The sequence below is a fragment of the Macrotis lagotis genome, chromosome 2 (assembly GCF_037893015.1).
Source record: "Macrotis lagotis isolate mMagLag1 chromosome 2, bilby.v1.9.chrom.fasta, whole genome shotgun sequence".
Lineage (NCBI taxonomy): Eukaryota > Metazoa > Chordata > Mammalia > Peramelemorphia > Peramelidae > Macrotis > Macrotis lagotis.
In genome coordinates this window covers 197,622,429-198,199,144 of record NC_133659.1, presented here as the reverse complement: position 1 = coordinate 198,199,144, position 576,716 = coordinate 197,622,429, and the positions used below count along the sequence as shown (strand labels likewise).

At 36.5% G+C, this 576,716-nt stretch overlaps 2 protein-coding genes across 3 annotated transcripts; one reads left to right on the top strand and one right to left on the bottom strand.

Annotated features, from left to right (window-relative positions):
• Window positions 1-223,902: 223,902 nt before the first annotated feature.
• On the top strand, window positions 223,903-429,783 carry NSF (N-ethylmaleimide sensitive factor, vesicle fusing ATPase). Its single transcript, XM_074224391.1, has 21 exons — window positions 223,903-223,981; window positions 257,212-257,297; window positions 260,230-260,329; window positions 263,854-263,893; window positions 268,254-268,420; window positions 271,499-271,606; window positions 272,078-272,153; window positions 281,008-281,163; window positions 320,868-321,067; window positions 326,369-326,534; window positions 327,278-327,352; window positions 327,766-327,953; window positions 332,713-332,808; window positions 344,668-344,824; window positions 346,727-346,860; window positions 384,375-384,441; window positions 386,522-386,601; window positions 417,005-417,139; window positions 418,436-418,549; window positions 427,242-427,297; window positions 427,733-429,783. Exons 1-21 carry the CDS (start codon window positions 223,970-223,972, stop codon window positions 427,752-427,754), a joined length of 2,235 nt encoding a protein of 744 aa, XP_074080492.1. The 5' UTR covers window positions 223,903-223,969; the 3' UTR covers window positions 427,755-429,783.
• A 4,126-nt stretch (window positions 429,784-433,909) lies between these two features.
• WNT3 (Wnt family member 3) lies at window positions 433,910-530,148 on the bottom strand. Of its 2 annotated transcripts, none has more exons than XM_074224389.1 (5): window positions 529,962-530,148; window positions 457,885-458,126; window positions 449,313-449,578; window positions 448,271-448,759; window positions 433,910-435,629 (listed from the first exon to the last, which is right to left on the bottom strand). In XM_074224389.1, exons 1-4 carry the CDS (start codon window positions 530,039-530,041, stop codon window positions 448,280-448,282), a joined length of 1,068 nt encoding a protein of 355 aa, XP_074080490.1. In that variant the 5' UTR covers window positions 530,042-530,148; the 3' UTR covers window positions 433,910-435,629; window positions 448,271-448,279. The 2 variants fall into 2 exon arrangements, with proteins under 2 accessions (XP_074080490.1, XP_074080491.1); XM_074224390.1 differs by lacking the exon at window positions 529,962-530,148 and adding an exon at window positions 521,413-522,098.
• Between the last annotated feature and the right edge of the window lie 46,568 nt (window positions 530,149-576,716).

Genomic DNA, 576,716 nt, shown 5'->3' with positions numbered 1-576,716 from the left:
AAAAGCAGTCCAAAAGGTAAATGAGGAGGGGAAAAAAATGCCTTAAAAGCAGAATTGGTAAGAAGGAAAAAGAGATTCAGAAGCTCTCTGGAGAAAATACAAAATAAAAAAAGCTCTCTGGGAAGCTCTGGCTTTGTGAGAAATCAAGAAACAAAAAATAAAACCAAAAACTAGAAGAAAATGTGAAATATAGCATTGGAAAAACAACTGACCTGGAAAACAGATCCAGAAGAGATAATTTAAAAATTAAACAGCTCCCTGAAAGTCATGACCAGAAAGAGCCTAGACTTCATTTTTCAAGGAATTCTCTATGAAAATTGCCTTGATGTCCTAGAAGCAGAAGGTTTTTAAAAAAATTGAGGGCATCCATCAATCACCTCCTGAAAGAGATCCCAAAATGAAAACTCCCAGGAATATTATAGCCCAATTCCAGAACTCCCAAGTCAAGGAGAAAATATTACAAGCAGCCAGAATGAAACAATTCAAAAATTATGGAGCTACAGTCAGGATAAGATTTAGCAGCTTCTATATTAAGGTTTCATAGGGCTTGGAATATCATATTCCAGAAGGCAAAAGAGCTTGGATTGCAACTGAGAATCAGGTACTTAGCAAAACTGAACATCCTCTTTTAGGAGCCTTTTCTATTGAAATGACCAGAGCTGAACAGAAAATTTGCTCTTCAAGTACAGGATGCAGAAGAAACATAGAGAGGATGGACAAGAAGAACAAATTATGAAGGATTTAATGATGTTGAACTGCTTGTATTCCTGCATGGGAAGATGATACTGATTACTCAAATCAACCTTCACATTTATTAGGGCAATTAGAAGGAGCTTATCTAGACAAGGCACAGGAGGGTGCTGAACATGAAGGTATAATAAATTATAAACATGGAGTTATTGGGTAAGAAATAATGTACTGGAAAAAGTAAAGGAGAAGTAGAATAAGGTAAATTATTTCTCATAAAAGAGGCAAGAAAAAGCTTTTACAATGGAGCAAAAGGGGGGAAGGTGAGGTGGAATGAGTGAACCTTCACTCTCATTGGAGTTATCGGAGAGGAAATAACATACACACTCATTTGGGTATAGATATCTATTTTTGCCATAAAGGAAAATAGGAGAGGAAAGGGATGGGAGAAAGAGAACAGGGGAGAAGGGGTGTAGGTGATAGGAGAGAGAAGATCTTGGGAGTGGGTAGTTTTGAGGAGGGACAGGATGAAAGGAAAGAAAGAATAGAATAAATGGATATGGGGAGAGTAGGATGGATGGAAATGAAATTAGCAATAGCAAAAGTGGGGTGAACATTCAAGCAATTTCTCTGATGAATTTATGATAAAGAATGCTATCCATCTCAACAATAGACCTGATACTCTGAAAATAGACTGAAGTACACTTTTTTTCTCTCACTTTATTTTTCTTGAGATTTCTGTCTTTGTGGAAAGGGGGTTTATGTTTATTTTTACAGCTTGACCTTTGTAATAATGTGAAAAAAATAAATAAAAGTAAAGTGCTTTACAAAAAATTAATTATATGTAAATTTAATTTTGATTTTGAGCATGTATAAACTATATAAAATTTCTTATCCTATCAAATAGGGAGAGGAAAAGGAAGTAATTGGGAAATCAAAATTAACTAAAATTAATGTTAAAATTATTTTTACATGCAATGGGGGAAAAGCAAAATAGTCATAAATTTTAAAAACTATGGTGTTCGATTCTATTTGAACAAAAGTTTATAATACTTTGCTCAATGCTAGAAAAACACAATTGTAAATCTGGTTTCACTTTGAGTACATTTCTTTATTCTAATTTAATAGAAGAATAAAGTGAAAATGCTTGCCCATACAAATATGTGGAAAATGTTATGAGAATTTTATAAGGTCTCCTGCTGAAAAACAAAAAATCATTTTTAATTTTTTTATCCCCAAACTGAATAACTCATTATGATATAAAATATATACTTTTTATATTGCTTATGACAAGAGCCATACTAAATGATAAATGTATTTAAAATTTACTTGCATATAGTTTTATTTTTAATAATGGTGATATAAAAATTAGCTTTAGTAAGGAAAGTATATTTTCTGATTTAGTTATCTTTTCTTCTACTACTGGTATACTGACCATTCTTTCACAGAAATTTTGTTGAAAACTGACCAGTGTTGCCAAGAAATTTATTTGAAACTCTGTCATTCAGAAGCATAGTAATCTAAGCAGAGATTAAATGTAAATCAGGAAACAAATTTAATAACACATTGAGATGCAATATAAAGATTGTTTCCATGAAACATTTTGATGGTGTTTTTAAGATGGTTTTTACACAGCTAGTATCTTGGTTTTTAAACAGCTTGACATTTGTGCAGTAAGAATGTATGACTACACAACTGATAAAATGTGTATATGGAATAATAGAGGGGATTGAGTTTAATGCACAAAATGCAAATTAAGGTGTGTGCATATGTCAGACCAATGGGCTGACATTTGAAAGGAAAATATTGTTTGGAAATAATTTGATGACAGTTAAAGAAATTGCAGGAACACATCACTCTTGGAAGACATCAGAGTTTGGTGCAATTGTTATGCAATTGTTGCATAAGCACCAAAATGCATTATGTGCATGTACATGAGCATGATTATTTTGTATGGAGGCAGAAACAAATCCATTATGTTCCAAACATGAACATGCTTGTTATTACAGAGAAAAAATATGTTGCAACATAATTGGGCTACTAGTTATTGCTTAGAGTGTCATTAAATAATTTTTAGCATGAATCTTTTGGAACATCTTCATGAACTCCCACTATATGGGACCCATTGTCCAAGTATTTCCTCCATTGATTTGTCATTCTTTAGAAGTAAGATATTTAGGGGCGTCTAGGTGGCACAGTGAATAGAGCACCAGCCCTGGAGTCAGAAGTTCCTGGGTTCAAATCTTGTTTCAGACACTTAATAATTACCTAGCTGTGTGGCCTTGGGCAAGCCACTTAACCCTGTTTGCCTTGCAAAAACCTAAAAAAGAGAAGTAAGATATTTAACTGGGTGAAGTTATTTATATTCCTTGAGACTCAAATCTTACAAGTTAGTTTGATGGTAAGTTTATTGTACTTCATTTTCTCTCAACAGGGAACAGGAACCTGAGAGGAAAAAATTCAGTTCATTCCAATTGAAAGAGTAAGTGCCTCCTATCTATAAACTGCATAGGTATGGGGGAAATAGTCCCTGCCCTTAAGAAGCATCCATTCTATTAAAAGGTTGCAATAGTTCACAGATCAGTAAATATGATATGTGTTATGTGAGGTGGTAAGGTAAGTAGATCTCCTCAGTAGAATAAGGACTGTAAATATATAGATACAAGGGCCCAGCCCACATTGTGCTAGGCTAATCCAAACTCTGCTGCCCCCCACCCTCCCAGGTTCAAGGAGTGGGTGACAAATTAAGGTCACAGTCACTACAGAGAAAGTGTGTAGCACTCCCTACTGGCCAGCCTATTTGGAGTTACTAAGCCTGGTGGGCAAAACCTGGTTTTCAAAACCAAAGGTCTGTGAACCAACCCCCCCCCAAATCCTAGGAAAATTAAGAAAGGCCAGCAGAAAGGGGGAGTCCATTGAAAGCTACCTCAGATACAAAGAATCTAACTCAAAGAGAGTTAGAATTTCCAAGGAGAATATGAATTGGTCTCCAGGCCAGAAACAATTCTTAGAAGAGATCAGGAAGGAATTTAAAAATCAACTGCGGGGGGGGGGCAGCTAAGTGACACAGTGAATAGAGAGCACTGGCTCTCTTCCAGAGGACCTGAATTCGAATACGGCCTCAGACACTTAATAATTACTTCACTGTGTGACTTTGGGCAAACCACTCTTAACCCATTGTATTAAATAAATAAGTGGAAAAAAATCAATTGGGAAAATTGGGAAAAGAAACCCATGAGAAAATTAACACCTTGCAACAAGAAAACAAATCTTTGGAAAATACAATTGGACAAATGCAAACAGAAACTAATTCTCTCAAAACCACACCTGGGCAAATGAAAAACTCCTTCAAAAATAGAATTGACCAATTGGAAAAGGAGTTGCAAAAAGTAAATGAAGAAAATTCTTCTCTACAAAAAAGAATGGAATCTGTAGAAACTAATGAACTTCATGAGACAACAAGAATCTGTTAAGCAAAACCAAAAAATAAAAAAAAATAGAAGAAAATGTAAAATACCTCATTGGCAAAACTAGTGACCTAGAGAATAGATCCAGAAGAGATAAATTAAGAATCATTGGGCTTCCTGAACACATTGAGGATAAAAAAAAAAGCCTGACCTCAATATTTCAGGATTTATTGAAGGAAAATTGCCCTGATATCATGGAACCAGAGGACAAAATAGTTATTGAAAGAATACATCTATCCCCCTCCTGAAAGGGATCCCAAAATGAAAACACCAAAAAATATCGTGCCCAAATTCAAGAACTATCAGATAAAAGAAAAAAATCCTGCAAACAGCCAGAAAGAAACAATTTAGATACTAAGGAGCCACAGTTAGGATTACACAGGACTTCACTGCATCAACATTAAAGGATCAAATGCCCTAGAATGTGATATTCTGAAGAACAAGGGAACTTGGAATGCAGCCAAGAATTCACTATCCTGCAAAACTGAGCCTTCTCTTTCAGGGGAAAAGATGGACATTCAACAAAATAGGAGACTTTCAACTTTCCTTGATGAAAAGATCAGAGTTATATAGAAAATTTGGACTTCAAACAGGGGACTCAAGAGATACATGAAAAGGTAAAAAAGACTAAATAATCTGCCAGGGGCAGATGGATTCACAAGTGAATTCTATCATGCATGTAAGGAAAAATTGATTCTAGTTCCATATAAACTCTTTGGAAAAATATGTGAAGAGAGAACTCTGCCAAACTCCTTCTATGATACCATTATTGTGCTGATACCTAAACTAGGGAGAGTCAAAGCAGAGAAAGAAAATTATAGGCCAATTTCCTTAATGAATATGGATACAAAAATCTTAAGTAAAATCTTAGCAAAGCAATTACATCAAGTTATCACTAGGATAATACTTTATGACCAAGCAGGATTTATCCCAAGAATACAGGATTGGTTCAATATTGGGAAAACTGTTAGTTGACTATATCAATAATGAATCTAACAGAAATTATGATTATCTCAATAGATGCTGAAAAAACCTTTGACAAAATACAGCACTGTTCCACTCAAAAAGTACTAGAGAGCATAGGAATAAAGGGATTATTACTTAGAATGATAAACAGTATCTATCTGAAACCATCAACAAGGACTATATGCAATAGAGATAAGCTAGAGGCATTCCCAATAAGAGCAGAGGTGGAGCAAAGATGCCCGTTATCACCACTATTATTCAATATTGTATTGGAAATGCTAGCTTTAGCAATAAGAGAAGAAAAAGATTTTGAAGGAATTAGAATTGGGAAGAAAGATACAAAACTCTTACTCTTTGAAGATGACATGATGTTATACCTAGAGAATCCTAAAAAATCATCTAAAAACTAACTAGAAACAATTAGCAACTTTAGTAAAGTCACAGGATATAAAATAAACTCTCATAAATATTCAGCATTTCTATATATTACTAGCAAGATACAGCAGCAAGAGCTAGAAAGAGAAATCCCATTTAAAGTAACTTTAGAGTCTACCTGCCAAGGCAGATTCAGAAACTCTATGAAAACAACTATAAAACTTTTCTCACATAAATAAAATCAGATTTAAATAACTGGGAAAATATCAACTGCTCATGGATAATAAAATGACAATTCTACCTAAATTAAACTACTTATTTAGTGTCTTACCAATCAAACTTCCAAAAAATGAGCTAGAAAAAATTGTAACTAAATTCATATGGAGAAACAAAATGTCAAGGATGTCCAGGGATTTAATGAAAAAAATGCAAAAGAAGGTGGTTGAGCCCTACCAGATCTAAAATTATATTATAATTACCAGTCATCAAAACTGTCTGGTATTGACTAAAAAATAGAGTGGCAGATCAGTGGATGGATTAGGTGCAAAAGAGACAGCAGGAGATTATGTGATCTGCTGTTTGATAAACCCAGAGTCCAGCTTTTGGGATAAGAACTCTCTCTTCAATAAAACTGTTGGGAATATTGGAAGTTAGTATAGCAGAAACTTGGATTAGACCAACATCTCACACCCTATACCAAGATAAGATCAAAATGGGTACAGGATTCAGACATAAAAGACAATATTATAAGAAAACTAGGAGATCAAGGAATAGTTTACCTGTCAGTTCTGTGGAAAGGGAAGCAGTTTATGACCAAAGAAGAGATGGAGAACATCATTAAAAACAAACTAGATAATTTTGATTACATTAAAAAGCTTTTGCATAATCAAAACCACTGTAACCAAGATCAAAAGAAATGTAAATTGGGAAACAATTTTTACAATTAGTATTCCTGACAAAGGGCTCATATAGAGAACTGAGTCTAATTTATTAAAAAAAAACCAAGCCATTCCCCAATTGACAAATGATCAAAGGATATGCAAAAGCAATTTACAGATGATGAAATCTAAGCTATCCATAATTATATGAAAAATTGTTCTAAATCATTACTTATTAGAGAAATGCAGATTAAAATATCTCTGAGATACCATCTCACACCTCTCAGATTGGCCAATATGACCAGAAAGGATAATGATCAATGTTGGAAGGGATGTGGGAAATCTTGGACACTAATACATTGATAGTGGAGCTGTGAATTCATCTAGCCGTTCTGGAGAGCAATTTGGAATTTTGCTCAAAGGGCAATATAAATGTGCATACCCTTTGATCCAGCAATACCACTACTGGTTCTATACCCTGAAGAGATCATTGAAAAGGGCAAAAATAGCACTTGTACAAAAATATTCATAGCAGCCCTATTTGTGGTAGCAAAGAAGTAGAAATTGAGTGAATGTCCATCAATTGGGGAATGGCTCAACAAATTGTGGTATATCTGTGTTATAGAACACTATTGTTCTATTAGAAACCCAGAGGGATGGGATTTCAGAGAAGCCTAGAAAGACTTGCATGAACTGATGCTGAAGGAGATGAATAGAACCAGAAGAACATTGCACATAATAACAGCAACATGGGGGTGATGATCAGCCTTAATGAACTTGCTCATTCCATCAATGCAACAATTTGGGGGTATCTGCATTAGAGAATACCATCTGTTTATCCAGAGAAAAAACTGTGGAGTTTAAACAAAGACCAAAGTCTGTTACCTTCATTTTTTTTTGAAAAAAAAAGGTGTCTTATGTACTACATAATTTTTTTTACATCTAATATTTTATTTTCTCCTCAAGGGTATATATATGATTTCTTTCTTAATGCATTCAATTTCAATCAAAGTATAACATGGAAACAATGTAAAGGTTGTCAGACTGCCTTCTGTGTGGGATGGGGGAGGGAAGGGAGGGTGGAGGGAAATTACAAAATTCAAAACATTACAAAAATGTTAGGTAGAAGTTACTACTGAATATAACTGGAAAACAAATAAAATATTAATAAAAATAGTTTGCTTAAATCAAAACTCTACTTGATAATTGATAGTATTAATATTCTTGTTAAAACCTGATATGAGATTGTGAAAAGATTGTTTGAAGGGTCAGTCCTAAATCAAGGCAATAGGTGTGAATTTGGAACCTAACCTAACTGAGAAAATCTAAACATTCTCAATCACTTTCATGCACTAATTACTTTAATTAAAGTATCAGGTTTGCCTTCAAGCAAACAAATGAGCCTAGTTGAAGAAAATGTGAAAACAAAGATCTTAATTTGTTTATCATTCTTCACACTGCTAATAATATCCCCCATTCTGTCTTTGGACACTATCAATTCATAGAAATGAAGGACATCTGAAGGAAAGGAGTTCTCATAATTGGGTGGATGAAATCAGGAAAGGCTGTCTGAAGGATATGAGTTTTCTGGGATATCTTAAAGGAAGTAATAGATAAACATTAGTGACCAGATAAGGGAAAATATTTCATGTCAGAGAATGACAGAAGAAAGGCGAATAAACAAATTTACAAATAAACAAATTGACAATGACTTTGATTGACCTTGAGTGATCATCTTTGTATTTTCTAGTACCTAACATTGTATCTTGCAAGTCAAACCAATCCAATTAAGTAAACTGTTTGTTAAGTGTGTGCTAGATACAAGGCACTGTGCTATTGATTTAAAGATAAAACAATTAGACAAACTATGACAAAATATGTTGAACTGATTTAAATAGGAGAGAGTAGGAGTTGCGAATTTATATCTCTTCTTGCATACTTTGGTGGGGCAAGGGAAAGGCATTATATCACTCTACATATCATATGTATTTTTTTATTATAATCCTTAAATCTGTTGGGAGTGATACATGGGATAATGCATATTGAATCTAGATGACAGATTGAGACTATGGGAGTGAGCTGGATAGGGGAAATAGATTTAACCCTTCTGTTTGATGAAGATAAGAGAGAGCAAATATTCCAAGGGAAAAGTGTGGCACTGAAGCCTTTGGACTTTTGAAAGAAAATGACAGGTTACTGGCACTTGGTGATTCCTTATGCCCACACATTCTTTTCAAGACATATGCAAAGACATCAATTACCCATCATTTTTCCAGTGTTTTCTTGGTGGGAGCTAGTTGGAGGGAAACAGTTGCAGTTCACCTGTAGCATCCTCACAACAAATATAGAAGGAAAAGTTAGGCTGAGGTCTAGACATCTATCACAGACAGGATAGGGTTTCTAAGCTTGTTCTGGCAGAAAGACCAGACTAGAAGACAATCTTCAGATAAGGTTCCTTATACTATTTTGCATCATAATCATAGAATATGCATTCAAAGAGACTTATTTGACAAAAGAAAAGATTTTTTATATTTTCTGTTGAAACTTTGTTGTTTTAATTATATGTTATAAAAGTTTTTCAGTATTCATTCACATGGATATTTATGTTACAAAATTTTCTTCCACTCTCCTTTCCCACACCCACTTCTTCAGCAATGAGCAGTCTAGTGAACATTGCACATGTCAATTTGTAGTTAACATGTTTACATATTAGTCATTTTGTGAATGTAGAATTAGGACGAAAGGAAAAGAAAGAAAATAATGAGAGAAATTTTGGGGTTTTTTAGGTTTTTGCAAGGCAAATGGGGTTATTGGTTTGCCCAAGGCCACACAGCTAGGTAATTATTAAGTGTCTGAGACTGGATTTGAACCCAGGTACTCCTCACTCCAGGGCCAGTGCTTTATCCACTGCGCCACCTAGCCGCCCCAATGAGAGAAATTTTAAAGATAGAAGAGAATTTTTTTTATAAAGTGAACATAGTGTTTGTTCATATCCCGTACTTCTTTTTTCTAATCTGGAAGTAGAGTATATTGTCCATAACAGGTTACCCAGGATTGTCCTAGATCTCTGAATTGCTGAAAAGAGCTACATCCATCATACTTGTTAATGTATACAATCTTCTCTTGGTTCTGCTCCCTTACCTCAGCAACAGTTCATGTAATTCTTTCCATGCTTTTTTAAAGTTTGATCATTCATGGTATCTTATAGAACAATAATATTCCATAGCATCATTTACTATAACTTGTTCAGTCATTTCCCAATTGATTGCCATCCCCTCAGTTTCCAATTCTTTGTCACTACAAAAGAACTGCTACAAATATTTTTGAACATCTGGGACTTTACCCATTTTTTATGACTCCTTCTAGGTATAGGTCTAGTATTGTTATTACTGGGTCAAAGGATATGATCAGTTTTATTATACTTTGGACATAGTTCCATATTTTTCTCCAGAATGATTGGATTAGAGTCAGGAAGACCTAAGTCCAAATCTGACCTCTGGCACTTAATATTTAATCTAGCTGTGTGACCTTGGGCAAGTCACTTAATCCATTGCCTTGCCAAAAAAAAAAAGGAAGACAAAATATCTCCAGGTTAGAATGATTGGATTAGTTCACAACTCCACCAACAATGCATTAATGTCCTAATCCTCTTACAACCTTTTCTACAGTGATCATTACCCTTTTTGTCATCTTAGCCAATTTGATAGGTGTGAAATGGTACTTCATAGCTGTTTTAATTTGCATTTCTCTAATTAATAATGATTTAGAGCAATTTTTCCATATGATTATAAATAGCTTTAATTTCTTTGTTTGAAAACTAATTCTTCATATCCTTTGACCATTTATCAATTGGGGAGTGACTTATAATCTTATAAATTTGATCTAATTCTCTATGTATTTTAGAAAGGAGAGCTTTATCAGAGCCCCTAGCTGTGAAAATTGTTTCCCAGCTTTCTGTTTACCTTCTAATCTTGGCTGCATTGGTTTTATTAGTGCAAAAACTTTTCAATTTAATATAATCAAAATCACCCATTTTGAAATTTATAATGTACTGTCTTTCTTGGTTGCTCATAAATTTTTACTGTTTCCATAGATTAGACAGATAGAGTCCTTCTTAATCTGTTACTGGTCTGTATTATCACCCTTTATGTCTAATTCCTGTTTCCATTTTGACCTTATTTTGGTATGTGGTGTGAGATGTGGGTCTATGGCTAGTTTTTGCCATACTATTTTTCCAGTTTTCCCAGAAATACCGATCTTAATCCAGAAGTTCATTATTCTATTTCTTAACAGTACCAGGAAGTTTTTATGACTGCTGCTTTATAGTATAGTTTTTATTTGGTATAGTAGCTAGGCCAAGTTCTTTTACATTATTTTTTCATCAATTCCCTAGATATTCTTGACCACCAGATTAATTTGGTTACTATTTTTCCTACCTCCATAAAATAGTTATTTGATAGTTTGATTGATATGCCACTGAATTAGTAATTTAATTTGTAATTTTTACTAGCTTGACCTAACCATGAGCAATTGACATTTTTCCAATTGTTTGGATCTGAATTTATTTGTATGAAAATAGCTTCGTAATTGTGTTTATGAACTTTCTGAATTTGTTTTGTGAGATAAATTCCCAACTATTATGTTTCTATAGTTTCTTTAAATGGATTTTTTTCTTTATATCTCTTGTCTTTGGACTTTGTTGTTTATATATAGAAATACTAAGTACTTGTGTGGGTTTATTTCATATCTTGCTACTTTGCTGAAGTTAATTGTTTCAAGAGTTTTTTAGTTGATTTTCTGGGGTACTCTACTTATTCCATCATACCATCTGCAAAGTGTGAAAGTTTTGCTTCATCATTGCCAATTCTAATTCCTCAAATTATATTTCTTCTCTTTTGCTTAAGCTAATATTTCTAATTCTATATTGAATAGTAATGGTGATTCTTATTTCACCCCTAATTTTACTGAAATGTTTCTAGTTTATATCCATTACATATAATATTTGTTGATGGTTTTAGACAGATACTACTTATTATTTTAAGGAAAACTTCATTTATTTCTATATTCTCTAGGGTTTTTAATAGGAAAGATGCTGTGTTTCATCAGACATTTTCAATATCTATTGAGATGATCATATGATTTCTGTTGGTTTTGTTACTGATACGTTCAGTCATGTTGAGTGTTTTCCTAATATTGAACCATCCCTCCCCCCAACCTTGTATAAATCCTATCTGATTATGTTGTATTATTCTTATACTAACTTGTAATAGCTTTGTTAAAATTTTATTTAAGATTTTTGCATCAGTTTTCATTAGGGAGATTGGCTTATAAATTTCTTTGTCCATTTTGACTCTTTCTGGTTTAGGTATCAGCACCATACTGATGTCATAAAAGGAATTTGGTAGAACTACTTCTCCTATATTTAAAAATAGTTTATGTAGAATTGGAATCAGTTTCTCCATAAATGTTTAGTAGATTTCACTTGTAAATCCACCTGGGCCTGGAGACTTTTTTTAGGGAATTTATTAATGGTTTTTTCAATTTCTTTTTCTGAAATGGGGTTACTTAAGTATATTATTTCCTCTTCTGTTAATCTGGGTAGTTGGTACTTTTGTAAATATTTATCAGATTAACCAAAGTTTTATCTATTTTATTGATTTTTTCATAAAACCAACTCTTGGTTTTATTTATTAGATTAATGGTTTTCTTACTTTCAATTTTATTAATCTCTTCTTTGATGTTCAAATTTTTTAATTTGTTATTTAATTGAGGATATTTAATTTGTTTTTTTTCTCATTTTTTTAGTTGCATGTCCACTCATTGATCTCTTCTTTCTCTATTTTATTCAAATAGGAATTTAGAAATAAAAAATTCCCCTAAAATTGCTTTGGCTATATTCCATAAATTTTGGTATGATGTCTCATTGCTGTCATTTTCTTGGAAGAAATTAATTATATCTATGATTTGTTGTTTGATCCACTCATTCTTTAAAATTAGGTTAGTTATTTTTCTAATTAATTTTTGGTTTATCTTTCCATAGCTCTTTATTACATGTAACTTTTATTACATCATGATCTGAAAAGCATGTATTTATTATTTCTGCCTTTCTGCATTTGATTGTAAGGTTTTATGCCATAGTTGATGATCAATCTTGTTATAGATGGCATATACTACAGAGAAAAGATATATTCTTTTCTATCCCTATTCTATTCCCATATGGGCATACTATATCTAGGTGTTCTAAGATTTATTCACCTTCTTAACTTCCTTCTTGTTTATTTTCTGGTTAGATTTATCTAATTCTGAGAGAGGGAGATTTGCTGTCCATGTCTCCTTGTTATTCATTCAACTTGTCCTCTAAAAATTTGGATGCTATACCACTTAGTGCATTTATGTTTAATAATGATATAACTTTAGGTATATATAGTCCTATAGTCCCTTTTAAGAAGATGTAGTTTCCTTCCTTATTCCTTTTAATGAGATCTATTTTTTCTTTTGCTTTTCTGAGATCAGGATTTCTTCTTCTGATTTCTTTTACTTCCACTGAGGCATAATATATTTTGCTCCAACATTTTACTTTTACACTACGTATATCTCTCTGCTTCAGATGTATTTCTTGTAAACAATATTTTGCAACATTTTGGTTTTTAATCCATTCTTCTGTCTGCTTTCATTTCATTGGAAAACTCATCCCATTCACATTTATATTTAAGATGACTAATTCTGCATTTCCTGCCATACTATTTTTCCCTTTTTATACATTTGTCTTTCCTTTCCTCTAATTCCCCCTCGCCAATGTTTTATTCCCTTTCCCCTTTAACTTTTCCTTTAAATTTTGACTTTAGCATTATTTTCACTTTTACCTTCACCTTCCCTTTTATCAGTCCCTTCTTCCCCTTTTGAGGCCATATACTTTATTTTGTTTTGATTTTTTTGCAAGGCAATGGGGTTAAGTGACTTGCCCAAGGTCACACAACTAGGTAAGTATTAAGTGTCTCAGGCCATATGTGAACTCAGGTCCTCCTGACCCCATCCAGGGCTGATACTCTATCCACTGCACCACCTAGTCACTCCTGAAGACATATGCTTTAGACTTTATTTGAGGAGTAACTCCCTACACAGTATCACAAGCAAATGGGTATTCAGTCTCTACAAGAAGACTTCCTTTAAGAAATAGAGAATCAATGAGTTATAATTGTAATTAGGAAACAGGGGCTAGAGGAGGAAAGTATAATTTGGGGGAATTCATGGAGAAATATCTAGTAAAAAAAAGAGGAGAAACTTCTTCCTTGTTAGAACTGTTGACTTAGGAAGAAGCATTATAAGGAGAATTTTGTGAGGAATGAATCTGAAGAGAGACAAGAGTAATGGTTTGAGAAAAGCCAAAAAGGCTATTTTCCTCTGATAGAGCTAAGTTGGAGATGGAAAAAGAGAAATAGAGATATCCATATTGTATATGAGACAATTTTAACCTTTATCTTGTGAAAAAGTTGAAGAAGATTCTTGAAAAAAAGACTTTAATTGTCATCCTGAATGAATTAAATTGTGTGGGACTGTGTTTTTGGAAGTGAACAAAAGTCATCTAGTTTACAGTATGACTTTGACTTGACTTTGGCTGTGATCTTTCTCACAGCTAAAACATTTTGTATGCTATATCTTTCTTTTATTATTGATACCACTAGTAGTAAATTGTATATTCAGTAAGTTTCATCTTTAATTGCAGATTAAGACATTTAATATAAAGAAATTAAGTAACTTAAAAATAAAATAAATAATATTTGATAAATTGTAGTAGGGCCACTTAAGTTTAATTTGTTGAGACATATTTTGAAGTCTTATTATATAATTTATATTATTTTCTTATAAAATAATGTATTAAGAATTATAATATAATAAATAATACAAACATACCACTTGGATTACCCTAGGTTTTAGACTGACTTGGTGACATGCAAATGAGGATAGTGACCTACTATCTCTCTTATATTAGAATATATCTTTTTAAAATCCATTCACAACTTGTACACACACTGAGAAAAGAGAATCATCCATCTGGCAACAGGTGAGGTCTGATGACAACAGAGACAGAGGAATAACTATGAAAGAGGGACTGAATCCCAGGGATCATGGAGACAACTCATGGATATTATTTAATAAAGATTGCTGGCAAGGAATTATAGGAAGGAAAGGGGTGTGAAAATTGTGTTTTTTTATTCTTTTTTTAAAGCAATGGGGGTTGAGTGGCTTGCCCAAGGTCACACAGCTAGGCAATTATGAAGTGTCTGAGGCTGGATTTGAACTCAGGTCCTCCTGACTCCAGGACCAGTACTCTATCCACTGCATCACCTAGCTACCCCCTAAAAATTATGTTTTTTAGAAAGATTCCTCTGTACAGGATAAATCAGAAGAACAAAAGTTATTCTCAAAAGGTAAAAGAATTCTAAATTAGGCAGGACCTCAGTTTCTTTTGGTTATTGATAGGCAGGGGGTTAGTCTCCTTCCCATCTTATGATTCCCTTCTGAAAGTATAAATCATAAGATCACAGATCTAGTGCTGAAAGTGCTTCATATAGTCTAATCCCTTCATTTTACTGATAAAGAAACTGGGACCCAGGGAGGTTAAATGATTTGTTCCTGGACACACAAAAATGCCTTTGGTTTGGGATATTATCCCTGATCTTCTTTCTCCAGAGACCATTTTTCTTTCTACTTGTGCCATGTTGCTTCCCATGAGGGTACTCACAGGAATGGGAATGTAATTAACAAGGGTTTCAAAGGTATTCTAGGCCAAGCTCGACTCAGTCTGGTCCAGAGATTCAGGCTCAGGATTGGAATGAAATGAGATACACATAGAGCAAGGAAGATTACTTAACAATCAGGAAAGGATTCAGCAAGGATGAAATTGATTCAGCTTTCTCCATATTTGTCATGATGGCTCATCCAGTCAAAAGAGTTTAGCAAGGCAGAGAGACCCATGAGTCCTTGTGCATGTGGATTTTGTACTTAGACATCTGCTATGTTGTTGGCCTGCCCAAGGATTCAAGTTCATATAATAAATTATGTATTTAGTAAGTTCAATATTTAACCAGATGAAATTAAGAAATTTAATATACAGATATTAAGTAGCTTCTTTTTATTAAATAATATTTTATGAACTGGGTTTATCAAATTTATTGAATTAGTCTTATTATATTAACCTTAATTGATACAGCAAGCCAATTAAAGGATAGTTTTATCACCTTTGGGAAAATACCTAACAAAGTCTATATAGCAGAAATTTTCATAGTGATAGCTCCTTGCTAACTCCCCTATTTTACTAGTAAGAATACTGGGGAGATCAAATGGCTTCTCCATGGTCACACAGGTAATATGCATTAAGATTGGGATATTAACCTTGATTCTTCTACTCCAGAGTTCATTTTCTTTCCATTTGGACCATACTTCCCAAGGGGTTACTTATAGGAATGAGAATCTACTATTGCTCATCAGCATTTCCATCTCCATCCAGCAACTATGACTTACTAGCCTTCTTCTTGTTAAAATATGAGGAAATCTTGGAAAGCAGAGATTTTATTTAAAGGGCCTGCTTCCAACTAGAAACAATTTATTATTCCAGTTTTACCACATCTTAAAACATTAATTTTCTCCAATTCTAATATTTTTTGCCCTTTGAAAGACTTATTAATATTAAATTTTTAGGTACAATAAAAAAATCCAACTCACAATTCTCTTTCAGCTAAGGCTGCAGTTCATGAATTATTTAGGTCCCAGATGAGATAACAATGGTTCCTTCCTCCTAGAAAAGATAAGCTATCACAGCTGGTGTCCAAATGGGAGGGCTGTGGGCAGAAACTGGGTTCAAAATGGGAGACAGAAAAACAGTGGGCATTTTGTGCCTAAGTAGGGGTCTCCCCTTAGGGGTGAATTCAGAGAACACCAATTTGGGCTTGCACCTGTAGACCACTAATCCCTTGTTAGAATATCAGAATTGGAAGAGTCTTGAGAAGTCATATATTCCACTTTCTATCTATACAGAGAATACCTTTATTTTAAAATTCTGAAGCCCATTAAAATGAAAATTCTCCTGAGAGAGCACACCTTCATTAGATATTATTCATTTACACATTAATATAAGTAAGTTGGAGGATCAGCCTAGTCTAATGAATAAAGGCTAAAAAGACTTGAAACCAGAAAGGCTCTCTGACACATTCTACTATATTACCAGGTATAAAACAATAACTTCTTATTACAGAAGACTGGGGGTATGGATGTATTTGCTCATCACACTCCATAGAGGAAATTTCTACATCAAGATCTACATGGATGAAATTATATATTTCGTGGCCTTTTATCCCTTCTGTTCTTTATCCATTCATTTCCATAGATGTGCATATATATATATATATATATATATATATATATATATATATATACATATATGTATATAATTATTTAGGGTATCCCAAAAGTCTTAGTACATCTACCAAAGTTTATTGTAGCTGTTACTATGTCTAGTATGTTACTATGTCTATTATTCTATGTTCTTTCTTCTCTTCTTTCTTTTCTTAGCTCCACAATTCATTTCTTAAATTTCTTTATTTTCTATTTACAATTTTAACAGCATTGTAGTATTCCATTTCATTATACTAAAGTTCATTCAGTATTTTATCAACCAGAAGACAATTGCCAATATAGGAAGAGAATTAGAGAAAACACCATGTCATGATCATTTGAAGGAATCAGGGTTTCATAACCTGGAGAAGAGAAGATAATGTGATATATTATCTTGACTCTAGTGAGTTGATGATTGGACATGTCTTCTTTATACAATATGGAGGTGATAGAGTATAGTTACAGAGAAAAGCATATCCATTTTTAACATATTGGTTTTTTGTCTTTATCATATTTTCTACCACAACCCCTAATACCCAGATTTTACCTTCTAGTCCCACTTCCTACCAATCAAGTCAAGTGATGGAACAACCCTGTTAAAAACAAATGAGAAGGATGCTTTGCACAGTACACCCTCACTATAATAAACATAATTATGTAACTCATACTGCCAATCACTTGGTTGGTTGGTGTGGTCCTCTTCAATACCAAAGGACTAGTAGTAGTAATCTAGAACTAATATTCTGAACTTCTATCCCTCCTTGCTTTTCCTCCATACTCAAGAAGCACCCCTTTCTGACACTAGTAGAAAGTATGCCTTCTGGCTGATTAATAAGGAGAACTTGACCTAAGTTCATGCAGCTTAGAGCCCCCCCAGGACAATGCTAAAAGGAGTCTTCAAGCTTGCCTGTCTCAGAGGTGTAAAAGACATTTGGAAACTCCTTTAAGTCAAAGATAACCCCTGTTGTTCTCAGACAAGACTTTTAAAATTAAACACCTTTGACTTTTCTGTAACACCAGTCCCCACTGAGTCATGCCCAGGGGATCTCATGCCTTGAGCAGGATTTGGTCACACTGACTTCAACAGTTTGGCTGTATTAGGATTCCCCAGAGACACAAGGACACCTAAGAATAGCTTTTGGGAAACATTGAATTTCAAATCTTCAAAACTTTCGATGAACAGAGGAATGGGAATTCAATTACCAGTTATAACCATTTCTTGGTTTAAATGACTTGGTCTATAACCTATTTTTATAAGCCTTTAGTTATTCTGTTGAATTCTAATCAGAGAAGGGAAAAAGACAGTGTAAAGACTATTTCTTTAGAGGAGGCAACTTGATTTAGGGTTCCCAGGGACTAAGCCTGGGACTAGGCATCTGGCCCCAGTCCAAGTCCTGCAACCAATTTGATGTAGTGGAAACAAAGCTGGATTTAGAATCAGATGATCTGTGTTCAAATAATGACTCCACCATCTACTATCTGTGAAACTTTTAGACAAATCATGTCACATCTCAGAATCAATTTCCTCTTCCATGAAATAAGGGATCTGGCTAGATGGTCTCTCAGTCCTACTGCAATTCTAAATCCATGATAAAGATGCTAGATAAATTTTCTGGGTCTCGGTTTCCTCATCTATATAATGAATACGTTCTCATGTTAAGTCATTGTTAGACTTGAGATATCAGATAAAGAACACAAAAAAACCTAAAATGAGATAATAGATAACTTGGCTTCTGAGGTTTCTTCCAGCTCTAAGATCCTCTAATCCTATGTGTCCTTGCTAGCAAGCCAAGGATTTATACAATTGAAAGGTATGGTACCATCTGTTATTTACAGCTCTCTTAGGTATAAACAGCCCAAGTCCCTAGAAAAGAACATTTCCAACTCCAATTCCACCTATTTACTAAGATTAACCTGAACTCAGGGCAATATTTGAAATAAAGACAATGCTTTATGGCCTGAATTTATAACTTACATCATCTTTTTTGACCACTTGTTAATTAGTTGAAAACAGTTTTATAAATGCTTTGGTCAATATTCTAACGTCCATGATAGTTTCCATCCCAACCCTATTCCTATTTCAATCCAACTTAAAACTTTAATGCATTGAGCCCATGTCTGGAGTAGGTGTGGATGGGTGGGTGGAAAGTCTGACCCAGGACTAGGTTTAGTCTTTATCTTTCTGTTCTTTATATTTATTCCCCATCTCCCACCAAGTTTCCTCTCTGTATCTGTCTCTGCTTCTTTCTCTGTCTCTCTATCTCTCTCTGTCTCCTTCTCTGTCTTTCTCTGTCTCTGTCTCTGTCTCTCTTTCATGATTCAGTGAGGGCCCAGACCAAAAGTCAGATTCAGGTTCAATCCTTGTTCTGCCACTAACAGGCTGTGTGACCTCTACTACTACTACTACTGTTCACTCAAGTCTTCCCATCTCCTCCTTAACAGTACAAGTCAATTATAACTTTTTAAAGCCCAGATCAGGACTTTCTTTCTCTAGAAAGTCTTTTATAATGACTCAGCCTATACTACTCATTCTCTTTATAGGGCCCATTTTAGGCAAAATAGGGAATTGGACAAAACCTGTCTACAGCAATCTTCAAACCCTCTTCACAGCTATTTGACCACTCCCACTGCATAAATGGAGTTTGTTATTGTACCAGAGCCTGTGGGACAGGGTACTAAGGCAGCTTGGGAGGGAGCAGTATTTCTGTCTTCATTCCCCTACTAAAAAATGCACATGGAGAAAGGGAAGAAAAGCTCAGGTATTCACAGGATTCATCTCAATCACAATGAGAAGGTATGTGAACTCTAGGGAAAAGAATCATTGCTGGTGTCTCTCTAAACACCCACCCCTGAATGAACAGTATTAAATGATAAGTCATTGGTCCTGATATTCCTGGTTGTATAAATGCTAATGGTTCAGCAGTGGTCAGAAGGAATAGGTAAGAACCAGGAAGAAATACAAATATTGACACAAAGCATAAACAGGGAACAGGAAACTCATCACCCAAAGAAAGATCAAATAAGTGGCCCAGCCACCTAAATTGACTTGAACAGAACACACACTTAGTCCCTTCTTTTAGGACCCTTGGTTTCCATATTTCTTTGGACAAGTAGACATGTGCAAACCCCTTGCTGACACCCCCATTGTATTCCCCTAACTGAGTCATCGTCTCTGTCATTTACTCCTACTCAGAATGACTCACTCATGTCAGTGGGCCTGTTGTTCATTCTCTACCCATCATGAAGCCCCAAGGGTAGGGGGATGGGAAGACTCTCCTAGGCAACTAGTGACAAGTGAGCTCAGATGAAACAATGCATCCCAGTGATGTTCCTATTGCTCCTGCTGAGGGAGTCAGAGGGGAAATCTTCAAAATTTCTTCCAGGAGTCACTCTCCTTCACTTCAAGGGTATCTTTACCATCTGTAGAAGAGGACAGTCACTATGGTAAAGGAATAGTGATTTTAAAAAAGTTAGTAGACTACAAACAGGTGTGTTTACCTTCTCCCTTTGGTTTTCTCCAGGTAGTACGCTCTTTTGTCTATCTTGCCTGCCCCTAGGGACCTCCAGGCTTTAGACATTTACCATTTTAAAACTCTTCTGTTTAAGCTTCCCACCTCTCTTTCTGGAGCTTCTTTCCCTGTTATCAACTCTGCCAGCTGTGACAGGATGTGCAGAAGTATATGGCAAAGAAAGGGTCTTTGGGGACCATAGTTGAGAACAGCAAAATTGATGATCTGAGAAGAAAAAAAATCCATTTGTTTTTCCCCAAACCAATATTTGCCAGATGCTTAAACTCATTTCTTCTTTCTCCTGGGAAGGACAAAATTATCAGGTCTGACTAACAATCCCTGGGGTTCCCGCTTGGCCTAAAGCTAATTACCTATTACTAATAAACATTGAATTAATGTTCTTGACCAAATTAAAATTAATTTGAATCAAAATGAAATTACAGAAATGCATTCCCCTCTCACTGACCTGACTGAAAGGTTTCACAGTTGCAAATTTCTCTGGAGTTTCACAGTTCCTGGTCAGAGCTCTGTTTACAAACTGAGAAGTCCAAGTCAAGAATTACCAGGATCAATACTAGCATTATTGTCTTCTTCACAGGACATTCTTGTTACCTGAAAAAAGTTTAAGTTCTTCAACCTAACATTCAAGGTCCCACCTCACATATTTCCAAATTTCACCAGACTCATCTTATCAATCCCCAATTATGGTACCTGTTTTGAAAGAAGAGTTGTTATCCTTTTCTTCCATTTCCCCCTGAAGACACCTGGGTAATTCTAATCTTTCTGCTTTAGGTGACAACATTCCTTATTCTCCTCTGCCAATCCATATCCGCAATCTCCTTCAATAACTCTTTTAAAACTTTATGAAATTAACATAACCCCACATTCAGCATTTCCATATATTGCCTACCATTTTGTCCTTTTGGATATGTTGCTCATACCAGATCTCAAATGTTTTCCTCTCAACTTGATTGGGAATCCTCTAAGATAGGATAATTTAATCCACATGTGTTCCCCACAGTATTTCATATCATAATAAATACAAAGGAGCTAAGCAATCTCATGCTCTGCCTCTCTGTTCAGCACCATGGACAGAATCTCAAGGGCATTCTCCCTTTACCTTCTTCTAGCTCCCTTCCATTTCTTTACTCTTCTGTTCAATCTGAAAGCTTCCTACTGGAAACCATTTCAGTCAGTCCATAAGTGCAAAGCACTGTACTAAGTACTAAGGATGCAAAAATAATCTAACAATTTAATAAGTAGACAAGAATACAAATAGGCTGTGTATAGGATAAACAAGTAATTAATGGAAGAAATGAACTAGGAAGTTAGAGGGTTTAGGAAAGGCTTCCAGTAAAAGGAAATATTTTAATTGAGACTTGAAAGAAATTAGAGAAGACATAAAGAAATTAAGAGGGAAAGTTTTCGAGGCATGGGAGACAATCTCTGGAATAGAGCAGCAAGAAGGCCAGCATTACTAGATAAAAGTATACATGTAGATGTGAGAAAACTGAAAAGGTGAAAAGGGTGGGACAAGGTTATGAAGAGTTTTGAATGCCAAATAGAGGTTTTTGTATTTGATAATAGTTAATAGAGAATCACTGGAGTTTATTGAGTAGAGGGTATTGAAATGGATAGATCTGAGCTTTAGGAAAATAATTTTGTTGCAATAATGAGGGTTAAGAAGAGAGCTGAGAGGAGAGTAAATAAAGGAATCAATTATAGATGATCTTAAGGAGTTGGGGGTTTTTTGCCACAAAGGAAAGAAGAGATATATAAGATGCTATTTAGAGGTTATAGAAGGATCAAGTAGGGATTTTTGAGGATGGGGGAGAAAAGGGCATGTTTTTGTAGTAGGGAAAGGGAGAGATTGAAGATAAATGACGGGGTGGCTAGGTGTTGCAGTGGATAGAGCGCCGGCCCTGGAGTCAGGAGTACCTGAGTTCAAATCTGGCCTTGCTGTGTGGCCTTGGGCAAGCCACTTAACCCCATTTGCCTTGCAAAAACCTAAAGAAAACCCAAGATAAATAACAGAATGGGTGAGGAAGATCATATGCGATATCCCAGTAACAATAAGAGGACCTGACACATTAAAACACTTCAAAGGCACTATTTTGGCAGGAGAGCAACACAAGTTATCAAGCTGTTACTAGGACCACCATAAGGAGCAAAATACCACAAGAGAATATGAAAGACTTAGCTATTCAGATCAATATAATTATCCATGCCAATTCTAAAGATTTCGATGATAGGCTATTCTAACTCTATCCAGGAGAACTGATTCACTCAATCAAGATTGAAGCATATTTTTTAACTTTCTCCTATTTTTCTTACTTTTTTGCAACATGGCTAACAGGGAATATATTTTCCGTGACTTGCATCATATTGGTTGCCTTCTTAAGATGAGGGAGGGCTGGAGAGGGGAGAAATTGAAATTCAAATAAAAAATGAATCTTAAACAATAAATTCTAAAAATTATTAATTGTATATGGAAGGAAAAAATCCTTTGTATCCACAATACTTTTGTTTCTTGTTAAAAATGAAAATGACCCTGAGACTAAACACTAAATATCAGCAGTCACATGTCTTAGTTCAAATGAAGAATATGAGGACACAGTTTGACTGAAAAGGAAAGAAAGGGAGAAAAGACTAATTATTGCTAGGTTGGGGGTGGATAATTGGGGAAGAAGGATGTCCCTTCTGCTAGATTAAAAAATACACAGAAAATATGGACTGGGAAACTCCTTCCTCAGCAATTAGATTGAGTCCATCTTGATTCCCACAATGCTGAGACTATTGTGCAATCTTCTGGGGAGCAAAGGACAGGAGAGTTTTCAGTAAGAAAACTACCAATTAATTCAATCTGGATACATAATTTTGTTTTGGAGTTTGGTCAGTTTTGATTAATTACCCTGATGAAATTAGCCACATATGTTCTAGACATCCACTTTGGCATTGTCTACACATACCACACTGAATAACCTCATAGATATTTTGCCTTCTTCTTTAACCTTCTATCTATTTTCTGAGATCCTCATCATTTAATTTTCTCTAAGAAAACTTCCCTGGATACACCAGACTCCTGTGATTTTTCCTTTCCTTATCTTTCAAAACAATAAATGACACCTTTTGACATTTGGTTCTGATTTTGTCTTGTCTGAATCATTATATCAAGTATTCATGATTTTATATGATTGGAAGTTCTGCATGTGGAAATTCCCTCCACCACTACAATAAAAGCCCATATATAATTTAGAGTCTTAGAGAATTCTTCAAGGCATAGAAAAGTTCATTGACCATAATACACCCCAGAACTCTCCCTAAATCCTAAGTCCAACATTCTATATATTAATGTCTTTCCTATCTTGTATTGTTATCTAATTGTCTTGTGTGAATAATCTTTGACTATATTCTATTAGAAAAAGCATGGCACAATGTCTCCTCAGGAGTCTAGAGATGTCTTGAGGACTTAGAGGAGTGACCTTATCAAATGTTATCAACTCAAGCCCTCCCCACTAATGCGGGGAACACTAATTGGGTGTTCCCAATTCCATTTAACCATTTAAAATATATTTCCCCTCTTCAAAGGGATATTTACTTTGAAGACATAGGAAGAACAAAAGTACAAACATTTTCCTGCACCTTGGGGGCACATTATCTCTTTTACTACCTTAGTCTCTATGTAGAACAAGGTCACTCAGCAAAATTTCTAAATAATGTTGATCCCACCAAATTCATAATCAGATGTGATTTGACTGTCAGATGAATCTTTTTTCTCAGCAACTTCAAACCCAGAGTACTGGGATAGCTATCTTCTGTAATACTCATCTTTTGAGGTGTATAGTGTTCCTAGAGCACTATAGCTATAGAAATCTCCAACATCATCATCATCATCATCATTATCATTATTATTATTATTTTTATTATTATTATTATTATTATTATTATTGGAGACTTTAAGGATTGTGATATACTTCTTTTGTCAAATACACATTTTCATTAAATTCAATGGATCAAGGGGTGGAACCAAGATGACAGCATTAAGGCAGCATTTCCTGGAAATTCCTTCCCCAAAAATACTCTCAGGGATCACCAGGAACAGTTTTGGGGAGGGGGATGAAAGAACTCTGCTGCACCAGAATGAGTGTGGAATGAGGAGCACTGGCCTCAGAGCAGCCCTGAGGTGAGAACCTGCAGCAGGAATTGAAGAAACCAGTCTGTACCTCCATAGCACAGCCCACAGACAGTAAGGAAGTCAGGATAGACTGCAACAATTTCTCTGCTCTCCCTGGGGCAGGATTCTGCTGTTTGCCCACACTCAGATCCAGGTTGCAGTTTGGCCTTCCATATTAAGATAGCAGAGATACTCCTCACAGCTCTAAGGCAGAGGGAAGCTCCTATGGTCACCTACATATCAAAGCACAGGCAAGAGAGTATAGGACCTTGGAGGAATAAAGTTCTTAGTAGGGTATCCCCCAAAAAACCCCAAACCTTGGAAGTGCTTTGTAAATTAGTCTTGGGCTGAGGAAATGAGCAAACAACAGAAAAAGAAAAATCTGACCATAGAAAATTACTTTGGTCCCATGGAGGATCAAAACAACAAAACTGAAGCATCTGTATCCAAAACCTCCAAGAGAAATAGAAAATGGGCTCAGACTATGATAAGCTCAAAAAAAGACTTTGAAAAGCAATTAAGGGAGCTGGAGGAAAAATTGGGAAGAGAAATGAGAGATGCAGAAAACTCATGAAAACCAAATCAGCAACTTGGTAAAAGAAATACAGAAGAATATTGAAGAAAATAATTTGTTAAAAACCAGTTTAGGCCAAATGGAAAAAGCAACACAAAGCAAATGAGAAGAATGCTTTAAAAAAGCAGAACTGACCATCTGGAAAAGGAGATAAAAAAACTCTCTGAAGAAAGTAACTCCTTCAAATGCAGAATGAAACTAAAGGAAACTGATGACTTGTGAGAAATCAGGAAGAAATAAAACTCTTCCCAAAAGAGCCAAAAATTAGAAGAAAATGTGAAATATCTCATTGGAAAAAACAACCTACCTTGAAAACAGATCCAGGAGAAATACTTTAATAATTATTGGGCTACCTGAAAGTCATAACCAGGAAAAGAGCCTAGACTTCATTTTTTTTTTAGGTTTTTGCAAGGCAAATGGGATTAAGTGGCTTGCCCAAGGCCACACGGCTAGGTAATTATTAAGTGTCTGAGCTCAGATTTGAACCCAGGTACTCCTGACTCCAAGGCCGATGCTTTATCCACTACGCCACCTAGCCGCCCCATCAGACTTCATTTTTCAAGAAATAATACAGCAAAATTGCTCTGAGATTCTAGAAGCAGAGGGTAAAATAGAAGTTCAGGGAATTCACTGGTCACCTTCTGAAAGAGATCCCAAAAGAAAATCTTCCAGGAATATTATAGCTAAATTCCAAAACTCCCAAGTCAAAGAGAAAATACTAAAATTTGCCAGAAACAAACAATTCAACTACCATGGCTAAGTTAGGATTACACAGGATCTGGCAGCCTCTAAAATAAGGGCTCATAGGGATTGGAATATGATATTCTGGAAGGAAAATATTTTGGTTTACAACTAAGAATCAGCTACCCAGCAAAACTGATCATCATCTTTCAGGGGGAAAGTTGGACTTTCAATGAAACAGGGGACTTTCAAACTTTCCTATTGAAACAACCAGAGCTGAACAGAAAGTTTGATCTCCAAGTACAGGACTCGGGTGAACCATGGAGGGGTGGGCATGAGAAGGACTAACTATGAGGAACTTAATGATATTGAACTGTTTGTATTGCTGCATGGGAAGAAGATACTGATAATACATGTGAATTTTTTCATTTATAAGAGCTGTTAGAAGGAGCATATTAGAGAAGGCACAGGAAGGAATGGGATATAATGGTTTGATATACTAAAAATGGAGTCAAATGGGTGATAAAGGGAAGTACTTGGAGGAAGAGAAAGAAGAGGAGGAGGAAGAAGGAGCTAAGATATTTCACATAACAGTCAAGAAAACGTTTTTTTCAATGGAGTGGAACAGGGGAAGGCAAGGGGGAATGAGTGAGCCTTCATTCTCATCAGAAATGACTGAGAGGAAATAACATACACACTTAATAGGATATAGAAATCTATTTAAGAGAAAAATGAGAAGAAAATGATGGGATAAGGGGGAATGGAGGGAGGGAAGGGGGAATAGGTAATAGAAGAGAGGGAAGATTGTGGGAGAAGGTACTCAGATACAACACAATTCTGAACAGAGACAGGATAAAAGGAATGAGAGAGAGAGAGAGAGAGAGAGAGAGAGAGAGAGAGAGAGAGAGAGAGAATAGAATAAATGAGAGTGGGGACAAATAGAGTGGAGGGAAATATAGGAAGTAATAGCAACTGTGGGGAAAATATTGAAGTAACTTCTTTGGTGGACTTATGATAAAGAAGGCAACTCACCCCAGAGACAGAGTCATTGGAATCTGAACATGGACTGAAGTACATTTTTTTTTCCCTCTTTCTCATTATTCTTGAGGTTTCTCATCTTCTTGGGGGGAGGGGGGTTTATGTTTACTCTTATAACAAAATTATTGTAATAATAGAAATTAAATAAACCAAAAAGAAGTAAAAAGTTCAATAGAGCAAGATAAAGATAAGATCTCTCACTTATACTATTCAAATAAAGAAGTAACATAGAAAGATATTTGACCCTAAATCAGGAGAACCAGGTTTAAATCATAGCCTTATCAATCATGTGGTCTTGATCATAGGAGTCTTAGAATAACCAGAGAAGGTTTCTTAGAGAAAATAAGATGACCAAGATCGCAGAAAATAGATAGAAGGTTAAAGAGGAAGACAAAATATCTAAGATGTTTTCAGTTTGGTGTGTGTAGACAATGCCAAAGTGGATGTCTAGAAACTATGTGGCTAATTTTAAGTCATTCAAACTATCTGGGCCTCAACCTTGTCATTTGCAAAATGGAGACAGCATCAAACGCATAGAATCCCTACTATGTGTTTTTCTTGTATCAAATATTTGCTGAATTGTTGATTTCTTTTCTTTCAGGCTACTTTTCCTGAAAGAAATTGTCTCTGTGGAATCATGGCATTATGGAATACCAAAGCTGAGAGGGACTTTAAAGATCCTCTAGGCCAATATACTAATTTCTTCCTTTATGTATGTGAAAACTGAGGCCCAGAAGAATTAAGTGAGCCCCCAATTAAGTTGGCAGCAGAACTGAGTGAAATACACTCATCCATCTTTTGCTTTTCTCCAATCCCTTCTCTATGCCTTGCCATACCATACCGCATTCTCTGTTCTACAGATACTCTGATTCTTAATTAGCTTTTTGATTTTAACCTCCTGATCAAATAGCAAAATAGAAATACACAGGTTCACTTCTTTGACCCAACAGAAGCAAACCTTTTAGGCTGATAATTACCTTAGCAAAGGCAGAGATCTTTTTTTTACAGGTTGGCAAGTCAATAAAGTCCCACTAATAGCTGTGATATCCAAGGGACCTCATCTGTTTCCTGATTACTTTCTGTGAAACCAAGAGGAGAACTGGAGCAAATATTCTTTTCCTTTTCTGACTAAAGAGCCATTTGAGCAGAAGAACAAGAGAAGCTTCTTAGCAGGTGGAACAACATTTGGCTGCAAAATCCTCCCTTCCCAGGAGGAGTCGGATGCTCCATCCTGTGTCCTTTAGCACAGGCCTGGGTGGACAGCTGATATTTCTGGAGTGTCTCTCCACAGTGGACATCAAATCAATTTGGAAATCTGCTTTATGAACCATAGGACCATGGAGGGGGTTGAGGGCAGGCAGGTCAACCAACTATTTAGCCTCAAGGAGTTGAACAATGCCTGTGGGTGCCCTTGGCAAGGCATAAGGTATGAACTGGAGGAGGGGGAGGGAACAGGCGAAGATGAGAGAAAAGGAGGGGAAAAAGGAAAAAAGAAAAAAAGAATAAAAAAGTGTGATGAAAAGAACTTTGGACCAAAAGGCTTGAGGCAAGAATTTTATTCTGATTCAGTTAGTTCCTGTGTACATGTGACCCTGTGATACTTGCTCCCTCCTCTGAGCTTTATTTTCTGAATCTATCAAATGAAAAATTTAAACTCCACGCTTCTTTCTGGTTCTGATATTCTGTAGTGAACAAGTCAAGCCAATTTGTATTTATTTTTTTTATTTTACAAAATTAAAAAAAGCATTGTCATGTATACAGCAAAAATGTAAGAGGGGATTCATAATGTAAATTTTAGTATCAAGAAAGTCTATATAAGAAATATTACTTATTATGTTTAAAATTGCCCATCCTTTCTTTGCTTCCTTGTAGGTTCTCTTCTGTTCTCTGCTGTGCACTATTTACTTTTCCCCTTACATCGCCTCTCAGAATTGTTATAATTAAGCATGGATATATGCATATATATATATATATATATATATATACATATGTGTGTACTTGTGTGTATATACATACATGCATACTCACGTACACATTTACACCCATATATAGACATATATATATATATATATATATGCGTGTGTGTGTGTATGCACACACACATATATACTCTTGCATACAAGGACATAGATACATATACACATATATTCATAGATATATATTTGGGTTGTGTATATCTCTCATTTTTATAACATTTCCAGAAAGCAACAACCCCTCCTCACTCCTCTACTTCCACTTGTGACCTTGTCCTCTTATTCTTTAATCAATCACCTTCAAAGAATCCCTCCTTTACATAACTTTCTACACTCCCTCTCCATTAATCTTTATACCCTTCTATATATCCTCTTATTCTATTCCCTTACCCTCTAACTCATTACCTTCCTCTTATTTCTTTATGAATTGTAGTTTTATAGCCATATATATATATATGTATATATATGCAAATGTCTTTATCTATTTAACTATCTATATAATATATATCTCATATGTGTGTGTGTTTTGTGTGTGTATATATGTATGTATTGTTCCTTCTTTAACACTATTCTGATGAGAGAAGGTTTCCAGAACTACCAGCTCAACCTTCCCATCTAATTCCTCTGTATTAATTATTTTTTTACACTACATTTGTATAAAATGGTAACTCCTTTTTATTAATCTTGTCCTAGACATTTTATTTTTAAGAAACCCATCCTGCTCAGCTCTACTCCCATCTCACCTTCTAACTACTCAATTGCTAATAACAATCTTGTAAATACGTTTTACATTTCTACATGTAGATAGTAAACAATTTGTCCTTACTGAGTCTCTTGATGATGTTTTGATGATGTTTACCCTATGTTTCTTGGTTCTTGTATATTGAATTTTCCATTAAGTTCAAGTCTTTTTACGACAAGATTTGAAAGTCTGGTAATTTGTTGACTGTCCAATTTTTTTTTGTTCAGGATAATGCTTACTTTTGGCCACAACCCCAGTTCTTTTGCTTTTCAATGTGTTGTGTTTCGAGACCATAAATCTTTTTTCATTTGAAGATGTAAATTTATTTTTAAAATTTTTTCTTTATTTTTTCTTTACATATTACTAAAATATTCTTGTTTAAGAGTAAACATGTTAGCCCCTCCCCCCAAAAATATAAAACCTCATGAGGAATAAAGTAAAAGAAAGAGAAAAAAATGTGTTTCAGTCTGTGTTCTGATAACATCAACTCTGTCTTGGGTGGATCACATTCTTTATCTTAAGTACATTACAGAAGTTACTTCCATATTTTTCCACAGTTGCTGTTGCTGATTTTAATTCCCTCCATCCATTCCTCCCCACTACCATATATTATATTTTCTCTCTCCTTTCACTCTGTCCCTCTTCTAAAATGTGCTGTAGGATAGCTGAGTGGTGCAGAAGACAGAGCACCAGCCCTGGGGCTAAGAGGCCCCAAGCCCACGTACCACCCCAGAGACCCAGCAACCACCCAGACCCATGGTCCTAGACAGGTCATCCAATCCCAACACCTTGCAAAAAAGCAAAAAAGAAACTGTGACTATTCTCTCCTATAATCTATCCTCTCCTCAGGCACTCACATCCCTCCCTTCCCCCTGTCCCCCTTCTCCCCTTTTTTTCCCCAGATGTCTAGCCTATTGAGCGTGTATGCTGTTTCCTCTCTGAGCCATTTCTGATGAGAGTGAAGGTTCCTCATTCCCCCTCACCTTCTCCCCCTCCATACCATTGTAAAAATTCATTGCAAAAAAAAAATCTCTTATATGAAATATCTTAAACTATTCCACCTCTCCTTTGTCTTACTCCCAGTACATTTCCCTTTTATCCATTGACTCTATTTTTACAATATATTATATTTTCAAATTTAGCTCTTTCCTGTGCTTCATCTATAAAAGCTCCTTCTGGGGTGGCTAGGTGGTACAGTGGATAAAACACCAGCCCTGGAGTCAGGAGTACCTGGGTTCAAATCTGGTCTCAGACACTTAATAAATACCTAGCTGTGTGGCCTTGGGCAAGCCACTTAACCCCATTTGCCCTGCAAAAACCTTAAAAAATACTATAAAAGCTCCTTCTACCTGTTCTATTAAATGAGAAGGTTCATATGAGTATTATCATTATCATTTTTCCATGCAGGAATACATGCAGTTCATCATCATTAAGTACCTCATAATTTACCCTTCTCCTCCGCTCTCTATACTTCATCTGAGTCCTGTACTTGAAGGTCAAACTTTGTGTTCAGCTCTGGTAGTTTCAACAGGAACATTTGAAATACTCCTGTTTCATTGAAAGTCCATCTTTTCCCCTGGAAGAGAAAGCTGAGTTTTGCTGGGTAGTTGATTCTTGGTTGCATTCCAGACTCTTTTGCCTTTCAGAATATTATATTCCAAGCCCTATGAGCCTTTAATGTAGTTGCTGCTAAGTTCAGTGTGATCCTGACTGCAGCTCCACGATATTCAAATTGTGTCCTTCTGGCTGCTTGTAATATTTTCTCTCTGACTTGGGAGTTCTGGAGCTTGGCTATAATATTCCCGGGGGTTGGTTTTTTTGGATCTTTTTCCAGGGGAGATTGTCAGATTCTCTCCATTTTTATTTTGCCCTCTGCTTCTAGGATATCAGGGCAATTTTCCTGTAGAAATTCTTCTAAAAGGATGTCAAGGCTCTTTTCCTGATCATGGCTTTCAGGTATCCCAATAATTTTTAAATTATCTTTCCTGAATCTGTTTTCCAGATCAGTTGCTTTTTCAATGAGATTATTTCACATTTTCTTCTAATTTTTCATTCTTTTGGTGTTGAACTATTGTGTCTTGATTTCTTGCAAAGCCATCAGCTTCCTTTAGCTCCATTCTACATCTGAAGTATTTGATTTCCTCAGAGAGCTTTCTTATCTCCTTTTCCATCTCGCCAATTCTGCTTTTTAAAGCATTCTTCTCCTTAATAACTGATCTAAACTGGTTTTTAATATGTTATTTTCTTCAGCATTTTTTGGATCTCCTTGACTAAACTGCTGTCTTCATTTTCATGTTTTTCCTGCATCTCTCTCATTTCTTTTCCCAGTTTTTCTTCTATCTCCCTTACTTTACTTGCAAAATCTTTTTAGAGCTCTATCATAGCTTGAGCCCAACTTCTATATTTCTTGGAGTCTTTAGATGCAGAAGCTTGTGCTTCCTCATCTTCAGATTGAATATTTTGATCCTCCTTGGGATCATAGACTAAATAATTGTCAATGGTCTGGTTCCTTTTTTTCTGTTTACTCATTTCCCCAGCCTGTGCCTGGTTTGGGGGTACTTCCTGAGATTTTGAGTTTTATTGGGACACCCCTACAAGGACCTCAGTGTGTGAGGCTTTGACTGCTCTCCTGGTCTGTGAATGACCACAAGTGCACCCCTCTTCCATGGGGCTGGGGGGGGGGCTCCCTGCTCTATGGGGGGCCTAGACTGTGATCAAGATCTGAATGTGGTTAGAGCCCCAGAGTCCTGTTGCAGGGACAGAGGACAGACTCCACTCCTTTACCTTGGGTGAGCTGAGCACTCAGGGTGCAGCTGCCTGGAGGCTCCTGCTGGGAAGCCTGCTTACATTTCCTAGATCTGAGCTGCTATGGCCACACTGAGTGTTGCATCTGTGCTGAGGGTCTGGACTTCACACTCGCTCTGGCAGAGGTCACTTTGCTGTTCTTCCAAGTTGTGCTTGATGCTCCCTGGAGTGCAGGTCAGGAAACTGCTTCCACTGCAGAGAGCCAGTACTCCCAGGTACCCTGGGGCTGTTCCTGGGGGGAGTGAAATTCCTTCACTCTGGCTGGGCTGCCCCTATAATCCCATGGAACAAAGTTTTTCCACTATTTTCCAAGTTACCTTGGGCTGAAGAATTGCCCCACTGGATCTTTCTGTGGGCTCTGCCTTTCAAAAATTTAGTCATTATTTTAAGGTTTTTGAAATATTTTTGAGAGAGCATCTAAGAGAGGCTCTTCTCCTTCAGCCATATTGGCTCCTCCCCCTCCCTTCTCCCCCCCCCCCAATCTTTTAAAGTAGCCACTAGTAGGTCTTTATGAATTCTTTTTTGACCAGTAGCCATTTAACACTTTGGGGTAATTCAGGCTTTTTTTTGCTACAACATCTTCTGAAGATGAATTTTGGTCTTCTCTATTCCCAAAGTAACTGCCTATGGTTAGGTCCTTTGCCCTTTGCCTACTTATTTAAAAAAATTAGCGACTTTTTCTTATTTTCACCTCTAGTCCTGCAGTGTTAGGGTTGGTGTCTTTGCCCTCATGAGCTCTGTCCTGGACACTGCACTCCTTTCCCCCCCTCCAAGCCACAGCCAGGACCCCTCAGTACACTGTGCTGGAAATGATCTTACTCCCTGAAAACTCTCCATTTGGCTATAACCTTCAGTTCTCCCTGCTGACCTGAAATCAAGATTGAGAATTCAATTCTGTTGTAAGTGTCCACACCCAGCAGTGTCTGCACACCACTGCCTCAGCACTCAACAGGCATCTGCTATTTTCTTTTTGCCCAGAATTGCATCTTATTTGCACAACTAAGTCTATTGTCCCTTATCAGCAAAGGTTCCCTCTCTTCCCTGGTTTTATGTCAGATTCCTCATATTGTCCCAGAGGTGAAAATTCCTGTGACTGAGGAAGAAATTCCTCCCAAAATAGCTGTGTTTAGAGTTCTCTTCTTGCTGTTAACAGGGAACTAGCCTGGAAATGTTTACACTTCACTCAGACTCTGGAGCCTCCATCCTGGGATCTTTCTTCAGCTCTCATCTGCTTGTCCCAGAAGGGACACTAGCTCTTCTCTGGTTGTCCCAGAAGGAATACTGATGTGTTGCAACTTTTGTTTGTTTTTGCCAATCTACTTACACCCTGGGTTGTGATTTTTACTGTAAGTGGAGGAAATCTGGAGAACTTGGGATTTTCTAACCTACTCCACTTTCTTCCCAGAATCCCCTCCAACAAAAATTTATTAAATTTTTATGATGTGTGATCTCTGTCCTCTGCCCCTGGAACAGGACTCTGGAGCTCTGACCACATTCAGATCCTGATCTCAGTCTAGGCCCCCCCATAGAACAGCAGGGCTCCCCCCAACCTCAGCCCCATGGCAGAGGGGGGCGCATATGGTCATTCACAGACCAGGAAGGGGGACAGAGCTTCACACACTGAGACCCTTGTGGGAGTGTCCCAAAAGCTCAGGAAACACCCCCAAACCAGGCTTAGGCTGGGAAAATGAGCAAGCAGAGAAAAAAAGAGTAACACCATTGAGAAATACATTGTCTATGATCCCAAGAAGGTTCAATATCCTCAGTCTGAAGATGAGGAAACACAAGCTCCTGCATCTAAAGACTCCAAGAAAAATAGAAATTGGGATCAGGCTATGACAGAGCTCAAAAAAGACTTTGAAAATCAATTGAGGGAGATAGAAGAAAAACTGGGAAAAGAAATGAGAGAGATACAGGAAAAACATGAAAACAAAGTCAGCAACCTAGTCAAGGAAATCCAAAAAAATGCTGAAGAAAATAGCATGCTAAAAACCAGCTTAGGTCAAATGGATAAAACAGTTCAAAAAGTTATTGAGGAGAAGAATGCTTTAAAAAGCAAAATTGGCCAGATGGAACAAGAGATAAGAAAATTCTCTGAGGAAAACAAATCCTTCAGACAAAGAATAGAACTCAGGGAGATTGATGAATTTACAAGAAATCAGGACTCATTATTTCAAAAACCAAAAAAAATGAAAAATTAGAAGAAAATGTGAAACATCTCATTGAAAACACAACTGATCTGGAAAACAGATTTAGGAAAGATAATTTAAAAATTATTGAAATACCTGAAAGTCATGATCAGGAAAAGAGCCTTGACATCATTTTCAAAGAATTACTACAGGAAAATTGCCCTGATATCCTAGAAACAGAGGGCAAAATAGAAATGGAGAGAATCAACCAATCTCCTTGAGAAAGAGACCCCAAAAAACCAACCCCTAGGAATATATAGCCAAGTTCCAGAATTCCCAAGTCAAAGAGAAAATATTACAAGCAGCCAGAAGGACACAATTCAAATATTGTGGAGCTGCAGTCAGGATCACACAGGACTTAGCAGCAACTACATTAAAAGCTCGTAGGGCTTGGAATAGAATATACCAGAAGGCAAAAGAGCTTGGAATGCAACCAAGAATCAACTACCCAACAAAAATGAATGACCTCTGTTCCAGGGCAAAAGATGGACTCTCAATGAACCAGGGGAATTTCAAATGTTCCTGTTGGAATGGCCAGAGCTGAACAGAAGGTTTGATCTTCAAATTCAGGACTCAGGTGAAGCATAGAGAGTGGAGGAGAAGGGGAAAATATGAGGGACTTAGTAATGATGAACTGCATGTATTCCTGCATAGAAAAATGGCATTGATAATACTCATATGAACCTTCAAAGTTAATAGAGCAGGTAGAAGGAGCTTTTATAGTTGAAGCACAGGAGAAAGCTGAATTTGAAGATAAAATATGGTGTAAAAATGGAGTCGATAGAAAAAAGGGAAATGTAATGGGAGAAAGAAAAAGGAGAGAGGGGAATAGGCCAAGATATTTCATATAATAAGATTTTTCTTTATTACAATGAGCTATTGCAATGATATAGAAGGGGGAAGACAAGGGGAAATGAGGGAATTTTTGCTTTCATCAGAGGTGGCTAGGAGAGGAAACAATATTAAATACTCAATGGGATATAGGCATCTGGAGTAAGAAGTGGGGGGAAGGGGGGGATGTGAATGATGGAGGAGAGGATGGACCATGGGGGGAGAGTGGTCAGATATAACACATTTTCTTTTTTGCTTCTTGCAAGGAGCTGGGATTGGATGGCCTATCTGTGACCATAGGACCTGGTGGATGCTAGGCCTAAGGGGTGGTAAGGGGGGCTCAGGGACTCTTGGCCCCAGGACCAGGGATATGTCTGCTGTGTAACTCAGCTACCCTATAGCAGAGTCAGAGTGAAAGAAGAGAGAAAATATAGTACATGGTAGTGGAGAAATACGAAAGGAGATAGTTGCAATCAGCAATGGCAACGGTGGAAAAATATGGAAGTAACTTTTGTGAAGGAATTATCATAAAGAATGTGATCCACCTGCAACAGAGTCGTTGGTGTTGGAACAAAGACTGAAGCACATTTTTTATTATTATTATTTTGGGGGTGCAGGGCAAATGAGGCTGAGTGGCCTGCCTGGGGCCGCATAGCAGGGTGATCGTTGGGTGTTTGAGGCCGGATTTGGACCCGGGTGCTCCTGGCTCAAGGGCCAATGCTCTGTCTGCCACCCAGTCACCCCTACTATTATTACTATTTTATTTTATTTTGGGTCCTTTTTTTTCTTTTTTTGGTTTTTGCAGGGCAGTGGAGTTAGGATGGCTTGCATGTCACATGGCTGGGTGATTGTTGGGTGTACAAGGCCGAATATGAGCTTGGGTGCTCCTGGCTCCAGGAGCTCTGCCACCTGGACATACCTACAATTATTACTATTATTTTTTAATTTTAATATTTTTCTCTCCCCTTTACTTTATTGCTCAAGTGAGTCCATATTTTTTGGGGGGAGGGGGTATTTTGTTTTATTCTTAAACAAGAATATTTTATTAATGTATAAAAATTATTTGTACAAAATGAGAATAAATAAATATTAAATATTAAAAATTTTTAAAATATAAAAAATATAAAAATAAAACAAGAAATTAAAAAATAAGAAAAAATAAAACAAAAAAATTTTATTATGCAATAGTAGGGTAGTTAAGTGGCATAATGGTTTGGGTGCTGGATCTGGAAACAGAAAGACCCAACTTCCTGAGTTCAAATCTGACCTCAGGAACTTACTAGTTGTCTGGCCTTTGGCAAGTTGCCAAATCCTGTTTGCGTAAGTTTCTTCTTTTATAAACTGAATAGGAGAAGGAAATTGCAAACCACTCCAGTATCTTTGCCAAGAAAATCCCAAATGTGGTCACAAAAAGTTAGACATGACTAAAATGACTGAAAAAATATGACCAGCTGCTGTGCTAAGCACTGGGAACATAATATAAGTTTAAAAAAAAAACAACAAAAACATCTTTCAAGGAATTTACATTTTAATTTTTTTAATCATTTTTATTAAAAGTTTTGAATTCCAAATTTTACCACTCATCTCCCTTCTTTTTCCCCTCCCTGACACAGTTATCAACCAGATAAAGATTATAAAAGTGAAATTATGTAAAACATTTCCTTATTTGTCATTTTGTAAAAAAAGATGTGGATTAAAAAAAAAGAAGGAAAATGAAAAATAGCCTGCTTCAGAACTATATTCAATCAATATCAGTTCTTTCTCTTAAGGTAGACAGTCTGTTGCATCATTAGTCTATTTGGATTGTCTTGGATCATTGTATTGCTGAGAATAGTTGTCATTCACAGCTTTTCATTGAATAAAATTGCTGTTGCTATGTACAACATTCTCTTGGATCTGTTCACTTCACTATGCACCAGGGTTTCTACTTGTCATTTCTTAGTACACAAGAATATTTCATTATAATCATAATCAATATCTTGTTTAGCCTTTCCTCAATAGATGGACATCCCTTTGATTTCCAATTCTTAGTCTCCACAAAAAGAATTGCTATAAATACTTTTGCACAAATAGGTCCTTTTCTTTTTTGCATGAGTGGATGTCTTTAGGACAAAGATCTAACAGTGGTATTGTTAGATATGCAGTTTTATAGCCCTTCGAGCATATTTCCAAATTGCTTTCTAGAAAGATTGGATCGGTTCACATGAAGAGTGCCTAAGTATTCTAGTTTTTCCATATGTCCTCCAACATCCAAAATTTTCCTTTTTTGTCATAAATAGCCACTCTGATAGGTGTGAGGTGGTACCGGAGAATTCTTTTAAAGTGCATTTCTCTGATAAGTAGTGATTTAGAACATTTTTTCATATGACTCTAGATAGTTTTAATGTCTTTGTATGAAATCTGTCTATTCATATCCTTTAACCATTTATCAGTTATAGAAGTTTGTATTTTTATAAATTTTACTCAGTTCTCTATATATTTGAGAAATAAGGCCTTTATAAGAGATATTTGTTGCAAAATGTTTTATTCAGTTTTCTATTTTTCTTATAATTTTGGTTTCATTGGCTTTGTGCAAAAAATTTTTAATTCTATATAATCAAAATTATCTACATTTAAAATTTTTCCCTTATTTATAAATCTGACAGATAAATTATTTTATGCTATCTTAAATTTGCTTATAGGATACCCTTTATATGTAAATCATGAACCCATTATCTTAATATGCAATGTAAGATGATGGTCTTTATCTAGTTTCTGCCATGTTGTTTTCTAGTTTTCCCATCAGTTTTTGCCAAATAATGAATTTTTCTTCCCCAAATCTTGGATTTTAGGGTTTATCATACATTAAATATTTATGATCATTTACTATAATATAATTTGTACCTAATATATTCCACTGATCCATCATTCTATTTCTTAATCGGTACTGGATTGTTTTGATAATTAATATTAGAGACCTGGTACAGCTAGATCATCTTCTTTAGCATTTTTTCATTCATTCTTTTATATCCTTGAGCTTTTCTTCTTCAGATGATTTAAAAAAATTTTTTTGACTCAGTAAAATAATTTTTGACAGTGTGATTGGTATGGCACTGGATAAATAGATTAATTTAGGTATAATTGTCAGTTTTATTATTTTGGTTTGTGTTTTTTCAATTGCTTATATATGACTTTATTTGTGTGAAAAGTGTTTTAGAATTGTGTTCATATAATTCCTGGATTTTTCTTGACAAGTAGACTTCCGAGTATTTTATATTGTCTACAGTTATTTTTTTTAAAGATTGTATTTATATTGAGTTTTACAATTTCCCTGCCATTCTTGCTTCCCTCCCCCCCACCCCCTACAGAAGGCAGTCTGTTAGTCTTTACATTGTTTCCACGGTATACACTGATCTCAAGTTGAATGTAATAAGAGAGAAATCATATCCTAAAGGAAGAAAACATAAGTATAAGAAATAGCAAAATTACATAATGATATAACAGGGTTTTTTTTTTCCTTTTTGAAACTGAAGGTCTTTGGTCTTTCTTTAACCTCCACATTTCTTTCTCTGGATACAGATGGCATTCTCCATCACAGATAGCCCCAAATTGTAGCACTGATGGAATGAGCAAGCCCATCAAGATTGCTCATCACCCCCATGTTGCTGTTAGGGTGTACAATGTTTTTTTCTGAGTCTGCTCATCTCGTTCAGCATCAGTTCATGCAAATCATTCCATGCTTCTCTGAATTCCCATCCCTCCTGGTTTCTAATAGAACAATAGTGTTCCATGACATATATACATATATATTTATCACAGTTTGTTAAGACATTCCCCAACTGAAGGACATTCATTTAATTTCCAATTCTTTACCACCACAAACAGGGCTGCTATGAATATTTTTGTACAAGTGATGTTTTTACCCTTTTTCATATTCTCTTCAGGGTATAGACCCAGTACTGGTATTGCTGGATTGCAGGTTATGTACATTTTTGTTGCCCTTTGGGCACAATTCCAAATTGCTCTCCAGACAGGTTGGATGAGTTCATAGCTCTACCAACAATGTATTAGTGTCCCAGATTTCCCACATCCCTTCCAACATTGATCATTTTCCTTTCTGGTCATATTGGCCAGTCTGAGAGGTGTGAGGTAGTACCTCAGAGATTCTTTAATTTGCATTTAACTAATAAGTAGTGATTTAAAGCAATTTTTCATATAGCTATGGATTGCTTTGATTTCCTCATCTGTACATTGCTTTTGCATATCTTTCGACCATTTGTCAATTGGAAAATGGCTTGGTTTTTTTTTTTTGAAAATTTGACTCAGTTCTCTGTATATTTTAGAAATGAGTCCTTTCTCAGAAATACTGGCTGTAAAAATTGTTTCCCAATTTACTACATTTCTTTTGATCTTGGTTACAGTGGTTTTATTTGAGCAAAAGCTTTTTAATTTAATTTAATCAAAATTATCTAGTTTGTTTTTAATGATGTTCTCCATCTCTTCCTTGGTCATAAAATGCTTCCCTTTCCATAGATCTGACAGGTATACTACTCCTTGATATTCTAGTTTGCTTATTATATTGTTTTTATGTCTAAATCCTGTATCTATTTTGATCTTATCTTGGTATAGGGTGTGAGGTGTTGGTCTAATCCAAGTTTCTTCCATACTAACTTCCAATTTTCCCAACAGTTTTTAAAAATATTTTTATTAAAGATATTATTTGAGTTTTACAATTTTCTCCCAATCTTGCTTCCCTCCCCCCACCCCCACCCCACAGATAGCACTCCATCAGTCTTTACTTTGTTTCCATGTTGTACCTTGCTCCAAATTGGGTGTGATGAGAGAGAAATCATATCCTTAAAGAGAACAGAATTCTCAGAGGTAACCAGATCAGACAATAAGATATCTGGTTTTTTCCAAATTAAAGGGAATAGTCCTTGTACTTTGTTCAAACCCCACAGCTCCTTATCTGGATACATATAGTACTCTCCTTTGCAGACAGCCCAAACTTGTTCCCAATTGTTGCACTGATGGAATGAGCAAGTCCTTCAGGGTTGAACATCACTCCGATGTTGCTGTTAGGGTGTACAGTGTTTTTCTGGTTCTGCTCATCTCACTCAGCATCAGTTCATGCAAATCCCTCCAGGTTTCCCTGAAATCCTGTCCCTCCTGGTTTCTAATAGAACAATAGTGTTCCATGACATACATATACCACAGTTTGCTAAGCCATTCCCCGATGGAAGGACATTTACTGGATTTCCAATTCTTTGCCACCACAAACAGGGCTGCTATAAATATTTTTGTACAAGTAATGTTTTTACCCTTTTTCCTCATCTCTTCAGGGTATAGACACAGTAGTGGTTTTGCTGGGTCAAAGGGTATGCACATTTTTGTTACCCTTTGGGCATAGTTCCAAATAGGTCTCCAGAAGGGTTGGATGAGTTCACAGCTCCACCAACAGTGTAATAGTGTCCCAGATTTCCCACATCCCTTCCAACAATTATCATTATCCTTCCTGCTCATACTGGCCAATCTGAGAGGTGTGAGCTGGTACCTCAGAGAAGCTTTAATTTGCATTTCTCTAATAATTAATGATTTAGAGCATTTTTTCATATGGCTATGGATTGCTTTGATCTCCTCATCTGTAAATTGCCTTTGCATATCCTTTGACCATTTGTCAATTGGGGAATGGCTTTTTGTTTTAAAAATATGACTCAGTTCTCTGTATATTTTAGAAATGAGTCCTTTGTTAGAATCATTAATTGTAAAGATTGTTTCCCAATTTACTGCTTTTCTTTTGATCTTGATTACATTGGTTTTATCTGAGCAAAAGCTTTTTAATTTAGTGTAATCGAAATCATCTAATTGGTTTTTAGTGATGTTCTCCAACTCTTCCTTAGTCATAAACTGTTCCCCTTTCCATAGATCTGACAGGTAGACTAGTCCTTGATCTTCTAATTTGTTTATAATATTGTTTTTTATGTCTATGTCCTGTAACCATTTGTATCTTATTTTGGTAAAGGGTGTGAGGTGTTGGTCTAATCTAAGTTTCTTCCATACTAACTTCCAATTAGCCCAGCAGTTTCTATCAAAGAGGGAGTTTTTATCCCAGTGGCCGGACTCTTTGGGTTTATCAAACAGCAGATTACTATACTCCTCTCCTGCTTTTACACCTAGTCTATTCCACTGGTCCACCACTCTATTTCTTAGCCAATACCAAACAGTTTTGATGACTGATGCTTTATAATACAATTTTACATCTGGTGAGGCTAAACCACCTTCTTTTGCACTTTTTTTATTGAATCCCTGGCAATTCTTGACTTTTTATTTCTCCATATGAATTTACTTACAATTTTTTCTAACTCATTAAAGTAATTTTTTGGAATTTTGATTGGTAGGGCACTAAATAGATAGTTTAGTTTTGGTAGAATTGTCATTTTTATTATATTAGCTCTACCTATCCATGAGCAGTTGATATTTGCCCAGTTATTTAAATCTGATTTAATTTGTGTGAGAAGTGTTTTATAATTGTTTTCAAAAAGACTCTGAGTCTGTCTTGGCAAATAGACTCCCAAATAATTTACACTGTCTGAGGTTACTTTGAATAGGATTTCTCTTTCTAGCTCTTCCTGCTGTTTCTTGCTAGACATATATAGAAAAGTTGAGGATTTATGGGGGTTTATTTTATAACCCGCAACTTTGCTAAATTGCTAATTGTTTCCAGTAGTTTTTTAGATGATTTCTTGGGATTCTCTAGGTAGACCATCATGTCATCTGTGAAGAGTGAGAATTTTGTCTCTTCCTTCCCAATTCTAATTCCTTCAATTTCTTTTTCTTCTTTAATTGCTGATGCTAACATTTCTAATACAATATTAAATAGTAGTGGTGATAACGGGCACCCTTGTTTCACCCCTGATCTTATTGGGAATGCCTCTAGCCTCTCCCCATTGAATATAATGCTTGTTGATGGTTTCAGATAGATACTGCTAATTATTTTAAGGAACAGTCCATTTATTCCTACAGTCTCTAGTGTTTTTAATAGGAATGGATGTTGTATTTTGTCAAAAGCTTTTTCAGCATCTATTGATATGATCATATGATTTCTGATAGGTTTGTTATTGATATAATTGAGTATACTAACAGTTTTCCTAATATTGAACCAACCCTGCATTCCTGGAATAAATCCTACTTGATCATAATGTATTATCCTAGTGATGACTTGTTGTAGTCGTTTTGCTAAGATTTTATTTAGGATTTTTGCATCTATATTCATCAGGGAAATAGGTCTATAATTTTCTTTCTCTATTTTAACTCTTCCTGGTTTAGGTAACAGTACCATATTGGTTTCATAGAAAGTGTTAGGCAGAGTTCCATCTTTCCCTATTTTTCCAAAGAGTTTATATAGGATTGGAACCAATTGTTCCTTAAATGTTTGGTAGAATTCACTTGTGAATCCATCAGCCCCTGGATATTTTGTTTTAGGGAGTTCAATAATGGCTTATTGAATTTCTTTTTCTGAGATAGAGTTGTTTAGGTATTTAATCTCTTCTTCATTTAACCTGGGCAACTTATATTTTTGTAAATATTCATCCATTTCACTTAGATTATCAAATTCATTGGCATAGATTTGGGCAAAATAATTTCGAATTATTACTTTAATTTCCTCCTCATTGGTGGTGAGTTCACTTTTTTCATTTATAATACTAGCAATTTGGTTCTCTTCTTTCTTTTTTTTAATCAAATTGACCAGAGGTTTATCAATTTTATTGGTTTTTTCATAATACCAACTTTTGGTTTTATTTATTAATTCAATAGTTTTTTTGCTTTCAATTTTATTAATTTCTCCTTTAGTTTTTAAAATTTCTAATTTGGTATTTGATTGGGGATTTTTGATTTGTTCTTTCTCTAATTTTTTTAGTTGCATGTTTAGTTCATTGATTTCCTCTTTCTCCAATTTATTCATATAAGCATTTAGAGCTATAATATATCTCCTGAGAGTTGCGTTGAATGAATCCCATAGATTTTGGTATGTTGTTTCATTATTATCATTATCTAGGATAAAATGGTTAATTCTTTCTATAATTTGTTTTTTGGCCCACTCATTTTTTAAAATGAGGTTATTCAGTTTCCAATTTGCTCTGGTTCTATATCTCCTTGGCCCAGTATTGCATATGACTTTTATTGCATTGTGATCTGAGAAAGATGTATTCACTATTTCTGCCTTTCTGCAGTTGATCATTAGGTTTTTATGTCCTAGTACATGGTCAATTTTTGTATAAGTTCCATGTACTGCAGAGAAAAAGGTATATTCCTTTCTATCCCCATTCGGTTTCCTCCATAAGTCTACCATATCTAATTTTTCTAACAATCTATTTACCTCCCTAATTTCTTTCTTTTGTTTCATGATTTGATTTATCTAGATCTGATAGTGGGAGGTTGAGGTCTCCTACTAGTAGAGTTTTGCTGTCTATGTCTTCCTGTAATTCTTTCAGTTTCTCCTCTAAGAATTTGGGTGCTGTCCCACTGGGTGCATATACATTCAATATTGAAATAACTTTATTGTCTATGGTACCTTTTAGGAGGATAAAGTTTCCTTCCTTATCTCCTTTAACGCTATCTATTTTTGCTGCTGCTTTGTCTGAGATAAGGATTGCTACCCCTGCTTTTTTTATTTCAGCTGAAGCAAAATATATTTTGCTCCAACCTTTTACCTTTACTCTATATGTATCTCTCTGCTTCAAATGAGTTTCTTGTAAGCAGCGTATTGTAGGATTCTGGTTTTTAATCCACTCTGCTATTTGCTTACGTATTATGGGAGAGTTCATCCCATTCACATTCAAGGTTATGATTACTAATTCCTTATTGCTCTCTGGGCTATCTTCCCTCTGTTTGTATTTTCCCCCTTCCCCCCCCCTTTTATCCATATTCCCCAGTATTTTGTTTTTGAATACCACCCCCTTCAGTATGTTTGTCCTCCTATATCACACCCTCCCCTTTCTTTCCCCTTTCCCTTTTTTCCCTTTTCCCTTCCCTTCCTTTTGTTATTTCCCCTTATTTCCCCCACTCCCCTTCCCTTTCTCCATCCCCCCTCCCCTTTTCCCCTTTTAATACTTGAAAGGTTAGATGTTTTATAAGTTAACTGAGTATGTGTAGGTTGACTTTAAGCCAAGTCTGATGAGAAGAAGATTCAGGTGTTTCTCCTCTGCTCCCTTCTTCCCCTCTATTACCATAGGTTTTTTGTACCTCTTAGTGTAATGAGATTTGTCCCATTCAATCCCCTCCCTCCTCCTATCTCTTTCCTGTCCCCCTTTTTAGGGAGGTAGTGTATTTTTTTAGATCATTCTATCTAAGTCATAGAAAATTCTGAGTGTCTGTCCCTTCTAGTTCAGTATATTCTATTGGATAGAGTCAAAATTCCTGAGAGTTATTAGAGTCTTTCTCCCAAGTGGGGTTAAAGCCAGTTACATCCCATTAGATAGCAGTCTCATGGATAGGTCATGGATGTCCATCATTTCTGGCTAGGTGTATTCTCTCTGTTAGAGTTACATTTCTCAGGATTTATGAGAGTCTCTTCCCCTCCCCCCATGCTGGAATATAGCCAGTTTCAACTTACTGGGTTGCATTTTTTTCCTTTTACCACCCCCCCTTTTTTCTTACCTTTTCATGTGTCTCTTGAACCTCCTGTTTGATATCCAAATTTTCTTTTTTAGCTCTGGTCTTTTCATCAGAAATTTTTGGAACTCTTCCATTTCGTTAAATGTCCATCTTTTTCCCTGGAAGAGAAGGCTCAGCTTTGCAGGAAAGTAGATTCTTGGCTGCATTCCAAGCTCCCATGCTCTTCAAAATATCTCATTCCAGGCCCTTCGATCCCTTAAAGTTGATGCAGCCAGGTCCTGCGTGATCCTTACTGTGGCTCCTTGATATTTAAATTGCTTCTTTCTGGCTGCTTGAAGGATTTTCTCTTTTATCTGATCTGCAATTTGGCCACAACATTCCTTGGTGTTTTCATTTTAGGATCTTTTTCTGGTGGAGATCGATGTACTCTTTCAATAACTACTTTGCCCTCTGATTCCATGATATCAGGGCAGTTTTCCATCACTAGATCCTGTAATATTAAGTCCAGGCTTTTTTTCTCTTCAATGTTTTCAGGAAGTCCTATAATTTTCAGGTTGCCCCTCCTCGATCTATTCTCGAGGTCAGTAGTTTTGTTGATGAGGTATTTTACATTTGCTTCTATTTTTTCTATTTTTTGATTTTGTTTAACTGACTCTTGCTGTCTCATGGAGTCATTAGTTTCTGTAGACTCTGTTCTTTTTTGGGGGGGAGGAGTTTTCTTCATTAACCTTTTGCAACTCCTTTTCCAATTGGTCAATTCTACTTTTGAAAGAGCTTTCCATTTGACCAATTGAGGTTTTGAGAGAATTAATTTCTTTTTGCATTTGCTCATTTGAGGATCTGAGAGATTTATTCTCCTTTTGTGTTTGTCCAGTTGTACTTTCTAAGGTTTTTTTTCTTGTTGCAAGGTATTAATTGTCTCTCCCAAATTTTTAAGCTCCTTCCTTATTTCTTCAAGGAAGTCTTTCTGTGCTGGAGACCAGGTTGTATTCTCCTCAGAGGTTCCTGGTCTCTCTGAGTTAGGGTCTTTCCCTTCCAGGAATTTTTCTATGGATCCACCTTTCCGCTGACCCTTCTTCATTATGCTAAGACCTTGAGTTGGGGGGTAGGGCTGGTTCACCTGGGCTTGGGGTCGCTAAAGGCTTTACTAAGCAGTTTCTCTGGCTGGCCAGTAGGAGGTGCTGGTTGCCCTCTCTGGAGTGTCTGTGACCTTGGTTGAGGCCTTCTCCCTTTGCCCAAAGGGAGGAGTTGGAACTATTGAATTCTTTTGCCTTCAATCAATGGTGGGCTTTACCCTGGCCTGAGGTCATTTCTCAGCTGGGCTGGTTTTTCTGCTCACACACCTGGGCCTGGGGCAGAATTAGTTTGCCTTTGTTTGGGAGGAGGCCTCTGTGCAATGGAGGTGTGGACGCAGAGTTTCTCAGACCTGAGGAGCCCAGGGATGGCATCCGCAGCTCTCCTGCACCAGACCTCTCCCTGCAGCCCCTTCCCCAAGCTCCAGGGGGACAGCACCAACACCAGTGCCTCTGCTTCCCTGTGGACCCAAGCCCCCTTTATCCAGCCCCACCGCTGATCCAGCAGGTCCGGCTCTCTGGCCCTCAGACTCCTGGTTCCAATTCAGCTGTTGATCTGGCTGATCCCCGGCTGATCTTCCCTTGGAGCCCTGACTCACCTGCTGATACTCAGCCAAGGCTGCTGCGGGAGACAAATCCTGAGGTAGATTTTCCTCTCCTGACTTTTCTTTCTGGGTTTCCTGGTTCAGAATTCTTTTAAGAGGTTTGTTTCGTGTGATAGATGGGAAAGCGATCAGGAGACTTTAGAACTGTGCCTGTCTTCTCTCTGCCATCTTGGCCGGAAGTCTTCCCAACAGTTTTTGTCAAAGAGAGTTTTTATCCCAAAAGCTAGACTCTTTGCTTTTATCAGATAGCAGATTACTATAATCATTTCCTGCTATTGCACCTAGCCTACTCCACTGATCCATGACTCTATTCCTTAGCCAATACCAGACAGTTTTGAGGAGTGTTACTTTATAATACAATTTTACATCTGGTGAGGCTAAACCACCTTCTTTTGCACTTTTTTTATTGAATCCCTGGAAATTCTTGACTTTTTATTTCTCCATATGAATTTGCTTACAATTTTTTCTAACTCATTAAAGTAATTTTTTGGAATTTTGATTGGTAGGGCACTAAACAAGTAGTTTAGTTTTGGTAGAACTGTCATTTTTACTATATTAGCTCAACCTATCCATGGGCAGTTGATGTTTTCCTAGTTATTTAAATCTGATTTTATTTGTGTAAGAAGTGTTTTGTAATTGTTTTCAAAAAGGTTTTGAATCTGCCTTGTCAGGTAGACTTCTGAGTATTTTATATTGTCTACAATTATTTTAAATGGAATTTCTCTTTCTCCTGCTGCTGGACTTTGTTGGTAATATATAAAATACTGATGATTTATGTGAGATAATTTTATATTCTATAGCTCTGCTAAGTTATTAATGATTTCAAGTAGTATTTTTAGTTGATTCTATAGGATTTTCTAAGTATAACATCATATCTGCAAAGAGTCATAGTTTTATTTCTTTGGTGCCTGTTCTAATTTATTTAATTTCTTTTTCTTCTCTTACTGCTACAGCTAACATTTCTAGTACAATATTAAATAATAAAGGTATTAATGGTCATCTTTGCTTCATCTCCTGATTGTACTGGAAAAACTTCTAGCTTATCCCCATTACAGTAATCCTTGGTGATGGTTTTAGATAAATATTACTTATCATTTTAAACTAAACTCTATTTATTCCTATGCTCTCATGGTTTTAATAACTATATTTTGCCAAAGGCTTTTTCTGCATCTAGTAAGTTAATCATATGATTTCTGTTGGTTTTGTTATAGACATGGTCAAGAATGCTAACAGTTTTCCTAATATTGAATCAGCTCTTCATTCCTGGTATAAATTATACCAGGCCATTGTGTATGGAGTGTATGACATATTGCTATAATCTCTGTTAGTGTTAAATTTAAAGTTTTTGCATCAGTATTTATTATCAATATCTATAATTTTCTTTCATTGCTTTGGCTCTTCCTGGTTTGGGTATAAGTTTCATATTTGAGTCTTAAAAGGAATTTGGTTTGACTTCTTTTCTGCCAATTTTTCCAGTTTATATAGCATTAAGATTATTTTTTCTTTAATGTTTGTTAGACTTCACTTATAAATTCATCTGGCCCTGGAGGCTTTTTTCTTGGGGGGGCTCATAGATGGCTTATTCAATTTCTTATTCTATGATTGGGTTATTTATATATTTTATCTTCTCTTGTTTATCTGGGGAATTTATATTTTTCTAGCTATTCATCCTTTTCATTTAGATTGTCCAGTTTATTGACATATAATTGGGGAAAATAACTCCGAAACATTGTTTAATTTCCTCTTCATTGGTGGTGAGGAAGTATATTCCTTTCATTTTTAATACTGGCAATTTGGTTTTCTTCTTTCCTTTTTTAAAATCAAATTAACCTTCTGGGGTGGAGTCAAGATGGTGGTGCAGTGATAGCAAGATCCCAGAGCCTTTCCTTACCAAAGACACACGAAACCTCTACTCTGACACTTACACTGCAGATCCTACCAAGGAAAAAAAGTAGATTCAAAGAAGTTTTCAACTGCAGGCATAGTGGAGGATCTTCACTGAAGATCTGTCTCTTTGGGGGGGGAAGGGGAAGAAAAGTCCAGGAGGCAGGAGTGCAGGGAAAGCCAGCAAGCTTTTAGCCACAATGCAATCTAGGTCCTGACAGCTTACTAATAACAGAGGTCCTGGCGGCTGGATAGCAAGCTGGCAGGGAGGATCCCAACCACAAACACAGTCTGAACCCAGAAACACCGGTGTAAAAGACAGGACTGGGTTGGGAACAATCCTCTGTTAAGTTAGAACCTGGACATAAGGGTGGGGAGAAAAAGAAAACTTCTGCAAAGGCAAGACCTGGACTGCATAGGCAAAATCTTGGCCAAGAGCAAGCCGGGGATCAGACCCCAGCCCCAGCAAAATAAAAACTTGGATCTATATTTCATATACCCCAGGAACAGAACAACAACAACAAAGATGAGCAAAAAAGCTAAAAGAGTTCTCAATATAGAAAAATGTTTCAGAGATAAAGATAAATGTCATGTCTGAAGAAGAAAGCTGTGAAACATCACTCACAGGAGAAGCATCAAAACAGTCTATAAATTGGGCTCAAATACAAAAGCTCATCGAAGAGCTTAAAAAAGAATTTAAAAACCAAATGTTTGGGATAAAATACCACTTAAAAATATAGAGACTCCTCTGAGCAAAAAGGAAAGTTTATTTTGGCTTTTCTTGAGAAAAGGGAATACTCCAAGTCTCACAAAGGTAGTGAAGATTAAGGAGCTGCCCCAAAGTGACAGTCAAGCAAGATTATATGTCCTTGGGGCAGCTAGGTGGCACAGTGGATAGAGCACCGGCTCTGGAGTCAGGAGTATTTGAGTTCAAATCCAGTCTCGGACACTTAATGATTACCTAGCTGTGTGGCCTTGGGCAAGCCACTTAACCCCATTGCCTTGCAAAAACAGAAAAAAAAAAGATCATATGGCCTAGCAGGATTACACCCTCTGTAACCCTCCTCTCTTCCAACCTAATTAAGGTTTTTTAGTTACAATTTTTACATGAAAAATCTACCCAGCAACAAAGAGAAGAAAAAAGGTTTTCATAAAATATTACCTCACCATCCAGATGCCAAGGGTATCAGAAGAAGATTTCTAATGACCTTCTGTTAAATGAATTAATGTCTGAGTATGCAAGGTCTTCTAAAGAACTCTACTATCTCTTTAGTTTAGTATTTATGAAACAAGAGAAGCCAGGCTACTGTTCTCTAAGTCTATTATCAAATAGGTTAAGTCTATTATCAAATAGGTTAAGATTGCAAGGTCTCTTCTCTGGAGGTATTGTACTATTTTCCTCCCTAACAGAGTCAATTCAAGGTCTTTCCGGAAATAGTCCACTATTTCACTCCCTAGCAGAATCGGGAGGGTGTCTGACTGGGAATGCAATGCCTCTCTCCCTCTTCTAAGAATAGTCTAAGTGTAATAATCTGTGTTTGCTTTAATGATTTTTTAACCCTGAGAGGACTTCACTAAGAATATTAACTCTTAAGAGGAGATATTCCACTCACAAAGATGAGAAGAAGAAGAAAAATGGAAAAAAGAATTGAAAGTTATGCAAGAAAATTGTGAAAAGTTGACCAGAGAATTCAACAACTTTAAAAAGAAAACACAAAAGGTAATTGAAGCAAATAAAAATCCTAAAAACTAGATTTGAACAGTTAGAAACAAATGAATCTACAAGACTACAAGATTCCATCAAACAAAATCAGAAGGCTGGAAAAAATTGAAGAAAATGTAAAGTACTTTCTAGGGAAAACAAATAATCTGGAAAAGAGATCCAGGAAAGACAATCTATGAATCATTGAACTACTAGAAAGCCTGGAACAACAGAAGAACCTGGAAAACATCATGAAGGAAATTATAATGGAAAATTGCCCCAATCTGCTAGAACAAATTAACAATATAACAATTGAAAGAATTCACAAAACCCCTCCAGAAAGAGACCCCAAGATAAAAACTCCAAGGGCTGTAATAGCCAAATTCCAGAACCCTCAAATAAAAGAGAGAATATTCCAAACAGCAAAAAGAAAACAATTCAAATACAAAGGAACACAATCAGACTAACACAGGACCTATCAGCATCATCATTGAAAGATCAGAAGAACTGGAATAACATATTTCAGAGAGCAAAGGCCCAGGGATTACAACTCAGAATGTACTACCCTGCAAAATTCAGCATATATTGTCAAGGCAAAAGATGGATGTTCAATGAAGTGCAGGACTTCCAGAATTTCCTGACACAAAGACCAGAACTGAACAGAAAATTCAATTGCCAAATACACCACTGAAAACTTACAGAAAAAAAGGTGAATGAAAAAGTGGACTGAAAAAACAAAACCTTTTTAAACAAATGTTGGTCCCCAAAAGGGAAGATATAGCAATTTTAACTCATTAGAACTTTACTTCTATAAGTATAGAGGGTAGAATATAATTTAAGAGAATCAATTTAAGTGATATAAGTTTAATTGGGTCTTGTCCCTCAGTTGAAAAAGTCCAAGATCACATCACTATGTCTGAGATAAAAACCCCTGAAAAAAGCAGGAGTGTCAACTTTAATGTAAGTTTCTCATTACACTCTGACTGGCTTTTATCATAAGGTGCTAATCACCTTGTCTAATGAGGGCATCATGAGCTGCAGGGACCTGAGACAGTGTCTCTATTACTTCACAATCATTTGTAAAGTTCTCAGGGAGACCTCCACAGCCTCCCAGTACTTAAGAGATCTCCAAGATACTTTCAGTTAATTAGATCAGAATGCTTCACCTAACAAGGGGTTAAGTACCCTGAGTGGAGGAGGGGATAAAGTGGGAGTGCCAAAGGGCCTTGGTTTAATAAGTGGGTAGGGGGGAGAGGTAAAGTGAGAAAGAAAATAAGGCAGAGGGGAGGGGCACAAATAGTTCAAGAAATGATATGGCCTGGAGGATATTTTGACTTGTGAAGAGGATTGTGTTGTGTGTACTTGAAAGATAATTGAAAAGGGGGAAAGGTAAAAATGATTTTAATTATAATTTGATGCAATTTGAGTCAATGCTGCTTATCAAACAATCAAGTAAACAATTTGTGATGATATCTTGATAGCAATAGAAGCTTATTAAGCATATTAGAGTACCAAGGGAAGAAACACAAAGATTTATAATTTTAGAGAGAAAGAAGGGAGAATCTGAATTCTGTGTAAATTCTATTCAATAGATTTAACCCAGTGAGGAAATAAGATTCATTCCCACTTGGGTTTAAAAATCTAACTTAATCTACAGGGAAATTGGGGAGAGGAAGAACTGGGAAAGGGGAAGATAAGGGAAGAAGGGACTGATAAAAGGGAAGGGAAGCTATAAGTGAAAATAAACTGAAATTTAAATTTTTCAAAAATAAATCAAAGGGTAAAGGTAGTAAAATTTTGGTGAGGAGTAAAAGAAAAGAAAACAGATAAATATAAATGGAGAAAGATAGCATACAAGGAAATACAGGATTAGTACTCTTAACTGTAAATATGAATGGGATGAACTATCCCATAAAACAAAAATGCATAGAAGAATAGATTAAAAAACAGAATCCTACAATGTGTAGTTTACAAGAAACACATGTGAAGCTTAAAGATACACACAGGTTAAAGGTAAAAGATTGGAGCAAAATATATTGTGCCTCAGCTGATGTAAAAAAAATCTGGGTTAGCAATTCTAATCTCAGACAAAGTAAAAGCAAAAATCAATCTCATTAAAATGAATAAGGAAGGAAACTACATCTTCTTAAAAGGCACCATTGGAAATGATGCTATATCATTACTAAAAATGTATGCACCTAGTGGAATAGTTTCCAGATTCCTAGAGGAAAAGTTGAGTGAATTGCAAGGAGAAATAGACAGCAAAACTTTAATAATGGGAGACTTCAACCTTCTTCTCTCAGAACTACAACAAAATAAACAAGAAGGAAGTTAAGAAGGTGAATGAAATCTTAGAAAACTTAGATATGATAGACCTCTGGAGAAAAGTTAATGGGGGAACAAAAAAGCATATACCTTTCTCTCGGCAGTACATGGCACCTTCACCAAAATTGACCATATACTAGGGCATGAAAAACTCAAAATTAAATGCAGACAGGTGGAAATAATAAATACACACTTCTCAGATCATGATGCAATAAAAATTACATGTAATAACAGGTCAGGGAAAGATAAACTAAGAACTAATTGGAAATTAAATAGCTATCTTAAATAATGGGTGGATCAAACAGCAAATAATAGAAATAATCAATAATTATACCCAAGAAAATGATAATAATGAGACATCATACCAAGATTTATGGGATGCAACCAAGGCAGTTTTAAGGGGAAACTTTATCTCTCTAACTGCCTATATGAATAAAAGAGAGAAAGAGGAGATCAATGAATTGGGTGTGCAACTTAAAAAAGCTATAAAAAGAACAAATTAAACATCCCCAATTACATACCAAACTAGAAATTCTGAAAATCAAGGGAGATATTAATGAAATAGAAAGCAAAAAAACCATCGATCTCATAAATAAATCTAAGAGTTGGTTTTATGGAAAAAGTCAATAAAATAGACAAAACTCAGTTAATCTGATTTTGAAAAAGAGAGAGAAGATAACCAAATAACCAGTATCATAAACAAAAAGTATGAACTAACCACCAATGAGGAAATTAAAGAGATTATTAGGAGTTACTTTGTCAAACCATATGCCAATAAATTGGACAACTTGAATGAAATGGATGAATATTTACAATAATACAAACTGCCCAGATTAAATGAAGAGGAAATAAATTACTTAAAAAACCCCATTTCAGAAAAAAGAAATTGAAGAAACCATCAATCAACTCCTTAAGAAAAAGTTTCCAGTTCCAGTTGGAATTCTACCATTTAAGGAACAATTAATTCCTATTCTCTATGAACTATTTTAAAAAATAGGAGAAGAAGGAGTTCTACCAAACTCCTTTTATGACACCAACATGGTGCTGATACCTAAACCAGAAAGAACCAAAATAGACACAGAAAATTATAATCCAATCTCCCTAATGAATATTGAGGCAAAAATCTTAAATAAAATTTTAACAATGAGACTACAGCAAGTTATTACCAGAATAATACACCATGATCAGGTTGGATTTATACCAGGCAGGCAAGGATGGCTCAACAATAGGAAAACATTCAACATAAACATATCAACTGTAAAACCAACAGAAATCATATGAATACCTCAATAGATGATGAAAAGGCCTTTGATAAAATACAACATCCATTCTTATTAAAAACTATGCTAGAAGGGGCAGCTAGGTGGCACAGTGTATAGAGTACTGGTCCTGGAGTCAGGAGTACCTGAGTTCAGCTCTGTCCTCAGACACTTAATGATTACCTAGCTGTGTGGCCTTGGACAAACCACTTAACCCCATTGCCTTGCAAAAACTAAAAACAAAAAAAAAAACTATGCTAGAAAGTATAAGAATAAATGGAGTTTCCCCTTAAATTAATAAATAGTATCTATCTAAAACCATCAACAAATATTATATTTAATGAGAATAATGTCAAAGCATTTCCAGTAAATTCAGGGGTGAAACCAGGATACCCACTATCACCATTATTATTCAATATAGTATTAGAAACACTAGTAGTAGCAATAAGAGAAGAAAAAGAAATTGAAGGAATCAGAATAGGCAATGAGGAAGCAAAACTTTCACTCTTTGCAGATGATGTGATGATATACCTAGAGAACTGAGAAAATCATCTACAAAACTCCTCAAAGCCATTAACAAATTCAGCAAAGTAATAGGATATAAAATAAACCCACATAAATCATCAGCATTTCTATATATGAACAACAAAGGCCAAGAACAAGAAATAGAAAGAGAAATTTCATTTAAAATTACTGTAGATAACATTAAATCCTTGGGAATCTACCTCCCAAGACAAACCCAGAAATTGTATGAACACAATTTTAGAGCTCTCCTCACCCAAATAAACTCAGTTCTAAATAATTGGGAAAATGTCAAATGCACATGGTTAGGTCGAGCTAATATAATAAAAATGACAACTCTACCTAAATTAAATTGCTTATTCAGTGCCATACCAATCAAACTACCAAATAAATACTTTACCAAGCTAGAAAAACAGTAACAAAATTCATCTGGAGGAGCAAAAGGGCAAGAATAGCAAGGGAACTGATGAAAAAAATGTAAAGGAAGGTGGCCTAGCTCTACCAGATCTAAAACTATACCATAAAGCAGCAGCTATCAAAACTGCCTGGTACTGCTTAAGAAAGAGTAATCGATCAGTGGATGAGGATAGGTTCAAAAGAAAATACAGTAAACAAGTACAGCAATCTACTATTTGACAAACCCAAAGACATCAACCTCTGGGATAAGAACTCACTATTTGACAAAAACCACTGGGAAAACTGGAAAACAGTATGGCAAACTAGGCATAGCTCCATATCTCACACCCTACACCAAAATGAGGTCAAAATAGGTACAGGATTTAGATTTAAAGAGTGATACCATAGATAAATTAATAGACTAAATAATACTCTATCTATCTGATCTATGGAAAAGGGATAAATTTGTGACCAAACAAGAATTAGAGCACATCATAAACTGCAAAATGAATGATTTTGACTATATTAAATTAAAAAGGGTTTGCACTAATAAAATCAATGCTGCCAAAATTTAAAGAAAAGTGGAAAACTGGGAAACAATCTTCACAACCAGATTTCTGATAAAGGTCTCATTTCTAAAATATATAGAGAATTGCATCAAATTTTTAAGGTCACAAGCCCCATTTGAGAAATCATCAAAGGATCTGAACCGACAATTTTCAAATGAAGAAATTAAAGCTATATATGAGCATATGAAAAAACTGCTGCAAATCACTATTTATTAGAGAAAAACAAATTAAACCAACAATGAGGTATTATCTCACACCTATTAGATTAGCCCAGATGAGAAAAAGAAAAGATGATCAATGTTGGAAAGGTTGTGGAAGGACTGGGACACTGATGCATTGCTGGTGGAGTTGTAAATGGATCCTATCTGGAGAGTAATAAGTAACTATGCCCAAAGAACAATAAAACTGTTCATACCCTTTGACCCAACAATTCTTATTCTAGGACTATATCCAGTAGAAATTGTAAAAAATGGAAAAAAGTCCTACATATTCCAAAATATTCATAGCAGCCCTTTTTTTAGTGGCAATTGGAAATTGAGGGGATGCCCATCGATTAGAGAATGGCTAAACAAGTTATGGTACATGAATATTATGGAATACTATTGTTCTATAAGAAACAATAAATGGTCGGACTCTAGAGAAACATGCAGTGACTTTCAGGATCTGATGCTGAACGAAGGGAGTAGAGCCAAGAGAACAATTTACACATCAACATTATGAAATGGATAGCCTTAATGGAAGCAACCCCTCTCAGCAATCCAGACAGCTAGGACAACCGTATTTGACAGGTTATGGACTATATTATCCCAATCAGAGGAAGAAAAGCAAAACAAAACAAAATACACAGAAAAAAATTCCACTCCTACTGAATCTTATGAATACTTTATACAACTTATCTCTTATACAATTCTTACCCTTAATCCTAATTTCTCATGCCAAAAAGTACTCATTTGTAAATATGTTTAACAAAATATGTATGTTTGTAAAATGCTAATCTGACTGTTCCCAACTGAGGGGAGGGGAGTGGGAAGGGAGGGTAGAGGGAAACTTTGTAACTTGGAAATATACATGTACAGATGGATGAAAATAATTTTCTTAAAAAAAGAAAAAAATAAAGTGAATTTTAGGAAATGGGACATGTATTCTTATTATCTCTTGCTCAGAATTATTCCTGTTCTTTCTAATTTTTTAACATCCATCTTAATTGTTTGGTGGTTCTTATTTGTTTGTTTTCTTTTATATAGTTGTAGTCTTTGTGTATATTGTTTTCTGTGTTCTGTATTCTTCATTTTCCATATGAAGTTTTTCTGTAAGTTTTTCCATGCTTCTTATACCCATTTTATTTATTGATTCATGTAGCACAAAAATGTTCTTTTTTTTAGGGTTTTTTTTTTTTTGCAAGGCAAATGGGGTTAAGTGGCTTGCCTAAGGCCACACAGCTAGGTAATTATTAAGTGTCTGAGACAGGATTTGAATAAGTATGCCTGACTCCAGGGCCTGTGCTTTATCCACTGCACCACCTAGCCACCCCTAGCACAAAAAATATTCTATTGCATTCATGCAGCAACTTTTTTTACTGGTTACTATTCTCTTGTTGATGCTTTATTTATCTTTTAAATTTTTGTTTTTGCTTTGAATGATAGCAAAATAACAAACCTTTTAAAAATTTTTATCAAGCGTAGTATATTTTTATAAACTTTATATAAAGAATAAAAATGCATTTTATATTATGTAAAAAAATCAAATTAACCAATTGTTTAGCTCTCTTTGGAGTTTTTTTTTCATAAAACCAGCTCCAAGTTTTATTTATTAGTTCAATGGTTTTCTTATTTTCAATTTTATTAATCCTTTAATTTTCAGGATTTCCAATTGATGTTTAATAGGGCATTTTTAATTTTTTCTTCTTTTTCTAGTGTTTTCAATTGCATACACAATTCATTGCTCTATTTTTTTCTCTATTTTATTGATATAAGCAATTCCCCTAAATACTACCCCATAAATTTAGGTATGTTGTTTCATTGTTATCATTTTCTTTATTTTTTAAAAATATTTTAGTTTTTTTAAGTCAATTTGTCCAAGGTCACACAGCTAGGCAATTATTGTCTGAGGTCAGATTTGAACTCAGCTCCTCTTGATTTCAGGAGCAGGGCACTATCCACTGCACTGCCTAGCTGTCCCTGTCATTTTCTTTCATGAAACTGTCAATTTACATAATTTGTTCTTTGATCCACTTGATCTTTTTTAAGGATTAAATTATTAATTTTCAATTAATTTTTTGTCTTTTTCCATTGTCCATTATTGAATGCAATTTTTATTGCATTATGATCAGAAAAAGGATGCATTCACTATTTCTGCTTTTCTGCATTTAGATGTGAGGTTTTTATATCCTTAATACATGGTCAATTTTTATGTTGGGTCATGTTCTGTAAATTCCTTTCTATTTCCATTCAATTTTCTCCAGAGGCTTATCATACTTAACATTTCCAGAAATTTATTCACCTCCTTAACTTCTTTCTTGCTTATTTTTGGTTAGACTCATCATATTCTGAGAGGGGAAAGCTGAGGTCTCCCATTAGTATAGTTTTCTTATCTATTTCCTCCTTTAACTCATTCAACTTATCCTTCAAAAATTTAAGTGTCATATCACTTGGTGTATTTATTTTTAGTATCAATATGATTTCATTGTCTGTGGAACCTTTCTGCAAAATATAGTTTCCTTCTTTATCTCTCTTAATTTTCCCTGCTTTCTTTGAATCACCTGAAGCATAATAGATTCTGTTCTAGTTCCTTATCTTCACCCTGTGTGTATCTCTCTGCTTCAAGTGTTTTCTTGTAAATAATATATTGTAGGATTCTATTTTTTAATCTTTTCAGCTATCCACTTTCATTTTATGGGTGAATTCATCACATTCATATTTATAGTTATGATAACCAACTCTGTATTTCCCTCCATGTTGCTTTTCACATATTTATACCCCTCTCTCTCTCTTATTCCCTCCACCCTTTTCCTCCTCACAAAATCTAATCACCACCCTCCCTAATATGCCCTCTCTTTTATCAGTCCCCCTTCACATTTTGTTATTCCAGTCCCTTTTTAATTCCTTAAAGGTTGAGAGCTTTCTATATTGAACGGAGTGTGTATGTTATTCTCTTTGTGAGCCAATTTTCACAAGAGTAAAATTTAAGCTTTGTCCACCATCCTCTCCACATCTTCCCTTGCATTATAATAATCCTTTTATTCAACTTTTATAATGGTATAATTTAACCCCATTCAATCTTCCCCATACTTCTTCCAGTGTAATTTTTTCTCACACCTTTATTTTGTTTTGAGGGATCTCATTCCATCAGTTACCCCACCTCCCTCTCTCTCCCTCCCCTCTTCCTCCTCCTCCTCCTCCTCCTTTTAATTGGTCTTATAGTAATAAGGTTTTTAAAAATTAGTAATATCATACTGATATTTAGAAATATAAACATATCAACCTTATTGAATGTCTTGTTTTCTTTCTTGTTTCTTTTTTTTTTACCATTTTTATGTTTCCTTTGAGTCTTGTATTTGGAGGTCAAATTTTTATTCAGTTCTGGTCTTTTAATTAGAAATGCTTAAAAGGCTTCTATTTCAAAGAAAATATTCTGAGCAGCTAGGTTGCTTAGTGGATAGAACACTGGTCCTGGAATCAGAAAGACCTGAGTTAAAATTTGACCTCAGATACTTAAATAAATACCTAACTGTGTGATCTTGGGCAAGTCACTTAATCCCATTGCCCTTCAAAAAAAACCATAGGGGGCGGCTAGGTGGCACAGTGGATAGAGCACCGGCCCTGGAGTCAGGAGTACCTGAGTTCAAATCCAGCCTCAGACACTTAATAATTGCCTAGCTGTTATTTGGAACTACACCCAAAGGGCAACAAAATTGTGCATACCCTTTGACCCAGCAATACCACTACTGGGTCTATACCTGGAAGAGATGATGAAAAAGGGTAAAAACATCACTTGTACAAAAATATTTATAGCAGCCCTGTTTGTGGTGGCAAAGAACTAGAAATCAAGTAAATGTCCTTCAGTTGGGGAATGGCTTAGCAAACTGTGGTATATACATATATATATATATATGTATATATATGTATATATATACATATATATATATATATATATATATATATATATATATATATATATATATCATGGAACACTATTGTTCTACTAGAAACCAGGAGGGATGAGAATTCAGGGAAGCCTGGAGGGATTTGCATGAACTGATGCTGAGTGAGATGAGCAGAACCAGAAAAACACTGTACATCCAAACAGCAACATGGGAGTGATGTTCAACCTTGAAGGACTTGCTCATTCCATCAGTGCAACAATCAGGAACAATTTTGGGCTGTCTGCAAAGGAGAGTGCCATCTGTATCCAGATAAGGTGCTGTGGAATTCGAACAAAGTGCAAGGACTATTCCCTTTAATTTAGAAAAAAACCAGATATCTTATTGTCTGATCTTGTTACCTCTGAGACTTCTATTCTCTTCTTTAAGGATATGATTTCTCTCTCATCACACCCAAATTGGATCAAGGTACAACATGGAAACAAAGTAAAGACTGACAGAGTGCTTTCTGGGGGGGGGGAAGCAAGATTGGGGGGGGAAATTGTAAAACTCAAATAATATCATTAATAAAAATAAATTTAAAAAAATAATAATTACCTAGCTGTGCGGTCTTGGGCAAGCCACTTAACCCCATTGCCTAGCAAAAACTTAAAACAAAAACCCCAAAAACATTTTTATTCAGTTTTGCTGGGTTTCAATCTTAACTACTCTGCCTTCTGGTATATTATAGTCCAAGTCCATTTCTTCTTTAATATGGAAGCTGCCAGATCCTGTGCAATCCTAACTGTAGATCCATGATATTTAAATTGAGTTTTTTTAGGGGGGGAGCTTCTTGCAATACTTTCTCCTTGATCTGTGAGTTCTGGAAATTGGCTATGATGCTCCTGGGAGTTTTCATTTTGAGATCTCTTTCATATTATGATCACTGGATTTTTTTGATTCCTACTTTGTTCTATGGTTCTAATATATCAGAGCAATTTTCTTTGATCATTTCTTGAAACATGTTGTCCAGATTTTTTTAAATCATTATTTTCAGGTAGGCCAATAATTTGTAAATTATTTCTCCTGGATTTAGTTTCCAGGTCAGTCATTTTTCCTATAAGGTACTTTATATTTTATTCTATTTTTCCAATCTTTTGATTTTGTTTGATTATTTATTAAACATTTTTATTTAGTGTTTTAACTTCCAAATTTGATCTCTTCCACCTTTCCTTCCCTCTCCCTTCCTTAAGACAATAAACAATCAGATATAAGTCATACATGTGTAATTATGCAAAACATTCTGTTAGTTATTTTATACAAGGAGACTCAAATAAAAGAGAAATATAGAAAGTGAAAATAAAATGCTTTATCTGTATCCAATCAATATCAGTTCTTTCTCTGGAGGTGGATAATATGATTCATGCTTAATGGATTCTTGTTATATATTAGAGTCATTGGTTTCCAGTTGTCCAATTCAAATTTTTAAGGGTTTATTTCCTCTAGTTACTTTGTTATCTCTTATTTTCATTTGATCAATTCTATTTTAAAAGACATTGCTTTTTTCAAACAATTTTTATGCCTGATTTTCCAATTTTTCATAATTCTTCTACATGACTGTCAGTTCTTTTCCAAATTTTTCTTCTACCTCTCATTTGATTTTTAAAATCCTTTTTTTCCTCACTATCTTCTCATTTTTATTTATTTATTTTTATGCATTTTTTCACATAACTACAATAGTCATATTGTAAGAGTAAACATAATTCCATCCCACAAAGAAAGAGAAACCTCAAGAAAAATAAAGTGACGGGGGGGGGAAAGTGTACTTCAGTCTGTATTCAGATACTATCAGTTCTGTCTTTGGGATGGATAACATTCATTATCATAAGTCATCAGAGAAATTGCTTCAATATTTTTCCCACAGTTGCTATTGCTAGCTGTATTTCTCTCCATCCTGTTGCCCCCATCCCCATTTATTCTATTCTCTCTCTCCTCTCACCTTTACTTCCTCAAAAGTGTGTTGTATCTGTCCACCCTCTGCCATAATCTTTTCTCTCTTCTATCACCTACATCCCCCCTCCCCTTTTACTCTAGGGTAAGATAGATTTTTATATTCAATTGAGTGTGCATGTCATTTCCTCTCTGAGTCATTTCCCCTTCTTCTACTCTATTGCAAAATCTTTTTCTTACCTCTTTTATATGAAATAACTTAGCCCTTTCTACTTCTTTCTCCATTTCTTTTCCCTTTCTCCCAGAGCACTCCTTTCTTTCCCATTAAGTCCATCTTTATAATATATTACCCCTTCATATTCAGTTCCCTCCTATGCCTTATTTATATATGCTCCTTCTAACTGCCATAATAAATGAGAAGTTTCACATGAGTTATCAGTATCATCTTCCCATGCAGGAATACAAGGAGTTCAAAATCATTAAATCCTTCATCATTTGCCTTTCCCATCCACTCTCTCTATGCCTCACCCAAGTCCTGTACTTTCTGTTAAACTCTGGTTGGTTCATCAGGAAAGTTTGAAAGTCCCCTATTTCATTGAATGTCCATCTTTTTCCCTGAAAGTATATGCTCAGTATTGCTAGGTAGCTGATTCTCAGTTGTAATCCAAGCTCTTTTGCCTTCTGAAATTTTATATTCCAAGCCCTAAGACTCCTTCATGTAAATTCTACTAAATACAGTGTTATACTGACTGTAGCCCCACGATATTTGAAGTGTTCCTTTCTGGAAGCTTGTAATGTTTTCTCCTTGACTTGGGAGTTCTGGAATTTGGCTATAATATTCCTGGTAGTTTTCATTTTGGGATCTCTTTCAGGAGGTGATTGGTGGATTCCCTAAGTTTCTATTTTACCCACTGCTTCTATCAGGGAAATTTTCCTGAATTATTTCTTGAAAAATGAAGCCCAGACTCTTTTACTGGTCATAATTTTCAGGTTGCCCAATAATTTTAAAATTATCTCTTCTGAATCTATTTTCCCAGGTCAGTTGTTTTTCCAATTAGATATTTCACATTTTCTTCTAGATTTTCAATTCTTTTGGTTTTGTTTTATTGTTTCTTGATTTCTCACAAAGTCATCAGCTTCCCTTAGTTCCAGTACACATTTGAGGAAATTATTTTCTTCAAAGAGAATTTTTTACCTCCTTTTCCATCTAGCCAATTCTGCTTTTTAAGGCTCTCTTTTCCTCCTCATTGACCTTTTTGACTGCTTTTTTCCATATTATCTAAACTGGTTTTTAAGATGTTATTTTCTGCAGTATTTTTTTATATCACCTTCACCAAACTGTTGTCTTGGTTTTCATGATTTCTCCAGATAGCTCTGATTTCTCTTCCCAATTTTTCCACTACCTCCATTACTTGATTTTCAAAATCTTTTTTTGAACTCTTCCATACCCTGAGGCCAATTCAATTTTTTTTCTTGGAGTTTTGACTTTGTTTTCTTCTGAGTGTATATTTTGATACTCCATAGGACCAAAGTAATTGTCTATGGCTGAATTTTTTTTCTTCTGTTATTTGCTCATTTTCCCAACCTATGGCTTAATTTTAACTCATTGTTAAGGTAGAGTTCTGTTTCCAGGGTGGAGGACACACTGTCCCAAGCTTTAAAGGGTTATTGCACTGTTTTCAGGCACACCCCCAGGGACCTCAATTCCTTCAGGTCTGATGAGAGGTTCTGACTGCTCTCCTGGCCTGTGCTCTGTTCTTTGGATGTCCACAAGCACTCCCCTAGGCTCTGGAATTGTGAGGAGGGTCCCTGGCAGTAAAGCTCCTTTTTCTGAGACTGGGGCCCAGACTGTGATTGAATCTGAGTATGAGTATGAGTGAAGACAGAGTCTTGCCTCAGGAATACCAGAGACCTCTGCAAACTCCTCCATCCCCTTACTATCTGTGGGTTGAGAGCTCTGGAAGCAGCTGCTGAGTGTTCCCTGCAAGGTGGCTCCCTAGACCTGTATCTGGTTCCTAGGGCCAGGTCTGCCTTGAGGCTTGTGCTAAACTTGCCTCCCCTCTTACTCTGATGCAGCAGAATTTTTCCACTGACCTTTCAAATTGTCCTTGGCAATCCCTGGGCTAAGAGAACTGGAAACTACCCCCGCTGCCACAGACCCAGGGACCCCCAGGAACCCAGATGCCCTATGGGCTATTCCTGGATGGCTGGAATCAGTTTGCTCCAGAATGACCAGTTCAGCCCAGGCTGCACTCAGACCCTTTCTAACCCCAGTGTAACAGATCTTTCCCATAGATCTTCCAAGTTGAATCAGTCTTTCTATGAGTTCCACTACTAGACTTTGATTAGAGTGATTTTTAAAGGTATTTGGTGTGGTCTGGGGGAAAGGTCCCAAGAAATCCTGCCTTCACTCCTCCATCTTGACTCTGCCCTCTTTAAAACCCTTTTTGAGCTCTTCCAGGAGGACTTTGGATTTGAGAACAATCATAATTCCCCTTGAGGCTTCACATGTAGATATTTTGTCACTGCTTTCCTCTCTTGAGATGGTGTTTTGATCATCCCTATTGCCACAGAAGCTTTCTATGGTTAGGGCTCCTTAAGGGTTGTTTTACCTCATTTTAAAAGTTGAGTTCTGCTCCTGCTTAGTCCCAAACATTTTTGTGCTGGGGGTTAGGAATCTGGTCACTGATTTTCAGCATTGGGTCCTCAGTTGCTGGCCACTTGCTCCCTGCATTAGAGTAACTTGGCCCAGTGGTGTTCTAAGGCTTTCAGTATGCCTTCCACACTGGGGAAAGCATAATTACCACTATCCTACTGAGATGGGACCCAGGGACCTCATTTATTGTTCTATGTCTTAGCTAAGAACCTCACACTGACTCCCCCATTCCCCACTTTGCCGTGCAGTGCTCCCCATTTACCCAGACCTTACCTGAAATCTCCCTGAGATATCTTTAACTAAAAAGTTGTTTGACTCTGTCTTTGTGTGGACTCTGTTGCTTTTGTCTTTTTTAGAGGCTTCATTTAAAGTTATTTTAAAGGAAAACTGGGAAAAGTTCAAGCTTTTCAAAAGCTCCCAGCTTTTCACTACCATCTTGGCTCCACCCAGACATCTTTCTCAGGAATTCTTTTGGGGTCTGAGACCAAATTACAATTTTCATTGATGCTTCACATGTAGTCATTTTGATACTGTTGTCCTATTCTAAGTTTATGCTTTGATCTTCCCTATCTATAGTCAAACTCTTTATGTTTGTTTATCTTTTGCTCATTTTTTTCATTTTTTTGTGATTTTGCATGTTTTTAAATAAAAGTTGGACTCTGGTCCTGCACTGTCTTAAACTTTTGGTCCTGGGATGCTGGGTCTTACTGCTGACTTTCAGAGCTTAACTGCTTGATTTCTCTGGAGGATAGGCTTTCTTTCCAGCTTGTAAGGTCTCCCCATTTGTCTCCTTTGGGTGGATTGCTCCTTGGGTTGGATTGTTATGGAAACAGGTTCTCTCTGCTGGCAGGTCCAGACACAGGGGTCTTGCTGTTGGCCTGGCCCAGGATAGGATCACAACTGGTCAACAACAGGGTCAAGGTCTCCTGTGATTTATGCTAGGCTTTACTCCCCTCCCACCTCAGTGACACAGACCTTTTTCGTTGGTCTGGTATTCTAGTTCCTTGCTCCTAGACCATTTTGAGGCAATTTTCTAGTTGTTTAGGGGGAATTTCTAAGGACTTCCAAAGATTTATTCCTCCCTCTGCCATATAGATCTAGGAATTTATATTCTAATAGAGAAAGATAAGATAAAATGGAGCTGAAAATGTGTGTGTGTGTGTGTGTGTGTGTGTGTGTGTGTGTAATACATGTGTATATGCATGTGTTTGTGTAGGGGAAAGGGGAAGTCATGATGGAAAACTGGACATAGGAGTTCAAGATAGAAATGATGGAGGGAGTCTCTGACAACTGTTTTTGTCATGGCACTTCTTCCATGGGTTCAATTACTGAATTATCCAAAACAATGGATTCCTCTTTGACTAGCTGAGAGCTGGTCTTTCCTGTTTAGTTCTGGTGCTATACAAGAGGCCAGCACATCTATCTCAATTAGGTTAAGGATAGAAAGTCTCTATCTATACTAAAATATACATAGCAGCAGCAGTAGAAACATAGGAATATAAATGTGTCCTTTGATTAGCTTAGAGTTGAACAAATTTGTTGTATATGAATGGAACAGAAATCTGTTACACCATGAGGAATAATGCATGTTAGGAATTCATAGAAACATAAAAGAACCTGCGTGAACTGATACAGGACAAAGAAAATAGAACAAAGAACCCTAGTTTCGCCCTTTCCTAGTGTCTCAGAGTTTTTGTCTGTATCAGATTACAGATTTTTTAAAAAATGTATTGTTATTCTTTTTCTTATTAGAAAACAAGAGAGCAATATATAAAGTTGCAACAACAATAAAAACACCACTGAAACTCAAATTAATTGCAATCTCAGCTCTCAAACAAAGATGACAAAGCATGCTTCACTCCTCTCAGTAGAAAGATGGCAGATTAAGGATAAAGGCCATCACATATACTGTCAGCTCCAACTGCTTTGTGGGTCAGTTTTACTTAACTGTCTTTATTAAAAAGGAGATTTCAGGGGACACATCAGGAATTGATTCAAGTGTGAAAGCAAAACACATCAATAAAACTTGTTTTAATATATAAATAAGAAGGCTAACACAGAGATATTTTGTTCCAGAGTCCCAGAGGAGACAAAGCCCCTCTAGAGAATATTTTTCAATTCTTAGTTGGTTTTGTTTTGTTCTTACACTCTTGAGTTTTGTGTGAGAAGCCAGTGGAACAGTTACAAAAACATGGCATAATTAGGCAGATGCAAAAAGAGATACCTTTGCTCTGAAAACACTTCCAAAAGAGTGAAATGAACGTCTGGTTTACCCCCCAGTTCCTTTCTCTGATAAATAATTTAATGGACATGACCTCACCAGTAGGATCCTCATTTTGGAGCCCACCAAGGATCCCAGTCTCCCATAAGAACGTTACAGTTGATAATCTCTAAAGTCCTTTTGACCTCATGACATGTTTTGGTTCTGTGACTCATTCCAGAGAGGCAACATAGACTGAGTCACTAACTTAGGACTCAAAAGACTTAACTGATGTAGGGATGACCTTTCCCTGACTCTTGCTTTGATTTCCTCAATCTGTTCCTCGTATATCTCATCCATCCTGCATAAACTGCCAAATTAAACCTTTTAAAATACATTTTATGGAGGTGGCCATGGTGTAGTAGATAGGAAAATAACCCGACAATCAAGAAGACCTGGGTTCAAGTCTTGATTCTAATATATATATATGTATATTAACTATGTGACTCAGTAAAGGGGTCACTTAACGGGTCAGTGTTCTAAGGTAACTCCCTAAGAGTGTAAACTGAAAAGATGTTTAATCACATCTGCAGAAGTTCATTCTTCAACTCTGAATGATATCATAAGTCTTCTCCCTATCCCTAAAATATTTTTTGTCTTATCATTCCCTTGCTCAAAAACTATTATCTGATTCCCAGTTTCCAGAGGATTGATCTAACTCCAAGAACAATGATTGATGTCAGAATCCTAGCAAGTCCTAGATTCTAGACCTAGCAAATCATTTCAGCTTTGGATCTCAGTTTTCTCTTTTATAAGGGGAGGTCTAGTTCTAAATGTATGATCCTATTGATGCAACTATGTGGAGCAGTGGATAGAGAAACAAGTCCAGAATCAGGAAAACTAATCTTCATGAGTTCAAATCTGGCTTCTGACACTAACTAGCTGGGTGACTCTGGGAAAGTCACTTCACCTTGTTTGCCTGCAGATGACAAACATTTGTAAAATAAGCTGGAGAAGAAACTGGCAAATCAATCCTAGTATCTCTACTGAGAAAACCCCCAAGTGTGACACAACAACAGCTTGATATTATCTAACTTCCCCTTCAAAAACTTTCTACTTCAGATTGTTTTTACTTTATTAACCATGAACAAGACATGTGCAATCCTATCTTCACACTGTTGCTAACTTATTTCACCCTAGGAATTTCCTTACTCCCTTTCCACATGTTTGAATCCTGAGTAACCTTCAAGATCCAACTCAGTACCAAAGGTTATAAAGTCTTCTCTAACAATTTCTAGTTCACAGGGATTTATCAATTCTGTAAATTGTCTGCACCACTCATTGGGCCTGTAATTCCTATCAATTGGATTCTACTTCAGTATGGTTGCAAATTCTCCAAAAAAAAGTTCCAATGTGATGGATTGGGATGAATTTTCTACCAATGATTCGTATCTAAAACAGTGTAATCACTGGAAAGAATAGCAGATTTGGATTTAGAGGAACTGACTTGAATCTCAGATCTTCTCCTTGTTAGTACTAGATAATTGCTCAGGTCCCTTCCATTTCTAACATTCTACATCATATGTTTTTGTCTCCTTTATTTCTATCTCTTCTACCCACCTTCATGAAAGGATAAAATGTAAAAGGAAAATGAATTCTGTAAAATACTGTTCTATTCTCCCCCCTACTTTTTTCATTCAGTGACTCAGAGTTTTTTCTGAACTGGATCAGATATTATATTCAAAATTGATAAGAAAAAAGAGAAAATTCATTGATTTTCCTTTCCTTGTTAGGAAATAAGTAAACAAAAATTGATGACTGAGACTGTTCTTTGACATATATAGAACAAAAGAAACTAGAATAGACCATTAATTCATCCTTCAGAGATCATAGCCATAATTGTTTCAAACAATTATACAATAAGACCAATTATCCCCAGGCTTCCACCTTGACACCTGTCCACTTGACAATGTGTTCCTCCTTTACTGCAATGTCTGAAATTGGTGATTTATTCTCTCCTTGCGTTTTCATCTCTTCTCTCAACTCCTTACCCTACCCAATCTAATTTAAACTAATAAGTCTTAATTAAATGTCTACTATGTGTACTATTTAGTTCTTAAATGTTAACTGTTAGTATGTTGTCTTCCATGTTAGAAAGTATGTTCCTGGGGCAGCCAGGTGGTGCAGTGGATAAAGCACTGGCCCTGGAGTCAGGAGTACCTGGGTTCAAATCCGGTCTCAAACACTTAATAATTACCTAGCTGTGTGGCCTTGGGCAAGCCACTTAACCCCATTTGCCTTGCAAAAACCTAAAAAAAAAGACAAAAGACAAAAAAGAAGAAATTATGTTCCTTGAAGGAAGTATTATGAGGTAAAATCTACAACAAATTGAAATTGTAGACTTTGCTGGAACACTTTATCATACTTTGGAGAGTGGCTACTTAAACTGCCATTGGCTAGTGCTATGGCAAATGAGAATAAGAAGGCCAGTAACTACTAAAGTCATTTTTATTGCATTGGATGGTCCGTGATGACCTCGTAGTGGTCTAATTCCAAGCCTGGATTGCAATGAATTAAGCCTGACCCAGAATAAATATACAACACAGATTACAAACTTAGTAGCTATGAGAGTACCACTCAGTTGAGATCAACAAGGACTAACTAATTGAAAAACCCAGGAGAGACTCTGAGACCAGCAAAGAGTTCTTGACACAACCAATAGCACCCAATGAAGCAATACCTCCATTAGAGATGCCTTGCTTAACAGGTTCAGTGAGATCAGTGTGCTAATATCACATTGGAAGCCATTGGACTATTGAAAATGTGAGTTGCCCCTCCATACCTCACACATGTGCCCTTTGCATATTCACTCTCTATTAAGAGAAGTTCTGATTCAAGCACTCATTGAACAGTTAGCTAACAAAAGGAGGCTTGCTTAGTCCTAACGTAAGAAGGATAGTAAACAAGGACACAATAGAATTCATCTTTGGTAGATAAGACAACTCTCATCACCATATGGAAATACATTTGATCAGTATAGGGTCTTGGGCATTCACCAAGTCTAAAGGGTCCTGACCACAAATGAGCAGGTCTTTTTAATGACTTTGTGTGACTAAAAAGCAATGTATGTCAAGGGAGACAGAACTAGAGCTTTGCCATACTCTTGGATCAACTAAGTTCTAAATTTATCTCCTTAATGAAAAATAGATCCTCTGCCATGTGGAGAAGGGAAATTCTAGTAGACATTGGTGCTATCACATCAATTAATAATGTATATAGAGCACTGAGAGGGGGTGCAGCCAAGATAGCAGCATGAAGGCAGGAATTCCCAGAAACTCATTCCCCAAAATCTCCAAAAGCCATCAAATTATGACTCTAGTCAAAATCTAGAGGGGCAGAACCGAGAGAAATATTGAATGATATAATTTCCCAATCAAAGACAATTTAGAAGGTCTCCAGGACAGTTCTGTTCCACTGCAATTGGGGGGAGGGCGTGGAAAAAGATGCAGCACAACACTGCTGGGCTGAATGCCTGGGTCTGTGGCAGAGGGGGCAAATTAATCATCAGGAATAGCCAGAAGGGGTGGTTAGAGAACTCTGCTGCACCAGAATGAGTGCAGAGCAGAGCTCTGGCCTCAGAGCAGCCCTGTGGTGAGAACCTTCACCAGGAATTGCAGAACCACCCAACATGTCCAGAGCTTTCAGCCCATAGATGTTAGTAAGGGGGTTGGGGGAGACTGCAGAAATCTCTCTGCTCTCTCTGGGGCAGGACTCAACTGTTTCCCACACTCAGATCCAGGTTGCAATTTCAGCTTCCACACTACCCTAGCCAAGCAGGGACCATCCTCACAGCTCCAGGGCAGAGGGGAGGGCCTGACGCCTCTCAGAAGACCTTGGAAGAATTAGGATACTTGTGGATTGTTCCCCCAAAAACTCAAAGTCTTGGAAGTGCAGTAAATCATTCATGGGAATGAGGAAATGAGCAAGCAACAGATAAAGAAGAATCAGACCATAGAAAATTACTTTGGTCCCATGGTGGACCAAAATACATACTCAGATGATGACAAAATCTAAGCTTCTGTATCCAAAATCTCCAAGAGAAATAGAAAATGAGCTCAGGCTATGGATGAGCTCATAAAAGACTTTGAAAAGCAATTAAGGGAGGTGGAAGAGAGAGCATTGCAGAAAAATCATGAAAACCAAGTCAGCAAGGGGCAGCTAGGTGGTGTAATGGATAAAGCACTGGCCCTGGAGTCAAGAGTACCTGGGTTCAAATCCGGTCTCAGACACTTAATAATGACCTAGCTGTGTGGCCTTGGGCAAGCCGCTTAACCCCGTTTGCCTTGCAAAAAATAAAAAAAACCTAAAAAAGAAAAAAAAAGAAAACCAAGTCAGCAACTTGGTAAAAGAAATACAAAAGAAATGAAGAAAATAATATGTTAAAAACCAGTTTACGCCAAATAGAAAAAGTAACACAAAAGGCAAACGAGGAGAAGAATGCCTTAAAAAGTAGAATTGACAGGCTGGATAAGGAGATTTAAAAAAAAATCTATCTGAAGAAAATTATTCCTTCAAATGCAGAATGGAACTAAAGGAAGTGGATGGCATTGTGAGAAATCAGGAAGAAGTAAAACTACCAAAAAACCCTCAAAATTAGAAGAAAATGTGAAATATCTCATTGGAAGAACAACTGACTTTGAAAACAGATCCAGAAGAAATAATTTAAAAATGATTGAGCTACCTGAAAGTCATGAACAGGAAAAGAGCCTAGACTTCACTTTTCAAGAAATTGCCCTGAGATCCTAGAAGCTGAGGGTAAAATAGAAATTGAGGAAATTCACCAAACACCTCCTGAAAGAGATGCCAAAAGAAAAACTTCCAGGAATATTATAGCCAAACTCCAGAATTCCCAAGTCAAAGAGAAAATACTAAAAGCTGCCAGAAACAAACAATTCAACTACCATGGCTCAATGGTCAGAATTACACAGGATCTGGCAGCATCTACATTGAAATCTCATGGGGCTCAGAATATGATATTCCAGAAGGCAAAAATCTTGGTTTACAACCAAGAATTAACTATCCAGCCAAACTGAAATTTCTCTTTTGGGAAAAAAGATGGACTTTCAGTGAAACAGGGGACTTTCATACTTACCTATTGAAACAACCAGAGCTGAACAGAATGTTTGATCTCCAAGTACAGGATTCAAGTGAATCATGGAAGAAGAAAAGGACTATCAGGAACTTGATATTGAACTGTTTGTATTCCTGCATGGAAAGAAGATACAGATAACTCATATGAACTTTCTCATTCATAAGAGCCATTAAAAGGAGCATATATAGAGAAGGCATAGGAAGGATCTGAATATAATGGTATAATGTAGTAAAAAGATGGAATCAATGGGTAATAAAGGAAAGTGCTGGGAAGAAGGGAATGGAGAGGAAGAAGGGGCTAAGATATTTCACACAGGAGTCAAGAAGAAGCTTTTACAATGGAGTGGAACAGGGGAAGGTGAAGGGGAATGAGTGAGCCTTCATTCTCATCAGAAATGGCTCAGAAAGGAAATTACATACACACTTACTAGTGTATAGAAATCTATCTTACCCTAGAGAAAAATGAGACGAAAGGGATAGGATAAGGGAGAACAAGGGGAAGGGAAAAGGGAAGTAGTGATCAAAGAGAGGGAAAATTGTGGGAGAGGGTACTCAGATACAACACACTTCTGAGAAGGGACAGGGTGAAAAGAGAGAGAGAAAAGAAAAAATGAGAGTGGGAAGGAATAGAGTGGAGGTATAGCTAGTAATAGCAACTGTGGGAAAAATATTGAAGCAACTTTTTGGGTGGACTTATGATAAAGAAGACAATTCATCCCAGAGACAGAGCCTTTGGAATCTGAACACAGATTGAAGTACTTTTTTTATTCTCTCCCACTATTCTTGAGGTTTCTCATCCTTTTGGGGGGATGGGGTTTAGGATTACTCTCACAACAACATTATTGTAATAATATAAAATTAAAAATAGCATATATATACACACTATACACTATATATATTTGTGTATGTCTATTTTTATATATATATATATATTTGTATATGTCTGCATGTATGTATATATCTGTGTGTGTATGAGTTTATACATATATTTGTGGGAGATTGTGCTCTAAGTTGTAGAGAGAAATGTTGAATTGCAAAACTTGGTACTTTTTTAAAAATTAGATGAATAGCTTTGCTTTCAACAAATTGTGTTCCCTGATTTACAAAAGAAAAAGTATATGCACATTAGAGCTATGTTTTGAGAGCATATTGAGTACCTTGAAACTAGGTGGTTATTTGGGGGGCCCCAAAATATGAATATATCCAAGTGCCACTTTAGAGATAATAGGGAACCTTTGAATTTTCTTAAGCAAAAATCAATGATTATCTAGACTCATAGCTCCTTAAAAACCAGATTCTGGATTTTTTACATTTATACTTTTCAAGCAAATTCTTTTTTAATGTTTATTGAGCTTTTGTTTTTACATTAACTAAATTTCCCAATATGACTCATACCAAAGATCTATGCCTTATTAAGAACAATTTAAATGGAAAAAAATCAGTTTAGCAAAATTAATACATTAAAAAAATCTGACATTATATATATATTGTTCTTCTCCCATAAATGCCCATACCAACAAAGAAGGGGGAAAAGTGCCTTCTGATATCCCTTTTTATGGATTGGCTTGGTTATTATGATTTCACAATATACTGGTTCTGCTTATTTCACTTTGTATCAACTCATATGTTTTCCCATGTTTTCCCCTATTTATTATAGTCATTGTTTTTTACAATACAGTTATTCCATTACATTCATATGCCACAATTTATTTAGCCATTGCCTAATCTTTAGGTATTTTACTCACTTCCAGTTCTTTGGTACTATCTAAATACTAAATACCAAATACTAAAATATTTCTATAAACATTTCAGTGTATATAAGACATTTTGCTTTGAAATTTACTTCCTTGGGATATAGACCTAGTGATGAACCCATGGGTCAAACATTTTAGTCACTTTCTTCACATAAATCTAAATTGCTTTCCATAATAGGCTAATTTACAGTGTCACCAATTAATGTTCTCATCAGTTTGGTTGTCTTTCCACAACTACTTTAGTATCAATTATTGTCCTCTTTTGCCATCTTTGTTTATTTGTCAGGTGTGAAGTAAAACTTCAGGGTTTTTTATTTTCATTTTTCCAATTATTTTCATTTAGAGCATTATTGAAATAGTTGTTGAATATTGCTTGCAATTCCTCTTTTGAGAATTCTTTATTCCTATCCTTTGATCATTTCATATATTTAAGCATTTCATTAACATTTAGCCACCTTCCATTGCTCAAATAAAACTACTTTTCTAGGTTTCCTTGACTTCAAAGTGTCTACTCAGCTCTTGGCTTTTCATCAGTGATGCTTTAAACTATAATGTTGTTGTTCAGTCATTTTTCAGTCATGTTCAACTCCATTACTCCATTTGGGGGCTTTCTTGGAAAATTTATTGAAGTTGTTTGATATTTCCTTCTCCAGTTTATTTTACAGATGAGAAAACTAAAATAAAATTAGTTAAGTGATTTGCCCAAGGTCACACAACTAGTACAAGTCTGAGCCCAGGTTTGAACTCAGCAAAATGAGTCTTCCTGACCTCAGGCCTGGTACTCTATTCTTCTCTGCCACACTAGCTTCCCTTATAAAATTGAATAGAAGGGACAGTTAGGTGGTGCAGTGGATAGAATATGGGCCCTGGAGCCAGAATGACCTGAGTTCAAATCCAACCTCAGATACTTTATAATTGCCTAGCTGTGTGACCTTGGGGGAGTCATTTAATCCAGTTGCTTTAAATAAATAATTTTTTTAAAGTCCTCAAAATTAAATAGAAAACTAAAGCAGTTTTGTGAGTCATCTCTTGAAGCTGATTCCTCATTTTATTAGACACCTGTCTGAATCTATATCTATCTGGACATGGTAGAGACATTGCATTTCTCTTAACTGTGCCTCAAATTCTCTTGAAATGATTTTCTGATTGATAATGAAGTTTTTTTTGTTCTGGTCAAACTGCTCATCTACTAGAAACAATGGCTAGTGAGGAAAAGTGACAGGAGAGCACCAAGCCCACCCCACTTCTCTCCTCTGCTCTCTGGTAAAGTTATAAAGGTTATCCTCCTTTCTCTTAACAAAGCTTAAACCTGCTCTGAGTTTAAGAATTTTACCAGTTGTTGGCTGGGTTAAATATGTAAAGTCTGCAGACATTCTTGACTAAAAGCTAAGGTTTTTTTTAAGGTTGTCAACACTTCTCACCAGTAATCACATCTTAAGTCTATATCAAATGAACTGGGTATGTGGAAATTATTATTCTAGGGAAATATCTGCCCCCTCTTTTTCCCTTTTTCTCATCCCATTTTCTCATTCTATCTCCTTGAAAAGCTAAATACATAGGCACAAACTTGTAATTATACAGCATTATTTAGGTGATCTTAAGAACCAAGGAGGATTTTTTGCTTGTTTGTTTGGGTGTTTTTGATGTTCAGTCATTTGGTCATATCCAACTCTTCATGACCTGATACATCATAGAATTCCAGGCCCTTCTATTCTACACTATCTCTTGAGTTCTTTCCAAGTACATGTTCTTTGTTTCTATGACACTGTCTATCGATCTCATCCTCTATTTTCTCCATTTTCTTTTGCCTTCAATCTTTACTAACAGGGATCTTTTCCCATGAGTTCCATCTTCTCACAGAGTGTTTAAGCTTCAGCTTCAATATTTTACCTTTCAGTGAATAACCTTAATTAATTTCTTTAATTACTGACTGATTTGATCTCCTTGCTAACCTAGGAACTCTCAAATGTGTCTTCTAGCAACACATTTCAAAAGTATTGATTCTGTTAGCTTTCCTTATAGTCCAACTCTCACAGCCATACATTACTAGTAGAAAAACTATAACTTTGATAATACAGATCTTTGTCAGCAAAATGATATCACTGCTTTTTAAGAAGTTGCCCAGATTTGCTATAGGTTTTTCTTCCAAGGAGTGTCTTTTAATTTCATGGTAGCAGTTGCCATTTGTGGATAATAAAAATGCACTAATAATCCCCAAATCTTATGCTGGCCAATAGTTTCTACCTATTGGGCTATAGTTTTTACCCGCTCTTCATAGAAGGAAATTGGTCAATATTTAATTTACCCTCTCACTTCCAGTTCAACCAAGTCCTGCTCTCAAAAAGGGATCAATGAGGAATGACCCTGTAAATTGGCAGATGGAATCAGTGATTTCTTTTCCTCCTTATTTCCATATAAGAATTGTAAGGGAGAAAAAGTCCTGTCTCAAAGTGGAAGATCATCATATGAGAAGAGTCCTCCTTTTGTCTAGAAATCCATCTAGTCCCAGTTTCAGTGATCTCAATTTCTCCCTTATCCAAAACATCGTGACCTTCCTCAATAGGGTCAATTGATATTGATTTTGGAGTAATTGTGTGATTGGAAGGCCAATCTTAGTGAGTAACAGAACATATTTAGACAAAGAGTATGAGTATAAATTGATTATGATGTCATCAAACTTTTATCTCTTGATAATCCACTCAATTAATCCACAAATATTTATTAAATATCTACTATCAGGCACTATGTTAGGGAAGCAAAGGCAAAAATACTCTCATGGAATTTCTATTCTAGAGGAAGAAACATAACCTCCAAAATACTTATTTCCAAGTAAGTGTTCAAAACCCAAACAACTTCTTTTTTCCTCCTCCTTTTTCTTCTGACTTTTAAAGTCCTTCATGACTGGATATCACACTACTGTTCCACCATTATCTCACATTATTTCTTTCCTTAAATTCTATTTCCCAACCAAATAGAATGATTTAATAGCCTGACCCCAATCCTTGGCTCCCAAGTCATCTTCAACTTTGACTGTTCCCTAAGAGAAAGTATGATATACTGGAAAGAGTGTTGGTTCTGAGTCAGAGAACTTGAATTTGAATCCCACCATTCATACTTATCAACCATGTAATGTTGGTAACTGACTTAACCTCCTTGAGTCTCAATTTTCTCATCTATAAAATAAGAAGGTTGAATCAGATTTCCAAAATAAAAATCATTATTTTTACCCCTGAAACCTACTCTTCTTCCAAACATTCCTATTTCTGTTGAGGGTTCTATCACCCTTCCAATAGTTCAGGTTCACAATTTCAATATCATACTTGTGGCCTCAAACTCCCTCAACTCACATACTTAATCAGTGGCCAGGTGTTATCTGTTCTATCTGTACATCTACTGTCTTTCACAAGATCAAGAACAAATTCCTGTTTGGCATAAAATCCTGTTTTCAGTTCCTTTCCAACCTTATTATTTATAAGTCCTCTTTATATAAATAAATTGAAATCCTGTTCACTCTTAATGTTCAGACACACCATCTTTATTACTGTTCCATATCCCATGTCCATGTGTTTGCATATCTTGAATGAACTCCCTTCTCACCTCAAATTCCTTAGTTTATTTCGAATGCTGATCAGAAAAGGTTTCATGTAGAAGCTTAAGTCTCACCTTCTACATGAAACCTTTTCTGATCAGCATCTGTGTCCACAAAGAGCCCCAAGGGAGGCTGTTGCATGAAAGGAAACCTTTATCCTTGTAAAACGAGATGTTACGTTTTCACTTTATAGAGCAGCAAGTTGGAATTTTCTCTGTGGAAAATAACAGCAAATATTTATTATGCATTCCCCACTTTCAGAGTTACTCTTCTGGATCTATGAAGTTTAGAGCTCTAGCATTCATTGCACTTACAATTCTGGCATAGAGGAACAGTTTGGATGTACATACTCCTGGGACATGGGGCCCTCCCTGCCTTATATTCATTCATTCCATGTGGAGCAGGTTTATTTGTGTGGAGCCTAAATGGTCTCTATGGAGAATGGTCCTCACTTTCTATCTCAGGGATGATTTTAATTATAGTAAATTAGATTATGGCTCATAAGGCTAAGGATTCTCCAAAATTGGGAAAGTATAAAAGATGCTCAGTCTATAAAATGAAATACATATAGGACAGGTAATTTATTCCTACACACTAGAAAGGACAAAAAATAAAATTATATTCAGACCTTAATAGTATTTAATAATGCTATAATTGCTGTAACAATTTAGAGGCAGGTTAATATCTAACTCTCATTGGGATATATGGTAGTTTTGTAAGATTGTTAATTAGACATTCTACATTTCACCTTAGTTCTTCACTGTCAAACCAAGCCTTCTCAGAACTTTGTATCCATTTGCTTCCAAAGGCAACCAACCACTCCTGCCTCTATCAGAATCCAATCAACTGCTATGGTAGATCCAAAGATTTTGGGATCTTTTGAAGTTTCAAGTTTTGCTTCTAAGCCTGAACAATGTCCAAAAGAATGTAATTAGGGGTTCAAGTATGGGCATTTGCATAACATTCTCCTCATTGGTGGACCGAATGATTACTTGACAAATTTCTGGGAAGAATTTGTGATAGCTTGGAAATAGTGGGGTTTTTTTTCTTTTGACTTCCAGTTTTGAGAGAAGACATATGAAATTCTAAGTTGTTTTCAAGGAGAATCCCAGGGAGAGAGACTTTTCAAATATATAGAAGAACCAAACTTTGAGCCTATCCCTAATTTCTAGTTTGCTACAGTAGAGACTTTGGAGAATTATTTTGGAGAATTGAGATGAGATTGGGGATTAGTTAAGCTGAGCTAAAATAACTTACTCTCAGTGGGAGTACTCATTCACCCTATGTATTATCTGATGCAACAATAGCAGCAATCTGGTGTGTTCTAATCTAGATGGCTTCCCTGTTTTCAATTTGCTATCAACTTCAGTAAACTAGTTGATAATCATTATTGGGGGGTTTTTTAGGTTTTTGAAAGGCAAATGGGGTTAAGTGGCTTGCCCAAGGCCACACAACTAGGTAATTATTAAGTGAACTAGGTAATTATTAAGTATCTGAGGCCAGATTTGAACTCAGGAACTCCTGACTTCAGGGCCAGTGCTCTATCCACTGCACCACCTAGCCACCCTATATTCATTATTGTTGATGGTCTTTGTGTAGCCAGCATTTGAGGGTTAGGGAATCAAATCTTCAGAAGTAGTTTAGTGAACTACTTCCTTCGTGGGATAGTGATTAGGAAATCAACCTGAACCTAAAAACTCATTTTCTCCAGGTTAGCAACATTGAGAGGGGGCAGATAGATATAATTCTAGTTTAGTATCTCCTCTCCAAGGAAAGAAAAATAGGCCAGGTTTGTGGTCCCAAACTCTTTACTTTCCCTTGCCCCACCCCAGGTAGGACTTTCCAAGTCTACCTTGTAGAGGTGTAGACAAGATTCTAGAGGTATCTATTCACACATCCTTGTGAATTAATTTAGACAAACCCACGTAGACATACACATAACCTCTATAGGCAGCAAATATCTCTTACAGGAAAATTCTGTTTTGTTGAGTCCATATCTCTCATTCCTCTCTGAAGTCACAAATGCCATTTGGAGAGCTGTAGCCAAGAGATCTAAACAGGAAACTGATTCTTCTTTTAACAGATGTAGCATCCTGCCCTCCTACTGCTGTCACATGGCAAGGGAGAACCAAGGGACCACTCAGAGTATTTAGCACATCATTTTAAAAGGCTGATTGGAGGCATCCAGGAAATTCATCATCCCCAAAAGACCCAAGCAATGAATCATCATGTCCTTAGAGCACCTAAAAATTTCCAGGGGAGTTCTTCTAGAATGCTTATTAGAATGGCCCTTCTAGGCCAATTCAGTTTTCCTATGTAGTCTAACTGACAAAATGAGAAAAAAAAAAGAAAATTAAGATCTCCAAACTTTAGATAGGAGTAAATATACATTAAAAAGGGAAAATTAGGTCATTTTGCCTCTTCATCTAAAACCTTGTATTTTTTAAGACTAACAGCGATACTTAGACAAAAATATTCATGGAAGCTCTGTTTGTGGTGGCAAAGAATTGGAAATTGAGTGAATGTCTATCAATTGAGGAATAGCTGAACCAATTGGGGTATATGTATTTTATGGAATACTAGTATTCTATTAGAAACCAGGAGGGATGGGAATTCAGAGAAGCCTGGAAGGATTTGCATGAACTCAGAAGCAAGATGAGCAGAGCCAGAAGAACACCCTAATAGCAACATTGGGGTGATGATCAATCTTAATGGACTTGCTCATTTCATCAGTACAACAATCAGGAACAATTTTAGATTATCTGGAATAGAGAATACCATCTGTATCCACAGAAAGAATTGTGGAGTTTAAACAAAGACCAAAGACTATTACCTTTAATTTTTTTAAAAAAGGAATCTTGTAATGTAATTTTGCTATCTATTGTATTTTATTTTTCTTAAGGATGTGATTTCTCTCTCAACACATTCAATTTTTTTAGGTTTTTTTTGCAAGTCAAATGGGGTTAAGTGGCTTGCCCAAGGCCACACAGCTAGGTAATTATTAAGTGTCTGAGACCAGATTTGAACCCAGGTACTCCTGACTCCAAGGCCTCTGCTTTATCCACTATGCCACCTAGCCGCCCCAACACATTCAATTTTGATCAGTGTATAGCATGGAAACAACAGGGAAGTGAGATTGGGAGAAATTGTAAAATTCAAAAAATAAAAATAAAAAAAGACTAAGCTATATATTCTTGCCTCTCCTATTTTCCCCTTTCTCTTTTGTCTTCAAATTTCTCTCTCTCTCTCTCTCTCTCTCTCTCTCTCTCTCTCTCTCTCTCTCTCTCTCTCCCCCCCCCTCCCTCCTCTCCAATATAATCCCCACACAGCTGCCAAATGATTTTGCTAAAGTGCACACCTGATTGTTATTCTTCTACTCAGTGGTTCCCTATTGCCTCAAGAATCAAATTTTTTATTTTAACATATTTTGCATATATTGCTGCATATATTTTAATATAATTTAATATATAACTAATATTTTCTAATAGTATCTCTATTTTAAGTTTTATTTTTAAAGCTCACCAAAACTTGGTCCCCATCTAGTTTTTCAAGTTGATTATACATTACACTACTTCTTGTATCTAGAGTCTGACCAAACTGACCTCTCTTCCTCACATGCAACATTCCACATTGGCACCTTCAGACCTTTCAAACCTCCAAACATGGAATAATTTCCTCCTCAATTCTACCTCTTAAAAACTTTATTTTTCTTTAAAATCTTGTTCAAGGACCATCTTTTATATGAAGGCTTGCTAGATCCTCACACCCAACTTCTCTTCCACAAACATTCTGTTGTTCAGTCGTTTCAGTTGTGTCCAACTCTTCTTGACCCTATTTGGGGTTTTCCTGGCAAAAATACTAGCGTGATTTGACATTTCTTTCTCCAGCTCCTTTGATAGATGAAACTGAGGCAAACAGAATTAGGTGACTTGCCACACAGCTAGAAAGTATCTGAGACTGAATTTGAATGCAGAAAGATGAGTCTTGAGGACTCTAGACTCAGTAGTCTATCCATGGCACCACCTAACTACCCCATAATTACCCTGCTTTTATTTTGTCTGTAGTTTATACATTTTGCATCCCTCAATGAAAAGTAAAATTTTTGAGACTGTTTAAAGTTCTTCTTTGTATCTTCAGTGTCTTCTAATTTGTCCTTCATTCTCAAAAAGGACCAGTGACATCAGGAGGATATTTTGATATGTAAGTGAATTGGATTTAAGTGCCTAATACAATAACTAGCACATAGTAGATTCTTAATAAATTGGGATTGATTGATATTCTCACTTCTTTAATGCTTTCTGTCCATATATATTTGCATGTCATTCCATGCTCTTTTGTTTTCTTTTCTTGTGACCTTGACCTTGTGTCTGTCTGCCTTTGTCTCTCTCTCTCCTTCCCGCAATCTTCGCCCCTCATTTCTATCTATCTCTTACTCCACTTGCTTTCCTCTTGGTTTCTGTCTCGCTGTCTGCTCCTCACTCTGCATCTTTCTGTTTATCTCTCAATTTGTCTTGCCACTGTCTCTGTTCAGTGTCTCAGCTACTCTCCCTCTACCCATCTTTTCCACTCTCTTAGTCTATCTGTATTTTTCTGACTCTCCCTCTCTTTCCATCCCATCTATAATGGCTCTGGCTATCTCTGCTTTTCTCCCTCTTTTCTCTTTTCCCTCCCCCTTCTCTCTCCCTTAAAGGTCTGTATTTTATTCTTTGATGTATTTACTAAATAGAGTTTTATGTTCCCTGTTTTAAATTTAAAAAGCAGATGAGTGTAACATTTATATATCTCTCTTTCCTCAAGAAATGTTTTAAAAGCCCCTAAATTGAATTGCTTTCTATTTGTACAGTCCTTGATTAATTTTTTTCCTCTGTAGTTTTTCCTCTTGTAGATCATTGGCCCTTGATAGGACAAAGATTTCCCACGAATGCTTAGGTCTACTTCAGAAAACAGCTGACCCTGGCAATCTCCAGGGCGAGAGACTGGTTGTTCCCAGGAAAAGTCTGAATTATGGATTTGTGGAGGAGGGGGAAGGGGGAAGTTCTGCAATGCTCAGCTATCAAGGTCTTTCCTAGCTTAATCTATGGCTTAGTGGAGGAAGCTGCTCTGGATACAATCTATTCAACTCAGGAGGAATATATATCCATTCCTAATCCATAGCTCCCTTCTGTTCAATACAACATTTAGTGATAGGATAGGTACAGAAAAGGAAAAAAGATAGTGTCTTAATGCACGAATATTACATGCTAAAGAAGAAAGGTTCACTTCTAGTCAGAATGTGAAAATGGTTCAGAGAGAGAATAATAATAATAATAATGCCCCTTAATGTTTATAAACCACTTTTAGACACATCCCATTTGATTCTCATAAGAAAAATGTTAGGGAATTTGACTTTTATCATCCTCAATTTACAGATAAGGAAACTGAGACCTAGAGAGGTAAAAATTACTTACCTATAGTCGCATTTGAATGAATGAATAAAACATTTATTGAAACAGTATAGTGAATACAGTACTAGTCCTGGAATCAGAAAGATCTTGATTCAAATCTGGTCCCAAACACATATTAGTTGTGTAACTTCTACTTGCCTCGGTTTCCTCAACTGCAAGATAGGAATTATAAGAGTATCTTTCAAGGTTGTTGGAAGGATCTAATGAAATAAATACTTGTAAATCACTTAGCACAGTGCCTGGAACATGCTTATTATTTATCCTTCATTTTCTTTTTTTTAAGGTTTTTGCAAGGCAAACGGGGTTAAGTGGCTTGCCCAAGGCCGCACAGCTAAGTAATTATTAAGTGTCTGAGACCGGATTTGAACCCAGGTACTCCTGACTCCAGGGCCGGTGCTTTATCCACTAGGCCACCTAGCCACCCCTATCCTTCATTTTCCAAGAAGACCAATGACATCAGAGTGATATCTTGACTCCTTCATGAATTGGATTTCAGTGAGGAAGAGTTGCCCAAAGTTGTCAGTCTCACTCTCACTTCTAGAGTCATCAAAGTCCAATGGCAAGACAGAAGTCAAGACAATTGGCAATGGCCTGGAGTTGTGATAGATGGTCTTGTGGTCTTTGATGGCTGACCAAGCTCCAGACTCTCCCCAACTTAGCATTGTGCTAAGTGCTGAGGGCACACATAAAAAAGACAAAAGACAGTCCCTGCACTCAAAGAGCTTTCAATTTATTAGGAAGGACAATATGCAAACAAATATATACAAAGTAATCTATAGACAGAATAAATAGGAAATAATTAACAGAAGACAGGCCCTGGAATCAAGAGGGATTGGAGAAAGCTTCCAATAGAAAGTGAGATTTTGGGGTGGCTAGGTGGCCTAGTGGATAAAGCACCGGCCCTGGAGTCAGGAGTACCTGGGTTCAAATCCGGTCTCAGACACTTAATAATTACCTAGCTGTGTGGCCTTGGGCAAGCCACTTAACCACGTTTGCCTTGCAAAAAAAACCTAAAAAAAAAAAGAAAGTGAGATTTGTAATTAGGACTTAAAAGGAAACAGGGAGATCAGTAGTCAGTAAATGAATGCGAAACAACAAGAACAAATAGAGATGGAGTGTCTTATTCATGAAACAGCTAAGAAGGCCAGTGTCACTGGATTAAATACATGTGAGGCAGTAAGATGTTAGAAGCCTGGTAGGAAAGGATGGCAGGAAAAGTAGGTAAGGTTACTATGGAGGGCTTTGAATACTAAACAAAATTTCACATTTGTTTCTGGAGGCAATAGGATATCCCTGGAGTTTACTGAGTGGAGAAGGGGGAATAGGGAGGGGGAGAAGGAAGAGGTGATGTGATTAGACCTGAATTTTAGGAAAATCATGTCAGTAGCTAAATAATGAAAATATTGGAATTGGTAGAGACTCAAGGCAGGCAGACCCATCAGCAGGCTACTTCAATCATCTAAGGTCTAGATGTGAGGTGATAAGGTTCTGCACTAGAGTGGTGGCAGTTCAAAGGTGAGATGAAGGTCATGTTTTAGGCATGTTGAAAAGGTAAAATTGACAGGTCTTGGCAATAGGTTGAATATGGTCGGGGTGGAAAGGGGAGAGCTGACATATAATAAAGAATCTAGGATGACTCCTATGTTGTGAACCTGAGAGACTGGAAGTATGGTGTTGCCCTCCATAATAATAAGGAAGATAGGAGTAGGGGAGAGTTTAGAAGGAAAGATAATGAATTCTGTTTTGAAAAAATTGATTTTAAGAAGTCTACTGGTCATCCAGTCCAAGGTGTCTGAAAGGCATTTGGAGATGCAAGATTGGAGGTCAGCAGAGAGACTGAGGCAAGAAAGGTAGATCTGAGAATCATCAGCATGGTGATGATAATTAGATTGATGAGAACTGATGAGATCACCAAGTGAAGTAGTATAGTGGGAGAAGAGAAGAGGTCCCAAGATAGATCCCTGAGGCATACTTATGGTTAGAGAAAGTGATCTGGAGAACAATCCAACAAAGGAGACTAAGAAGGAGCAATCACATAGGTAGGAAGAAAACCTAGAGAGAAGGGAGCATCAAGGAGGAGAGTGTAATCAACCATGTCAAAGGCTGCAGAGATGTCAAAGAAAATGTGGTTAAGAAGAAAGTGAGAGGAGAGAAAGTGGAGGTACTTATATACAGTCTTTTTTAAGTAGTTCAACTATGAAATGCTAGAGGAATATAGGACAATAGTAGGGATGGAAGGATCAAATGAGAGTGTTTTCAGGATGGAGGAGACATGAGCATACATATAGGTAAGAAAAATGAACCAGCAGAGAGGGAGAGATTGAAAGATTAAAAGAAAATGAAAGAGTGGGGCATGACAGGGGGCAATCTTTTTGAAGGAGATAGGGTAAAATGGGATCACTTGAACAAGTAGAGGGATCAAATTTGGTGAGGCAATAAGGTCACTTCATTACATGGAGAAGGTGAAGATAGTGGGAGAAGGCACCTAAATCAGAGGAGATGAGGAAAAGGGGAGAAAGAACTCTCAATGAAGGTCCTCATTTTTTTCTCAGAGAATGGGGAGAGGGAGAGCCATAGAAGAATGAAAAAGACATGAAGAGGTGTGGAAGAGCTGTAGTGGAAAGTGAGATAATGAGTTGATAATGGAAGTGAGGTAAGATTACCTTGCAGCAATAGAAGCCTAGTTGAGATTATGTGACATAAATCTGTAGTGAACCCAATCAGAACAATTGTGTGATTTTCTTCATATGTGTAGAAGGAAGGCAATGTGTGGTAGAGTATTCCAAGCCTGAGGCTTATCTGGTCATGATCAGTGATATGATAAGAGGGCTAGGGATTTGAGAGATAAAGACATGTAGAATTGAATTGGTACACCAAGGAGTCAAAAAGAGAAAAAGAGGAGAGACTGGTTAATGTAAGGGTGATGGCAGAAGATTAGAAGTCACAATGCAGATAAAGAATGGAGTTATATATAGGAAAGTAGAAAGAGAGGTAAAAAGATCAATAGATTTTATTTGGAAGAGGAGATTGCAGAGCTCCTAAAAGTAGAGGTAGAGTATTTCTGATGGCAAGATCAAGTGAATTAGTAGTTGAGTTGTTTGTTTCTGGCAGCTTTTAGAATTTTCCCTTTGATTTGGGAGTTTTGGAGTTTGGCTATAATATTCCTGGAAGTTTTTCTTTTGGGATCTCCTTCAGGAAGTGACCAATGAATTCTCTTGATTTCTATTTTACCCTCTGCTTCTAGGATCTCAGGGCAATTTTGTTGTATTATTTCTTGAAAAATGAAGTCTAGGCTCTTCTCCTGATCATGGCTTTCAGATAGCCCAATAATTGTTTAATTATTTCTTCTGGATCTGTTTTCAAGGTTGGTTGTTTTTCCAATGAGATATTTCACATTTTCTTCTAATTTTTGGCTTTTTTGGAAGAGCTTTATTTCCTTCTAATTTCTTGCAAAGTCATCAGCTTCCTTTAGTTCCATTCTGCATTTGAAGGAGTTATTTTCTTCAGAGAGCTTTTTTATCTCCTTTTCCAGCTGGCCAATTCTGCATTTTAAGACATTATTCTCCTCATTTGCCTTCTGTTTTGCATTTTTCCATTAGGTCTAAACTGGTTTTTAACATATTATTTTCTTCAGTATTTTTTTGTATTTCTTTCACCAAGCTGTTGATTTGGTTTTCATGATTTTTCTGGACTTCTGGATTTATCTTGGACTGGGAAAATGTATCACTCAGTCTTTCTGTGGGTTTTTCCCCTCTGAATTTTGGCTAGAATCACCATTTATTGGTTTTTAGAGTTTGAGGGGAAGGAGTTCCCAGGAAATGCTGCCTTTATGCCGCCATCTTGGCTCTGCCCTCTAGTTTGTTTATAATGATGTTCTCCATCTCTTCCTTGGTCATAAACTGTTTCCCTTCCCATAGATCTGACAGATAAACTACTCCTTGATCTTCTAGTTTGCTTATAATATTGTTTTTTATGTCTAAATCATGTATCCATTTGGATCTTATCTTGGTATAGGGTATGAGGTGTTAAGTCTAATCTAAGTTTCTTCCATACTAACTTTCAATTTTCTCAGCAGCTTTATTGAAGAGAGAGTTTTTATCCCAATAGCTGGACTCTTTGGGTTTATCAAACAGTATATTACTATAATCATTTCCTGTTATTACACCTAGTCTATTCCACTGGTCCACCCCTAACCTGACCCTTTCAATACTGGTTTTAACTAACCTGGATTTGGTGAGCTGTAACTGCTATAGTAGTAATGTTGACATATAATGTGGGTAATCCAATAAGGAAAGTGCTATATAGCCATTTACCACATGCCATTTTTCCAGAACTATCCCAAGTCCAACCATAGACCTTTTCTTTTGAAAAGTCTGAATTGTTTTCTCACTTCTTTTTTTATTCAGGCAACAAACATTTAAAAGTTAAAGACAAAAATGAAATGCACTCAAGGATCTTACATTCTGCTAAATATGCTCATACATTTCAAGACATTTCAAGAATATTATGATTGTGGTTTTGTTTTAGTTCATTGTTTTCACCTCTTAGAGAGATTTCCCCATCATGGATTCAACTTTTTTTCTAATCTCCTAAATGAGTTTTTTTTTTTTAATTTTGCTTTAAGAACTCAAGGATTTTACATTTCTTCATTCCTGATTTCTTCTTTTATAGATTTCATTTCTCTTTTGAACCGTGAGCTTCTCATTGAGTATTCCATGCCCTTTGAGGAGTTTGTAAGATTATATATTTCATCAAGCATTGGCTTATCTTTGTATTGTTATATTCATTATGAGATCTTTATCTACTCTTCGAGGATTTACTCAACTTTCATCCTTGTTTAAGGATCTTTCTGTTGATTTTTTCTGCTTGTGCATGGGGCTTTTTTCTCTTGGTATATTTTGTATTTCCAACATGAATAATACAAAAATATGTTTTGTGATATTTTACATGTATAACCCATATCAAATAACTTTCCAGGGAGAAATGAAGGGGAGTATTTGAAATTCAAAAAATAATTTTTAAATGTTAAAACTTACTTTATATATAATTGAAAAAAATTAAATATTTTGTCTTTTAACTCTTTTTTTCTTTTGAATTGACCAACCACCTTCTTTTTCTTCCCTCTTTGCTAGTAGTTAGCATCCCCCCCTCCCCAAGACAGGGACTTCTCTATGCTTTGGAAGATATAGGGTTTCTGCTCTAGAGGGGATGGAAATGATCCTTAATTAGTATTAGTACCTCTTTATTTAGATCTGGCATGTAGCCTTTTGAGCTGGCACTTGCCTCAGTTCTCTCTTATCCTCTTCTCCTTTCCTTATTATAGGTGGAAAGAACTGGAACCTTGCTGCTTCTTGCAGGTGGGTACATGGTGCAGTGTTCCAGGCAGTCTGACCTTGGAAAAGGAAGTGCCTAACCTAAGATTGGCTCTCAGTCAAAAAGCAATATATTTTTTACCCTATTTCTTCCTCTATCTCAGCTTCACACAAGTGGACAGAGTCAAAGATGACTGCCTTTTGCAGAATGGTAATTGATGTCTCTGACCAAAACAAGACTTGGAGGATTCAAATCTAGTACTCCAAGACTCTCATTGAAATAATGCCCAGTCCCTCATTGTAATATTGATTTTCTCATTAATTGTTGACTATTTAGAATTGATTGCAACCCTGAGAAACATCCACTCTTTCAAGGGCATAAAAACTGAGTTCACCCTCATGAGGGATGTTTGGCAATCAAGAGTTCCAGTGACCTCTTTTTATGAATAAACTCTAACCCTATTAATAAAATGTTTGTTATCAAAAAGTATATCTTTCAAACTTTCTAAGTGCCTTATTTCTCATTGATAAGTTCATTCATTCATTCAATAACTATTGTTTGTGTTGTCTACTGTATGATAAGCTTTGTCTGCATCCTTTAAACCTAGTCCAATTGGATACATGGAGAGTAGAAATGCTTATGACCTGGATTAGGTGTGTAATACAAGAGGGGAACATCTATGTTTAGTAAAGGATGACAAACTTCTGACAGTCCTCCAGAATTACTCTTGTCATCACAACATACCACAGAAGCAATACAAAAGAAATCAGACTCCATCCTTCCTTTTAAGGATTACGCAGTCTAAATTGGGAGATGAGGCATTAAACTGAAATATGAAGATGCAGTCCTTGCCCTCTAGCTCCTAGCAACAAAAGTCAAGGTACCCTTATTGCAGCTGGGATACACACTACAGGCAAAGAAATCTCTGTGCTCCCATTGTAGTTTTGCAAACTGGTACAAGAATACCCTTCCCCATACCTGGTTCCACTTCTGGGACTGACTTATGTGAAATAACAATAATTGGAGCAATCTGAGAGTCTCCTCAGACTCTCTTCTAGCTTACAGCACCAAGTAATCATTTGTCCATACTTTTAAGACACCCCAACCAAAGAGGAGAAATTCATCAGCATTTAAAGAGACAGCTAGAATCCTGAACTCCATTACCAAAAAAGAATAGAAGGAATTTTTTTTTAAAAAAGAACCTGCCATTTTCCTTTAAATAAAAACAGAGGCAGATGGCTGGGAGGGTTTCCATGGTTAATTACATATGCTCTAGTCTCTAAGTTAATTATAAGATGATTCCTACTGGGGAAAGCTCTGTTTTCTGTATAGTTGGTTGAGGTGAATAACTTAGAGCTACCCAGGGAGATGGACTCCTTCACATTTGAACAGTGATGTCAAACTCTACAAGCACATTCAGACAAATTAAACTTTATCCTGGAGCAGACCAGATGAATTGACTCCTATCTTGAGGTACTGGGAAAGAACTGGGAATAGGGAACTCAGAAATGTTAGAATTAACCATTCATTTAAAAGATTTGTCTAAATTATTTCATGATTCAAGGTTACCTTGTTTGAAGTGTAATCTATAACTCATTACTGTATATCTAGACTGTCTTACCTTCCTCACCTATACTCCTGTACCCAACAAGGGAAAACGACTTGACTTGTTTGACTCTAGCAACTCATCCCACTTTACATAGGGACCTATATTATATGCCAGACCTGTGGTATTTCCTTACACAAAATTCTGTCTAAAGTAAGTTTTGAAATTTTAAAAACCATTCTTAGCTCTCCAGCTGTTCAAAAATAGGCTATAAGCCAGATTTTCCCCTCTGATGGTACTTTACCTATCCTTCCTCTAAAACTAGCAAAAAAAGGGTTCTTAGCCAGGGGTTTGGGAATTTACTTTTTAAAAGTATTTTGATAATTTATTTCAGTATAATTATGGCCTTTTGTTATCTTATATATTTTATATATTTAAAAAGTTGTAAAATTTATACATTTATTCTGAAAAAGGATCCATTGGTTTCAGTATAGTGTCAGAGGGCTCTGGGACAGAAAAAAATAAACAATTAAGAGCCCCTATTCTAGAGACTTATTATCCCTTCCCCTTTCCTTCCTTCAATTTGCACAGAACTCATAACTCCCAGCACCAGAGAAAGGAAGAGAAAGGGAAGGCTCAAATTCATTGCTCTACTTCATTGTTCCTTGACTGTAACCACCATAGCTCCTAACTTGAACCATTTCTTTAAGTTTTGTCTCTCATTCCTCCTTTTGATTCAAGATCCTTTTTTAATACTCTATCACTACCACTTATATTATTGTTCATCCATATTCTTGTAACTTCTAGCTTGGCCCAAGAAGTCCTCTCCTGGTCTGCCAATGCCTCCATCCACTGCTGTCTTTGGTGCTCTGTACTTCCCTGGAGGGACAGTGGGGTTGCATAGGCCTCCTCCAAGGGAATCAAGGGAATCTCAAGTGCTTATGGGAAGTATCTCTCCATTTGTCTATCTCTAGCTTTCTCACTGAACTTCAGTAGCATTCCTAATTGCCTTCAGGAGTAAATACAAAATGCTATTTGTCATTCAAAGACCTTCATAACCTGTTCCCTGCTGACCTTTCTAGTCTTCTTATACTTTAATTGCATACACAAACTTCTTGGTCCAGTGACACTGGACCATTGGCTAATACATGAACAAGACTCTAGATCTTTACATGGGGCATTTTCTCTGGTTGTTCCCCATGCCCAGAATGTTCTTTTCCCTCCATTTCTGGCCACTGACCTTCCAGATTTCTTTTAAGTCCTAATATCCTATTTTCTGGGGTACATGGATTGTTCAGGGAGGACTCTGAACTGTTCAGGGAGACCTCTGGAATGAGAGGTAAACCCTTTTCAGGGATGCTCATGCATTTTGGTTTCCACTTTCACCTAGCTCTTACCTGTGGCTCCAAAAAAGCTGTACCATACTCAATGGCTACACCTCAGTAAATTATCTCAGCTGAAGGGATGAACAGATTGATCAACAGATCTCAAATATTTCAGAATATTTCAGTGTTAGGAGGGATTGTCCATCCCAACCATATGAAGACTTTCCGTGGCGGGAATGAATGGATGAAAACAATTTCTTCCGATGGCTATGAAGGAACCTGATGCAGGCATTGTAGAATGCTTAGAGTTTTGGTCAGATTTCAGAGATGCCAAGGCCAACCATAGCATCCTTATCACCAGTCATCTTGACTTTTGTCTTGCCACTGGACCTTGATGACTCTGGAAGAACAAAAAAAGGTGAGTCAAGACATCATCCTCTTTGAAAATGAAGTACAAACAACATCCTACCTTCTACAGAAGAATTTTACTAGCCCTTTTTAATTTCAATGCCTTACTTCTCTTACTTATCTCCTTTTTATCCTATATATCTCTTGCTTTGCTTATATTTGTTTTTTGTTATCTCTGCCCATTAGATTATAAGTTCTTTGAAGGCAGGAACTGTTTTTTTCATCTTTCATATTTCCAGTAGTGATTAGTCAGTGAATGGCACATTAGTACATGACACTAATGTAGGCACACAGTAGGCAATTAATAAATATTTATTGAATTTAATTTAATTGCCTGAAGTCAAAAGACCAATTGTAGTGATTGGTCATGAATTTTATTAACTGGATATAACAAGTCCCCAGGATGCAACAGTTGATCTTATAAAGGGAATTTCACAACTTGAAAAAGAAGAATAAGGGGGTCATCTTAATGTTTCTTGAACACACCAGACATAGGAGAAGATTCACTTTGCTAGATGAACAAAACTGAGCAATTCAGACTGATCCAATTCACTAAGACTGAAACAATCAAAAAGCATTCATTAACCACTGAAGACACAAAGAGAAAGCTGTCCATTTTCTCAAGGAACTGGCACTATAATGGGAGAAACAATGTATAATTATGCAAGAATTCATTCAATGAATAATATAATCATAGGTTGGGGAGGAAAGGCACTAGCAGTTTGGGATGAAACGAGTCACTCTTGATTCTAAAGGGCAGAGGTGAGTAGTGAGTGCATTCCAAGCATGGGGGACAAACCCTTGCAAAAATACAGATGGGAGATTAAGTATCGCAAATAGGCAAATAAGACTGGATGGGAGAATACAGAGAGAGTGTAAGAGCAGAGAATAATGTGTTAAAAAAAAAAGAAGGGAGGATAACTAAGTTCTAAAGAGATTTAATGTCAAACAAAGGCATTTATATTGATACTAGAGTTAACAGAATAGGGAAGATAGGGCAGGGGTGACAGGTAAAGACTTGTGTTTTAGGAAAATCATTTTCACAGCTGTGTGAAAGTTAGATCAGAGTGAAAAGAAGCTTGAGTTAGGAAGACAAGACAGAAGTCTACTTCAATATTCCAAGCAAGAGGTAATAATGACATGGACCAGAGTGATAGTTGTGTGAGAGATGAGCAGGAAACACACACATGCATGAAGTGTGGAGATAGAAAAGACAAAAATGGAACATTGCATGAATATGTGAATTGAGTGAAAATGAGAAGTCAAGGATGATACTAAGTTTGCTATCTAGATGACTGGAAGAGTGGTGGCACCTTTGATAATATTAGAGTAATTTAGAAGAGGTAAATTTTTGAGGGGGGGGAATTCTGAGTTCTATGTTGGACATATTGAGTTTGGACTGTTTATGGCACATCCAGTTTGAAATGGTTAATAAGGGACTAGAGCTCAAGAGAGAGATTAGGATTGGATATGTTTGTATATCTACACACATGTGTATATACATAAAAGCACATAAAAGGTATATATGCACATATATATATAGACTCTGTGTAAATAATGTATGGACATATTCTAGAATGCAGGTATGTATGAGTTGTATACATATGTATCTATATATTGGTATATATATTAATACATATGTGTAGAAAACATGCATGTGTTTCTGCATTGTCTATGTATGTTGAATGTGTGTGTGCATGTATGTATTAAGGTGTGTGTATAGACACAGCCAATCTTCAACACTCATACATTTAACTTTTGCAACTTCAAACATTCATGTGATTTTTTTAAAAGTAGTTTCATTTTTACTTTCCCATTGACAACCATGACCACTTGAAGCTAAGCACAATAGAGGAAAAAATGAGAGATGCACTGTACACAGGTTTGTGGAGGGGGTGATATCCTGCCAGTTAAGTGACTGATTTTGTACACTTTGCTATTATAAGGAGCTCCCCACTCATTCAGAGTGTTGGGGGTGATGTCAGAGGTGATTTCACCAGTCTCTATGTTCCAGCAGCAGCATCTAAAGTTCCAACAACCTATCCCTCAGTTTTCAGAGGGAAACCAAGGTAAGAGAAGTTCACAGCAGGATATTATTGTCTGAAATCAATGTTTACTTGTTTTTAATTGAGTTTTTAGTACAAAAAGTCACAGAACTCTAGGGATTTACTAAAGAGAGAAAATGTTTTGCCTGTTTCTGATTTTATTTGGTATACTGCATTTTATGGGTTATTTCATGGTTAGAGTGTTAGGAAAAATGAATGTTTGTAGAGTTAATGCTTTGTTATAAAGGATTATATGCAGAAGAGTGTATTTTCAGCCATCTCTTGTGAAAGATTTCAGTTTTAGGTGGTCACAGGATCCTAATTCCCTATTTCCCACAGGTTCAATGTATCAACATTAGCATTTTTTAAATTTTCATCTATTTTTCTGGAAACACCCCATAAAAGTTGAGGATTGATTGTAATTATATGTATAAATGCATGTATTTGACACACGTTTGTATATGTTTACATAAATATATGTGTATATATACATGGTTCAGTGGTGGAATTCAACCTATCCTCCCCTGTTCAACAGAACCAATACCTAATTTTATGTTGAGTTCAGTGAACTGATTGTTAAAATGGCACCGAAAATCAGGGTTCTCTGAGCAACTGCCCAATGCAGAAATCACAAATTTACATTCCTTACTCTTTTTAATATTTACCTGCACAACAAAGTTTTCTAAGATCCTGTAGTAATTTTCATTTTGTCCATAAGTGAAAAAAATTGAAAGAACTATACTTGTAATATTTATTTATTCATTCTTTAAAATTCATTATACCTTTGATGAAATACTACATTTTAATTCTCTCATTTTTGTTACTTCAGGAAACAAATATATAAACATAAAGAGAAAAAGTGCCAGACAACTAGAGGGTGACAAGCTGTCATTTGTTTCCACTTTGTGTTATGCCCAAAATTCTTCCAAGAGATTGTGAATGCACTGGTGTTCACTGAATGAAAAAACCAATGGGAAATTGGGATACGATGAACCAAAAGAAATATAGATTTCAAGCTTTATCTTATCACCCATTTGGGAAGTAAGAGGAAAAAAAATAGTTACAATACGGAGAATGAGTTTTGGTTCTGCATGTTCCAACATTAACTGCTGTGGTCACATGGCTGCTTATGGCAGTGAATGTTGAAAGGATTGCAGCTTGTGAATTATTGCAAAGTGGTATGGTTTGAGTTGTCTGTTTCTTGCAGACAAAATTGTACATAATCAAAAACAGAAGCAAACAAAATTTGCATTATACTCAAATTCTTCATTGATATGTCAGTGATATTGGAACAAATGCACATTTTCAAAATAAACATTACAGCAGAACTATCTACATGTATAAGCTTATATGTATATGTGTGCACATAATTCAATAAATATTTATGGATATATATATACATATATATGTATACATGTACATATATATATATATATGTATAAAAGAAAGATAGGAAATAACAGAAGTAAGGCACTGGAATTAAGAGGAGTTAGGGAAGGCTGCAGCCACCAGTTTAGCAACATGAGAATTGATGAAATTATCAAATTACAGAGTATAAAGAGAAAAGAGAGTAGGACCTAGAACAGAGCATTGTAGTTTATCTACAATTTGTGAGTGTAAGGTGGATGTTAAATGAATGAAGGAAATTGAAAAGGAGCAGTCAGAAAGGTAGAGAAGATGCAAGAAAAAACAGTATCACAAAATCTGAGAGGGAAGAAGAATATTAAGAAGTTGGTGATCAAGTGTCAAACGCTACAGATTGGTGGATGAAAATTGAGATTCCATTGAATTTAGAAATTAAGAAATATTACAGAGAAGAAATTTTATTAAAAATAGAATAGAATTAGAAATAAAATAATTAGAATTAGAAATAGAAATTATTAAGAAATAATGATCACTTTGGAGAGGGCACTTTCAGTTAAATGATGAGGTCAGATGCCAACTGACAGAAGGTTTAAAAAAAAGATTGTGAGCATCCCAAGTCTCAAATTTGGGAATTTTCCAATTAGAGGACTATTCTACATGGAAATTGCTGCAACAAAATAGACTGATGAGGATGGCTAGGTGGCGTAGTGGATAAAGCACCGGCCTTGGAGTCAGGAGTACCTGGGTTCAAATCCGGTCTCAGACACTTAATTACCTAGCTGTGTGGCCTTGGGCAAGCCACTTAACCCCGTTTGCCTTGCAAAAAAAAAAAAAACCCTAAAAAAATAGACTGATGAACAAGGCATCAAATTCTTTTGTCAGTCATTGTGGTTGCAAAATCCAGCTGGGGTGGCTAGTCCTGTGTTTTATTTTTTTGGGTTGATCACTTTACCCCCATCTGTGCAGCCTGGTTCCAGTCCACTATGTGCTAACTTGAAGGAACTCTAATATTAACCATTCATAACTAAGGGGCCTGAAAAGTGTGATGATGAGGAGTGCCCCAATTGGCTGCTGAGTCTAAGGAATCTGTGACTCAGGGACTTTGGATGGGAAATAACAAAGAACATCTTAATTGACTGCTAAGACAGAAAAGAATGGATATATGAAAAGGGCAACTCACCCCTCCATCTTTTTTCTCTGTGGTGGTCTCATTCTTCCATTCCATTGTGGTGACCATGAGCATGTGGTCACCTTTATTCTTTGTGTATTTTATTTTTTGATCCTAGACAAATAAGTATTTTGAACTGAAAATGTCCAGGTGATCATAACCATTTGAAAGTTCCAGAAATCCTCGGATGTCTTTAGGCAGTGTCACTGGAATAGCAGTGCCTTATGGTAAAGGGAGTAGATGATGCCTTGAGAGTAGAGAGAGACAGTGATAACAAACAGATTAGAAAAAACAGCAACCCAAGCGAGACAGCCACTTCAGGGAACATGACCACTCACAATGGAAAGGGGTGCCATGAACAATAACCCAAAGGAATTAAAGTTTAAGATTATTATATTCTTTAAAAACTAAACTGTATGAAGTGAAGATTCAGAGTTTTATATATAATCCTCATTTTCTGCTCTTTGTATATGGAAATGCTGATATTTGTTGGTGTTTGTCAAGTTCCTGATATCAAAAAATTTAAAATGAATTTTAAAATAAATTTTATTTTTAAAAAGTAAATAAATCAATTAAGGCAGCTGAACTAGATAATCACTAAGCTCCCTTCCCAACTATGATTTGCTGATTTTTTTCTTTCACTATGAATAATAATAAACAACAGTTAAGGTGTCAACAAAGCAAGCATTTAAACAGATTAGGTGCTATCAAGGGACTTGAAAGAATTTTCTTCAGATAAGTGTCAACTAGGAGAATTTGATACTGAAGTTGACAGTGTAATACAAACTAAAAATTTAAAATGTACATCAAGGAAGCCTTAATACTGTAAACTTCCTGCCTGACTTTAAAGGGCATATTCAACCAATGGATAAAAGGCAATTCCTTATTCTTCCCTAGGCAAGACACAACAGCATAAAAACACAACATGTTTTTGCTGGATAAATTAAGAAACTGTATCCTGAATTCAAAACTGAATGGGAAGAAAAACTTTAAAGCAATTAATAACTATATAACATCAAGATTGATAACCATATAACAGCAGAACAGATATGGAAAGTATTCTAACAAAGACCTACACAATCTGGCCTCAGACACTTAATAATTGCCTAGCTGTGTGACCCTGGGCAAGTCACTTAACCCCATTGCCTTGCAAAAAAAAAACCCTACACAGTAGTAACAAAACACAGGATCTGTCACACTGATAGCTATATACAGAAAGCTTAACACTTCTTTATCAAAAAAGGAGGAAAGGGATTAGTAGATAATTTTAGAGTTAATGATATATGTTGAAAACTCAGAAATGTTTTTCATTAATATCTTATTTTTCACCAATTAAAGGAAAAAACAATTTTTAAAATTCATTTAAAAAATTTTGAGTTCCAAATTCTCTCCCTTCCTCCACGCTTCATTGAGTAGGCAAGTTATTTTATTTAGGTTATACATGTATAGATTGGCAAAACATATTTTATATTAGTCATATTGAAAAAGAGAAAGTATTGACCAAAAAAATAAGAAAAGTAAAGAAAATGTTTAAAAGTATGCTTCAAACTGTGTTTAGATTCCATTGGTTCTTTCTCTGGGGATGAATAGAATTTTTCATCATAATTTTTCAAAATTGTGCAGAAATTCTTTTGAAATAAGCAGACATTTAATGGAGTCTTTGGAATGGCAAAGATCTAAGAATGGAATGAGAAGGACCTCCATGGGCCACACCAGGATGAACTCAATCAACGTTACTGGACAAAGAAGCATCAAACAAATATCTATTATGTAGAACAAAGAGGTTTATGAAGTTCTTTTGGGCCATAGTTAGCTCAGGCAAGACTCATGATTCAGGGTCAAGGTTAGGATGACATGAGATGGTCAACGACCATGTAATAATAAAAAAAAGAGATCTACTTAACAGTAGCATAGAAAGGATATTTTTCAAGGTCTACAGCTTTAGTTCAGCAGCTAGGTGGTACAGTGAATAGAGGGCAGTGAATAGAGGTACCAGGTCTGGTGTCAGACTCATCTTCCTGAGTTCTAATAAAGCCTCAGATATTTGCTAGCAGTGTGACCATTGGCAAATCTCTTAATCCTATTTGCTTTAGTTTCCCCTTCTGTGAAATGAACTGGGAAAGGAAATAACAAACTATTTTAGCATCTTTGCCAAGAAAATCTCAAATGGCCTCATGAAGACTTAGACATGACTGAAAAATGACTGAACAGCTATACAACATTGGTTCAGTTAGGTGCAACTTTCTGTCTCCATGTTTGTGGTAATGACATATCTGGTGAGAAGATGATGGCATGTCTGAGAAGCATCCAACTCTGTGCATTAGACTTAAATACTTATAAACTTAATAAACAGTTGAAGTTTAGTTCTTTGGATCAATTAATTCTCAAGAATTAGTTTTCTCACCTGATAAGGGAAAAACTAGTTCTGCCTATGTGATAGAGAATTTAGCAAATGTTGCACCTTCCACATCCCAACCCTTGGTATCCTAAGGATCTGTTAGAGAATTTCCCATCACTTCACCAGTCCATGCCAGAGTAGACAACTCTGATTTCAGAAATACAAGAAGTCTGGCATAGATAGCACTGGGGGAAAAGCTTAGGAAAGTTGGAGAAAGAAGAAATACAAAAAAGAAAGGGAAAAAACAAGTGAATTATCAGTCACTTGAAGAAATGACTAAATATGGAGAAAGAATAACAGAAATTTCTTCCTCTCTTGGGAAGGAACACGCATATGTTCATCATCTCACTACTTTCACATTGGGTTTTCTGATATAAAAGGGATATGAAGAAGAGGAGAAAGAAGAGAAGCAGCACCAGAAATGCAGGGATTAGGATAGCTAAGAAGCTATTACGCTCTTTCATGCAGTCCACAGTTGTGCCAATCATTCAATCAATCAAAAAGTATTTATTAATACTTACTATTTACCCAATAACTTTTTTTAAGCCTTGGTTTATAAAAAAGGCAAAAACCTAGTCCCTGTCCTCCAGGAGTTCACCTTCTAATGAGGAGTCATTATATAAATAAGAGGTTTAAAAATAGATGGGAGCATTATTATAAAGGCATTATTATCAATTATTGATTATTATAATGATAGGTAAAATTTATGTAACAGTCTAAAATTTGCAAAGCTGTTTACATACACACAATTACATTTGATTTAAAATTATGGAGAACAAAGGGAAGAAATTAAAGCACATGGGAATAGAACAAGGTACATGTTGTCCTGTACTATTTATTAGTTGGAGTTGTCCCAAAGATTTTTTTCATGAGTCTTGAGACAATGAGCTTGCATCCAAGGACTCTTATTCAATTACAAAAAAGTGGTTATTTTACTGATCTGCCTACACAACAGTCTGCAAAACATGAAAGCTAAGAGAATAATAGCAACACAGTTGCTTGTTTTCAGATTGTTTCTATCTAATCACTATTTAAAAAGATGAAAAGAATAAAATAATGGGGCAAGGTAGGTGGCACAGTGAAAGAGCACCTGCCCTGGAGTCAGGAAGTGTTGACTTCAAACCCTAGATTATTTGTTTTGTTTTGTTTTGTTTTGTTTTGCAAGGCAATGGGGTTAAGTGGCTTGCCCAAGGCCACACAGCTAGGTAATTATTAAGTGTCTGAGGTCGGATTTGAACTCAGGTACTCCTGACTCCAGGGCCGGTGCTCTATCCACTGTGCCACCTAGATGCCCAAGTGTTGACTTCAAATCCAACCTCAGACACTCAATACTTACTTAGCTGTGTGACTTTGGACACGTCACTTAACCCCATTGCCTTGCAAAAACAAAAACAAAAAAGAATAGAATGATGATGATGATGATGATGATGATGATAAAAATAATGACTGTAACTGTACCGTTATCACAGATAGAACTATTCATTAGAGTCACCAAATCAAATATGATAAAAGGTTTCAATAGATGTTAGGGATAGGAACTGGATGAGTGATTTCTTTGTTACAAGGAATTCCCAGATGAGAAATTCAATCTACTAATGCAGCTCAGGTTCTTCCCCGCAAATTCGCATCTTAGAAAGTTACCTAATATTGGATCATTATCCAAGACATTTCTGAAGGAATTATGATGAAAAATATGACCCACATCCAGAGAAAGAATTAATGGAGTCTAACTACAGATCAAAGTTTATTTTACTTTCCTTTTTTTTAGTTGTGTGTATGTGTGTGTGTGTTTCTTTCACAATATAATCACATGGTAATATGTTTTACATGACTGCTTATGTTTAACCTATATGAAATTGCCTACCTTCTCAAAGGGGGGGCAGGAAGGAAAGAGAGAGAATTTAGAACTCAAAATTTGAAAAAGAAAAAGATGTTAAAATTGTTTTTGCATGTTATTAGGAAAAATAAAATATTAAATTTTACTACGAAAGCTGCCTAGATCCCAAAGAAGTCTAGTGACTTGCCCAGAGTCATGTAATCAGTGTGTGTCAAAGAGGAAACTTGAACCCAGGGCTTTCTCACTTTAAATTGCTGATTCTCTAGCCACTATCCCATAATCCATATGCAGTCATAGTTCATACCCAGAATCATAAAGGAAGAAAAATTTTCAATAGTGACCTAGTAAAAGAATTCAAACCTATATAGAAATAGAATTAAAATATTGATCATCTTCTTCATTTGGTCTGCTTCTGGAATTAAATAGAGAATCCTTTCAATGAGCCATGGGTTTAAATCCTTATTTTGTTGTTCAGTTATGCTCAACTCTTCATGACTTCATCTGGGGTTTTCTTGGCAAAGATTCTGGAGTGATTTTCCATTTCTTCTCCATTAGCTACATCAAAGGAAGATAGTAGAAACTTAGATGATTAGAAATACTTGATGGTGAAAAATACATTTTTGTTGTCTTTGAAATGTGTCAGTGGTTGACATTTGGCAACCAGGGGCCTCCACTAGAACACAGATTAGAGGTCTGCATGGACCAGTGGAAAGAGCATTTGATTTGCTGACAAAGAAACTGACTTGGGATCTCAACTCTAATGATTATTATCCATAGGAGAAGGCATTGATCCTCTCCAACCTTAAGTTTTTTCATATTATAAAATAAAAATGTTGGATCTGATGAACTTCCTCCTTGCTCTAAATCTATGATGAGGTGAGGTGAGTTCCCCATTCTGAGGATCATTTCCAACAAAATAATGAAATCATTGGAGGGAGCCAGGAAATGATATCCTTCTTCTGATCTCCGCCCAACTCTTCCCTGGAATTCACTCTATTATCATATGAGACACCTTAATCCAATAAGTTTTCCCTCTCATGTCTGACTTTCCCCTAGGTTTAGAAAGGAGGTTTAAGGTGAGGTGGAAAACATTTGCAGCTTGGTTGAAAGAGAACTGATTTTGAGTCAGAAAAAACAGGTCTCTTTTGTACCTAAAATCAAAAGCCCTGGCTTCCAGTCTAGGTTCTTACACTTATTAAATGTGCAGCCTTGATCAAGTCATTTTCTCAATAATAAAATGGGAGCAGAGAAGCAAAGGGGAAGAGAAGAAACATTTATTAAGTCCCTATGTGCGCTCTGTGTTAAGCCCTGTAGAAATACAATCTTAGTTGATCCTCATAACAATTCTGTGTGATAAGGTACTATTCACATGGGGAGTATGGGTATTTAAGGAGGACTAGCATCTCTGGTGTGACAGCTGGCTACGTCTTTTTCAGGACATTTTGGTGGCCACCTTCATTCAACTCCTATTTGTGATTCCAAGAAGCAAAAGCATGCTCAGCAGCCATACCCTGGGAACCTGTCATGACAGACTGACTAAACCATGTTGAGCATAACCAACAGAACACAAATTCATTGGTAAGCTAGGGGGTGTGTGAAGACTTTCAAAGGCAGAATAGACAGATGAGAACAATTTGATCCCACAGTCCTGAGGGGTAGCTGAAGCAGGCACTGTGAAGAGCTTAGAGCTTAATCAGACACCAAAAATGCCAAGGGCATCCACTGCATCCTAGACAATTGCCAATCATCCTTACTTTTGTCTTGCCACTAGACTGATGATTCTGGAAGAGAGAATGTGATTGAATACTGTGCGACTATACCTCACTGAAATTCAATTCACAAGCAAGTCAAGACATCTCCCATGGTATCATTCTTCCTCTTCAAAAACAGAGAATAAAGCAAAATTCAGATCTCCATCTTATCACTGAGGAAACAGCCAGATAGTAGCTAAGTGACTTGCCCAAGGTCACATAATAAGTGTTTGATGCGAGGTTTGAACTTAAATTTTCTTGACTCTGGAGCCAGCACTATGTACTAGGATGTCACCTAGTTGGCAGTTTAACCATCTTTTACCCTCCATGCCCTCTACAATTTAGCCTTACTGGACTACTTTGATATTCTGTCTCCCTTCTTCATGACTTTCTAATATTTCTCCTACATCTCTGTCATGCTCTCCTTCCATAACTGAACCACCTTCTATATAACCCTATAATATACATACTATCTCTCTCTCTCTCTTTTGAATATAAGATTTTTAATGGAAGGGGTTATTTACATTTTGTCTTGGTATCTCCAGGGTCCTGCTCACCCAGAACATGAATAAATTTTTATTGATTGTGGGTCAATTGATTTACAGGCAGGTAAATGAGATAATGAACGTAAAGCTTTAAGCAGCTACATGAATGCCTATTATCAGTAATAAGTGCCAGGGTATCAAAGGGCTTCTTACTATGCAAAATAATCAGTTAAGGTATCAACAAAGCTCTCTAGGGACTTGTAAAGATTTTCCTGAGTTAAGTTTCAGCTGAGAGGATTTGATTTTGCAGAGTTCAGAGGAAATAAGATTTAGAGGAAGAGACCTCTGTGAATATAAACTGGAGGGGTGATATGTTCATCTATAGTTTGATGAGATGGACAGGAAAAGTAAGTGGGTTTGAGAATCATCTAATTGAGAAAATTAGTCATAGATCTTTACATATGATGCATTTACAATTCAAAATAGCAAAAATTCTATGACACACCCTTCCCTAAAGATAGCCCCATAGATTGCTCTTGTACATACTCACAACATTTCTTGGGGTGACCTTATTTATCTAATGGTGATTTGAGAAAAGGAGAAAGCCAGATGCTATGTCTTTATCCATCCTAATTCCAATTCCATTCCATTCAGCTTTCCTAGTACCTTGTCCCTCAAAGTATTCTAATTAAATTGACCAGTTGTTTATACACACACACACACACACACACACACACACACACACACACACACACATATATATATATATATATATATATATATATATATATATATATCTTCTAGGAGGAAGGGTAGAATGGGGGGATAGTATTGATAATAACTTCTCAGTTCAAATATTTTGGGAAAATAAAATGTCTCAGTGTTCAAGAGATTTATGGGATCAGGTAAAGAGCACAGGACAGTGAACAGGCAAATTGGAATCTAGCCTAGTTTCTACCATAACTAATAACAGATTATTCTGAGAAATTCATTTTTCTTGAGGCCTCAGTTTCTTTATCTATAAAATGTGGGTATGGGACAAAAATGATCTCTGAGAACTCTCCATTTCTAGCATTCTGCAAATTCTAAGAAAGGAACATGAGGAAGGCTCTAATAGAGTTCTGTAGGAATCCAGTTTGGACTTGAACTGTTTGACATTTTTATCAATAAATTGGATGAAGGACTCAATGACATGCTTATCAAATTAGTAGAGGACCCAAAACTGAGAAGGTTAGATAATTCATTGGATGACTTAGTATGGATACAAAAAGCTCTCCACAGGCCAGAATAATGATTTGAATTTAAAAAGAAGCGAGATAATAGAGACAAATGTTAAGTCTTACACTTGGGCACACACACAAAAAAATCATCTGCTTAAGCTCAAGATGAAACATAATTCATGTGGAATAGATCTGTGCATTTTAGTAGACTTCAAGCTCTGTGTGAATTGATTGCATTGATCAAAAAAGCTAATAGAATATTTGTTTGTGTTAATACAGCTGTGATATTTAGATCAAAGGAAACCAGAAAACTGTTATACTTTGCCCTGATCAGGTAACATCTAAATATTGTATTCAGTTCAGGGAACCACATTTTTAGGAAAGACATTGATGCAATGGCACACATGAAGAGAACACTAAGATAGTAAGGGAAGATTGAAGAAACTGAGCAGAAGACTTGGAAGAAAGTATATAAAAGAGTTCTCTTGTGGAAGAATAATTCACCTGGTTCTGTTCAGCCATAAAGGGAAGAACTAGAAGCATATCATAGCATGAGAGAGGGATCTTCAGATTTTGGTTGGATGCAAGGGGAATCTTCTTCACAGTTAGAGCTCTCCAAAAGAAAATGTCTTGTTTTAAGACATAAAATTCCCTCATTATCAGGAAGTCTACAAGCAGAAACTGGATAGTTACTTACTGGGGATTCTTACTCTGATATAGGTTAAAGCTCTGAGGTCCCTTCCATTTCTATAAGCTTATGAATATTTGAATGTTATTGTTAACCCAAAGACTAGAGAAGGAATGGGATATAGTCAAAAGAAGGTCTTGGTTGAAGCCTGGTTGAGCATGGGTGGGGGGGGCGATTAAGAATCACTGAAAGATCTAGGAGGAAGGGGGACAGAATAAAAAAAAAGAATGGCAGCCAAGTATAGAGGATGAACCAGAGAAGGGAGGAAGAAGGGAGCTATAGGAGTATCAGGGATGTAGCATTCATTTGGTAGAAAGGGAGTTTGAACATTGGCTGTGAAGCTTAGAAATATGGCAGAGAAGTACTGGTGCACTTGGTCACCTGGGTGGGTTCTTGGAGATGTAATTTTCCTTAGATTACAGAAAGGAAAAAATAACAAAATCAGGTAGATATCCAGGGTCAAAGGACAAGTGAACTCTGGAGAAGGCAACACAGTTTCTATAGGTAGTAACCCAGGTTATCCAAGGCTTGAACTAATACTTGTTTCCATTGCTGCCGGTTTGCTTTGCTGGATGTCATCTTGCTCTACCCCCTCCCCACCACTGACAAGGATCCCATGTCTTTTTCTCATCTTCCCATCATGTTTGCACATGTAAATCTCTCATCCTTGGTGCCTCCTGGTGATGTGATCATGTTCTCAGCCACATGATCTCTGGCACACATCCTGGACCTAATGCCAGTGGTTGGCAGTTGTGTGGGTGGAAGGCAGGGAGCCAGGATGGATGGGAAGCAGAGGGGAGGGAGAGTTGGGACAGGGCCAAGAGCTTGGCCAGTGTTGAGGAAAGAGATTAGATAATCAGAATGATTGGAAACAGGCCTGGGTAAGTATATATGTTTGTTTGTAGTGGGCCTAGGGTAGGATGGGAGGGGCAGTTAGCAATGGTGAGAGCTCACATTCTAGGTCTCTAAGTTAGAGTTAAAGTTAAACAGCTTTTATTTACAAATGTTTTTATAATTACAAAGGAAACAGATCCTAGGTAGAAAAAAGATCTCCTGTCAATCAAAAAAACATTAAGTACCTAGAATGGGCCAGACCCTGTTCTAGGAACTATATCAGACATTAGGCACTCTGTACAGAACCCTCCAGTATTGAAGGTTGTCTTAAATGAAGAGAAATGAAGACAAAAAAAAAATCCCTGCCCTCAGAGAGCTTGCTTTCTATTGAGGGAGTTGTATATAAATAAGAATAAACATGATAAATTTTTAGCAGGGGGCAGAAGGGGATGGGAAATGCTAACTTTTGGGAGAGATCAGGAGAGTTTCATGTAGAAAGTGATACTTGAACAGAATTTTGAAGGAAATAGGAAACTGAAGTAAGGGGGAAGTATGTTTCAGGTATAGGGAACATCTAATATGAAGCACTAGTACTAAGATGTGAGATGAATGCTGTATATCTGTAAAAGCAAGAAAACTATTTTGGTCTGACAGTAGGATGCAGGAAGAGGATAAATGATCAGATTGGATAAGAAGTTTGTGATAGGACTCTGAAAACAAAAGAAGGAACTAATATTCAATTATGAAATCAATAGGAAGCCATGGGAGTTTATTGAATAGGGGAGCAACATACCTTGGGAAAATAACTTTGATAGTTGTGTGAAGGATTGGAAAGGGGAGAGACTTTAGGTAGGGAGACTAATGCAAGGGGATGAGGGTGGCTATTGCAATGAGGAGAGGTGATAAAGGATGGTGACTATGTGAATAGAAGGAAGAGATTTTATGGAGGTAACAATGACAAGATTTGAACACTTATTAGATATATAGTATGAGGGAGAGTGAGAAAACAAGGGCACACCAAGATGGAAAACTTGGATTACTGGAAGGATGTAGTACCATTGACAAAATCAGGGTAGTGTGGAAGAAGAGTTTTTAAAGAAAGACAATTTCATTACCTAGCTGTGTGGCCTTGGGCAAGCCACTTAACCCTGCTTGCCTTGCAAAAACCTAAAAAAAAAAAGACAATTTCAGAGTTGGCATGTTGAGGTTGAGAGGTGTACAGACATCCAATCTGAAATATTCAATTGACTGTTGAAATATACAGATGAATCTCAGGAGAGATAAATAAAGCTGTAATTATGGATTGGGAGTCATCTGAAGAGAAATTATAATTGAAGCCATGGAACAAGAAAGAGAAGATTACCAAAACAAAGAGAATAAGAAGAGAATATAGCAGGGGACACCAAATGTTAGTTTTAATACTAGGCATAAGAAAGAAGACTGAGAAGGTATGTTTGTATGATAGGAGGAAAATCAAGAGAAAATGGTGACATAAAAATCAGGGAAGAGAGAGTGTTCAGAATGAGAAAGCTGTCAGTAGAGTTGAATGTCTTAGAGAAGTCAAAAATGATTAAGACTGAGAAAAGGTCATAAGACTGGACAAATAAGAGATCATTAATAATTTTAAAGACAATAATTTCAATTAAGTGATGGGATCAGAAGTCAGAGAAGGGCGTGAACAGAGAGGAAGTGGAAGCTTTGACTGGAAAAGGGAAAAGAAATATAAGATATTAGCTTCAGGGGATTAGGGGTGCTAATGAAGTTCTTTTTCAAGCTGAAGGAAATCCAGACAAATTTCTAGGCAACAGAGAGGGACTCAATAAATAAATAAATAAAGACTAAATATCAGAGAAAGAGGTATGATTGTGGAGATAATATGCTGGAGAAGATGAAAAAGAACATCTAGAAGTATTGGTCTTGATGAGAAGGGTTACTTCATCAAGGTCTGGAGTAAAGAAGGATAGGGATGGTGTTAAGGGGTTTAGAGATGTAGAAAAGGGAAGAAGAGGGAGTTTATGGTGAATTAGGATCATATTTTCTCAATAAAGTATGGGTTATGACTCTCTGTTAATAGGGTTGGGGAAAGAAAATGGTGTGGGAGACCTAAAGAAAAAGATATAGCTTGGACTTCCCTCTTTGGGAATGGAATGAAGAATCAATTATGGAGGGAAATTTTTATTGTCTTGCTACAGTGATGACCCAGTTGAGACTTTTTATTGTTTAGTCATTTCAGTCATGCCCTTCTGCTCATGACCCCATTTGGAGTTTTCTTGGCAAAGATGCTAGAGTATGGTTTGTCATTTCCTTCTCCAGTTCACTTTCCAGATGAGAAACTGAGACAATAAGGGTTAGGTGACTTGCCCTGGGTCACCCAGATAGTTGAGTGTCTGAGGCCAGATTTGAGCTCAAGCAGATGAGCCTTCCTGACTTCAGGTCCAGCACTCTATCTACTGTACCACCTAACTGCCCCAGTTGAGATTAATTAACATAAATTTGTAATATCCCACATTGGTTCAGTCACATAATTTCCTCCAGTTCTATTCAGCAATATATGAATAAGAACAAAGGAGGCAAATAGAGTATTTTAGAATTGAGGTTTGGTGAAGTGTGAACAGCAATGAGACAAGGGAACTAGAGATTTGAAAGTAAAGGACAGTATAGAGTTTAAATGATTAACTACAAAGTCAAGGTTGTGAAAGGAACAAAGTAAGGTTAAATTGGGAGTGATGACCTGGGAGAATAGTAAGGGATGAATAATTTATGAATAATCAAAAATATTACAAAGAAGTTCTCATGTGAGAAACAACATGGTAGGCTAGGCACTTTCTCCAATCACCACTACCTCTCAAACCTCTCCAAAACAGAAATTATGTGCCACAGATTAGAAAACTTTAGTTCTCTCCATAGGACATCTAGAATCCAAAAGAAGATTCATAAACCAAAACCAAAATCCAGGAATTTACACTCTGAGCTCATTCAGCACTCCTCTCTTACTTCCCATGTTACTGGCAGCAAGATTGCACTAGTTGGCCAAAGGCTTACATCAAAACCTACCTCTATATCTTGGTCCCCCTTTCATTCTTTTCCATCCTGGCTCCAAGCTCAGGCCTTGACAGTCAGCTTGACCACAGTCTTTCAGGAGCAAAAGTCATTTGGGGACTCTAATCTGGAAGAACCAAGGCTGCAAGGCTCTGAATTATTGGTGCCAATAAAAATGCAATCTGAATTGTTGATGCTAAGTCAAAGAACTGAGGAACAGAGAGAATAAGGCAGGTCACCAGGACAGGACACCACCTTGTGTGGAAGGCCATGCAACATCAACAAGGTGGAAGGAAAGAGCAAACATTCCAGCTGGGGCCAGTTATTACTATCCCAAAGTTAGCTGGTCAGAGACCTAGAAGGCGAACTATGCATTGCTCAATGTGAGGGAAAGCTAAGGTACTTTGAGATCCACTTTCTAAGGAGACCACAATCAGAGGGAAGGGCTTCAGAAAGTGAGTGGTAAGGAAAATGAGGGAGAAAAAAGACTGAAAGTACCAAAACCTTCAGAAATATAAAAATTCAAAAGCCTTGAACATAAATGAATAAACAGGAAAACAGTAATAACAAAGAAATATGTCCCTCAGATCTACTAAACAGGGGTCTCTATAAATAAATTATGAAAAATAAAGGATAATGATCCAATACTTGATGAGGATCTGTGGATGGAAATTGTGGATAAAACTTGTGATGTGGAATTTGAGTAGAACATGGAACCACAACATGCTATTTCTGAGTGATTTAAAAGAGAAGTGAGCAGAATTTGTCCTACAGAGCAAAAATAGTGAGCTGGACAGAAAAACTTGAATTTGCATTGGCAGGAATAACCAAAAGACAAAAGAGAGAATGGTAGTTTGAGGATGCCAGTACAAGATATGAAGAACAACTGAGAAGAAGGGAAGCAAAAAATAATAGCATTAAAAGAAAATATGCTCACTATTTAAGTCAAACATACTGAATTTGAAGACAGGATGTGTGGAGAACTTATGCATCGTGTTTTCCAGAAAAAATTCATGATAAGACAAAAAAACCTTAACATCATAATGAAGAAGAGAAATGTCAAGAACTTCTGAATATAGAAAATGAAATTCCAATTAAAAGAATTCATAGATCATCTCCAGAAAAAAAAATCCAAGGTATAAACTCCAAGATGCATAGCATTTAAATTTAACAATTCAATTAAGAAAGAATAGAATTCAGAGAAATGAGACATAAGAAGTGAATTGGAATGATAGGAGATTATAACAAGGGATTTGAGAGTTTTTGAACTGAGGAAGTAAAACACTTCTGGATGGTGGGAAGATCAAGGGTATGACCATCTATCCCTTCCTGTGACTAAAGTGGAATAAGAAATAGGTTGTGGGAATATAGTAGATAGGAGAATTAAGACATTAGAGTATATTAGAAGGGAAATTGTCAATATGTTCATTGAAATTTTCCCATGTAAGGGTGGCTAGGTGGTGCAGTGGAAAAAGCATTGGCCCTGTAGTCAGGAGTACCTGGGTTCAAATCCGGTCTCAGATACTTAATAATTACCTAGCTGTGTGGCCTTGGGCAAGCCACTTAACCCCATTTGCCTTGCAAAAACCTAAAACAAAAAATTTCCCATGTAAAGGTGGAGAATAATAGCGTGAGCCAGAGGCTGCATTCATTGAGAAAGGCAGCAGAATGACTTAAGAATCAATAAAACATGAATTGGGAAGTTCTGAAGCCAAATTTGAAAGGGTTAAAAGATCATGAAACATGAAACCAGAACAAAGATTATGGATCACATCATTCAGATATTTTCTACTACTAACTTCTCCTTCACCTCTGTCTCTCATGAAGAGGTGGCCTTCCTTGAGAAGGCTAACACTTCTACATATAGAAGTGATCTATTATATCCCATCTTCTCCAGCAGTTATCCCCTCTTTGATCTCTATTCTTTTCCTTAACTTCAATCTCTCCCTGTTTACTGGCAGCTTTCTTACTGTCTACAAAACATACCTTTGTCTCCTCACTGCTCACAAAAACTTCACTTAATCTATCTCTGCTCTCATTTCATATCTTTCCTCACTTTTGTGACTAAATTCATTGAAAAAGTCCTTGACAAATGGTGCCTCCATTTCCTTTCCTCTCTCTAATCTTAATTGTCAAGTCTAGCTTCTAACTCCATCACTCAACCCAAACTGCTCACTTCTAAGTGTCCAAATGATTTAATTACCAAATCTAATGAATTTTTTCAATGGTCATCTTTTAAGACCTCTTTTCAGTCTTTGACTCAGTATTTTCTTGCTCCTTTCTTCTTTCTGTAGGTTTCTGTGATACTATATTTTCTTAGTTCTGCTACCTATTTTATCACTCCTCAGTCTCCATTGCTTCATTCAGGTTACACCCACTAAACATGGATGTTTTGACAGAGTTCTGTTGTGGGCTTTCTTTCATTCTTTCTCTTTACAGTTTCACTTTATTTCATCAACTTAAGGAATCAATTTTCATCTCTAAGCTGATGATTCTCAAATCTGCTTACCCCAGTATTAAATCACCAGCTGCCTGTTGGACATCTCAAATCATATGTTGTCTAGACATCTTAAACTCAATATTCTCAAAATTAAACTCATTTTCTTCTGCCTCCAACCTTTCCCTTTTAAAACTTCGCTATTACTGTTGAGAGTGTCACCATCTTCTCCATCACCTAGTCTCATAACCTATGTGCCATCCTCAACACTCTTTTTCACACACACTTCCATTCCTATTCTTGCTACTTTTTATTGTTTTTACACACACACACACACACACACACACACACACACACAAAACTACTTGTACATTGTATAAGAGAAAACCAAAACACAGTAAGTGTGGTAGTGGGACAAATGAAAGAAGAGGAGATTAGAATTTGATATTGGAATTTCACAGTTCAAAATCACAAAAGTAAAATAGTTATGGATGATAATGAGATCAAGAAAATGATCATCCCTGTCCATGGAGGAGATAAAGTAAAAATGGATGTCATGGGAGTTAAGGACACTGGTTTTCTTCCACAACTCACTCACTCTCTCTCTCCCCACTCTCTCTCTATTTCCCCTTTCTTGCTTCTTCCCTCCATTCTCCTTTCATCTTTAATCTTTTCCAATTGGTTTGTTTCTTTCCTACAAACCTACATGCCTACAAGCATGTACATCTCTCCTCCATTATTGATTGCACCATCCTGTCAAGCAACATTCTATTTTTCTCTTCTTGAAACAATCTCCCAAAAGAAAATCTGTCTATACTCATTCTTTCCATTTTATCTCACCTCCTCATTTCTCAAAACTTTGTAACCTGGCTTCCAACTTCATGCAATTTAACTGTCTTTCTCAAAAGATCTCTTACTTACTTACCTTTTCTTCATCCTTAGTCCTTATCCTTCTTGTACTGTCCATTTCATTTGATTCTGGACCATCTTCTCCTGCATATTTTTCTCTTCCTTTGGTTTGTACCTGCTCTTTTCTTATTCTCTCACTACTGGTACAGCTGTTTCTTCTCAAGCTTCTTAGCCTCCATCATTTATATATAGGTGTATCATGCCAAGGTACAAGGACTGATACTCAACCATCCTGGACTATCTTTTTCACTCCATGCTCTCTTCTTTGGTGGCTTTATTTGCTCCCATAGGTTTAATTATCATCTCTATTAAGATGACTCTTAATATCCATAAAATTAACCTAAGTCTCTTTTCTGAATTCTAGTCTCATATCAGTCAACCTGTCAACACGAATTTTGGGGCACTTACTATATTGCCAAGTATTGAGAATTAAAAGAAATGGGGGGACATAATAATTACTTTGTGACAAAACTAGGCAGTACAATGGATAGAGAACTAGACTTGGAATCATAAAGACCTAAATTCTAATCCTGCTTCACATACTGGCTGTGTGACCCTAGGTAAGCCATTTACCTTCTATCAATCTTGGTTTCCTCATTTGTAAAATGGGCATACTACTATCACCTAACACACAAAGTTGGCTTGAAGATCAAATGAGATAACATATGTAAAGTATTTTGTAAACCTATTTTAGTTAACTTTTTTTTTTGGTTTTTACAAGACAATAGGATTAAGTGACTTGCCCAAGGTCATACAGCTATGTCATTATTAAGTATCTAAGGTCAGATTTGAACTCACATCCTCCTGATTCTACCAGTGCTCTATTTACTCTGGCACCTAACTGCCCTTTATACTGGCTATTAACAATAACAATAATGATAAATAAATAATAAAGGCCTCTTCCAACTAGATTCTAAATTCTCATTCTGCAACATGTTAGCCATATGACCTGGAACATCACCTCAATTCCCTGAGTCTTAATTTTCCTTATCTATGAAATGGACACACTAATCATTGCACTCATATATCCTCAACTGTTCTTATCATGGCATGGGCTCAAGAGGTGGAATGAGAAGTAGATTATTGGAATGTAGTGATAAGAGAGATTAGGTCAGTTGTGATTAAAATGCTTTGTAAGTCATGAGGTGCTATGGAGGCTCAAGTCACAATAGTTACATGATAGATCCACCAGAACCACCCTCCTTCACTCAGTAGAGTTGATGATCCACTTGGCTTTGACAGTTTAGCAATTTTGGCGTGAAGGAAAATAATAATGATTAATAATAAAAGTATATAATAAAAAATAATAAACCTGGTAGCAGGTCTGACTCTAACCTAGTAGGTCCTAAGCAGGAAGGCAATTTACCTTCCCATCTTCAAAGGAATTAAAGTCTGAGTGTTTTATTCCCCATACATATGTAAACATAGCATGTCCTAATTGGCTTAAGTGAAATAGGGAATTCAAAGCACACAGCTAAGTGTAGACCAGTGCACTGGAATTATAGAAACCAAGTTCTAAGCCCTTACCCCCACAACATTTTCCAGTTAATAGTTGCATGTTGGGCAACTGACCTAACCAATCTGAACCTTAGATACCTTATAGGTAAAGTGACCATAAATAACTTTACCCATCTGACCTTAATGGAATAGCTAGGTGACTCAGTGAATGGAGAACTAGGGTTCATGAAGAACTAAGTTCAAATATGACTTCCTAGCTGTGTGACCTTGGGCAAGTCATTTCACCCTGTTTGCCTCAGTTCCCTCCTCTGTAAAATAGTATCTCTGCCAAGAAAACACCAAGTGGATCACAGAAAAGGATATGACTTAAATGACTGAACAACACTTGATGTTAAAGGACAGAACCAAATGATCTCTTCCAATTTCAAGATAACAGGATCATAGTACTGAGAATTGTCAGGGACCTAAGAGCTCATCCAATCCAACCCCCTCATTCTAAAAATGCTCTGTGTCACTAATAATAAGGAAAATGTGGATTAAAACAACTCTGAGGTTCCACCTCACATCCATCAGTTTGGCAAAGAAACCTAAAAAAAGAAAATGACAATTGTTGGAGGCTTAGTGGGAGGATGAGCACACTGATGCACAGGATGCACAATAAAAATGTGAACGCAAGGGACAGCTCCCAGGATGAAGATGGTCTGCCCAAGTCAAACCATACCTGGGATATCTGATGCAGTCCTGAGTGCCAAGTTTAAGGAAGAACATTGAGAAGCTGGTGAATATATAGAGAAGGGCATTCAAAATACTAAATGGTCTTGAGCCTATACCAGTTGAGGAAACCTGGCATATTTAACATGAAGGAGGGAAATCTCAGAGGTGACATAATAGAAGTCTTCAAGTACTTAAATGCCTCTCATGTAGACGAAGGACAGTTAAGGAGTACAGTGAATAAAGAAAGCCCTGGGCTTGAAAGCTGTAAGACTCATTTTCCTGAGTTCAAACCCATCTTCAGATATTTATTAGCTATGTGACACTGGGCAAGTAAACTTAAGTCTATCTGCCTCAATTTTCTCATCATCAAAATGCATTGAAAAAGGAAATAGGAAATCATTCCAGAATTTCTGCCAAAAAAATTCCAAATGGGGTAATGGAGAGTTGGAAACAACTGAGCAACAGCTTAAAAATCTAGCTTTGGGAAGCTAGGTAACACAGTGAGTAGATCACTGGATTGGGAATCAGGAAGACTCATCTTCATGATTCAAACCCAGACAGACAGTTACTAGTTATGGAATCCTGGATAAATCACTTAACCCTGTTTGCCTCTATTTCCTCATGTGCAAAAACAGACCAGAAAAGAAAATGACATGCCACTCCAGTATCTTTGCCAAGAAAACTACAAATGTGGTCATGGAGACTGGGACACAATTGGAAAACAACCAGACAACATCAAAAACATGTGGATAATGGATTGCATTTATTTTATTTGTACCCAGAAGGCAGAGCTCAGAAATTTGCAAAAGGGAAAGTTTGGTTTGATATCAGAAAAAGTGGGTTAACAATGATGTCAATAAAAGTGGAATGGGCTTCCTTGACACATAGTAAAAGACTTCAAGTAAAGACAACTTGTCATGTAGGATTCTTTTGGGGATTAGCTGGACTGGATGACTGTTAAGGTCCTTTCAACTCTAAAATCCTATAATTTGATGACCCCAGCAGTCATTATAGAGCATCAAGACATTCCATTCAGTTTTAGAACTCTGAAAAGAAATCTAGCCTGTCACCATCATCACTTTATAGCAAGACTGAATTTTCCTCACCAGATCCATCTATCCACTGAGTAACTAGGTGCTTGGAACTGCCTGCCAGACCTTCAGTACTCATCAAAGGCAGGTCATTAAGGGAACTAGATGTCAGCAGATAGAGGGCTGGGTCTGAAGTCAGGAAGACTTGAATTCAAATTCAATCTCAGACACTTACTAGCTGTGCTTCCCTGGGCAAGTCACTTAAGCTCTTCCTTAATCCACTAGAAATAGCAAACCACTCCAATATCTTCACCAAGAAAACTTTAAGGGCAATATGTTCCACAGAGTCATGAAAATTTGAATATGACTGAGCAACTGAACAAAATATGGTATCTGATCCTGGATGGGGATTCCACTAGAGAAGAGACTAAATTGTTTCCTCTGAGGAGCTCCCTGTATGATAGAAGAGACACTATCCTTTCTCTCAAGGGGAGAGCCAATACATGCCCTCAAGGGAGTGCTCATTATGAGAGTAACTCAATGTCTATCCCAGGTACAGTTTAGTAATATAGGCAAGACTCAATCCTCCTACCCCCCCCAATCCCCCAGAGTCCTAGTCTCATGGAGATGACTCAGTTCCTTTGTCTTTAACTCCCTTAGTGTCAACACATTCACAAGATATTAAAGGTTGAATCTTTTGTTTAACTTTTACAATAAAATATGTCCGATTTCCTAAATCTCCTGCCCCACCCCCAAAAATGAACATAATCTTTCTTTGTTAGTTGGGCACAGCTGTTAGTAATTGAATGGACATCTCAACCAAAGTGGGTTCTGAGTAGACTTTGAAAGACTCTGCTGCTTTGTCAAAACAACCACCTCCTGGGTTAGAGGGTGTGAAAAATAGTTCAAGTAGGTCCTCACCACAGGAGTTGTACACTTAAGTTTCCTACTAATGTCTATAATTACACAGCTCTTGAGGGCACATTACGCTAGTACCACTGTACTTAGAATATGGGCTTACCCCTCATTTCAATATTGAAGAATGAATTAGTTACCAAGCAAAAAATTTCTTTTTTAAAAAAGTCATGTTTTTAATTTATATGGAAATATGTTTTACATGGTTGTGCATATGGAATCCATATCAAATTGCTTATTGTTTTAAGGAGAGCAGTAGAAAAATTTGGAATCCCCCCAAATTTAAAGTATGCTAAATTGTCTTTACATGTAATTGGAATAGTAAAATACTACTTAAAATGAAATTTAAAAATTGTAAAAAATTAACAAAAAGATATTTTATAAATAAAATATTTTTATTAATTTTCTCACTGCAAGTATGACTCTGGGAAAAGCTAAATATACCCTTGTTGAATGTCCCAGAAGAAACAAGCTGTTAGGGGCAGCTAGGTGGCACAGTAGATACAGCCCTGGAGTCAGGAGTACTTGAGTTCGAATCCAACATCAGACACTTAATAATTACCTAGCTGTGTGACCTTGGGCAAGTCACTTAACCCTATTGCCTTGCAAAAAAAAGAAAAAGAAACAAGATGTTATGGTACCAATAGCGTATATCTGGTTCATATCCTGCTTTCTCTAAGCCTACAGAGAGTTTACTAATTGTTGAGCCATAGAAGCCTCACTAGCCCAAACTCAAGGCATATATAATATGATATGGTTCAATATTATTTGAATATGGAAATCTCTATAGCTCTAGTAGTCCCTGCTCCCATGTCTGGGAAATTTCCTTCTTTCTGCTAACTGATTTTTGAGTGGTCACACAAATTGTTAAAAATACAAAAGAAATTGTCTAGGCTGATCATCTTCCAAACTTAAACCTCCTCCTTCTGTGCTCCTCCCAGTTTCTGAGTCTTATGGAAGGGATATGGGAGAGCTGCATTCTCTGAGACCTTGGCAAAACAAGGGAACATGGAAGGAACACAGGTTCATTCACTGTTGGGGTTTCCTGAAGCTGTCTTGGCTCTGAGTTGGTTGGTTGGTTCTTGACCTTTGTTATTGAAGAAGACCCAAAATGACATCACTATGTTAGAGATGAATTACAGTGTAATCAACTGTGGCTTATCAGATCAAAACAAGCTCAGAATGCTCTACCACAGGTCAGGCACAAATATTCCACACTTGGGGTAGGCTTTCTAATTGTACATTTCATGTTTCCTTTGAGCTGTTTCCATTCTGCCTTGCTCATAGAGCACAACATCCTCCAAAGTTCTTGAGAGAGAACTTCAGGGGATACCTGTATTGTTTCTTCTGATCCCCCTGAGAGAGCTTGCCCTGTGAGTTCTCCATAAAATAATCTTTTTGGCAAGTGTACATCTGGCATTCTAACAATGTGACCAGCCCATAGTAGTTGTGCTCTCTATAGTAATGTTTGAATGCTTGGCAATTTAGCTTGAGAAAAGACCTCAGTGTCTGGTATCTTCTCCTTCCAGGTGATCCTTCAGAATCTTCCTAAGACAATTTAAATGGAAAAGATTCCGTTTCCTGGCATGATGCTGATAGACTGTCCAGATTTCATAGGTTTCACAGCAATGAAGTCAGTACAACTCTGTAGACCTGTAGTTTGGTGGTCAGTCTAATACCTCTCTCTCCCATACTTTCTTTCAGAGCCTCCCAAATACTGAGTTAGCATTTGAAATTCATGTATCAATCTCATTTTCAATTTGTACCTCCTGGAAAGTACACTGCCAAGGTAAGTGAATTTAGTTACAGGATTCAAAACTTCTCCATTTCATTTTCTGTAATTGATAGTTTCACATATGGATGGTGTGGTGTTGATATAGTACATGTGTTTTCTTGGCATTAATTGTAGGATCAAAATTAGCACAAGCAGTAGAGAATTGTTCCACATTTTGCTGCATCTCAGCTTCAGAGGAATAATCATTTGCAAACAGAAGATCATGTACCAACACTCCCTCCACTTTGGTCTTGGCTTGTAGCCTTTTCAAGTGGAAGAATTTACCTCAGTGTGGTAATTGACCTTGATGTCATCCTCAGTGAAGGCATTTGATAACTTGACTGAAAACATCTTACTAAAAAGCTCTGGAGTAAGAACATAGCCTTTTTTCACTCCATTGGTGAATGAGAAATCACTAGAGCATCACCCACTATCCAGAACTCAGGCAAGTATGTTGTCATGAAATTGATTTACAATACTGATGAAGTTCTTCAAAGCAATTTTTGACACAATTTTTTCATAAACCCTCATACATGAAAGTATCAAAGCCCTTGGTCTTTTCTATAAACATTGCATACAGACCTCAGTTCTGCTCTTGGCCATTTTCCTGGAGTAATCCAGCAGCAAATACCATATAGACCCTCGACCTTTCCGGACCCACACTGACTCTCAAGGAGTTGACCATCCTCCAGGTGAAGGATCAACTTATTGATGAGGAGGACTCTGTCAAGAATCTTACCAGGGAACAACACTGTGTGTTGTTCAACCTTGAGGGATGCAGCTCCTCTCAGCAGTTCAGAGATCTAGGATAATCCTAGGAGACCTGCTATGGACAATACTATCCACATCCAGAGGAAGAAAAACAAAACAAAACAAAAAGAATCTTATCAGTAATGACTAAAAGAGAAACACCCCTGTGATTGTCACAGAATAATTTATTCCCTTTACCTTTATAGAGATGAACAATGGAGGCATCCTTGAATTCTTGGGAATTAATTTCTTCATGCCATATAACCTCGAAAATTTCTGTCATTTTTTGTGTGAGCAATGGACCCCTGCTTTGTAGATCTCAGCTGGAATAGAATCCCCACCAGGTGCCTTGCCACTTGAAAGGAGACTAATAGCATTCAAAACCTCTTCTGCAGTTGGATTTTCAGCTAGGGATGAATTCACTTCAACTTGAGGTAAACAGTAAATGGTTTCTGTATTAATTGATGACAGTCTGTTAATACTATGGAAGTATTCAGCCTTATCTCTCTAGGATCATGTCCCTATCACTGATCAATATGGATCCATCAGCACAGAGTAATTAAGATGTACCATATGTTTTTGACCCATAAATAGCCTTCAGAGCATCATGGATGCTCTGAATTGTTCCCATCTGCATAAAACTTAACATTATCTGCCTTCTTACTGAGCCAAGAATTCTGCATCTCTCTAAGCTTCACTTGTACTTCACTTTTGATGGGATTAAATGCTGCCTCCTTAGAAATGGATAAGCTATCCTGCTGGTAAACCCTGTGAAGTTCTCAATTTTCATTTAGCATTTTCTGTATTTCCCCATCATTTTATATCAAAACACTCTTGATATTTGCCAGTGTTTTGACCAAAATGAGCAAATGCAGGGCTTGCTGTACATTCAATCTCTGAAAGCTGCCCACTCCTTTTTTGCTACACTTTTGCCAACTGTGTGCTGGCTCAACTTTCCCTCCAAGTTAGCAAAAAACTGTTCTGGCTCAGAAAAGCCCTCTAATCACTTGATATTAATTCTTCTGTAATTATTTTGCCTTGGGGCCACCACATCAGTTGAATGTGAATATTTAGTTTAGAGACAATGAGTCTGTTATCAGTCCAGCACTCTATACCACACATTGCCTCACATCCTGTCTGTCTTTTCTCCTAACAATCACATAGTCTATTGGATGCCAATGTTTGGATGCCAAAGAGTGCATCCAGGAAATTTTATTGCATTTAGGCATATGGATTGCAGTGTTTGTGATGAGAAGGTCATGAGAGGAACAAGTCTTCAGTAGCAAGTAAAGCATTGCTGTTGCTATTTCCAATTCCATTCCTCCCAAGGACTCCCTGCCATTTCTGGTAATCTGAGCTTACTCTAGCATGAAAGTCACCCAAAATTATTAGCTTGCCCTCTTGTGGTACATTGATGACAAGAGTCTCCAGGTCTTCATAAAATAGGATGATGATGGCATGGCATTTTCCAAGTGGCAATCTCATTTTCATGAGCCCATTGTTCACTCCTTTTGTAGGCATTCAGCTTGTTGACTAAACTAATTTTTATTACAAACCTACCCCAACTTCACTGAGACCACTCCAGAAAAACATGCATCCAGCTCCAACTTCAGTAAGCTGTCCTTCATTTACCAGTCTTGTTTCACTAAGGGATGCTATTTGGATATGATGCCTGCTGAGTTCTCTTGCAACAAGAGTTGTTCATCTTTCAGGTCTATTGAATTTTGTGTTGTCTGTGAGTGAGTACATTTCACGCACTGGTAGTGAGTGAAATGTTCATTGAAGAAATTTTTGTACATTTTTTTGTTTCAACCACAGGGCAGATCCCCAACTGCTGTGGTTATCAGGCCAGGATTGGATAAGTAGACAATTTTAGATCACCCTTTTTAGTCTCTTCCTCATGCCAGAAGGTGAGCAGTGTAATCTTCATAAGGGCTGTTCAGACACCCAAAGGGATTGTCAAATCCCACTGCTGCTGCTAGTGAGGGAAGATCCTATGACCTAGACCTCCTGTGCTAAGAGCTGTGCCTACACCTCCCATTGTATCGGCACTTGCTGCCTTATCTCTTGCCACAGTACTTTGACATAGGAATGGTAAAGTGATATGGGTGATGTATTTTGATTTCTATGTAAATTAGATATAAATGAGGCAGAGTTACATGAAGTCCTTGGCCTCACTCTCTATGGCTCTAGATGCAATGGATGACCTTGGCATTTTCAATGCCTAACCAAGCTCTAAGTGCTCCACAGTACCTGCTTCAGTTGCTTTCATGACCGTTGGAATGAATTGTTCTCATCCATCCATTCTATTAGTAAAAGACTTGACATGCTGGGGAAGACACCCCCTGAAATCATTGATGGGTTTGAGGTCCCTTAGTTACCCTCGATCTGATTTAACCTGTTTGCCAAAATGATTTAATGAGGTATGACAGCCATGCAAACTGCAGTGTCTTGGAGTCACAGGTAAGAGTTAGGTGGCTCTGGTGGATATCAAAGGTAGAAAGCAGCCCTGAAAAGAATTCAGCAGCCTTCACACCAGAGCTCCTAGTCTTCCTTGAACACCCTGGCTCTGTAGCTAGTCCAGATTTGACTTTCTTCATGCTAGTTGCAATTTGGCTACCTTGACTTTTAGTCCAACCCAGTTCACCTACCACCCATCTCGGTCTCTTCAGATAGGACTGAAGATGCCAATCTCAGTTCAGTGGCTCGTGATATCTAGTCCAACCACTTCACTTGCCCCCCACATCCACCACAATCCAACAGTCCCAAATCCTAAATTCAGCTGTTGTTAAATAACCTGGTGTTCAGCTGTCCCGGTTTTGCCCCTCAGCAACTGGGTAATTCCATTTCTACCATGACTATTGAGGCAAGAAGTCCAGTCCAAACTCAAGAGCAAATAACAGAAAGGAAGGCATATCCAATCTTGTATACACATGTGAAGGTTGCATCATAAGTCCTCTAGCTCATCATGCATACCCAGGATTATACTTCATCTTCTCTCATAGCTTGTGCTAGAAGGGTCAAGGATGAAGAAAATGAGGCTCAAGAGAAGAATTTACTTGCCAAGAGGAATGTAGGCAGTAAATAGCAGATATCCAAATCCAAGTCTTCTGGCATCAAATCCATTTTTTCTGACCAGCTGATGAGAAAAAGAGAACATGGTAATAGTTACAAGCATTCCAACATCCTTCCTGCTAACCCCAAATTGCTTTTGCTCTTGTTCTTGGAGCAGATGACAATCTCAAGGCTTCTCTGGAAGGGTCACAAATTATATATCACATTAGTAACTTTCACTCCCAGTAATTCTTGTAATAAAAAAGTGAAATCAAGCAAAACAAATGAACACATAAACATGTCTGACAATGTATGTTAAAAGTAGAAAGCAGCCTGAAAAGGATTTGGCAGGCCTCACACCAGAGGTACTAGAAGACAGTGTCATCATTCCTTGCCCTTTATCTATCCCCTCTTTTTTTAGATTTTTGCAAGGCAAATGTGGTTAAGTGGCTTGCCCAAGGCCACACAGCTAGGTAATTATTAAGTATCTGAGACCGGATTTGAACCCGGGAACTCCTGACTCCAGGGCCGGTGCTTTATCCACTACACCACTACACCACCTAGCCACCCCTATCCCCTCTTTCTTAAAATGCAACTTCACCCCCAAATCTCCAAAGTTTCAGATAAGTCACTGTATTGATCAACATTCCAAAGTCATTAATGTTTTGATATTTCCCTTATATTACTGTGATCAACTTCTACAGATTCTCATTATTTCACCCTGCATCTATTCATAAATTTTTTATATGTTTCTTTGATTTTTAGGATTAAAGATTTAGAACTGGAAGGGAACTTGGGGATTGCCTAGTCTGATTCCCTTATTTTACAGACGAGGAAACTAAGACTCAAAGAATTTGCCTACAGTCATAAAAATGAAAAATTGGGGGAAATTGAGGAAAACCAGTCCAGGTCCTCTGACTCCATATAAAGTTCTCCTTCCACCATAGCACACTTAATGATACTACTATTACTACCACCACTACCACTACCACTACTACTACTACCACCACCACTACCACCACCACTATTACTATTACTACCACTATCACCTCCATAACTTCTACTACCACTACTACTATTACTACCACTACCACCACCACCACCACCACTATCACTACTACCACCATTACCACTATTACTACTACTACTACTACTACTACTACTACTACTACTACTACTACTACCACTACCACTACTACTACTATTACTACTACTACCACCACCACCAACACCACTACCACTATTGCTATTACTACCACTATGATCACCATTACCACCATTCCTCCACCTCCAACTACTACAACTACTACTACTACTACTACTATTATTTGTTGTTATTGAATCCTTTCAGTCATGTTCAACTCTTCATGGTCTCATTTAGGGTTTTCTTGACAAATGTTCCAGAGTGGTTTACCATTTACTACTCCATCTTATTTTACAGATATGGAAATTGAGGCAAACAGAGTTTCCAGAGTCACACAACTAAATAAATGTCTGAAGCTGATTTCAAACTCAGGAAAATGAATCTTCCTGACTCCAAGTCTAGTGCTCTATTCAACTGTGTCACATCATTACTGCTGTTGCTATTCCTCTGTCTCCTTCTCCTCCTCCTCCTCCTACTACCACTACTCTTTCTACAACTCTTCCTCCTTCTAAGACTACTAGCATTTATGTAACATCTTCTCTGGGCCAGAAGTTGCATTAAGTGCTTAATTCATATTATCTCCAATTCTTCCAACAACTCTGTAAAGTGGATGCTTGTATTATTTTCATTTTACAAAATTGAGACAAACAGAAGTTAAGTCCAAGGTGTCACCGCTAATATGTGTCTGAAGCTAGATTTTAACTATTCCATTGTATTCAAATACCACAATTTGATGGACATTCCCTGTTAATGGGCATCCACTTTCCTTCTAGCTTTTTACCACTACAAAAATACTGCTATAAATATTTTGATATGTATAGTACACTACTTTTTCCTCTGTCTTTGACCTCCTTAAGATATATACTGAGAATGCTGTCAGTTGGTCAAAGGATAAATGTGGTTTAATAGCCTTTTTTAAAGGCAGTTAGGTGGTGCAGTGGACAAAACACTGGGTGTGGAATCAGGAAGACTCAAGGAAAATACTCCATATATAGGAGAGTAAAGGCTCTTACCCAGGTCACCTGGCTTGGATTCCAGGGCTTTTGCTGTCATACCATCCAATAGAAAAGAAGTAAACAGTAAAGAGGATGTGGGGAAGCTATCATAGGCAGGCAAACTGACAGAGGTGAGAAGGTGTGGCTGGCAACCTGAAAGCAGACCAAGTCCTCCCTCGGGCATATTCACCATGTCAGAGATAATGGACGAGTGACATGACTGCTTTGTAAGCAGGAATTTTGTGTTCAGTGCATACCCTAGGTTAACATAACTTAGGTGTGATGCTGACAATTTGAGGAAGGCAGAAACTTAACTTTCTATGTGACACTGAGTGAGTCACTTAACCTCCGTCCACCTCAGTTTCCTCAATTTTATGTCAGAAATGATAATAACACTTATTTCCCAGGGCTGTTGTAAGGACTAGATTAGACTGTTTTTTGTAAAGCGTTTAGCAGTTGCCTTCCTTCCTTTCCAAGGACATTAATCTAAGACACCTGCCAGGTAGAGAATAGATTGAACTGGGGAAGGAATTTACTTCATCTGGCACCATCCTATTTTAACAAGTTATTCTTGCTTCCTATGTTCAAAGTGCTCATTGCTACCTTGTTAAAAGATTGCAAGTGATATCAGAAGTCTCTAAATTTGCTGCCCTGGGGGAAATTCCATCTTGGTTATACCACAAGATACTAATGTGCATAGGTTAGAGAGAGTTACTGTGCCAAGAGTTCCCAATACCAATTAAATCATTAGATAGATACATTCAGAGATATGTAGATGTATATAGATATATACATATGTATATACATTTATATATGTAATGTATTTATAAATACATACAACTGTATATATTGTGGAGAGAGAAGGAAAAAGAAGGGAGAAAGCAAAAGAGAAAATAAAGGAGGAAAAAGAAAAAGAGACAGAGACTATGAATTGAAGGGATAAACTCTCAGCGGTCCAGAAAATTAAAATCCCTAGCACCACTCTTAATGGTTCTTAATAGGCAATATTCCCTGTATTATTAGGGAACTTGTCCTACCCAGATCTGGCTCCTTGTGAGGATAAGGCTTCTCTGAACCACCTCTCACTCTGGTTCTAAGTTCCTTGTTCCCTCTCCTTTTAAAGTTTTAGGGCCTTAGAGTCACTTATAAATGATTTCCATGATTGCAATCCTTCCAGCTAACACCTTTATCCTTGAGTTCATAAGCTCCAGCTCCATCCTTAAATCACACTCTTCCTTACTCCCCAGCCCCCGTAACTTTGTTTTCACACTTTCAGCAGTCAAAACTGGGTTGTCACACTGCCCAGTTCTCTCAGGTCCAGAACACTAATGACAGGAAATCGATTCTGAGGCTGCTTTCCCACAACAGAATGGACAAGAAACATGGACTGGCTCAATATTGAACCTTTCAGCTTGTCCTACTTCTTTCCTGCAGGAGGGAAGAGAATTCTCAGTCCCTGTTAGGAGATATGACATTGACATTGTGACCTCTAGAAAGGAAGGGAATTCATAGTGGAGGCCCAATGAGCTCCATCCAGATGATTTGCATGTTAGTCTGAAATAGCAAGGCAGCATGAAGAAAACTGGTTTGGAGTTCTATACAACAGAAATGTTAAAGTGCTCTGGAAGGCTCTTTGGGTCTCTGTTTCTTTCCAAGATGAATGTATCCAGTCTTGAAAGAAACTGTGATTTTGAGAGTATGGGAGCTCCTGGATCCTCCCTTGCTACTAACTACTCTCTGGAAGCTTTGTTATTCAGTCATTTCTATTGTGTCCAACTCTCTATGACCCAATTTGGGCTTTTTGTCAAAGATATTGAAATGGTTTACCTTTCCTTCTCTGACTCACTTGATAGATAAGAAAACTGATACAAGCAAGAGTCAAGTGACTTGACCAGACTCAGAGCTAGGAAGTGTCTGAGGTCAGATCTGAACTCAGATCACCCTCCTGATCCCAATGAAACTATTCATTCTACCATCTACCTTCCCTCTGGAGGGAACTACTGGCAATTATTTTTAATTGTTATTTTCAATTTACAGAATTAATTTAATTTATTGGCAATTATTACAGTACTTCTTGGAGAAACTGACTATTGTCAGGAGGATAAGTCCAAACCTCTTGCTGGCTTACCAGAAGACATAGATTTGTAGAAAATTATTTGGACAGTATAGATTCAAGGTAAAGGTGAAATGCCAATTCAATAATCTTATAAAATGTCTCATGTCTTGATGTTATAAGAATCTTAGGAGAGGATAATAATACAATCTATTACTGCTGTTTAAGTCTCCATTAATTATTACTTGACATATTCTCTTATGTCAAGTTGAATAGAGGGAATAAGTAGCCATTCTATACCTGGTTTCCATGATTACATTGTATATTATGGAATACATTCCTACTCCCTCTTTTAGATAAATCTAAGCTTTAAATCATTACTCCCAGTGCTTTGAGGGAAAATAGGACCAGGCAAAAAGAAACAGTTTGAGAAAAGGGACCTGATTCCTCTTTCAAGAAAATATATCTTCCCAGAACTTGGCACAATCTAAATTTATTCATGGGACAAAAGCTGAAGGGATCCTTAGTAGAGAGGCAGAGGATGAGTGCCCCCGTTACAGCACAAATTATTATTGTTTACACAGATTTGTTGTTGTTCAGTCATTTTTCAGTTGTATCCAACTTTTCATAACCTCATTTGGGGTTTTCTTGGCAAAGATACTGGAATGGTTTGCCATTTCTTTCTCCAGCTCATTTTTATTTTAATATTGTTGTTCAATTATTTTTCAGTTGTGTCTGACTCTACCTGACCTCATTTGGGGTTTTCTTGACAAAGATATTGGAGTGGTTTGCCATTTTCTTCTCTAGTTCATTTTACAAATGAATCAAACAGGGTGAAGTGACTTTCCCAGGGTCACACAGCTAGTGAAATGTCAGAGGATAGATGTGAACTCGGAAAGATCAATATTCTAGACTCCAGGCTTGGTGCTCTAAACACTGCATTACCTAGATGTCCTATGTTACACAGACATAACCTCTTTACCCAATCCTCCCAAGCCCAGATTTAGCCTTCAATTGAAAGGGAAAAAAGTCATCAAACATAACCAAATAATACCTTAACATTATTAAACAGTATACATCAAAAAATAAAATAATTTTAATTTTTTTAAAAAAAATCAGTGCAGAAAACATTCTTATCCATTAGCCCTGATTCATCTAATGAAAGGAAAATGATCAGGGATTAGTTTGATTTTTATAATTACATGATATTTGGCTTATTCTTTTCATTTACTTTATTATACTGAATATCAATAGTTTCTGCACTCTGCCATCATATTTAATATGAACCATTCCATGTTTCTCTTAATTTTTCATCTTTATTATTGTTCTTGGTATGTTCCTCTCTATAAATTAAGAGGTTTAGAATAGATCATTTTTCTAAGGTTCATTCCAGGAGGAATTTGTCAATAGAAGATACTGCCCCCTGCCCTTAGAGAATTGCAGGGGAAAGCTCAAGAAGTCTGTGATTTCATCATCCTGATGCTCCAGGTAGTAGAGAAGCCCTTGAAGGTTGTCTGGGACATACAGAAGTGAAATAACTTGCCCCAGGTCATTTCCTTTATATTTGAAAGCAGGTTTGCTTGACCCCAGGCTTCTGCAAATGAAAGAAAAATAAAATTGCCTAATGTCAGAGTTGACAAAATGATAGCTTGGTATAGTAGAGATCTCTTTCTAATAGAGGAAAACCTGGGTTCAAATCTTTCCTCTGACATATTAGTGGACTGTGTGACTATGGGCAAGTCATATAACTTCTCAGTGCTTGCCATTGCTATATTGTCAAGGAGGTGCTGATCTCTATTGAAAGAGGGAGTTCCCTCACCTGAGAGTTCCCTAAACCAATTAATTTACAGATTCAGTCTTTCTCCCTATCCTTAATGTCAGAGATGAGAGGTGTATACAGGTGTTCAGGGAAGACTAGTACCTCTAGACTAGTATCTTGCTAAGCCCTGTTCATACACTTCTATTGTCCACCTGTCATCCAATTCTCACCTATGACTCCAAGAAGCTGTAGCAGGTGCAGCAGCCACACCCCAATAAAACCATGTCAGATTGCTTAAACAACAGATAGTAAAATCAGGTTGGGGGTAATCTGCAGCCCTCAAATATGTCAGTAAGTTGGAGAAATGTCTACCCCCAAGCAAATGAAGGCTTCCCCCCGGAAGAATGGGAATATGAAAACAATTTGCTTCAATAGCCATGAAGATGACTGAAGTAGTCAATGGAGAGCAGTTAGAGTTTGTTCAGATATTGAAGAGGCCAAGGGCATCTACTGTATCCCAGAACCATCCCCAGTCATCTTGATTTGTCCTGCTGCCGAACTTCAATGACTCTAGAGGGGAGAGTGAGGCTGACGACTTTGAACAAAGAACAAATAATGTCAAAGTCAGAGATGAAAGGCAGTCTCTACTCCATCTCTTTCATTTTGTATAAGACAAAACTGAGCTCCAGAAAGGGGAAGTCATTCCTCTAAAGTCACACTAGTTTGTACAGGGAGCTTGGAAATTCAGGAAAGGAGATTGGATGCTCAATATCATCAATCAGGGCAATGGCAACAGAGAAGGAGAGCAATGAAAAGAAAGAGAGGAAACAGAAAGAGTGGGAATCAGCCAAATTGGAGCAGAGTAAGAGTCTAAAACAATTATGTACTAAGAAAACATGAGGAGGGCTCAGCAACTCATCAGATAATGGTTGCATAAACAAGTTAGCCCAAAGTGGGAGGAAGAGACACCCAAATTGCTCCTCTGATTCTGAGGGGAGTGGAGGGTATGGGGGGTAGAAAGGGTGGCATATATGGAAGAAAATTGCAAAGATTAGGACCTGTCAACATAGATAAGGCTGGCTAGGGCAAGAACCCTGTCTGCTCAGATAAGAATCTCCTTCGAGTATACAGGCCTCCTTGTTGAGGCATAGAAAATGCAGGGAAATTACAACCCCGCATTCTGACTTCTCCTAAGGAGCTAAATACAGCATGACAATTCCACATTCTTGACCAGATGGCTTCAACTCCCCACTCCAGTCTTGATGGACACTAAAAATGGGAGGAGCCATCCCATATGTGTTGAGGGAGTGGGGAGAATGTCAATCAAGAGCTGAGGAACTGATGTTCCCTCAAAAAATAAGGGAGAAACCATCCCATCTGTGTTGAGGGAGTGGTGAGAATGTCAATCAAGAACTGAGGAACTAGTGCTCCCTCACTATGGAAAAACAACTTGGAGGAGGGGGAAATCTCAGAGTGGAAAAATAATAATAGCTTTCTTTCACAATACATTTTGCATCAATTATTTTATTTGGTCTTCACAACAACTCTGTGTAGGTTGAATGCATAAGGACAGTATGGATGAGGAAATTGAGTCTTGCAAAGGTATAGTTTAACAGAAGCTCAAACCAAGTCTCTTGATTCTAAATCTAGTACTCTTTCCACCACACCATCAGTCAATCCCCAAACCTGTTCTTCCTTTCCTATTCTCTCATCATTATTATTGTAAGTGAAATTGATTTACAGTGATTCATGCCTACCGTACTTTTCATTTAGGGTTCAAAACTGATTCAAGTCCTCTTTGATTTTTCCCCATCATCCCCCACATCCAATTTCTGAATTCATCTCCTTTTTATTTTCACAATAACCCTCGTCTCTCAATGACTAGCTCATAAACCTCACCTCTTGTTCATGAAGGATACTCAGGCCCTTATTATATTATAGTTAATCAACTATAGCCTCTCTACTCATCCCCACCCCACCACCACCATTAGCTTTCATTTGGGAAAAAAGGTTATGCATAGCCAATGACCACCACCATTTTTATTTTAGAATTCTGTAACGGAATCCAATCCTTAGCTCTCCAATCCAGCTTTCACAACAAAGTCTAAATAAGCCAAGTCTACAAAGTTTATTAAGACCTTACTCTATACCAAAAGTACAGAAAATTCAAATACAAGCAACAGTAAGATAGACCATGTCCTTAAGGAGTATATACTCTACTGAGAGAAGACAACATATCAACAGAAATTGAAAAATATGGGGAGGGTTGGGAGGTTCTCATAAGGGAGGACATGATGACAAAGTCCAGAGAACAAGCATGGCTGGTCTAAGTCCTTCCATAAAAATAGAAGTTCCAGGAGGAATTCACCAATGGAAGAAGGGTGCCACAGGGATGCCTGAAGAAAGCAGCCAAAACACTGGTAAAATCTGAAAAGTAACCCATGACTAGCTTGGTAATTCCCTCAATAGACAACTTTAATCATGTCATTCCTCTACTCAAGAGCCATCTGGGTAAAGTGCTGAACCTAACATTCTAAATCTTCTACAATTTAACTCTAATCTAGCTTATTTCCTGACTTAAGTGAATATTAATAAATATTTAAGTGCATTAAGTGCCTTATTAAATGGGGTTGTTACCTCACTTAGTATATAATAGGTTCCATGGAAATTGTACAACTCTCCCTCTTCTGCTGTATTATACCCTTTCTCCTCTTGTACTACCATTACTAGGACAATTAGATATGACAGTGGTTAGAGCAATGAGCCCGGAATCAGGAAGATTCATCTTCCTGAGTTCAAATCCAGCCTCAGACACTTACTAGTTATGTGATCCTCGGCAAGTCATTTCATCCTAGTTGCCTGTTTCCTCACTTATAAAATTAGCTAGAGAAGGAAATGTATCTTTGCCAAGAAAACTCCAAGGAATTGACATGACTTAAAAACAGTTCAACAACTGCTTTTGCTACTGCCATCCCCCATCCCTAACAAGGACTCTCCCCATCCAATATATTAAATCACCCTATTCCTTCAAGGTAAAATACAAGTGTTATCTCCTCCATCAAATCTTCCCTGAAATTTCTCATAGCACTTGCTGAATGTCTCCTTCCCATTTATCAAATAAGACAATACTGGATTTGGAGCTATGTCAGTTATTAGCTATGTTATCCTGGAAAAACATTTAACTTCTGTACCTATGTTACTTCATCTGTGGGAATAATAAATCTTGCACTCACTGTATTGTTTTAGTGAAAACACCTTTTTAAGCTCATCTTTTTTAAAACTTTCTTTTAGTTTTTTATTCTAAGCTAATAAAAATGAATATTTCCATATGCAAAAAAGAAAACTGTCCTGCTTGACTGTTTGTTTCTACCTTTCTTTTAGTTCTCTGCTGGACATTTAAAAATATTTTAATCACCCTCTCTTTTTTTTTCTTTAGCAGCCCTTTAGCTATCCCTCCCTTTTCCTACCACATTCCTCACCACTACTGGAAAATAAGAAAACATCACAACTTTTGTAACAAATTGCCAGCAAAGTAACTTTCCATATTGTCCTTGTCTCATTCTGTACCTTGAATTCTATTAGGAAGTGGGTAGCATTTGGTTGATTATTGCATCATTAAGTTCTTTAAAGACCTATATTAAGCATCTAGAACCATAGATTTAAAGCAAGATGAGTCCTTAGAGATCATATAATCCAACCCTATTATTTTACAAATAAGGAAACTGTGGCAAAGTGAGGTTTTTTGGTTTGGATTTTTTTTTCTGCAAATGTAAAGAACTTCAAATAGGACCTTTCCTGAACCAGCTTGGAACCCTAATCCCTCTCTAACAGTGGTTCTCAAACTTTTTGATTGCAAGATCCCTTTATACTTTTTACATTTTCCACTTTTTCCAATTACATATAAAAACAATTTTCATTTTTGTAAGATTTTGAATTCCACATTTTCCTTCCTTCCCTCCTCCCCAAGACAGCAACTGATCTGATGTAGAATCATTTTAAATATATTTCCATATTAGTCATGTTAAGAAAGAAGAATCAGAACAAAAGGAAAACAATGAGAGAAAAAATATTTTAAAAAGTGAAAATAGTATGCTTTGGTCTACATTCAGACTCTTTCTCTGCATATGGATAGCATTTTCCATCACAAGTCTTTTGGCATTGTTCTTGGTCACCGACTGATAAGAAGAGCTTATTCTTTTGAAGTTGAAGATTTCAATGATTCATATATCTTTCTGTTGTTGAATCATTGACAACATGAAAGACTTTGAAATTGGGAACTTACTTTTTTCCCAGTCTTTAGTAGCTATAGATGCCAGGCAAGGCCAGCAGAAACAGGTATTAAGTTATTTCTTCACAAGAGTTACTCCTCTTAAAGATGGTTGTGGGACCTAGTCTGGAAGCAGCATCAGTGATCTTGATGGTGCTGTCATTTGAGAAACTTAAAGAGGTTTCCTAAATATTAGTGACAGCTGGTTGGTGGTTGGTGGTGGTGGCAGCAAGTATAGCAAGCCCTTTTTCCACCAAGGTTACTTTTCTTAATGGATGCAGGGGTCATCCTGGAAACAGGACTAGTGGTCTGGGTATACTACTATTTCTTAGATTTTTGGACTTGGGATCCTAAGGATGTTTTTACCATTTGACACTTATCACTTTCATCTCATCCTTAAGAAGTCTTGCTTCAAATATACATTTCCTTTTCAGTTTTCATGGAAAATGGTAAGAAATAAATATTTCTCTGATATAATACTTGTTTTTGTCTTTTCTTTTTAGAAAATATATTAAGAAACTAAGAGAAAAGTCTGGGGCAGCTAGATGGCACAATAGAACAACAGCCCTAGAGTCAGGAGGACCAGAGTTCAAATTTTACCCCAGACACTTAATAATTACTGTGTGTGTGTGTGTGTGTGTGTGTGTGTGTGTGTGATCTTGGGCAAGTCATTTAGTCCATTGCCTTGCAAAAATCAGAGAGAGGGGGGGAGGGGGAAGGCTCATTGCAGGGAATGTAAAAGGAGAAATATCTCTTGTCTCATTAAGATCATTGCTTTTGTCATCCCCTGAACTACCAATTTTCTCACCCTCCCTTCTCCATTTAGAAAGAATTATGATACTGATCACAGGGAGGAAACTCTTTCAGTCCTTGAGAGAAATGAGTGAATAAATGACTAAATGATTTATTAAGCACTCACTGTGTGCAAAGCACTACTAAGTGTTAGGGATACATGTGGAAACGTAAATCTCTCCACTCAAAATGCTCACATTCTAATGTGAGAGACAACAAATATGGAAAGCTTTAGCTGTAAGTCGAATTCAAAGGTCTTATGGTTCTTAGGGTTCAGCAGCAAAACAGATAGCAATGCCTCTTCTTCTTTAATGCCATCATTATATCAGTTTCTGGTTGACAGTGAAATGACTTTAATTGAAAGAGCTTTCTTCTCTAGGTCTTTAAAAGATGAGGTTATTATCTCTCTTTCAAGAGCAATTGCCAGACTTTATCTTCAGAGGGTTTCACAAGATTAAGTCTGAGGGCAGTGTGGGGTGGAAGTACTGCTATTTTTTTCTTTTTTACTTTTTGCATTACATGGAAAGACAATTTTCAGCATTCATTTTTATATGATTTTTGAGCTCCAAGTTTTTCTCCCTCCTCCCTCTCTTGCTTCCTCCCCTCTAGGCTCCCCAAGATAGCAAACAATCTGATGTAAGTTATTTCTTTCTCATTGTTTCTTTCCCAGAGTTTGTGCCCAGAGTCACACAGTTAGTAAATGTCAAATGACTGAGGTCAAATTTGAACTCGGGTTTTCTCATGACTCCAGGGCAGGTGCTCTATCTACTGCACCACCTAGCTGTCCCTGGATGCCTTATTATTTAAGCTAGACTGGTTCACTGAGTGGAAACTGGTTGAGGCAGTTGGTGGGGATGATAGTCTCCTTCTCCACAACAGATGCTATACCCCAGTGGATGGCTGTGAGGGCTAAGCTAGGAGTATCAGTGGTCCAAAGGATGCTGCCACTTTCAGAGTTCTACCTGCCTTTGGTGACAGTTGGTTAGCAATTGCTGCTTGGTGGTGGTGATGAAAGTAAGCCTCCCCTTTACATTGATCTTTCTCCTCAATGATGGTCATGGTGGGTGGCTTGGAAGTAGGTCTGGTAGCTAAGGGAACATTGCTATATTCAAGACTTTTGAGTTCAGGGTCTTGAATTCTGTTGCTCAAGAACATTAACCCTCAAACTGTATTTTAACATAGTGTGACCTTTTTCTCATTCAGTATTACTATAAATGTTACCTGGGATTGTCTTGAGGTAGAGAGTTGTCTGTGTAAAGGTATAACTTAATATAAGTGATGGACAAACAAAGGTAGCAATAAAAGTTTACTTTTAAAACTTCTGCATTAAGAGCTCTAATTTCTGAACTAAATTCATACTTAAGTTCTTCACTGATAAACTGTTGTTTTGAACCATGTTAAAGTATACTGATCTATTGAAAATACACAGAATTCTGTCTTTTATCTCTCATTCCTTATTGGTTCACTTTCTTTCCAATTATATTTGACACTTTGGTTTTTTTCTTTGAGGATTTACTCATTTTTCTTTTTTGTTTTTCAGGATCTTCCCCATTTGTTCCTTTTACCCTGGACTTTCACTGAGATTTTTCCCCCTCTTGATATTTGTAGTGCTTTGGTCTTTTTCTTGTATTCCTGTCTCTCACTCTTTGACCCCTCTCCCTTTTCAGGTTTCCATATTTTTGAAACTGAGCTATAGGACTACCTCTGCCTCCTTGTTTTGACTTATATAGGTATTAGCAGGCAGGTTCCTTCCATGAGTAACTTTGGGAGAAGAGCTGCAACAGAATTGACCTGGATTAGCTTTCCATCCCCTTTCTGACAAGCTTGATGAGCTGTTACCCATATTCTGCCACCCTGATCAAAGTTGCCTGAACCAGAAATTTTTTCTGACTGTCTCCTCCTTTCTTTCACAAGACTAGGTAGAATCAGCATTTGCTCCTTTGGGAGTATGGGTAGGGCTGTTCTGGCCAAATCCCTAGGGCTATGGAGCATACCTCCATAGGTATCTTCCCTGACTTCCAACCCCTTGGCACTACTGTTGAGTTTTTCTTTTGCTCACTGCCATGCATCTGAAATTTGGTAGCAATTGAGTATACTCTAAATGTTAAGGTAATCAAGTGTTAATTCAGGTTTTTTACATTATCCAGGGGTTCTGCCTTCTCATCTTAAGGAATCAAATGTCTCTGCTACATAATTTCAAGTTTGAGGTTGGGGAAGATTGCAGGAATTGTCTTTTCTCTCATCAAAGTCAGGAGGACCTATGCATAAATCAAACCTCAGATATTTAATATCTGTGTGACCCTAGACAAGTCACTTAAACTCTATTTGCCTCTGTTTCCTCATATGTAAGATAGCACCTATCTCTAAGAGTTGTTTCAAGGATCAAATGAGATAATAACTGTAAGGGTACTTAGCATAATGTCTGTCACATAGTAAGTGTTAGCTATAATTATTATTATAAAATTTTATCTCTGATCTTACTCATTCCACATACCTTTTTGCCTATTTCCACTTCTCACTCCTTGTTCCCTTCTCTCCACTCACAAGTCACCATGGGCTCTCATCACCACTTGCCTGGACTCAATCTATGGGCCTGTTAATTATTCCCCCTGCCTCAAGTCTCTCCCCACTCCAAGTCATTCTCCACTTATCAATCAAAGAGATCCTTGGCTGTATTCTTGGCCTGCTTTCCGATGCCTTGCCTCCCATATCACTGCTAATTGACCTGCTGTCTAGAATTGACATGAAGCATGGGCTGCTTCCTTGGCACAGATATAACTAAAGGACAGATCTGACCATGTTCCTCCCCTACCCAATAAACTCTGGTAGCTCCTGGTTACTCATAGGATCAACTATAAAATCTCCATTTGGTATTTAAAAACCTTCCTAACCTGGTGCTCTCACACATCTTCATACTTATTACACATTACTCTGTTTCATCTACTCTCTAGTAGGGTCAGCTAAATGGTACAATGGATAGCGCCAGCCCTGAAGTCGGGAGGACCTGTGTTCAAATCCAGACTCAGACCTTTAACGTTAGTAAGTGTGACTTTGAGCAAGATCACTTCACCCTAGCATGCAGGGTCATCTCCAGGCATCCTATTTCATATCTGACCACTGGTCCCAGATGGCTCGGAAGGAGAAAGTGAGGCAGTGACTTAGCACAGCAACCCCCTCACTCAAATCCAGTTCACATGCTTGGCATGGCATCACCTCCCTAATGTCATGATCTTCTTTGAGAATGAAGGAAAAATAACAACAACTCAAGTCCAGGCAAACTGGCCTTTTTATTCCTCACACATCTCTTCTCTCACCACACCTGTGCACCAGTTTTCTCCGGTGCCTGAAATGCACTCCTGCCTTAAGGATTCTCAAATTTCCTGAAAACTTACTGTGTGGTCTCAATCAAATCACTGATTTTAAGCCTAAAGATACCTTATAAACCCCCTCATAACCCTCAGAGAAATTAAGAGACAGCCTAAATCATTCAGATTACAAGCTGGGGTTCAAATCTAGGTCCTTTTAATTCCAAATCCAGATAACTTCCCATGATGCAGCAAGACTTCAGGTGCCTGTAAAATGAGGAGATTAGACTATACCTCTAACATCATTTACAAGAGTTTTATCTCCTCTGAAGATAAAATAATCTCTAAAATTCTATGAGAAAGCTCCATGATTTTTCCTGCTATCATATAATTCTAGTCCAGGTTAGCTTTATATTTATTATAGAAGAAAAACAATTACTAATTATAGATATCTAAGTAAATTCAGGGGCTTTTACTGAAAATCTTGTCTCATTTTTAAAAGTTTAATTTTCAGGAATTTAAAAAAGTTTTAAATTTAAAATTACTTAGTGGTAGATGAATGTTTAAAATTGCTTTGTGTTGTTTTTTGTTAAATGTTTAACTATATAGTATATTATCTGTTAAAAAATTCCCATATCTTTAAGTTCTTGGAAATATTTCTATAGTAACTTTATCAAGTCAAACAAGCATTCCTTAGTAGACTACTATGTGCCAAGCCCTTTCCTAAGTGCTAGAGGTACAAAGAGGCAAATACAGTCCTTGCTCTGAGGGAGCTTACAACCTAATGAGAGAGATTCAATGTGAAAATAACTATACTCAAACAAGATATAGACAGGAAAAAATAGAGATAATCTTAGAGGGATGGCATGAAGATTAAGGAGGACTAGGAAAGGCTTCTTGCATATCAATATAGATAGATACACATATATGTATGCACACATATATGAATATATTTGTACACATGTGTATATATTATGTGTGTGTGGTTCAAGTTTTAACAATGTTATTCTGTGTTTTAGGTTTCTTTTTTCATATTCTACCTAGTTGCTGGCAATTCTGAAGAATTTAAAAATTGTAAATTTAAATTTTTTAAAAAAATATTAGTCTCTTAAACTAGTATTTCCCAACCACCAGCCTATGGCAAATTAAAATTTGTCTCTACAGCTTTCATTCCCCAAACATCCTTTCACACTATAAATTTAAATTACTAACTTTACTTCCCTCTTTTCCTCTTTACTTCCTATTCCTCTCATGCCTCAGCTTCTTCCTCTCCCCTGTTATAGCCCCCTCTTCCTCCCCAGTACCCCAGAACTATAGAACAGTTGGTTTACAGTAGAAAATTCAGATATTTTTATTAATACGAAATAGACTTTGGACTAAGACACCCTGAACAAAGTTGATGAGGTAGTATGCTTGGAGATCCTCAGATGTCTTCTTGGCTTGCCCTCCAATACTTTCCTTAATCGACCCGCTAGCTAGGATTGGCATGCAGTACTGTTCCTTTTTTGGCCTATACAGCTTGGTTTTCAGTCTTGTCAATATGGATGATGGATTTCAGGGTCTGGCAGAGAGGATAGTACAGGGAGCCATGGATCCAACACTCTGTGACTTGCCAGAAATGTGTGACACTAATGGGAAAAGATTCACTCTGGGCAGAGGGAGCTTTCCTCCCCAGGCAGGAAGCCCAGAAGGATGAGGAATAGACCCTGAAGGACACAGGCAAAATCCTTGTCTGAGCCACACAGTCCCAGTTGATCCATACAACTTGGTTCTCCAGGGTTCAGAGTAATCATGGCTTCCTGATGTCTAAAATTCCTCAGCCTACTTTTAATTTCCCCATACTTTTTTTTCATATTATTTCCCTTGCTTTGAATGTCCTCTATGTATCTCTCCATTACATATTTCAGATCCTGCTTAAGACTTCACTTTCTCCGGAAACTCTTTCCAGATTAAGCTTATAATTAACCAAATATAGCAAATATTAATATGTAACTGGACTCTGTTCATTCCCTTTATCAATAGTCCCCCAGTATCTTCAACTTCATAATATTTCTAATCATAATATTTCTAATTTATAGCATCATAAACTGCCAGACTTGGCAAGGATATTTGAATACCTTCATTTTAATAAGAGACACATCTTGCCCCAAGTACCACAATGAGTTGATAAAATAGTATCCCTGGCTTAGGTATATCACTTGTAGCTGACAGTATTATCAATTTCTTGTCCCTGCACCCCGAGTATGGTTGCAGGAAAAGGGACCTATTAATCGCCTTAATCTCCAAAGGTTCCTCTAACTTCTAAATGGCAGGTCTCTACTGGGCTCTCTCCTCTCCCACTCTTTCCAAACCTAATGAACAATGAGAAGCAACCTGCACAACCCTATTTCCACAATGGAAAAGGAAATGGAGAGAAAGCTTTGAATGCAAGTAGAATGTGAGCTTCTTGAGAGCAAAGACTACTCATTTTTGGTGTTGTATCTCTAGTGTCTAGCACTATACTATCTGGTAAACAGTACTCACTTTTGGCTAAATATTCATTGAATTGAATTATGAATCAGAATCATCCTGGAAACTCCAAGGCACTTTTCCTAGTCATCAGTAACAAGTGCCATGAGTTGGTCTTACCTCTTTCCTAGAACATTCTTGAAGCCAGAGCCTCCAGGCTAAGTCAAAGCAAAGTTGTAACTGCTCTCCTGCAGAAAGCGAACAAAATAAATCACCCTGGAAGTCCTCTGCCTGCCTCTCCCCCCCCACCCTTTTCATTACCATCTTGATGAATGAGAGTAATTTTCTTGGCCTAGCAATTTCTTCCATCCTGGCAAAGCAATTTCTTCCATCCCTTTTGATGTGGTTTAGTGCCTCAGTGAAGTGTTCATCTCCCTTGAAGTTACAACCCAAAGATTGCAGAGTACTCAACTCAACAAAGAAAATCCACGTTCAGTCCATAATAATCAATTCATCAATAAAAACTGATTAAGAACCTACTGTATGCTAAAGACTGTGGCAAGCATTGAGGATAAAAAAAAGAAGGAAAAGACAGTTTCTGCCCTCAAGGAACTATTAAGGGACAATTGTTATGAATAATAGAAATAAAGTAGGAATAAGGGCCAAGATATCAGGTTCTAAATCTTAAGGTTTGGATTAGTCGGCAAGTCTTGCTGCCAAATACCTGTGCAACCTTACTCAAGTCACTTCATTTCTCCTGAAAAACAAAATAGTAGAAGTAGATACTCTTTAAGGTCCCTTCCAAGTCTAGTATTTTGTCCTTCTAAGGACACTAGATTTGAATCAAGAGAATTTTCATCCTCTAGAATCTGAACTCAGCCCTGAAATTATATTATCTCTGTATTCTCAGGCAAGTCGCTTGATTTCTTGGGTCATGAGTTTTCACACAAATAAATCATAGGATCCCAAAGTTGGAGCTAGATGGGCCCTTTGAGTCCTTGAATTTAACTGATAAAAAAAACCTGAGACTCAGAAATATTGAGGATCTTGCCCAAGTTATGCAGCAAATATCAGAGCCAAGATCTCTTAAGCCCCATCTGTTTTAAATCTATAATCCTATGCCAGTAATAAGACCAAGATTTATCTTCCAGGTTAATTGTACTCATTCAACAAGATAATGATTATGAGAACACTTTTAAAACGTAAAATTGAAAAGGATCTGTGTCTGTTATAATTGGAACAGTTCTGTTGAGGGTTCAGGTTACTTTTGGTCTTCTTCCCAAAGATTCATTGGAATACAAAAGAGACTGGAACCTCCAAGTAGGGGGGAATGACATAGGGATGGATGTAGAGAACCAAGGGATTGTAAAGGATACTTTTGCAAGACCACAGGATTTAGGATTTTTTCCAGGGACCCAATTCCATATTCATCTGGTTCAATGCTGATGAAATGTCTGTGGTCCCTGGAAAGAAAGTCTTTCTCTACAATGCCAGTTAATACAATTTTAACTCTTAGGGAGAAATACCCCCCCCCCAGTGTCCAACATTCTCTTTGTTAGTAATCTATCAAAGTCTTGAAAACATTCATTAAATTGTCCCTTCAGCTTGTTCTTCTCTAGGCTATATATTCCCTTTTCCTTTCATCTTTTCTTGTAGATTCTATTCTCCAGTCCTTTCATCACTTGCATTGTTCACCTTACCTTTTTTCTCTTTTTACAAATGACTCTTGGACTGCAAAATTGGACACAGACCGACTGCACAATTGTCACTAAGGGTTTTTCATGTTATACATTTGTGAATTATTCTTACAAAGATCTCCAGGCTGGAATCCTCAATGACTGGAGGGTGAGCTTCAGATTTATCCCAGGGAAACAATGTCCATATTATTAGTTCTTCCTTCTGTCTTAATCTCTGGGGTAGATCCTGTCCAAGGTAAAGACCAATACTCTACTTTTCTGAGATCACTTCCCCTTAACCTCCCACTTCTTGAGAAGTTTATGTCTTCAGACCTCTATTCCCCCTAAAAGACATTACTCCCTTCTGTCACTCATGCATGAGACCTTGTGTTTTTTCTAGGCTATATTTATAAAGAAATTAAATTTAGAGACAAAAAACACCAAGTAATCAGAACATATATAATGAATCTACCTAGGACAGCTCCTACTCTACTTACTCTATTTGACTTAGTTCCTTTCAAAAGTCCTTTCCTCCCCTGATGTATCAGCATCATTCCTCCTACTTTCCTCCTTTCCAGCCTCTGGCTAGAAAGAAGTCTTCTAAGAATTGAAGACTAAGGGGTAAGGAACATTTTCCAGCAAAATGTAAGTTCTTTGAGAAAAGAAATTCTGTTTTATGAACCATCATGCTAGATACAAGCTTTCCTCACCTCATACCTGAAATATTAAAAAGACTGCTGGTTGATCCCTGCCACAAATCTCTTCCATTTCAAGTCATCCTCCATTCAGTTGTTAATGTGATTTTCCTCAAGTCTGATCATGTCATCCCCTACTCAGTAAACTCCAGTACTCCCTAATAGCATCAGGATCAAATATCAAACTCTCTGTTTGGTATTCAAACCTTTTCATAACCTGTCTCCCACCTTGAAAGTCTTCTTACATCTTACCACCTCCAAATACCCCACATGCTCTTCCATCAAATGAAGTTAGCCTTTTTGCTATTCATCTAGCAAGACACTTAAGCAAGATATATCTCCTGACTCGAGGTAGTTTTTCAATGACTGTCCACCCTGAAGCCTGGAATGTTCTCCCTCCTTATTTGTGTTTCCTGCTTTCTTTGACATACCAGCTCAAATCCCATCTTCAACAGAAAGCCTTCCCTAACCTCTCTCAATTCTAGTGCCTTCTCTTTGTTGATTATTTCCAATTTATCTTGAGTGCAGCCTGTTTCAACAGTCATTTGAGGTAATGAGATCCTGAACCAGAGTGGTGGCAGTGTCAGAGGAGGGGGAGAGGCAGCTTGAAGATATGTGATGAAGGTAAAATCATCTGGCTTTGAAACCATATTTGATATAAGGGGTGAGAGAGTGAGGAGACATAGAGAATGCCTAGGTTATAAATCTGAGTGGCTGAGAGAATAGTGGTACCTTTGACAACAAAGAAATCCTAGATGTTCACACAATTCAAAGAAATGAGGGGAAGGATAGGCAAGAAAAGCCAGTCAGAGCTAGTAGGTTCCTAATCAACCAAAGGTAGGAGCAAAAGTCAGAAGTCAGGTGCAGGCAAATGAGTAGGCAAATTTTCTAGTACTAAGGAATTAGAGTTTGCGTGGACTTCAGAGCCCATCTAGTCCAACTTGAGCCAGAACAAAAAGTCCCTTTACATTAGTATTAGTTTATTAGCATGAATTAACATAGAATCTTTCTTTTTAGAGTTGGGAGAAATCTCAGCAGCCATCTACACCAGCCCCTATTCAAAAAGGAATCCCCTATTACACCATTCCCGACAAGTGCTCAGCAAACTTCATCTTGAAGATTTTTAATGAGAAGCCCACTAACTCCCAAGCCTAGCTCTAGTTTCTCTATATCTTTTCTAAATTTTCCCTATGTTGCTAGTTCTGCCTTCTGAGATCAGAACAATTCTAATCCTTCTTCCAAATGATTACCTTTCTGGTCTCTTTGAGTCTTTTATTCTCTATTCTGAGCACTCCCAGTTCTTTCAACTATTCTTATATGACATGGAAGGCTCTTTGATATTCTGATTGACTTTCTTTGGAGAGTTTATCAATGCCCTTCCTAAACTTTGGTACCCAGAACTAATCATAGTACTCCAAATGTGGTCTGACCTGACAGATTATAAGCCAATCACAAAATCATAGGATCCTAGATTTGGAGATGAAAGGACTTTAGAGGCCATTGAACCCAATTCCCTCATTTTATAGATAAGGAAACTGACATGCAAAGAATTTGAATTATTTGCCTAGAATCACACAATTCTCTGTTTGAATGAAGAAAAGAATGAATAAAGCATTTATTAAATACTTCCTATGTGCAAAGTACTGTATGAAGCATGAGAAATGCAAATAAAAAGACTGTCTCTGCTCTGAAGGAGCTCATATTCAAATTGGGGGGGGGGACAGCATGCATGGAAAGCTTTAGTTTTAAGTCATCTGGAAAAAATTATATGGTCCTTAGGGCTCAGTGAGAAAGCAAATAGTTGTTAATGTCTCTTTTTGAAAATGTCATTTTCACTAATAAAATCCTATTTCTGGTGTTGAACCATTTCACAGTGTCAAGTTGATATTTTGAACTCAAGTGTAAGGCTTTTACATTTATATCTATTGGGTTTCATGTTGTTACATTGAGCTCAACACTTGAGACTGTCAATCTATTTGTAGGTCCTGAATCTGTTATCTATTCAGTATGTTAGCCCCCTTACCTATCTCAGCATCATTTTAAAATTTGACTATCATATCATCTATGCCCTTATCTAAGCCACTGGTTTAAAAAGGGAAATTTAAATAGGACAAGGTCAAGCACAGATCCCCAAGGTAACTCCACTGGAGACCTCTTGTCAAACTGACATTGAACCCTTAATGACTATAAACATTTATGGCCCATGCTCTATTCATGGCTCTTTAATCAATGCTCCTTAAGACCTGATTTCAACCAGTTCCTAATTTATCTTATTGTTATTATTGCCTAGTCCACAGTGCTCTGTTTTCCATGAAAATAATATTAAATGCTTTAAAAAAGACTAGCATTAATTACCTGTTATTAGAGAGGAACCATAACATGAAATAATTCACACTTTAGTAGAGGAGGAATTGGAAGGGATGAAGTTCGACTCAACAAATATCAGTTCCTACCAAAGGGAAAGTGCTATCCCTGATATTCAATACAAAAAGGATACTACTGTCCTTATATACAAAAAGACTACATCCTACTAAGAAGAAACAACTTGGACATTGATAGAAGGTCATTGGAGGAGGGAGAAGACATGAAACATCAAGGAGATCAAAGAAGTCTTCTCAAAAAAAATGACATCTAAGCTGCCAGAAAGGATATATTTAGAGAAAGGGGGTTGTAACAGAAAGGATCAGAGAGTGTCCAGTCAGTCAAATCGTCCAAAGTCACACATCCAAAGCTCACACATTGGAGCTTAGAAGAAAGCCAATAGTGAACATGGCTGAAGAAAACTGGTGTGTCTAAGAGGATAGCTAGATATAGATCCTGTAAACAAAAAGCAAGCTATTTTACTTATTTTTTCCCTCCAGCTCAAGCCCTGATTTGAGGTGCCTATTCCCAGGCAACTCTTTTCCATGCTCAGATGCTACCATTTAACACACTGAATAAAATATAAAGCTCTCAAGAGCAGCTCCAAAGTGGAGAACTAATTGAAGTTAAATTGGCCCGAGCTTTAATGCTTGCCTTTGTGAGCCTGAAAAATGCTTGTGTGCTATAGAAATAAAAGAGAGTATTTGACCTGTGAATACTCCAGGAAGATGAGGAGAAATGATCTCTTTAACCTTGGAAAAAGCACTTTATTTGTGCCTCATTGGTAAAATGTGGTTTTTGGACTAGATAAGGGGTTCTGGAGCTGAACTCTATGGGCAAATTTCAGGTGTTTGTGAAGTTAGATGGGGGAAAATGTTTTTATTTTCACTAACTTCTAACTGAAATTTATTATTTCCTTCAATCATTTAAAGACATTATTCTGAAAAGGAACCCATAGGCTTCACCAGACTACTGACATACAAGGAGGTTAATTTACAGGTGTGAAACCCATTAAAATTAAGTTTCTTGGGAGTAGAGGATCATCCCATATCCCTTTTCAGCTCTAAACCTGAGAATCCTCTTCTTTCTATGCATATTTATCCTTCAAAGTCTCTAATCTTCACCTACAGTTTTAACTATTGATGGTTACTAATAGATATCTGTATGTGTAGAGTTGCTGAATTTGAGAAATGAAAACAGGGTGAAAAGAGTCATTTCATGTTTGAGGTGGGAGGGAGTGAATATTTAGGAAGAGTTTGGACAATAAGAATTGGTGGGTCATGGAATGAACCAAATATTGGGATATTGGGATAAAAGAAAGGTGCAAGATCATCAACTGGACTCTCTTAGAGACCTAAATGGGATTTTCCTCTATCTGAATCAGTCTTCAGACAAGTATTTGAAAGTTCTTAGCATATGGATGGGTCCAAATGGAAGGGGTGGGCTCTGTTTTGAAACTCAGGTGCAGAACTGAACCAAGAAAGACTAGAGTAGAAGTAAAAATATTTCAAAAGCAATAGAAGTCTACTAACATGAACTTTTGACTTTAAGACTATAAGCTTTCCAAAGGCAGACAAGGTATTTATGTATTTATTTGACTACTTCTCAATGTCAAGTACAACAGAGCCTTTAATATAATCTTCATGGTATCAGTAATAAGAAAAGAGATATTCAGGCTGAGTACTTCCAATCTGTCATGCTCCCTTCTCTCTCTTCCCACAAATTGATCTCATCTCGGATGGAGAATACAGAGACAGTTCAGTAATTTATGGAAAAACCTCCCCATATGAGGAGGTAAAAGTTATGAGATAGAAGTTAGCAAGAAAGTTCACTAAGTAAAAAAGAGCCTGGAAAGTTGAAATTGGGAAGGGAATTTGCATGTAAATTAAAGTAATATAATAATAATAATAACAATAAGAATAAGTGCCTTAATGTATACCAAGCATTCTGCATATCTTCTTTTTGCAACAATCCTGAGAGGTAGGAATTATGATTAACTATATTTTACAGATAAAGAAGAAGCAGTTGGGGTGGCACAGTATGGAGAGTGCTGGACCTGAAGTCAGAAAGACTTATCTTCATGAATTCAAATTCTGCACCAGATACATACTATCTGAGTGACCCTGATCAAGTCATTTAACCTTGCTTGGCTCAATTTCCTCATCTGTTAAATTAACTGAAGAAGGAAATGACAAATCACTCCAATATCTTTGCCAAGAAGGTCTCAAATGGGATCAAAGAGTTGAACATGACTGAACAGACACAAGAACATCAAAGAAGGAAACTAAGACAGAGACTAGGTGAATTACATGAGGTCACAAAGCTAATAGGTGTCTAAGAAAGGTTTCAAATTCACTTCCTTACTCCAAATTATATCCACAATATCACCTAGTTGGCCCCTTGTTTGGCAAAGAAAGAACATGTCATCTCTCCCATTTTTCTAAATGTTAATAGAATCAGAGCTGAAAGGGACCTTGGAGGTCAACTAATCCAATGTCTCCTTTTTTACAGATGTGAGTTCCTTGAGAACAGGGATTTTTTTTTCCTGTTTTCTTTCATTGTATTGCCAATGCTTAGCACAGTACCTGATATATAATAGGCATTAAATAAATGCTTGTTAGTGAAGGCCTAGAAAAAGTTTATTATTCATTTATTCATGTGTTCAAGATCACTTTTTAATAAGTAGAAGAATGAGGTTTTTGTTTTCAAGTCCTCTTCATTAAATTCAGTGTTCTTCCTCTTTCTAACTGTTCTAGAGTTAGGCTACCTATGATGGACCTGGTGATCCACAGTCAGTGGAAAGGTACTTCTATTCCCAACTACAGCACAAAAGAGAGCTGCCAATCTTTGGGCAACATAGACACATAGCTGAAAGGTATGACTACATCAAGGGTATTTGAAATACTTAATTAGTGATCCAGGCCAAGAGGCTCCCCTTGCACAAAAAGCTTTCTGGGATCCTCACCAGGTTAAACAGAGGACAGTGTGATTCATTATTGCTGAAGGCATCCCTCCTAGTCAGTTTGTATATTGTGGTAAGGAAGCTCAACTTGGCACTGACAACATCTCCTCATTTGGCACTATACCCAAAGGGATGTTCTTTATAAATAAAATCTTGGGATAGAAAATGCCATCCACATCCAGAGAAAAAACTATGGAGTCTAAATGCAGATCACTGCATACTATTTTTACTTTTTAAAACTTGTTTTTTGGTTTCTTTTCTTTTTCTCCATGCATATAAATTAAAGCAATATAATAATAGCAATAAAAATAAGTGCTTTAATGTATACAAAGCATTCTGCATATCTTCTTTTTTCTTCTGATTCTTCTTTCACAATATGACTAAAATACAAATATGTTAAACATGATTGTACATGTATAATCTTTATCAGATTACTCACTGTTATGGGGAGGGAGATAGACAAGGAGTGAGATAGAAAAATGTGGAATTCAAAGACATATAAAAATATGAATATTGAAAACTATCTTTGCATGTAATTGGAAAAAAAGATGGTAAAATTCAAGAAAGTTTTTTTTTAAAGTAAGAAAAATCTTATGTCTAGGGTAAACTTGCCTGCATATCTTGAAACATTCACAGTTACCTCCTACTCTTCTGAAATGAAGAAAACATGGGTGAAGAATCTGAAGATACTTTCAGGTTCTAAGAAAGTGATCTCTGCAAACAGACCTAAGTTGATGCAATTGTTCGAAGAGGTAATATTAATAAATCAATCCTATTGTAGCTCATGTTGACCTTAAATATAAGGCCTATAACAACTGCTGGCCATATGTTTAGGATGTGGCCATGACCTCTGTGAAACATCCTTTAGAGGAGATTAACACCATTATATTGGAAAACCATCTACCATCCAAAGAGATGCTCTAAATGGATACAGGATTGGCCTCATTGTTGCCTGAGGTTCCAAGACTATATATAGGAGAAAGAGAACTAGGGTCCAGAATGCTAACAAGAAAATTATTTTGGAAACGGTGTAAATAGAATCATATTTATATATCATCACCATAGAATTTTAACCTTCACAGCAATTCTGTGAATTAGTAGCATTAAATTAATTATCAGTCAAATAGGGATTTTATATGGAAGGAAAAAAATTCAGGTCCTGTCACTCTGAGTCTAGCATTCTTTCAGTGTACTTTTATTTAATGGGCTCTCAATTTTTTTTATCACACAACTCTATCAATAAAAAATTGGACTATGCTTCCCCTGCCCCCATATATGAACATTAAAAATTGAAATTTTAAAAGGAAAAAATCTAGCTCTCATTCCTCTACCCACTTGATCTCCATGCTGTAAATAGTGGAAGGGGGAAGGGAACTAATTTATTGAGTCCATTTAATAAACCAGCCAGACATTACAAACAGTTAACTCTGTCCCTGCCTCCTTCCCCTCTGACCCATGCTCTAATTGCTAGAATCTTGCAGCTGCAGCTACTGCTGCAGTGGCATCTACCCCCCCACCAGAGAATAGGAGCATTTGAAAATGGAGGGGAGAAAAAGCCATGGAAAACTGGAACAGGTTAAAGGAACTGATCCTAGAAGCAAATTCCCAGAAAGGCCGGACTAGGGAGTCAAATTTCAGCTCAAATGATCCTCCCCTGACTCTAATACAACCTGATTTTTAACACTTTACCTTGCTACCCTTTCTAAAACAAAAGATTAATTTGACTGACTAAGCATTCTCTTTTAAAAATTCAAATACTGCTGGGAAGGTTAAGAGGCTGACAGACATTCACACATTAATGTGAGCTGCAGAACTTCAATCATACAATCAGATTGCTTTTCTCCTAAGCCTTGCTGTAATCAGCTCCCCTGAGGGAAGTAGGTTTTGAGGAAGGGAATGAAAGTAGATTATTCAAAGAGCTTGAGCTTGGACCAATTTAGAGCATAGAACAAACCTAGATAAGGGTGTTAGAGTAGGCAGCTTAGAGCAACATTAATAGGGCACTATGACCGAAGAGAAAGGGATGCTAAAGGGTAGAAAAGGGGGTAAGAAGATTTTAGTCAAATTTTGTCTACTTCAAAATATTTCCTAGAAGAAACCCCAGGAAAATCAACACTGCTTCTCCTCTGTAACACTTGGCCTCCTGGGTTTCAGAACTCATAATTCAAGAGAGAAAAGGAATCCTAAGATCATAGATTTAAAGCTAAAAGGGACCATAGAGAGCATCAGGTACAATCCCTTTTTGTAACAGATGAAATTACTGAGATACAGAAAGTTTAAGTGATATAGCCAGGGGCACACAGCAAGTAAAATGACCGAGGAAGGATTTAACTCTTCTTTATCTGGACAGGTGAGCACTGACCACACAAATCTTCGCTAGGACCAGTCATTACTTATAAGGCAGTCTGTAATACGAAGTATAACTTCGGGGCTCCTCCAAGTTTGAAACCTCAGATACTTGCCCCTTTGGTTTTTATAACCCTTGGAATAATCTGAATGGAGAATATAACCACCATTTAAAATATTTTATCTAAGATAAAATGAGTTCAAAATAAAAAATTCTAGATTAATTTTGAGAGATATGTCTTGTGAATATTAGGGATCTTCCGGTATACCAAAAACATTGAGGAGCATAGCTAGCATAAAGCCCTCCATCATCCATATCTAAAATAAGGTTTGGTGCTATGAGTCAGGGCTTTCCCCTTAGTTATTCTTTAGTCCAGAAATATGGTGTAGTGACAAGAGTGGCTTTGAAGTTAGAGGATCTGAGTTCAAATCCCAGTTTTGCTATTTACTCTTTGGTTCATGACAAACAAAACACAACCTCTCCAGGTCTCAGTTTCTTTATCCCCTAAATGACAGGATTGGACCAGATGATTTCCTAAGTCTTAGTCTTGGGATTCCAAGAATTATTATTTGGGAATTGAAATGTTTAAAGGTGGAGCAGCTAGGTGGTGCAGTGGATAAAGCACCAGCCCTGGAGTCAGGAGTACCTGGGTTCAAATCCGGTCTCAGACACTTAATAATTACCTAGCTGTGTGGCCTTGGGCAAGCCACTTAACCCCATTTGCCTTGCAAAAACCTAAAAAAAATGTTTAAAGGTAAGATATTGATGAGGTAGATATAAATTTCAGAAGCTGGTTGTCTAATTTAATCCAACAAGCAGTTTTTTAATGGTTTTTGCAAGGCAATGGGGTTAAATGACTCACCCAAAGTCAAACAGCTAAGTAAGTATTGAATGTTTTGAGTCTGGATTTGAACTTAGGTCCTCCTGCCTCCAGAGCCAGTGCTCTATTATTAAACACCACAGTGCTGCACTAAATATGTCAACAAATTTGAAAAACTCAGCAGTTGTCACTGGATTGGAAAAGATCAATTCTGCCCCAAATCTAAAGAAGCAAAAATACTAAAGCATGTTCAAATTACCAAACAATGGTGCTTGTTTCACACACCAGTAATATCATGCTTAAGATTCTGCAAACTAAAAGAAATGGAAATCAAGGGGATATCCATCAATTGGGGAATGGCTGGACAAATTGTGATATATGTATGTTATAGAACACTATTGTTCTATTAGAAACCAAGAGGGATAGGAATTCAGAGAAGCCTGGAAAGACTTGCATGAACCGATGATGAGTGAGATGAATAGAACCAGAAGAACATTGTACACCCTAATGGAAACATTGTAGGGAGGATCAATCTTATTGGACTTGTTCATTCCATCAATGTAATAATGAGGGACAATTTGAGTACCTGCAGTGAACAATACCATTTGTTTAAACCAGAGTTTAAACAAAGTGGAGTTTAAACAAAGACCAAAGTCAATTACCTTCAATTTTTTATAAAAAATAATTTTGCTATCTCTAATATTTTATTTTCTCCTCAAGGATATTATTTCTCTCCCAACACATTCAATATCGATCAATGTATAGCATGCAAACATTGTAAAGATTACCAAACTGCCTTCTGTGGGGGGGATGGGGGAGGGAAGGAAGGGTGGAGGAAAGATTGTAAAATTCAAAACCTTACTGAAAACGATGGGTAGAAACTACTACTGTATATAATTGGAAAACAAATAAAATAATAATTTTTAAAAGATTCTGTAAACTTGGCTTCAGTAATATGTGAACCAATAATGTCTGGAAGAGCAGGCTGACTTTCAAAGAGTCAGAAGAACTAGAGATTTAATTACCAATGTTTGCTGGATTATGGAGAAAGCCATGGAGTTCCAGGAAAAAAAAAAACATCTACTTCTGATTTATTGACCATACTAAAGACTTTGTGTGGATCTCAACAATATGTATCAAGTCCTCAAAGAGATGGCAGTACCAGATCATCTTACTTATCTCCTACAAACTTGGTTAGTTCGATTCTAGAAGAATTGAAAATGGAACAGCTGATTGGTTTAGGATTGGGAAAGGGGTTCAACATTGTAACCTTATTTATTTAAACTTAAATGCAGAGTGCATCGTGAGAAATAGCATCCTAGATGAATCATAAGTGAGAATTTAGGTTGTCAGAGAAATATCAATAATCTCAGATGTATAGATGATAACCACTCAAATGAAGAAAATGAAGAGAAATTAAAAGCCTCTTCATAAGGGTGAAAGAGAAGAGTGTAAAAGCTGGCTTGAAGTTTAACATTAAAAAACTAAAATCTTGGCAAACGGTCCCATCACTTCCTGGCAAATATAGTGAACAGCTATGGAAGCAGTGACAGATTTTATATTCTTGGGCTCAAAGATCATTGCAGACAGCAACTGCAGCCATGAAATTAAAAGACACTTGCTATTTGGAAGGAAAGTTATGTCAAATCTGGACAGCATACTAAATAGCAGAGATATCACCTTGCTGACAAAGGTCATATAGTTAAAGCTTTAGTTTTCCCACTAGCATTGTTTGACTGTAAAAGTTAAACAATAAGGAAAGCTGAACACCACAGAATTGACACTTTTGAATTGTGGCATTTTTTTTGAATTGTGGACTTTTGAGAGTCCCTTGGTTAGCAAGGAGGTCAAATCAAGTGATACTTAAATTAATTCAGGCTATTTACTGGAAGGTTAAATACTGAAGCTGAAGCTTAAGTACTTTGGTCACATAATAAGAAAATAAGACTCATTGGAAAGATTCCGATGTTGAGAAAGATTGAACGCAAAAGGAAAATAATGACAGAGGATGAGATGGACAGATTAATGTCATGTAACAATGAATGTGAATTTGTACAGACTTTGGGAGATAGTGGAAGATAGAAGGACCTGCTGTGTTATGGTCCATGGAGACACAAAGACTGAGTGATTTAACAACTATGTGTCTGTGTGTGTGTGTGTGTGCTAGGTATTAGGAATTAATCCAAAACAATCTTATCTTTCTACATCTTTTGGAACTCACTTTAGCTTCACCTTACTTCCATCTCCCTTCCCTTTCTCTCATAGTATTTCCCCCTTCTTTCTAATAATCAAATGGTGACTCTAATATGAGTTCTTTCAATAAAAGGGCTTTTTAAAATGCATTTCAGGTCCATGTGCTATACACCTTGTGTCTGTGAAAATTCTCAGGAAAACTCTGAAGAAGTTGGAGTGATTTATTGGGAATGTTTAAATTTACCTTATTTGATTCTTCCAAGTCTAGGAAAAAATACAGGAATTTGATAAATTTAGATTGATATATCTAATGATCTTACCTTAATCTATAAGAATATGTGTGGAAGTGGAGTTAACTGTCAGTCTCCATTTTTCCATAGCTTTGAATATCCATCATGGAAAATTATCTTGATGCAAAAATAGCACTACTAGACTGATACCCCAATAAAACAATAAAAACAACATAGATAGATAGATAGATAGACAGACATATATATTATAAGAAATGATGAAAGGTATTGTTTTATAGAAACCTGGGAAGATTTGAATGATTCAGAGTGAAAAGAGCTTAACTAGATGAATAGTTTATACAGTAGCCACAATATTATAATAATAACAAAAATTAAAACAAAAATGGGCAATGTTATAAGACTTAAGGACTCTGATCAATGCAAAATTAATCATGATTCCAGAGGACTGGTGATAAAGTATACTATTCGCTTCCTAACAGAGAGGGGATGGACCCAAGATGCAGAATGAGATTTATAGAAATGTATATATCACTTATTGCCCAAAGTTATTTTAAGGATAAAATAAGATAATAATTGTAAAAATGTTTAGCAAAGGAGTTGGAATATAGTAAGTATTATAAATGATATTTATTATTATCATTGTTATAATTATTATTATTTTTATATATTTGGAAGTGACCAAAGTCAAAATTGGTTTTGCTTGACTAGGCATAAAAAGGGTTTTTTTAAATTATTTTCAATGGGGAAAGAAGTGAAACAGTAAAAATGTAAAGCTAGTTAAATTAAAAACTTAAGATTGTAATAAAAAAGACAAAGTTAAACCTGAGGATATCATCTAGCTAAAAACTTCAAGGGACCTCAAGAGATATTCTGGTATCTTGGCAGTAACTTTATGGAGGTCTCTTTTCTTCTTATTGAAGACTTTCTAGAACAGAGATCAAACCCTCCTTTGATTCTTTACTCCAAGTTTTCAACACCTTGAAAATCAAGAAATCTCTCCTTGTGTCTGCTGGAAACCTATCTTGCTTTATTGTATCCAACAGGGTGGCCCCTGATGAAATATTAAATCTATTTCTACCAATTTAGTCTATTATGTATACAAACCATATACCTCAAGGGGAAAATCCTTCATTGATTTCAAATTATTTGTATTATTTGGAAATTATACCTTGTTTCATCTAAAAGGCTTACAAATTAAACATAATATACAAAATAAGCATTAAAATATTTAAAATTAAAAGTATGTGCCATTATAGAAATACCAAAAAAGCATTCCTTGTTTCACTTTCCCAATATGTTATAGCTTAGGGAATTACCTGTCCAGTCTATCTGTAGCTTTGGACTTGCTAAGATTGCCAGTTATCCCAACTTCTCATGGCCTTTTTGCTTCAAAAAGACCAAACTAAAATTCTCTCTTTTGTGTGCTTTCTTCCTCTATTAGGATGCAAACTTCTTGAGGTTAGGGGCATTTGCTTACTAATATTTATTTCTCAAGTGCTTAGCATAGGTCCTGATATTACGTAAGTGTTTAATAAATGTTAATTTCCTTTCCAGAAGGTATTCCTATACCTCAAGGAAAATTGCTGCCTATATTGAAATACCCTGAACAACCTATTATCCTCACGGTCAGGTTTCCTTTTTTTCTTTGAGGAAAATTTTACAATTAAGTATTGCATATTCATATGAAGATGTACAGATCTGGTAGGTTAGCTTAACAGATATATTCTAATTCATTTTAGGTAAGTGGTAGATAAGGTGCTGATATAAAGAACTCAGTTATTAGAAGCCATAGAATCAGTTAAATTTTTTATACTATTTTATTTTTCCAATTACATATGAATTTTCAACATTCATTTTTATAGGATTTTGAGATCCACATTTTTCTCCCTTCCCTTTCCTATTGCCAAGATAGCAAACTGATATTTTGTCATACATGTGCAGTCATGTAAAACATATATCCACTTTATTCCTGTTGTGAAAGAAGAAAGAGAACAAAAGGGAAAAATCATGAAAACAAAAAAGTAAAAATAGTATGCTTCAATCTACATTCAGATTCCACCAGCTCCTTCTTTGGATGTGGATGGAGTTTTTCATCATGAATCTTTTGAAATTGTTTAGGATCATTATATTGCTGAGAAGAGCTAAGTCGATCATAGTTGATCATCATACAGTGTTGCAGTTTCTTAACACCATGTTCACCCAATTCACTTCACTCAGAATCAATTCATGTAAGTTTTTCTAGGTTTTCCGAAAATCCATCTGCTCATCATTCCTTAACACAATAGTATTCTATCACATTTATATAGCACAATTTATTCAGTTATTTCCAAATTGATGGGCATCCCCTCGTTTTCTAATTCTTTGCCAACACAAAAAGAGCTGCTATAAATATTTTTGTATATGTAGATCCTTTTCTTTGTTATGATCTCTTTGGGATACAGACCTTATAGTGGTACTGCACATCAATGCTTATGCATCAAAGCATATGAATAGTGTGGTTGTGCCCTTTGGATATAATTCCAAATTGCTCTCCATAATGGTTGGATTAGTTCACAACTCCAACAACAATACATTAGTGTACCAATTTCCCCACATCTCCAATATTTATCATTTTCCTTTTCCCTCATAATAATCAACTGACAAGTATGAAATGATACCTCAGAGTCATTTTAATTTGCATTTCTCAAATCAATAGTGAGTTAGAGAAATTTTTCATATAACAACAGATTGCATAGATTTCTTCATCTGAAAATTGCCTATTCATATTCTTTGATCATTTATTAATTGGGGATGACTTGTACTCTTATAGATTTGACTCAGTTCTCTAAATATTTGAGAAATGAGATCTTTATCAAAGATACTTGTAAAAATTGCTTCCCAGCATTCTACTGTCCTTCCATTTTGATTGCACTGGTTTTGTTGTGCAGAATCTTTTTAACTTAATCTCATTCCCTTTTAATAGTATTATTGTCTCGGTGCTTATATTACTTTCATTTTTCAGAGTCTGGGATTTCTGCAAGTCTCATGACCTTCACCACTGAGAAGACTATGGTATAAAAAGCAGCAGCCACAACATTATGAAATTATTTAGAAGCATAGATTCTGAAAGTTGTAGGGAACCTTCAAAGACATCTAGTCCCACTATTACCTAAGCATGAATTCCCTCTAGATGTTTTCAAGTTGTGGCAGAAATGGGAAACTTACTACCTCCTGAGATAATCCATTATACTATGGGAAAGTTCTAATCAATAAGAAGTTATTTCTTATGTCTAATATAAATTTGATTCTCTGCAATTTTCATCCATTGCTCCTATTTTCCATCTTCTCAAACTGTGCAAAATAAATGATCATCATTCTAAGTTTAAAAAAAACTGTCAGTACCATGGCCAGTAATTGTAGCCAAGCCGAATAAACTGGATGACTGAGCACTAAAATTAAAAGAAAGAAACACCAAAAAACAAGACACATTTTTTTTCATTTAATTAAAAAAATTCAGTTAAATACCTCTCATTCCACTCAAGTCCTATTCCAATGTCTCATTATGGTATTAAGGAGTTGCTAGGCTCTCAAAGGCTATGCCAGTGAGTGAAAGTGAACTTGGCAATCAACTTTCTGACTACCATCCAAGGACCAAAGTGAATTTTTTGGCCCTAAGACCTCTCAAAGACTTACTTTCAAGTATTAGATTGATTATGGTTCCCTATTTTAAAGAGACCACCCATATTAATGAATTAGCGGATCCTTGATGCATTGCAATTAGGGATACAAAGACAAAGTTTAAACCTTTTTCCATCAGGGAACTTATATTTATGTCTTAGCTCTTCTATTTCTTTAACCTCTTCCTATTTTTAATCTCTTCCAGACTCAGCTTCTTGAAAACAAATATCATGTCACCCTAATCCTCTGAATAATGAAGTGAGCATGATTAATATATATATATACTAAGAAGCATTGCTTCTTTTGTGTTAATTAGACTGTTTTTATATAATTTACTTAGGTTATGCATGTATTATAGATGGGCAGAACAGAAGTGAGAGTAGACCTCTGAGTGTGTTTGAGTAGCATGAGGGTACAGAGGATCTGGAAGGGAAGGAGGACAGTAGGTAGAATTTGATCCTGAAAAGAAGTAAAGTAACTTTACACATATGGGGTAGAGTGGAGAGAGAGTCAGACTTGGAGTCAGGTAGACTCATTTTCCTGAGGTCAAATCTAGCCTCAGACATTTAATAGCAGTGTAACCCTGGACAAGGGCTTTAACCCTGTTTGTTTCAGTTTCCTTATCTGTAAAATGAACTGGAACAGGAAATTGTGAACCACTTCAGTATCTTCACCAGGAAAGCCCCAAATGAGGTCATAAAGAGTCAGAAATAACTGAACAACGAAAACAACTTCTTTCCACATCAATATAGTAGCTAACCACTAGTCACTTCATAATTTTTTCCAAGTATGACATTGGTTCCTTTTGCCCGCAATGTCTTTTTAGGAAACTGATCACATTCAATACACTGTAATACAGATCTCTAGTGGATGAATTACTGACACTGAGGAATGCTCCTCATGAAGGGCTGGACCTCCCATTGCTAGCAGCCAGCCAATGGTCTCAGAAGAAAACAGCTGGGGTTCTCAATCCCTGTCAGCAAGGTATTCCCCAAAAATATAGAAACTATGTGATAGCTCATATTAGCATGATATGAGGGATATAGAAAAATCCTCCCACCAAATATCTTCTCTATTGGTCTGCTTTCTAGTCTTGAAATTTCTGCTTTAGTATAGTTCACTCAAGTGGAGAAAGGGAAAGGAAGTGAGATTTAAAGGCAATTGCTAAATTCTAATCAAATAATCATCTTACCCTCTTTTATTAGCACATTAGCACAGATTAATTTATCAAAGTATCTGATTTACATTATTAAAGGGAACAATACACCATATAAGTCATTTCTTTCTGGATTTTATTTATCTCCATCTCTAAATTCCATGATCCTATGATTTATTGATGTTTTGTGATATTATTCTATAATTCTAAAAAATTTTAGACTGGATCATTGTAGCAAGGATGATGGATAATGTAGACACAGGATAAAGGTTTTGAACTTCTCAGCCTCTCTCTCAAAGAGATGGCTAAAAAAGGAGGAATGTCAAGAACATGCCATCTACTTCAAAATTTTGCCTAGAAATGACTCTAAGTTTTAAAATTTGGGAAATGAATTATAAGTACTAAGAATTTAAAGGAAGCTTATAGGTCATTTATTCTAACCCTTCCAGTCCCTGATTATATAGATGAATAAATGAGACACCTGGGGTAAAAATTAACTTGCCAAATATCACATAACTAGTTAATAGCAAAGTCAAAACTCTGATCTCCCGAATTTTTTTCCCAGAGTTCTTTCCATGAAATTACAATAGTTTTGGGAAAGTGGGCAGAACTAGAAACTAAATTACCTTAGCCAAGAAAAACTTGGCTATAAGGGAAAGTTATTCTAGGTAAAGGATCACAACGTACATAATTTGGGTGAAGGTCAGGTAGAGAACCTTTATTGTTATTACTAGCCATAGTACAGAGAGATCTATCAATTGACATTTCTGTCAGCCAAGTGAGCTTTGAATACAAACAATTTCCTTTGAATGTATATACTGCAGGAAGCTGAAAAAAAATGTAAGAGTCAATTCAAGTCTGCTACTGACCTTGGAGGTAGGATAGAGGCTTACTAATCTGTCATTGACCTCAGGAGAGCAAATCAACTTTTTTTGGTTCTGTGTTTAGAAGAAATGGAGAACTAAGGAAGAAGAAAAATGCAAATAACAGAGTTGGGGGAGCTCATTTTACATTGAAATAGTTATAGTCATTCAAACCACAAAAAGAAAAAAATATAAGGCCATTCTTTCTTGCTACAAAATATCCATTTAATTTAACTGAACAGTAAAACTAAATAAAAATTAAAGGCTATGTTCTAGCAACTAAATATGGACCTCACAGAGCTAGGAAAGAATAAGAAAAAAAAAGGTTGGAGAAGGGAAAATTCAATTCAAAGAACATTCAAGTATAGCTTTGTGTATAGTCCTGAAAACAATACAAAGATTATATCTAACAGTATTCTTAACCTTATGAGAATTCAGTATAATAGGAAAGATAAATTTAATACTAAATATTAAATATACATAGGAGAAATATAATCAATATGCTATGGGGGAGACTAGAAACAAGAGGGACAAAATGGTGTTTGTGGGGAGGAGATCAGGAGATACCCAGAGTCATGTTCTCTCATTGAATGCCCCATCAGTATCTCAAACTCAAAAAGACTAAACTAGGACTGATCATTCACACAAAATTTCCCTCTCCCCCATTTCTGGTAAGAGCAATATAATACTTCAAGTTATCAAAGTTTGCTACCTTGGTGTCTTTCATGATTTTCTCCTTTCCCTCACCACTCTCCATTATGTTTAGTGAATTGTCAAGTTTTGCTGCTTCTACCACCATATTATTTGTTAATGGAATTTTTTTTCTCCACTCATACAACCATCAACTTAGTTGAATGAAGTTCAAGTTAGATGAAGTTAGTTAGTTAGTTAGTTAGTTAGATGAAGTTCAAGACTTCACCAATTCCTGTGTTACTATAACCACCAAATCATTCCATCTGCTTCAAGATTCTTCTCTCAACATCCATCTTTTCCATAGTTCTTCAAAAATAATCTCCCCAAGACATTTAATGTTTCATATTCCCTATGATACTTAATAGACCCTCTACTATCTGTATCCCTCCTACATTTCCAAACTTGTTTCATGCTCCTCTCCTTTAAAAACTCTATTCTCTGTGCACTCCACTGCCTTCATCCTTGCTTTTACAAAAGCTTTTCCCCATGAATGTACTCCCTTTCATCCCTCCTCTCAGAATCCTTGTATCCTCCATGAAGCTTTTTCTAAACCTTATCCCTTATTTATTGGCCCTATAATCTTCATCATTTACCTTTGAACTAGACTTAAGCAGATAGCAAACATTAAATAATAGAATGAAATAGAATAGTCTAGACTAGATATGGAAATCTGGGTTTATCCTGCCTAATATGCAGCATATTCCAGATGTTATCATTATGACTCATTTTAGGCCTATTAATATTGTTCAGGCTACAGTGTCATCTGAAGAACAACTGTAGTCAAGTTTAGTGATACTTGTAATGTCCTAACAGGATTTAAGTAAAAATGAGGTTTGGTAAGGGAGAAGTCTGGTGATTGGGGTCTCCATATAGGCTGCCACTCAAGACTTAGTACATCCCCATTCAGTCACACTGAATGCCAGAGGATGCTCTAACAACCTCCCCTCTATATATCCCAAACTAGTGTAAGCCTAGAAAAATACTCCAGGCAATCCAACCAGCTAGGGCTGTCAGTACATTTGAGAATGATGAAAGAATTGAGCTTCTTAAAGGTTATTGCCAGGAAAAATAAAAAATTAAAATGTCAAGACAACTGGCAAGATAATTGAGAAAATTGTTATTTTTTTAACTCCCTCCAGTGCTTGTCTCTAGTTAGTGGATATTCTTCAAAGAGAACTTGAAAAATAAGACAGATATTTATTCTGATGTGGAAAAGAAACTAAAGTTGTCTGACTTTTCTAATTTTCCTATAATAGTGAAACCTATAATTTCCTTCACTGTGCCACATTGATTGGCCATACAGATCCTTGAGCCTCTGTTTAATAGGAATTTGGATAGAGCTACTTCACCTATAGTCAACTCAATTGTCTAAATGGTGATACTCCAATCTGAGGCCAGTGAAATGAAAGACATTCTACACCAAGACCACCTCCCCCTCCTTACTATTGAATCCATTCATCCATCCATTCATTCATCCATCTATCACTTATATTGCCTCATTGCCCCCAATAAGAAGTAACTACTACTGTTACCCCTCCCATTTTGGAAGCCTGTATGCTAAAGTGCAGACATCAAAAAAAAAAACAGCAAACTATTCAATTTTTCTTGTCCTTGAATGTATTCATCTCTTGCATCCATGCGTTCTTGTAAAACATGAATTGTGATATAGTTTAAATTACTGTTATCTACATCTCTGTGTATCTACATCTCTATGTAGCATTTGTATGTTTGATTTTATGCTTAAGAGGCAGAGATCATAATGAAACAAGTTATTCCTATCAAGAAGAACCAATCTCAAACCCTGCCTGAAACAAGTCTTCACAATAACCTCTCTCTGTTTTATTCTGTGTTCTAAGGAGTTAGAAAAGAGCACCTATCCACAGGGTTATTGTGGGGAATCTAAGATTTGCAAGCCTTCATTATTACCTTTAATTTAGAAAAGAAACTGATATCTTATTGTCTGATCTTGCTCTTATAATTTATGTTTCTTCCTTAAGGATATGATTTCTCTTTCATCACATTCAACTTAGATCAATGTGTACCATGGAAACAATGTAAAGACTGGAAAATTGCCTTCTGTGGGGGGTGGGGAGAGGGAAGTAAGATTAGGGGAAAAAATTATAAAACTCAAAATAAATAAAATCTTTAAGTGGGGAAAAAAAAAGATTTGCAAGCCTTCAGTGGAAGCCTCCAGGCTGCTAATCTGGAGTTGTCTCAGTCAGATTATGTGCAGCTGACTGTTCATTTCTCTAACTCACAGCGAAGTAGCATGTTGATCCCCTGCTTATTTCACACAATAAGCCATCTTTGTTCCTTGTTGGGAGATGATAGATTAAGTGTTGGCAACTTTCTTAAAAGTTGTCAGTTATTTGTGTGTTTGGGAAAGCCTAACCTTTTTGTTAGGGACTAGACCTGGTCCGGGTGAATGGCTTCATAATTTTCTGAAGATGCAATTCTGCTAATAAAGGGCTTCTACAAAAAAATCATCTAGACTTAAGAAAATTATGGATAAAAGGTTGATCCAGATTAAATGCAAAATTAATCTCTTTATTCTTATCCCTACTGAATGTTCATTTTATGAGATTCTTCCCTATTCTCTGGTCCAGTGGTATCAAATTCAAAAAGGAGCAAAGGCTACCAAACCATACAAGAGGATCCCTGTGGGCTGCATATTGATTTAATTTTAAATGTAATATTATTTATATATTATTGTAATTTTAATTATTTCCCCAAAACATTTTAATCTCTTTACAATCATACTGAGAAGTTGTTGCAGGTCATATATTCACCTCACTCTAGCCTTTCATGACCTTTCTAGATCTTTACTGTCTTTGATAGATTCACTATTTCTCCCAGCTTTGTCATCAGAATATTTAATTATCATACCATCTAGCTTCAAGGCATTATTTAAAATTTTTAGAGAGTGCAAGAACAAACCCAGATACCTATGGTACACTACTAAAACTTTCAAGCTTACATTGATTCCTTAATAACTGTCCTCTAAGTCTGACCATTCAATAAGGCCTGAATCCATCTCATTGTACTACTTGTTCAGTCCACAAATCTCTATCTTTTTGTAAGTAAAGCAAAAGATAATTTATCAAATGTTTCTTAAAATTTAGGTAAACTTTATCCATAGCATTCCTTTCACCTACTAGTTTGGTAATTGCTCCCAAATAAATAATAAATTTAGTCTGATAAGACCTATTCTTGCTGAAATCATGCTGGTCTTTGCGATAATACATTCTTTCTAGGTATCCAACAAGTATCTCTTCAAGAATACGTAATGGTAATAAACAGTTTACCAGCTGAATTGGGGATCTCTGAGCCACTTCTAGTCAGTTATAGGGACTATTGATCAGAGTTGATGGACTTTTCCCTTTGAGATAATGAAGCAATTGCCCCTAAGAAGAACTTCCTACTTAGTAGACTTAAAAAGAAAAATAATTTCTACTCTTATTTTTTTCTTTCTCTTCTCTTTCTCAGAACATGTTACAAGGAATTCTTTTCTCTGGTAATTATGAAATAAGATGACAAATAGTGTCTTCTCCCCCCACCATGATAGTGATTGTTTATGTATGGTATCTATGGATTACCTGAGCAAAGCTGGTTCTTCACCTTGAGCCCCTGACAACCTCTTTAGGTTTCTGATTCATTTCCTAAATATAGGTGACTGAACAACAATACTGAGATGGAAATTTCTAGGCTTGGAGGAAACCTTGTGAGTTTCAGAATTCAGGAGCTCTTGGGTTCTTTATTCAATGCCAGTTGCATTATGAGAGTCATTCCAATTTGCTATTATAATGCTTCTCAGAAGAGATTATAACCACTAACAGAAGAATGAGCCCAGGACAGTTAAGTGACACACTGGATAGAGCACTGGGTCTAAGGTCAGAAAAATAGGAGTTCAAATCCAGCTTCAGACAATTACCTGCTGGGTGACAAAGGGCCAGGCACTCTATCAGCTCCAGTTTCTTCAGCTATAAAATGGAAATAATAATAGCACTATATTGCAAGTTTGTGAAAATTCAAGTGAGATAATATTTGTTGAGCATTTTTCTGGTTTAATATTTCATCATCATCATCATCATCATCATCCTAATAATATTCTGATTTAATATTAATATATAGTAACATTCTGGTTTAATGTGAAATAGTATATTTAGTAAGTTAACTGATGAGAAATTATCAGGATTGTCTATGAAATCAGATGTCTGGCACACAGAAGGAACTTAACAAATGATTTTCCCATAACAACTCCCCATAAACCCTGGTCTAGCCTGCCAAAAGACCTGGATAAACTTTTAGGGAGTTGTCCAGACAGTGCAGCACCAAGTTGTAGATGTGAAATGGCCACTGTGTTCTATTTTTTAAAAAAACTTGATGTTTCCTTAATTACTTTAGGTATCAACTTCCTATTTGCTATTTTTGTTCTGACTTCCCAATCCAAAGACCATTGTCCTTGTTGAAGAAAACCGAAGTAAAATTAGAAGCAACTCTGCCTTCAGTTTTCAGGGATTATCAGACCATTCATCCTCAGCAGCAATTCTACCTCCTCTTTCCACAAGTATAGTTTTTTAAAAATTCCTTGTCCTTGTCATTTGATTCTTTCATCAGTCTCAGCTCATCCTGAGCTATAGCTCTTTTGACATGATTCTTGTGGGACTGTGATACACTTTTGCATTCAACACCTGTTACATGCCGTTGTTTCAATATTCTGTACAAATCTCATTCTCTTTTTAAAAAAATTAATTTTTGAATTCTCTCTGCATCCACATCAGTTTATTTTTTGGTCTTTAAAAATATTTATTTATTTTAACATTTCTTCCTTTTAAATTGAGTTCCAAATTCTGTCACTCTCTGCCAATTTTCCACCTACTGAGAAGGCAAGCAAAATGGCATCAGTTATACATGTGAAATCATGCAAAACATACTTCCATATTAGCCAAAATGCAAAAAAGTAAAGAAAATGAGAAAATCATGCTTCAGTTTACACTCAGAGTTTATCATTTTTCCTTTCTGGAAGTGGATAGCATTTTTTCATCATGAGTTCGTTGGAATTGTCTTGGGTCATTGTATTGATCAGAGTAGTCCAGTCTTTCATAGTTGTTTATCATTACAACATTGCTGCTTACTGCACAATAATCTCCCAGTTCTCATTTAACACTTTACTTTGCATCAATTCATATGAATCTTGTCATGTTTTTTCTAAAACCAGCTCCTTCATCATTTTAATAGCACAATAGTATTTTATCATAATTTATAACACAACTTATTCAAGTATTCCCAATTGATGAACATTCCCCCCAGTTTCCAATTCTTTGCCACAATAAAAAGAACTATTATAAATATTTTCATTTATATAGGTCCTTATTATAAAAAAATTGATTTCTTTAGGGTATAGACCTAGTAGTAGTAGTAGTAGTAGTAGTAGTAATAGTAGTATTGGGTCTAAGGATATGTCCAGTTTTGTAGCCCTTTAGGCTTAGTTACAAATTGTTCTTCAGAAAAGTTGGATGAGTTCAAAACTCTACCAACTCTATTTTCCTTCATCCATTCCAGCATTTGTCATTTCTGATAGGTATGAGGTAATACATCAGAGTTACTTTAATTTGCATTTCTTTAATCAATAGTTATTTGGAATATTTTATAGGACTATAAATTGCTTTGATTTCTTCTGAAAACTGCCCATTTATATCATCTGACCATTAATCAGATAGGAAATGGTCCTTATTCTCATAAATTTGACTCAATTCTCTATATTTGAGAAATGAAACCTTTATCAGAGAAATTGCCTATAAAAGTTTTTAATATCACATCATTGCTCATGGCACCTTTTAGCAAAATATAGTTTACTTGATTATCTCTTTTAACTAGTTCTATTTTTGTGTTACTTTATGTGTACTAGCCCCGCCTTATTTTCATCAACTAAAGCATAATAGATTCTTCTCGATTCTTTTATTGTAATTCTTTAATTTTATTTTTATGTCTTTCTGTTTCAAGAGTTGTCTTGAAAACAACATAATTGTTGGATTCTGGTTTCTAATCTGTTCATATATCTGCTTCTGTTTAAGGTGAGCCTTTATCCCATTCACATTCATGGTTATTATAATAATATATTTCCCTCCACCCTATTTTCTTCTGTTTATCATTCTCTTTTTATTCTATCCCTTTTCAAAAGTTTCCTTTTGTTTCTGACCACTCCCTCCATTAATCTTCCCTCCCATCTATGGAACATATTCCTTTTCTTATCCCCTTTCTTTACTACTTCCCTGTTGGGTAAGATCAATTTCTATGTCCAACTGAGTGTGTGTTTATACATGAATGGGTGTATGTGTGAATATGCTTGTTTTCTTTGAAATAATCTGAAGAGAGTGAGATTCAAATTTAACAAAGTCATCTCCCATTTTTCACTATGAAAGCTCTTCCTTGCATGCCTCTTTTAGGTGAGAAAAATTTCCCCATTCTGTTTCCCATTTCTCTCCTTCCAGTTCATCCATTTTTCTCATCCCTTCATCTTAGGAGTAGGAAATTATTCCAATATAATTGACTCATACACATGCTCTCTATCTAAATTCCTTCTAACTATCCTAAAAAAAATGATAACATTTTAGGAACTACATGTATCAACTTCTAATATAGAAATTTATTGAATTTCATGATTATTTAGCTTTATTGAATCTCATAATTATTCTTTCATGTTTAGCTTTTTATATTGCTTGAGTCTTGTGTTTGAATGACTTATTTTCTATTCAGCTCTGGTCTTTTCATCATGTATGCTTGAAAGTTCTCGGTTTCATTAAATATCCATTTTTCCTCCTGAAGTATCATATTCATTTTGCTGGACAGGTTATTCTTGACTGTAATACAAGTTCCTTTGCCTTCCAGAATATCATATTGTAAGTCCTCTGCTCCTTTAACATGGGAGCTGATAAATATTGTGTGATCTTGACTGTGGCTTTACCATATTTACATTATTTCTTTCAGGTTGCTTGCAATATTTTCTCCTTGACCTGGGAATTTCAGAATCTGGTTATAATATATCTGGGAGTTTTTATTTTGAGATCCCCTTCAAGAGGTGATCAATGATTTTCTTTTCAACTTTTGTTTCCCTCTGGACATATTGTGGCAGTTTTTCTTTATGATTTCTTGAAATATGATGCCTAGATCCTTTTATCATCATGGCTTTCAGGTAGTTCAATAATTCTTAAATTATGTCTCCTAAATCTATTTTCCAAGTGAGTTATTTTTCTAATGAGATATTTCACATTTTCTAATATGTTTCATATTTTTGATTTTGTTTAATTGTTTCCTAATGTCTCATAGAGTCATTAGTTTCCACTTAATCCAATTTTAATTTTTAAGGAATTATTTCCTTCAGTGAGGGTTTTTCCCTTCATTTCCATTTGACCTATCCTGCTTTATAATGAGTTATTTTCTTCAGTGAATTTTTATATCTTTTTACTTTTGAGTCAATTCTATTTTTAAGGTGTTATTTTTTCTAATACTTTTTGTGCTTATTTTAACAAGCTGTTCATTCTCTTTTTCATAATTCTCTTGCCTCAATCTTATTTTTTCTCCAATTTTTTTCTTCTACTTCTTAGCTTTCTTTAATTCTTCCAGGAATTCTTGTCATGCTTGGATCCAAATAGCATTTTTTGAATCTTTATGTAGATGTTTTCACATTGTTGACTTCTTCTGAGTTCATCTTTTGGTCTCCCCTACCACTGTGGTTGATTTTTATGCTCAAGTTCTTTTTTTTGCTTTTTTTCTGCTAAATTTGGGTTCTACTCACTGGGATATGGAGGTACTATCTCAAAATATCATGCATTTTTTACTGCTCTTTTCAGGGCTGGTTCTGGAGGTCTGAAAGTTTTCAGTGATTCCAAGGTGGCATGATCTGGGTAGAGGTGTGGTTAGTGCTCTAATGGTCTGTGCTCTGGTCTTTATGAACATAGGGCCTCTACTCATTTATAGCCACACTGTTAGTGGTCCTCTTGACCAAGGAACTGGGACCTCCCTTGTGAACAAGTGCTCCTCTCTGCCCCAGAATTGCAACTCAGAACTATTTATGGACAATTTAGCTGCCAATCAATTCCAGCTATACCCAGTGCCAGCAAAGTTCCCTTTCTGACCAGTTGTCCAATCCTATTACTATCTTTTGTTACTGCTGCCACTATCACATCTGCTTCCAAGTTCCATTGCTAGAGCTAACTGCCCAATGAACTCTGGATAGAACCTCAGTTCAGTTCACAGACCTTTCCTGCCAACCTCCTAAGTTGCCTTAGGCAGGGGAAATGTTTCACTTTGAACTTTTGATGACTCTGCTATTCCAAAATTTGATTTGAGGAGTTATTTTAAAGTTGTTTAGAGAGGAATGTTCAGATAGTTCAGCTGGGTGACTGCCTGTATTCTGTCATCTTGATTCTGCCCTCACATCAGTTTCCCAAGACAATTCCCATTTTCCCAGCTCATTGGAATTATAGTCACAATCTCGTTCCTGCTTTTTCCCTCTCCTCTAAGATTTCTCTCACACTTTATTTCCTCTCTGTAGGATTTCAGTCCATAGCAACCTTACTTTCTCTCCTTGAAAGCTTTTGATATCTTTCCTAGAGACCAAGATGCATTTCTATCTTTGTTCTACTTTCCTTTACCTATTTATCACATACTCAATTAATAGTAGCTCATATATAGAGTTTTAAGGTCCATGAAGGACTGTAAAAGATTTCTTTTGCTCAAAATAGATTATTGTTGCTTCCTTTTATTGATGAGGAAACTGAGACTAACAGAGGTTAAATGACTTACATAGGGCTACACAGCTAGTAAATATCTAAGGTCAAATTTGAACTCATGTCTTCCTGGCTCCAGGTCCAGAGCTCTATCTACTGATCTATTAAAAGATTCTGATTATCATTATTATTATTATTATTATTATTTCATAACTCTGTTCCTTTATCTTATTGAGAATCAGAACCAGAAGAGAATTTTCCTTCACTTTTTGAAGGATAAAAATTATCATTAAGGCAAATCAAGGATTTATAAGCTGTTCTGCTTTTAGCAATTATAAAGATCAAGTGGGTATTTGAAGTCCTCCATCACTATTATATTATACCTTTGTGCCAAATCTATGACCTGTTTCCTAAATTCTTCATCTATTTCCTGTCCATCACATCTTATTCTTCAGATTCCTGAATTTCATCATTTGAGTGAATATTCTTTTATTTATTTTTCTTATTAAAATAAATTTTATTGATATATTTTGATTTTACACTGTCAAAATTTTTCCTACTTTCTTTACTCTCTCTTCCCTGGGAGGTCTTTCATATTATTGATAATATTTTTAAATAAAAAAGTAAGAGTTAATGTAAAAATTAATCAAATTATCAAAAAATTGAAAAATATATAATGTTTTACCTCCTACATCTGCAAAGGAATAGGGAGATTTTCTACTTATATCTCTTCTTTGGAGACATATTTGTTCCTCATAAATTTGCTATATTCAATTTTCATTGTTTTGTGGTTGTTCTTTCCATTTATATTGACCAAATCATTACACATATTATTTTATTGTTTCTGTTTATTTTACTCTGCAGTAGTTCATGAGTCTCCCAATGCTTCTTTGCATTGAACATAACTATCATTTCTTGTAGTAAGCAATATTCCATTACATTAATGTATCATAATTAATTTAGGCACTCTCTAATCAATGAGTATTTACCTTGTTTCCTAACCACACACACACACACACACACACACACACACACACACACACACACACACACACACATGAAATGATGCTATGAATATTTTAGTATATATGAGCGTTTTTCTTTTCAAATCAATGACTTCCTTGAAGGTATATTCCAAGTCATGAAATATCTTAGTCAAAGGGTACAGACATTTTAGTCATATAACTGGTTTCCAAAATGGTTATACCAATTTGCACTAAAAATTCCACTAAACTCACACTAAAAATTTCACTAAAAATGCACTAATATGCTTATCTCCCACAACTCTTCCAATAATGACTATTCCTATCTTTTGTCCTCTTTGCCAACTTATTGAATGTGAGATGATACAGCAGAATTGTTTTGATGTGTATTTATTTTAAGCACTAGTTTATTGATCTCCATTATTTTTAATCCTATCTAGTATACTCAGTTCCATTGATCTATTTCTCTATTTTTTAACCAGTGTGAAATAATTCTGATGATTATTGCTTTAAGACATAGTTTGAGCTCTGGCAGTGCAATTTCTCCCTCATCCCTATCTTTCATTATTTCCCTTGATATTCCAGGGCTTTCGTTTCTCTAAATGAATTTTATCATTATTTTATTGGGTTCTGTAAAAATATCCCTGTAATAGCTTGATGATATGGCATTAAAATTATGAAATAACTGTTATATTTTCACTTTTTCTATATTTTTATAGCCCATATTCTTCTTTTAGAGTTGTTCTTTATTTCCTTTAGGTGAATTTTGTAATTGAATCTGTAAAGGTGCTACAGTAGATTGAATCTAAATATTTCGTGCATTTTGAAGTTATTTTTAAGGGATTCTCCTTTAAATTAATGTCTCTTTGATTTTGTTATTATTTATTTTTATTATACAGAAATGCTATTGATTTGTATGAGTTTTGTGGCCTGAAATTTTGTTGAGGCTATTAATTGTCTCATGTAGTATCTTTGCTAATTCCCTAGGATTTTCTAAGAAAAATTATCATGTCATCTGCAAGTAGGAATGGTTTTAATCTCTCCTTTGCCTATCTTTCACATTCAATTCTTTTTCTTATATTAATTATATTAGTAGAAATTCTAAAACTACATCAAATAATGGGAAGAGTGGGCACTCTTGTTCTATGCCTATACCTCTTGAAAAATTTTCTAGTATATGCCCATTGTATGTTATACCTGCTTCTAGATATTTTTATAATATAAAAAAATCCCTATAGATCATAGAATTTTTAGCATAAATAAGTATTGTACTTTGTTAAATGCTTTATAAATTCTGTTAGCATTTTCAAAGAACCAGCTTTTGTTTTTCCATTATAGTACATAGACTATATTTAAACATATGCAGGTGTGTACTTGGGGGATTAGAAACGGGTTGAATGAATGCACAGAGGAAAGCGAAGAAGAATGGAATTAAGAATAAATTATACAGAGGCAGCTAGGTGGCGTAGTAGATAAAGCACCAGCCCTGGAGTCAGGAGTACCTGGGTTCAAATCCAGTCTCAGACACTTAATAATTGCCTAGCTGTGTGGCCTTGGGCAAGCCACTTAACCCCATTTGCCTTGAAAAAAAAAAAGAATAAATTATACACCGACCCTGAAGTCTCAAACACTTAATAATTGCCTGGCTGTGTGACCTTGGGCAAATCACTTAACCCCATTGTCTAAAATATTAAAAAAAATTTTAAAGAATAAATTATAGTCTATATTGAATGGACCATAGAATATATAAAGAGTAGTTGATTGAAATCAGCCAAGAAAAATAGGTTGAAGTATTGCCAGGAAGAATTGATGAATGTTCCTTTCCTAAAAAAAAAAAATCACAAAACTGGTAGATATGAGAGTATTAGGAAAATTCAAGCACCCATCCTCCTCCTCAAAGACTTACTTCATTAAGTCAGATGATAGCATAAATTGTTGTCATGTCTTACTAACTTCTTGTGATATAGAAGACACAATTCTATTGATCATATCTTCAAGTTTGTAATAGCCAAGGTGGGAAGCAATGGAAAAAATAGACTCTATTCTTTGGGAAGTCAGATTTCAAAACAGTTCAGAAAAACAATAACAGAATTAGAAGAGTGATGTATAAAAAAAAACAGCACTATTAAAAAAAACATGAGGGCGGCTAGGTGGCGTAGTGGATAGAGCACAGGCCCTGGGGTCAGGAGTACCTGATTTCAAATAGGACCTCAGACACTTAATAAATTACCTAGCTGTGTGGCCTTGGGCAAGCCACTTAACTCCATTTGCCTCACAAAAACCTAAAAACAAACAAAAACAAAAACATAATAAAAAACACCTTGGAAAGACTTAAGAACTATGCTAATCATAATGACCAACCTTGATTAGAGGACTGATGATAAAAAAAATGGCACCCATCTCCTGATAAAGAGGTGATAGACTAAAGATGTAGAATGAGGCATAATTTTTAACATGGTTAAAGTGGGAATTTATTTTTCTTGATTATATACATTCATTACAAGGATTTTGTTTTTCTTTTCCCCTTGGTGGTAGGAAGTGGGATAGAGAGAAAACAAATTCTTGTTAATTGAAAAAGAAAAGAGATAGACTTGATTCAATAGTTAGAAAATCAAAAAGGTATATTGACACAAGAAGGATGTATAGCTCAAAAAACTCAGTTCAGATAATTCAATATTGAATGATCCTAACAGAAATAAATAAGAGGCATTTAAAGAAATTATCGTGGCTTTATAGTGAACTCTGCAATGGATTCAACATTTTTTTTTAAATATCTTGCTATATATATCACCTCAATTTCTGAACATATCCCTACCCTCTCTTCCTCCCCACCACAGAATGAGTAAAGTACAATCTTTTAAATTGCATACATCAAATATGAAAAGCAGCTAAGTGGTACAGTGAATATAATTCTTAACTCCAAATCAAGAAGGACTGAGTTCAAATCCTTTTTAATTACTTTCTATTTCTGTTTACCTTGGGCAAATCATTTAACTCCTCCAAACCTCAATTTTCTTATCTATAAAATGGTGATGATAATAATAGTACCTAACCCACATGGTTCTAGTGAAGATCAAATGAAATAACATATGTAAAGGAGTTTGCAAATCTTCAAGTACTATGTTAAATCCCAGCTATTCAATACAATGATCTGAGACAACACCAAAGAATTCATGATGAAAAATGTTATCAGTCTCTAAAGAAATAAATGAGAGAGTCTGAATGCAGATGAAGTATACCATTTTTCATTTTCTTTATATACTTCATAGGGGTTTTTTGGCCTGTGTTTTCTTTTACAAATCAACTTAATATGTAAATATATTTTGCATGATTACACATGTATAGTCTATATCAAATTGCTTACTATCTCATGAAAGGGGGGAAGGCAGGGAGAGAGAAAATTTGAAACTCAAAATCTTAAAGAAATGAATGTTAAAAGTTATTTTTACATGTAATTAGAAAAAATAAAATATTTTTCAAAAAACAAATCCTAGCTTATATAAATATATATAATATGATATAATATATAATATAATAGTTAGTATGATAAATAAAAACAATAGCTTGTCCCTTAAGAATGGTACCAATAAGACTAAATCCCAGAAAGACCTAAGGCTTTGGAAAAATTATTAGAACAACAGAAAGAACCTTTTTAAAAAAGTCATATTAAAAACATGGAATGGATGGGTCCTCTTCATAGGGCAGATGGCATAATATTAACAGATGACAGAAAAAAAAGAGCTGCTCATCTACAATTTTATTTCCATTTCCTTTATTAAGGAGAATGATTTGCAAATTAAAAGCAAGCAAACACTGAAACTGAAGTCCAAAAGAGGTGATGAGATAGTAAGAGAATACCTTAATTCAAGGTTTCAAGCATCTGTGCTTTCATCAGTGTGGGCCAACCTAGTGATAAATTTTTCTGCAATAAATAGACCGACTTTCGGATAAGAAATTTGGTTTACAACACATGCTGTGGACTTTTTCTCCAAAATTCTCATTCACAATGACATGTTGGGTCCCTAGAGGGCAATTACTATATCCCTTAAGTGTTCTGGGGATAAACCCTAAGGAGTTGGAAGATATCTTTTCTAGTGCTTTAACTCAACCCCAGACCTGTATCTCCCCCCCCCACCCCATTGTTATCAGATGATATCAATTAGTCACTTAGCTTTAATTGGCTTTTAGAAACAAATATTTTATACCGTGGTACAAAACATTCCCCCCCCCAAAAAAAAAGGAATTTTAAGTCTGACATACTGCTTGCCCCCAAGTACAAATAGAGTTTAGAGAAAAGTGAATCCAAGCCTTACAGCATATGTGGCAAAGGAGGTAACTCAGCACCTGGAAGTCCTTTTGCTGAATTCCTCAAGATGCTCTTCTAAGGTGTGATGAACCTTGTCTGCTGGAATCTTTGAAGAGCCATCAACATGTGTTTCCTTATTTCATCCATTTTGTCCTTAGTTCTTTATTTAGACCCTGGCATCAGCTGCTCTAGGAATGCTGCTATGATGCAGATAGGATGTCAAAAATTCTTTGGAACTTTCTAGTCATTCTGTACAAGAGGGTGAAGGAAGAACAAGACCAAAACAAAGACTGAAGCCAAACCTAGGGTCCTTCCCTCCATCTCCAGTAATTCCTTCTCAGTGTCTTAGCTGAAAGACTTTTATCCTAAACTTTTGCTGTTTGTCAGACATTTTTAGTCATGTCCAACTCTCTGTGATACCTTTTGGGGTTTTCTTAGCAAAAATAGTGTTTTGCCATTTCCTTCTTCAGCTCATTTTACAAAGGAGAAAACTGAGACAAATAGGATGAAGTGAATTGCCCTGGGTCACACACCTAGTAAATGTCTGAGGCCAGATTTGAAAAATATTATTCTATCCTCTGTAAAACCTAACTGTTCTCCCATCCTAAACTACCAAACAATCAAATCTTCACTGGCTTTGTACAGTCCCAACAGAATTTGATCAAGCTTCCTCAACCAGTTGTGAATATGCTGTCTATGCAACATCACTCTGGTTCATCTAATAGCTTTTAAAGGCTGGAATTTTTGTAAACTGCTCTCTCCTTCCTTTGTAAATTACATAGCTTGCTAGAAAATTTATCCAGGGGAAGCTGTAAACTCCTTGAGCACAGACCCTATTATCTTTTCACCAAAAAACATGCCTCAAGGCCATTACTCTTGTCAGAGGTCAAGTTATTTAGAGATGAAGAGAACAGCATTAGGATTTTTGAGTCACCACAATATTTTTCCATTTCCCTATTGCAATTTATTGCTTTTTCCTTTTTTTCTTCACCTTCTTAAACTGCCAAGTTTCACCTTGTTTCAAAAATTATGATTTCATAGATAATGTTCATTTCAGTTCACCTGGAAGGTGGCTGTTGTTATTTTTTAGCTTTCTAGTTTTGGGGATTATAGTTAATAGATCTACAAATCCTGAGCAGAGATAAGAAAAAATAACTGTTCTGATTCTCTGTTTCTTATCTCATTTAGTCAATACTGCTCTAAAATTCCTGGAAATTAGAAAACTGAAACATCATTGATATACATCAAGGATGGAAACCTTTCTGTAAAAACTGTGCTTCTTCGGTGCTAACATCCTACCTGAAATATATATATATATATATGAATATATGCATGTAGATGTATTTGTTTATATATCAATCTATATATGTATATGTGTGTCCATGCATATGTATGTGTTTATATGTGTGCATATGTTCTTGAGTGTGTATGTATATGTGGAGAGAGACAGAGACAAAGGGTGCTCTAATTCACTCTCCTGGGTTCTAAGTTTCTTGTCTCTACTGCTGTCAACTGAAGTCTTAACCAACTATATTCCTCCCATCTCCATTTAGGGTACTGCCCACCCCTTGAATATTTTTTTTAGATTTTTGCAAGGCAAACAGGGTTAAGTGGCTTGCCCAAGGCCACACGGCTAGGTAAGAATATTTTTCTTAAACAATATCAGGAGACACTTCATTTTCCAAGCTGATTTGGGATTACTGTCTACTCCCTGCACTGCCCAGATGGCCAGGGGAGACCTAACTTGACATGCTGAGCTGAAGAACCACAGCACCCCCCACATCCAGCCCACCTGAGACCTCTGCTGGTGGCAAAAAAATATCCTTCAGAAAACCTCATTAAGATAATAAGTATCCTATATGGACTATTCTCTCTTTGGAGTGGCAGTTAGCTTATCATAAAATCACTCACTCAGAGAACAATTGCTGCTAAATGTAAATATACTACAGATAAAATAATTTAATCAGTAATCCTTTTCAATTATTCCTCTAGATCCTAGGAAAAAATATTCCAGCCTTCCAATGAGCAGCAATTTCTTAATGTCTTTTGCTTTCATTTGTGAAAATAACAATAATGTTTTTGTTCAATTCTTCTGCTAGTGTAACAACTCACTGGTCATTAGACAAATAGCTCACATTTAAATTATAAACATTTAAAAGGAATGTCTAAAATGATACAATGTCTAAATTTTGTTCTAAAATTGTGCAATTCTTCATATTCTTGGCCCCATATCAATCACTCTTCCAACATCACTGTGGAAACAGAAAAATGATGGACAGGACTTCGGATCATTTTATATTTTCCTTTGTGTCATGGGTTGCAATGGTTAAAGAATTTATTACCTGATGGCTAACCTACTGTTGACGAACCTTTTGTATTTACCTAGGTTGATCCTTGGATGCCAGACATATTTTGTCACTTGGACTGTACTCAAGTCTTCCCAGCGTGGTAGAAACTTGCCAGAGTTTATACTTCATGAACATTGGTTTTGAGAATTCAAGATGACTTTCACAATTATACTTATGCAAACACACACAACAGAGCACACACTGTTATGCTGCCCAGCAAGTCAATCAATCAATAAAGAATTTAAGTATTTACTATGAAAGGGACTGTGCTAAATTCTGGGGATACAAAGAAAAAATGAAATACATCTACCCTCAAATAGCTTACATTCTAATAAGAGAGACAACGAGAATATAGAAAGACAGATGCCAGACAGATAGATAGAAAAATGATACATAGAAACAGACAGATAGACATAGATAGCCAGACAGACAGATACAGACAGACAGACATAGATACAGATAGACAAACAGATAGATATAAACAGACACAGACAGCTGAATAAATTACATTCTAATGAGAGAGGCAACATGAATATAGAAAGACAGACAGATAGATAGATAGATAGATAGATAGATGAGTCAGACAGATACAGATAGATATAAGCAGACACAGATGAATAGTTTACATTCTAATGAGAAAGGTAGCATAATTATAGAAAGATAGAGACAGAAAGAGACAGTCAGATAGATAATAGATAGAAAGATAGGTAGATACAGACACATACATACAGACAGACAGACAGACAGGCAGGCAGGCATTGATAGATACAGATAGATATAAACAGACACAGGGAGATAGCTGACATTCTAATGAGAGAGGCAACATGAATATAGAAAGACAGAGAGATAAAGAGACAGACATATAGACAGAAAGATGATAGATTGATAGATAGATAGATAGATAGATAGATAGATAGATAGATAGATAGATAGATAGATGATAGATAGATAGATAGGGACAGATAGATGAATTGATGGATGACAGGAATATGTGAGATTTCATTGAAAAGGAAATATATAAGGAAATCCATGTGAAGAATTGTTTCTGTAATATGGATCTACTTTCTATGCAATTTATGATCTTAGAGACTTTCCTGGATTATTGAAAGAGTGCGTGACTTCCTAAGTACATAGGACACAGAAACAGGATTTGAATCGAAGTCTTCTAGGTTTCAGTCTCACATTCTATCTACCATGCATGCTTCCTTACACCCAAATATATGTATATGATTATAGCTATAGATACACACCCCAAATTGAATGTATTTTTGTAGTTTTTATGAATGCATTAAGAGTTGAGTAAGGGGCCCAAAGGGCAATAAAAATGTGCATACCCTTTGATCCAGCAATAATATCACTACTGGGTCTATACCCTGAAGAGATGATGAAAAAGGGTAAAAACATCATTTGTACAAAAGTACTCATAACAGCTCTGTTTGTGGTGGCAAAGAATTGAAAATTGAATGAATGTTCATCAATTGGGTAATGGCTGAACAAATTGTGGTATATGTGTATGATGGAATACTATTGTTCTATTAAAAACCAGGAGGGATGAGAATTCAGAGAAGCCTGGAAGGTTTTTTTTTTTAGATTTTTTTGCAAGGCAAATGGGGTTAAGTGGCTTGCCCAAGGCCACACAGCTAGGTAATTATTAAGTGTCTGAGACCGGATTTGAAGCCAGGTACTCCTGACTCCAAGGCCCATGCTTTATCCACTACATCACCTAGCCGCCCCAACCATAACCTTTGAAAGGTTAGAATCACAAGCCACTAGAAATTTGTGGAGTTATTTTTTTTTGGTCATGTATGATTCTGTAAAATTCAAAAATAAATTAACTAATTAATAAGTTAAAAAAATATTTGGGTAAGGAGAAGTTAGGTGGCCAGTGGATAGAGTATTGGCCTTGGAGTCAGGAGGACCTGAGTTCAAATCCAGCCTTGTACACTTCTTATTGTGTTTGCTGTTGTAGTTGTCATCTTTCATTTTCAAAGAAGACCACAACATCAGGTAGATGATGCCATGACAAGCACGTGAATTGGATTTGAGTGACGGGGTGCTGTGCTAAGTTACCAGCCTCACTTTCTCCTCCACAGCCATCTGAGTCTGGTGGCCAAACACAAATCAGCAAGACTAGAGATGGCCCTGGATGAGAGGCAATCAAGTTTAAGTGACTTGCCCAAGGTCATACTGTTGGTAAGTTCTGAGGTCAAATTTGAACTCAGGTCCTCCTGACTTGAGAGCTGGTGCTCTACCCATGGTGCCATCTAGTGGCTTCATATACTTAATAATTACCTTGCTGTGGGACCTTGGACAAGTCACTTAACCCCATTGCCTTGCAAAAAAAAGTTAAGTGAATCAGGAAAAGGCCACACAGAAAATGATGTTAAGACTATTTTAAAGAAAATTTCAGAGATTCTAAAAGATGAAGATGAGGAGAATGAAGTATATTCTAGACATTGGAAACAATCTTCCAGACATGGGGGATAACCATCAAGAAGATTAGGCTCATAGTCTAAGTGCCCAGGAATTCCTCTTTCAAGAGAAGGCTGGAGGAAGGTGCAGTGAATAGAGCACCAGTCCTGGAGTCAGAAGGGCCTGAGTTCAAATATGACCTGAGACACTTAATAACTATCTAACTGTGTGACCTTGGGCAAGTCACTTGACCCCATTGCCTTACGAGAGAGAGAGAATACTGGAGCTCAGTAATTTGTCCCACTTGATCCATATAGCTCCCCTCTCTGTGGCTAACACCACAAGATTAGGAATTTCAACATATTTAGGAACTCTCTTCTAGACAGACCAAATGACATAAAGAATCATACATGACCAAAAAAATAACTCCACAAATTTCTAGTGGCTTGTGATTCTAACCTTTCAAAGGTTATGGTTGGGGCGGCTAGGTGGTGTAGTGGATAAAGCATGGGCCTTGGAGTCAGGAGTACCTGGGTTCAAATCCGGTCTCAGACACTTAATAATTACCTAGTTGTGTGGCCTTGGGCAAGCCACTTAACCCCATTTGCCTTGCAAAAAAATCAAAAAAAAAAAGGTTATGGTTATCTCTAATACCCCTTCATTTAAAAATAGCATTCAACAAATGCAGAGAAAAAGACCAGGGTCCCACATTCATGGATCATATGTCAGCCTCAATGGGAAGGGTCAAAGGGCCCCTCCCATCATCTTTCAGCCAAAAAATAGTGAAGCAAGAAAAGAGACCATCCAAGTACAAGATCCTAGTTGGCTAGTGCCGTTTTAAATGCACTCCTGGCCTATCTGTTCAGCCAACAGCACCTGGTTCCCAGATTGAAACCAGTTATAAAATGTCTACGCATGCTCCAAATTGGGAAATGGAGCAAGTCCAGTAGCTGGCAAAGTGCTTTCTCAGAGGCAGGCTCCCCAATCTCTTACACATGGATTTTGAGTCAACTTTTTCCCATCCCCTTAAATAAAATTGTGGGGAAAATAAAAGGAGAGGGAATGAAAGGTCTTTTACCCCTTTAACTAAGATTAAAGCTGGTCCCCCACACACACCACCAATTTGCTATTTTGACCAGAAGGAGAAGATTTGACATTTACACAAATTCAATTTTATCTTGTTAATAGAAACCCTTTGCACTAGCCTATCACTACTTTTTGAATCTTGAATTTAATGCATTGGCTCTTCTCTTCAAGCATTGTGCTACTGACAAGCTTGATTAGGAAGCCTTTGTCTTCATCCAACATGGATAAAAATGTTGAACAGAATAAAATCTATGGAACCCAGAGGTAAAACATTAGATGTCTGTCTATAGCTTCACACCAATCCAAAGCTGCAATTCACCCCATAGTTCTTTCATTCAGCCTTTTTATCTTGTCTTCAAGCATCAAAGATATAGAGCTGGAAGGGGCCTTAAACATTCTTTAGTCAAACTCTTTTCTTTAAAATATACCAAAATTATTGATATATTTTATTTTTATATCACCCATGTTTACAAATATATTCCTCTCCTCTATCCTACCTAGAAAGCTTTTCTTTGGAACAAAGAATAAAAAGGAAAAGAAGATAGACAATTCCTCAAAACCAACTCTCTCGTTTTGTTGCTTTTATTTTTTTTATTCTGAACATAACAAACACTAAATAAAATTAGCATTTGCATATGTGAAGTTGAACAGAAAAGGATTATACACAAAACTAAAAAATGCTAATGTACAGTTTGCTTTTCCTTTTAAGGATATCACAAATTCAATGTATAGTTTTCAAAACTGTCCTGATTGTCTATGTTTCCTTTTAGGCTTCCTCCAGTTCTTTCCCATGTATTTTTAAATATATACTTATGGAAATATGTGTATGGGGGAGGGGGGAGTATCCAATGACTCTCCTCTTTTCTAATTTTTTTTGGAAGGAAGGGACCAACCTATTACCACCTGCCCTACCTCTTCCCACCCCCGACCTACCTCCACAATTAAAAAAAATTCTTGCAACAAATATGTCCAATCAAACAAAACAATTTTTCTCATTGCTTATTTTTTCTTAAAGATTTCATCTCGGGGCATCTAGGTGACGTAGTGGATAAAGCACCGGCCCTGGAGTCAGGAGTACCTGGGTTCAAATCCAGTCTCACTTAATAATTACCTAGCTGTGTGGCCTTGAACAAGCCATTTAACCCCGTTTGCCTTGCAAAAAAAAAAATCATCTCCCTATCTTGCCCAGGCTGGAAGAGCAGAGGCTGCTTATAGACCTAAGTCTATTCTAATCAGATCAAAAACTTTGACCTATTTCATTTTCTGATCTGAGCTGGATTGACCCTCTTTAGGCAACCTGGTGACCCCTTATTCATGGGAACTCATCATATTAATGACAAATTTAATATAGTCACCAGACTGGTGGTGCAGCTCAAAACTCTCAAAACTCTGTAAGTTCAAAACTCTCAAAACTCAAATAGCTACTTGTCTTACTTCTCCAGTAGCAAGTATTGCAGGAGTATATCACCAGGTCCTGATAGATGTCTCTTTCTGTATCTCAAATCCACTCTCCTGTCAGAAGTTGGATAGGGAACTTCAGCATCAGTCCCTTAGAAATATCAGTCACCTCATCAGCTGAGTAAACTTAGGGAGAGTCAGTAAAGTTGTGTGATTTGCCTAAGAGTAAAAAAAAATTTTTTTTAAATGGCAAAGTCAGGGGCAGCTAAGTGGCGCAGTGCAGATAGAGCACCAGCCTTGGAGTCAGGAGTACCTGGGTTCAAATCCGAGCTCAGACACTTAATAATTACCTAGCCATGTGGCCTTGGGCAAGCCACTTAACCCCACTGCCTTTAAAAATCTAAAAAAAAAAAAAAAATGGCAAAGTCAGGATTCAAACTCAAATCCAAAGTCAACAAATCCTCTTTCCATTGTTGTCACATGATTTTGTTAAATGCCTTGCTGAAGATAAGATTTTTCTCAATATATGCCATTCCTCTGATATGCTTTTTTCTAGTACTTCAAAGATTTGGAATTTTATCAGTGTTAGCACTTGCTCAACGAGGAAATATCATCATCACTACCTCCCCAGACTTAGTAGACAGCTTATTGAACTACCATGATAAAAAATAAAATTCATTATCTAGTGTCAATCCTCCAGAAATAAAACTTTTCAAATTTAATTAGACTGAATCTCAGATAATATAATTCCTCACTACAGCCAAGTTGGAAGACTCTCTAGTTTGGTATGATCAACTCATAGCTTTTAAAGACCCCCAGGTCAACTTCATACCATGGCAAGTTATTGGAGAAGGACTTTAATTGGACTGCCATTCTAATCCTATACACAATCCTATACATACATATATAATCATGTGCACACGCACACATATGCACACACCATACACAATATTAAATGAGGTTAGTCTAAGTTACTGTTTCCTTACTGAACTCATACTTCAGTTGGGACTTACCCTACTTGCCTAAAGGCATACCTGAGATAATACTTCTCTAACTGCTAAATCTAATGAACTCCAAGCCTATTGGCTTGCAACCATTCTTTCTACCACATTACCAGAAACAGATGTATTAAGAACTTATATTTACTCATGGTGTAATTTCACCTATTCTAGTTGCTCTAGAGTTTCTGAGGCCTCAGGACTATAGAAAAATTCCAGAGAAATCCTATCCACAGTAGGCTAATTTCTTTTTTAACAAAGCATTCCATTTAGTAAAAAAAAAAAATTGAACATGTACTCTCAATCTGTGCATATTTTCTTTAAAATAAATTGTATGCATATATTACTGTGATAATAATAATACATAGTAAAGATATACAAAAATAGGAACAGACTGAAATAAAGATAAAATGATATTTTATACTAGGTTTAATATGAAGTCAATGGAGTATGATTGTTAAAGATGATATCTGAAACCTGAATGGTTATAGAGAAAGAGGGAAAGCGAACAGTTAAAGATATCACCAAGATGGTGAGAGACTGGTTGACCAGAAAGACAGTGTTACCCCCCAACAGCAATAAGGAAATTTAGAAGCAAATTTGAAAGGAAAGATAATTTAGTGATATCTGTGATGGAGGTCAAAATCCATCCAGGCCTGCTTGGGCAGCTAGGTGGAGGAGTCAATAATAGACTGGATCTGGAATCAAGAAGTTTTCATTGGGTTGTTTTCATTTGTGTCCAGTTTTTCATGTTCCCATCTGTGGGTTTATTTGACAAAGATATTGGAGTAGTTTTCCATTTCCTTCTTCAGCTCATTTTTTACAGATAAAGAAACTAAGACAAAGAGGATTAAGTGATTTTCCTGGGTCCACACAGCTAGTAAGTGTCTGAGGCCAAATTTGAATTCAGATCTTGTGACTACAGGTCTGGCACTCTATCTGCTATGCCACCTAGCTGATCTGATTTCAAATCCAGACTCAGATACTCACCACCTGGTTTACTTTGGGCAAGTTGCTTAATCTCTGTCTACTCGTTTCCACATCTATAAAATGAGTATAATAATAGCACCTAATACATATAGATAGATAGATAGATAGATAGATAGATAGATAGATAGATATAGATATATATAGAGAGAGAGATGTTTGTAAAACATTTTGCAAAACAACCATTATTATTTTTATTAATTATGATTATCCTGTGTGATTCACTCTGTCCCATCCAAAATGAAAAGGTGCATGGGGAACTCTTACCTAATTAGCATTCACTGCCCCTGAGCATTCAGCCCACCTTCTGAGGCAGTACCTGCTACAGTCATGAGATGATACTGAGGGTGAGAGGGCAATTTTCTAAATGGCACCTTCTTAGCTACTGAGTATTCTAGGATCTCTGCATAAGCAGCTAGTTAATAACTACCCTGAGACCAACACCTAAATCAGAAGAAAGGTTGAGTTAATACATACTAGAGGGATGGGATAACTATTGATAAGGATAAGGTAAATTGTGGTAATGTTGGAGATAAGTCCCAGTATTGTTTGTTGTAGCAGGAGTGAGATGCAACCCATCTTCTAACCCCCCTCTGATTGATGGATCACACTCCTTGAGACCAGGTCTCTATTTTGGAGACCACCATTCCAGCAGACCATATAAGACTCTAGCAGCACCATTTCTTTACTTTGTAGTATCCTATTCTCCAACCTCCACAAAACCTACACTCTGATCTTGAAGAGCTTGGAAACTAAAAGGAAAAGGAAATTTGTTTAAAAATATTGATCTTATTTGTATCCCTTCTCATTTCAGGTGCCAGTAAAAAGTGGGTTCCTACTGTTCACAGGAGTCATTGTACATAGTTATATGTTTCCACGTCTAAATTGTAGCATGTACAGTTGGAAGTGTCTCTATAATCATTCAGTGCAATGCCTTCCTTTTACAGAAAAGGAAACAAACCCAGAAATAGAGGTCATCTAGTCCATCTCCTTCATTTTGTATGCCAAGGTGGTGGAGTGATTCACTCAAGGTCACAGAGGTCATAAATATTAAAGACAAGATTTGAAGCCGATTCCTCCATACCAGAGCCAGAGTTACCTTCACCAAACCACACTGTCTCCTAGGTTCTGACTCTAGTGCTCTTCTCATGATATCTATTATCTTTCTTTAGCAGAAAAAAAAAGTTAATGCAGTATTTGTTGACATTTTTGTTATTGATGCTATTCAGTTGTTTTAGTTATCTTTGACTCTTCACAGTGCCATTTGGGGTTTTCTTGCACTGATTTTATAGATGAGGAAGCTAAAGCAAAGAAGGGTAACAAATTTGCCCAGGGTCACACAGCTATTAAGTTTTTGAGGTCAGATTTGAATTCAGGAAGATGAGACTCCCTGATTTCAAACTCTATTCATTGTGCCATTTACTAGGGGAAAAAATGCAGAACTTCCAGGAATAAGAACATTCCTCTGCATTCTGCCCCAATAGAACACGTATGTAAATTAATGAATTCTCTTCTAGACAACACAGTTTCAGAAGGACATTGATAAAGAGAGGATGGTACAGTATCAATGAACACTCATTTTGGAGGCACAGGACTTGTATTCCAACTCTGATTGTCAATTCATTGTTTGCTTGGTCTTAAAAAAGTCCCTTCTCTTCTCTGGGAATCAATTTCCTTATAAGAACAGTGAGGGAGCTGTGCTGTTGGTCCTCCATTCTAAATTCATGATCCTTTGATAACCCAGACAACTTCCAAAGGAAGACAACCAGGATAAGATAGAAGCTGTGTAGCCGGAAGAAGAGAAACCAGATGACTCTCTCCAGGTAGATGGAGGGCTGCCATTTGGACCAGGATTACATTTATTCTTTGACCCCACAGGACAGAACTAGGAACAATGGATAGAAATTGAAAAGAGGAAAATTCTGGCTTGATGTAAAACCTAACAATCAGAGCCATGCACAAGTGGAATAGGTTTCTTCTGGAAATGATGACCCTCCCCTCCTTGGAGGTCTTCAAACAGATGTATGGATTGGACTAAATGTCTCTTCCAAATCTAGAGTTCTCTGACACCTCTGTTGTCTAATTTTCATATACATATATATATATATGTAGATATATATGTAGATATATGTGTAGATATGTAGATATGCATTTATGTATGTATATACAAAAGGATGCTCATAAAGTTTAACTTGAGAGACAGTGACATACTCAACTATACCCCCCAAATTCCTCTCATATCCATGTAAAGTTGCATCCCCAATGAGCTAGTGCCCTGCTTTGTCTTCCTCTATATTTGAACTCTACTTTCAAAATCTCTCTCACTTACATGAACTGCTGCAAAGTGAAATGATTAAAACCAGAACACTGCATATAGTAACAATAATCAGCTGTCAATGACTCAGCAGTACAATGATCTAAGACATTTCTGAAGGACTTATGATGAAAAATGCTATCCATCTCCAAAGAAAGAACCAGTGGAGTCAATACAGATCAAAGCATACTCTTACTTAATTTCCTTTGTCTTGAGTTTTCTTGTCTATGTTTTCTTTCACAACATGACTAACATGGAAATATGTTTTTATGACTGCACATGTATAATTTATATCAAATAGTATGCTTTCTCAATGGGGGAGGGAAAGAATTTGGAACTCAAAATTTTTTTAAAGCAAATGTTAAAAATGTAGTTGGGAAAAAATGAAATATTAAATTAGAAGAAATATTCTTGTATATATACCCTCCTCTCTACTCACATCCTAGTTCAGGCCCTTGTCATCTCTGTCTTAACTACTGCTGAAAGCTTCCTAATTGACTCTCTCCTCTGACCTCTTTCCTTTCCAGTTTATCCTACACAAAGCTACCAATGATTTTCTTAAAGTTTAGATCTGACCATATTACTCCTCTATTCAATAACCTTGTATGGCTTTCTATTACCTTGAGCATCAAATATAAATTCATTTGTATGGCTTCTAAAGGCTCTTCACAACTTGGCCTCGACCTATTTATACATTATTTCCTTTCCCTCTGTGGTGCAGTCAGATTGGACTTCTTGATCACACATAAAACACTTCATCTTCCATCCCTGTGTCTTCACACTTGATATCGAACATGACTGGAATAAATGCCTTCCTCATTTATAGCACTTAGTATCCCATGTTTTCTTCAAAATTCAGCTCAAATTCTTTTTTTCTAGATGAACCCTTTCTTGATTACCTGAGCTAACAATACCCTTCTTCTATTAACTTACAAATAAATATTAATATATGTATTGCATAATGATAATAATGCTGCCGTTGTTCAACTCTTTGTGTCCCCATTTGGGTTTTTCTTGGCAAAGGTTCAGGAGTATCTTTTTGCCATTTACACAGATGAGGAAACTGAGGAGAACAGGGTAAAGTGATTTGCCCAGCATCTGAGGTCAGATTTGAAGTCAGAAAGATCAGTCTTCTTGACTCCAGGCCCAGCACTCTATCCACTGTTCCATTTAGCTGCCCCCAATGATAATAATGATAGTAATAGTTAATAATGATAATAAAAGTTAACATCTATTTAGCAATTGCCATGTCCCAGAAACTTTACTAAATGTCTTCCAATTATTATCTCATCTGGTCCTCAAAATAACCCTGGGAGGTAGGTACAATTATTATCCCCATTTTGTTGTTGTTTGTCCTTTGTTTTCAAAGAGAACCAATGACAATGTTAGTGATACCTTGACTTGTCCATGAAATGGATTTCAGTGAGGAAGAGCTGTGCAAAGTCATCAGCTTCATTCTCTCTTCCTGAGTCATCAAAGTTCAGTGACAGGACAAAAGTCAAGATGCCTGGCGATGGCCCAGGATGCAGTGAATGACCTTGGCATCTTCAATTCCTGACTAAGCTCTAAGCATTCCACACCACCTGCAGGAACCATGGTGCTTTTACATAAGCATTCTGGTTCTGTTCCTGGTGGGTTCTGAGTAGACCAAAGTGCTGCACATAGGAGTGGTGACTAATGTCAACTCTTAAACCATAGTGTTTTCCAGAGGGCTTGTTCTGAGCATAGCCCTAGGCAGGCCAGCATAATGCAATGAAAAGAGCTCTTGGCTGTAGAGTCAAAACAACCCTGGATTCAAATCCGACCTCTGACACTTGCTATTTATACTGTTTGGGCAAGTTATTTAATTTCTTTGGCCCTCGGTTTCCTAATCTATATAATGAGAGGATTGGACTGGAGGGTCCACTAGGGTTTCTTCTAGCTGTAGAGAGCTGATTATATAGAGTGCTGGGCCTGGAATAAAAAAGAACTGATTCAAATCCAAGTTTAGACACTTACTAGCTGTATGATCCTGGTAAGTCACTTAACTTCTTTTATCTCAGTTTCCTCACCTGTAAAATGGAAATACTAAATGCATCTATATCCAGGTTAAGGATCAAAAGATATAATATTTGTAAATTAGTTATCATAGACCTGGCACATTTAGGCACATAAGAGAAGGATACAAGCATATGAAGATTCTTCCCAGTATATTATGCCCAAAGGATAATAAAACTGGGCATACCCTTTAATGCAGCAATGTAACTTCTAGGTCTATATCCCAAAGAGACCACAAAAAGGTTAAAAAAAAACCAACATGCATAAAAATATTTACAGAGTTCTTTTCATACTAGCAAAGAATTGGAAATTGAGGTGATATCCATCAATTGAGGAATGACTGAATAAATTGTGGTATATGATGGAATACTTTTATTCTATAAGAAAACATTAGGGACAGAATTTCAGAATAGCCTGAAAAGACTTGCATAAATTGATGTTAAGTGAAGTGAGCAGAAGCAGAAGACCATTACACACACTAACAGCAACATCAGATGATGGACTTGTTCATTTCAGCAGTACACTTATCAAAAACAATTCTAAAAGACTTGTGGTGGAAAAGACCATCCATATACAGAGAAGGAACTTGGAGTTTAAATGCAAACCAAAGTTTACTATCTTTAATTTTTTTAAGTTGTCTTAGGTATTGTGCTTTTTCTCTCTCTAATCTTTCCATTTCAATTTGATTCTTCTTTCACAACAAGATTAATATGGATCTATGTTAGCAGGCTTATACAAATATAACTTATATTGTGTTTTTCTCAGACTAGAAGGGAATGAAGGGAGAGAGGGGAAAATGTAAAACTGAAAACCTTTAAAAAAGAATGATTGTTGAAAACTACTGTGGCATGTAGTTAGAAAAATAAATTTTAAAAATATATTTTAAAAGATTTTCCCCAGTGGAATGGTCAAGGGAAATCAATTTGATCCTCATTTTACAGAGGAGGAAACTGAGATTAAATGATTTACCCAGGGTCACACAGCTAGCAAGGATGTGAAAACAAATTGAATTCAGGTTTTCTTAACTCCAGGTCCAGTGCTCTATTCACTATGGTACCCAGCTCCAATCTTGTTATTTCCCTTTCTAGAACTTAAGAACCTTGAAGAGATATTATTTTATTTTTGTCTTTCCTAACAACTAGTACTTGGCCCTGCCTATAATATTATTGACTTTTTGCTTAACAGTAATTTTTTAATAGAAAAATTGGGTCAGTAGGTGGGGCAGTGGATAGAACCCAGACCCTGGAGTCAGGAGGACCTGAGTTCAAATCTAGCTTCAGATATTAGTGATTACCTAGCTGTGTGACCTTAGGCAAGTCACTTAACCCCACTGCCCTTCAAAAATAAAAAAAAAACTTAAAAAAATAAAAAATCTTAATTGCAAGGCTAATGTTTGCCCTGTTGTCTTTATTCTCTATTTATAATTGAGTGTCTACTCATTGTTTCTCTGATACATCAATCAGTATTGCCAAGTCTTTGTCATATCTGTATGCATACTTTTAACTGTCTTCACTCAAAGTATCTTCACTCTATCTCTCTCTATTCAAAGCAAGAGACTGATTCACCAAATAATATATGTGGTATCATGGATGGAGATCTGAATGTAGAATCAAAAAGATCTGAGTTCAAACCTATCCTCTAATACTCACCATCTATACCCTGGAAAAGTCACTTAATCTCTGATTGTCTCAGTTTACTCATCTGTAAATTCAAGATAACAATAGTACTTATTTGTAAAAAGTATTTTGCAAACCTAAAAGATATCTAGAGATGCTTTCTATTATTTCTATCATTATGAATGTCCTTCTAGTCTCTCTTTAAACAATTCCAGTGACAGATGACTCACTATCTTACCAGGAATCTCATTCAATGGTTGGAGAGTTGTAATTATTAGGAAGTTCTTTGTATGGAGGGAAATCTTCCCTGTCGTTTCCTAAGACCACAGAAAGCTAGAACTGCAAGAAGATCTAAGAGACCATCAAAGAGATCAGCACCCTCATTTTACAGATGGGGAAAGTGGGGATGAACATGTTTACAAGATTTGTTTGTCATGACACAAGTATTTCCACTCATTGGAAATAGTCCTCATTCAGTTATCTAGAGGTGTACACAAAGGGAAAACCTTCTCCAAAATGCACAACAGAGTCTTTCTTTTCAAAATCTTGTCTTCCAGCATCCCTTGAGCCTTTGTGTCTTGGTCCCTTTCTCAATGGAAGCTGGGAAACAGACTGCCCAATTCCTCAGGATGGACTGGTGTATGTAGTGTGTTGGTCAATTGAAGTAGAGCAGCAGCACCACCTGGTGGACGAGACCTTATTTTGCAAATTTTAGCTTTTTCTAGAAGTGTTTAATTCAACTTAATTCAACTTAGACTAAGCAAGTCTCATGTATTTATTTCATTAGAGTTATTAAATGGCTACCTAGTACTAGACACTGAGGGTAAGGGGATAACAATATGAAAAAGAAATTTTTTGAACAAATGATAGCTCCCAGAGAATAATGGAAAGAGACCTGGATATAGTATAAAGAAATCTGGGTTTGAGTGTCTCAGCTTTGCTTCTAAATGTGGGACACTTTGCCTCATTGTACTTGAGGCATATAGGTGTCAAAATGTATGAAACTCTGGAACTGAAGTCAAGAAGATCTGAATTCAAGTTTAGCCTCAGATACTTCTTAGCTATGTGACTCCAGGCAAGTCACTAATGAACATAAAAATATCTTCTACTTTGTAGGGTGTTGTAAGGATAAAGTGAGATATTTGCAAAACACTTAGGATGTTTCCTGGCACAATGCCATGTAAATACTTATTTCCATCTCTTTCCCATGCTTTTCAATTTTCTCATTCTTAAAAGGAGTATATAATGCCAAGCTGTAAGATTGGTGTTATTTTTTTCCTTCTTGAAGAGGACCAATAATGCTAGGAAGGCTATGTGTTAACTTGCAAGTGAATTGGATTTAAGTAAGGCATTAACCTTACTCTCCTCCAGAGTCATCAGAGTCCAGTGGTCCAGGATGAATGTTGATTTAAGTGATTTCCCATGGTATTATTAGGACATTTCTAGAAAAGGAAGCAGCAGTTTCAGTTTGGAAACAACAAAATCAGATCATGCTAGACTAACAGAGTTTTTTATTGTCAGAGCAATTGAACTAGGAGATCAAAGGAATGTTCTAGATATGGTTTACCTAAATTTTTGTGGGTGTCCATGATTTATGAAATAGATTCCAAAATCATTTCCAGTTCTAAAGTTCTGTAGCAATACATAAACTCTATGAATATTTTAAAAAGCAGGAGACCCAAAGTGACATTCATTAACCCTACTCTTAAGCATCAATTAATATGCATATGCTCATCCAATAGGATATCTCTCATTCTATCTGAACTAGAAGGAAATTTAAATAAGTTCCTATGAGATATAAACTCCAGACATTGATAAATGTTTTGTTATAACAAAAATATGTTATAATTTAGGAAGGATAGTAATAAATCGGAGAGTATGAAGAGAAGAGTAACTAGAATTGTAAAGGTCCTCAGGTTTGTGTCAATGCATGATCAGTTGAAAGACCAAGGGATGGTAAGACTAAAGAAAAGACCAAGCAAGCATCCAGGAGCTGTCCTCGGGTATCTAAAAGGTTATCATATGTACAAGAGATTACTTGACTTTAAAGATAGAACTCATATAGTCAAAGCTATGGCTTTTCCAGTAGCAATATATAGATGTAAGAGTTGGACTATGAGGAACCTGAGCACTGCAGAATTGATGCTTCTGAATTTTGAGGTGCTAGAAAAGATTTTTAAGAGTCCCTTGGAAAGCAATGAGATCAAATAGACAAATACTTAAAGAAATTAATTTAGACTATTCACTGGAAAGTCAAATACTAAAGCTAGAGTTTAAATACTTTGGTCACAAATAAGAAGACTATACTCATTGGAAACAACTCTGGTGTTAAGAAAGATTGAAGGCAAAATGAAAAAGGGAAGGAAGAGGATGAGATAGTATCAAGGATGCAAAATGTACATGGGCAGACTTTGAGAGATAGTGGAGGACAGAAGGCCTGGCATGCTAATGGTCCATGAATTCATGAAGGACTGGACATAACTGGAATCACATTCCTCTTCCATTTCCCAAAATGTTTCACTGTTTAATAAGTATTTGTTAAGTGCCTCCTATACATCAGGCTTTAGCTTGATAGTCATGCCTAGTTAAGAATCATAAAATTTTATATTAAAAGAAACTTCAGAGGTTATCTAGTTCATTCTTCTATTCATGGGAACCTCTCTATATTAGACCTGACAAATGTTCATCTTTAAAATCTCTGAAGAATAGATTTCTCTTCATAGAATTTCCTATTCCATCATTAGACAGCCCTAATTTTGTGTAAATTCTCCATTAAATAATGAGACTAGCCACCAAAAATCAAACCCTTATTAGCATGCATAAGGTTCCTTATCTGATAAAATCCCTCAGGTATTCAGTGCATGCACTGGTATTCTAGAACTCTTTTTTTCTGTGTGGTAAAGAGGGCAACTAGGTGCACCATTCAATGGATAGCACACTGGATTTGGATCAAGAAAGACTCGTCTTCCTGAATTCAAATCCTGCCTCAAACACTTACTAGCTGTGTGACCCTCAGCAAGTCACTTAACCTTGTTTGCCTCATTTTTTCATCTCTAAAATGAGCTAGAGAAATAAATGGCTAACTAGTCTAGTGCTTTTGCCAAGACAACTCCAAATGTAATCACAGTCTGATTGACTCAGAAGCACAAAGAGGGAATACTTTTTATTAACTGCTGAGCTGTACCCATCTTTGGAAAGTTTCCCAAGCATTTCCAAAACTCAGCCATGTCTTCCCAAACCCTTGAGGGTCATCTGAGTTTGAGTCATCTTTTGAAAGCAAATAAAACTGATATAAAGGTCTAGAAAATCAAAAAGGCAAGTTACTAGTAAAAGTGATCCATTCTTCATCCTCTTGACTCCATTTCTAACATGCTCCAAAAAGTGGACCAAGATAGAGGAACCCCAAGTCTTGAAGTTTTGTGCAAAGAGTCTCTGACTCTATTGCCCAGAGAAATTAGATAATGGCTTTCATTCTCCAGGACAGCTTCTAATAATATTCATTTTAAACTTAACCATCAATGAAACCAAACTTACAAATAAAACATAGATTTGCCTAAATCCATGGTGCACTGTGTTCTCCTCCAAGACTGTCTGAAATTTTGCTACATTTGACTTTTTTCCTTTACATACACAGATATTGTTCTTGTGAATACAATTCTAGTTCTTTGGATCCTGACTTGAATCATTTCATCTATTAGGTCTTTCCATACAATGCCAGAAAGATTTCTAATAGCTGGGGCCGGACCTCTCATCACAATCTTTCCTCCTCCCTCTCAAAAAATCTCAACCAATCAGCTGTGTCTGAACATATTTCAGAGATGAAGAAATTAGCTTAAGGCCTGGTTTGAGAAGAATCAAAACCCCTGCAGAGCCTTCTAGCTTTCTCCCCATCTAGTTTACCCTATTATATATCAGTCTTTTTCTCTCAATAGTTTCTTATGTCAGTCTGAGATGAAAATATTTATCCCAGTCACTTGAAACCTTGTTGATTCTTAGGATATTCCTGGCAAATATCTCTGGCACATAATCCTAGGAATTTCTGACACTTGAGTAGAGAAGGTACAATGGTTACTCTTATGGTCACTCTTATGACCAACAAATTCGTTTATTTAATGAAGTTTCCAAGGGGCCTGTGGAGGTGGGGAGTGGGATAGATCTATAATTTGTTTTATATGGGGTACATAAATTTGAGACTTTTTCCCTCAATTTTACAGAACAGTCTAGGATAATGGTATTTCTATTAGTACCCTGAGGTCTTAGTAGAAGCATTTGTTTCTCCAAACAGTTTGAGATAGTTCTATCAAGCAAATGCTTGAGTTGGCAGGTTGAGAAATCTTTGAAACTGGAGATGAGTTGATGAATAATGGTTCCAAAATTATTATGTAGGGGCAATTAGGTGGCACAATGGATAGAGCACTGGCCCTGAAGTCAAGAGAAACTGAGTTCAAATTTGACCTCAGACACTTAATTATTACCTAGCTGTGTGACCTTGGGCAAGTCCCTTGACCCCATTGCCTTGAAAAAAAAATAAACAAAATAATAAAGAAAATTATGTGACCATAAGCAAGACACTTAATATTTTTCTGCCTGTTTCCTCATATATAAAATGGAAAAATACTCTACCCAAAATACTTGTGAAGATGATTCTTTGTAAACAAGATAGAAAAATCAATTACTTATTAATTTTGTGAAAATAGTACAAGAGTGACCATCTCTATATGCTATCTTTCAGTCTTTCTCCCAGAAGGAGATTTGCAAGGACCACAAGTGGCAGTAGTTTTAAAGGAATTTTCTAACACTATCAGATAGTAGACTGGAATTGGAGCTTGGGGGTTTAAGCTAAGGAGTTCAAAAGACAGAAATGTCTAAGAGCTTCTCAGACTAGTTAGAATCTGGATTTCAAAAGTTGGACTAGTACCTGGGCTTATGAGTTTTTTAGAAAAACTTGAGATTCCTCCTAAAATACAGGGAGAATGAAAGTGGCAAATACATACCAGTAGATGGCAGCAGACAGCTGGTCTATGCCATACATAGTGGACCAAAGATGCAGTGTTTCCAACAAAAGCTTCGACAGCTTAGCACATAGCCCAGCAGCTTCCAAAATGGGTGGCAACAAATGTTGGAGGTGCTGTGGGATTCCATTTAGCATGTATTCCTAAGAGAATAAGTTGTTCTGAATTTGTGTATCCTCTCTACATATGCATTGCCTCTCCAACTGACATTCTAGGACCCTGAAAGAATGGAAAGCATTTTCCTTATCACCCATTTTAACTTTGTGCTAATGAATGCTCTTGTTGGTCTATTAAAAGAAATAATAATGAGGGATTATAAATGACTCAAAATATACTGAAAATCTGGAATGGCATCGTAGTTATCATCATCATGGTTTTTTGTTGTTGAAAGGGGTACATGTGACAATTCCAGGGTTACAAATATATGTGGTTGGGTCATGTCCACTTTCTGTTGAGGGGCTTCCTGAACCATTTTGATCTGCCAAGAATTCCAGGAGAGGAAGTTTTATATGGTTACCTGGGCTATAGTCTGCCCAACTTCAACATATATGTCTGCTGAAATCAGACTGCATCTTTCTTCAGTTTCCTGGTTTCTATCCTATGTCTTCTACTACAGAATTAGTTCTTTTTCAGACTTTGAAGTGGCAAGATTATCTTTAGTGTCTTTTTATTCTTTCCTATAATGTTTTCTTCCTAGAACTATCATTTCCATGACTCTTCTCGCCAGTCAGTGTTATGCTATCAGCAACTGCTCAGATTCTCCTACTGTAACAGTCAACTCAATCATCATCTTATGATCCATTTCTCTCACTGTTCTATCAAAACTTGCTTGACCTGTATCCTGTTCTGCAAGGTGCTGCTAGTTAGTAAGAAATAATGATGCAAACTAATTTAAACTGAATTGAGAATGACCAAGTAAGAATGACCATTTATTGTGAATGTCTTATCCACAGTAATCTCTTCTCCACGTAATCTTAGCATTTGAACAGCTGATCTTTCTTCCATAGCCCAAAGGTATAAAAAGGGAAATGCTGGGTACAATGTGAGAAAGGGGACCTCTCTCTCTCTCTCTCTCTCTCTCTCTCTCTCTCTCTTTGTCTCTCTCTGTCTTCTCTGTCTCTCTCTCACTCCCTCTCTTTCTCTCTCCTCTATGTGTGTGTATATATATATATATATACATATATGGATATGTTTGTATGTATTTGTACATATAACAATATATATACACATGTACTTTGTGTGTATTTTGTATTGTATAAACACAAGGAAGAGAGGAAAAAAGGAAAGAAGGAATATTCTTATATTGAGATAGGGAGGCAGTCATTACATATATGCATGTATGTTTATATATTCATACACATGTGTGTGCGTATATATAAACAGATTTGAACTCAGATCTTCTGACTCCTGAGTCAGGAGACAGAAGTCAAAAATTTTTGATAATCTATGTTAATAAATTTAAAGTTCGGTGAGTGTCACTGAAGTAGAAGAATAACTAAATCATTAAAAACAATGAGTTATGATTTAGCACAGGTGTTTCTTTGTTATTCTATTTGATGACTTCCTCACATTATTTTCTCCTTTTCTGGTATTTTTGTTCATCCTAAATAGTTTTTCCCCCTATCTCCTTTCTTTTGTTTATCCTTTATTGTGTAAAACACAAGACAACTTAATGCAGCAAACAAGGAATTCAGAAAATATTGATTTATATCTTGGATCTGCCATTGACTTTAGCTTTTCTGAGCCTCAGTTTCTCCATGTGTAAAATGAAGTGGTCGAAATAGATGATTTCTCCATGTATAATTAAGAAGATAAAAGGTAACAGAAGAATTCAAAAAGTCCTGCTTTGGTATCAACCATACTATTTTCCTTCATTCTTGACTTTTGTTCTGATGAACAAGTGCTTGCCTACCTGCCTTTCTCCTCTCAGGTATGCCTCATTCATGTTACAGTTCTGACCCTTTGTCTATCACAATCTATCACTTTTTGCTTGATTAATACTGCATTAATGTCTTTGTACTATCTGATAATCTGAGCTAATAAAAGATTTTGTTCTATATACTTTATATCCAGGTGATATTTGTATAGTGGTAACTGGACACAGATGATCAGAAGAATCAAGTGAGCAAAGATATTATTCTGGAGATAATCCAGCCCACTTCATGAGAGCTGATTGGTAAATTTTTAGTATGAGTATTAACCCCCTACAGATTGGCAAATGCTACAAAACAGGACTTGATTTATTGTTTCATTGGTTGTACAAACTTAAGAAGGTATTGAAGAAAATGCTAATAATGCATATTATTATATGAAAGTAAGTCATGCACACAATTTTTTTCTCAGAGAGCTGGTTGTTAAACATTTGCCAGCACATTCTTGCTCTGAAATGCTAATACTTAAATAAAGAAGCCAAGAAAACTTGTCTACAGAGGTGGTTCAGGAAAGAAGATACTTTTCTAATATAGCCTGAAAGATCCTAGATTTATAAAGAGCTCAATGCATTGGAACAGGATATTAATTGTGTTCAGTGTGCTCAGACCATTATGTTCAGATATGTTTTACTATCTGTAGATATACTGCTCAACATAGCTAAGACTGAATATTTCTTATCTAACAATTCCATAAATTCAGAAGTGTACATTAGTCAATTTCTATACCACAAAGTGAAATCATTTCATATACATGTATATACATATGTATGTGTGTATGTGTATATATGTGCAAACAAATGACAATTCAAAGTTTTTTTAATATTTTAACAATTTTCTTAGGAAACAAAATTAAAGAGAAATGTTCCTCCAATGGTCAAATAAGTCAATTAGGGAAAGAAATAAGATCAGGGCAGATGGAAAAATAGATATACAATTTATATTTTCAAATCTAAATACAAAATACAATCAGATTCATTCCTGATGACAAAAATGAATGGACTTTACCTGTTTGCTCACCAACACTAAGAAAAATGTATCTTTGTACTCATATTTCTGCTAAGATTCTGGTAAAGTCTTCTCATGCCTCATTTGTCCATGTTTTTATTGCTGTCCACCACAAAGGATTAAACTTACAAAGTCACAAGACCCGTGTGAAACACAGAACATTACTCTACACCTTCCCATAGATATTCAGTTCTACTTTGAAGAATTCTTGGGTAAGGATTGTTGTTGTTGTTGTTGTTGTTGTTGTTGTTGTTGAGTTGTGTTCAACACGTCATGACCCCATGGGTCATAATGTCCATGAGGTTTTCTTGGCAAGGCTACTGGGTAATTTGTCATTGCCTTCTCCAGTGAATTAAGGCAAACAGAAGTAAAGTGACTTGCCCAGCTAGGTTGAATTTGTATTCAGATCTTCCTGCCTTTAAGTCTGGTGCTTTATCCATTAAGCTATTTGGCTTCCAAGACAAGGGTAAAAACTATTTATTTAAGAAGATTATGTCATCTTACCTAATCTTCCTTTTTTTCTTTCAAATGATAAGACATAGCTACTAATGTAATAAACAAATGTGTAGTAATCAATTCTAAGAAGTTGACTAAGCAACTAGGTAGTATAGCTCCTAAGATCTCCAAAGAGAACATAAAAAATCAGATACAACTGAAAAAACTAAACAACAAAGTGGTCAAAGGACAGGAATGGATAGTTCTTGAAAGAATAAACATAAATTATCAAAAATCACCTGAATAAAAAATTACTCCGGGGGTGGCTAGGTGGCGCAGTGGATAAAGCACTGGCCCTGGAGTCAGGAGTACCTAGGTTCAAATCCAGTCTCAGACACTTAATAAATACCTAGCTGTGTGGCCTTGGAAAGCCATTTAACCCCATTTGCCTTGCAAAAAAAACTAAAAAAAACTACTCCAATTCTAATGGTCAGAGAAAGGCAGTTTGGAGATACCATCTTATCTTGCATGATGAGCTTGGAAAAGAAAAGAATGAAGAGAGGATAGGGCAGTTTTTATAAAGGAATAAAAGAACTGTCATGTGGAATGGGGATTAATTAGATTTGTTCTGTCTGGTCTCAGAGGGTAGAAGAAGGAGCAATGGGAGGAAGTTACCAAGAGGCAAATATTGACTGAATGTCAGGAAAAATTCCCTAATGAGCAGAACTATTTCCAGAGTGGAATAAGCTGTCTCAGAACATAGCTTTCCCCTCATTGGAGATGTTCCATTCACCATTTTCAGATATCTAGCAGAAAAGATTTATTTTGTGCCCTGAGTTAGACTAGAAGTTCACTGAGGTCCATTCCAACTCAAATTCTGTTATTCTATTAGATGGCATTAAGGAAAAAAAATATGGGAAGACCTTCTTTTGTTGTTGTTTTTAGTTTTTGCAAGGCAATGGGGTTAAGTGGCTTGTCCAAGGCCACACAGCTAGGTAATTATTAAGTGTCTGAGGCCGGATTTGAACTCAGGTACTCCTGACTCCAGGGCCAGTGTTCTATCCACTGCGCCACCTAGCTGCCCTGGGAAGACCTTCTAAACTACAAAAAAAAGTGTACACCAAAGAGATTCATTTGGGACACAATACAATTTTGTGGACCTACTGAGGAAAAAACACAGTCCTTAAAACAAACAAAAAAAAGAGCCTTGGAGTAACTAGATGGCTCAATGGATAGAGCACTGGACATGGACTCAAAGACCTGAGTTCAAATCCAGTCTCAGATATTTACTATGTGACCCTGGGAAAGTCACTTGATCCTGCCTCAGTTTCTTCATCTATAAAATGAGCTGGAGAAAGAATTGGTAAAATTGCTCCAATACCTTTGCCAAGAATACTCTATGAGGGGTGGCTAGGTGGCATAGTGGATAAAGCACCAGCCTTAGAGTCAGGAGTACCTGGGTTCAAATCCGGTCTCAGACACTTAATAATTACCTAGCTGTGTGGCCTTGGGCAAGCCACTTAACCCCATTTGCCTTGCAAAAATCTTAAAAAAAAAAAAAAAGAATACTCTTTGGACAGTATTGGTATGCCATGGTCCACAGGGTTACTAAGAATCAGACACACAACTTAATGATTGAAGAACAGGAAAGAAAACTGTAATAACTATCCTGAAATTTCATCATGTACCATAAAGCTAAAGACCTATAAGAAAACCTTCTTATTGACTATCTCATATTCAGTCAACCAGACATTTTCATAAATATAATACTGTTTGGGAATAATCCTGCCAATAAATATAGGAAACATGCAGGAAAATTAAAGTCTCACAGAAGAAGTTGACATTTTTAGTAGGTTTGGCCTCAAATGACTAATAAGTATGTTGAGATGTCCAGAGAAATTTAGGAAGATATTTAATTTTCCTCTGATGCTGGCTGATTATTGAGGAGCTGCTGTGCTTTCCCTCTTGGTGGGAGGAAGGATTGAATAAAAGGAAGCTGGCATTTGACTGTGTTTGTACCCCCTGGAGGACTTTTTCTACTTCACCAGTTGCCTAAAGAGCTCAGTAGCTATCTCAGTCTGGCAGAAGCTATTAGAGGAAATGGCTCTGAAAGCTTATATAAGAAGATCATGGAACACTTTGCACAGGTTGTGGATGGTATTATGGAATGACAAATCATGCTGAAAATAGCAGATCACATGCCAGCAAGCAATCAAATGCTTGCTTTAACAACTAAAAAGCTTTGGTTGAATACTGTCATCCTAGCAATGAACACAATGTACTGAGAGAAAAAAAAAATTAAAGCAAGTACTAAGAGATCATGGCCAAAAAAATTTAGTAATAATAGCATTTGACTTCTCTATCACTGAAAGATCCAGGCCAGAGGAATCAAACACCCACGCAGTCTGCAGTTGGCCTGAAGCAGATTAAAATTTAATTATGAAATATTTGACAAAATAAATAAAAATATAATAAAACATATTGTTCAAGCATTTTTTCAGAGGTGTCTAATTCTTTGCAACCCCATTAAAGGTTTTCTTGACAAAGAAGTGTTTTAGCATTTCTTTCTCCAACCTATCTTACAAGTGAAGAAGTGAAAAAAAAAAAAACAAGATTAAGTGACTTACTCAGGGTCACATAGCTAGTCTAAGGTCAGATATTATGAACTCAGGAAGATTTGGCACTCTATCCACTGTGCCATCTAGCTTCCCTACAATAAAACATATTTCCCTACAATAAAACATAAAACATGGTTTGCCTGGATCCACTGGAGGAAAAAAAATAGCAAAATACTCCATTATCTTTGCTAAGTAAACCTCAGAGAGAATATTGATATGCTATGATCCATAGGGTCATGAAAAGTTGTACACAACTGAATGACTGAATAACAAGGCACAACACTGGATTTGACAACTAATATGGCAAACAGGATCCATTAGATATCCTTAGAATATTGCATTCGGTTATGAGTGTCACATTTTTAATTACACACTGATAAGTTGGACATCTCAAGAAAGATGACCAAGGTGAAAGGTCTCAAGATCATGGATTAAAAAGCCAACAGATGTGTATTTAGGCTACAGAAAAGGTCTAAAGGGTGGGGTACAGGAATGACCTAATGTTTATTGTCTTTCATTTTTGAGAGGTTGCCACTTGGGCTAATTTTCTTCACCCCAAGGAAAAGAACTAGAAATTGTGAGTGAAGTTGCAAATAAACAGATGGAAGAAAAACTTCCTAGCAATTTGAACTGTACAGAATTGGTTATATCTGGTGGTAGCAAATTTTTCCTCACTTCAGATTTTCAAACAAAGACTATACAGTTATTTGTTGGGAAAGTTGCAGATGACAGTCTGGTTTTTTATTATAAGATGAACTAGAAGGCTCTAGGGCCATCTGGGTGACATCACAGTACACAGAGTGCCAGCTGGTAAGTATCAAGAATCTGAGGTCAAATTTTTACTCAGGTCCTCCTGACTCCAAGGACTGTGCTCTACTCTGCCACCTAGCTGCCCAGATACATCTCTATATTTATCTTAGTTTTCAAATCTCCATTAGCCATTATTATTCTTCCCTTTCCAATTCAAATATTTATCTCCTTGGTAGAGAAAATAGAAGCAAAATTAAAGCAAAGAGTTCATTCTTTTCTATGTTCATCACTACTATCCCATCTTTTCTGATCAATAGTCCTGGTATTCTTTGGTTTAATCTTGTTTAAATGTAAACTAAAAGGAAATATAATTTAAGCCTTAAAAGGCAGTTGTCAGATTGTAGGAACCTGGATTATCATGCAAAGGAGTTAGAATTTAACTCAGTAGGCAATATGGAACCATTAAAGATTTGGGGGCAGACTAGTTAAATTATCAGATCAAGGGTAAGGAAAATTAATCGGGCATTTTTATGGAGAATGGATTGGGCAGGAAGGGACATGAAGGCCTATTAAGGGGCTACTCCTCTCCATATACACCAAAAAATTATCATTTTATGATAGTAAAAAATACTTATCAATTGGTAACATATAAAGTACAGCACATTAGTGAAATGTAATATTACTTTGCTGTTAGATATGATGAATATGATGAATAGAGAAGCATGAAAAGGTCTCCTTGAACTGAAGCAGAGTAAAATAAGTAGAGCCAAGAAAACAGTATACAGAAATGCAAACAGAAAGAACAGCACAAAAAAAAAATCAAAAGTGAATATAGCAAAATTATAAAGAACTAGCATTACTTGAAAGAAGAGATATGAGAATACACTCACCCATCACTTGGATGTGAGAAGTCCACAAATGTTGTATATTGCACATATTTCCAGACATGCAATGACCAGCTGTACTGATTTTTTTATTCTTCTTTTTCTATTTTTGTCTTTTAAAAAATACTTTTTGTTAAATGGGAGAGCTCTCTGAAGGGAAAGAAGGAGGAATATTAGGGGAAATGATCATGATATAGAAAAACAAAAGATAACATTAAAAAAGTTACTTTAAAAAAAGAGGCTATGGGGGCGGCTAGGTTGCACAATGGATAGAACACCGGCCTTGGAGTCAGGAATACCTGGGTTCAAATCCGACATCAGACACTTAATAATTAGCCGTGTGGCCTTGGGCAAGCCACTTAACCCCATTGCCTTGAAAAATATAAAAAAAAATTTTTTTAGTTAAAAAATAAAAAAGAGGCTATTGAGATACTCTGAGTGGTAATAAGAGCCTGTTCTTGGATGGGGACAATGGGAAGGATGAGAGCAAATCACAGATGCAATATGTTACAAAGGTAGAATTATCAGAACTTGGTAAATGAGAAGATAGAAAGAATGAGGAAGAAGGAAGCATCAAAGATAACCATCAAATTTTCAAACACAGAGTCTGGATAAAAGAAATTCAAGGCTCCTCTTATTCCTTCTCGTTTGGTGATCACCTTCTCTCCCTTGAGTTTAATTATAATCTCTATGAAATGATTCTCACCTTTATATTATACAGGTCTGGACTATCCCCTTAGCTCTAGCCTTGCATCACCAATTGCCTACTGCCCATTCAAAATGAATGTCCATAAGTGCCTCAAACTCAGCGTCTAAACAAGTTCACAATCCCAGGGTCATCCCCAACTCCTCAACTCAGATATCCAATCAATTGTCAAGTCTTGTGGTAGGTATCTCTACAACTCTGTCATAAACATCCCCATGTCTCCATTCACATAGCCATCACCTTAGTTCAGTCCTTCATCATCCCTTACTTGTCCTTCTATGATAGCCTTCTGGTGGATCTCCCTCATTCAAGTCTATTCTTCTTCCAATCTATCCTTCATTAAGTTGCCAAGGTATAAATCTGATCATGTTACCATCTGATCTAACATATACTCAACAAAACTCTAATGGCTCTTTAACTTTTTTCCAAGTGTTTTTTTTTTTGCAAGGCAGTGGGATTAAGTAGTTTGCCCAATGCCACACAGCTAGGTAATTATAAAGTGTCTGAGGCCAGATTTGAACTCAAGTTCTCCTGACTCCAGGGCCAGTGCTCTATCCACTGAGCCACCTAGCCACCCCAAGCTCTTTAACTTTTAAGGAGCAGCTAGGTAGCACACTGGATAGAACATCGGGTTTGCAATCATCTTCCTGAGTTCAAATCTAGCCACAAGAACTTATAAGTTGTGTGACCCTGGGCATTTAACTTAACCCAATTTGCCTCAGTTTCCTCATCTGTAAAATGAGTTGGAGAAGAAAATAGCAAATAGTATCTCTGCCAAGAAAATCCAAAATGGGATCACAAAGACTAAAAACAAATGAACAGAAAAAAAATTAACTACATGCCCTGGTTGTTTCATATTTTTTCAGTCTTTTTACATATTACTCCCCTCTACACTCTGGAATCCAGGCATATTGGTCTTTTCCCTGTTTTGCACAGGAACAGCTCCATTGCTCAAGTATGCCTTTGTACTAACTCTCCCTTATGCTTACAGTGTGCTTCCTCCCTGAGCTCTCTCTGTCTCTAAGAATACTTGCCTCCTTCATGACCCAGTGAAGCAACACCTTAATTATTCTTTCCTAGTTCTCCTCCCTTCCACCTGGGAGTGTACTATGACCCAAAACTATCTGTCTATGTATTTTCTGTGTATACTAGTAAGTCTATAAGTTTGTGCCTCAATTGGAATATAAGTTTTTTGAGGGCAATGACTGCTTCACTTTTTGTCTTGATGTTCTTTTCTTCACAAAGAACTTGGTACATCTTAAATTTACTACAAATGATTTTCAATTGATTGACTAAGACATTAAACTGGAGTGAGATTGTGAAGGGTTTTAAGTGCCAAAAAAAATATTTATTTCTGGAAGCTTAGAGAGACACCAAAGTTTACTAAACAGGGGAGTGACAAAGTCATTTGCAGCTAAGTAGAGAATGGGTCAGAGTGGAAGATAGGCCACTTAGAAGATACTGAGAATAGGGACTTCTTCATTCTTTGTATTCCTATCCTCAGTACCTAGGAACAGCCTTTACTTTGTTATTGATTGACAAAGGGAAAGTCTGAAAAATCTGAAAACTGTCAATAAAAACAAGCAATTTCATTTCAAACAAACATGTTTAGTTAATAAATTTTTAAATACCTTGTATCTAACAGTATGTTCTGGAAATAATGACTTCACAAGAGTATGATTTTGCTCTGATCACCTATCAAGAGTATGAAGTTAATATATTTATATTTTTTACTTTTTAAAATAAGCTGATTTCATTAGTTTTAAAGTACAGAAGTTTTAATTAATCCATATAAAACTCACAAATTGTTACAATTGATTTTCATAAAATCTTGAAGATAACAAAAAATTAGATGAATCATAATTACAATGAATACTCTAAATACAGCTTAATATATTTTTATAATGGAGCAGATGTGATACTAATTATTAGTAGCTAGTTTCTTTTTCAGTATTCTTGTCTATTTTTGTCTAGTATAAATATGTCTTTGGTTTCATTAGCATGAAACTAGATATTGGCTTTCCATTTCTTTTCAGGAGTCATTTTTCATAATAATTTTTCATTTTTTTCTATTTTATTCAAATGATGGGAGAGGCTAGGTCAAACTTCATATAAATATTCAAGCATTGACTAAATTTAACACATCAGTTCAAAAAATTATAGTGACACACTGGCAATAGGATCACATTGGAGGTATGTCAGCATTGAACATTGCATTAAAAAGCTCTCATACAAAATGCAAATTAAAGTTTCTCTGAGGTACCACCTCACACCTCTCAGACTGGCCAATATGACCAGAAAGGATACTGATCATTGTTGGAAGGGTTGTGGGAAATCTGGGACACTATTACACTGTTGGTGGAGCTATGAACTCATCCAACCTTTCTGGAGAGAAATTTGGAACTACACCCAAAGGGCAACAAAAATGAGCATAGCCTTTGATCCAGTAATACCACTACTGGGTCTATACCCTGAAGAGATGATGAAAAAGGGTAAAAACATCACTGGTACAAAAATATTTATAGCAGCCCTGTTTGTGGTGGCAAAGAATTGGAAATCAAGTAAATGTCCTTCAATTGGGGAAATGGCCTAGCAAGCTGTGGTATATGTATGTCATGGAACAGTACTATTCTATTAGAAACCAGGAGGGATGGGATTTCAGGGAAACCTGGAGGGATTTGCATGGACTGATGCTGAGTGAGATGAGCAGAACCAGAAAAACACTGTATACACTAACAGCAACATGGGGGTGATGTTCAACCTTGAAGGACTCACTCATTCCATCAGTGCAACAATCAGGAACAATTTTGGGCTGTCTGCAAAGGAGAGCACCATCTGTATCCAGATAAAGAGCCATGGAGTTTGAGCAAAGTTCAAGGGCTATTCCCTTTAATTTAAAAAAAAACCCATATCTTATTGTCTGATCTTGTTATCTCTTATACTTTGTTTCTTCCTTAAGGATATGATTTCTCTCTCATCACACTCAATTTGATCAATGTACAACATGGAAACAAAGTAAAGACTGACAGATTGCTTTCCATGGGGAGGGGGGGAGTAAGATTGGGGGGGGGATTGTAAAACTCAAATAATATGTTTAATAAAAAAAAAAGAAAAAAGCTCTCATACAACCTATTCAAGGTAGAAGCCATTGGAAACAGAGAGCAAAATAATGTTTATCTGAAAGATGGAGATGTGGTTATAGGAGGAGCCACTCTCAGAATTCTATATACACTCTGACACACTCCTCTTTTAGAAGAGGAAAATGCTATCCTTTCTAGAGACTTTTCTAGGAAAAAGAATAATAATATTTAAAAATCTTAATGATTACATGAATTCCGTAAAAAAGCTATTAAGGATAAAAGTTGATTTGACATACTCAGGGCATAATCCAGGGATCAAAATAATGAAGCTAAAATTCAAGAATACATTTCTCACAAAACTGCACAGGAATGTCAAATCCTTGATTTTTTTTCATGATAATGTTGGAAAGTTATTTACTGAAATGGAACTTGTAAAGATTATTTATAAGATATGTTTATAATCCATTATCTCCATAGTGAAACCTAAATAGGGAACATGGCCAAAATCAAACCATAGTTTTGCTAATGACATAAACATTGTCCAAAAATCCCTTGACAGGTATTGTTGCTAATCATATTTATCACATGTAGAAATATTTTAAATAACTGATTTATTACATCTATAGGACATAAATCCATGGTTCACAAAAACAAATGGGCTCTAAGACTCAGTATGAAGAATATTACATAGATACTGGTTATGTCACCAGGATGGATACAACAAAATTTTACAGCTGGCAGAAAAGAAGGTAAAGATTTACACATCAATGAACAGAAAACAGAAAGGGAAACTCATATCAGATAAAATTATAAACTGTTCAGTAACACTGAGAGTAACATTAGAATATGCAAATTAACCATTAACATTGGAGTTATATCTAGTTACTTGACATACTCATCGAAGGGAAATAGAGGTAATAAAGCTGAGTCAGAAATTAGTTAATCACTGGGGCTAAAGTTTATGTCAGTTAAATTTGGCATGCTCTAATTAGGGATGTGCCTTGCTATTTCAAATAAATGAAAGCAATACAGACAAACCAGAAAAAAAAATCTTATCACATTAGTCAAACAGTTATTTTCAGAGTAGACTGGCAATTTTTTTTAATAATTCATCTCCAATTACTCTAAGAGTCAACTTAGAGAAGTGCCTTCCAGGGAAGTATATGGTTTCAAAGGGATTAGATCCTTTGAAATATGTAAAGCAGTTACATTTATTTACAGATCTACCTTAGGCTAAACTTTAATAATTCAAAAGCTGAAAAATATATGACACAAATATTTTAATGCATATGTGAATAATAATAGCTCACATATATCTATATATATACATATATATATATATATATATATATAAAACCCCTTAAGGTTTAAAAGAAATTAGTCAAAATAACTTCATGAAGTAAGTAATATTTATCCCATTTTATAGATGAAGTGACTAAGACTCAAGAAAGTAAAATAAAAGTTCATTTGTAAGTATTGCAGCTAGGTCTCAAATTCCTATTTTTGAACCCCAATATTTTAATGAGCTAATGAACATCTTTATTCCTTCTGAACACAAAGCTCTGACCCTATAATATAGTTTTTCATAGAAACATTCTCTAATTTCATGGTGGATTTAATCATAAAATAGATGAAGTCTTTAAAAAATTTAATTTGTCAATTTTTGCCAGATCATATGCTATTCAATAAAAAATGGAATAACTGTACCTATCATCATCATCATCATCATCATCAACAACAAGCACTTATTAATCACTTATTCTGGGCCAAGCTTGACATAAAACATTGAGGATCCAAAGAAGGTAAAAAAAAAGTCCCTATTCTCAAGGAGCTTGCATTCTAATAGAGACCATAAGCAACAAATATGTACATATTTATCATATATAGGGTAAATTAGAACTAATCACAGAGGAAAGACATTAGTATTAGGGGGACTAGGAAATACCTCTGATAGAAAATGAAATTTGAGCTATCTTGAAAGAAACCAGGAGACAGAGAGGAGGAACAAGTTTTCCAGGCATAGGAAAACAACCATTGAAAAGGTACTAAGTACCTTTAAGTGATACTGGTGAAAACCAGTATCACTGGATGATAGAGTACATAGAGGAGTGTGAAATGAAAGAAGACTGGAAAGATAAGGAGAGGCAAGGTTGTGAAGATTTTTTAAAAGCCAGAAGACTTTATATTTGAGGATAATAACATAGTAGCAATGGGTGGTACTTCTCACAGCACTGGAACATAGGTGATATTTTATCCAGAAGTCTGAAAAGGGAAAGAGGGAAAGATGATGAGTAGGTTTTTTTTTAGGTTTTTGCAAGGCAAATGGGGTTAAGTGGCTTGCCCAAGGCCACACAGCTAGGTAATTATTAAGTGGCTGAGGTTGGATTTGAACTCAGGTACTCCTGACTCCAGGACCAGTGCTCTATCCACTGATCCACCTAGCCACAGTATTCTTAATCATGTTGAGATTATGATGATGTTTGTCCTTCATTCCTGAAGAAGACCATGACATCAGAAGAAGTGAAATCATGACAAGTACATGAATTGGATTTGAATGAGGGGGTACTGTGCTAACTCATCAGCCTCACTTTCTCCTCCAGAGCCATCTGGGTCCAGTGGTCAGATATGAATCAGGACAACTGAAGATGGCCCTGGATGTAAGGCAATCAGGGTACAGTGACTTGCCCAAGGTCACACACAACTAGTAGATGGCAAGTGTCTGAAGTTGGATTTGAACTCCTGTCTTCCTATCTCCAAGGCCAGTGTTCTATTCACTGTACCATCTAGTTGCCTGTTGAGATTAAGATGTCTATGGGATATTTAGTTAGATATGTCCAATAACCAATTGATGATGAGCTAGAGATTAGGAGACAGATTAGGACAATATCAATAGATCTAAGAATCATATGCAAGAGATGATAATTGAATCCAAGGTACTGATAACAAAGCAAGACTAATTAAAGTTTGAAACATGGCCAAAATTGTAATAGTTATATGAGAAAATATGACAAAATTACCATATGTCAACAATAATACCTACACAGTAGTCAATCATTCACTCTCTTCAAAGAGAGTCATGGAAACCTCAATTCTTAATGTGGTATATTCAAAAGCATAGAAAGTTTTTTCCCATGGGATGGGAAGGTAGGAAAAGTTGCTATGATCAAACTAGCCAAATACAGATTCATTTGGAGCTCAATGATTTTAGACAGAATTTTTACCAATTTCTATAGGTGCCACAACTATTAAGACCTACCTCTACAAATTATTCCAGGGTCCTAGCTTCATGGAACTTTGCTTAAGTCGGGTGAACTGGAATAGGTAACCAGACCCTAATAATACTCTAGCACTGAAGTGAAAATATATAAATTTGTACTTATATTTAAATAAATAAAATAAAATATAAATTTGCAAAATATGTAATTTATCAAATATACAATAATATAACACAATGTTTTCAAAACAGGAGCAAAGTTTTTGTGCTCATTGGCTAAGGTTAGAAAATGAAACCACTACGAGATTTGACATTACCAAAAAAAAAAAACTCCAAACCCCATAAAACCCTAGATATCTGATCAGAAAACAGAATTTACATGGATTTATAAAATTATATCAATTTGTATTTATATTATGTTTATAAAATTGCATCAATTTTATATTTTTATTTATATTACAATTATAAAATTTACAAGCATTTACAAATTCTTTATAAACTTTGTATATGCTTTAAAAATTTTTATAAACTATATATATATATATACATATGAGCATTTATATATATTATATATTATATTTCAATACTTTCATTATGAGCTCTCTTGCCTCCAAATATTATACATGTCTGGGTTTGGGCAATCTGTCTACTGCACAGAAATGATAAATGATAAGAACATTATATATCCACAATGAGTTTTCTAAGGGTTAAGGTACTATATAAATGAAGATGGATGAAGCTAAAGTATTCTGTACACAGTAAATATTCAAAAGTTGGTGACATACAGAACCCTGAACCAGAGATATCTTTCCTTCACTTTCAATAAGAACCACAAAATATAATTGTACACATTGCTGAATCATACCTGAGACAAATAACTGTCTGTGCATCCTATCAGTCCTAATAAATGAACCTCTATTTTTTTCTAACTCCTACTGGTTTCTTTCCCTCCCTTGCTTTCCACACATGCACCACCCTCCACCAACAGAATCTCACTCCCTGCCCCCCCTTGAATTTAGTGAAATTCACAGGCACTGTTTAGCCTAGCTAATGTTCCCCCAGGCTAATGAAGGCATGGATCATTAGACTATAAATACTGAATCTCCCTTACAGAAAAAGGGGGAGCTGTCCTTCTGAGACAACAGATACGAGTTTAATCTTTCCATCCTCCAGTTTAAAATATTCCTTTGCCTGGGCCTCTCCTTGGCACTTATCTCATGCTTCCTTGTACCATAGTTATTTGTGTCCATGGAATCACAGAATATGATACATGGAAAATGTGGCCCAGAGGGGAAGTGACTTGTCCCTAGTTACAAAGCAAATTGCAGAAGCAGCTACTTATGTACTGTTTTTTGCCTGGGCCCCACAGTTTTTCCTAAAGTGACAAATCATTTGGGAGGAGAGGTGAGGGGGAGGGGCTATAGGAGGATGGAAGGGTGTGTTCAGTTGGGGTGGGGGAAGAGGCGGGTTACACACCTTCATAACTACTAGAGGAGCAGGTAAATCCCAGAGACATGGGAGTGATAGCATCCCCTAGACCTTGTTTGTGACCCTTCTTGGGAGTCACCACCCCTTTAGAACCTGCAGACACAGTTACTGAAGACCCCCATATAGTTCTTGTCACCAAAATCCTTGACACTATTAATTGAAACTGCAATGATCTCATTTGAAGTGCTATGCACTGTCCAGCTTTCTTCCAACTGAAACCTATATGTGATGTCTCTCCCATTAGAATATGAGATCCGAAAATGTCTTTTTCCTTCTGTAGCTTCAGTGCTTTTGCTCATATTAAATGTATAACAAATTCTTTTTTTCATTCATTGTGTTTTTGCAGCGGATAAAGGGCAGAATCTGGAGTCAGGAAAACAATGGCATCAGACTTAGTAGGCGTGTAACCTTGGACAAGTCACTTAACTTGTCTGTCTCAGGTTCCTCACCTTCATGATGGAGATAATAATAGCACCTACTTCCCAGGGTTGCTATGATGATCAAATGAGAGACATGATTTGTAAATCTTACAGCACTATATTAGTAATAATCTGTTTGCTCCATGAGAGCAAGTCCTATGTATCCAATCTGTCTTTTTATTGCTAGTACTAAGTGCGAAATTGAGGACCAAGATGGCAAAAAGAAATAATGCAACTGGGCTCATGTCCACAAGTCCTTCAGAACCAGAGTAAAGTGCACATGGAAAGAAACTACCAGTCCACTCCTGGAAGAAGCCCTAAAATGAAAATTCCTAGGAACATCAAAGTCAAAATTCAGAACTTCTACCTCAAAGAAAAAAATATTGTAAGAAGACAGAAAGAAAAAAATTCAAGTAGCAAGGAGTCACAGTCAGTATCACACACAATTTAGCAACTACACTTAAAAAAGTGGAGAACTTGAAATGCGATATTTCAGAAGGCAAAGGTTATGGGCTTATAGCCAAGAATAATTTACCCAGTAAAAATAAGTATAATACCACAGGGTGGGGAATAGACCTTTAATGAAATAGAGGACTTCCAGATATTTCTCTTTTTTTTAGGTTTTTGCAAGGCAAATGGGGTTAAGTGGCTTGCCCAAGGCCACACAGCTAGGTAATTATTAAGTGTCTGAGGCCGGATTTGAACTCAGGTACTCCTGACTCCAGGGCCAGTGTTCTATCCATGTGCCACCTAGCCACCCCCTAGGTACTTCTGATAAAAAAAGAAAAGACCACAGTTGCATAGAAGGAATAAAAACATTGAAAGGTAAGCATAAATGAACAATAATAAAGGACCAAAAGATAAACTGCTTATATTCAAATATGGGGAGACAATATATCTGTCCCCTCTGAAGTCATTATTCATATAGGGAGTCTAATTAGATAAGATCTAAGAGTGATTCTGTTATATTTTGAACTTAAGAAAAGAAAGGAAAGAAGGGGAGAGGAATGGGGGAGGGGAAAGAGAAAAAAGGAAGGTTAGGGAAAATAATTATCTCACATAATGTGGGTACAAAAGTAGATATTTATACAAATAAGAAGGGACAGACGGAATAACCTACTGACACTTGAACGTTGTTCTCTGGTCAAAAGAATGAAGTATATACATATATAATATATATATATATATATAGAGAGAGAGAGAGAGAGACAGACAGACAGACAGACAGACAGACAGAGACAGAGAGACAGAAAGAGAGAGAGAGTTGTGTACAGAAATACATTTCACTCAAACAAAATAGTGGGGAAAAGAGAGAAGGGAGAAGGGGAAAATAAAGGTAGGGCAAATTAAGGGAGGAATTACTCCTAAGCAAAACAAACTTTAAGAACATACAAAACTAGTTACACCTTTCTTTGAGATGGCAAAGAATGGGACATTGAGGGGATAGGCCATAAATTGAGAAATAGATAAACAAATTTGAGTATATAACTGTGAAGGGATATGATTGAGAAGTTTTAGAGAAATAACCAGGAGGGCTAATATTGAAACATGCTAACCACCTCCTGATAGAGATCAAAGATCCCTATATAAAATGAGTCAAATGGGGGGGGGGGGGGGGACATGGCCAATGAGGTATTGTGTTTTGATTGATGTTTATAATGGATTTTTTCCCTGTTCTCCATGCAGGAGGTAGGGTGCAGGGAGAATGAAAAGGCAGACCTTGACCATTTATTGTATGATTGTATATATATATATATATATATATATATATATATATATATATATATATATTTTGCATATATATTGTATATATATGCAATATATATATTGCATATATTGTATATATATGCAATATATATATATTGCATTATTGTATATATACATTTATATGTGTGTAAATGTATGTGAATATAGGGTTCAAGGAGGACTAGCACCTTTGGTGTGAGGGTTTGCTGAGCCCTCCACCTATTATCCACTTTTGGTGTCTGTCTGTTCCCCAACTCTCACCTGTGGCTCCAAGCAGCTGTATAACAGGTACAGTTTTATACTGATAAAACTATCTTGGCATGCAGCCAAACCAGGTTGAGGTAACCAATAAACCCCAAACCTAGCCAGTGAATTAGGGGGCTATCTCTACTCGGTATGTGAAGATTCTCCCCACTTCCCCCAAACAGAATGGGTGAAAAAAAACCAATCTGTTTAAGGGTCATGAAGACATGACTGAAGTAGGCACTTTGTGTCATCTACTTTATCCTGGACCATCATCACCTAAATCTTCTTGACTTTTGTTCTGCTCCTGGACTTCCATGACTGAGAATTTTGTGCAATTCTGTCTCATTTAAAATCAATCACGAGTCAAAACATTACTCTTTATCCACTATTTTACCCCACCGTGTTATTCTAAAACAAAATAGGTATAGGTATATATTTTAATTTAAATAAATTTTGGTGTTTATATATACAATATGTGTTGTGTACACACATAACATATCCACTGTGTATATTTTACACACACACACACACACACACACACACACACACACACGCCATGGATATATGGTAGTTATGGTTATGTATACATACACACACATACTTACTTCCACGTTAAAGTGACTTGTGAGTTTCGACCTCAAAGGTCATCACCTCTTGGTACCAAGGTCAAGGTCAGTTACGCAACACGTCCCTGCAAGTGACTAGGGACCTGCAGAGGGAGGAGGGGCTCCCAGATACCAAAGGAGGCCAAACCCTTCCCAGTCCTCGCGTCCCCCCGCCCCACCCCAGAGGAGGAGGAGGAGGGACTATCTAGTGGGACCATTCTCTCTGGGCCGCTGGCCTGTCACTCACTTTCTCTGCCCACTGAGACAACTGGAACATGGAAACCGAGCAGCCCAACCCTAGGGGTTTAGGCACGGAACCCCAACATTAATCGGATTCTGACCAAATTACTTCTAGGACTCTGAGCCTCCCGGATCAATTGGGGCCCACCCCAAAGAACTAGCGCAGAGGCGGGACCAACGCGCAACCAATCGCTGTCCTTCTTTGCGAGCTTTAAAACCCAATAAACTCGTGGCATCGTGAATGACGGAGAAAATAAGCCAACCGGAGCGATAATGATTGGCCCGGCCCCTTGCAACCAAGGTGACAGAAGGAAGCTCTGAGAATGCCCGATCCTTCTTCCAATCATAATCCTACAAGTCGCGGTCGATGGACAGCTCCCGGACGAAGACCCAATCAGAAAGAGAGAAGGCGTTCTGCAGAGTTCAGCCAATTAACGGAGTGAGCTGCTCGGATCTGATGGGGCTGGGGCGAGGAGAGGCTGGAGAAGAACCTCCCGGGAGCAATTTAAGGAAAATTGCCGCTACTGGGCTTAGGAAGGAAGCAGGAAAAAATGGAGAAGGAGGAGGAGGAGGAGGGGGAGGGGGAGGGGAGGGGGAAGGGAGGGGGAGGGGGAGGGAGGGGAGGGGAAGGAGGAGGAGAGGAAACCTTTATTAAATCTTCATTATATATATTCCACATAATCAACTAAGGACTGCACCTGCGGTCGACGAGATCACATTCTAATGGGGGGAGACAGTGTACAAAAGTGAACCGAAAAGCGGATGGGAGAAAGAGATAGGCCTTTTGGAGAAATATTCTAAGTAGAGAAAACCCCAAGAGTAGTTGAGTGTTCCTGCGTGAGATGTTCTATGCATCTGCTCTGCTTAGGAGCAGGGCACAAGTTGTATTTTTTTTTTCACCTTAATTTTTCAGAATTGGGTTGGCACTGGTATTGAGAATTGAGTGCTGGAAGGAAGTGGAAATGGAAGATCTTACCTACCCCTTCACTTTACAGAAAAAGAAACTGAGGTCTAGAAAATACACTGATACTCAACAGTTAATAAAATCAACAGAGCCAGGATTTTCAACTCAGGCTAATGAAGGGTTCTTTTACACAGGAGCTTAATAAAATGGTTATTGAAACTGAAAAATGATTCCTACAATTCATTTTAACCTTTTATTAACCACCTCATCTATTCTACTAAAAGAATAAAGTTTGATCCCAGAGAAGTATAACACAAGCAGCAGATTCAATCATACTGAATATATAAAAACAAAAACCAAAGAACCCCTTCCTTCAAGAATCTTATATATTCCACTTATAAGGTTTTAAGTACTTGATTTGTGTGAAGCTGTACTAGGCATTGCTCTTTCCTTAAGAAATTCCAGAATAGTATTTCTAATAATAGCATTTACATAGTTACTTTAAAATTGCCCAGTGCTTTATAGATATCTTACTTTTTCCTCACAACACTGGAACATAGGTGATATTTTAATCTGTTTTTACAGATGAAGAAACCTAAGTAGACAAGGTTAAGTAATTTATCCAGTCACACAGCTATTAAGTGTCTAAAGTGTCTAAAGGTCTCCCTGACTCAGTCTCCAGTACTTTATTCCCTTTGCCACCTAGCTGCTATATGTATAAGGCATGCAAAAATGAATTGACATAGCCTCTACTTGCAAGATTATCAATTAAGACCAAAACATATACACAAATAATCCTAATACAAGGCAGACTATAAAGGAAAAGAGTACAGATAAAATACTGTGAGAAAATGAGAGTCCATTTTCAGCTGAGAGGATAAGGGAAGACTTCAAGGAGGAGGTTGTGTCTGAGTTGGACCTTGAAAGATTTTCAACAGGAAAATGAGAAAAGACTAGTAATGCACATAGTCAATAAGCAGGATTTCCAGTTCAGACTACTGTTCTCCAGTAAGTCAGCCCTTATCCTTAATTTCATGATTACTAAGGCATAATTAAGTTTTAATCAAATCCTTGCTGTTTGTTTTAGCTTAACCCCAAGAAAAGAATCTTCTTCCTTCCATCCAAGAATAGCTAAGTCTTTAAGGCTTTGGACTTTGGTCAACTAAATAGGCATCCAGGACTATCATGGACATTCACACACATTTGGATTTTTAAGCACCATATGATTAGAATATAAATACCCTATATTCAATCTCCTTCCTACTTAAATTCTGCCACTTTTGATACTTTCAACCAGGATCTCATTCTCCTTGATACTCTCTCCGCCTTTAGCATCTGTAATCTTGCTCTATTCTGCTATCTGTCCGACTATAACTTGTCATTTTCCTTTACTGAACCATCTACCTACTCCCCCTTATTTACCATCTACCATCTACCTACTCCCACTCTGTCCTGGACCCCCTTCTTCTACACCACTGTGGTAATCTCATTTGTTTCTGTATATTCAATTATTACTTGCATGTAGATTTTCCTCAAAGTTATATATTCACTTCATTTTTTTCCCTGAATTCTAACCACCCCAGGGTCCCATTAGCATCTCAAATTCAACATCTCCAAAATGGAACTCATTTTATTTTCCTTAAAATCATTCTCCCTCAAAAATAACCTGATTTTATTGAGATTACCATCATCCAAATAGTTGCCCGGGGTTTATAGTCTTGATGTCATCCTTGATACCTACACATTTAGTCAGTTGTGGAGCCTTGTTAATTCTACCTCCACAACATCTCTCAGAAATATCTCCTCTTTCCCTCTCACAAAACTACCATATAATCAAATGCATATATGGGGCACTTATGCCTAGGCACAATTTAATGGGATAGTAGCCCTCTTAACAAGATGGGGCTACCCAGAATCCAGAGTCCATAGGAGGTTGGGGGTATTGGTGTATGAGGATTTCCAGAAGAAGTTGTAGGTAGTGCCACTATTCCTAATTTCTTCCTCTACTTCTCATTCAATTTTCCTCTTATTTTTATAGAAGGCTCTTGCTTGAAAAAAATATCTAGCCACATCTAGGTGACACAGTCCAAATTCAGCCTCAGATGCTTAATAATTACTTAGCCGTGAGAACTTGGGTAAATCACTTAACCCCATTGCCTTGAAATCCCCCCCAAAAAAGCCCACTATATTTTGGAGGCAACTAGGTGGTACAGAGGATAAAACACTGGCCATTGGAGTCCTGGAACCAGGAGGACCTGAGTTGAAATTACCTAACTGTGTGACCTTGGTCAAGGCACTTAATGTCATTGCTTTGCCAAAAAGAAAAAAGAAAAGGAATGTCTAACAATCGATAACCCATAGTCTTTAGTTCAGGATCCCTCAAGGACAATTCCAAATTCTCTATGCTGTTATTTTGTATTCTGACGGCACATCTAATTAGTAGAGTCCAGTTCCTATCAGATTCCACTCTCCTCCTTCTCATCCCTGTTGCCAGGTAAAGGAAAAATCAGCTAAACATGTTTCTCCCCTTAGATTCCTCTGGTCATTTTGTTTTTCGTATCTTAACCACAAAGCTCTGATTGATGTGGGCAAGAAATTTTAAGAGTTGGGATTTTAAGTTATAAAAGGATGCATCATCTCTAATCACCAGTCCTTCAACTACACTTCCAATTAGTTCTTCATAACAAGGTATAGTTGGAAAATGCTTTTTTAGTCAAGAAGATAAGATGGTTGTTCAGTATTTTGGAATAAGGGAGATGGCTTGATTAAAAGGAAATCTTTGCAACGTGGTTTGTTTTTTTTTTATGTAGCCACAATCCCAAAGTCCATTGTTATGGAATTCTTTCCTTATTGGTGGAGGTCAATGTCCTGAGAGTGGCAAGACAGGAGAACACAGGAGAACTCTTTCATATTTTTAAACTTTCTTCAAGTCACTGAATCTCTTCAGACTTCAGGCTGTTCTGGCTTCTAACTTCAAGAGAGAATATAAAAGTTGTTTACCCTACATTATGTTGCTAAAGAAAAAGACTGCAAAGTAGCTGTCAGACTCTATTATATGCTCATCCCCAGTTAACTTCACTAGAGACATTCAAGAATTTCCCTTTGGGTGAGATCTGGGAATCTCTGGGTGAGCTGTTACCTTGCTTCCAGTGGGATAATTGCTCCTCTACTCTGTATTGTCTGGTATATAGTCTCCTATTATACTATCTTTTATTCCTGTTTGCTATGATTTGGCTATATGGATTTCTGTGATATCTGTTATGTGTTTATTGTGGAACTGATATTTGATAAGGAAGGAGGTAAGCTTTGGATATAAAGTTTGGGGTCCTCCTTCCTCTAATAATGAAACAGTGATCAAAAGTTGGATTAAACTTGAAAATCATATGCCTCAGATAAATAAGTTGTGAATAGATTGATATAAAGCTAGATCAATATCCATGCTGTCTCTGAGAACACAACATTTGCCTTTGGCTCTAACCTCCTTCCTCTACCCTTGAAGGATTTCATATCTTCCTTGAGGAAAAGTAGCAGGGAGAAGAAATCAGAGATAATATATTCTGCAGTATGATGAGACCCCCACAGTTAGGAAGACAACCTTCACAATATGTGGGGCCTCACTGCATTAGAGTATTAGTTTAATTGTTAATTTTTTAAATTATGTTTATGTTTTTGCTTTTTTAAGTTTGAGTTATAAAATAATGACTTTTATAACTGAGAATTCAATAAATGTCCAGCTTTAGCATAAAAATATAGGATTCCTTGGGCAAACAACCAAATGAAATGTGTTGTACACACTAATAACACCATTTTTGTTGCTCAAAGATACTTGCCCAGATTATCACTGTAGTCTTCTGATCAGTTTCTTTGCTTCCATTCTACCCCTACCCAGTCCATCCTCCACATAGCAGCCAAATTAGTGTTTCTAAGACATATATGAAGATAATGCATCCCTTGCTGAAAATCTCAAGAGGTGTTGTAGTTCTTCTAAGATAAAAGATAAATGCTTTTGGCCTATTTTTTTAAAGTCACCTATCTGGGAGAAGAAGCAGTTGGAACTTCCTTGTCCAGGAACTCTCTTCTTACCTGTTCAAAATCAGGTCATTGTCATATTTTTATATTTTCACATTTTTATGGGTTTTTGGCAATTAAATAGGGTTAAGTGACTTGCCCAAGGTCAAACAGCTAGGTAATTATTAAGTGTCTGAGGCCAGATTTCAACTCAGGCCCTCCTGACTCTAAGGCCAGTGCTCTATCCACTGCACCACCTAGGTGCCCCCAGTCATTCTCCAATTATTTCTAATGCAAATTCAAATCCCACATCCTTCAATAGGCCTTTCTGGACCTCCTTAGGGAAAGGATAAGAAGTTATGAATTTGAAGTCCAGTTGCAGATTCTTCTAGGAACACACATGGTCTCACTGCCATTTATGTGTACCTGCCATAGCTGCTAGAAGAAACAAAGGAGAGTGAATGTCCTCTATCAGGAAGTCTAAGGAGAGCTGGCACAGTCCCAAGGGATATATATATATATGTGTGTGTGTGTGTGTGTGTGTGTGTGTGTGTGTGTGTGTGTGTGTGTGTGTGAGAGAGAGAGAGAGAGAGAGAGAGAGAGAGAGAGAGAGAGAGAGAGAGAGAGACAGACAGACAGACAGACAGACAGACAGATGGAATCTCCATCACATATAGAGTCAATTCTGGCAGAATTCAGACAGGTATTCCATTCATAAAATCTTTTCCACAAACCATAGGTTGAAAAGAAGTTTTGGAGGAGACTATCAGGTGATAGTTTCTTTCAAGTATATGGCCACAGTGTGGTTTGTCTATGTAATGTAAAACCTAGATTAGATGAATCTTAAAAATCTCCCAGATATGAAATGGGAGTGGAACCATAAAAACTTTTATTATTTCAGTCATCTTCCATTGTCATACTCATAGACCCAGCACCTAGTGCTCCCAGCATAAGAACCAATGAAGATGGGTGTGGGAAGTTTGCTAAGCAATTGTTGCCTGAAAGATCTAGAATATCAAGGGAATTGATGAAAAGAAGGATGACCTCATATAATATATATCATAGCAGTAGTTATTAAAACCATTTGGTATTGATTTAAAAAAATAGAGTTCAGTGGAACAGAATAGACAAGGAAGATTCAAAAGCAAGATTCCTCATAAACCTAATGTTTGATGAAATACAAGTTATGTAAGGAAAAACTACTTATTCAATTAAAAAAAACTACTGAGAAAAATAGAAAGCAGTCTGTCAGAAATGATACTTAGACCAATACTTTACACTCCACTCCACAATACATTCTAAACAGATAAATGACCCTAACATTAAATAGAAGAGAGACAGATTATGTACCTTTCACAGCTACGAGACAGAGATATATTCTTAGCCAAACATGAGATAGGAGTAATTACAAACAAAAAAAAAGAAGACTAAAAAAAGAGTTTTTAGTACCTTCTGATGGGCAGTAGAATTACTGCATAGGAGAAACCTGCCTATGCTCATTGAATATACACTGAAAACACCCTGTAGCTGTAATGAGTTGTCCTTCAATCTCCAAGAAGACCATTATATCAAAGAAATGGTGTTATGATATGCATATAGTTTGGATTAAAGTGCGATGACCTTGAGTGTAGTTCCACCTCATGGACAAATTCCTTTGCTATTTAATTAAATAAGAGATAGTCTATATTTCTGTAGATTTGTGGAAAGTAGAACTTAAGATGAGTATGGGTTATCACTGCTGCAGTATGTCAAGTGTGACCTGGGTTACCTACAGGTATCTATGCATCCTATATTATCATCATAAAGCTAGTAAGTTTCAAAGTTTAAACCAAAGTCAGATTTTAGAGCTCTTTCCCTTATACTATGCTAAGAAAGATAAGTTTTGCAGTGGTATGAGAGATGAGAGATGGTATAGTTCATGAGGAGGATAGTGGAGGTCTTTACTATCGTGGCAGTGGGAAGTAATAGGACTTAGTAACTAATTAGATATTAGAGGAAAAGGAAGAGTCAAAAAATTAAACCAAGATGGGAGTCCTGGTGAGCCACTAACAGCAATAGCAAGTGAGGAGATAGTAGATTGAGGGGGAACTATAATGAGACCCTTATTTTTATGTATCTGACTCCTAATTAGTGTGAATAAGAAATCCTCTAAAGTGTCCCTATTTATTCGAATTTACATTATTAAATTATATTATGTAAAATATGGTAATTGGTTACAGCCCAATATTCATAATTGGGAACTAGTTGTATTATGTTTGAGATACCCTGATACTTCCAGGTGGAGAGACTAGCAGTAGCCTATTGTTTGGGGCTCAGAAAAGGGGTGGGTGTTGATTCCTTAGGCTTTTGACAGTTGGTATAAAGGAAGTCTGTATCATTCAAATCTGGCTGGGCAAAGTCATTAACATACCTTCTGCAGTACCTTATCATTTCAGGCATTTCTAATTAATAACATGGGTTTCATTTTTACTCACATATGGAATTTCTCTGATCCAGTATTTTCCCTTTAGATCTTGATAATATCTCAAGCTTGTTCTTAGACTCACTTTAAACAACAGCATCGCTTTCTCATTGATGGGTGTAGGGTAGTCTTCTGCTGCTTCACTAGAAATGTTAATGTCTTTTTTCCTTAGTACCCTGGCCAGGGAGGAAGAAATGTAGAACCATAAAATCTTAATATTTAAAGCTGGGAGGAATCTGAGAGATCCTTTAGCCCTGTCCCTTCCCTTCCCTTCAAAGTATCATCTGCCTTCTATGCCAAGCACAATACAAGGAGACAAGAAGACCCCAAAAACCCCCAAAACCAAAAAAAAGCCATCCCTGATCTCAAGGAATTTACATTCTACTAGAGGAAACTAACATGTATACCTTAAAGGAAATACAAATATATGTTGTTTTACAGATAAGCAAACTAAGGGCTAGAGGGATGAACTGATGATTTTCTTAGGTCAGTTTATTTTAAATGTAAATAATGAATCATACTAGGTACAAACCAGATGTAGAGAAAACTGTATAATCTGGAGGGAGAAGCTCAGACTGAAGCACAGAAGGAAAAAGATGAAGCAAGGATTCAAATAGCAAAACTGGGCCAAACTGCAGAGATAACAGGAATAGAACTGCAGAATGCCGGTTCCCTGGCCACACCTGTCTGCAGTCTCCAGTTATGTCAATCCTGTCCTTGACAACACCAGCCCTTCCACCAGTTCCAGAACTCATCTATACCTTAGGATAATATAAGACTCTAACCACCATTTGAATTCTTTCTGGCAAAGGACATTATATTTTTATTTTATTTTTTCAGGTTTCAAAGTGCTTTTTAAAAAGATATTTTATCACTATCTTCTATTTCTTACATTCTTTCTCTCCATACCAGGGAGTTAGTCCATATGACAAAAAGTATTTTTTAAAGAAGAAAAAAAATCAACAAACTGATCATCTGCACTGAGAAATTTTGAAAACATGTATAATATGTAACATCCATGGGCCTGGGATAGAATTTTATTTTTAATGCAAAGACTATTTACCTAAAATAAATTTGCTTACATTTATGTTCCATGAATATTCAAGATTGTTTGTTTTCTTTGTAGCTGAGTTTAGTATTTATGTAACAAATCATCTTTACTTATTTTGGATAAAAACTTAATTCAATCAAACAAACAATTATTAAGCACCTATTATGTACAAAACACTTTGCTAAGTGCTGGAGATTAAAGGGAAAGGGAAAAAAAATGAAACAGCCCCTGTCTTCAAAGAGCTTATATTCTGGTATATTCTACCAGAAGGCTGGTGATTAGGTAATGAATTTTTTCCATCCTAAGTAACTCATGAAACAGTTTAATGAGTCAGAACACTGACACTAGAAGGGACGTTAAGATCTAGTCCAATAGTATCATTTTATATATGAGGAAACCAGAGAAGGGAAATGATTTGCCCATCATGACACAGCAAGTAAATGGTAAAGCTAGCAATTGAAACCCAAATAAACTGATTTCAGAACCAATGCTCTTTCCAAGCTTTCAATCAGTGTCTATAATGTACTTACTACATGTCAGATACCAGTCTGGGCACTGAGGACAGAAGTACAAAAACTGAAAAAAAGTCTACACAAAATGAGTTTGCAACCCAAAGGAAGAGATACATATAGCATACAAATAAACTATATATGCATATTGGGGAGTATCAGGCAAATCAAGAAAGGCTTCATGAAGAAGTAGGTGCCTGAGCTGCATTTTACAGGAAGAGAAAGGGACTCTGAGATAAAACAAGGAGAAAGTACATTCCAGGCACAGGGATGAACACTGTAAAGGAACAGAGTGGCAGGAGTGAGAAATGGAGCCAAGGTCATTGTGGCTCTCAGAGGAGTGAGAAATGGAGACAAGGTCATTGTGGCTCTCAGAGTATAGGAGAAGGAGCACTATCCAAGAGGACTTTTGTATTTTATTTGACAGGCAGTAGGAAGGCACTGAAGTTGGTTATGTAACATAGTTACACGTTCAGTTCATCACTTAAGGAAAATTACAGATGAGATGGAGTGGTGACATTGGCACCCTTGACTGTTCCATGAACAAGACACTCCAACTTTCTTTTCCCTAAGGCTGGAACATTCTCCTTCTGCTGTGACTACTGACTTCCCTTTCCTTGAAGTCCCAACTAAAATCCAGTCTTCTTCAGGAAGCCTTCCTTAATTCTTCTTAATTTTAGTTCCTTTCCTCATTAATTATTTCCTATTTTCCAATATAGATATATAGATATGTATTTATAGACATATAGATATGTATTTGTACATACATACATATATAGTTATATATTTATATTTGTATACATGTACATATGTATTGGTATATTGACTGTATATTTGACTTTAGACACTTGACTCTTAATAGCTGTGTGACCTTGGGCAAGTCAGTTAATCCTGACTGCCTCACATCCAGGAAATCTCCAGTTGTCCTGATTCATAACTGGCTACTGGACCCAGATGGTTAAGGAGGAGAAAGTGAAGCTGGTGACTTAGCACAGTACTCCCCTCACTCAAATTCAATTCATATGGCTGGTATGGCATCATCTCCCTGATTGTGGTCTTCTTTGAAAATAAAGAACAAACATTATTGGTATATATGAATAAAAGTATTTGTATATATTTATATTTATGTATCTGCATATATACTTATATATTTGTATTTATGCATTTGTTTATATACAAACATATATATATACATATATATGTATATATATATATATATATATACATATATATATGTGCATGTGTTTCTTTGCTTGTGGTCACCTCCATTAGATTATAAACTCCTTGAAGCTAGTCACTGTCTTTTGCCATTTTTTGCATCCTAGTTGCTTAGTACAGTGCTTGGCACATGAATAGGAACTCAATAAATATTTCTTCATTGATTGATTGAAGTAGGGAGACTTTTAAAGATCCTCAGGGAAGTATGTAATGTATGCCTCAGGGAAGAAATATAATCAAGAATCTTTGGAAGTACTGATGAATAAGTGTATTTAGAGAGAGAGAATGCTTTGCAAAATGCATTACGTACACTTTAATATATACTATTTGATCCTCATAATAGTCCTGTTTACAGGAAACATTATGCTGGTTTCATTAAGATTCAAATTTATATTCTTCAATGAGATTGACAACTACTCCAAAAAGGTCAGTCTGGTAATTTGCACTGGAAAAACTCAATGAATCAAGAAGCTATATTGCCTAGATTATGACACAGAGTGAGACTGGTAATCCATTGAATCAGTATATCTTGGATGAGCACTTGAACACTGATTCTGAGTAGTAGGAGGAGGGTGGTTGGACTATAATTGGGGAATTATGTAGCATTTCCAATAATTCCTTCTTTTCCCTGGAACAGAGTCCCAGCTTTTAAATAATGATTGTCTTGCTGGCAATATTCTATAGTTACAACATGTTTGTGGCTGCCCAAAAGGCAATGGAAAGGCCTGTGGTAGGAGTTAGGTGACTGTGGAGTGCTACTCAAGATGATTTGTACAAAAGGACATAAACCACAGCATTAAGGAAATATATGCTTGGGGGAAAGAGGTGAACTGGTCATATAGAAAGATTAAAGGATAACAATAAATCTACTCCTTCCCCTCAGTATTGCCATGATATTATTAATAATGGAAAGAACATTGGCACTTTGAAATTTAAAAGAAAATCTGGATACAAAGCCCATTTTTGACATCTATTACCTGTGTTTCTTTGAACAAATCATTAGACTTTGATAGATCTCAGTTTCCTAATTTGTAAAATAGGAATATTACATTAGATAGCCCCTGAGGTCCCTTCCAGCTCCATTTTTACTCCTATGATCCAATGGGATGTCATGGACAATTATGGGGAAAAAATGGTGACAATCTCTGTGAGCGCGACCTTGAAACATTTAAATTAAACACAGTGTTAACCTCTATAGTTTGTCCTATTAAGGGATAAACATTAGCTTCCAGAGTTTGATCTCAAGGAAGAACAAAACAGAATTAGGGTAACATTAATATTAGTAATTTTATTATTTCCCTAATCTTGTGGATATGGAGCTCAGAAAGAAAACTGGACCCCAAAATGAAGTTTTGGAAAGGGATTCTTATTAAATTCCACTATCAGAAGGTGGGAACTGAAAAGCAGCATCTGACTTTGTCCATCAAGGGGACAGCCATCAACTCAAGATTGGGTGGGAGAAGCTCAGGCATTCCATTAAAAAGGAGTGCCTTATCAATTATGCTAAAGCAATGTGAATCTTGCTCCCTCCAGGATGTCTGGATCACCCAGTGACTGTTGGTCATGGGGAAATTCATATTTGTTAAGAAAAGTCAACAATGAACAAGAGTCAATCTCAGTGAAAAGATGTGGATGGGTTGTAGATGTACAGGTGGAGGGAGTACTCATAGAGACAAATCATGGATCCAATGAAGGACCAAAATATCTCAACCCAGGAAGACAGAAGATATAAATATCCCATTTTACAACTAGGACTCTGATGATGAAAGAGAGCAAAGTCCTATAATGTTGGAAATTCAACTTAACTAAAAAAGTCTTTATTAAACTCAAATTGGAAAAACCCATCCCTGGCTTAAAGGAGCTAAGTTCTACAAATGACTGAATAAAAATGTAAAAGGTAGGTGGCACAGCTGGATCCTGCCTTGGAGTCGAGAAGACCTCAGTTAAATCCGGTCTTGGACACTTAAATAATTACCTAGCTGTGTAACTTTGGGCAAATTACTTAACCCCATTGCTTTGCAAGGAAAAAAAAAAAACATAAAGGAAAGAGATTAGTACCAATCCTGGAGATGAGTAAGGCCTTTGAGTAAAGGCAGCAAATAGTAGCTTTTGGACAAACCTAGTTTCCAGTCCATCACTAGGAGAGATGGTCACCTAGTGAAAATTTGTGCTTAGTCTCAGCAACTCTTAAGGGACTTGTAATTGAAGTAACTTCTAATTCTGTGGGAGGAAGTAACCACATAATGAAATGATCTTCTAGAAGTAAAAACAACTCCAACAGTTTTTGCCTTTCTTTGTAGCTCCGGCGCTTTGCATGGTGCCTGCCCTGTAAGCAGGGGTTGTTGACTGGGTGGTCTACAACAGCCATAGAAAGGGCCGAGTTCGGACTACACCTGTGACGTCACTAGTATGAAATCTACAAATCTGGGTATCAGAGCCGGAAACTGGAACTCTCCTTTTCCTGGCCAGCGCCCAGCTCCATGCTAAAACAAATAAGGGTAAACGGGGATTATGAGGGTCATTAGCTTCAGGACTGTGAGGGACAAATCCGTCTTGATTTATTCTTTGGATGATTGTCTAGAGTTAACGAAATTATGCAGACTACTTAAAGGTGCATCTTGGGTATATATATATATGTATATATAAAATCTTAAGGGTTTTATTTTTGCAAGGCAATGGGATTAAGTGACTTGCACAAGGACATACAGCTAGGTAATTATTAAGTGTCTGAGGTCGCATTTGAACTCAGGTCCTCTGACTCCAGGGCCGATGCTCTATCCACTGCACCCCATGGGTGTATTTTTTAAAGTTAGCCCACTGTTACATATTTCCAAGCATACCCCAGAGCAATCCAGGTCATGAGTGCACGTTCTGGTTAGGAGTCATGATTTGGATGGACCAGAGGGCCACATCCCCCGACTGTGCGATTCTCTGCTTCGGTGACAGTGACAGGACACTGGGGGCACCAGGGGAGAAGTGGACCAAGAAGGGCCTCCAGGAGGCTTCCAGCGTCCAATTCAAAATGGCGACGCGAAGCTCCTCCTCCTCCTCCTCCTCCTCCTCCTCCTCCGCGGCTTCTCCCGCATCGGCGCATTTTCCGTGCTGCAGCGGCCGGGGAGGCGGGGGGAGGGAGGAGCCGGGAAATCTCGGGCCCCGGCGGCGCGCGCGGCCGCGCCTCCGAGGCCACGGGCGGGGGTGCGCGTGCGCGCTTCTGCGGCTCTGCGGCTGCGCAGCGGGGGCGCGCTTCGTAGCGGGCGAAGCTGCGGCGGGGGCGCCGTACTTGCCGTTTAAGATGGCGGGCCGGGTGAGTGAGGGTCCGGGAGCTGGGGAGTCGAGGCAGGCGCTGGGGTTCCGGGGACGCCCCGTGCCCTCCCCTTTAGCTAGTCGCCCCGGCGGGCAGAGGCCGGGTAGGAATGGTGGGTGAGTGGGGAGGGCAGACGGCGTGGGCTGCAGTAGCGCCGATGAGGACAGGGACGAGCGGGCAGCGGGCCTCCCCGGCCGGCCCCGACTCGCCCTCCGCCACCCCAGGGCCGGCTGCCCCGCAGCCGGGGCGGGCTGTGAGTGAGCCACGGCGAGTGGGAGAGTGAGGGGGGCGCGGAGGAGGGGGCGGAGGTGGCGTGGGGGCGCCCTGCCCCTGCCGCGCCGGGCGCCGGCATTCACTTCGCTACTTTGCGGGGGGGGGGGGGGGGGGCGGCGCGTCTGTTTTGTTTCTTCCATGAATGACATCTGCCCCGTTCCATGAATTAGGGCTCTTTCCTGTCTGCTTCCTCCTTTAACCTGGCAGAGAGGAGTGAGCAAGGGCTGGGCGAGGACGGGGCCGGCTTGAGGGTGGGCTGCATCTTGCCTAGAGACTGGCAGCACCTGCCGCAAACCTGGCTTAACTTCGTCATTAGAGGCTTAAAGAGGTGCCTTTCTGAGTTGCTACTTTTGCTAAGATGTTTGAATGGATTATATACTAATAACTGTAGTGTGTGTGTGTACATCTTATCTCAGAATTACAGGTCATGGAATCTGAGCATTGGAAGACTCCATTAGAGGTCATCCTAGACTGGCTTTATGCAGTAATCTTTCTCCATTCTCTCTATTAAACATTCAATTAGGCTCTAGCGAAACCTACCATCTAAGGGGAAACTCATTACGTAACAACGTAGCCTCTGTCATTCATCATTGATCATTGCAGATTTTATTAGGAAGTTCTAATTTATATTCATCTGAATTGCCTCCCTGCATGGTTGTAGGGCAAAAAGATCAAGGCTACAGAGTCTCCACAGAATAAATCTTAATCTCTTTTCCACAGTAGTTCATCAAACATTTGAAGAAAACAATCATGACTCCTTAAGTTTTTTCTTATAAAAGTCAAATATTTATTTCAAACCTTTCTCACTCATATTGACATGATTTCTAAATACTTCATAAACCTGGTTATTCTTCTTTGTGTCTGTCCCATTTTTTTCCATCATCTATCTTCAGGTGTATGACTATGATATTGGATATTGTCTCATCGTGGAAATTACAGTGGGCACTCTATTTAAATACTGCACCTCATTTGCATTAGCTCTTTTGACAGCTTTGTCACATGTTCAATCACATTATGTTTCTGATGAACTTTGGTCTTTTTTACTCCTGTTAAATTGAATTTCTCCCTGTTGTGTAGGATTTTACATTCATTTAAAAAATTCAACCCAATGGAAAAACAAAGAAGAAAAAATCCATAGTCCCTGAGATTTACCTGTTAGATCTGATGACATTAGTTGGATTCTATTGAAATATTTTAAAATTTTGATTCAGGGGTGGCTAGGTGGCACAGTGGATAGAGCACCAGCCCTGGAGTCAAGGAGTACCAGAGTTCAAATTTGGCCTCAGACACTTAATAATTACCTGGCTGTGTGGCCTTGGGCAAGCCACTTAATCCAATTGCCTTGCAAAAACTAAAAAAAAAAAAATTGATTCGGTGGCTTGGTATTTTTACCTTCCCTCTTGGTGTTTTCCACAAGTTTGATAAGCACATCTTTTATTTTTATCCATTCATTGGTAACAGTGTTGAACTGAACAGAGCTAGGAAGCTATTGCAATTCCTTCCATATTGACATTGCTCTATTAATCAACACTCTTTGAATCTATTGATTTTACAAGTTATGAATCAGCTCACATTTCTCCATTTTATTCCCAGGGCTATCTCGTGATTAAGTGGAAAGAGTTCTGATTACTTGTTGAGCCTGGGCAAATCATCTAATCTTTCTGGACCTCAGTTTCTTCAACTATAAAATGAAGGTTAGGTTAGATGACTTCAGAACCATTACAAGTCTAAATTCATTTTCTCATGAAATATTTTTTTTATTTTTTTTGACTTCTTAAAGATTTTATTTATTTTGATTTTTACAATTTTTCCCCTAATCTTACTTCCCTTCCCCACCCACCCCCACAGAAGACAATTTGCCAATCTTTACATTGTTTCCATTGTATACATTGATCCAAATTGAGTGTGATGAGAGAGAAATCACATCCTTAAGGAAAGAAACAAAGTATAAGAGATAGCGAGATCATTCAATAAGATATCAGGTTTTTTCCCCTAAATTAAAGTTAATAGTCCTTGGTCTTTGTTCAAACTCCACAATTCTTTTTCTGGATATAGATGCTATTCTCCATTGCAGACAGCCCCAAATTGTCCCTGATTGTTGCACTGATGGAGTGAGCGAGACCATCAGGGTTGATTCTCATGAAATATTTTACTGAAATTAAAAAAGTCACTGTCTATCCACTTGTCTAGTAAACCTGTTTCCATCCCATTGTTCTCTAGCATCTCATCCCCTGCTGGAATGCAGATGATTTAGCCTTAAGTTTCTTTCCCAAACCCCTCCCAAGTACTTTCTGACTGAAACTGGGTACTGAGTTTAACTTGGCTTGTTTTTGATGAACCTATATGGACTTATTGTGATCACTGTTGTACTGGTCCTTATCACCTCATGTACCATACCTGAACTCTGGCCTCCTGGTTGGTCACCCTACCTCAAGTCTCTTCCTCACTCCAATCCATCCTCTACTTAACTGTCAAACAGATCTCCTAAAATGGAGATCTAACTGTATCACATCTTTCTTGCCTCCTTTTTACACCCTTACAGTTTCTCCAGTGCCTCCCAATTACCTATAGGATCAAATATAAAATCTACTACTTGGCTTTCCAAGCTCTTCATAACCTGGGTCCTCCTACCCTTCCAGTCTTCTCATACTTTATTCCCCTTCATTGAATCCAGTGATACTGACCTCCTTGCTGTAGCTTGAACAAAACTTCCTATTTCCCAACTCTGAGCTGACTGTCCCTCCTATCCCTGCATACCTGCTTCACCCCCCCCCTCCCCAATCTCTTCCTCTTAGCTTTTCTGGCTTCCTTCAGTTCTCAAAGTCCTATCTTCTGTAAGAAGCCTTTCCCAGTCCTCCTCAATCTTAGTGCATTCTGTTTGAGTTTCCCCAGCTTGTTCAGAATATATATTTTTTTTTTTGTACATAGTTGTTTGCAAATTGCCTCCATCATTTGACTGGGAGAGCTCCTTGAGAAAATGGACTGCATTTTGTCTTTTTTCTTTCCTTTTATACCCAGTGCTTAGCACCCAGTATCTGGCACAGGGAAGGTGCCTAATAAATGCTAGCTGACAGTCTCTTTCCTAAACACAGAACACTTGCTTATTAAGCTATATGTTGCTAGGGATTGATTGATTGTCTAAGTTCTAGAATCTAATTTTTACAAAAACTGACATTTGACTGTTTCCAGTTATCTGACACCTTTCTTGTTTCTTGATTTATCAAAGATTTGTTCCTTGCTTAGTTGCAGAGGTTTGTCCTATGTTCAAAATGGTTTTTATCTTTTAATTTTTTTCCTGTACAGTGTTGAATTCTTTTTGGTTTAAGTTTATAATAGTATTTTACCCTTGTCCTAACTCCTTAAAACCATTTGAAACTCTATGTATCTGATATCAGGCCTACAATAGAATATCTTGTATGGGATTAGTTATAAAGATAATTAGCTTTTTATCTTTTACAGGTAAAACTATTCTCATTTAAATGGAGAAATTTGCAAGAAAATAAAATACTTAAAATTATTTATTATTATTGATCAAGAAATACCTAAAATTTGAGGAGCAAGGAAAATTTGCTTGTAAAAGAATATTTACAGTGATTTTTTTGCCAATGAATTTGTAATAGAATGATTTCATTATATATATGTACATATATATATATATATATGAAAAAATTGGAAAGATAAAGTAACAGAAAAGTAGTTAATTTGGAATAGCTTTGTGCAGTTTCCTATTCCCAAATTTATAGACATCTAATATTTCAATAACTCATGCATACAAACATTTATGCTGTCCCCACTTGCTTTAAATATGAAGCCCCTGCTGCTATGGCCTTGGAAAAATGTAATGAAACTACATGAAGCTTTTAGAAAGGTTAGGGACTTTCTTTAGTGTAAGAATTTTTGCTTGGATATTTCCTTTAACAATATAGATCTGCTTGATAAAATGACACTGTAATTCTAGAGGATTGGTAGTAAAACTTGTCCATTATGAAATAAGACATTTTTTAATTCAGCTATTGTGGGATTGGAATTTTATTAGGCATGTTTATGACAAAAAAAATTTCTCCAGTGTAATGAAAGATAAGAGTGAAAAAAATTGATTTCTCCTAATTTTTAAAAATAATGATGGGAGAATATTGAGAAATGTGGATTGCAGTTTCAGATAACATTGCTGTATTATTAATTTTACTTCACTGTTTTACTTTTGTTACTAAAACCTTTCAGAAAGTAGGAATAATTTAAATGTAATATTAAAATTTAATATGAATAAAACTTTTTAAATCCTCTGTGAAAAAATTCAAGATCATCAGAAGATTGTATATGACCACTGAGTGTTTGAGTGGCTTGCTGAGAATGATGTAACCAGAATTTGTCTGAGACAGGACTAGAACTGAGGTTTTCTTTTTTTAGAAGAGACCAAAAATTATTTCCTTCTTATCCTGGGTTTCTGACTTCCATCCCATTGAATGCAGATGATTTAGCTTCCTTGTAAACACTTAAATTTCTTTCCCAAACCCATCCCAAGTACTTTCTGACAGAAACTGGGTACTGAGATACATGATGGGAATTACCTTAGCCTCTTCTGAGATGCTGAAATGTCTTGGCTTCAGTGTAAAAGGTTGAACTTTTCCCAAGCCTACCCGAGTACTTTCTCACAGAAACTGGATACTGAGATAATTGGTAGGAATCACCTCAGCCCATCTGAGATGATGGAAATTACCTCATACCTATCCCCAACTCCTCCCTCCTCTTTTTCCATCATGTATGTCATGCCCTGTTCCCCTATGTTAACTGGACCTTTACTAAGAGATGCTGCTGTTAACATTTTTAACCACATTAAAAAGTTGTTTAAAATAGTGTTTAACATGTTTTTTTTTTAAAAGATGATTTTGGAATGGGCTAGTTCCAGGTTTGAATGTGTGACTAATTCATGAAAGCGCTTATCTGACTCAATGTATTTGGTGGGGGGGAAAGCTTATTTAAATATTACTGTGGTTCACAGAAACTAAAAGAGAGGAGAAAGAGGAAGTAAAGGCAATTGGGAAGGCTGATTCTCTGTGGGGATGAGCAGCACGACTGTTAAACAATTATCAATGAGCAGTAGCTGCCATAAGTATCATAAAGAGGGAGAGTGTAAAGAAGAGAGAGACAGTTGTAAGCACAACTGGACTGATAACAGCAGCATCTATCAGTTAAGACCCAGGATATGAAGAAAATAATTTTTGATCTCATCTAATATTTCCTCTTCATCAGATATTTAGATTTAGATATAGCCATCTTAATATAATTGGACAGTATATACCCTCCCTCTCCCCTCTCTGATTTCTTTTTAAGTCTAAACTAAACTAAAATTCTATATTTTTCTGGAAGCAATCCCCATTTCCTCTTAATTCTAGTGTCTTCCTTTTGCTAATTTTTTTCCTGTTGTTCCTGTATATAGATTTGCTGTGTGTGTGTGTGTGTGTTTGTATGTATACATATATATGTATATAGTTGTATGTTGTCTCCCTTGTTAGACTGTAAGCTCCTTAAAGGCAGGGAATTTTTTTTTCTACTTTTTGAATGCCCAGTGCTTAGCATAATGTCTGATACAAAATAGGCATTTAATAAATGTTTACTGATTGATTATATGCATATATGAAAATTGATTAAAGACATGAAAAAATGTAAATATGCATGTTTGGTTATGTATTTGTGTATATGTATATATTTTTATATCATCTTTGTTAAAAGGAATTATCTCACCTGGGTATTCTCAAAAATATTGAAGTCATCTTTCTGGGTCTGACAGACTTTTTTAGGATAATTGTAGGACCCTTTCAGCAATATCTTCTGAAATGCCTTTGTTTTCAGATGAGTTTTACTCTAATTTTAACAATATTACTAAGTATTTTGTTTAGCAAAATGGATGTGAATTTTGCTATCAATAAAGTCTTTGTAATCTGGAATGGTTTTGAATATGTTATTTCTTTATGTAAGATACTTCAAACAATTATCTTTTACAAGTCATTTTCTTGTGTAATTCTTTAAACTCCCAGAAAGCACTGACTTATTTTCTATTCTAAAGTTATATTTTTATTTTTAAATTCACTGAGTTTTATTTACAAATAATTTTCTAACTTTACTGGAACCATGAAACTATTTTTTTTTTAAATGGGAAACATCTTGCTCATCAAAATCAGTAGAAATAAATACAATCTAGAGATAGCTTTCATCTCATTTGTATTTTTTCTAAATTTTGGATTTGTTACTGGGACTGGGTTTGTGGATTTTTTTAATGTTTTTGATTCCTTTAAATCCACCATTATATTTACTTTATTTTATTTTAAAGAAAGATTTTATTTATTTTGAGTTTCACAATCCCCCCCCCATCTTACTTCCCTCCTCCCACCCCCCACAGAATGCAGTCTGTTAGTCTTTACATTGTTTCCATGGTATACATTGATCTAAGTTTAATGTGATGAGAGAGAAATCATATCCTTAAGGAAGAAAAATAAAGTATAAGAGATAGCAAAATTAAATTACATAGTAAGATAATGATTTTTCCCCCTAAATTAAAGGTAATAGTGTTTGGTCTTTGTTCAAACTTCACAATTATTTCTCTGGATACAGATGATATTCTCCATTGCAGATAGCCCCAAATCATCCCTGATTGTTGCACTGATGGAATGAGCAAATCCATCAAGGTTGTTCATCACCCCTATGTTGCTGTTAGGGTGTACAGTGTTTTTCTGGTTTTGCTCATCTCACTCAGCATCAGTTCATGCAAATCCTTCCAGGCTTCCCTGAATTCCCCTCCCTCCTGGTTTCTAATAGAACAATAGTGTTCCATCATATACATACACCACAGTTTGTTAAGCCATTCCCCAATTGAAGGACATTTCATTTAATTTCCAATTCTTTGCCATCACAAACAGGACTGCTATGAATATTTTTGTACAAGTGATGTTTTTACCCTTTTTCATAATTTCTTCAGGGTATAGACCCAGTAGTGGTATTGCTGGATCAAAGGGTATGCACATTTTTGTTGCCCTTTGGGTGTAATTGCAAATTAGTTGGATGAGTTTACAGTCTCACCAACAATGCATTAGTGTCCCAGATTTCCCACATCCGTTCCAACATTGATCATTGTCCTTACAGGTTATATTGCCCAGTCTGAAAGATGTGAGGTGGTATCTCAGGGGCGACTAGGTGGTGCAGTGGATAGAGCACCTGCCCTAGAGTCAGGAGTACCTGAGTTCAAATCCAGCCTCAGACACTTAATAATTACCTAGCTGTGTGGCCTTGGGCAAGCCACTTAACCCCATTGATTTGCAAAAAAAAAAAAAAAACCCTAAGAAAAAAGAGATGCTTTAATTTGCATTTCTTTAATAAGTAATGATTTAGAGCAATTTTTCATATAGCTGAATCTCTTTGATTTCCTCATCTGTAAATTGTCTCTGCAAATCCTTTGACCATTTGTCAATTGGGCTTGTTTTTTTGAAAATTAGACTCAGTTCTCTGTATATTTTAGAAATGAGGCCTTTGTCAGAAATACTGGTTGTAAAAATTGTTTCCCAGTTTACTACATTTCCTTTGATCTTGGTTACAGTGGTTTTGTCTGTGCAAAAGCTTTTTAATTTAATGTAATCAAAATCATCTAGTCTGTTTTTAATGGTGTTCTCTCTACCATTACTTTGTTCTCAATATCTGTACTGGTCAGTGGTACAAAAAATAATTTAGTTTGACTATTCCACTAAGTATATAAATCACAGTAGTACTTGTTCAGTGATTGATTCTAAACCAATAATAAGCCAGTTTTTTAAGGAATTGTTAAATTTATGCTAATTTTACATGGTTTTCTTGCACAGATTGTGTGCAACTTAGAACTGCAAAGTATATATTTTGACAATGTGTTATTTGTTACATTATGATTTTTCTATTTTAAAGAACCTCTATGGGACAGTTTGAAAAATATTGTACTAGACTGTGAAACTATCCATTATTTGTAACTTTCTATGGAAAAATACATTCTGATTCCCAAATAACTAATTTAGAAGTAAATTTTTGGAATATTATCCAATTATATCTTACTTGGGCTTCAAGTCGAATCAAACAACAAAGCCTGAAAATATGCAACTTATAAAGCAATAGTTTTATTTTAAAGTTCTAAAGCTTCAGAGGGCTTCTGTGGTACATCAACCCTCTATAATATTTTTTTCTTTAAGCAATTCTTAATTTTGGAAAATAATTTTTTTTCTGAACTACTATTTTTTTTTTAGATTTTTCAAGGCAATGGGGTTAAGTGGCTTGCCCAAGGCCACACGGCTACGTAATTATTAAGTGTTTGAGGTCGGATCTGAACCCAGGTGCTCCTGACTCCAAGGCCAGTGCTCTGTCCACTGCACCACCTAGCCACCCCTTTCTCAACTACTATTAGCTTTGCTGATTTCTCCTTGAAATACAAAGAAAATTCAGTTGCAGAGATTTGAAATTGTAAAAGAACCTTCTTAAATCTAATTTTTTGTTTTTGGATTATTCCACAGTCTGTACTAGGAAAATGTAATAACTAAGATCCAGTAAAATGAAGCACATTTTTCATATTCTGTCATGAGCTGGAACTGAATCAAGCTTGGTCCCTGGTAATTTAGGTCTGAAATTAGATTGAAATTACACCCTCATAATTCATCTTCACAAAAAGAGATTCAATTATCCTCAGAAGGGAAAGGGTAGTAAGAGCTTGCATACTCCTCTAGAATAGTGACTGCATGAATTCAGCTGAGGGTAATTTCCCTGCTCTTTTCATGCTCCTGATCTCTGGTTACAAACTTTAGGAGCACTATCCAGTCATGAACTTGCTATTTTGAATCCAGGTGATCAGGAAGCGAAATAGGCTAAACCTTAGTTCCTTAAGCCAATTAAAGACATTTTCAATACTTTTTATGGAAAAAAAAGTTGCATTGGGTGTGGGGGTAGGGATCTAGTCCCTATTCTTTTTTCCAACTGAGAAAACCTTGTTAACATGGACTAGAATTCATTATAAGACCATAAGCTCTGTGCGAGTAGGAATTGTAGTTTATCTTTTTTTTTCTTCTTGGAATTGTGGTTTATCTAAATTTTGTATTTTTTCCAATGCCCAGCATAGTACTCTGCATATAATGCATTCTTAGCACAGTTTATTGAATTGAAACTTCATTAGTTGCATTTTGAGATTCATGTTATATTTATTTCCTTTTGAATTAATGGTTTTCAGCACAGTTTCAATGTATTTTTCTCTGAAATAAAACATTAAAACAAAATATTTGAGTATTTTATGGTTATGATTATATACTGAGCTCTATATAAGTGTATATTGCTATTGATTTACTTTAATCTTATTATTAGAATACAAATGAAAATCACTTTAATAATATTGATCTTTGCTCCATAGAATCAATTATTTTTGGTTTTCACTTTAATAATATTGATATTTACTCAACAGAACCAATTATTTTTTGATTTTGGTTTTTACTATCAGCAAAAACCATGTCAATTTAAAATTTTTTAATTGACTACTTGCTAAAAATCAGAATGTAGTGCTAAAAAGCTTGTGGATTTTGCTGTGTAAAGTCCCTCAGGTTAGGAAGAAGAGTCAAAAATAATTGCCATTACAGTTATGGAATTATATAGTATTTAAAAACCTTGAAATTTCAGAAACCACCTTATTGTATAAAAGCAGTGTAGGCTAAAATTAATTATTTTTATTTTAACATATTTTGTGCTTATAAAATGTTTTTATATATCATCTTCATTAGGGTCATGATCACTCAAAATGGTATTACCAGTTCTGATTATGTGTGATCTTATGGAGAAGGATGATAGGTAGTTATGGGTAGTATTGTCTCATCAAGAAGAGATAAACTGGGTAAGGCAACACCAATTTGAAAAAAATAGAAAATAACTAGCTAAGCAAAGTCATCCCAAAGGCATTCAAGGATGAAACTATAGAAAGAAAAAAATGGAAAAAATTTGCAGAAATCATTATAGCAAATACTTTCAAGGATAGCAGGACCACTGGGTTTTGACCTTCACATCATGGCCCAGTATATGCTTTATAGAAGAGGTAGAAATGGCACAAAAGAGAATAACGATGTGATAGCTGAATTGCACCAAGTATATCTTGAGGAAATACTGGTATATGCTGAAGTCAACACAAATTTGACAGCTATGAGAGCTTGATATACAAGGTATTTGGAAGAGGAGAAAATAAAGAATGGGGAAAAAAAACTCCAATCTTTTACATACCAAAGAAAGGTGATCAATAGAGTATTGATAGCTATTGACCTATATTCCTACTTTTCTATTGTTTCTACTGTTTTGTCATGTATAGATAAATGAGTAAGAACCTGAGAACTCTGATAAATGTATTAGTAGGAAACAAGTAGATTTTTGCCATTTATATTAAACAGCGGGCCACATATTTACCATTTTACAGTAAACTCTAAAAGAATACAGCGCAATGAATAATGACTTTCAAGTTCAGATGCCACCTTTATGACATTTGTTATCTGTTATTACCTGATCAAATCATTTCACCTCTCTGGCCCTGTTTCCTTATCTATAAATGAGGAGTTTGGACTAGATTCTTAGGTCTTTTCCAGCTTGACCTCTGATAGTAAGTTTCAGATGTAGCAAATGTAAAATCTCTTTGTGCTTACTATTTTGAAATTGCAAAGCAATATTTGAATCTGAAGTACAAAGCACAGCCTATTTTATAACATGTTTCCCATCCTATATATCAAAATTATTAGATTCCTTAAAAATCATGACAACTGAAATAACCCTGTTAAATGACTGCTAATAAAACTCAATAGAGATATTAAACAGGAATATTCATGTTCAGTGATGGCATTTGCCACTGTGATGGAGGAGCTCCAATAACAATTCAGATCAAAGATTTCCTGTCACTGGCAATATTCTTTAGATACTCCTATTTGTGGGAAATAAGCTAGTTGCATCAAGTCCTAGAATTTGCAGAGCCTTCTGAAAGAGATGTATAATCACTTAAAGGTGTTTAGCTTTAGGTACACAGGAAAAATCAAGTGGATGAAAAATGTCTGTTGCCCAGTTTCACCATTCATTTGGATAGACAGTTTACAGACTCTATAGTTTAGAGCCTATCTATCAATCCGTAATAATCAACAAACATATTAAGGATGTGACACCGTTCAATACTAGGGATGTAACCCCCCCCCCCAAAAAAAAAATTCCTGCTGTCAAGAAAAGTGGATAATCTAATGGCAGAAGAAAACACACAAACGAAAGCTGAAAAACTATTAGTAGGGTAGGAGGGCAGGTACCCAGAGCAGTGGTATAATGGAGAAGTCAAAGCCCCAAATGGGGGTAGCAGGGTGGGAAATGTATACCCAGGATAGATAGTAGAGATGAACAATGAGTTATCTCATAAATGAATAGGAGGAGAGTGGATTAGGCAGATTCAGGAAACTTCAAAGTTTCTCTACTGATCCCAATGAAAACAAAAGTCTATATCTTTTTAAAACTAACATTTTGCAGTTGTTCTGTGTTAGTGAGGCATGGCATACAGCTGCTTTCAAAGAATCGAAAAGTCAGTTGCATGGAAAGAACAATGGAAAGCTACATGATGGGTGGGTTTGAGTAGACTCCTGTATATATCCTATGAAGAGCTTCCAAGAAATCACTTGGAAAACCTTGGGACCCTGCTATTTAAATGTTAGCTATTATTGTTATCAAAAATGTTATCAATGAAATCTGTGTTAGGAAGGGGAGAGGCAAATTAAATAGCAAGAGCAGGTATGACATAAGGAAAACTTGAGTACACTCAATGTCAGGAGGAAGACATTCATTTGAGACATATAATTATAAATTTATAAACATAATTCCTTCCTATGAAGGAGGGAGAACCCCTGTGTTCATCTTATGGGAGGACATGAACTAGAGGACCTGGGTATGAATGGGTTGTGATTTGCTTTGTTGGAGGGAACTCCTGGATTGAAAAACTTGTTGGATTCATCTTAAAATTACAGTTTTGGAATTTCCCTAGTACATATTCTATTCTTGAAGTTAATATCAGTAATTTTATGTCTGTTTTTCTGCTATATATGGTTTATATTGGCAAAAAATGAGAAGATAATGCCTGCAATTACAGTAGCTCCAATCCTTTTTAAACAAACTGTTTACATTGAAAATAATGGGAAATTGACTATATTACTGTTTCTTATAGAAGTTGTAAGTTCTGAAAAATAGTTGCCACAATGAGGAGATAGAAAAATGGTAGAAAATTGCCTTAACCAAAAAACACTTAATCTTCTTGTCAAATAGAGAAATGTTATCTAAAGACAACATTTGTTACGAATACAAGATCATTTATGAAGCACTGAAGACCATTAGACAGTGCAAGAAGCAAGTGTGGATAAAATGAAGTTTCAAAACCAGGTTCCCTCTTTGGGTAGGTGTTCTTAAAAGGGGGGGTCCTCATGGACCCCTTTGGCAGTCTGGTGAAGCCTGGACACCCCCGAATAATGTTTTTAAGTGCATAAAACAAATTACATTGGATTTAAAAGGAAGGCAATTATATAAAAATGCTATTAACAACATAAAAAAAAGGTTACCCTGACATCCCTCTCCCTTATTTGTCATATCCAATAAATTGCCAAGTTTTATTATCTTCTACATCTCTACTGGGTTCCTTTCTCTACTCATATATTTCCATCATCTTAGCCTAGGTCTTCATAATCATTCACTTGGACTATTGCAATAGCTTCCAAATTAGTCTCTTCTCTGATTTTCAGTTTGTCTTCCATACAACTACTAAAGTAATCCTCTGAAGGCACATTTCAATCATATAATTCCCCAATTTAAAAAAATAAAACAAAATCTTCAATGACTAGGTTGTTCATTTAAGGCCCTCCACAGTCTAGCTTCATATTTCCTCATCATTCTTACCCTCTTAGCTTTTAGTCATTCTGCTACTATTCCTTGACATGGGTCAATTGCTTCCAAAGATTTACATAGGTTGTTCACTTATGCCTTGAATATGCTTCCTGCTTTTCAGATAGCTCTTTAAGGTCCACCTCAGGTTATTTTCTTCATTTAGCTTTATCTTTTTCCAACAGCCTCTCCTCCTCCACCCCAGCTTATATTCTCTTCCTCTGTCCTTCTGATTTGACTACTGGGTTTTACCTTACCCCTTTTTTGCCTCCATCACTTTTTACTTTGTATTATGCTTCTGTATACATATTATATCCCACTTAGCCTAATTATAATGAAAGCTTTAGTGCAGGGACTATTTCATTTTTGTCTTTAAGCAGTATGAATGCATTTAGTAATAAGTGTTTGTTGAGCTTTATTAAATTTTCAGAGAACAGTATGAGATCCAAGTAAGTTAGATCAATCCCAAAAGCATATACAGATGAAATTTTAAAAAGTCACTAAACACACAAAAAGAAGCGATTATGTCAGTATTTTTAATAATGATTAATCGCCTCTGGTGCCATCATGGTAGAACTATTAGATTTTATCATCTTTGAATTTTACCTCTTCAGTAGATAATGTGTCTTCAGGAATTATATGTGACCATGATATTTAGGAAGATAGAAAGAATGACTGAATCTGTCTAGATGCAGAGGAAGTTTTGTGGGGCCAGGAAGAGATTGAGATTGATTTCCATATCTCAATGGGAAAATTCCAAAAGAATGAAAGAGAATGAGTATTTTCATAATTCCACTCCTTTTTCAACCTTAATCCTTTGCAAATTTTTGAATTTCACATTTTTCTACCACCTTCCATTCCCTCCCTGCTCCCCAAGGGCAGCAAGCAATTTAATATAGATTGTACATGTACAATTGTGTTTCCATTTTAATCATGTTGTGAAAGAATTGGAAGTAATGGGGTGGGGGAGTCATGAGGAAAAAAAAAACATGAAAGATTTTAAATAGTGAACATAGTATATTTTGCTCTGCATTCAAATTCCATAGTTTTTTCCCTCTGAATGTGGATGGCATTTTCCATAACAGGTCTCTCAAGGTTGTGCTTGATCACTGAACTGCTGAGAGGAGTTGTGGCCATCATAGTTGATCATCTCACAATGTTGCTGTTAAAATGTGCAATATTCTCCTGGTTCTGCTCAGTTCACTTTACATCAATTTATGCAAGTCTTCTACCTCCCCCTCCCCCCTTTTCTTAAAAGGAAAAAGATTGTTAGGAAAACAGCAACCATGGATCTGCTTCTTTGATAAAACTTACTGGGAGAGTAGCTTATACATTCAATGAGGTATTGTAGATTTCTGGGAAAAGTATTGAATTTTGAAGTCAGATGGCTGGAATTCAATCCTATTCCATCGATTTTTCTGTGGACCAAGTTAACACCTTTGAGATTTAGTTTCCTCATCTACAAAATGGGAATAATAATTTTACTTATTTAATAGTTCTTGTGAAAATCAAGACAGATACTTTGTATAAAGTACTCTATAAATATGGACCATTACTAATTATCTCCTATGAAAATATGAGAATTCAAACCACTTTTCCAAAGCTAAACACATCTTAACAAATTATACAATTAAAAATAATAGAGAATATATGATCCTGTGCTTGTTTTTTGATTTAAAAAAAATTTGACTTAAAATGTAATGAAACATAAAAAACTTTTCCTCAAATCTATCAGTATATTAAAATTATGTGATTGATGTGACATCAAATATAACTTTATTGAAAATTTCTGTTGAATTTATAAGCATAGGATTTGAGATCCAGTCTTTCCTCTGTCATTTTCTATATGATCTTGGGCAAGTCAGCTACTCTAGTCCTTTAAATGAGGAGTTGGTGAACTAGGTGACCTTCACAAGGGCCCTCCTAGCTCTATATATATGTATGTTCCCATGCTTCCATAGTCTGCTGAATACTGATATCAAGGAAGATGGAAAATTGGAAGACATGATTGATGTTATCTAATCTAAGGTCTCTTCTTACTCCAGACCTATGATTTAGTGCTTAGCTAAATTACTATATTTCCTAGTGCCTCAGAAGATATAAAATGAGGAAATAAGGCCAGATGATTGATAATGACCCTTTTAGCTAAAAAATCTTATGGTTCTATCATCTTGTGTAGAATTTAAACAGAAGAATTTGCTTTTGACTTAGAGGTTCTCCAGGCTCCTAATCTAAGAGCCATGTCCCAGAATACAACAAAACTACTGATAATTCTTGTGAAATTCACAGATGTGAAAGAGGTGGCTGATTTAAGTATCCACTATGAAAAAACTAAGTACATTATCCTTATTGTAAATGATCTTGGTTTGAATACTGACTGTGGTGCCAGCTGTACGATCCTGGGCAAGTTAACATCTCAGAGTTTGTTTCTCATTTGTAAAATGGAAAAAATAGTGCTTATAGTATCCAATCAATTAGAATCAGTGTATATTTCTTAAGAGTCTATTACATGCTAGGCACTGGCATTGATATCTCTGAGAGGAAATCATAAGAGGAAAAATTTAATAATTAAAGCATGTTATTGTTACTGTGATGAACGTCCTATTGAATTTGTCCATATACACCTTATGGCATATGTGGTGGACAGTGAATCAGTGGAATAATATTGTGTTGTCTTTCCTGTGGGATACTGTGCAGTGCTGTCAATGATCTCAAATTGTTTATTTCTTCTAAAGCCCATTTATTGATCATAATTAAACTTCTGATGATGTTATATATAGATGTATATATAGAACATAATCCCTGAAAAATAAAAATTACAAAGAATTAAAAGGGCAGTAAAAAGGTTCCACCATAGTTTCAGGGATGACTTGTCCCATAAATAAGAAATGGCATGCGCAGTTTCAAGGAAATGTATGCCCAAGACAGGTGGTGAGAATGAAAGACAACAGATAAACAGACCAGGTGATTTTTTAGTATCTTTGAGACATTAAGAAAACCAGAAGTGAAAGGTGGATTACTGGTGGCGCCTATGTGGAAATACTTTCACAGGGATAATAGGATGAAAATGTGTGTGTGTGTGTGTGTGTGTGTGTGTGTGTGTGGTTTTATTCATAAGTTTATTTTTTGAGTTAATAAAAAAGACTTAGAAACATTTAAATATGTTTTATACAAACTAGTTTCTTGCTCACTGCTTAGAACTTTCTTTTGCAACATAGGAAAGTATTTTAAGCAAAACTGATGTTAACACTCTGGCAGAATTTGAAATATTTTTATTTGTAGCCCTGCCTCCTTCTCCCCTTTATTGAAAAGAAGAAAATGTATTTCATCAGTTTTCTAGGTCCAATAAGACTATTTTGATTGTTTCTCTAACTTGTCATGATTTATTCTTTTTATTAAGGTGGTGGATCTCTAGTCTAGTGGTAGATTCCTAATCTACCAGTTTGATGGTTCTTAATGAAACCTTCTATAGTTGGCACAAAAATGAGAATCTTGATTTGGTTTCTATGTAAATGAAGAGCACTAGATCTTTATCCTGTTTGGGAATCAGAAAATTGTAGACATTTGTCTGAGTATCTTGATCAGTAATACCTGCTGCATACTTAATTGCATTTCTGAATTTTCTATTCCTCCTTTATGCGTAATGGTTTTCTTATAGTATCTGGAACATCCCTATCAACCCTTATCTTTTAATTAAGCCTCAGGTCTTCAGTGTGTTAATTCAAATTCCCTTTTAATTCATAGTTTGCTTTTCCCCATCCTATTTAGCCACTTTGATGTGAACTTGTAGGAAACTTACCAAACAAATTAGATTTAAAAAAAATAAAAGACAGAAGTTGGAAGCAAGGTCTGGTAAAAGATAGTGAATATAGGAAGATGGCATAGTTCTATAAAAATGCACTAGTTTTGGTTGGGGTGGTGTTACTAGAAGGAAAAGAATTTGGATTTCAAAATTTTAAAAACTGAATATTTAGATTTTAATATTTAATTTGGTGGGTGGCTAGGTGGTGCAGTGGATAAAGCACTGGCCTTGGAGTCAGGAATATCTGGGTTCAAATCCGGAGACACTTAATTACCTAGCTGTATAGCCTTGGGCAAGCCACTTAACCCTATTTGCCTTGCAAAAACCTAAAAAAATATTTAATTTGGTACTATTTAATGAAATCAAAATATATTAAAAAAGGAAAAATATTAGTAGTATTAAACTCAGATTGGATTGAAGAAAGCTGGTGAGAAAAACTAAAAAGAAAAATTATTTTTAAAGCTATATTAGGAGAAAAAGGATAAAAGAAACAATAAGATTTTTGCTTGGGATAGATGAGGTCATGATAACCTACAGCCAGTTAGGGGGAAGAGCTGGTGAAATCTTAGTTTGCGTTTGTTCCCCCCCCCCCTTTTGGAAAATGAACTCTGCTGAAGAAATGGCAACACAAAAATAGAAATCATAAAGAACACTTAGTTGCCCTTGTTGAATTAAGTCACCTGTCCCACATGATATATCCTGAAAGAACTGGCAATAGGATTTCTAACCTTCTGCTAGTGATATTTAAAAGATTGTGGAGAATGGAAGAAAGTGTTACAAGACTGGTGAAGGGCAAATGTCCTGATTTTCAAAAAGGAGAGAGAATGGAATCTGTAAGCAACTGGCCAGTAAGTTTAACTAAAACCCCTTGGAAATTATGGAATGGACCTTTAAAAAGGAATGATAAATATTGAGAAAGGGAAACAGTGATGGCCAGTATGACTTCATTAAGAGCAAGTTATGCCAAACTAATCTGGGTTGTTGTTGGGTTTTTTTAAAAGCATCATTAAATCAGGAGAATATAAGCCTTGATTTATATTAAGTAAATATAGAAAAGCAGAGCAAAGTTTCAATTTGTGTTTAAATATATGAGTTATCTTGCACCTTTGGTCATCCACCCCTGCAAGAAGTAGCAAAATTCATCACCAGTGTTATGGGTTCATGATTGCTTATTGCATTGATTATAGATCTTAAGTCTTTCACAATTTTTTTTTTGGCATATACTTGTTGTTTGTCTTTTCTTTTTGAAGAAGACCATGATATCAGGGAGATGATGCCATAACAAGCAAGTAAATTGGTTTTGAGGGAGGATGTGCTGTGCTTAGTCACTGATCTTACTCTTCCAGAGAACCATCTAGGTCCAGTGGCCAGAGATGAATCACGACAACTTGGAGATAATTCCTGCAAGGCAGTCAGAATTAAGTGACTTGCCCAAGGTTACATACCTAATAAGTGTCAAGGGTCTGAGACCAAATTTAAATTTATGTCCTCCTAATTCTAGGCTTGGTACTAGTAATGTTCAATACTGCACCACCTAACCAACTACCCCATTATCTACTTAATATATACTTAATATATCAAAGGATATATAACTTTTTTGTTTGAAACTGCTTTCTGGGAGAATCAGACCAAGTTCATAGTTCCGTCAATAATGCATTAGTGTGCCTGTTCTCCTGCAGTGCTTCCAGCAGTTATCTTCTTTGCCAATCTGCTGGGTATGATGGAGAAGGTCAAAAATTGTTTTAATTTGCATTTATCTTATTATTAGTGATTTGGAACATCTTTTTGTGTGGTTGTTGTTGGCTTGTCCAACTTGTCCAACTGAGATCTACCTTCTGACTATTGCAGAATGGCATTTCTGCCATATGTTTATCAATTCCCTATTTTTCTTGAAGTTTAGACTTTCATCAGAGAAATTTGCTTCAAAGAATTTTTCTCAGTTCACTCTTTCCCTTCTAATTCCAGCTGTATTGATTCTGCTTATGCCCAAATTTTTTAATCAAAATTTTTCATTTTATATTTAGTGATGCTTTCTGTCATTTGCTTGGTCAAGGATTCTTCCCCTATCTGTAGTTGCTAAAAGTATCTCTTTGCTGTTCCTCTAATTTACATGTCGTTTTAAATTTTAGTCATGTTTTTATTGGGAAATTATTGTAGTTTGTGGTGTGATATAATTCCAAAATATAATACCCCATTTACTTTCCTAAGTATAGAATAAATAGATCTTTTCTTGATATGGCATATATACTAACTAAAATTAAGAGTCTGAATAGGCCTAGGAGAACAATTTTGATAAGACAACATTACAAAGAAAAGTCTTCTAAACAATATACTTATAAACCATGGTGCCAGAGGACTGAAGAGATGAAGCTTTCTATTCACTTCTTTACTGAGAGGTAATGGAATACAGAATGAAAGATGAAATTTTTGACATTGCCAAAATAGGAATTTGTTTTGCTTGAGTATGCAGCAAATATAACATTATGAAATATACATACTATATAGAGATACAAACATACATTAATATAAGCACACATATATATTGTAAAAGTTTTATTTATTCTTTGTTGTTCAAAAACAATCTCCAGAAACCAAATACCAAGTGATTATCAGTAATAGAGAAATGCTTAGAGGCCTTTCTAAAAAAGGTTAGACTTAAAGCAGGTATCTTCATTGTTGCCATTATTATTTGATATAGATCTAGATATGGCTACAGTGTAGCAGTAAGACAAGGAATAAACTGAGTTAACAGGAAACAAAATTATCACTTTCTGCAATAAAGTAAGATTTAGAGAGCCCTAAAAATTCAAGTAAAATAAAGCAACTTTGATAATGTAGCAGATGTAAAATAAACTAGCAAAATTTCCTTGTTTCAGTATATTATTAATATTATTCATTAGGAAAAGTTAGAAAAATAAATTCTGTTCAAAATATTTACAGAAAGAATAAAATGACTCCACTTAAAAAGTTACACACTGAAATTTTTTTTCTAGGTTTTTTTTGCAAGGCAAATGGGGTTAAGTGGCTTGCCCAACCAAGGCCACACAGCTAGGCAATCATTAAGTTGTCTGAGGTCACATCCGAACTCAGGCTCTTCTGACTCCAGGGCCAGTGCTTTATCCACTGCGCCACGTAGCTGCCCCTGGAATTTTTTTAAAAAATGATTTGTCTTGCAACTACGTGCAATCGTAGTTTTTACCAATCATTTATATATTTTTTGCAAGGTTTTGAGTTTTATATTTTTCTCCTTCCCTACCTTCCTGCCCTCCCTTGCCCCCCTATAGAGAGCAGTCTGATATAGGTTTTACATTTATAACTATGCTAAAAAAAATAGATCCATATTGATCATATTGTGATGGAAGAATCAGATCCAAATGGAAGAAAGAAAATTAGAGAGAAAAAAATGACAGAATAGATGACAACATTTTTTTAATTAAAGATTTTATTTATTTTGAGTTTTACAATTTTTCCCCAATCTTACTTCCCTCCCCACCCCCCACAGAAAGCAATTTGTCAGTCTTTACATTGTTTTCCGTGTTGTACATTGATCCAAATTGAGTGGGATGAGAGAAAAATCATATCCTTAAGGAAGAAAAATAAAGTCTAAGAGATAACTAGATCAGACAATAAGATAGCAGTTTTTTCCCCTAAATTAAAGGGAATGGTCCTTGAACTTTGTTCAAACTCCATGGTTCTTTATCTGGATATAGATGGTATTCTCCATTGCAGACAGCCCCAAATTATCTCTGATTGTTGCACTGATGGAATAAGCGAGTCCATCAAGGTTGATCATCACCCCCATGTTGCTGTTAGGGTGTACAGTGTTTTTCTGGTTCTGCTCATCTCACTCAGCATCAGGTCATGCAAATCCCTCCAGGCTTCCCTGAATTCCCATCCCTCCTGGTTTCTAATAGAACAATAGTGTTCCATGACATACATATACCACAGTTCGCTAAGCCATTCCCCAATTGAAGGACCTTTACTTGATTTCCAGTTCTTTGCCATAGATATAACAGCTTTTAAAAATTGAAGATAATAAGCTTTTGGTCTTCATTTAAACTCCATAATTTCTTCTCTGAAAATGGATGGTTTTTTCTATCATAGGTCTTTTAAAATTGACTTTGATTATTATACTGCTGAAATGAACACTTCCATCATTTCCAAATCCAAATTGATCATCAACCCATGTTGTTAGTGTGTGTATCTAATGTTCTTCTGGGTCTGCTCTTTTCACTCAGCATCAATTAATACAAGTCTTTCCAGATTTTTCTGAAATCCTGTCCCTCATGATTTCTTATAGAACAATAGACTCACAGGAATTATTAATGCAACTATAAAACATTCTTTAAAGAAAGAAAATAATATTTAAAAAAATGAAGAAAAGCAAATAATTGGATAAAACCTGATTTTTGGACTTTGTTACCCTAATTTGAACCTTTAGCACCATACCAAAATGATCAACCAGGTGGCACAGTGGCCTGAAATTAAGAAGATTACTTTTCTTTTTTGAGGTTTTTTGCAAGGCAAATGGAGTTAAGTGGCTTGCCCAAGGCCACACAGCTAGGTAATTATTGTGTCTGAGATCAGATTTGAACCCAAGTACTCCTGACTCCAGGGCCAGTGCTCTATCCACTGTGCACTTAGCCGCCCCAAAATTACTTTTCTGAGTTGATGTCTGGCCTCAGACACCTAGCTGTACGACCTTGGACAAGTCACTTTGTTTTCTTCAGTTTCCTCATCTGTAAAAAAAAATTGTAGAAGGAAATGGCAAACCCCTCTAGTATCTTTGCCAAGAAAACCCTAAATGGAGTCATGAAGAGTCAGACACAACTGAAACAGTAACTATCCCAAACTACCAAAGTCAGTGAATAAACATATATTAAATACTTGCTTATGGTGTGCCAGGCATTGTGCTAAGTGCTAGAGATACAAAGAAAGATAAAAGCTAGTTCTTGCTCTTAAGGAGCTCACAGTCTGATGAGGGAGATAATATGCAAACAATTTTGTACAGGTAGGCTGCATACAGGATAAATTGGAAGTAATCAACTAGAATTAAGGCAGGATTCTAGAGTTTTTAGATTTATTAAGTGGAATTTTATCTGGAACTTGACAGAAGCCAAGGAAACCTTTCAGCCATGAGATCCAGCTGATGAAAATGTCTGGAATGGGAATCATAATTTCTGGTTTGGGGAAGAGGAAGGAAGTCAATGTCATTGGATTGTTGAGTTATTTTTTTATCCTTTAATCTCAAAGAGATCTGTGACATCAAGGAGGTGATTCCATGACATGCACATGAATTAGATTTGTGCAAAATCGCCACTCACCATTTTCTTTTCTAGAGCCATCTGAATCTAGTGGCCGATTACAGGTCAAGATAACTGAAAATGGCCTGGGATATTGTGGGAGACCTTTTCCAGGTCTCAGTTTTACTGAGGCAAAGCCCATTTAATGATTAGATAAGAAATAAGGCAAAGAATGGCCTCTTTTACCTAGTGCAAAAAAAAAATTAATCTGGGGTGAGAGGAGGAGACTTTTAGGATTTCTCTCCAATCAGAAGCAATGACTAATTTACATTCACTCAGAGCCAATGAAGACCTAAACTGTGACCAAGTGGGGTTTGGCCTGGAACCAATCATGAGAGCCAGAGAGAATTGGGAGTATATAGGTGAAGGAGGGAATAAAATGTAAGAAATCTGGAAAAGGTGGGAGGAAGGATAGGGGCTTTGAACATCAACAAACAGAATTTTGTCTTTGATACTGAAGGTGATAAGAAGCTAGTGGTTTAAGGAGGGTAACATGATCAGAGAATATAAACTTACTGACAGTAGGACCTGGTATGTAAAAATCTTGATATCCTTAGAACCTCGTGCATACTAAGTGCTTAATAAATGTCTGTCTAATTCTTCCCATCTGAGAGGTAGAATTGGTCACACAGTTCTTAGGTGCCAGTTCATTGTCATTTTTATATTAACTTGGCCTACTCGGGAACAGTGAACATTTTTTTTTTCATTTGTTTATAACTGACTTTGTGTGAAAAGTGTTTTGAGGGGTGGCTAGGTGGTGCAGTGAATAGAGCACTGGTCCTGGAGTCAGGAGTTACCTGGGTTCAAATCCGACCCCAGACAATAATTACCTAGCTGTGTGGCCTTGGGCAAGCCACTTAACCCCATTGCCTTGAAAAATCTAAAAAAAAAAGTGTTTTGTAGTTGTGTTCACTTAGTTTCTGGGTTTGTCTTGGGAAATGGATTCCCAAGTATTTTATGTGTCATGTGGTACATCTCCACTATTGGATCTACATTGATTAATGAAAGGGACATGATCCTAGAGAGATGGGCTGCACACACCCATAGTGTTTTTTTTCCTAGGTTTTTTTTTGGAAGGCAAATGGGGTTAAGTGGCCTGCCCAAGGCCACACAGCTAGGTAATTATTAAGTGTCTGAGACCTGATTTGAACCCAGGTACTCCTGACTCCAGGGCGGGTGCTTTATCCACTGCACCACCTAGCCGCCCCCATAGTGTTCTTGATAGATCATCATCAATCAATGCAGAAGCCATTGACTGCTTAACTCAAGTTGAAGTTAGTCAGTCCTAGCTGAAGTTCCAACCGAAGAAAAGTTTTGAGTGGCAAAGCTCCTGGTCTTGATCCTATTCCAAATGATATCTACAAGGTGGGGTGTCTGTTGCTCATCCAAAAGCTGACTGAAATTTTTCAGGTTATATGTCATGAAGAAATTCTCCAGGAATTCAAGTATTCCTCCAATGTCCGTTTTTATAGAGGTAAAGGGAATAGATTGTCCTGTGACAAAAGGGATATTCCTCTTTTAGTCATTGCTGGTAGGATTCTTGCCAAAGTCCTTTTCCATAGGCTAAACCTTCACCTGGATGATGGTCACCTCCTTGAGAGCCAGTGTGGCTTCAGAAAGGGTCAAGGAACAGGCAATACAGTATTTGCTGATGAAAAACTCTAGGAAAAAATGCTAAGAGTAAAGCAACATTTGTACACAACATTTATAGATCTGACCAAGGCCTTTGTATCAGTCTTGAGGGTTAGTGAAAAATTATGTCAAAATTTGGTTGTATGGAGAAGTTCATCATTATTGTATGTCAATCTCATGATGCATGCTTGCCCAGCTTCTGGATAGTGGATGATGCTTTTGAGATTTCTGAGTTACCAATTGAGTGAAACAAGGATGTGTCCTTGCTCCCATATTTTTAGCATGATGTTTTTTCAGCCATGTTATCAAACGCCTTCACTGAGGATGAACATGGCCTCAAGCTCAGCTAATTGGGAGGCTCCAAAAGAAAGTATAGGAGTTAGAAGAGATATTAGACTGTCTACAAACTAAAGATCTGCAGAGCTGTGCTGACCTCATTGCTATATGTCTGGGAAACCTGGACAGTCTACCAGTGCCATGTCAGGAAACTGAATCTCTTCCATTTAAATTGTCTTAGGAAGATTCTGAAGATCATCTGACAGAAGATACCAGATATTGAGGTTCTTTGTTGAGCTAAACTGCCTAGCATTCCAACATTGCTACAGAGAGTGTAACTACAATGGACTGGATACATTGTTAGAATGCCAGACATATGCTTGCCAAAAAAACCCCATTTTATGGAAAACTCACACAGGGCAAGGGGGTCAGAAGAAGCAATACTAAGACAACCTGAAAGTCTCATTGAAGAATTTTACAATTGATTGTACAGCATGGGAGACACTGACGCAGGACCACCCAGCATGGCGTGCCCTCAATAGTGAGGGAGCTTCACTCTATGAGGAAGTCAGAATTGAAACAGTTCAAAGGAAACATGCTATCCATAAGTTTAGAGCTTCCACCCCAGGTGTTCACATGGTCTATTTGTGCTCAATCTGTGGTAGAGCATTCCAAGCTCTTATTGATCTGATCATCCATAGTAGGACACACTGTAATTTGTCTCAAACATAGTGAAGTTATTTTGGTCTTCTTCAATAATGAAGGACCAAGAACAAACCAACAGTTACTTGAAATGGAATTTCTCTTTATCTCTTGATATTGGGCTTTGTTGGTGATATATTGAAGTGCTGATGATTTATGTGGGCTTATTTTATATATCCTGCAACTTTGTTAATGATAATTGTTTCAAGCAGTTTTTTTAGTTGATTTTTAAGGGTTCTCTAAGTATGCAGAAGTAAGCGGTTTTGTTTTCTTATTGCCAATTCTAATTCCTTCAGTTTCTTTTTTTTCTTTTTTGCTAAAGCTGACATTTCTAATACTATATTGAATAATAGTGGTGAATATAGACATCCTTATTTTACCCCGATCTTATTGAGAATGTTTCTAGTTTATCTCCATTACATGTAATTCTTGCTGATGGTTTCAGATAGATACTGCTTATCATTTTAAGGAAAAATCCCTTATTCCTATGATCTCTAATGTTTTTAATAGGAACAGGTACTATATTTTGTCAAAGGGTTTTTCAGCATCTTTTGAGATTTCTGTTAATTTTGGTATTGATATGGTCAATTATTCTGATTGTTTTCCTGATATTGAACCATCCCTGTATGATCATAATGTATTATCCTAGTGATAAACTTGATATACTCTAGAGAGATTGTTCTATAATTTTCTTTGTTTTGGCTTTTCCTAGTTTAGCTATCAGTACTATGTTGGTGTCATAAAAGGAATTTGGCAGAACACCTTCACTATTTTTTTCAAGTAGTTTATAGACAATTGGAATTAATTGTTCTTTAGATATTTGGTAGAATTGACTTGTAAATCCTTCTGGCCTTGGAGATTTTTTCCTTGGGGAGCTTTTTGATGGTTTGTTCAATTTCTTTTTCTGAAATGGGTTTATTTAAGTATTTTATTTCTTCTGTTACTCTGGGCAGTATATATTTATCCATTTCACATATATTGTAAGATTTGTTGGCATACAGTTGAATAAAATGGCTTCAAATTATTACTTTAATTTCCTCTTCATTGGTAATAAGTTTCCCCTTTTCATTTTTGATACTGGTAATTCAGTTTTCTTTCTTTTTTAAAGCAGATTAACCAAAGATATTTTATAAAACCTACTCTTAGTTTTATTTAGTTCAGTAGTTTTCTAAACTTGAAATTTTATTAATTTCTCCTTTGAGTTTCAGAATTTCTAATTTGATATTTAATTAGGGATTTTTAATTTGTTCTTTTTCAAGCTTTTTTTAGTTGCATGCCTAATTCATTGATTTCCTCCTTTTCAATTTTATTCATGACAGCATTTAGAGATATAAAATTTCCCCCTAATAACTTCTTTGACTACATCCCACAAGTTTTGGTATGTCTCATCATTGTCATTGTCTTGGGTGAAAGTCTTTTAATTTCAATGATTTGGTATTTGATCCATTCATTCTTTAAAATTGGGTTGTTTACAATTGATTTTCAGTTTATCTTTATTTATCACATACCATTTTTAATTGCTTCATTATCTGAAAATGATGCATTTTAAATTTTTGCTTCTCTTCATTTGATTGTAAGGTTTTTATGTCCTAATATGTGATCAGTTTTTGTATAGGTGTCATGATAGGTGTCAGTTTACAGCTATAGTTCAAACTTGGGTCTTTCAACTCCATGACTAGTGTTATTTCTCATTACTTTGTGACCTTGAGTAATTTTCTTTTGCTTTTATTAGTTTCCTTATTGCTTAAATCCCTTCTATAACTGACATATCATGATTTTATGAAGTTATATTTGCATCTAGAAACAATTAAAATGAACAGGGCTAATATTAAGAGAAGAAAAAAATTTAAAAATTTTAGCATCTTATTGTTTTCTTTAATATGCTTTGGTACAGTGAAGAATGAGTGTATTCCTGAACACCTGTGTTTTGTGGTATTGGCAAACTAAGATTTATGGTTAAATCATAACTTTCATAAACTTTTCTACAAATAGCATCATATTTAGATGATTTCATGATATTTGGGGGAAGATGGGAAGCAAGGTAATGTGTGAAAAATCTTTCCAGTTAATAATTAAAGTAGAAAAATCACTTATTCTTAAAGGCTTTCTTCATAATTTTCAAATAGAATTTTAAAGTTGAAAGGAACTTCCGAAGAACAATTATGTGAATAGTGATCAAATAGAAAGTGAACATTCCACAGGGCATTTCTAGAAATTCCTCAAGGAAAAATGTGGTTATGATAGGCATGTTTAATTTATTTTCTCCATCATGTCTAGCTTCTGCTTCCTTATCTTTTCTCTTTTTTATTTCTTGGACAGTTTCATCTGCTAATGATGCATCTCATTAATAATGAAATTAATAAATAATGAAGTAATGATTTCATCTACTAATGTATTACAGTTCTATAGAGTACCTGGCTTGGAGTGAGAAGACCTGAATTCAAATCTTACCACAGGTACTTACTAGTTTGTGTGACCATGGGCAAGCTACTTAGCCTCTGTTTGCCTCAGTTTCTTTTTCTTTTCTTTTCTTTACTTTTCTTTTTGGAAGGCAGTGGGGTTAAGTGACTTGCCCAAAGTCACACAGCCACATAATTATTAAGTGACCGAGGTCAGATTTGACCTCATGTCCTCTTGACTCCAAGGCTGGTATTCTATCCACTGTGCCACTTAGCTGCCCCTGCCTCAATTTCTTCTACTGTAAAAGTGAATAATAACAGTATCTACATCCCCAGGGGTATTGTGAAGATCAAATGAGATAATATTTGTAAAGTGCTTAGCATAGTGCCTGGCAGACTAGACCCTATATAAATGCTTATTCCCTTCCTCCCCATACTGTGATTTCAATTATTACCTCTATGTCTTTCTTCATATTACCTTTCTCCCAAGTTTTAGACCTGAAATTTCAACTATTAGACTTGCCTACCTCTTTCTGGCTAGCACTTATACTCTCCTTGCACAAATTGTATTCATCAGTTGTACTACTAAAATGACTCCTCAACTGTACTTATTTCTACTAATAGTTTCATCATTCTCATCACCTAGCCTTGAAATCTTTGTTATAATTGACTTCTCTTGCAGTTTCCATATTCAAGTTGTTATTGTCAGTCAGTTTGCCGCTAGTAAATCCATATCCTTATCCAATCCATCCAATCCAAATAAACATTTATTAAACGCCTACTGTGTTCCAGACCCTATGCTAAGTGCTTCAGATATAATTAATTAAAAGAAAGACAGCCCTTGCTCTCAATGAGCTTACAGTATAAAAAGGGAAATAAGACACAAAAGGAAGCAGAAAAGTGGCAGGGGGAATTGGACACCAGAAAATATTATTCCCTAAATTGAAATCATTCAAGGCAGCAGATACACAGGGCAATGAGAGAAAGTCCAGTCTGCCCTCCAGTAAGAAGGAAGTAATGAATTTATCCTGGGAGGGGCATGTTGTTCTATGGAGTTTAACCCCAGGCAGGGCAATAAAAGTAGAATCTCTCACTGTACTTGGAGTCAGGAAATCTGAGTTCAGATTCTAGCTCTTCCACTTTGTAGCTATATAGGTGTTGACTGAACTGAAGAGGGCCATGGTGAAGAGGCATGGTCAAGGATGAGCTATCTAGAGGCTTCCGTATTGGAGCTTGGTAGCAGCATTGAAAGAAGGATAGGATGGCAAATAGACAACTGGGGGAAACAAGCCTGGTAGTTAAGGAGCTTATATAATATATGTACTAGAAACTAAACACAAAAGGAAAATACAAATTGTTATGACATAGATACAGGGCAAAAAAGTTCTTCAAATGATAAATCACTCTGTAAGATTCATGAACCCGAAAACTTGAAATTACTGATACAATCCATCCTGGTTAACTTTAGACAAAGTCTTGTGATGAAGAAAGAATACTTGGCAGACATTGTCAGCTGAATTCACCCTGGAGAGTGATTTCTTTTTCTTAGATTTTCTTTCCTTCCTTATGAAAACTACTTGAATTTCCAGGAAGGAATAACTAAGAGATACAATATGAAAGGGGAAAAATGACTGAATTGGGGACCATTTGGAAATGTTTTGTGAGTTTTGGTAATGAACTTTCTTAGAATCCTTGTTCTCTGTTTCTTATTCTTTAGTCAATATAGTCATTCTTGATTCAGTTCCACAGTAAATAAACTATCAAAGTCAATCAATGTACATTTATTAAATACTTTGCTCTGTACTAAGTGCATACTTAGGAATATACTTAGGGAATACAAATAAAGGCAGAAAGGAAGACAATCTTTGCTGCCAGGTAATTTAATAGAGGAAGGCAGCTTTTAAAAGAGTGCTTAAGGTTGAAAAGAGTGAGGGGCAATAGAGAGGAAAATGAATGCAGGGGCATGGGAGATAAAATTCTTTAGAGATAAGTTTGGAATACAATCTAGAGAAGAATAGAGACAAGGTTGGCTTGGTTCTTCTCCTAAAATGTTAAGTGCTGGGAATAATCTGCTTATGAGAGGGAGAATAGTCAGGGGAGGAGCCTATGTCCAATTTGAGAGGTAGTCTACAGGCAGTGCTTAAAGTCCATCCTCTATTTAGCTTCTAAAGTGATTTTCCTATAATGCAGGTCTCATTACATCACCCTCCCCTACTTGATAAACTCCAGGGGCTCCTTATTGCTGCCAGGGTCAAATATGAAATGTTCTCTTTGACATTCAGAGCTCTTTATAGCCTAGGTTCCTGCTGCCTTTCCAGTCTTTTTACACCTTGTGCTCTCCACCATGTGCTCTTTGATCCAGTGATATTAGGCCCCTGTAAGGAAGAAAGTGAAGGCAAGGGCTTTTACAAGTTTGACTGTGAAAGGAAGGAGATACATATAAAGAAAACTTAAGATGATGAGAAGTGAAGAGAACCTTACTGAGTTCCAGACAAAATGATCTTATTTGCTATTTCCTACCTTAGCAGACTTACCTTAAGCCGCCTGGAATGTTCTCCCTTCTCACCTCTCTACCTAAAATTTCTAATATCCTTCAAAGTTCAGCTCATGAGAAGATTTTTTTTTTGGATCTTCATATAGATGTCTCCACATATCTGTTTTTATATTCCCTCTCTCTCTAGAAGTATGGCTCCTTGAGGTCAGATAAAGTTTTTCCTTTTGACTTTATATCTATAATACCTTACATATAGCCTTGCAAATAGTAGTTACTTAATACCACTGCCCTCATCCCAGTGACCCTGTGTTGCAGTCTTGGTGTCATCTTTGACTCCTTACTTTCACTCACCCTACACATCTAATCCATTTGTTAAATCTGGTCATTTCTATCTTTATAGCATCATATATATATATATAGATATAGATATATAGATATATATAGATAGATAGATACATAGATACATAGATATGTATATAATGTTCTCTTCTCTCCACTCAATCACAATTCTAGTTCTGGCTCTATTACCTCTTGCCTTTTGACTAATCTCCCTTCTTCCAGTCTCTCTGTCCCATTCTTCACTCAACTGCCAAAGTGATTTCCCTAAAATTTAGGTCTGATGTGGCTCTCTCCTACTCAAGAAGCTCCCTTTTGAATATAGGACAAAAATACAAATTCCTTTATTTGACATTTAGATCTCTTAATGTAAGGCTCCAACCCATTGTTCCTATTTATTATACATTATTCCCTCTTATGTGTCCTAGTTTCTGCTTAAACTGGCCTACTTTCTGTTTCCTATAAGTAACATGCCATCTCCTGCCTCTATGTTGAATTCTAGTTTTCCCCTGTCCCTGGAATATCCTCCCTCCTCCCTTTTACCTCTTGGAACCTCTATCTTTCTCAAGTGTCAGCCTCTTTCTTCAAAGGGCTCTTTCTGATTCTCTGGTTCTTAATCTATTCCTCTAAAATTATTGGAATTTGTATATACTCCACAGGTACTTCCAAATGTTTTTTATCCCTCAATAAAATGAAAGTTAGCACTGTCTTTATTGTATTTATATCCCTATCATATCATGTGGCATCTGGGCTATGATTGAATTACCTCATCTGATATATTGTGTTCATTTCTGGGGGGGATGGCACATTTAGAGGGGATATAGATAAGCTGGAGAATATTCAGAGGATGGCATGGCAAAGGATCATGCTGTGAGGATTAGTTAAAAGAACTGGAAATATTTAGTCTGGAGAAGAGAAGACTAATTAGAGACAGAACCATTTTAAACTCTTCAAAAGCCTGTCCTATGGAAACAGGTTTTACTTACTTTCATTGCCTGTAAGGGTAGAAAGAGAATTGGCAGATGGAAGTTTGAGAGAGGCAAAATTAGACTTGATATAAAGAAATACATTCTAGCAGAGGTATCCAGAACTGAATTGACTTGTTAGACATAAGAAAATAATTTCATTACCATTTGAGGTATTCAGAAACAGAATGTATACCACTGGGGGGGAGTGGATTCCCAGTCATTGGAAGTTTCAAAGATTGGATGAATACTTGTCAAGTGTGTTGTACGGACTAGTCTCTTTTATTTAATTTTTGTTTTATTTAATTTTTGTTGGTGTGACCAATAGGGTCATTAAAATCCCTTCCATTTCTGAAGTTTTGTGACTTGTTTGGTGATCAGACCTCTAAATTGGGTCTTCTTAGTTACCTAATCTTTTTTATTAAATATTTTATTTGAGTTTTACAATTTTTCCCCCAATCTTACTTCCCTCCCCGCACCCCACAGAAAGCAAACTGTCAGTCTTTTCCATGTTGTACATTGATCCAAATTGAGTGTGATGAGAGAGAAATCATATCCTTAAGGAAGAAACAAAAGTATAAGAGATAACAAGATCAGACAATAAGATCTGTTTTTTTTTCCTAAATTAAAGGGAATAGTCCTTGAACTTTGTTCAAACTCCACGGCTCTTTATCTGGATACAGATGGTATTCTCCATTGCAGACAGCCCAAAATTGTTCCTGATTTTTGCACTGATGGAATGAGCGAGTCCTTCAAGGTTGAACATCACCCCCATGTTGCTGTTAGTGTATACAGTGTTTTTCTGGTTCTGCTCTTCTCACTCAGCATCAGCTCATGCAAATCCCTCCAAGCTTCCCTGAAATCCCATCCCTCCTGGTTTCTAATAGAACAATAGTGTTCCATGACGTACATATACCACAGTTTGCTAAGCCATTCCCCAACTGAAGGACATTTACTTGGTTTCCAATTCTTTGCCACCACAAACAGGGCTGCTATGAATATTTTTGTACAAGTGATGTTTTTACCCTTTTTTCCTCATCTCTTCAGGGTATAGACCCAGTAGTGGTATTGCTGGATTAAAGGGTATGCTCATTTGTGTTGCCCTTTGGGCATAGTTCCAAACTTCTCTCCAGAAAGACTGGATGAGTTCACAGCTCCACCAGCAGTGTAATAGTGTCCCAGATTTCCCACAACCCTTCTAACAATGATCATTATACTTTCTAGTTACCTAATCTTTTAAAAGTGAAATTCTTGAATCAATGATCTGTTTCCTTTACCATTAGACTACTTTTCAACTTTACTTTCTAAATAGTAGAATAAATTTTGGTTTGATATTTTAGTTTTTCCATTGTCTAGTTCTTTGTACAGAGTAGTTGCTTGGTTTTTTAAAAATTATTGTGATTATTGTCTGATTAGACTGTGATTGACAGTATTATATTTGTTCAATCATCCCTTGGAGAGTTATTGAAAAACTGTTTTCCAACAGAGTAAAGATTAATTGCAAGAAATCTTATGTGGCTTCTAAATTTTTAGAGTAAATTTAAAAAAAAGACTATTGATGAAAGGCTTCCCAAAGGGCTCTCACTATTTTGACTATATTCTTCTAATTTACTTTTGTTGAGCAATTTAAAAACTGATTTTTTTCAGTTTCCAAGAGAACCATTTCCTAAGCACTACTTAATCTTCCTTTATTCAGCCTTCTTTCCCTCTGTCCTTTTTGTCTGAAACGTTCTCTCCTCACCTCTGCCCCTTGGAAGGCCTTTCTCAAATGCCATCTTCCATAAAAAGCCTTTCCTGACCTCCCAGTTGTTAATATTTCCCCAAACTATTTTGTATTTATTTCATATTTATTTATTTATTTTCCCCCCACAATAGGCTGTAAGCTGCTGCAGGGCAAGGCTCTTCCCAGAGCCTTACGAGGTTTCTGGCACATAGAAGGTGCTAAATGAATTGAACAACTTCTTAGAATAAATAGTCATGTAATAATGTTTTGTAATCAGTGCTCAATGTTGGATAAAAATGTATAGAAATTTTGGATTTCCTTGTATTATCTGTTGTGACTGAGAATAGTATTAGGAAAGAATATGGCAGCTTCATGATCTTTTTTTCTCCCTTACTTTGTAGTCTATGCAAGCAGCAAGATGCCCTACAGATGAATTGTCATTGAGCAACTGTGCAGTTGTGAATGAAAAGGATTTCCAGTCTGGCCAGTAAGTAATCAGTGTTTCTTGTTTCTTTTTGAAATAGTACAAAACAAAACTTTTATAAAGGACCATTTTAGAAACTTTTGGACATAGCCATATTAATCTGAGGAAATTGGAAAAGTATTTATTTCTGCTTTTGTTTAGATAGAGAAGTAGAGGAGATGGGCATGATGTATATGCTTTCAGATTTAACTTAAACATTTTATTAATCATAAACATATGTATTATATGGGACAGCTAGATGGCACACAGTATAAAGAGGGATGGGTCTGGAGTCATGAAGACTCACCTTCCTGAGTTCAAATATGGCCTCAGACTCTTACTAGATGCATGACTCTGAGCAACTCACATAACCATTTGTCTCAGTTTCCTCATCTGTAAAATAAGCTGGAGAAGGAAATGGCAAACCACTCTGTGTCTTTGCTAAGAAAATCCTAAATGGAGTCACAAAGAGTCACACATGTCTGAACAACAGAATATACATTATGTAGAGGCATAAACATTGAGCTATTTAAACTGCTTTATGATAATCAAACAGAATGGCTTTTTGCAATATGTATTATATCCAGTGTAACACGAGAGTTGGAAGATGCACAATAAACACAAGATCTTTACAAATTTTATTTTAAAAAAATATTATAAATTGTTTCTAGCCTGTTAGCTCTTAACTTCCCCTACCCACCTACTGCCAAAAGTTATGAAATCCTTTGTTTTAAAACTAGTATTACCTTTAGGTTTTTATACATGGAACATTTGACATTTCCTTTAAATCTTGATAAATAAGTTTTTTAATTTTCATAGCATTTGTATAGTAGATGGTGGCAAATTTTGTTTTCAACTTTGTACTTAGAATTCTCAGGCAACTACCTGAGCCAAACTTTGTTTACTGCTGAGAACACTGAGACTTAAAGAGATAAAAGTCTCTGGAACATGAAAAAATGGAAATAGTTAAGCACTAACATTGAAAAAATTATCATAGAAATCTTTTTTAAAATAAATTTTCATTGATACCTTTGCTTTTTATATCACCTGTATTTCCCAACTTATCATTCTCTTTCTTTCTCTGAGAGAAATCCCTTAAACAAAGAATAAAAATAGAGATAAAAATTTCAGCAAAAAAAAAACCAATATTTCCAAAAAATCTATATCATAGACTGTGTGTGTGTGTGTGTGTGTGTGTGTGTGTGTGTGTGTGTGTAATTTAACCTTGAGTACAATAGAGAATAAGCCCTAGCTGCAAAGATGTGGAAGTAGGTACCTTCTTATATCTATCTATATCTCTTCTCTGGGGCCATGCTTGATAATTACACAATTTCACTATTTTATAGCTTTCATTTTTGATTATTTTGTTGTTCTTTTCCATTTATATTATTGTAGCCAGTGTGTGTAGTATTTTCTTTGTTCTATTTTCTTCATATTATATTAGTTCATTTTAACTTTAATTTTGTTTCTCTGTATTTATCATATTTAGTTTCTTATAGCACAGTAATATTACATTATATTTATGTATCACAGCCTCTTTACAACCTAGTTGATGGGCATTTGCTTTTTTTCCAGTTCTTTACTATGACAAAAAGTCTGCTTGTAAACATTTTGTTGTATGTGCGGCATTTCTTTTTGTCATTTAACTCCTGGTAGTATATGCTTAGCAGTGAAATTTCTGAGTCAAAGGGATAGATATTTTAGTCACTTTATTTGCATAATTCCAAATGACTTTTCAGAATGAAATGACCAACAGCAAATTAAATGTGTTCCTTTTCATAAGGTTCACACTTGTCACTTCTGCTTCAGAATTTTTACAACCTTCTATCACTTTTGCCATTTGAAATCTCACAATTGTATTTTGATGTCTGCTTCCCTTATTAGTGATAATAGAGCATTCTTTATTTAATATGGTTGTTATTTGTTAACAAATTTTCTTTTGAGAGCTGTTTATTCATATCCTTTGACCACTTATTTATTAAGCAAAGACTTTTATCCTTATTGATTTCTATTAAGTTATTTAAATATCTTGGATATTGAAACTTATCAGGAATATTAAATTTGAAATTTTTTCATGTGGTTAACTATTCATTTCCCTTCTTTCCCTAGTTGCATTAATTTTGTTTATACAAAAATCTTTCAATTTCATGTATTAGGGATTCTTCTTCTTTAGGGAAGATAGGATTAATAGTCCTTCATTAGTTAAGAATTTGACCTCTGGTCAGAATGATGAAATGTCTCTGACATGGTTCTCTTCAAATTTTTTATTTTATTATTTTTAATATTCATTTTGAGTTTATTGTAGTATATTGTAAAAGAATGTTAGTCTAAATCATAGAAATGTATTAGGAAGAAATAGTAAGTTAACATTTTTTTTAATAAAATGAACATAAATTCTTTATATTGTTATATCTGATTCCTTGTCTGTTTGATCTTCCCAGGTCTAAGATATAATTGAAAATCAACAGCTTAGATTTACTTGTCATTTTTATGAATGTGCATTGTAATCTATTTAGAAGTGACTCATTGCAGTTTTATGTTCTGCCAGTTTGTCATGTGTTTTGATACATTTTGAAAAAGAATAAAATTACAATTTAGATTTGTGACTATCAGTGAAAAGCTTTTTTCAGAGGGAGGAGATTCTTATCTTTTTTTAAATTTAGCCTTAAGTACAAAAGAACTGGCCCCAGAAGAGGAAGTCTATATAAATTGTTACTTGTGATAAATTTGACCATAGTAATTAAAATATACTGTGTAGTCCTGTCAGAATTTTTGAATTGTTGATTTAAGAACTGAAGATTTCACATTTTTGTATTCATTTGGGCACTTAGTAAAATGTCATGTGTACTTTGTATATTCAAAAAAATCAATTTGTTAAAATGAACATCCTGGGGAAGGGGATCCTAGACTCATTTTTCCTTTAAAATGGAATACTATCAATATTTCTTTTCTTTAGACATGTGGTTGTGAGGACCTCACCCAATCACAGATACACATTTACACTGAGGACTCATTCATCAGTTGTTCCAGGCAGTATTGCATTCAGTTTACCCCAGGTAACTCTTGCTCATATATTCTCTCCATGAATGCTTGAAAATGGTGGTAAGATCATTTCTTTTATATAGATGCCATCTTATCATCTTGTCACTTCTGCTTCAAATAAAATATAGTTATGTGGGTATCATGTTACAAGGAACATAGGCATATGTTTTTTATTTCCAGGAATTTTTTGCCATGACTATCCTAAGTATCTTTGCTTTTATTTGCATGATCTTTTCTCTTTCTATCTTTTTTTTTATTATGTTAATTTACTTAGTTCATTGAAGCAGAAAACCATTTATCAAGTTATTCCATTATTGATATTCAGAGTAAAGCAGAAGCTAAAATAGCTTTCTTCTTGGAAAGTTGTTTTATCTCCTAAAACTATGTAAGACAATGTAATAAATAGTATAAAATTATATAATGTAATAATATTTTTAAAATTCAATATTCTACTACATGAATTTGCTGCCTAAAACTTATATCACATTTGTGATTGAACTCTCCTAGTAACCAGAGGTACTCTGATTGTACTGTTACAAGAACTCTAAAACTCTGACCTTTTTATTGCTATTCTTGTAATAAGTACCAGTGGTCATGTTATTTTTATGATCAGATGAATAATAATTATTGATTCCAGCACAGAGCACAGTTCTGACACATAGCAGCTGCTTTAATATTTATTGAATGACTGGTTGCTTCTTCAAGTTGCTGTTTAATACCAGCTTTTAATTTACATCCTAAAAAGTAGAGCAGCTTCAGCACCTAAGAGATACATGATGGACAAAGCTGGAGAAAAGCATTGGGATTGGGCATCTGGAAGATGTTATTTTATTCAAAAACCTTATTTGAATTACATGAATTCTGTAGGAAGAGACCTCAAACTACTCTTCTATTCCATACCCTTTATGTTAGAGTTTCACAGACATGTGGGAATAGAATCTATTCTGAACCTTCTGTGGAATTGGACTGGGGGGTGAAGGGAGCTGCAGGTTAGGAGAAGGTCTTTATATAAGTGTGTGAATCTGGCCTATTGAAGACTAGTATTAATCCTGATCTGACTTGAAGAGATTGCTTCAGAGATAGGAATGGGACTTAGAGCAAAAGTCTCAAACCCAAATTGCATCTAAAAAGAAAATTTTCTGTGCATGATTTATATGTACTGCTATTTCTAGGCCCTTATATCTCCCCACAAAACTTGTTAATTTGGTTAAATATTGTTAAAAAAAAATGGCCACTTATTTATCTGAATAGAATGCTGCTGAATATAAATTGAGAGACTAGGTCACCTGTGAACTTCTGGGTTTTAGGTACCTGATCTAGAGCATCCTCAAGGCACTTTCTTTGTGGTAAATTATTTATTTCTTCAGTAACTTTGATGCTGCGTAACAATTTGTGTATTGTGTGATACACCAATATTGTGATTAATTTTCTTAAATTGGCTACTGGAACTTAGAAAAGCTCTAGTGAAAGGATAATTTGGTAGAAGAAAATCTGGGTGGGAAGGTGAAAGGTGACTAGGAGGTCTGACTGAAAAGCTATTGTGAGTTGAGTTTGAACAGAATGAAGTTTATTACAAAAACCTATTACACTCAAGCATATAAATATCTTGGGTTTTTCAACCCTCCAATAATTACTTCTTCCATTGTACTTTGGATCTTTAGACATGATTAATATTGAGATTGAATGTGTCAAGAGAATCATAGTCATGATCATAACTCTAGGACTGAAGAGCCCTCATTTTACAGATGAGGAAATTTGCAGAGGTGAAATAGCAAACCAAAGATTATACAGGTCCAAGTGTTAGAGATGGGATTTGTATCCTACCTCTAGCACTTACTAATTGTATGATCATGGGAAAGCTACAATTTCTAAGACCTTTAGTTTTCTCATTTGTAAAAGGGATATACCCACCTTACAATGTAAAAGGATCGAATGAGATAAAACATTTTATAAACCTTAAGGCTCTACATAAATATCAACTACTGTTATTATTAGTTATATCCCAGAATTGAATTGCTTCAGCATGATTTCCTTTTGGTCAGTTCATCGGGCTAGAATGTGAAGAAAGACCTTAAAGGATTAAATAGTGCACATCAAAAGTTTTTGTGTTATAAATCGTGTGAAAATGTTTTCATAGAATTTAGAGCTGGATGGTTCCTGAAAGATCAGTCAGTCTGGAACTCCTCTCTTGCAGATGAAAGAACTATACCTTGGTCATAAGGGAGTAAGCCGGAGAGGCCAAACTTGAACCAGATCTCCTAACCCTACATCCATTGAGCTTTCTGTTACACTATGATTTCTTGAGCTCTCAAAAAATAAAATTAAAATACAGGCCAGCTAGGTGGTGCAGTGAATAGAGCACTAGCCCTGGAATCAGAAGGATCTGAGTTAAAATTTGAGCTCAAACAATAATTACTTAGCTGTATGACCTTGAGCAGGTCACTTAACCCCATTTCCTTGCAAAAAAAAATTAAAACACCTTGTAGTTATAATTTATTTTTCTAAAACAAGAATACCAGAATAATTAAGTTTGTGTTATTTATTCAGTGCTTAAGAGAAGCTGTATGGTACAATGGTTAGAGAGTTGACATCAGAATCAATGAGATCAAGAGGCAGCACAAATACTTCCTTTTTTTCAAGGCAATGGGGTTAAGTGGCTTGCCCAAGGCCACACAGCTAGGTAATTATTAAGTGTCTGAGGCCAGATTTGAACTCAGGTACTCCTGACTTCAGGGCTGGTGCTCTAACCACTATGCCACCTAGCTGCCCCCAAATATTTCTTGAATTAGAACAGCATGTTTCTTGCCTTCCTCTGACACATTCCAACTTTGTGCTCCTAGACAACTTTAAGTGTCCCTTCATTCCCTTTGTTATTTGCTTTCCAGTCTCCTTAATGCTAAGAAACCAAATCATTTTATTTGTTAAGGATCATGTTATGAATAACAGTATGCAGCTTCTAAATGAAACTTGAGGTACCTCAGGAGAAAATATAAATTTACCCCATCACTTAACATTTTAAAAATACCTATTATTTGTAAGGCATTGGGCAAAATAAATATTGAAAAATGATAGTTTCTTTGCTGAAGTAGCTTATAGTAAACACATAGTTATCTGACTCTTTGCAAATAGGTGGGCTAAACTAAATTGTGGACAGATTAGCACCTGGATTATGTCCTATACTAGTTTACATTTATATAGTGGTTAAGGATCTTGAAGAATTAATAACTATGAGAGATATGTTGTTCAAATATTATTATTCTTTCTACTTTATAAGGGAGAAGGTGGAAGTTCAAGAGAAGCGATTACATCAGATCACATCATTAGGATGTGTTAAGGAAGGACTTTGTACCCAGGTCTTATTCAAAGTCTGACTTGCTTTATACTTATATGTCATCTTGCCTCGTTACACAAAAACATATACTAAACTGTTTTTCTACTGAATGCATGCAGTTCTCTGAAACAAGGAAAGTTTTGCCATGTTTCTTTACCTTCCATTAATTATTTGTTTCCTAAAGTACCTTCTTTTTTCTCTTTGTAGCGGAAATGGGCTGGACTTTCTATTGGACAAGAGATAGAAGGTGGGTATATTATTTAACTTTTGAAATTGTTTTCTTCATGATTTCTCAAATTGATTGAACTGAATGAATCAGTATTTTTCTTTACTTGAGTATATTTCAGTTAATAAGAGTAGACATTCACTAATGTTAAGTTTAAAACTATTAAAAGACCTGTCCCTACCTCCTAGGAGTAGGTATCATAGCAATTACAAATTACATAGTTCACAGAATATATTCAAGGAAAATATGCAACTTTTAAGCTTTTTTTTTCAAAGTATAAAGTACAAAGAATTGTAACTATTTGGAATTATACGCATAATAAGTACTGAGGTAGTATGGGGTGAATGTGATCTTGTTGGAGAGAGATGAATTTAATTGGAGAAGACTTTCTTTGTATATGTGTATGGGGGAAAAAGCAGATTTTGCAATTTTTCTTTTTTCATTTTGACCTGAAATAGAAATAAACTTGAACATTACAGTATAAGAAGATCTGAAACTGTAAACTTAGGTTATTTGCAGTTTTTAAAGTGTATATTAAATTTAACACTATATTAACAAAACTGCCAACTTCTCTCTTTCTCCTTCTGAACTTCCCTCTCTTATGTGTTCTTTTAATGTTTTAGTGCAGTATTTTTTTAACTTCACTGTCACCACCTACCCTCCCTACTTCCAAAACAGAAATTTTCCTTTGTAGTGAGTGAGTTTAGTCAAGTAAAACAGATAACACATTGGCCATTTCTGAAAACAGAAGTTGAATTTTGTACTCCTACTCTTTCATCTCTCTGCCAAGGTGCTTCATCATTGGGCTTCTGAAGTCATGATTAGTCTTGGAATTGATCAACATTCTAAGTCTTTCATAGTTGTTTTTCTTTATATTATTGTCATTATATGTTTTCCTGATCTGCTCATTTGTCTCTATAAATATTCCCATGTTTTTATAAATCCTTCATTTTCATCATTTCATATGGAGCAGTAAGGAATGGACTTTAAGCAGGATTTTGAGATCAAGGAAGAATATGGTTTGTTAGAAAGGACAGCAGAAGGACAGTCTAGGGAATGGAAACATTATAAAGAAGAGCTTAGAGATAGGAGCACTTAACCCCATTGCCTTGCAAAAAAACCCAAAACGACATGTATTCTTTTCCTTATCTGTCAAGTGAATGTACTGTACAGATTATTTTGGTTATCCTTCTAACTCTGAAAACTTTTGGTTTTATAAACTTAATAAAGTTTATTCAAGAGTAAATTGGAAGTCATTGCATTTGTCTGATCTTATTCAAAGTCTGACCTGGGTACAAAGTCCTTCCTTTCTACATCCTAATGATGTGATCTGATGTAATCGCTTCTCTTGAACTTCCACCTTCTCCCTTATAAAGTAGAAAGAATAATAATATTTGAACAACAAATCTCCTCTCTGAATAGAAATTAGAATAATTTTCTTTCCGGTTCACCGTGATGAAGATCAGACAAATGCAATGACTTCCAATTTACTCTTGAATAAACTTTATTAAGTTTATAAAACCAAAAGTTTTTAGATTTGAACTCAGGTCCTCTTGACTCCAGTGCTCTATCTACTGTGCCACCTAGCTGCCCCTACAAATGGCACTTTAACTCAATCTCAGAGGAAGAGAAAATGAAGTGGAGGTAGAGAGAGTGCATTTCAAACATATGCAATGGCATGGAGATGGGAGATTGAATGTTGTATGAGGAACAGAGAGAGGGTCAGTTTGGCTGAATTGAAGGAAGCAAGATGTGAGCTAGACTGGGACCAGTTTGTGACTTACCACATCTCTATTTTTAATCCTTTTCTCATTATTTTCTCTTAGAAAGATGGACAATATCCTTCAAAGTAACTCGTATAAAATGGATATGTCACATTTAGGAAGAATAATTTAATATATGAGCTTTTCCATTTTTAAGCAAGATCAATGTGTTATTAAAATTAACCATTATTTTATTAAAAAGAAATGTGTGTTGTCAAATTAATTTTATATTGAGAATCGTTTTTTTGAGTTCTTTATTTTGTGTCATTCTGATGGTCATTTGCTATTTAATTCTCATTAATTCTCTTTTTTTAAACTTTGTTTTATTCTTGACCATTGCTTAATGTTGGTGTACAACTAATTTTTACATCAAAAGGACTAGAACATTGTTCTTAATTATTAATTGTGTTTCAAAGCTTGATATCAGTCTTAGTTTAACTTTGGGAACTTAGTTAAAATGGAACTGTTTAATTTGATGTCTCTTTTCTACTTGCTGAATTGTCTTTGCAATTTGCCTTTGTAGTGTGCAATTCCAAATGACTATTGTATGTAAGCGCTGTTATGTTTATAGGATGTAAATATCTGAAAAAGACTAAAACACCAACAGAATTTATTTTTTAATTGAAAAATAGAATTCGTCAACCAGGAGCTCATTAGATGTACAAAATGTTAAATTCTTTCAGAAATCAGCCTAGTTGCTACCTCCTGCATATAACCTTTCCTGATGACCCCATGCCCCACCACTAGCTGAAAATATTCTCTCATTCCTTAAATTTTTTTAGATCACTTTGTCTGAATCCCTTCCTTTCATCCATCATACCCTACCTTGTACTTTTACTTCCTATTTACACCAGATTCTCCTTTTCACTCCCCCCCCACCCATTCCAGAGGTTTTGTCATGTTTTATCTTATATACCTAATGCCTAGCATAATGTTTTTTACATAAGTAATAGGGTACTTATTGTCTGCTGAATGAACAAAGGTATTTTTAAGCTGTGGTATATCACATGAAAGGTCTTACAAAAACAACAAACATTTATTAAGTGCCTGTTAGGTGAGAAGGTGCTGTTAGACACTAGGGAGAATCTATTCCATGCCTTGTGTAAGGTAAGATTTCTTTTCCTTTTTTGTGTCAAGGACTCCTTTGGCAATTTCTCAAGACAGTGGAGTTCTTTTCAGAATAAGGTTTTTAAATTTATAAAATACCTAGAATTACAAAGAAAACTAATTATGGTGAAATATAGTTATCAAATTCCAGGTTAAAAACTTCCTACTCCAAATTCATTGGAGAGGAAGTAGGAAAGGAAGAGCTCATGGTGAATGTTGTATCTATACTAGACTCTGAAACAAGGAGAAAGAAAGATTTCAACAAGCAGAGTTGTAGGAGAAACCTTATCCAGTAGTGAACATACAAAAGGTTCATAGATGGAAAGAGGATAAGGTGAGACAGGCAAACAGTAGTCAACTCCACATGTATATAGGTGATGAGGGAGAAAGAAGAAACAAGAACAATTCAAAATAATTCAGTCTTAGTGACTGAAAGAATGGAGATGTTATCAATGACAATTAGGAAAAGGAAAAGATTTTAAAACTACATTGATGTTTAATTGGACATTTAAATGGAAATACCCAAAAGCAAATGGATTGGACCTCCGAGGACAGGTGTGTCCTAAAGGTTTTTAAAAACAGAACAAAACATTGGGAGTCATCAGAGGCTAGTTATGTGATAAATGAAATGTGAGAATTAATATAATTCATTTGGGGTAGTTTATGTATCTTTTAGGAAGTCAGTGTAGTAATTTAGTAATTTTTTTATTGCAAATGATATAAAAACAAAATTGAAGTTATAATTCCAGATCAATTGTGGTTTAAAAAATATTTTCTGTGATAATTTTTGGATTTCTGAAATCATATATAATTTCAAAAGGAAGTACCAATTAACACCAAAATCAGTTTAGAATTCTATGATATGATTTGGGTGAGGGATTTTTTTAAATGTACCTTTATATTTACTAATATTATTTTGTCTCTAACCTGAAGGGTGAGGAACATGATATTTCTTTTTGGTGGGGGGGGGGGAGTGAATAACTTTACAGTACCTCTTATGATGATGTACCAAGCATATAACAAGTAAATACTTTTAAGTTTTGGACAGAGCTTTATATTTAGTTCAGACTCCTTAGTGAAAGACTGTCCTTTTAGAACAGTGACTTAAATGTATTTTTTTCATCTGTGCACTAATTTCTTGGTATGAAAGATTTATTTTGTCATTTCTCCTTGCTTGGGGGTTGGGGGGAGGGTTGGGGAAGCCTGCCCTGTAACAGTATTATTTGACACTACAAGAATGAGGACAGAGACATTGTTGTTTGGGCTGAGATATCCTTTACTAGAGGTGGGTTTAATAATGGAGGGAAATCTATGCATTAGATTTGTGATCTCTAATATCTAGGAAAGGAATCCCCTAGTGGAGCTTTATGTTATTTACATTCCTCATTATTAGCATTGATAATTTTGGGTAGATAATTGAGATGTGCATATAATGTACATATTTTTAGTTACTTGAAGTGTACTGACTTTGGAGTTACTGTAATAAAATGCCTTTCCTCCCCACTCTCTAGTTTCCTTATATTCATTTGACAAGACAAAGCAGTGTATTGGTACAATGACCATCGAGATTGATTTCCTACAGAAAAAAAGCATTGATTCCAATCCTTATGATACTGACAAGATGGCAGCAGAATTTATCCAACAGTTTAACAATCAAGCTTTCTCAGTGGGACAACAGGTATTTGTTTATTTCTCTTCATCCTTATCACTTACTGATATACTAATTCTTGACTATAATCTAATTACATTAGGTAATTCATTTTATTTCCTTGAATTCCTTGGGACTAATGGACAGCAGAACTGAAAAAAGAATGGAAGAAAGATTAAAAGATAGGTTTATATGGATGTTAGGTGTTTTTTCCCCTTACTGTATCCTGGAAAGTCTTTCCTCAAATGAAGAGACAATTTATCCTATTCATATATTAACTTCCTTATCTTGAAATGCTTCCTCTTTGGTACCATGCCTAGGACATGTAATCTCATTAACCTAATTGACTTCCTTTACAATGTCATTTGCAAGAGTCTCCCCTTTGTGAACTTCAGTTGTCATAATTAGCAAATTAAAATTTCTTATCTGTGGATCTCATAGGAGGAAAATATTGGCATACTGGTAAAATTTGATATTTACAAAATATAAATGTGTTTTATGTAGTATTGGCTAAATGAATAAATACTTAAAAGTATATACAAACATTTTTATTTTTGTATGTAGACAAGTCTGACTATACATATAGATGTGAATGTGTTTGTATATTTTTGTTATGTACATGTTTCTATATATGTATGCACATATATATATATATATATATATATATATATATATATAGTATACTATTTTTGTTTTCTTAGACCCAGTCAACTGCATAGTCACAATTGCCCTTTTCCTTGTGACCTTGACTTAAAGTATCTTAAGTACTTTACAAATCTTAAGGTCCCATACAAATAACAATTATTTTCATTATGTATTATTATCACTGTTATTTAGAAATTGACTTTAGAAAGGAAGAACAAAGTGCTGAATTCTAGGGAGTAAAATTTCTGACTAGCCATGTGTGTTAGAGTTATCTGATGAGTCTTGTTGCCTTTATTTTTAACATTGCTAGCTAAGTGCTATTAAAGAACACATTTTGATGGCCACCAAGTGGTGGATTCGAAGGATTCCTTCTTAATAAAGTAGAGACAACAAATCTCACTCAATAAAAAGCATTTATGTTTTTTAAAAAAGTTTTTTAATTTTTATATATTTTAGTAAGTTTTTTAAAATTTTGAATTCCAAATTCTTTCTCTCTTCCACCCCTTCTTCCATATATAGAAAAAACAAGCAATATGATGTCAGGTTATAATGTGAAATCCTGCAAAAAAAATTTCCATATTGACCATATTTCAAAAGAGCAAGAAAAGTAAAGTGAGAAAATTATGTTTTATTTTACACTCAGTTAATTAATTCTGTCTTTGGAGGTGGAAGCATTTTTTCTTGATTTCCTTGGAATTATCTTGGATCTTGTATTGATCAGAGTAGCCAAGTTTCACAATTGATCATCATTACAATGTTGCTATTAATGGGCACAATGATCCTTTTTCTTCTCATTTTATGTTGTATCAGTTCATATAGGTCCTGCTATGTTTTTCTAAAACTATCCCCATTCATCATTTCCCACAGCAGAATAGTTCTCCCTTGCAGTCATATGTCTCAATTTGTTCAGCCATTCCCTATTTGATGAATAATCCCCTTAATTTCTAATTTTTTGCCACACAAAAAAAGAGATGCTATATCTATTTTTAGACAAATAGATTCTTTTTTCTTTTTCTCTCTGTCTCTTTGAGATACAGATCTAGTTTGTGGTGTTGCTGTGTATACAAAGTTTTTTAAGACCTTTGGGCATAGTTTCAAATTGTTCACCAGAATGATTGTATCGGTGTACTACTTCACCAATAGTTGATTAGTACACTTGTTTTTCGCTCAGCCTCTCCAACATTTGTCATTTGTCATAACCCAGTTGTGGGTTCATACCTTACAGTTGTTTTAATCTTCCTTTCTCTAATCACTAGTAATTTAGAGCAATTTTTTTTCAAAAGGCTTATCTTTAGTTTTGATTTCTTCTTCTGAAAACTGCCATTTATCAATTGGGGAATGACTCTTATTTGTATAAATTTGACTCCATTATATACTCAATATGTATTTGAGTATGAGGTCTTTATTGCTGAAGTAATTTTTGATATTACTTTATTTTCTATGTTACCTTTTAGCAACATATAGTTACCTTGATTATCTCTTTTAATTAGGTTTATTTTACAAGTTGTTTTGCAATTCAAATACAGAATAGTTTAGAAAACAAAAGCCAGACTGATTAAAGCAAAGAAAAGATGCAGTTTCATTCCTTCTTCTGGTCCACTTTTACCATTTTCTTACTGTATCAACAGAATCAAATATTGGGCCAGCTAGATGGCACAGTGGATAGAGCACCTGCCCTGGAGTCAGGAGGATCTGAGTTCAAATCTGAATTCAGATGCTTAATAATTACCTGTGCGACCTTAGTCAAGTCACTTAACACTGTTGCCTTGCAAAAACAAAAGAAAAATATCAAAAATCTTTTCCATCTACCAACTCCATTGTTCTGAATGTAAAGAGGTACCTTTTCTATCACTTAGATCTTTTCCTGTAATGACCCAAATAATTGAGATATTTTATTTTACCAATTGGGAGCATATGTCTTGTTCAATTGAAGTTGCTGCTTCAGAATGTTCTCTTGCCTTTTACTTCTTTGGGTTTTTCTCCAAAGGAGTGTTTTTTCCTTTTAGCCTTTTAAAAAATTTTACTATTAGAATTACTGCCAGATCAGTGATTTGGGCATCACTGTTTCTGTGGCCACACATTTAGCTCTTTGCTTGGGAGTTGATACTTTAATCTTAATCATGAACACAAATAATTATAATTGCTGTTTCATTTAAATCTGTGGGACAGAGAACTTTCCTATAAAAAATAGAAAATAAGAATTATCTTCTTCTTGGAGTGTTTGGGGAGTGTGGGATGAAAGGTATAAATGTGTTTGTGTTTTCTTGAGTTTTGTTCAACCACCACTCTTTTGTATGAAATGTTTTTTTCTGCTGTTTGTAAGTAGAACAGAAAAGTGATAATGCTAATGGCCATTTGTTGAATTGCCTCAGGGCAAAATCTGCATTGTGTGGAGTGGAGCCTGCTGTAGAGAAAACTACTGCTAAATTATTAATTTTTCTTCCTCTCCTCTTTTCTACAAAGCTTGTGTTTAGCTTCAATGAGAAGCTTTTTGGTTTGTTAGTGAAGGATATTGAGGCCATGGATCCTAGCATCCTGAAGGGGGAACCTGCTACAGGGAAAAGACAGAAGGTATGGATCAGATTTAATATTTCAACTAGTAAAATGGTTTTAATGTAAATGTTAAAAATTAACTTTCTTAAGTTCTATCTTTCATGGTTATTCTTTTCAATGTCAAGGCAAAATAGTTGACTTTTGTAGCCAGTGCTTCTTAATTTTCAGACGTATTATTTTTTGATATTGCTAAATATTCTACTAAACCTAAGTATTTGTTTCAGGCTTCATAGAACATCGGTAACATATGAAAAATTAAGGACAGCACTCTGATTTATATTACTTCAAAAGATATGACACCAAAGATAAAGGATGGATGCTGGTTATGAGATATATATATATATATATAACTAGGTCACTATTTTTTTAATCACTTATTTTGTGTAGTCTACAAAATCTTACTTTTATCTGATACTTTGTCTTAGGCAAAGCAGTCCAGCAATAAGTTGCACAATGTTAGATTAAAATTATTTGTCCATCTTCCTGCAGATTGAAGTCGGTCTGGTTGTTGGAAATAGTCAAGTTGCATTTGAGAAAGCAGATAATTCTCCTCTAAATCTTATTGGTAAGAATTTTAATGTTTTGAAAGGTAGTTTTGTTTGAATGGCTTTTGATTTTATCTTAAAAATGTCACTAAGTATGAGGACTAATCTAATAATTTAAATGAATAAACACATATATTCCTTTTGTAAAACAGTGATTCTGAGAATGGTAACTTCAGGAAATGATCCCATGTTATTTGGAAATGCCAAGGACATGTTGAAATCACAAAATATAAAAGAAAGAAGACTTTTTAAGCATGTATGTAGGAACACACACATTTCTCTTTGAGATATACATATATAAATACACATATATACATATAAAACATAGACACTTGTCTACATTTATACAAAGTATATTACAAATACAAATATATATGTATGTGTTTATATACACACATACGTGTGCAGTTATAATTTAAAATTCATAGTTAAATGAATTGGTAATTAGAAAAGCATATGACCAATAGCTGACATATTTATACAGTTATGGTTTTAAACAAGAATCTTAAGGAAATCTTTCAACTAGTGAATCCTGCCACAGTTAGTAACAGTAGTCCAGCAATATGGAAAAGACTCATAAGATGATCAGTCTTAACACCAGGTTTTTGCTATTTTTGTTTATGTTTCTGTATTTTAATTTATTTTATTGGAAAAAATCATCATTCTATTAAATATTCTATCAGATGATTTATTTCATTCTTAAATAGGATTTTTGTCATACAGCCAAAAATATTTCTCTTAATTCATGTCCAGTTTTATAATGTATGTATGATGGAAACCACCATTTCAAAAGTTCCATTTCAGTAGTTACTGTGATCATGAAATACAACAGGATTTAGAACCAGGTGACCTGGGTTTGCATTCTGACTTCATTGTTTATTCACCCTGGGATTTTGGGCCACTTTAAGTCTCTTCATTTCTAAAAATGAGAATAATAACACCTCCACTGCCCTCTGCATAGCACTTTTGTAAGAAAAGTGCTTCATAAACCTTAAAGCATTGTATACATATGAGATAGTATTTTTATTCAAAGTATGCTCACAATAATAGGTGACACATAAGAAAAAAAAAATTCACAGTGGATAAAGGACTGGCCCTGGAGTCAGAAGTACCTGGGTTCAAATCCGGTCTCAAACACTTAATAATTACCTAGCTGTGTGGTCTTGGGCAAGCCACTTAACCCCACATTTGCCTTGCAAAAAACTAAAAAAAAAATGCACCCTCACAGATTGTGTAATTTATTTATAGCATAAGATATACATGAAACAACTAAAATCGGCAATATTATACTTGTATGAAAAGGAGTGATAAAAATAAATTCAATAAAGCTATAGTTTCTTTTATAAGAACAAACATAGTGATGTAGGCAGTGCAATTGGTATTAGATCCATTTTATAGGTAAGGAAAATGTGATTTAGATAATGTTTGTTACGAATGTCTGTCACACAAAGAAGCAGGAAGAAGATCTGTGATTTGAATTCAGGTCTCTAGAACCCTTTCCCCTGCACTTCTTTGTTTCCTGATATGCTTCCTATATTTTTACATGGGACTTTATATTATTATTGAGTTCAGTTCACTTCAATAAACATTGATTCAGAGCTTACTACAGGCACAGCATGGTGAGAGGTTTATAGGAAAAATGAAAAGGCCCTCCTTTCAAAAGACTTACATTCTACTGGAGTTATACACTGGGGGATACCCTGGGAATATATGGTGAGAGTTGCGGGGGAGGGAGTGAATTTTTTTTTACTTTTTGGCATATGTACATTGTTCTGGGGAAGGTACAATAATTTTCTACTCTTTTCCATTATGTTTCTTAATAAATTAGGTACAAAAATACCTCTTTCATGCTAATAATTAGTATTTGAAAATATTAAATGCTATATTGCTTTGAAATGTTATGATATAAAACAAACAAACAAAAAAGAAATGTTATGATGCTAAATATTTGAACACAGCTCTCCTGTCCTACCTGTGCAGATTGGACTTAGGAGCCCAGGATGGCTGTGTTGAAGGGCCATCATGGAGAAGGGGGGCTTGACTTATTCTCTTTGACCCTGGAGGACGGAACCAAAAGCAAAAGGAGGATATTATAAGTTTAAAACCAGGGAAAACCTCTGAACAATTCAGATTATTCATAACTAGAAGGGCTGCCTTCTAAGGTAGGGACAGGGCTCCCCCTCCTTGGGACTTTTCACCAGGTTGGAGGATCTCTGGTCAGGGGATTCCTTTAATGAACAGATTGGACTAGAGGACTGTTGAAGTCCCTTCCAGCTCTCAGATTCTCCATTTTTTGATTTGTGACCAAAGAGTAAGGAAGAACAGTTTACTAATTCATGAATCAGGAGTTGGTTTCTACTTATTTCTACAATAATCCTTTATTAACTTAAGAAAGACTGTGGGGCAGCTAGGTTATACAGTGGAGAGAGCACTGTCCCTGGAATCAAGACCTGAGTTCAAATGTAGCCACAGACATTTAATACTTAATAGCTGTGTGAACTTGGATAAATCACTTAACCTCATTGCCTTGCAAAAAAAAAATCTTAGAAGAAAGGCTTGTGTCATTTTAATCTTCAATTCAGAAAACTGACTTGGGTTCCCTGAAATAAAATATGAAACTATATTTTCATTTACTTAGAAAAAACAATTTAATGAAGCCCAAATATTTAAAACAAATCATTAATTTTCATGATCTCTTAAAAGACCTTGTGAATGGATGTTATCCTGTCTCTTGAGTTATCTCTGACTCATCAGAAAAATGTAATTAATAATTCAAGCAATGATAATTCCAGACATTGTATCTAGAAATGAAATAGATTACAAAAGATGCTAATGTATCAAATGAATTTGAAAAAGAGATACTTAGATTGTCATGTTGAAAAGTTCCTTTTTAGTTTTATGGCATAAATCCAAGTAATAGATGAATGATACCAAAGCAGAGAAATTTCAAAAAAGCTAGTATTTGCTTCAAATATCCTGAATGAATGTGTTCTACGATATTTGACAGAAAGAATAGAAGCATTTCAGGATTCTGCATGCAGTATTGTATGCGGTGGCCAGTGCTATGGTCAGAAACATATCAAGAAAGTTGGAGTTATTGAGGGATATTTCCACACTCTCCCAACTGTGTCTCAGATTCCTCAAGGCAGAAGAAATTTGAGAGAAGTTTTGAAGGTCTTTGGAATGAATGAAAAATTACATTAATATCTAGTTGCTGCTGTAGTAGAAAACTTGGATTCCACATTGCTCAACTAAAGGCAACAAAAAAAGAATCATGCAGAACAGAATTTTGAAAACAAGAAGTCTTTTAGAAACTCGATATCCCCTTAATTAACCATTGAAAAACTTAAAAACTAAGGCAATACAGGAATCAGTACAGAGCAAAGAATTTGAAGATCAACCAGAAATGTTACTACAAGTGCCTGAGAAGGAAATCAGGGGAGAGAGAGAAAAAACTCCTAAAGAAAAAAGAAAGGGAAAATGTTTGGTTCTGTATATGGTCACAAGAAATCCAATACACTGAAAATATATGTTGGACCAAACCAGAAACAGCTTAATATATTGAATTTAGCAGAATAATTGATACTAATAAATACTTGTTGACTAACTAAACAATAGAAAAGTTCCATTAAGAGAAAATTGGGGGGTGGCTAGGTGGCTCAGTGGATAGAGCACCAGCCCTGGAGTCAGGAGTACCCTGGGTTCAAATTCAGCCTCAGATACTTAATAATTACCTAGCTGTATGGCCTTGGGCAAGCCACTTAACCCCATTGCCTTGCAAAAACCTAAAAAACAAAACAAAACTTTCATCTCAGAATCTTTTCCCAATGATATTGAAATGTTATTTGGAATTGATTGTGTAAAATTCTTGTTTGTCTTTTGTTTTTTAGGTTTTTGCAAGGCAGTGGGGTTAAGTTGGCTTGCCCAAGGCCACACAGCTAGGTAATTATTAAGTGTCTGAGGTCAGATTTGAACTCAGGTACTCCTGACTCCAGGGCTGGTGCTCTGTCCACTGTATGCTTGATGTGTGTCAAGGAAAGATAAATTGACAGCTTCTAACTTGAATCTGGAAGTCAATTGAGCCAATGGCTGAAGACAGTAGTTAAAAATATCTTAGTATACAGACATGACCTATTAAATTGATCAAGGAGGAAGCTGGGAATGCATCTATTAAATGACTTTTTGAAATCCTAAACTGAAAGTTAAGTGGGAATAACATTTAATGGAAATTGAACCTCCCTTAATTCTGTTCCTTCTCTTTGATTTCCCTACCCCCAGTTCTCTACATATTTCAGTTCATCCTTCATATTTGAACTAGATTGATTTTTCTTAGGTGCAGATTTGACCTAAAATACATTTCCTCCTCAAGAGTTTTTCTCTTCCTTTAATACTTAGTTGAAGCACCATCTTCTACATAAAGACTTTCCTGATGGCCACCAACCATTAGTAACTCTTTCTTGAATTACCTTGAATTTAACTTCTTTGTATTTATGCTGTTGTGTATATGCTTTGTACACTGATAAATGTACCTTTTATCTCCATTGGTGTTTGAACTCTCTAAGAATAGGAACTGTTTTATTCTTTATTTCCTCAGTACTAGTACAGTGCCTATCACTTGATGTAGGTGTTTAATATACATTTGTTGATTGGTTGTTTTGTAGTCGAATGTAATATTGATTGTAATTGTAATATTGTTTGATTGATATGTTGTATCAGCCTTAATTGAACATATATGGCACTACAAAATAGAACATTGCAACTTTGGAAGGAAGGTATTTTAATAAAAACTGATATACTGTTAACAAAACAAAGGGCCTGTCACTTTAAGGCAAGTGTATGCATAAAAAGTTAATTCTTCCTTACTATGAAGGAGGAAGAGGATTGGTAGACATTCTTTACAGGGATATACTCAATTTTTGTTGTTATTGTTGTTTCAGTTGTCTTCAGCACCTATTTTGTGACTGAGGTTTTCTTGGCAAAGATACTTGAGAGGTTTGCCATTTCCTTCTCCAGATCATTTTATAGATTAGGAAACTGAGTCAAAGCAGATTAAGTGATTTACTGAGATCAGATTTAGAGATCCAGATCATATCTTCCAGACCCAGTATTCTATCCATTGTACCTAGCTGTCCCCAAAATTCTATAGAAATATCTTTGGAACAAGAAGGCATTACTTCACTGAGCAATATTAAAAGTCTGATGATAGGTATGCATCTTTAAATTGGTTGAATATAATTAAATATTATTTGCCTCTGGAGAGAGTCTGTGAAATGACTAATATCCACAAGTAGAGTTAGAGACCCTCAGTGAATGATATGAATTCATTTAACAATATGAGGATAAAAAAGTAGAAAATGCAAGGGTTTAAGATGACATTTCAGGACCAGATATTTATCACTAGAAAAGGATTATCCTTATGGAGAATGGGTTTAGTGATCATTGTAGATTATACAAGGAAACTGGAAGACATTGATCAATATATATCGGTGTAGTTTGAAAACATAAAGCATTCATTCAGTTACCTTGCATAGCAAGAATGGGGAGCTAGAGTTAAATATCAGAATTTCCTTGTCTTTCATGAACTGACAGATGGCAGTTGCTATTGCCTAAAATTATTTTTAAGAAATCAATCAATAAACTGTCTGGAAACCAGACTAAGCTGTTGCCCACAATCACCCAACCACCACATTAATCCATGAAATGACAATGTTTTTAATAGATTTAGCTATACCAAATACTGTGCATAGGCACATGAAATAACAAACTTCTAAACTATAGAGACCTAGCAGAGAATATGAAAATCATGTGGAAACAAAACGAGGTACACAATTCAGTTGACTACTGGAATTATAGCAAGGATTCTCTCAGTGAGCTTCCAGAGTATGAGTTTACCCTTCTAATACTTTATTCAGTTAAAGATTGCAGTTATTTTATACACTTATACAATAGTCTATGAAACATTAAATATAAAAGACTAATAATAGAATAGAAACCTATCCCAGGATTAGTTCTATCTAACCAGCACTGAAAAAGATAAGAACAAGTTGTTAATAGTAATAGCAATATTTAATTCCTCTCTTTGCTGTGATTTCAATAAATATGCTAAGAAATGGAAGCATGTTCTACAATTCAAAAATTATATGAAGTCTAATTTGCTTTACTTAGAAGCATTATTATTTCTTTACCTGAAATGAAAGCTCTATCTGTGAACTGTGAAATTATCCAGAAACTCACGAATTCACTCTTGTACAATGAGAAGGCACTCTATTAAATTGCTTTGTTCCTCCTTATCCTTGTCTCTAGGCAGGTTTCACCCAAATTATTCTCAAAGAGATGGGTATTTATCTTGTTCTTAGTAGCATCTGATTATGAAGATCTTTAAACCTGCGTTTCATTCTAGAAGCTAATTTCTTTTTTTTTGTTCACCATTTTGTCTTTTGGTGATTTTAACAAATGTCACTAGGATGCAAAATGTTTTTTTATTTTTCCCTATAAATAAAGCATATGACTCATTATGGATGAAGCAAAAGGATTGCAGAATTGTTTATTAACTGAAGCAGATTAATAAAAGTGGCTTTAGTGTTTTGGTTTTAGAGAGATGTCATAGGCTGGAGTAAAAAGAATAGCTTGCTTGTTATGTAACCTGTCACAGAAGTCATCCTAGTCATGTATTTATGTAACATTCACTAGCCCCATGTTTTAAAATGGCAATAGGTATTTTTTTTTCTATAAGCTCAAATGAGCAAGTCACAAATGAAAATGTCATTTAATTTTTGGTTGTAGAGTATGTTGCCCTTATTAAGATTGGCTGATGACAAGCCTTCATAGTGATGAAAGTATTTTGGAGAAAAAGATCCCTAACCTTTTAAGGTAATGTGTGAAGCAAATATTTTGCTCCAATATTTAGAGGTTCCTGAGGAAAATATATACAAGGCTAAATGTATGGGATAATGATCTCTGAGAAGAGGAATCCATTAAAATGAAGATTGTCATTGGTCACCCGGCAATCTTATTATAAAAGTTCTTGTCCATAGATAATCTTGAAATGAGAGATTTTTCAAAGGTCAGGGCAGTTTCTTACCTGGTCATTACATCCAAGGAAGTTTATTTCCGTCAGTAAATTTCTAGTGATGTGTTTTATCCATTCCTATTCTATTTAAGCAAGTCTGCCTCTTTAGAGTTATGTGACTTTTATGAAATACAATTTTAATTTTCTAAATGATTATGCAAAGTATAAATTTATAGATTTTTTAAATAGAAAAAATATTTTATTGATTTATTGTGTGTTATACATTTGACCACAAGGGGCCAGCCAAGTGTAAGAAAATAGTCATGGTGGCATCATAAGGGAAATTTTTCTCAGTGACACTGTAATCAGGAAATTATCTTATTTCAATTTTTTTTCATTTAATATTTTCCTTCCTTGGTTTTATAAGAACAATAATGTTGTATTCCAATTTTATCCTCATTTATCTGATGAAAATTCAGTTTTACTTATCTTGTATTTTTTCAAATATGGCAATATAATGTCTTGTTTTAGGATAGACTCTAACCTATGTTGATTACATTTTATCTTCTTTATATAAAATACCTTGAAATGAAATTAGGCTTATTATCTGTAAAATTTTTAAATGAATTATCGCCTATGGCAGCCTATGGCTTCTACCCTAATTCAGGACCATAATCATTTCTCATCTGAACTTTTGAAATACCCTCCTAATTGGTCTCCTGCTTACTCCACTCTTTCTCCACTCCCACTGGTCAATTGATGGCCCTAAAACAGAAATATGTCCATGTAATATTTATACTCATTCCTTGCCTCCAAGAAAATATGAAAATTTTTGAGTCTAGCATTTCAAATCTTCTATAAAGGTTGTTTCCACCTACCTTTCTAGCTCTTATTTCATATTCCTCTACTTTATGTATTTCTCTATTCTAATCAAACTACAATCAGTTCCCCATATAAACTACTGTTTCTGTATGCTTTATGTTTATATATATGTACCTCCTCCCTCAGTCATTTTGCAAAAAATAATCCCATATACCTGAAATGTACTTCTTCACTGCTATCTCATAAACCTTCTGGATAACTCCAAAGTAAAACTCTGATGTCACCCCATTCCTAAGACCTTTCCTATTCACTCTAGTTGTTAGTGACTTCTTCCTCTTGAAATTACTTTTATTTGTTTGTTCATGCCTTATACTTGTACATTCTGCATATGTTGTATCCTCTGGTAGTAAGTATCCCTGAAGATGAGAATTGTTTTCTTTCTTTCCTTTTTTCTTTTTTTTTTTGTTTTTGTATCCAAGCATCTAACACAGCACCTTGCAGAAACTATATCAAGTCCTTAATACATCTGTTATAGAATTGAATTGATTAGGCTTTACCATGTGTAACAAACTAAAGAATACCTACTACAGATTTTCACATACTTTCTGTATATCAAGTGATTTGAATCCCTTTATTATTGCTACTTTTTGAAGTTTTTATAGACTCCTTAATATAGTTAAGGCTTATGTGGTCCAAGGTTAATTTATCTCTAAAATGTAAAATTTATTTTGCTTTGTTACATGGATGTAAGTTAGTTGCACAACCTAGCTGACTGTTCTGCAAGCATTCTTTGCAAAAGGCAAGAACTTAAGAGGCAGTTTGGCAGAATCCATTTCCCACTACTGGGGAAAACAACTGAATATCCTAATGACATTGACCATCTTCTAGATAGACCAGCAAAAATATCTTAGTTTTTGAATAGCTTCTTATTTATTTAGATTTAATTTATCAGTTTATTTTTTGAGGGTATATTGTTAATATCAAAATTTCTTTGAATTTCTTCTTTTGACTGTTGAATTTCTGATTATTTTTTATTCATACAGGTACAGCTAAAACTAAGGAAAATCGACAATCTATTATCAATCCTGATTGGAACTTTGAAAAGATGGGAATAGGAGGGCTAGATAAGGAGTTTTCAGATATATTTCGTCGAGCTTTTGCCTCCCGAGTATTTCCTCCAGAAATCGTTGAGCAGATGGGTGAGTGTATGGAAGGAAAACTTAATGAAACATTTAATTTACCTTTAAAAATATAAATATGATATCATTCTTTTGAGAAATGTTTTGGAGTTATTTCTATGAATCCAAGGAATAAATGTTTTCGTTTTCACTTTTTTTCCTCCCCCCATGTTTCAACATTAGACTGGGAATATTTGGGATTCCTAGAAAATCCTAAATGTAATATAACTTTTTAAAAATAACATTTTTATTTTATGAAGAAGATGATTAACAAAAATAATTTTAGTGATTTTCCTGATTTTTGTACATATTTAGAAATTTCTTCTGATTTTTAATAATCTGATTCTGGACTGATTTATAATTCTATTGAATTGTAGTTTTTATTTTAAATTTATTATATTCTAAGTCTAAAGATATTTGCTTTCCATCTAACTGCTGTTTCCTAACCCACCTACTTAACTCCTCATACCTGTTAAGTGAATATTTAACATACATCTCAGTTAGATAGATTTAATCCAGTAGGACAGATGGAAGAGTACATTTTGAAGTCTCTGCATTGTAATATATATATATATATATATATATATATATATATATATATATATATATATATATATATATATAGACATTGTCCTTTAATGATTACTTTTTAAAATCCTACTCTTTTGTGGTTTAATTTTAATATGTGAAATTTCACCATTTCTCGTATCTTATTGTGGCAGTTTTTAAAATCCAAGCATCATCAAATTTCAAGTCAGTGAGTAATAATATTAGAATTGTTTGATTAATATTAACTCTAAACCTAAAATAGATGGCATATTATTATTATTTCTGTTTTTGTTTCTCTCCTTTTCTCTGTTCTTTTTTTTTTTTTTTTTGATAACTTACTGTTTCGTCACAGTGGGCCCAAATGTTTTTGAGACCCATAGTGTTTAGGTCATTTAAGTCTTTTTGTTGTTAGCTTCCCTGACTTACACTGGATTCAATGTCAGATACATTACAAACACTCACACACACACACACACACACACACACACATACAGACATCTGTTCATTGGTAAAGGTCAAGCTTGGAATGGATTAAATGAAACTGACAGAGACCCTCATCACCTGAGTTTTATGCACCAATTTTTTTTCTCACATACCTTTTTTTTCCTCTCTCATGAGAGATAGAAAAGCTATAAAAAGAGAACTTTGCTTTTGGGGAAGTACCAAAAAACCATTGTCTAGTTTCTTGATTATAAGTTTTTGAGACCAAAATAACTCTTAATTAAAGTACTTTATTGATTTAGAGTAGGGGCGGGAAACCTTTTTGTCTGCCAAGGACCATTTGGATATTTATAACATCGGTCACAGGCCATACAGAATTATCAGCTTAAAAATTAGCCTGCCATGTTTGGTCAAACATCTAATTAATTTGTCCCTAGAAAGCTCCTAGATTTATTGAATTTCAAGTTCATTCTGCACTTACCTTGGTAGCACCAAATGAAATGATTTTGTGGCCTTTATACAGTCCACCAACTAAATGTTCCCTGCCCCTGACTTAGAGGGAAATAGTTTAAATATTGTTTACATGTAATAGCAGAGAAAAAAAGAAATAATCCCATTTCCTCTTCTATAAAATGAGAGGATTGAAATGAATGTCTTGTGAAGTTCCTTCTAGGTGTTTAGTCCCTTTTATGGTCCTTAGTTATTCTTATGAGACTTATTTCATCTAGTTTTTAGAGTTGAATCTTGACATTGTAATCGTGGGAGAGTTAAAGCCCAGCAGTTGGTCAAGGATGGTAAGATAAAATATAGTGGCATAGTCAGGTAGAAAGGAGATCAAGGTTCAGTTTCTTTAGCCTCTTGAGCATTTGCCTCAATTCTTTCAGTACTCATAAAGAATTATTGACTTTGGATTTAGCAAAATAAATTATTTGCATATTATACATTTTTCATAGTTTAGTTGATATGAAATATTGGTGATTGATGAATAAAACATTGAACTTGCTCACTGGAAGACTTGAATTTGAATTCTACCTCAAACCTGTAATGACTGTGGCCCTGGGCAAATCACTTAATCTCTATCAGCAGCCTTTTCTTCTTCTGTGAATTGTGGATAATAATAGCACCTACCTCACAGGGCTTTTGTGAGGATTAACCAAGATGAAATTTACAAAATGCTTTGCAGATCTTAAAAGCTTAAAAAAATGTTAGGTACCATCATTCAGTTTTTTATTTAAGTCCTGGAATTCTGTATCTTCTAGTTCTTTTGGTTATTTTACAGCTCATTAGAGCAACTGCTAGATAATGGAAAAAGAAAGATAATGGAGGTAAAATTGTTATTAAAATTGTTACTTTTCAGCAGCACTAATAAAATATTTTTGAAATAAAACAATTTTAAATTATCTTTTTAAAAATTTTAGAATTTTTCCTTTAACCTTTGCCATCTCAAGTCTCCATATTCAACATTGTGCTCTCTTATTTGTTATGGACTTTTACTGGAAGGCTATGGATTTGAATTAAATCACCAGTGTTACTGCCTTACACTTGTGGCTTTCTATGGATATTATTTTTTCAATGTTTTTACCTGGCCTAGTTAGGCAAAAATTCTTTATAATTTTTAACTGTACTGATGTGGCCTTGGTGTGAGTCTTAGCCTTCAAGATAATTATGTTGTTTTTGTGGCTTTAAAAATTATCTGATGCATACCATCATATTGGCCTGTGAACTGGATCTTAAAATAATGTTCTCTTTTCTTAAAAAATAATGTATATTCTGTTCCCAATAAGATAGGGGTGAAACAAGGATGCCCATTATCACCACTACTATTCAATATTGTATTAGAAATGTTAGCTTCAGCAACAAGAGAAGAAATTAAAGGAATTAGATTTGGGAAGGAAGAGACAAAACTCTCACTCTTTGCAGATTATGTGATAGTATACCTAGAGAATCCCAAAAAATTATCTAAAAACTACTAGAAATAATTAGCAACTTTAGCAAAGTCACAGGATTTAAAATAAACCCTCATAAATCCTCAAAATTCAGATATATATATATATATATATATATATATATATATATCTAGCAAGATACAGCAGAAAGAGCTAGAATGAGAAATCCCATTCAAAGTAACCTCAGACAATATAAAATACCTGGGAGTCTTATCTGCCAAGGCAGACTCAAAAACTTTTTGAAAACAATTTCAAAACACTTCTCACACAAATAAAATTAGATTTAAATAACTGGGCAAACATCAACTGCTCATGGATAGGTGGAGCTAATATAATAAAAATGATAATTCTACCAAAACTAAACTACCTGTTTAGTGCCCTACCAATCAAAGTTCATGAGTTAGAAAAAGTTGTAAGTAAATTCATATGGAGAAATAAAAAGTCAACAATTTCCAGGGATTCAATGAAAAAAAAGTACAAAAGAGGTGACTTACCAGATCTAAAATTATATAAAACATCAGTCATCAAAACTGTGTGATAATTGGCTAAGAAATAGAGTGGTGGATCAGTGGAATAGACTAGGTACAATAGCAGGAAATGATTATAGTAATTTGCTGTTTGATAAACCCAAAGAGTCCAGCTATTGGGATAAAAACTCTCTTCAGTAAAATCTGTTGAGAAAATTGGAAGTTAATATGGAAGAAACTTGGATTAGATCAACACCTCATATCCTATACCAAGATAAGATCAAAATGGATACAGGATTTAGATATAAAAAACAATATTATAAACAAACTAGAAGATCAAGGAGTAGTTTTCCTGTCAGATCTATGGAAAGGGAAGCAGTTTATGACCAAGGAAGAGATGGAGAACATCATTAAAAACAAACTAGATAATTTTGATTACATTAAATTAAGAAAGCTTTTGCACAAAGCCGCTGTAACCAAGATCAAAAGAAATGTAGTAAAGTGGGAAACAATTTTTACAACTAGGATTTCTGACAAAGGACTCATTTCTAAAATATATAGAGAACTGAGTCAAATTTTCAAAACAAGAAGCCATTACACAATTGGCAAATGGTCAAAGGATATGCAAAGGCAATTTACAGATGAGGAAATCAAAGTGATCCATAGTCATATGGAATATTGCTCTAAATCATTACTTATTAGAGAAATGCAAATTAAAGCATCTCTGAGGTACCACCTCACACCTCTCAGATTGACCAATATGACCAGAAAGGACAATGATCAATGTTGGAAGGGATGTGGGAAATCTGAGACATTAATGTATTGTTGGTGGGGCTGTGAACTCATCCAACCTTTCTGAAGAGGAATTTGGAATTACACCTAAAGGGCAATAAAAAATTGATCCAGCAGTACCACTACTGGGTCTGTACCCTGAAGAGATTATGAAAAAGGGTAAAGACATTACTTGTACAAAAATATTCATAGCAGCCCTGTTTGTGGTGGCAAAGAATTGGAAGTTGTGTGAATGTCCTTCAGTTGGGGAATGGCTTAATAAACTGGCATATGTATGTGATGGAACACTATTGTTCTATTAGAAACCAGAAGGGATGGGAATACAGGGAAGCCTGGAAAGATTTGCATGAACTGATTGAACGAGATGAGCAGAACCAGAAAAACATTGTGCACCCTAATAGCAACATGGGGGTGATGATCAACCTTGATGGACTTGCTCATTCTATCAGTGCAACAATCAGGGATAATTTTGGGGTATCAGTGATGGAGAATATCGTCTATCCAGAGAAAGAATCGTGGAGTTTGAACAAAGACCCAAGGCTCTTACCTTGAATTTGGGAGGGGGGAACCTGTGATCTTATACAATTTTGCTATCTCTATACTTTATTTTTCTTCCTTAATGATATGATTTCTCTCTCATCACATTCAACTTAGATCAATGTATACCATGGAAAACAATGTAAAGACTAACTGACTTCTTTGGGGGGGAGGGTTGGAGGAGGGAAGCAAGATTGGGGGGAAAATTGTAAAATTCAAAATAAATCTTTCTAAAAAAATTTATATTCTGAATGTCCTAGATATTATTTTCTTACTATATAAGAGCTTATTAGTAGATATTCTCTTTATAGTTCATTGTTTGCTTCCTTTTCCCCTTTGAATCAAGCATTTTGGGGAATCTACATAATAAGACCATTTTCTAGAGTTCAAAGTGATTATCTTTGGTAATAGATATCAGAAAGCATAAATTGTTTCACTTTATGGAGATGTGCATTGTTCTAGACATTGTACACACTTGTTGCATTTCTGATCAGCTGGCTAAAATAACAGCTGAGTGTTCCTTATTCTTGAAAAATTAATTGGACAAATCAGAATAGTTCATAGACCAAAATAGAAACTGATTAGTCAATTCTCTTCAGATAAAAGACAGTAATTGAAAAGCAAAAGTTATTCTTATATATAGTCTTTTTCAGGGATATACTTTGAATATTCCTTTGAATTGTTTTAATTTTTTTCTTTGCAAGGCAATTTAGATTTAGTTAATTAGTAGGCAAAAATTATCCCATGAGGTTTTCTGAATTGATTCTGCTGACAATTTAGTTTCCCATTCCACCATGCAGTCTCTTTGGATTAGTGCCATCATTGTTTTCATGATAACACTATTTTACTTTTATATTATATTCTTTTGCTTATTATTTTACAGTTTTAAGATATCCTTTGTAATATCTTGATGGTGCGATTGTTCTGTTTTTAAATGTTGAAATGTGTTTGAGAATCAAAATCATACTGATGAATATCAGGAGAGCTAGATGAATTTATTTGTCTTAAAATTATAGAGCTAAAATTAGAAATTGCTTCAACTAGCTTCCTCCCTGATATTTTTTGTTCTACTGAGCCATTGAAATGTATCTGTTTTTTGCATTCATTTTTTTTAGTAGCTAAAAGGTAGACCAGCCTAGAACATGCAAAGTCATCCCTAAAGGGGTTTTGGTAATAGAGCAAATGTACTATATCTCTAATTTCTATCCTTTTTATACAATTTAAAATATCCAGTACAGCTTTAAAAGGAAAGGGTGATCACAAACAAGGCCTGCATCCTAAGCAGAATATAGAGACAAAAGAGTTGAAGGGCCAGCTTGAGGTCTTTTTTTTAGTTCTAGGTTGAGAACTATCTTCTTGTTCCTTTTTTCCCCCTCAATTTATTGCTTGGCTCCCAGTAGTTTGAGGTCCTTTACAGACCAGTGATAGGAAATATATTAACTCTTCAGATCAGAGTTGTGCTCTGAATCATAGGCAAGTAGACATGGCCCTCAAAACCCCCACATTGGGATAAGTGAACTTTTTCAACTAAGACCCTCGAAGATACTTGAGGGTGTGCTCTTATACTACTAAGTAGGCCTACTAGTTAATTGCTACTCTTGAATGTGTTCAGCTATTAGCTGATTATATTCACTTTTTTAACATAGCACACTTAGTGTTCCCAACATTGTAGAATAGATACAGAATTTCAAATTGTATGGTATATCACTATTGTATTATAGTTATCATATTGTGGAAAAAAACCTGTCACTTCTAAAAAGCTTTATTTTTAGACATCGATTACACTTTTTATTTTGTTTTTAATTTTTTAAGTAGATTTTATTTTGGCATAGCAAAAACTTTATAACAAGCTATTTGGCAAAATATATTTTTTGAAAAAGTTTGTTGATAACAGGAGGAATGTATAATTTTGATATTATGTTGGTCATTCCTTGAATTTGACCAAAGTTTTGTCACACCTACATTTTGGTTTATTATATGAATTATGTTCTTATACATTATTATTATTCTGTATATTATACATATTATGTTCTTTGCTCTATTTTTTAAGTTTAATTTTTCTTTTTGTTTTTAAATCATGGTCATCACCATTTAATCTTCCTTTCCCTTTATCCCACCCCACCTCATTTTTCAAAATAACAAAGAAACAGACTACCAATCCAGTGTTAAAATGTGACACAAATAACATTTCAAACTGATTAGTAATTTAAAAAAATAAATAATAGTCTTATTTATAAAAAAAATAATAGAATTTTTTTGGTAAAGTTAGTCAATTACATGTCTCCCAGATTTAGTTTTATAGATGCAAAGTACTTTCATAGAAGTCATAGAATTTAGTAAATGCAAATAGGCAATTAGGAATCCAGGGGTCTTAGAGTATTTTCCATTTTTTTCTCTCATATAGCTTTCTTTTATGCTATATTGCCCATCCAGAAAGAGAGAACAAGGATTGCATTTTCTCTTTTTTGCCAACTCTATGCCTCTTGAGAGTGATGCCTCAGGTATCTTCTGACCTTTAGTTCTCTGCCAGGGCAGGTTTTTAAAATAGTATCTCTACAGCTTCCCCCCAACCCCCACTTTGAATTTTTTTTTTTTTTTTTTTTGCATTAGGAAAACAGCATTCCTTATATCAGGAGTGAAAAGGCATCAGTTGTTGGAGTTGCCAGTTGTGAAGCTGTTGCTCTGTGTGGTGCTGTGGCAAAGTATTATGTCTTTAGGAGATAAGGAGCTTTTCACAATATGCAGATGTCGTTCATTTATTAAGAATGGTGCAAATAAAATCCAAAGAGGGGGAAGGGCAGTAAGGTTTTTGCCTACACGATTTTTTGTGCAATTCTTGCCAAGATTAAAGTAAACACTGACACCCTTAAATTGTATTTACATACCCCACACTCTTATGGAGAGATTGCAGTTTTAAATGGGTGTTAAGACTTTTAGCCAAACTCCAGGGTCCTGTGCAAGGAACCCTGAGGCTAAAGAGCTTATCTGAAATTTGAAAAAATGAAGCTTTCTGACATTCGTCTTTTACTTTGCATTAGTCATAACTTGCTTTTCAGCTGTATTTTCGGTTTTGAATGCCAACATGACATCTGCTTGAGTCTTTCTGTAATTTATTAGGAAAGGAAAAGAAAGCCATTGCTCACTAGTTGGAACTACTAACTTTTTACTCCTGATTTTCCATTAAGTGCTTGTAGCTCGTACCTTTTTAATATGAATAATGTAATAAATTTACCAGTTCTAACTCTAGGTTAGGAAACTTTTAAAGATAATTTTTTAAAAACTACAAAAAGTAAATGAGTCATCGCTGCTTGTGTGTGGTTTCCATAAACTCTAGGGAGATTTAGAAATAGGCATGTACTCTCATCATAGCAGAGTTGTATCTGAAGGGCTACCTGTAAAGTGAAATGTATCTTTACACAGTTTCCCCACTGACTAAGAGAACTGAAAATTTCTCTCAGTGGAAAAAATGTGTGACTGTTCTTAAATATCCAAGTTTCATCAGTATAGTAACTGATATATTTCGTTATAAAACAGGATGTTTTAGGGGAAGAGCTACAGCAAGACATTGCAAAATCAAAGACTGAATGGTTATAGTAGACTCAACTTCTGCCACAGGCTACCTATAATCAAAATACAACTGAAACAATAGGATAGAGATTGCTGATGCATTTGCTAATGAAATTATTGCAAGTAGAAGGCAATTGTTCATTCCTTCATTATTTAAAAAAAAAATTAAATCAGTGAATGCTTAATGATTCTTCTCCATATCTCCTTATTACAGCTGCTATAGTAGCTTGAAGGACTGGTCCTTTCCTGTTTCAGTAGAATGGTCAGAACTGTTTACAATCAAATCTTCCAAGATGCATTTTTCTCTTGAAAAGGTTTCTGGTCTTGGGAATCAGAAAAACTTGGATTCAAATTTTGATTCGCATTCATTAGTTATATGATCTTATACAAGTCACTTAACCTGCCTTAACTCAGTTTTTCATCTGTAAATTCTGGGGTTGGGACTTTTAAAGTCCCTTACAACTCTAAGTCTGTGAACTTATTGACCTTTAATATGGGTCCTTCAGTAACTATGAGTTTATGAAAGAAGATAAAGTAAAATTTTTGTTCTTTGGTGAACTTGAATTTTCCTTTAACAGTCTTTTTACTTTAGTGATCTATTATCATATTCTTGAAACTAAAATATTGGTGTTTTCTCATGCTTTCTTCCCACATTTGGTAAAGCATTTGGATGATATAAGTATTGTGGAGTTTTAATTACATGTTGAGCAAGCAGGCTTTTGTTTGCTTGAGGAAATTTTAAAAAAAATTAGAGTTCTCTATAGAGATATGTTAAAAAGACCCTATAAACATTGGGGTTTTTCAGACCATTTTTCAAAGTTCTAATATCCAAATTTTAATTCTTGTTTTATTCATTTAATACAGTCACAATTCTGTATGTTAAATTATGAACCTCAAAGTATTTTTGCATATCTTGATTGGAAGATATCTTTTTTAAAAAGTTTTATTGAAGTTTTTTTACACCAGTTATTTCACATACTCTTCTTCCAGTTTGAACTTTCCTTGTGAAAAAAGAAAACAATTTTTCAAAACATATCTTACACTAAGGGAGGAAGGAGGTGTGTTTCATTTTTTGCTCTGTTGCTTTATTGGTTTTTCAGTTACCTAGAGTTCAGCCTCATTTTAGTAATTGTTTCGTTTATTCTGTATTTTATTGTATATTTCCTCTTGACTTTGCTTTTATGCACTTTTTTAAATTTATTTTTTATTCTCATTTTGTACAAATGTTTTTCTTTACATTAATAAAATATACTTGTTTAGAAGTAAACAAAATACCCCTCCCCCCCATGAATATAGATAGACTTGCTTGGGTGAAAAAGTAAAGGGAAGAGAAAAAAAATTAAAATTAAAAAAAATAATAGTAATAATTGTAGGAATGGCCAGGTGGCGCAATGGACGAAGCACCAGCCCTGGAGCCACGAGCACCCAAGTCCATATCCAGCCTCGTAAACCCAATAATCACCCAGCCATCTGACATGCAAGCCACCCGATCCCCACTGCCCTACAAAAACCAAAGAGAAGAAGGGAAAAAAAAGACATAAAATAAAATAGTAATAATAGTAGAGGTGGCTGGGTGGCAGACAGAGCATTGGCCCTTGAGCCAGGAGCACCTGGGTCCAAGTCTGGCCCCAGACACCCAAAGATCACCCTGCTATGTGGCCCCAGACAGGCCACCCAGCCCCACTTGCCCTGCACCCTCCCCCAAATAATAATAACAAAAAATATGTTTCAGTCTTTGTTCCAACACCATCAACTCTGTCGTGAGTGGATCACATTCTTTATGATAAGTCCATCACAAAAGTTACTTTCATATTTTTCCAACATTGCTATTGCTGATCGTAACTCCCTCCTTTCTTATTTCTCCACTACCATGTACTCTATTTTCTCTCTCCTTTCACTCTGACTCTGCTGTAGGGTCGCTGAGTGGCACAGCAGACAGATCCCTGGTCCTGGGGCCAAGAAGCCCTGAGCCCCCATACCACCCCTTAGGCCCAGAATCCACCTGACCCTATGGTCCTGGGCAGGCCATCCAATCCCAGCCCCTTGCAAGAAGTAAAAAAGAAAATGTGTTATATCTGACCACTGTCCCCCCATGGTCCATCCTCTCCTCCTTTATTCACATCCTCACCCCTTATCCCTGCTCCCCCCTCCTTCTTACTCCAGTTGTCTATACCCCATTGAGTATATATGCTGTTTCCTCTGCTAGCCATCTCTGATGAGAGAAAAGGTTCCCTCATTCCCCCTTGCCTCCCCCCTTCCATATCATTGCAATAGCTCATTGTGATAAAAAAAATCTTATTATGTGAAATATCTTGGCTTATTCCCCTTCTCCTTTTTCTTTCTCCCATTACATTTCCCTTTTTTTTCTATTAACTCCATTTTTACACCATATTTTATCTTCGAATTCAGCTTTCTCCTGTGCTTCAACTATAAAAGCTCCCTCTACCTGCTCTATTAACTGAGATGGTTCATATGAATATTATCAGTATCATTTTTCTATACATGAAGTTCATCCTCATTAAGTCCCTCATATTTCCCCCCTGTCCTCCAATCTCCATGCTTCACCTGAGTCCTGTATCTGAAGATCAAACCTTCTGTTCAGCTCTGGCCATTCCAAAAGGAACCTTTGAAATTCCCCTGGTTCATTGAAAGTCCATCTTTTTCCCTGGAAGAGGACATTCAGCCTTGCTGGGTAGCTCATTCTTGGCTGCATTCTAAGTTCTTTTGCCTTCCGGTATATTGTATTCCAAGCCCTACGAGCTTCCACTGTAGTTGCTGCTAAGTCCTGTGTGATCCTGACTGCAGCTCCACGATATTTGAACCGTGTCCTTCTGGCTGCTTGTAGTATTTTCTCTTTGACTTGGGAGTTCTGGAACTTGGCTATAATATTCCTGGGGGTTGGTTTTTTGGGATCTCTTTCTCGGGGGGATTGGTGGATTCTCTCCATTTCTGTTTTGCTCTCTGCTTCTAGAATATCAGGGCAATTTTCCTGTAGTAATTCTTTGAAAATGATGTCAAGGCTCTTTTGCTGATCATGACTTTCAGGTATTCCAATAATTTTCAAATTATCTTTCCTAAGTCTGTTTTCCATATCAGTTGTTTTTTCAATGAGATATTTCACATTTTCTTCTAATTTTTCATTTTATTGGTTTTGAAGTATTGATTCCTGATTTCTGGTAAATTCATCAATCTCCCTGAATTCTATTTTTTGTCTGAAGGATTTGTTCTCCTCAGAGAGTTTTCTTATCTCTTTTTCCATGTGGCCAATTTTGCTTTTTAAAGCATTCTTCTCCTCAATAACTTTTTGAACTGTTTTATCCATTTGACCTAAGCTGTTTTTTAGCATGCTATTTTCTTCAGCATTTTTTTTGGATTTCCTTGACTAAGCTGCTGACTTCATTTTCATGTTTTTCCTGCATCTCTCTCCTTTCTTTTCCCAGTTTTTCCTCCAACTCCCTCATTTGGTTTTCAAAGTCTTTTTTGAGCTCTATCATAGCCTGAGCCCAATTTCTGTTTTTTCTTGGAGTCTTTAGATGCAGGAGCTTGTGCTTCCTCATCTTCAGACTGAATATTTTTGATCCTTCTTGGGCTCATTTGCAAAATATTTCTCAGTGGTCTTCCTCTTGTTTCTTTGCTTGTTCATTTTCCCAGCCTAAGCCTGTTTTTTTGGGGTGCTTCCTGCGCTTTTGGGACACTCCCACAAGGGTCTCAGTGTGTGAAGTTCTGTCCTCCCTCCTGGTCTGTGAATGACCATAAGCGCCCCCCTCTGCCACGGGGCTGAGGTGGGAGGGCCCCTGCTGTTCTATGAGGGGGGCCTAGACTGGGATCAGGAGCTGAATGTGGTCAGAGCCCCAGAGTCCTGTTCCAGGGGCAGAGGGCAGAGCTCAGCAGTCTCTCTCTTCACTCCCCTCCCTTAGCTCAATGGGCTCATGTCCTGGGGGCTCCTGTTTACCGGCTCCGCCTGCTTCTGTTTCAGGGTCTAGGCTGCCGAAAGACCAAGCTGCTGGCTGTGTGCCCTGAGGGCTGGGCTACAGGTGCTCGCTCTGGCAGAGGTCCCCCACTGTTCCCCCACTTTGTGCTGGTGCTCCCTGGGTGCAGCTCAGGAGACTCCCCGGCTGCTGTGAGCTGAGGCTCCCAGCATCCTGGGGCTGCCTCCGGGAGGCTGAAGTTCTTTGGCTTTGGTGGGCCACCCCTCTGGCGGCCGCCCCTCCGACCCCGGGGAGCAGAGCCTTTCTGCTCTTTTCCAGGTTCCCTTGAGTAGGAGAACTGCCTCACTGGGTCCCTTTGTGGATTCTGTCTCTCGAAAGTTTAGTTAGACTCCTTAGTTTATGAGTTTTTATCAGAGAGCTCCTAAGACTCATCCCTTCTTGTCGCCATCTTGGCTTCGCCCCGCTTTTATGCACTTTACATTAGTTCACCAAAATTTTCCCATATTTCTCTGAATTTCTGAAAATTTTTGATGGTTACTTTTATTATCACCTAGATTTCCTTTTATAGTCCTCCCTCTGTCTCTTTATACAAAGAATAAAAAGAGGGAAAAAAGTTGAATAAAACTAAGTGGCATATTAGAAAAATGTGACATTATCTGCAGTGTTCTATATATACATTAATCTCCTTCCTCTTCAAAGAATGGAAGATACAGTGCATTCTTATATCTCATCTAGAATCCAAGTTTGGTCATTTCAGTTTCATATTTTGATTTTGTTGTTATTTCCATTTCCAGTTTCCAATTATTGGTTCTATTGCTTTTCTGGTTCTGCTTACTTAACTTTACATGAATTCATATAAGACATTCTATACTTGTCTGTATTGTAACATTCATTGTTATTTTATAGTATTTGTTTGTATCTCATTAGATTCTTATACCATCATTCCTCAACTGTTAACGATCTTTATAATGATATGGAGAGTGGTCAGTTTGTTGCAGTTTTTCCTAATTCTGTAGTGACATCCAGAGTGGTTGGAGTTGACTAAAGCTTTTTAAGTGTGACTGGGGTTTCTAAGTGTCTTGTTTCTAGCTTATCTTCATGAATTTTTTTTGACTCAGTGTATTTTTCTTGCCCTTCAGTGAGAAATAAGCTGTTTATGTTTGAAAATGATTGACCTCTTTTCTGCCAGTAATACCTTGTTATTCAGTTACATTCCAAATTGCTTTCTAGAATGGTTGTATCAATTCACAGCTTCACTTACAGTATATTATTCTGCCATAGCATGTGTTTACATTTACATTTTGTCATTGCATTTATTTTACTTGTTCTAATTATTTCATTTTTCATTAATTCATACAGATCTTCCTTTGCTTCTCTATTTATCACATTCATTATTCCTAGCAGCACAATAATATTATATTACATTTATATACTGCAGTTTACCAGTCTTCAATTCATGAGATATACTTTGCTTCTAGTTCTTTGTAAATAGGAAAAGTGCTTCTATAAATGCTTTTATTTATACAAGCTCTTTGTTTTTATCCTTAGAATTCCTGGAATATTAAAGCTGGTAGTGGCATCTCTGGGTCAAAGAGAACAGTTTCACTGGATTCAGAGGCAGTGGAATAAAAAGTTTGAAAATAAATTGAGAATAGGCTTTTAAAGACATGTCCAACTATGAAGTTTAGATTTTAACATGTAGACATGTAGAGTCTTTCTTCATTTACCATTCTGCCAGTATGGGATAGAATAGCAAATGGAGTAATACTTGAGAAAGTAGACTCTAGTTGGACTTTTTAAAAGTTAGAATGAGCTTCAAGTTCAGTAGTAGAAGAAATTTTCTAGGATTGACCCATTCTAGGTTTACTTTTTGGAGTGGCTCAAAACTGAACTGTGCTAAATTTAGAATTGGAAAGAACTTTAGTGGCCTTTTAGGCCATATTCTTCGTTTTACAGATAATAAAATTGAGGACTAGACAGGTTATGACTTGCCTAAGGTCACAAACATAATAAACAGAAGCCCTGGGATTGTAATCCAAATCCTCTGACTTGACATTCAATGACCTTTCTCAAATGAGAAGAAATAAATCATTTTTTGCCTCATTCTAGCAGTCATTTACTTTCATTTTTTCAATCATCTATATTAAATTATTATTTTATTAAACTGTAGTCAATATCATTATTTTTTCATAAGAGTAATTCATCGCTGGGGATGGTTAGGTGGCGCAGTGGATAGAGCACCAGCCCTGGAGTCAGGAGTACCTGAGTTCAAATCCAGCCTCAGACACTTAATAATTACCTATCTGTGTGGACTTGGGCAAGCCATTTAGCCCCATTGCCTTGTAAAAAAAACAAAACAGAATAATTCATTGCCTGTCTTTTTTATTAATTAATTAATTTATTTTTGAATATTATAATTTCCCCCTAATCTCACTTCTCTCACCTTACCTCCCACAGAAAGCAGTCTGTTAGTTTTTACATTGTTTCCATGCTATATATTGATCTAAGTTGAATGTGTTGAGAGAGATATATCCTTTAGGGGAAAAAAATATAAGCGATAGCAAAATTACATAATAAGATAATGTGTTTTCTTTTGTTTTTTTAAATTAAAGATAATAGTCTTCAGTCTTTGTTCAAACTCCACAATTCTTTCTCTGGATATGGTTGGTATTCTCCATCACAGATACCCCCAAATTGTTGCTGATAATTACACTGATGGAATGAGAGAGTCTATTAAGATTGATCATCATCCCCATGTTACTATTAGGGTGTATAATGTTCTGGTTCTGCTCATCTTATTCAGCATCAGTTCATGCAAATTCTAACAGGTTTTCCTGAATTCTCATCCCTCCTGGTTTCTAATAGAACAGTAGTGTTCCATAACATACATATACCAGAATTTGTTCAACCATTCCCCAATTTATGGATATTCACTCAATCTCCAATTCTTTGGCACAACAAACAGGGCTGCTATGAATATTTTTGTACAGGTGATATTTTTACCCTTTTTCATGATCTCTTCAGGGTATAGACCCAGTAGTGGTATTGATGAATCAAAGGGTATGCACATTTTTGTTGCCCTTTGGGTGTAATTCCAAATTGCTCTCCAGAAAGGTAGGATGAGTTCACAGCTCCACCAACAATGTATTAGTGTCCTAGATTTCCCACATCCCTCCCAACATTGATCATTGTCCTTTCTGGTCTTATTGGTCAATCTGAGAGGTATGAGGTGGTACCTCTGCCCCAGTCTTTTTCATTGTTGGCTATTGTTTTACACTTTTTTATTTAGCTGGACATATGTGTACAACTCTGTAATCCTTGCTACTGAGTATGCTGTGGTGAATCACTTGAACTGGAGTTCTGACCTTCTGCAACAGGAGTGAACAGTCAATCTGGTTCTCCAGTAAGTTTAACCCCAATATGGTGTGACTCCTGGGAGTAGGGGCCTCTATCTTTTGCTTAAAGATAGGTGAACCAGCCCATGTCAATAAGTAATAGAATCAAGTCTCTGAGTGGTCTCAAAGCTTGAGTGAGATAGGGAAACCCAGTCTCAAAAATAAATTAACTAAATTTCTGTTGATACCTTTGTTTTTTTTTTTTTTATCTTGGTATATCCTTTTATACTTTCCCACCCAGAATGTCATCTTTCATGATAAAAAAAAATGAGAAGAAAAAGGCAGTTTTGCAAAATTAGTAATTAACACATCAACTTGGTAGGGAGCTAAAGCGTGGTTATAATTACACAGATTTCTTTATCTTTCTGTCTCTTTCTCCATGCTCATGTGCATGCATGTACATATACATCATAGTTTTTTCTATTATACGTCCCTGTAGTAATATGGATAAGAGGTGCTTTAGAGAAATGTATTATATATTCATGTTTACTTAAATTGGAATTATAAGATGAATGAAGATATAGTTCTTAAAGTTGACAATTTCTATTCCATCCTTTTAAATTTAAGTTTTAAAATTTTTATTGAAAGAGCTAAGTACTTTTGTTGCACTTAAAACTGTCAATGCTTAGGTTATTCTTTCTTATACAATCAAATGGATTATAATCCATTTTGAACAATGTTTGTTGATAAAGTAACCTGGGGGATTCTTAGAAATTTTTTTTTCTATTTGTGAGCTCATTCTTTGAGCTGATTTATTTTTACTTTTATCACATTCCATCAGAGAGGAGCTGATAAATGCCCCACTACTTCCATAAATCTTGTCATTTTCTGGTGTGAGATATACTGACTTGGAAAAACAACCAACTTCAGAAACATAATAGAGAATGGGATTTTGGAGGGAAGGGTACAAAAGAAGTAGCAGAAAAGGCTTTAATAAAATTGTCTCACAATTTTACAAATTAGTTATATTTCATAATTTAAATAAGATTTTGGAGTTCCATATGATTTCTATGTGAGCGTCTTTTTTTTTTTTACTAGCACATTCAAAATTAAAAGACCATTAAAATTCTAATTTTCTTTAAGCATGAATAAAATATTCTTTTAAAGATTGTCAAAGGACTTAATGTAGAAAACAGTAAATCCTTTCAATGTAATATTTTTCTAATAACCCATAATTTGACATAGAAAATTATTGCAAAAGATAAATCCAGGCAAGAATATTTGAAGTCCTTTCTTGTAATTTAGAAATTCCCTACTTCACACTATTTGTTTAAGAAAGAATGCCTTTCTTATCTGGGCAGGTTTTGTATCTACTTCCTGACTCAAGTTGAGAATCAGTGCAGGGTAGTAGAAAGAGTACTACATTTGGAGTCAGAGTGCCTAGTTTCAAATCCTGACTGCCACCTTTGTGAACTTGGGCAAGTTGCTTGACCATTCTAGGGCTCAAGTAATTCATTTATGAAGTGAGGAGGATAAAATATGTAATCTCTACCTTGTAGCTCTAAATATATTATTTTTGATTGAAAATTTACATACAGACTTGTATATTATACTTGTTAAGTTTAAACATTTATGAATGCATATACTTGAATTAAGTATTTTGATGCAAAAATCTAGCCTGATTTCTGTCTTCTTTCAGTCATTAATCAACAAGTGATTACTAAGTACCCATCATATTCCAGATGCTGAGAATATAAGTCCTTCCCCTAAAGGAACTTTTGTTCTTTTTGGACAAACTCTTTGTCTGCCTGTTTATCTATCTGTCTACCTATCTTAGTGTAACAGCTACAAGATTATTTTGGGAGAGAGGCTGCTAGGAGTTGGGTGGGAATAGAAGTGTCAAGGAAAAAGAAATTATGTAAAAGGCGAAGCTTGATATCAGTTTTGAAGGGAAAAAGTGATTCTAAGAAAAAGTGAGTAAGAAGTATATTGCATGTATGCAAGGACAACCAGTAGTAGAAGAGCATGGATCTGAGTTATGGATGATGTGTGTGGATGAGGAACAGTAATATAGCCAGCTTGTCTGAACCATAGAGATCCTGAGGAATGATAATGTAGAATAAGTCTAGAAAGGTATTTTGGAGCCAATTTGTGAAGGACTTTGAATGTGAAGTAGGAGTTTGTGTTTCATACTGGAGGTAATAGGGAGTCCTTGGAGCTTATTGAGTTAGAGGGGAGTGGTGAGCAGATCTGCACTTTAAGAAAATCATGTTTGTAGTTATATGGAGGATTGATTGCAGTGGAGGTCTTTTAGTGGTCTCGGCTAGACTGAGAAGAGAGTGAACCTGGATGGTAATTGTATGAGTAGAGAAAGGCGGCAGATTAGAGTAGTATGGAGATAGTTGTAGAAATGAGCAGATACATAGGTGAAGGAAAGCTATACATGGCGCACACATGAATCTGAAGGGCTAGAAGGATCCTGCTGCACTGGATAAAAATGGGGTGAGTGGATTTGGAGGGAAGCTAATGTATTTTCTCTGGAGAATCCAGTTTGAAATTTCCAATAAGCAGTTTTTAATGTGGGATTGGTGAATTGATGGATGGTGGAGAATGTTTAGAAGATGGAGGGTTTAGAAGCATGGAGACAAATAAGAAAGCTAATAACCTTGGCATTTATTAAATGCCTACAATGTTCCAGGCACTGTGCTAAGTTCTGGGGATTCAGAGAAAGGTAAAAAGACAGTCCAGGCCCTTGGGAAACTCACAGTTTGATAAAGTAGACAATGTAAATGACTGCATATAATAAGATACACACAGGATAGATTGGGGATACTTTTGAGGTAAGACAGTAAAATGAAGGGGGAGGGAGGCAGTGGAGGGGGGGGAGAGAGACAGACAGAGAGAGAGAGAGAGAGAGAGAGAGAGAGAGAGAGAGAATATGTATACATACTCCAGGGAAAATACTCTGACCTGAGAGATGCACTGTCATGTGCAAGAAGCATCTTGTATAAGATGTTTCCATGTAAAAGATGCACCTTAATTTTGGGGTCTGAAATTTGAAAAAAAATGTATTGCATAAAGTTATTGAACTCAGGTTTTATTCATCATGAAATTCAAGGACCTTCTCCTCATAGTTTTTAGGTATCTTTTGGACAAGTCTGGTGCATATTTGCATACTTAATCCATTCCATTTCATGAATCTGAAGGACCAATTGTGTCCTCATTTGAAATCAAGAATTTCTTTTTCTTCAGCAATTCTTCTCTTCTTGCCTCATGCTGAACCATCTTTGTGGATACAGAAATTCTGATGGTCCTTTGTTTGTCAATCCATATCTTCAATTCCCTCTCTAGATCAGGCAATTTTCCTGATTGCTTCTCATGGTCTTCTGCCGTGACATTTTTAGTAGGGTTTCTTTTAGCCAGTTTCAGATTGTTTTCTCAGTTGGAGGAGGATCAAACTTATGTTCAGCAGCACAATTTCCATTCACTTTTGCAAACTGGATCACTTTAAACTTGAATTTAGCACTATACAAAAATCTCTTCTGGGCAGAATGTGGCAAAATGTAACCTAATATACCAGTAACAAATAGGAAATCATGAGGGTTAAGACAATAAGCAAGTGGGAAATGCAAGTAAAAAAGTCTACAATGCCTGTATAAGACACTCCCAGGTTTTAGACCCCAAATTTAAAAAAAAAAAACATGCATCTTGGGGCAGCTAGGTGGCATAGTGGATAAAGCACTGGCCCTGGAGTCAGGAGTACCTGGGTTCAAATCCAGCCTCAGACACTTAATAATTACCTGTGTGGCCTTGGGCAAGCCACTTAACCCCGTTTGCCTTGCAAAAACCTAAAAAAAACAAACAAACCATGCATCTTATACATGGGGAATATAGTACTTGGAATAAGGTATAAGATGACTGGCAAGTCAGGAAGGGACTAGGTTCTAAAGAGCTTTAAAAGCTGAACTGAGGATTTTATATTTGATTGTGGAGGTATTTGAGAGGGGGTTGGGGAAATTTAGTGTGGTCTGAATTTACTGTAGTCTGATCTGCATTTTAGGAAAACCATTTTAACAGATTGAAAGAAATATTGATTGCAATAGTGAAGGTCTGGCAAGTGCTTAATAAATGTTTTTTCATTCATCCAATTAGTCAGTCTTCTAGGATGGTAAAGAAATAAGCCCATCACATATTTGAAATAGTTTTCCTTTGAAGACAGCAATTTTTTTCTTTCCTTTTTTTAGGTTTTTTTTTTTTTTGCAAGGCAATGGGGTTAAGTGGCTTGCTCAAGGCCACACAGCTAGGTAATTATTAAGTGTCTGAGGCTGGATTTGAACTCAGGTACTCCTGACTCCAGGGCTGGTGCTCTTCACTGTGCCACCTAGCCACCCCTCTTTCCTTTTAATCACAATTTTTTCTAGATTAAATGTCCTCAGTACTTTTCAGTTTCTTTTATGAAATCCTTTACTTTTTCATCCTGTTCTAGATGTGTTCTTGAATCCAGAAAGGCACTGAGAAATTAAATTACTCCCTAAGAGTCTTGGTCAGAATCAAGTAAGATAGAGGATCTTTTTGGACAGATTTGTTCTGAGCTGATTTAGCACAAAAAGTTTAGTAATTTCTCAAGTATTTGACTCTGGCTTTGATAGGTGACCTTTTTACTTCATATTGTCAGGACCCAGGTCAACATATAATATCCTAGCAAGATCCTCATGCTTCTATGTACCCTGTTCCCTGCCTTCCCAGCACCCTTATGTGTTGTCTTCCCTCATTGGAGAACAGACTCTATCTTGCTTATTGGTATTTGTAGCTATCTTCTGTCTGTCTATCTCCAATCCCTCTACCTAGAAGACCTTTGCCCTATTTGTTCTTGTATTACTTTACACTGTCAATTCTTAGTCTTGGGTCATACCTCACCTCATCATTTCTACTCTTTAACTGCTAAACTTTAGTGGAGTAAGTCACAAAATTATGCTGATTGGGTCCAATACAAATTGTTATCTAACCTCAATTGGGCCCTCACTACTGCACAATGATTCTCTTATTTATCTCTGATTGACTATCACTTTCCACTTTTCTCCATCTCTCAGCACATGGCCTGCTTTGAGAAGATGTAGTCCATTTATCATAAACTTCTATTTATAGTGGGTTAATTTTTCTCTTTGCATTCTTTTTCCAGCTGATTATTTTTACTTTTAAAGGGGTTGATTTCTATCATCAGTTTTTCATAATTTTCCTACATGACTCATTTCTTTTTTCCATTTTTTCTTCCTCTCTTCTTTGATTTTTATAATCTTTTTTAAGCTCTTCATGAGCTCTTGGATTTGAGTCCAGTTAATAGACTCTTTTGAGACTGACTTCTCCTATAGGTAATTTTTCACTGCTTTCTTCTGAGGTGGCATTGTTATCATCTTTATCTGCATAGTAGCTTTATATAGTGAACACTCTTAGCTTTTTTGCTTGTCTTTAATGTTTGAGTTCTTCTCCTGGGGTATAGGGAGCATAGTTCCAAGCTTTTTATGCTGGGGTTGGGGTCTGATCCCTGGCTTATCGCTGGCCAAGATGTTGCCCATGCAGTCCAGGTCTTGCCTTTGCAGAGGTTTGTTTCCCCTTTTATGTCCAGGTTCTGCCTATGCAGTGGTTTGTTCCTAACCCAGTCCTCTCTTTTGTCCCAGTGTTCCCAGTTCAGACTTTGTTTGGGGTTGGAACCCTCCCTGCTGACTTGCTATCTATCTGCCAGGATCTGTGCTGTTGTCAAGCTGTTGGGACTTGGACCTGTACTGCATTGGGGCTAAAAGTCTCCTGCTGGCTTTCCCACTCTCCTGCTTCCTGAGCTTACTTCCCTCCCCCCCCCCCCTTCACTGAAGATCCTCTACAATGTCTACTCTTGAAAACTTCTTTTTTTTATTAAAGATATTATTTGAGTTTTACAATCCCCCCCATCTTATTTCCCTTCCCCCACCCCCCTCACGGAAAGCAATGTCAGTCTTTACTTTGTTTACATGTTGTACATTGATACAAACTGGGTGTGATGAGAAAGCAATCATATCCTTAATGAAAAGACAAAAAGTCTAAGACATAACAAGATCAGACAATAAGATATCTGGTTTTTTCCCTAAATTAAAGGGAATAGTCCTTGAACTTTGTTCAAACTCCACAGCTCTTTATCTGGATACAGATGGCACTCTCCTTTGCAGACAGCCCAAAATTGTTCCTGGTTGTTGCACTGATGGAATGAGCAAGTCCTTCAAGGTTGATCATCACTCCCATGCTGCTGTTAGGGCGTACGGTGTTTGTCTGGTTCTGCTCATCTCACTCAGCATCCCTGCAAATCCCTCCATGCTTCCCTGAATTCCCTTCCCTCCTGGTTTCTAATAGAACAATAGTGTTCCGTGACATACATATACCACAGTTTGCTAAGCAATTCCCCAATTGAAGGACATTTACATGATTTCCAATTCTTTGCCACCACAAACAGGGCTGCTATAAATACTTTTGTACAAGTGATGTTTTTAACCTTTTTCATAATCTCTTCAGGGTATAGACCTAGTAGTGGTATTGCTAGGTCAAAAGGTATGCACACTTTTGTTGCCCTTTGGGTGTAATTCCAGATTTCTCTCCAGAAAGGTTGGATGAGTGCACAACTCCACCAACAGTGTAATAGTGTCCCAGATTTCCCACAATCCTTCCAGCAATGATCATTATCCTTTCTGGTCACATTGGCCAGTCTGAGAGGTGTGAGGTAGTACCTCAGAGAAGCTTTTATTTGCATTTCTCTAATAAGTAATGATTTAGAGCAATTTTTCATGTGGCTATGGATTGCTTTGATCTCCTCATCTGTAAATTACCTTTGCATATCCTTTGACCATTTGTCAATTGGGGAATGGCTTTTTGTTTTAAAAATATGGCTCAGTTCTCTGTATATTTTTAGAAACGAGTCCTTTGTCAGAAGCATTAGTTGTAAAGATTGTTTCCCAATTTACTACATTTCTTTTGGTCTTGGTTACAGTGGTTTTATCTGTGCAAAAGCTTTTTAATTTAATGTAATCGAAATCATCTAGTTGGTTTTTGGTGATGTTCTCCAACTCTTCCTTAGTCATAAACTGCTCCCCTTTCCATAGATCTGACAGGTAAACTAGTCCTTGATCTTCTAATTTCCTTATAGTATTGTTTTTTTATGGCTAAATCCTGTAACCATTTGAATCTTATCTTGGTAAAGGGTGTTAGGTGTTGGTCTAATCCAAGTTTCTTCCATACTCACTTCCAATTTTCCCTGCAGTTTTTATCAAAGAGTGTTTTTATCTGAATAGCTGGAGTCTTTGGGTTTATCAAACAGCAGATTACTATAATCGTCTCCTGCTTTTGCACCTAGTCTATTCCACTGGTCCACCACTCTGTTTTGATGACTGATGCTTTATAATATAATTTTATTTTTTTTTTATTTTTATTTTTTTTTAGGTTTTTGCAAGGCAATGGGGTTAAGTGGCTTGCCCCAAGGCCACACAGCTAGGTAATTATTAAGTGTCTGAGACCGGATTTGAACTCAGGTACTCCTGACTCCAGGGCCGGTGCTCTATCCACTGCGCCACCTAGCCGCCCCACTATAATATAATTTTAGATCAGGTAGGGCTAAACCCCCTTCTTTTGCACTTTTTTTCATTAAGTTCCTGGAAATTCTTGACTTTTTATTTCTCCATATGAATTTACTTACAATTTTTTTTAGCTCATTAAAGTAATTTTTTGGAATTTTGATTGGTAGTACTCTTGAAAACTTATTTGGATCTTGTCTTTTTTTTTTTTTGGTAGAATCTGCAACTTGGATGTCTGTGTGGTGGCTTCATTTAGGGAAAGGCTCCAGAGCATGCCAGTTTGAAGCTGCCCTCTTGGCTCTGCCCCAGTAGTCAATCCTAACCAACTCTTAATTTCTGGAGCACTTTCTTGGATCAAGCAATGCAGGTCTCCCTTATCTCTCTTGATCCATACCTCAGATCCTTTCTTTAGCTATCCCCTTTTCCAGTGTTCTAGACTCAGAAGACAAAGTAAACTTTCTGCTTTCCAGTGCCAGCCTTTCTATTTGTGCTTTTGAGTCTATCTGGGTTCACTCCTCTCATTTTCTGTATGTTCCTTTCTATTGACTCCTCCCATTGCTGCTATTCAGTTAGTTAACAAATATATTTTAAGTGCTTATTATGTGCTAAGCCTTGGGGATAAAAGAAAGTGGGGGAAAAAAGCCAATAGTCCCTTCCCTCTACTTAAAATGCTTTCACTTAAGTATCCTGGGAGGGTTGCCCTGCTTTTCTCTGCTTAACTCTTGGGTAGAGTTGTCTACAACCCTTTGTAATCTGATTGCTGACCCTATAACTCTACTGTAATTGTTTTCTCCTAAGGTTGCTAATGTTGTCTTGACTGTTAAATTCAATTCCCTTTTCTTAGTCCTTAATTCCTTTTAACATTTCTGTCACTTTTTCTGACACCTTTGATCTGTCCCTTCTAATAACTCTTCTCCCTTGTTTTCAGGGACTTTATCTCTTCTGCTTTTTCTTTTACCTCTTTAGCCCTTTTCAGTCTCATTTGCTGGTTTATCATCTACTTTGTCTTCCCCTAGGTGGAGATTTTCCCCAGGCTCAGTCTTTCCTTTTTATACTTTCTCCTTCGTGATCCTGTCTGGACTTAGTGGCAAAATTGAACTCAGAAGCAAGTAGATCTGATTTTGAAGCCCAGCTCAGACATTTACTAACCCAGTGACTTTGGACAGGCTCTCAGTTTCTTCATCTGTAAATTGGATAGTAGTAATGATTAACTTTACAGGATTGTTGTAGAGATTAAGTGAGAAAAAGAATATAAAATAGTTTTCAAACTTTAAAATATTCTAGAAATGTGAGTTGTTTTCTATTCCCATGAGTTCATTTTGTGAAGCAGCTTGTCTGTGACCTATTTTATGACCCATTAGATACCTTCCTGACATAATTCTATCTCCTAATCTTCTTCAGGCCTGCTCTCTGCTATGTTCCCTACTACATTCTTTGAGTCTTCCATTTGAAGCTGAATCCTGGTTGGTATGCTTTATCTCTGTGCTGGCTCATTTGTTTCCCCCTCTTTTCCCCTTTCACCCCACCCCATCCTTTCTCAAATCACAACTTAACATTTCATTTCATCTTACTGTCCTGAGACCTCATTTCATTATCAGTGAAAATCCTTTTCTCCACTTCCGTTAATCCCATCAGTGCTTTTTTTATTTGCCATAGCCCTGATGAAGCCCATCAAGTCAAAGAAGAAAGAAATATATTACCTGTGTGCTCAAGTTAATCAATTTTCTATCAAAAATGTCAAAACCTCTGGAGATGCTTTCCAGATTTCTTTTAAGTATATAATTTGTTGACATGTTATTCTGCAGAAATAGTAGCAGTTGGATTGCTGAATTTCAGCAGGCATTGTGTCATACCATGTTAGGAAGACCATGCTTCTGTTTTGTTTTTTCATGTTAAGTCTACACACATCCTCATCATGCACCATAATGTTCCCTTTCTTCTGGAACATAACAGTATTTCTTCTATTTGTGGAACCTATATTATGATGGGGCTTGGCGCTTAGGTTATAGTGATTCATCCTCCATTTTAAGAGACTCATCTCTGTAAATTTAGCAGTCCAGAATTCTTTTTTCCTTTTCCTCTGTTGTTATAGTCTTCTATTTACCCATTTCTTGGCAATGATTTTTTTTTAAACATTTCTCAGTGTATTTTGACTTTCTGGTTTCATTTCTTATCTTCCAGTTTATGTAAGAATCTTTTATTAGGTTAGATGATCTTTAAGATTCCCCTCTTCTCTAAAGACCTATGACATTTTCAAATAAGCCAGAGTGTGATATGGTAGCCAGCCAAACATCTAAGTATTAACTTGTTAAAGAATGAATATGATATTGTCAGTTTTGAAATAACCCAAAGCATATAAAAATTAAATGACTTGCCCACAGTTACAAAGATGATGTCAGAATTGAGATTTAAATTCAGTTCTTCCTGATTCCAAACCTATAACTATTCCCATAATACCATGTTGCCTCTACTGTCTTTAACATCTTCTTTATAAAATATGAGAAGTTATATATCTTTGGGGTTGAGGTACTTCCTTAGCAAGTAGGAGCAAAACCTTGATCCTCTGCATGTTATTGGTTGCATACTTTTATACCTTTTCATTTTTATTTTTTTAGGTTTTTTGCAAGGCAATGGGGATAAGTGACTTGCCCAAGGCCACACAGCTAGGTAATTATTATTAAGTGTCTGAGGCTGGATTTGAACTCAGGTACTCCTGAGTCCAGGGCCGGTGCTCTATTCACTGTGCCACCTAGCTGCCCCTATACCTTTTTCTCCTAAGGGGGAACAGAGATATTGTTGATATCTTCCCTTGTATTCAAACCTTTCTCTCCCCACCCCAATTCCCAATAGGGTACATTTTTGAAAATTCTCTTCTAGTAAGGATTATTACTTTTTAAAACCCTTCAAAGAGAAAAAAGAATAGAGAAGATCATATCGAAAAAAATTCTGCAAAAACCCTCACTTGAACTTTTTATCCCCACTATTGTCCTATATCTATTCTGCCCTTTGTAACCAAACTCAAAAAATTTTCTAAATAGATGCCTCCACTTTCTCTCTTCCCACTGTCTTCTTAACCTTTAAAATTCTAGCTCACAATCTTATTTTATTAAAACTGCTCTTTCCAAAGTCACCAGTGATCTCTTAGATGCCAAATGCAGTGGCCTTTTCTCAGTCCTCATTCCCAAACCTTTCTGCAGTCTTTGACACAGCCTGTCTTTCCTTCTACTTGATATTTTTTCTCTTTAGATTTCTGGAGTACCAATCTCTGCTGATTCTTCTTCTACCTTATCACTCCTTCTCTATGTCCTTTGTTGGATCTAGATCATGCCCTCCAACCAGAAGTGACTCCCAGGGATGTCCTGGATACTCTTGTCTTCTCCCTCCATACTACTTCAGTGATCTCATCAGCTCCCATCAATTTTATTATTTTCTCTATGCTGATTTTTTTCTCAGATTTCCTATCATGCCCCAGTCTTTCTGCTGACAATCTTACATCTCCACTTGGCTTTCAGACTTCTTAAATTGGATATCCAGGAGCCATTTTATACTCAGTATGTCTAAAAAAGAATTCATTAATTTTCTCACTAAACCCTCACTCCCATCACTAATAGCATCCTATCTGTTTTTCAGGTTCAGAAACTAGAAGTTAACCTGGATTTCTCACTGTTTCTCACTCTCTCTCACTCCTCATATCCAATCTGCAATCTGCTGCAAGGCCCATTGATTTCACCTTTGCAGCAGCTCTCTAATTAATACTCCCCCTTCTCTCCTCTGTTGCTGTCACCACTCTGGGGCAGGCTGTCTCGTGCCTGGACTAATGCCTCTGTCAGCCTCAGGTCTCTCAAGACTCCAATGCATCCTTCATATAGCCACCAGGATCCAATTTTTCTAGTCTTCTTATGCCTTACATGGATTCTTCAGTCCTATGACATTGGCTTTCTGGACTCTTTGGACATATTCCCTGGCTCTCCTCCATGCCTGGAATGTTCTTCCTCTTCTGTCTACTGACCCTTCTGCTTCTTTTAACGCCTACCTAAAATCCTCCATTTTAACTGTTTCCAGCTGTTCTTGATTTTCGTGCCTTCCCTTTGTTATTTCTCTCCTATTTTTTCCTTTATATAGTTTACTTTGTATACATTTACCTGTTGTCTCCTCAAGTTGATCATGAGTTCCTTGAAGGCCTCTTTTTGTATCCCCCACTCTCGGCAAGCTGCCTGACCCATAATGGTGCACAGTGATGTTTGTTGAATGATGTTTTCCAGAAGGAGAAGATATGGTGGCTAATACAGTAGATTTTATAGACTTTGTACTAACTCGTTGAACTTTTGATCCCATATTTTTCTGTCTTCTACTTCTCAGAATTTTTAAGTCTTTCTCTCCTAATTGCTTCCTTTTCTTTTGACTAAATAGAATTAGACTTTCCATGTAGTGAGCTCAGCTAACATTTATTAAATACCTACTATGGGCAAGGCACTGTGCTTGGTGCTGAGGCTATAAAGATCAAAGCCAAGTCTACTACCCTTCAACAGAACAATCCTCCCCTATTTTGTTAAACTTTTTAATTATAAATATTCCTATTACTCTCCATTCTCTACACTTTCTCCTTAAACACATTAGAGTTTGCTGTAGATCTTTCAATAGTGAACTCCTTTTAAAGAAACCTCTTGTTTCTTATCCTTTTTAATTTCCCAGCTCTAATTGATACTCTTTACTATCCCTTTCATTTGAAACTCTTCATTCTTGATATGTTTCACTCTTCTAATTGATTGATTGATTGGAAACCTGGATAGCAGAGGGATAAATACCTCTCAGAGTTTTTTCCCTTAGGGGCAGCTAGGTAGTGCAGTGGACAGAGCACCAGCCCTGGAGTCAGGAGGACCTGAGGTCTAATCCAGCCTCAGACACTTAATAATTACCTATGTGTGACCTTGGGCAAGTCACTTAACCCCATTGCCTTATTAAAAAAAAACCCAAAATGGCAAAGTTTTCTCTTAAAAGGATTCAGAACGTTCCAGATAACTTTTTCATCAATGCTAAGCTTGGTTTCAATTCCCCAAATATCATGCTCCCATGCCTACCCCTTAAGCCTCTCCCTTTCAGTTTTCTTTTCTATATTATTTTCCCTCACTAGATTATAATCCCTTTTAAGGTAGTAGGAACTAGCTTTTTCTTATATGTATCCCTAGCACTAAGCAGTGTCTGGCGTATAGTATATGCTTAATAAATGCATATTTACTATTTATTGTCTTCTATGTTTTTTTCCTCACTTCACATTCCTGACTACTTCTTTGCTGCTAGGTCTCCTCTTTGTTCTTAACACTATCACTGAACATTTTACCTTTTAAAATAGTTTCGACTGCCCTCAATAAATAGATAATTACTGAAATCTACATCTTCACTTCTCACCCTCTCATTAAATATTTGACATTCATTCAACTTAAAATTATTGTTGATCTCCTTAATATAAATTTCAAATTATGTTATCATTTATCAGGTTGTATCTCTAGATTTCTCCATTATCTTTAATTAGATATTCTGCTATGTATAAAACAATTTGTCCTAAATTTATATCATTCATTTGAATGAGTATTTATTAAACTTACCATCTCCTATCAAAAGCAGAAATCCCTTTCCAGTTACCCTCAGCAGTTCATCCCTAAAATTAAAGTTGATTGTGTTGATTTTTACTTCTTGTTTCTCTGGTTTTCCTTCCCTAGTCCCAATTCCCTGCCAATTCTTTTTATTTGAATTTTTTTTTATTCGTTTTTCCAACTACATGCAATGGTAGTTTTTAACCAACCTTTTTTTTTAAGCAGGGTTTTGAGTTTTGCAGTTTTTCTCCCTCCCTTTCCTCTTCCCTCTCCCCAACAGAAAGCAATCTGATATAAACTCTATATTTATAATAATACTAAACATAGATCAATATAGACATGTTGTGGGAGAACAGAAGAAAGAGAGAGATAGAGAGAAAAAATGACAATGCAGAAGTCAAGTTTTAAAGATTGAAGATAATAAACTTTGGTCTTCATCCAAATTCCATAGTTTCTTCTCTGAATATGGATGGTATCACAAGTCTATTAAAATTATCTTTGATTATTGTATCACTGAAAGAAGTCCATCCAAGGTTGATTATCACCTCATGTTGTTGTTAAAGTGTCTAATCTTCTGGTTCTACTCATTTCACTCACCATCAATTCATGCAAGCCTTTCCACACTTTTCTGAAATCCCATCCCTCATAATTTCTTATAAAACAATAGTGTTCCATCACATACATATACTGCAATTTCTTTAACCATTTCACAGTTGATAGTTATCCCCTTGTTTTCCAATTCTTTGCCACTACAAAAAGAGCTTCTATGTCCATGTGGGATTTTTGCCCTTTTCATGATCTCTTCAGGATAATAGACCAAGTAGTGGTAGTTCTGGATCAGAGGGTCTGCACATTTTTATTGCCCTTTAGGCATAATTCCAGATTGCTCTCCAGAAAGATTTGGATTTGTTCACAACTCCACCAACAATTCATTAGTGTCCTAGTTTTCCTCCAACATTGATCATTTTCCTTTCTAGTCATATTGACCAATCTGAGAGGTGCGAGGAGGTAGCTAAGAGATGTTTTAATTTCCTGCCAATTTTTTTTACACCATGCCTTGATTTCTATATATTTTATTGTGCTTATAGATTATGCCTAGAGTGTTACAACAACCTTCTTTGCTATATTCCCACTTAGTTCACCAAGCCATGGTTATTGAGTAACTGCCCTGAACATAAAATTAATTAGTTCTTCATTATTATGAGCAATAATTAAAGAAATAGAAAGGCATGCAGTACTTGTCCTCAAGCAAGTTACCATTTATATTGGTAAAATCCATCTATCTATCTATCTATCTATCTATATATGTATATATATATATATATATATATATATATATATATGAATCTTTAGGAATACTTAACTATATAGGGTACAAATTACTGGTACTGTTTCTTTTAGAAGGTTTTTGTAGAGAAAGTCCTTTATAAACTATAAAGTGACATAGAAATGAATGTTATGAAAATGCTAAGTTGCGACTAAAATCTTAGTCTACATTTTAGGAAGTTTTCTTGGATGAGTTTTGAGGAGGAGAAATAAATATGATTTGGCAAAAAAAAGATGGAATGGACTTTCTAGGTAGGAAAAAGAAATTAGTAAATTATATAACAGGCAAACCAGATTTGTTTTGGGGAATAAACAAAATTGTGGGAAGAAAGCAAAAAAGAATGAGAAAACTTCAGACTTTTAAAGGTCTTAAATTTAAAAAGGTACATGTTGCCAGGTGGCAGCAAGGCAGGACCTGCTATAGTAGATGCGTGATGTTTGTCATCAAGAATTTCTGACATACCAGGCAACACCCTACAAGGGAGTGTAAAGGGTGGGAGTGTCAGCAAAGATTAGTTTGGAGAGTTGGTACACATACCCCATCTTTAGTTCTAGACTATCTAATGAAATGATCTATATTAAATCTCAACAGTATTACTTGGATATAGACCAGTCAGGTGACAGATGCCCTTATACAGCTGTTTGGCCAGGTGGGAATTTATAAGAAAATCCTGGGTGTTCAAGGTATCAGGAACTTTTTCATTATCTTACTTCAACATAAAATGCTCCTGGCATTTTAGAGTTGGAGTTCCTGCAAGTCCCTACTAGACAAAATGATGCCTAGAGGCTGGTGATAAAAGACCTGTCTGCTCAAGAGTGGTAGAGTTGTGATCTTGGTCTTTCATATTTCCTTTCTTGTAGATTGATCATGAAGGAGAATAATACTTATACTCGGCAAAAGCTCAGATGGCTAACAGTTTTTATGTCAGCATTTCAAAGCAGAGAAGAAACTACCTAATTTGTGAGATGATAGAAATCATCCTCCAGAACAAGGATAAAAAACCTAAAACCTGAGGGCCGAATTCAGTCCATCCCCCCCATTTTTGTTCAGCTGGGAGTTAAGAATGAAACCATTTGCATTTACATTGTATTTTAAAGTACAATAAAACTTTGTTTAAAAACATAAAAACTATTTTTAGCTTGTGAGGCTATATAAAAACATGTGGACATAATCCACTGACTCTCTAGACCCTGAGTTCTCAGGTAGAGTAGAAGAGATTTATAAAGACACCTTAATACATATAAAACATGATCATTTCATAAAGGATACAAAAATGTGAGAGGGGATTGGCTTCATAAAGACAATAGTCAGACATTTTATTAAGAATAAAATTAAGAGTAATCTAGAGCAGTTGGAATCAGTCATCCTCTCAAGAAGGGAATTGGCATTGGAAAGACTACCCTGTGTTATGATTGCACTTTGTGCAGGTGCATGCATTACATAAAACTCAGTATTCAAATCCATTTTTTGCATATCTGTAGGGGAAAACTATAAACCTGTTTTGTTTGAATATGTCTTGACTTGTCAGTAGCTTTTGGATAGGCTGTCTCATCTGTGAACATGGTGGATCTGTCTGCATTTCATCTGGTAGCTGTGCTTGGGATTCCCCTTTAAGCATCAGTCATCATTCAAATTCCACTTCACACTTATCCTACCTAGCTCATGTTGCCCACAAAATGAATTTAGCGCTCCTTATTCTGACACTAATTTGACAGAGATCACTTCTAATTTATTATCATCCTGTTCATTCTTACATGAAATTAATGTTTGCCCCAATTTTTTCCCTTTTGGATGCCTGAAAATTGACTGACAAATTTTCAAATTTTTAATTCCCCCAGATAACATCTCTTATGAAAACAGAACAGATTTAATGTTTTTCCTCCCAAGAAGAGCTTAACAAATGCAAGCTTGTTGTTTTTTAAAATGTTTCTTTGAAAGATTGCAAATAAGAAGCATTATGCTTTTTATTATAGAAGTGAAGCAATGTTATCTATGAAATAGTAAAAGGACAAGATCACACTTAACTGAAGTACTGGAATGTAGTAAATGTTAAATAGGTCCACTTTCTCCAGAGGTGATGAGCTAAGTCACATCATTATATATAGAGGATTAGACCCTCATAATTGTAAGGTGCATATAGGTATATTAATTAAAGCTTTTCATAATTCTTTCTAGAGATTGTATTCCCTAGGTGTCTAAATGGTTATATAGTTAGTTCTGTTTTAACTCGATTTGTAGATTCCCAAACAGCATTGCACTATGCAAAATCACATAATAATAACTTGTGTCTATAAAAACTTCATCTGTAAGTGATTTATTTAACAAGGGTTTAAAATTAGACAAAGCCATTATGCTTTGTCTTTCTACTTAAATAGAAAATGATAGCACAGTTTTATATATGCTAAATGATTAAGAAATATAAAAAATGTTGCAGTAAATAGTGTCAGATTCCATGACCACCAGCCCTATGCAGCCTCTGGCAGCTGCTTGTCCTGCATCCTGAGTCCCTCAGACTGTCTGACTATGTCTTAGACAAGTTGGGCAGGTCCAAAACTCCAGTTTGAAGAGCTTAATCTGTGGAGAAAAGTGGAAAGTGAGTCAGCCCTCCAAAAAAGGAGCATCTCCTTCTGCACTAGAAGCCATACAATAAATATGCTTCTTTCCCTTAACAAAGACCCAGAATTTGCTTGTAGAAATGGTGGTTGAAAAGGTTGCAGCTTTAGTGTTATTATGAAGTGGTGCACTTTTCTGCATTGTCACTCTTTCTCACATAAGAAATTGTGCATAGGCCAACTCAGAACTGGCCTTTTGCTAAAGATGTTATCTAATATATCAATTTTGTTGCAATGAATTTCTATTCTCAAAAAAGGCATTATGGTAGAACTGACTTAATTTTTTTTTAGACTGGAGAAGATTTGTATGACACTTCTGAGAGAGGAAGATAGAAGAAAGGAAAAATAGCATACAATGCCTATTTTTCTTATGCTTAGGGAGGCAGAGGATTGTCTATGGTGATGTAGGTATAATAGAATACTTTTAGAGAATAAAACTGCACAAGTGAATAACTCCTTTAAAAAAGAAACAGAGGGCAGCTAGGTGGTGCAGTAGGGTGGCTAGGTGGTGCAGTAGATAGAGCACCAGCCCTGGAGTCAGGAGTACTTGAGTTCAAATCCGGCCTCAGTCACTTAATAATTACCTAGCTGTGTGGCCTTGGGCAAGCCACTTAACCCCATTGCCTTGCAAAAAAAACCAAACCCTATAAAAAAAAGAAACAGACAGTCTATATCACAAATGAACGCCATTAAAGTAGGATACATCCTCTCTGAAAATACTTTCTGGTTTTTTTGTTGTTGTTCATAGTATATGGTATAATATTTCCCAACTTACCTGGGAGGAGCATGGCAAGATATGAAAATCTGAGGGAGAAATCCATCAATAATATTAATCTGGGAATCAAAAAACCTGCAAAGTGTCCACTATTAGAATGAACCCTTAAATGAAAGCTCCTGTAGGGTAGAGATTGTTCTGTTTTTGTTGTATTTCCAGCAGCCAGAGCAGGGCTTCACTGTATAGGGAAAATGTTGAAGGATGTGGATTGATTTGGGAAAGGCATGTAGCTTAATAAATTTATCTTAAAAGGGGTATTTTTTATTCTTTTGAGATTTCATATGAAATTGAGACAAGATAGTCATCACCAAGAATTTGAAGGGATGTCCTGGGGAAAAAAGAGTTCAATTCATTCTTTCTGGCCCCAGAGGACAGAGCTAGGAACAATGTAGTTGAAGAGACAATTTAGGTTATCTAGTAGGGAACACTTCTTTACCCCAAAGCTGATCAACAGCAGTTCAAACCCACTGCCTGGGTTTGTTATTTCTGGAAATTCTCTTTAGGTATTAGTTGGAGTAGGTGATCAGTGGGGTAGGTAGGTGATCACTAATTCTGAGATTCTGTGATATTAACATGATTTCCCTGAATTTTTTTTCCTATTGCAGTATTAATTAGCATTCGGCTATCTGGTATCTGCTCACAAATATTGTTTTTCAGTTCTGTTGAATTTCATACAGTATAGCTTTAGAAGTTAAAAGCCTCATTATAATCAGATGTTGTGAGTATTCTACTTTTTGGGAGAAATCAGCATTATAATAAATTGTTTTGTTGAGTATTGCTCACTTAAGTTTTTAGTTGATATCACCATGGTTTTATTACATTGTTTAGTCAGTCAGTTAAAAAGGCATTTATTAAAGGCCTGCTACATCACAAGCATTATGCTAAGTGTTATGGACATAAAACCAAAAATGTATAACCTCTCCTTTTGAGGGACTTAAATTATATTGCAGAAAAACATTCTTGGGTGTGAAGGGATTGTGGCACTAATAATTGGAGTCATCAAGAAAGGTCTATTGAAGGAAAAGGAGGTGACACTAGATCTGAGCCTTAGGGATTTCATAAAGGAAAAAAAGTTGAGGAAGGAGGACATTCAGGCATGAGCCTTAGGGATTTCATAAAGGAAAAAATGTTGAGGAAGGAGGACATTCAGGCATGGAAGAAAATCATGTCTCATGTTTGGGGAATAGCAAGGAGGACACTTTGACTAGAATGCTGTTTATCTTTCTTTCTCCAAGAGGACCATGACATCAGGAAGGTGATGTCAGGAGTTGCAAGTGAATTGTATTGAAGGGAGGGAAGGCTGTGCAAAGTCATCAACCTTACTCTTCCCTTCAGAGCTGGCTGGGTCCATTAGAAAGATATAAATCGGTATGACTAGAAATGGCCCTGGATGAAATGGGAGTCATTGACCTTTTAAAGCTAAGATTGTCTGAAGCAATGTCCATTCAGTAATTGAGGCTACATATAAATAAGCCTAAGAATGGTCTAGTCAATTTAACCTAATAAAAAACAAAAAACAAAACCCTCCAAAACAAGTTGGTAATGGGGAAAATGAAGATGCTCAGGGTTTCTGACCATAACAGAAATATTTGTCGTTTACACTAACTGTTAGCCATAAGAACCCAAACAATGACCAAATTAGACTTGGACTGGGACCTATTGTTGGCCAGTCAAAAAGAGCTAGAGTGATTTCAGTTTAATACATGATCCTTTAAAAAGAAATCAAACCCATAAACTCCCAAGATATCTTGACAGGTATCTATGATTAAAATTCATATTCTTTTGTGCATAGTACCTGCAGGTAAAGATAAGTTTCCCTTTGTGGACAGAGGGAGAGTAGGGAGGGAGAGAAGAAGGAAGGAAAGATTGGATGGATCTACTGACCATTGCCCAAATGGAACTGGAGAATTTCAGGAGGGCAACTACTACTTAGGAGTTATCTTTTGTCCTACCTTCTCAAAGAAGACCATAATTAACATCAGGAAGATGATGTGGTGATTTGTAAGTGAAAATAGATTTAACTGAGGCAGGTCTGTGCACAATCACCAGCCTCACTCTTCCCTCCAGAGCCATCTGGGACTAGTGGCAAGATATAGATCCAGATGACTGGAGATGACGCAGTGACTGGAATGTAGAGTTTGTAAGAGAGTTATATGTAATTTAGTCATTGTGGAAAGAAAGCCTGGAGCCAGATTGTGAAGAACTTCAGATGCTAAACAGAAGAGTTTGGGGTTTTTCCTGGATGCAGTGGGGAACCACTGAAATTTCTTGAGCAAGGGAACGTAAAGGGAAATTTGTGCTTTTTGGAATACCATTTTGCCATGAGTTGAGTTCAGGGAGGCCAATTAGAAAGCTATTGTGGCCTAGGTGAACAGTGTTGAGGGCCTATACAAAGTTCTGGACCTCTCGAGATGTGAGAACTTTTGACTCCTAAATGGGTTTGTTTGTGTGTGTGTGTGTCTGTGTCTGTGTCTATGGTGTATGTGTCTATGTCTGTGTCTGTGTGTGTATACACACTCTTTATTAAACCAGGATATAACCTATAACTCAAAAAAAGCTTGACTGAGCTACACAGGCTTACCTATCAGGTCACAAGATAGCTTTATAGCTTCTCCTAAGTAGGAGCTTCAGAATATGGATTATCTTGTAAGAAATGTGAATTCCTAGATCATTTAATCATCTCAATATTCAAATGTAAGTAGAAGTTTAAATTCCAAAATTATTATTTTATTAGCTACCATTTTGAATTCCCTATTTCATGGCAAACTTGATTAGTGTAGCTAATCAGAATGTACTATTCTTCTGTCTATAGCCATTACTAACAAAAGCAAATTAGATAAGAAAACTAACCAACTGAAAACCATTTGGGTTTTTTTTTGTGGGGGAGGGAGTTGAGGAAATAAATGTTCTGGTAGTGTATTTGATTATACCACAAACCCACTATATTTCTTAATTATATAGGTTAGAAAGGCAGGAGAAGAGATGGGAAGGGCTTGAAAATGAAGATGAAAAACACTCAAAACTTTTTGTGGAAGAAACAGGAGAAACAAGTTGAGAACAAGTGGAGAGGAATTATTTTCACTACAGCAATATGAATGGGGAGAGGAGGTTTGTACAATCCTTAGTATGACTCAGGAATGTCCAAGACCTGAGAGAGGATAATTGGGGCATGGATCTCTTACAAATCATTGGGAAAAAATCTAATCCTAGTCTTTAATTCACCTGCTTGGATATCAAGATCCTGTTAAAAGATTAAGTAAATCAACATTTGTACATTGCTTATTTTTCCTAAAATTTAAATGTGAATGGTGGCATAAGAATCCATTTGTTAAGTAACATTCCTTACTAAAATTAAAAAAGACATCAAATAAATGATATCAATTAATAGCTTTTGTGCCTTGAAAACATTAACTGCACCCCTTATAACTTGTGGACATCTTTGGTAGTGACTTAAATGTAAAGATAGTCTTCCTTCTTTAACAGATCAGCTCCTTAAAAATAATTTTTAAAAAGTCCTAGTTTAAGTATTCTTTATTAATAAGGTGAATACTATTATAGAGATAAACATGAAGAATCTTCATATATGCTTGTTCTAATAGATAGATAGATAGATAGATAGATAGATAGATAGATAGATAGATATCACTTCATTTTTACATAGAGAACAATTTGTTTTTTGCTTGCTAAATGTAGAAAGAAGAAGAGTCAGAAATCCAGAGTTTTCTCTCTCTGATGTGCCATTAACTTACTGTGAACATCTTGGGCAGTGTATTCAACTCTTCAGGCTTCCTCATATAAGTTGAAGTTGAATTTGATGATTTCTAAGATATTATGTGCCTGTGTTGTTATATGTCAGTACTAAAAAGAGTATAACTTTTTGACAGTCCAATCCAGCACTGGTACAGAATGCTGATTTTTTTTAACTTAATTGTATTTTTAAAAAAAAACATTGTATACATATGTAAATTAATTTGTCTATAGATGTAATAAGTACTTTACATCTTGTGGCATGTATGCTTGTATGTGTGTATGTTTAGGTGGTATTTGCAGATATTTCTTAATTATTTTTAAAAGGGAGTTCATTGCATTCTCTCTGCTTTGTGTTAGAGGGAATTAGAAAAATGTGGCATAAATATGAAATTATTTCAGCATCTTGGTAACAGAACTTTATAAATATAATCCAAGAGCATCCTATGCCAAATTTGCCAACAATAAAATTCCAATGTATTTAGAAGGCTAAATTTTCATTATGTCTTAGGGGAAAAAGTTTAGGACTCAAAACTTAAAAACCAATTAAAAATGAAAGTATAAGGAAATTAATTTAAATACCTGCTGTATACAAAGCATTATCCTGGGTGCTAGGGGATTTACAAGGATAAATAAAATCCATTCTTCCTGCATGGAGCCTAGAGTCTCTAGCAAGAGAAGTAAGACATTCATAGAAAAACAATGCAAAATGCTAGAGATACAAAGAATATTTTATAAGAACTCCAAGAATAGAGCTGAAAGATCAGGAAAAGTTTCAAAGGTTACCTGTGTGAGTTATTTTAATTATTTCTTGTGAAAAAGTTAAACAGGCAGAGATTTGTTGGAGAAGTTAGAGAACATTCTGGTTATAGAATATGGTATTATCATACATAATTGATAAAATGCTATTTTCATCAGATCATAAGATTTAAAGCTAGAAAGAGATCTTAGGAATACCCTATTCTAAACTTCTTGCATTTTGAAGATGAAGAGAATGAAACTTAAAGAAGATAAAGTTTGTCTAGGGTCACAAGGTAAAAAGTAGCACAAATAGAAGTAGAGCCCTGATTCCCTGACTCCAAACCTAGCACTCTTTCTTCTACACCATCCTACTGCTCAAATCATAAAGTATATGAAGGGGAGAAATAGGAAGTAAAGAAAAAAAATACTTTGGAGCCAGATTGTTAGTATGTGATTAATTGTGAAATGAGTAGTAAAAACTAAGGAATGTGAATTCACTTGAGTTGACTCTTTCAGAACATGGAAAAGGAGGAATAATGGGGCTCCAGGTTGAGGATAGTGATCTTGAGCCTTGAGAAACAATTGAGATTTGGAAAAGGAGTCTTAAATGAGACTACCAAGAACTGTGCAAAATCTCCAAGGCTAAGGAAAGAAAAGAGGACAAGTGTGATATAGGGTGCCAAATGTTGAGGAGAAATTTGGATGGATAAATACTGGCTATAAGTGCTGTGACTAAAATGGCTATGGTAGTTTTCTTGAAAAGTGGATCTGACCATGAGTAAAAGGACCTCATAGAATTCGGTTGGTCACTCCAGATCCTATGGTGTAAATCTGTTAGGAACTGTGCTGTATGGCTCATCAAATAATAGTGGTGACACTGTGACTTTTCAGGTGTTTATTGGAACTTGCCCACAAATAACCAAATTTTACTGGAGTGGAATTTTGACTTCTGTTTGTTACTGTAGTGAAGTCAGTTGTCTGAGAGATGGTGCACCACTCACTCATTGAACATTGAACACTAGCTTAGAAAATTTGGGAAACTACAAAGTAATTTGTCCAGTTTTTTCCCACAGGGCATTATGGGGGTAATGGAAAGGGGATTGAAACTCAGGAGGTCTGGATTTTGAGTCCTTATTTTACTAAGCTGAGTGAAGTTGGGCAAAACTCTTTATTTTTATGACCCCTAGTTTGCTCATCTATAGAATGAAGAAGTTAGATTAGAGGACTTTTGAATTTCCTTCTGATTCTCATATTCCATAGTTGTATATGAATGAATCTTTCTTATGGAATGCCTTCCAACCATCCACTTAGGTATATTCTATTTTCAAATAAATGAGTGACTGAACAAGCTGTTCCTTCCATATCTAGTCTATATGTCTTAATTAAATTGCCTAAAACATAATTATCTTCCTCCTACATTGAAGAATAGTGAAAATAGTTAATGATATTCTCTTCATAGACATTTAAACCATGTAGGCATTCTCATGGATAGAACTGTGTTCTGAAGATGCTAATTGAGTAAATTGTTTTATATATAGTTTCATTCCATTGGCATGAGAATTTTGTAGGATTAACTTATGAATTCTTTCTACAATAAGTATTTGTATTAAATTTTTTTCTCTGCCACACTTGTTTTTTTGTGCTGAACATGTTAAATAATATTGCCTAACCTGAAATGAGCTTGAAGGGTGAAGAAAAATGTTTCACTATCTGAATGCTCAATATAGATTCCTTTTGAATTTTAATCCATTTATCTGAGACTTTACTGCTTCTTCTTTAGGTTGCAAACATGTGAAAGGTATTCTGTTATATGGGCCCCCGGGCTGTGGTAAGACCCTTTTGGCTCGACAGATTGGCAAGATGCTGAATGCGAGAGAACCCAAGGTCGTCAATGGGCCAGAAATTCTTAACAAATATGTTGGGGAATCAGAGGCAAATATTCGTAAACTCTTTGCTGATGCTGAAGAAGAGCAGAGGAGGGTAATGTAAACATTAAATAATAAAAGTTAATAAAAAGTCTGCTTGTAATTTAAATTGTAAAGGAAAATTAAGATGTATGATAGGGAAAATTGTTATTTTATAATCTTTATATTTTAGTATAACATGCAAATAAGATTTATTTAATCCATAATTTACAGATAGTTTTATCATTTAGAAATTAAGGGTATTTACATTATATGAACAGATATGTACATGCCTTTGGCCACTGAGCAATCAGAATCCAAAAACAGATGAGTAAAAGTGTCTTAGGGACTTTTAGGTGTCTACATTGTAGTTTGATACCCTATTCCCAAAGTCCTAAATATATATATTTATATATATATATACACATATATATCTTTTTTTTGCTACTGTTGTTTTTGTCAAGACAGTGGGGATTAAGTGACTTGCCCAAGGTCACAGAGCTAGGTAATTAAGTGTCTGAGACCAAATTTGAATTCAGATCTTCCCAATTCCAGGGCTGGTGCTCTATTCCCTATGCCACCTAGCTGCTCTATGTATTCTTTAAAATACAGAAAAACCTAGCTTGTGAGAATCTGTACACACACACACACACATATTTATAAATGTATGCATTAAGGTTCATAGGTAGAAATTTGATAACATGAAAGTGAACTGGGTCATCAAGTATCTGACAAGTATTTGGACTAAGTTCAAAAACAACTTAATTTAGAACTTAAAAATGAAATCTATTTAAACAACATCATCCACTGAATTGTATTAATATCATTTACTATTCTTGTTCCTCCTTTCAATAAAAAATAGATAACTTCAATAAGATTAAGATAACTAAGAATAAAATAACTTGTTATTGTTCCCCTCGTAATGCTTCAAATATTTGAAGACCACTATGAAAAGTTTCTAGGCAGTCTATCTTATTTTTTCATTTTTCATTTTCACATTCTAGTTTATACATGATGACTATTAGAGATTTCTTCCCCTTTGGAAAGGGGTTTTGTTCTTCTATGCCTCAAGGTGAGGCCACTCCTAGAGTTATGAGTCCAAACAAGCATCAGCATTGGGGGACTGTGATATAGGTTTTTACCAGTGAAGGTTAAATCCTTAATTCCAGGGTTTAGTTAACTTAAATTCCCAGGAAATCCCACAACCAATAGATTTGTATTATTTTTAAAAAAATTTTTAAGCATCTCAAGTGCTACTTTACTTTGAATGAAACCTCATGACCATGAGGTTTCATTTTTTTTAAGGATTGGGAAAATAACTCAAAAACGAAGCATTTTATCAAATCTAAATTGTGAATGTTTCCATTTGGCTGTATAGATCACTTTCTTGTTCTGTGTCTAAATTCACATGCAGTTAAAACTGAGTTGGCCAATTATTTTTAAAAATTTTCATAAACTTTACAAAGAAGCACTTTGTATATTGTACAAAGCACACTTTATTTTGACTTTCCACTACTTGTAGCTTGTTTTTTAAAAAGTATATTTCATACTGAACATGGAAGTTCCAACACTACTCTACTTGTCTGTGTCCTCCTCACCTGAACTTCCTTTTGCTCTCTACTTCGTATTTTTAAATAAATTATTCATCCTCCATTACTTCTTTTTTAGTATCACTTATTAGTTCTCACTGTTTCCTTTTATACTGCCCTCAGATATCTCCTTCACCAAAAAGCAATCCTCTCTTGTAACAAATAAATGCAGTCATTCAAATCAAACACACATTGACCATATCTCAGCATGCAGTTTATAGTCTTTTACCTCTCTTCCTGGAGAGCTTCTAAAGCAATCATTGATCATTACATTGATCAGAATTCTTAATTTTTCTACAGTTGTTTCCCTTTACTGAGTTATAGTCAATTTATATAAATTATCCTCTTGATTCAACACATTTTACTCCACATCAATTAGAGCAGACCTGATCCCGTTTTTCTGAATTTTCATCAAAAATGATGAAAATGCAATAATATTCCTTTATATTTATATATCATCATTTGTAAATCTATTCTCTTTTTTTCAAGGCAGTGGAGTTAAGTGACTTCCCCAAGGTCATACAGCTAATTATTAAGTGTCTGAAGCCAGATTTGAACTCAGGTCCTCCTGACTCCAGGGCCGATGCTCTATCCACTGTGCCACCTAGCTGCCGCTATAAATCTGTTCTACAACTGATGGTTATCTTCTTTCTTTGCAGTTCTTTGTTACAATAAAAATTTGCTGGTATATATATTTTGTACATATGGGTCCTGGTAAAGGAATTTTAGATAAAAATTGATCATAACCATTCTTTTCAGATATAATTTCTCTCTTCCTATACATTCAGAAATGGCTCAACACACTCAGCTAATGACTCCATGCAGTAGGTTGGGGGCAGGGCAGTGAATAAAGAAAAGCATCACCTCTGTGATTCTTGACAGTCTAGGCTGAAGGAGATGAAGAATAGCAAATAGGTCAAACTAGCTAAATATAGAACAGTCTCTTCAGAAGGCTGTTGCCAAGGGCTCAGTAGCATCAGATTTGTTTCTATGGGGAAAGATTTTTTCAGATGACAAGAAGAGAGCTAGAAGCCAGTGGATTGAACAGGATAGTCTTAGAAGGATTTAAACACTTAAGGAATGACTTTATTGCTAATTCAACTGTATTAATCTATGAACATTAATTTTGACATCTCCTTAATCTAGTTCCTAATGTTTTGCAATAAGTACTATTTCTGTGAACTTGCCTTCCTTTGACGTAACACACCTGTAAAAATAGAAGTTACACTGACTTTTGGAAGAAACATTCTGATGACAAGTCATGAGATTAGCAGGGAGCTGAAAAGGTCAGAGTTGTAATGAATTATATTCACAGCAGATTGCCAGGGTGATAGTTTATTTGAACATAGTATTCTCATTGTCTTTGTTTTCATGGTGTACCCAGATAAGTTTTGAGGTTGGATTGAGAAGGAAGCCATAGTGGTAACATAAGACACAATGAAAAGAAAAAATTAGACATAACTCCTTTTTGGTGTTGTGCAAAATATATGGTATTGATGAAAGATGTTTGATGATATTTTTCACTGCTTTTATATGTATTTAATTTATGCAAAATTTAAAGATTACTTAAAATAAGCCTTACTGTACAGAAATACCTTGACAGAACTGAGATTAAAGCTTCACGTTCTTCTTTCCAATCTTTTTGCACAATTGACAAAATCTTTCTATTTAGTCTTGGAAGTTGAAAAATGAGTATAATTTTTCCAAGTGTAAATAGGTTTGCAAATCATTTACAAATATAATTGTGAAAAGAACAGCTTTGGAGAAAATAGTTTTATTTATAAAATTTCAAACTACCTCAGTAGTAAAGCTTTAGAGTCAGCATTATGTGCAGCACATTAGAATAGAATATAGAAAGTCAAAGTTGAAAATCTGGAATTCAGACCTTGATCCCTTCTACTTAACTGCTTGGCAACCCTAGACAGGTCATTTAATCTCCTCATATCCTTAGCTTCTTCATCTATAAAATCAGAAGATTGGCCTAACTATCTCTAAGGTCTTTTCCAGCTCTAAATCCTGTAAATACCAAAAAGATCTTAGAATCAACACTGAGAGGGGTGGCTAGGTGGGGGGGGGGGGGTGGCGCAGTGGATAAAGCACCAGCCTTGGAGTCAGGAGTACCTGGGTTAAAATCTGGTCTCAGACACTTAATAATTACCTAGCTGTGTGGCCTTAGGCAAGCCACTTAACCCCGTTTGCCTTGCAAAAACCAAAAAAAAAAAAAAAAAAAAAAGAAGCAACACTGAGGACTACTGACCTAAAGAAGAACGACAGTACAACAACTGTGGATTGTATGATCCATTTTTACATAAAATTAATTGTCTAGAGTCTGGTTCCTTTTAGGGATCAGAATAGTGTCTTTCAAGTCATAAAGTTCTGGACTGGAACTACTTCTACTTACATGGTAGCTTCATCACTATCATTTTTTTTAGATCTTCTTTTCTGTGCTTCCTCACTAGATCCACAACAAGTTCTGTCTCAGAATCTTCCTCATTTTATTCCTGTGACTCAACAGAGCAGACATTCTCATAATCTCATTCTTCCTTTTTGTCTAGCATTTTATTTCTTGACCTCTAGAGGACTTTTCCAATCAGTTGTTCACCTGAAATTTCAGATTGAACATAGCAAGATCAAACTTCATCATTTTCCTTAAGCCTTTTAAGTAAAATCAAACCTGCTCTGGAATGGGCCTGCTGTTTAACTTGCTAACCAAACTGTTTGACCTTGCCATTAGCCTACCTTGCCTATCTTGGTTACCTTCCTTTGCCCCATCCTGATGCTTTTTAGCTCCCTTTGATGTTTCATCTTCCCCATTTGGAACTCCCTGAAAGTAGGAATGATCTTATATTTTCTCTTTTTTTTATTGCCAGCATTTAATACCTTGTTTATTTCATAGTAAGCACTTAACAAATGTTCTTTTTATCTATGGAGATGCAACACTGTTCCTTTTCAATCATCACCACTTTAAGAAATGTTATTCAGGTGTAATTTAGTATCACATTTAACACAGTCACCTTTGTCTCACTAACTGGAACCTCTCTCCCTGCTGATTTTGCTTGTGTATTATTAAAAATCATCTTCTATATATGCATTAGAAGTTTTGATCAACCCTCTATTCCAAATCTTTCATCAGTTTCCTCTGTAACAAATAAAAATTCTTGTCTTTACCAACTAGATCTACCCTGACATTATTCTAATTTATACACCAAACTGGTTAGTAAAATCTATAAGTCCTTTATGGATCCCAGTTGTCTCCAAAGCTTCATTCAAGTGCTTCTATATATCTTTTTCTATTAAATTAAATCTCTTCCATCCATTTAGTTTCAACTTCCTAATTTATTCCTAATAACCTAACACAGCCCTGAATCCTATCACATCTATCAAATCTCTATAGTTCCATCATTTAATTTTTTAAGTGTTTTTTTTAAGGTTTTTGCAAGGCAAACGGGGTTAAGTGGCTTGCCCAAGGCCACACAGCTAGGTAATTATTAAGTGTCTGAGGCCGGATTTGAACTCAGGTACTTTTGACTCCAGGGTTGGTGGGTGCTCTATCCACTGCGCCACCTAGCAGCCCCAAATTTTTTTAAGTGTTTTAAGAAAACATTTATGTTGATTAAAACATCCATGTTTCCTGTCTTGTCCTTCAGACTATTAGCTACCTAAGGGCAGGAACCATGTGTACACATTAGAATTGCTTCCCACATTTTTGTAAGCAGACAAGAGAATACAGATAGACTGGTTGTTTTGTAATATATAGCAATAACTTGATTCTTTTCCCACTCTAATAGCTTGGCACTAACAGTGGTTTGCACATCATCATCTTTGATGAAATTGATGCCATATGTAAGCAGAGAGGGAGCATGGCTGGAAGCACAGGAGTTCATGACACTGTTGTCAACCAGCTATTGTCTAAAATTGATGGCGTGGAGCAACTAAACAACATCTTAGTCATTGGTATGTTCAAATAAATCCTAAAAAAACACATGCATCAGGTTTTATGTGTGTGTGTGTGTGTGTGTGTGTGTGTGTGTGTGTATACATGTTAATAGAAAAATCTTAATTTGTTTATCAAAGTTGAAAATTTGATGATAGTGTTCATGTCTAATCTCAATGGTAATATAAGGAATGGAAATTGAGTTTGGGTTGAGTTGTGTGTTTAAGCAAGTTGCCACCCAGTAAGGAATGGTTTATATAATTTTGAGGGAAGTTATAGGAAAAAACTACTCTGTAAACACTTGAAGTGTTTAAAAAGTTTTAAGTGAAAAACAGAAAATTAAAATAATAATAATAAATAATAATAATGGTTCATTGCCTTCTGTAATAGATAGTAAAGAGAAAAGCAAAGTGTCCAAACATGCTGAAATTGAGAAAAGGCCCTAGAATTCTAGAACAGTTTGGGAATTGCTTTATTGAGTTACTTGTAATTATTTGCGGGGTGTAGAATTGGTTATAAACATCTCTAGGTTCTTGCTGTATTGTCTTATTGGTGGGGAAGAGGGGGAGTGAATTACTACTTAATCTGTAGTCACTTGAGAAAGTGCTTGACTTACAAGTTTTGCTTTTTAGTTGACACTTATAAAATGTACATTTCACTTTTCAGGAGAATAAAGTTCTTAAGGCATCAGTAAAAGAATTTGTTTATTAATTACATATCTCTGATAACTTGTCATTGTATTTATTTTAACTTATGTGCCCAGGAATGACCAACAGACCTGATCTGATAGATGAGGCTCTTCTTCGACCTGGTAGACTGGAGGTTAAAATGGAAATAGGTAAGTAGACCTATCCCTTATCTTTAGTTTCTAGATAATTAGTTGTAGCAGTGTAGGATTCTCTAATACTTAATATGATAGTAGGAGCCGCATCTTATGAGAAGCATGTGCTTATATGCTTTTAGTACTCAAAAGAAAAGATGTGTATTAGGATTACTTCATTGATAGTGAGCTAGAGATCCCTTCCCTTTGTGTCTGATTTATTTGTGTTGAATTTATGATTTTGTTGCTCTAGGGAATTACTGATGAGGAAATGCAAATCATCTCAGTTGCCTGGAGCACTTAAGGTTAAGTGACTTTTCCCAGGTCTTAGAGCTTGTGTGGATCAGACCTGGGACTTACTAAGTCTTTCTAGCTTTTCGGTTTGGTTTCCTATCCACAGTGTCTCTCACTTGGTCATTTTCAATTTTCAGGTTTACCAGATGAAAAAGGTCGACTGCAGATTCTTCACATCCACACAGCAAGAATGAGAGGGCATCAGCTATTAGCTGCAGATGTAGATATTAAGGAACTGGCTGTGGAGACCAAGAACTTCAGTGGTGCTGAATTAGAGGGTCTTGTTCGAGCTGCACAATCTACTGCAATGAATAGACATATTAAGGTCAGTAACTCTAACTGCATACAGCAGGGGATGGCAGCATTATGAAAGTGGTATGTCTTGGTCTTCCAGGAAGTGGAATGATACTGATTGCATTTTGACCCCAAATGGATCGTCCCCACCAATATTTGTCTTGACAAATATGGTGACCGCATTTGATAGGGAATCAAGTTTTTATTCTGGAGAAGGAGTTTGAGAAATGGCTGTTAATAGCAGAAGAATAAATTATCCATTTCTGACCCAAGGAAATAGTGATGAAAAATAACAATATAGGACTCTTTTGAGACCCTTTATTGGAATGAGTATACTTTAACAAGGATTCATTGGAGGTGCCCATAGTCAACTCCAACAATTCCAACTCCAGTAGAGTATATTAAAGTTGCTGCAGTTAAAAAGCTTGTTGTTAGATCTTGGGATCATGGTTCATTGCAAGATGAGCTACTACCTCTCCCAGCCCCCTTCTTCTCTGTGCCCCCTTGATGATCTTAGTTGAGTGTTCTGAGGGGTCTAAAGTATTTACTTTGAAAAAACTGGTGTTCAAAGCAAGCCCAATTTGCCTGAATGTCCCAGCTAAGAATCATGAATAGGACCCTGGTTCTCTTTAGTTGATTTTTGGAAATGGGACCTTGATTCAGAGGGCAGTAGGGGCATTCATATTGTGCTACCAGAGATGAAATTTTTGAATTGACTCAAGATAGACCAGAGCAAAAGTATAATTTCCAAGAGTATTTTCATTAACCAAAAATGAAAGTAGGAGATTCAAAATAGTTTCGACCATAAAGGATGTCAGTTAGAGATCCAGTGGCATTATTCCCATGACCCTCTGCAGTTTCTGGGAAACCAAAGGCTTTGGGTTTGGGAGGAATATTATTGCTAAACTGAGAGGAAAAAGCCATACTACAATTAGACCATTTACAAAATGGCTCGGATATACCATGTTGCTGCAGTCTGGCCTTGCTGAAACACAGATATAGGAGAGGAAATAATATTCAAAAGGCCAATGACTCCCATGATATCCAGGTCATCAGCAGAAGTACTGTTTTCTATCAAATCAGATCATGGAGTGAAAGGGTTCTGAAAGAGTTCTGGAAAAGCAGTGAGAAGGATGCACAACATTTTGTACAATATTCCCCTCACTATAATAAATGATGTGCAAGTCTTGTCATCATTTGATACATGGTGTTCTTTGATTATGAAAGACAGCAATTAATTTTAACCTTTGTTTGAGGTTTAAATTAATGGGCGTGGGTTGAGCTTAGGTTTTATTAATAGGAGCATGTTTTTTAGGATAAAGGAAATGGTAATTCTGTTGTATTCTCCTGGTAAGACTACATCTGGGGGTCATATTTTGAAAGGACATTGACAAACTGGAATGTAATCAGCCTATGAGAGGCCTGGAAACTATACTGTGTAGTGGTTTGGGGAAGAAACTAGAATTGTTTAACATCAATAAGAGAAGCTACAGGGAGAGGATGACAGCTGTCTTCCAGTGTTTGAAAGGTTGTCTTGTGGAAGAGAGATCAGATTTGTTCTGCTCAGCCCCAAGGGCAAGACCTAGGAGAAATGGGTAGGAGTGTCTGAGAGGTAAATTTCATTCAATGCAAGGAATTACTGCTTAATAATTAGAACAGTATAGAAGTGTAATGGACTGCCCCATTGGATAATGTGTTTGTTATCACTAGCAGAATTCAGAAAGAGGCTGCAGAACAGATGCATATTATTAAAGGGAATTTCATCCCTGGAAATTTCCAAAACCAATGAAGTTCCAGGTTCATTCTCCCCTCCCCTGATCTTTATCTTTTCCCTTCCTTCTGTCTCTTCCATCTACTCTTCTTTTTTTTCCTCTCTCTTCTCTTCTGTTGGTCTCTTTCTACTTGAAATATCTATAAATCAGTTGCTTTTTTTTGTTTTTTTCTATATCATTAATCTCTCTTAAATGAAAGATGTATATCTATTCTAGTTAAAGCTTCCATTTGCTATGGTCTTGTAGTTTGATCTTTACCAAACCTATCTGTTGTGATAAATGACTTTTTCACATTTATAGTCTCTTCCAATATCCATACTAGATTTTGTCTGGAAGCTATCTTTTAGAATTGGCATCTGGCTTCATATCATCCTTGTTGAACAAGTGTTGGAACCTGTGCTTGATCTCATTTTGTAGAGTATAAACTGGGACTTGAAGTTAATTCTTTTTCTGGGCATCAGTCTTTATCAGAATTTATGTACCCAAACACACATTATTGGAAAGTATCAAAACAAAGTTCATATGCCATTTTATTATGTATATTATACAAAAACTATTTGTGTAAATGTAGATTAATAATGCAAATGATTTATACCTTAAACTTTTTAAAAGAAACACTATATACCCCCAGCCCCACAAAAATTCCTAGATAGAGAAATCAGAGCTCCTAATTGTATTTGCAACTTGACTACCCCAGCAAGATTTCCAGATTGAAAGAAAGATTTTGTTAAATTTTTTTGGAATCTGATTTATTAAGGTCACTTGGTTGCTCTTAATTTAAGAGGAGTGATAAGGACTATGAAATGTCAGATTAAAAAGGTTATGAAGTTTGAGTGACCATTTGATATTTGATAGTGTTGAAATACAAGTTTTATTAACCACTACAGGTGTAACTTGAAAGCTTTCTTCTGTATTCCTGAGCTGCTATAAATACAACATGGTAAAAACTCACTAATTAAGGAAAATTGTGCTCTTGAAATCCTGTATTGTAGGATTTAAGTTTCAGCCCTGCCTCTTAATCATGTGATCAGGGACAAGTCCCCTTAACCTAACAGGGCTCCGGGCAATTTTAGGAAACAAGGGAGGTATTGATCTATATTGAACTGTGCTGAAGGGAACTAGTTCCTTATACTCATGGAATTATAGCTCTGGATTGGTATTCCTGCTGCCAGCTCCATGTTGATATTTGGGAGTTTTTGATGACTTGCTTCAAGGAACAGATTTGAGAGACTTTGTGTGTGGGTGGGTATGTATATATAGACATTCAGAAAGATAGATGTAAAGGTGAACTTCTCAATGTATGGAATACTAAAGGATAGATTGAATTTCTTACAGCATATAAACATTTCCTTAGGTAGTGCTCACTCGATTAATTCAGTCAGTTTTTAAATGTGATGATGAGGTGAATTCCAAACTAGCCTCTGCCCAAATCATCACCTATTTGGTGAAGTCTAAACAAGTTTATTGCACATGTAAGTGTATTAAAGAAGATGAAACTGTCATTTAAATTTTCTTATAAGCATAAAAACAAATTGACAGAATAAAGGCACAGAACAAGAGAAGGTTTATTAAAGCTAATAGAATCCAGTAAACAACCTATGACAATATAATTTTATATAATCCACCCCAGTTTCTCTGATATTTCTGTGTACTACCCCAAAAAACAACATTTAGCCACATTTTGGTTGTTGTTACTGAGGCAATATATTTCACATTTTTTTTCATTTAAAGTTATTGAAAAGTATACTTTTTTTTAGAGGAAGCTGGTTCAAAGTGCTAAATTTTATTTTATTTTTGTGGAGAAACATGTCTTAAGATTTAGTAATAGACATCAGTAGGATTTACTTAACAAAGATTAGTTTTATAGCCAGCTTTGTTTAAGCAGATTTACTCTTTACAAAGTGTGAGATGTCAATGTCTTGGTCCTTTAACTGTTGAACCAGGACTGGAGAAAACAGGAGAATATTTTCTAACTTTAGCTTACAAAACACATTTCTGTTGCTACTGCTGCTGCTACTGAGAAAGACCATAATTAGCAATGTGGAAAGTATGCTTCTCATCTTCTCTAGAAAGCATATGCATGGGGAGGCTAGGTGCCGTAGTGGATAAAGCACCGGCCCTGGAGTCAGGAGTACCTGGGTTCAAATCCTGTCTCAGACACTTAATAATTACCTAGCTGTGTGGCCTTGGGCAAGCCACTTAACCCCATTTGCCTTTCAAAAACCTAAGGAAAAAAAAGCATATGCATATGAAATTATGCATTTAGCTCCCAAGTAGTAGGTAGGACCTTTGGAATTAGGTGTGTAGACAGTACTGTAGACATCCCAGTGAAAATGAGAGAAAGCTATGAAATGGTAACTCTTCTGTAGATTCATTCCAAGCACCATTAGCCCCTAAACCTTACCTTCACAGTTAGAGTTTCAGTATAAACTTTCAGACTGGGCATGCAGGAGTAAGCTGTGCCTTCAAAATTGTGGAAATGCTATTCTGATTAGATAGTGTGAATCGTATAAATTTGATAGCAATTTCAGTTCTTAAGCTTGATAAATTCTAGATTGTGCTATCAATGTGATTATTATCTTTATAATGCCTGATGAAGAGACCAATGATTTTATTGATAAAAGATCAGGTTTTCGTTTTTTACAAAATGTATTAACTTTTCCCAACTGTATTTCCAGTTTTCCATTTGCTACTATGACTAATTCCAGTGTTAGGAATAAATTTTAAGGATTACATTTAGTGAATAGAAGCAACTAAGAAGATATGAGCAGATATTTTAAGTGATGTGAAAGGTTTGATAATCTATCATGTCAAGACAGTACTGCAGTTCTTAGAAACTTTAATGACTCAGTTCAAAGGGAATTCAGTTTTTAAAGTCTAAAAGGTTTGATTGATATCTCATTAAACTTAATATAAAAACTACAAAGCCTTTGATGTTACTTTTCTAAGTAGATAACTCTTGATCTTAAACTGAAAGTTTTTCCCTTTTTCTCCTCCCCCCTTCCCCATTTTAAATAGGCTAGCACTAAAGTGGAAGTGGATATGGAAAAAGCAGAGAGCCTACAAGTGACAAGAGGAGACTTTCTTGCTTCTCTGGAAAATGATATCAAACCAGTAAGTATGTCTATTGAATTATATAAACAATAACATGGTCCTGGAGAAAAATCATTACTTAATGATTAAAGAGAATGTTGCTTTTAAACACAGCAAATTTCATAGAACCATAGATTTAGAAAGGAAAGGTACGTTATAGATTCTCTCAAACCTCCTTCTCAGTATTAGAAGGTATTCTGTTCTATTTTCTGCTGGTAATCACCTTTGTTTGTCATTTCTTTGTTGGAAAACTTCCATTACAAGGAGCACTATTTCTAATAATTTTAATTACTAGAAAATTCTTGCTTATTGGATTAAAAATTTTCTCTATTTAACCTTCCATCCATTGGTCTCAAATTTGCCTAAATAAATCCAGAACTTCTATATGTGCCCTTCAGATATTTGAAGATAATGATTCTCTTCCTTAAATGTTCACAAAGCAAAGTATTCTGAATAAGGAATATTTCATCTGACAGTTTCCAGACTTGTTACTTTTCTCTGTAGTGTATAAATAAATGTCATTCTTAAAATGGGGCTCCCAGGATTAAACACAGTCCTTCCATTGTAGTTCTGATTGGAGTTCCTGACATCTTCCATATTTTGCATAACAAAATCATCCATGTTTATTGAGTGCCCATCATGACCAGAGCACAAGAGGGAACCACGAAAAGGAAATTTTGGATGGTGCTGATTTTAGTTAAAAACGACTGTGACATTTAAACCCTTTTGCAATCTGACTGCAACCCAACCTCCTTGTCATTCCTTATGCTTTGTTGCTTTCTGCTGTGTTCTTGGTCCTCCAACCACCGTGGCTTATTCTTCAGACTTGACAGATCATTTTCCATCCCCATACCTCTGCACCTTCACATCTACATCACCCTTCCTGCTCTCCTTTGCCTTCTAGAACCCCTAATTTCCTTCAGATCTTAGTTTAGGCACCACCTTATGTTAGTCTTCTCCTGATCCCTTCAGATACTAGTGTCACTTCCTACCATCAAGTTTACTCGTATTTGTATTAATCTTCAGCATATAGTATCCTCACCAATGGAATGTAAGCTCTTTAATCACAGAGACAGTTTCATTTTTGTACTTGTATCCCCAGTCTAGTGGCTGGCAAAAAGTTGGTGCTTAATAATAAATATTTGTTGATTGATTGAATTCTTAAAGATCAAAATAATATCAATTCAGGTTCTCTTTTATAATTACTGTGGTAACACCCTACATTTTATTTATAAATATCATGGAAAAGTTGAAATTTTTTAATATTGTTGAAAATTATCTCATAAACAATGTTTTGGGGTTTTTTTTAGTTTTTTGCAAGGCAACGGGGTTAAGTGGCTTGCCCAAGACCATACAGCTAGGTAATTATTAAGTGTCTGAGGCCGGATTTGATCTCAGGTACTCCTGACTCCAGGGCCAGTGCTCTATCCACTGTGCCACCTAGCTGCCCCTATACAGTGGTATTTTTTAAAAATGTATAGTATTTTTTTTATCAACTGAAGCAATTTCAGGGAAAAAATTACTAAACATTGAATTATTTTTATATACTTTAGATTTTGTTCTTGAATATACATATTTCATGGTTTTAGTTAGTGTATATATATATACAATATGCTATTTCATGTAAACATTCATGTCTGTCAATATAGTACATTCCATATAGTTTTCATTTTAGTATACACATATATTTTATTATTTCTAACAAACTTTTATTATGAACTAAAAAAAATCATGACCAAATATGAATATTTCCTTATTCAAAGGCTAGAAAATAGTACATGATTGCATATGAAACTGCAGATCTACCACATGCAACTTTTTCTTTTAGTATGCATGAAATTTATGGAATACCACTAACATTACCCTGCTTTTAGTATTTGCTATTTATTTTTAAAATATTTCATTGATTCCCAGTCTTTTTTCTCTTCCCCCCCCTTTTTTGTATCACAGGCTCATTTCATTTTCCTATCCCACCCTTGATTTAGAGTCAAACAGATAAATTTATTTTATAATTATATCCAAAAATATGTTTATTCTATGCTTACAGTCTGTTTTCTCCACGAGGTATGCCCTATCATCCATCTTCTGGAGTAATGATTGGTCACGTTATTGATAAGAGTTATTCCATCTTTCAAGTTATTTTCCCGTATAGCATTGTGATCATTGTAAAAATAGTTTTCTTAATTCTGCTCATTTTGTTGTTCAGTTGTTTCAGTCTCATTGTGAAATCCATTTGGAATTTCCTTGGCAAAGATACTAGAGTGGTTTCCCATTTCTTTCTCTAGCTCTTTTTTACAGATGAGGAAACTGAAGCAAATGGGGTTAAATGACTTGCCCAGTCACAGCTAAAAAGTGTCTGAGGTCAGACTGAACTCAGAAAACAGGTCTTCCTGACTTCAGGCTTGATCCTGTATCCATTGCTGTCTTGCTCACCTTAGCCGTGCTTCAGTTCACAAAAGTCTTCCCAGATTATTTCAAATCTAGCCCTTTTCATCTTAGAGTAGTCATCTTAGAGCACAATTTTAACCCAGTACATTCTTATCCTATAATTTGTTTATCCATTCCTCAATTGATGAGCACCATTTTCAAGTTCTTTGTCATCTCAAAAAATACTCCTATAAGAATTTTTGTATATTTGAGAACTCTTTCATTAATCTTTTTGCTTATAGTGACATCAGTGATGTACACACACACACACACACACACACACACACACACACAAACTCACACAAACAAATAATAGTGACTTTTGGGATATAGTTCCGAATTGCTTTCCCAAATAGTTTGTCCGGTTTACAGGTTCCCAGAAGTTCATTATCAGACTTTTTTTTCTACAAATAGTCTTAACAGTTTTCCTCAGTGATACTCTTTGAGGGATGAAGTAGAAGCTTAGAGTTGTTTAAATTACTTGAGTTGCATTATTACTGATTTGAAGATTTTCTTTCATATTTTTGTTGAAAGGTTGCATTTCTTCAGTTGAGAAATGCCAGTTCATATCCTTTAACAACTTATCTCTGAGCATTGATTCTTGTGTAATCTTATGACTCATTTTTCTTGACCATATCTCTACCTTTTTTATATTGAAAATTCTGCCCCATCCATAAGTTCAAAAATTTGCTCCCGTTCTCCAGTAATTTATATTATGTTCATTTAATACAGTTCTTATATCCATTTGGAAGTTATTATTGTATATCATATGAAATATTGATCTAAATCCTAAAAGGCTTTCCATTTTTTAGCAATTCTTGACAAATGATATCTTTCTTCAGTAGCTGGAGCCTCTGGTTTTGTTGAATATGATACTGCTGTGTTCCATTGCTTCTCCATGTTGTGTACCTCATCTGTTTTATTAAAAAAAAACTTTTCTGTTTCTAATCAGTGCCAATTATTTGATGAATACTGCTTTGTAATACAGTTTGAGATCTGGTTTGGTTCTGTCCCTACTACCATCAAATCTGGATGCTATTGTCACTGCTGAAACTGCATAGGGAGACTGTCATCAGCTCTGTCATCCGCTGTGGCTTTATCAGCCTGTAGTAGGATATTAAATATTGTGTGAATCTTAGACTTTTTACATTACTCTCCTGAGGCTAGTGCCTGGGTGCTGAGTTTGTCACCTCTTTCTTATTCTGACTCCTAGTTCTCTAAGGACCCTTTTCCTGTATAGTGACCTCTCTGGAGAACAGTTATGTCCCTGCTTGTGTTCTGACAGACTAGGGCCAAGATCTGGTTCCAGACAGACAATTACTAGAACTAATGCTTCTTTGTGGCATCCATGTTTAGAGTGCCCCATGACTTTAGATCCATATGCAGGAGTTTATCTGTCAATTTCTGACCCCTATAGTTAGAGCTTATTTCTTCCAACATGATTCTCTCCTTCCTGCAGCTACTTCTGCATTTACCTGATCTAACTTTGCCTTCTCAATAAAGTCGCTTTATTTCACCAAACTCCTTCTGGCCATCTTTCTATATAGTTCTGAACTGGATGAACTCCTAATTTTTTTTAATTTTCTTCACTATTGGTTTTCCTTGGACTATTTTCAGTTTTTGTGGAGAGCTGGATTTTTTATGATTCTATCCTAACCAGAATTCTGTACATAACTTTTAACTGTTTCCATTTTGGAAATGAAAAATGTCTCAGTAATTGGCCAGATAGAAGTTGTGAACTGATAATACTTTAATGGTTTTGGAGATGGTGGTGAAGATAGAGGAAACAGACAACAAGGACTGATATGCATTCACCCTTTTTTGTAAATGATTTTTTTTTCATGTTAAGATAGTTTTCAACATTCATTTTTTTCTTAGTGGTTTTTTTTTTTGTAATTTTTGCAGGGCAATGGGGTTAAGTGACTTGCCCAAGGCTACACAGCTAGGTAATTATTAAGTTTCTGAGGCCAGATTTGAACTCAAGTACTCCTGACTCCAGGGCCGGTGCTCTATCCACTGTGCCACCTAGCTGCCCCTCAACATTCATTTTTATAACATTTTGAGTTACAAATTTTTCTCCCTCTTTTTCTTCCTTTCCCCCTCTCAAGATAGCAATCTGATAGAGGTTATACATGTGCAATCATAGAAACAAATTTCCACATTAGTCATGAAAGAAGAAACAAACAATAGGAAAAAAGGGTACAAAAACAAAAAAAGTTAAAATAGTATGTTTCAATCTGCATTCAGACTCCATAGTTCTTTCTCTGGATATGGATGGTATTTTCCCTCCTGAGTCTTTTGGAATTGTTTTGGGTCATTGTATTGCTTAGAACAACTGTCTTTCTAGGTTTTTCTGAAATTTACATGCTGATTATTTCTTTTAGCATAATGTGTAATACTATTCATATACTACAGCTTGTTCAATCATTCCTCAGTTGATGGACATTCCCTCAGTTTATAATTCTTTGCTACCACAAAAAAGGGGTGTTATACTTATTTTTGTACATTTTTCCCTTTTTTTTTTTTTGGATCTCTTTGGAATACAGACCTAGTAGTAGTATTGTTATGTTAACAGTATGCACAGTTTGATTGCTTTTGGGGCATAGTTTCAGATTACTCTCCATGACTGTTGAAGTACTCAACTCCATCAACAATGCAACATTGCATTTTCCTACATCCCTTCCAATGTCCAACATTTTCCTTTTTTAACACAGTATCCAACTGAGGTGTGAAGTGGTATCTGGGAGTTGTTTTAATTTGCTGACCCATGCTATTGCCTTCTGCTGGCTTGTCTGAACACCACTTGCCCTAGGCTATGTTCCCCTTTTAAGTGAGATGGACCTTTCCTGAAGTTCTTCTAAGTTTCCTAGGACTAGAAAATTGTTCCACTCAGTCTTTTTGTGGATTCTCTCACTCCAGAATTCTTTTAGAAGTTTGATTAACATTGTTTCTGAGGGAAACTAGGGAAAGCTTAGGCAACTTCCTGCCTATATCAAAGAGTGTTCCCTTCTTCCCTCTTTAGAACTTTATTTTCCTGATCTCAGAGTTAAATATCTACTGGGATACTGTCCTTGGAGATATTTCCTCATTCTGACTTTCTATACACAATTTGGACCTAATAGGGTCAGTCAGTACAAAGTAACTCTCAGTCCTGTGTGGGTTTCTTTAGTATCTGAAGTTACTAGCTAATTGGTGGAAAGGGGAATAGAGGGTGCTGAAAAGCAGACCACTTTTAGACTGACTCTAAACTTTTACATAGTGGATAGAGTGCCAGATCTTTTCAAATCTGGCATTAGACACTTAAAAGTTGTGACCCCACGCAAGTCACTTTACCCTGTTTGCCTCAGTTTCCTCATCTGTAAAATGAGCTATAGAAGAAGATGGCAAATGACTCCAATGTCTTTGTCAAGAAAACCCCAAATGGGTTTAGACAAGACTGAAAAATGATTTAATTAAAAAAAAAACCTTTCAGGCGGCTAGGTGGTGCATTGGATAGAGCGCTGGCCTTGGAGTCAGGAGTACCTGAGTTCAAATCAGACACTTAATAATTACCTAGCTGTGTGGCCTTGGGCAAGCCACTTAACCCCATTTGCCTTGCAAAAACCTAAAAAAAAAAAACTTTCATATAACTTTCAGGAATCTAAATGTGAAATCTCAGTCCAGTAACTGAGTAATTATACTGCCCATGAATCTGAATTATATTGATTCTAGTATTCTCATTACACATGAAACTGAAGGAAAAAAGGAAGTTGAAGCTAGATGTGAATATGGTTCAATAGGCATGCCTTAGAAAAGCAAAGAAATGCAGAGTTAACTATTGTATATACAATTATAGCAAGAAATTTTATTTCATGGGATATTGTTTTTGTTTTGGGATTTTTGCAAGACAATGGAGTTGTGACTTGCCCAGGGTTACATAGCTAAGCAAGTATTAAGTGTCCTAGACTGGATTTGAACTCGGGTCCTCCTGACTCCAGGGCTGGTGCTCTATCCACCTAGATGCCCCTCACAGGATACTTTATCATCACCTACTTATGTATTATAAACATTTGCTGAAGACCATATGGAAATAACTGAAGCTTATGCATCAACATTGGCTCCAGAACATGAAGTTAAGAAGCTCTATGAAAAGCTTGGTAACATCCTCCATGTTTGATCAGCAAATACTGATAATTGTGACTTTAATGGAATAAGGGAAACCAAAAATCTGTAGACTCTCCAGAAATTTCAAACCTTTACATCGTGAAAACTTTCTTTGAGATAATGAGGGAATGAATACATTAAAATGTATTATGTAAAATGTATAGTATAAAATGTAATAGGCATCATATACCAAGCACTGAACAGAAATATATAAAAGTGAGGTAGTCCCCAGACTCAAGAAGTTTGTATTCTGTTAGGTGAAAATGGCACATAATGGGGGAGTGGGGACTAGAGGGGAGAATATAGAGGCAAAAGAAGGTGTGTTTGAAGTAGCATGGTTTGGAGATGACCAGTAAGTATTATGTATGCTGGTCTGGTTCTGGACAAGGGAAGATGAAACCTGCCTTCTCAAACTCAGGATCCCAGAAGATGAAATCTAGAGTGCTGGTGTAAGGCAGAGGAAGGTGAATAGGCAGCAGAGTTTGGAAGTGATCAGGAAGTGGTAAGCCCTGGACATGGCGAGCAACAAAGAGCATCACACAGAAAATGAAATTACATTAAATGATTACATTTAAATAGACAAGAAAAGACTTATTGTTGATTTGGGTAAGTCCTAAATTAATTGTCTGTAAATTCAGACCATCAACTTGTCAGAACAAAAATCAGTATTAGTAAAAAGGTAGAAGAAAGAATATAGTGAAATAGAAAAGATCTAACATACCATTGAAATTGTTTGACTGACTTATTTAAATAATTAATTGATAATTAAAAAGGGAATAGAATTTAGATAATATAACTTAATTGCTGCAATAAGAAGCCCAGAAAAGCCCAGAAAGTGCCTTAGCAGACTTTGACATATTTGCCAAGCAGAGATGGCAGCCAAAGGCAATACTGATTTAGAATATAAATTGATTTGTAAAATCTTACACAATAAAAGTTGATAGATGGTTATGAGCAGTATCATGTCATAAGGGAGAGAGAAACACCAGAGGGTAAAATCAGTTTAAAGAAATCTTGGCAGGAGACCCAGTTGGAGGAAAATCATCTCAATGGCATTTAAAGATGAGTATTGAAAGTGACTACAAACTGAAGAAAAATAAAAAAGAACTGCAAAGATTATTATGCCAAACTTTTTTACCCCAAGGACATTAGAACCACTGCACTTAGTCTCTAAATATGTCTAATGTCACAGTTTCAGATGTTTATATTATAAATGGTATAGAGATGGAAAAAAGAAAACTACCTAGAAAATGGCCAGAATAGACTAAATATATATGGAGGATCTCCATTCTGAAAAAGATACCACTGAGGGGCAGTTAGGTGATGCAGTGGATAAAGCACCGGCCCTGGAGTCAGGAGTACCTGGGTTCAAATCCTGTCTCAGACACTTAATAATTACCTAGTTGTGTGGCCTTAGGCAAGCCATTTAACCCCATTTGCCTTGCAAAAAACCTAATAAAAAGACAAAAAACAACCCATGCCATTGTATGGACATTGAAGAATTGATGCACAAGATATCTAAAGAGTGGTACTATACTAAATGTGTACAGAGTCTTACAAATATTTTGTTAAAAACCAAAACTGGGAGTGAGTACATCTGTAACTACCAAACTATATGCTTAATTTCCCACTTACAAAATATCTTTGAGAGTCCTACATGAATAAAGGGTATCCTTATTCTGAGCATTAGTAGGAAACAATCAGGTTCTTTCTTATGAGCAGTATTCACGATAGACTACAGCTTTACCATTTCATAACTATTGTATGGAAAATATAGAGGATTCTAGTCCCTATTATGCTTATTGTTTGATTGGGGAAAAAACTTGTTTCAGTAGAGCAGAATGTTGCTTTGAAGATTCCTTTTAATTAAGAAAAGATGGTCAGGGACTGGGCTAGTCACTACCATTTGTGGATACACACTACATTCTCTCTAGCCTCAGGTGAAAAGAATTAGACTTTCCTTTCTCTAGGTGCACATGCTGTGGAGGAAGGTGACAAGGGACCAGACAAAAGACCCCATAGAGATTTCCCCATTCACTGGAATCTGCTATTTGCTGCCATGCCAACCAAGGACTAGGCCAAGTTACATCTTCCTGCAACCAACCACTGCTACCTCTATCATTCAATAACTTCTCTTTAGGTTCATGCAGTTCTTCTCTTCTACCCAGTCAAAGTCTTGGTAGTTTTCCTAAATTGAGTATATGACTCACAATTATTCTTTTCTCCCCAAGTCCTACTCTCATATTAAGGGGCTTCAACATACATAGTGACTTTGTCTCAAACTCCCTAACCACTCAGTTTCTCAACTTACTTCCCATGAGCTATTTCTTGCCTCCTCCATGTTTAAGAATTCCAAAATCTCCATATCTCACCATAATCTTTTGATTTTTCACCTCTCCCTCTGACTACCCTTTCATAACATTCACATCATGTCCTACAATCTCTCAACACACTTCAGTTCTTTCCCAGTTCATTTCCTCTTCACTAGCTACTCAGTCTTCTTTTCCTCATCTTGATCCCTTGATCCCTCTGTTCTCTACTCTGGAATCCTCATACCCTTTATCATTTCAGCTGTTGCTCCCTGCCAAACCTTAGCCTTGGATCACTTCCTCTATTTGCTGGTTTTGTGCCCACACATGCTGCTAAATAAAAATGGAGAAAATCATACAACTCTTCTGAGCCTACTACAAATTTGTTACCCTCTCCTGGAGCCTCCCTGCTACTTTCTTTTCTACTTTACCTCCCTTGTCAATTCACTATTCCATTCTTCACAGTATCTCTTCATTTTCATCCTTCCTTAAACTTCCCTTGGCTGCTACTCCTCGGAGAACTTTACCTCATATTTTACAGGGGGGGAAAATGAGACCATTTACTGGGAACCCCCTCCACTTTCCTCTTCCTTATTTCATCACTTATTTAACTCCTACCACTATCTCCTCAACTTGGTTTCACAAGATGATTTAGCTATATCCTTTTTTTGCAAGGCAGTGGGGTTAAGTGACTTGCCCAAGGTCACACAGCTAAGTGATTATTAAGGCCAGATTTTGAACTCAGGTCCTCCTGACTCCAGGGCTGGTGATCTATCTAATATTCCCTTTCACAAGGCTAATCCCTTCACTTCCTAAAGTGATCTGATTCCATCTTATCTCCAGCAAATTGCCTTCTCTATCATCTCCATTCTATCACTTATCTTGAATTTTTCCCTTTCTACTAGTTCATTTCCTATTGACAAACATACCCCATGTCTTCCCATCCTCAAAAAAACCTTTAGTTGATCTTTATTCCTGCCATCATCATCTTATATCTCATCTGACCTTTGTGACCAGACTTCTTGAAAAAGCCATTTATGATAGGTGTCTTCACTTTCTCTCCTCTCAATTTCTTAACTGTTTACCATCCAGCCTTATCATTCTCCCAACACTGCTTTCTCCAAAATTACTACTGATCTCTTAGTTGCCAGTTCCAGTGGACTTTTCTCAATCTTCATTCTCCTTGATCTCTCTGTGGCCTTTGATTCTGTTGATCACTCTCTTCTTCCGGATACTCTCCTCTCTAGTTTTTTGAGACACCAGTCTCTCCTGGGTTCTTCTTGTACTGGTCTGATTGCTCCTTTTAAACCTTCTTTGCTAGGTTCTCATCCATATCATTCCCTCTAACCTTAGTGTCTCCCAGGGTTCTATCCTGGACGCTTCTCTTCTCCCCCTACTTCACTTGATGATCTCATCAACTCTTATGGATTTAATTACTATCTTGTGCTGATGATTCTCAAATCTTGCTATCCTGCCCCAGACTCTCTTCTGGTCTTCAATTTCATATCTGCAACTACCTTTCAGAAGTCTTGAACTAAATGTTCAATAGTGAACTCAAACTCAATATGTCTAAAAGCATAACTCATTATCTTTCTCTCCGACTCAGTTCCACTCTCTGTATTTCCTATTACTGTTAAGGGCAATTCCATCCTACCCATCTTCCATGCTAGCAATCTAGGAGTCATTCTTTAACACACACACACACACACACACACACACACACAAGTTCTGTTGATTTTGCTTTTGAAAAATCTCTTAAATATGCTCCCTTGTCTATTACTGCCACCTCCCTAATGCATACCCTATTCACCTTACCACTAGACTATCACAATATCCTTCTGGTGGGTCTACCATTTCATTACTAGGTCTTTCCTTATTCTCATCTATTCTCCAGTCACTCACTAAAGTGATTTTCCTGAAGCACAACTTCAACCATATCAGTAAACTCCAATGCTTTCCCTATCAAATGCAAAATCCTCTATTTTGCTTTCAAAGTCCTTTGTAAGCTAGCTCCCTCATACCTTTCCAGATTTCTTACCCCTACTCCCTGACAAATATTCTTCAATTAATTCAGTGACTATTCCATGAACCAGACATTCTAGTTTTGGGCTATTGCTAAAATCAAGATGGTGATTTATTAACCAAATTTCATCAAATATCGCTTTGTATATTTACTTTTAGATTTTCTATTTGGGTCTCTGCATCTTTGTGAGGCCTCTTCTTCAGCTGTGATGACCATTAAAACTAAGGATTGGAATAGACTGAATTTAGAATCAGACCTTCAAGATTTTAAAACTAATGAGGCCTATTTGAACACATTGTTCTCATTGAAAATATTATTGTTGGGGGTGGCTGGGTGGCGCAGTGGATAGAGTGCCGGTCCTGGAGTCAGGAGTACCTGAGTTCAAATCCGGCCTCAGACACTTAATTACCTAGCTGAGTGGCCTTTGGCAAGCCACTTAACCCCATTGCCTTGCAAAAAAACTTAGAAAATATATTATTGTTAATTTATATGTGTGGGAATCAAGAAAATGTTTTTTTTTTGTCTTGACAATAAATATAAAAATTTAAAATACTGTTTATTTTTCTCATTCTTAATTTTTTGCTATATTTTATAATGTATTTACTATATTTGTATAGTATCATTTACAAATAAATATGCATAGTATATTCATGTAGATAAATATATTGGGATGCGTGATCAGAAATATTTTACTAATGGGATACAGGATCAAAAACATCTGAAAACTACTCCAAATCACTGAATGTCAGTGGGGCAATTTTTTTCTGTCCTAGAGGCAAAAAGATAAGTGGGCAATTACAACCCAGACTTTGACTTTTAAGACTTTGTTACATTGATTCAAGATAGTACTGAGCACTTTTAGTACACTCCTAATTACTAATGATCTCTTATGCCTTTTAAATGCTTTTCTTTCTTTCTTCTTCTTTTTTTTCCCATTCTGATGACTACTGTTCTTTGAACTGCCCTTTTCCAAAACAGGCATTTGGAACAAACCAAGAGGATTATGCAAGTTACATCATGAATGGTATCATCAAATGGGGTGACCCAGTCACTAGAGTGCTAGAAGATGGTGAGCTATTGGTGCAGCAGACTAAAAACAGTGACCGTACACCTTTGGTTAGCGTTCTTTTGGAAGGTACGAAAAAGTGTTGGGCTGAAGTAATAGTAGTAAGAAATAGAATAGGAGAATAATGCAGAATCATAACCTTTTTATGAATACTTGGGTTTTTAAAAAATTACTCTGAGGCTTGTTTAATATGTAAAATGATAAGTGAGTCTTTTACAACTGTGTTTTACGTAACTTGACACTTTCTTGCAGTTAATAGTTTCATAAAAATAACATTTATCGTATCTCCCTCCTTTAAACTCCTTTGTCACTTAAGGTCCCTACTACCCACTTATCTTTAGATTAAAGTTTTCTATTATTTTCTAATTTTTTTTTAATTATAGTGGCATAGTCTTTCCAAGTGGAGTATCAGTATCTTAAAAGTAGGATTATTGGTTTAATTTTTTTTTCTTATGGCACCCCCAAGGGTGCCTACTGAAAGAAACAAAGGTCCCAAATAGCTATTTTATCAATGAAACAAATTCACTTTTACCCTGAGAGAGAAATGAACCTTTCTAGAGAGGATTTTTCAAGGCTTTCAATCACAAACTTTGTATATTTTGACAAGTTATATGAAAGTTGCATTATCTTATGTCTAAACTTAATGTCAAAGGACCAGGGATGAAGTTCTGTATGATTCCTAACTGTATGTTTATTACTTGCCATTTAACTTTCATGAGTTTATTTACTTATGGGAAAAATAAAGATATTTTTACAATAGAAGTACCTGACCCTCCTCTCCAGGGAGGATTGTAGAGTAGGCCAGATGAGCTCTGTGTGAAGTACTTTGTAAACTGAAGCACCACCATTATCAGGTGGTCTTCTCAGGACCCATTGATTGTTGTCCTTAGTCAGAGAAGACCAGGACATCAATTGAATGATGGGATGACATGCACGTTATGCTGATTGAATGAGGGGCATGTTGTACAAAGACATTCTTCTCATTTTCTCTTCCAGAACTTTCTGTACTCTGTGGACTGTTAGTATAGGAAACAGTATTACTGATGGTGGTCTGGATACAGTGGGAGGCTTTGGCCATTTAGATGTGATCCCTCCCATGTAATCAAGGCACCATAGCATTTCAGTGATGCCAGGCAGAGCAACAATATGGCATTTTTGGTGACAAAGGTAGATAAATATAACCTCTTTCTCTATGGTCTAAATTGTCAGCATGGTGACTTTTGTGGTGATGCCTTTCCATAGTAGGGTTAAGCTGAACATGTCATTTGGTATCAGTACAGTAGTTTTATGGTGATGATCAGACTTGTCTCACAATAGTCTAAATCATCAGTATAATAATACTTGGAAACACAGCTTCAACAGGAAGATTGGCTTATTAGCATCTTGGAGCTTAAAAATGTTTTCCAACAAATTTTAATATTAATAAGTTTTTAAGGATAAATTTATATGACAACACTTTTCAAGGGTAAATTTTGTGATTGCTCTTCATCATAAGGAAAAGTTTTTTTTTCATTGTGTCATCTTTGGGAAAGGAAGTGGTTTTCTGATGATCATTTTTCCTCATAACCATTACTTGGATAATAAAATTCTTAGAAGCAAGTAATTTGACAGATCTATGATGACAGGCAGATTGAGACTTATAGAGATTTTCATGGGGAGGAGAGAGTAATAAAACATTTTCAGTTAGAAAACTTTTGTTTAATTTTTTTAATAAAGACTTAATTTAAAAAAGAAAAAAACAAACAAAAAAGACATAATTAGGGACATATTTTTAATCATATGTGTGGGGGTGCTAATTATTTTATTAAATTAAAGGTGCTGCTGAGTCAGCATGAGTTGTGGCAAAAAAAAGTTAAAGACTAGTTTAAGGTCTCACTACTCTAGAACAAAAGTTTAAACTTTGTTTTTATTCTCCTTTGCTTAGTCCAGCATTTTTTATTATCCTGACTGATGTATTATATCTTTATGCAGGCCCTCCTCACAGTGGAAAGACAGCTTTAGCAGCAAAGATTTCAGAAGAATCCAACTTCCCCTTCATCAAGATATGTTCCCCAGATAAAATGATTGGCTTTTCTGAAACAGCCAAATGTCAGGCTATGAAAAAGGTATCAAAAGTTTTGCTTTAATTTTAATTCCTTTTCTTTTGGTTTTAAATATCTTCTTGAATACATTATACTCTCCTACCAAGTATCTAAAGTAATTCAGGGGAGCAGTGGTCTGCTAACTTTGGAGAGCAGTAGGTGATCATTTTCTAATAGATTTAACTGGTTTATTGTGGATTTTTAAAGCAGATATTAAAGTTAGTTTTCATTCTTTGAGAATATATTCTCTAAGGAAGAGATGGGCTTTGAAGGAGTCACTAGGACTGTGGTATTTAGAACTTGAGATGGAAAAAAATACCATCCTATAATCTGCAAATTATTTGAATGTGAACAAAGAGCAGCCAAATTGAAGAGCTATGTGAGAATATTCTCAATGACCCCCTAAATAAGGAAGATTGGATGCCAGCTGTGATTCATAGTCTTAATAGCTACTTAAAGATGTTTTCTCTTTCTAGTACATTTTCTTTCCTAAGTACTGTTATATTCTATAGCTGGACACTGAAGCAATCAATAAATAAAAAGATGCAGAATAGAATCATAGACTTAGAAAATGACCTTAAATGGTCAATTTATCCAGTTTCTTATCTTCAGGAAGGTGAAAATCTCAGAATGGATTTGTGTCTGTTCTTTGGAAAAATAAAGAGGGAGTATGAAAGGTAAAAATAAACTCCAAGGATAGGGATTTCCACTAGCTGTCTGATATCCAGTTTTTCAATGATATTCCAGTATGTCCACCAATATTCCTACACAGCAAACATGTGAGTTTCAGTTCTGTCTTAGAATGGTTTCTGTCCCTGTACAAATCACTTAATCTCCTAGCCTCCATTTCCGCATCTATAAAATGGGGGTGATAATAACACACAGGACTGTTGTGAGAATCAAATGAGATAATGAGTAACTCTTTACAAATGTTAAAAAATACCATATGATATTAGCTATATTTATTCTTCAGCTTAATTATATTATCTTTTTAGGAGTATAAATACTATGGGCATTTGGGACATAGTAGTCATAAGGATTGGATTGCTACCTGGTGAAGCATTCCAAGATGCTTTTCTATTTTTTAAATAGCAAGAATTGGTAAGCATGAGGCCTAGAATTACATCAGTGATTCTTTAGGGAGCAGGCAGATGAGAGAAAATAGCATGTGGGAAATGTGAAAAATTAATCCTTTGTCTCAGTAGGTGGCAGACAATTGCTTCTTGGCTATCTGAAATAGAATGTTGGGTTAGGGTTTGTGTCCAGATTTATTTTGATTACTTCCTGACCCATTATTTATAGACTATTGAGGGGTTAGGCTTACTATATGAATTCCATCTGATCAGTATATGTGTATCAGAACTTTGGAATTCTTGTTTGTGTTAGTAAAAAAATGGATCGGGAGCCAAGGAAGTACATCTTGTTACCTAAGTGTTGGATACCTAGAAGGTCCATAAACACTAGAACAGATTTCAGAGTAGCCCTAATTCCTATCACTGAGAATCTGTTAAAACCCCATTCTTAGAGAATTAGATGAAAGGGTGACTGGAGATAATTGTTTGTTACCTTCCTCTTGAGTTTAAAAGTGATAAACTCACAACTTTTCATCTTCAGAATTTATCATGTCCCTCTTAAGATAATTCTTTTCTATGATCAGTTCTACACTATCTTCCAGTCTCTACTTCCTCATGTCCAGAGCCTTTATCTCTTCTCCCTGTAACTTTAAGCAGTTGCTCTTACATTATTTTGATACCCTAAGATATAAACTTGTTTTTTTTTTTTATTTCTTTTTTAAAGCATTGACCTGAAACACTAGAAGCAAGCAACTTATATTCTAATGGAGGGCCATAATATGAACATAAATTAGTCCATGTGGAGTAGGTAGAAGATACCCTTAAAATGGCAGGCCCTCAGAGCTGAGGGAGGTGGAGACAACAAAGAAGTGCTTCCTGAAGAAGACAGAATTTGAATTAAGTCCTAAAAGAAGCCAGGAATTCTAAGGGTGGGGGAGAACATTATAGGTTGGCAAACAGACAGTGCAGTGGTGTGAAGAGATCAGGAAAGAATGTTGTGTACGAAAAACAGCAGGGAGCCCAGTATGACTGGAGAGAAGAGTGCATAGAGAAGAATAGTATGCTAAAGGAATGAAATGCGGGGAATGGTCTTGAAGTGCCACAGAAAAGAACTTATTGATCCTAGAAGCATTAGTCATTGGACTTTATTGAGCTAAGGAAGCAATATGGTTAGCAAAATTGAGACAAACAATCCAATCAGAAGGCTTTTTCAGCAGATCGGGTGAGAGGTGATGAGTGCATGGACTTATTAGCACATGGTGATGATGTGAGTGGAGAAAGACAGATACAGATGAGTGAGGTAAGGAGAGAAATGACAAGATTTGGCAACTGATTGAATGTATAGGATGAGTGAGGGATTGAGAATGTTGAGTGTGTAAATTTAGGAGACCAGGAAGGCTGGTGTTGCTCTTGATAGTAATAGGCAGGTGAAGAAGAAGGGAGAGGAATCCCTAAGGAACACCACCACCAAGATTTTCTCTAACCCTCAAGACTCCTCAGACCTCTCCAAAATAGGAATTATGAACAAGAACTCCCTACAATTTAAGATACCAAGAATCTAAAGGAGATAACAGTTTAGTGAATTGAGAGCAAAGGAAGGTAATTGGTTATAACTCAATGATACTCTCATTGCCTACTCCTCCAGGAAATTTTAGCAACCAGGCTCCATAAGCCATAGGCTTACAACAGAGAGCAACTTGACATCCCCGTTTTTTTTCCCCAGTGCCTTGGAAAATCAAATGACAGAAGCCTGTTCATGCTGGAACAGCAATATGACAATGTTTTGGATGTTTCTTGCTACATGTAAGCTCTGCCAGAAAAAAATGAGAAATAGGGAAATGAGACAGGAAGCATGTGAAGCTATGAAGTACTTCATTAAGGCTGAGGGAAGTTGCCTAACATCCAACTGGGACCAGTTCTTTCCTTCCCTCTCCCCTCCCCTTCAAAAGTCTTTTGGGGCAAATACTGAGATTGGAAAACCATGAATTGCAAAGCATAGGAGGTTAAGATGGCATTGAGGTTTAATAACAGAATAACTGCCATCAAAAGAGAGGGAGTTAAAAAGCAAGCAATAGGAGAATATGAAAGAGGAGGGGAAAAAACCCAAAAACTGAAATTCCAAAGAATTCAAGAAGAAGAAAATTCAAAGACTGAGCATAAGCAGATAAACCAAATACTAATAACAAAAGGAATATGACCTCCAGATCTAGAAAAAAAATACAGACCTATGTGAATAAATATTGTAGGACAAAAGAAAATGAATCAACTGATGAGGCAAAGGACCCTGTGGATTTCCAAGAGAACATGTCACCACAGCAGATATTTTTGAATGTTTTAAAAGAGAAATAAGAATTGTGAAAATGAAATTCATGGCATACTCAACAGAAATAATGAGGGAATAGAAAATCTTGAACTTAGAGTGGCAAGTCTAAAGAAAGAGAGAATTACTGAGTGGAATATATAGAAGTAAAATACAGTTTGGGGGTGGCTAGGTGGCACAGTGGATAGAGCACTGGAGTCATGAGTACTTGAGTTCAAATCCGGCCTCAGACACTTAATAATTACCTAGCTGTGTGGCCTTGGGCAAGCCACTTAACCCCATTGCCTTGAAAAACCTTTTTAAAAAAATAGTCTGAAGAAAAGAGAAACAAAAGATAATAATATTAAAGAAAAACCTGGTTTCCATACAAGCAAAATATTTTAATCTCATGACAGGATGCACAGAAACAAGTATTCTAGATGTGACAGAAGAACAAAACAAGTTGAAATACCTGAGCACAGCAATGCAAAAAAAAAGCAACAACTCCCCAGAACTTCTAAATACAGATTTTTTTTCCTACTTTCTTCAGTTTAAGTGTAAATTTTTCAATAAGAACCTCATGATCTGAACCAGTCTCTAGGTCTTGTTTTAACTGACTGTATAGAGCTTCTCCATCTTTGGTTGCAAATATATAATCAGTTTTATCAATCTGATTTTGACATTGACCATTTGATGATATACACGTGAAAGCAGAAAGCAGCCACTTTTGGGGTTGTTGAAAAAGAGCATTTGCTATGACTAGCAAGTTATTTTGACAGAACTCTAATAATCTCTTCCCTGCTTCATTTTATTCACCAAGGTCAAACCTCCCTGTTATTCCTATTAATTTTTTGTTTGTTTTTTGCAAGGCAATGGGGTTCAGTAACTTGCCCAGTGTCACACAGCTAGGTAATTAATAAGTGTCTGAGGCCGGATTTGAACTCAGATCCTACTGACTCCGAGGCTGGTCCTCTATTTACTGTATCACCTAGCTGCCCCTCCAATTAATTTTGGTTTCCTACTTTAGCATTTCAATCCCTTGTGATGAATGTGACATCTTGGCTAATCCTGCATGGCATAATTCATAGTTTCATTGAGTTACAGAAACCCCTTCACCACAACAAGGCAGTAATCCAAGAGGGATTTCATACCTTAAGACAGGGGTAGGGAACATTTTGTCTGTCAAGGGCTATCTATAACATTATTCAAGGGCTTTATTTAGTCAAACATTTATTTAATTCATCCCTAAAAACCTCCTCCATTTATTAAATTTCAAGCGCCTGCCAGTGGTTGCCATGACAATACCAGAGCAATAGGGCCCTGCTGTAGGATAAGGGAAATCAGAGTTCCTAGAGACAGCTGACACCCAGAAGTGTAGGAGAGCACTGAATGAGGGAGGAAAGTTTGAAACAAATGGGAAAAAGTGAACATGGGGAGTGAAAAGATTAATAATGAACTACACAGTCAAGATTGGGTAATATCCTCTGCTCACCTCCAGGAATTGATTATTTCTAAGAGTGAGGCACCAAAAAAAAAATAATAAGGAATCCAGGGGGCATAGACATTTTTAGAAGAATTAATCCAAAGTAGCTACTTTGAAATCTTTGAATTCCATGAGGAATAGAGTGACTAAAGAAGTATTAATAAGAGTCATAAATCAAAGAATAAAAATCTAAAATAATCAGAAAGGAAAGATGAGTAAATACAAATGAAGGAAAGAAAGGTGAATGATTTTTTTATTTATTTTATATTATTACAGTAATCTTGTTGTGAGAGTAAACGTAACCCCCCCCCAAAAAAAAAGATGAGGAAACCTCAAGAATAGTGAGAGAGAGAAAAAAAAATGTACTTCAGTCTGTGTTCAGATTCCAATGGCTCTGTCTCTGGGATGAGTTGCCTTTTTTATCATAAGGTCACCAAAGAAGTTTCTTCAATATTTTCCCCACCGTTGCTTTTACTAGCTGTATTTTCCTCCATGCTATTTCTCCTTTCATCCCGTCCCTATTCAAAAGTACCCTCTCCCAATGATCTTCCCTCTCTTCTATCACCTACTCCCCCCTTCCTACCCCCCATTCCACTTCATCCCATCCCTTTCTTCTCATTTTTCTCTAGGATAAGATAGATTTCTATATCCTATTAAGTGTGTATGGTATTTCCTCTCTGAGCCATTTCTGATGAGAATGAAGGCTCCTCATTCCCCCTTGCCTTCTGCCATTCCACTCCATTATAAAAGCTTTTTCTTGAGTCTTATGGAAAATATCTTAGCCCCTTCTTCCTCTCCTTTACCTTCCTTCCAGTACTTTCCTTTATTACCCATTGACTCCATCTTTTTACTATATTATACCATTATATTCAGCTCTTTCATGTGCCACATATATATATATATGTGTATGTATGTATATGTATATGTATATACTCCTTCTGACTGCTCTTTTAAATGAGAAAGTTCATATGAATTATCAGTATCTTCTTTCCATGCAGGAATACAAACAGTTCAACATCCTTAAGTTCTTTGTAGTTAGTCCTTCTCATCTGCCCCCTCTATGATTCACCTGAGACCTGTACTTGAAGATCAAACTCTATTCAGCTCTGGTTGTTTCAGTAGGAAAGTTTGAAACTCCCCTGTTTCATTGAAAATCCATCTTTTCCCCTAGAAGAGGATGTTCAGTTTTGCTGGGTAGTTAATTCTTGGTTGTAAATGAAGATCTTTTGCCTTCCAAAATATTATATCCCAAACCCTAAAAGTCCTTAAGGTAGATACTGCCAGATCCTGTGCAATCCTGATCATTGAGCCATGGTAGTTGAATTTTTGTTTCTGGCAGCTTTTAGTATTTTCTCTTTGACTTGGGAGTTTTGGAATTTGACTAATATTCCTGGAAGTTTTCTTTTGTTCAGGAGGTGATTGGTGAGTTCCCTTAATTTCTATTTTATCCTCTGCTTCTAGGATCTCAGGGCAATTTTACTTGAAAAATGAAGTCTAGGTTCTTTTCCTGGTTGTGATGTTCAGGTAGCCCAATAATTTTTAAATTATCTCTTCTGGATGTTTTCAAGGTCAGTTATTTTTCCAATGAAATATTTCACACTTTTTTCTAATTTGGGTTTTTTTTTGGAATAGATTTATTTCTTCCTGATTTCTCTCAAAGTCATCAGCTTCCTTTAGTTTCATTCTGCATTTGAAGGAGTTATTTTCTTTGGAGAGCTTTTTTATCTCCTTTTCCAGCTGACCATTTCTGATTTTTAAAGCATTCTCCTCCTCATGTGCCTTTTTTTATTGCTTTTTCCATTTGGCCTAAACTGGTTTTTAACATTATTTTCTTCAGCATTTTTTTTTGTATTTCTTTCACCAAGCTATTGATTTGATTTTCATGATTTTTCTGCATTGCTCTCATTTCTCCTCCCAATTTTTCCTCTACCTCCCTTAATTACTTTTCAAAGTCTTTTTTGAGCTCATCCATAGCCTGAGCACATTTTCTATTTCTCTTGCTAGTTTTGGGTACAGAAGCTTCAATTTTGTCATCTTCTGAATCTTTCATGGGACCAAAGTAATTTTCTATGGTTAGAGTCTTCTTTTTCTTTTATTTGCTTATTTCCTCAGTCTATGACTGATTTACCACATTTCCAAGGCTTTGGGGGGTGTTGGGGACAACCCACAGGGACCTTAATTCCTCCAAGGTCTCATGAGAGGCTCTGACTGCTCTCTTGCCTGTGCTTTGGTCTGTGGATGACTACAGGCCCCCCCCTCCCCTCTGTCCTGGAGCTATGAGGAGAGTCCCTGCTCCTCTATGGTAGTATGGGGGCCCAAACTTTAACCTGGGTCTGAGTATGGGCAAACAACTGAGTACTGCCCCAGGGAGAGCAGAAGAGACCTCTGCAGTCTCCCCAACCCCTTACCATCTGTGGGCTGCACTCTGAAGGTGCAGGCTGACTTCCCTGATTCCTCCTGCTCTGAGGCCAGAGCTCGCTTCGCATTCAAGTCTGGTGCAGCAGAGTTCTTTCACCATCCCTTCAAGCTATTCCCAGTGATCCCCAGGCCAGGAGTTCTGGAAACTACCATGCCTCTGCCATGGACCCAGGCACCCCCAGGGATCTAGGCTCCTCCCAGGGATCTAGGCACCCAGCCTGGCTGTTCTGTGCCGTGGCTGTGTTCAATGGACTTTTTCTAAATCCCCAGTCCCAGTGAAACAGACCTTTCCTACAAAACTTTCTAAGTTTTCTTGGACTGGGAAATTGTATCACTAAGTGTCTCTGGATTCTGCCTCTAAATTTTGGCTAGAGTCATAATTTGATGACTTTTGGAGTTTTGGGGGGAACGAGTTTCCAGGAATTCCTGCCTTCATGCAGCCATCTTGGCTCTGCCCTGAAAGGTGAATGATTTTGAGGTAAAAGGTAATGAGTTCTCTAATGGATAGACACATGGGTTTTCATACAAGACATCCAGTTTGAAATGTCCAGACAATTAGTGATATGGGAAAGGAACTCAGGAGGGAGACTGGTACTAAATGGTTCTCTAACTCATTTGTATTTAATAATAACGTTTGTCCTTCATTTTCAAAGAAGACTATGACATCAGGGAGATGATGCCATGACAAACACGTAAATTGTATTTGAGTGAGGGGGTGCTGTGCTAAGTCACCAGCCTTACTTTCTCCTCCAGAGCCATCCAACTCCAGAGGCCAGGTATAAATCAGGACAACTAGAGATGACCCTGAATGTGAGGCAATCAAGGTTAAGTGACTTGACCAAGGTCACACAGCTACTAAGAGTTAAGTGTAGGAATTGAACTCCTGTCCTCCAGCCTTCATGGCCAGTGCTCTATCCACTGTGCCACCTAGCTGCCCTCAATTGTATTTATCTTATATTATGTTATTCTATATCATATCATATCATATCATATTATTATATTGCATTATATTATATTTATTATTACTTTGAATCAATGGGAGCTGATGGAATCATCAAACAAGGCAGTACACAGGAAAAAACAAAAGGACTCAGGATAGACCTTGCATTGACATGGATAGAGATCCAGTATAGGAAACTAAGAAGAAGCAGTCAGACAACTAGGAGAACCAGAGGACCAAAATCAGAAAAACCTAGAGAAGAAAAAGTATCTAGAAAAAGTTGGTCAGCAGTGTTGAATTTTGCAGAGAAGGTTGTTTCAGTAGTCTAGGCAAAAGGTGACACAAAGTGTTTAGAATATTTAGAAGAAAATGAAAGGTAAGAAAGCAGAGACAACTTAAATCAATAACTTTTTCAAAGGAATTTTAATTTTTTATTTTTTTAAATATATATTTTATTTTTCCTCAATTTCATGCATAAACAGTTTTTTTTTAAGAGATCCAAATTCTATCCTTTCCTCCCAAGGAAAGATTTAGGATGGTAGGTAGTGAATATGGTAAAATCTAATAAGGATTTTTTTTTTTAAGCATGGAGATGACTTAGGTATGTTTGTACACATCCAGAAAAGGAACCAGGGGGAAAAAAAGAGATCTTGATGAGGACATGGTGGGGAAATAGTGGTTCTATCAACTGAAAAAGATAGGGATGAATTAACAATATATGTTGCGTGATTTCCTTTGACAGATGGAAGGGTGACCTCTTCATCAGAGACTTTGAGTCAATGAGGGATAGAGATAAAAGAGGGATATGACATGATGAAGAGGGGAGAATGAGAACTTTTTGGTTAATGACCTCAGGTTTTTTAGGTGAAGTCTGAGGCAAAATCTCAATTGTAAGGGTGAGAAATTTGAGAAGAGACTTGGAACAGCCACTGTGTTTAGTGAAATAGAGAATTACTTAAGAAGGAATAGTTTTATTGCCTTGCTTCAGTAAGATTCTGGTTGAAATTAGCTGACCTAAAATTTTAGTTACTTCTCCAATATCTAGCTCTCTCATTCTGCCATATGCTATCAATGACCATGTCCTGTCATTTCTACCTTTGGAATATCTTTTGTATATATTCCCTTTTCTTCTCAGATACTGCTGTCACTTTGGGGCAATCCCTCATCTCCTTACACCTAGACAGTTTGAGTGATCTACTGATTGGTCTCCCTGCCCTCATGTCTTTCCTACTCCAATCCATCCTTTGTTTAGTTGTCAAATTGATTTTTCCTAAATCATAGATCTAACTAAATCACAATTCCCCCCAACCCAATTAACTGCATTGTCTCCCTATTACTTCCAGAATCAAAGATAAAATCATGTTTGACTTTTAATGTCCTTTCTAACCTTAACCTTTCCTACCTTTCCAGTCTTCTTACATTTTTACTCTCCTTTATAAATTCTTCAGTCCCATGATGCTGACCTTGCTGTTCTTTGAACCTGACATTCCATCTCTCAACTCTGAACCTTTTCATTGGCTGTCCTTCATGCCTGGAATGCCACTATCTTTTTTATCTCCTCCTCCTTCTCACTTCCCTGGTTCCAGGTCTCATCTCAAGTCCCATCTTCTGCAAAAGCCTTTTTCAGTTTCTTTAATTTTAGTGCCTTCCCTCAAAGACTCTTCTCCATTTATCCTGTTTATCTTTTTTGTACAAAATTGTTTGCAGTGATCTCTCCCATTGGACTGAACTCTTTGAGAGCAGGTCTGTTTTGTTTTGGGGTTTTATTTTTTTTGTTTGTTTTTGCCTTTCTTTGTATCTTTAGCACTTAATAACTGGTAATTTGTAAGTGCTTAATAAATTCTAGTTGATTGATTAAGCACAAATTTATAATTTCCTAGTTTTGTTCAGCAATGTGTAAGTAGAATCAGGAATCAGATGGTAAAAGTAATCTAAGTTTGTGGTTTGACAATGTTTGGTTAGTGTTTGGAAAAGGGAACAAAGGATTCAGTAGTATAGGATAATGGCAAGTTAAAATGGCTCACTAAGGGCATGGAATTCACAGTATATCCAGTGCAGGGATGAACGTCTGGGATAGTATAGAATGGATCCTTAACCTGAGATCCTAGACTCCCAGAAAGTTCTGTGGTTGGGATTCATGAATTTGGATGGGGGAAAAAAATTACATCTTTATTTTAATTAATAGTTTAATAATTATTTAATTATTTAAATTAACCTTTGGTTTCCTTTTTAATCCTATATATTTACATACTTTAAAAGCAACTCTTCTAAGAAAAAGACACAGAACAGTAAGGACCCTTGAAAAAAAGGATTTGGAGATCATGATAAGGACAAAGAATAGGTTTGGAAAGAGAAAAGCATAGGGAGTGATGGAACAATAGAAGATTATGATCTGTAAAGTAGTTTCATTGTTCTTGACATGGAAGTAGAACATTTGTGGGTGATGTCAAAATCAAGGTTATGACCATGACCCTAGGGGGGGCTAGGTTGCACAGCGGATAGAGCACTGGCCCTGGAGCAGTAGTACCTGAGTTCAAATTTGGCCTCATACACTTAATTGCCTAACTGTGTGGCCTTGGGCAAGCCACTTAACCCCATTGCCTTATTAAAAAAAAAAATAAAGGTCACAGGTGTTGAATAGATTGAAGAACCAAGAAGTTGAGATATATGAAAGAACATCGACATATTTTGAATGCCTGTAGAATGAGAGCAAGAATTAAAGTGACATGGAAATTGTAAACCAGAGGCAATTCATTGAGGAAAAGGGAAAACCTGGGAAGGGGAGTCAATAGAAAATGGTTAATACAATTTGGATTTTGTGATAAATTTGAATTGCATGAACTTCAGAGGAAGGAAAGCTTGCTAAGTATTGGCAACAGGGGAAGAGTCTGGAATATCTTTGGGGAACAAGAGGAGAGTGATTTCCTCACCCCAATCAGTGAGGAAAGTATAAATGACAGTGCAGCCAAGATACAGGAAAAGACTGCCCAGGGATGCAGCTACCTTCCTAGGGAAATCAGCAAATGCCAGAAGATGGAAGGAGTAAGAGAAGAACCAATGTTAGATGAGAGGAAGGTTGTTACTGTGGAGTCCAGAGGGCCCAGTTAAAGCAGCAGGCAGATCTAGAGAGACTGAGGTAGATGGGAATGTGGAAGTAGACAGTTGCATCTAGGGGGAAGATTCTCTTCTTTGGCAGTCAGGGAATCTGTTATAGGAATGAGGAGAGTAAAAGGGAATGGCATCCACAGAATCCCAATGGGAAATGAATCCAGGCAAAACAACAGAGAGGGGGATTGATCATGAAGACAGGTAATTTGTTGACCTTTCTGGTTTGAACAAAAGCCCTCAATTGCCTGTCCTGCCTTGTTTCTGTGTCTTAAAAGAGGTCTTCTGGAAGCTCATCTTGTGGTAGGCATGAATGGGACCTGTTGTGTCCTAGGGAGGCTGGTGGTACTGTGAACTTAAAGAGGCCTACAGACCTACCAAAGAGACAAGAGGTAGTTTACCCTGCTTCGATTGTGAACTCATTGGAGGCTTAGTTTATTGCTTAATTTTTACAAATATTCTAATACCTACCTTATACTTAAAGTTATTGAATTAAATTTGGTTGAATTTTCATCAATTAAAGTCAACAACAATTTATTAATACTACTTTCTACCAATCACTGTGGTAAAAAAATTTTTTAAATTGTTATTCAATGTGGCTAGTGATTCCTGGGGAGTTAGTTCTTGTTCCTCTAATATAGTCCATGAATTAGGACCCCCAGGAAGTATCATTGGTTTTGATACACCTCTTATGTATTATTTAGATAAAGGATTAAATATGAGAAGAAAAAAAACTTCTTGAAACTTCTGTTCATTATAAAAATTCATCTAACTGGAAAAATTAATCCTAGCCAATTTTCATTTTAGTATAATTGCATTTCCATGTATCTGGTCCCATATAAAGTTCAGAAGCAGTAGTTATTCTTCTCTGATGTTGTTTACACTGAAGTTTTTAACTAGATGCCTGTTTCTATTTTACATATATTTTTTTTTTTTGTATTGTGGGTGGAAGGAGTCCTAATTTTCTATAAAGTTTACCAAATTATTTTAGGCTGGGGCTAGGATCAAAGGTACTTTGTAAATATAAGATACTATCATTTTTATTATTTTAATCTCTTGCAAATTGACTCGAGGGGGAAGGGAATGTGTGTTGATTTTAGAGGTTTAAATGGTTAAATTAATGACTTAATAACTTATGATTTAATCTTTAAGTTGTTGAGCCTTTCAAGGTAGAGTTTAAGTGAGTGGAAGGCCAAAGAATATAAAAATAAGTGTCTATACAAGTTTACTCAAAATTAAGCAGACTTATGATTCACACTGTCTGGATCTTCCCTGTACCTCAAAGATATAAAGAAGTCTCTCTGTTCCAACTTTATAAAAAATTTATTATCATATCAGATCACTTCTTCCTTTGGATTTACTTTGGGGAGGAGGGGGAGGAATAAACATTCTCTATCCTGTAACTCAAATATATAACAGAGAAAGGAATGAAACAAAAGTGTCTCAGGAATATATTAGAAATATTGCAAAATCTCTCCCCGTGAATAGTTTTCACATTGTTGCTTAATGATAGGTTGACAAAGGCCTGAGGGCTCAAACCAGTCCAAAGATGCTGGGTTTTCCAGATCATTCTCTTTTTGAAAGGGAAATACAAAAACTATTCTTTGATATTTCTGATTTACCTTCCTCTACTGGCCCTTTTTTCTTCAATAATAGAAGGAAATATTTTAAAATGTTACTATTTCAAATCATAAGTGAATTGTCACATTTTACAATCCTTGGAAGGGTGATTATTTTTTTTTTGAATTTTACAATTTTTCCCCAATCTTGCTTTCCTTCCTCTAACCCCCCCCCCGAAGGCGGTCTGATAGTCTTTACATTGTTTCCATACTATACATAAATCAAAATTGAATGTGGTAAGAGAGAGAAATCATTTCCTTAAGAAAAAAAACAAAATATAAGAAATAACAAAATTATATAATAACTTTTTAAATTAAAAGTAGTAGTCTTTAATCTTTTTTTAAACTCCATAGTTCTTTCTTTGGATACAGATGGTATTCTCCATTGCAGATACCCTAAAATTGTGGAAGGGTGATTTCTTTAACTTCTTATTAAGGGTATAATGACTGAATGCTCACTTTTGAGAATTCTTAATAACTTTTCAGGGGCTGTAAGTTTGTAGAATTCAGAATTATAGGAAAACTTCACTCACAGGGATTAATCATAGAGAAATCTACCCAAATTTATGGTTTTATAGAAACAATTTTAAATGCTACCTTATTACTTTAAAAATATTTTTAAAGAAGACCTAGAAAATTATAAACAAGCATCATTTCCTTATACTAAGAATTTCCTTATACAAATATAAATGACATTATAAATCTCTAAGTAGCTTGTTCCTTTTAATATATATTAAATTTAAAATGTTACTACTGGGGTGGCTAGGTGGTGCAGTGGATAGAACACCAGCCCTGAAGTCAAGAGTACCTGAGTTCAAATCCGGCCTCAGACACTTAATAATTACCTAGCCGTGTGGCCTTGGGCAAGCCACTTAACCCCATTGCCTTGCAAAAACCTAAAAAAAATAAAATAAAATGTTACTACCAAAATTATCCTACTTGTTTGTGTTTCTATTGATAATCTTTCTTTTATGTCTCCCTTTATTTTTTTGTTTCCCTCTCCTCCCCTTACCTTAAAATTTCTTTCTTGTAACAAATATATAGGCAAGATATATACATATATATGCATGCAAAACAAATTTATGTTATATTCATGTCTGGAAATATGTGTCTACTACATCTGTAGTCCATCACCTCTTATGTTCATCATCAGTCTTCTGAAGTCACAATTGGTCATTGTATGGATCAAAATTTTTTATCCCAAAACTGGTCCTCTTAATATTCTAATATTTAATGTCACTTCATTAAAAAGAAAAAAACCTTCTTGATTCTATTCATTTCATACTGATTCTTGTCCTTCATTGCTGAGGAAGACCAAAATAATATCACTACATTTGAGACAAATTATAGGTTTCCATTTGTGACTGATCAGACCAATATGAACTCGGAATGGTCTACCACAGGTTGGGCACAAGTAGTCTATATCACTTCATGCAAATCATTGCTGAATACAGCCTTTTTATCATTTCTTAGAATGCAATAATATTCCAACACATTCAAATACCATAACTTGTTTATCCATTTTCTAGTTGATGACCACCTACTTTCTAGTTCTTTGTATCTCAGAGTGCTTCTATAAGTATTTTTGTATATATACATCCTTTGGTGGGGATATGCCTGGAAGTATCACTGAAGTCAAAGGTTATGTAAAGCTTAGTGACTTTGGGGATAACTGAATTCTTTCACAACTTTACCAGAGCATAGTATGCCTTCCTCCAGTAATTGTAATTTACTTTATTTGTCATCTTTGACAGTCTTGACAGATGGATGAGAGATAGAAACTCAAAGTTGTTCTAACTTACATTTCTCTTAATAATATGAAGCATTTTTTTCATATTTTTATTGATTGCTTGCATTTCTTCATTGAGAACTAATTATGTTTTAAGCTTCAAATGTTCATATGGACTTTTTGGGCCCAACCTATGGGAGAGCCTACTGAGCTCATATTGGGGTGATCAGCCACAGTCAGACATACTGTAACCTGACCCTGACACAGTGATGTCATTTTGTTCCTCTTTAAGCATGAAGGACAACAGTCATTTATATGTTTCAGCTACTTATCTTCTGGGGAATGATTCTTATACTTTCATTTGTATTATCTGCCTATTAAAGGCTTACTCTATGCCAGGCACTTTGCTATGTTCTGGGGATAACATGGAAGGCAAAAGCAATCCCTGCTTTCAAGGACCTGACATTCCATCAAGGGAAACAGATAAGATAATAACTTGGTATATACAAATATATATACAAAGTAGATGAAAAGTCATCTCAAAGATAAAGGCAGTAGCAGTTGGGGCATAGGGACTTCTCTTGCAAAAGATCCAATTTGAATTAAGTTTCGATAGAGAAACCAAGGTGGAGAGAGGGGAGAGTATTCTAGGTGAGAGGCAACCAGTGCCATTGTGACTGGATGGTAATTTTTAGAGAAGACTGTTTTGGCCTTCTTTTGTTATCCCCAGCATTTAACATAGGGTCTGATAACAAGTAAGTACTTCATAAAGGCTTATAGATTGATTGATTGGATCTTGTGTACTTAAAATGTTCCATTGATCAACTTTTCAATTTTCATAAGAAATATCAGATTTCTTTGATTATAAGTGTTTCATAGTATAATTGGAGATTTAGAACTAATATTCACTTTTTTTTTTAAATCCTCTCATGAGATTCTCGATTTTTTGTTTTTTAGTTGACTTCTTTCTGATTTCATCTAGTTTTCTAAAGTAATCCTTTGGTCATTTGATAGGGCACTTATTCTTTGAATTAACTTAGGTAGTATTGTCATAGTTTTTATGGTAGCAAGGCCCCAAAATGAGTAGTTAATTTCCTCTCCATTTACCCTTAAAGAAGCAAGAGGCCAGTATTTGACCCCAGCCTCTTCCTCAATCCCTTACTTCTTTTTCAGTTTCCTGGTTGCCCTCTGTAGCTTCAGACCTCTGCTCCAGTCTTTCTCCTTTCCTTGGTGCAGTTCTCAGTCTAGAGCTGCTTCTATCCTCTGCTGTGACTTTAATAGCCTGCAGTAGGATATTGGACATCATGTGGCACTCAGGACTCTTAGATTGCCCCCCTGAGGCTAGTGCCCAGGTGCTGAATTTGCCTCTTTCCTGTTCTGGTTCCCAGTGCTCTGAGGAATATACAACCAGGCTCCGCGTTCCTGTGGAGTGATCTCTCTGAAGGGCAATTCTGTCCTTGTTTGTGTTCTGACAGGCTAGGGCCAGGATCTGGTTCTAGGCAATTATTTTGTGATGTCCCCGTTCAGAGTACCCCATGGCTTTAGATAATTGTAGGAGTTTATTCTCCCTTCTTTTCCCGACCTCTGCCAGCTTCTCACCCCTATAGTTGGAGGTAGTTTTTCTAGCATGATCCTTTCCTTACCTCAGTTGTTTCTGTATTTTTCTAATCTGACTGTAGCTTCTCTTGTTAAATTCCTCTGTCTAATCCACTTCCATTTCTTTTTGGATTTCTTCACTATTGGCTTTTCTTAGACTGCTTTCAGTTTATGTGGGAGAGCTGGGCTTCTCTGTGATTCCATCTTATCTGGAAAATTCCTCATTTTATTACTTTCAAATATATATAGTCTAAGCCAAATCTGTACTGATCATAGATTTAAAACTAAATTATAGATTTAGAACTGAAATGAACTTTAAAGGTCATTAAGTCCAGGCTCCATCATTTTACAGATAAGAAGTTTGGGGGCCAGAGAGTTTGAGTGATTTGTCCAGGATCCCATAATTAGTAGGGGTCAGAGAGAAGATTTGATCCTTAGTTTTCTTGAATTGAGTTCCAGAGTTCTATCCAATATCCTTTGAGTCTGTTTTAATGAATAGATAAAAATAATTTGTAATTGGTGTCTTAATTGCTTGGGATCCTACTAAACCACTTGAAAAGTTGCATTCTTAAGTAGTTTACACTTTCAGCCTTCAGTATATTAAGCTACTTATTGGCAAACCATTCATAGGTAGCAGGAAATAATTCTTATTTGTCATATGATCACAAATTTTAACTAAGCAAGATTTTATTTTTAGTACTAGCTTATAGCAGTGAGAAACCACTTGTTTTCTCTACAAGTTACACTTTTAATTCAGTTCAACGAATATTAAGTGCTTGCATGGTGCAAGGCACTATGCAAAACACTGGGAAGAAAAGCAGACAATGTTTCCTGCTCCTAAAGAGCCTCTATTCTACTAAGAGGAGGTTCCAAGAGAATGGTACATGAGTAAATCCATTTGAGAGGGGCAAAGTATTATTGCCTGGGGGATCAGAAAAGCCTTCCCAAAGAATGAATAACTAGACTGAATGTTTTTTAAAAAGTAAGAATTCTCAGAAGATAGGAGAAAAGAAAACATTCTTCTTAATCTGAATAATATTTTTCCGATTTCATGGAAATATAATTTTCAACATTCAGTTTTATTAAATTTTGAATGCTAAATTTTTCTCCCTGCTTTTTTTCCCCTCCCCAAGACAGCAAGCAATCTGATATAGGTTATACTTGCACAGTTTTGTTAAATATATTTCCTTACTAGTCATGTTGTAACAGGAAAAAAACAAAAAAGAAAATTTTTAAAAGTGAAAATAATATGCTTTGATCTGCATTCAAATTCCCTAGCTCTTTTTCTGGATGTGAATGGCATTTTCCATCACAAGTCTTTTAGAATTGTCTTTGATCACTATATTGCATGAAGAGCTAAGACTATCATAGCTGATCATCACACAGTTGCTGTTACTGTGTATAGTATTCTTCTAGTACTTCTCATTTCACTTAGCATCAGTTCATGTAAGTCTTTCCTGGTTTTTTTTTAAATGCACCTGTTCTTCATTTCTTATAGAATAATAGTATTCTATTGCTTTCCCCAATTGATGGGCTTCTCCTCAATTTCCAAATCTTAACCACAACAAAAAATTTCTTTAAATATTTTTGTCCATATAGGTTTTTTCCCTTTATTTATGATGAGAATATGTTCCAAGCATGAGGATAGCTCCTGGCAAGGTACAGAGCCTAGAAATAGAATGCTTTTAAGTTTAGAAGTTTCTCTTATTTTTTCCTTCTTACTCGAAAACTCCATTTCTGTCCACACATTTAAGCACTAATAGTTGACTTATCCTTTTTTTTTAACATGATATGGGAAAATAAATAGGTCTGTTGCTTCCATAATATTCAAGCTGAACAGTTGGTAGTGAAATTATTAGTGATGACGACCAAGGTATAATAGGACTTCTGAGTCACATAAACAACAAGATAACAGACTATACACTTTCTCTGCTCCCCATGATCTCTCAAATCTCTTCAAAATAGAAATGATTCACCAAAAATAAAGCAACTTCAAATCATTCCATAGTCTAGAACACCTAGAATCCAAAAGAAAGTTTTAAAAAATGATAAAACCCAGGAACTGTTGCTCACTCATCATTCCTTCCCCCCCATCTCAATAGCAGTCCCAAAGCTTACATCAAAACCCACCCTTAGCCCCCAGCCTTCCCTTCCTTTTTCCAGTGCCTTGGACACTTCAGTGTCAGGCTGCAGAAGTTTGTTCAGGCCTCAACAAATTGACCTCATCCCTTCAGAATCAAAGCTGCCAGGGACAGCAATCCAGAAGAACCAATGCTGCAGAGCTCTGAACTGACAGTGCCAGGTCAGATAACTGAGAAACAGGGAGTGGGGCAAGGTCATCAGGACAAGAAACAATGTAGTTCTCCTTAAAGTCTGAGAGATAGTGCACAGCATTCAGTTGAGGCCAGTTCATCTTACTCAAAAGTCAATTGGAGGGGCGGCTAGGTGGCACAGTGGATAGAGCACCCACCAGCCCTGGAGTCAGGAGTACCTGGGTTCAAATCCAGTCTCAAACACTTAATAATTACCTAGCTGTATGGCCTTGGGCAAGCCACTTAACCCCATTGCCTTGCAAAAACCTAAAAACAAAAGTCAATTGGGACAGAGACAGACTAGTGAACTCTGAATTACACAGAGCGGGAGAAGACTGAGATGCTGTCACATCCAGTCCCCTTGGAAAATGCATTCAGAGGGAAAGGAAGTGAAGGATAAGAAAGTAAGGGGGGTGAAAGACTAAATGTACCAAAAATTACAGAAAGATGAAATCTCAAAGACTTTGAATAGCTGAATCAAGAAGAACAACAGTAGAACAGAAGGAAATATGAACTCCAGATCTAGTAAGTTCAGGCATCTATGAATAAATCCTGTAAAATAAAAAAAAAAAAGAATAAATGCTTGCTGAGACAGGATCCTGTGTAATCTGAGAACATGGAATCACAACATGCTATTCCTGAGTGATTTAAAAGAGAAATGAGGGGCAGCTAGGTGGCACAGTGGATAGAGCACTGGCCCTAGAGTCAGGAGTACCTGAGTTCAAATCTGGCCTCAGACATTTAATAATTACCTAGCTTTGTGGCCTTGGGCAAGGCACTTAACCCCATTGCCTAGCAAAAAAAACCTAAAAGAGAAATGAAAATTATGAGAGCAGAATTTCTGTGTGTGTGTGTGTGTGTTTGTAAAATGAATAGAATAAAAAAAACCTGAATATGCCATGGCAGGCCTCACCAAAGAAACAAAAAGAATAATAGATTGTTATTTACTTCTGTATTTTTAAATTCTCAGTCTAGAAGAAGAGAAGCAAAATCCAAGAATATTTAAACAAAATATGTTCTCTATGCAAACCAAACATCAAGATGAAACAAAGACAATCTAAAGATCATAGGTCTCCCAGAAGAACATAACAGGAGAACAAAAAACCTTAAGACCATAATGAAACAAATAATAGAAAGGAACTGCCCAGAACTTCTGAACATGGAAAACTAAATGCCACTTGAAAGAAGTCATAGTTCACCTCCAAGAAAAATCTCAAGGCTGCAAACTCCCAAGACACATAGTGGTTAAATTTAACAATTCAGTTAAAAAATAGCAAGTTTGGGGTGGCTAGGTGGCACAGTGGATAAAGCACTGGCCCTGGAGTCAGGAGTACCTGAGTTCAAATGTGACCTCAGACACTTAGTAATTACCTAGCTGTGTGGCCTTGGGCAAGTCACTTAACCCCATTGCCTTGCAAAAACCTAAAAAAAAAATAGCGAGTTCTAAAAATCATTAGGAGAGACCTTTAAATACAAAGTAATGGACATTGGAGTAATATGCCCACTAAAAACAGGAGAAGGGAATAGAAAACTGTTGTGAAGAGCAAGAGAGTTCAGGCTATTATGCCAAGGTGACATTATAAAGTCATTTTCAGCTTAGCCCATACAGGATAAAAGATGGGGAAAAAAATCATTACTAAAGAAGAGTTTGAAACATTTTAAGAAAGATTTAGAAGAGATTATTTCCTTCTTAAATTCTTCAACAAAAATGACAACAAAAATGTAGGGAAAGTGAATAAATGTAGAAGGCAAAAACATTAATAGAATGAAAATATATACATAGTAAAAGTAATTTCTAAATGTATACAAGGAAAGAGGAGTGAAGGCAGAGATCTGGTAAGAGGTAACAGTAAAAAAAAAAAAACAGACAAGTGGTATTATTATGGACAGAGCCTAGTGACACTGCCTATAGGAGAATGCTTTATAGGACTACATTACAACATAGAGGGTACACAAAAAGGAGGGAGGGGAGCAGAAAAATAAAGAGGATTAAGTGATATGTCAGTGTCAAAGAGCCAGCAATGAGGGTCTTAGAGAAAGGCCTATAGGGAGAATAAGTGAGGAGGCTGAAGTGAGGGAGAAATGGAAAAAAGGGAAAGGAAGGTAGCCTTACCTTATTTTTTTTATAATTTATTTATTTTAGGGTGGCTAGGTGGCACAGTGGATAAAGCACTGGCCCTGGAGTCAGGAGTACCTGGGTTCAAATCTGGTCTCAGGCACTTAATAATTGCCTAGCTGTGTGGCCTTGGGCAAGCCATTTAACCCCATTTGCATTGCTATATATATATATATATATATGTGTGTGTGTGTGTGTGTGTGTGTGTGTGTGTGTGTGTGTGTGTGTGTGTGTGTACACACACACACACACATACACACACACATATATATATATATATAATTTATTACAATTTTTCCCCTAATCTTGCTTCCCTCCCCCCCCCACCACCACCACAGAAGGCAGTCTTTACATTGTTTCCTTGCTATACATTGATCTAAGGTGAGTGAGTTGAGAGAGAGAGATCTTATCCTTAAGGGAAAAAAAGTAAAATATAAGAGATAGCAAAATTACAAAATAAGTTAACTTTTTTTTTTATATTAAGGGTAATAGTCTTTGGTCTTTGTTCAAACTCCACAATTCTTTCTCTGGATATAGATGGTATTCTTCATCACAGATACCCCAGAATTCTCCCTGATTGTTGCATTGATGGAATGAGCAAGTCCATTAAGATTAATTATCACCCCCATGTTGCTGTTAGGGTGTACAGTGTTGTTCTGGTTCTGCCACTTCATGCAAATCCTTTCAGGCTTCTCTGAATTCCCATCCCTCCTGGTTTCTAATAGAACAATAGTATTCTATCACATACATATACCACAATTTGTTCAACCATTTCCCAATTGACAGATATTCACTCAATTACTAATTCTTTGCCATCACAAACAGAGCTGCTATAAATATTTTTGTACAAGTGATGTTTTTACCCTTTTTCATGATCTCATCAGGGTTGTAGACCCAGTAGGAGTATTGCTGGATCAAAGGGTATGCATATTTTTGCATATTTTTATTGCCCTTTGGGCATAATTCCAGATTGTTCCCTGGAAATGTTGGATGACTTCACAGCTCCACCAACAATGTATTAGTGTCCCAGTTTTTCCACATCCCTTCCAACATTGATCATTGTCTTTTCTGGTCATATTGGCCAGTCTGAGAGGTGTGAAGTGGTACCTCAGAGAAGCTTTAATTTGCATTTCTCTCTCTCTTTTTTTTAAGGTTTTTGCAAGACAAATGGGGTTAAGTGGCTTACCCAAGGCCACACAGCTAGGTAATTATTAAGTGACTGAGACCGGATTTGAACCCAGGTACTCCTGACTCCAGGGCCAGTGCTTTATCCACTGTGCCACCTAGCTGCCCTGCATTCCCCTTAATAAGTAATGATTTCAAGCAGTTTTTCATATGACTATGGATAGCTTTGTTTTCCTCATCTGCAAATTGCCTCTGCATATCCTTTGACCGTTTGTCAACTGGGGAATGACTTTTTTTTTTTTATAAATTTGACTCGGTTCTCTATCTTAGAAATGAGTCCTTTGTCAGAAATAATAATTATAAAAACTGTTTGTGGTGGCCTTACTTTAGAGACAGGTGGGAGTTCCACTGATGAAGGTCCTGTGAGGGTAGAAAAATGAATACCTTATACTACATGAAGCCTGGGGGATTTGGTACTTTAAAAATCTACTTGCTAGGGTAAAGGGGGGAAGAAACTAGAAGCACTGAGGATATCTAGCACCTGGAGGAGTGGGAGAACATGGACAGGGAGGAGATAGCCAGGCATATATAGAAAAAAGTAAACAGCAGAGGTTATAGATTAGGGTACATAATCAGTGATGTGGTCTAGTAGGAGCCCTACAATGGGGCAGGTTCCTTCTGACACACCTACAGCAATTGGAATTATCCTAAGAATGGCAAAACTATACAGGACAGTGGCTGAGAGGGCCTAAAGACCAGAACTGAGAATGGATACCTTGGAAACGTTGTATGAAGAATACAGAAAAAAGAGACAATCAAGATAATTATAGGGGTCAAGAATCAGAGTAAACAGAGAACATGGATAATGAATAAGAAATTAGTCTTTTATGGAAAAGGAGTGCCAAAAAAATGAAATTTAAAAAACTAATGAACAAGGGTAGCTAATGGGGAGGAGAAGAAGAAAAAAAAAGAAGAGGAAGAAATATAGAATCAGATAAAAACAGGAGAGAGGAAGTAAAAATCAAAACCCTAAAAAAAGGGTTTTGGGGAGGGGAGGCAAAGGGGCAAGTGGAAGAGAGCTAGCTGGAACAGAAATATCTTTTAAAAAATGAAAGTAGCAACAAAAAAAGATTATATAGCAATTTTAGTTAGTCTTTTTTAGGAATATACTTTTCTTGGGGGCAGCTTGGTGGTGCAGTGAATAGAGCACTGACCCTGGGGCCAGGAGGACCTGAGTTCAAAAGTGGCCTCAAACACTTGATAATTACCTAATTGTGTGGCCTTGGACAAGTCACTTAACCCCACTGCCTTCATAAATTAAAAACAAAAAACAAAAAAGAATATACTTTTCTTTAACTTAAGATTTTAGCCAAAATCTATAGCAGTGGTTCTTAACCTTTTTTTGTGTCCTGGACTCCTTTGACAGGCTTGTCAGTGTTATGGAGACTTTCTCAGAATGCTTTAAATGCAAAAAAATAAAATACAGGGGTGGTTAGGTGGCGCAGTGGATAAAGCACCGGCCCTGGAGTCAGGAGAGTACCCGGGTTCAAATCCGGTCTCAGACACTTAATAATTACCTAGCTGTGTGGCTTTGGGCAAGCCACTTAACCCCATTTGCCTTGCAAAAAAAATACAATAAAATACATAGAATCATAAAGGAGAATAATTGAAATGGTTCTCAAACTACACCTCAGATTAAAAACTTCTGATTAAAAGAAATAAAGCATTGGTTTAGGAGATAGAAAGTATATTGTTGCCTCCATCTTTTGTTCTTGCTTTTTTTTTTAAGGTTTTTTGCAAGGCAAGGGGGGTTAAGTGGCTTGCCCAAGGCCACACAGCTAGGTAATTATTAAGTGTCTGAGGTCGGATTTGAACTCGGGTACTCCTGACTCCAGGGCCGGTGCTCTATCCACTGCACCACCTCGCCACCCCCATTCCTGCTTTCTTTTGCACAACCCAAGTGGGAGTATACTTAATTTTTTTTCTTTGACTAAATGCTTCATCAAAAATACTTGTCTTATACTTAGAATTACCATTCATTGCTTGCAAGTTTTCATATCCTGCTTATTCTATTTAATAAACAAGTCTGGAAATCATTTTTACATAACTACCCCTTTCAATAAAATACAGACTTCTGATTGTACACTTAAGATCTTTCAACCAGCTGGCAGATAATGTCAGCTTATAAGTGAATACACTTAGCCACCTCCTCAAGACTAGATTGTCAAAATGGTAGTTTTAAATTACATTTTCTTTACCAAATCTTACCTATCAGATGAAAAGAGTCTTGTATGAAGGAAATGAGAAAGAAAACAAAAAGACTTGATTTTGGTGCATAGAAAGACCTCTTGATTACTTTTATTTATGTACTTATTACTTTATATATCCTTTTACTTATGTGTAGAAAATGATAGAAGGAAAAAATGAGCAAAGGTTTCTTAAGAAGTAGTATTTAATTTTAGTTTGTTTCTTAATGCTTTCTAGGTTACACCCAGAAGAAAGAGTTAAATAATTTGATATAAATAAAATATTTGAATAAGTTAAGTTAATGTCTATATTCCTGTAAAGAGATCTACAGATGTGTGGTACATTATAGTTTTCAAAGGATCAAAAATTAATGGAAGACAGTTTTCACTAGTTTTGCAAGAAAGAAATAATCTTCTCTGAATGTCTTTCTATAAATCCCATTGCAAACTGATGTCTGCACAGAACAGAATGGTGGTGTCTAATCCTCTTCCTTTCATGGCTTAGTCTACACAAAGAGCAGAGCTAGAAATTGGGTCTTTTGACATCAGTTTCTAAGCAACAGATTTTGGATGCTTTTGGTTAACATCCTAATATATTTTTTGCATGGTTTGTTGAGATTGTGAACCTTTTTTACCATAGTGTACTTATTCTCAGGGAGTCTAGTAAATTTGTATCTTTAATTCTGTTAATTAGCTCCCACCAAACATATATAATAGCACATAGATATGTAATCTTTTTTCTTAAAATTTGCACTGCATTTTATGACCCCTAGCTGATTAAATCCTAAAGGACACACAAAACAGAAAGGATTTTGTTATTATTAGAAAAGTTTTAAGTTGAAAAAAAATTGTGTAATTTAATCTCATTCAGTAAACATTTGATGAGTAGCTGCTATTTATGGAACACATTACGCAGTACTGATGAAAATAAAAAATTTAGAACAAAATTTAGGGACACGTGTCCTTGCCCCCATTGAATTTATACTTAGATCATAAAAGACCTGTATTTTCTTTTGGGTGCTAGACATGTGATTTCTGATATTTAGGAAGTTCCTAATGAAAAATCAGCCTCAACTAATGCAGATCAATACCCACTCTACAATTTATAGCCTTAAAGAGTTACCTTGGGAACTGAGAAGTTAAATGATTTGCTCTAGGTTGTAATATATGTCAAGGGCAGGAATTAAACCTAGGTTGGCTTGTCTTCAAGACTGGGTCTTTATCCCCTGTCCCACACTATGTAAGTGTCTATAAAAATAAACATAATATATAGTAATGCAGTATAAGCACTAGAGGATAAATCAAAAGTATTTTCTAGTTGGAGAAATGAATCAGGAAGGTGTCATGGAGGAAGTGAAATTTGAGTGGATTTCAAGGGGAATTCAATAAGGATGATAGAGGATAGTACAGGTTATAGAGAATAGCATGAAGAGAGGCAGAAAAATTCAGCTTTCTAGAATTATTTTCCTTTAAATGGTTGAACATTTCAGTATTTCTTCATTATTTCTTTTGAGTCAAGGTATAGTCTAAGAGCATATGGAGTACAAGATTCTGAGGGGATATTTTTTTTTCTCCCACTATTATTTTAAACAATTTATTTTCATCTCATTCCTACTGATTAAATATTTTACCTTTTTGTTTCTCTTGACTCTAAAAGACTATGATACAAAGGAATTGGAGGACAATTAATACTGTTAAACAGGAGTTAGTTAAATAGGAGTTTAAATATTGTTTGTTTTTTGTATTTCCATTTCATTATTTCTGTTTGGCTCTGGTCTTGTTTTATCAGGCATACTTGGAAGTTCTCTGTTTCATTAAAGGTCTGTTCCTTTGACAGATATTACTCAAATTTGTCAGCTAAGTTATTTTTGATTGTATTTCTTGATCTTTTTGCCTTTTCCATTCTCTTCTCTCTTGTATAGGTGTAGCTGACATATCTTGTATGATCTTTCCTATGACTTTGTGATACTCAAATTCCTTTCTGACTACATGCATCCTTTTTTTTTCTTGACTCAGAAGCGTTGGATTTTTGGATATGGTGGTATTCTTTGGAATTTTTAGTCCAAGCTTTCTTTAGGAAATTACTAGTAGATTCTTTCAGTTTTTACCTTGCCCTCAAGTTCTTTTTATGTTTGTAGGTCTAGGCCATTTTACTTATGATTTCTTGGAATATAATATCTTTTTTAAGGCTATTTTAAAAAATTGTGGTTTTTCAGGAAGCCTTTTCATTCTTATATTTTCTCTCTTTTACTTGTTTTTCAAGTCAGCTGTTAATTTGCCTGTTTTTATAAACTGGTAATTGCTACCTTTGTTGCGTATATATTTCTTTGTAAACAACCCAGTGACTTGAGTTATTGTACCAGTTGCTTTTGACTCTTATTTTCTAGTGAATTCAAAGTCATCATATCCCTGCCATCCTTTATCCTGCTTACTATCCAGGTCCTATAATTTTTCAAGATCCTTAAAGAGCAAGAGAATCAAACCTACTTCACCCAGAAAATAGGAAGGAAAATCCATTTAGATATACATTTGTTGAAGGTTTGATTACTGTAATTTTAAAGAACTTTAGAAATCATCTAGTGAAACTCTATTTTTTATAAATTTGTATTATATTAATCATAACTTGCTTAGAAAATAATATGTACATGATAATTTAATTTGGAAATTCTTCTATACATTTTTCTTTATTAGTTTGTTACATTTGTAGAAGATGTAATTGTTTACATATACTGAGAAATTTAATGAGAAAGTACTCTTACAGTATATAATTCCATGGGTCTCACAGGCCAGTATTCATTATGAAAATTGATCTATGGTTTTCTTTCTGTTTTTGTTCTTCCTGGTTTAGTTATCAGCATTTGTGTCATAAATGGAAATTGATAAAATTCCTTCTTTGTCTATTTTTCCAGATAGTTTAAATAGTATTGGAATTAAGGGGGTGGCTAGGTGGCGCAGTGGATAAAGCACCGGCCCTGGAGTCAGGAGTACCTGAGTTCAAATCCTGTCTCAGACACTTAATAATTACCTAGCTGTGTGGCCTTGGGCAAGCCACTTAACCCCATTTCACCTTGCAAAAACCTAAAAAAAATAGTATTGGAATTAATTGTCCTTTAAGTATTTGTTAGAATATACTTGTGAATCTATCCAGTCCTGGACATTTCTTCTTAGAGAGTTCATTGATGACTTGTTTGATATGTTTTTATAAGATAGGGTTATTTAAGAATTCTATTTCCTCTTCTGTTACCCTAAGCAATTGATATTTTTGTAAATCTCCATTTCACTTAAATTATCAGATTTAATTTCATTTTCGTTGTTGTACATTGACTTTTTTCATTGTTGATATTGATAAATTGGTTTTATTCTTTCTTTTTTTAAAAATCAAATTAACCAATTGTTTGTCTATTTTATTCTTTTTTTCAGAAAATCAACTCCTACTTTTATTAATTAGTCTAATAATTTTAAAATATCACTCCTTGAAGTATTTTTCAAGTCATTTGTTTTTCCATTGAGATATTTTACAATTTCCTCTATTTTTCATTCTTTTTACTTTGTTTTGACATTGTTTTATTATTTTACAAAGTCTTATGGAATCATTCTACTTTCTCTGTTCTATTTTCTTCAATGAGCCCTTGTATCTTTTTCCATTTAGCCAATTCTGCTTTTTAAGGAATTCTTTTCTTTGGTGAATTTTTCTCATTTAGCCAATTATGTTTTTTAAGAAATTCTTTTGTTCAGTGAAATATTATGCCTCTCTAACAATTGATCAATTTTTTTCAAAAGGTCTTATTTGTGCAGCATTTTTCTGTGCCTCTTTTTACAGTTTTCTGGCATCATTCTCATCCCCCCCCCAATTTTTTTTGCTGTCACTCATAATTTGATTTTTAAAATCCTTTTTTGATCTCTTCTAGGAATTTTTGTTGGGCTTGTGTTCAATGCAACTTTTTTCTAATTATAAGCTGCCTTGACATTGCTGTCTTCTTCTGAATTTATGTCTTTTTTTAAGTATTTTCTTTTAATTTGGTTTTTTTTTAGGTAAGTTGTTTTTTTGATGTTATTGGTTGTGGTTTTTATTGCAAGGCAAATGGGGTTAAGTGGCTTGTCCAAGGCCACACAGCTAGGTAATTATTAAGTGTTTGAGGTCAGATTTGAACTCAGGTACTCCTGACTCCAGGGCCAGTGCTCTATCCACCATGCCACCTAGCCACCCCTGAATTTATGTCTTGATCTTCCCTTTCACCCTAGTAGGTCCAGTTCTTTTTGTGTGTCTTTTGCTCATTTTTCCAACTTATTTCTTGATTTTTAACTCCCAAGATTGAGGCTTTTTATGCTTCTGTTTTCAGATATAGTTTACAGATTTGTGAGTTTTTGGTGTTTCCGTGGTGGTTATGATCCAAGAAGAGGCATTGTCATTGTTTTCCTGGCCTGTGCTCTCATTTTTGCCAAGGAAGGAACCTTGTTCCTGCAGTTACAAATGCTAGTGCTCCTTTCTGCCTTGAAATTGAGACCAGGATCTGTGTTCCTTTATGAATGAACATAAGCACTCACTCCTGGTCCCCGTAATCACAAGTACTAATGATCCTCTTGATCCTGAATACAACCTGGCGAGTCAGTGGCCACATGTAGTCAATTCAATAGGGTCCAGTACCTAGTGCCAGCAAAGGTTCCCCGTAATCTTTTTTCTGTCAGTTGTCGGACCCCTTACTGTTCCTGGGCCGTAAACTCCTAAAGCTACTTCTGCTGCATTCAAAGCTTGTAACCTTTGCTTTGCTTCTAGCCAATTCCCAGTCACAGAACTCTCCTGTCAACTTCTTTGTTCACTCTGCCACTCCAGAATCCAATTTAAAGTATTATCTTAAAGTTTTTCAGAGGGAAATGTTGGGAGGGTTTAGCTGAACTGTTGCCTATATTCTTTCATCTTGCACCCATCCACCCACAAGAAGTATTAAGTGCCTGTTCTGTCCTAAGGCAGAACTTATATTCTATTGCAGGAAACAACATGTATATAGAAAATTCAATACAAAAGAGATTCAAAGTAGATGCAAAATAATTTCCAAGAGAGTATTAGTAAGGGGAGAGGATAACTTTAAAGGAATCCATGGTTTCCTAAGGTAGAGGTAAAGAGGGAGAGAATCCCTTCTACAGTGGATGGCAAGCAGGCCAGTTAGGCTGCAGTGTGCAAAGGGACAGGGGGAGAAGGGAGATGGCATAGAGGGGAGGGAGTTATATACATTAAGTCTGGGGAAAGGTGAGTTGGAGCCAGATTGTGAAGGGGTTAACAATAACAATTGTGAAGAATGTTAAAAAATGTTTTTACATGCATTTGGAAAAAATATATAAAATAAAAAAATTAAAGACAAATTTTTTTAACCTAGTAGACAGAAGAAAACACATAGACTCATGCTTGAAGAATGCCAGTTTGACAGTTGGGTTTCCTGGAGGATGGATTAGAAAGGGGAAAGACTGAGTGCAAAGTTAAAAGTTGTTATCGTTGTCCAGGATAAGGTACTGAATTAGAATGGTTGTGGAGTAGTAAGAAGGGGGAAGATGGAGAGAGCATAAATTCTGTTTTGAGCAAGTAGAATTTGAATTGACTGTGGGGCAATTATTTGGAAATGTACAGTAGGCATGTAAGATTAGAGGGAAGAGTCTGGAACTAGATATATAAATCTGAAAGACTTCAACATGGAGATGCTAGTGAACTAATGAGATGAGACAGATTGATAGAATAACCTTAATTCCAATCCAAGTGTAAGACTAGAACTGTATCCAAAAACTCATGCATGAGAGGTCAGCCATGTCAAATACTGCAAAGGTCAGAAAGCACGTAGACTGGGAGAGATATTTAAGTGACTTACCAACAAAAGATATCAATAAAATTTTATTTTTTCAAAAAAGATAACTGACAGTCTTGAAGGTAGGATTTGTATTTGAGTAATAAGATCAAAAGACATATTGCAAAGGAAGAAGAAGGGAATAGGAGGTATGAAAGTGAGGCAGGGAGACAGTAAGGGTGAATAACTTTTTCTAGGAATTTGTCAGTGGAAAGGAGGGAGAGACACAAAATGAAAGCTTGAAGGAATAGTAGGGTCAAGAGAAGGGTTTTAAGGGATGGGGTAAAGATTTAGGCATGGGTGTTGTCTCTCAGGAAAGAAGGGAAGATTTACGTGCCTACTCTCTGCAAGACACTGCTGAGAACTTCACAAATATTATCTCATTTGATCCTCACAGCCACCCTGGGAGGAAGGTACTTTTATTAGGTGAGGAAACTCAGGCAGACAAAAAAGTGGAGTAACTTGCCCAAAATCAAACAGCTAGTAGGTATCTAAAGCTTAATTCAAACTCTTCCTGACTCACCAGGACCAGTTTCCTAAACCTTTGCAAACTTAGGTTCCTCAGGGAAGGAACCAATGTAACAGATAAGGAGAATTAAAATTTTAGAGTAAGATTAATTAAAAGGTCAACTCCTAGTGGGAGATGGGAGATCCAGGCCAAAAGTAAAGCATATTGCAAGAAGGGATATTTTTTGTCCTTCAATTGGGGAATGGCTTAGCAAACTGTGATATATGTATGTTATGGAACACTATCGTTCTATTAGAAACCAGGAGGGAGGGTAATTCAGGGAAGCCTGGAGAGATTTGCATGAACTGATGCTGAGTGAGATGAGCAGAACCAGAAAAACACTGTATACCCTAACAGCAACATGGGAGTAATGATCAAACTTGAAGGACTCGCTCATTCCATCAGTGCAACAATCGGGAACAATTTTGAGCTGTCTGCAAAGGAGAGTTCCATCTGTATCCAGATAAGGAGCTGTGGAGTTTGAACAAAGTTCAAGGACTATTCCCTTTAATTTAGGAAAAAACATAGCTTATTGTCTGAGTTTGTTACCTCTTAGACTTCTTGTCTCTTCTTTAAGGATGTGATTTCTCTCTCATCACACCCAATTTGGATCAAGGTACAACATGGAAACAAAGTAAAGACTGACAGATTGCTTTCCGTGGGGGGGGGGGGGAGTAAGATGGGGGGGAATTGTAAAATTCAAATAATATCTTTAATAAAAATAAATTTAAAAAAAAAAGAAGGGACATTTTTCCCCCTCAATTACTGGGGGGGGGGGGGGGAAGGGGAGATGGGAATGATATGGAGATGATTTGAAATGTAGAGTTGGAGATAAGGAGCTTGACAAATGTGAGGTGAGATGAGGTCTTTTGATGAGAGGGAAAGTGTGAGGAGCTAAAGTTTTGGAAGAGAAACTATTTAAAACAATGGGTATAGAAATCTAGGGAGAGAAAGAAAATCTAGGGCAGGAAGAGCTCAATAGAGATTCTTGTAACATACATTTGAGGTGAATCTGAGCAGCCCTTCCTACAGCAACATTCAGCAGAGTGGATACAGCTGAGTATTAGGCACAGAGCAGGCGAATACTGTAAAGGTATGCAAACCCAATGTTATTCTTATCTATAAATTAAGAATCTAGGGCTCAGATAGCTTGTGAGGTACACAAAGCTGCAAGAGTGAATGGTGGGGCCAGGTCTTCTGACTTCTCCAATGATTTTGTTGTTTGTTTGTTTTTCCCATAACATCGTTTTACCTATTTGTATTTTAATTTTCATTTGGTTGCTTTAGTCATTGAGCAATTGTTGAGCTCATGATATATGTACTTTATAATATCAATAATAGTAATTTTTAGACTGCTGGGTCCCAAATTCTCTGACACTGGTATTTCATTTTCTTTCTTATGCCTCTCCCCTCTCCTAAGTCAATTCATATAAAATTGTAGTGGCTTTCCTGGCTTAGTCTTTAAATGCCTTTTAGCCCTTTCGCCTGGCAACTAATCTCTTATCATTTTCCAGTTAGTGGAGTGTGATAGTTTTCTTTGTTTGGTTTCTGCTGGAGTCCAGGGCAATAAAAATGGAAGGGAAAAGGCTGAAAATACTAGAAGTAAATATTAAAAGGATGGAATATAACCATGGAGCATGTGCTAGAGCATACCCAAAGATCCAAAAGAAAGGAAACAAGGATATTCCAATAAATGTAATTAACAACTGACTTGGGGTAGGGGTCATATCTCTGATATACATATATATTTAATTTTTATTTATTTTTCCAACTAAATGCAATGGTAGTTTTCAACAGTTTTTTTTTGCAAGGTTTTAAAGTTCACATTTTTTTCTCCCTCCTTTCCTTTCCTCCCCTTTCCCCTTGACAGAAACCCAATCTAGATGGGTTATACATTTATAACCATACTAAACTTAGATCCATATTAATCCTGTTGTGAAAAAAGAATCAAATCAAAATGGGAAAAAAAATAGAGAGAAAAAATAATACATATGACAACTTTTAAAAATTGGAGATAGCAAGCATCAGTCTATATTTAAACCCTACAGTTCCTTTTCTGGATATGGATGGTATTTTTCATCAGAAGTCTTTTAGAATTGTCTTTGATTATTGTGCTGCTGAAATGAACAAGTCCATCATCACCTAATGTTACTATTAGTGTGTATAATGTTCTTGTGATTCTGGTCACTTCACTCAAGCATCATTTCATGCAAGTCTTTTCAGACTTTTCTGAAGTCCCATCCCTCATGATTTCTTATAGAACAATAGTGTTCCATCACGTTCATATACCACAATTTGCTCAGCCATTCCCCAAGTGATGGGCATCCCTTCAAGTTTCTACTGATATACTTTTAAATTTAATCTGCATTGTTAACTTTTTTCTCCAATACTTTATCATGTCTAAATAACCAACAAACAAATCAAGCTCCAATTTGCAGCATTTACCAATTTCTCAGTTGTAAATGCTCACATTGAAAATTTAATCAGCTCTTTGAAACTGGTTCATGCCTACTGGTAAACACTCTTATCCAACAACCACATCTTTAGTTGTTATAAATAGGAGAGTAAAAGTATATGACTGTCAAGAAATCCTTTAGACTATACATACATAACTAAAATCAGAGCTTGTCAAGTTATAGAAATCTTACATGAAGAATTGAAGCTCAACCTGAAGATCAGGAGATGCAGTGTTTTTCATGCTATCTCAATTAACTTGAAATCAGATCAAGGCAGACAGCATTTTATTTTCAAAGTCAGTAGGTTATTGAGATGGTTGCAAGAGCCAGGTTATCCTCCCTGGCTACTAATTAGCCCATTAGCAGTTCTTTTACTTTTAGCTATAGGCCTTGAAAAATTACTGCCTGTGGGCTATTGTAGCTGAAGCATTTTTCTCTTTGGATGCTAGACAATCCAGTGGAACCACTAAAGTGTAGTTTATTGCTTTATAAATAATCTAAGAAAGCTGATAAGGATTTCGAGTACAATCCTTGGGTTCTACCCACCTTGTCCAACTGTGAGCCTCTTTGCAGAAGTACCAAGGGGACCTAGGGAAACGGACCTTCTAGCATTGTGGCCTTGCAAGTTGCTTTGAAGGTGAGTTTAGATCCCAGAAATGTGTATAGCTGAGGCAATAGCCTGGAAGTGCTGTTATAGTTCAGTTCTTAAAGAAATGATGGGAGCTCAATGGAGATAAACTTATATTTGTAACAAACTTTCAGTAGAATTTTAAAAGATATTTTCATTTATGCAATAAAATTTTTCCCCTTCTGATAGCATATAAATATATTTATAAATAAGCTCTTCTCTTTCTTTCTGAGACAACTGGTGGCACAGTGGATAGAACATTGGCCCTAGAATCAGGAACACAAGTTAAAATACAGCCTCAGACACTAAATAGCTATGTGATCCTTAGATCATTACCAACCTGCCTTTACAATTTTATCTCACATTACTTTACCCTTCAACCAAGCCATGCTAATTTCTCTGCATAATCCTGCCCCTTTCCCTTTCTCTGCTTCCACTTTCCTAGCTCTGTGACTTCTAAAAAACTCCTATGACTGTCATTTTCCTTGTCTATGAAATGAAGGAATTTGACTAAATGACCTCTGAGATTCTTTCCAGTTCAAGAAATACATTCCTATGACATATTCCTAAATTGTGGCTATTTCCCCAGATTCTGTTTTGGATACTCTATACTATTTTGGTAACATCATCAGCTCCCATGACTTATAACTCTGTTCAGATGATAAATATCTAATTACATTCTCTCTCTTGAGCTTCAGTCTCACATGACCAATTGCCTCTGATACATTTCAGACATTATGATATGTAACATGTCTTAAACAGAATTCATCTCCCTTCAACCCCATCACTTTTTAACTCTCCTGTTTCTGTCAAAGGCACCACCATTCTCCTAGACATCAAGTTTTCCTAGCATTATCTGCTCCCTCACTCTCATTCCAGATATCGTATTAGTTGTCATATCTTTCCATTTCTATTTCCACAAAATTTCTTTCACCTTGATCCATCTTATAGCCACCTACAGTTCAGGCCCTTCTTACCTCTTGATTTGTTGTTTAATTATAAAAGCTTTTAAATGGTTTCCCAGCCTTAAATCATTCGTCATTCTCATTCCAGTTGAACTTCTGCATTTAATGTCTAAATCTGAGTTTGAACTCAGGTCCTCCTGACTCCAGGGCTGGTGCTCTATCTACTGCATCACTTAGCTGCCCCAGAGTGGTTTTCCTAAAGCAAAGCTCTGATAATGTTATTCCCCTACTCCAGGGATTCTCTTTTGCCTCTAGAATAAGACATATTCCCTATTTGGTTTTTAAAACCATTCACATCCTGGCTCCAACCTATCTTATCAGCATTATTATCTATATCTCCCTTTCCCATACTTTACAGTCCAGTCAAACCTGTTCTTCTTGGTTTTCTTTATATGACACTTCAACTCCCATCTCCAAATCTTTGCCCAAATCATCTCCCCTGCCTGGAATGCATCCATTTCTACTTCATAGAATTCCTCTCTTCAAGATGCAACTTAAACTACCTTCAGGAGGAAGCCTTTACTGATCCTCCTACTCCTAATGCTATACCCTTCCTAATCTATGTTTAATTATTAACATATTTAATTACCTAGTATTTTCTATATATTACATATACATTTATCCTGTATATACTTGCATTTGTACTTGTCTCCCTTTATAGAATGTAAGCTCTTTGAGAGTAGACAAAATTCCATTTTTTTTGCATTTATATTTCCAATACCTAAAATAGTTCCTAGCATATATTCAGTGCTTCTCAGGGCAGCTAGGTAGCACAGTGAATAAAGTGCCAGGACTGGAGTCAGGAAGACTCATCTTCCTCTCATCCTGTGTTGACCCTGAACAAGTCACTTAATCCTGTTTGACTTAGTTTCCTCATTAGTAAAATGAGCTGGAGAAGGAAATGGAAAAACACTACAGGATCTTGGTCAAGAAAGAGTTGGACACAACTGAAATGACAATATTAAATGCTTGTTTCTTGTATCTTGCTTTCCTTCAACTTCTTTGAGCACATTACTTAAATTTTTTATGCATTTACCACTTGTCATTTTTATTCATGTTTATATCCTATTAAACTTTATGAGGATAGGGACCATATTATCTCTCTGGACTTCAGATTCCTCATCTGTGAAATGAGAATGTTGAACTAGATAATCTCTAAAATTCTTTCCAGCCTTCAACCTTTGATCTCTAATTTATATTTTCTTTTAGCATCTGCCTTGGTAAATACTCTAGATTGTTAATAATTGTTGATTGAGTTGAATTAAATTGTGTTTTCCTTCCACTCACTTCTTATCTGTCCCTTCATTTGCCTTCTCTCTCAGTGGGCTCTACCCTAGGAATATTCTCAGAATCCTAAAAGATTGTCCCTGTTAAACTACTTAAATGACAAGTTGTCTGCTGCCCCAAGGAAGAGAAGAAAAACTCCTCAAGAGAAAAGAATGTTCTTGACTTGGCAGCCTGGTCCTTTTGTTGTGCCCCTTTCTTACTGGTTTTGGGAAACAATATGTAATATGTATGTATGAAGGGCAGCTAAAGGATACAGTGGATACAGCACCAGGTCTGGTAGTTCTCTGATAGGGCTCTGATAGTGCTCTAGGTCTGGAGTCAGGAAGACCTGATTTCAAATCTTCCTTCACATACTTAGCTATATGACCCTGAGCAAGTCACTTGCTCCTATTTGCCTCAGTTCCCTCATTTGTAAAATGAACCAGAAAAGGAAATGACAAACCACTCAAATGTCTGCCAAAAAGAAAAAACAAATAGTATCAGAAAGGATTGAGTGTGAATGAAATGACTGAACAACAATAACAACAAACAACAAATAAAATATGCACATTACTGACTGACCTCAGACAAGTCACTTTATTTCTATGGCTCTTGGTTCATCTCTAATATGTGCTTGAACAAAAGGATCTTCTTGCACCTATCAAAAATCAAGAAATTCTCAAAATCAGAAATGATTTTGTGATCTTCTGTCTAGGTCACTGGAAGAATTGATAGCTAATACTGTGGAGTATTTTGGAGTAGATGTATGGAAATTAGGAAGGAAGTTCTTTAGGAGATGGGTCAAGGAATGAGTTCAATTTTAGACAGGCTTAGTTTGAAGTAACCAGAGGATATCCAAGTGGAATTGTCTGATTGGTGATTGAAGATGTCAATAAACATAGTTTATAGAGTTTCATTTTGAGCTGCCTAGGGTTAAAACCAGAACTTGAGAGAGATTCACCTGATGTTGATATATAGAATTTAGGGAAATTTAGCAGGTCATTTAGGAGCCTCTTTGAGTGAGGTAAACAAATGTAGAGTGGTAGAAAGATCCTCAAATTTGTAGTCAGAGCACTCAAGCTTGAATCCCTATGATCTATGTAATCATGGATGATGCTTCACCGTTCTGGGTCTCAGTTCCCTCATTTGTAAAATAAGGAGTTGAATTAAATGCCTTATAGCTTACCTGCCTGTTAAAAAGACTGATTCAGGTGGTAATGGAAAAGAAGGGACCAGTGTCAGAAACATTTCAGAGAAATAAGATCATCATTGTTAGACTGACTATATGATAATGTAGTCAAGGTGAACTTCAGATTTACCTAGAAAATTACACGTTAGATGTAACATAATGGAAGGAGCATTGGAATAATTACTAAGTTTCAGATCTAGTAGAAACTCTTCGGTTAACTACATCTACTTTGGTCAAGTCAGCTTCCATTCCTAGGTCAGAGTATCCTGTTCCATAAATTAAAAGGATTAGACTAAGTGTTGTCAAATGTAACATTTTAGGATTCTGGAATTCTGGTGTGAATGAAATTTTACTATTTTTGTCTAAGCATTGCTTAATAACAATAGTTACTCAGGGCAGCTAGGTGGCACAGTGGATAGAGCACCGACCTTAGAGTCAGGAGGACCTGAGTTCAAATCCACCCTCAGACACTTAATATTTACCTAGCTGTGTGAACTTGGGCAAGATACTTAATTCCATTGCCTTGCAAAAAAACAAATAATAATGATAATAATAATGACTAAAGTTAAATTTCTTGAGATATGTCATACTCATGAAGCTCGGGAAAATAATAAGTGGCATTTCTCTCTTACAGATCTTTGATGATGCATATAAATCCCAGCTCAGTTGTGTGGTTGTGGATGACATTGAGAGACTTTTAGGTGAGTTATATATATTGATGTATATATGGTATACAATAACTTATATTTTTATTATAAAGAAGATAAGTATTTATAAATTTAGTTTAGGGTAGTCTACTGAAATGCTTTATTTTTATGGAGATGCAGTAGAAACAGCACTGACTTTGGACACAAAGCATCAAATTTTGGCTCTGCCACCTACTGTAGAATCTTCAGCAAGTTTCTATGTCTGTAAAATAAAGGAGTTGGGCCAATTGAACTCTTAAGATAATTCAAGCTTTTAATATATGATACTATGTTCTAAGGATCCTATGATCCTTAAAGTCATCAGGTGTTTATTAAGAGCTTACTATGTACCAAGCTCTATACTAGGTGGTGATGATAAAAGTAGAGAGAATGGATAATCTCTATAAAAAGCTTATATTCTAATGGGGAACAAACCAAGGTATATGGGGTGGAGGTTGGAGGCAGGAAGAGAGGAAAGATTCTATGAGACAGGTGAAGAATGAGTGCAATCAATGCAAGAGGGCTAACCAGTACAGAAGAGTGGATTTGGCATCTAGTGTCATGTGAGAAGCAGAGACAAGGTCAGTCTAGCTGGATCATGAAGTGTAATCACTAAAGCTAGAGAGAGAGTTTGGGACTAAGTTATCAGGTCAGTAGAGTTTTTCCTATGTAAATATCTACAGCCAGAGGGGGCCTCTGAGCATCTGGACTGCCCTGGTCTGGCCACTGTCATCTTGTACTCTGCCATTTCCTTAATAGTCCTCACTCTGGGACTTCTGCCCACCCAGGAGCCATGAAGGGGAAAAAGTAACAAAACATGTAGTGTGAGTGGAGAGTATAAAGTGAACTAGTGGATCTGTTTTAAGTATCAACTAGCACAGCCATCTTCATGTTCTGCTTGCTGCCTTTCTGCATTATTGCCTAAAAGAGTGTTTTCATCAGGGAAACCCATATTCCACCACCCGCTCCAAAAAAAAAAAACAGCAGACTAGGATCTGGAACAATTGCCCCAACTTGTTGAATTTTGGAGGTTACTGCCTGCAGTTCACTTGCACTACAGCAAAACAGCACTGTTTATGTGCTAACTGTATGCTATATTCTCCTTTGTTTCTTCTTTTAGCAGACCACACACTAAGGTAGATGGTCTCTTCTTCTGCATGCTAAGTAATTATTTCTATTCTACCTTCTTCCAACATCTAGTTTATGGAGATCGTACCAAATATGTTCTACACTGAATAACTTCCATATCTCTGTAGTTTATAAGTACTAGGAAGAAACTGATTGCACACATAATGCACCAAAGTTACTAACAGAAATTGAAGGGAATTAAGTACAATATACTTTATTAACAATAGTGGTAATAAAGTATACGGATAAATCTTAAGGGGTTAAATAGGTAGGGAATGATGGCTAAATTCTTGTGTTTCTGCTATTAGTTACATAGAAGTACCTTATGCATGCAATGTGTAGTAAATTATTTAAATAATATTTTAGTAAGGGTTTAATAAATGCTTCTTGATTATTTATTCATTTGCAAGGACTGAATTCTTACAATTTTCATTAATTCCTCAAAATAACTTAATAAAATCAGTCACACAATCTTAGAATTGAAAAGAGTTTCTAATGTCAAGACTAGTCTACACTTGATTCAGAATCCCTTCTAGTCTGTGCCTAAAGAGCCCCCTTTATGGAAAATCTTCTCAGGCTACCCATTTCAATTTGGAGCAGTTTTAGTTATTATAATGATTTTCTTTGTGTTGAGTCAAAATATACCCCTGAGACTTCCATGAACTGTGCCTTTCTGTATACAAACAAAACCAGTCTCTAGTACATAGTGATAGCCTTGAAGTACTTGAACACAACTATATTGTCTTCACTGTTATATATCTTCTCTAAGCTAACTATCTCCACTTTTTCAACTGATATTCAAAAAGTATGGTGTCCATTCTCTTCCCTCATCAATCCTTATTCTTTTATCTTGTTTTTAGGGATACTTGAATATTGCTTAGGACTTGTTAAAAAGTATCATTTTTGATACTCTGTACTTTCTGTATATGTGTGTTTTAATCGACAAACATTTATTTTTATCTTTTAGATTATGTCCCTATTGGACCTCGGTTTTCCAATCTTGTACTGCAGGCCCTTCTTGTATTACTGAAGAAAGCACCACCTCAGGTAAAATCAGTAGCAAAACTCAATAAGTAATGGAAATGTTTATTAATGTTTTATGAAAGATAGAAACTTAATGCTTTTCGACTATGAGTAAAGTTAAGATTTGGGGGAATTTTTGTGTTTTGTTTTTGTTTTTGTTTTTGTTTCGCTACTGTGACTTCATGGTGTAGAAAGTCCAGAATTCCAAGTGTGGAAACTCCTTCTACTAGTATAGATCATTATGTAACTATAAAGTACCAATGATAAAAGGATTCCAGAGAGGTATTCTAGTCCAGTCCCCTGTTTTCATGTAGGTGACTATCTAAACAGTTTTCTATTTTCTTGAGCATTTCCATGAATGGAGTCTTCTTTCATAGACCTTTTCAGTATTTTAATCTTTCCAATTATCAGAACCTTTTGTTTTTCTGTTGGTTGATAAACCTGAAATAATTTTTTAAATGAAGGAAAAAATCCCCCCCATCATTTCTGTTATTGTATTTAGAACCTATGAGAGGTCATGCTTTAGGCCTAAAATAGGTTGAACAAACAACCTATCCATTCTCATTTATCTCTATATTAAACTTTATAAAAGTTTCTATTTTGGAGAAACTTAAAAATATTTCATGAAGATATTTTTAAAAATTAATTTATATAGAAGTATTGGTTTTCTGATCCATTACTGACTTGAGAAGGATGTCTACAGTTCAGATTTTAATTAATATACTTAAATATTTTACTCACATATATTGGAATCTATGATTTAAAAATATTAAAATGTATAATCTGCTGGTACCTGATTATGTCACAAAATACAATTTCACTTGATTGACAAAATAAGCAAGCTCTTTTTCACCCTGCAACCTTAAAGATATGACAGTTAAAAGCCAAATAAAAAAGTTTTAAAGTCCTGACTTGAAAACATTAATTTAAGAATGATTTAATCTTTTATCTGAGATTGGAGTTTACCTAGGTAATATAGAAAATTTATTTGAGGGCATTTAAATGGCACAGTGGATAGAACACTATCAGGAGGACAGGAGTTTGAATCCAGCCTTAGATACTTGATTCTTACTGTGTGGCTTTGTGCAAGTCCCTTAACCCTGATTGTCTCAAATCCAGGGCCATCTCCAGTCATCCTGATTCATATCTTGTCATTAGATTCAGGTGACTCTGGAGGTGAAAGTGAGACTGGTGACTTAGCACAGCACCCTTTGTCTTAAATTAGTTCATGTACTTGTCATGGCATCACCCAGATGTCATGGTCTTCTTCAAGAATGAAGGACAAACATTATAGGAAATTTTAATGATGAGCTAATATAATTTTTAATCTAATAATTTATTATTGTATTCAAGATAGTGTAAAGAAACATAACTTATAAAGTCTTTGGAGAATTGTGTATAAATTGATTTAAAGGGTTTTATGATTTAAAGGGTTTATTATCCTTCTGTAAACTTAATAATTAGAATTTTAACTTTTATCAGGTATCAGATTGGGAGAAGAGAATATACAAATTTCTATTACCAATTTCTTCTAATGTTCACATAAATCTAAAGTTACTGTCTTCCATCCCTCAAAAAATACTTTCTGAGATCTATTTTTCCTTCCACAGCCTTCATTTGGTAGTATAGGCAGATGGACTATTCAGGGTACACTCTTTCTGACCAGTAAGAATTGTTATAAAATTTATTCTGGAGGTAGAACAAAGGAACCATCATTTTCCATAACAGTCCCTCATCACAATATTTTTAGTTACACATTTTTACCTTTTGCTAGACTTTGAACAAAGGAAATTAAATTTTGCATGCTTCAAACTTGGAAATACTTTTTATTGACCTGAGATTGTAGTGATAGAGGCAAACATGTAGAAAAGGAATACACATCCTAAGTTGGACAAGAACAGAAAATGGATTATTTACATTTATAGTAAGTGGTTTTAGGGTAGGATTTTCCCCTCCTTTTATGCACTGCATAGTGACTAGGGTAGGCATGTAATAAATAACGAATAAGAACACCTGGGGTATTGTTTGGAGGGTTGGTGAGTGGAAACATTGATTAAGGGAATTAATAAATAATAAATAAAGGACTTCATAAACTTCCCAAAGATTGGAAGGGGTGCGCATTTAATATGTCTGATATAATTTGGAAAAGAGCTGAAAGGCAACAATTGTATAATCAGTTAAACCAGAATTTCTTTAAGAAATTGTAAATATGCAGATATATGATGGTGATTAAATAATAAAAGGGAATGAAATTTAGTACTCTGGTAAACACTAATTGTCATTAAAGTCTTTTAAAGCAGGAACTATCATTCTATTCTTATTCAGAATTTGATCATTGTAATCTAGGCTTAGGTGAAATGATTCCTTTTTATATTTGGATGTGGGAAAGGAAAACTGAATAGTTACACTATTTCTGGGTGGCCTATAATTCCCCAAATAAAAATATTATTATGTGTTCTAACATGTTTTTAAAATTAGTATAAACTGTTACAGAAAGCAAGGAGAATCTTTCAGGTAGATCCTATGTCAAGAATTTTTGTCATTAAAATACAGAAGCATTTTCCTTTCCAAGCCATTATCAGTAAGCCCTTTCTAGTGAATTTCTGAAGTAAAATATTGAGGGTATTTGTCTTTGTAAGTTTGGCAAAAATTGTAGAAACAGTGTCATTGGTAGGAAATTTGGCAATAAACAGTTCAGCTATAGGCATTCTTAAAAAAGAATTTAATTATACTGATAAGCAATCCACTAATAATAAGCCACACAGAAGCCTTAATTTTATATATGGTATGATTCTACGCAGAAAAATCATGTGTACACATGCCCAAGCAAGACAATTACTTCAGGGGAGCTGTGTTGTGTATCAAGATACTCCCTACCCCCACTTTTGTCCCCCTGCATTGTAAATTGGTTCACTAAAGCTGGCTCACAAACCCTCCTGATCTCCTCTGTAATTGTCTGAGGGTTTTGCACTTCCATTGCAGATCTAAAAATGAATGTTAGGTTCAAGTCACTAAGATAATGTTATAGTGTTCTTTATAGTTTATGTTTTGCTAAACAAATACTTGGACTTGTGTGAACCTAGAATTGAGTAGATTTGTTTCAAATTTAGCTCCATAAAAAGCTTAATGATTGGTTTGGTGTCCCCTTGAGAATATAAAAAGTAAAGTGCGTCGATCATGAAGACTGAAAAACATCATCACATTTTGTTTAGCATCTTTTTAAAACCAATTAAAAGCTTTTCTAAAATGGATTGAACGGGGGAAAATAAAACATGTTCCCTAGGTCTTTATTCTAATCAAGTTTCTCTGTGTTCTGCAGGAGAAGAGATTGAGGGGGGAATAGAAAGGTTGAAAAGGGCTGTCCCAGCAGGGAGCCAAGCTGGAGAAAAGGGCTTCTCTGAGAATGAAACAGGGCAGCTCAGCCGGCCTGAGAGTCGGCTTCATCTACATGCAGAGCCCCACAAGGCAGGGCATGCTCACCATCACCAGAGGGTTCACATGTGCTTCCCCGCTGATTCCTATGAAAAGCTAACAATCAGTTTGGAGGGTGAAAGACCATTGCTGTGCACTCTCACTGAGCTGGAGGTACAATTTGTCCAGTGTTAGGAAATGTCCAGCTGAGCAGGGAGAGACTCTGAGACTTTAGTGATGTTCCTGGACCATCTCCTATACTTAGACACTAGGACTTTTCAAGTTTTTGCAGGTTTATTAAAATGAAGGAGGGGTAGGGTGTGGAATAGGAAGGAGAGATGTGTTCTTTTAGTTTAGAAAGATGAAAGCTTTAATCTTTAATGCAGAGAAAGAAAGGGTACTTATATAAAGCAGCCAATGATGAGTAAATCTGTTTTTTTAATTTTTTATTACGAGTTGAACAGATATCAGTATATGTGTGTGAACATTTCATATTCAAAAAATAGAAAAAAGAGGTATATGACTGAACTTCTATTGTGTAGTTTTGAAATTTAACACAATAGTACCAGAATTGTCCTGCCTGTCTGTTGCACCTTCTGAATTTTCTTCTCTTTTTTTTACTGTTTAATTGATTCATTTTCAATTTTTTCATAAATGTGGAGGGGAGATATCACTACCTGTCTTCTCTCCCCTCAACAACTCTGTCTCTCTCTCCAAAATGAAAACCCTCTCTTAAATCTGGTAAGTGTAAAGTGTAGTTAGGCAAACAAATCCACACATTGACCATGTCATTCTTCACATCTAGTTCATCTCCTCTATACCGAGAGGCAGAAAGTTTCCTTCATCAGTATATTTTAGAGCTGTGATTTGTAATTGCATTGATAAAAATTCTTAAAATGTTCACAATTGTTCTGCCTTACATTATTGAATTCATATAAATTGTTCTCTTGTTTTGTTCATTTTGGTTTTCATCAGTTCTACCATAATTTATTAAACCATTTCCCAAATGACTGAAACTCACTTTGTTTCCAGTTTTTTTTTTGGCAACTGTTGCTGTAAATAAATGCTGCTGTAAATATTTTTGTATATATAGGAAGCCCAAGTAAATCTTGAAATGTTCCATAACAGAATAAGAGTCTTTTTGAAGTTTTCCTTTCATTCCTGTTCCTTTCATTTCTTTTTTGCAGCTCTCCTTTCCCTGTTTTTAATAAACTATGGTATCTAAACTGTAAGACTAAAAATGAAGCATTTTCTCACCCTAAGGTGAAAATAGACTCATACTGAGAACCACATTTGTACCTGTGAAATGGAATGATAGTATCATTTGTAGAGAACATTCTCTCTACTTGTTATTTTAATATGACAGAATGCTCCTCCATTCATTCTTCCCAGCAGCATCATGTAACTTCATGGCATATCACCTTTTAAGCCTGCATGTTGGTCACTAGCATTTTTAGCTAATTTGTAAAGTTGTTAGAAGAGCTTTTTTCCCCCTCTCTAACTTTCTTTAATAGAGAGTGATATGGAGAGGACGTGACTGGGGGTTGGGAAGGGTGTGATGTGTAAACCAATAAGAAAATGCTGCCAGCAATCATGATGATCAGATGTAACCAAGAAGCACAAACAAACACTTCATGACATAGATTTTTTGTTCCTCTCCTTGGATTTTGTTATAATGTCAATGTGTACCCTTTAAGAAATATCATAATGCCTTTTTATTTTGGAAATGCAATCAAGTCTTAACTAATATGGAAGTCTCTCCCTACTTTGGATGGTTTGGGTGAAATAATTAGATAATGGAAGAATGAAAATTGTGCATATTTTCACAGGAATATCTCTTTATCTGTTCAAAAATAACCATGGTTAATGATTTCAGTATGATTCAGGGTACTTTATCTCTCTGCTTCAGGAAAGAAGACGAGACATTTTGCCAGATAAACTTACAAGTATTATCACTGATATGGTAACTGCTTTGCATTTGAGACCATTTCTTTGTTGGAAAAATGCTTAGTGATGATTGATACTTAATGGCTTTAATAAAAGGGGAATAATTCATCATTATATAAATTTGCTATATTAAATATTAATTACATTTTATACATACACACATGTGTGTGTATATGTACTATATAGGTAGACTTTAGTTACTTTGTTTTATACTTTATGCCTGTTAAATCTGTAGGCCTTAAAAAAGATACATGGAAATTACATTTAAAATAGAATCATAGTTGAAAAGCATTTATGTATTCATAATGATCTCTGATGAATCGTTTTATAAACAGTATTAATTTACTAACCTGGTAAATCTGGATTTTTACATATAAAAATGTTAAAAGGAAGATATACCAGTTAAAGGCTCTGGTGAATTATAATAAAGTTTAGAAGATACTTATCAGGCGGCTAGGTGGCACAGTAGATAGAGCACTGACCCTGGAGTCAGGAGTACCTGAGTTCAAATCCAGCCTCAGACACTTAATAATTACCTAGCTATGTGGCCTTGGGCAAGCCACTTAACCCTATTGCCTTGCAAAAACCTGGGGGGAAAAAGATACTCATTTTCAAGGAATTTTTCCTTTTGTATGTGTGGGGTGGGGCACTGTGGTTAAATGACTTGCCAAGTATCTGATACTGGATTTGAACTCAGGTCCTCCTAACTCCAGGCCTAGTGCTCTTCACTGAATGACCTAGCTGCCCCTGGGAAATTTTAACTCTTATAGAGTAAGACAATACAGATTGAAAAGATTGACTATAACTGGACTCAGGATTAGAGATTAACAAAATGGGCAATAACCTGGAGCACAGCATGTTGAGTTGTAAAGCATATATAGTATTTTTAATGTTTCTTTTCATTTATGCCCATATAACTAATGACAGAAAATTCTTCTTTCCATGGCTTATGATCAGTCAAGTTGCATGTATTAGAGTAAAAAACCCAGAATCTCAGATAGAAACCTGCCAGGACCCAAATTCCAGACTTTGCCCAACTGATCAAATGATACTTCTTGGGCATGATGATAATCATGAAAAAATGTTCAATTTTAAGAGACAAGATTTGGGATGCCCATTAATAAGGGAATGGCTGAACAAGTGGTAGTGAATGATTGAAATGGAATACTATTGTGCTATAAGAAGTAATGAAATAAGAGTTTCAGAAAATCCTGGGAAGACTTATGTGACCTAATACTAAGTGAAGAAAATAGAACTAAGGATATTGTTTACATTGACAGCAATATTGTTTCACAGTCAACTGTGAAAGCACTTTATTTTTTTTTGCTTTTTTTTCTTTCTCAAATATGGCTAATGTAAACAAAAGGTAATAGTCCAAGCAACTGTTACCCTGAACGCCATAAAGTTTGTCCATGTAACCATATAATGTTTTGATATGAAGGAGGTGATACCATGACAAACACATGCATTAGATTTGAGTAAGGAGGGGTTCTGTGCTAAGTCAGTCTCACTTTCTCCTCCAGAGCCTTCTGGATCCAGTGGCCAGATATGGATCAAGATGACTGAGAAGGCCCTTGAGGCAAGGCAATCAGAGTTAAGTGACGTGCCCAAGGTCACTCTGCTAGTAAGATTCAAGTGTCTGAGACTGAATTTGAACTTCTGTTCTCTTGCTCTGTCCACTGCACTGGCCCTGGAGTCAGGAGGACCAGAGTTCAGATTTGGCCTCAGACTCTTAATACTTACTCAGCCAAGTGACCTTGCAAAAGCTAAAGCAAAAAAAATAAAAATAAAAAATAACTGTATAAACCATATACTTCTCATAGCAAGAGTGGCATATCCTGGATGATTGGCAGAAGGATCTTTTTTAAAAAAATAATATTTTACTTTTTCCCAACTATATGTAAAGATAATTTTTAACATTCATTTTTTTTTAAATTTTGAGTTCCAAATTTCAAAAGGATTTTTGTAAGCATATGAAGAGAGCCTTTTACTCAGTCCCAATGTCCTTGAACTATATATCTTTTCCAAACTAGATTTGATATTCTGAATTAAACTAGGAGAAGTAATATTTGTCAGGGATTGGAGAGATCAGAAGGAAACAGAAACAGCAGTCAGCTCAAGTACTTATGAGCTGAAAAAACAGTTATCTGAGGAGTGCCACAAACCCCTAAAAAAGCAAACCTTCCTCCTCTGCTGATAGAACTAGAGTTAAAGATTCTTCTCCCCTAACCACCCCCATGATAGGAAACAAAGTTCAGAGACCACCTGAACTGAACAAGACCTCTTCCTCAATGATCCTCCAGCTCCCGTCTGCCCAGATTTCTGTCACTAACTACAGGAAGACAGATATCACTAGAAATGGGGAATAGGATGCTTTCCCCCAACACTCCAGCCAACCTCCTGCTCACAACACACTAAGATCTTTCCTTCTCAGTGATCATAGGTATTGACCCCTCCAGGCTCCAGGTTTTTGGGTGGATGTGGCTTCTAATACCCATTACCATCTGCCTTCCTGCTATACCTAAGAATCCCTTGTATTTGCTGTTTGTCCTTCAGCTGAATTCACCCACACTTCTCAGCAATGGTGTTTGACTTCCACTTAAGGTATCTACATGAAAGATACTAGGCAAAGCCAAATTTACTGAAGAATATCTATTTAAAAATAAGAGCATAAAATAAAATGCAACCAAAGAAATCCTCCATCATACAAAAGAGATAGGTATTGAAGCATTGGCATCTGTTTGGGCATAGACCTTCTGTTTGGAGTCTGCATAAGGAAATCAGGTCAAATACCTGAGTGTTGTTGGATATAGTAGAAAACCAGCCTTACACTAATACTATCTCCTAGAGGAGCAAATTAGGACAGAAACCTGAAACCAAGGGCCTGGGTAGGTGACTGCACAGGGAAGTGGCCTGAGCCAGCTCATCCAGGGGGTGTGAGGAAACCTTAGGAGTCTATCTTGAAACTTGCACAATCCAAGCTTACCAATGCCTGAGATCTAAGCTGTGAACCTTGTAGGCAACTTTAAAAGAAATACATAAAGCCAGAGCAACTATGAAGGAAGCTCCAGAAAATAGAACTTACAGACTGTGGCAGTAGGTAAAACAGTACTGGAGCTGGATTCACTACCAGGCTACAGTCTGGGATTGAGATTCTTGAATCAGTTAGCCCCCTATCCAGGGATCAAAAGGTAAGAGATTACAGACTGTAGAAGAGACAGGAAAATACAACATCAGGAAAATATCTAGACCTATCTTCCCCATTCAACAGTTCTGGAGAAGACAGATTCTGACCTTGGAAAAAGTTCTATTTTCTTCCCTGTGCAGTCAGAAGGATCTTTATAAGCATGGGAAAGGAGTGCAGGAAGAGCAACTCTATTATTTCTTTTACAATGAAGAAATATAATGGGTTAAAAGAACTTCAAGATAAAGTCTCCTGTGAAAGAAATAATCACCATAAGAAAAGCTTCAGAAAAGAAAAAAAATGGATTGCCCACTAATAAAAACATTTAGTACAAGAATAAAAAACGTAGTCTTATCCATACAATTGATACCTGGAAGAACAGAATGGAGCTAATATAACCCAGTGATTTGATGAGGCAACAAGAAATGCTTGAACAAAGTCAAAAGACTGAAAAATTAGAACATGAGAGATTTCTACTACTAAAAATGAAAATAAAAATAAGAATCATTTAGACTCACTGAAGACCTTGAGCAATTAAAAAACCGTAATGTCATAATTTAAGAAATCACAAAATAAAACTGTTCAGAACTGTTGCAGCCGGGGTGGCTAGGTGGCACAGTGGATAGAGCACCGGCCCTGGAGTCAGGAGTACCTGAGTTCAAATCCAGCCTCAGACACTTAATCATTACCTAGCTGTGTGGTCTTGGATAAGCCACTTTAACCCCATTTGCCTTGGAAAAAAAAGAACTGTTATAGCCAAAGGGCCATGAGAAAATTGAAAGAATCTACTGAACTCTTCTTAGGAGGAAAATAATTTGAAAAAAATTGAAATAGCATATTCAAAATCCAGAGTTTTCAGATCAAATTAAAAAACAGCAAGAACAGGAAGAAAAAGATCTAATAGCAATGAATCACAATAAGCACAATAATCAGAATTAGCAATTAATTTTTGGAGGAAAAGGAAATCTTGGAATTTCATATAGTTGTCTTTCATTCTTAAAGAGGACCAAAATGACATCATTGTGTTGGGTTCAAGATACAGTGTGTCCAGCAGTGACTGATCAAACATTCAGAAAGTTCTACCACAGGACAGGTAAAAATAGTCCCTATGAACATTTAGAGTGGGGATAGCTCTACGTTTGCTCATCTCATGTTTATTTTGAACTACTGCAATTCTGCTTTACTCATAGAGCATAGCACCTTTTTTGATACAGACATGCCATTGCTGAGTGGTTCTATTCTAGTGTCTTTCATGTCTTTTGATCTGCTCCATAGTTGTTTAGAGAGATCTTTAGAGTATCCTTATATTACTGTTTCTGACCTTCATGTTTATTTGCCTGTGAGAGCCAAACAGACTATTTAAAAGAATAAGGCTTAAGCCCCAGAATAACTCATCTTGAAAACTCAGTATAATTCTATGGGATTAGGAAACAAGGATATGGAACTTTAACAGAATAAAGGACTTTGAAACAATCCTGTTGAGATAACCAAAGCTGGAGAAAATCTTTGAAATACAAACATAGAGCACAAGAGAAGCCTTAAATTGTAACTACTAAGTTGATTTGGAAGGTCTAAACTGTGATGGGTTGCTTACATCAAGAAGAGAAGAAATTAAGAAAAAGGGAAAGCTTATTTTCTATTTCTCATAATACAGTCACATAATAAATAGTAATAATAATAAATAGATATCTCATAATTCTTACTCATTTTTGAACTAAGAGGAAAGAAGGTTGAACACAGTCTTTAGTATAGAAATAGATTAAAATCTCCAGGGAAATAAATAGGCAGGGACAGAAGACAGAAGTGTGGTTTCAGAGAGTGTAGATCTGGAGAGGGAATTGTCACAAATTAAACAAATTTCACCTACAAAAAATAATAAAATGGGGTATCACAGGAAGAATAAAAGAGTAAAACCTAGTAATTTATATCTGGCCTAGGTGAAAAGAAAGACAAAGTAATAGGTACTGATCACTAATTATAAATAACTAGTATTGATTCAATTTCCTCTCACTACCTTTTTAAAAGGGAAGGGAGGGAAAAGGGAAGAAATATTATTAGACAAAAGAAAAAGCATACCTAGCAATAATAACCCATGAATGTGAAATGACATTTGCACCCATTAAATAGAGATGGCAGATTGAGTTAGAAAGTAAAATTCAACAATATTCTGTTTAAATGAAATACTTTTGAAGGATATACATAGAGTTAGAGTTAGAAATTGAAGAAGAATTGATTATGTCCCCATTAATCAAAAAAAGCAGATGTAGCAATCATTATCTAAGATCAAACAACTGTAAAACAGGGAAATTGCCTTATTTTTAAAGACAAGTGGTGGCACAGGGGGTAGATAAAGCAGTGGACTTTGAATCAGGAAGATCTGATTTCAAGTCTTCCCATAGAGATTTTTGATGTGATCCTTGGGCAAATTACAAAATTCTCTCTCAACCTCATCTGTCATATGAGGATAATAATAAAACTACTTCATAGGGTTGTCTTGAGGTTCAAATGAGATAACTTATACAAATCTTAAAGGACTTTATGAATGCTAACTTATCAAATGAGGATGAGAGAGAAACTGTTTATCACAATAGGGACATAACAAAAAGTTGGCTGAGGGATAGGGAGCATCCCATGTAGCTCTTATCTGAACTTGGAGAAGAAAATGTTCAATATACACAGTATTTAAAAATAATTGAGTATAGGTAAGATGAAATAATATCATTTTTAAACATGTATACAATAACAGAACTTTTAAATGCCTAAAAGAAAAGCTTAATTGAACCATAATACAAAACAAGTGGCCCTCAGTGAATAAGTTGTAAGATGAGACTAGAGATCACACTTTTTTTTAGATTGTAGAAATGTGAGCAATGAAAGGGAGGGGATTAAAAACTGTTTTTGCTCTGATTTTTTAATAGTAGATCATGAATATCTGAAGAAAGATAGGTAGTGTTTAATGGCCTAATGCTCAGGGATATCAATCCATGTAATTTAATATCAGAAAATTCTGTCCTCCATAGTATTTACTTTGTGATATCAAGTGACTTGTGTTTATCACAGTATTGCCTCTTGTGCATTCTCACCAATATGCCATTGCTCACATAGTTCTCTTGCCTAGGCATTCTCACCAATATGCCATTGCTCACATAGTTCTCTTGCCTAGGCTATGTCCTTCCCTACACTATATCACCTCTTCAAATTTTAAAAATCCCAGTTCATATGCTGCCTCCTTCATTATTCTTTCACTCAACTCTTTTCCCCAGGTCAGGAATGATCTTTTCTTACTCTTGACATCAAAAAACCTTTCATGTTTTTCTCATGCTTCTAGTATGTTCTGTTTTACTTTATATTGGGGGGGAGAAACCAACCACTGTCACTTCACAGCCTCAATGTAGAGATTTAGGCTATTTTGTTTACTCTAAGAAAGTAAAGAGGTAGGAGAGAAAAGGAATAAATTAGAGAAAAAATTAAGAAAAGGGAGAAACTTTTACAATTTTTTTAAAATTTCTTATAATATTGCATGTGGTCATATTCCTTCCTCTTTGCTCCACAAGCACAAGGACCAGTATCCTAAGTCATCTTTGTATCAAATCTAGCTTCTAGCTAATTCTGTGAAAACTTTTGTGAAATATGTTTAATATTGATTTATATTTAGTGTGGTTATAAATATGCAGCTATATCAGATTGCTTTTTTGTCAGGAAAGGGGGAGAGGAGGGAAGGGAGAAAAAATGCATAACTCAAAACCTTGTAAAAAAAATAATTGATCATGTGGCAGCTAGTTGATGCAGTGATAGAATATTGGCCCTGGCATAGGGAGGACTTAAGTTCAAATACGACCCCAGACATTTAATAATTACATAGCTGTATGAACTTGGGCAAATCACTTAACCCCATTGCCTTGCAAAAGAAAAAAAAAGATTGATAAAAACTACCATTGCATGAAGTTGGAAAAACAAATAAAATATTTAATTAAAAAAACTTTTTTTGAAACACTGCTATTACTAAGATATAGTTGTAGAGCACTTTAAGCAGTAAATTACTTCTAGAGGCTTGGTAAATTTTTGTTAATGAATGAATAAATGAGTGAATGAATGAATATTATGACGAAGGCTCAAAAATCACTGTTGGACACAGGTGCAGTATTCACATTGTGCCTAGCTTACCTCATGACAACTCTGTAAGGTAGTTGCAACTGTTATTCCTTTTATAGATAAAGAAACTGAGACTCAGGGGGTTAAGTGACTGGCCTAGGGTCATATGGTATTTTAAACAAGAGTCAGTTTCGAGTCTTTCTGTCTTCAAGTCCACTTCTCTATATATTTTGCTAGCTTTTTGTCCTGACTTGTTTAAAAAAAAAAAAACCTGAAGGAAATAGAGGAAACCAGCTCCTTCTATTTTGCCTCTTTCTTATCTGCTTCATTTTAGTTCCTCCTTTCCTATTTACATAACTCTTGAATTACAGTAGCTCACAACTGGGTTTTTCATCCTAGTTCTACCATTAACTTGATCTACCATTAACTTTGTAATCTTAGGCAAGACTGGTGATTTCTTTGGGCATGACTTTCTTCATTTGTTAAATTATGAGACTGGACCAGATGCTTTCCAAGAGGCTTCTTCGCCATCTAAATTATTTGATTCTGTAACATTGTTGAAAATGCAAATAGTATAAAATAGGAAGGAAATGCTATGATAATGATATAGATTGCAGTAAGATTGGGAAGATGAAAATAACAATGAAAGTGATATAGACAAAAAACTGGGATGATTAAAAATGAATGAAAATATCTTATTTGAATTAAAAGAATTTACCTTTTCTCCTATTTCTTTAATGTACTTTTATGTAATTGATTTTCGCTGTGTCTCTCTTATGTATGTTAAGTATATAGCCTTTCAAAGAAAGATCATTTTAAGGTGTCTCTTGCCTATATTCCAACCAGTATTGTATATCTGGGCCAGTGAGGTGCAATAGGAAGGACTTATGATTTATGGTCAATATATTCCAGCTTGGTCACATCTGAGACATCTATAAGTTATTAGCCAGGCCACTTTAACCTCTATTTTGTCTATTATTATCTCCTCTAAAATGAGTTCTGAATTTTATGTGTTTTTTTTTATCTTTTTATTCCCTGCTGTATAGTTACTGGAAGGAGAGAACTGGGAAAGCTGCCAAGCAATGTATAACCATGAGCTGCTGTTGCTGCTATTACTACTGTTGTTATTATTATTATTATTATTATTATTATTATTATTATTATTATTATTCACTGGTTATTTTTTTTTAGTATTTACCCTGAGCCAGGCACTAAGGAAAAGAAAAAATAAGTGAGACATAGTTCTTGTACTTGAGTGCTATCTTGAACTGTAAAATATAGTTTCACTAGTAACTCTTAATCATAATCATTGCAACAGTTCACATTTATATGTCACTTTAAGGTTTGTTTTATACACTTTATATTCTCCTTTGATCCTCATGATAACTGTAAGATAGGTACTACTGTTACCCCTTTAATAGATAAAGAAACTGAGACTTAGAGGATTGAGTGAGTGGTCTATAAGTGACACAATGTCTGGAACAAGATTCAGACTCATATCTTCAAGTCTACTTTTCTATCCATTGTGCCATAATAGAGTCAGATCATACTGAGGAGTTGGAGTTGATATAATATTCAGTATTTTCCACAAATACAAGAGTTGTTAAATTTTTTTTCATTGTCTGAGAGGCAGTGTAATATAAAATGAAGATTTAAATAAAATGAAATTTTATAAAATAAATGAACACTGAATAAGGAAAATCAGGAAACCTGGGTTCTGGTTCTGAGTCTATTCCTATTTGGGCTAATCATTTAATCTCTCCGAATTCAGTGTGCTTCTCTATAAAATAAGGGGATTGGAGTAGATTGTCTCTGAGGTCCTGCTCAATTTTTTTGAAAAGTCTTATGATTTAAGGATTAGTTTATCTGCAATAATTATTTAAAGCTTATTTGCTGCTAAGTTTCTCATCGCACATTATACCTGCACCATAAATTCCCTTCATCTTTCTCAAGTCTGCCTGCCTCACCATGATGAAGGATATAGAGACAGACTCAAAATTTGCCACAGGCCAAAAACGAATGGGGAGTGTTTAAGTGTAACTATCTGCCTAGTTGTAGCTTGATTTATTTGGATTATACTTCCTTTGGTATTCAACTAAAACATTTAACAACAGAAAAAAAGAAACATACATTTGGGGGATAAGAAATCATGACTCCATGTGTGTAAAGAGGCCCCATTGCATGATCATAGGAAAGATTCAACAATTTTTCATTTAAGAACACTCTTTGCTGAGGAAAGCAGGATTGCATCTTTTGTTGTTTCTTAACTGTTCTATATCTTATCTTGTTTGGATTAAACCTAAGTACCAAGACCCATCATGATCATTTGGCACCTATGGATTGATAAATCTCTCTAGGTTGTTTTTTTGAAGTGTTTTCTTTTTCTATAGTCTTCTGGCCTTTCTCTTCCAGGTCTTCTGGCTGGTCCCTTCATCTCTTCCCCCACTCCCTTTTCAATCACCTTTTATGTATTCTTCCTCTTTAGAAAGTAAATTCCCTGAGGGCAGAGGACTATCTTTCTATTTGTATGCCTGGTTCAGAGCATAATACACTTGTTGACTTGGCAGATGACACTCAGAGGAGTCATTTGTCTCTGTGAACATGTCTGATATTCAGTATTAGTGGTCATAAAGTGATCAACTGATAAATAAGAATAAATGAAATTTTTTTTGAAAAAAGCAGAAATGACAGCTTCTGATCCGTTGGATTATATGTGGTGCTCCAATTCTTTTTATTCTTACTTCTTTATTCTTTAGCAATCAATCCTATATTAAGTACCTACTGTAGGCCAGACACTGTGCTAAGTTGTGGGAATACAAGGAGGCAAAAGACAGTCCCTGCACCCTCAGTGTATTTAAATCCAACAAACAAGACAACTTGCAAACAAATATGATTAACCTCCGAAGGTGTTAGGGAAGACTTCCTAAAGAAGGTAAGATTTTAATTGGGGCATAAAAGAAGCCAGGGAGGTCAGTCATGGAGTGGAGGAGGGAAAGCACTTCAGAGATGGGAGACGGAAAATACCTGGAGCTGAGAGACAGGGTGTCTTTTTGTGGCAGTCAGTAAACCAATGACTGTATCAAAAAGTATGTGGGAGGGAGTAAGATGTAAGGAGACCAAAAAAGGCAGGAAGAGTCTAGCTTATGAAGGTCTCTGAATTTCAAACAGCATTTTGTATTTGATCCTAGAGGCAATAGGGAGCCAATGCAATTTATTGAGTAGAGGTAAGATGGTTAGAAAAAATCACTTTGGCTGAAGTGAGCTTGGATTGGAGTGAGGAAAGACTTGAGGCAGAAAATACCATCAGGAGGGTATTATATAATCAAAGTGTGGGGTCAGGAGGACCTGCACTAGAGTGGTGACAATGTCAGAGAAGAGAGAAGGGGATTTATTTGAGAAGTGATGCAAAGATGAAATGGAAAGCAACTCTTGGCAACAGTGACTACAAGAGGTGTAAGAAAGGGAGAATGACTCCTAGTTTGTGAGCCTGAGGACCCGGAGGATGGTGTTACCCTCTTCAGTAGTAGGAATGTTATGTGTGTGGAGGGGAAGGTTTTGGAGGAAAAACAATGAGTTCTATTTTGGACAAATTGAGCTTAAGATGGTTACTGGGAGTTGATGAGATCACAAAGTGAATGAAATAAAAATGGAGGGAGAGAAGCAGGGGGTTCAGGACAGAAATGTCAGGGGCAAAGATGTGACCCATTAGAGGATACAGTAAAGAAAACAGAGATGAGGTCAGACAGGTAGGAGGAAAACCAGGAGAGTAGCACATGATGTTTTGTACTAGGGTTTTAAACAAAACCCAACAACTAGACAGGGTAGTTATGAATTTTTCTTTTTTTTTTTTTTTTAGGTTTTTTTGCAAGGCAAATGGGGTTAAGTGGCTTGCCCAAGGCCACACAGCTAGGTAATTATTAAGTGTCTGAGACCGGATTTGAACCCAGGTACTCCTGACTCCAGGGCCGGTGCTTTATCCACTGCGCCACCTAGCCGCCCCAGTTATGAATTTTTCTAGTGGCCTCTAAATTTGATTTTTAGTTTTCTTTCACCAGCAGGAAAAGGAAAAGAGTGAATTGATTCCCTTGAAAATTGCCAATTTTAGATAGTGGACGATGCTCTTGAGATTTTTCAGTCTCTAGTGGAGAGAAACGAGGATGTGTCCTTACTCACTTATTTTTTATAGCATGATATTTTCAGCCTTCACTGAGGATGAACATGGCCTCAAGGTCAGCTACCACACTGATGGTAAATTCTTCAACTTGAAAAGGCTATAAGCCAGGACCAAAGTAGAGGGAGTGTTGGTACATGAACTTCTGTTTGCAGATGATTGTGCACTCAATGCAGCCTCTGAAGCGGAGATACAGCAAAGTATGGAGCAATTCGCTGCTGTTTATGCTAATTTTGGTCTAACTGTTAACACCAAGAGAACACAAGTGCTCCATCAACCAGCACCACACCATCCCTATGTGGAACCATTGCTTACAGTAAATGGAGAAGTTTTGAGTCCTGTGGACAAGAACCTTGGCAGTGTTTTTTCCAGGGAGGTTCACAATGACAATGACTCGCATTGCCAGAGCTAGCTCAGTATTTGGTAGGCTTCAAAAGAAAGCGTGGGAGAGAAGAGGTATTAGATTGACCATCAAACTGAAGTTTGCAAAGCCGTTGAACTGACCTCATTGCTATATGCCTGTGAAACCTGAACAGTCTACCATTGCCATGTCAGAAAACTGAATTGCTTCCATTTAAATTGTCTTAGGAAGATTCTGAAGATCACCTGACAGGAGAAGATACCAGACACTGAGGTCCTTTACTGACTTAAGCTGCCTAGCATTCCAACATTACTTACAAAGAGTGTAACTATGATGGGCTGGTCATGTTGTTAGAATGCCAGCATACATTTGTCAAAAAAAAAAAAAATTATGAAGAACTCACACAGGGCAAGTGCTCACAAGGGGGTCAGAAGAAACGATATTGAGACACTTTGAAAGTCTTATTGAAGAACTTTAGAATTGATTGTTCAGCATGGGAGACACCAGCACAGAGCCACCCAGCATGGCATGCCCTCATCAGGAGGATGCTGCACTCTATGAGGAAGGCAGAATTGAAGCAGCTCAAAGGAAATGTGACATCTGTAAGTTTAGAGTGCTCACCCTAGGTGTTCACATGGACTATTTGTGCCCAACCTGTGGTAGATTATTTCAAACTCTTTTGGTCTGATCAGCCACAATAAGGAACGCTGTAATATTCTCAAACATAATGATGTCATTTTGGTCTTCTTCAATAATGAAGGACAAGAACCAAACAACCAACCAACAACCAGCTCAATGCTCTGACATCCTGAAACCATCTCTATCTTCCAAGATCCCCTGTTTCTTTTAAGGGTACCACCATACTTCTGATTACCTACTAGGTTCATACACCCATGTTTTTCTTGACTGCTCACTCTTCTTTACTTCCATTTCCAATAAATTGCCAAATCTTACTTCTGTCTCCATAATATCTCTCATATGCCTCCTTGTCAATCTTATATAGCCATCACTCTAGTCCCCAAGTTTAGTCTTCTGGCCCCATCTCTTCCCATTCTACTCTTTCCCCACATAGTTGTTCAAGTGATCTAAAGTGCTAGTTTGACCATGTTACTACTTTACTCAACTCATTACAGTGACTTTTTGTTGATCCTATAATCAAATATAAACCCTTTTTCTTTTAGTTTTTTTAACCCTTGACAACCTGATCCTTAGACCATTTTAAACAAGTTCTCTTCCTGTTTTCTACAGATAAACCAAGCCAATCTTCTTGATATCCCATTTCTGGTCCTTTGAATTGACTATTTCTTTAACTGAAATATAAAATTTCCAATTCCTGGTCACCACTAAAAGGTACTATAAGTACTTTTGTATAAATTAGTCCTTCTCCTTTTTGTTTTTTTTTAATCCCTGTGGGATACAGATCTGGTAGTGATAGTGTTTGGTCAAAGGGTATACATAATTTTATAGCCCTTTGGGCATAGTTTCAGATTGTTCCCCAGAGTGGATGAATCAGTTTACAACTTCATCAACAGTTCAGCTAGACTTCTGATAGCCAGAACTAACTCAACTCACAAGGTTCCTCCTATCTTGTGCCTTAACTCATAGTATCTGCCTACTGCTGGGTAAGTAATTCCAGTTTTCCACTAATTTAATTAACTCTGCTAAAAAATATGACTGATAAAGAGATAAATCTACTCCCAACATCACCCCAGAACTCAGGAATATGATTCCCTCTTAATGTGTTTTGGGGAGCAGTTAGGTGGTACAGTGGTTAGAGCGCTGACCCTGGAGTCAGGAGCACCTGAGTTCAAATTTGACCTTAAGACACTTGATACTTGCTAGCTTTGTGAACTTGGGCAAGTCACTTAACCCTATTGCCCCTCCACACACACAAAAGTTGTTTTTCCATAGCTGAATCTCTTTCCTATTTCAGAAGTCATATTTTTCAGACTCCTCTTGCCTCAACCCTCCTTAGAAAATGTCTTACTCAAAACTATAATTGTAGGGGACCTTAATTTGCTCCTTTTGACTTAACTATAAGATAAACAAGAAAGATAAAACTTTAGAAAAGTTAAATATGATAAACTTGGACAATACTGAATGAGAATAGAAAAGAATATGCCTAATCTCTGCTTGAGTGGCACCTTCACAAAAATTGATCATGTCTTTGGACATAAAAACTTCAAACAAAAAAAAAAGCAGAAATATTAAATACATTTTTCTGTAACCATAATGTAATAAAAATTGCCTTCGGTTTTTAAAAATCTGCCTTTTTAAAGAGGGAAGGCTAATCCTTATCCAATAACTATCTCCTCTCTAATTCCATCAAGTTTGATTGAAGGACTTCAAATGCTATAAAAAGATAACAGTGTAAAGTCCTCCTTTACACTTCTCTTTAAAAATCTTATGACAAAGAACTGAAAACTAAGGGAGTGCCCATCTTTTGGAGAGTAACTGAATAATTATAGTACATGAATATAATGGAAATTATACTGTAAGAAATGAAAAAAGATGGTTTCAGAGAAATCTGGGAAGATTTGAATGAACTGATGTAGAGTGAAACAAGCAGAACCAGAAGAGTTTAAAAAATAAAAGCAGCATTATAAAGACAATTATGAAAGACTTAAGGACCACAATTGCAAAGGACATATAAGGAAAGATGTTACCCTAGATTCTACTCCTGAAAGAGAAATGTAGGACTCAGAGTGTAGATTCAGAAATTTTTTTGGACATGGTAGTATTTTATTTTACTTGATTATTCATATTTGTAACAAAGGTTTTGTTTTTCCTCTTTTTGAATGGAGGGGAGGTGAGGGGGAGAAAATATATTTTTGCTAATTGAAGAAAAATTAAAAACAAAAGACTTTTAACTCTCTTATTTATCTCTTACAGTCTGTGACTTCATCACCTCAGCTGGAAGGGGGTAAGGGAGATCAATTAATTGACAGGTTTTAATCTACTCTCCCACCCTTCCCTAATTACATAACCAGTGCACCTGTAAAATCTGATAGTTTTTATACAGTAGTCCATTACCATAGTCACCCATCTCTTTTCTTCAAGGACAAGCTTGGACATTCTTGTTATAGACAATAAAGTTTTGTATTTTTGCTCTTTCCTTTTACTTTGATGAAATCATTCTGTATATTATTTTCCTAGCTTTGCTTACTTTACAAGTCTCACTGTGCTTCTCTGATTTTTTTTATATTGTTTCTCATGGTGCAATAATATATTCCAGTTCCCCTGTCAGTAGACAACTATTTTTTCCTCTGGTTCTTTGCTACTAAAAAAGAGTGCTGTTATGAATATTTCAATATATGTGGGGCCTTTCTGTCTTGGTCTTTTTTTTTTTTGATATATGACTAGAAATAGATTCTCTGGGTCAAAGGGTATGGATATTTTAGCCATTTTCTTGGCATAATTCCAAATTACCTTCCAGAATGAGCTCCATAAACTATATTAATTTACCTGTGTTTCTGCAGCCCTTCTAATATCAGCTGTTCCCCTTTTGGTCATGTTTGCCAATTTGGGGTGTGTGATTTAAAATCTGATACTTATTTGATGCTTAACTTTTGAGAGTCATGACCCTCAAACCTGACACAGGATCATAGATATAGGGTAGGGAAGGATCTTAGGAAACCATTGAGTCCAACCCCCTCTTTTTATGCATGAGGAAATTGAGGTTCAAAGAGGTTAAAGGACTTGCCCAGGGTCCCAGAACTGTTTAAGTGCATTAACCATCTTTGATATTGTATTTTTACTGCAGTAGTTTTCTCTAACTCCTAGCTCATCTTGTACATACCTGCCAGAGTAATCTTTTGCAAATACCACTTTCATCCTGACATTCTTCAGTTTAGCATACATACAAAGATTTTCATCACATAGGTTCCTTTCTCTCCATCATCAAAGTGCCATTCTCTTCACATGGACTAACTTTCCCCTCCTTTCTAGAATCTCCCTAATACCTTCAGGACAATTTCCACCAGACTGTGATCAATCAATCAACAAGAATTTTTTAAGACTTGCTATGTACCAAGCATTCTGTGCCTTCTCAATCCTCATTCAATTTATATTGTATTATTTTGTACTTGTTGATATGGTTTTATTTAGTAGTTCTACTACCTATATCGGAAATTTCTTGAGGGCAGTGACAAGTCTTCCAATTCTTTACTCTCTTCCCATATCACTTAGATTAGTGCCCTTTACCCAATTGACATTTTTATTTATTGAATTATTAACTATCTGGTTTTCTTTCTTTTGTCCTATTTTTATTTAGCTGTCTATCTGGTTCACAGACTCCAAAGTTTTTTGTTTTTTTGTTTGTTTTTTGTTTTTTAGTTTTTGCAAGGCAATGGGGTTAAGTGACTTGCCCCAAGGCCACACAGCTAGGTAATTATTAAGTGTCTGAGGCCGGATTTGAACTCTGGTACTCCTGACTCCAGGGCTGGTGCTCTATTCACTGTGCCACCTAGCTGTGCCCCCCCAATTGCTTAATTTATTTAAGGGTTTTTGTATTTATAGTTATCATACTGATGTTATATTGGAATTCCTCAACCAAGTTTCATAGAAAAAGAACTGATTTGATTTCAAATTATAATTTCTTTTGTTCCCCTTTGAAATCAGGCCTTCCATATTAATTGTATAGGTTTTTTTTTTTTCTTTTTCTTTTCTTGATTTAGCGTCTTTGGTTTTTTTTAAGGATATCTTTCCTTTTTTTTCAGTTGATAGGGAAGGGGAATTCATTTGGAAGGGAGAAATATAATCCAATTAGTCTATCTTCTGGGTAACAGAAACCTTAGATATTAGATACTCTAGTACTTATCTCAATTTTTCATCTATAAAACATTTTGCTGAAAAATGCTTATCTAGAATCTGACTTCATCATATGACCATTAGCTAACAAGAGTTTCCTGAACAGAGAAGTGTTGAGTGAGAAAAGTGTGATTTTTCGCAATCCTAATGACCCATAGTAAATTTAGGACATTTGAATTAATATTGAGAGAAAATATATATATTTGAATCTGATTTGATGTTTGGTCAATGATAGTAATCTAGATAGTAATATAGTGGGAAATATTTCATTTCTATCAATATACTTGAGAATTGTAACTACATATTATTAATGGTATTTTTTCCACTTTGTTGAAATAATATTTTTTGTTTTTATAGCTCACATTCCCATTTCATGCAGCTGTCAGTTTTTTCCAAATTGTTGTCCAATGTGATTTATTACACGAATATACTCAGAGCTGTTTGTTCATGATAAAACTTCCTCATGGGAATTACCACTAATTAGCATACAAAATGATCTAACACAATTTAATTATTTGGTAATGTTTTTCAAAGTTTTCTTAAAGATGAAACCTTGCAAGTTGAGACCTGAACTTTTCCTGGGTCATGACCTCTTTGCAATGTTGCAGTCTTGTTGAACAAGACAGAAAGCATAACATAAATTAGCACTCCATTATAAGCCACTGTGCATTTCCCAATCTTTCATCACTCTGCAGGTCAGAGTCATAGCTAATATGGGAGTTTTGCTAAGGAAGTAACAAGTAATAAAAAAAATTGTAGCTTCATGGACTAAGCAAAGAATATAGTCTATTATTACTTCTTTTGTGTTTAGATGTATCTTCTGACATAGAAACAAGGGAATTGAGAGTTTAAATTATCTAAGTATGAATGAGCCTTAAAAGCATATCAGAAGACAGTGGCTGCTTTTTGAAAGAATACCAGATTTATTCAGATTTTTATAATTTTTTCAGTTGAACAAGTATTTATTTTCACTTTCCACTTATATTTCCCATTTAAAAAAAAATAGAAATGAAAACAAAACCCTTGTAAGAAATATGCAGTCAAGCAAAACAAATTCCACTTTAGTCATGTAAATGTATGTCACACTCTGCATCTTTTTTTTTTCATTAAAGGTGTTATTTATTTTGAGTTTTACCATTTTTCCCCTAATCTTACTTCCTACCCCCCACCCCCACAGAAGGCAGTTTGTCAGTTTTTACATTGTTGCCATGGTAAACATTGATCCAAATTGAGTGTGATGAGGGAGAAATGATATCCTTAAGGAAGAAACATAAAGTATAAGAGATAGCAAGATCAGACAATAAGATATCAGGGGTTTTTTTCCTAAATTTAAGGTAATAGTCCTTGGTCTTTGTTCAAACTCCACAGTTCTTTCTCTGGATACAGATGGTATTCTCCATTACAGACAGCCCCAAATTGTCCCTGATTGTTGCACTGATGGAATTAGCCAGTCCATCAAGGGTTGATCATCGCCCCCATGTTGCTATTTGGGTGTGTAGTGAACCATCAGTTCATGCAAATCCCTCCAGGCTTCCCTGAATTCCCATCCCTCCTGGTTTCTAATAGAACAATAGTGTTCCATACATATACCACAGTTTGCTAAGCCATTCCACAATTGAAGGACATTTACTTGATTTCCAATTCTTTGCCACCACAAACAGGGCTGCTATGAATATTTTTGTACAAGTGATGGTTTTACCCTTTTTCATCATCTCTTCAGGGTATAGACGGAGGAGTGTTATGTTAGATCAAAGGGTATGCACGTTTTGGTTTTTTTTTTACAAATAATGTTTTTTTGCACTGGCCCTGGAGTCAGGAGTACCAGGGTTCAAATCCGGTCTCAGACACTTAAAAATTACCTAGCTGTGTGGACTTGGGCAAGCCACTTAACCCCATTGCCTTGCAGAAAAAACCTAAAAAAAAGTTTTTCTGCACATTAATAAAATATTCTTGTTTAAGGGTAAACAAAATACCCCCTCCCTCCAAAAAATAATAGACTCGCTTGAGCAATAAACGGGAGAGAAAAAAAATAATAATAATAAGAATTGTAGGTATGGCCAGGTGGCGCAATGGACGGAGCACCAGCCCTGGAGCCAGGAGGACCTGAGCCCATATCCGGCCCCATACACCCAACAATCATCCAGCCATGTGACATGCAAGCCACCCCAACCCCACTGCCCTGCAAAAAACAAAAAAGAAAGAAAAAAAAGACCCAAAATAAAATAAAATAGTAATAATAGTAGGGGTGGCTGGGTGGCAGACAGAGCATTGGCCCTTGAGCCAGGAGCACCCAGGTCCAAATCCAGCCTCAGACACGCAACGATCACCCTGCTATGTAGCCCCAGGCAGGCCACCCAGCCCCATTTGCCCTGTACCCTCCCCCAAAATAATAATAATAAAAAATGTGCTTCAGTTTTATTCCAACACCAACAACTCTGTCGGAGGTTGATCATATTCTTTATGATAAGTCCATGGCAAAAGTTACTTCCCTATTTTTCCACCTTTGCCATTGCTGATCGCAACTCCCGCCTTTCGTATTTCTCCACTACCATGTACTATATTTTCTCTCTCCTTTCACTCTGACTCTGCTGTAGGGTAGCTGAGTGGAGCAGCAGACAGATCCCTTGTCCTGGGGTCAAGAGGCCCCGAACCCCCTACCCCCTTAGGCCCAGCATTCACCTGGCCCTATGGTCCCGGACGGCCATCCAATCCCAGCCCCTTGAAAGAAGTAAAAAAGAAAATGTTATATCTGACCACTCTTCCCCCATGGTCCATCCTCTCCTCCTTTATTCACATCCCCACCCCTTCCCCCTGCTACCCCCTCCTTCTTACTCCAGATGTCTGTACCCCATTGAGTATATATGCTGTTTCCTCTCCTAGCCACCTCTGGTGAGAGCGAAGATTCCCTCATTCCCCCTTGTCTTCCCCCCTTCCATATCATTGCAATAGCTCATTGTAATAAAGAAAAATCTTATTATATGAAATATCTTGGCCTTTTCCCCCTCTCCTTTTTCTTTCTCCCATTACGTTTCCCTTTTTTTCTATTGACTCCATTTTTATACCATATTTTGTCTTCAGCTTTCTTCTGTGCTTCAACTATAAAAGCTCCTTCTACCTGCTCTGTTAACTGAGAAGGTTCATATGAGTATTATCAGTGTCCTTTTTCTATGCAGGAGTACATGCAGCTCATCATCAAGTCCCTCATATTTTCCCCTTCTCCTCCAATCTCTATGCTTCACCTGAGTCCTGTATCTGAAGATGAAACCTTCTGTTCAGCTCTGACCATTCCAACAGGAACATTTTGAAATTCCCCTGGTTCATTGAAAATCCATCTTTTTCCCTGGAAGAAGACATTCAGTTTTGCTGGGTAGTTGATTCTCGGTTGCATTCCAAGCTCTTTTGCCTTCCGGTATATTATATTCCAAGCCCTATGAGCTTTTAATGTAATTGCTGCTAAGTCCTGTGTGATCCTGACTGCAGCTCCACGATATTTGAATTGTGTCCTTCTGGATGCTTGTAATATTTTCTCTTTAACTTGGGAATTCTGGAACTTGACTATAATATTCCTAGGGGCTGTTTTTTTGGAATCTCTTTCTCAGGGGGATCGGTGGATTCTCTCCATTTCTATTTTGCCCTCTGCTTCTAGGATATCAGGGCAATTTTCCTGTAGTAATTCTTTGAAAATGATGTCAAGGCTCTTTTCCTGATCATGACTTTCAGGTATTCCAATAATTTTTAAATTATCTTTTCTAAATCTGTTTTCCATATCAGTTGTTTTTTCAATGAGATGTTTCACATTTTCTTCTAATTTTTCATTTTTTTTTTTTTTTGGTTTTGAAGTAATGAGTCCTGATTTCTTGTAAATTCATCAATCTCTCTGAGTTCTATTCTTTGTCTGAAGGATTTGTTTTCCTCAGAGAGCTTTCTTATCTCTTTTTCCATCTGGCCAATTTTGCTTTTTAAAGCATTCCTCTCCTCAATAACTTTTTGAATTGTTTTATCCATTTGACCTAAGCTGTTTTTTAGCATGCTATTTTCTTCAGCATTTTTTTGGATTTCCTTGACTAGGCAGCTGACTTCATTTTCATGTTTTTCCTGCATCTCTCTCATTTCTTTTCCCAGTTTTTCTTCTATCTCCCTCATTTGATTTTCAAAGTCTTTTTTGAGCTCTGTCATAGCCTGAGCCCAATTTCTGTTTTTTTTTTTTTGGAGTCTTTAGATGCAGGAGCTTGTGCTTCCTCATCTTCAGACTGAGTATTTTGATCCCTCTTAGGATCATAGATAATGTATTTATTTCTCAGTGGTGTTCCTCTTTTTTCTCTGCTTGCTCATTTTCCCAGCCTAAGCCTGTTTTGGGAGTGCTTCCTGCGCTTTTGGGACACTCCCACAAGGGTCTCAGTGTGTGAGGCTCTGTCCTCCCTCCTAGTCTGTGAATGACCATATGCGACCCCACCCCCCGCCACAGGGCTGAGGTGGGGGGGCTGCTGTTCTGTGGGGGGGCCTAGACTGCGATCAGGATCTGAATGTGTTCAGAGCCCCAGCTTCCCGTTCCAGGGGCAGGGGACAGAGCTCGGCAGTCTCTCTTTTCACTCCCCTCCCTAGGTTCAATGGGCTCATGCTCTGGGGGCTCCTGTTTACTGTCTCTGCCTGCTTCTGTTTCCTGGATCTGGTCTGCTGCAAGACCACATTGCTTGTTGTGTGTCCTGAGGGCTGGGCTTCATGTGCTCCCTCTGGCAGAGGTCCCCCTGTTGTTCCCCCAATTTGTGCCCGGTGCTCCCCTGGGCATAGGTCAGGAAACTCCCCTGCTGCTGTGAGCCGTGGCTCCCAGCGCCCTGGGGCTGCCTCTAGAGGCTAAAGTTCTTTGGTTCTAGTGGGCCACCCCTCTGGCGTCCCTCTGTGGGTTCTGTCTCTCAAAAATTTAGTTAAAGTCCTTAGTTTCAAAGATTTATGAGAGAGCACCTAAGACAGGATCCACTCTCGTTGCCCCACATTCTGCATCTTGAGTCCATCACTTCTGTGTCAGGAGTTGAGTAGTATTCTTTATCATCAGACTTCTAGAATAGTAGCTGATCATTGCATTGATCAGAATTCTTAAGTCCTTTAACATAGTTTGTCTTTACAATGTTATTATTTTTTAAATTATTCTCATTGATCTGTTTATTTTATTCTGCATCAGTTCATACAAGTCTTCCCAGGTTTCTGTGAAACCATTCCTTTTGTAATTTCTTATAGTGACATAATATTTTGTTACCTTCATATAAAATAATTTGATCAGCCCTTCCTCAATTGTTAGGAATCCCCTGTAGTTTACATTCTTTTAAAACTATAAAAAGAGTTGCTTCTTTTCATCTCTTCTCCACACCCATTAAAAAAGAAAGAAAATCCCCTGTAAGAAATATGAATAATCAGGAAAAGCAAATTCCTTCATTGGCCATACCATCCTCCAAAGTCTCATTCTGTACCCTCAGTCTATCTCACCTCTCTGGCAGGAGGTGGGTAGCATGTTTCATCATTAGTCCTCTGCAATTATGGTTGATTATTGCATTGATAAGACTTTTATATTCTGCTTTTATAAAGAAGAAGAGAATGGTGAAAAAAAAAAGCGTGCTCAGATTTAATGTTGTCTTCAGTTCCCCTTCTCTTTCTTTGACCCAGAGCTTTATTTTTATTATTTATATTTATTATCTTTACATTTAAACCTGTCTTATTAGACTTCCTCTAGGATCTCTGATGGTGATAGCCTTCTCATATTAGAATATATACTAGTTTTTTGTCCTTTGTCCTTATGATTGCTTGCTCCTATTTACTTTTTTTTTGCTTCTCTTGAGTCTTGTGTTTTTATTCCATATTTTCTACTTAGCTTTCATCATTAAGAATGCTTATTTTATTAAAGATTATTTTATTAAAGATTTTATTAAAGATTAATTATTTCCCCCTGCAGTTTTGCTGCCTAAGTTATTCTTGCCTATAAACCTGTAACCTTTGCCTTCTAGAATATCATGTTCCAAACCCTCTGCTCATTTATAAAATCATGTTTTAGCTTTTTAAAATTCTCTTCATTCCTTTTAGAAATTCCTAAAATTGTTGAACTTATACTCAAAATGTGTTTGTTTTGTTTTTGATGTTTTATTTTTAGCCATTTTGGAGTCATTCTCTTCTGGGTTTGTGTCTTGTCACCATAATAGCTCTTTTTAGTGGATTCTTTTTTTTATTGTTGCTGTTCATTATTTCAGGCTGCTTCCTGACTTTGACCATGATGTTAGGGCCAGACTCAATGCATTTTCTAAAAGGACAGTCTGGCTATCTGGTATTGTTGTATTATTCCAGTTGGTCTTCTTTCTGTTCTTCACACAACTACACTGATTCACAGCCTCACTGCAATGGATCAGAGCACCTATCTCGTTACACAGTTCCTTCCATGTTAACTATTCCCATCTTTTATCATCTTTCCCAATTTGTGTTGTTTAAGCTGAAACTTTAGCACTGTTTTTATTTGCATTTCTCTTATCAGTGAGTTGGAAGATGCTGTTCATGTGGTTGTTAATACTTTGAATTCTTCTTTTGAAAATTATTTGTCCCTATCTTTAGACCACTTATCTATTGGATAATGAATATGGGTTGTGTTTCTGTGTCTTTGTGTTTATGTTTGTGTGAATTAGTACCAAACCCTTATCAGAGAAACAGAATATAAATTTTTTTTCTCCATTCCACTTCTTCCCTTCTTAGTCTAAGTACATTCATTTTCTCTAAGCAGAAGCTTTTCAGTGTCATATAATCAATATTATCTATTTCATCTTTTGTAAATTGTCTCTATCCTTCATTTGGTTAAGAATACCATGTCCATGGGGCAGCTAAGTAGCACAGTGGATAAAGCACTGGCCCTGGAGTCAGGAGTACCTGGGTTCAAATCCGGTCTCAGACACTTATAATTACCCAGCTGTGTAGCCTTGGGCCACTTAACCCCATTTGCCTGGCAAAAACCTACAAAAAAAACAAAACAAAACAACAAAACAAAAAAAAAAAGAATACCATGTCCTTTCCATAGCTGTGAGAGATATTTAATCTGTTTCTCTTCTAATTTTTTTAGAGTATGATCTTTAAAATTACAATCATTTAGAATGTATTATAGAATGAATATAGAATGAGGGATTTGTCAAAATCTAGTTTATGCCAAATTACTTTCCAGTGTTCTCAGCAATTTTTTATGAAATAGGGAGTTCTTTCCTAAGTAATTTATGTTTCACCCTTCATCAAATACTTGGTTATTGAGTTCCATTGTTTCTAATAGTCCCTTTTCTATTCTGTTCCATTTACCTCCCTCTCTGGTACCAAATGCTTTTGATGGCCTCTGCTTCACAATAGGTCTGAAAGTCCTGTTTGCCCTCTATTACTACCTCTTTATCTTTTTTTTTATATTTTGGATCTTTTGTTTCTCCATTGAATTTTGTTATCAAATTCTATAAAGCATTCCTTCAATAATTTGATTAGTATACCATTAAAAGTATAAATTCACTTTGATAGTGTTGTCATTTTTCTTATATTGGCATGACCCAGACATGAGCACTGACTCTTCCTCCAAGTATTTGTTTTTCTTTATTTCTTTAAATACTTTGTAATTGATTCATTTTTTATGTGTTTCAATAGATTGATCCCTAGGCACTTTATATAGTTTATAGTGATTTGGAATGAAATTTCCCTTTCTGTTCCTCTGGAATGTTGTTATATTACATATGAATGCAGTTAATTTTTGAATCTGCAACTTTGTTGAAGCTATTGTTTTGATTAATATGTTTGCTGATTCCCTAAGGGACATTCCATCATCATCATATCATTACCAAAAAGGGGTAGTTTTATCTCCTCTTTATCTATTACCATGGGTTCTTAAAGGAAGTGGAACAAGTGGAACACAGACTCTTCTTTCAAATTATATATTAAGTCTTTAAGCATGGATCCAGTAATAAACTGAGAGTCTTTCATCAGTAAATCATTGTTTAGAAATGCTCATCACCAGGTGAACCATAGGGTCAAATTTTTGTTCATAGCAACTCTCTAGCTAGCTGTTTGAAAGATTGTGGACTGTGTTGGTAGAGGGAACTCTCCAAATTAATAAGATCACTAAGCTATTAAAAGTTTAAACAAAAAAAAAAAGTTTAAACAACACTAAGACTTTTGGAATACCCAGTATATTATCATTGCCATTTTTTTTCAGTTTCCTGATTTTGTTTTCTTGTTTTGATTGGAGAGAAAGATTTCCTCAGAAGTTGTCCTCATTTCATACTAAATATTACCATTTTTCTCAGTCTTTTATACAGGAAATTCTGGATATTTTATTTTTCTTTATTCATTTTTATATTTAGGATTAAATGAATAGATTTTTTGCATGATTTCTTCTTTTTTTAGTATTCCTAAGATTAATTCTCTGAATTCTCAAATATTTTCTCCTTATGATCAGGGACGCAAGCTTCTCATCATTGGTACCACCAGCCGCAAAGATGTCCTTCAGGAAATGGAAATGCTTAATGCATTCAGTACCACCATTCATGTGCCTAACATTGCTACAGGAGAACAATTGATGGAGGCTTTGGAGGTGATAATAAATTAGTGAATTGATCTATGCATGCCATCCCTAAAATGTACCTCTCTGACCAAAGACATTGCTTATTGTGAATAAATTGGCAGTAGAATTCTTGGTAATTTATTTCAGTTAGGTTCAATACACAGAAAACTATGCTAATAAGGATGCATCTCTTCTGGAAGAGTGAAAAAAGTAAGTGTAGTTAGAAGCAAATCATTATCTACTTCTGCATTATGGTTATTATAGTCTGCACAGAGAATTGAAAAACCTCTTTCCCACACTTAGAAACCCTGGGAACAACATAGTAGCATGCTAATAAATTATATGGAGAAAAACGCATAGATTGTACAAGGCAGTAAAATAATTAAGAGTAAATTACCTAGAACATTTGTTTTGTCTTTTAGCATATTTATCTCTATCTTATCAGATTCATTATTAGCATTTGTATTCTAATATAAAACATTTTTTGCAGAAGCAAATGCAGAATTTCAGAAACTTTGCAGAATGAGAATGATTCTCAGGACTCTTTGTAGGATCAGTATTAATTTATTTAAAGTTCAGTGTGGATTCTTGAATCTAACCTTAGTCTATTTACTTTTATACTCTTGCATACATACCTGTACTAAATATCTGTTAAGTGATTACACTAATTATAGTGACCTGATGACAGAAGGCTTGAATGTCAACTTCTTTAAAACAAGAACTCTTTGTTTTTTGTGTTTGTGTCCCTATTGCCTAGCACAGAGCCTGACATAAAGTAGACACTTAATAATCTCACAAGTTCTGATAAATACTTGAATGGAATAACCATTATGATTTACTACATAGTCTCAATAATACGTTTTCAAATCCTTTTAAGAGAAATCCCAATAAAATGACAATTTAGTTACCATAGTTTAGCTTGTATACAGCCTTTATGTTTATTTGAGGAATAAGTTCATTATTCCTCTGTCTAATTTTTTTTTTGCAAAGTCTCTAGAGGAGAATGAAATATCAATTTATTCTATTATAATATAGGTAGCATGTTTTAGAAGTAAAAATTGGATTTTTCACTCTGATAATTGTTACATGTTTATGCTAAAAAAATTTGTGGAAATAAAACGAATGGTAAAGAAATATCTATTCGGGATTATAACTTATGTAGAACATGAGATCAAGGTTGATCATAATGTACTGTGAGAAGATCATAGCAATTTAATTGGCAGTAAAATATTCTAATCAATCTCTTAAGGATAAATGTAAGAATTAATATGTTTTTGGTGTGAATTTTAAGCCCCATTTAAATAATTCTTATTTTCGTTTTTCTAGCTTTTGGGTAATTTCAAAGATAAAGAACGTTCCACTATTGCACAGCAAGTCAAGGGAAAGAAGGTCTGGATAGGAATCAAGAAATTACTAATGCTGATTGAGATGTCGCTGCAAGTAAGAGTCATTGATAGGCCATTAAAGGATTTATTATTTTATTTTACAAAGGTTTAGTTTTAGCAAGCTAATGGTGTTATTACATTTCCCTTTAATTCAAGTCATGTAGAATATGTTTGCCTCTACAATTGTAAAATATATATTTCCTTTTTGTTCAAACAAATATAAAACATTAGCACTGAAAAGGATCTTAAACATCACCTAGTCAAATCTCTGTATTGCACAGAGCCTCAAGGTGATTTAGTTACTTTTATCTTAGACTTTAGAGATGTAAAGTGCCTTAAAGAACATCTTCACCAACTCCCCAACTTTCCTAGAAAAGAAACCTGAGCCCCAAAGAAGGGAAGTGACTTGCCCTGGTTCAAAAGCTAATGAACTATAGAACCAAGCTGAGAATCCAAGGCTCTGAGGTTGCTGCCTACTGCACCATTTACTGAACTTGGTTATGGTTTAATTCTTTATACTTTTGTCCAAAAGAATGTATCAATTGTACAGTTATCTTCATTTTCTCAAATCATTCAGTACAATTTCTGAGCATCTGCTATATGTACAATAGTGTAGGTACTTGCCTTAGTGGTCAAGCCTGTACAGTATACAAGACAAAGACAACTAGAAATTATTTTGATTAGGATCAGTCCTGAGCTAAGACATGAAATTTCTTTACTACCTTTTAATTTCTTCCTTCTGGAATTTCTTTTCTACCTTCTGTTCCAAATCTAGTTCTTCTGAATATTTATCTTGTGGTCCTATTCAGTAATTCTTCTGGCAAACTTATTTTTATTTAAAAAAAACTAGTCCTTACTAAATTGTTTTTCAGTATTTCAAAGGATTTGGGAATATCCTAATATGAGTATTTCCTTCAGAAATTAAAAAAAAATCCCTTTCTTATTAATTTTCCAAAGGAGGCCACACATGCTGAAGCTTTTCCTCCAGGGCTTCTTACATTACAAAGGTCCCAGGGATAGCATGAAAAATATCCTCACATTTATTACCTATACTCCATATATTACCATCCCACTTTCTTATTTAGTCACAAATCTTTTTGTTCTCCTCTATACAGCTTCTTGAACACAGTTCAGTAATGGTAATATCCCTTCCATGCTGACTCTGTTCCTTTGTGGCTTTCAATTTAGATTCTTCAAAAGTTGTGATACTCCATGATTCACAACCATAGAACACCAGAGATATTAATGTTAAAAAGATTGGCCTTGGAATTTTGGGAAGATGATGGCATGTTAAGACCTTTGGAAGCCTATTTTACCCACAAACACCCTAGGGAAAAAAAAAATTAAGATTACAGTAGAACGAACAATGATAAAATTAGAAAAATATAGTTACAAACTTTTCCATACAGTGCACAAAAGAATCCCAGAAGCCAAAGCATGGATTCAGACTAGCTCTTGGTTGTTCAGTGCCCAGAGATTAGTGCCTAGGCAGCCTGCCAAAAAAACAGCAGGAGATGGAGCCAGGCTGGCACTAGACAGTATAGTGTGCATTTCCAACAAAATTCAGTGCCCAGGCAGCCCCACTCAAGGCACTGCAGACAGCAAAGCACCAGGTAACTTGAGGCCTAGAAAACTCATCCCAAGCCACACAAGTAGAAATAGTCCACGTTAACCCCTCAGAAGCAAAGCATTTTGGGGTCTCCCAGTAAACCTGCTATCAGCACCATGAATAGCATCTGGGTGGACCTATCAGACTCACAGCAGAACCAAATCTAGGTTTGGAACTATGGAAAAAGAATGAGACCAAAAAGGGTCCAAGGACAAAATCTAAGTAAAGTCACTAGGAAACTGAGCCAAAACTCAATAATTCCTGCAGAAAGCAGGATCAAGTCTTACCATATACAGGACCAAACAGGATTTGCCCATGCAAGAGTTAGAAAGAGAACAAAATGGCATCCAAACCCAAAGCCCCAATTCAGAAATTGAGGCTAGAGATAATTAGTAAATAGAACAAAATGCTGAATACAATCAAGAAATACCTAGGACTGAGGTAAACCCAAGAGATAAACTCAGTGGAAAAGAGTAATAACTTCACATATCTAAATAGAGCCTCAGAGAAAAGAAAATCCTAGCACCAATAAATAAAGGAGTACCTGGAAGAAATGAAATATAAGGAATACAAAATGCAGTATTAGAGAAATTAACAGCTTAAGGAGAAAAACCTTGCAAGGAAAATTAATACTTAAAATTGATAATGGTAAGACTTGCCCTGGAATTGAACTCCCTAGAATTTGAGCCAAACCACAAGCAATGACTCTTTAAGAAAACAATAAATATTAAATTAAAGATATAAAATAAAAGACTGAAAATAGAAGCAAAAGAAATTTTACTATAATTAGAATCTTTGGACTACCTGAACATCATGAATAAAATCAAAACAATTCAGATATAATCCAAATGTAATTATTTGAAGAAATCATAAATAAAAAAACTGCCCCATAAATAAGAACTGCAACAAGAGGGCAAAGTAAAAACAAACTATTAGTCACCTCCTGAAAGGAGTACCAAAAATACAAAAACTTCAAGGAATAGGTATATATATTAGAAGGTTTAAAAAATGAATCTTATTATAGAAAGAAAAAGCAAAACTTTCTTGTCTTCATAGATCATGTATAAACTTGAATAAGTCAGGCAGAAGGAATTGGGAGGGAGGAATAAGGTAATATGCCAGGGAGGAAAGGAGAAGGAAGGAGAGGGAACAAGACCATAACCAAAATCCAAGGATTCCAGGTCAAAAGGAAAAAAAAAACTGGAAGCTACTAGAAAGAGATGAATTAAAATGCTGAGGAGCCACATTCAGAGAAACAGACGACTTTAGAAGGGAGAGGAAAGCCTGTAATGTAATAGTCCAGAAGGTAAATATAAAAGCTTACCACAAAGAATAATCTACCCAGCAAAACTTAATAAATTACTAGAGAGGGAAAAAATAAAACTTTATTGAAAGAGAGGACTTCCAAGCATCCCTGATAAAAAAATAATTGAACTGCACAGAATTTTAGAAGCACAAATTCAGAGAGCATTAAAAACAGAAAGGTAAATACATTTGATCATTAGAAGGGACTGTATGATGATGGATTGTTTACATTCTAACATAGGGAGGACATTCCTCTCAGTTTCTCTCAGGATTTTTATGTCTTCAAGTATCATAGATAGACCAAAATTAGTTAGGCAGAAGGTCTAGGAGTGTTCTGTTCTGCTTTATGTTCCTAGAAGAAGGAAATGGTTGGAATAGAGGAATATACTGTGAAATAAAGGAGAGGAAAAGGGAAGGAACTTTATTCTGTTAAATGAAGGAGAGGAAAGGGGAAGGAACTTTAGTTTCTCATATAATAGTGACATACAAGGTGAAGACTTTGAGAATATAAAGGAAAAGGTCCAGGGGAATTATCCCATGAACCTCATTTTTATCTGAACCTTGACCAAGGAAAGGTGAATATATTCATACACATGCTTGTACCCACATATACAAGCAACAGGGTACAAATAAATTAATCTCAGCAGGGGGAATAGGAGGAAACAGAGAAGGAGAGACAGAAGATAATATTGAGAAGAGAATAGTCTTAAATTTCAACATCACAAGATACAGCATAAAAAGGAAACTAGAAGAAAAATATGATTGAAGACTAGGCAAAGAGAAGAAAAGGTAAGCAGAACAGAAACATCCCTTCAATTGAAGATCACTGGTATTAAACAAAATCTTCCTTTCCCCCCAATTACCTTCTTTGTAAAGGGGGGGGTACAAGGGATGTAAGAGAATGGGATGTAAGGAAATGCAAAAATCTACATTCTTCATGAATGCAAATGGAATGAATTCACTCATAAAATGGAAAAGGATATAGTAGAATGGATTAGAAAGTAGAACAATATTTTGTCTACAAGAAACATTTGAAACATAAAAATTCATACAAATAAAGGGCTAGAAGGAGGATCTATTATGTTTCATATACATTCAAAAAAAGGAAGGCTAATGGAAGAAATATGAAATATGCAGAACTATTGTGTATAAAAACTTTACAGGTATGAAGCAGAAATATTTTTTATACACAGAGAGACCTGGTATAGCATTAACTATGTAAAGGAAAAGTTAATAAACTTGAAGGAAGAATTATTCAGTAAATCTAATGATGAGGGACAACTTCAATGTATCCCTTTCAGAACTAGATAAATATAACAAAAAGATAAAGAACAAAGAAGTTAAACACCCAAATAAAACTTTAGGGAAATTAGAGATGATAGACAAAGATAGATCCTTTATTGGTCCATAAAAAAAAAACAAATACAGAAAAGCAGAAATACTAGACTCTTTATTGAATAAATGCAATAGAAATTATATTCAATGAAGGATCTTTAAAGAGAAGATGAAAAATTAATTTGATAGAGGGCAATTAGGTGACACAGTGGATAGAGCACTGGCCCTGGAGTGAGGAAGCCATGAGTTCAAATATGGCCTCAGTCACTTGATAATTATTAGCTATGTAACCTTGGGCAAGTCATTTATCCCCATTGCCCCACAAATAAGCAAAAAAATTTAATTGGAGATTAAATAATTCTAAAAAGGCATGTATTAGAGGATAAAGCATAGATTTGATAGAAAGTGTCAGCAAAGAGACTACAAGCCACAACTACATACCATGACCACTAAAAACAATTTAAGAGAAAATTTATATCTCTGAAATAGAAATTCTTAAAGTTTTGCATGTCTTGGAATCCTTTGGTGAAGCCTTTGTACCCCTTCTCAGAATAATGCTTATTGCCTACATTTATAACTGAAGGAAATAATAAATTTAATTTAGAGGTTAGTGAAAATATTTATCTCCTGAAATCTATACATGGACCCTAAATTAACAATTCTTCTTCTAAATGCTTTCATCATCCAAAAAAAAAAAACAACCCTCAATTAATTGATCATATAATTTAAAAAAAACCTAGAAGAGCAACAAATCAAAAAATTTCAGCAAAACATCAGAGAATTTCTGAAAATCAAAGAAAATATTAACAAAACTGAAAGCAGTAAAGAAAATATTGAATTAAAATTCTTAGAACTAAAACAATGAAATATATAAAATCAACTCATCTCATTAAAGAAGTAGCCTACCTGCTGCAGTGAAGTATTGTATATAGCTTATTCTTGTAAGACATTGGTACAAGGTCTATTATTGCATATTTCTAAGGTGCTGAGCTTTTATATATGTAACCCAATGCTAATGTTCAAAGTAAAAAGTAACCATTGAAAGCATGAAATAAAGTTAACTTGTCTCATTAAAAAGAGATAAACCCTATTGTTCTTATCAAAACTAAAAATGGTGGGGTAGCTAGGTGGCAAAATAGATAGAGCACCAACCCTGGTGTCAGGAGTACCTGAGCTCAAATCTGGCCTCATGTGACACTTAATAATTACCTAGCTGTGTGGCCTTGGGCAAGCCACTTAACCCCATTGCCTTGCAAAAAAAAAAAAACTTAAAAAGGAACATTCCCAACTGAAAATGAAATAAAGGAAACCATTTGTCCAATGATATGCCAGCAAAATCAGTAACATAGATGAAAACGATTAATATTTACAAAAATATGAAATGCCCAGATTGGCATAGGAATCAGATTATTTAAATAACTCAATATCAGAAAAAGACAAAGAACAAGCCATAAATGAACTCCCAAAAGTTTGGGGGGGGGGGGGAATAACAGGATGAGTTTATTCAGATAAATTTACAAATGAATTCTAACAAACATTCAAGACTGGTTCAATACAGTACAGTACTGGATCTATAAAATAGTTCAGTGGTTCCATGAGAACGTCATGAAACCTTATCTGGATTCAACCCAATGCTCTTTCTATACCATACTAAAGTGAAGAATATTCTAGAAGAATTCAATGAAAACCCTACCACAATAGAATTGGAGCTCTTTTGTCTTTGTCTCTACTATTGCAAGCCTTGTCCCCAGTACTTAGTTTACAGGGAAAGAAATTTCCTAATTTTGGTCTTTGCCTTTTTTTTTCTCTCACTCTGGATGTTGAGCCCAGCCAACATTTCCAATCCAATTTGTTACCTGACCTTTCGTATTTTCCCACCTTATCTTCAGAATAGCATCCCTAATTGCCTTTTCTGTTCAATATATTTCACAGCAAAACAGATTTTTAAAAACTGAGAATTCGTGAGGTGGCTAGGTGGCGTAGTGGATAAAGCACCGGCCCTGGAGTCAGGAGTACCTAAGTTCAAATCTGGTCTCAGACACTTAATAACTACCTAGCTGTGTGGCCTTGGTCAAGCCACTTAACCCCATTTGCCTGGAAAAAAAAACCTAAAAAAAAAAATTGAGAATTCATTAAAAGAAAAGAGAAATCTGAAATTCATCATTGGATTCATGAACAAATGTTTAGAGAAAAATATGAACATTATAAAAATGAGTCCCCTGCTGATTACTTTAAATGTATGGTTTTAGGAATCTAAACTTTGGAGGATGAATTAAAATACTAACTGTGCTATTTTTGAATAAACTGATTTACTTGCAGTAGTAAATTAAAATTGCAGACTAATCACCTTGTTCAAGATTCTTTTTGGTAAAGGTATAGATACAGGTGTATTGGCTCTTTTCTTGGAAGATGATAAATCTGTCAGAGTGCTCAGCTGCATTCTTCATTTTTTAGTCTCAGAACTTAAAAAAAAATCATTGCATAAAGAAAAATATGTAGCTCTTTTCCCCCCAACCCCCACCTTCTTCCTTTGATGCCTCCAAGTCAGGGATCAAGTTAATGCCTCTTATGTATTTGGGGTAAAAAGAAGAGTGTTGCACTTGGGCCTAATCTTCAGCCAACTGACATTTCATAGACCTCTAGGTTTGAACTCCTTCATGTCAAATGGATTTCGTGCAGCTGAATGAATTCTCTTTAGATCTGCTTAAGAGAGGCTGAACCTAAGTGAAGAGGCATGTAGTTTAGCAGAATATAAGTCATGTTACCTCTCTGTTCACCATACACAATTCTGTTAAAACTTGCACAGTACTGAGGATCTGCTCTGACTAGATGTCACCTGAGGGAATAAAGTCATTTATCTAGATTACTTTTTTCCTCTCTTTCTCTTGACTTTTAATTCCATAGCTACAGGCAAGTCAGTAAGTCATTGCTCACACATATTAAATATATTTAATGGGCAAAGACCTGCAAGTACTGACTACAACAGAGTTGTAGCCAATTTCATTTTTTAAAAATTTGACAATTGAGTCACATGTAGTTTTATTTCTAAGGAAGAAGAATGTTTCTTTTATTAAAAAGTCACACTTTTCCTAAGTGGTTTGTAGTATGACCTCTCAACTGTGATGCATATGAAACTCTTTTTCTTGTTTCCTGAGATAGAAAAAGTCAGTAATCTTAAAAAGAAATTCAATTGCATTTGTACCCAGAAAGCTGTTCCTGAAGGGAAGGGAGTTCCCTCTTGGGGAATCAGACTCTTGTCCTAGAACATTTTTTTAAATTAGGTATGTTTCTTACAATCCAAGCTCCTCTTGGAGCACTTGAAATGATTTTTGATGTGATCATTTTCAAAATCATTTGACATTTCTGCTAGATCAGTATGAGTGGAAAGTGGTAGGGAAATTTATTTTTACTTTATAGAAGTTAAAAATGGAAATCAGTGATGTGACTATTAACAGAACTATCTTAAGTTCTGCTTCTTTTCTTTTCTTTTTTCTTTTTTTTTTAGGTTTTTTCAAGGCAAATGGGGTTAAGTGGCTTTCCCAAAGCCACACAGCTAGATAACTATTAAGTGTCTGAGATGGAATTTGAACCCAGGTATTCCTGACTCCAAGGCCGGTGCTTTATCCACTACGCCACCTAGCTTCCCCCCCCCCCCCCCCCCCCGCTTCTTTTCTTGAAGAATTCTAATGGCCTTCTTTCTGCTTTCAACTTCACAACACCCCTCTTTTTAGGTGGAAACTAAGACCCAGAGAAGGGAAATTGTTGATCATGACAGAGTGATTCATAAGTCTTCTGTTCAGTTTCATGACTGGTCATTAAGTTATCATTCAAACTTGTTTTGTTTCAGATTTAGTAGTACTTTTGTTTTGTTTCAGTTTTAGTTTTGCCCCTTTTTTGACCTGACCCTGTGTATTGATTGAAGAGATTTTCTCTTAATCGTTAGATGAGGGAATGGAGAATGCCAGGAGCTATAAGCTAAGCATTTAACCCTCTGAAGTGGATGTTATTATCCTCATAAAGAAACTGAGGCAAACAGGTTCATTGACTTGCTAGTATCTGAGATTGGATTTGAATTCAGGTTTTCCTGACTCTAGGCCAAGAGTTTAATGTATTTAATTTGAGTTCTTTGTTAATGGTCACCTGCCCAAGTTACTTATACATGTCTTATGAGCATGTAATGTTTTTCTTATGCTGGCTATAGCTAAAGAACTCCTGAAGTTCTTTGTGTGGGCAACTAAACCGATCAAAATAATGGCACCCTGTTGTAGACCTGAATGTGGGAAGCTGTGTTTGAAGACCTGGCTCTGTTTCAAAATAACTTGGTAGTCTGTTATAGATCATATTAATGTAGAAAAGCCTGACAAGGTGCTTCGTTGGTCAGTCAGAAGGTAACTGAAATGGTGCTATTAGTGTTTATTTAGGATGAAATAAGTATATAGTTTACTTGATGTACAGTATATTGTTAACCTAGATTTCTTTTCTTTTCTGTTATATTTAGATGGATCCTGAATACCGTGTGAGAAAATTCCTGGCACTCTTAAGAGAAGAAGGGGCGTAAGTAGATACATTTAAAGCTGTCAACCCAGCTTACATTTTGATAGCTGCCTCTGTTTAATCCTGCTGCATCCATGTTTCTAATAGTTGCTGTTGTTTACATATTAGAATTCTCAGCCATACTTGTATTTCTTTCCAAAAGTATTTGCTATCATTTTAGGTGTGATCAAAAAACAAACACAAATATTTTGCTGATGATTTGTTTTCCCTGACCTCTGTCTCTAAACTTGTTATCAGTAAAAACTAATGGTGCATATTTAGTGAATATGATCTTGCCCTGTTTTGAAATGCTTTTTCTGTATATAGCCACTGCAGTTATAGGAAGGAAAAGCTCTGAAAGACTTTTTTTACTGGTTTGCTTTTGGGAAGGTTCATGTGATAAATGAGGGATAGTCCCATCAGTCTAGTAATGGTCTCCTTCATGTTTCTTTGCAGTAATCCCCTTGACTATGATTGAATGTGGACTGTCTGCAGTACAAAGTGACCAAGGAAAGTGACCAAGGTGAAGATGACCACCATGCATCTTATTCAAGGGCACTGGACAAATGGAAATGCAACTCTACCTTCCATAAGCCCTGTCTGCATGTGTAGTGCAATATATTCTCATTCCTTATCCTCGTCTTAGATACTCTGGTGTTTTTGTGGCAGGTGATAGGTTGCTTGGGTGTTGTGTTTCTGTTTCTGTGCAGATCAAGAGAAGACATTCTCACTCAGTTTTTAGGTGTGGAAGGAATGTACTTTACTTGCTAACATACATTTCAAGTGTCCTGCCCCATATACCACCAGTAAATTTAATGAGCATTGCAAGTAAACATCTTGCTTGTTTAACTGAGACCAAAATCATCATAAAGAAGTGGGACGTGAATGGAACCTCAGAGGGATGTGATTCTTTATGTATCATTGATGTATTTAGATGTCAAAGACAAAGATTAGATTACAGATTTCCAGAATATCCATTATTACCTTTGCCTATACATATATGAATCTGAATTTCACACTTTCTCTTTCTTTGTTTATTTGTTTGTTTGAATGAAGTTTGCAATTTGTAGTCAGAATATTTTTCCTGGTAGGAGAACAGAATATCACTATAGAGGCAGCAATGTGTTGAAAACCCAGAATTTCCCCTTAATATTATTTATTTGATTTGGAGAAATTCAGCCTATTACTACTTTAAATGGTTGTTAAAAACCAGTAAGAGTTATTTGTGGGAAAGTGTATTACCCTAAACAGTAATGATTTATTAAAAATCATTCAGAAACTTCTTTTGTGCTAATTAGTGTTCAACATTAAAAGAGCCAATTCATTAGTGCACCATGAAGTTTGTTAGAATCCCTAAATTTTTCTTTCCCCAATGAGAAAACTAAAATTACAGTCTAGCTTTTCTTCCTTTGGAACCAGCTACCAAAGTGCTGATCTATACTATGCAGTATCTAGGGAATATGCTATTTTTATTAATTGAAATATCCAAAAATACTCCCTTTCCCCTAATCTTTTGATCTCATTGTAGCAAGTATGTCAAATTTTAGTTATCATCTGCCTGTTTCTTCCAAAAGAGGCAAGGCAATCAACTAATTTCTTTTTGATGGCTTTTCTGATAACTGAGTTAGATTGTGTCTAATTAGGTCAACTCATTTGGTAATGAGGCTTGCAGAGCATGCCACTTTCTCCATCAGCCCTACCTTCATAGGACAAGCAACCCAAGCCCAATGGCAGAGTTTGATGCTGGCCTGGCCAACCCACCGCCAGACTTCCAACCCCAGCGTGATTTGTCCTCCAGGTGGGAAAGCAGACCATTCTCCAGCCTTGCTGGGTAGACTTTTAGCAGTCTTATGCATGTCATCAGCTTTCTTTTGGGATTTTCATCCTCTATTCATTTTAAGTGATGTGTACTGTGAAAATCTGTGATTTCCAGTGGCCAGTATCCATGGTGATCCCTCTCTGTGTAAAATCTTGCAACTTCCTCTTCCCAGGAAATCAGCACATATTATATTAACTTAATGTCTCTGGTTAAATGAGGTAAATGTTTTTATTGTGCTTTTGTCCAAGGATATATTGAAAACTATATCATATTTAATGCCAATGACTGGATGCAATAAATAGCACCTATACTTGGAAAAGTTTGTCAGCCTCATGACTTTGCTCAAGTAGTTGGGTAGTCTATTGACTAGGTTGTGAAGAGAATTAAGATACCAGCAGAAGCTACTTAGTTCAGTCTTTCTTTAGGGGTGGAGAATAGAGTAAGGATACTATTTTTTAAGTGTGGTTATATTTTTCCCCCACTATCAATCACAAGTTAAGTATAAAAGAGGTATACTACAAATAAAATTGCAAGTACTTTATTTTATTTTTCCCATTGGGAAACTGAGGTACAGAGGCCATGCAATAAGTCAGTAACGAAATTAGAAAGAGAAACTTCTTAATTAGAACCATACCCTTCTCTGAAGCATACAAATTAAGCAGTTCCACCCTTCCCCTTGGGGCTCTTCACAGAACTTTTCATGGTAAATTTTGGGGTCCCTCTGGGATTTGGGGGATATGAGTGGGTTTATTACTTGTTTTGCATTTTTTTGTGGTATGTGTAAACTCCTTCAGAGTACCTCTGAAACCCGAAGTCACCAAATTAGAATGTAGACCATCCCATCCCAGAAGTTTTTGTTCCTGATCTAGACTTCTCCTAGGACAACCTGAAGCCTTGGCATTGGGGGGGGGGGGGGGGGGGGCGGAGGTGGTCTCTCTCTAAATCTCCCTAAGGAGTGTCCAACGGCATCTGAAAACTCAAAGTCAAACTACTTTGATTCACTGTTGATTTCTCTGGAAATGTGCTTGATGAAGTATCCTAAGAATGGCTTAAAAGCAAGAACCCAGCAATTACAAATCTGAAGTTAACCAGCACACAACTTATTTATAGTCCAACAGGGAGCTTCCTCCCCAGATGAACAATCAAATGATTTCTATCAGATTTCTTTTAAAACTTCAAAAAAGGAGAATGACTTCTTACCTTATTCACACTTCCCTTCAATCCTCACTCTTCACTCTTGGGTCAGTGACTTAAGCTCTTTATTTGGTAAGCCTTTTTTTTTTTACTATAGAAAGGGATATAACCAGTGATGTGCTAATAATTGTTTAACAACCAGCTCTAAGAGGGCAGTGGCAGAATGTATGACACACTTTGCCATTTAATCCACTTTATTAATATTTTCTTTCACTTTCTTTTTCTTTCACTTTAGATAAGCATCAAAACAATAAATCAAGCCCTGATTTGTAGCATTTGCACATTTCCAGGGAGTAAATATTTACACATTGAAAAATTTAACCATCAACTCTCATGAAATTTTTGGAACTGGCTCTAGCACACCCTTGGATATAAAGTATAATTATCTCTAAAATAATGTAAATCTCCTTACATTTTTTTTAATGCAGGTATTTTGAAACTCCTTTGGGCTTCAATAACAGTTCACTAAACCTAGCTTTTTAGTATCTGACTACAACTGATGGTGAACACATTCTATTCAAAAAAAACCATAGTCTCAGGTAAAGACAAATCCAGTTTAAAGATAGAAGCATTCTTTCTTTTTCTTTCTCTGGTAACCTGCTTGTAAATCTCTTCAAAGCAGTGGAAACAATGAATGGTTTGTACCAGTAATAATAATGTTATCTGTGAATTTTTAATTGAGACACTAAAAATATATCCAACTGCTTATGTTCTGTCAGGCATTGCCAGGACCATGTTCTTGAAATAAACCCACTGGGTGTTTGTGCTCTATGACAAAGCATTCAAATTTTTAAAAATATCACCTCTGATCAATAAGAATCCCTACTACATGAACAGAAATAGCATAAAATTTGCAAGATGAGATAGGCCATTGACATAGTCTCAATCCTGTATTACTTCAGGAACATAAGATGAACAGGAACATCATACACCCTCTCCCCCTGCAAAACATTTATTGGGTTTCTTTTTTTGCAAGAGGGGGGTGGAGAATGAAATGAGAGGCAGGAGAGAATCACCAATAGCAACTATAATTCCATCCCCCCACCAATTAATTTACTTTCCATCATCAATCAAGGAAAAAAAAGTATGTAAAATTGCCATTTATTCTGCTGCTTAGCATCACCATTTCCTTGTCTCTCCATGCCTTTTTCCATCATTTTTGCTTCTTTTCTCTGCACTTCTCCCATTATTTTCCCTTCTTTCTTCCATAGTAAATGATATAACGTAGAAGTGAACCTTCTAATTAGTTTTCATTTTATCTTTTCTTGAAGATCTTATTTCCTTTCTTTTTGTTAATTCTTTGTGGCCATTTCCATGAGGAAAATTATATTCTTAGTATTCTTAGTTCTTTCAACCTATGATGCTAGAACATGGTGAGTTTCCTCAGGGTAAACTGCAGTTTGTCACTGACCTTTCATCAGTTCATAGGAGAGAGAGAGATCAAGAGATAGATCTGGTTTTCCCTCCCTTATGTTAAGGCCTTGTAGCAGGGGTACTTTATAGCACTAAATCTTTTTTCCTGACAAGGGCCAAAATTTAAAAATTAGTCTACTGTATTTAGTCAAATAATTCAAGCCCTACAAAACTCCTAGATTTATTGAATTTTGAGTCCCACCTGTGGTTGCCTTGGCAGCACTGGTCCAAATGATTTCAGCCTGCTTTGAAGAATGGAAGGAAGGGGATGCAACTACCTCCTGCCCATTTAATTTTTGCAAAGTTCCAATTATTGAGAACTTCTATCAAAATAATATCTAACATCTACATACTGCTGATAGTTTTTGCCCTCTGGGGTTACATAGAACATAATTCTCTCTGGGATGACAGCCTTTCAAATAAGACAACTATTGTGTTCCCTTCACACCCTTCTTGCCCTCCTCCTGATCCTGTGTCTCCTTTACCACTTAAAAATAAACATCATTTCTTTCACCTTATTCTTCTAAGGCTGTTTCCCCCAAGTTGTCCTCTGGGATATGTGCTAACTTAAAAGCTCACAGTAATCCTCATGATGTCTGATTAAAATTGATTGAAGTTGATTATTAAGGAGTCAATTACAAAAGAATGGAAAAATATTCTCTCCAAACTCTTTTTGGAGTACACTGGTAAATATTGATCCATCCTTAATCCTCATTACTATAAATTCTAAAGGTTGTTTGATGATAAGAGAAAGTACAGAATAAATAAATAGTATTATGAAAATACTAAAACACTTGAGCTTCAGAGAGAGTTGCTATAGGTAGAACTGTGCAACTGGGTCTAAAAATGGGAAGAACCGTTCCCCATTCTGAATTATTGAATCTCATGCTTTATAAGAATTAGCTAAACTTGGTATTTCAAACCAAAAAACAAACCCATTCACCTGGAATACACCTACTGAGAATTCCTACTCTTAACTGTCAGTCTACAAATCCTGTTTTCTGTGAAATTAAGAGACCTGGAATGCCATTTCCCACTCACCAGTCATCATCCTCATTCTATGACTTATTCCTTGTGGTAGGGCCTGGAGGAAACAGTGATATTTTACAGTGATATTTACATTTTTAAAGACCAGCATTTTGTAAAATATACCAGTTTTATCAAAGATGCCTGCAAAACAAATATTATATTCCCATGGACTTCCCTCATAAAATTCCCAATATACTATAAATTGAGAACATTTTGTGAAGGGACTAAATTGGTTGGCAGTCCAATGGCACTTCCTTATGGTACATTCTTGACTCAAAGGTCTTCTCTTTTTACCCATCAAAACTCCCACCTTGTCCACTTCCAACCAAAACAGCTTCAGATGAGACAGGGAGTCCTGAAAGTATCCAGAATATAGCTCTCCTTTTTATGGAAGGAAATGTGATATCTGATTTTTTAAAAATCAGTCTGCAAAATTTCAGTTTAGCAGAAGATACTGCTAATCTAATATATAATGTCCAGGCTGAAATGTAAATAAAATGTATCAAGCTCTGTAAATTTAATCAATACTCACTGTTAACAATTTTACAACTTATAAATCATGTAAATTGAATTTATTTAAGCAGAAAGTTGCCTCTGGTAACTTTACATTGTTAGTAGCTCAGATTTTACTATGTGAAATTATGTTTAGAATATTCTTCCAGGGGTGGCTAGGTGGTGCAGTGGATAGAGCACCAGCCCTGGAGTCAGGAGTACCTGAGTTCAAATCCAGCCTCAGACACTTAATAATTACCTAGCTGTGTGGCCTTGGGCAAGCCACTTAACCCCATTGCCTTGCAAAAAACCTAAAAAAAAAAAAAACAAAAATAAAAACAAAAAGCCAACATTCTTCCAAAGGCACAGTAGGGGAAAGAATCTTGAGCTGGGGCCAGGGACTAGAAAGCTGAGGTTTGAAATTTTATATTGTTGCCTTGTGTGAGTTCATCTGTAAAGTACATAGACTGTAACCACATGTCAGTTTTAAGTTTGTTTACCTTATCTTTAATGACTTAACAGAAAAAAAACTGCATGATGAAATATATTTTCTCCAAATATATATATAATATATTTATATAATATATAATCTTAGTTAACTCAAAGGTATATACATTGTATAATAAATAATATTTATAAAAAGAGAATTCTTTAGAATATAAAATCAAAAAGATCAACAACCTCTACAACTTTTTACAAAACTTTGGATATAGCAGGTTTGTAGGAAATTTCCATCGGATACTAATACCTGACTACAGCAAGGATAATTACAATGTAATCAATGTACTATTATTAAATAATTAAGTCGGCTACTGGAATACTCGCCGGAAACATGACCTTTTTACCACTTTTAATATAGAATACGTAAGTATGAAAAGACTGCTTTTAAAATATGTATCACTTAGAGCAAGCATCACCAAGTTACCTTGATTTAACACTTGGCAGTCTAAGGTGAGGTGGAGGGAGCATTCAGGCTCCTTATAGGGGAGGTAGGGGAGGGGAGAGGAGGTGGAAGCATATTTTCTGCAGCTTAAAGTATGCATGCGAGCTTTCTAGGTAATGATGTAGACCATCTTAGAGAACAAGAAGAGTGCTACTAATTCTGTTTCCCAGGTACAAGAATGTGATAGCTCAAATAGAAAATAACTTTCTTCTTTCTTCTGAGAATCCCCTTCCCATGTTTTTTCTTTTTTTGTAAAAGCCCCCCAACAGAAAAAAAAAATCATTAGCCTGGATTTTAATAGCCTTCTACAGAAAATGTAAAATTGTCCCAAGGCTGGGTAGTTGATCCTACTAAGTGCATCCCAATCATTTGTAGAACAAGAAGATTGAGCCTGCCTATCAGTATGTCAAAATCAATGGCTGTATGATGAGTTCAGAGTGCTACTCTGATAAAAAAAAAAAATAAGAGGAAGAAAAGCAGTACTAATGAGCTTTTCATTGGATTGCATTTTTTCCTTATATAGGTCAAAGAAAGGTGTGGCTAGTTGTGGGGGAGGGAAGGAAACTGTTCTTATTTCAAAGGAAACAAGAATACTTCTCATTCCTACAACTAAAGAAAATAAAAAAAAAATCATGGCTGGATGGCCTCAAAGACTTCTGTGAGACTCCATTAGAGCTGGTGAACAAGCCTTGCCCAAGTTGCTGGTTCACAAAAAAATCACTTGACTGTATTTCCAGGTGAAACCTCTTTACAAAGAGACTGGGTTTTGAATCTATTGTTCATAAATGCTTCTTAAGCAGAACAGCCTTCTGGAAAAAAATGAGACAATAATGAATGGCTGCTATTTGGGCAGCTTATCAGGTGCTTAAAGTTCAAAAGCCTCTTCCAAACTAGTCTTGACCCAGCCTACTGCTTTATCCTCATTAAAACTATGGCTTTTCACCAGCATGTAAAGGGGGATGTCAAATTTGGATGGGAGCAGTTAGAGGAGACCACAAGGGGCTGTCCTGCCTCATACTTCTCACCTTGTAGACACTGAGGAATCCCATCATAAGTAACAGTTTGAAAAGTGATTGCTGTTATCAGGCAGAGAGCTCAGATCAGCCCAACCTGTCCTGCTGGAGATGGCATTTTTAAAATTTTTATTTTCTCTTAACATGTGCAAAGATTAGCTCTGGGGTCTGTGCCTGTCAGACCCTAGAAAACCAAAGAGAGAGCCTCTTTAAAAAACAAAAAACAAAAACACAGAGCATCCAGAGTAGGGTGAAAATCTTGAGAAAAAGGAAGGAGAAAAAAGTCCCATTCATCGGGTGGGTTAGGTCCAGGTAATTTACCACATGGCCATCTGGCATTAGTCTGTTTTGTTCAATGCTTTCTGAGCCTGGGTCCCGGCTGTAGATCCTGTCTTCCCATGGGACTGTGATCAATCCTCCCAGCCACATGCTTCACCTGCTCCCAGAGCCCTTTGGAAAAATAAAAAGAAAGATTGAAAAGGAAGAATCTCTTGTCCCTGAGAGACCACCCTTCTGGGTGGGAAATTAATGCAAACTTACTTATTCTCTCTATTCCAATAGCATTCCCATCTTATTAATGGCTTTACCTTGATTCATTAAGGGGTCTTAGCACTATGCAAAAGATACTTAGAAAATCTGGTAGCCTTTAAGATAATAGAGGAAATGGGCTTTTCATATTTTGCAAGATTCATTAAATAAGGAGTTTGATAGAGTCTAACGAAAAAAAACCCATAAGGACAGATATGGAAGGGTCCTACGCTGGTCAGTTTAGTAGTATGTGGATGTTGGGTTGGTGGGAATATTAGGAGGGAGAATTCCAATGCATGATTTGGAGTGACAGCAGGATACTCATCAACCTTGCCAACAACCACTCATCCATCTAAACAGTCAGACTTTTCTCTATCCAAGGCCTGGCATTGTGTCAGTAAAATCCCTAGTCCCTGGTGCAAGGATGGGAATGAGAGTGAACAGAAAATAGTTATTTGCCCTGGATAAGTAGAAGTTTTATAGGATTTGTAAAGAGCAATGATTTGATTTACTTTACTGTCTGAGCACTTTTGTCCGGAAAGGAAGATTTGTGAGCTAATATGATGCTTTATAATTATTCACAAGGTTGATTTGGAACTGGTGTATATACCTAAGCTTGTGATTCATCACTGGTGATGATAGATAGTTCAGTTTAAAGGTCATTAATTCATTTGACCAACATTAAAGTTGAGGGTTATCTATATTCAGACCACTTCTGTCTTTAAATCCTGAGCCCAGTGGTTTACAGGATCGTGTTTCTCAGCCTTCTCAGGGCTTTTTTATTTCCAAATCAAAAGGCTCCTCCCATGGGGGCTATGCTGATAAGGTTGCCTGAGGAGTTAGTTATCTGGCCCATCTTCCCCAAACAGGAATTTCTCATTCTCCTAGGAGAGGAAGAGATCAATCAGTGTTTTCATGATGAACTATCTTAGTTGGGAACCAAACGTCAATCTAACTGATTTGATGCTATGCCTCCAAAGATTGCCTTAAAGCAAACCTTAAAATATGATGTGGTAAAAGATCATTAAAAGTATGGAACTTAATTTTTCTACCAGTGAGCAACCCTAAGCTGAAGGAAATGATTCTATTTAATTAATTCCACAAGAACACCAAAAGAGCATATTGCATTCATATCATGTTTTGATTAAATTATATATGAACCTCACCCTTTAAGCATCAGGAAACTGAGGTCCAGAGATACTGATCTAGGGGCAGCTAGGTTGCACAGTGGATAGAGCACCATACCTGGAGTCAGGAGGACCTGAGTTCATATCCAACCTCAGACACTTACTAATTACCTAGCTGTGTGACCTTGGGCAAGTCACTTAATCCCATTGCCTTGCAAAAACCAAAACAGAGATACCTATCTACTTGCCCAAGGTCTCCTGCATGGTGATAGATAGCTATCATTCTATGGGTTACAACCTGGAGCCATGAAACCTTGGCAATAGCTCATTTAACTATTCCAAGCTCAACTGGAAGTAACCAGGCTTAGTCCTTTAGCAAAGGGCTTACAAGTTTGTCTGCTCTAAGGATAATAAATTCCATAGTTCATACAAGACAATGGACAGTATTAGATACACTGGAATGTAGGGCTAGAAATTTTTCACTCCCAGAAAGACCCTGGACTTGAGTTTCTGTATACCACTCTTTTTTTATAATCTCCTGAAATCATTTTTGCCAAGGTTCATTCTTCACTAATTCTGCCATCTCCATTGTTCTCCTTACCTCTCTGAGGAGCAGCTAGGTAACTCAGTGGATAGAGTACCAGACCTGGAGTCAGAAAGATTCATCTTTGGGAGATTAAATACAGTCTCAGACACTTACAAGCTATGTAACCCTGGGCTACAGGGTTTTGCCTCAGTTTCCTCATCTGTAAAATGAGTTGAAGAAGCCATTTCAGGATCTTTGCCAAGAAAACCTCAAATAGGATCACAAAGAGTCGGACACGACTGAACAACACCAAAACTCTGAACTCTAAACAGGAGTAATTGCAGGGAGGACAGCTGGAGGACCAGTTTTTAGACCTGTCTTTGCTAGTCTCATCTTGTGATCTTCCCTCTGGCTTAACTTTCTCTGTATCATTAGATTTCCTGTCTTCATAATTCTGAGTGAGTAACACTGATCAACTTCCCAGGAGCCAATAAAGAGAAATTCTATTCTCAATTTGACTCTAATCACCAGAAATTGGTTGTTGGGATAGAAATGATGAAAACCTTAAGAAAAAGTGAATCACTCCTTAAAGTTTTGTAATAGAAGAAAGGATTATCAGGCATTTGAGGACAACAGATTTTAAAAGGTTCAAAGGTAAGACTCAATGCATCCAAACTTACTACTACAAAAGAATTATTCCTGCCTAAAGAGACAGAAAACTCCCAAAAAAAGACTTTTGAGAAATACAAAGAGAAACCATTCTGATGTGAAGGAAAAAGTGTTGACCTAAATAAAAAAAATCATGCACAGGAAAACTCACCAACCAGCTAAGAATATTGAGGGACATGATATGGAGCAGAAATTCTCAACATGTGAGCCAGGGATCTTGATAGGTACTTCAAACCCTCTCAAAGTCTCCATAAGATCAAAATTACTTTCAAAACAATACTAGCATTTTAATCTCTAATATAATAATATTGATAAATATAACCCTCATAAACAAAATCTCTTTGGAGGTCTTCCATAATTTTTAAGAGTTTAAAGAGATTCTAAGACCAAACAATTTGAGAACTACTAATTTAGAATATGGAAGTCCTAATGTAGAGTTCCCTAAGGTGTCCATTGTTGCTCAATTGTTGTGTCCAACTTTTCAAGACCCCCTTTGAGATTTTCTTGGCAAATATACTGGAGTGCTTTGCCATTTCCTTCTCTAGTTCACTTTACAGATAGGAAAATTGAGGCAGAACTAAGTGATTTGCCCAGGGCCACAAAGCTAGTGATTTGCCATTTGCTTCTCTAGCTTATTTGACAGAAGAGGAATTTGAGGCAAATAGGGTTAAGTGATTTGCCCAGTCATACAACTAATAAGTGTCTGAGGCTGGATTTGAAGTCTGGTCTTCCTGATTCCAGACCCCAGGTGCTCAATCCACTGCACCCTCAGCTGCCCTTTTTGGTCCTATCCTATTTAACATTTTTAGCAGTTCTTTGAATAAAGGAACAGATAGCAAACTGATCAAATTTTTAGATAGAATAAAACTGGGAAAGAGGCAAAACAGGCAAGAATGGATAACTGGATAACTAAAGTGGGATTCAAAAAAGACAGATTAGAAGACTGGACTGAATCAGATAAGCTAAAACATAACAGGAATAAATGTAAGTCTTGCATCTTGATTCAAAAAGTCAACCTCTCAAGTACCAGATGGGAATGGCATGTCCAGAGAGCCCTAGTTCCAAAGAAGATCTGGAAGTTCTTGGTAGTGACCAGATGAGTCAACTTTATGAGACGCAATCTTAGGCTTCCTGGAGTGAGGAGGTTTTCCCTCTGCTCTTTAGCATGCTCAGAACATATTATCCATATTGTGTTCTGAACATCTCATCTAAGGAAAGACAATAACAAGCTTGTCCAAAGAGGATGAGCAGGTGCTGAAGGGCCTCAAATTTATGCCATAGGAAGATGAGATGACAGGATGAGGCATGCTTAGCCTAGAGTAGAGAATACCTGGGAGAGGGGGAGGGGGAGAGGGACATGATATCTATCTTCAAGTATTTGAAAACCAATCACCTGGAAGAAGGATTAGACTGGTTCTATTTGGCCCCAGGGGGCAGATCTGGGAGCAACAGGTGGGCGTTGCAAAGAGGCTAGAAATCCAGGGAAACTTCCTAACAAAGCTGTGTAAAAGTGAAATGAACTATTTTGGGAGGTAGTATTGTTTCCCCTTTTGGATGTCTTCAAGAGAGGCTGGATGAGCTAATCTGGGTTCAAATGTTGGCTTTGTGACTTGGGCTGGTCACAACTTCTGTGAGACTCAATTTTTTTCACATGGAAAATTAGAATTTTGGACTCAACCTGTTAGTTCCCTTCCAACTCTCAATGTAGGTTCTAGTTTCTAGAATCTAAAAGAAAATGTTTTTTCTGATATCAGTTGTATTCAATGGCCTGTAGAAATGTTCCCAATAAAATGCTGAAAATGATTTGACCAGTTTCACAGAGTAGGAACTATGCTATAGTTGGAACATTAGTTCTGCAGTAGTCACTGGCAAAGTCAGTGAAGCTTGGGTTGATAGTTTTCTTTAATTATGATACTTTCTTGATTTGCATAAATGAAAGTCTCTGTAAAGACTGAAAAGGAATTTTTTTTCCTATTAGGAACCATGAGATTGTAAGCTCCTTGAGTGCAGGAACTGTCTTTTATTATTATTATTATTATTATTATTATTATTATTATTATTATTATTATTATTATCATTCCTAGACTTCAGCACAGTGTCTAGCAGGTTAATAAATGGTTACTGATTGATAGAAGCCTTTGTTAGAAATTTGGAACTAGAATTCTAAGTCCCAGGCCAAGAAGATACCTCAGATAGTATCTGGTCCAATCCTTTTTATTTTTCAAATGAGGAAACCAAATGACACAGCTAGCCAATGCCTGAGACAGAGTTTGAATTCACATATTCCTTATTCCAAGTAGGATACTCTATCCATTGTGCTACCTAACTGCCTTTGAGCCTGTCTTCTTAACTATTTTCTATACATTATTATGCTGCCACTTGTTTTATTTGTATATGGCAAAAAAGGAAAATCCAGAGAGAGGAGTTCTCTTTTAATTCATTGCAATCCTTATTGTCAGACAGCCTCAACATCCTGACTCTCAGTTCAGATCTCAAGTTCATAGCATTCTTATGTTGCTCCTGGTGAGTCCAGCCTGGACTCAGCAGGAGCAAACAGTGATTCAGGGGCCTTTCCTACTTCATCTTTAGACTTTGGAATCAGGAACTAAGCTTCTAAGAGATTTAAGTCTTAGTCAAGGTTAAATAATCCTGATTCCTTTTGTGCGTTTCTTTCTGGTCATATAAAGTTGTGACTGATAATCAGCAATACCTCACTGGTACAGAATAAACACCTGCTTCCTGTCCTAATAAGTCCCTCTTCCTCCCTCACCCCACCTTTCTTGTCTGGATCTGTGTGGAACTCCCCGTATGTAAAACCTCTCCACTAATGCAGAGAAGCAACTAGACTGTATACTCTTAATGAGTTACCTGGAGATACTGAGAAGTTAATAATTGCATAATCCCACTATTAGAATGTTCCTGAAGCTAGTCTTGAATAATCCAAGTCTTCCTGACACTAATATCAGCATTGGATCCTAATTCATATAAAAGGGGCTTCAGACCTGAAGTAAAATCTTCAAGGGATAAGGAGATCTAATTTTCTCTGAGTTCCACTCCTCCTAAATCACACCTAACATTATTAGAATCACACATCATTAAGGCTCTGAATTTAGGAGGAAGGCAGTTTTATCAGATCCAGTTGACTCATCTGGTAATGTGTTCTTCACTACAGAAGGTATTCAAGTAGAGAGCCAGAAGATTACTCGGTGAGAATGTTGTAGAGGAGATTTCTGCCTTGATTGGACTAGATGACTTTTGAATTCAACTCTGAGATTCTATGAAAAAGAGCACCCAGAATAATATCTAGTTGTTGGCATCTCCCTCATAGAAGAAGGGAAGAAGGAAGGGAAGGGGAAGGGCAAGATGAAGGGGAAAGGGAAGAAAGGAGGGAGGGAATGGAAGGGAATGAGAGAAAAGGAGTGAGGAAAGGAGGATGGGAGGATGAGAAGGAGCGTGGGAGACCAAGAATCCAGCTTTGGGGACAAAAACTCTCTTCAATAAAAACTTGGGAAAATTGGAAGTTACTATGGCAGAAACTTGGATTAGACCAACACCTCATACCCTATACCAAGAGAAGATCAAAATGGATCTAGGATTTAGACATAAAGAAACAATATTATAAGCAAACTAGGAGATCAAGGAATAGTTTACCTGTCAAATCTATGGAAAGGGAAGCAGTTTATGACCAAGGAAGAGATGGAGAATATCATTAAAAACAAACTAGATGATTTTGAATACATTAAATTAAAAAGCTTTTGCATAGACAAAACCACTGTGACCAAGATCAAAAGAAATGTAGTAAATTGGGAAACAATTTTTACAACTAGTATTTGTGACAAAGGAGTCATTTCTAAAATATACAGAGAACTGAGTCAAATTTAAAAAAAAAACTATTCCCCAATTGACAAATTGTCAAAGGATATGCAGAGGCAATTTACAGTTGAGGAAATCAAAATGATCCGTAGTCATAAGAAAAAAGCATCTCTGAGGTACCACTTCACATCTCTCAGACTAGCCAATATGACCAGAAAGGACAATGATCAATGTTGGAAGGGATGTGGGAAATCTGGGACACTAACTATTGTTGGTGGGGCTGTGAACTCATCCAGCCTTTCTGGAGAGCAATTTGGAATTATATCCAAAGGGCAATAAAAATGTGCATACCCTTTGATCCAGCAATACCACTACTTGGTCTATACCCTGAAGAGATGATGAAAAAGGGTAAAAACATTACTTGTACAAAAGTATTCATAGTAGCCCTGTTTGTGGTGGCAATGAATTGGAAATTAAGTAAATGTCCTTCAGTTGGGGAATGGCTTAACAAACTATTGTTCTATTAGAAACCAGGAGGGATGGGAATTCAGGGAAGCCTGGAAGGATTTGCATGAACTGATGCTGAGTGAGATGAGCAGAACCAGAAAAACATTGTACACCCTAACAGCAACATGGGGGTGATGATCAACCTTTATGGCCTTGCTCATTCCATCAATGCAATAATCAGGGACAATTTGGGGGTATCAGTGATGGAGAATACCTTCTGTATCCAGAGAAAGAATTGTGGAGTTTGAACAAAGACCAAAGACTATTACCTTTAATTTTTTTAATAAAATGTTATCTTATTTTGTAATTTTGCTATCTCTTATACTTTATTTTTCTTCCTTAAGGAGATGATTTTTCTCTCTCATCACATTCAGTTTAGATCAATGTATACTATGGAAACAATGTAAAGACTAACAGACTGCCTTTTGTGGGGAATGAGGGAAGGGAAGCAAGATTAGGAGGGAAAATGTAAAATTCAAAATAAATTTTAAAAATCTCTTTAAAAAAAGGAGGGCGGGAGGAAGAAATGAAGGAAGGAAGGAAGAAAGGGAGGGAGGGAGGGAGGAAGAAAGGAAGGAGGAAAGGAAGGAAGAGAGGGAGGGAGGAAGAAAGGAAGGAGGAAAGGAAGGAAGGAAGGAAGGAAGGGAGGGAGGGAGGGAGGGAGGAAGGAAGGAAGGAAGGAAGGAAGGAAGGAAGGAAGGAAGGAAGGAAGGAAGGAAGGAGGGAAGGAAGGAAGGGAGGGAGGGAGGGAGGGAGGAAGGGAGGAAGGAATAGAAGGAAGGAAGAAAGTAAAGGAAGAGAAGGAAGGGAAGGAAGAGATTAAAAGGAGGGAAGGAATGGGAGGGATAAAGGAAGAGATGGAGGGAGGGAGTGAGTAAGCATTTAAGTGTCTATTATGTGCCAGACACTGTGATAAGTACTTTACAAATATTATCTCACCTGATCCTCACAATGACTCTGGAAGACAGGTGCTTCTCTTGGGGAAAGGATTTCATCCAGCTTAAACTACAAAGCTTATTCAAGATAGTTGTAGCATATTGAGAGAGTAAGAATAAATGATACAACCAAAAACTAAAGAATAAATATAAAAATAAAGAGTAAATGATGCCAGTAAAGATAATATTTCTATTTTATAGTTGAAGAAACTAAGGGAAACTTTAAGTGATTTACCCAGGGTCACATAGCTAGGAAATGTCTTAAGATCAAATTTGACTTAAGCCTTCCTGAGTGAAAAAATAAAGAGGAGCAAAACCTCAATCAATACTATCAGGCAAGTACCATTGCATGAGGACTAGGGGATGGGGAGGAGGGAGATAATGCATGAAAACCACAGTGTTTGTCTTTTGGGAGCACCAGAGAGGCACCCGTCATGACTCTGGTTGCATCATTTATTCTTACTCTCTTAATTGACCATAACATCTCAAATCACTCAATCTATGTTCTTCTGTGGATAATATCTTTCCCCAATCCCAATTTGGAAGCATCAGCAAAATTAGTGACCTCCTCTGTGCCTTTGCATACCCTGTAACTTTCCCCTGCATTCCTGAAATGTTATCTCATCCCTCCTCCTTTCAGTGTCTTAGAATCTCTAAATTTAATGACTTCAAAATCCAATTCTACTGCTTAGGGAAAGCTACTTCTTAGGGTAAGCCTTCCTGCCCCCCCCCCCAGTCGTTGAGCAGTTTTGTTACTCTAATAACTGTCCACATACCTATCCAATTTTTAAAAGTTTTTAAATTTTTTTTTGTTTATTTAAGGCAATGGGGTTAAGTGACTTGCCCAAGGTCACACAACTATTATTATGTGTCTGATGCTGAATTTGAACTCACATCCTCTGTACTCCAGGGCCTGTGCTCTATCCACTGCACCACCTAGCTGCCCATACCTATCCATTTATATGCTGCACTCTCTAATAGAATATAAATTTTCTGGAGGCAAACTCAATGGGTTTGGGGATTTTTGTTTGGTTTTGGTCTTTATATTCCTAAAAACTAGCACATAGCCTTGAACATAGTATGATAAATTTATCCTATATTGAACTAGACTAGACTGGATTGAATTAGATCATACCCACTAGTTAATTCAATTTAATTTAATTCATATCCAGAGACTAAAATATTGCATCTTCATGCTAGCTACTTCCTAAAAGAAAAGTGATGTACCCAGGGTGCAAAATGGCCATATTTTTAGATATGGCTAATGAAAGAATTAGTTTTGCTTGATTATACATATTTATTTATCACAAAGGTTTTCTTTTTCTTTTTGAATTTTTCTTTTTATTTTTAAAAAAATTATTTATTTTTAACATGCATTTTCTTTAAAAATGTAGTGGCTTCCTCCCCTTCCCATTGAGAAGGCAAAAATATGATGCCAATTATACATATGAAATTATGTAAAACATATTTCCATATTAGTCATATTGCCAAAAAAAGCAAGAAAAATTAAGCGAGGAAAATTATACTTCAGTTTGTTCTCAGAGTTCATCCATTCTCTCTGTGGAGGTAGATAGCATTTTTTTTATCATGAATCTTTTGGAATTGTCATGGACCATTGTATTGGTCAGGATAGCTAAGTCTTTCACAGTTGATCAATGTTACAATATTGCTGTTACTGTATGCAATGTTCTGGTTCTCCTCACTTTACTCTGCATCAATTCACATAGCTCTTCCAAGGTTTCTCTGAAACTATCCCCTTCATCACTTCTTATAGCTCAATAGTATTCCATAATAATCATATACCACTGTTCAATCATTCCCTAACTAATGAATATTCTTCCATTTCCAATTCTTTGCCACTATAAAAAATTTTATATTTTTTATAAGATTATTTTCCTTTTTCTTTGATCTACTTGGGATACAGACCTGATAGTGGTATTGCTGGGTCAAAGGGTATTCACAATTTTATGGTCCTTTGTGCATAGTTTTAAATTATTCTCCAACATAGTTGAACCAGTTTACAACTCCACCAATGTATTAGTGTCCCTGTTTTTCCACAATCCCTCCAACAGTTGTCATTTTCCTTTTTTGAATGTTACCCAATCTGATAAGTATGAGACTTTCTTTAAGCAAACACTTCAATTTGATTTAATCAAAATTAAGCATTTTATTTCCTGTGATCTCTATCTCTTGTTTGATCACGAACTCTTTCTTTATCCATAGAACTAACAGGTAATTTGTTGTTTAGATATATCTTTGCATGAAAAAAATGTAATTGTATTCACATAGTTCCTAGGTTTATCTTGTCAGGTAGATTCCCAAATATTTTATATTGTCTGCAGTTATTTTAAATGGAATTTCTATTTTTTACTTTTACTGCTGAATTTTGTTGGTTTTACATACATATATAAATATATATATACATATATATAAATTCTGATAATTTATATGGGTTTATTTTCTATCTTACAACTTTATTAAAATTAATTGTTTCAATTAACTTTTTGTTTGATTCTTCAGGAGTCTTTAAATATACCATAATACTATTTTCAAAGGGTGATATTTTTGTTTCCTCATTGCCTGTTTTTATTCCTTCAATTTCCTTTTCTTGTCTTTTTGTTATAGTACTATTTTGAGTGATAATGATGATAATGGGTATCCCTGCTTCATCACCAATCTTATTGGAAAGGCTTCTAGTTTATATCTATTACAGATAATGCTTGTTGATGGTTTTAAATGGATACTACTTATCATTTTCAAGAAAGCTCCATTTATTTCTATGTTTTCCAGTGTTTTTAAATAGAATGAATGCTGTATTTTGTCAAGAATCATATTTTTTATTTTGTTATTAATATGGTCAATTATTTGATAGTTTTCCTAATATTGAACCAGACCTGCATTCCTGAAATAAACCCCACCTGATCATAATGTATGATCTTTAATTGTTTATTGTTAGCTCTTTCAACTAGTTTTGATTTTTAATTGATTCCCTAGGGTTCTCTAATCATACCTTTATATTATCTGCAAAGTATGATAGTTTTTGTTCTCCATTGACTATTTTTTATTTCTTCAATTTCTTTTTTTCTTATTGCTATAGTTAGCATTTCAGTTATTTTCTTTTTTAAAAAAACTCAATGGGACAGTAAGAAAAATAGAAAATTTTCCATTTTTAATTTTAAAATTTGTGCAAATTCTTTATCATTTTATAATGAGAGGTGGGGGCTTTCACAGATGAATATCAGCTAACTTTTATGGGTATTTTTATAGATTCTTTGTTGTTATTTGTCCTTTACTACTGAAGAAGACCATGACATCAGAAAGGAGATATCATGACTTAATAATAAATTGGATTTAAGTGAGAGAAGACTGTGCAAAGTCATCTGCTTTATTTTCTCTTTTAGAGCCATCTGAAACCAGTGGCAAGATATAGATCAGGATGACTGGAGATAGCCCTGGATGAAGTAGGAGACCTTGGCCTTATTAAACTAAGATCTTTCCGGGTCTCAGTTTGTCTTCCCATTCAGGGATCAAAGATAGGTAAGAATGAGGCAAAAATGTGGCAAAAAAAAATGGGGAGAAGACCCTCGTGGTTTCTTGTCAAAACATAATTATCATTTACAGTCACTCAATTGTGGACAGCCAGAGAGATAAGAATTTAAAACATGGTCCATAAAAAAGAAATCTAGCCCATAAACTCCATGTCTTGCTAGGTTTCAGTGATTAAAATGTATTCCTTTGAGCAGAGCACCCACAGTGAAGGGTATGATACCCTATGTGGACAGAGGGGGAGGAAGGAAGGAAGGAAGGAAGGAAGGAAGGAAGGAAGGAAGGAAGGAAGGAAGGAAGGAAGGAAGGAAGGAAGGAAGGAAGGGAGGGAGGGAGGGAGGGAGGGAGGGAGGGAGGGAGGAAGGGAGGAAGGAAGGAAGGAAGGAAGGAAGGAAGGAAGGAAGGAAGGAAGGAAGGAAGGAAGGAAGGAAGGAAGGAAGGAAGGAAGGGAGGGAGGGAGGGAGGAAGGGAGGGAGGGAGGAAGGAAGGAATAGAAGGAAGAAAGGGAAGAAAGAAGCTGCATTGCTCAACTGGAACTGGCCTGTTGGGTCCCCAGTGGGGCAGCTATTACTACTTACAGGTTATTGTTTGTCCTTCATTCTTGAAGAAGATCATGACATGAAGAAGAAGCTGTCATGACTTGTAAGCTAATTGGGTTTAAGCGAGAGGGCTGTGCAAAGTCACCAGTCTCACTCTTTCCTTCAGAGCCATCTGGGCCCAGTGGCTAGATATAGATCAGGACAATGATGAGGAGATGGTCCCCTGGTTCTTTATAGAACCGTGCTTGATATCTCTTTATACCCTGATATCTTCAAAGGGATCATATATTAACTTTATCCCAAATATAGAAATTAAACCTCTGTTACAAATCCTGTCTCCTCTGTCTTTTCTTGGTAATCAGCTACAATATAACTTTTTTTTCCCCCCCTCCAAGATGGATAGGAGCTTTTTCCAAACTGAGTTTAGTATGGAGAAACTTAATGACAATCTCTGTGACTTTGCATTAAACATCACTAATTCTCATCTCTGTCTCTTTGAATTCCTAACTTTCCCCTCCACTCCATCCCGTCCCAAATGATCTGGTTCATTATCTACTAGAAATCTAGTTGAGAATTTCATTCTCATTCTCAATTAGTTATTCTCATTTTTCAATAAATTATTAAAACTTCCCATTCCAACTCCCCTCTCTATTATGATTTTCTTTGGCCTTAAGGTCATTAGTCAAAGGTCACTGTCATTTTGGCCTAGTTCCATTCCAAGTAACCTAAGAGTCCACACATCTGGACAACCTGAGAGTCAAACAGAGATGTCATGGAAAGAGGGGGATAAACAGCGCTTGCTATCTTATCCTGATTATCAGGGGTCAGTTTCCACCCATCCTTCCCTTATCCCTTTACTATTAACCCAAACTCTGACCTCTCTTTCTGGTCTTCCCCCTACCTCTGGTCTTTACTTGCAGGTATGGACATCATAGATACGGATACACTCTTGACAGCTGACATAGCAACACCAATGAAAGATGCAATGACATTTCTCCTTTCGCTTCTCTGTCCGTGTGTTGTGGCCTCGGCCACAACACAGCAGGTCACAGCCATCGATCCCGTGGGAGGTGACATTACAAGTCCGGTCCCTAGTTCCAAAGGACCCAGTCTCAGGATTGGGTTCACAGAAATTGGGGGAGTTCTCATAATAGACCAGGTCCCGCTCCGTAGGTGGTTTGAAGAGTGCATACTTGGCCCGAAGGGTCTCTACCCATCCCCTCGACTCTCGGTGTTTCTCTACCACCATCTCAGAGGCACTGTCATACTTGTCCTTGAGGAAGTCACCGATGGCCCGGAAGTCGGGCTGGGCCCACCAACAGGTCTTCACTTCGCAGCTCCCCGAGAGCCCATGGCACTTACATTTGAGATGCATGTGGTCCAGGATAGTCTGTGGGAAGGAGAGGGACCAAAGCAGCCACAGTATATCTCAGGACTCCCATTCCTTCTTTTTAAGGCTATCTATAGCTAAGATCCATCCTTACACCAATTGCCCAAGGTTTTTTCCTTAGAAATTCATCTCCTCCCACAATCATCATTCTGGGTTCTTTCTAACTCAATAAATACCCCCATTTTCTCTTCCTTCCCTCAAGCTGAACAGATGGGAAACTGAGGTACATAATTGTGAAAGGACTGAGCCAATGTCTGACTGCAAATCAAATGGCAAGACTAGAGAGAGAAGAGCCCAGATTCCCTGTTGGCTCCTCCTCTTATTTATAAACAACCAGATGAGTGTTCCTGAAAGACAAGGACTCCTAAGCAGGAAATGTTCCAGCCAATGGAGAAGGGGCAATGCTGAGACCTGTTTGGAAGGTACTCTGGAGGCATAAATAAAGGCCTTGAGACCTAGAGCTAGAGTATGGAAATAAGGGTGGAAGGGAGTGGGACCAGAGGGAACGAGAATGAAGGTGAAAGAGAGCAAAGCTCAGGGGCATCTTACTCACCGTCCTGCCGGCCTCATTGTTATGTTTGTTCATGGCAGAGCGGGCATCTGGTCGATTCTCCCGGGCATCAGCAAATTCCCTGGAGACTAGCACCCCAAAGTCAGCATCTTCACTGCAGCCCCCCCACTTCCAGCCATCCCCAGGAGGCCCTTTGTGATGGGAGTCACAGCCGCAGATTGTAGAGGTGCCCTCAGCACAAGATCGGGTGACAGCAAAGGCCACACCAGCAGAAGCGATAGCGTGCACAAAAGCAGATTCCCGAGTGGCTGTGGGGAAAGAGGCTGGAATGAGAGAATGCTGACCTAGTCTCTGCTCCTGGACTCAGATGGACCACACTTTGTAGGGTGTCCATTAGGGAGAGAAGGGATTGGGAGGAGGGTAAGAAGGCAGTGTAAGCCTTTGCATCTGCAAGCTCATTCCAACATCAAAAATTCCTTTAGGCTGCCTAGAGGCTTCTAGATTTCACAGGGTTTAGGGAACTAGGCCTAGATTCAGGAAGACCTGAGCACAAATCTGACCTCTGATGCTTGTTAGCAGTATGATCCTGGACAAGTCACTAAACTCTGCCTCAGTTGCCTGTCTTCCCTAAGGTTAAAGCACACTACCAAATAGATGTGGGTGAGAGAGCATGACAGAGAGAAGATGCAGAAAGAGAGACGTGAGAGAAATGAATGAGAAGATTGGATAAGAGAGAGAGAAATGAATGAGAAGAGAGGGAAAGAGAGGAAAAGGGGAAATAAAGAGAGGAATGGGAATGAGAAATGGTAACGGTCTTATGCCATGATTCCATGTTGTAGATGTTCAGTAGGACCCCCTCTCTTATTGGAGTGGAGCATTAATAAGAGCTCAACACTGATCATCACTCTCCTTGTAACATTCTCAGAAAACAGATTGTGCAATTATTATCACCACTTTATAAATAAGTAAAACTGAGCTCAAGGGAGTTAAGTGACAGCTAGTAAGTGTCAGATCCACATCTCAAACCTGAGATTTTTTGACACTGTGTTCAATGCTACACTGTCTCTACACAATACACCACATGGATAAAAAGTCTCCTCAAAGACTGCCACCAACTTCTACCAGGGACAGAGTATTGATAGTTTTAAGTTCTATTGTACTAATACTTTGAGGATATACTATATATAATACAGGGAACTTACTTTGCCTCTCAGAGTTAGAATCTAAAATCAGAGGAGGTTAATATCTAATTCAATTCAATTTAACAAAATATTTAGTACAAGCTCCTTACACAGAGAAATATATGAAGTTTTGATAAAACACAGTCTCTACCCTCATGGAATTCCTTTAATACATCCACAGGAATTTAGAAGCTGTGTAAGAGAGAGACAAGAAGAAAGTCTAAGGGAAAAAAAAATCATTAAGCAGAGATTGGAGGATGCATGAAGATTCCAGGAAGGAAGCAGCCTCTGGACCTTTTCCTTACCCCTGTTGATTCGGACAAGATCAGGCTCTTGAGTTGCAATGACCAATCTCCTTCCTGAAACTGATGGGAAGGCCTCCTCTTTGAAACAAGTCAAGAATGAAAGGAAGTGACCTTGGTATTCTCTTTATTTACTGTATTCTCTCACTTGGTGATTTCTCATCAGCTCCCAGGAGTTCAATGATTGATTATCTCTATGCTAATGATTCCCATACCTTTATATCAAGCCCCAGTCTCCCTTCTGAGCTCCAGTCCCATATCACCAAAGGCCTCTTGGACATCTTGAAGGGGATGTTCTATAGGCATCTCAAACTTGTCCAAGCTTACAAATCTCTTCTGAACTTCTTTTGACTAATATCCTTCCAGTCTCAACTTTGTCATCCTTGACTCTTCAATCTCTTATCCAATCTTCTCATTCATTTCTCTCACTGTCTCTGTCTCTTTTTCTGCATCTTCTCTCTGTCTGTCATGCTCTCTCACCCACATCTATTTGGTAGTGTGCTTTAACCTTAGGGAAGACAGGCAACTGAGGCAGAGTTTAAGTGACTTGTCCAGGATCATACTGCTAATAAGTGTCAGAGGTCAGATTTGTGCTCAAGTCTTCCTGAATCCAGGCCCAGTTCTCTAAATCCTGTGAAATCTAGAAGCCTCTAGGCAGCTAAAGGGGTTTCCAAGGCTGTTATTTTCTTCCATTTTTATCTTCGCAACTTCTCTCACATCTATCCCTTCTCTCTACTCCTACCCTAATTCATATCTTCATCACCTCTCCCTTAGTCCATTGCAATAGCTTTCTAATTGGTTTACCCAACTCAAATTCCTTCCAACTCTAAACCATCTTCTGCATTGCTGCCAAAATAATTTCCCTAAAGTGTTTCAATAAACTTCAGTGGCTTCCTAAAGTCCTTTGTTTCATATTCAAAGCTTTACATAACTTGACCTCTTTCTACCTTTCCACTCCTCTTGGCTGTTAACTCACTTCCACATATTCTCTGTTCCTTTTCACTGTCTCCTAAGTCTGAATTGGAATGCTTTCTATCCTCACTTGCACCTCCTGGAATCCCTGGCTTCCTTCAAAACTCATCTCAAGGGGTGGCTAGGTGGCATAGTGAATAGAGCACCAGCCCTGGAGTCAGGAGTACCTGAGTTCAAATCCAACCTCAGACACTTAATAATTACCTAGCTGTGTGGCCTTGGGCGAGCCACTTAACCCCATTGCCTTGAAAAATCTCAAAAAAAAAAAACTCATCTCAAGCATCAACTTTTGTAGATCTTTCCTAGAGCCATCTCCTCTAAAGTTATCTTCTAGATGTATCTTGGCTGTACCTTGTTATTTGTATGTTCTACCCTTCCCGTGTAACCCCCCCCCATCCCCCAGTATTTAGCAGTGTCTTTCATGTAAGTGATCAATAAATGCCTGTTGACTGACTAACTGATTAGTAAACAAAGGCCAGGGAAATATCATCTCCCTATCTATTGGATAAGGAAACAAGGGGACTTGTCTTTATCCGCCCCCCTTCCCACCACATCCGCATAGACTTTCCACTAACAGTTCCCTCACCTAGGGTAGGGATGGTTGTCTATGACCAGGCCAAGGATAAGAGGTGACTTCTCTGTGCCAATAGATATCAAGTCATTGCTCTCATCTCTTCCTCCTCCTCCTCCTCCTCCCCCTTTCCATGCTTCTTGTAGACTTCTCATCTTGCAGACGAACCGGCTCATTGGCCTGGGAGCCTTTTCAGCAATGTTCCCCCTCAAACAGGGGAGGAAGTACCCAGGAGAACAATTTATGCCTAACAACAGCAATGAAATGATGAGCAGCTTTGAGAGACTTAAGGTCTTTGGAGAATGCAACGACCAACTACTAATGATGATGGAGAGCAGTGATGCTCTGTTTTCTGAGGGAGCAGAACATAACATTCATTTTTTTAGAAATGAGAAATGTGAGGATTTCTTCTGCTGAAAGATGAGTGTTACAAGGTATCCATCTAGCCTCCCCGGCCCTCTGAGTATCTCTCTTCTCTCCATAGGTTCCGAAACTATTGAATAAAATTGGGAGAAGGCAAGGAGTGAAGCTCAGGTAGCGCTAACTAACCACCCCCGTGGTTTGGGGTAGAGATCCCCAGGCTTTCTCTCCCTCCGCTGTCTCGGGGTGCCCCGAAATCTAAGCGTCCTGACACTGGCCGGGCCTCGCCTTTGGGACGTGGAGAGGAAAGCAACCCAAAGAAAAGCAAGCGTTCTTTGGGGGGAGGAACCCGAAAAACGTTACCGAAACCCTACACCTCCCAAGCCGCCCCCGCCCTCATCCCCCCCCCCCCCCCCGCGGGTCCATGCTGGGCCCAGGGAGGAATTTCCCAGAGCCTTCTTGGGTTCCCAGCCCTGGGGAGGGGGCAGGAAGGGGGCCGCGGGGCGGGAGGGATTAGAGAGCCTGAGAACTGCGGCTGACAGTGAGCCCCTGTGCCTAGCCCCCATCCGGCCGGCCGTTACCTGCTGGGCCACTCAATCTCCCTTTGTTCCCCCCGTGTCACACTGTATTATCCGCCTAATGTGGCAGGCTTCCTCTGGCCACTGCGCCCAGGGCGCCAGGGCCCGGCATTCCCTGCCGCCACCGCGTAGCAACGGGCAGCTCCCCCCAGCCGGGCCTCCCCCTCCCGGGCCGCGAGGAGCCGGGAAATCCCTATTGATGGGGCTCCCGCCCCCCCGCCGCTCCCCGGGCAGAATGGGGGAAAGGGCGTGTGAATGGCGCAGCGATGTGAAATGAGTGTGGCGGGGGCCGGGCCCGCAGCCCCAGCCTCACAGTGGGGGACAAGGCTTAGCCCTTTTTCAATCAATATAAGCTCATTTTGCTCTATCCTCCCCCAGCTCCTCCCTGGAAAGGGGGAGAAAAAAAAATCCGGAGTTTGTAACATGACCACCCGCCCTGTTTCCTACCCCGGCCCCTCCTGCTCTCCGCTCCCTGGTTTGCCTCGGCCCCTACCCTTGCCCCCTGCCCCCCTCCCAGACCTCCGGCCTCTCCCTCTTCCTGTATTGGCTCCCTGGCACCCGACCCTCGCTCCAGTCTACCTCTGGCCCCTGGGCATCCGAATCACTTCCATCTCATCTCTCGTTGCTTTTCAGCTACCTGCTGAAGGGGACCCTGAGTCAGGCTCCGCCATACCTCAGACATCCCCTTGAACTCAGGCTCCTATGCCTAGATATATATATATATATATATATATATATATATATATATATATATATATATATATATATATATATATACACACATGTATCTATACGTCCCTCCCTCCCTCCCTCCCTGTCTTCAGCTAGCAATGAAGAGCAGCATTACCAGCCCTGCCCTTGGACTGGATGATGTTCTGGGGCTAATCCTTCATCCAGTCCTGTCTACACGGGCTCTGTCCTTTCACTGACAGACTTAGTCCTAGGAAGTGCTTCCTGAGGTAGGCCACGTCTCTGCCTTCTGAGATGTCAGAACCTAACCAATGAGGAACCCCGTGTGTGCGGGTAGGATGGGAATGGCAATGTTAGTAGGGAAGGGGTCCAAGATGTAGACATCATCATAACAAAGAACCATTTCCCATTGAGCGCTCTCTCTCTCTCTCTCTCTCTCTCTCTCTCTCTCTCTCTCTCTCTGTGTGTGTGTGTGTGTGTGTGTGTGTGTGTGTGTGTGTGTGTGTGTGTTAGTGGAGGAGGAGGAGGAGGAGGAGGAGTTCTGAAGCAAGAGAGACACAGTCCCTGTCCTTGGAAGCTTGCCTTCTAAGAATGACAGAATTAACAAGAAACACATGTAAGGAGAGAGTGATGTGGCCCAACAAAAGACTAAACTGTTTAGTTAAAATGTAGATATCTGTGTACATGTATTAACACCCATGTACCCCATCCCCCCATCCCCACTCACAGGCATATACTCATCTTAGTGGGTAAGCAAGCTCCTTGAGGACAAGACTGTCATCAATCTTTCTAGTTCATCCCAGTACACTGAATACAGTAGGTGCTTAATAATTACTGTTAAATTGAAGTGAAAGTGCTCTTGCTTTCATATTTTCATATATTCAAATATATTTTAAAATACAAATACTCTATATTCTGAGCACATAGAGTAGAACCTTTTATGTAGCCAATGAGTTCTAATAAAAGTATAATGGAAACCATAAACATCTTTTCTATTCCCTTTTGCAGACAATAGCTATCATGTGGTCTTTGACCTTATTTAATAAATATATATATAATGTATATATGAATATGTGTATGCACATACTCATATCTACATACATATAAACATAATTTTGTATTGAATGAGGCTAAAGCCATTATATACATAGACACCACATACATATATGTATCAAAGCCAGGCTTTGATCTTTAACTATCATATATATTTTATGAAAAGGCAGGACTTTGTAGCTAGATATGTATGTGAATTTATGTATATATATATTGAGTTTATGTATATATTGCTATATGAAGTATTCTAATTTTTCAGTCAAAATGGTATTTAGGTATTATATATTTTTATAAAGAGATCTGATTGTTTGTATATGTAGATATAGATATAGATATATATGAAATGTATCTATATTTCTCTATGATAATAACAAGTATTTAGCTATCATATATATTTTATTGGGTGTGTATAAATAGCTATGTATGAAATATATCTGGATATTTCTATGACAATAGCTATTATTTAGGTATAATATGTATTTTATGACTAGAGATGTGTGTATCTGTGCATGTTTATAAATATATAAGAAATATCTTTTTTCAATGACAAGAGCTAGTATTTAGTCTTTAGGTGACATAGTTATGTGAATACATTTGAATGTATCTATAAATTCATGCACACATACACACACACACACACACACACACACACACACACACACACACATAATGAATAAATCTAAAGCCCAGGACTAGCTATTGTCCACAAAGGACTTCATGCATTGGTAAAGATTAAGAGTGCATTCAAAATGGGGAAGAGTTGCTTTGCAGCCATACGACAATGAACAGAGGAGGTCTAGGGAGCTTTAGATCCCAATTGACTCTCTTAGGTCTATCTCCTTTCCCACCTGGAAACAGAGAACCTATTGCTCTCTATGACCATCAAATAAAGAAGAGTAAGAGCTCACCAACTGCCAAATTCTATTTTGTCACTAATAAATTGAAGAAAGAAACAACTCAGTCCAGTACTACATAAGGGAAATAAATAGGGAAATAAATAATAATAGCTGACATTAATGTAAAGTACCTAAAAATGCTTTATATTCAGTATCTCATTTGATCCTCACAACAATCTTATTAAAAGGTACCAGGTGGAGTGGTGATTAGAGTTCAGGTCTCGGATTAGAAAGATCTGATTTAAAAATCCTATGTCATTGAAACTAGTTGAGTTTCAACAGACAAGTCACTTGACCTTTCTCTGTCTCAGTTTGCTCATTTGTAAAATATAGATAATAATAATACTCATCTCAAAGAATTGTTATGAGAATTAAGAGAAACTTTAAAAATAGAATACATATGATTGTATATTATTTATTACTACATATAAACATATATCATGGATAGACAGATATAGGCATAAAGCTCTTTGCAAATCTTCAAGTGCCATATAAATGCTACCTATTATTATTATTATTATTATCATTAGAGGTATCAGGAAATAGAATCAGAGGTATGAGAAAACAGAATCAGAGAATTTAATTGACTTGTCCAAGGTAATCCAGCTGGTAAGTGTAAGAGGCAGAATTCATCAGTTTCCTGGGTTTAGATTTGGCATGTTAACTACTTACCATGTAGCCTCTCTAAAAAAAAAAAAATAGAGAAATATCATGACATATGAGGGGAAAACACCAGCCATGAAGTCACTATACTTGTAGTCAAATCCTAGCTCTGATACCTACTAGTTGGATAGATGCTAGGTAAATGGTATAGTTGTGAATTCTCATTTTCTTCTCCTGTAATATGGTGACAATCATTACTAATGAAGAAGAGGAAAGTGCTTTGTAAGTCTTTAAGTGTTTAACACATGATCCATTATTATTATTGGGTAAAGAGAGCAGAGTGAAGGAGAAAGTATTCCCCTTAAGTATTAGGAGAAAGGGAGAAAGTATTAAGAGAAGAAAATTTAGTCCTGGAAGAAAAAGAGAAAAAGGAGAGAAGTTGGGAAAGTAGATGAGTAGGTTAATAAAAAGGAGCTGTGGTTTAATTCCTTAGAATTCCAATGGTCTTTACAAAATTATTCCATTCATGAAACTAAGACTCCCAAATTCTCAAGTTCTCATGTACACATTTGAAATCACTTCATACTTTCTTCCCCTGACTTTACATCACCATTTTTGACCATCTCATCTCCATTAGATTGTGAGCTCCCTGAAGTTCAGGGGAACTATTTTTTATCTTTCTTTATATCTTCACCTAGTGCTTAGCACAGGGCTTAGCACATAATTGGTTTAATAAATACTTATTGACTGACTGGCAAGCAATATCTGTCTTATTATTCATTCAAAGAGGAGCCAAAGAGATTTCCATTAATTCTGAATCCAGGAGACCCCCCAGGGAACTGATGACCAATTTGCAGCAAACTATTGGAAGATGATCTACTAATTAACAATCACACCAAGCCCTCTCCCCATCCTTACATAGTTCACTGCCTGTACTAGCTGCTGAGGGGGCTCTGTACCTAAGCATGAATGCTGAGCTCTCTAGAAATGGCTGGGGAGTATCACAATGATAAGTAAGTGCCTGAGCTATGTATGACTAGTTTCCTGAAGTGAAGGTGATGCTGATGACAAAGACCAAAGTCACATTCTCATCTACCTATTTCCCCAGCTTGTCTAACAGACAATTTCCTTCATTATAAGCAAAAATGTTCATTTTCCAAATAAATTGGTTCAGTTTCCTTTTCCTGAAGTCTTACTATCCCTTTCCCTACCCTACTTCAACACAGGGAGAAATTCAAAAAGACAAAAAAATGACTGAAATCCCAGTCTTTAGGGAGCCAGAAAGGCTAGCATCATATTTAGCACCTTGAGGTATATGGATTTGGAATTCCAGAGATGCCAGTCTGCCACAGAAGTTGAGGAATGGACAATCCACAGATCCTGCCTTCTCAATACCTTGTGAGCTCACCTTTATCAAGAACAGGCCCAAAGATGGCCAAGCTATCATCAATGGTAGTACAATTCCAACGTCGGCCCCGGAACTGATGCTGACATTCTTGGATGCCCAGTTTCACACCTTCTGCCACACTGGGCATGATTTCAATGTAGTTGCGGCAGAAACGAAGTTGCTTGGGGACTAGGCCAGGAATGGAACCACAGAGCAGAGGCTGGGACCCCAATGATGTATATTGCTGCCCCAGGGCCAGGGACCTGGAATAGAGAATGAAGAATTACAGAGGCACAGTCATCACCACCACCAAATACTTACCCAGGGTCTACCATACTTTGGTCATCAAATAGGAAGGTATCAGGTACAACAGAAAGAAGAACATTGAATTGGGAGTCAAGACACTTGAACTTTCATCTTGCTTCGGAAGCCATGGTACCTTTGTTGAGTTTCTGGCACAATCCAGGCCTCTCAATTTTCCCTCCTCTATAAATGGATTTAACTAGATCAAGGGTTCTTAACCCAGTGTGCTTGAATTTGGTTTTTAAAATTATTCTGATAACTTTATTTTAAAGTTTTCCCAATATCATGTTAAAGTAATTTTAAGCATTTTAAAAAATATTTTGAGTTCCACCTCTCAGACTGGCCAATATGATCAGAAAAGACAATGATCAATGTTGGAAGAGATGCTGAAATCTGGGACACTAATACATGTTGATGGAACTGTGAACTCATCCAGCCTTTCGGGAGAGCAATTTGAAATTATGCCCAAAGGACAATAAAAAAAATGTGCATACCCTTTGATCCAGCATTACCACTACTGGGTCTATACCCTGAAGAGATGATGAAAAAGGGTAAAAACATCACTTTTACAAAAATATTCATAGCAGCTCTATTCGTGGTGGCAAAGAATTGGAAACTGAGTTAATGTCCATCAATTGGGGAATGACTTAACAAACTGTGGTATATGTATGTCATGGAACACTATTGTTCTATGAGAAACCAGGAGGGATGGGGATTCAGGGAAGCCTGGAGGGATTTGCATGAACTGATGCTGAGCAAAATGAGCAGAACCAGAAGAACATTGTACACTCTAACAACATGGGGTTGATGAACAGTCTTAATGGACTTGCTCATTTCATCAGTACAACAATCAGGAACAATTTTAGGGTATCTGCAATGGAGAATACCATCTGTATCTAAAGAAAGAATTATGGAGCTTAAACAAAGACCAAAGACTATTAGTTTTAATTTTTTTAAAAATATCTTATTATGCTATTTTGTTATCTCTTATAGTTTATTTTTTCCTTAAGGATATGATTTCTCTCTCAACACATTCAATTTTGATCAATATATAGCATGGAAACAATGTAAATACTATCAGACTGCCTTCTGTGGGGGGTTGGGGGAGGGAAGTGAGATGGGGGGAACAATTGTAAAATTCAAAAAAACAGTAAAAATGGAGTAAAGAATATCAGAGAAGATATGAGAAAAAAAATGTTTTGAGTTCTAAATTCTATCCCTCCTCCTCTTACTCCTCCCCAAGATGGTAAGCAATCAGATGTGTTATGTTTGCACAATCTTGTGAAACATTTCCATGTTATATTGTACAAGACTCAGATAAAAGAAAAAGAAAGTGAAATATATTGACTTCCTTTGTAATCATGTGAATTTTATTTTATACATTTAAAAACCTTATACTGAGAAAAGAGTACATAGGCTTTATCAGATTGACAAAAAGGAACCATGACACAAAAAAGGTCAAAAAACCCCTGGACTCAATGATCCCTAAGGTTTCTTCTAACCCTTTCACTTTAGGGTTTCTGTGTCTGAGATAACAGGATAATAGATTTAAAGCAGGAAGGGACTTTTGAAGCCATTGAAATCAATCCACTTATTTTCAGATAAGTAAACTGAGGCACAAAGAAGTTAAATAAATTGCCCAGGGTAATACAGTTGAGAAATGTCTAAGGAGAGATTATGACCCAGGTATTCTAGACTACAAGTCTAGAACTCTTATCCCCTATTCCATGCTATCTTGGAAGGTCCCCTTACTTCTCCTTAGAGAAAGAATCCATCCAGACTTGTGGGAAGCACACAGAAAACATTGCTTTGGTTTTATTGGGAAGAACAAAAGAATGCAAATTAAAAGTTCAACTGAAAATATTTAGGTGAGCTAGAAAGATCTTTCTATCAAGGATCTAGGATGCATAGAATTTAAAGCCAAAGCAACCTTGGAAGTTATCAGTTTTACAAAGGGAGAAACTGAGCTGGAAAGGTGAAGGGAGTTGCCCGAATTATGGAATATATCATCAGAGGATGTTATGGGGAAGGTTTTAAGAAAACCTTTTTTCCTAGACTAGTTTAGCCATAGAGTCTGATGATGAACAGATTTGGATCTAAGTTCAGGCTCATTTCATTGTCTGATCTACTCTGAGGTAAAAGGGTTGGATGGGAGTTCTCCTCTAGCCAAGAGCTTTGACATTGTTTAAAGGTTTTAATAATCTTGTCCAGGGTCCAGCTGTAAAAAACCACTAAATTTAAATCTAAAAAAAATAAAAATCTAAAAAAAAGATGGCAAAGACAACCCAGGGATGATTAGAAGAAAACGTCGATCCTACATTGTCTATGACTACCCATAAGAGAACTTTTCATATAAATCTCCAAGCATTTATTATTATTATATAGTTATATATTATATTGTCTATTGATGTTATATATGTTGTACAATATTTATTCTATTATATAACAATATCATGTATACAATATACATATTTATTAATGTATGCACATTTTATATAATACATTTATTATAATATATTATATATAAACCTATTTGTTATATTTATTATATATGTATTATATGTAAATATGTTATATTATTATATTGTTTTTAGCTAGCATTTATCTAGTGTTTTCAAGTTTGCAAAGTGTTTTTTATGGGTTATCTCATTTGATCCTCACACCTAGCCCAGGAAGTAGATTCTATTGTTATTCTCATACAAATGAGGAAACTAAGACAGATATGTAGAGAAGAAGTGATTTGTCCAGGATCACACTTTTAATAAATGTCTAAGGCATGATTCAAGCTCCTCTTTGTGTCTACTGATCTGCCTGTTTTCTTTTTTTTTTTTTCACCTCATGGAACAAGAAGTCCCTGGCAGGTTAAACTCATCACTTCCAATTTCATCACCATTCTGCTAACTCAAGCCTTGACTGATGGGCATCAGACTAGGAATTTTCAAAGCAGTGGGACCACTCTCTTAAAGATGATCATGGACATGGACATAGGTAGCATGAAAGAGAATTTCTATACCCTGAAGGGTTTAAGGAAAAGAATTCTCAGACCCTATAGCTTATTATCCTATTCATGCCTTCTCTTAGACTTGTTCCAGGTTGTTAGTTTTTGCACAAACAAAATCAATGTAGTCAAAATTAAAAGGGAAGAAGGAAAACTGTAGGGAAAATTTTGCAGCAAGTTTCATTTCTCAAAAATATAAGGAACTGAGTCAAATTTATATGTCATTCTCTAGTTGATAATGGTCAAGGGACATGAACAGGCAGTTTTTAAAAGGAGAAATAAAAACTATGTATGGTCAATGTTAAATATGCTTTAAACCACAATTAATTAGAGAAATGCAAATTTTAGAAAACCTCATACCTAACAGATTGGTTAACATGACAGAAAAGGAAAATGTCATCTATTGGTGGAGATCTGGAAAAATAGGGACACTAATACACTGTTGGTGGAGTCTAACTATGTGGAAGAACAATTAGAAACTATGCTCATAGGGCCATAAAACTGTGGCTACCCTTTGATCTAGCAATTTCACTACTAACTCTGTATCCCAAAGAGAATGCAAGGTGAGGGGAAAAGAAAGGAAAAGAAAGCATTAGAGACTTTACCAAGTGCTTTGCTGAAATCTAAGTATACTGTCTTTAAGTGCTGGACCCAGAGTGGGGAAGACTTGAGTTCAAATCAAGACAGACACTTTTTAGCTGTATGATCCTATAATCACTTAATTTCTGTCTGCCTCATAATGAGAATAATAATAGCATCTCCCTCTCAAAGTTGTTTTGAGAATCAAAAGAGATACTTATAAAGAACTTTGCAAACTATAAAATTATAAACCAGCTAGTTATTTTATATTCTTGCTTCTGATTTCTTCACTTCATCAGTTCATATAAGTTCATTCCTATATTTTTCTGTTTCATTTTTATGACATAACAATATATTCCATTGCATTTTACAAAAAACAAAAACAACTAAACAGTTTGTTTAGTCATTCTTAATTAATAGATACTCCTTCTGTTTTCTGTTCCTCATTGCCTCCAAAAATGTTTTTACAGATTTCATGGGAGTTTTCTTTCTGCCTTTTAAACCTTTTGAGGATATATACCCAGTAGTCATTATCAATGGTTCAAAGAGAGTGAACAGTTTATTGACTTTTCTAAATAATTCCAGAATGGCAACTCCATCAGCAGCAATATTAGTATGCCCATCTTCCCCCAGTCCCTTTAAAATTGCCTCCTATTCTGGATGGTATCTTTAGGATTTTTAGTGAGCACTACTTCCCTTTCTAACTGCTTACAACCATTCCTTTAATATTATGTTCTAGAATTTTGATACAATAGGAAATCAAGTTCACTAGCTTATTATCATTCCCTTCTTTTGAAAATCAGCTCCCTATCTCCCTTTTTTTCAAAACTGTAGCACCTCTCCTATTCTCCAAGATTTTTCAAAAATCACAAATTTGCACACTAACTGTTCAATTTTTCTAGCAGTTTGCTTAAACTTGAACATAGAACTATAATTCCATTTCCTTGATTTTCTTAGATTTCTACTTCCTGCTAAGTATGTTCATTCTATCCCATCCATTTAAGGATCGTTTTCTTTGTAAGGAAAAAAAAAAAGAAGGAAAATAAGAGTTAAGTACTTTAGTCTTTACTTCCACCCAATATTATTATTATTATTATTATTATTATAGTGGTCTGATCCTTTTTATGAGTTTTTTCTCATCCTCAATATATCTTAAAAAGAGAACAGTTTCTTTAGAACTTATAACCAAATCACTTCTGATCTCTATCACTTTTTTTTGTTTGTTTTTTGCAAGGCAATGGGGTTAAATGACTTGCCCCAGGTCATATAGCCAAATAATTATTAAGTGTCTGAGGTCAGATTTGATTTGAACTTCAGGTTCTTCTGACTCCAGGACCAGTATTCTATCCACTGCATCACCTAGCTGCCCCAATCTCTATTGCTCTTGATACATTGTTGTGAAAAGTATCTTGCCACTTTTAAAATTAATCTTCAGTTATTTGTCCTTGCTTCCATCTATTTTTTTAGGCTTTTTGCAACGCAATGGGGTTAAGTGACTTGTCTAAGGACATACAGCTAGGGAATTATTAAGTGTTAAGTGTTAGTAAGTGTCTGAGGTCGGATTTGAACTCAAGTACTCCTGACTCCAGGGCTGGTGCTCTATCCCGGCACCACCTAGCCACCCCTCTTCCATCATTTTTTAAAATTTATTTTTATTAAAGATATTATTTGAGTTTTACAATATTCCCCCAATCTTGCTTCCCCCCCCCCCCAGAAAGCACTCTGTCAATCTTTACTTTGTTTTCATGTTGTACCTTGATCCAAATTGGGTGTGATGAGAGAGAAATCATATCCTTAAAGAGAAGAGAAGTCTAAGAGGTAACAAGATCAGACAATAAGCTGGTTTTTTTTCTAAATTAAAGGGAATAGGGGGCGGCTAGGTGGCGCAGTGAATAGAGCACCGGCCTTGAAGTCAGGAGTACTTGGGTTCAAATCCGACCTCAGACACTTACTAATTACCTAGCCATGTGGCCTTGGGCAAGCCACTTAACCCCATTGCCTTACAAAAACTAAAATTAATTAATTAATCAATTAATTAATTAAAGGGGATAGTCCTTGCACTTTGTTCAAACTCCACAGCTCCTTATCTGGATACAGATGGTACTCTCCTTTGCAGACAGCCCAAAATTGTTCCCGATTGTTGCACTGATGGAATGAGCAAGTCCTTCAAGGTTGAATATCACTCCCATGTTGCTGTTAGGGTGTACAGTGTTTTTCTGGTTCTGCTCATCTTACTCAACATCAGTTCATGCAAATCCCTCCAGGTTTCCCTGAAATCCCATCCCTCCTGGTCTCTTCCATCTATTTTTAAAAATCTTTTAGTAACCCACACACAGAAGACCCCAGACTTAGAGGTGAAAGTGATCTTAGATCCATTTGCCTAATTTTATAGATGAGGAAAATGGAGTACAGAGAGGTTAAGATCCAAAGTCACACAGTTAATAAATGAATTCTCTGTGTAGTCACTTTGGTATTATTAGGCAGCTCTCCACTAGTAATCAGAATGACATGTCTTTGTGTTCTATCAATTTCTTCAAATCTGGATTCCTCCATAATTCCTCACTTCAGAACCCATGGAGGTTGCTTAAATAGACAAAGTATTATGTGGGAAAAGCCATGAATTTTTAGTAAAAGCTGCTGTGCTTAAATCTACTTCATGTATGTGTGTGTGTGTGTGTGTGTGTGTGTGTCCCTGACTGAGAGTTTCTTTTCTTCTAAAGCAGTCCCCTCTATATCCTTAATTATCTGTCTGATGGGTACAATTATCTCATTAGTTTCCAGATACCAAAACAGGTAGGTAATAAGCATTTTTTGAGTATTAACTATGTCCCAGAAACTATGCTAAGCACTGGGAATTCAAACATAACAAAAAAGAATGGCACTCTCTGCCATCAAGAAGCTTACATTCTCATTGGGAAAGACATCATATGAAAGGGAAGTGAAGTGGGGAGGGGGAAAGGTATCCTTATGGGATCATTGTAGCACTATCTGAAGAGTTAGAAGCATAGCTGGATGGGGAAATGGAGCTGAGTTTATCTGGACCTATCTCCAAAATGGAAAATCCCTGGGAAAAAAGTCAGCACTGAGAGTGTCTCTTGCTACCGGAATAAAGAAGGGGTGGGCAACATTTCACTCTCTAGTTCTATCACAATTATTTCTTACTTTTCTTTCTCTACTCTTTTCTCTCTCTTCTTCCCTTTCTCAAAGTCTCTCTCCTCTTCTTTTCACTTGCCTATACCGTGAACCTGCCAATGACCCACACAAGCATTGTTCAACTTCAAGAGACATCTCCATGTCTATAGACAAGTGTCAAGTCCTGCTCTTTGGACTTTAGAATGTCAAAACTGGAAGGGATCTTAGAACACAGAATGTCAGACTTGTAAGGAAACTATAAGAGTTCATGTCCAACCTCAAATTACAAAGTTAAAAAAGGAAGTGACTTAAAATCATAGAATAGAATCATAGAAAGTACAAGACCCAGAATAGAATGCAGAAGTCTCTGGTCTCCCTTTCTATTGCTCCTTTCTCTGCAGGGAAGAAAATTAATAAAACTGAAAACAGGGAAGAAGACCAATAGAACCAAGATGTTTATCAATCTCCACCATAAAAAAAAAAGAAATAAAAAGTAACTCATTTTCTACTTTGTCCAATGCTTTGTTCAGTGAATGGGCCATTCCTTCAAGTCCCAGGTAAAATCTCAGCTTCTATAGGAAACTCTCTTAATCATAGCATCTTAACTCTTTTGATTATTTCCAACTTATCTGGTATAAATCATGTTTAAATAGAATTATTTCGGTGCAGCTAGGTTGCACAGTGCATAGAGCACTGGCCCTGGAGTCAGGAGTAGCTGAGTTCAAATCCGGCCTCAGACACTTAATAATTACCTGTGTGGCCTTGGGCAAACCACTTAACTCCATTTGCCTTGCAACAATCTTAAAAAAAAAGAGTTATTTGCATTTTATCTCCCCTATTAGACTGTAAGTTCTTTGAAGATCAGAACTGTCTTTTGCCTTTCTTTGAATTTCCAGTATTTCTTCCTTCTGTGAGCCTCTCTAAATGGTCTCTCCATCCTGGTGAAGATGATTTAACAGTGAGTTCATTAAGAAAGGGCACTATAGGGAGTCTAGGTAGTGCAGTGGATAGAGCACTGGCCTTGGAGTCAGGAGTACCTGAGTTCAAACCCAGCCTCAGACATTTAATAATTACCTAGCTGTCTAGCCTCGAGCAAGCCACTTAATTCCATTTGCCTTGCAAAACCTAAAAAAAAAAAGAAAAAAAGGCACTATATTCTTTTGTCAATCTCCACTGTGGTTAGAACCTCCAAAATTTTCTCTGGCACCTGTCCCTGTGCTTAAGGGCCCGATAGTCAAAAAATCCTTCCTTCTATTTGATTGTAATTTCTCCTTCCAACTTCAACATATGGACCATCTCATCAGTCCTCTTTTTCATTCCTTCAAAAGGAAAGGGTATTGGAACCATAGACTCCTATAACAATAGAACCTTAAGGAATCAGCTTTTCTATCCCCCTGCCTCCAGGAAGTACCATACTTAACTGGGTTAATTAAACAGAGACCTGGGAAGCCTGGAGGAATAAGAGGCAAACTAAAGAGCAAAGGCCATATGGAAATGGCAGCTAGGGAAGCAAAAACATTCTGATCAATTGGGAAGTTCCATCTCAGATCTGGGAATTAGAGTAGTGATCGGTTATTAAGGAAATCATTTGAAAATGAGAGTTTACCTCCATGAGTTATATGCACTGCTAAAGGGACCAAAGTAAGGGGTCTGGTTTCAGTAGGATTTAAGGACACTTTGAAGAATTCCTGGAACCACCTTCCTGCTGATTATTAAAACTCTTATCACTAGTGGATTCTTTCCTTGGACTTCAGTCTTGTTAATTGAATTAGAAAAGTTGAAACTGGAGTTAGAGTCAAATCTTTCTATATCTGTATGGGTTGCCTTGGTAGAGGCAATAGTTGAAGTAGTGGGATTGAATATGGTTATAAAGGAAGAGTATGTCAAGAGATCTGAGGCTATGGTTGAATGAAAAAAGATAAGTACTTATGACAGGCAAAGTTGCTGTTCTCAAGGAATTCATTTGCATGGGGAAGACAATTTAAAGAAAAGGTTTCAGTTCTTAGTCAAATGGAAAGTCCTATGGTCCCTAGAGTTCAATGGTAAAGCAACTTCTTTAACTCATTCCTATTCATCAAAATCACATTCACTTGAGATGTTAAGCTGTTAGTGACAAGGACTTAAGTAACAGAAGTTCTATAGAAATCAAAATGGGGAAATTATAGTCTCCTCGAGAACTAGAGGAAGATCACTGGAATATTAGGTGGGGCTCCTCTGAAAGATTTAGAAAAAAGATATGGAAAACAGTCTCATCAGATGACAGAGGCATAGATAGTTTAAAGTCTATACCATAGGAGGGAGTAGAGTCCACATGGATGAGACCACTATCAAAGTATCAAAGAAATATAATTAAATTCAGTTATCTGATCCTCTTTTGAGAGCAACTTTAGAGGAGGGCTACTATTTCATTAGGGTATTGGTGGTGGAGTGGGAGGTGGGGGAAGAGCGAGCACACAAAGAGGGGAAAGAGGAAAAAAGTGTGATCCTAACAATAATCTTTACTGAATAATTTTGCCCAGAGCCTGACCTAAGTGGTACAGCTTTGATATCCCTCTTAGTCAATGCCTTGTGACCCAATACTTGTTGGACCCTCCCCAGCCAACATCTCCCCCACAGTCCATCAGCCTTTGAAGCAACCGGAGATGGTTGCCTTTGTTGAGGAGTGGAGAGTTCTTCAGTTCCGCCAAGTAAGCTCCTGGGTTTAAGATCTGAGATGGCTCTCCAGGGAGAGCCAGCCTGGCACCCAGCCTGGCAGCTGGTGAGGGCAAAGGAGGGCATTCCCTAGGGCTCCTTGGCTACATTGCCTTTCCCACCCTAGAGTTATTTTTAGCCTATTTACCCCCTGAGAAAGGATACACTCCCTTGCAAGCTACGCTTCCCCGTAGTAACAGATCACTTTCCATCCCACACTCTACATATGACCCATCTTTCCTACCCGCCCACAAAACCTTGTAGACTGATGTGGACAACCAACTGGAGCAGGAAACAGATACAAGGAAAAAATATAAGTATAACCTATGACTTTACTGAGTCCCACATGGATCCCAGTTCAAACTTGAAGGTTTCTCAAGAATTAGCATCATTACCTGTTTAGACCCCACTCAGGATATCCTGAGGGCATCAGTATCTGGCTTCTGTCCTCAATGAGGTTCTTCCCTTCAGAACATCCAGCTTAACTCATTTCTAACTCTCATTATCTAGGTGTCCTTTATCTTAGGGAGGACTCCTTGGCATTTCAAATATCCTCTCCTGTGGAATAATTCTCTTATTTCTGTTCCTTTAGGTCTCTAGCACCAATTCTTCAGAATACACTATTCTTTGTAAGGGCTCCATGGATGCAAAGGTCCCTCTTCAGGAAACTGAGTCTGTATCTGTGTTTTTTCCCAAAAATTTTTCTCTGTCCAGTAAAAGAAGCTTCTTCTTGGGACGTGACTAGATATACCAGCTACATGACATAAATATCTTTTCCTAAATAGAAATCACTTTTTCCATCAGTTATACCCAGAGCTGATACCTCTTACTCTGGTCTCAACAGATCATTGCTAGCATAGACATTGACCATAGACACTGAATAACAGAGCTTTCCCTGGCAATGGGATGAAGATTACTTCATATGGCAAAAGATAAGGCAATATTTATATTCAGATCAGCCTGTACATCCAGTCAACTTATGCCTGTCAACATAGTTAAGGTAAGAATACACAAAAAGTCACATAGGATTAACCCAACAAGCCCAATCTTCTCAGGGATATTACTTAATCTCCCTGGGCTTCAGTTCCTTAAACTGAGGTGGGGGAGGAAAGGAGCAAGTTGGACTTGGTGACCTTTTAAGATTTTTTCAAGTTTTTCATCTATGATCATATGAACTATTTATTCAACCATCCATTCAAAAAATATTTACTGAGAGAAGTATTGCAGTTGCCCTTTTCTGAGGCAGACCTATCAAAGGTTAAGAACACATTCTATATCCAGGGTTCCTTAACTCTTTTGGAGGCATAAATTCTTATGACTTTATAGATGCCTCAGAATACTATTTTTAAGATACATAAAAATTTGTAGAATTACAAAGGAAACCATTCATAATGAAATAATGCTACCACTCCAGTATCTTTGCCAAGAAAACCCCAAATGGTGGTCACAAAAGTCAGACACAACTGAACAACAACTTTTTCCTCACCCAAGTCTAAGAACCCTTGAAATCTATCCTTGAATTCCTCATTTAGAACTCTTGTTCTTTACATTCCTAACTTCCCCTAATAATCTGTCAAAAATGTATTATCGGGGCAGCTAGGTGGTGTAGTGGATAGGGCACCAGCCCTGGAGTCAGGAGTACCTGAGTTCAAATCCAGCCTCAGACACTTAATAATTACCTAGCTGTGTGGCCTTGAGCAAGCCACTTAACCCCATTGCCTTGCAAAAACTAAAAAAAAAAAAAGTATTATCTATGAATCAATTTAAATTTAAATTCTGTTTGAACTTATCCATAATTTCAGTCTGCAAAATCTCTCAGAATTATAGAATGTTAGAACTTTAGAGATACTAAATTCTGGATTGGTATATGAACTTCACTGTTTTGTTTGTTCATTTGTAAATGAGATGGCTTCTAGGAATTTCTTCTAGATCAAAAGGTATGATTCTAAGACTAGGGAGTATATGTCTGGCTAGACCTGCAAGTTTAATTAGGAAAGAATTGGGAAAAAAAGATGAAAAGGAAGGTTGTGACTAGATTATAGAGAATTTTGGTTGCCAGATCAGGGAGTGGTTCTACATATTTGTCAGGGCTACTAGGCTATTAAAGTTTATCAAGGGGGTTTGGAGGAAAAATTAATCTTCAGGGGGTACACATGATGGATTGAAAGCACAGAAGTAATTTAATTCCAGTTTAATGAGTAATTAATTTAGTAGCACTAAAATGACATTGTCATATGGCGACATTCTTATAGTGGTGAGATCCCAGCATGGATAAAAGTGCTTTTTCCTAGTGCTTCTTCAAGTTTTAAGGGGGAGGAGGGACAATAGTACTTAGCCCTGAGGCACTGAGAATAAACAGCAAGTGTTTATTCAATTTATTCATCCATATTCCCTATAATTATATCTCACATTTAACATTTTGTTTAGTAAAAACACACTACATACATTATCTCATTGGATCTTCACAACAACCCTGTGAGGCAGGTATTATTATTATCCCCATTTTACAGATGAGAAAACAGAGGCTTAGAGAAATTAAGTGACTTGTCCAGAAGTCATACAACTAAATATCTAAGTTATGATTAAAATTCATATTTTGCTAAATCCAAGTTCAGGACACTGTCACCTCTTCAGGCCTATATACTTGGCTCATGTCCCCTCTTAGTCTTCAGTATTGTATTTCTAGATAGAAAGGTCTATTCTCTCTAGGCAGAACTACCATAGACCTTTTTTCCCGAATTTTGACTCCTTGTTGCTTAGAGTTTTGACTTGAAATCTTGGTATTTCTTACATCTGACATCTAGTGTGTGCATGTATGCACATCCTTACCTATGCAAAATGGAAAGATTGGAAAAAATTACCTGGAAGTGGCTGAGATACTTTTGTAGAACCTGTATCAAAATGATGGTTTGTGCTCCACCTGCTGGTTCCACCATAGTAATAGATTAAGAAACATCCTTCTTACTTCTTACTTCCAGAATTAAAGTATTCTGGGACACACAGGCAAATCCCCAGAGAAGAGAAGGGAAGGGAAGAGGGATAAAAGTACTTATTTTTAACTAAAGGTTTTCCTTTTCATACTTGGAAAGAAGAGAAAGGGAGACATTGAGCAAAAACCACACTAGTTTGAGAATTGATGGATTGAGTCTTGCCTCAAAAAACTTGAGTCTCTAAGAAACATCCAATCCCAATCCAAAAGTCACTGCTCCTAACAAGCAGGACACTGAGGAAGAGTCTAAATCATCCTTACTTCTTCTAGGAATAGTTCAGCAAACACTTACTAAATATTTCTGGAATAAAGTATGTAAGACTTAATTCCTGCCCTCATGCAGGTTATAATCTAATATGATATAGAGGGAATACTTAGTATTTCCTCTTTCTATTTTTAGGTATTAATTGCATAATATGCATTATCTTTTGCTAAAGTTCTCATCAATCCTCATTTTTTACTTAAACATAATTCTAAAGAGAAAAATATCTTGCATGGAAGTCCTTTTTCTTATTCTTATCAAAGATCTAACCAGTCTTCCCTTTCAGAAGCCAATTAAATTCAAAGCAATACCAGGATTCCTTGAAACTATGATTAAACAGGAAGAATCATTTGTTAATCAAAAGAGGTGTTCCTTTGGTTTTGATTGCACCTTGAAGCAGATTAACTCCAAGAACGAACCACTTAATATTAACATTAGTAATAACATTACCTTCTAAGCAGCAATGTTTATAAATATTAATTTTTATATATATCACAATGTTTCTTCCTTTTTTTTGTTATTAGTTTTCCACCTTTTTTACCCCTTTCCTTTCTATCCCAGATTCTTTTAGAGCATGCTTCCTTTCTGTATGACTTTATCTAATCTCTTAAGTAGCATTCATTCTTCTGTGGTGTCCTATTCCAAGAAGTATTCATTTACTTTGTCCTTATTTCCATCTCCTCCTAAGCTAATTTGAAATATATTCCTCTATTTGTGGACTATACACTTATATGTTTTTTATTTCCTTTCACCAAGTAGGAATTCTAGAGTATCAAAGTTGAACTGCCTTCTAAATCTCATTTCTACATTTATGAATTTGCACATCTCATTTTCCCTCCACTTTTTGGGGGGCTGTGACTTTACTTCTTGATATATCAATTTATGAAGAATGGAGTTAGTTAGATATAGCAATAGTCAACTTGTATCTTGAACTATGAAACCTTCTACCTCTGACTACCCTCCTAAGATGAGTAAATATTACTTCTGAACTAATATCACCCTTACTACCTTCCTGGATACTGCCACTTCTAGAAATCATATATCTTTTCTTCTGGAATGAAATGCCATCTTGGGAAGCACAACACTTAACTTAAAGTGTCTCAATTCTCTCCAGACAAAAAAATATTTATGAACCCTCTATCTCTTTCTAATCCACTGTGGGAATATGCTTTAATGTCACTATTTTCTCTTCTAGGATGAGACCAGCTTCCCATTCTCCCCCAAGTCCAGTCCCTTCTTCCCTCTGTTAGAGTCAGAGGGACCTATGGGAAGTAATGAAGAACTCCAAGTCCCAGGACCTGAATTCATATTCCACTCTGACATTTACTATCTTTGTGACCTTGGGTAGGTCACTTAATATCTCTGGGTCTCAATTTCTTCTTCTGAAAAATGATGAAATTAGACTAGACACTCTCTAAGGTTCCTTCTAGTTCTGGATGCTATTCAATTACCTTATATTCTTATGCTCCCCACCCAAGAATTAAAACATTACTATCACTTTTATGCTCAGATTCAGAGTTAGTGGGAAAGCATCTCCAAAGCCCCTTTGTCTTTGGCATCCCATCTCCCTACTCAAACAGCCTTCCAGTGTGTTATTTTTTTCCTAAACTCAGAAAAAAAGATACTGATTCACTTATAGGAGAAGATGAGATTAAATTATTAAGCTATTAATTCAGTTCTTCCTTCTTTTTTACCAGTTCAGTAAGACTTCTTTAAGTTTCTGGACCCTTAGTGATCCATTTTTGTTCTTTCTTCTACCCTTGAAGTATTTTTAAATAATAGACTAGAAATATGAAACTATTTTCCAGCTTAATCTTTTCTTAATCATTGTATTTATTGACCTATTATGTTTCTCTGGTTTGTATTATTTTACATCAAGTACTCTGTTGACCTTTGGTTTGTTTTGCAGGAATGTCTCCAGTATCTCTCTCTCTCTCTCTCTCTCTCTCTCTCTCTCTCTCTCTCTCTCTCTCTCTCTCTGGGGGGGGGGTTGCTAGGTGATGGGGTTAAGTGACTTGCCCAAGGCCACACAGTTAAGTAATTATTAAATGTCTGAGGCCAGATTTGAACTCAGGTACTCCTGACTCCAGGGCCAGTGCTCTATCCACTGTGCCACCTAGCTGCCCCCATCCAGTATCTGTCTTAATGAAGAGACTCCTTTTTTATATATTGATGATTGGGCTCAATTTTGAAGGCTATGTCATTTTGGGTTTTGAGTTCCTTTAGTTTTTGGAATAACCTACTTTAATCTCTTCTCTGATTTGTAATGTTTACAATCTTTAATTAGTCAAGTAAACCTTCCTTTTTTTTTTAAGGTTTTTTTGCAAGGCAGATGGGGTTAAGTGGCTTGCCCAAGGCCACACAGCTAGGTAAGTATTAAGTATCTGAGATCAGATTTGAACCCAGGTACTCCTGACTCCAGGGCCGTTGCTTTATCCACTATGCCACCTAGCCGTCCAAGTAGACCTTCCTTAATGGTTGACAACCTTTCTCTTGGTTGTTTGCACATTTTCTTGTGTACCAATGAAATTTTGAAATTTTACTTTTTTTTTTTAACCTATGAAATTCTTTCTCTATGCATCCCGTCCTAAAGTCAATTGCTTGGATTAAATAGAATTCACTCATTCTTTCAAAGTTGACACCTTAGGGGCAGCTAGGTGGCACAGTGGATAGAGCACCAGTCCTGGAGTCAGGAGGACCTGAGTTCAAATTCGCCCTCAGACACTTAATAATTACCTGGCTGTGTGACCTCAGGCAAGTCATTTAACCCCATTGCCTTAAAATAAAAAAAAAGAAATACAAAGTTGGCATCCTAAGTTTTCTTTCTGTTAGTTTTCCTTATACTTCTGAATTTTTGGATTCCAAGTTTCCCCTTTTTTCAGAGTTCTTGTTATTTTGGAGATACTATACACACAGTATTCTAAGCTTCTTACTCTATTGTTGATTTGATTTTCCTTTGCCTTGAGAGTTCTGATATCTGATCTAATTTCTACCTTAATATAGTTTTTTAAGTTCAATCTAATCATTTGAACCCTTTTGGAATTTTTTGCTGTTATTCTATGATCTCCATGCAATTTTTAGAATATGTTGTCTGATTTTCTTTTTACTTAGAAGTCTTTGATTCAGTTAGTGCAAGTTCTCATCACTTATGCCTGCACTATTGGAATAGTCTGCTGGTTGGTCTTCCTGCCTAAAATTTCTTAAGATGAACTCCAGTTCATTTTCAACCCAGTTGTCAAATTGATCTTCCTAAAGCACCCATCTAACCATGTCCCATCCCCACTCAATAACCTTCAGTAGCTCCTTATTATCTCCCTGATCAAATATGAAATCTTCTGTTTGTCTTTTAAAGCTCTTGATAACATGTCCCTTTCTACCTTGCCTCACTTTCCTTCAAGTACTTTACAAACCAGTGACACTGGCCTCCTTGAAGTTCCTCAAACAAAATATTCCAACCCCCAGCTCTAAGAGTTTTCACTGGTTGTTCCTCATGCCTAGAACTCCCCGCCCCCATCCTTGAATTCCCTGGCTTTTTACAAGTTTCAACTAAAATCAACTAAAATCCTACTTTTTTTTTTGTCCTTTCCTGGCCTTCCTTAACCTTAGTGCCTCTTCCTTTAGATGATCTCTAATTTATCCTGCATATAATTTGTTTGTTTTCATCATTTCTCTCTCATTTGACTCCTTGAGAGTAGGGACTAGTTTCTATACCTAACACTTAGCACAGTAGCTTAAATATAATAGGCATTTAATAAATGTTTGTTGACTTCACATGTTTGAAATATAATTCTTATCCATTATGTTATGACTTTTTAATTTTGCCTTCATTTTCCTTTCATCCTTATAATTCTAATTGCTAGTTTATCTGCTTTGGAACTAAATTTATACTCAATATTTCTTGTGTTTTTTGTTTTTCCTTTATTTGTTTGCTTTTGTCTTTCAGTATTTTTCCTATTTTCACAGTAACTGGTTTCTAACTTCCTTTTTCTCTATTTATTTTTGGCCCTCTCCTGAACACACAAGCACACACACACACACACACACACACACACACACACGCACGCACAAAGACACATATTTTCTTCTTCAGAGACTCCACAATACAGAACAACAGAATTCTCCTGTATTTGAAGGTTGTAGAGACCATGTTCAGACTGGTTCATGTTCATAGTAAAATTACCCTCCAGTCAGTTTTGGGCTGCCAGGACTTCTTTACACCTAACACTTGCAATCCCTTTCTTTCACATGTCCAAGAAGGATCAATGAGATCTGTCTCCTATGGGCTGGTGGAGATGGAGCTATTACCAACTGAGAGACCAAGATGGAGCCACCATAGTCATACTCTGAAGTATGTTTGGCAAGTTCAAATGACCAGGCCTAGGAACAGGGGGATGATATGAGGCTAAGTAGATGAGTAAGAGCTTTAATTATTTCAGTTTTCAGGTAATGTTTCATAAGGTTTTCACCTTGTATGATGTCTCTGTCTTATCAAATTAGCTTAGTTGCTCTAGATTTGGTACATCTCTTTAAACTGGGAGAATTACTTTGAAAATAATTCTGGGAGGTGGCTAGGTGGTGCAGTGGATAGAGCACTAGCCCTGAAGTCAGGAGTACCTGAGTTCAAATTCGGCCTCAGACACTTAATAATTACCTAGCCGTGTGGCCTTGGGCAAGCCACTTAACCCCATTGCCTTGCAAAAACTAAAAGAAAAAAGAAAAAAGAAAAAAACGAAAATAATTCTGGCATCTTGGTGATGATCCTTAAGTACTCCAAATGGCTGTTTTTGAGCTTTTGGCAAGATACAACCACTGATGCTGTTGACAATCCTCTCCTCTTGGCTATACTCCCTTGGTTCCTGTGACACTCTCCTCTCTCAATCCTCCTTCTACCCATCTGACCTTTCCTTCTCAGTCTTTTTTGCTAGATCATGGTCCTGCTGCTACTGCCAATAAACAAAGATGTTCCCCAAATTTCTGAATTTAGCCCTCTTTTGTCTTATGATGATGCCTATGGACTAAATTATTATCTCTATGTAAATGTAATCCAGAATTCTCTCCTGTCAAATGAGGGGGTTGGATTACATGGTCTCTGAAATCTCTTGCTTCTCTAGATATAATGATAATGATAATGATATTTCTCCTGAGATCATCTTTTAAAAATTTTTGTATTTTATTTTTTATTTATGGGATTCAACATCTTCATAACAGCATAACTTTAAAAAAGATTGCACATGAAACTGCAAATCCATTGTGTACAACTTGCTATTCCTTTTAAAGTTATCATATAAGTTTCATTTTTTCCTTTTCCCCTTAATTTTAGACACAAATAGATATGTATGTAAATTATATATATATATATATATATATATATATATGTAAAATCATTCTATATATAGACTTCCATTTATCAATTCTTTGTCTGGATGCAGACAGTGTCTTTCTTCATGTGTACTTTTTTAAAAAAGTTTTTGTGGGGCAGTGGGGTTATTTGACCAAGATCATATAACTAGTTGAGTATCAAGTGTCTGAGGTCAAATTTGAATTCAGGCCTTTCTAGTCCAGGAATGGTGCTCTCTATTCACTGTGCCACCTAGCTGTCCCCCTTATATGTTTTTTATAGTTATTTTGAGTATTTATAACAGTCAAAATAATATTCACTAAAAGTAATTCTTAAACCAATATTGCCATTTCTATACAAGATTCTCTTGGTTCTGCTTATTTAGTTCTTCCTTATTTCATGCAAGTCTTTCTGTGTTTCTCTAAGACCATTAAGCAAGATATGGTCTTGTGTCCCCTGCTGCTAGATACTTTCACATGTATGGAGAGGCAGCAAAGTGAAATAGTTACTAAAGCATTGGATCTTGAGCCAGTAAAAACCAAATTGAAATCTAACTTCAGTTACCCAGGAATTGAATGAACTAGGACAAGTAATATAATCTTACTACCTGTCTCAGTTTCCTTATCTGTAAAATGGGAATAATAATAGCAGCACATATTTCTGAGGTTATTATGAAGATAAAATAATTTGTAAAAAACTTTGCAAACCTTAAAGTGCCATGTACATGCCTATTATTATTATTATTATTATTATTACTATTATTATTATTATTATTATTATTATTATTATTATTATTATTCCCATCAGCAACCCAAACTCAGCATAGCCAATACAGAACTCATCTTCTCCCTTAAGTCTGCATCTCTTCAAACTTTCCTGCTTCTGTTGAGAGCACATTTTTTCCAATGCTCCACCATTAGAATCTCAAAATCTCAAAATGTTTTTTGTCTTTCATATACAATTAGTTGTCAAGACTTGTGGAGATTTCTCATTTAGTTGTTGCTCAGTTGCTCCAGTTGTATCCCAACTTTGATCTCATTTGGGGTTTTCTTGGCAAAGATATGTTGGCATAGATACTGGAATGCTTTGCCACTTCTTTCTCCAGTTCATTTTACAGATGAGAAAACTGAGGCAAAGAGGGTGAAGTGATTTGTGCCAAGTCACACATCTAGGAAGTGTCTGAGACCAGATTTGAATTTAGGAAGATGAATCTTTCTGACTACACGTCAGACATTCTATCCACTGCATCACCTAATTCCTCTAAAGAGCTTCGTATCCATTCCTTTTTCCATAGTTGCTTTCTTCATTCGCTCTCACTTGTACTGTTGTAATATCCACCTAACTTATGTTTTTGCTCATAATCCAATCCATTTTTTTTCATGGCTACCAAAATAATTTTGCTAAGGAAATCATGACATTGACCATGTCACTCTTCTTGCTCCCCACTGCTTCCAAGATAAAAGATCATCAGCCTGGAATTTAGAGCCTCCATAGTTACCACCCTGTCTACTTTTTCAGCTTCTCTCCTATTACCTTCCTTCTTGGACAATTCCTTTGTTTCAGGCAGATTAAACACTGTTTCCCAAACTTGCTACTGTAGCTCTTGCCTCTTGGGGCAATACAGTGTATAGAATGCAAGCCCTGGTGTCAGGAAGAGTCATAAGTTCAAATCTGAGCTGAAATATTTATTAGTTGTGTGAACCTGGACAAATCACTTGATCCCATTTGCCTCACTTTCTTCATCTGTAAAATGAACTGGAGAAGAAAATGGCAAACCATTTCAGTATCTCTGCCATGAAAACCCCAAATGGAGTCATGGGAAATTGAACACAACTGAACAACTCATTTCTCATTATGTATTTCTTGCTTTTCACTGTATCTCTTTCATTTTCATGAGCCACACATTTCCCTTCTCCAGTCCTTGCACATGGAAATGCACACACACATGTGCACACACACACACACACACACACACACACACACACACAAACATACATCTAGTATGCTCCATCTCCACCCTTCCAGAATTCCTGACTTCCCTTGAGGCTCAGCATCATTGTCACCTCCTCTGTGAAGCCTTCTCAGATTCCCTGCTAATATTTTCTCCTTTGGCTAACAATTTTTTACTTTTTATGCATTCTAAGAAAATATAAGCTTCTTGAGTGCAGAGGTGACTTGCCTAAAATGATTTAGGGCCATGATTTTAGAGCTAGTATGGAATCTATTCTAATCCCTTCATTTATATTTGAGAAAAATAAAATTAAGTATCTTGACCTAGGCTACCCCATTTCTGTTTTCAGGGAATCCTAGGGATGGCAAAACTTGGTGTATGCCCATGTCTTCAAACACCAGATTCTACCACTTTGTATATGTTTGTTAAATTGAATTAGTTATTCCTTTCACATCATGGGGCTTAGGAGAGCAATCTGGAAAATCAGTGTAAAATATTTTATCTTTCTTTTGAATCAGAAAAGAAGTCTGATTTTTTTCTTTGTCTTTTTCTTTTAAGGGGTGTTTACTACACCTTATTGCAAAATTTGGGTAAAGTATTTGGTCATAGGCTCATGAAAGTCAATACTAAAGAAAAATACCTTTTCTGTGATGTCTGTTGGCCTTTGCATGTTATCTATGGCTTCTGCAAAATTCTCAAAAAATTCCCATTTAATTTTTATATTGATCTTCATTACATAGTCACAATATAGAAGGGAAAAACTACACAGCTCTGTCTACTCTTATCTCCTTTTACCAGACCCTACCCTGACTTTTATGTATTATTCCCCTCCCTATTGTTTTCTGCTTCCAAATCCTACACTGGACAAAGCATAAGGTTGGAACAGTAGGGAATGATTTATCAATTATAAGGGAACACTGTCCTCTTCCAGGCTTTGATCTTTGATCCAGTCCTTATTGTTCCACCTTGGTTATATACCATTTGATACCATGCTCAGTCAAACCATAGGACAATAGTACTCACACCACAATACAGGGTGTCCCAAAAGTCTTAGTGCAACTTATTGCCTGTTCTTCTCTCTAAGACCGTGACATCAGGGAAGTGATGCTATGACATGCATGTGAATTGGATTTGAGTGAAGGATTATTGTGCAAAGTCATCAGTCCCACTTTCTCCTCTAGAACCATCTGAGTTCAGTAGCCAGTTATGAATCAGAATAATTGTAAATGACCCTGAGGCAATCAGGGTTAAATGACTTGCCCAAGGTCATAAAGCCTTAATAAAACTTTTGGGATACTCTGTATCACCAACAAATTTGTTTGTTTAGATAACAGTCATAAAAAATCAACTTAAGAAAGAATAATTAGAAAAGAAGATAGTTCAATCATATGAAGAATTAGAGAATGATAGAAGTACTGTTTGTACCACAAAATGTGGAAGGAAGGAAGGAAGGAAGGAAGGAAGGAAGGAAGGAAGGAAGGAAGGAAGGAAGGAAGGAAGGAAGGAAAGATCCTAAAATGAAAGACCATATGAAGGAGAGCATAAATAGAAAAACCACATGGGATGAGAAGACAAGAATTGGTTGAGGCAGGATCATAACTAGCAAAATTTGCACTTAGAACAATAGTTGGATGGTGAGAGAGGGAGCTCACCTGAAGTGCCACCAACAAAGAAGGAAATATGATCTGGACATAATACTACCACCTAGGCAAATTAGGTGGAGCAGTGGATAGAGTATTAGATTTGGCTAGAGTCAGAAAGACCTGAATTCAAATAAGCCTCAGAATCTTTTTTTTTAGGATTTTTTTTTTGTAAGGCAAACGGGGTTAAGTGGCTTGCCCAAGGCCACACAGCTAGGTAATTATTAAGTGTCTGAGACTGGATTTGAACCCAGGTACTCCTGACTCCAGGGCTGGTGCTTTATCCACTATGCCACCTAGCCACCCCCAGTCTCAGAATTTTATTGGTTGTGTTATGCTGAGTAAATCACCAAATCTCCCTTAAACTCAGGTTCTTCATCTGTAAAATGGGAATAATAATAGTATCTATTTCATAGAGTTGTTATAAGTAAGTTATATTTATAAAGTACTTTGAAGTGTAATGGTACTTAGGTGCTCTATAAATATTAGTCATTATTATATCGCAAATATTTTCTGAGGTTGCCTCTAAGGGTCAAATGAGGATAAAGCCACATGGTATTGCCATAGGAGTCTTCTAAAATCCCTACTCCCCAGCAAAGCTCTGGTGACCTACTCTAGGTAGAGTTGTAAATTAAATATTAATAATGGAAGGATAAGAATGTGACTACAGATACATTTAAACTTGTTAACCTCTCTCCTAGCCAAAAATGCAATTTATGGGTACATTTTCCTGTTCCCTTTTTCTTTTCATTTTCTTTCTCTATTTCCTCCTCCTCCTCCTCCTCCTCCTCCTCCTTCTTCTTCTTCTTCTTCTCTCTCTCTCTCTCTCTCTCTCTCTCTCTCTCTCTCTCTCTCTCTCTCTCTCCATATCTATCTGTCTATCTATCTATCTATCTATCTTTCTATCTCCTTTCCCTCTCTTCCCTTCAGGTTTGACTCTCTTCTCTTTCCTCTTTTCTTCCCTCTCATATCTCAATAGGTTATGTGTAGTTTTCTGTTTTCAGGGAATCCTAGGGAAGTAAGACCCATGTCCTCCAGAATGGACCTCTCATTTCCCCCCAATGCTATCTTCTCTTTCTGGACATCTCAACATGAGAACACCAAAGATGTCTTCCCTCCCTACCTCTGAACTGTCAGTTCAATATGTGGGACACTGGGAGACAGAACTCATTCATTAGTTGATTTCTTCTTGAGAAAGTAACTCATCTGCACCAGTTCATATTCTGTCTTCCTCAACCAGGACAGCAGTAGCTGTGGCACTCACATGTAAGTTCCCAATGTCCTTGAGTTATAATCAAGAAACCTCTTGAAACAAGGTCACATGTTAGTAGCTACCAGCCTTCTTTATATCTCCTCTTTTTATGTTGTTTTGAAGTTGGCTGGGATTAGCAATAGTTAATAATAGTCATAATAAAAACAGCAAACATTTATGTGGAACTTCAGGGTGTGCAAATTATTTTACTTATGCTGTCTTGATCCCCACAACAAATGGGAGGTGGCAGCTAGATGGCACAGTGAATAGAGCATTTACCTTGGAGTCAGAAGGACAGGAGTTCAAATTCAGCCTAAGACACTTGACACTTTACTAACTGGGTGAGCTTGGGCAAGTCACTTAACCTTGACTGGTTCACATCCAGAGCCAACTCCAGTCATCCTGATTCATATCTGGCCATTGGACCCACATATCTCTGGAGGAGAAAGTGAGGCTGGTTACTTGCACAGTCCCCCCTCACTTAAGTCCAATTCTTGTGCTTGTTGTGACATCACCTCCCTGATGTCATGGTCTTTTTTCTAGAATGAAGGACAACAAACATAAATCCTCATTTTTATAGACAAAGAAATTGAGATTGAGAGAGATTAAGTGACTCACCCAGGGTTACACAGCTGTCTGAAGTGGTATTTAAATTCAAGTCTTTCTGACTCCAAATCCAACACTCTGTGTACTACAACATGTATTATATGGTTGTTCTTTTTTGTTTTTTGTTTTTGCAAGGCAATGGGGTTTGTTGACTTGCCCAAGTCCATACAGCTAGGTAATTATTAAGCGTCTGAGGTTGTATTTGAACTCAGGTCTATACCCCCCCATAGTTGTTCTTTTTAAAAAATTAATTTTTATTTAAATCTTTTAATTTCACTTAGCAAAAATGTCTTCCAGAATTCCCTCTTTTTTCTTCCCAAAGGGTCATTCCAAATAACTAGAATTTTTTAAAGAAAAATAGGAAGAATGAAAAAAAAATCAGCCAAACCAACAATGCATCAAAAAGTCTGAAAATATGTCATGTTTCACACCTGTGGACCTCCCTCTGCAAAGGCATAATTGCCTGTTTCTTCTAGATATATATACTCCCCCTTACCACTGCTGCTACTGCTTCAATTACTACTCCTACCTTACATTTCTATAGAAATGGGATAAGTACTAGTGATTTCATTGGTAAAGGAAAAGTCTAGGTGAGGAAACTCCCAATGTAACTTAAAGTTTAGAAACATGCCTAGAGCAGTCATGTCAAATTCAGATTAAAAATGGAACCACTAAACTGTAAATAAGGACCATTGAGGGTGCATACTAACTTAGACAATCACATATTAATGTTATATCTTATTGTATTTTTATTTATTTTTGGTAAATATTTCCCAATTGTATTTAAATCTAGTTCAACCCGTAATGGATAATTGTAGACCACTTGCAACAAAAAGGAAAAAAGAGCTGATACCTCTAGTCAAAAGCACTAAGATAGATGACTCATCCAGAATCATACACAGCCATTATGAATCAGTGGTCAGATTTGAACCTAGAAATTCTGTCATTGGGAGCAACTAAGTGGTCTAGTAGACAGAGTGCCAGGCAAGAAGTCAGGGAACTGAGGCTTCCTAAGTTCAAATCCAGCCTCACTTACTAACTTTGTAACCCTGGATAAATCACTTTACCTTGTCCCCCAAGTAGGACATGTCTGAAACGAATAAACAACAGCAAAAACTTCCTGACTTCAAGGACAGCTTCCTATCTGATATACCATGTACCACCACATTTCTACAGAATTTTATAAAGAACTTTTCTCACAATGACCCAGTAAATTAGGTAGTAAATATTATTATTATTTACATTTTACAGATAGGGAAACTGAGGCCCAGAGTGGTGAAGAATTTGTACATTGTCAAGCAACTACTTAATGACAGAGTTGAGATTCAAGCTATGTCACTGGCTCCCAGTTTATAACTGTTTCTACTAAAATTATGAGAAGAGGTACCAAAGAAATGGCAAAGGAATTCAGGTGAAAATCTACTATGTTCTTGGATCCATTATTTAGAACAGAGGTATCACTGCAAACAGCAATGCTTACTTAAAATGCAATGTTACTTAAAACAGATTAAAATATACTTGTAAACATTTAACAAAAATAAAAATACAATAAAACATCAAAAGTTAATATGTAGTTTTTCCTAAGTCAACATGCTACAATTTAGCATCTCCTGTTTCTATCTGAGTTTGACACCACTGACTTAGAAGATGTGTTAGTGGGTGATTTGAAGGGAAAGGAAAGAAAAAGAAAAATGAGAGGTAAAATAAGGGGAAGTTAGAAAGGACAGGGAAGGGGCAGGTAGGGGGGAAGGGGAGAGGATGGGGTGGGGGCAGGGGTTTTGCTGGAATGTTACAGCTTCAGTTCTCAAAAGCTGCTCCTGAGCTCTGGCCTGGGGCTTAGGGCTGATCTGATAAGATGTGACATGACTGACTGAAAAATGTTGAAACCTGTAAAATGTTTAAACCTGTTTTTGTGGTGTGTGTGTGTGTGTGTGTGTGTGTGTGTGTGTGTGTGTGTGTGTGTATGTTTCATTACTAGGAAAGGAGAATTGGGTAATAATGGAAAGCAAAGAGAGAGAGGAACACAAAAAGAAGGTGGTGGGGAGGAAGAAAGGGATAAAAAAGGGTGAGAAGGAAGTACAAATAGAGGAAAGATAGAGGAAACAACAAATTCTCCTAACCCTGATATTTCAAACTATAAAGCCCTTTCACATTCATCATCTCATTAGATTATCCCAACAATTCTGTAAGAAAGGCAGAGCAGGTATAGTTATCCCCATTTTACAGATAAGGAAATGGAGATTTAGGGATACTTAAACCATTTACCTAAACTCCTCCTACCACTGCTATGTGGCAACTCAGGTCTCTTGATCCAAGTCTTATGTTTAGAAAGGAAAGGAGGAGGAAAGAAAAGGGAGAAAGGAGGTATGGTGAGTGAAAGGAAGAGGGAGGGAAGGAGATCAGTGAGAAGAGAGAAAGTATGAAGAAAGTAGAAAAAGGAAGAAAGTAAATAGATAAAGAGAATAAGCAGGAGAAAGAAAAGGAAAAAGGAAGAAAAGAGAGGGAAGTATTGAGTTGATTGTTCAGCTCTAGTTTCTACTGAACTCCAAGTCTCTTCTTTCCAGGAGTTAGGAAGCCCCAGGTTATGTCCTGCTCTGGACTACATGTCTTTGTCTTCCTTGAAAAATTAGTTTCTTGATAAACTCACCCATCCTTTGGCCCAATTTATTCCAGTTCTTTCAGCACATCTGTATACTTACAGGCAACATCCTTGGAATAAGTTTCCTCCCTAATGGGGCACGAGGGAAGGACTGTTAGCAAATGCTGTCATTAAGGTCCTGTTTGTAATTCTGTTGTGAAGGGTAATCATTTGTTGGTGTAAGTTAGGCCCTCTTTGCCTTCATGACAACTGTCATCACATAAACATACTGAGTGAGAAGGTCTGGCCTTGCCAGGAATGAAAGGCATGCAATCTCTATTTAACTTCTGATGTCCCGGCAGGTTTTCTCTTTCTTTCCCATCTCTTCTCTTGGTTTATCACTCTGGGTTGCAACTCAAGGAAAGGCTTATTCTTTCCATTTAACAAAGGCCCAGAAAGGTTAAAATCTTGCCCAAGATCACACAGCTAGTTATTAGAAGGAAGCCTGTCTAATTCAAATCTGCTAAGAAGCCATGTGGCCTGTTTTATGACTCATCCTTTGAAAGGGAAAAGCAGCAATGTAAGGAGAACTTAATTTAAACAAACGATTATTCTTTGGTGATAGTAGGGAAGAAGTGGAATTCCACAGACTTCTGGGTGTGACCCAAGGAAGGTCATTTCTCATCCTCAGATCTCAGTGTCCACATCGTAAAATGAAGGGATGGGACTAAATGATCTCTGGAGAACCTTATTCTTTTAACATCTTGTGAGCCTAAAAAATATAAATAGGACTGTGAAATATGAAATGACTTGTATTTGCTCCCTTTTTCTGGGCAGACGATTTGGGAGACAATGTGGGGCAGAGGGAAGAAGATGGAATTTAAAAATCAAAGAGGCTACATTCATATCTAGGTTTTACTACTTACTAGCTTTCTGATATCAGGCAAGTCTCACAACCTCTCTGAGCCTCAGTTTCCTCATCTGTAAAATGAGGAGGTTGTATTTAATGAATACTGCAGTCCCTTGTAGCTCTAAATCTGTGAGATTTATAAAGTTCTGTGTGATCTTAGGGTATCTAGGTAGCCCATGCAGAGTGCCAGATCTAGAATCAGAAAGACTCATTTTTGTGAAATCAAATCTGACCTCTGACACCTCCTAGCTTTGTGACCCTGGGCAAGTCATTTGACCCTCATATCTGTTTTTCATCTATAAAGTGATCTGGAGGAGGAGATGGCAAACCATTCCAGTATCTTTTGCCAAGAAAACCCCAAATAGGGTCACAAAGAGTCAGAAATGTCTGAACAACAACCTTAGGCAAATATTTTTCTCTCAGTCTCAGTTTCCTCAACTGTAAAATGAGAATGTTGGCCTAGATGGCCACTGAATCCAGCTCTAAATCTCTCTCTCTCTCTCTCTCTCTCTCTCTCTCTCTCTCTCTCTCTCTCTCTCTCTCATTCTGTTTTCTCAACAGTTTCCCCAACTCAAAGTGAGGATGTTGGACTCAGTAGTCACTAAGTTCTCCTATTCTACTTTTGGGATCTTATATATAAAATCTTGTATATAATAGGTACTTCATAGGATCATTAATCTAAGAGGTCCCTTATTTTATAGTTGAGGAAACTGAAACTGAGTGTGCCTAATTACATAAACAGTGAATTGGGATTTGAATGAATGCTCTCTGATTCAAAATCCAACCCCCCCCCCCTCTTCTTGAAAGAACACTGACTTTGAGGATCTTGGTTCAAATTCTATCTCTTTTACTTCTACCTGCATGTCTAAGGAGAAGTCATTTAAACTCTCTGGGCCTCAGTTTCCTCATATGTAAAATAAGTTCAGATGATTTGATTTTTTATATCTCTCCCAGTTCCAAATCTATTGTTCATTGAAATATGTATTGAACTAAATTAAAATTAACTTTTGCTTGTTCATTTATAAATTAATAGATCTAAATCCTGTTGTTGAGTTGTTTTCATTCTTATCCAATTTGTTGTGACCCCTTTTGGGCTTTTCTTGGCAAAGATACGTGAGTGGTTTGCCATTTCCTTCTCTAGTTCACTTTATAGATGAGGAAATTGATGCAAACAGGGTTAAGTGACTAGTCAAAAGTGTCTGAAGCTGGATTTGAACTCAAGTCTTCCTGACCCCAGGCCTGGCAGTCTTTTGATACACTAGACCAGGTAGCTGTCTCCAGATCTTAGCCCTAGTCAATTATCATTATTACCCAATATTTTGTGACTTTCCAAAGTGTTTTCATGTCTCTTAACTTATTTATTCCCACAAGGCTGATCCTGTTTGGGTCAGTAGAATAGAGGAATTTTCTTCAATCTACATTTGGAAAACTAGAAGTTCAGAATGAAAATAGTTTGTTCAAGATCAGGTGTGAATAGCAAAGATGGGGACTAGAACTAAGTGTGTCCAGGCCTCTTGATCTGAGTGCAAGTCTCTATTAATTTTATAGTCAGGTTATCTGAACTATCTAGTTAATTCAATAAGATACTGATTGAAAAAAGTCAAGGATATAAATTACTCATATAGGTTAAGTAGCTGGAAATCCATTGATGCAGCCCAATTTTTCTTCAGGTTGTTCCATCCATCACTCAGTCAACAAAAATTTACGTGTTTACTATGTAACCAACACAGTGCTAAGCCATATACATAAGAAAGATAATCCCTGCCCTCAAGGAGTTTACATTCTAATGTGGAAAGATAATAGGTAAATATCTAGATACATTCAAGATTTATACTGTGTAGATTCAATTCAAAGGAAATCTGAAAAGAGAAGGCACTAGAAGCTGGGGTACTGGAAAAGACCTGTATAAATTGGCCTTTGAGCTGAGGCTTGCAAATAGGAGAAGCTAAGAGGCATTGCTGAGATGCTCTCTCTCCTCACCCATACCTCTGAGGTTCCTAACTCTTACCTCTGGCAGAATATATATAACTTGACTTCAATCTTTTTTTTTTAGAAAGATTTTATTTATTTTGAGTTTACAATTTTTCCTCTAATCTTGCTTCCCTTCCTCCACCCCCACAAAAGGCAATCTACTAGTCTTTACATTGTTTCCATGGTATAGATTGATCTCAGTTGAATGTGATGAGAGAGAAATCATATCCTTAAGGGAGAAAAATGAAGTATAAGAGATAGCAAAATTAAATAATAGGTTTTTTCCTAAGTTAAAGGTAATAGTCTTTGGTCTTTGTTTAAACTCCACAATCCTTTCTCTGGATACAGATGGTATTCTCCTTCACTGATACCCCCAAATTGTCCCTGATTATTGCATTAATGGAATGAGCAAGTCCATCAAGGTTGATCATCACCCCCATGTTGCTGTTAGGGTGTACAATGTTTTTCTGGTTCTGCTCATCTCACTCAGCATCAGTTCATGCAAATCCTTCCAGGCTTCCCTGAATTCCCATCCCTCCTGGTTTCTAATAGAACAATAGTTTGTTAAGCCATTCCCCAACTGAAGGACATTTACTTAATTTCCAATTAGTTGCCACCACAAACAGGGCTGCTATGAATATTTTTGTACCAGTGATGTTTTTACCCTTTTTCATCATCTCTTCAGGGTATAGAGCCAGTAGTGGTATTGCTGGATCAAAGGGTATGCACATTTTTGTTGCCCTTTGGGCATAATTTCAAATTGCTCTCCAGAAAGGTTGGATGAATTCACAGCTCCACCAACAATGTATTAGTGTACCAGAGTTCCCACATCCCTTCCAACATTGATCATTGTCCTTTCTAGTCATATTGGCTTGACCTGATTCTTTAAACAATCCAAGGAAGCAAAGCAGGAAAGAACAGAAAAAGGACTTGCTAATTCAAAGGTATGGTAATGGGAAATGAAGTTTTGTGTTTGGGGAATGACAAGATAGTCAATAGAAGCTGAATCATACAGTATATGGAGAGAAAAGCAGGCTGGAGAGGTAGGAAGATACCAGGCTCTGAAGAGCTTTAAAATGTCAGACTCAAATTCATATTTAATACTAAAGGTAATAGAGAGCCACAAGAGATCATTGAGCAATATAAAGATCACCTTGTTGACAGTTAAGTAGGTGGATTGTGGTGGGGGGCAGGTAACATCACTGGGAAATTTTTCCTAACATCAAGCCTAATTCTGTTTCTGCTACTTGAACCCAGTATTCTTAAATCTGTCTACTAGGACCAGACAGAATAAATCTAATCTTCAAAACAGATGCCCTCATTCTTTCCCTTTCCCTCCTCTGAACCTTTTATTCTTTTTTTATCTAGTCTAGTTTATTTTATTTTTTAAAATAAATAATATGTAAATTGTATGTAAAGATAATAAATATAAATTATACAATTATTCATGACAATTCCAAAAAACATATGATGAAAAATGTTATCCATCTTCAGAAATGATCAACTCTGAATACAGATTGAACCTTTTTTTCTTTTTAGTTTCCTTTTTTTTTGCAACGTGGCTAATATGGAAGTAAATTTCCAATTATAGCTAAAGATAACTTTCATCATTTGTGTTATCAAAATTTTCTCCCTCTCACCCTTCCTTCACCCCCAAGATAGCAAATAATATGATATAGGTTATACATGTACAATTTTGTTAAACATATTTCCATATTAGTCACGCTATGAAAGAAGAATCAGGACAAAAAGGGAAAAACCACAAGAAGGAAAAAACAAAAAACAAATCTATGCTTTGGTCTGCATTCAGATTTCATAGTTCTTTCTCTGGATGTAGATGATATTTTCCATCACAGGTCTTTCAAATTGTCTTAAATCATTGTACTGCTGAGAAGAGCTAAGTCTGTCATGATTGATCATTGCACAGTGTTATTAAAGTAATACAATATTATTAAAGTAATACAATATTCTGGTTCTGTTCACTTCACTCAGCATCAGTTCATGTAAGTCTTTCCAGATTTTTTCTGAAATCTGCCTCCTCATCCTTTATTATAGAACAATAATATTCCATTACATTCATATATATCACAACTTGTTCAGTCATTCCCCAATTGATGCACATCCCCTCAAAAGAGTTGCTATGAATATTTTGGTAAATGTAGATCTTTTCCCCTTGTTTGTTATCTCTTTGGGATACAGACCTAGTAGGGGTATTGCTGATCAAAGGGTATGCATAGTTTTATTGCCCTTTGGGCATAATTCCAAATTGTTCTTCAGGAAGGTTGGATCACAATCCTTTTCTTATTCAAGAGAAATGTCTCCAGTTCCTTCATCTCATTCTCATATGGCAGGGACTGGAGGTTATTTTCACCCTTTCTGACTGCCCTCCTCTAGATAGTCTCTAGCTTATCAATCAATGTCCTTTCTAAGGAATTTCTAAAGAATGGCAAGATGACCAGTGAAGCTGGATCACACAGTGTATGAGGGGGAAAGAGAAAAGAAGCTGGAAAAGTAGGAAGATACCAGATTATAAAGAGCTTTAAATATCAAAGGCACAAGTTTATATTTAATCCTAGAGGAAATAAGGAGCCACAAGAAATCATTGAGCATTATAAAGATCACCTTGTTGACACCTGTATCATATTACCAGTTATCTTCTTTTTGTGTGCATTTTTGTCTCCCAAGATTATATTCTCATGGCCCCTAGAATTTAGTCTAATATTTAATAGTTGCTTAATGAATGTCTATTGATGGATTAATTTAACTGTTGAACTTTGCCCAGAGACACATTATTTTCCCTCACATATGCCTAACTTAGGACAACCTTTTCACAAATATCTGTTATTGATCATAAGAGGGCTAGAGGAGAGCATATGAATGATTTGAATGTAGCCTCTTCCCAAGACTAGAAAAATTCCCCTCATCACTAGTTAGCATTGGCAATTTTATTCTAATGTATCCAACCTGTATTACAGGAAATGGCTTTTAATGTTCTCCATCTTTTCCACAAGGCACAGATGAAGGAAATAATTTGTTCCTGATTACAAAGAAACCAAGGCATTTCTGAGGTCCCAGGCTCAAGTAAGTGCCTTCTCCCAAAATATATTGTCTTCAACTGTGTGACCCTGTACAAGTCACCCAGCCCAATTTGTCTGTTTCCTTAGCTATAAAATGAACTGGAGAAGGAATGGCAAATCACTCTAACACTTTTGCCAAGTACAATTTTGCCAAGAAAACCCCTGAAATTACTGAGGAACAATACCAAAATGTGTTCTGGCCCTCAAATTCCACCATTCTTCTGTCTGGGTACTTCTATACCTTCTCAGGTTTTCTTAGACCTCTTCTTTTTACATCAGTGAAAGTAAAACAATGAAAACAGATGGATAGGCCTAATATCGTGACTTCTTTGTCTGAAGTCTACATGAATCTGTAGTTCTAGGCATTCCTTTTTTCTACCTGCTTCCCCCTATGCCTGAGGCAAACAATTATTAAGTTCTTTCAAATACCTCTTCCCTTCCACTATCTAATCTAATTAGGGCCTTTGGTCTTCCTTGACAACTCTCAGATTTCTTCTTTCCTCTGTTTTCACTGGTACCCTCTTTAGTCACAGCTTTCATTTCATCAGGCCTAGATTCCTGCAATGGTCAATCTGCTAGATGGTGAGAACAGCCTTCAAATGTCATTAGAAAGTTTGGATTTGAATCCAAGATACAAACCTTAAACTGTAAGCAAGTAAATTTCACTTCTCAACTTCTTCATATATTCCTCTATCTAGAAAACGAGGGAACTGTAATAAGTGGTCTCTAAGGCCATGTCTAATTCTGACATTTAGTGATTTTTAGCTTCCTACCCCCCATTTTCTATCACTTTAATCTGTTCTTTGTGCTACCATAATAATTACTTTTTTGTCAAGTCTCTCTTCTGCCCAATAACAATCACTATTGCCTGTTCTGGTCAGAAACTCTGAGGGTCTTCCCACCCCAGACTGATTCTTTTTCAATGGCAAACTAGGCCATCTTTTGTCTCAGTTCTTATCTAGTCCTTAATCACTGAATAGGTGTTGACTCAGACAAACTGAGATTTGAGAAAGACTTTAGTTTTAAAAAGGCCAAGGTCATCCACTGTATTTGGGGCCATGACCAGTCATCTTTACTTTTGTCTAGCCACTGGACTCCAAAGATTCTGGGGGAGAAAGTGAGGCTGATGACTTTAAACAGCTCTGCCTCATCTAATCCAATTCATATACAAGTCAAAATATTACTCTTGTGATGCCACTTGGAGAATGAAGGATGAACAACAACAAGGATTGCTTATTGTGATGAATACACACTCTTAACTCAGCCTTCAAGGCATTCTATCAATCAGTATTAACCTCATTACTCATTATATATGAGCATAGGGTTTTTGCTCAACCTGTCTTAATCCTACTCTCCTACTCACTTCTTTGTTCAACTATTATAATATTCAGTGTGGATATACATGATTAAGAAAATATATGTATTCCTGAAATGTTTCAGCAACAGAATAAGTCTCTCTATATAATATATACCTTTTCTCTATTAACTTTTTAATTATAAGACTGAACAAGAGACAAAATGGTATAGTTGATAGAGGAAAACCTGGATTCAAGTCTTGCCTCTGTTATTTTTGACCCTGGTCAAGTACCTTAATGAATCCATGCCCCTAGGCAGGTCCCTAAAATTATAAATTGGAAAATAATTGCTACTCTGCATTGATAGAGAGTTTCCATAAATCTGTAGCTTCCTCTGGAGGAAAAAAAAATACAAATTTTGGCTTCAAAATTGTATTAAGATTAAATTTAAGAATATAAGTTTTAAAGTAATTTTTTTAGAGAAAAAATGAGAATTTTTGTATTGAATGTTAACTTACTCAAAACAATCCACAAGGTATTAATCTATAGTCTATCTAGGAAATGGGTTAAAACCACTGATAATGACTGGTTCCTGGGCTAGGGTTAGGCAGCTTAGGCAGTCAGAAAGAGTTCAACCCACAGAAGCTACAAGGAGAGATTTTAAAATACTCCTTTAAAAACACACACACATATTTAATGTTAGTCATTCAGGCTCTCCATGGAATTATGGGCATTGGTTTTGTGATGAAGCAAGTTACAGGTGCTAAAGCAAAGTCTTGAAGCCTCTATCAGATGGTCCTGGATTAAAGAATCAGTTTAGAATCCTGCCCTAATATAAGTGCCTTATTCCAGTTCTGGAAATGGTTCACATTCATACAGAGCATTTACTTGGGCCACGATACTGGAACTTTGGACCAGGATGCTGATAACACTTGTAATTATGCAGTGCATAAACAACTGAGCTTAGCTCATAGTTAGCAAGACCAATTAATTTAACTAGATATTTAACCAGATATCATCTTTTTTTCTGTGACTGCTACCCAGGTGAGTTCTCCTGCAGTCTCTTCCTCATCTACCTTCCTCCCCTGACCCTGTGAGGCAAATGCTATTATTATGCCCATTTTACAGATGAGAAAACTTAGACTGAAAAAGTAGTTAAGTAACTCACTGACTGTCCCATGGCTATTCAATGACAGAATCTTTCAATTCAACTCAACACTTATTCAATATTCATGTACAAGCTCTAGGGATACAAAGACAGAAATTATGTAGTCTATGTTCTCCAGGAGCTATATTTTCCTGACTTTAAATCCAGTACTCCTGAGGATATATCCCTTCAATTGCATGTCTAAATTTCTCTATATCTACATAGTTAGAGAGGTAACATGGAGTAGTACAGAATCAGGCAGGAAGGCCTGGGTTGATATCCTTCCTCTGACAGGCTGAGTGATGCTTGGCCAAATCACAAACTCTCAGTGTTCTAGGGAACTAAGAAGTTAAGTTGCATGGAAGGTGTCCTCCTGCATTGATAGAGAGAAAGAATCTCCTCAACTGGGAGTTCAATATATCAGTGAAATCAAGTTCCAACATTTATCCTTACCCTTACATTGCTTTGTACCTTTTGGATCACTCTTTTTTTTTTCATTTTAGAGGTACTTGAATTATCTCCCCAAATTAATCAAAAGTTCCTCAAAGGTAAAGAAGGATTACTTTTTCAATATCTTATGCTAACCCTGTCCTTTCTCCTTCTCATCTTTCTCCCATTTCACCCAGTGGACTCCCAATTCTAGTAGCTGGAAGAGACCTCAGAGGTAATCTAGTCTCACTGAGGAAATTGAGGACCTAAAAGACAAAGTAACTTGCCTAGTTTGACATAGTAAATATTAAAACCAGGATCTAACTCCAAATACTCAGTAATCAGAGTTAGTATTTTTCCACTGATTCTCATTACTCACTGTTCTCAAGGTCTCCTCTAGGAGGATCAGAATTCACAGCAATTTGTTAGTAAGATAACTAACTCAGCAGTGACTGGCAAATTTTAGGAAATTTGGATTCCCAGGAAAGGGGTTAACAGTTTTAAAATATGGATCTCACAAACAAGCATTTAAGTTATTTCATTTATAGTGCCAACTTTGTTCAAGAATCAAAAAAATATATTTGTAAAAGTACTTAGCCCCAACCCAAAGTAGGTCTTACATAAATGCTTATTCCATTCCTTTCCTTTCAATCAGAGGATAGCATTTACCACATTATTATGATCATCTTTGTGCTAAGCACCAAGGGGAAAAAAACAAATAAATAGAAGGCATATTCCTTTACCATAAAATTGTAGTTCTCTTTTTTGATTTTTGCAAGGTAATGAGATTAGATGACTAGATGACTCACTCGGTGTCACACATCTAAGTAAGTGTTAGGTACCTGAGACTGAATCTGAACTCAGGTCCTCCTGACTCCACAGCTGGTATTCTACCCATTGTACCACCCAGCTGCCCCTAAAGCCGTAGTTCTCAAAATATGGTGGTCAAGGGACCCTTTCAAGAGTTTTACAAGATCAAAGTTATTGTTATAATATCACCAAAACATTTTAACTTCTGACATCTATGAATAGATATGACCCTCATAAACAAAAACCTTTTGGTTTGATAATTTTAAAGGATTTAAGGTGGTCCTGAGACCAAAAAGTTAGATAATCAATGCCATAGAGTACTGTTTCTGTAAGAATTTAAAGGAAAGAACTTGAGACCTATAATCTTGGAATTCTTAATCTGATATCCTTGAAGATGTTTTAAAAATATTTTGAGAAATATATTTCCTTATAATTGGTTTTCTCTGTAATCCTATGTAATTTTATTTTATGCATTTTAAAATGCTATTATAACAGGAGTCCATAGGCTTCACCATACTTCCCAAAGGTCCATGGCACAAAAGAGGTTAAGCACCCTTACTTTAGTTTAATCCTCTCATTTTACAGATGAAGAAACTGAGGGATAGAGAAGGGAAATGTCTGGCTCTAGTTGAGGGAAAAAACACAAGCAAAAACAAGACAATGGATGTGTGTTCTGCTACTTCAAGAACTTCTTCCAAAGTTCTTTGTGTCTCAATTATATGGTGGGGCTCAAAAACAGACATACAATGAAGACCTAGCCTATGATTGCTGTAGAGGGAAGAAGAGCAAGTGGTTTTTTGGTGGGCCCTTTTATTTACTTGAGAGTATAAGAAATGCCAAATGAATCAATGATTCATCCAGCCAACTCTCCTGTTTCCTAATAGGAACGTGAATGTTCATGTTGTAAGGAGATGGTTCTAATATGATCTCCTAGACCCAGGATCATATAGCTCTAGAACTGGAAAGGAACTCAGAGGTCAGCTTAATTCAGTGCCTACATTTTGTAGAAGAGAAAATGGAGACCCTGAAGATCAAATGACTTGCACATGGGCAATAAGATGCACAGCCAAGACTCACACTCATTTTCTCTGCCATCAGATTCAGTAGTCATTCTGCTACACCATGACTTCCCCTAATTCCTATTAACATATTAACCATAGGTCTAAATCTTAGTTATAACTTTGATGTGGATGTGGGTAACTTACAATTCAATAACCTATATTAAACACCAACTAGTTACAACTTGGGCAGTTAGATGGCTCAGATTGCTAGGTCCAGAATCAGGAAGACTGAGTTCAAATCTGACCTCAGGCATGTTCTAGCTGTGTGACCCTCTGCAAGTCACTCCACCCTGTTTACTTCAGTTTCTTCATCTGTAAAAAATGAGCGGGAGAGAAGGAAATAGCAAACCATTCCAGGATCTTTGCCCCCAAAAACCAAAAAAACAAATAGGGTCATATGGATTCAGATGTGACTGAAAAATGATTGAACAACAATAATATCTACAATATAGCAATTATAACTATGTATCTATCCTTCTATTTACATATAAATACCTATCTGTAGCTAAATGTACTTATATATGAACATGTAAATGTATTAACTTACATCTATATATGCATGTCTATATTTATAGACATGCAAATACCTACATATATACATCTATATAGTTACATATGTTTATCCAGCCACATCTGCATGTATCTAGCTACATATATCTAGCCTCATGTATCTTGCTGAATTGCCTGTCTAGTTATATAGTTATTCATCTAAACACATGTATAGCTATCTACATATGCATACTACTATCTATCTACCTACCACTAGATTGGTATATCTATCTCCATATACATATTTATATCTAGTTATCTACTTATCTGCCTATACAGATATGATATATATACATGTATATCAATTTAAATGTACATGTACATCTACCCACATATATGTATGCATAACTATCCACATATTCACATGTATATCTATGTTTATACAGTTTTCCCAAAAGTCTTAGTGCTTTAAGTTATTAAAGCTTATTTAATCTTCTGAAATTTATTCTCTACCTTTAAAATGGATAACTTCCAATTTTAAAACTCTGCAATTATTAAACATCTAATATTTGTAACCTAGAGAGAATATCTACTATCAGTATCTACATATATGTATCTATTTATGCATAGGTATATATCTCTTTATATATAAAGTTGTATATAAGTTATTAAAGTTTAAAACCCCACTAAGACTTTTGGGATACTCTGCAAATACATATGGACACACATGTGAGCATGCACACACATAGCATACATACATATTTTTAGACAGATACTACAAATAGGCAATGAGGTGGACCAAGAATTAAGTGAGAAGAAAACAGTTTAGATTTCTTTGGAGAATTGCAAAGCTCCTCTAATGACCCCAAAGTTCTCTGAGAGACAAAGGCTTATCTTTTATGTTATAATTTTTAACCAATATTTTGAAACACAGACCCCCACAATCCATGAAGAATTTAAAATGAAGTGTCACTCACAGGGCAATGGTAAGGTACATGATAAATATGAGCAGGCTGAAACACATTGTTTTCAAAGGAATTTTGCAAAAGAATTAGGAAAGGATGTTATCCAAGAAATACACATTTAAGAAAGAAGATGGGATGTGGCAAGAGTCAGGGATATATGATATCCCATCCTCAAAACTGATTCACACTTAGCAATGATGATGACAATGAAGATGGCTGATAGAAGCTTTATCCTCTGGGATAAAGTTCAAAATTTTCAACTTGGAATTTAAAACCTTCCAAGATGGATTCTACATAACATTCTAGTCTCGTTTCATCCTACTATCCTTCTCCCACTCTATATTCCAGTAAAACTATCCTGTTTATTGTTCTCCCGACATAGCCTGTCTCCATGCCTTGAATATGTCAACCCTGATCTTTGGAATCCATTCCCTTCTCACTCTACTTTACAGAATTCTGAGCTTCCTTAAGATCACAGTTTAAGTAGCATCTTCTTCTAAGGAGTTTTACCCAAATCTCCTCCCCTTCCTTTTTATCAGTCTTCTTTCTTTTAACATGACTTTGTGTATTACTTTGTACATAATTTGATAAGAAAGACAACCTGGTAAAGTGAATAGAGAACTGACCATAGCATCAAGAAGATTTGGAATCAGGTCCTATCTCTGACTCATAATGACTTTGTGATCTTGAGCATATCTTTTCATCTCTTAATGGTCAAGGCAATACTTCTACAACAATAAATTGCAGTTATTTGTTGCTAAGGGAAGCTGGGTAATCTGGCCTGGAGTCAGGAAGACTCATTTTCTTGAGTTCAAATTTAGTCTCAAACACTTATTAATTGTGTCTTTGGGCAAGTCACTTAACCTTAATCTCAGTTTGCTCATCTGTAAAATGAGTTGGAGATTGAAATGACAAACCACTCCAGTATTTTTGCCAAGAAAAACCCAAATATTGTAGCAAAGAGTCAGACATCACTGAAATGACCAAAGAGCAACAACCAAAATTATGCAAGGAACTGAAGATGAACTACACAAAGAACTCGGAGACAGACACAAAGAAATAGGTGAAAATGAAATTATTCCTGACGTCAAAGAACTTCCATTCTACTGGAGAGAAGGAGGAAAGTGGAAGAACATGTACATATAAAGTAAATAAAATATGTGCAAAGTAAAGAAAATACAAGATAGTTTTAGAAAGCATGCATTAGAAATTGGAGTTGGGGAAATCAGTAAAGGCTTCCTGTAGAAGACAGATCTTCAGCTGAACTTTGAAAGAAGTCAGAGACTCTCTGAGGAAGAGAAACAAAGGGAGTGCATTCCAGGATAAAGAATAGCCTGGGCAAAGGCATGGCTCCAGGAGATGAAATACCAGATTCAGGCAGGGCAGATTGTCTGGAAGATAGGTTGCATAAGAAAGAAATTTGGAAGTTAGATGGGAGCCAGACTATGGAAGCTTTAAGCACTAATATTTGACCCTAGAGAAAATACAGAATCATTAAAGATTTTTTGAGTAAGGAGGAAATATCTGGACAGATCTCTCTTTTAGCATTCAACTGGTCAATTATATGGAAGAGTGGAGATCTTGGAAGTTGGTAAACCAGTTAGAAAGTTATTGGCAATAGTTATAGGGGAAAATTAACAGCAAAATTATAATAATTGGAGACTCCAATGTGTCCCTTTCAGGCCTAGACAAGTTCAATAATAAAACAATAAAACATTAAGAACAGAATTTTAATAAAGTTAAATATGGTAGCTTTGACTAGTAGGAATAAAAAAAGAATTTTTCTCAGTTGTACATGCATGGCACCTTTGTAAAAACTGGCTATGCTTGAACATAAGAACCCTGATTAAAAAGATAGAAAAGCAAAAATATTAAACATAACCTTAACTAATAACACAATAAAGTGTATATCAATAAATGGCCTTTGAAGAAAGGATTCAGGCTTAAATATACACTAATTCCTAAAGAATTGGTGAGTCAAAGAAAAAATAATTAACATACAGAAAATTTGTAAAAGAAAATTGTAACATAAAGACAACATCTTAAAACTTTTGGGAAAGCAGTCAAAATTTCTTTAGGGGAAAATATCTTTAAATACTTTCATCAATAAAAATAAATTAGATCAATGAATTTGGTCTATAACTTAAAAAACTTAGAAAGCAACAAGTAAAAACTCAATGAAATATAGAAATAGAAATTCAGAAAATCAAAGAGGAGCTAAATATTGAAAAGAAAAAACATGTTGAATTACTAAATAAAAGTAGGAGAATTTTTTAAAGAGCTAACATAATAGATAATTAGTTAATATAATATAAAAGGAAAATTAATTGTCAATAGCAAAAAATGAATGAGACACTCATAACAAATAAAGAATAAATAAATAAATTATTAAAAATCACCTTACTCAGTTGTATACAAGTAAAACTGATAAATTAAGTGAATTAATATTTACCAATATATACAATATTCATATTTTTAGAAAAAGAAATTGAATAAGCTATAAACAAAATCCCCAATGGAAACAAAAACAAAAAATTTTCAGGACTAATAAGGCTAATGCTATCCTGACACCTAAGGCTAGGGGAATCAGTTTTGAAAACTGTAGTGATATGAAAAGTTATATGCAAATGATTATGCAAAAATATTTAATAAAAAGCAAATAGGCTATAGAAACATATTTTTAAAAGACCAAGCACTGATATAAGGTCTCATTTATACTGGGAATTAAAAGTTGATTCAATCATAGCAAACAATGTAAAAAGTTTATTAATAACAAAACAATAAAAAATATGAAGTTAATAGATATAAAAAAACAGAGAAAATACAGCATCCTTTCATGCTGAAAACAATAGAAAGTATTTATGAAGCTTTCTTAAATATGGTAAACTGGGTGGCTAGGTGGCGCAGTGGATAAAGCGCCGGCCCTGGAGTCAGGAGTGCCTGGGTTCAAATCTGGTCTCAGACACTTAATAATTACCTAGCTGTGTGGCCTTGGGCAAGACACTTAACCCCATTTGCCTTGCAAAAACCTAAAAAAAAAATTAATTATGGCAAACTGTCTATCTAAATCTAGGAGGGAGGTGGCATCATCTGTAATGGAGAAACAGTCTAGGTTTTTCTGAGAATATCAGTTATAAGCAAAGATTGTCCATTATCACTACAGTTTTTTTGATACATTTCTAGCTGAAGCAATACAAGAAGAAAAAATTGAGGGAATCTCGTAAGCAAATAAGAGAAAAGATGATTTTTTTTTTACAAATTTTACAATTGATTTTACAAATTATATGATACTGTCCTGATGGCTCTTTAGAGAATCTAGTGAAATCTAGTAGAAACTTTTCATAACTTCAGTGAAGTAATTAGACATAGAATAAACCTCCAAAAGTCAACAGCCATTCTGTATATCACAAACAAAACCCAGCAGAAAGGAACAGGAAAAACAAATTCCATTAAAAATTACTACATAATGTTACTTTTTCAGTGCTATACCAAACTACCAAAAATTATTTTTATAGGTAGAAAAAATAATAATGAAATTCATCTGGAAGAACAAAAGATCAAGAATATCAAGGTAATTAATGAAAAAAAAATATGTAGGAAGGTAGCTTAGTCATACCAGATCTCAAACTGTATTGCAAAGTACTGGCTAAGAAATGGAGTGGTGATCAGTGGACTAGATTAGATGCATAATACATAAGAGTATTTGACCATAGTATTCTAGTTGACAGTCATCTGATCATCTGTGAATGATTGAACTATTTTTGATAAAGACAAACATTTCAGCTTTAGGTCCAAGAATTCACTATTTGATTAAAAAAAAACTTATGGAAAAACTGGAAAGCAATTTGGCAGAAACTAGACCAACATTTCATGCCCAAAACCAAATAAATCATGAAGACGACATAAAAGGTGATAAAATAGTAAGTCAGGAGGATATGTTATTGCCAGATCTATGAATAAGATAAGAACTTTTGGTCAAATAAGAGATAGCAACTATGGGTTGTAAAATGGATAATTTTTTGGTATTAAATTTAAAAGGTTTTGCATAAACAAAATCAGTGTAGCCTTCTAATTTGAAGGAAAGCAGAAAACTGGAGAGAAATTTTTTACAAACCTCTCTGATCAATATTTCATTTCTCAAATATCTAGAGAACTGAGTTAAACATAATATAAACCATTTCCCAAATGATAAATGGTCAAATGATGTGAACAGTTTTCAGATGAAGAAATCAAAGTTATCTAATTAAAACAACTCTGAAGTATGACCTCATACCTATCTGATTGGTTAATATGAAGGAAAAGGAAAACGATGAATGCTAGAAAGGATTTGGGAAAATTGGAACACCAATGTACTCTTGGGGCAATTGGGTGGCGTAGAAGATAAAGTGCTGGGCCTACAAATATTTCTGATCAGACCTTTTGAAAAGTCAAGAAACTCTCTGAACAAACCAAAAGGAAGTTTCAGAAGTATGCAGGCAAAGGCAGGTGTGCTTCTGAGGAAGCCCTATACAATAGGCTGACTAAGAAAGGCCAAAATACAAACAGTGTGCCAGTCTGGAGTCAGGAATATTCATCTTCCTGAGTTCAAATCTGGCATCACGTATTCCCTAGTTGTGTGACCCTGGGCAAGTCACTTAACTGTGTATATCTTAGTTTCCTCACCAGTAAAATGAGCTGAAGAAGAAAATCATAAATCACTTAGTATCTTGACCAAGAAAACCCCAGTGAGGTCACAAAGAGTCAGACATGAATGAAATGACTGAACAACAAAAAACAATATACTGTTGATGGAATTATGAACTGATACAATCATTCTAGAGAGCAATTTGAAACTATGCCCAAAGGGCTATAAAACTGTATATACTCTTAGACCCAGCAATATCACTATTAGATCTGTATCCCAAAGAGATAAAAGGAAAAGAATTGTATGATGATCATCTGTGAATGACTTAGCTATTCTCAGTAAAACAAAGACCTAAGACAGTTCTGTAGAGAAAGAACCAATGAAGTCTGAATGAATACCATTTTATATTTTATTTTTCACTTTTTTTAGCTGTGGTTTCTATCATAACATGACTAATATGGAAATGTTTTACATGACTAAACATGTATAACCTATGTCAGATTGCTAGCCTACTCAATGAGGGTAGAGGGAAAATATTTGGAACACAAAATTTAAAAGCCAAATGTTAAAAATTGTTTTGTATGCAATTATAAGAAGAATAAAATATATTTTAAAATTGCTACAGAAAGTATGAAATATCCAGGAATCCACCTACCAATCACGGACAGGAATTATATGACTACAATAATGAAAATCTCTTTACAAAAATAAAGACAATAATAGAAAAGGAATTAATTAGTTATGGTTAGTTCATTATAATATAATAAATGAGACAATATCACTTAAATTCATTTATAGATTCATTGTCATACTCTCAAAGCAATCTATCAAATGATTACTTTGTAAAAATAAACAAAATTATAACAAAATTTATCTGGAGGAGAAATTAAAAGTAAATCTTCAAGAAAAATAATGGAAAAAAAATGAAACAGAAGGGAATCTAGCAGGACCAGATCTTGAACAATACTACAAAGCTGTAATCATTAAAACCATTTGGTACTGTTTTAAAAATAGAAAAGCTGATCACTGGAACAGATTAGGTATACTTCATAAAGAAGCAATAGAACATAGCAGCCTAGGGTTCAATAATGCCCAGGACACAAACTACTGGATTCAAGAATCATTGTTCAACAAAAACTTCAGGGAAAATTAGAAAGCAGTGTGAAAGAAAAATAGGTTTAGAAAAAAATCTCACACCATATAGCACAATAAGCTCCAAATAGGTACATGACCTATTATCAAGGACACATAATAAACAAATTAGAGTGAATGGAAGGCAATAACTATGGATTAGGGAAGAGTTCTTGATGATTAATGAATAGAGAGGATCGTGAGAGATAAAAAGAAAAAATATGATTATGTAAAACTGAAGTTTTTGCACAAAGAAAATCTGCACATTTATAATTAGAAGGAACTCATTAAAGAGGGAAAAATTCTTTAAAAGTATATCCAATATTTAAAGGAAATTGATACAAATATATAAAAAAATAACAGCTATTCCCCCCACACACAAAATGATATGAAAGTCTTCTCAAAAGAGAAAAAAAGCAAACTATCAATGGTCAAATAAAAAAATGTTCAAATCATAAATAATAAGAAAAATGCAACTTAAAATAATACTGAGGCTCTAACCTATCAGATTGGCATAGACAAAAAAATGACAGTTATTGAAAAGTTGTGGGGAGAGAGGCACTCTAACTCTCTCTTGGTGAAATTATGCATTGGTCCAGCCATTTAGGAAAATAGGTTTCAGCTATATTTACATTCTTTGATCTAGTGACACTACTATTAGGTCAAGAGATCAAAGAAAAAAATGTATAAACCCATATGCACAATAATATTTATAGAAGAGCTTTCTGTGGTAGCAAAGACCTGGATACATGTGGATGCTCATCAATTGGAAAATGAATAAATGAACAATTGACAGTATTTGAATGTCATTGAATGTTATTTTGTCCTAAGAAATGACAAAAGGAATATATTCAGAAAATCTGGAAAGACTTAATATGAATTGATTCAGAATGAAATGAGAAAAAGCAAAGAAACAATTAATGATCACAACAGTATAAGGAAAATAACTTTGAAACTCTGATTAATGCAATGTCCAATGACAGTTATAAAAGACTACTGAAAAAAAAACGTGCCAGTCATTACTTTGTGAAAAATGAGGCATATTTTTCTATACATGAATATTACAACACAAATTTATAAATTTTATTTGCTTGCCTATACTTTCATTATAAGGGATGGCTTTCATTGGGGGCAAGTGACAATTAGGAGAGATAAGAATGCAAAAAGAAAAAAAGGCAGAAAATAAAAGAATGCAGAAGAACATCTTAAAAATTCATAGAGGTGTCCAGAAGGAGAGGAACATAAAAAAGCAGGACAAAGTTGATACTGTCACATTAAATTTAATATAAAATAAACAAAATGTATGTAAAAGTTTCACAGACTCACATATTATTAATTCTTCTACTCCTTTTCTGGTCTTCTTTGTAAATGAAAATATTCAAGTCTTTTGATATTTTAAATAAAATATTTACAAAATTTTTTAAAGAAATGAACTGTGGTGCTAAATAGGACTTCAGTATGGAGAAGTCTAGATTTGAGAATTTGTTTATTGTTTGGAGTTATTAAGGAAACAGTCAAGGTGAAGACATACTGAGAGGAATGAAGGGGAAGAAATAAGACACATAATAGGCTTTACAGCGGGAAACTTCCTAAAATTCTCTGCATTTCTCCTATTTATATCTCCCTTCAAAGGGTAGAATTTGCAGGAAGGCAAATTTGGATTTGATAAAATGAAAAATTTCCTAACTAAAAGCTGTGCCAAAGTAGAAATGGATGATTTTAGGACTAGTGAGTTTTCTACCACTGTAGATCTTCAAGAGGAGAGAGCATAATCCTTTTGCAGGAATGTTATAAAGGGAGTTCCTGCTCAAGAACAAGATGAATTATTAGATAACCTTTGAAATCTCTTTCAAACTTTTGATTCTGTTATTCTTTAATTCTATGAAGCAGAGAAGGCTTCATAGAAAAGATAGCATTTGAGTTTGATCTTGAAGGAAGTATTAAAGAATCAGAAATTTATTGGGGGTTTTTTCTTATTTTTAATGGATTGGGGAGATTTTAGTATATTTTAGACCACTGGGTGATTTTCTTACCTTCATTCTGTAACTACCAGAAGGGAAAATATTGAAGATGAAAGTGAGAAGGGATGATTAAAGGAACAAGATTCCATAGAAGATGTTATCAGGAACTCAGGTAGTTAGCCTTGACAAAGAGGGCCACCTCATTCTGGAATATCTGACTGGTTACATATAAAAGTTTAGAAAAAAGAAGAAAGAGGAATTGAGGGAGCCTATCTCAGATGGCATCAGTCCTCTCAGTAAAATAATAGGCAGCAGCAAGATAGCTCAATAGTAGATTGTGGGCCCTGGAGTCAGGAGAACCTGAGTTCAAAACTATTCTCAGACACTTACTAACTGCATGACCCTGAACAAGTTACTTCATCTTTTTTTTGTCTCAATTTCCTCATTTGTAAAATGAGCTGGGGAAGGAAATGGCAAACCATTCCTGTATCTTTGCCAAGAAATCTTTGCCATGACCCCAAATAAGGTCACAAAGAGGAAGAAATGACTAAACAAGAACAAAAAATAGTAGGCAAAGTCCTCTACCAAGGGAAGAGTGGGTTTGAAGAATTTGAAATAAAAGTTTGGAGAAAGAGTAGAAGATATAGAACAGCTGCTGAGGACTGTATGCATGTATGCATATATATATATATATATATATGTGTGTGTGTGTGTGTGTGTGTGTGTGTATACACACATATGCATATATATATATATATATATATATGTACCTGTGTGTGTATGTGTGTAGTCAAGAATTAGATGAACAAAGGGATCATAGACCAACAATGATTTCAGAGGACTAAGGATGAAGCAAATTATTCCTCTACTGACAAAGAGGTGGTAAACTCAAGGTGAAGAATGGTACAAAAAATTTTGAGTGTAGGAATTTGTTTCCTTTATAACATAACAAATATGAATATTTGTTACAAGAATCTTGTTTTCTTTTTTTCAGTTGGGGAAGAAAGAGAAAAATAATTTTTTTCATGGAAGAATTACAATAAAGCATCTTACCTTTCTGTCTCTCCCATCTATGCCTTTGCCCCCTTGCCTGAAATAAACTCCATCCCTAAGCTGTCTCCTCCCTCACCTTCACCTCCACTTCTGCTTATTGAAATTTTTCTCATCCTTCAAGACTCAACTCAAATGATCCTTCCCCCCCTGCATCCTTCCCTAACTCTACTCTATCCCTCCAACCCCAGCCAAGGGTGAGTTCTTTCCTCCAATTTATCAATATACTCTGTATGATTCTCTCTTTTGAACTTATTTTCTCTAAGGAGCTATTGTGTGGTTATCCACATGCCTGTCTTAACTTTCCTACTAGACTGTGAATTCAAAGAGACCTTGGACTATGTTTTAGCTTTATAATCTCTGCTAAAGTCTAAAGAATAACAAAAATTTAATAAATGTATATTGAATTGAGCAGGCAGAAGTGGAGATGGGAGGTGGGAACAGGAAAATACTGAATGACTGGGCTATGGGTGGAGTAGTGAATGCATAGACAGACATTTGGAGAAAGCAGAAAAGGGGAAATTAAGTCTGGCAAGGGCCTCTGACTTCTTGTTAGAAGCATTTTCCCCAAAAGAATAGATGAGTTTTTAGCCAAAAGGATACTGGTTACATTTAGACAAATGATGCAAAAGTGATTCATGCTAAGGACGTGGGCTGAAAGAAGGTTGTCTCTTCTCACTGAGAGAAGGGCTCCTCAACCAGCAAGCAGTTATGCTCGGCAGAAACTATGGTCATGTCTGGCCAGGGCAAAGGAAAATAAGAGAATGGATTAGCAGAAGAGGAATAGAGAAAGGGGACAGAGGCAGAGAGAGAGGATAAGGAGGAGGAGTAGAGAAGCAACTAGATAGGAAGATTTCACCGTGAGTGTCTCCTTAATGGTCAAACTCAAATAACCCCCTATGCCTTTGCTCATATCATAAGTGCCTAACCCATAGGTTTTTTTTTTTAGGTTTTTGCAAGGCAAATGGAGTTAAGTGGCTTGCCCAAGGCCACATAGCTAGGTAATTATTAAATGTCTGAGACTGGATTTGAACCCAGGTCCTCCTGACTCCAAGGCCAGTGCTTTATCCATTACACTACCTAGCCACCCCAACCCATAGTTTTAAAGGCAAATCCCCATATCAATCCATAATGAATTTATTCATTTCCTTAGAATTTATTAAATGCCTGCCACATGCAGGCACTGAACTAGACACGGAGATACAAAGACAAATTTTGACCAATACAAAGACAGAAACAGACCTTGCCCTCAAGAAGTTTACACTATTGAGGGAGAGTGGTCTCCCAATGTCAAAACTCAGGCCAATTCTCTTATTTTATAGATGAGGAAACAGAAGTCACACAAATAATAAATCCTTTCTCAATTCACTGTTGAGGAAATTGAGACCCAGAGAGGTTAATTGATTTGCTAATTAGTTCAAAGACTAATCCAGAAAGAGACTGGGAGATAGAAAGAGAGGAAGAAAGGATTAGGGAAAGAGATGGAAGGAGAACGAGAAACAAAAATGTGATAGAGAGAAAAAGGAAAAACAGAGAGAGAAAGGATTAGGGAAAAAGTTGGAAGGAGAAAAAGTTACAGAATGAGACAGAAAGAGAAAGAAGAGAGACAGAGATAACAAAACAGGGAGAGAGGGAGGAAAAAAAGAGAAAAAAGTGAAACAAAGAGAAATAGAGACAAAGACAAGAAGAGAGAAAGGGATAGGGAAAGGGGAAGAGATATAAAGACAGATTCAGAGAGAAAGAAACAGAGAAACAGAGAAACAAAGAGAAAAGAACATGAGAATGGATAAGAAGAAATAATGTTTCCTGTCTTCTAGAATCTTCAAATCATTTCATTCCCTTGGCAAAACAATAACCCGACCCAACTTCCTCAAGATTTTGTTCCTGCCATATTGGTTCTGAGTGCAAAAGTTGCCTTGAGATGATCCTCAGACTTCCCTTAGCACAGATGGAATTTGGTGGGTCAGGGATATTCAGGAGGGCTTCCTAACTACATGAGACGGAGAGAGAGAAAGAGAAATGGAATGTTTTATTCTAATATCTTAACTATGGAAATTCACTGACTGCATCTTCAGAGCACTGAACAGAGCTGTCATGTGGCTTAAAATAGAGAGCCATTGAATGTCAGAATCAGGAATGATATTTTTTTTAAGGTTTTTGCAAGGCAAATGGGGTTAAGTGGCTTGCCCAAGGCCACATAAGTGTCTAAGACCAGATTTGAACCCAGGTACTCCTGAGTCCAGGGCCGGTGCTTTTTCCACTGCGCCACCTAGCTGCCTAGGAATGATCTTAATAAGCACTGAATCCACTAAAAGAGGTTTCAGAGAGCAGCTAGTCCAACCTGTTCATTTTACAGAGAAGTAAAATAAGATTTAGAGGAAGGCAAAGACTTATCCAAGGTCATACATAGTTTTTAAGAACTTGGAAGGGAGAGATGATTCAGCTGGATCTTCCCATCTCTTTTATATAGAAAAGTCACCAAAGACAAATTGGGATGACAGAGGGCCATTGAGACTATCCCTTCTCATCTGACAAAGGGAGGGAGCCCTGATTTTCCCATTCTATTAGATTATATTTTCCCCTCATGCTTTTTGTGTATAACCTATCTATAAAAAAAAAGTCAATGGAAACCTAGCCCAACACAAGAGATGACTTAAATTCAAAATTCTCCTGGTATTAAAAAAAGATACAGGAACTAGGAGGATTTTAGTGAATTTTGAATTTTGAATTTTGGGTCATCACACATCTTTTGATGCAATTTAAGATTTATTCTCATTTAGTCTTTCAGTATTATCTGTTTTTTTGTAATTTTTGAGGGAGGTTTTCTTGGCAAAGATACTGGAGTGACTGGCCATTTCCTTCTCCAACTCATTTAGCAGATGAGGAAACTGAGGCAAGTAGGATTAAATGACTTGTCCAGGGTCACACAGCTGGAAAGTATCTGAGACCAGTTTTGAGCTCAGGTCTTCCAGAATTAATATTATAATCAATCATCAACCAGATGCCATTTCTATAGTAGTTCATAGCATGGGGAAGTAGGAGAACTGTTCCTTCCCTGTCTTGATCTCTGACAATCAAAGGATCATAGGATCATCAATATAGACCTGGAAGAAACCTCAACTTCACCTTACCTAATGCTTTAATTTTATAGATGAAGAAACTGAGACACAGGGGAGTTAGAACATTTGTCCAATGTCCCACACATAGTAGGTATTAAAGGTGAGATTTGAAGCCAAGTCCTCTGACTCCAGAGGGAAAGTGGTCTCCCAATGTCAAAACTCAGATCAATTCTCTTATTTTATAGATGAGGAAATGGAATTCACACAAATAATAAATCCTTTCTCAAACATTTGATAGCTGTGTTATCCTAGACAACTCACTCTACCTCTCCCAGCCTCAGCTTTCTCATCTGTAAAATGGGAATAACAATAACAAATACCTCCTGGGGTTGCTATGAGGACCAAATAAATTAAGATATATAAAGCATTTTGCAAACATTAAAGCAGGATAAATGCTATTGTTGTTAATAATAATAATAATAATAATAATAATAATAATAATAATAATAGCAGAATCACAACATGAGTCCAAGTCTGGTCTCCAATCTTCTGCTCTTTCAAATATCTCACATTTCCCAAAACACCTTACTTGATTTCCAATTATCTTTTAATCCAGGGAGTGTAGGAGAAGCTGTTGAGAGTGTTGCTGGAAAAGCCCTCTGCACAGCTTAAAGAGAGCCTCATGGGAGTCTGCTACCCTCACCCTCTTCTTCCTTCCCAGCATGGATTAGCTGCTCTAACACAAAGATCTCACATTTTCTTCCTTGGGTGTGGCCCCTGCCGTGTGCTCAAACTCCATACTGTATTCAGTGAGGTGAGGCTGGGTGGGGAGGAAGAGAAGAATGCTAAAGATATCCAAGACAGTCCCTCAGGAGCCTTCCAGTCTATTTGGGGAGGCAGAACAGACAAAGTAAATTCAGAGTCACTTTGGAGGAAGCAGAAGTCCCATGTCATAATAGAAGCTGGGCACATCAGCACCTTAGGGACCTAGCAAAAAGGGGACCCTGTAGGAGGGTGAATGTAAAGAATTTTCACTGCTGGGAAAAGAAGCTTTGAGCTAAGACAGAGGGGTGGAGAAAAAGAAAGATATTTCAGGTAAGGGAACAAGTTAAGAGGTTAGAAACAACAGTGCGTGTTCAGTAGACAGTATGATAAAACTTCCCTAACTTCTTATGATGGAAACCATCCTTTCACAGAGCTCTTAAAGCACTTTGTACTGCTTTTAACACACAGAATATTCCAGTCTATTGAACAGGGATGAGATCTGTGATTTCAGTGAGATAGGGATCTCTCAGGTGAAGAAACCCCCTACTTATACAGGATGGCACCTTTTTCTACAAAATGTTGTCTCAGGAAGTTGTCAAGTCAAGAAACGATTTGCTCAAGGTTACATAACATATGTCAGAGTCTGGACTTGAACCTGAGCCTTCCTAATTCCCAGGCCAGCTGTTGTTTGTCCTTCATACTCAAAGAGAACTATGACAACAGGACGTGATGCCATGACATGCAGTAAAGTGAATTTAAGTGAGGGAAGGCTGTGCCCTCACTTTCTTCTCCTGAGCCATCTGGTTTTGGGAGATGACCCAGTTGCAGCGGGAAACCTTGGCCTTTTAGGTGTAGGTTTTAGCTGTAGGTTAAATTTCTAGGAAACCAGGCAGTCCCAATTTGAGTGATTAACCAAGTTGGAGAGGAACTTGTTTGATCATGGACCCCTCATTGAGAGCTGGCCATTTAAGATATGCTTGGCATTGTGCTAGGAACAGTCGCTGGAAGATACACAAGAGCTCTAGCCCCACAGACTCTGTCTTCTTAAAGTTTCTATCATTGGAATGATAAGACATAAATATATGAGAAAGATAATATTCCCAGGAAAGAATTCATGAATGAGGGATGCTATCATAGCATCATAAATTCAGAGCTGGAAGGGACCTTTGAGACCATCAAGTCCAACACCCTTACTTTAACAGATAAGGAAACTGAGACCCTGAGTGAATTAGACTTAGGGTCATACAGCTAGTAAGAGTTGGATACAAAATTTGAACATGGACCTGTCTCCAAGTTCAGCATTCTAGCTGCTGTAACATGGTGTTGCCATGGTCAAGGGCAGATTTTCAAAAAGGTGGAAGAGAAGATTAGGTAGGTATATCAGAAGTCAGGTAACTCAGCACTGCCAACTAAAAATGAAGAGCTACTTCTAATCAAAAGAGGAAGGAAGCTCCAAGGTATCCATGCAAAGGCAGGGATGCCTCACAGTACCATACAGGCTGGCTGAGAAAGGCCAAAGTGGAATAGAAAGGCAGCTAGGTAGTAAAGTACATAGAAGGCCAGGTCTGGAGTCAGGAGGTCTCATCTTCTTAAGATCAAAACTGACCTCAGGCACTTCCTAGCTCTGTAACCCTGGGTAAGTCACTTAACCATGTTTAATTCAGTTTCCTGATCTATAAAATGAACTGGAGAAGGAAATGGCAAAACACTCCAGTATCTTTACCAAGAAAATCTCAAATAGAGTCATGAAGACTTGATCACAACTGAAAATGACTAAAAAACAAGGACAGAAAGATACAAGAAGATCATACCTCATCATAAGCAGAGAGATGGAAGAGAATTACTGATTTGAGAAGGAAAAAATCCTACCAATTACAAAGGTATTCAAAAAAGAATTTTGATGAGCAAAGGGCTGGATGTCAATCATCTGCACAGTCAGACTCTCATTTGAATGCTGTATCTCATCAAAACCTCTAAAGTTTAGAACAGATGCAGAGAAACTAGAGGGAATCCACAAAGGAACAACCAAGAGATTCAAAGTGTTGGAGACTAAGTCTGATGGGGAAAGCTTTCAAGAATCTTGACTGTTTAGCCTTAGAGAAGGGAAGGATCAGGGGTGATGTATATGCTATCTTTAATGTAGCTCTAAACCACCTGATCTAGACTGATCACATGTTCCTCTCCTCAAATTCTGTTTTCTAGCAAAAATGCCCTAGTCAAAACTGTTCCCTGTATTCAACAACCTATATCCCACCTTTATACTTTGGCTCAAGCTAGTCTCCCTGTTCCCCAGAATGCCCTCTCCTCACCTCTGCCTTCTAGAATCCCTTGTTTCCTTCTCCATAAAATGAAGAAGTTGAACTATTTGTTTTCTAAAGTCCCCCAAAGAAATAATAAAAATCACTGAACCTTAGGGTTCCTGATAGTTCTGTATTTATTGGGGAAAGAGAAAGATTCTAAGTGGTTGTTTGGTTCCAAAGAAATGTACAAAAGGAAATAGGCTTAGATTTAATCTGGAGAGATTCCTCTTGGGGAAAGGGAATTCCCTGTCCATCTGAGGGGTCAACCTTTGAAATCTGTGGGAGGTCAAGGGAAAGTTCAGAGATCTTTAGAAAGAGAAGAGCCTGCCAACCAAATAGCTTACTTATTCACCTGCCTAAAGTGAGGAGACTGAATCAATCTCTAAAGGCCCTTTCAGTGTGGGCTTCACTTTCCCTTTTGCTCCCTTGTGAGAGACAAAATATTCCTAGCTCCTCATTGCCATTTCTGGACCTTCATTGATCACACCTTCATTAAAGGAACTTCTTTTGAGATTCAAGCTATTTATCACCCAATCCAGATCCTGGGGACCATTACCATTTGATCTCCCCACCCCAGAATATTCTTCTTCCTCCTCACAGTGTTTTTGATTTCCCTATCTTCCCCTCTTTTACTAGATGTTATAATTTATAATGATGTCATCTTAAATATCCTAAGACAGCAAAGTGGCACAGTGGATAGATTGCCAGGCCTGGAGTCAGGAAGAATCATCTTTCTGAGTTCAATTCTGGCTTCAGACACTAACTAGCTGAGTGATACTGAGCAAGTCACTTATCCTTCTTTGCCTCAGTTTCCCTCATCTGTAATATGAGCTGGAGAAGGAAATGGCAAGTCAGTCCAGTCTCTTTGCTAAGAAAATCCTAAATGGGGCCACATAATTAGACATAATTAAAATAACTAGATAACAACAAATACCCTACCTTTCTGATTTCTCAATCTACTCAATCTGCCTTCATTCCTCCTCATTTACACCTGCCATAACCCACAAGATTTCTACTTCCATCCTCATGAACTTTGAGATTATTTTATGTGAACATAACCTTTGATTTCTTTTCTTTCTCCTGATTATGACTTGCATTTGTTCCACCCTTCATTTCTTTCCCTGGACATCATGTCTTTGGGTCTTGGTGAACCAATTCAACACTCCACTGTCCTTTATCTCTGATTCTCCTATTACTGATCTATTACTTGCCAGACCCCATCATGGATTTCTCTTACTCTTCACCTCCTCCACTTCTATTCACAAGCTGCTGATTGAAGCTCAAGGAGATCATGAAATTGTGCTAACTGAGCCCATTCTAGTATCTAATCTCAACTAAGTCTTCAATGAAGCAAAGCAAAAATTCTATCCCTCCTGAGCTGATTCACTACTCCACTCTCCACAGCAACTGATGTAAGATTTCTCATCTCTTCTGAAGTCCCATAGATCACCCACCTCTTTACCCTCTTAACTGAGGACTTCACTTCATACTTTGCCCAAAAAAAACTGAGAATATTTTATTGAGTTCCTCTTTCTTCTTTCCTCCTCAATTCACATAACTCAAACACTTTCCTCTATCTCCTTTGTTCTGATCTCAAATGAAGAGATATATGTCCCTTGATCTTATTTTCTTCCTACTTCTCCAGCAAATTGCCTTCATTCTCATTTCCCATATCTTTCTCTAATCTTCATTCTCTCTCTAACTACTCCTTGTGCCTAAGAACATCATCATGCCTTTCCTATCCTTAAAAACCTCCAGTTGACCCAATCATGTCCTTAGTAGTTATCCTATATCTCTTCTCTTCTATGTGACTAAACTCTTGAGAAAACACAAGCAATGCCTCCACTTCCTCTCTTCTCACTTTTTTTAGGTTTTTTTTAGTGTTTTTTTTTGCAAGGCAAACAGGGTTAAGTGGCTTGCCCAAGGCCACACAGCTAGGTAATTATTAAGTGTCTGAGACCGGATTTGAACCCAGGTACTCCTGACTCCAGGGCCGGTGCTTGCTTTATCCACTACACCACCTTGCCACCCCTCTTCTCACTTTCTTCTAAACCCTCTGCAATCTGGCTTCCAATTTCATCATTCAATTGAAATTGCTTTCTTATAAGTTATCTGTGAACTCAATTAACAAATCAAATGATCTTTTCTTGTTTGGGATCATCCTTATCCTCTTTGCAGCATTTGATGTTTAATCATTTTCTCCTTTTAGACTCTTTCAAGATTTTCATGACACAACTTACTACATCCTGGTTCTCCTACATGTCTGATCACTCATAGGTCATCTTTGCCTATGTCTTGCCTCCTAAGATGTCCTAAGATAGGTTCCCTACTCTTTTCATTCTAGACTGTCTCATTTGAGATCTCATCAGTCCTATGGGTTCATTTATCTCTGTGTCTACAAAGATGATTCCCACCCTACTGTCCATCCAACGCTACTCTTTCTCCTGAGCTGCAGTGATGTATCTCCAACTACCTCTCAGATATCTCAGTCTAGATTTGAAGTGGTTATCAAACCCAACAGGTCCAAAACAGAATTTATTTTTACCTCTAAATCCTCCCCATTTCCAAATTTCCATATTTCTTTGAAGGGTACCCCCATCCTCCTACTCTCCCAGGTTCACAATTTTGATCTTTGACTCCTCACTCAAGCATTCCCAATATATTAATTTTTTTTGCCAAATCCTATCCTCTTATATATGAAACCTTCTCTCCACTTATCACTTGTTGTCCTTCATACTTATATTGGGGTTAATGCACAGTTTATTAAATTGTGACTAATCAGACCAAAACAAGTTTGGGTGACTCTATCACAGGTCAGGCACAAATAGTCCATATGAACATTTGAAGTGAAAATGATTCTAAATTTGTGCAACTCAAAATTTATTTTGAGCTGCTGCAATTCTGTTTCAGTCATAGAGCACAACACCTTTTTTGATGGAGGGACACCATGTTAAGCAGTCTTGTGCCAATGACTCCCATGTCTCATAGCTGGTTCCAGAGTTCTTTAGAGAGACCTTGAGAGTGTCTTTACATTTATACTGACATGATCCTGAATTATATCTTTCTTTCTTCTCACCTAGATTACTGCAATATCCTTTCCCCCAGTCTCTCTTCACTCCAATATAACTTCCACTCACGGTGCCAGGGTGATTTTTCTTGCTCCATGCCTGAACATGCCACTCTCCCACTCAATGATCTCCAGTAACTCCCTATTACTTTTCTTATAAGATAGATAACTACTCTATTTGGCATTTAAAACCCTTCATTACCAGATCCTTTCCTACCTCCTCATACCTTCCTCTCTGCTCCACTTATTCTCTCTGACCTGGCTACACTGATATTCTTCCAGAACCTTGAACATAATATTACAATTCCCACCACTGTACTTTTGCATTGTATGTTTTCCATATCTAGAATTTTCTTCTCTCTCTCCTGTTTCTTAGTTCCCTTTGCAATTCAGTTTAAAGGCCATTTTCTGAAGGAGACCCACCCCAGTCCCCAGCTGCAGAGGTATTCTACCTGTCACTCAAGTTTACAACCTCAGTGTCAACCTGGATCTGAATTCTCCCTCATTCTCCTATTTTCAGGCAATTGTTAAGTCTTGTTAATTATAATTTTTTTCTACATTCATGGCCATCAGCCTGGTTCAGGCCTGTCTAATTATTGTAATAGCCCCTATTGGTTTCCCTGCTTTCAGCTTCTTCCCTCTCTGATCTGTCCTCCACATAGCTGTCCAAATTATCTTTCTAAAACATGAAGTTTGTTCATGTCACTTTCTATTCTACTTACTGGCATACTATTAGAATTCATGCTTCATGAGAGCAGGTGATGACTTTTACTCTTTTGGGGGGGGTATTCTCTTATTTTATTTTATTTTTGCAAGACAAGACAAGCATTTTTTTTTGTTTGTTTGTTTTTTTGCAAGGTGATGGGGTTCAATGACTTGTCCAAGGTCATATGGCTAGGCAATTATTAAGTGTCTGAGGTTGGATTTGAACTCAGGTACTCTTAACTTCAGGTCCAGGTGCTCTATCCCTGTGCCACCTAGCTGCCCCTATTCTCTTATTTTAAAACAGTGCCTGAAACCCAGTATTTCACAATTGTTCATTGACTGAGAAGTAGCTTGCTTTGTTATTTATTTGTTATTTATTCACTCTATGCAATCAGCATTTATAAAAATAGAAAAATCAGTGAGTTAACAAGCATTTATTAATACTATACCTCCTATATACTATATACCTACTATATACTAGGCACTGTGCTGAGTGCTGAGGCTATAAACAAAGACAAAATTCAGTCCTTACTCTCAAAATCTAAATTTCATAATCTAAATGAAAAAAATTGAAAAGGACTTAATAACCAATTCACTCAAAGTAAAGATTAGATTGTGTACTCTCAGGCAGTAGTAATTCTAGCTGACAATCCAGGGATGGGATGAAAGGGAAAAGTTTGCAGTTGTCCCTTTCATATTGAGACATTTTCCATTGGGGTTTTGATATATCATGGGTCGGCATAAGAAATTAAATAGGAATTTTGGGGAGAGTTTTGTGGAAGCTGCAGATGACATGTAAAGGCCAGCAGATGACATAGAACCTATGACCAAATACTTAACCCAAATTTTGAAAAAATTCAGATTTCTCTGCAACAAAGGTAAAGTCAAAAATTTTATGTGGATTTTCTAAATCAAGGGAGTGCCATGCCTCTAACTCCCACCATAAGGAAGGAATAACTAAATTTTCATGCCTTAGATACCTTTGATAAATGGTTTCCTTCTAAGAATAATGTTTTTAATATAAAATATCTTAAAAAGGAATCAAATTATATTAAAAAGATGTATGTCTACCATTCAAATTCCTGAATCCTCTTAAATATATGTATACATACAAAATAAGTATATATATATATATATAATACAGATAGATAGATAGATCCCTTCTGTAGATTCCAAGTTAAGAAGTTCTGATTAAGAATAACATTGGAGCCTTTAAAGTAAAGTATTTGTATTTGACAGATATGAATTTATTTGAGTTTTCATAGCAATATTGTAAGGTAAATGCTATTATTTTTCCCTTTTGCAAAAGCTCAAAGAGGTTATGGGACTTGCTATTCACACTGCTAGAAAGGCAGCTGGGCTCAGATCAGGAAGACCTGAGTTTCAAGTCTAACTCAAACACTTATACCTGTGTGATGGTGAGCAAATAAGTCCTATTGATGATATATTGGTCATGGTATTCATAAAAGAAAAAGTCCCTGTTTGCACATTTGTCCATCCTCAAATGACCCAATGGGTCCTGTATAAATTTGGAGAACTATTTAAAGTCACTCAACATGACTAGGACTGTTACTCCTTCTTGAGCTAAGCAATAAAAACAAATTCCAACTCGAGTGGAAACTGGTTTTGCTGCCTTACTCTGCCATCAAAGCTTCAAAAGCTTACCCCTACCTTCTAATGGGGTCATTGTTTTGCCCAACTGGCATGTTGTTAATTGGGTCTATTAAAATGCAACACCAGACAAAACTCCATTATAGGGGGCAGTTGGTTCCATAGAAACAATGTTATAAATGGGTAATAGGTCATGTGACATTTCAATAGCAATCTTGTGACTTCACCAAGAGTTTGGTTTATAATGTTATTAATAATGTTATTATGAATTATGGGACAAGCTTTTGGAACATATACCTATAGTTGCCTTGCACATCAAAAGTCAAACATTTGCAAGTGCTAGTAGACCTCTTTCAAAATGCATCAAAGATTAATATTGAGTAGCAGATTCCATGTGACCTTTGCTCATGAATCAGTACAGTGGGGGAAACCCAATGGATTTGTAGTCAGAGATTCAAATCCGAACTCTCTCATTTACCTGTGTGACCTTGATCAGCTCTTCTATGAACTTCAGTTTCTTCATCTTTAAGATGAGGGGTGTTGGACTAGAAGATTTCTAAAGTCTCTCTCATCTCTAAATATATAATCTAATAAAGTATCTGCAAATGGACAGGTTTCTTTTATTGCTGATCAACTGTTCTTAAAGAACTCCATTGTGTTCTTCCCATAGCCCATCCCCTTCTTTCTTTTACTATAATTCTTCTGCTCAGGTCAACTTGAATTCATGGACTGCCTCCATGGTAAAGTCAAATTATATTTTTCCCCTTGTAATCTCTAAAGTTATCAGTTTAAACTAATGTTCTTTCCCCATTAGACTAAAAGATCCTTGAAAACATAGAATATGGCCCCATAGACCCATACAGTTCAGTACAGTAAACATGCTCAATAAACCAAATCTCAAATACAAAACAGTGGTTAATTCAAAAAATTACTTCCCTATACACAACTTGTTTAGAAGTAACTTTAGAGAAAATTCGCTAGGACTCTCCTTATTTGACTTCTGAACTATTCAGTATTTTTACAAGTGATTTAGAAAAAAAAATGAATAGCAGACATCAAATTTGCAGCTGACATGATGCTGAGGATAGCTAACACACAGGATAACAGATTCAAGATTCAAAAAGATCTTGATAGGTTCTACCTTTGATCTGAATTTTATAAGATAAAACTGTATGAACGAATAAAGCACTTACTATATGCTTTATTTAAATGTATATTTATTATACATTTATTTGGCACTTTAAGATTTGCACCACATTTTAACAGGGATCAATGCAAAGTTTTATACATGGTTCAAAGACAATTGCATAAGAATGAGATGAGGAAAATGTGGCTAGACAGAAATTTGTTTGAAAAACATCCAGGGGTTTTAATGAATGGCAAGGTCAATGTGAGTCAATGGTATGATAATATAACCAATAAAATTATTGTAATCTTAGTCTGCATTGAGAAACACCATGGCCAATCATTTCTTTATACAATGTCCAGGTCAGATCATGTCAAAAGAATTTTCATTCATTCATTCTTCCATCCATCCATTGATTCATTTCTTGTGGGTGCTATATTAATAAGGATATTAAGTCAAAGATGATTAATAATAATCATTATTATTAATAAGTGCAAGGGAGGATAGTGAGGCTGATGAAGGACCTTTTGTCCATATCAAATGAGTAACAACTAAAGAAACATTAGCTATTAACCAGGAGAAAAGAAGGTTTAGGAAAAGGGACTAGTTTTTGAAGGTCCTATGGAAGGGAAAAGATTTGGTTCTGTTTGGTCCTGGAGGAATATTTTAGTCCTGATGTCAGGAAAAACATTCTAAAACTTGTAGCATTCCCCAAAGTGTAATGGGCTACTATGGGAAGCAATGGACTCTTTATTTGACTCTGGAATGTGTTTCTGATCTTACATTGGATATATAGGTGTGTCTAATGTTTCCGGAATTCACTTCAAAGAAAATAATGAAGCCACTTTGTGAATACCTGCCTGAGGGAGAGATGGGGAGCTGTCCAGTGTGTCCCTTTTCTGACCCCTCACCAACTCCTCCCCACAACACATTTTGCTAGAAATAGGCAGTAGTCCCATTAGTAGGGTTGTTCCTTTCTCTCACACCTTTAGAGCCAGGGACAAGCAGCTAAGTATTTAGGTTTCAAAGGGCTTTCCTTCTGGGATGCAGGCTATATGCCAAATAAGAATGTCACCAAAGCAAGTGAGTAGAGGATGTGCTGACAGTCAGCAGAAGAGGTTCAAATGTCAGCGAAGCCAATAATTAAGTAGAATAAGTTCTCCCTTTCAGTAAATCTGAAAATGGCATTTTCTTAAAGGAATTGAAAGGCAGAACATCTACAAGAAGTTGTTGTTCAGTAAAGCATCTAGGTGATTTGACCAGCAACTTGGTTGTAGGGAAACAATCATGAGATCCAGAATCAGAGATTGCTCAGCTGTTTCAGTCATATCCTACTCTTTGAGATTCCACTGAGGTTTTCTTGGCAGAGATAGTGCATCGGTTTGCCATTTCCTTCTCCAGCTCATTTTTATAGATGAGGAAACTGAGACAAACAAGGGGCCCAGGGTTCAAATTCAAGTTCTGCCACTTGTTATTTGTCTGACATTGGACAAGTCACTTAATACTATGGGACTCAGTTTCCTTACCTATAAAATCAGGAGGCTGAACTCTAGCAGAAGTTCTTAACTTTTTTTGTGTCCTGGACCCCTTTAGCAGTCTGGTGAAGCCTAAGGAATTATGTTTTTTAAACATACAAAATAAAATACATAGGATTACAAAGGAAACAAATTATAGTGAAGTGCAGTTATATGTTTAATATATAAAATATTTTTGAATCTACATTATATATCATATGTAAACATGTAAAAATTTGATAGATAAAATATTTTAAAATGCATGCTCATAGACCAGGTTAGGTGCAGCTAAGTGGCACAGTAGATGCAGTGCCAGGTCTAGAGTCAAGAAAACTCATCTTCCTAAGTTCAAATCAAACCTCAAACACTAACTGTGTGACCCAGGGCAAGACACTAAACCCTGTTTGCCTCAGTTTCCTCATCCATAAAATATACTAGAGAAAGAAATCACAAATCACTTCAATCTCTTTACCAAGAAAACCCAAATTGGGGTCATGAAGAGTTGGATATGACTGAAACTATCAAAATAACAAGACCGGGTAAAGAACTCCTAAAGATGATCTTTAGAGATTCTTCCATCTTTAAATCTAAATCTAAAGGAAGTAGAGAATCCAGTTCTTTTCATCCTGATGCCAAAGATCCTAAAATCATCAGATTTGATGTCAGATGTTCATATCTTCTCTTTGTTACTGATGGTTACCTACTTGTGTATCATTGGGCAAGTCACAATTTCTTTTATTCTTTTTTTGGTGGGGGGAGGTTAAAGGTTCAACAAATATATCTGAGGTGAAAACATACACCCAGGGCCAAATAGGAAAGACAAAGATATCAAAGCACTAGAGCTTGTAGTCCCCCCTGAAAGGGGAATTCAATTAAAATCAGAACTTCCTTATCATCAGAAGAATCAAACCTTAAAAATGGGAGTCAGAGAAAGTGGACAGTCTGCGCCCTGTGGGAAGAACCACCAGCTGTCCTGAGAGTTCTAAACATTCCCCTGCAGAAGGCTGGGGGTTGCACCAAATGGTCTCCCCAGCTTCCTTCTGGTGCTAGATTATTGACCACATTAGGAGAGGACAGGGAAAGAAGAATGGAGACTCTGGGTTCAGGCTGTTCTCACATCCCAAGGACCCTTGGGAGGAGTTAAACTAGAACTCATGTACTCTCTTCTCACCAGTGACTGTTCCTGTTCTTTTGAAGTTGTCTCCCACCCCAACCAACTTTGCTTCCAGAGGAAAGGGGATTCTTTCCTGGGCAGGATATGAAGAAGGAAGATTCTGGGGTGGGTTGGACCAGGCCCTAAAGGGACTATGGTGGTAAGAGGTGGGGGGAGGAGGTGTGAGTCCCATATCCCTCCCACCCACTTCCCCTAAAGAATGTAATTAAGGAGCAGGCCTCTGGCAGGAGCCAAGCTTTTTGCCTTCCATCTATAAATCACCTTCTGAATCATCTCTCAGCCCTGAGAGGAGCAACTGCTATTTGGGCTGCTCCAGATGGCTTCCAATGCCACTCCCCCTGCCTACCCAACTCCCCCCCCCCCCAAATCCCTGCAGCTGCATGGAGCCTGACTAGAAAGACAGGAGTTCTCAGCTGGAAATAGTAAAAGCCTAAAAGAGCAGCATTGCCCGGGAAGAGGAAATGAAGCTTTTGCCTCCCTACTTCCAATGTTACCACTTGTCTTCTATGTTCTGTCAAATTTGGGACACTTTATCCTTAAGTCTGGAAAGGGAGTGGGGAGAGTGTACAGCAAAGTCTGGGTCCTTGAGGGTCCCTAGTTGGGCTGGATAATTCTCCCCAAAAGGACTCCCCTGAGTTGGAATAGGAGAAGTGAAGAGAGATAGTGGGAAAAGAGAGATAAACAGAGAAAGGGAGACACACACACACACACACACACAGAGAGAGAGAGAGAGAGAGAGAGAGAGAGAGAGAGAGTTATAGGCTGAGATGGAGAGTATAGGGAAAGAATCCACAACAATAGCTTTAAGTTGTTCAGTTCTAATGGTAGATGACATCAATAGACAATAGGGTATACAGATATCACCAAACATCATTAAGTGGTTCCACCATAATATGACTTTAGATGAAACAATAATATACAGGATAAGTAGAGCAACTAGAAGAATATTATAAATGATAGTTCAACGACTAATAGGTTTTTTTACATACAGGTTTCAGTTGAAAAATGAGGAGTGCTAGATTTGAACAGCTGTCTCTGAAGTGGGGGTACAGGTGCCCAGAAATGTGTAAAATGATCCATTAGGGTACATGAAGAATATTTTAGATCAGAGGAGAACAGTATGCTATATAGACAGCTCACAGCTGCTATTTGCTTCTACTGCTCCGCTTTCCACCTGCTCTCATTGGTGGCCTTGCTGAATGGTCAACCGCACCCTCTTTTCTAGACAGGAAAGTATTCAGGTGGGCACGAGTGAGTTAGGAACTGCCTAATGCCCCTATCTCCCCTTCTCTTTCCCACCACAGTAGCATTACATACCTCCTCTGTGTGCCCTCACAATGTACTCTTCACAGTGGCCAACCCCCTGGGGCCCTAGGCTACAGAGAGGACAAACAGACCCTTTTTCCCTAGTGGTATGGACCCCTTTCAGGCCCTCATCCATGCATGGGGTGTTTGCTTCCCTTGAGCCTCTACATCCTAGAGAGGTAACACTGTCCAAGGAATTCTAACTACAACAGTGACAGATGATCCTGTTTCCCTGGTATGGGAATTATTGCAGGGCCTCACTCTCAGGAAAGGATGGTTGGCATGTGTGGTCTGGGGGGTATACCACCCAGAATCCCAGGACAGAAATAGGTTTCTCTGACTTCAATCATCCAGGAAGAGCTGGGGTGGGGAAATGCTTACTTGCAAGGTGAGTTATTTCTGCCCACTAGCTTTCTTCTCTTTCCCTTGATGCCCCAGGAAAACATAAAAGGCTGGGGCCTCAGGCAAGTAGCAATAAGGCAAGGAAGAGCTATGACAGCAGCAACTAGCAAGAAAGGAGAGGGGAGTCTGACTTTTATGAGCAATGGGTTTGAGATTCAAAGGTAGCCAAGCACAGAACTTTGTCAGATAAGAAACCTTGCTCCCAAGACCCAATTACCACCAGGAATCCAGGGCCCACTAGATGATCTTGCCAATTGCCTGCTTCTTCCCCCATCCCCAGTAACAGCCACCCTCTGGACTTGATATGAACTCCAGAGACCACATCCTCATTTCATTTGGGAAGAAAGAAATTTAATAACTAGTTCAACAAAAATCTTGCATAACTGATAGAAAAAGCTGAAAATGAATATCATCATTTAGTTAGCACAACCAACAAAGCAGTTTCTTCCATTTGAATGCTTCTTTTGAGAGATTTCTTTTTTCAGCTATAACATTCATTAATACCAAGGATTAGAATAAACTGAATTTAGAACCAGACCTTTGCTTCTAACATCACAAAATATTAAAGCAAAATTTAAAAAAAAGCATAACTAATCTTATACTCACTAAAAGTATTATAATTTTTTCAGCACAAATAAAAAAGGCATTAGTGTTAATAAAATAAAAGTATTTTTTAAATTTTGCTATCTACTCCAATCTTTTTAAATGTCTATTTTGCATGTTTCAGAAAATATGGTAATAGTATTGTAGCACATGTATATAATTAATAATATTCACATAATAATATATAGTTTGTTATATATATATTCAGAAACTTTTTATTAATTGGTGGTGAAAAAAAGGTTGAAGAATATAATGTGGTGGGGGGAATAATTCAACATGTCAAAAAATCTGTAAGATCCTTGGGTGAGGGGCAGCTGGGTGGTGCAGTCAATAGAGCACCCACCCTGGAGTCAGGAGGACCTGAGTTCAAATCCAGCCCCAGACACTTAATAATTACCTAGCTGTGTGACCTTGGGCAAGTCACTTAACCCCATTGACTAGCTAAAAAACCAAAAACAATTTTAAAAAAAATCCTTGGATGAGAGCTCCTTCCATGGAGAAGGCTTATCACAACCACAACAGCTTTTGACAGTTGTCTTGGAGGGGATCAATGACTAGACCAAGTTCATAGTCAGTGAAAATCAGAGGCAGATTTTGAGCCTTTGGCTTCCTGTAGCCTATTCTATCCATTCTACCACACTAACAAGACCCCCAAATTACATTACAGTTGAACCTCCTCCTGGAGTCACATAAGCAAATCTATGGCCAAGCCAAGAGAACTCAGATCTCCTGATTTTCAGTCCAAGGCTTTTTCCACCCTAATATAGAGATAAGGTGAATATAAAATGAGATAATAGACATGAGAACATTTTGGTAAATAACAAGTCAAATTCAGAGATCCATTGATTAAGTAACAGAACTTTCTGAGAGAAGTTTCCTGGGGTGGGGGTGGGGGTTGGAGGATTCCATTTGATTATCACTCTACCCCTTCTCATTAGGGGAAGCAAATGGAGTGTTTTCCCTTCCAATGTGGCTTCTCTGGTAATACTATTGCAGAGTTTGAGACATTCTGAGAGTTTAAGCACTGTCCCACTCTAGCCAATTCTCTTTCCTGAGATGTGCATTTCCCTCTTTTTTCCCCACTCTGGGAAAATACATCTCCACCATCACAATACCAGACTTGGTCCTTTTATCTGTGGTATAGAAAAGGAAATGAGTACTTCAGTTTCTAAAACTCACTATCTAGAACAAGCTCAACTCCCTGGGGCCTACTCTTATCTACTCTAGATCAGCCCAAGGTATCAATTCAATGCAATTCAAAAAAATATTTATTGAGTATCTACTATGTGTTAGTGGTGATGCAATTTTTTTTGTTTGTTTTTTGGGTTTTTTCAAGGCAAACGGAGTTAAGTGGCTTGCCCAAGGCCACACAGCTAGGTAATTATTAAGTGTCTGAGACCAGATTTGAACCCAGGTACTCCTGACTCCAGGGCCAGTGCTCTACCCACTACGCCACCTAGCTGCCCCATGCAATGTTTAAAAAATAAAATCCTGTCCCTCCCCTGATGGAGCTCACAGGAGACAGATCTAATTCTACACTATAACAAGATAACTATAATGGATCTTGAAAAGGATGCAAGGAAGGCACAAACCAAAAAGGCTGCATAAGGTGTGAGAAAACTCATTAATATGGATGGGCATCAGAGACCCATGGACAGGTCCTCTAGCAGGACCTCTGGAGTCTTCATTGCTTTCCCACCTTCCAGATCTCTTATTTGCCCATCAACCTTTATTTGTTTCCCCATCAGTATCAGAGGGAAAGGGAATAGTAGATAAGCATGATCAGATGCCCTGGAATAGGCAGCACAAGTTGGGATGGCTGTTCCCCCTTATCCAGTTTGGCTCAAGAATGGACAAATTTAGCCATTTATTGAGATCTATGGATGAGGGTGGGAGGAGAGAGGATGTATAGGAGGCCTAGGATAAAGAGTACACTCTCATGTCTCAGAGCCCTAATCTAACCCTTGACCCTCCTTGAAATCCTGTTCCTTCCAAGGAATTATCTAGATCTTCTAATTATCTTGGTAGTCACTACTTACTCCAAATACCCTTCCTGCTTCAGAGAGATTGTCTTGATGTTGCTGATGAATTGTTTTGGGATCCTTGTTTGGAAAGGGCTTTAAGATGCTCACCTTTTCTATTTTCTATTTCATATTTTAAAATATGAGCAAATTCTTCATAAGATCATAACTGATTTCTCTATTCCTTGTCTCAATTACTCCCCAAATTTAAACTGTTCCTGAGTAATTCCCAAACTATCCAGTTAGGAAATCAGAATCCCATCAGTGACATGATTTAGAGTACTAAGAGTTAAATGGATTTGGAGAAGAGACTTTTAACTGACTTCCAAGTGACTTGGATTAATTTCAACATTCTATCGCCTTAGGGAGAGATCTAACCTAGCTGGGAGACCACCCAGTGGAAACCTGGGCATCCGATCTAGTATCTGTCCATCTTTGTCTGTTTGTCTATCTTTCTGATCAGCAGCCACAGCCCAGGGAACTAGGGCTCAGGGACACTCCGAGCCATCTGTAATTCCTGCCTGCTACAAGTGTTAACACCTGGCCCCAGGCCTTCCTCCCCCACAGTCTCCAGGTGCTTGGCACATCTGAGCTCACTGACCTCCACAGGGTTTGACTGAACATGTTTTTCTGTCTCAATGAGGCTAGGAGGGGTCGAGACTATCCCATTTTTACAAATGGGAAAACTGAGGTTGGCTACTGGGCAAGCAATTGACCCAAATCCTCTCAGTGTTATCACAGGATGCTGAGAAATCTATTTGGTAACCCTCATTCTCACTCCGATAACTTTTAAAAATCATATCTATTATGTTATCATTGTTACCACATAACACTTCTGTGAGGTAGGCAAGAGTTTATCAGCTCTCATTTTGCAGAAGAAGAAACTAAGTTCAAGAGAAATTAAATGACTTGATGCTTAAAGTCAGTCATCTAGTTTTGGGCTGAGACAGGTCTTCTGACTCCTGAGTCAGTATTCATTCATCTCATTGTCTTTTAAGGAGGGTCTTAGAGGATATACTCCAAAAAAAAATAGTCTCATTTTCTTCCAAGATAGAGGAGACAATAACCTCTACCAGCTGTGAGTGAAAACTGAAAGAGTGAATTGCATGATCCAGGATACTTCATGAGTCTCTCAGGAGACTGGACAACAGCTGCCATTGTGTAGCTGAAAGAGCCCTGGCCTTGGAAATGGGAGATTTGCCATTAGTTTGCTGTGTGACTTCAAGCAACACATTTCCCCTCTCTGGGCCTTATCTCTAAATGAGGGGTTAGAATTAGATGTTTCATCCAGCTTTGACATGCCTTGATTTTATGATTCTAAATCAAGGCTAGAACACACACAGAAACATTTGAAGTTTAGTGTCAAGGGGGGGGAGGATTCTGACTGAATAATTTCCCTTCTAAATCCCTACCTAGGACATATGTGTGGGCTAAATGGGCCAGAGTATCATTAGCAATTTGGATTTGCCTGTCCAGAATCCTAGGGAGCAGGAAAGGAATTGAGATTTCCATGTCTTCCCCCAATTGCATCTCACTAATCAGCCCAAATCCAAATTTTAAGAGCCAACTATGGAGGAATGATGTGCTTCTCTCTCTCTACTTGCACAACTATGCCCAAATAGCTCATGAAGTTAATGATTGACTATAGACCTGGGGAGGAAGGAACAGAGGCAGGCCCAGGATGTAATTGCAGCTAAACCCTCTGAACTGGCAGAATCTCCCAGAGGAATGAATTGATCACTTCAATAGAAGTGTTTCCTAGCTATCTATACATATATACATATTCCTCTTTGAAACTCCTCCTGCCAGAAACATCATTCACATAGACAATCACAAAGCATTGACATATGTAACCCCAGATGCAGTCACACGCACTGTTCCTTATATATAGACACAACTCCTATGGGATCACTGTTAATCCTACAGACACAGGTGAATCACACTGACATAGACATATACAGTATAGAGACACAGGCACTTATATAGGCACAGATAAGAACATGAGTATCGATACAGGCACTGACCCTCACACAGGTACATAATATTGATATTGTCACAGACACAGACACAGAAACAGCATCACTGACCCTCCTGTAGGCACAAGCACAGACCCACCAGATTGACACAGTCACTCATATAGCTACAGAAACAAAACCGGGCATAAATACTGATGCAGAGCCAGAGGCACAGACTCTCAGACATGTACAAACACACATTACTGACATGGACACACACATACAGATAAAGGCACTGACCCTTAAGTACCCATAGAGAAAGACAGAGGGACTGATGCTCCTATGAGCATAGATAGACATACAGAGGGACTGACTACCTAACACAGGCAGAGAGACATTTAGAAGCACTGGTCAGACACTCAGACATAGAAGAACTCCCAGAGGCACTGACCCTCACACAAATATAAGCAGACACAAAGAGATACTCACACACACACACACACACACACACACACACACACACACACATTCTTGAATAAATAGACACACAGGCACAAGCACAGACAAATGGACATAGGCAGACCCACCATTACCAGCGCTGGAAGTCACTGACAAGAACACAGGTGCCCCCACCCACCCAGAGACCTGACCCTCATAGAAACACACAGACATGGGCATGGACACCACCCCCCTCCACATAGACAAATATGATAAAACACAGAAACACATGAACCTTTCTCCTCCACACCCAGACAAAGCAACCCTGCTTCCCTTCTCTACTCTGATTTGTCTGACACCATGAATACAGAACTGAGGGTGGACCTGGCCTGGCAGGCTCACAGATAGATATCCTTTCAAATGGCCTAATTCTCCCTCTCGTGGCAACCTCCAACTGGAAGCTTTTCAAACCACCATTTAAAAAATCCACCTCCAAACCCAACACTCCTCTCCTTAGCCAACTGATACCTTCCCAGCTGGCTTTGTCCATTGCTGACAGCACGCTCCCGGGTCTGTTTGCCAGGTACCTTTGACAAGGACAGGGCAAGGCTGGCCTCCCCACTCCCACCTTCTGCCTTTCAAGGCTGATTTTTCCTTCTTCCCACAGGTCTCCTTCCTTCACTCCTCTATCTATTGGGAAGGGGGGGGGCGGAGGGCATCGGGGAAGGGGCTCTGCCTGTGCAAGGAACTGCACTCACTCTTGGGTCTGAAGAATAGCTGTGGAGAGTAGGTTTTAGCAGCTACTTACCCCTCAACCCACTGCCACATACTGAGAAAAGCCTCCATCACCCAAGAAAAGCCTAACCCCCCTAGAAGATGGAATTCTATTTTCTTTGCCTCTTCTCCCAGGGAAGACATCTCCCCAGCCCTTCTCTTCCTTTAACCACTCAACTCAGTCAAATGAAGGACTGTATCCCATGCTGAGCCAGTCCAAAGAAAGACTCTCAAGCTATCCTGCAGAGATGACTTCCCAGCGACCTCCTGACTATATAGTTTGAGTCTCTCCTGACAGCATAGTCCTTACAGTCTATAACCTATGTGCCCTCCTTTCTTTCACCCCCCTCCCAATCCCCCCCCAACCCTCTTTTCCCTCAGGCATAAACATTACTACTTTTCCAGTAGAGATAGAAGAAAAAAAAATTAGAGAGAACATGCAACCACATTTGAGATATGAGTGTTCTCCTTTTTATTTTCTTGTTTGTTTGTTTTTAATTTTGGAGGGGGAGGGTGCTGCAAGAGGACACTTAATATTGGCCCAGATTGTCATTTTTCCCACTTTCCAAAGCAACTAGGGTGGGAACTGGATGGAAGCAGATGAATTTTATGAGGATGATGAAAAATTAGGGTTTGAGTTTTTTGGGATCGTTTCCCAGGCAGAAGAACCCAACGGGCACTTTGCACTTGGGTTTTCTTGAAGGAAGGAGCAATCACACTCCTGATATTTTTGGAAATTCAACCAGCCCAAATTTCTCTTCAATCCTTTCTACCCCAATCTTTTCCTCCTGTCCCCCATTCTCCTTCATGCCCTTCATCATCATCTTGAAAGAAGATTCATTAATTGAAGTTTACTGGAATGTAGGGGGGTTGGGTGGTGGTGGTGGTGGGGAGACCCAGAGTGGTTTAAAGAAACTGGTTTTAGTCTCCCTCTCTCTCCCGACTCCCCGTACCTGCCAAAGGGAGAGAGACTGTCATTCGGTAAACAAACAGCTCCCTATACTAGAGAGCCACAATGTAATGTTACTCAACCTGCCTCCCACTCCTCATTTTCCCATCTTCATTTTCTAAAATTTGTTTTGTATTTTCCTTTCTGTGAGAAGGAACTGTCCCTTTCTTCCCGGCTTTCTTGTTCCCTTTTCACTTTTCTTTCTCTTTAGAAAAGAAATTAATTTAAAATGGAGAATTCTTTAATTAAAAAAAAGAACCTTGACAACTCCATTTAAAACAAACCTTATTTTCCCCCCTTTACACCTCTCCCATCCATCCCCAATATGAAAAAGGAAGAAATGAACGAACTCGAAATTAAATGGCACCTTCGTTAGCGGCTCAAGCCGGCCACGCTCACTTTGGAGGGTCTGGATTAACACAGCTTACATAGGAGAATATGATGATTTTTTAAAAAACCACATCGCTTACCCATCCTCCTACCCCCCAATTCAGAAGTGCCCTAAAGCCCTTGGTCATTTGAAAAAAGGGGGGAAAGATAAATGGTGCTGTTTCTTGGAGGGAGGTGGATCCCTTATTAGAGGATGAGCTAGAGAGGGGGTGACAGAACATAAGAATTCTGCACAAAGCCCCAAATTCAGCCAGAATAACCCAGATATGAAGATGGGAGCGTGTGTCTGTCTGGGTATCCAGAGATATTCCTTTTTTTTTTAAAGCCCAATAGCAATTGAAGGAAGAGATTCCGGGGACCACGACTGGGGGGGGGGAGTGCTGTTGAATTTAAGGAATGAAAAAAAGAATCCTTCATAAGCAGGAGGGGAGGACTCTCCAACCTTTGCTATTAATGAAAAAGAAAATGGGGATTATCACAGAACCTAGGACTTTGATTCTGAAATTGAAGGCAATAGCAGCATAGGAATTCAAGCAACCTATTTCTCATGGTGGGGAGCGGGGAGCCCTGGGAGGAGAAGAGAAAGGAGAAGCAACGAACTAATCTCCCACCCTTAGCCCCCAAACCAATACCACCACCCCCTCCCCTATCTGCCAGAATATGAAAGAGAAAATGAGGAGCGGGGGAAAGGCGACTCTTACCACCAAATTGGGTAACCGGCTAAGACCTTGGTGCCACTGAACAGGAAGGAGAAGAGAAATCCAAGCAGGTGGTGATCCATTAGTCCTGGGTTGGAGGAGGAAGTTTGCAGGCAAACATGTAGAGGGGAAGCGAACGCCCCCAATAGTTGGAACAAAGTCCACTTGAAATTGGAAATGACTTTCGGGTTTGTCAGAAACGCACCTTCACAGCCTCTCCCCCCCCCCCTCCCCTTTCCAAGAGCTCAGAGAAACAGGGTTTGAGGATGTCAGCAGGCAACCAATCAGAATGCTCGGCCTAAGGTAAGAGATGAGTCTATAGTTCAGAGCTGTCAATCATGCCTCCCCTCCCTCCCCGGCCCCACAACTTGGTCTCGGGCTGGGAAGGGCACCGTCCTACCAAACTTGTGAAAAACCCTTTCCTCTGGGGATAATTAGATTTGTGGGGACACCAATGGCCAGTCCCAGCATCTGACACGGGAGGGAGAGTTCTACTTTGATATGCTTTGACCAACTGACCTTTGGGTGGGGCTGAATTTGTTTATTTATTTTGGGTGGTGTGGATCGGGGGAGGTGAAGGTGGGGTTGGGAGAGATTGAAAAAATTATGAATTTTCTGTTAGGGATAACTACTAACTTCTGGTGACCAAGGAAAGATCTGGAAGAACCCAAAGCCTCTGCCTTCATATTGTTTAAAACGCTAAGGTTTTCAAAGCAGTAATGGATGTCTGCATAAGGAAGGTGGTCTCGAAAGCCCCTATCTGGTCTTCCTGCCTCAGATCTATCCTGTTATCTTTCCTTTGCCCAGTTAAACTTGCTGAATAAAACTCTCCTCTTGAGGTACTGGGAATCTTAAAGAAGGATATGGTGAGTACTTTGAGATCTTGGGATGAAAGGCAGCAGGGGAAAGTGCCTGGCGTTATTGGATTATTTTGTCAGGGATCAGATCAGTACCGGGACCTCCTGCTGCCTTTGCATTTCCTGCAACTGACACCACACTGGGGCAATTGCATTTCCTGCTTTCAGTCAGTTTTGCTTTTTCTTTGGGGGGCTGTCTCCCGCCCCCTCCCCAATTCACTCATGCCCCTGGCATCTAGGTCTCTACCCCTTCCCCGAGGCCAATTAGAAAAACTTCCCTAACCTACCCATTTCGGAGGAAAGTATTTGGTTGGACTTTAGAATTTCTTTTGGGGGGCAAGGGAAGGGGATTGCTGACCGAAAACCCTTCTCCCAGGACTATGTCTTCATTTCCTTGAGGCTCAGTCCAACAAAAAAAAGAAGTTCACCCCCTCTCTAGTAGGGCGGGTGAAGCTCTTGATACGCCTTTGTAGATAGACTTGGAGTCAGGCAGAAATGAGTGCGAATCCTACCCTCAGATTCTACCTAGCTTTGTGACCCTGGTCGAATCGCTTATGCCCCCTTAACCTCAATTTCCTCATCTATAAAATGGAGATAATAAGAGCATTTACTTCACAGGGTTATCGTCAGAATCAAATGAGTTAATAAATGTAAAGTGCTTTGCAAACCTTAACGCTTCATAAAAGCTAACTAGTTTTCTACCGACTGACATCAGCTTCTTTACCCAGAATCCAGACAGAATAAGATTTCTCTTTTTCACCTAGACCTCTCCACTAAGGGGAACTACTCTCAGGGTTTGATTAACTTGGAAACACCAAATCCCTGGTCTTTCCTTCTGTTCACATTCAGTTACCATCCAAAGTCTATCTGCCTTCTTTTACTCCCTAGGAAAATTCATAAAGCAGATAATATTTTGAAGGATTCTCAAGCACCTTCAGACATCCAGTAGGGAATTTTCACAATTTCCCTTCCTTCAAAGAGGTGGCATTCCATAATGGAAAAACTAAGCAGGAAGGGAGAGGAGGTAGTATAAGGGTGTGTTACCCCATAGAAGCCCCACAGCCCCTAAGGATTTAATTCACTAACCCCTTCCTCCCAAAGGCTATCAGCAAAAGTCCAGGGTTTGGAGATGAGCTTCCGCTTTGCTCTCCGGTCTCCTTCCCCACTTAAAGCCCATCTCATGCTCTTGCCTCTTGCCTTCCCCGCCTCTCTTGGGCTGGCCACATTCCAGACCTTAGTCTCCCTAAGATTCCCAGAAGGTATGAACTGCGGCACTATGATCACGAGCAATGCAGGGCTATACCAAAACAGGTACAGGGGAGCAGTATAATAAGGGAGCCCGAGATTATCTGTCCCCGGATAAGATTGTTAGGAGGTTCACTGACAACTGGAAAGAAATAGAACCTCTAAGGCTCCTATTGGTCTTGCTTGGGAGACCTGTCCTTAAGGAAGGGTCAAGGGCGAAGGGGGAAGTACATTCTTAGAACCCACACAGGCTTCAGGAATTCTTCGAACCCCAGACTTGCTCACTAATCTCTGAACCTTGCTCCCCTCAGTTCCCAAAGCTTTGTGATTCCCCATCTTCAAACCTACTGCCCTTTTTGCATTTTCTACTTGGAGATCCTTCCCCACACCAAGTCCTTCTGGCAGAGGCTCAGCAGCTTCTGAATTGGCCCCTTGGGGCAAATGAAGGGGTCGGTGGGGGTGGGGGGGGGTAGCTGCCTGGGCTTGTCCTGCCTTCTGCAATGTTCTTAGCCAAGGTGCACGTCTGGTGAGGGTGAATGGGGGAGAAAGATGAAAGAAAGAGGAGGGAAAGGGAGTAAAGGGAGAGAGATGTAAGAAAGAGAAAGAAAGGAGAATAGAGGAAACAGAAGGGAGTGGAATAGATATAAGGGATAGAGGAGAGGTGAGGGGAAGATTAAGAGGAGGGGGAGATGAAAGAAGAGGAAAGGGAAATGAAAGAAGAGGAAGGGGGGATGAAGAAGGAAGGAGTCTTGAAAAATGAAGAAGAGAGAGAAATGGGGAGAGAAAAAAGAAAAAGTAAGTTAGGTAATGGAGTGTTGAATTAAACAGTTGCCCAAAGAGCCAATGTGAGGGAATTAAGAATGATGGTTCTTGAACAGTTTCCAGATGTTTTTATTAAAGGCATTTTAAAAACTTCACCTTAAAGTTTATCCACATGCACTTTCTATTTTTTTCATGGAAGAAAACCAGAGTTCCAGGTCCAAGAAGTTAGTGGTGCTAATATCCTTTTCCTGTAATGGATTCAAGGTCTGCAAAGTCCTTATACTGACCTTCTGACCCAGCTCTCAGAGAGATCTAGTTGTCAGCCTAGGATGGGAGATCTCTCTGAGAGGTGGATCAGAAGGAAGACAGTTTCAGATATCAGAGTCCTCACCAAGAGTCCTTCCATGAAAATGTTAAGACTATGGAGAGAGCAAGCAATCCCATTCATCCACACTAATCTGAATTGAGGAATAAATTATCTGAATTCTTTCAATTTAATTAGAGATATAAAAGTAGAGTTCAGGTGTGGGGATTAAAGTCTCCTCACATGGAAATTTATTTCTAAATTTCTATTTATTCATGGATATAATTGTGGTATGTTTGTGACATTGGAGGGAATGGTAAGAAGCACAGAGGAGGAGGAGAACATCTCTATTAGGACAATTCAATTCATTTCAACAAGCATTTATTAAACATCTATGTTCCATAGACTAGGCACAATAGCAGAAAACGATTATAGTAATCTGCTGTTTGATAAACTCAAAGAGTCCAGTTATTGGGATAAAAACTCTCTCTTTGATAAAAACTGTTGGGAAAATTGGAAGTTAGTATGGAAGAAACTTAGATTAGACCAACACTTCATACCCTATACCAAGATAAGATCAAAATGAATACAGGATTTAGGCATAAAAAATCCCAATATTATAGCAAATTAGAAGATCAACAAGTAGTTTACTTGTCAGATCTATGGAAAGGAAAGCAGTTTATGACCAAGGAAGAGATGGAGAATATTATTAAATTAGATAATTTTGATTACATTCAATTTAAAAGTTTTTACACAAATGAAACCACTGTAACCAAGATCAAAAGAAATGTAGTAGATTGGGAAACAATTTTTACAACTAGTATTTCTGAACTAGTATTTACAACTAGTATTTCTGAAAAAAGGACTCATTTCTAAAATATACAGAGAACTGAGTCAAATTTTCAAATTTTCAAATTTTCAAAAAAATGAGCCATTCCCCAATTGACAAATGGTCAAAGGATATGCAAAGGCAATTTACAGTTGAGGAAATCAAAGCGATCCATAGTCATATGAAAAATGGCTCTAAACCACTACTTGCTAAGAGAAATGCAAATTAAAGCATTTCTGAGGTAACACTTCACATCTCTCAGACTGGCCAATATGACCAAAAAGGACAATGATCAATGTTGGAAGGGATGTGGGAAATCTGGGACACTAAAACATTGTTGGTGGGGCTGTGAACTCATCCAACCTTTCTGGAGAGCAATTTGGAATTATGCCCAAAGGGCAACAAAAATGTGCATACCCTTTGATCCATCAATACCACTACTGGGTCTATACCCTGAAGAGATTATGGAAAAACGGGAAAAACATCACTTGTACAAAAATATTCATAGTAGTACTGTTTCTGGTGGCAAAGAAGAAATTAAATGAATGTCCTTCAGTTGGTGAATGGATTAACAAACTGTAGTGTATGTATGTCAGGGACCACATTGTTCTATTAGAAACCAATAGAGATGAGAATTCAGAGAAGACTGGAAAAATCTGCATGAACTGATGCTGAGTGAGATGAGTAGAACCAGAAAAACACTGTACACCCTAACAGAAACTTGGGGGTGATGATCAGCCATAATGGACTTGTTCATTCCATGAGTGCAATAATCAGGGACAATTTTGGGCTATCTGCAATGGAGAAAATACTATCTGTATCCAGAGAAGGAATTGTGGAGGTTGAACAAAGACCAAAGACTATTACCTTCAATTTTGGGGGGGAAACCTGTTATCTTATTATGTAATTTTACTATCTCTTATACTTTATTTTTCTTCCTTAAGGATATGATTTCTCTCTCATCACATTCAATTGAGATCAATGTATACCATGGAAACAATGTAAAGACTAACAGACTGCCTTTTTTGGGGGTGGAGGAAGGGAAGCAAGATTAGAGGAAAAATTGTAAAGTCAAAATAAATAAAATCTTTCTAAAAAAACCTATGTTCTAGGTAAATTCTTTATGCTTATGGTCTTTAGCATTTGAGCAGGACACTGTTTATAAAGAAAAAAATATACACTCCTTGCCCTAAAAGAGATTACATTCTACCGGGGAACAGAGAAACAACTTATGTACAAATATGTCCATTTCAAAATATATACATACATATGTAAAGCAATGGAAAGGTGTTACTCACAACTTGGGGAATCTTGTAGGAGATAGCATTTGATCTGGAGCATGGTTAGATCCAAGAATTCCAAGAAGCAGTAGTATGGAAGGAGAAAATTCCAGGTCGGGAAAGAGACTAAGCAATGCATGGAGATTGGAGATGGAATGCTGGGTACAGGAAATAGCAAGAAATTCACTATCAGTGACCTTGATGAAGCTGCTCCTCTTCCTAGATGACCTGACTCTGGAATGCTCAGATCCGAATTGAATCACTATTTTTTCCAAGACCTACAGCATAGGATTGAGTCAATCAATTCCAAAATACTTCCACTATAATCTCATTACATTTTATCCAATGAATGGAAGCAATATTTTTTTTCCCCAATTGACTAAGTACTTATCAAACTAGTTTAATGTCTTTGATTTGTCAATTAATTCAGTAGAGGTGTTCTTATCTGATGAAAAAAATAACAGGACATAGAATATGGCATATTATTAGTTATTTTAGGAACAGGAAAATTGATTCATCAATTCAATAAACCCCCTCCCAACTAGCCTTACCAAAAAAAAAGAGGAATGGGATATGGGACCGAATTGGAGGAGAACAACATAAATATGAAGTTCTGGTTCTGCTACTACTTGCATGATTTTGAGGAAGTAATTTCTCTTTGGGTTTTAATTTCTTCTTTAATTTCTTTGGACTAGACTTCTTCCAACTCTTTATCTATGATGTTGGGCATAATTTGAGGAAAGACTGTGTGGTAAAAGAGGGAGACTTTACAGGCCACAAAAAGCCAGAGAATTTAGATTGAGAGAGCATGGAGAATCTCTTCCAGTTTGGAAAAAATCACCAAAGAAAGGGTCCCATCCTATCCTTAACTCTTCCATTCAAGTGTTCTAGATAGATTCATTAATGAATAAATAGCCTTGGTAGAGTATTAAGAAGGAGCAGCTAGGTGATGCCAGGCCAGCAGTCAGGAGGACCTGAGTTCAAATATGGCCTCAGACATATAGTATCTATATGACCCTGGGCAAGTCATTCATGCCTGTTTGTCTCAGTTTCTCACTTGTAAAATGAATAGAAGAAAATGGTAAACCATTCCTGTATCTTTGCTGCAAAAACCCCAAAGGGGGTCACAAAGAGTCAGACACTACCATCTGACTAAACAACAACAGAAGTGAGGACATCGAAAAACTATTACCTTCAATTTAGGGGGGAAAACCTGTTATCTTATGTAATTTTACTATCTCTTATACTTTATTTTTCTTCCTTTAATTACAAGTACTAGTTACAAGTACTTCCATTAATTGCAAACACTAATTCATGACTTTCTGCAAGTCACCAATCACTCTCTGGAATTCAAATTACTTACCTGTAAAATGATGATTAGATGATATCTAAGATTCACTTCAGGAAGAAAATTCTTATTTTTATAAATATTTATTGAGTTTCTCTCATAGGCAAAGACATGTACTAGGAACTATTGATAGCTGGATGAAGGGGGAGAAGAAATGATCTTTGCCCTTGAAGATTAATAGTCTTTTGGAAGAATTTAATCATGGTCCTCAAGAAAGCAAAAAGAAGAAAGTGAGCATGAATCACAAGTTGGATGCTAAAATACTTCTTCAGATGGTTCTCCTCTGTGGTAGAAACATATCCAATTCTTATCTGTATAGAACCCATGGCAGCAGGTAAACTCGATCATGCAGCTAGACATTCACCAGAAAATCTAGAACAGGTGGGTGTGCTTAATCTAGATGATGTGAAGTCCCCAAAGCCTTTTTATGTGGAATTATTACATTTTATTATTTTATTCATTGGTAATATGGGTTAATATAAAATTAAATCCTGTATATTGACTTTGACAAGTTTTTTGTTGGGCAATGTGACCCAGAAGAGCTAAAAGATTAGACACCCTTGATCAAGAAGGTCCCTGCCAGATAAGCTAGTGTTTCCATAAAAAGAGTCATGAAAAATGCATCCATTCTCAAGATTTAATTGATCCAAGGGACCAATGGAGTGTCATGGATACCTAAGGCATAATATCCTAGTGCATTAGTGGTTGATGCTTCTCAAGCTTGACAGATTTCCCACTACTTTCCAACTGGACATATAATTTTGGTCATCTAGGAGACAAGGGGATCAGCACCCAACTGAGCTCTTGCTGTATTTTTGTTGATATCTTTTTCGTGTTAATATTGCATACTATCCTTTTGTTAGATATTATATGATATATGAGAATCTAGGTTGGCACCATTTACAGAGTACTGGAAACTGGAAGGTCTGAGTTCAAATCCAGTCTCAGACTTTTACTGTGTGACCATAGGCAAGTCACTTTGCCTCTATTTGTCTCAGTTTCATAAACTGTAAAAAAAGAGGATAATAACAGTTTACAGGGTTGTTGTGAGGTCTAAGTGAAATAATCTTTGTGAAGTGCTTAGTACAATGCCTATCACATAATAAGTTCTAAAGAAATACTCATTCCTTTCCCCCTTCTCCTCAAATATCTCATTTTGTTCCAGTTCCAAACCTGCACCACTAGACCTGTTAGTATTAGACCTTGTCTATTATATTTGTTGTAGCCTATAGGACTGGTTTTGAATAACCTTATGATTGACCTCATGGCTGAAATGGGGAAAAGACCATGAAGAAAGAAGGGAACCTTAGAAAATTTAAGGAAGTTAATAGGAAGAAAAAAGATATTGTTATCAGAGTCCATATTACTTGATTGTAGCTCACTGACTCAGGAAAGTTGGAACTCTAGCTTAAGTCAAGTCAAATCAATTGACATTACTAAATTCTTATTATATGCTAAGCTCTGAGAATAAAGAGAAAGGTTAAAAACAACCCCTACCTTTAAGGAGCTCACAATCTAATGGAAAATGAAAGTAAGCAAAAGTAACCCAGTTCCATTTATCCATCAGCTGGAAACAATTGTGAATGTTCTCTTAAACTTTAAAGACTAAAGGAGTGATTCTTATGGGAGATGCAGATCAGCTTCATTTGACAAACATAGTCTCTGAGTCTACTAATAGCAGTCAGTCTGTAGATCAACATTTGTTAAGTGCCTATTATATGGTAAGGATGGTAGTTAGGGCTGGGAAAACTAAAAAAAAAGAAGGAGGAGTAGAAGTAGAAGTAGTAAGTAGTAGTAGTAGTAGTAGTAGTAGTAGTAGTAGTAGTAGTAGAAGAAGAGGAGGAGGAGGAGGAGAAAGAAGAAAGAAGAGGAGGAGGAGGAGGAGAAAGAAGAAAGAAGAGGAGAGGAGTAGGAGAAGAAGAGGAGGAGAAAGAAGAAAGAAGAGGAGAGGAGTAGAAGAAGAAGAAGAGGAGGAAGAGGAGGAGGAGGAGGAGGAGAAAGAAGAAAGAAGAGGAGAGGAGTAGGAGAAGAAGAAGAAGAAGAAGAAGAAGAAGAAGAAGAAGAAGAAGAAGAGGAGGAGAAAGAAGAAAGAAGAGGAGAGGAGTAGGAGAAGAAGAAGAAGAAGAAGAAGAAGAAGAAGAAGAAGAAGAAGAAGAGGAGGAGGAGAAAGAAGAAAGAAGAGGAGAGGAGAGGAGGAGGAGGAGGAGAAAGAAGAAAGAAGAGGAGAGGAGTAGGAGAAGAAGAAGAAGAAGAAGAAGAAGAAGAAGAAGAAGAAGAAGAAGAAGAAAAGACTCCTTTTGCTTTCAAGAAGTCTAAGGGGAAAGATGACTGCAAACAATTATAGACAAATAAGATGTATAAAGGATAAGTTAGAGTTTCTCTCAGAGAGAAAGCACTAGATTTAGAGGGATTTGAAAAAGCTTTTTGTAGATGACAGGATTTTAAACCCTAACTTGCAGGAAACCAGGAGAGGAAGCAGAAGAACAGAATAAATTAAGAAAAGGGGGAGGGTTTGGTAGGTGGGGTAGAGATAATGAGTTCAGTTTGGGACATGTTGAGTTTTAGATGTCTACCAGATACCAGGTTCAAAATATAGAACACAGCTGTAAGGAAAAAAAGAGTAGGAGGAAGGATGTAAACTGAGAACCCACCCTGGAGATAAGAACCTCAGTTTACTCTGTTACTGCCCTCTGGGTGTGACTTCCTTCACACAGGTGTCCAGGAGCACTTTCTCCACCAAGATGAGTCACTAGAAAAATGGGTTAAAGAGGGAAGGCTCAATGACCAAATTAAAATACCAGTAGAATTCTATCAACTTATCAAGCTCACTGATCTCACTTTTGCAAAACTAGTTAGCAGTTAAAAGGGACTGTCCTTAGTTCTTTTTTTAGGTGACTCATATGGAGAATTGTATATAGCTGGCTGGTCCAATAAAGATGAAATCCTTTTGTAGCCACTTTTCCTGATGGGGGCCAGCAAGGAATATGGTGTAATTTCTCAGAGGTTTGGCAGCCTAATTCCATGATTCCCCTCCACATCCTCCATGCCCTATAACCAGTCTGCATAAGAATAAATAAATCCCTCATCTGGGCAAAGCCCCACCCAAATCATCAGACTTTAGGCATAGGAATCCTTCAACAAACACTAAATAGGACTAGGAAAGTCAGCTGGTAAAATCTAGCACAATATCATGACAGACTCTGTCTTTAAGGCTGTCATTGAAAGTCTTTTCATGCAATGGAATTGGAGGAAAAAGGTGGGGCATTCACTGCTTTGTTGGGTGGGTAGAGGATGATAATATTCTCAGTAGGCTTTAGATGTGGCTCTTAAAACTATATGATTGACAAGGAGAAGATGGATGGCCAATCCAGGAAGGGGACTAGGAAAGCAATACAATACTGCATCTCTGGGATCAGAGTAGTAAGGGCTCCTTACCCCAACCCCAAAATAAGGTTTTAGGTAGAAGAATATCTTCTGAATAAGGGCATCCAGATTATTACAATACCAGAGGATCCATGACAGATTCACTGGAGGATCCCAATTTCAACAAGATGCTTTGGAAAATCTTACATTTGAGAGAATGGGCATCATAAGCTCTTGGGAGTAAATGTTTAGGTGCTTATGACAACTTTTATGTTGGTTAATGTAGGAAGAATGAAAAGGAAACCTTTGATATACAGGGTAGTTAACACCAAATAATACCCAGATCTAGGAGGGATGAAAGTTATTTTCTTCTTTGTAATGGACATGGAGGAGCTTGGAGTTATCAACTTCCTTTTATAACAACCATATGCTGTTGTTAAGAAAGGTGGTTGGTATCAGGCAGCTTGCAATAGATCTGGGCAAAGTTGCCATGTTGATTACTTTATTCCTGACCTCATCAATGTGATGAACCAGGTGGTCCAAATGAGTGGTATGAAGTTGTGAAACCTACTAATTTTTTTTTCTATTCTTATGGTCGAGACTAATCAGAATCAATTTACTTTCACCTGCCTCATCATTCTCCAGGACTATATGAACTCTCCCTCATACTGCCATGGTCTGATGGACAGATAGCCAAAGGAAGTGTATCTTCTTTATTTTTGCAAGGTTAAGTGACTTGCCCTAGGTCACACAGCTAAGTAAGTACTAAGTGTATCAGGTCAGATTTGAACTCAGGTCCTCCTGACTCCAGTGCTCTATCCACTGTGCCACCTAGGTGCCCTGGAAGTTCATTTTCTCAAGAACAGCAATGGTACAGTGACAGATATAAAGCTGACAGGATTAGGCAAGTCTACTCTGTCAGACAGATTAGATGGCTGTCTCTATGAAGGATAAAGGTGGGAGATCAACCCTAAGAAAATCTAAGATCCAGCCTACCTCATTAAATTTTGAGGAAGATAGTTCATGGGGAAAATAACATCACCTAGAGGCAGGTGTCAGTGGACAAGTGCTGTACCTAGAGTCAGGAAGACCTGAGTTCAAATCTAGACTCAACTGTGTGATCCTGAGTAGAACTCTTCACTTTTGGGTATTTGAAACAGAAAAGTTTTCTGTTTGCTCATCTATAAAATGTAGATAATGGCACCTGTAAGGTCATGGTGGGGATCAAATGAGCTAGCAATTGTAAAACACATAATAACAAACACTATATAAATATTAGCGATTGTTGTTTTTATCCTAAGATTCTGAACTCACTACAGGTTATGTCTCTGAGACTTCCTGTTGCAGGCTTGAAGTCCTATCTCTTCCAGTCATAAAATGGACTCCACCAACAGAAATCATCTTGCCTTTCACCAGTGACTCCACTTCACTTCAATTAAGGCTTGTGTAACTGGATTTTAGAGGCTGTCAAACTAATAACTGAAGAATAGCATTCTTGAAAAGTCCTCTCAGAAAGTTAAGCATGAATAGCTTGACCTGCATGTGAGAGGATAAAATTCTTCATCTATGCTGGGGATTTTTAAACTGGGACCAATGGAAGCCCAAGGGGACCATGAATAGATTTGGGTGGTTTATGAAGTTGGATGGGGAAAAATGTATTTTTCTTTTCACAGTATTTGGTTTCCTTTGTAATCCTGGATATTTTATTTTATGCATTTAAATACATTATTCTGAGAAGGGGATCATAGTCTTCACCAGACTGATAAAGGGAACTATGACAGAAAAAAAGGTTAAGTATCTCTTATCCATACTGATTCATGTTGAACAGTATTGGGCCTTGCAGAGAACAGTTCTGGACAATCCAAAAGTTCCCCCTTTGGAGTAAGGTAAAATGGGTTAATTTTGCCCATTATTTCCCCTCATATTTGGCTTTTTGTATGGGACATATGGACTCCTTTCAGAGATATCATATACACCCTCTGTTGAACTGAAGAGGACAGCAGGGATTGGGAAGAAAGTCTGTTGACTAACTAGATGTGGAGTTTATGATATCATAACACACCTGGTGTAGGACCAGATGAGCCTCCTACCCAAATCTGGTGATTACTGGAGCCTTTCTTTGTGCGTGGTTCCCAACCTACCTGAAAATTTGATTATATTGACCCACTTTCCCCAGTTTAGGTCAATACTTTTGTCCCTGCTAAATGACAATTTTGTTTTTATACCTCTGCATTCAGGTCCCACCTCCCAGAAGTCATGGGTATGAAAGATTAAATTAGAAATGGGAAGAACTCTTCAGCTGAGTGGTATCATGGACCTGCCCTCTAGGAAGAAACATGGTAAGAACATAGTGCTTTTAGAAATAAACCAATTGACCCTTGCTTTTTTCCCCCTTAATATGTTCTTTGTGCAGAATTGACTGAGCCTCAAGGATTCTGCCTTCTCAGAGGGTCCTATGCACCTTAGAGGAAATGGTTCACAACGCCTTGTTTTAGAGAATTACCTACCCAGAAGGACTTGACTTCATTTTTGAAAAAAAGATCATTGACATCATGATGTTGGAGTCAGAATATGATATATTTAATTATAGCTGATCAGACCAGTAAAAATTCACAAGGCACTACCACAGATCAGGCACAAGTGGTCCATTAGAACATTTTGAGTGGAAGTAGCTCTGGATTTGTGCAGCTCATATTTTCTTTGTGCTTTTATGATTTTTTTGCTCATAGAGCACAGAGTCTTTTTTGATGTGAATGCCATGCTAGGTGGTGCTGCCAGTGTTTCTGATGTCTCATAGATGATGCTAAAGTTCTTTAGAGATCATGTAAGTGTCCTTATATTACATCTTCTGAGCACCAATTTGAGTGCTCCATAAAATAGTCTTTTGAGTATGTATGTATTTGGTATTTGAATTATGTGAGCAGCCCATCAGAATTGTACTCTATGCAGTAGAGAATGCTTAGCAATTCAGTTCTAGAGAGGACCTCAGTGTCTGGTATCTTATCTTCAGGATCTTTCTTAGATAAGTCAAGTGGAAGTAGTTCAGTTTTCTTTCATGGTGCTGATAGATTATCTAGGTTTCACTGGTATCCATCAGTGTAGTCAACATGATGGCATCAGTTTGGTAACTCTTCTCTCCCAAACTTTCAGAGCCTCCCAAATGCTGAGCTATCTTTGGCAATGCATGTATCAATATCATCTATAAGGATAGCCCTGGAGAATGTACTGCTAAGGTAAGTGACTTATCCACAGCATTAAAAATTTCTCCTTTTACTATGAATGGTGCTATGCTGGCTGGTGGAGGACCTTTGTTTTCTTGATGTTAATTGTAAGGCCAAAATTAGCACAGGTGGCTGAGAATCAATCTCTCCTAGGTTGCATCTCAGCTTCATAGGTTGCATTTAGTGCACAAGCATTTGCAAACAAAAAAGTCATATACCAACTTCCCCTTCACTTTGATCTTGGCTTGTAACCTTTTCAAGTTAAATAGTTTACCATCAGTGCAGAAGCTAACCTTGATGCCATTTTCAACCTTGTTGAAGGAGTCTGACAACAACACCAAAAACTGTGCTAAAAAACATGGGAGCATGATCTTGTGTTAAGTATAGGTAATACAAAAACAAACAAACAAAATGCCCTCAAGAAGCTTATATTCTAATGTAAAAGCCAGTACATAAGAGAACTGGAAAAGTAGGAAGAAATTGCACAAAGACTTGGTCAAAAAGTTCCCTGAAGAGTGGGGAACTGATCTGGATTAGAAGCAAACATTGTTGTACTTTCTCAAATGGAGATACTTGAAGAAATAGAAGAAAGAGACTGCAGAAATGGAGGTGATGCTGGAGAGGTGTGTGTGTGTGTGTGTGTGTGTGTGTGTGTGTGTGTGTGTGTGTGTGTGTGGTGGGGGAATTGTTGAAGGAGCTTTGTGTTTTAATGACACTGAAGTGAAACTGTCTCTGAAGAATTAAGGCATAACTGACACAGGAGACAGATGGACCAGGGCTTGGGTTCAAATTTGATCTCAGATACTTACTAGTTGTGTGACCCTGGACAAGTCACTTAAATCTCTGTTAGCCCCAGTTTCCTCATCTATAAAATTAGAATAATAATTAGAATAATAATAGTATCTAGGGTTGTTGTGAAGATAAAATGGAATGATTGTAAAATGCTGAGGCTAGTGTCTGGCACTTAGTAGGTGTGATAATGATGATGATGATGCCATAGCTTCTATTGTTTGTTAGGAAGCAGTGGATTTTGAGTCACAAGACATGCGTTCAAATCTGAAATCTGTCACTTATTGGTTGTACGACCTTGGGCAAGTCAATAATTCCTAAGGGACTCAGTTTTATCTTTTTAAAAAAAATAGATATTTCTTTTATCCATCTGATAAGGTTCATGTGATGTTCAATTAATGTATGTCATTGTTTGTCCTTCAAACTGAAAGAGAACCAAAATGACCTCACTATGTTGGGATCGGTGTCCAGTGAGTTTTGTATATTAGGTGCTGGGCGAGTTTTGGTCAGGGCAATGTAAATGAACCTCATTTCATCTTCAGTCACCCAAGCTATAGAAGGACCAGCATCACTCATTCAATTCATTTCATCAGCATTTAGTGAGCAACTACTATGTGCTAGGCACTGTGCTGAGGGCTAGGGCTACAAAAAAAAAAAAGCACAAGAGAATCCCTGTCCTCAAGGAGTTTATGATCTAATGAGGGAGATAATATGTAAACAACTATATATAGAGCCAGCTATATACAGGATAAAAAAAGGAAGTAATTAAAAGAGAGGAAAAAATGAAAGTAAGAGTGAGTTAGGGAAGGTTTCTTTAGATTATGGGATCTTAATTGGGATTTAAGGGAAGCCTAAAATATCAGTAAGCAAAGAGGAGGAGGTGGCAGAGCATTCTAGGCTTGGGGGACAGCCAGAGACAATGCCCAGAGCCAAGAGGTGGAGAATCTTGTTTGTAGAACAGTCAGAAGGTCAGTGTCTCTGGATTGAAGAGTACATTTTGGGGAGTAAGGTGTAAGACTGGAAAGGTAAGAGGGGGCTAGGTAATAAAAGTCTTTAAACATAAAACAGAGCATTTTATATTTGCTCTTGTAGAAAATAGAAAACAACTTGAGTTTATTGAGTAGGATGCTGATATGATCAGACCTGTACTTTAGGAAAATCACTTTTGTGGTTTGAATGGAAAACAGATTCAAATGGAGAGAGACTTGAAGCAGTCAGACCAGCTAGTGAACTATTACAATTACTGAGGTGTGAGGTGATAAGGACCTACCTGCACATCATACTCAAAGTGGTTGATCAGGATTGGGTAGAGAGGTTTCCTGATATTAGTATTCATAAAAGATGGACAGGATCATAGGTTTAGAACTAAGAGGGACCTTAGCAGTTATCTAGTCCAATCTCATTTTATAGATGTGGAAACTGAGATCCAGAGAGCTAGAATGACTTCTCCAAGATCATATTTATAGTAAGTGGTAGAGTTGGAGTCCCTGGTCTTCTGGTCTAAATCTAGCCTGCCTACTCAGTCACCTCATCTGTGCCATATCTGGTTAGCTTCAGCTACTGGATCCTGGGGAGCCTACCACCCAACCAGATCAGAAGCCAGATAAGAGAGAGTTTGATCGCATAAGAATTCCCAACACCACTGAAATCACAAATCTGGTCTTTATTTCATATAGTCATAAACTACTTATATGTTTTCATTTGAACCTTGAAATAACTTTTTTTAGGTACAAGTATTATTACCTTCAGTCTTCAGATTAGAAGTATCTAGGTGGGGAAATGAATAGAGTGCTGAGTCTAGAGTCAAGAAAACTCATCTTCCTGAGTTCAATACTTTCTAGCTGTGTGACCTTGAGTAAGTCACTTAATCTTTTTGCCTCAGTTTTCTCATCAGTAAAGTGAACGGGAGAAGAAATATAAAACCACTCCAGTATCTCTGCCAAGAAAACCCCAAATTCCTTCATAGAATTGGACATGTTGGGAAACTGAGACTCAAGGAAATGAAAATACTTTCCTAATAGTCATAGAACTGAATTAGAGATTTAAGGCTTGCAGAGTACTTTACATTGGTTATCTTATTTTATTAGGTATAGTTATATAGATTCTACTACATCATTTTCCTGCTCAAGAATCTTCAATGACTTCCTCTTGTCTCTAAAACAAAATACAAACTCTTCAGCCTGGAACTGAAAGCTTCTTAAACATAAAACTTCATTTCTCACTTCTGACTTTTCCCCCACAAGCTGTTCATTCTAGGCTTAAAATAAATTTTCCTCATTAATTTTACTTTTTAGAATTCCTGACTTCCTTCAAAGCTTAACTCATGCCATCTCCAATAGGAAACATTTCTGTATTCCTTTAGGCATTAGTATTCTTCCTCCCATCCCTAAAAGAAAATTATCATATATATATACATTTATATTTGTAAATATTATGTAGGAGGTGCTTCAACTAGTCATTATGATTGTATTTCTTCAGAATAAAGAGAGCTCCCAAAAGATGAGGATTTTTTCCTTTGTATGTTCATTGCTTCAATATATATGGTAGAAAGTCCTTAAATATTTGTGGGGGGGGATTCTATTGAATTGAAACCAAGACTCAAATCCAGGTTTTCAGACTCCAAGTCCAATACCACATGCTTGGTCTGAGATCCACTCTGAAATCAAACATCCTTTTCTGCCCTGTACACACTTGTTACCTAGATAAGTATACCTAATTTGTCCTTTCTGTTGCCTAACATTTGGTTGGTTATCAAATTCTTTTACACAACACCAAGGCCATTTGAACAATGAAAGTTTTGATCTGTAAATTAAAGTAGTTTCAAGGGAAAGAAACCATGGGAAAAGGTAAGAAAAAGATGAAAGGGGGAAAATAATTTAGCAAAATGATCACATTAAAAATAGACTGGGGGATTGTTGGGGATTTGATCAAGATCAGCTTCCAGAAAAATTCATTTATGAATAATATAATATTGAATAATAAATATTGAAGAAGCCCTTCTTTCTCATCCTGATATCATTAATCCAAATGGCAGGAATGCCTGAGGTTTGAAAAGTATATATGTAAGTCTCTACATTTGTATATCTGTATATTTATATGTATGTAGGATTCTTTCTGGGAACAGACAGAAACCCTGTCTCTCAGAGCCTCTGATTGCATATCTCTCTCTCTCTCTGTCTCTCTCTGTCTCTGTCTCTGTCTCTCTCTGTCTGTCTGTCTCTCTCTCTCACATACACACACACACACAATGTCTATGTATCTATCCATACCTAAATGTATATAGTCTTACAAAATGGTTTGTGCTCACAATATTGCTTTTATTGTAAAAATCATTCTCCTATTTTTATTCACTCCATACAAGTCTTCCCAAATTTTTTTTTAGGTTTTTGCAAGGCAAATGGGGTTAAGTGGCTTGTCCAAGGCCACACAGCTAGGTAATTATTAAGTGTCTGAGATCGGATTTGAACCCAGGTACTCCTGACTCCAAGGCTGGTGCTTTATCCACTGTGCCACCTAGCTGCCCCTGCATTTTATTTTTTTGCATTTAAAGCATTCTGAGAAAGTCTCCATAACACTGACAAGCCTGTCAAAGGAGTCCAGGACACAAAAAAGGTTAAGAACCACTACTATAGTCTTCCCAAATTTCTCTGAACCCATCTTAGAATCTTCTTTTTCCCTTTTGGAAATTCTTTTATTGCTTATTCAATTTCTTTTTCTAAGATTGATTTAGGTTTCCTCTTTTTAGGACTTTTTAGGCTGTTAATTTGAGCATTTTATAATTTTGTGATTTCATTTAATTTATCAGTTTTGTTGGCTTATAATTGAGCAATCTCATTTCTAATCATGACTTTTATTTACCCTTCATTTGTTGTGAATTCTCTTTTTATAAAATGGAAATTTGCTTTTCCTCTTATTTGTAAATCAGATTAAGCAATAGTGTATTTATTTTATTAGTTTTTCTAAATTCCTAATTTTATTTATCAATTTAATTGTTTTTTGTTTCAGTTTTATCCTCTCTTTTATTTTCAGAATTTTGATTTTTGTGTTTATTTAGGGAATTTTCATTTGCTATTTTTCCTAACTTTTAAAAAGTGGTATGACTAATTAATTGAGTAATTTTTTTCTTTCTTGTGATTAAGTGTTGAGTGATATAAATTTCCATCTAAAGACTGCTTTGCCAACAACTTAAAGGTCTTGATATGTTTTCTCTTTGTTGTCGTTTTTTCTATTATTTCTGTAATTTCATTTTTTTGACCTGCTAGTTTTTTAGCTTTAAACTTAATCTTCATTTAAGTTTGAACTTTTTTGTTTAGCCTCTTATTTATTATATTTTTATTGCATTATGGTCAAGTAAATATGTTTAATTTTTCTGTTTCTCTGCATTTCTTCAAACCATGCTGCCTAGACTCTAGTCCTATTACACAAGAAGATAGACTTTTACTCCTGGGACTCTGGGCTCTGAGAGAATAGTGACCTTTCAAAGTCTCCTCCAAACAACTCTAAAATAAAGCCTCAAATCGAATTAAAGAGTGGCAGAACCAACAAAAAGTCAGGTGAAAAAGTTTTCCAGCCCAAGACAACTTAGGAGGCTGGCAGGAAATATCTGTCTCACCAGAGTGATTAGGCCTGGAGCACAGCTCAGGACATGCCAAGGAGCCATCAGCAACAGCTTGGAAAGTTCTCAGGAAATAGACCCTGTTATCAAGATGGAGTAGGGAGGGGCAGCTAGGTGGTGCAGTGGATAGAGCACCAGCCCTGGAGTCAGGAGGACCTGAGTTCAAATGCAGTCTCAGACACTTAATAATTACCTAGCTGTGTGGCCTTGGGCAAGCCACTTAACCCCATTACCTTGCAAAAACAAAAAGATGGAGTAGGGGTTGGACAGCTGTTTGGAAGGAGATTGTTTTCTGGCCCTAGTTTCAGGATCCTGTTGGGTCACAACCCAGGCCAAAAAGAATAACTAGCACTTATGGAAGCAGGGGCTCTGGTGGAGAGGAATGTCACTCACAGTGATCACTCAATTCCAAGACAGAGAAATTCATTAATAATTGTGGCTTCAGAAGAGGGGGGGGGGGGCGCTGCTAGGTGGTGCAGTGGATAGAGCACCTGCCCTGGAGTCAGGAGTACCTGAGTTCAAATCCGGTCTCAGACACTTAATAATTACCTAACTGTGTGGCCTTGGGCAAGCCACTTAAAACCCATTTGCCTTGAAAAAACCTAAGGGGAAAAAAGTCAAACCTAAGAGTTGGGGGGGGGGGTCTGATCACAGTTCCAGGGTCAGGAAAAATGCTAGTGCAGGTGACTACAGGGGAACAATTTCTTTTTCCTGGATAAAGATCAGAGTGCAGCCAAGAAATCAGTAACCACACCACTTCTTAAATTATACCCCCTTAGAAGCACTGGAAACCTATAGACCCATAAAGATAGCTTGAAAACATCAGCATAAAAGGTCACAAGCTTAGGACAGTGTGCCCTCTACTCTGGGAGTAGATCACACCTTTAACATAAAGTTAAAAGTCAAGAAATAGGTTGGAAACGATCAAATTATTTTTAAAAAGACTTGATTGGGGCGGCTAGGTGGCGCAGTGAATAGAGCACCAGCCCTGGAGTCAGGAGTACCTGGGTTCAAATCCGACCTCAGACACTTAATAATTACCTAGCCGTGTGGCCTTGGGCAAGCCACTTAACCCCATTGCCTTGAAAAATCTTAAAAAAAAAAAGAACTTGATTATAGCAAAATATTGTGGTGACAGAAGCTCAAGACAGAAATCCAAAAGAAGATAATAATATCAAAGCAGTTACAAATAAAGACTCAAAGAAAAATTTAAATTAGCTACAAATCAAACAAGAATTCCTGAGAGCACTTAAAAAGTATTTTAGAAATTCAAATAGGAGAAGTAAAGGAAAAAATGGGAAAAGGAATGAGACTAATACAAAAGAATTATGAAAAGAAAATCAACAACTTGATAAAAAAAAAGGCATAAAAATAACCCCTTAAAAAACCAGAATTGACCAAATGGTAAAAGAGGTACAAAAATTCATTGAAAAGTATTTAAGATTCTTATTGCCAGGAAATATGTTGATTGTTTGTATCCCCAGTGTTTGCTATAGCATCTGACACATAATAAATGTATTATTCATGCTTTAATAATAACAGCAACAAAAATAATATTAGCATTTATTTAGTGCTATAAATATCATTTCATTTTATCCTTACAACAAAGTCTGTGAGGTGTCCTACTGTTTTACAATGAGGAAACCAAGACAACAAAATGTTAAATGGCTTCCTTAGAGTTACACAGAGAATAATTGACTGAGATTGGATTTGAACTCATATCTTCTAGGTCCACCATACTGTCCTCTACCACCTGGCTGCTTCTATAGTCATTTATTTATTTATCAGGCTTTTAATGTTCCAGCACATAGTCACATTTTGTAAAGGTATAATACTAAAAAAATACACATTCTTCTTTGTTTACACCCAAGAATCATCAGAGATCTTTCATAATTAACTTTTTTTAGTTTTTTTTCCTTTTTTCAGATTTGTTTTGCAAGGCAGTTGGGGTTAAGTGACTCGCCCAAGGCCACACGGCTAGGTAATTATTAAGTGTCTGAGGCCGGATTTGGACTCAGGTACTCCTGACTCCAGGGCTGGTGCTCTATCCACTGTGCCACCTAGCCACCCCTATAATTAACTTTTTAAAAATTGTATTCAGTGACTTAACTTTTTTCTTACTTATTCTTTTGTAAGATTTGCTTAGTTCTGAAAGGGCATATTGAGGTTCCCAACCATTATAATTTTGTTAGCTCTTTTCCCCTGTAATTCTATTAACTTTTCTTTTTAGCATTTAGATGCTATCTTAGTTATTGTATTTATATTAAGTATTGATATAATATCATTGTTATGGTGCCCCTTAAGTTATAATGTAACTTCCATGCTTACCTCTTTAAACATAACTGTTTTTCCTATTATCCTGATGAATGTTTTTCTCTACTTATAATAATTTTTCTAAACCATAATAAATCTGAGTTATCAACATGTGAAAAAAATTTTTCCAAACCACTAATTTAGGAATAAAAGAAAGTCAAATTAGAATAATTAATTCCTCCTCATACCCATCTGATTGTCAAAGATAACAAAAAAGGAAAAATGAGACTTGTTGAAGGGACTATAAGAAGACAGTGCACTGCTGAAGGAGCTGTGAATTGATCCTTTCTTTCATAGTTTTAGATAATTTAAGACTATACCCCCAAAAGTCACTAAGCTGCACATACTTTCTTTTTCTTTTTCTTTTTTTTAGGTTTTTGCAAGGCAATGGGGTTAAGTGGCTTGCCTAAGGCCACACGGCTAGGTAATTATTAAGTGTTTGAGATCAGATTTGAACCCAGGTACTCCTGACTCCAGGGTCGGTGCTTTATCCACTGCGCCACCTAGCCGCCCTGCTGCACATACTTTTTTATCCAGTAATGCTACTATTAAGTCTATCCCTTTAAGAGGTAAAAGAAAGAAGAAAAAAGCCATATGTTAAATATATATGTGCATATATGTATATATACACACACACAATTCACATTTGTACATATATTTATATGATATATAATTTATATGATATATTTATGTATTTGTTTCCATTTTTTATTATAGCTAAAGACTAAAAATGAAAGGACTGTTCATTCTTAAATGGCTGACTTATGTAATATGTATGAAATGGAATATTATCGTGCCATAGCAAGTGATGAAAAGGAGACTTCCAAGAAACTTAAGACTAATATAAGAACTAATGCAGAGTGAAAGGAGCAGATCTAAGAGGAGTTTATGTGGTAACAATGACATTGTAAAGAAAACAAATTTTAAAAGCTTCAGAGTTTTGATCAATGCATTGATCAACCAGGACCCCAGAGAATAATGGTGAAGTATGATGTGCCTATTCTGAAAGAGGAGTGATAGATTAAAGGAACAGAAAGAAACATGTTTTGGGACATGGTAAATGCACAGATTTACTTGACTATACTTATTTGTCAAAATTGTGGGGAAGGATTTCATTGAACGGTGATGGATTGGTGAGAAGAGGGAAGCAACAATAATGTTGATTTTTAAAAAAGTAATTAAAAGGAAAGAGGGTCATCAAAACATTTTTTAAAAATTCATAGAGCAGAACAGAAAGAAATGCAAAAGGAAACAGACAAGACAATTTTGATAGCATGCTGCATTTATTATACTTTTTCAAAAGTGAACTTTATATAATAGAGAGTTGCAGTTTCACAAGCAACCCTCTTATTCTGCTTCCCTTTGTATAAGGAAATATTCTTTTTTTGGTGTCATTCCAATTTTTTTTAAATTAAAAATGTATGCAGAGTAGATAGATAACCTTAGAATGAATTAATAGTCTAGTAATAAAAAGGCTAATAACTGGAGGGGGTGTAACCTTCTGCAAAAGGAAGCTTAATGTTGAAGTAAATTTGGCACTGTAAGAGGTTGAGTTGAGGAGAATGAGCATTCCAGGCAATGAGGACAACCTATGAAAAAGAAGGGACAAAAAGACAGAGGGTTCTGGGTAAGGAGCAGCCCTTAGATCAGTTAAAGTAGTTTGAGAAAGGTAGTAAGGGACCACTCTATAAATGACTTTAAATGCCAGAGGATTTTATAGGTAATAAAGATTATTAGGGAATCACTGGAGTTTATTAAGTATAGGGTGACAGGGTTGAATCTATACTTTAGGGAAGATCACTTTGGTTGAATGGAGGTTGAACTGGAGTGAGAAGAGACTAGAAAAAGAGAGACCAACTTGGAAGCTGTTGCAATAGCCCAAGTGAGGGGTGACGACTAGGGTGGTGGTTGACTGAATGGAGAAGAGACCTATACTATAGCTGTGAAGGTAAAAGCAACAAGAGTTGACAGCAGAATGTATGGTCTAAATGCCTATGGGAGGAAGATATGCCACCTTCCTCTGGAGTTAGGAAGTCTGTGTGACTGGACTAGACCCTAGAAATAAAAGTACAGAGGAGAAAACCCTCCCTTACTCACAAGGAGCTTGTTCTCTAAACGGCGAAAAGGAGAGAAAAGGGAAAGGAGGAGAGGATGGAGAAGGGAAGAAAAGAGTGATGCCTACTGTGGGGAAGACCACCAACAGTGGTCCTAGTGGTTGTGCCATAGATTGTCAAGCCCTCTTTAAAATTTGATTCCACCCTTGATGCCTCACCTCTGGGTTCGTGACCTCTGAATCTACTTTCCCTTAGCCTCCCCCAGCCAGTGGAGTAGAACTGTCCAGAGAAGAAGTGGGAAAATCAGAGAGAGGACTGGGCCACTGCCTGCAAAGTGGCTGGGAGGGAAGTTTTAACGAAACACAACACAACACACAAGGGGGAAAAAAAGAAAAAAGGAGAGAGGGGGAAAAAAAAAGCCAAGGAGGGAGGGGGGTGAGGAAGAAAGACCTCCTGCCAGGCCCGTTGCCAGGGAGACGGGCAAGGCGGCCTGAATCAGCCCTGCTCTTTTCACAGTCTCCTTTAAGCATCAAGAGAGAGAAAGCCGCCGCCATAAAGGGGGACATGTGTTGCTGGGTGTGTAAGGGCTATCCTCGGCAGTTAGAGAGAGCTCCCTGGCCCCCAACCCCCCTGTAGTTAGGGCTAGAGAACCCCTTGCCCCACCTCATCCCCTGTCTCCCCTCTGCCTCCAGGGGGGTTAGGGATGAATAAGATCTGAGTGGAAAACAACTGGAAAGGAAAGGGAGGGGGAATGGTAGAGGAGAAGGAGGAAGAGGAGGAAAAGGAGGAGAAAGAAGGAGGAAGAAGAGTCAGAAAAGGAAGAGGAAGAGGAGAAAGAGAAGGAGGAGGAAGAGAAGGAGAATGAAGAGGAGGAGGGGAAAGGAGTAGGAGGAGGGAGGAGAGGTGGAGGAGGAGGAAGATGAAGAAGAGAAGGAGGAGGAATCCACCCCTGAAATGTAGCCAAGTTTAGTTCAGCCAACTGCCACCAGAGGGAGGCAGGAGAGGAAGCTTCTAAGATCCCACCTCAATTGTCTGCCCTAATGGAAGCAGGCTGAGGCACACAGACTGAAAGCAGCTTACCCACAAATCATTTCTTTTTGGCTTGGAAATGGATTGGCAGGCTTCTTTTGGTCCATGACTTGCCAGATATTCTGGGAGAAGCCTGTGGTACATGCAAAGAGCCTTTCTTGGAGTCAGTAGATCTGCTGGTGCTGTCCTCTCACTCCATGGAAATATCTTTGAAATAATCATAATAATAATAAAAATAAATAATAGTAATAGTAATAATAACTAGCACTTATATTTGCTTTTAGGTTTATATAGTCCTTTCTAAATGTTAGCTCAGATTATCCTCACAATGATCCTGAAAGGTAGGTGCCTTCTATCCCTGTTTTACAGATGGAGAAACTGAGGCACAGAGAGGTCAAGTGATTTGCTCAGAGGTCACACTGTCAGATAGTGTCTGAGGCAAAATTCAAATTCTTGACACCCTAGTTCTAGCACATTATGGATGCACTTTACCACCTCTCTTTCTCAGGACTTTGTATATTGGTGTATTCCAAAAGCCTTAGTATGATTTTAAGCTTATATATACGTATATATATATATATATATATATATATATAAATTTTATATATATATATATATTGCATTTGTTTGTTTATATAAATATTCCCATCTCCCTCAATACTAAGTGAGCTCCTTAAGGACAAGGATTTTTCATTATATTTTTGTATCCCCAGATCCTAGTAAAGATGAAAAAGAAACAGCTTCTACCATACACTAGACATTACACTAAGGACACTTTATAGATATTATCTTACAAAATGTAACTATCACACTGCTTGGCACATAGAAGATGCTTTTATAAATAAACATTGACTTTGAATGGAATTAAATGGAAGTCCTGGGCTCATGAAAGCTCTGTCACTTACTCAGGCAAGTAAGGGACTGACTCCAAGCTATGATGACATTAATTAGAGTCAGGGTGGGGAATTGCTTTAATAACTGCACTAAGACTTTTGGGAAACTTTGTGAACTACCTAGCATAGTGACTGATGTGTACACAGTAGGTTCAATATAAATTCTTTCCCCCTTCCTTTCCCCCTTTCCTGTATAATGGCAAAGCAGCAAAGCAATATTAGACTCAGCTCTGGCAAAATCAGGGAGCTGTCCAAAGGCTCCATTCTGACTTTTCTGCAATTTCTTGTTGAACCAAGAAATCAATCTGTCAGTCAACAATCATTTTAAAGCACATTGTGCCTACCTTGCTAGGGACACAAAAACAAAAATGAAATGGTCCTGCCCTCAAGGAGCTTACCATAAATCACAGAAGACCACATCGTATAAATATGCATATATTTATAAATACAATATGTTTGTTGCACAGACATGTTGGACTGGTGACCCATTTGGAGTCTTCTTAGCAGAGATACTGGAGCAGTTTGTCATTTCCTTCTCCAGGTCCCTTAAGGAAACTGAAGTAGATAGGGTTAAGTGATTTGTCTAAGGTCACATGGCTAGTAAAGGTCTGAGATCAGAATTGAACTCAGAAAAACAAATCTTCCTGACTCCAAGCCTGGACTTGTTCAGAAGACCTGATTTTAAATCCAGCATCAGTCATTTACTAGTTTGTACAGCTCTCAGTCAATCACACAACTTCTCTGGGTCTTAATTTCCTCATTTGTAAAGAAAACAAATAGCAGTTGCATTTACCTCCCAGAGCTAGTGTGGATAAAATTAGAATAATTGTAAAATTACAATTCAGTATAAAACAAATAGTTGTGAGGACCCTAGCCACTGAAGTTAAAAGAAAGCAGGTGAAATAGAGTAGCGTTGGGGTTGACTATCACTCAACAATAAAGAACCTCCAACAAATCTATCCCTCCCTACCTTCAGAGCTTAAATCAAGAAACTGGGTTTATGTTTTTGACATCTATTTCCAACAAGGAGATCTGCTAAGCAAATAGAACCCTACAAATGAATAGAGGGATGAATAGAGGGAAGGAGACAAATATTTATTGTCTATTATGTCCTAGGTCCTGGATAACATCAAATGTTATCCCATTTGATTCTCACAACAACCCTTAGAAATAGGTATTATTATTATTATAATCCCCTTTTTTATAGTAAGGGAACTGAGGCAGACAGAGGCTAGGTGGCTCACCTAGGGTCATATAGCTAGTAGATATCTGAGGTTGACTTTGAGCCCAGAGTTCCATCCACTATGCCATCTAGGTGATGCTCATTCTTCAGTTTTGGAGAAGGTGTTGTTAGCATATCTCACTGTCTGATAGTAGCACTGTAGCATATCAGTAATAAAGCAACAAGTATTTTATTTTCACAGGAAGCTTGAGGTCAGCAAAAGAATTTTGCAGTTTCCAAAAAAGCAATTGTCTCACAGTTCCCCTCCTTTTCCACTAGATAGAGCTCATTGTCAATCTGTAGTGTTAGTCCCAAATATATACAGACTGTTAAACAAGTTCCATTGGGTGTTCATCCAAATGTATGGTGAAATCTGGGCAATTCTTTGTCCATTTGATCTTTCCTATGTGGATAGACAGACCAAGCTCCTTTGAAATATTACAGATTTCTTCTAGGAAGTGGAACTTGGCATAATAGACACAATATCTTGCACAAATAAGAGAATTTGGAGGATGTTGCTATATATAAGGAATCTTTCCCCAAACTTGGTCTCTTCTAGCACAGTGGAAAATGCCTTTTATATTTCATCCGATATATTTTTTGTTTTTTTTTTCCTTTTATCAGAAGATCATTATATCTGTTTTACCTCTTCCTCTTAGTGATCTTGTTGCATGAATAGGAGACTATAAAAGCCCTTGTAAGGACAAAATAGTCTACCATTCACCAAGTGGTTAGCTGATAACAACCAGTTACAGAATGTCTACACCCGAGTCTCTCTAAGGCATTTGCCTTATACATCATAACAACTCTCAAGGAAGCAAAACTCCCCAGGTTCTACATGTCAGGAAGTCAGTTCATCTGAACAAGTTGACACATTGCAAATATGCCAGAATTTCAATATAACTCTGATGAGTTGGTAGCCTTACCATACACAGACTGCTGACTCAGGGGTAACTCCCACATCAATAAGTCTTTTCTTGTCTCTTAAGAATCACTTTTGTTCTTTGTAGTGTTAGTCGGTACTTGCCATGGACATCGTCTCGGCCCCTTCTCAATATTTTTAAAAGAAAGTGTTGAAGGTACAAGTCTTCTATATAGCCTCTTTCATTACCTTCTCCAGAACCATTCATGGTTCCATAAAAAACATAAACCTTTCATAAAGAACAAATGAATTCCTGTGAAAGTGCTTTGAAAAAGTTTATGTGTATGTATGTATCATCCCTAAGATCTATTTGGAGGGTATTAAAGGCCAATTCATCATGGAGAGATGAGAAAAGGTACTTATCTATAGGAGTTTTTGTTAACTATATGAAGGCTATCACTATTTCCCAAGAAAAATCTAATTAACTTGAAGGATAGAAATATTGTGAGAAGACTGATATGAGACATGGAATGGGCATGATGTAGAGAATTATAAATGTAAAAATTTATAGTCAGAAACAAATTCTGCAATCTTAAATGCTGTTAAATCTTGTTAAATGGGTGGGGATCTTTGCTCTTGAGATGTAAATCAACTTCTATTGTTTCATTGTTTAATGTAAAATTTGTATCTCTTCTCATTCCCAACCTCCAGCTTCCAACCTTCCACCTGGGTTCCAGTCACATAATGGGGGAGGGATTTCCCCTTTATCTTACCTTCCCATAGATGTTGGCATGACTGGAAGTGACTTGTTGAACCTCTGGACAGGAAGGACCAATACATAGCTTGCCATTGGAAGATACCTGGCCCAAGGTACAAGACCACTGCCCAAGCATCACCATTTGCCTAACCTACCACTGAAGGGCATTTAACAGGAAGCACCACCCCTTATGGACTCTTTTGGGGTTTTTTTAGGGTTTTTTTTTTTGCAAGGCAAATGGGGTTAAGTGGCTTGCCCAAGGCCACACAGCTAGGTAATTATTAAGTGTCTGAGACCAGATTTGAGCCCAGATACTCCTGACTCCAGAGCCGGGTGCTTTATCCACTGTGCACCTAGCCACCCCTGAACTCTTCTTCTTGATTCTGTCTTTTGATCCTGCAGAATATCTACAACTCTCTTTCCTTTCTGGCCATGTGCTCCCATGGTAGGCCCTGGTGTTTCACTAATGGACCTTCATGTCACATGGCTGGGTCTGTTTCTCTCTCTCTCTGTCTGTCTGTCTCTCTCTCTCTCTCTCCTCTCTCACTGTCACTCTCACTCAAACTTCAGCTAGCCTATTCTTAAAGTGGTAACTACTTTTCTAGCAATTTATAATAATTTGCTATAATAAAATCCTGAGCAATTTTAACAATCCAGAGAGAGCTCGAATTTTTTCACCTTTTCAGTGACTTTAAATTTTCCTGTCTTCTATCTCAAAATCTTTATTAATCAGCAACAGAGATGCTGAACATGGGAGTCAGGTGAGAGAACAAGGATCCATAATGAAAGTTGGAAAGATAGATGAGACAGGAGACATCCATCTCCTCCATTGCCACCACTACCTTTGTTCACAATGGCCTGGAATTGGAGAGGTTTGTCCCATGAGAACTGAAAATCCCCCTTATTCTGCTGCCTCCTTTCTCTCTATAATTCCTCTCCACTTTATTCCTCCTAAAACTTAGCTCAGTTCTTCAAAGGTATACTTGTAATTTTTGTTTAATTAGTTTGGAACTTGCCACCTACATAAAGTGATTGATCATAACTATTGATCCATATGCTTCAAGTTATAATATGGAAACCAAGGACAAGGGAGGGGTGGTGGAGTGGGGGTGGGTAAGTACAAAGTATACAGAACGAGAAAGAGAAAGGCTTGAAACTAGTTTAATTTGTAGAGAGGTCCTATTTTGACTGGGGGCTCAGGAGCTATAAGAGAGAGAGAATTTTGATGACTTTTCATATTTTTATAAACTCCCCATGCAGTCAAAAAAACCAGGTGAGCTCAAATCATGATCGTGATTCCTCACTGGATGCAAACAAGTTAAAACAGTGAGATCAGGAAAAGAAAGGACTCCTCCGGCAAGATATTCTTCACATTGTTCTCTCCTGGCATACTCACAAGTTCCATCTAACCCTGAGGGAGGGAGTAAAATAAAGTCAGTGGTGGAATGGAAGGAACCGACAAACCTCCAGGGTCCGCTGAAGGGAGGAGTTGGGAATGGGTGGTCCTGCCTCACCAGGGCAGTAGGAGAGACATACAAGGGAGAATAGTTTGTTTCCTGCTAACATCATTATCAACCCCATGTTCCTGTTAGAGACCCAAAACTTAGCCTGGTTAACTTGCTTTTGCTATAATCTTAACCAAAAGCACAAACTTATACCATGAGAGCAGGCATCCAGAATAGCTGAGTGATTGTGGTAGTCACTGAAATGGAGAAGTGTTCTTATAGCCAGTTCAGCTTCAATTTCTTTCTTTTTATCTAACAGGTTTTTTTTTTTTTTTGTGAAGTTTGCCTTTTCCCCACCCTGGTTTTCATCATAAACTTTGTATTTCTTTTTACCACTGTCTTCATTTCCAGAGGGGTTTTTTGGTAGCAGATTAGGTATTACCGCCATTTTTCTAAGCACTAAATGGCCAGTTTCATAACTGTAGAATGTTAGAACTGGAAGAGCTCAGAGATTGTCTAGTCTGAGGCATCTCAGTCACAGAGCCCAGACAAGAATAGGGCAGTCTGTGGCCTCCGAAGGTATATTATGCAGCCCTTTGTCCCTTTGTTCAGGGAAATATGTAATAGGATTAACACCTCTTTGTGAAGAGAAACAAAGATTTAGAAGTAGTAGTGCAAATAGATTAGTTATAAACTTAACAAACATGCAATTTCAGTGTGAGACCACTGACCTAGTCCAGTCCTGGCATTTTACAGATTAGGGAACTGAGGTCCAGAGAGGAGAATTAATTGTTTGAGGTCATTCAGTGAATTAACCAGGACTAAGAGCCAGCATCCCTGACCCCTTTGGACAGTCTTCTTCCCACTACATTATGAGTAGAGGGAAGAATAGAGACCTAAGGAACCTTGGGTCAATGGTCAGTGAGGAGGCAGGAAAATTAAGAATCCACTAGAGGGATGGGTAGGAGACTGATGAAGATGAGTGGAGTCAGAAAGGAGAACATGGTCAGTAAAAGAAGGATCAATCTCGAAAAGAAGGTGATCCCAGTTTAGAAATTTCATGGAAAGTCAAACTAATTCTGTCTACTTACAGAAAATACAGTGGGAAGGAAAATTGCCCATTATCTGAAGACCTTTGTAAAGTAATTAAATGAGAAATTAAAAAACTTCTTGTATTGTATTGCAATTGGATTAAGCAACAGCTTTAATTAAAGATAACAATTTAACCACATGTATAGGATGTGTGTATATGTGTTTCTGTATGTGTGTGTATATGTGTGTTTTGCCAACACAAATTATGTTTTTCTACATGAGTTTATCTACAAGTAACACACAAGAACCAGAATAGATATCTCTGGAATCTTTTCTACCCCCTTTCAAGGGAAGGTTTGATTCCTGCCTGGAGGGGAACAGGAGACTGGGGCCATGAACCTGGCCTCTCTGTTCTTGTTAGATAGGGGATACCTGACAAGAATTTTATCTATCTTTTCTCTTTTCCCCAATATTGCTAGTCTGGGGGAAAATGGTATTTAGGTTCAAACTACTCCTCTGGTCACTGTGTCTAAACAGGAAAGGAGTGACTCAGAGCTATATCTGGAGGCTTGATCCTCTCCTCACCGATGTTAGTTATAGTTACATTTACAAATGTTAGTTACATTTGTGTAATAACAAATCACACAAAGACTATCACAAATTTTGAATATCATATAAAATCATTTATCCAAGCCAATAGCAAATAATGATCAGAGAAATTAAATAGATTAGAGTATGCCAGATGGTATACAGAACAAATGAATTCTCCCACTGTGAACAACTTAGGAGAGAGACAGACAGTAACAGAGAGAGAAAGGGACACATAAACAAGGACAAAGAGACAGAAGAAGCAGAGTCAGAGACAAGAGATCCAGAGAGAGTGAGAGAAAGGAGGGAAAGGAAGAGACATAGAGGCATAGTCACAGAGAGAGACAGAGAAATTTCTGATCTCCTCGAAGTGGAAGTTCCCCAAAGTCCCTAACTAAGGTAGAAAGCTGCATATTGGGAACATATAGAAACAGACTCTTAAAAAAAATCTTTCTCTCTTCCTGTAGGGGCGTCTCTCTCTGAAAGGAATCCAGAACTGAGTGTGTCCTCTCTTGAAGCTGGGAAACAGAAGAAGGATCTCTCTTCTCTCAAGGTCTGGTCAATTCTATCCTTCATTCAGACATGGAACACTGACTAATCATTTTCTCTTTCAATGAATAGAGCCCTAAGCAAATGCCCAGGCTTGAACCCTAGGCTATAATATATCATTGAAACTTATGGTAGTGAAGATTTTTTTACTCTTCTCTGTCTTCTATAGATGCCAATGCTGTAGCAGAAGAAATTTTTGGTGTAGTTGGAGGATTTTAAAATGAAAATTACATAATATTAGAGAACTGATCACTGCAGCGTCAAAATAAAATACAGCTTTACCAACACTATTAAAATATGACTCCTTGTACTAATTTAGACACTTTGCATGATTCATAGTCACCATTTTGAGAAGTACTATGATTGAAGTGTAAAAATAGCTTTCCATTTGTTACAAGGATCATCAATTTTCTGGGAAAAAACCAGTTTATCAACAGGAAACTTCTTTTGCAAAACTTCATGACAATATGGGGATGACATATATAGGCTATTTCTATATAATTATGAGGCACTTTATCATTTAAAGCTCCTTAAGCTAAGAGAAGAAATTTCCATTTTAATGATCTTAATATAGATGAATCAAATCCTTTTTATATTTTTAAAAATTTGAGTTTGAGTATTTGGCAGATTATTTTGAAAAATTGAGTTGTTCAGTTGTACCTGACTCTTCAGGACTTCAATTGGGGTTTTCTTGACAAAGATATTAGAGCAATTTGTCATTTCTTTTAACAATTCATTTTACAGCTAAAGAAACTGAGACAAACAGGGTTAAGTGACTTGCCCAAGGTCACACAGCTAGTGTCTAAGACCAGATTTGTACTCAGAAAAATGAGTCTTCCTGCTTCTCAGTCCAGTACTTTATCCACTGTGCCACCTAGTTGTCTCTACAGCACTATAAATCACTTTATTGTCTTCAAATACATTTTTGTCAACCCTTGTATCATGTTTCTGATATATATATATATATATGTATATATATATATATATATATGTATATAATATTCCTCTCTATTAGGGAGGAATCTTATCTTTTCTTTCCTTGCCAAATTTGACTTCTCCAGGAAGTCTTCTTTGGCTACTTCTCCTTTATTTGAAACCCTATGAATGCCTATTATATATAAAATAGTAGTTTATTATATGAAAGATCCTATTATATACAATATAAAGTTAAGGGATGAGGATTTAAAGATGAGGAAATGGTACTGTATTTGCCCTCAGGGAGTTTATAATCTAGTTTGGGTGGGGTAGAGGACATAAGGCATGTACACAAATACCTTCAATACAAGCTAGAAAATGAAAAGAATTGAAAAAGAATAGTATGAGCACTGGTCAGGAATGGGAGAATTGCATCTAGATAGTAAGGATCAGGGAAGATTACATGAATAAGCCAGCCTTGAAGACAGAGAAATATTTCAACAGATGTAGTCATGTATACAGAAAAATAGATTTTGGTTAAAAACCATACCCACTCCACACACATTAATAATATCACTATGATAATTATATTTATAAGCCATAAATATGAAAATTCTAAAGTATTTTATCAATTTATGTATATGTATTATAACATTTTATTTTAAGATTTGTTTGTATGTTGTTATAAAGTTACAATAAATTCTCAGTTTTAATTGAATAACATATCACCTGAGAAGGTTGTGCAAGGTTTGTGAAAAATGTGTGTGTGTGAGTGTATAGAGCAAGAATGATTATATTCAGTCTAGAAACCATTGTTCTAAAGAAAATCTCTCCTGATTCCAAAGTTGTTTAGATCTTCTCCCTCCCTAAATTTTTCTGTCTGTATTTATCTCAGCCAATGTTGTACCTCCCAGGTAGAATGTAAACTCCAGGTCAGTAAACATTTCTTTTTTGCATTTCCTATATTCACATTGCCAAGGCAAAGGCTTTAACTGACTTACCCAAAGTCACACAGCTAGGTAATTAATAAGAGTTGTCTGAGGTCATTTTTGAATTCAGGTCTTGACTCCAGGGCTGGTGCTCTATCCACTGTACCATCTAGCTGCTCCCTGCATTGCCTTATACTTAGTCGGCATTTTAATTGGTTGAATAGACTTGATTTGAACAAAAATGTGATAAATAAATGAAAACCTATTTCTCTGATTTTTTAAAAAATTGTTTCTGCCAAAGGGAGAATCTGCCTGGCATTTATTGCCTTAGGAACTTCTATCATTTTGATTTGGGTTTGGTCCTTAATGTCTAAGACTGGTTTTAAACTGGGAGGTCTCTTTCCCTATCCTCCACCCCTTCCTTCCCTTCCCTCAATAAGCTTTTGACCTTTCCTAATCTAGATGGAATCTCTTGGAAGGGGGCACAAGGGAAGAGGTTAGGGTTGAGAATTGGGGAAATGGTACTAGAACTTCTGTCTCCCTCTGATACTTCTAGAGTCCTCTAGATTGAATCCATAACTGTTCTGTCTTCTCCAGCATGTGGAGTCCTGTAGAATAGGAGTGTCAATTCCAAGTAGAAACAGAGCCTCAGTCTAAGTCACATAGAAGGATCCTTGCAACAATATTGACTTAATTTAAAATGTTATATATTTTATTGAATTTTTATTTGTCTTGTTAAATATTTCCCAATTATTTTTATTTGGTTCAGAATATACCTCTGATTAGGAAATTGAGGTAAAAACTCAGGGAGCTTTCCTCAAGGAAATTCAAATGACTCCATCCCATTAGGATTCTTTCCTTATGCCTTATCTTCTTAGCACCTGATAGTGCTTTTACCTTGCCACCTAGATCTTGTTATTAGGGCTTGTTTGACATCATTTTCTAATGTAGCAGTCCTCAAAGTGTGGTCTGAGTCCCTTTCAGGGAGTCTAAGGTCAAAACTATTTTCACAACAATGCCATGATATATAATATGATAACATGACATGACATGATATTATGACCTTATATATCATAAATGACATATAATGTAATACAGTATTATACAATGCCATAATGTGATATATCATGTAATACAAATAAATATAATATAGTAAAGTATGATAAATATGATATGACACAACATAATATAATATAATGTTTCTAAAACTTACATATACAAAAGCTCTCTTTGGGGGTCCGCAATAATTTTTAAGGAGTCCTGAGAACTGAACTTTTTAGTTTGAAAACAATTTCCTTGAGCTTTTCCTTAAAACTATACTGTGAATTTCCTGAAGGCAGAGACCTTTTTCTCCCCCACTACTTCTGAGTATCCTTTCCCATTCCTATTATCTATAATTGTTTGATCTTAACTCTCTTTCAACCACAGTGACTCTTAACTTCTTCCCAGTCTAGAATGAGGTTCCTGGGAGTTTGAAGGTTGGAGATCATAGATGGGACACAGTTTTTGTCATAATTCACCCATTTCTTGCTGCCATCCTATTGTATTTCTATTTGGGGAGCTTAGGCATTTCAAAATTTTCCCAGGGTATTGGATGGGGTCTCTAAGATTCTATATTTAGGGTGATCAGAGAATCTCATCCAGGAGTAATATGCTGGTAAGTATTTAACAACTGACTCCTTGGCAGGAAAAAATATATTTATAGTTCACCCTTTTGAGCTTAATTTGCATTATAAACATTTTCTCTATTACTTTTAAAGTCTAGAATAATCAACAAAGCAATAAATCTAGCACTGATTTATGTAGTATTTGTTGATTTCCAAGTTATGAATGCTTCTGCTGAAAATATAGCTATTAGTTTTCTCAGCTGATTCAAACCTTAGCTTCTCTCCTATGAAACAACAAAGTATGGTGGAAAGAACCCTGGTCAGAGAGTCAGGAGACTTGGACTCATTTTATTTCTGGCACTGAATTCCTTTAATTTTGGGCACAGTATTTTTCTTTTCTGGAAAAGGAGAATAGACTCAATGATCCCTAATAATATCCTTTCCAAAACTGCCATTCTTTGAGACTAGATATCCCACAGGTAGCACATACTCAATTGGCCAAAATAGCACTTCCCCTAATCCCATTCTTAATTTCTGTCATTGTGGAGAGCAGTACCATTCTTCTATTAAAAATATAGTAATCATCAGTACTCTTCACTTTCACTTATGCCCCGATTCCAATCCGCTGCCAAATCTTGGCAATTCTACCACCTCAACATCTCTCCATTCATACCACAACCTACTTTTGGCCCTCATGCCTCTAACCTAGATTATTGAGAAAATTTCTCAACTCTTTGCATCCAGTGTTTTGCCTCCCCACCTCTAATTTAACCTGCACATAGCAATGAAATCAATATTCCTGAAGAAAAGGTTGGTCTATGTCACTCTCCTGCTCAAGAGATTTCCTTTACAGGTTCTCAATTGTCTTTAGGATAACAGACAAATGATTCTGTTTGGCATTTAAAGTTCTTCACAGTCTACAACCAGACAATCATTCTGAGCTAATCATACATTATTCTCCCTTATAGGACTCTATGATCCAGTTAAACTGACATACTTGCTGTTTCCTAAACATGACATTCCAGTTTCTGCTTGGTCTAGATATCCTCTAAGCTAGGAATGCTTTTCTCCTCACTACAGTTTCTTGGAATTCCTTGTTCCCATCAAGAACCACCTGTCTTAAAAGGTCTTTCTTTATTGCTTCAGATGTTAGTTCTTTTCTCCCTCCTTGTATTGTCATTTAATTATATTTATAAATTATATTATACTTGTTAATTCAGTGTATTACTATTTATTGATATATTTGCATTATATTTTTAATCACATCATTTATAATATATCACATTACATTCTATTTGCTAATCATATTGTTTGCTAATTATATTGTATTTATTAATATAATTATATATAACACTTTTATTATATTATATTTGACCTATTTTTAGTTATCTGTAAATATGTCATATTTGTATCCCCATAGTAGAATGTAAACTCCATGAGGGCAAGGACTATCTTATTTATAGGAATACAGAGTTTGGCATATGATAGATAATTTTAAGATGCTTATTGATTGGTTGATTGAATCCTCATGGAGATAGGAAAGAAAACATCCAGGTATTTTCCAACCAGTGATGCTGAGACTAGTCCTAAAGCAAGAGGCAGTGAGGAAAGGGAGAAGGGAGATGGAGAGTCACCCCCTCCTCCCACTTTGAAGGTCTGATATCATGGAAATTTCCTAGATCAAGTGATTGCCCCATGTTCTCCCAACAATTTCATAAATGAAGACTGACCACTCTTTCTGGGAGAGTTATAGAGAGGCTAAGCTAGGAGAAGAGGCCTTGTCCCTCTGTTCCAGTCCTAAATTCACTATTCTCCTATCACATCCCAAGGTGGAGAAGAGTCAGGGCACTATCAAGAAGGGAATTTAATGAACACGGAGACATAGAGCCCCAGCCACAAAGAAAAATGTGAGCCTGGGAAGCCAGGCTGTAGAACCTGGTGGGGGGGGGGGGGCCTGGAAGTTGGTCTATGTCGCACTGACACCTGCTGGTATCTAGACATAACAGCAACCACAGAGAGGCCAGAAACCCAGGGAGATGTACTTTTTTGTAGTCTAAATTTCCATATATGCGTTGCTTGGGAGCAGGGTACTAGTGGAAGGTGGAAGCCTATGGAAAGGAAAGGAGTGTGATTTATTCAAATTGATGCTGAAGGAGCCAAGATCTAATCAAAGACCATAGATTTTTAAGCAGAAAGGGACCTTTAACATCATATTTAAGGGGCATGTTGTTTTTTTCCTGGTGAAGAAACTAAGGCTGAGAGAGGTTAAGCAACTTTCTCAAGATCATATTAAATGACTGAGTGGGATTTGGAACTCAGTTCTTTGACTCCAATGCTCTTTCCCTCATTTATACTTCCCTACTTTTTTATGGTATTGTGCTATTCCTCCCTCCCAAGATGACTTTAGTAATGTCCCATCCCACCAACTTCCTCTAAAGAAAAAAAAATCTGAAAAGAAAACCTGAAAGATATCCCACTTGTTGTAAAGAGACTACAGAGTGGTGGTGAACTCTACTCAGTTTGTGGACACTGAGGTAATGTTTTTAATTCTCTGATGATTAGTATCTCTCTAATTTACAAATATATCCTGATTTAAGTATCTCCAAAATGTGAAATATTGGATTTTTAAAATAAATAAAGCAAGTTGTGATTATTCACCTTACACTTCACTTTATTCAGTGTCAACATTGCACTCCCTTTTCATCCCCTTGTTGTTCCATTATGTCTCTTTGTGACCCCATTTGGGATTTTCTTGGCAAAGATACTGGAGTGATTTGTCATTTCCTTCTCCAGTTCATTTTACAGATAAAGAAACTGAGGCAAACAGGGGTAAGTGATTTGCCCAGGGTCACACAACTAATGAATGTCTGAGGTCAAGTCTGAACTCAGGAAAATGAAGTCATTCATGACTTCATGACACTTTATCTGCTAGCTGCTCTGGTGAAGATACTAGGGAATGAAGCCAGGACTTTAAGTAATTCCTTACTTTCTACAATAACAGCTTATTAATCATCTCTTCTGTAAAACACTAAAGTAAGAAAAGTACTTAAGAAGGAAAAGTAATTAACTGAGGTCTCTTCCCTCATAGAGCTTATAATCTTGCTCCTTTAAAATGAGAAAATTCATCTGTAGAGTGAAGAAGGTGGGCTAAGTAATTTCTTATATTTCTTCTAGTTCTCACATCCTAGGATATTAATTCAATTTGCAAGTAACTTGATTGACACAATTTTTTTCTGGAATTTAACTGTTTAAAAGTTGATCCATGTATAATTAGGGGAAAAGGAACAGATAACTGGGCCATTCTGTAGGTTGTAATGTTCCTCTTCCCTCTATCTTCCTCCCAAATATACTACCTGAGGCATTGCAAATTGGTAATTAGAAAATTTCTGTTTCTATCAAGGCTTTCCATCAGGGATTTAGGGACTTCTTTCATTTTTACTATGTCTAATAAATTATATAGGCACAGAATGTTGATTCCTGTGTTCTATGAATGGGGGAGAGAGTGATTCAACAGAGAGGAAATACCATATGCAAGATGGCAATGAGACTATAGATTTTTCTATTCTTAAAAGTAATTCTGATTAATAATTCATTTCCTCTAGTCTGAAATCAAAACCCATCCTATACTGGTTTTAACTTGTCCAAAGCTTTGAAGTGTAGAGGTGTGGTAGGCTCTCCCACATGAATGCCAGAGAGACTAATGAGTCTGCTTGACTGGTGGCAAGAGCATAGTGTCACCTGGTAGATAATATGCCATTAAAAACTGCCAGTATCTATTTGGGATCTTCTCTTGTGTAGGCCCTGCTTCTGCTCCTGCTCTGGTTATATTAGCAGTTTTGATCACCAGGCTTAATCATTAAAGAAAAAAAATAATAATGATGATAATGATAATAACTAGATTTATAAAATGTTTTACATATCTCTTTGGTGACAAGATAGAGAATCAGGTAGTATGATCTTATTACTACCCTGCTTTGTGGTGGCTAGTCCTGGACACTAAAGTCAGAGGAAAATATAATAGCAATGCAGAACTCAAAGATCTGACTCCTCAAATCCAAAGTCATTTGTTCACGAAGAGGACAGGGAGTGATTTTGGTTTCAGTGGCTCTTTCTTCTCCATTCTCAAAGAGAAAATCCGAAGTATCCTTCAATGCGAAATAAAAAAGAATTAGAGAATTTCAGATTCTATATGCCCAATTCTCACAACTTTTTGGTGTCTCACAATTATTTTCACCTTTGGGAATTTTATTTCAGCTTTCACAGAGATGAAAGAATGTTGCAGCAACATGTTACACTTTTAAAAATATCCTAGGTATGTAGATGAGAGAAGAGAAATGATCTTTTTGCTGGACATCAAGTGACAACAGTCCCTAAAATGGGCAAGAGGGGAATCTGCACATGAAATAGAGCAGACAGGGCAGCTCTGTGGCACAGTGGATAAGGGCATTAGCTCTAGAGTCAGGAGGACTTGATCTCAGGTCCAGACTCAGACACTTGATACTTACTTAGCTGTCTGACCTTGGGCAAGTCACTTAACTTCATTCCATTGCAAAAGAAGAAAACAAACACAAAAGCCAGAACAGAAATAGAGCAGACGTGTTCCTAAGGATAGGGGAAGAATTTTGAGAGTCTGATGGTAGAAAAGTCTATTTAGTAGGTAGTTGGCAGGTCAATGTCAGTGTATTCTGCTATCAGTGTTAACATAACAATGACATCTATATTGTGTTTTCTATGTATCATACAATATGTTAAGAATTTAATAATTTTTATCTGATTTAGTCTTCATATAATTTAACCCTGAGAGATAAGTGCTATTATTATTCCTATTTTAAAGGTGAGGAAACTGAAGCAGATATTAGGTGACTTGCCTAGGCTCACACAGGTAGGAAGTACCTGAGGTTGATTTTGAACTCAGATCTTCTTGACTCCAGACCCAGTACTTTATACATTTTGCCACTTAGAGACCAGGTCATTGTCATTCCTTTTTTTTTTTTTTGAATCTGCATTACTACTATGTGATAAAATTATAAATTGGAAGGGTACTGCCTCACTTTATTTCTTTCACCCAAGTGTAAGAAAAACTTTATAATTAAATATTGTCTTCTTCAATTGGGACCTCCAGTCTATCTGGTTGCAAACTTTTGGGACTCTAATTGTGTGGTCTATCAACCTTCCTAAGTCTGTGACATCTATAAATTAAAGAAGCAGGTTTGACTTCTTTGCCTCTCCCACAGTGCCTCACTATGGCTGACACATAGTATTTGTTTGTTACTTCCTCTTCCCTGAGATGGATTCTACATTTTGTATAAGCAAAAGAAAAGATATCTATCTTGGATTTATCCCCATTTTGGGAAAACAGATACACTTCTTCATTCTTTTAGCATGTACAATTTAAGAAGTAATACTTGGACCCCAAGTATTCAAATATTTCATCAAACACTCATGTGATATGGAAGGAAGGACATTATATTTGGAGTCAGAATTTTAGTGTTTTCATCCTCTCTCTGCTACTTAACTATCTGTGTTCTCTTGGACAAGTAGTTTCCTTTCTGGTACTCAGTTTCCTTATGTATAAATTAAAGGGAATTCAATTAGATCATCAATAAGGTCTTTTCTAGCTCCCAATCTTATAATCCTATGAACTTTCTTAGTAGTATCATGATTGAAGGCCTCTTATCTAGGAAAGGAGACTGGCCATGGGCATGGCAAGAGAAAGCAAGAGATATGGATTATACTAACCTTAAAAGTTCCCTGGGAAAGTAGGGAAATCAGAACATACTCATTCAGAGTTTACCATGTCCCCAGCACTATATTAAATACCATGGGTGATAAAGATGAAACAGAAATTGCCTTCCCTGACTGTGTTTCATTCTCACATTCTTTTTTTTAAACTTTTAATAAATAGTTTATTTATATTTCCAAATACATACAATGGTAGTTTTTACTAATCTTTTTTTGTTTGCAAAGCTTTGAGATTTATAATTTTTCTCCCCCCCGCCTCCAACAGACAGCAATATGATAGAAGCTTTACATCTGTAACCATGACAAAAATAGATCATTATTCTCACATTCTTATAATTCCCGCAATCCCAGTCAAATAGGTCTGCTGATTTTGTCTGGTATTCTCGTGCCTCCATGCATTTGTCCAGATCATTTATCATACCTAAAACATGATTCCATCTGAAGAAATACTTCTCTTCTTTCAAGGCTGCCTCATTCATGAAATTTTCCCTGCTTCTGACTCAGAAGCAACCCCCCCCCCATGCTTGACAGATGCTCATGTTACTCTTCTTCATTTCTCCCTTACACATTCTAACTTGTATGGAAGGAATTTCAATGTCCCCACCTCAACCCAACTAGATTGTAAACTCCCTGAGAGCAAGCACTATACCATTTCCTCATCTTTGTAATTTCATCCTATAATTTAACATATTGTAAATAATAGAAGCTTCTGGGTTAGAATTTCAGGTAAAGGAGAAGTAGCTTGATGTGAGTCCTGAATGATATGTCAGATTTGTAGAAGAAAGAAAAGATAGAAAGTTCCTACAAAGAGGAATATTTCATTTAAATGGTAATACCAGGGGCTAAGATATTAGGCTGGATAAAAATTTCTCGATTTAGAAACCATTCTCCTTGAAGCTAGATGTATGATGCAAAGTATCTTTCTTGGTCTTCAAGTTAGATTTGGGATTTTAGTTCTGACTTTACTGTTAATTTGTTGTGTGACCTTGGACAAGTCGTTTATCCTCTACTGGCTTCAGTTATCTTCATCAGTAAAACTTGTCTTTTTTTCTTTAGATAGTCTCTATGGTCCTTTCTAGTTCTGACATTCTAAAATTCTGTTGTTCATATCCTGTGTATTTGTTGTTGGAAACTCAGCCCCAGTCTCTGGAACTTGAGCAATTCCATCTATATCCAGCAGGAGGAGCTCCTGTAGAAGATGAACTCCCATGCTTCTGAGAATGAAAAATTAATTTAGCCCTTTTTTCTTTTCCCAACCTAACCAGATGACCTGAAGTCTGGGGTTGATAAATTGAGGCATTTTCAGTCAAGTCTACTCCTAGGACAATTCCTATTTGAAGTATATGCAGAATGTCAAAGCTTCTCCACTTCCCCAACTCTACTAATGAAGACATCACCAGGACTGAGGGTACCAGCCCACAGTCCTTGTTAAAAAGTAGTATGGTATCCTAAAAAGAGGAATATACAGACAGTTGTTTTAGATGTGTGACCTAATATGCCTAGAGATAAGTTAAAACAGCATAGATCCAGGGCTGACAGAGATCTTTGTGATCAACTTGTTCAAATCACTCACTTTACAGTTGAGGAAACTGAGGCCCAGAGAAATTAAGTGACTTGCCCAAGGTCACATAATAGGAAGTGTCCAAATGCAGAATTCAAACCTAGATTCTCTTACTTCAAATTCAACACTTTTTTGATTTTAAACTGATTGAAGTTTCCTTTTTTACAGTTTTAAACATTAACAAATTTGATCATTTCTCTCTATAAAGAATAGAAAAAGATCAAAGATGAAATCATGATTCCACTCTATACAGTTTGTTTAGCAATCTTTCCACTGACCTCTCCAAGTCCACTTTTATCTCATCTGCAAAATGGGGATAATTGTGCCTATTTCATCCAGCTCACAGAGCTCAAGGGAGATCAAGTTTGTGAAGTGCTCTGCAAACTTAAGGAAACTGAGCTCCAGGGAAAAGGGTATTATATAAATGCTGGCTATTCTTGAGTGCTTCCTGCCATGGAAAGAGACCTGAATTTTAGCCCTGTTTCTATTACTAACTCACTGAATGATCCTGGGCAAGCCAACTCCCCTTCCCCATCTGGAGCTGTTTCCTCCTATATAAATGAGGACACTGGACAGATGGTCTCTAAGGCCCCTATGACATTTTGTGATTCTCTGAGGGATGTTACACAACCTGTCCAGAGGTAAGGGGAACCATAATTTCTCTTGCTTATAACTCCTGGGTCCCTGACATAACCTCCCCCCATGTGAAAGTCAGACCCAGAGGGAAGGTTACTGCTCCTTCTCCTACTACACTTGAGGAAGTCTCAGTAAATGGAGGAGTGCACCATCTTTCCTTACCTCCTCCCAAGTTACCTCACCCTTTCATATGATGTTAGAAGCTGTATTTCTTACCCATCAAATTCTGTCTCCATCAGCAGAACTGTAAGTTTCACCAGTGGTTCTCTTTTAGTAGTTTTCAAATTCCTTTTGGAGTTCCTGCTAAAAATTCTTTAATGATGCCTGAAGCAGTAAATAATTACCTGATTATATCACAAATATATTTTTATATGTAACCACTACCACCTCTCCCCTGAGGTTCATAACACATTTTTGTTCATGCTGTTGAAAAGGATTTAAGAAATGAAAAAGCTTGGGAACCATGGGACTATGCAATGATTAAGAAAGGGGAAAGTGAGGGAATGGGGTTGCAGAGAGCTTAAATTTCTCAAAGGAGACCTGGGACATCCATGCACATTATTCTAGAGAAAGTCACTACAGATAGAGTCATAAATATTATTCTACAGAAAGTCACTAGGGTGTCATGGAACTCCTGAGAACTAACTATGGAGTTAGGGGGATCTGATTTCAAATCTTCCTACTCACTTTGTTTATGACAGTCTCTTTTGCTGGGTCTCAGTTTCCTCATCAGTATAATGAAGAAATTAGATTAAATGGCCTCTGAAGCCCTTGTTAGATCCATGTGATCCTATAAGGGGCAGATTGTGGACATGTTGCTTTGTTGATATCATGGTTGCCTCAAAGCTTTCCAGATCTTTATCTGGAGTTGTTCAAAAGCACCCTGTAAGGTATTGCAGCACAAATTACTGGTATCTTTTTTTTTTTTAGGGTTTTTGCAAGGCAAATGGGGTTAAGTGGCTTGCCCAAGGCCACATGGCTAGGTAATTATTAAGTGTCTAAGACCGGATTTGAACTCAGGTACTCCTGACTCCAGGGCTGGTGCTTTATCCACTGCGCCACCTAGCCACCCCTATGGTATCTTCTTTTAAGGTAAGTTTGCTTTATAGATGTTCTAACTTGCTGAATTAATCAAATATGAAACTAATTCTTTTTACTGTACCTAAAGTCTTAAATAGCACTTATTTATGCCAACATTTATTCATTCATAGAACAATTATTTGTTAAATGTTTACCATGGGCAGACCTCTAGCATGGGGAGAAGGAAATGGGGAGATGCAAAGATAACTAAGAACTGACTTCTGCCCTCTTGGAACTCACTACAGAGATCTAGGATCTGAGAATGACACCCCCAGGCATGGGGAAAATTGCAATGGAAGGACTTTGGAGACTTTGGGACTGGAAAAGGAAGACCTGAAAGTTGGAAGATGAAGCCAATGCAAAGAAAGCTAGCAAAACTAAGATCTCAGGGTTAGTAATATACTCTGAAATGCTGTGCTACAGAAGTTTTCCTTATGCTACAACACCCAGCACTATGGAAACTCAGAGAACAGAGATATTCAGAGATAAAGGAGATAGCATCTAGTCTAATTTCTTTATTTTACAAAGGAGGAAACTGAAATCCAGAGGCACAGCAGGGTTTTCTGGTCTACCTAAACCAGGGGACAGCATTCTTCTGTCTTAGTTTTAACCCTATCTTCCCCAAAAACTTTACAGTGACTTTACAAGAAAAGTTCTTGAGATTATAGGATCCCTTTTAAATCACTAGCTTTGTATCTAATCTGATTTAGTAGATGGAGGAATGGATGCCTGAAAATAATACTTGGGATACTTGAAGGAAAATGTTGATATTGCTGCAGAGTAGACTAGTCATCCAGTTTTACCCATTATTTTTCCTAGATAAACCTAGATTTTGGTCTCTTCTTTCTTCCATATGTTACAGAGGCAACTTAGGTCCACAGTTAATGGACAATTCTGTTCAGATTTAAGCTCTTATAGAGAAAGCTAAGGAACTAGAGCATTCCATAGTTATGCTGTTGTTCATCCTTTGTTCTTGAAGAGGACTAATGATATCACAAGGTAATGTACTGACTTGTATGTGACTTAAATTGAAGTGAAGCAGAGTTGCACAAAGTTGTCAACCTCACCCTCTTCCAGAGTCACCAAAGTCCAGTGGCAGAACAAGAGTCAAGAAAACTAAGATGGTTTTGTTGGCCCAGTTAGCCCAATTGGCCCAGTTGGCCCAGGATGCAGTAGATGATATTGGTATCTTTGATATCTGACCAAGCTCCAAGCACTCCAGTCTGCTTCAGCCACCTTTGTGGTCAGAGCAAATTGTTCTCATCAGCCCATCCTGCCAAATGAAGTCTTCACATGCTGGAGCTGCACATCTCCCTAATTCATTTACAGGATTGAGACCTATCAGTTATCCTCATCATTATAGGTGCAGAAGATATGCTGGAGAATGAAGTTTAAGGTTAAGCTGAGCCTGAACATTGAGATGGCATTGGGATGGTGAGCACACAAGTTATAGGAGTTAGAGAATCATAATAGCACATGTTATAACCTATATCAGATTTCTTACCATCTCAGGAAGAGAGAAGGGAAGGAAGGATAGAATTTGGAGTTTAAAACTTTTTTTTAAATATTAAAAATTGTTTCTACATATAATTGGGGAAAATAAAATATCATTTTCTTTTTTTATTTATTTTTCCAATTATATGTAAAGATAATTTTCACCATCCTTTTTTTTTAGTTTTGGTTTTTGTGAGACAATAGGGATAAGGGGCTTGCCCAAGATCCCACAGCTAGTAAACATTACATTTCTGAAACCAGATTTGAACTCAGGTTTTCTTGACTCTAGGGCTGGTAGCAACATTCATTTTTGTAAAATTTTCTTCCTTCCCTCCACCCTAGGAAAGCAAGTAATCTGATATAGGTTATACATGTGCAATCATGTCACATAGAAAATAGAATATTATTAGAATAAATGTTCTCATTTGATTTTATTAAAAAAGATAATAGGATCATAGACTTTAAAATTACATTGAAATGAAAAAATCAAGGGCAAAAGAATGCTTGAAAAACTATTACACAGGAGGGTAAGAACTAGAGGCAATAATAATTCATTTTTCTCTAATGCATTAAGGTTAATAAACCTTTTCATCAAAACAACCCCAAGAGGTAAGTGGTACAAATATATTATTCTCATTTTGCTGATGAGAAAATTGAAGCTCTAGGAAGTTTGTGAGTTCACTGGGATCTTACAGGTAGAATTTGAACCCAGATCTCCTGACTTCAAGAAAACCATCATTTTCATTATGGTATAGTAAGTACCAAAACACTGAAATTGTGAGTAGAGTGAAGTAGTATGTGGCCTGGAGTTTTGCATTGTTGGAAAATGTCAGCTAAACCTGAGTTCATGTACCTATTACTCTTGCTTCTTGTAAAGGATCAGGTGTCCCAAACAGTATAAGAATTCTCCACTGATTAACTCAAAATTTAGCAAGGATAACTTTTAAATATCTCCTATTAAATTTTAAGATCTCCTATTAAAAAACAACAATATAAATATGGTGCTCCAGAAAAAGGAAAATAAAGGAAAAGAATTGTCATTCTGAATCTCAGTTTTCCTATGCATAAAATAAGGTAATTGAAATAGTATCTATAGTTCCTTCTTCCTCTGTAGTTCTAGCATGCCATTTGCCCACTTCTAATATCGAAAAGGTTGAGATTTTCTTCTTTTTTTAGTAAAATTGTAAGGTAAGTGAGAAAAAGAGCTGTTACTTGCCACAGAATAAGCTTTTATGTATATGACATCTTTATGACTCTAATTCACATTTGCAAAACCCCTTTCCTGGAAAGTGAGAATTCTTTTTTTTTTAGGGTTTTTTTTTTTGCAAGGCAAATGGGGTTAAGTGACTTGCCCAAGGCCACAAAGCTAGGTAATTATTAAGTGTCTGAGACTGGATTTGAACCCAGGTACTCCTGACTCCAGGACTGGTGCTTTAT

Bases quoted from the DNA above. Each gene is read 5' to 3' on its own strand.
- WNT3 (XM_074224389.1), bottom strand. From the start codon at position 530,041: ATGGATCACCACCTGCTTGGATTTCTCTTCTCCTTCCTGTTCAGTGGC. The intron at 449,579-457,884 runs GTGAGCTCACAA...CTTTCCCCACAG, and splicing joins TGGGCCTGTTCTTGATAAAG to CCACTCGGGAATCTGCTTTT. The intron at 448,760-449,312 runs GTGAGTAAGATG...TCCTTCCCACAG, and splicing joins ACAATGAGGCCGGCAGGACG to ACTATCCTGGACCACATGCA.
- NSF (XM_074224391.1), top strand. The intron at 257,298-260,229 runs GTAAGTAATCAG...TCTTTTCTTTAG, and splicing joins AAGGATTTCCAGTCTGGCCA to ACATGTGGTTGTGAGGACCT. The intron at 326,535-327,277 runs GTATGTTCAAAT...TTATGTGCCCAG, and splicing joins AAACAACATCTTAGTCATTG to GAATGACCAACAGACCTGAT.